Source organism: Xenopus laevis, chromosome 2L (assembly GCF_017654675.1).
Source record: "Xenopus laevis strain J_2021 chromosome 2L, Xenopus_laevis_v10.1, whole genome shotgun sequence".
NCBI lineage: Eukaryota > Metazoa > Chordata > Amphibia > Anura > Pipidae > Xenopus > Xenopus laevis.
The window spans coordinates 163,649,417-164,226,132 of record NC_054373.1 but is presented as its reverse complement, the minus strand read 5'-3'; the positions used below and the strand labels follow the sequence as shown (position 1 = coordinate 164,226,132).

General features: G+C 39.7%; 3 protein-coding genes across 3 annotated transcripts; 1 reads left to right on the top strand and 2 right to left on the bottom strand.

The window, feature by feature from the left end:
• Window positions 1–103,634: 103,634 nt before the first annotated feature.
• Window positions 103,635–365,818, top strand: LOC108708699 (microtubule-associated tumor suppressor candidate 2). The gene is made up of 14 exons (XM_041582652.1): window positions 103,635–105,710; window positions 118,270–118,510; window positions 147,379–147,585; window positions 245,173–245,337; window positions 255,128–255,229; window positions 262,562–262,773; window positions 341,433–341,499; window positions 351,761–351,975; window positions 357,490–357,595; window positions 358,832–358,905; window positions 360,250–360,348; window positions 361,877–361,996; window positions 362,097–362,194; window positions 364,848–365,818. Exons 1-14 carry the CDS (start codon window positions 103,635–103,637, stop codon window positions 365,053–365,055), a joined length of 3,990 nt encoding a protein of 1,329 aa, XP_041438586.1. The 3' UTR covers window positions 365,056–365,818.
• Window positions 365,819–383,474: 17,656 nt separating this feature from the next.
• On the bottom strand, window positions 383,475–417,572 carry slc7a1.L (solute carrier family 7 (cationic amino acid transporter, y+ system), member 1 L homeolog). The gene is made up of 12 exons (XM_018247701.2): window positions 417,108–417,572; window positions 399,862–400,244; window positions 398,490–398,648; window positions 397,062–397,233; window positions 396,704–396,831; window positions 395,293–395,515; window positions 393,613–393,752; window positions 389,115–389,217; window positions 387,858–388,060; window positions 386,443–386,609; window positions 385,256–385,364; window positions 383,475–383,668 (listed from the first exon to the last, which is right to left on the bottom strand). The coding sequence occupies exons 2-12, from the start codon at window positions 400,229–400,231 to the stop codon at window positions 383,484–383,486; spliced, it is 1,959 nt and encodes a 652-aa protein (XP_018103190.1). The 5' UTR covers window positions 400,232–400,244; window positions 417,108–417,572; the 3' UTR covers window positions 383,475–383,483.
• A 22,203-nt stretch (window positions 417,573–439,775) lies between these two features.
• Window positions 439,776–522,936, bottom strand: ubl3.L (ubiquitin like 3 L homeolog). The gene is given in 5 exon segments (NM_001090526.1): window positions 439,776–440,801; window positions 445,271–445,348; window positions 453,442–453,528; window positions 471,193–471,301; window positions 522,358–522,936. Coding segments are annotated over 5 exon segments (354 nt in total). The 5' UTR covers window positions 522,385–522,936; the 3' UTR covers window positions 439,776–440,748.
• Window positions 522,937–576,716: the final 53,780 nt, after the last annotated feature.

The window sequence follows — 576,716 nt, the reverse complement described above, 5'->3', positions numbered from 1 at the left end:
TAACAGAACAGGGGTGGAGCCAGGGCAGGAGGAGCCAGAAGCGTAATTAGAGGGGGGCGGGCCCTGGCGCAGGACGCGCAGCCGGGCCCCCACCCCCCACCGTACACCCGGAAACTGGCCGGGAATATGCGCCGCATAGCGGCGCGCGTACTGCGCGTACTGCGCGTACTGCGCGTACTGCCGGGGGCCTTGAGGGGTGCGCACCCCCCTCCTCCCCCGGTAGTTCCGCCACTGGTAGGGGCCAAGATGCTCCCAGATCCCCTTTGATCCAAGTCGGCATCTCTGCATTTGGCAGCCCTGCAGTATGGGAATATATATGATCGAAAAATTCAATCACAATAAAAATTATACTTTTCCATTCATGAAAAAACTCAACACATTAGAGAGCTTGAATGCTGAAAATATACCTCCCATTCAGTTAAATTGCTGGGTTTCATTGGAGGAAATTTCTCTTTAGAATTTTCAAGGTTTTTTCAATTCATAAATATCAAAAATCTAGGAAAAATCTAGGCAATGCAAATTTGAATACAATTGTGATTGTGTTGTCCTTAATCATATTATATTGTTATTATTATAATATTATCATATTATGTTGGCCGTCATAACTGTATTGCATTACAAATAGAATCTACTGCACTCCCCCCCCCTTTCCTTCTCTCCAGTGTATTAATCCAAGTCCATGAAAACGGGACAGTTGGGAGGTATGCATAACTGTTCAGTTTGCTTTTGAATCTGACCTGCATGCTAAGGATCAAAATCAAACTACATGAACGGTTATGTCACATGTACCCCCCACTTAAAGACCTGACTAACTAAAAGCTTAGAGAGCTGCAAAGCAGAAAGTAATGTTCTGGCTATTATGTTAGACATCCGTTCACTCCAGCCTTTGTACATTACATTTTTGGCTAACTAATTAGAAACATTTTTTATTTAGCACTTTACCGGTTTTATTTTTACACTGAAATGTTCCTTTAAGGGCTCTTACACATGACCATTATAATTGATCCCTTTGCAGTGGCTTTTTTTTTATGGCTTCCACCAGAGCATGTTATATCTCACCTGCATTCAGTGGTTCAGCACAGTGCCGTAAAATACTGGCAAAAGAGGAAAGAATAGGCTCTATTAACTCATGGGCTCCTGTCTGGTGGAATGCACCAACAAAGCCACTGCATGGGAACGCATGAATGAACGCCGTGTTTAAGAACCATCCCTAACAGTCCCATAGCTAGACAGTCTGGATGAATCCACTTTCACTGATAGCAGTTTGCTGTCAACAAAACAAATGACTTAACTGTGTAATTGCTAAATGCAATCAGCAGGCCCTTTTTGTATATACTCTGCAGGCTTTCTGGTTTTTACAGGGTTAAGTCAATTGTCAGAGCTGTCTCATATTGCCTGTCTAGATTGAAATGGTTCAGTGCCTGTCCAGAAAGCTTGCTCATACTGTAATATACCTGTCATGGAGGCACCCACATGTAAAAACATCCATATAACAAATGTGCCAGATACTAAACCGAGAAATAATTTTAATTAAAAATATTTAATGTGATATAAACATTGGTGCAGTAAAAAAAAACATTTACATACAATCATCGCATGATACATAATGTTTACAAGAACAATGCATAAACACCCTTGTTTACATGAACATTTGCAATAAAAATACTTGTAAAATAAACACCTTTTTAGAAACAGGTGTATTTTCCCTTGAAATTCCTCTATCTGGCTCATTGCTCCGACATGTCTCTTATTAAAATGAGTTTATCGTTGCTTTTCAAGGAGATGTTCTGCAAATTCTCCAAAATAAGTCAATTTCCCCAAATGGCATTCTGTTTAATTGGCCTTTAATGAAAAAAAGTTTCCTGTACTTTTGAACATAATATATTCATAGGCAGAATGGGTAAGGCTGTTGGCTCTGGCTTCAGAGGCGCCAATATCTTTTATAGAAATGAGCTTCTTTGTTTCTTGGAAGGAATCATGTGAGGCTCTAGGGACCTATTTGCATAGCAAAGAACTGATACAATATAGGCTTTGTTTATTACAGAGTGTGGGATAAACAAACAGAGGTAAGATGTTATTAATAGGTGTCTACAGTCCCACAGGGGATGTTGTGAAATTATAAGGGATAGTGTACCCCCTGCTATCAAATATAGGGATTTTATAAGTAACCAGATAGGTGATAAGGTGGGACTAAGTCACAGTGCCTTGTCTTATGTAGATCACACAACTCCGGGTTACATCCAATTCCTTTATATTTAGGGGCGGGTGTAGGAATGTGCAGGGTGAAGGTACATTACATGGTGAGCCATAGTAGCATGGCAAACATTCATTGGCTGCCTGCTGTGCATAAAAATATTGATGTGAGTAGGCTATACAGGGATAACCAGTTAGAAGGGTGACAGAAGCAAAGAAATGCAGTACATACCTATATATCTCATTCTATGACAAAAATATATTCCATTGTATAAGGATATTGTATATTTTACAGTAAGAGGGACAGGTAGGGGATCCATTATCTGGAAACCAGAAAGCTTTGAATTACAGAAAGGCCTTCTCCCATACACTCCATTTTATCCAAATAAACCAAATTTTAAAAATGTATTTCCTTTTTCTGTGTAATAATAAAACTGTACCATATAGTTGATCCAAGCTAAGATATAATTCATCCTTATTGGAAGCAGAACCAGCCTATTGAGTTTATTTAATGTTACATGATTATCTAGTAGACTTAAGGTATGAAGACCTAAATTACGGAAAGATCCGTTATCCAGAAAGACCCAGGTCACAAGCATTCTGGATAACAGGTCCCATACCTGTATATATCTCTCTCTCTATCTGTTATCTATCTATCTATCTATCTATCTATCTATCTATCTATCTATCTATCTATCATCTATCTATCCCTGTAGATAGATAGATAGATAGATAGATAGATAGATAGATAGATAGATAGATAGATATGTAGCTGTGCTACATTTGAAATAAAGGGGTTTTAATGCAAAATTTAAGTGCTGCAATCCTTGTATACTTGAATTGGAGGTATGTGGAGGTGAACATATTTTATTCCCTGTCAAACTGCTGTGAACGTGTACATCAGGATTTCTCCCAGTGTCCGAGTGGAACAGTTCGACCCTGACCATGATAGATGACAAGCCTGAAGAAAGCATCCAGCTCTCAACAGGACTTATGGAAAAATTTGAAAGTTGAATTCCTGTGGGCCCCGCTGCTCCTTGGGTTTGCAGCGGTTGGGTCAGTAGGGGGTGGCGCTAGTGTTAGGCTGTGGTTGGCAGTTGAGGTGAAGGGGTGGTTGGTGGCAGAAGGGACACTGGAAGTCAAGTCTAGTGATGTTCGGGCAGGTTCAGGCTGACCTTTACCATGTGCCCACCCTGCCTGCAACTTTACAATGCCCCTCTTCCAACTTCATTTTGCTCTTTTATAACAAGGGGCACCAGTTACCCTGTTCCTCTACTTTAAAAACTTGATCAGCAAGAGGCACTGTTTGCTGAGCTCAGCCCCTTCATTTTCTTCTGGTCTTTTAAGCAGCACTAGGGCAATCACATTTGCAGTACAGGACTTTTCCAGCAATTTGTGTACTATACATGCTAGAATTAATGAGTCCCCTCCTCAGAGAACAAAAGGAAGATTTTGATGCAGCGCTCAGGAAATAGTATACCCGGCTGGTGCATCTTTTGAAGAAGTTGAGCATTGGCCCGGGGGTAACACATAATCGACTAGATTCATTTGGAGGTGACCCCGCAGCCGCAGTGACGTTAACTTTCCATCTTCCTTTTAAACAAAAACACAAAAAAAACAAGTTATGATCTTCACATTAGTTAAGTGCAGGTTGACCCTGAAATCCGTGGTGACCTGTGGGTTGACCACCAGATTTGGTTAGGGTTGAGTGTGAGTTACACTGGGGAAGTACACCCCTCCTTTGCTCCCAAACATTCTCTGTCTTTTAACCAGAGGTGAACACAGAACTAGTGTAAAGAGCAAGAAGATGTGGGTACAGGTCAGGTGTGGGTCCTACAGTGGCAACATTTTGTGGGTTGAATTTATCACTACTGTTAATATATAACATATATTTGTATCAAATATAAATATATATATATGTCTCCATCAGCAGCCGCACTCTAATCCGGACTTTCTGTGTTATTATGGGTGCCGGATCAAATCTTTAGTATATAATTCTATACATAGAACCGCACTTCAAATTTTTAGTGAATCATGTCACCTTTATTGCATGAATCTAGTGTCCAACCTTTAACAAGGAAAGGCCTCAAGGGGGGCTGAAACGTTGGACACTAGATTCATGCAATAAAGGTGACATGATTCACTAAAAATTTGGAGTGTGGTTCTATGTAAAGAATTATATGTATATATTAAGGATGCACCGAATCCAGGATTTGTTTCGGGATTCGGACAGGATTTGGCCTTTTTCAGCAGGACTTGGATTCGGCTAAATCCTTTTGCCGGAATGAACCGAATCCAAATCGTAATTTGTCCAATCCCTGTACAGCTTTACCAGGACTTATTTTTAAATGACCACGAGGGTACAGGAAATCTTAATTGGAGAAAAGCTTCTGTGCACAGAGCTGCAGTGTCCTACTGGCAGCACGCTGAAAGCAGGGGGGGCCGGCTATTCAAGTAAGTGAAGCATGGCTGGGCCCCCCTTAGACACAAAGCCCTGGCAAGTATTTTTTTTAAAAATTTGGGGATATCTAGCCAAATTTTTTTTTTACTTGCAGGAGGGCCCCTGATCACCAATGGCTTTTTATAGCTTGTGGGGGGGGGGGTGGCCCAGGCTGTCAATTTCTTTTTTTTACTTGCAGGTGGGCCCCTGATCACCAATGGCTTTTTATAATTTGTGGAGGGGGGGCCCAGGCCATCAATTTTTTTACTTGTAAGGGGGGCCCTGTCACCAATTTTTAAAAAAAAAATAAAAAATATTTATGGAGGGCCCTGGCACCAATGTTTTTTTTTAACTTATAAGGGGGCCTGACAATCAATAGCTTTTTATAACTTGTGTGTGTGGGGGGGTTACCTTTTTTAGCACTGATTTCTATGTGGTCTTTTAACTGTAGTGTGAAGTAGGCGGGAGCTGGGGTGGGGCTTGGGGGCCCCTTAAAATTTTGTTGTACGGGGCCCCTTGATTTCTAATGGCGGCCCTGTATATACATATATAAATGTAAAGAGCAAAAAGGAAGGTGCACACCGGGGTTTTCAAAAAGGTTAGAACTCCATGTTTATTGATTTACAATTAAAAGAACCAGGCATATATGTATTTTTTTTTATATGTGTATATAAACAAATACATATATACAGATATTGACAACTTCTGGCTATTAGTATTTGCGTATTTATGAATCTTCATTCTTTTTTGTTGAGACAGGAGTAGTTTATACCCTGCTCTGTCTCCCTGTCCTCAGCTGACCCCATTATCCTGGTTTATTCCTAGTGCAGCTGCTAATAAGGTCACTTGCTGATACCTGCCAGTGGCTCCCATTCACTTACTGGCCACTGTCAACCCCTGTCAGACACATCTGAAAAGTGTCACTGTCTATACCAGTGTGCAAGGTAACACAGAGATTTGGGATAATGAGAGCAGCAGCCACAATAAACAGGAGATAAAGAAATAAATCTCTGTCCCAACTCCATTCTCCCATCTGCTCCAATCTGGTTAATGTACTCAAGCGCAGCTCCCAGTTCGGCCAGGAGAGGGCGCCGCGGCTCACCAATCACAATATAAACAGAGAGTGCTGAGGCAGCCAGTGGATAAGCTCGGGATGAGCAAGGTTGGATACGTCGCAGCAGCAGCCTCTTTGCATCCTCTGGGTCGCTGGTCAGAGAGACCTGCAGATTGTGGATGCGCTTGGCAACGAAATCTCCCATCCGTGACACTGCGGGCTCCCTAGATTGGGAGCAGGAGAGGAAGAAGAGCAGCAGCAGCAGCATCAGCATCTCCCTGGAAGCCTCCAGCGTGGGCTCTTTGTCTGTGTATGGAAAGGGACGCCTCCCCTAAAGGTAGAGATCCCCTCTCCTGAGCCCTCACCCACTGCCTGGGCACGATGCGTGGGAGCAGCACAAGAACAGGTAAGGGGATGAGTGGGGAAGGGCTACCAATTCCTGCAATTGTCTCTGTACAGGGGCTGCTGTGTATACAGAGCTGGGAGCATGCAGCAGCCTCAGCCTTGCACAGCATCCCTTTTACTTTTATACTGATCCCTTGCACCTCCTAAACCTCTACTGGTTATTCTACTGCTCCAGCAGACTAGGTACAGCAGCATATGTAGTTTATTGGTAGTGCTGACCAGCATCATTTATTATGGCCCTTGATATTAGAGCAGCTAAAGGCACAACATTATGGGAAATGAGTTCTGTGCTCTCTGACTGTACCATACGTGTGCATGCTGCTTCTGTATTGCTCCAGTTGTTTCATTTAAGGATCTGTACTCCTCCAGCTGTTACTAAATGAGTTACCATTGCCATCTCATGTATATATATATATATATATATATATATATATATATATATATATATATATATATATATATATATATATATATATATATATATATATATATATATATATATATATAAATTATCGGCACTCACCATTCACATGGTCACTTGCTGGGTGCTAACCAAAAAAATAGTTACAACAGTCCATGAAAGCACTCACAGCGAACGCCATCCATCGTGTATCCAAAAATCATTTATTGGTGCATGGTGTATCGTATATATATATACTCAAAGTCCAGTGTATGCCGGGATAGAAGTATTTCTGGGTGCAAGGGTCAAAATGGCTTCATATAATATTTCAGAAGGACCCGCACTTTTTTTGTGAATAAATAGAGCTTTATTTAATGTATATATATATATATATATATATATATATATATATATATATATATATATATATATATATATATATAAAAAGACCAGCAACACCAGGATTTTTGTAAATGGAAAAAGTGTTATTGCATATGTATGGTTACATATGCAATAACACTTTTTCCATTTACAAAAATCCTGGTGTTGCTGGTATTTTTTTATTTATATGCTGATCTTACCGAGCACCGGTAAATGATTTGGAATGGAGTGCTGTCCACTACAACAAGATATATATATATATATACATATATATATATATATATATACATATATATATATATATATATATATATATATATATATATATATATATAGACAACCCTCTAATAACAATACACCGGTAGGACAGACGATAAATGGCAATAGCATATATAGTAGCGTGGGCACTTTATAGGTTTTGGTAGACCATGCGCAGTGCTCTTACAATTCACTTTTCTAAAACTTTAATAGTGCTGTATATATATATATATATATACTCCAAAACACGCTTTCTTGATGCTGATTACTGCTGGGTGGTGCTGTGGTTGAAACAATCACAGAAACAAGAGGTAGCACGCACTCTGGATATCTTTTTCTCCAATGTTTATTTAGGTATAAATGATGCATGTAGTTTACATCGACGTTTTGATGGTAACACATCTTGATAAAGGTTGTAGAACACAATCGAAACGTTGATGTAAACTACCTAATTATACCTAAATAAACATTGGAGAAAAAGATATCCAGAGTGCGGGCTACCTCTTGTGTGTGTGTGTATATATATATATCTATATATATATATATAGATATATAGATATATATATATATAGATATATATAGATATATATATACACGTTTATCTCCTTTAAATCTATCAAGCAAAATTCATGCAATTCCCATGGTAGGTAAATGAAAAAAAAAATCTAATTTTGGAATTCAGATAAAAGTAAAAGGGTTTATTTATTTATTTTGCCTTGGAACCAATGATAAGTCAGCATAGGCAGATGTGCCCGAGACTAAACAAATCCACAGTTTTATGTGGGAAGTGATTCAATGGGATTGACAAATCTGCTCTTACATTTAACTGTTATCAGCACTTGCAGAGTTCTGTGATACATAGATTCGTCGATTACAGGGACACAAATGCTGATCTTGTTGGTCTGTGAAGCAAAAAGTGTCTGCATGCTGAAGAGAATGGGGAAAACTCAGAAACAAGTTGGTTGCACTGGAACCTGTGTCAGTGGAATAGCTGTTATCATATGGGAATCAGTTTCCAAGACAGTCTGTATTGGCAGTGATGCTTTTGGCAAAAGTATATCTTACATTCTCAGTTCAACTGCCACAGCCATGCTCCCTACTGGATAATATTATGCCCACTGTTACTATAGGCACCATCTCTCCCTACTATACCTGCTATCCCACAGTCACTCTCCCTTCCCAGAGACTATTATCCACTGTTACTATAGGCACCATCTCTCCCTACTATACCTGCTATCCCACAGTCCCTTCCCAGAGACTATTATCCCACTGTTACTATAGGCACCATCTCTCCCTACTATACCTGCTATCCCACAGTCACACTCCCTTCCCAGAGACTATTATCCACTGTTACTATAGGCACCATCTCTCCCTACTATACCTGCTATCCCACAGCCACACTCCCTTCCCAGAGACTATTATCCCACTGTTACTATAGGCAGCATCTCTCCCTACTATACCTGCTATCCCACAGTCACACTCCCTTCCCAGAGACTATTATCCCACTGTTACTATAGGCACCATCTCTCCCTACTATACCTGCTATCCCACAGTCACACTCCCTTTCCAGAGACTATTATCCACTGTTACTATAGGAACCATCTCTCCCTACTATACCTGCTATCCCACAGTCACACTCCCTTCCCAGAGACTATTATCCCCACTGCTACTATAGGAACCATCTCTCCCTACTATACCTGCTATCTCACAGTCACACTCCCTTCCCAGAGACTATTATCCCCACTGCTACTATAGGCACCATCTCTCCCTACTATACCTGCTACCCCACAGTCCCTTCCCAGAGACTATTATCCCCACTGCTACTATAGGAACCATCTCTCCCTACTATACCTGCTATCCCACAGTCCCTTCCCAGAGACTATTATCCCCACTGCTACTACAGGTACCATCTCTACCTGCTATACCTGCTATCCAACAGTCCCTTACCAGAGAGTATTATCCCAATGCTACTATAGGCACCATCTCTCCCTACTATACCTGCTATCCCACACTCCCTCCCCAGAGACTATTATCCCACTGTTACTATAGGCACCATCTCTCCCTACTATACCTGCTATCCCACAGTCACAGTCCCTTTCCAGAGACTATTATCCCACTGCTACTTTAGGCACCATCTCTACATACTAAACCTCCCACAGTCACTTTCCAGAGATGAGATTAGCCTCTGTTACATGTACTGCCTGTTTCCCACAATACAAGTTAACCCAAACAGTGTCCACTGGTCATCGACAGACTAAATTATAAAAAGTGTATTAAGCCCTGTAGGACCTGGAGTTCAGTGCAGCCATGCAGTGATCAAATTGGAGAGGCAATACAGGGCAGATAATAAAACATGTTATCCTCTGAGTAATCTATCAGTACAGTTTTGCTTGGACAATTTAATTAGAAATCGTTGCAGGGAACTGTGACAGTACGTTTATATTCTGTGTTACAAAACACATAAAAGCTAAATCTGAAAAATATAACAATAAAAGACACATTCATCACGACTAAAGCTTCTCACTTGCTGTAGACGAAAGGAATCTTGCTGTTGCAAGATATTCTCATCCCCTTTATAGAAAACATATTATTGTAAGCACTTCTTGTACTTTGTCTATCTGACTGTAATATGGAGTTTAACATACAACATTACATTTGATACAGGTCTACTAGCCTATATATACAACAAATCTTATTAGTTGCTCTAGGATACTGCAACCGGGCAAACTTGTTATCTTTTATTACATTCCAGCGTTGTCTTTCTATTTCTGTCACGTGTGTGTATATATATTGATGACCTCTATAGCAGATAGACTCCCCTCTGGTTGCTCTGTGGTCCTTTCCTACAATGAGTGGCTTTTTTGACTGGTTTTAAAGGGTTAGTTTGCCTTTCAGTTTTAGTATGTTATAGAATGGCCAGTTCTAAGCAACTATTCAGTTGGTCTTCATTATTTTTTATAGTTTTTGAATTATTTGCCTTTTTCTTCTGACATCAAATGGGGGTCACTGACCCTATCTAAAAAAGAAATGCTCTATAAGACCACAAATGTATTGTTATTGCTACTTTGTATTAATCATCATTCTATTCAGGCCTCTCCTATTCATATTCCAGTCTCTTATTAAAATCAGTGCATTGTTTATTATTGATGCTCCTGCACAAGAACCAACGTAAATTGGTCCTTCAGATTTTAGTTGCACAAAAGGTCAGGAAGAGCTGTTGCTTGGTTCATCAACATAGCAAAAGTTCATTTTTAGATTAACTTCCACTTTTAGTCATCGGACCATGGTGTAGACAACAATGTTCTGCATTCTAGGGAAGTATCTGGGCCTCTCTGAAAGCCCTTTATGAGCCAGAGAACTGTTAATATCAATGCAAGGTAGAGAACTAATTTACGGCACACTGTAAATGCACAAAAACTCAGCTGTTTGGATAAAATCATTCATTGTTACTACTCTGAATAAAGAGATATTTTAATTCCTTTGTGTAAATATTTGTTATATTTGTGTTGTATTATATTCTAATTGTGTTGTTTGCGTTGCCTTGCTAAGCTTTGTGATAATAATACCTTGTAATTCTGTTATAGCGACAGCAGGTCTGGACTGGGTGTCAAAGTAGGTCCTGGCATTCCAAATACACAGAAGCCCAAACTAGGCTTGGTGCAGCGAGGTTGTGACTCTTTGGGGCTGGTTGTGATGTCAGGGGCAGGGCAATTACGTGGCGATCAGCGATTGCCCAGTCGATAGAAAATCCTGCCCGATTTTCCTAATTTGGACTGTCCGGGTCAAAACCAGACAGGTGGCAACCCTAGCTCAAACAGCCTACACATACACAGAGGTCCAAACAGCTCATACATACACGGAGGCCCAAACAGCCCCCATCCAACCCACTAAATAGTGACTGTGTAAGCCTAAGGCATTTTATAGCAGCCCCTCTGGCATTTGCCAGAACCCACACATTTCCAGTCTGGGCCTCAGGGTCAGAATCCTGCTGAGATAGGATCTCTGACTTCTGTAGTCTGAATACTGGGCTAAAAAGACAGCTAGCTATAGACAGCCATAAAGCATGAATTAACTGCTGCATTCTGAGAGGATGAAAGGAGTCACCCCATCTTTATGTTTACTATCTGCTTGTAAATTTGTCATTTCTTGTTGTTCTGCCCCACCTACACCCTAATCCCTGCTTCCATTCAGCCTCTACCACCCTGACCCTCTATCAGCCCACTCTATCCACCAAATGCTTCCCTGATCTGCCTCTTTCCCATCAACACCCTCATCTTATGGTCTTTCACCTTTCTGGCCAAAAATTATTTTAGGAAAGTTGCAACACTACCCGCCCACTTCTCTGGTTTTGTGTGGGAGCCTGTAAGTTAAAAATGAAAGGGGTTTAGATCTATTTTAACCATTACAGTCACAATCTAGTTTTCCAATTTACCAAAAAAAAAAACCGACGCATTGCTTTAAGCCACAAATACAAATTTTATTTTCAGCGATTTTCGCCCCTTTAAACTTGGCTTATTCTCCACGGGCGAGATAAGATCACACCACAAAACTGAACACAAGCTGTTCTCTGTAACCACAGGGAATAACAAGAAAGAGATCTCATATTATACACTGCATTATATGGATGCGACGTGAGCCCGGCCTCTGCTGCTGGAGATTACTTTAGAGATAGGCTCTTGTAATTGTTGCTGGCATAGACAAGAATGATTAAGCTCAGCAGTAAAATCAACCTTCATTAGTAACAGATGCTCCATGTTCCAGATTTAGGCTGGCCAAGAACCCAGACCAGTTAGTCATTTCTGTCGCTCTTACATTATGAACGGAGTTATGGAAGCCGCAAGTTGCTATCCTAATGTCACCCCTCTATTAAGTCTATATAGTAATTCTAGGGCTGGCCAGTCTATTTATTGTGTCAGTAAGGCCTGTGTTATCTCTGATATGCAGCCTGGCACACCTTTCAAAAAAGCATTTGTGCAGCATACATATCTAGTTTGTTGGTTTCACTCCTTTAAAGGGCAAGTACCACCATGTCAAAAATCATCACACTCCATTTTGGAGTGGCCGGCTTTTGTTAATGAGCCCCCTGGTTTTTATTGTATGTTTGCTATCTGCTGGGCAATCTTAAAGGGGCTGTTCACCTTTCAGTTAACTTTTAGTAGAAAAACGAGTAATAAAAAGTAGCAATAACAATAAATGTGTAGCTTTTCAGAGCATTTGTTTTTTTAGATGGAGTCATTGATTCCCATTTGAAATCTTGAAAGTGTCAGGAGAAAAAGGCAAATCATTAAAAATAGGACCCTTGTAGGTCAGGCCAAAGGAGCAGATTCGGGGAGATTAGTCGCCCCACCGCCCTCCACCGGCTAAAATGAAAATTGCCTTGGGGAAGGCACAAGCGGTGCTTCATTTTCCGAAGTTGCCCGAATGTTCCTCGTGAGGCAACGTCGGGTGACTTCGGAAAACGAAGCGCCGCGTGTGGCAGTTCGGGGAGATTGTCTCCCCGAAGAAGAGGAGATTTGTCGCTGGGGTGACTATTCCCCCCAAATCTGCTTGTGTGGCCAGACCCTAAGAAATAAAAAATAAAGACCAATTGAAAAGCTGCTTGGAATTGACCATTTTATATCATACAAAAGGGCAGATTTCTCAAAGGTCGAGGGGAATTTTAGAATTGATTTTTGTGTACTTCGACTAGGGAATAGTCTGAATTCGATTTAAATTTGCTAAAAATTAGAAATTTATCATGTATGGTCTCTTTAATAATTCAGCTTCAACCATTTGCCATCTAAAACCTGCTGAATTGCTGTTTTAGCCTATGGGGGACCTCCTAGAACCTTTTTGGAGTCAATTGGTGGACTTTGAAAAATCCAAGTTTTTTTGGGGAAAAAACTTTGAATAGAATTCGATTGAATGCGCTATTCCTTCGATTCAAACAATTTCATATTCGGCCGAATACGGACCTATTCGATCGAAAACGGACCCACGAAAAATTTCGACTTAATTTGGGTTGGTCTTTTTGGATTCGAATTTCGAAGTTTTTTCAAATTGAAATTCCACCCTTTATAAATATGCCCCTAAAAGTTAGCTTAAAGGCGAGCAACCCCTTTAATAGCATTGCATTTAAGGCATCTGTTTTTAAAGGTCGATTGTTAGTATCCCTACCCCCTTGTTGCTCTCTGGGAGAATTGTGGGGCTCAATACAGCTGATTCCTATTCATACAGCTTTATTTTCAGCCGATCAAAATACCATATGTGTTTTAGGATAAATGCTGATAAAATCACATAGAGCTATATTGAGTAGCGTGCATTAGTTTGAGATACAAGGCAGAGTGTGATGCATTTTCATCAATACAGTCTGTTGTGAGATAAGATGATGGTCAGATGGCATTGTACAGAGTTCCTGAGAAAGACTAAAGGTTGTATATACTGTGAGATGTGAGAGTGGATCTCAGCCTGATTTGGCCAGCTACGTGCTGGGCCGAATCAGACTCATCTGGGGTCAACAGTCAAGTCATACACTGGGGTCTATGGAAAACTCCAACCTGCCTAATTAATAAATAAATATCTGGACAATTTTCAGCACATTTCTGTAAGACTGGTCTATCATTGGCCCCATACATGTATCAATGGGCACGAAAACTTACAGTAGCAACCAATCAGTAATTAGTTATGATGAGTCTAGTCTATGTATAATAATGAAAACAAATAACATTGCATGTAACACATGGCGTAAGTAGCAACTTAGTAGCACATTGCTTATTTATTGGCACAGGGGACTAATATCTATATTTTATACACTATACATGGATAAAACTTGTCTGTTAAGGAGCTGGGCTGTGTAGGGAATTGATCCAGGGTTTTTTAGAGGTTGCTCAGTAAATCTGTTAAACGTTATCATGGAAATGGTATTAAAGACAGCAAAATGACATATCATGTACTACATCAGATTGTTGCCTCCTACCTAATTCATTATGTTACAGGGTTACAGACATTAATTCTTATAGGCATACTTTTCCCATAAAATTCTCCCAGGTGCATTTATTTTGTCACCTTCTCAAGCGAACATGTTCCTCGATTATTTCCAGTGTAGAATGGATTGCAGACATTGTCGCTCACATGGCACATAACAATAGACACAGCAAAAGCACATGCATACAGATAGAGCTTTATTGGGAACCATTTGTTCTGAAAATAGGCCCATTCAATTACAAAGCATTAAATCAAAGATAAAACCAAGCAGGTAGCACAGCCTGGAGACTCCACGTCTCATTATTGTTGTCATGTTGCAATGGACAAGTAGAAATCCAGAATATACCTTAATTATTCGACATCGTATTGTAACAATGGCCTGTCTTTATGTAGAATCATTAACTGTTTAAACAGAAGCATGAATTGCCTGTTTCAAAGGTCCTCAGATATAAAACTTAACGCCCCCATACACTGCCAACTGCCATATAAGCTGCCAACAGATTAAGTCGGTTTATTGCCCTTTGTATGGGGCCCTCCGACGGGATTCCCCTGATCGATATCTGGCCGAAAGTCAGCCTGATGTCGATGGGCCGTGCTTAAAAATCCTGTCAGATCAAGGACCTAATCAGTTCGTTGATGTGGTCCTCAATCCGACCTTCCCATTTTCTCCTCGTCATGATCCAATCGTTGGGCCTTAGGTGATTCCCCGATTGATATCTGGCCGAAAGTCAGCCTTATGTCGATCGGCCGAGCTAAAAAATCCCGTCAGATCAAGGACCTAATCAGTTCGTTGATGTGGTCCTCAATCCGACCTTCCCATTTTCTCCTCGTCATGATCCAATCGTTGGGCCCTAGGTGATTCCCCGATTGATATCTGGCCGAAAGTCAGCCTTATGTCGATCGGCCGAGCTAAAAAATCCCGTCAGATCAAGGACCTAATCAGTTCGTTGATGTGGTCCTCAATCCGACCTTCCCATTTTCTCCTCGTCATGATCCAATCGTTGGGCCCTAGGTGATTCCCCGATTGATATCTGGCCGAAAGTCAGCCTAATGTCGATCAGCCGAGCTTAAAAATCCTGTCAGATCAAGGATCTAATCAGTTCGTTGATGTGGTCCTCAATCCGACCTTCCCATTTTCTCCTCGTTATGATCCAATTTTTGGGCCCTAGGGTCCACGATTGGATCAGCCTGATACCGTCCACCTCACGGTGGGCATATTGAGGAAAGGTCAACAAATAAGCGGATCTCCATATCAGTAACGTAACTAGAGGGGGACGGGCCCTGGTGCATGACGCGCCCCCCTCCGTAAGCGTTTCATTGCCGCATTTCAGTGGCACGCGACCTGCCGAGGGGCCCTGAGGGGGTGCGGGTCCTGGCCCGCTCGCACCCCCTGCTCCCCCGGTTGTTCGCCACTGCTCCATATGTATGAACAGCTTTAAGCTGACATGGTTTACCATCATATTACAGATATAGGATCAAGAATCATGTTATACAGAAAGCCCCAAATTACAGGAAGTCCACCTCCCATAGACTCCTTTTTTAATAAAATAATTCACATTTTTTAAAAGGATTTCCTTTTTCTTTGTAATAATAACATCTTTCCTTGAACTTGATCCCAAAAAAATATATAGATATATATATATATGTAGACTTAAAAAGTGTGGCAATCCAAATTACAGAAGGACCCCTTATTCGGAAAACCCCTGGTCCTGGGCATTCTGGATGACAGGTCCCATACCTGTACTTTTTGTGTCCAGAAACATAAAGATGTAGAATTCATTGAAAGAAAATAACCAGTTGGTCCAACAAACGTTTCCATTGAATGTTTTACGTTTAGGTTACCTTACCTGATTCCAGGATTGTGGCTCCTATTTTCGCATTTTATAAAAGTCATGACTTCTTGGGGTTGGCATAATACTAAAACAAATAGGGTAGTACAGCGGCACTGTGGTTGGCATTGTAGAGCTGGGGTTTTTAGGGTTTGATTATGACCTGAGCATATTGGAGTTTGTGCCTTCACTATGGATTATCGGTGCTTGGATATTTGAAGCCCCCTCTGAGACTAGTCATAAGTGTTATCTAACATTATAAACATGGACTTGGGAAAAGATACAACAAAATCCATCAGTACCATGGACAGCGTTTTCTCCACACCTGTACTGCAAAACTCTTTTCTGATTCATATTAAAAGTGACATATAAATATACTAAAAAATATATTATGATGAATTTTTAAGTTACCTTTTAACTGAAACATGCTGTGCCTCTTTGCCAAGTCAGTGATACATGGATTTACACCTACATAAAACAATATTTAGATCAGCAGCAGAGGAGGCATCTCCTTTCATGCACAAACCAACCTTCAGTTGATCGACTACAGAGTTAACTGTGCAAATACAGAAGGGCCCGCTCACATGGGCAAATTTACTAAAGTGCGAATTGGCTAAGGCAGGCGAAAATTCACCAGCGTGACGTAATTTTCGCACTTTGCAAATTTACTAAAACTGACCCTGGCAAAAATTTGCCAGCGATGTAGATAGCCTAGCGCAACTTTCGCACCCTAACACTGGCGAAGTTGCACTCTGGCGAAGGGGCCGAAAAAAGGAAATTTACTAAGATTTGTTTTTTTCTGAACGACACCTCCTTCACCAGAGTTTACTTTGCCAGGTCAGAGCAGGAGAAGTTCTATAGAGTAGATAGGAGTTTGAAAAAAGTCCCAACAAAACACTGGCGTTTTTTGGGTGATAGGCTGAAAAAGAGAGATTTTTTTTTAAAATTTTATAACATATGGCACCTTAAACTATACTGTGGGGACATGTGTAGGGCATTAAAACACCCCTATATACTTTTATTCCCTTTCCCTGTGCTTGTGTAGCGTCCATTCATTTTTAAATTTGGCGCCGTATGCAAATTAGCCTTCGCCAGCGTAACATCGCTAGCACAACTTCGCAAACGATTGGTAACTTGTGCGGAACTTCGGATCTTCGTGAATTTGTGATGTCCTGGCGAATCTACGCCTGGCGAAGTGCGGCAAAGACAACGCTAGTGGATTTTCGGAGGTAATTAAATTTCTCCCACAATGTTTTAAAGGAACTTTGCATTGTGTTATTTCTGTATTCTGTAAGGTATGGCCTGATGTTACTGGTACTGATATTCTAAGTCAGGGGTCCCCAACCTGTATTACTCGTGAGCTACAGTCAAATGTAGAATAAAAAATTGGGGAGCAACAAAGGCATGAAGAAAGTCCAAGGGGATGTCAAATAAGGGCTGTGATTGGCTATTTGGTAGCCCCATGTTTGGACTGGCAACTACAGACAGATCTGTTTGGCAGTTTGGTTTTTATGCAACTAAAAGCTTGCCTCCAAGCCTGGAATACAAAAATAAGCACTTGCTTTTAGGCCACTGGGAGCAAAACATCCAAGGGGTTGGTGAGTAACATGTTGCTCACAAGCCACTGATTGGGGATCAATGTTCAAGTTAAGTTATATGATGGGCAGTGTCTTTTAAAGGGAGCTTTTCTATAGGAATAGTTCCCTGGGCTCATGAGATCTGCAAGCTGAACAATAGAGAATGGAAGGGCTTAAGAACATATATAGTGGTCCCAAATTCTGATCTTTTTAAAAGCAAAACTGTATTGTTCCATTAAATACAATGTGCAGAAGCTATGAATATAATCAGATTATTTAAAAAAAAATTAAACATATGAATGCCCCATGTATGTTTTTGCTCTCTGGAATCCCACATATTCCTTACCCTACCCTACAATTATATTATTATTGAATATTATTGAGTATCTTTGGCATTGCCCCATGAAGCACAATGCCTCCTTAAAGGATAAGTAAACCTTTAAAATAAGTGAGTGTGAAATTGACGAGGGTGCTATTTAAAGCACTTTTGTAATTTACATTCATTATTTATTTTTCTTTAATTCCAAGATATTAAGGGAAATATGTACTGTTAATATAAATAAATTGTATTACAACAGCACCACCTGCTGGTCATTTTCCCACCACCCACCATTCTGACCACCAAGTAGTCAAGGAAGTTGTCAGGAGAAATAAACTTGTAGGAAAAAAATTAAAAACTTTTCTCAAACCTTTCCTAAGCAGAAGAACATCAGAGCAGCCTCTTTATTTCTCCTGACAACTTCCTTGACTATTGCTGGTCAGACTGGTGGGAAACTGACCAGCAGGTGGCACTGTTGTAACAAAATTCATTAATGTTAACAGGACACGTATCCCTTAATATCTTCGAATAAAAACAAAATAAATAATGAATGTAGATTGCAAAATTTCTTAGAATAGCACCCTGGTTAATTTTACATTCACTTATTTTAAAGGTTTACTTATCCTTTAAAGACTCAGGGATTTCCGTTTTCTCTGGTCACTGTATGTGTTTATAACATGGAAGCTAAATGCCACCATATCATAGACAGACTCCTTATAATAACCTTATGTGATACCAGGAGCTTTATCTGTAACCTGCAAGATTCTACTATTGAAGGTTACTGGAGGTACTTTATATGCAGAGTCCATTCACTTGCAGTACAACTTAGCTGCCTGGGCTGAATCTTGGATATAAAGTAGACTGAGTCTTAGTTTACCTTGGGAATAAAACGCAGCTCATAATTGGTTACAAACCTAATACAATGAAAGTATATGGGCTAGAAAATTGCACAAAATCTGTCCTGTAGAAAGAATAGCAATTAAGAGCTAATTCGTATTCTACATGCCGCGTGTGCGAGGTGACTGATGCCGAGACACGTATTAACTAGATAAACACATTTAGACATACGTGAAATATGGTTAATCCCGTGTCACCCACTGGTGTGAAATCAAAAAACAGTCCTGATTGCATTTATATTTGATATAATAATTCAAAAGGGGAGAATGTGATTAATCTAAATAATAACTTAATGACAGGTCCATGTACTGTATGACAGCGGGGTGTTTTTTTTGTACATTCAGGGGTGTAACTACCATACTGGCTCAGTAACTTTATGCAATCCTGAAAAAAAGGTTCTAAAAAATGCATCCCAATCATCAAAACATGAACATATTATTACATGTGGTTTGCAGCATTGGCTGTAATTGTGTTACACTGTAGATTGTGGTTAAAAAAAAACTTCCAAAAGCTTCCACTGCACTTACATTTATGAAGGCAGATTTCCATGCAACAAAAGAAAAGGGTAATTTTTGCTCACTGGAACTAGAATTTGGATTATATTATTGTATACTGGATGTCAAATTCCAACTTTCTGAAAAAAGATTTTCCTGGATAAGGCGGTACATGGGATCTGTTATCCGGAAACCGGTATCCAGAAATCTCCAGATAACGGAAAGGCTGTCTCCCATAGACGCCATTTTAATAAAATAATGATATTTTTAAAAACGATTTCCTTTTTCTCTGTAATAATAAAACAGTATAATTAATCTTTACTGGATACAGAACAATCCTATAGGGTTTAATTTAAGTTTAAAGGATCCAAATTGTGGAAAGTTTCTTATCTGGAAAACCCCAGGTCCCAGGCATTTTCAATAACAAGTCCCATACTTGTATAGACAAATAACATTTATACAAAGCATAGTGACACATGTGATGTTTGTGTTTACGTGCTGTAGTTTAGAATGATACAGAGTACCACTTTCCTCTATACCTCTATTTCCTCTATAGAGCCAGGTGTGAGATACATACACTGAATAAGCATCAATATATCTTCTTTTGTTCCCTCTGACTGATGTGCGAAGTTGCATACTGTGCGGAGGAGAGGTGCGTTTGCAGAGGAGAGATGTTCTGTGTCTGTGTCCGGTTTGCAAACACTGCAGAGACTTTGCTTTAAATGTGCAACTCACTCCCATAGCGCCTCTGCTAAACTTTGCTTTGGATCGGTTCATATCAGTTTTGTACTTGATTCATCCCAAGTGCATATATAGGATGAAGGTCTGGTTGGTTTGTAGGAAACAAATTGCACGGTTCTGTCACCAGTAATAAAATCATTGATTTATGCTATTATGCTTGTTTTTGTTATCCTATAGGCAGAGGTGGGCCAAGCCGTCAGGATGCCCTAGGTGACCGGGCCAACCACGTCACCCTTCCCTTTGCACGCAATCATGCACATGCACACACAGTGAAGTCACAGGGCAGCACTTGTTGGAGTGGAGACAAGAAAGTCCATCAGAATGCTCTTCAAGGGGTACATGCCCTGCTCCCCCAATCGTTGCGCCCTAGACAGGTGCCTCTTCTGCTCACCCCTAGTTCCAGCCCTGCCTATAATGAAGTGTGTCAGAAAACCTAAATACTTGAAGGAAACCCACTAGGGATGCATCGAACCAACTATTTTGGATTCGGGCAAACCCCCGGATCCTTTGTGAAAGATTCGGCCGAACCGAATCCTAATTTGCATATACAAATTAGAGGCGGAAAGGGAAATCATGTGACTTTTTGTCACAAAACAAGCTAGTAAAAACATTTTCCCCACCTGCCCCATATGCAAATTAGGGACAGGAAAGGAAAAAAGTGGGAAAAATGACTGTGCAGAACAGTTACTGCGTTTGCAGAGGAGAGATATTCTGTGGCTGAATCCTGGATTCCGTGCATCCCTAAAACCCACTCATATATGGAGAATGATCAAACTCCAGTATAGTGCTCTTGTAAGAACTGAGCCAGTGATCCCAACAACTTCAAGTCTGCTTCTAGGCACAGCCACCTATCTGCAAGGGGTTACATTGGGAAACCAACATTCTCCCAATTAGCTGTGTTCAGGTTCAAGTAAGCTTTCTACTTATTGCTGGGGCAATACAGATGACTTGCATTGACCAATGTGGCATAATCTAATGTCATTAAATCCGGTTATTCAGTGGTCCCCCAGTCCTTATTTCCTTAATATTTTAGCAAATTCTTTTTTGTATGCTTTCATAAAGAACCCTGAAAGGTATGAAATCAATAATATTTTATTAAGTTTTAGTCCTGCAAAAATATATTGTTCTGTCTATTCTTCCCACTGAGGAGCATCCTATGCTTTAATGAAATCTTTGTAATTGCTTATTAGCAATACAATAGATAAGCTGCTTAGCACGTTGGCTCCTGACATCCTTACTACATGGCTCTGCTTATTAGCACATGGAAATAAAATGCAGTATGTCTGATTGTGATAGATGGTTGCTGTCATTATTAGGTGTTAAAGTCAGACTAAACCTGAGTATTAGCTCCTTTGATCATTTCACAGAAAGAAACCTAGAAAATTGCACCTCATAGAGCACCAGGGATCTATTTCAGTGCATGGTTAGTTCTTGGCGTTGTTATGAGATAATTGAGGTACCCTTAGCAACAAAATGCAAGAAACATAACCGACAATGCAACTTCAATGTAATAAAGTCATTAATAGGGATGCACTGAATCCAGGATTCAGTTCGGGATTCGGATTTTTTCAACAGTATTTGGCAGAATCCAAGTGCCCAGCCAAAGCAAATCCAAATTGCACACGGTTCTCTTTTCACTATGTTTTGGCAGATTTTTCATTAGTATAACCCAGGGATCCCCAACCTATTTTACCGGGAGCCACATTCAAATGTAAAAATAAGTTGGGGAGCAACACAAGCATGCAAAAAGTTCCTGAAGGTGCCAATTATGGGCTGTGATTGACTATTTGTAGCCCCTATGTGGACTGGCAGACTACAGGAGGCTCTGTTTGGCAGTACCCCTGTTTTTATACAACCAAAACTTGCCTCCAAGATAAGCACCTGTTTTGAGGCCACAGGGAGCAACATCCAAGGGGTTGGTGAGCAATATGTTGCTTACGAGCCACTGGTTGGGGATCACTGGTCTAACCTGTCCTCATGACCAGTCCAAGTTGATTGGTTAATGGGGGTGGTCACCAGCATTGGCACCAACACATTTTCATTGTCCTAGTTTGCCTGTGACCTCAAAAAGATCAGACTCATTCCCACCTGTGACTTGATTTGTGGGTGCTCTTTTGGTCTGATTCCAGGTTGACTGAGCTATATGTGTTTATTCAAAATACTGCAGAGTAGCAATTTCTATATCTGCAGACTAGTAACTTAATAAGAGCTTTTTCTGAAAAGAACCTGCAAATACAGTTTAAATGGAGTTTATTTAGTTTTGAATCCTAGACATTACGGTTTTGTTTGTCTCTTCTGCCCGTCTGAGCAGCAGAATGGGGGAAATTTGTCTCATTAAGGTGAATGGACTAAATATTTTCAATATTGAAGTATGTCAGTGCCAGACCAAAGGCTAAATGTGCCCAAGGTGCCCATTGTCAAACCCCCTGCTCATCACCCCCTCGCTTCTTAGTAATGCGCGCAATACATTTTCCTCCCTTGCTAATGCAATGCTCTAATATTTGGTGTTACCGAGGGTCTGGAATTATGAGGGAGGAAGGCAAAAGAAATATGCACCCTGGACCCCTCGCTAGTTATGGCCTTGGAGTATATTCCAACCAGTGTAGAAGATGTGCACTTAGCATTTTAATTAAACATGCTGATGAATAGACTCTCCTCTGTACATATTTATACATTCATTAGCAGATTTGCTGGGTTCCAGGTAAGGATGGTGATGGCAGTTTCACACATACCTTGCATTGGAATTATCTATTCACCCCATAATGCATTAAATATAACACATACCTAATAATCCATATACAGTATACCGGCGGCCGTTCTGTATCCCAATATTCCATTGTGCAAATATCCTTATACTCTTTCATGGGGGTTTGGAAAGTCTGTACAAGTAAGTAGGAACATTTTAATCATAGGTTGGCGTTTACACTGCAGTGGATAATACATGTCAGGAATATCATAGAGGTAAATGTTTCCTGTGCTTGTTGCTTTGTCATTGTAATTCTCTACTGTTTCCTACTGCTCTACTCCAACCAGTTACAGAAGATCATATTCACCAACGCCTCAAACCATTATTTGGTGAGAAAGCACAGAGATGGGAGAATTATCAGAGGAGTGGAGGAAGTCTCATGTTTGGAACTTGGCAGGTGATTGTTGACTGAGAGCAAGAGCTCTTTGGCATAATCTAATGACCCTGCTACGCTCTTAGTACATCAACGTGTGCAGTCTTAATATTAGATGAACTGCATCTATGGTAGTCAATGCATGTATAGGAATCCTGTGGATATACAGGTATGGGATCTGTTATCCAGAAACCTGTTATCCAGAAAGCTCTGAATTACAGAAAGGCCGTCTCCCATAGACTCAATTTTATCCAAATAATCCAAATGTTTAAAAATGTTTTCCTTTTTCTCTGTAATAATAAAACAGTACCTTGTACTTGAACCCAACTAAGATGTAATTAATCCTTATTGGAAGTAGAAACAGCTTATTGGGTTTATTTAATGTTTACATGATTTTCTAGTAGATTTACGGTATGAAGACCAAAATTATGAAAAGACTTGTTATCCGGGAAACCCCCAAGCCGTGAGCATTCTGGATAACAGGTCCTATATCTGTATTTGTGATTTGGATATTTTTGCATATAATTAGTAGGCAGACCAGATGCATCTTACAAGTCAGACCTGAAGATATTTTATATGTGCTGCAGGGCATTATCCTCTGACTGTTCCTTGTACATCTTTAATTATGCATTAGGCTTATTCCTTCTTTCCCACAATGCCAGGATTTGCTGTGTGGGAGGATAATTAAAATTATTTTTACTGTTGATTGCCTTCAAATTTTATAATATTCTACAATAATGTCTATTAACGTACCCACAAAAGAAGAGATATGTAATTTACATAGATTCCCCTTTAACCAAATCTTTATTTTCCTGCACATTATCTGTGAATGTATTATGATCCTTGATTACTATAGCTCCAACATATTCCACAGCACATTATTGTTCATCATTTACATCACTCCCTGACTGTGGAGCTTACAATCTAATGCCTGTATCACAAAAATTTCATTAGGTACAATTAAACAAACCATCTGTTTAAGGTAAGCTGGGTACTTGGAGGTAACCCACTTACACATGGGTAAAATGTATATTTTTTACATAGATAGTGCCCTGGTATTGCATATGCATGGATCTACCTACATCTTAAAGATGATTATAGAAGGCTTGGACAATCATAGCCATTCAGATGTGTTTGAACACAACCTGTTGATGCTGAAAGGTGTAGTTGAGCATAGGGATGCCTCTTGGGCAATATTCATGGGCCTAGCTGGTAAAATACCAGCCAAGACCAGGGCTGGTATAACCCATTTACTGGCAATGTATTTAGTGGTACATTTTGGTGACCTGTTATGTGCTTGGCCTGGTCACTATCACTGCTTCCAGCTCAGCCTCCTACCCCCTGACCCTCTATCTACCACTCTACCACCCTTTTTATGCCATCCCAACATTTTTACATCACTGTTCGTTCCCCAAGTTGAATAACAAGAATTTTTCTTCCAAAGAGATGGAAACCCAAGATGAACAGCATCTGAAAACCTGATCTGAGGTCATGTACAATGAGGACAATTACGGCCCCTTGGGATTGATAGGGCTGCTCTTCCTAAACTTATGTCCTCATGATGATTATCATGGTACCGGGGCAAGCAGCAGCATGCACCTAATTGGGGCTGACATCATCTATTTTTTATTACCAGATATATATTTATAACTATTAGACTAAATGAGCACGGTAAAAATGCACATAGGTCCAATAAATATAATGGCAGAGAAGGTTCTGTTTCATAGAGCTCACAATCAGTCAAATGCAAACTGTCTCTTAAGTGCAGAGGAGAAGCTTCACGTTGTAGAAGAGAATTTTATTCTCTCCCTTCTTACCTGTCACTTTCCATAACTCCTTATTCTATCACTCTCACGTATCTCTCCCCCTACGAATGCAATGGATAATGTATTATCTTAATAAGAGGGGAAATAACGTGTGATTAGAAGACTTATTAGCCTAGGGATGTGTGAATGCACTTCATTGCTTTCTTGGGTTATTTCACACATTGTCTTTGTTGGTAATATTTAATGCTTGGCATGAATTCATATTGATCTTTCATGTTCTAACCTGAGTCTGTTGCAAATTAGAGCTGTTCAACATCACACATAGGACTCCTTGGAATTGGGCATGTTCCACACTCCCTGCTCTCAGCTGAATTTAAAGCACAAATGGAGTTAAAAGCTCCTAAAGTGGAGTCATTTATAAATGAAGGAACTATTATATATAACTCCCGGGTGAATTGTATGACCGAGGTTAAAGGGGCAGAAGTGCAGGAGAACAAGATCTGTGTATAAAGTAAAGAGTGCTAATGTTTAGGATGTGAGCAGTGCACCCTGGGGAGGAGGAGGAAGAGGACTTTTTGAAAAAAAAACTGGAGACCTCTCTTATAGACATTTTTTAAGATGGTCGGTTAGGAAACAGTAATTAATTTGACATTGGTAGGGTTTAATCTGGTCAGTATTGACCATTGTACTATACAGAATCTTGCCCACTAGTCAGTCACTGATATGATGTTACTGTTGTTGAACTGGTTAGGGCAGAGTTGTCTGCTGTATGGAATGGTTTTTAGAATAAATGTTACCAAGTAGTGATGGGTGAATTTATTCGGCAGGCGCGAATTTGCGCGTTTTTTTTGGACACTAGCGAATTTTTGCGGCGGTTTAGCAAATTTGTTCGCGGGCAAATTCATGCCTGGTGCTGTTTCGTGAATTTTTCCCTGTTTCGCGGGAAATTTGCAAATTTCTCAGCGAAACGCCCCAAATTCGCCCATCACTATTACCAAGTGCCCAATGTCATAGCTAGAGCTATCTATTCATATTGGGACTATACTGGGTACCCTGTACTGAACTTAAGTACCCAAGGGGCTTTGCAATATGCTGAGCACTGATAGAGTATTAAGTAATAAATAAAGGGGAAAGAATGGCTCCCATAATATTAAAGTGAAAATGCAGACAGGGTTTGTTGAAGTTTCCATAGCACTATGCTGGGCTTGAGAAATGCTACTCCGTGGCTCCAGTGCTACAACAGGGCACCTTGTGCAGGAGTCAAGAGAACTTTGATTAGTGCAATTAAAAAAAAATAAAGTAAAGTAAGACTTTAATCATCAGTCAGTTTACAACATCATTGTGCCTACCAAATATAGCACTTGGGAGCAGTGTGTACGAATTCTGAACCTTAAATCTGGGCAGGCCCGGATTTGTGGAGAAGCCACCAAGGCCTGGGCCTAGGGCGGCAGAATTTTAGGTTCAGAAATACTGGGGATGAGAAGGAGATATGATAGTTTTTTAAATCTCCCGTGCGCCAATCCCCATTGCTCCGGTCCCAATGGTGAAAATTTGAGCGAATAAAAGGGAGGGGACGGGGGCGACAAACGACATTGGGCCTAGGGGCGCCCTATGTGTAAATCCGGCCCTGAGTCTAGGTTAGTGCAAGGTGTAAAGTGCAGTGTTCCCTTTTGCTTTAAAGTGCTACACTTTTCTATTCTGAGACAATTTGCAATTGGTTTGTATTTTTTATTATTTGTGGATTTTGAGTTATTTCGCTTTTAATGCTACAGTTTGCAGTTTCAGCAGTGTGGTTGCTAGGATCCAAGTTACCTAGCAACCATGCCTTGATTTGAATAAGAGACTGGAATATAGATAAGACGGACTGAATAGATGAGTCATAAAAAGCAGCAATAACAATAAATCTTCTTACTGAGAATTTGATTTAAGATCAATGACCCCCATTTGAAATGCTGGAAAGAGTCAGAAGAAGAATAAGGCAAATAATTAAAAATAAATAAATAAATAAAGACCAATTTGGAAAGTTGCTCAGAATTGGCCATTCTATAACATACGCAAAGCCAACTTAAAGGTGAATCACCCCTTTAATACACCCAAATGAACCTGCATTGTTGCACTGAGCCCACTAATAATTAATGAGGCCTAAACGGATACTGGGTTCTTTATTCAGGCTATGGACAGTAAATTTGTATGGACAGGGTTTCAACTTACAGTGTTTTCTTTGCACAGAATTTCAGTGTTAGGATAACTTGCAGTAAGTCCTATGTGTTATATCATTTTTAACCAAATGGCAGAAGGGGTATATTGACCAATGACTTTGTAATGCTCTTCTAGTAGTATAGTGGATTATGAGTGCATCACAACATTTTTTGAGTGACATAAGGCAGCTATGAGATGCTGTGCACCACAATGGACTTTGTAAAGTAATGCGGGTATGGGACCTGTTATCCAAAATGCTTGGGATCTGGGGTTTTCTGGATAATAGCTCTTTCCGGAATTTGGATCTTCATACCTTAACTCTACTAGAAAATCATTTAAACATTAAATAAACCCAATAGGCTGGTTTTGGCTCCAATAATGATTAATTCTTAGTTTGGATCAAGTACATGGTACAGTTTTATTATTACAGAGAAAAAGGAAATACTTTTTAAAAATTGGATTAATTGAAGGAAATGGAGTCTATGGGAGATGCAAAAAGAAAGACTTACACTCGCACACCCTGGCCGTCCAGACTCAAGCGACTCCCAGGTGCTCGATGTTAGAGGGAATGGGCAACCTCAAAAACAGCGTAGAAATAGGACACACCGGCACAACATGGGTAATTCTAGCAGGTAAAACCTTGCTCTTTTATTGCGGATGCAACGTTTCGGGGCGTGACCCCTTTCTCAAGCATGTTGTGCCGGTGTGTCCTATGTCTATGGGAGATGGCCATCCCATAATCGGAGCTTTCTGGATAATGGGTTTCCGGATAATGGATCCCATAGAAATCCAGGGCCTGCTTTTTGCAGAAGTTTAAGGTTTGCGAGGGGCTGGGAAGAAGGGACCAGGGCTGCTCCTGCCATGAAGTAAGTTGAGAACCTTGCCTCAGGTGGCAGTGAGCGGCTAGTTATTAGGGGCGGCAAAAACCCTCCTCCTGTCATTTTAAGAGCTGTTTTTTAACGGCTAGTGCAGCGAGTAGGGTTTCCACCTGTCCGGATTTGACCCGTTCAGCCCGGTTTTCAGAAGGGCTGCCTGGATCAAGTCAGTCTGGACGGTTTTCCAAATATGGAAAACCAGGTAGGATCTCCCTTGATTGACATGGACATCAGCCAATCACTGATTGCCATGTGATAGCCCCACCCATGTGACATCACTAGTCATCCCCTCTGCCATCATGGCCCCGACCCATGCCTGGAACAGAAAGGTGGCAACCCTAACAGTGAGCGCACTAGGCATTAGCGATGCCCCCCCCCCTTGACCCGCTCCAACGCTAAAGTTTCAAGTGCGGGGCGGAAGAGAGGGGGCGGCAGCGGCCCCACAAATGGCCCTGGGAGGGACTATGGTACAGCAGACCCTGCAGTCTGCCCATGCGCTGTGTCTATTAATGTCTATTGATGTGCATTGCTCAGGAAACCCTGGAGATACTGCCTGGTCCAGAGGTGACAGAAACTCCAGGGTTCCTCTATGTCAATAGGTGCAATTATGATCGATTTAAAAATGGGAGGCAGGAGGACTGAGTAGTGCCAAGTGCAACTATACAGAAGAGCAAGGAGCGCATTTTTATGCAAGTACCTTTAATAAATGTGGTTTTATGCGCAATTGACTATTGGGAAATGTGCATGAATGTAACTACAGTAGCGGATATACATGACCACTAGAAAGTGTTTTCATTTAGCAATGGCAATAACTTAAATATCATTCTAAATGTGTGATGTGTAATGGTAAATTGCTCAGTGATACATGTGACTTGTAGAAAGTGAGCCTGGTGGGATACTCCCTGTTAATCTATAACTCAGTAACTAGTTATGTAGCCTGTAAAGTCTAAAATAAAATAAGGCTAGAAATGCTGTATTTTGTATACTAAACATAAACATGAACTTACTGCACCACAAGCCTAATCAAACAAATAATTTATGCTTTCAAAGTTGGCTACAGGAGGTCACCATCTTGTAACTTTGTTAAACATCTTTGCAAGACTAAGATTGTGCACATGCTCAGTGTGGTCTGGGCTGCTTAGGGATCGTCATAAACAAAGCTGCTTGAATTCTGCATGGCTGGGAAGTAAGGCGGGGGCTCCCCCTGCTGTTCATAAGTATGATTGTTTCCCTGCTCAGCAGTTAGGGACCATCTGACAATTCCTATCCACAGCAGTAAATGAAGGGAGAATTTCACTGCATACAGTCAGGTTTCTTATAAAAACGGTACATGTTTTTTAATTAAAGTATATTGGAGATAGGTTTCTTTTTCATTAAAGAAAGTAAAAATGGGATTTTATTTTTTTGCCTTTACATGCCCTTTAAGGGGCAGATTTATCAAGGGTCGAGGTGAATTTTCTAATAAAAAAAAATTCGAATTCGAGCTATATTTGATGTACTTCGACTAGGGAACAGTCAAAATGCTAAAATTTATCATGTACTGTCTCTTTAAAAATTCGACTACGACCATTCGTCACCTAAAACTTGCCGAATTGCTGTTTTAGCCTATGGAGGACCTCCTAGAACCTATTTTGAGTCAATTGGTGGACTTTGAAAAATGTTTTTTTAGGGAAAAACTTTGAATCGAATTTGGTTGAATGCGATATTCCTTCGATTCGAATTTGGCCTAATACGGAACTATTCGATCAAAAACTAACCAATTTGACCCAAAAAAAACTTGGACTTAATTTCAGTTGGTCTCTTTGAATTCAAATTTCGAAGTTTTTTCAATTCGAAATTCGATCCTTCATAAATATGCCCTTAAGTTTTATATAAGTTATGGAACTAAAAATGAAAATTATATAGATGGAAAGGTAGGGGTAAAAGGTAAGTTAAAAAAAAAAACATGTTTATAGAGTGAGAGAAAAAAAACAACAATCCATTATTTGAGATCAGGATAATGGGAGGTGACAGGTTCCCTGACTGTACTGAGGCAGCTTTCTAATTCCTTATTTCCTCTTCCCGTATTTTTTCTCTGATCCCAATTATGCATGCAGCCATGAAAGGCACAAAAACCAGCCCTTTGGAAATATTCGACATCACATCAAACATTACGCGTGGAAAAGATGTTTTAGGGATTTACATTTAATTAAACGAGGAACTTTTCTCCCCGACATCACAGATCATCAAAGCCAGGGTGCAAAGAATTTGAAAATTTGCCGGATGTAATTTGTACATTTAAATTGTAGGCCCATTCTGCATGTCCTCGGTATGACGGCTGTTTTATAAGGGAACAGTAATAGGGCAAATAGACTGCCTGCCGGTCTTGCAGTTTTCTCACTTAGCATAAAGCCTTGCATTATTATGGCCTATGATGAACTGCATAAAATGTAAGTACCAACCATAAAACAAAGCAGTGTAAGCACAGTTATGCATTCAAAGTGTGTGTTTTTGAACTCTACAAGCAGCGCTTTCATTACAGAGTTATACATAGGGCCAACTGTTATGATACATAAAACAACTGTTGTAAACAGTCGGTGTTTATGATATTTTGTAGGTGTCAGATGCTGCATTAAGGTTCGCAAATAAGTATTCATTCTTCAAGCATATTAAGTTGTACAAACAAGATTTTATATGGACATAAATTAGGTTATTATGCCTATGTTTCGGAGAAACAATGTCAGCCTTAAAGGACAAGTAAAGCCCCATATCTGGGGTTTACTGATATACCTTAATCGGACTGCACTAGGCAAATCCATAATGGAAAAGGACCTTGGAGTCATTGTAAGATCAAGGGCAAATAAGGTGTTGAGCTGTATTAAAAGGGGCATAGATTTGCTGGGGGAAGTTATTCTTCCACTGTATAGAGCACTTGTAAGGCCCCATCTAGAATATGCCGTACAGTTTTGGTCTCCATCACTCAAACAGGACATTATTGTATTAGAGAGGGTACAGAGAAGGGCAACTAAGCTGGTAAAAGGTATTGAAAATCTTAGCTATGAGGAAAGACTGGCCAAGTTGGGGATGTTCACGCTGGTGAAGAGGCGCTTAAGGGGTGATATGATAACTATGTATAAATATATAAGGGGATCATATAATAATCTCTCTAATGCTTTATTTACCAGTAGGTCTTTCCAGCTGACACAAGGTCACCCATTCCCGATTAGAAGAAAAGAGGTTCCGACTAAATATTGGAAGGGATTTTTTACAGTGAGAGCTGTGAAGATGTGGAATTCTCTCCCTGAATCAGTGGTACAGGCTGATACATTAGATAGCTTTAAAGGAAAACTATACCCCCCAAACAATGTAGGTCTCTATTAAAAGATACTGAGTAAAACAGCTCATGTGTAAAACCCTGCTTCATGTAAATGAACCGTTATCATAATAATATACTTTTTTAGTAGTATGTGCCATTGGGTAATCATAAATAGAAAATTGCCATTTTAAAAAATAAGGGCCGCCCCCTGAGATCGTAAGATTCACTGTGCACACATACAAACCACATGTAAGGTCACATGAGCCAATCAACAGACAGAGTTCTGCCTTTTGCTTCCTCACTTCTTCCTGTTACAGTTAGTGTTGTAGTATTTCTGGTCAGGTGATCTCTGAGACAGCACAGATAGAGTCACGAAATGGTGGCTCAAGGCAAGAGATGTAAAAGGGCAATATTTATGTAAATATATATTCCAGTTTGGTAAGATTCTTTAATATGTCATTCAATTTGATATAAACTATCTGTTGCTTAAGTATTCATTTTGGGGGTATAGTTTTCCTTTAAGAAGGGGTTGGATGGTGTTTAGCAAGTGAGGGAATACAGGGTTATGGGAGATAGCTCATAGTATAAGTTGATCCAGGGACTAATTTGCCCCTCTGAGGCTAATTGGAGAGGCTTTTTGGGGTTATTTGCCTTCCTCTGGCAAATAGCATTTAGGCAGGTTACACTGTATATAAACTTAAAAGGTTGAACTTGATAGACGTGTGTCTTTTCTCAACCTAACTTACTATGTTACTATATGTGAATGCAATTCCCCTGGGCAGGGATAAAAACACAGCGCCTCACCGCCATTATATTTTACCAGGCATGCTTAGCGCAGTTACCCCCATATATACTAAAAGGCACAGAGTTTGCACAGGTCAAGTAACCAATAACAACCAATAAGATGTTTGTTTTTAAACAGATGACCAGTAAATGCTACCCGCTGATTGGTTGTTATGGATTACTGTACATACACAATCATTTGCGACTGTAAGTTCAGTGAGCAAAATGTCATTTAGAGCACAATCTGTTATTGCAGCATTGCAATGTAGCATTTCCCCCTAAATACCATTTATAATGCATTTCAATTGGTGTATTTCCCTGATTTTAAATAATGTTTTCCCGGATTCCCAGAATAAAAATTTTGTCCTGATGTTCCCAAAAACTGCTTTTTTTCTTCTATGAATGTATGAAATCCCGCAATCAATTGCAACTAGCCGGAGTTTGCAGACATTGCAATGTTTAACCCTTGTTATTAACACAGTAAATATTGTATCTCAAAGTAAAACAGACTCCTGGTGGGGCCAGGCCATAGTTGATTCTTCTGTAAGATAATTCTACTCTGTTCTCTTTATCATGTTCACCAGAGAGCCATATTACTCTACTTGGGCTCAGATACCAGGTGGGTTCTAGTGGTCCAGTCTGACACTTTTTGCACCTGGAGACAGCCTGGAATGTATTTAGGAGAGTAAATAGCCTCCCCAAGTGTCACCCAAAGTAACCTTCTAGTATGTATTCCTGCCACTTCTGCGTGCTCCCATGAGACTAGAATTGTTTCATTGTTACTAATATAATTGTGATATATACTGTATGGTATGGGTAGTACGGCAAGTTAATATTAGGTGTAGATCTGGGATAGAGGACAGCAATATGACATCTTTAATTAAGATGTTAGTGAAGCAAGTCAATTTATGTAAATAGAATGCCTAAGATCTTTTATACAAAGTGTCAGGACACAGCTTGTTTGGATCGCCTCAGGCCATTTAGGGAGGACAGAGTAAGATCACATGGGAAATATTAGAGAAAATTAGAATTTGTGGGTCATTTTAGGACCAGACCATGTTTTATGTTAGCATATGTACAGCTTGAACCGTAAGCAATTCTCTGTCACATATAATAAATGCATTTAATGAAAAAGCCCCCCAAGCAAATATTTCTGCTGAGATTGTTTAAAGGGAGGGGAAACTAGACGGGTCACAAACCTTATTGCATTTTAGCTTCTGTCTTTCTTTGAAAGCTGGAATTTTTACATGTTTGGGAAACAGAAATGAAACCGCGTGCAATTTGTCAATGTCTATTAGTTGTAATAATGTAACATACAATGCACATGTTGTCAGTTGTTTCTCATTGTTGTGCTTATAAAAGACCAGGGGCCCACCAGAAAACCTTACACCATGGGCCCACTTTCCAAACTATTATTCCTCCTTTTTTCACTCAACAGCTTTATTCTCTTAGTCTTTTATATCTACTAACTATATTCTTCCATTATTATGGATTTTTTTCACATAACGAAATAGGGAATAACCATGAAATAGGCCAAATGTATGTAGAAGTATGAGGGCCCAATGACACCTGGGCCCACCGGGAGTTTTCCTGGAATCCCGGTGGGCCAGTCCAACACTGCCCTCAAGAGAAAGAGTGAAATAGGGGGATGCAGTGGCAGGTGGTTTATAGTCCAGTTGAACGGCGCATGCACAGTAGGATCATTTCGCCGGTACAATCTACTGCGCATGCGCGTGACTTTTGGCGCATGCGCGTGACTTTTGGCGCATGCGCAGTAGATCCGTACCGGTGAAATGATCCTACTGCGCATGCGCCAAAACGCCGTTCACAGCAGGAAGAAGATCGCGTGGAAGAAGATGTCGTCTGTGAACTCCCTGGACTGGACCTGCGCAGAAGGGTAAGTAACAAGTTAGGGGCATTTGCCCAGCGGGACGGGTAGGCCAGGGGGGAGGAGGGAGGGTGGGCAACAAACGGGAGGGGGGGTGGGGGGTTTGCGCTGACTAGGTTTCCTTCCCCTTTAAAGGCATTAACTGAATCAGCATCACAACCTTCCCCCGGCAGTGCATTCCACAACCTCACTCTCCTGACTGTAAAGAACCCCCTACGTTGCTTCAAATGAAAGTTCTTTTCTTCTAGTCTAAAGGGTAGGCCTCTGGTACGGTGATCCACTTTATGGGTAAAAAGGTCCCCTGCTATTTGTCTATAATGTCCTCTAATGTACTTGTAAAGTGTAGTCATGTCTCCTCGCAAGCGCCTTTTTTCCAGAGAAAACAACCCCAACCTTGAAAGTCTCCCCTCATAATTTAACTCTTCCATCCCTCTAACCAGTTTAGTTGCACTTAGTCTCTGCACTCTCTCCAGCTCATTTATATCCCTCTTAAGGACTGGAGTCCAAAACTGCACTGCATACTCCAGATGAGGCCTCACCAGGGACCTATAAAGAGGCATAATTATGTTTTCATCCCTTGAGTTAATGCCCTTTTTTATGCAAGACAGAACTTTATTTGCTTTAGTAGCCACAGAATGACACTTTCCAGAATTAGAATTTTTAGAATTGTGAATATACTGCAGCGGCCATACAAAAGTTAAGCCGGTAGATGGCTATAGAGAAGCTGTTTCCTCTATGGTTCCACTATTATGGACCACAACCACTTTCAGCTACTGGATTTTCGCATCGAATAATCGTCCTAACAATTTCCATACCATATCTGTCTTTTAGTTGATTGAACCAGTTTTCTGTTGAATAACTATAATATCTTTGCATGTATTGCCTATGTGACGATATTTATAGGTGTACAATATGTGGGACACAACTTTAATATGATTGTCATCTGTCAATGAATGTCAAAACATTGTCTAATTTGTTATTTTTCTTACTTTAATCCTGAAATTTAAATCTGAATGTTAGGTTTAGATTAATGACTGATATCCGAACATTCGCTGTACGACGCAGTAAGTGAGAGGTGAACAAAGGAAGAACGAGTGGTAAAGTGGGCAAGGGAAGAGTCCATAGTAGAAACACATGGCTATAAACCAATAATGGAATAAGAGCAATATTTTCAGTAGACAAAGATAAAAATGAAGGTGTAGTGGCCCTTTAAGAGATGTAAAAATGGTGTGACATTAGGATATGACTATGAAGATTTTCATTCATCCAGGTCATGGTATATCCAGCAGGGGCGTAACTATAGAGGAAGCAGACCCTGCGGCTGCAGGGGGGCCCAGGAGGTATAGGGGCCCCACGAGGCCCTAATTCATATACAATTTCAATAAATATTGGAGAAACAAGTCAACCTCTAAACATTTTGGGGGCCTGAAAAATAATTTGCTGTGGGGCCCAGTAATATCTAGTTACGCCACTGATATCCAGTATAGGTAAATTTTAAAACAACTGGACTTTACTGGTGTGGTGTGACATTAGATACCCCAATAACTTCCTTTTATTTCTTGAAACTTTTTTCTCTTCACTATTACGCCCTTCCAACACTGAAGCTAATTTGATCTTTGAGTAATACCGTTTCTTTGTCACTTGTCATCAGTAATTCCTTATTTTATTTGTGCCATTAATAGGAAATTGCCTTTGTCTGCAGGAACAGTTAAAGAATGCAGAAGTTAAATGGATATTACGTATTCTTGTACAGCAAAACGCTTTGGAATGTGTTCATGAATATATTAAAGATATACTTTAGGGGAAAAAGAACAGTTATTTAACTCCTGTCTGCTTTGATTCACATCTGTCGCCCGGCACGGATTGCAGAAGGCACCATAGTTTATTCTTATTACAAAAGGTGTTTGTCAAAGCCACACGAGCATTTCGGGGGCCCCAGGCCACGCTCAGAAAATCAGCGTAAGAACGGGTTGTGGGTCTGCATCCCTAGTGCAGAGAGAGCAATAAAAGTGGAATTTCAGCTCTCAAAGTTAGCAGGGTGCTGCTGGCCTGAGACAAGATCCTTAAAGGAACAATAACACCAAAAAATTAAATTGTTGTAAAGTAATGAAAATATCATGTAGTGTTGCTTTGCACTGGTAAAACTGATGTGTTTGCTTCAGAAACACTACTATAGTTCATATAAACAAGCTGCTGTGTAGCAATGGTGGAAATTGACAAAAGGCTATATGGCACAGGTTAAATAGTGGATAACATAATATGTTCTACACATTTTATCTGCTGTGTAACCTGAGACTCCTTTGAATAGCTGTCCCCATTGCTACACAGCAGTTTATAGGTGTTTGTTACCACTGCTTATTTTGTCCCTAGTATTCTACCAATCACTGGTCTTATTACTCCTTTGTGTGCATAGCTTCTCCTGGATTCTTTTCCACATTTCATTGTACAATCTCTCAGATTTTATGAAGTCTTAAGATATCAAGTTCCCCAGGATTCTGTCTTCTCGTCCTTGAATGAAAAACTATTGAAGCAGTTGTTCCCAGACCAGTAAGGGTGATACTTGGAGATAATACCTTTTGCTCTCCTACATATTCCTAAAAGCCCAGTTGAAGGAAAATTAGGGTGTGATTTACTGTATGACTTATTTGCTGTCCTATATAGTCTTGGAAATACAGGTATGGGATCTGTTAGACAAATACAAGAGTCCTCTGCACTCAACTCATTATCAATATATTTAAGTGCATTTTGTGCATACGGCTACTGAAAAATGCCTTACCCTTTAAACAAAACAGGGATTGTTTGTCCATATATTGCAATATATTTAAGCTGGTCAAATACGTCAAAGTTGCAGGTAAAACTTAGTCCCTTTGTAAAATGTATAATAAACCAATACAATTCTTAATGAATAAGATGAAAATTAAGCGTAGGACTGGCCAGATATGGGATGACTTTGACGTAGTTGGCCAGCTTAAATATATTGCAATATATGGACAAACAATCCCTGTTTTGTTTAAAGAGTAAGGCATTTTTCAGTAGCAGTATGCACAAAATGTCTCAATGTCTTAAATATATTTGTAGGGACCCTGAGATTTGGTTTAAATTACTCAGGCAGTTCCCCTTTAGTATTTGGACACCTAAGGGTCCTTTAGTTAACTCAGGCAGCTATGTCCCTTGCTGGGTCCACATTAGTTCATGAAGATTGTCCACTAGATGGCACTGTTTGTCAATATAAAGGGGTTTTAGCACCATGCGGTCTGGGTCTGTCCTGGGACTTTGCCTCACTGAGAGGTACTACAGGTCCAGGTCTGCCGGTGAAGTTAGTTAAGTGTGAGTTAGTGATAGTGAATACAGTAATAGTCAGCACAGGGTAGCTAGTGAGCAGATGTGGCTCCAACGAGGAGAAATAGTGGGGTTAGGACCCCGTGGTATTTGAACCACTAGAGCAGGGACTACAGTGGGTGAGTTGAGGACCAGATAGGGTGCCAAGACCCAAGACCCCAGGCTGAATACAGTGGGTGATGATAGGACCAAGTCCGGTGACAAGTTACAAGACCCCAGGCTGAGAAACCCATGTGCTCAACCAGAGGGATAGTGCCCAGTGAGAGTGGTAACTATTCCCAAAGTCTATTGTTGCTGTAACTTTGATATATACTGAATATTAGCCGTCTGCTGTACCTTGTACCCCCTGGAGGGAATATTGCTGTTTGAAGCTACTCTATGATTGCTGTTTACATCAAGGTGCTTGTGAACTACTACCTTGCCACTGTGCTCTGTAAATAAACAAGTTATAGTTTACTGCAAAGAAACTGTCTGGCTGAATATCCTGCTGCAGTGATCTTCACCAGGTACCAGTAGTTACACGGGTACACTGGGGGTCTGGGGCACACTACAAGCAGTTTTAGCCTGGTCACACACAGCCTTAATACACAGCAAAAGTACACTCAAGGGTGTGCTACATATTGATAATGGGTTGAGTGCAGAGGACTTTTGTATTTGTCTACTGTATATGTATTTTGTGGTCACAGCCTTATTGCACCCCTGCCTAATGGTTTTAAAAATTAGTGGTTAGCTCAACTTTACCTTGTTTGTTATAGTTATGGGATCTGTTATCTGTAAACCTGTTATGAACTAAGAAGGCCCTGACCAAACTTTGGTACTTCAAGGGGGGCTTGAATCAAAAATGTATGACAATCACTGCTATAAATTCATCCTCCAACTGAACTCCAGCTACTTAATTACAAAATCCACATGCAGCTCATTTGGCTAATTCCCATACCTCATTTCTGCTTTGAAACTCAGTTATAATTATTTTTGTTAGATTATTTTATCGATAATAATACTAATTGTCAAGACCAATCCACTCATATTTGTACTGATTTTTTTTTAAAGAAGGGAGGGGTTCTGCCATTGGATTTTGAAATCTGACATGGGGCTAGACATTTTGTCAATTTCCCAGCTGCCCCTGGTCATGTGATTTGTGCCTGCACTTTAGGAGAGAAATGCTTTCTGGCAGGCTGCTGTTTTTCCTTCTCAATGTAACTGAATGTGTCTCAGTGGGACATGGGTTTTTACTATTGAGTGTTGTTCTTAGATCTACCAGGCAGTTGTTATCTTGTGTTAGGGAGCTGCTACCCATTGTTCTTTTGTTTGGCTGCTGGGGGGGGGGGAGGGAGGGGGTGATCTCACTCCAACTTGCAGTACAGCAGTAAAGAGTGATTGAAGTTTATCAGAGCACAAGTCACATGACTTGGGGCAGCTGGGAAATTGACAATATGTCTAGCCCTATGTCAGATTTCAAAATTGAATATAAAAAAATCTGTTTGCTCTTTTGAGAAATGGATTGCACTGCAGCATTCTGCTGGAGCAGTACTATTAACTGATTCATTTTGAAAAAAATTGTTTCCCCATGGCAGTATCCCTTTAATATTGAACTCCATGTTTGGATAAGTTAAATAACATGTTGGTCACAATGCCAAAGTTTAGTATAGGAAAAAGTTATGGACTGTGACCATAAGATTGAAGAGGGTAAATGTTGTAAAATAAGGACAGAGATCCTATGCATGAGAAGGAGTAAGCAAAAAGAAGGAATTTAGGGAAGGACCACAGCCATTTCTGGTCAGGAAGATTGAAGATTGGACAATAGGAAATGGAAAAATGGTGTGGGGGTATTAAAAGACATGAGGGGAATTCAAGGGTGAGTGGAAGAAATCAAAGTAGTCAGGAATTTATATATATGCTGTATATAGTTAAGACCATAGGCCACGGCAACTAAAGTCTAAAATAGAATAAGGCTAGAAATGCTGTATTTTGTATACTAAACATGAAGCATGAACTTACTGCACCACCACCTAATCAAACAAATAATTTATGCTTTCAAAGTTGGCTACATGGGGTCCTCATCTTGTAACTTTATTAAACTTCTTTGCAAGACTAAGACTATGCACATGCTCAGTGTGGTCTGGGCTGCTTAGGGATCTTCATAAATTATCAAAACAGCACAAGTCAAAGAAGCCGATACAGCAAGACTGATTAATAATCAGAATATGCAGATTGCACTGGTTCCTGTGTTGTCATGTAATCTAATGTGGATTTTACAGTTTTTGTATTGTTAAATACAAACTTTCTCCAAAATAATCCTCCAGATAGAATCCTAGTTTATCTGTTTAAATCTGGCTCTAAGATCTTTGTCCCTGAAGTTGGAGTTGGAAACAGTAAAGGGGATGTAAAGGCAAAAATAAAATCCAATACAAATCTCTACACAGTCGCCGACTGCTCTACAGGGAAAAAAAACAAAGCTGCTTGAGTTCTGCATGGCTGGGAAGTAAGGCGGGGGCTCCCCCTGCTGTTCATAAGTATGATTGTTTCCCTGCTCAGCAGTTAGGGACCGTCTGACAATTCCTATCCACAGCAGTAAATGAAGGGATAATTTCACTGCATACAGTCAGGTTTCTTATAGAAAAAATTTTAATTAAAATATATTGGAGATAGGTCTATTTTTCATTAAAGAAAGTCTGACACCACCTTTCACACTTAACATGCAGCTTGGCTAGCTTTTATTAGGAACAAAATTCACTTCTCAGAAGAGGTGCTTTAAGTGGTTATGATAACTATGTTAAGTTGGGTTGAAAAAAGACCAAAGTCCATCAAGTTCAACCCCTCCAAATGAAAGTGAGCGCCAATACATACACACACTCACATAAACTATATATACCAATATCTATTTATTGTAGATTTTAGTATCACAATAGCCTTTGATATTACGTCTGTCCAAGAAATCATCCAAGCCATTCTTATAGTCATTAACTGAATCAGCATCACAACATCACCCGGCAGTGCATTCCACAACCTCACTGTCCTGACTGTGAAGAACCCCCTACGTTGCTTCAAATGAAAGTTCTTTTCTTCTAGTCTGAAGGGGTGGCCTCTGGTGGGATGATCCTTTTTATGGGAAAAAAGTCCACTTCTATCTGTCTATAATCTCTCTATTAATGAGTAATCATGTCCCCTCACAAGCGTCTTTCCCAGAGAACAACCCCAACCATGACAATCTTCCCTCATAATTTAAATCTTCCATCCCCTTAACCAGTTTGGTTTCACGTCTCTCCAGCTCACTTATATCCCTCTTAAGGACTGGAGTCTAAAACTGCAATGCAAACTCAAGTTAAGGCTTTACCAGGGACCTATAACGAGGCATAATTATGTTTTCATCCCTTGAGTTTATGCCCCGTATTATTGCCCTATATTGTGCAGGACAGAACTTTATTCGCTTTAGTGGCCACAGGATGACACTGCCTGGAGTGAGACAACTTGAGTCAAAAATCCCTAGAGATCCTGCACTATGTTAGGGGAAGAACAATAAACTTTTTGATGCTTTACTCATCAGTAGATCCTTCCATGGAATCAAGGGCATCTTCATCCTAAGGTGCAAAAAAATGCTTTATTACATTGAATTCCGTTAAGTTGTAGAATTTTCTCTTTGAAGTATTTTTAGTTGTAATAATAATACTAGTTGTAATAATGTCTTTCTTGATAGCTTCAAGAAAGGGTTGGATGTCTTCATAGCAACTGAGGAAATCTTTATTTATTGCATTTAACTCTTACTACCAAGTCCTCTTGGCATTAGAAAGGATTTTTTTCCCTCATCTGGGGCAGATTGGAGAGGATTTACATCTTCCTTTGGATCAACTAGCGATGAGGCATGTTTCATTTGGGTACTTTTCAGCTACTGTGATATAAAATGTCTTCCATTCACTGTGAAAGCTTAATTAATAGTCAAAGAATATCTAAGGCACAACTTGTCATTTCAATTCAGCAAGATGGCAAGTCCGGCACAATATCGTTTAAATATTCAGTTGATTTTCCTTGCTAAGCACTTGAGAGTGTGCTTGAAACAACTTTTTCTATCTCGCTCCTTTGCTTTGACAAGCCAATGACTTTAAATGTGCCACCTCATAACCACATTACCATCGACCTTTCCATTCTCATTAGTTATCATGCAGAGGGCTTATGTTTACTGGCATATTTTGTAAACAAATATAATTAAACTTGAAGCATGAGGGATGTTGTGGGTTATGAGGGATAAGTAATACAGCTTGTCCTACTGCTAATCAGAGATTAGAGTTGGTATATCAGGAAGTCTCGGTTTCTCTAATGTTTCAAGGCCATTTTGCTTTTGTTATCGAGTCTAAAAGGTTGACATGATTTAGGACTTTGCTCTGTGGGAGGTGTAAAAAGGCTAATGTGTTATTCGTTGGTGTAACCACTTACTTCTGTCATATTTATATGTGTGGCAGCCAATGGAGAGAGAGCAATCTCTGTTGTTCACCTTTCAGATAACTTTTAGTATGATGTAGAAAATGATATTCTGAGACAATTTGCAATTGGTTTTAATTTTTTTTATCATTTAAGCTTTTTGAGTTTTTAGCTTTTTATTCAGCAGCTCTTCAATTTGCATTTTAAGCAATCTGGTAGCTAGGGTCCAAATTACCCTAGCAACCAGGCACTGATACGAATAAGAGACTGGAATATGTATAGGAGGGGCCTAAATAGAAGGATCAGTAATAAAAAGTAACAATAACAATACATTTGTAGCCTTACAGAGCATTTGCTTTTAGAAGGGGTCGGCGACCCCATTTGACAGCTGCAAAGTTTTAGAAGAAAAAGGCAAATAACTATAAAACTATATAAAACAAAAAAAAAATGCAAACCAATTGAAAAGTTACTTAGAAAAGGCCATTGTATAACATACTAAAAGTTACCTTAAAGGTGAACCACCCCTTTAAGGACATGCCATCGAAGACTTGGAACAGGAATTGGCTACATATTAAGTTCAACAGGAATCAGACCTAAACTGTTAGTATTTAGGGTTTAACTAAAGTTTTTTTCATAGTTAATGAGCCAGATTCAATTCCATGAGAAAATGTTTTTTTATGGTTCATCATGCAAAGACAAATGGGTAAGATTCAATTTGAGGGGCAAACAATTTTCTCCTAAATTAGTTCCAGTTTTTCCCTACAGACTTCAATATAGTTTTCATGTGATAAGCGGTGAGATACGTTTTTCTCATTAAATTGCATGTGACTCTATGGGACAATCTGGAGTTGAATAAGGAGATAAGTCCTTCTGCGTAACTTCAACTTTGTGACTGATGCTTGAACATTATCCTGAAGAATGTGTTGATATTGGGTTGAATTCATCCGACCCTCGACTTTAACAAGGGCCCCAGTCCCTGAACTAGTCACACAGCCCCACAGCATGATGGAACATCCACCAAATTTGACAGTAGGTAGGTGTTTTTCTTGGAATGCGGTGTTCTTCTTCCACCATGCAAATCACTTTTTGTTATGACCCATTAACTAATTTTTTTGTCTCATCAGTCCAAAGCACTTTGTTCCAAAATGACTGTGGCTTGTCTAAATGAGCTTTTACATACAACAAGCGACTCTGTTTGTGGCAGAAAGGGCTTCTTTCTCATCACCCTGCCATACAGATGTTCTTTGTGCAAATTGCGCTGCATTGTAGAACGATGTACAGATACACCATTAGGGATGTAGCGAACCGCCGATAATGTGTTCGCGAACGCCGTTCGCGAACACCGGCAAAAAATGCGAACAGTTCGCGAACAGTTCGCGAACTTCGAACATCCGAAAATCGTTCGATTCGAACGATCGAAGGATTTTAATCGTTCGATCGAACGATTTTCGTTCGAATCGAACGAAAATCGTTCGATTTTAGCGACCGAATGGTCGAATGGTCGAACGATTTTGACGCGAACGCCTATTGGCGAACGTCGCGCGACGTTCGCGAACTTGCGGCGGACGCGAACAGCCGATGTTCTTGCAGGTCTTTGGAGGTTATCTTTGGGTTGTCTGTAACCATTCTCACAATCCTCCGCATATGCTGCTCCTGTATTTTTCTTGGCCTGCCAGACCTGGGTTTTACAGCAACTGTGCCTGTGGCCTTCCATTTAGACCTCTGAGATAGCTTTCTGTAGCCTTCCCCTAAACCATTATACTTTGTTTTCAGATCTTTTGAGAGTTGCTTTGAGGATCCCATGCTGTCACTCTTCAGAGGAGAGTCAAACAGAAGCATAACTTGCAATTGGCCACCTTAAATGATTGGACACACCTTCCTATGACGTTCAAGGCTTAATGAGCTAATCCAACCAATTTGGTGCTGCCAGTAATCAGTATTGAGCAGTTACATCGAAAATTACAAGAGTACCCACATTTTTGCACAGCCATTTTTCACATTTGATTTAATTTCATACAACTGAATACTGCTTCATTAAAAATCTTTCTTCAGAAAACACCCTGGTACTTAGATGTTACTGGGAAATGAAAGACATACCACTGTTATCTTTTTTGTAGAAAGTAGAGTAAATTATTATGCAGGCTGAGAGGGGTTCCCAAACTTTTTCATATGACTGTAAATGATATCTGGGCCAGAATAACAGATTGCCCAAAAAATTATCAACAGCTATACAGCTGAGATTTCATAGTGTCTACATTGTGTCCTCCACCTCTCCACTCAACATAAATACAGCTAATTTGTGTCCACCCCGTTGTCTTGTCAATTATATTCTGTATTCTGAGTTGCTTCAAAAAGCATACTGATATAGGCTCTGTGTAATATGAAATGAATATGCGCCCACGTTTGGATATGTGTTCTCTATAATCAGAGAAAAACTTTAGCGTAAATCCCACTGAAATCCATAAACTATAGATATGGAAGTAATTTAAGCAGGAACTAAGCTCAGGAAGTATAATATTTACATAATTGGGCTGCTGATCTAATTTTCTGTGTTGCTGCTCTAGTCTTTTGGGCCTGTAGACAAGATTAGCACTTGCCAAAAAAAAAGAAACAGGTCCGGATGCAGAATCTCTCGCTGGTCGTAGGTGGCTTTTTATGCTGAGGGTGGTTGCTTGGCTTCTGATCTAGAATTATTAAAGAGATACTAACACCAGAAAATAAACTTTTTTAATAACTATCATAACATTATCTTTGAATATTATTTATAATTTTGCCATAAAAGTATCTGCCTGATGCTTTTACATTACCTTTCTTACCCCCTTTTTTCTCTATGAGGGGGCTGCCATATTTATGCAATATTGACAAGTTAAGAAGGGACAGTCAGGTTGGTAAAACAGTCAGGTTTAGGAACTTCAAGTGACAATTACTTACAAAAGCAGAACTATCAGCAAAAAAAGATCAGCGTGACCTATAGGTAACTTTTTAAATTATTATTTAATGTCAGTATCACTTTAAGGATGCACTGTACATCTTTACTCAATCTCCAGACGCTATTTTCTTATTTCAATAATTATGATAAATAAATGATCATCTCATTTACTTTTCAGTTAGATTTGTTCAAAGCTCTGATTCATAGTGTGCCTGGCTCTTCTGAAACCATCTTCTGATAATTAGTTCAGCCTCAAAAACAGCAAATAACTGGGGCTTCAAATGCAACATTATCTTAGCACTGTTGTATTGAAAATGACACCAATAGCCTTTATTTAGTTGGTGTAAATATCAGTTGTGCTCATGTGACACTTGCTAATTTTTCTGTGTGTCATGTACAGACAACTGGGTGTATACAGCTGTATGATCTTTGTTTTTCTTAGTTATGCTGGTCATAAATATCAAGGATCGGTTAGTGTAGTAATGTGAAAACATTTATTATTATTTATAACCATAATCAACCGTTGTACTTGAAGGGATTATGCCATGATTTTTATGGTGTAGTTTATTACATTACAAATACTTCACTCTACCATATAAAATTTTATTCCTCAACCAATAAATGTTTTTTTTTTTAGTTTAGTTGTGTTGTAGGCAGCCATCTCCAGCACTTCACAATGAAACGGCTTTCAGATAAGCTATTGTTTCAACCTACTCTGAAGGAGTAACTGAAGGGGTTGCAGTGGGACTTGGATTTTTACTGTTGAGTGCAATGCTCATATCTACCAGGGAGCTGGGGGGTTTTTTGTCAAGAAAATGCTATCCTGTTACCTTCCCATTGTTCTGCTGGGGGGAATGGGAGATGGGAGGGTGGTGATCTTACGCCAACTTGCAGTGCAGCAGTAAAAGTGACTGAAGTTTATCAGAGCACAAGTCCCATGATGGAAATTTGCACGTAATGCTTGTGACCTTTCTCATACATCCCAGTTGTGACCATGGGGGTGCAAAGGGCAGAGCTCATTGCTATCAGGTGCAATGGAACACTGTAGTTAAATGAGAATAAAAACCCTGGTGGTATCAATTTGCTAGGTATCCACAATGACCACTTCACTTTTTACCCTGGCCTTCCCTCCTATGCCTTAATGTTTCCTCCAGAGTATAGCACTCACAAGTGCCCATCATCCCTGTGGTATTTTCTAGCTTTCATGTGTAAATGCTTGATTCCATGGAATGCCCACATGCTGCCTACCTTCTGGCCTTTCTGTAAAGTCGTAGGCAGGACTTCATTCAGAAGGAGCTACAGTTCCATCATAGGAAAACAAAGAGTTGTGCCTCAGGGCACTAATTATGGGGCAACACATACAAACATTGCATTTGGTGTCATTTGTACCTTGCCCCACCAAAGGCTAATGAGACTAGTAATCAAATCCTTTTTTTTCATCTTGCTTGGACTGTTCCACTGGTATGAAAGCAAGCATGGGTGAAATAGTTACATTTACAGAAAGAATTAAATGTAAACTAGCTTTAGCTCTATATTATGGCTAGATTGTAATTAAAACCCTTTAATTGGTAGATAAGGATTATGACACATAGGGCATTTGCTTTATTGTTGGTAGTCCCCATGTGCCTGAGTTTGACTGAGCCCCCCACATAAACATAATAAAGCAGGGCTGTTTTTGTAAAATATTTATATCATCATCCAGACCAGTGATCCCCAACCAGTGGCTCACAAACAACCCCTTGGCAGGTGCTTATTTTTGAATTCCTGACTTAGAGGCAAGTTTTGGTTGCATAAAAACCACGTGCTCCAGCAAACAAATCCTTCTGTAGGCTGCCAGTCCACATAGGGGCTACCAAATACCCAATCATAGCCCTTATTTGTGTTGCTCCCCGACTCCTTTTACATTTTACACATGTGGTTCACATATAAAAAAGTTTGGTGACTCCTGAACCAGACTTACAGGTTGGGGAGCACCTAATGTGAGGTGCAGAGTGTTTAATAGCCCTTCTAGGATGAGCACAATTTTGCACTGCTTAGTGCTCTTGCCCTTGTGTCTTGCCCTTTGCTGTGAGCATCTGTTGTTGTGAGGTTACAAAAAGTTGTAGTTCCAAAGTTGGAACAGAACAGGTTACACATTGCTGGCTAAGAGTTTTATTCAGTGGGCAACTTGTTCAACCGTAGCCCTGACTGTAGTTTAGTAAGATCTTTGATTGGATATCTGGAAACTGCAACTCAGTATAAAGTCAGTTCAGTGCTGACCTGACTTAACGTTGAATACGTGTCAGTTATCGCTGACCTTAAACTGTCACGGAGCAAGCGAGCCGTAGCGGCATTATAGTAGCTTGTTGTTTTGCCCCGCAGCATTCTGAGCAGATGCATTTACACTTTGCACCTTACAATTGCTTTCATCTTGAGAGGCATGTAAAGAGCTCTCGCCTCTTTCACTGATCTTCTTGTACCTTTCAGCTTCTGACAATGTGACGTTCTTGTATTCAGACACTGGAAGAAACTATTTAATGTTCTGGAATCGCACCTATTACTTTCCATAATTCAAGTAATGCAAAATCCAGAGTTTCTCACTGTCAAACTTTGTCAGTTCAGGCACCCTTAGGGTAACGGGCGACGGGGAGATTGGTCGCCTGCTATAATTGTCACTACTGCAGGCGACAAATCTCACGAAAATGCGAGGCAACTTCAGACAGCCTCCAAAAAAATAGGTTTTGCCACAGGCAATTTTGACTATTGTTGGTGGAGAAGAATTTTTTCGGGAGATTTGTTGCCTGCTGTAGCAGCAATTTATCATGGGCGACAATATCTCCCCACCAGCCATTGCCTTGGGTTAGGGGCCCTCCTTGAAGGACCAAACTTTTGCTTAGTGCCCCATGACATGAGTACAGATACAGGAATATATTGGTGTATCGGTCATTCAGCCTTATAGTCAAATCAAATCAATGAGGTGCCACACTTACACTAAATTGCCTTTTGTAGCGTCGGGTGCACAGCTGTGTTCTTCTCTGCCCAAGGAAAAATTCACTGTAGAGCAATAATTCCAGCAGCACTCCGATGTGTGAATCAAGATTATTTATTCATGCCATTAGCAGAGCGACGTTTCGGGCTATTCCAGCCCTTTATCAGAGCTTGATAAAGGGCTGGAATAGCCCGAAACGTCGCTCTGCTAATGTCATGAATAAATAATCTTGATTCACACATCGGAGTGCTGCTGGTCATTCGGCCTTAGTGACAAGGATATTTTGAACACATGTACATATAACTGCCTTCAGGCTGAGGTGAGCTGCTACAAGCCCCCTCCAGGACAACTAGCCCCACAGATTGGGAACATTTTCATTTATCAGACTTAACACCTATTAAATGGCAACATATTCTGCAGTACTGCACAATAAGTTTATATACTGTATGTGTGTATGTATATATTGAACATACAAAAATACAGCTGAAAATCAATACACAAGGTCAAGTGGACCCTGCTAAAATAAGCTTGCAATCTAATAGGGGAAGGGGTACAAGACACAAGGAAGATCATTACCTTTTTTACTCAAGTAATGAGTGTTCCACTCCCCCAAATCAAAGTGAACTAACACACGCCTGTTCACCCCTGGGGGTGGGGGGCATGGCGTTGCCTAAGGCGCCTGGCATTGACTCCTTTATTATGAACTGAAGAGGTGACTCTGGAGGGGAAGACCAAGGTAACAGTTGTCAATATGTGATATGATAACGGCACAGGAATGATTTGGAGTGTTTTGTTGCTCTTGCATTTAGTAGCTCCGTGGGTGGAAGAAAGAATTACTCAACATCTTCCCATGGTCCATTATTACCTTTAGTCATTCTTTAAAGTGGTAAAAAATTGTTGGTTACCACAAAACAACACTTGTGGTGCAAGTTAGGTTCAAGGAGAAGGAACGTCTTCTTCCACTTGTGGGTGCCAAATGTTAGGCACCCCCAAGTGATTGTAGTTACTTACCTGAAACCCCGGGCAACTCATTGCGCTTGCTGCCTATGTCTCATCAGGTCCTTACTTAACTGCACCTCTCGTGCAGATTTTACTCACCAAATCAGTTGGTAGGAGGTAGGTGAACTACAACTCTCACCCTCAGACATACTGGTAGGCTAATTAATTACAGTTTATCTTGACAGGTAACACTGCATACATTCCGATACCCTGTGTAGGGCCTGTAACCCAATGTTGGACCAAATCACATCTGTCAACTCCTTATGCCGAAAAATCCTGTGTACAGAACAAAGAGAAAAAAAGGAAAAACCTCCCGGTCTTAGAGAGAGACGATCGTTGTTTTTAACTTAGACCACAGACGTTGGGCTGGAGGCCCGCTGATGTTTTTAACCCCACAACTGGCCACAATGTACTTTATTTCACTCGGGTGAAATGATTTTAATACTGGGGATTATATGATACACTATGATTTTCTCACCTTAAAAGACCTGGAGTGCGGTTTCTTTGCTATTTGGATACTGTGTATATATATATATATATATATATATATATATATATATATATATATATATAAATACACACACATTTGGCATGTATATTACATCGCAGCTACTGTTTTTCTCAGGGGATTCTAAATTCTCCATGTAGATTCTGTTTGTATGGTGAGAAATGCTCAATACAGCAGCGTTTTGCTTACAGTTCATTTTGTAGCCATTAAAATCACAGAATCCACGTATTAATCTCTTCAAACAAGCTGCTGATCAGGAAATAGCTTTCTGCTTGGCTTGAGAAAAATTCTCTTGAAACAGTTCATTGGAAATATCATTTCTAGAAATGAATTAGTTTATTAATATGGGCAGTTTTATTACAAGTACATAATCACTCAATGAACTTTTCTAAAAGAAAACAAACCTGGTAGTAGGGTTGCCACCTGTCCGGTTTTCACCTACACAGCCCTGTTTTCGGAAAGGGCTGTCCTGGTGAAAACTGCCTATCCGGATTTCCAAATTAGGGACAGGACTTTTAAATGAATGGGGCAGCCAATAGGCAATTGCCACATCATAATTGCCCCGCCTCTGATTTCATCAGTTCAGAAGGGCAACAAGATTTTAGGGGTTCCATGCATCTTGCTCTTCATCAGCTCTCAGGACTGGGTGGGAGATTCAAGATCTATCAAAATCTCATACCTGGTCAGTCCCCAGTGCAGCTTGGGAGGAGCGGGTTTTAAGCTTGGCGGGAATGGGTTATTGTAGAAATGGTAAGGTAAATGGACAGAGTTGTTTGTTAGTGACAATGGGGTTAATGAGAATGGGCACACTGCACAGCAATTCAGCCCTCCAAAGGATTCTTATTGTATAATGCAAGATGTAAGACTAGTTGCCAGAACAGATCCTTACAGTTAACCTACTATTGGAGCATCAAATCTATAATTGCTTTACCTCTGGATAATTACTAGTTGTCTGCTCAGATGACTCTTCTCTGCTCACTTAATTTTTTAAGCATTTTCTCTGCTAACTTAATTTTCTACAATTGGCCAAAAGAACCAGCAGGCGGCGCTGTTGTTTCAAATGCATTAAACAGGCTGTGCAAAACCTGATAAAATCTTGAAAACTGGAAAAAAAAATGTAAGTTGCAAATGTAAGCACCTTTACATGAAGTGGTTTGAAGAGTTAATTAATTATGTGCTTTAATTAATTAAACCTGCTTTGTCTATAGCTAATCCTATTTATTAACCTTTATTAACCTTAAAAATTAGCAGCACACATTCGTCTTACAATCATTAGCTCAGTTCTAAAAACCGATCGGTCTGCAGACATGTAATCTATTTTAAACCAATGAAATGCTCCCCCGATTCTATTAGGAGTGTTTGGCTTTAAAATAATCTTTCAGTGCGGAATGAGGCTGAAAACAGCCTGTACTGCTCCCTGTATTGATATACAGACTTCTCCTTTCTAATAAGTTGCTGAAATGCTTTGTGAATAAAAATGTTCTTGCTTGCTATTAAAAACAACTTAATAATTGAATGTAATTCAAGGCTTTCATAGCTCATTAATGCAAATAATTTCATTATTGCAGAGTGACTCCCTACAGAGGACGATATCCCCTCATAACATTAAATAGGCACCCTTTGAAAACTGAACACATTTCTTTAATGAACTCCATATTCAGGTTTGTATTTAAAGGAAAGATACTGTAAAGCCCAAAGAAGGTTTTGTTTAAAATGCAAAAAAGTATTAAGTGAAAAGGTGTTTCTGTGCCATGACTACATTTAGAAACGAGTAATATATTTATGTGGGATGTTGCCGTTTGGAATGCAGTGTTAAGATTGCATTTATTAGCCACTTCTGTTGATATTTATTAAAGATTCAAACATTACAAAGGGGTTTTATTTGCCTGCATTGTGCAGTTTTTGGGAAGTCAATGTGAACAGACTTGAGGGCTCATTCACTTTCCTTGGTGCAGGACTGGGCCGTCGGGACACTGGGAAAAAACCTGGTGGGCCTTGGCCCTCATGGGCTCCATCGGCCCAGACGTGCACCGACGTTCGCACATTTGTACATGCAGGGGGCCTGGAAGTTTGGAACCCGGTGGGCCACCAATGGTCCAGTCCGATCCTGCCTAGGTGCAGTGAGCTAATTGTAAGCACATTTGCAATGTTTTTCCCCCACAACGTAGTGTTGTTTTCTGAGGATTCTAACAATGTTGTGGGCACTAGAATGTGGTGATTGGCCTGGTGCAACTGTCACTTGCACTTACTGAGTTGTCCCAAATATTATTGAAGTGTGTCATCTAGCTCCATTTCTGGTGTTCGCCTCACAAGTCAATAAGCACAGCAGCAGCTGATTCAGAGCGGAAGCCAGGACTGTACGGTGCAGAGTTCAACTATACAAAAGTGCGAAGAGCATTGACGCAAGTACCTTAAGTTAATTCATTTTGCACACATCTCACTGTAAGGGAAAAGCATGCCTTCAGTGTGTAATGGAGAATTACATTAACCTGCAGCCATCCAGCCTTGAAAGTATAGTTTGGACTTCCTTAACTATATAACAAGTGTTTCACTGTATTATTTGCCCTTGTTTTCATCTTTTTTTCTCCCTGGCGGTTTCCAACAAGGTCGGAGGGGGGTCCCGGGCAAGTGCCTTTTCTGCTTAGGCTAATGCCCCTGTAAAAATTCTCCATATATGCTTTGTGGCAGAATTTTGTTGCCCTCCAGAACTATGACTAGCACCCACAGAGCTGTCAACTCCCCCTATTTTATCTGGAGTTACCAATTTTGTCACCTCCTACCCCCGGCCTTCCATCTTCTTAACGTGTTCGCCCAACAGTTTTTTCAGTGTGTGCACACGCCTCATTTAGTGATTTAGTGATGTCACTTCCTGTGATGTCATTGCACTGAAATTTTCGCTGGTGCCCTGCGTGTGCCTCAGCTCTTACCCCGGTTTGCATGCGCAATAGGTTGACAGCTCTGTACCCAAAAACAACATCTCATGGGCTGCATGGTGCCCATCGCTTCTCAATGGCTAGAATCAAGCTGCAGCCAAACAAGCTGTTTTCGTTTCTTAAAAAGTACAAGGTCCCTTTAAATTATAATGATGCTCTATTATAAAATACTAAGCATTTTTGTTTGACTTAAAATAGTGTGGTTTTGGCAAAATATTTCTGAAGCCCCATCTTGGATTATGGCAGGAATTCAAGATAGACTTTCAGGGTACAAAGCAGATCATTTACCCTGTATCTAAATGACTCATTGACCTTTATCACATTCTCTGCTGGGCAATGCCTTTGGCTGATATAATAGCTGTGGCAAAGTAAATTGATGCACAGAACATGCGAACAATAATGTGACGGAAAACACCCAAATAACTATTTAAATCTCTCTCTAAAAAAATGTAAATCGTTCTATAGAAATAGAAAATAATGTTTTGATGACGGTATCACTTTAAATTACCTTGACTTAATTGTTGCATTTTCTGGTAAAGAATAGGAACTGGGTCAGGAGCCCCCCACCCTCCCCTTGTTACAATACTGAAAAACTCCCCTGCAGCTGAGACACTTACTGGGGGACGCTTCAGGCTTCTTGTCACTGGGGGGACACTGAGCTGTCAGTCTCCATTGCCGGCAAAGTCATATGTCTATTTCGTGATGCCCAGCTGGTATCTATGTACATGACCACAACTGATTGTATGCAGAAAGCAGAATCATTTTGCCTCCCTTCGTGCCGCACAGTTAGGGATACAATCCCAAAACACACAGGGAGACTACTGTGCAAATGTGTCAGTTTAACACTCTAGCAGAGCAACAGAAGGTGTGAAAAGGGCGATGGGGAGTCGTTTTTAACTGCATTAGTGCCCGGATAAGAAATAACGGGGGTCTTTTTACAATTGTACATCCGGTATTTTGTGAATACATGAAAAATTACCTTTATTTATTAACTGTCCCCTTGAAAGAGTCAATGCAGGTGGCGACTGTGCAAAACATCAGTTTATTTAGTACTTGGATTAATCTAGTATTCTAGTATTTAATCAAATCAGCTTCCCGCCTTCCTTCCAGCCTTGCACCCACCCACAGGTAATGTTGGGTAGTGCTGTTGTGTAATGGATCACCCATTTGCTATAACGTTTACTATATAATACTTTTCCAAAGCACACTGTCCGACTGCATTGGAGAGACACCAGGAAAATACCCGACCCAGACTCGTTCACCACTCAACCCTTCCCCCCGATCACAGCCTCAACATTGATCCAGTGGAGTAAATATTAGGGCTGCACTGAATCAGATTCAGCCAGGATTCTGCCTTTTTCATCAGGAATCGGATTTGGCCGAATCCTTTTGCCCGGCTGAACCGAATCTTAATTTGCATATGCAAATTAGGTTCTGGAAGGGAAATTATGTGACTTTTTGTCACAAAATGAGGACGTAAAAAATGTTTTTCCTTCCCACCCCTTTGTGCCTACGAATATTTTTTTTGCAGGTGGGCCCGGCCAACACTAGTTACACTGGATGGAGGAGAAGTTATGGCACGAGGGCGGTGTTGGAGGCTGGCAGTGGATTAGCACATCATGGAGGTAGGAGTTTGCAACTGGGGTGCAGGGGCCCTAAGGTGACTGGCAGGGGCCTCTAAGGTGGCCGTGAATTCAGGACATCCCATTAGACACTGGCAAAGCAGGTCAGCTGATGCCCATATGTAATAAAATGCACTAAAATACATCCCAACTGTCCTGTTTTTCATGGGACAGTCCTGATTTTGACAGCTTAACCCATTTCTTATTGAAATTTATTGAAGTTACTCTTTGATCTCCTGCACGGACGCCAGAACAAGATACAGTGTTTCTGAAATGTAATTAAATAAGAGGCTTTTGGCAGAGAGCCCAAACACCTGCACACCTGCACTTAGATACATTTGTAACTAAGATAAGCAAAGATACAACTTAGTGCAGTTTATTATATAGCCTCAAACAGCAATGCAGTTCAGGGGTGTAACTATAGAGGAAGCAAACACTGCAGGGGGGGCAGGAGGTATACAATCCCAATAAATATTGGTAAAACACGTCAACCTCTAGACATTTTGGGTACCTGAAAAAAAAATTTGCTATGGGGCCCAGTAACAACTAGTTACGCCACTGATGTAAATAATTCTTGTACTCACTCTGATCTCTCTTTAGATATTTCTGGCTTCATAGACCTTATCATTTTCATTGACTAGCTAGATCATAATGACTATTATGACCATTATGCTTGCCAAGTTTGTACCCTACCCAATACTTAGGAGTGTAAATACATGGCCTTCTTGAATACAGTTCTGCCTGAGTTTTTATAGTTCTGTATTCATGAGGGTTGGGCTGGAGTGACATGTAGTTGTTGCCTATTTTGCCCTTTATCTTGCACTTTGTGCTCTCTGCCCCATCTGGCACTTTATTCAGATGCAGGGTAAGACTGGGCTAGTGGAACACAAGAAAAAAACCAGGAACCCAACCGGCTAAGACCTGCTCTCCACCTGCATGAAACTGTGCTCTCCCTAACCTCCCCCCACCCCAGTCGGGTGGGGGGGGGGTCAGGGATATAGCTGGGACAGGGGGACACAGGAGTTTGTGGAGGAGGGTCGGGCATGTAGAACCCCTGATAAGGCAGTTCCAGTAGGCCCGAACCCCCAAGTCCAACACTGTTTAGATGTGTAATTTACAGAGTGCTGATGGACAGCAGGTGTAGAAGAGCCCTATACTTAGCCCCTGCCTATTGCATAGAGCAGGGGTCCCCAACCGCCGGGCTACGGACACTCCCGCACTGGGCCGCCAAGCCGCACAAAAACTAGGCGCACCGGCTGCCAAAATTGGATGCCGTCACGTCCAGATTTGCTGCCGACCCCGCCCCCCACTGAGCCCACCCCCGGTCCTCGCAAATAAAAAAAAAAAATTTTTGTCACCAGTCCTTGGTTCAAAAAAGGTTGGGGACCCCTGGCATAGAGCACAGCAATATATGGTTGGAAGTGCTGCGTAAGGGTAGAACTACATGGGCATGCAGTGCCTGTATCTGACAGTCGTGTCACATGCACAATGCGACTTCATTCAACATTTGTATTTCTTACCTTATTTCCGGCGCATCCAACTTGACGTGGTGTCAAATCAGACCTAAATTGCCCATGTAGTTCTACCCTTAATGAGCAGTAAGGGCCACACGTTTGCATTGGCAAGGGTAAATACCAATATACCTATCTCTGTGCATATGAATTGAGCTCCTTTTAAAGTACAGGTGTGGGACCTGTTATCCAGAATTCTCGTTGACGTGGGGTTTTCCGTATAACGGATCTTTCCGTAATTTAGATCTACATGTCTTAAGTCTACTAGAAAACCATATACACATTAAATAAACCAAATAGGCTGGTTTTGCTTCCAAAAAGGATTAATTATACAGGTATATTAGTTTTGGATCAAATTTGGATTATTTGATTATAATTAAGTCTTTCTGTAATTCTGAGATTTCTTGTTTCCAGATAATGGATCCCATACCTGTATGAGTACACCTTCCCTAGATGTCTTCCCTCAACCAATATAAGGAAACTTTATAACTTTGCCTCCATTTTTACATTTATTTTTTAAACATTAATAAGAAATTTCAATTCTTGATTTAGTACTAAATTCAGTACATTTGCTTCTTCGCCGGCCATCATTCAACCCAATCTCTTTATTGCCATTGCTACATTTATATTACTATTCAGTGTCCTTAATCAACAGTAATAATATGGAATTACTCATTTATAAACGTATTCTTTTTCAATAAATTAATTTAGCAAGGTTCAGAAGTCTTTCATTTTTATACACATATTCTTATACATCACTGATCTAAAGGGGGGTTGAATTCATTAAAGTGACTAATGTTATGCCTACTGGACTTAATTATTTCACTACTACGAGCTCTAAAACATCATTTGTTTTTTTTCTCTCTTATTCTTTACTTTACTACAATGTTATATTTGCATAGAGAATGCGCAGTGATTCTGGTTATTATACTCTTTTATTGTTTGTGTTGTTCCTTTGAGAATACTTATGCTATTCCATTTGATCAAACTGTGTTTCTTCCCCCAAAATACATTGTTTTAATATATTCCTCTTCTGCCATTCTGTAGCTGACATTAGCAAGGTACTGTAGGTTATTACATTTATTTCCCAGAAGGCATATACATTGACCTAACATTTGCCACATATTCAGATGGAGCAAACTTGTGTGAGCCTGGTCTGGTGGTATATGATGTTGTGTTACTAAACAAGATCACACCATGGCTAAACATTTGCAGTTGCCAAAGATGGGCATAATACAGGTATGGGATCTGTTATCCAGAATGCTCAAGACCTGGGGTTTTCCAGATAATGGATCCCTTTCCATAATTTGGACCTTTATACCTTAAGTCTATTAGAAAATCATGTAAACATTAAATAAACCCAACAGGCTGGTTTTGCTTCTAATTAATTATATCTTTGGATCAAGTACAAGGTACTGTTTTATTATTACAGAGAAAAAGGAAATAATTAAGAAAAAAAATTGGATTAATATGGATAAAATGGGGTCTATGCGAGGAGGCCTTTTGGAAATTCTTAGCTTTCTGGATAACGGGTTTCCAGATAATGAATCCCATACCTGTATTTTATAAAATGCTCAAAACAGTATGATGGAAGCGGTAGGGTGAGGATAGGGAAAGGATAAGGCCATGGTGGAGGAGGAGATTCAATGTGGAGTGTCTGTATACATAAGCCATAAGGGTTTGCAAGACACATGGAAATAGAGCAGAATTAAATTTTGCATTGTTTTGGAAACATACAATAATTATGCAAGGTGGCACATAAAGAAGAACTCAATTTCTATTACTCGACAGCATTACACCGTGTCATCAAACTATTTTCTAGTTACAGTAAAGAGGATCGGTTATTAGGATGACCATGAGCAGATACTATAATAGGGCGACACAGGAGAAACGACCATGGGGAGATTAAAAAAAAAAATGGATCAGGTGGGTTTAGGAAAGTAGAATGAAGATTTAGGGATCTAAGAATGGCAGATGGTCAAGAGAATAATTAAGGCAGTTTTAGAGAGAACGGGATATATATACAACTTCCCCAGTTGTTACTATGCCAGTAGCAAGTGTAAATGGGGGAGAACAACCCGTTCTCTCTAAAACTGCCTTAATTATTCTATCCCCCATTTACACTTGCTACTGGCATAGTAACAACTGTGGAAGTCTATATATATATATATATATATATATATATATATATATATATATATATATATGTCTCCCCCGATTCAGCTGAATTCAAGTGCTTTCCAAACCAATACCTTAAAATAACGTGGTTTTTTCATAGCATGAACAAGGAGGTTGCACATTTTTTTTCTTGCATGGTTCAGTTTAACTCTTCCTTGCTCTAATTTGCATGGTTTTTGGTGTTTTTGGGTTTTTTGATACTGGCTTTTGTGCAACAATATAAGTCGAAAAAATTGTGGTTTTCGTGACTTTTCTGCGTCTTTTTCCCGTTCATGCTCTTTCATTTCGGATCTTTTGATAAATAACTGACGTTTGTGGAAATGAGTTTATTCGTGGTTTCTTAAAAATTAAAATGAGAAAAATGTGAGTTTTAGTAAATCCCCCCCTGATGAAAAAATCTGCTGATTTATCATAGGCTGAGGTCAATTTTTGAATGAAAAAAATTCGAATTTGAGCTATACTTCGAGGGAATAGTCCAAATTCGAGTCGAATTTGAAATAAATTTGAAAATTCGAATATTGAAATTTATCATGTATTGTCATTCGACTTTGACCATTCACCATCTAAAACCTGCAGAATTGCTGTTTTACCCTCTGGGGGACCTCCTAGAACCTATTTGGAGTCAATTGGTGGACTTTGAAAAATCGAAGTTGTTTTTGGGAAAAACTTTGAATCGAATTCGATCGAATACGCTATTACTTCAATTCGGACGATTCGAATTCGGACAAATACGGGCCTATTCGATTGAAAATGGAACTTATTCGACCAAAAAAAAAAAACTCAGACTTAATTTCGGTTGGTCTTTTTGAATTAGAATTTCGAAGTTTTTTCAATTCGAAAATTCGACCCTTGATAAATATGCCCCCAATGTAGGAAAATATATCTTCACCAAATATATCCCCATATAACTTCCCTTACAGTAGCTCAATACATAATGGCAAGGCAGTAACTCTAGCAAGTCGTAAATAAATAGATTTTACATATTTTGTCACAGATCTCCTTTTTCTCTTTTTGCCGCCAGTATCTTAGAATTCAGTGAATTTGGTTTTTCAGTCCTTTTTAGATGCATTTAATGACTATATGGCATTTCTATGTCCTTTCATGTTGCTCACAGCCAGAAAGCAGGCTCACTGGTGGGCTTTATAGTATTGGGAGGATTCTTCAGAGTAATGATTCTTATATTCCTTGTAAACTATCTGGCCACATCCATGAGACGTTCCTAACCTGCCCTGTGCCTATCTCCAACACCTGGTTATACCCCTGACTGAAATGAAAAGATAAATCTATTAAATGGGGAAATTGGAAGTAGCATCCATTTGATGCCTGTCTAGGAACAGACGTCGGGTGCCTGTGGAGAGGAAGAAAGAGTGGGAGGTGATAGAAGATCTGTTAGAGAGCCAGAGCCAAAATATATCATTTTATTTCTCCCTCAGGCTAAAGCACAATTGCTAGGTTTGATGGTCTCATGAACCCTCCACCCCCCTTTAATTGTTGGTAGAGATTTGTTTATTTGGGAATTGCCTTCTATCTTTTGCAAACTCTTCCAGCTTAGTCGCTGTTTTCTGGACTTTCTCTTTTTCAATCATGTCCCATTTTGGATTTGAACTGTAGGGCTCATTCTAGATGAGGTCTTACCAGTACTTTCTAACGGGAAAGAATTGACCTCTCCTCCTGTGAATCTCCATTTTGCTGGTCCTTTCTGCTGCTGACTGATGTTGCTTTCCATAGCTACATTTATTATTCACAAATAGCACTTAGTCCTTCTTCACTGAGAAGAATGCTTTAAAATGCCAAGTGCATATAACCTTCCTTTTACACTTTTTTAATATTTAAAGTGTACTATATGTATTTTTTTTTAAAAATCGACATATACCGTGTTAGCTCTACTTTGACTGTGCCTTTTTTCAAGGGGCCCTGGGTTTTCCAGATCTAGACAAATGCAAGAGGTCCTCTGCACTCAACCCATTATCAATATATTTAAGACAGAGACATTTTGTGCATACTGCTACTGAATATGCCTTACCCTTTAAACAACACAGGGATTGTTTGTCCATATATTGCAATATATTTAAGCTGGCCAACTACGTCAAATATTAGTGGTGAGCACAACTTTCCCTTGTTTTTCCAGATCTAACCACAAATGGTTCCCAGTTGACTTTCTATACAGATATGGGTTTTCCAGATTTTGTAATTAGGATCTTCATGCCTTAAATCTACTTGAAAATCATGTAAACATTAAATAAACCCAACAGGCTGGTGTTGCCCCCAATAATGATAATTTATATCTTAGTTGGGATCAAGTACAAGCTACGGTTTTATTATTATTACAGAGAAAAAGGAAATATTGATTTTATTAGGATTAGGATTATTTGGATAAAATGAAGTCTTTAGATGATGGCCTTTCTGTAATTCAGAGCTTTCTGGATAACGGGTTTATGGATAACAGATCCCATACCTGTACCACAGTGGTTGTTTGGCTTTTTCAGCTTAAACCCCCATTTGGAGGCCAGCCCTTTTTCAGAGACCCCTTTAGCTCATAACAAGTAATGGAAACATAGGTGCAACAGTCATTTGGATATATAAATACTGGTAAAAGATATATTATCTGGAATGCTTGAGACCTGGGGTTTTCCAGATAAGGTATTTTTCCATAGTTGAAATCACCATACCTTAAGTCTGCTTTCAATCATTTAAACATTAAGGGGCACATTTACTTAGGGTCAAATATCAATGGCATGTTCAGGAGCCAGATAACTTGTATGGTTTGGAGTTTGGAGTGAGAAAAAAAACTGGAATATCTAGAAAATTTCAGTGCCGCACAGAATTTTAAATTAATTTTGAGTAATTTTAAAATGTTTTGGAACAAATATTGATAAAAAAAGGATTAATTTCAATTTTTTTAAGTGTAAAATACAGATGTTTATAAGCTGTATATCTTTTCTACTTATTCTCCTATAAGCTGGTGGCAGATGGGCAGGTTTTTGGAGCGTTTAACCTCAGAGGGATAAAATAGCAGATAATGCAGACAGGTATACCTATGGGAGCGGCCACACTAGTCAGCATCAGTTGAAATACTTGCTCATGAAAGTTGCTGTTTTTCTCTAGAGACATTGGCCTGTTACTGGGGAAACTCTAAGCATCCAGCCTGCCGTGCAAACTATAGGTAAGAGTTACGGGCTGATCAGATATCATGGGACATGTGTGTATATACATAACATGGGCAAAATAATATATTTTTGGGAAACTACCAAGTATGTAAACCAGCTTGGATCTCAGAAGAGTGGGTTGACAGCGGTAGGATCTCAACTCCCTGGGTTAAAAAGCATCACTTAAAAAAGAAAGTATATTTCCAGCACTAATATACTGTATATTTCAAAGCACTCACACTACCAATGGTGGCTCAGCCCTTATAACACATTGGAGAACCTTCAAACTATCAAACATTTAATGGTAGAACAAACACATTGAGTTCTATCTTTCTAAAACAGAAATGGTATTGAATATACATATATATACATATATACATGTATAAGGGGGCATTTACTAAGCGAACACTGCAGACAGTAGTGTCCTGCACCGGGTCGGTTTCCCACGGAATACCCAACATAAGGGAGGATTTGGGCTCATTTCCATATTGTGATTGGTTTTCAGCCGGACCATCACTCTAGTCTGTGTACAGTTTGGGCACTGGCTGCTTCACAATGTCACGCATGGGTTTGTATGCGACTCCACCATTTTTTTCAACAGATCTGGTCCATAGTGATGTGTGGGTTGACCTAAAACCTGCGGTATGACTTGTGGGTTGACACCCTGTTGGGTGGGTTCGGATTTAAATTTGGCCAACCACTGCAGGTTCCAGTTGGGTGCGGGTCAGACTGTGGAAGTACACTTTTCTTCTGCTCCTGAAGATTCCTTGTCTTGGGATCAGAGATGCACACAGTAGTACCATACAGAGCGAGAAGACGCAGGTATGGGTCAACACGATGGCAACATTTTGCAGGTTAGGGTCGGGTGCAAGTTGAGTTTTTTCTGACTGCACATCATTACAGGTCCTCTCTCACAAGTCCACAGTTCTGCTGCTCAACCACTGTTATTCCAACAAAGGGCACTGCGGGTAGCTGGGCCACATGTTAGGTCCAGGAAAAAAACGAGGTTAGGTGTGGGTTCATGCGGGTGAATTTGTGGGTTGCAGGTCCAGGTGTGGGTACAGGTCGGATTCAGTTATCAAAAAATGGACCTGCACAGGACTCTAGCAGAGAGCACTTCTGCCCCCTCCTGGTACTGGTAGTTGATGCAGGCAGGTATGTGGGAAGCTGGGGAGGAAAGAAACATTGCATGCGTCCTACCCACAGCTTCCGCTGTGCTTGGTATTGGAATAAATGCATGCAGAGGATTAATTGTCCAGGCTGAGCCAAGACGCCCAACAATTCTAAAAGTCAACCCTCCCTATTAAGAAATAATTCGGGTCTCTGGAATATTTGTCTAATTATAATTTTCAAATTAAAATTGCACCATTCTGTGCCAAGAGTCATTTCAAGTGAGATTTGCCTATTTCTGGGATCCAACCATTATCAGTCCATCAAAGATAAATCATGTGAGATGATACTGCGACTGTGTCAGCCGCAAACAAGGATAACACATTGGAGGCACAACAACAACTACATAGCGTGCGGCTCAGCAGCCACATCTGTGGTTTTGTAAACGTAAATGTGTTATTAGCAGCTGTAAAATATTTATAGGCGCTCAGTCGGTTTCATGGTTCCTTTCGGTGAGAAGCCTTGCTGGCCTGGGTTGGAGTGCTATAGAGTCGGCCTGGGGATTTGAGGATTTCCCCGTGGTGCTGATGTGCAAAGTAGTTGCGTTCCCGAGTTAGCACGGAAGGCTCAGCTGCTGCCGATCTCTATAATTGCTGTTCTCTCATGACTGCCGTTCTTGGTGAACCGAAATGCCTCTCTCAAGCACAGCCTGGGTTGCGGGGAAAATCATCTGCTCTTTTTTTTTAATATTTATATTTTTTCCAACTACTGAGAAAATCTCACACAGTTACTGAGGTTTATTCTTTATGCCTATTTCTTTACTGACATGATAGATCTGGGCTCTTCAGTCTCCCATTATCTGCTGTAACAGTGTCAGGTCTTGTCTGTGGGAGCATGTTAGGCATTAAATTTGCATGAGCTCTGCATTTTAGTACATCCCTAGGTAGGTGGCCCTGATGCTAATTAGCTAGGAAATGGCTTCTCCATAGATGGTGCATGTGCCGATTGCTTTATGGTTCAATTAAACCAGCGAGGACAGGAGAGGGTTTGTGTTGTGCTGTCTCTACTGTTTTCTACAGTTGCTGCTGTGGAAATTTCCTTTTGTTACAGAGTCTGGGATCAGATTCTGCATCCGAAAATAAGTTAAAAGGATACAGTCATGGGAAAATATGTTTTTTTCAAAACACATCCGTTAATAGTGCTGCTCCAGTAGACTTCTGCACTGAAATCTGTTTTTCAAAAGAGCAAACAGATTTTTTTTCATATTTAATTTTTAAATCTTACATGGATTTCCCAGGTGCCCCCAGTCATGTGACTTGTCACTCTTTACTACTGCACTGCAGGTTGGAGTGCGCCTTGAGGGCGCCCGGAGGCTGGCGTCCTCCATGGCCCCCTCCCTCTTTAAAGAAAGCGTGCATGCGCATCCTGTTAGCTTGGATTCGGAGAACTAGCCGTTCGGAGCTAGTGCTCCGGCAAGAAAACTGGTTGCCACCCCTTAATTGATGCCGCCCTGATCACCAACCTCCCTTCCCCCAGTAGCCCATCAGCAGAACAATGGGTAGGTAGCAGAAAACAGCTCCCTGGTAGAAATAAGAACAGCACTCAATAGTAAAAATCCATGTCCCACTGTGACTCCTTTAGTTACATTGAGTAGGAGAAACAATAGCCTGTCAGAAAGCAGTTCCATAGTGCAGCACTGTCTCTTTCTGAAAACACATGACCAGGCAAAATGACCTGAGATGGCCCCTACACACCAATATTACAACTGTAAAATATACACTTGCTGGGTTAGGAATGAAATTTTATATGGTAAAGTGAATTATTTGCAGTGTCAATAGTGTGATTTAGAAATAAAACTGCATCATAAAATGAATCCATTTAATACTAAAAAGACCCCCAAAATTTGATACAGAAGCAATTGCTTTTTTCAATAAACCTTCACTGCTTTACTTTTTATTTAGTGTAGACTGTACCCTGTGATTTTCATTGATCGCAAGTAAGCTCTGTGTTTTACTCTTTTCCTGAGCACAACTAGAGGACTCCAGATGTCCTTGTCTCCCCAGGTTTTCCTGCTTATGGATCAATAAAGGTTCTCCCTTGAGATGAATGCATGCCCCTATACATGGCAGGTTCAAGATGTGCCCAGCAGAGTGCAATCTACTGTCAAGTGCAACTCTGTGTTGGATGCTGGGGGTTAATGATTGTGTCTGACATAGGTACAGTAGGTGCAGTAGGTGCAACTTTTGGAGGGGGCAAGGTCAGGTGGGCCCTGCCGGCTCAGACCCGCACCCGGTGTATGCTACTGACGCTTCTGTTTAATGCTACTCATCCTCAACTATTAGGAAAGAGGCTTAAGAAGGAATGCTGTGTGGGCATGGGAGGGGGGAGACAGACGCTGGGCCCCTGAGGTCGCAAGGGGGCACTTCCAATAATAATAAAAAAATAATGATAATTTTAGGAAAGTATACTGTCTCTGCATTGATCTCTAAGGTTCATGAACAGCAAAGTGCACAAGGGCTAGGGCAAGCTAAAGAGCACAGCAAGGTCATGCACAAGGGAGCCCTGTATTTGACACCTGCCATAGGTGCTAGAGGGCATTCCACCCAGCAGTGCAGCATACATAGTGAGGAGCAACCCTGGTTGGTGGTCCTGGAGCAAAAGTGGTGGAGAAGAGGTGGCCCATACTGTTTGCATTCTCCTATTTAAAATCCACATTATTGAGCTCTTGCTTGTGCACTGTCGCATAAAAATCCATAAATAGGATTGGCATTACTCACCCCTCAGCTTCTCTTTATTGCGCAGACTTAGAACTGGGAGCCCTTATATACCAAGAATGCATTACAGTTGTGAAGTCTTGGGCAATGGCTGTAATATACAAAAGTATGACAATCACAAATTTAGCACCACTGAGACAAAGCAACTACCTGACCTTGATCCACCAGCGTTTAACTTGATGGGACTAATTCTTCTTAGATTTAGGCCATTTGTGTGACAGCTGTGTCATTAGGTAAAACAACAATCTTATTCATCCCATTTTCCTTCTCAATCATTTATTTATAGGAGAAACCCATATAAATAAACAGACGTTGTTCCCAGCTATTGTTTCCTTTCTGCAGTATGTTGAAAGCAGTGAAATATACACCCAGTACTCAGCCAGTAGTCCATTAGAAGGCCTGCAACACAAGATGGACTATTAATGCAGAAATATGCATAATGGAAAAGCAATACTGTATTTTATTTCCGTTCTGGTGTTCTCTCATGCTCCTATTATTTTAGTAATAATATTTATTTCCATAAAAGCTTTAGCCAGAATATGCAGAAAATATGCCATGTACGAAGAATAATGTGGCTCTTTACCAACGCAGGCATATATTATACAAATGCCTCCCTTGATTACTGGGGTTGCTTTGGTATCCCAGAAACTGCCCCCGAGTCCTTCTCATCATTCACTTCTGCAGCACCGGCCAGTGTTGTATTGCTTAAAGGAAAACTATACCCCTCAAACAATGTAGGTCTCTATAAAAAGATATTGTATAAAACAGCTCATATGTACAACCCTGCTTCATGCAAATATACCATTTTCATAATAATATACTTTTCTAGTAGTATGTGCCATTGGGTAATCCTAAATAGAAAATTGCCATTTTAAAAAATAAGGGCCGCCCCCTGGGATCATAGGATTCACTGTACTTACAAACATACCAACAAACCATACATGTTAGGTCACATGAGCCAATTAAAAGACAGAGTTCTGTCTTTTGCTTCCACACTTCTTCCTGTTACAGTTAGAGCTGTAGTATTTCTGGTCAGGTGATCTCTGAGGCAGCACACAGACCATCATGAAATGGTGGTTCAAGGCAAGAGATGTAAAAGAGCACAATTTACTTAAATATATATTCCAGTTTGATAAAATTATTTAATATGCCACTTAATTTGATATAAGCTACCTGTTGCTCAAGTATTCATTTTGAGGGTATAGTTTTCCTTTAAGTACATTTATTAAACATTTGATGTCTGTGTTATCAAGTCTTCTTCATCATACTTTGATGCTTGATTACAATAGCCCACATTTTAACATGATGTAGCCATGATTGCTCTACAGGATGATAAATATTTCAGCTAAAATACCTGTACAGATTCATGTGCTGCATGATACAAAGGTAAAATGATACTAAGCTGACTCTTACAAGTCCTATTTAATCAATGACCCCCTGACAGTCTCGACCTGTGCTTGAAAAGAATGAATGTAGTGCCAGTAAATTGATAGGTGCCAACCTTAATTTTATTGTTCTACTGTGACCCTTCCTATAAATGGCTACCCAACAGCCTACTTGTCCCAATAATGTGATGGAGTACACACCACTCATTAATTACTGGGTTCTCAGACCAGCCTCCTCACTCCTGCTCCTCTTTCTCCCTCTCCAAGTCACGAAATATCAACTCAATTGGGCCCAGTTTGTCCCATGCCACCCGTCTATGTCACTGCCCTGCCCATGTTGTGTCTTCATCCTGCCACTTTTGCATCATAACCCTGACGCTCATGATCCTGAAACATCCAGAAATTAACATCCCCATCTAACATCCAGAAATTATTTTTTAATCAAGGTGCAAACCCTACATGTGCTCTTCAGTTTCATGGGTGTATGCATACAAGAGGTCATTTACTATTGCCAGGTAATGGGGGAGTGGGGGTGCAAAGATGGCACATGTAGAAGTTTACAGTCAGCTTGGGTGTAAGGTGCTCATGCTGGAGGAGACTGGAGAGGTGGAGATGGTAATTGGGTACTTGACAAAACTCCTACCCTAGATGGTGTTTTGGGGTAGAGTCCTGCAGCGGGTCGGATACTCAAGGAATACCCGCAAATCCGATGGGTCTCGGTCAAGATATCCTTATGGCCTCCACTTTTGACCAGCGGGCACAGGTGGGTGGATTGTATGCATGGAACACAGACTGTAGTGTGGCATCACTTCCTGTTTATGTGATGTCACTTCTGGTTTACTGCTGACATCAGGGGCAGGTTGGATTAACTTCTTGGGAAAACAAGTGTGAGTAAGCAGGTGTAGGTAGGGATGTGGATAACAGTTTGGGTACAGGACTATATTTTGGGGTATTTTGGCTCATACTGTATGCTTGAGCTACTAAAAGAAATGGATGAAGAGAGCTCCCTAAAATGTTCTCTATACAAAGTCTGTGTGCTCCAAATTCAGGAGAGGAGGGTGAGATTTTCATCAAATAAGGATACTATTACCCGTTGAACTTATATATATTATATATATATATACTTATTATATATATATATATATATATATATATATATATATATATAAAGGGGAAGTTGTGCTCACCACTTATTTTTAAAACCATTTGGCTGGGGTGCATTGAGGGTGTGACCACAAAATACATATAGACAAATACAAGAGTCCTCTGCACATCATTACAGTGATCCAGTGTGGTAATTGTGTATTAGACTTAAATGATATTATTCCCCCGGTCTCCATTGTAACATGCTCAATCATGTTCTTTTACCTTAAACGTAGCACTCTGCGACCTATCTGTGTTGCATTCTTCTCAGCATACATTCATGTATATTATTTATAAGGTGCCAACGTCTTTTGTGTTCAGCAATGGAACAAGTCAGACATGGAGACAAATGGCCTGGAAATCACAGCTTACTGTAAAGAAATCTCAGTTCATTGTATCATTAGCATCCACATTTCTGCACATTTCAGCTATTCACAATGTGCCCCATTATAGTTCTGTACCATTTGCCCTTTTCACAGAGTCTTACAGTCTTTATTCTGCATGATCATTTCCCAATATATTCCTAAATTATATAATAAATCCATACTCTGACACACTCAGAACATCTACAGAAGGCAAAGCAGGATATTTATAAAGGTGTGTAAAAAAGTGGCAATAGAATACACCACACATCACCAATTTAACACCTTCCTGTGCTGTGTAAAATCATGTGCTTGTTATAAAGATGGGCCATGAATGTGTAGCTGTGAGTGTGAAACTGCAGTGCAAAAAAGGGTGTTATCTTGAAAAAAAAAAGCTATGTTCAATTGCACCAATTTTGCACAGTTGTTTGGTTCTTTCCCTGAACTAGTTCCTGGACTCAGCCTGAAAGGGTTAAGTAATGGTAAAAATTGCTGGAATAAATATATATAAATTACACAATTTTTAAGAGTGGATTCTGCCTCCTGATTTTAGAAATAGTGATGAGCGGTATTAAAATTAAAAGTAAGAAGGTCAAAAGTCCACCTTAGCAATTAATGCCCAGATAGCAAAATAGGTGATTTTATTCCATATGTTCTTTTAATGTGTCGTAGCAGCAAGTGCCCAGGGCTGGATAGAATCAGCACAGGAGTCACACAGGAATTGAACCCAGGACTGGCTCAGCTAATCCTTATTCCATGGATAGAAAGGATTTTTTTAATTAAAAGAATTTTAGATAGAAAAGTGCTTTTCCTGAGAAAAAAAAGAACAAACATAATTTTTATTATGCCCAAAGACCGGGTAGACTTTACAATAGCAAACTAAACTGTAATTCCCTTTCCTCTATTCGTTCCATAAAATTATTTTTGTTTCTGTAATACATGAATGGGACCTGTTATCCAGAATGCCTGGGACCTGGTGTTTTTCGGATAATGGATCTTTCAGTTATTTGGATCTTCATACCTTAAGTCTACTAGAAAATCATGGAAACATTAAATAAACCCAGTAGGCTGGTTTTGCTTCCAATAAGGATTACCGGTAGTTATATATTAGTTGGGATCAAGTACAAGCTACTGTTTTATTATTACAGAGAAAAAGATAATAATTAAAAAAAATGTGGATTATTTTAATAAAATGGAGTCTATAGGAGTCAGCCTTTTCTTAATTCGGAGCTTCCTGGATAACGGGTTTCCGGATAATGGATCCCATACCTGTATCAATTTAGCAACAAGCGCAGAGCTTGAAGTTCAGTCTGTGTTGCACTAAAGTGAACTCATCTTCAGGTGTCATTGTCTGCCCCCCAAAAGCGTCTGCATGGGGGGGTAGCCAGGATCTACACAATATTGAGGTAATAGGTAGTGATGGGCGAATCTCTCCCATTCTCTTCGCAAAACAGCGAAAAATTAGAGAAAAATCATGGAAAAATTTGTGAAATTCGTACGTTTTCACAAAACATTAGTGAAATTTGGATTCTTTCACGCAAAATCGCGCAATTCGAACCTTTTCACGGAAAAAATCGAGCATTTTGAAAATCGTGAAAATCAGAAATTGCTGCAGGCGAATTTTCACCGGGGCGAATTTTCGCAAGATATTCGCAAATTTTGCCACGAATTCGTACCTGGTGAATTTATTCACCCATCACTATTAATAGGAATGAAAAGTTAAATCTTTAACAACAGCACAAAAGTCCATGGATAGCAATATATATATATATATATATTTATTGGACCAATTCATGAAACTGCTCCATTTTATTTTGCCAAAATATTTGGGAGAAAATTGTTAAAATGCATTAGAGCCGTTGCCAGTTTTCATTGTGTTAATTTCTTTAAATTTTAGCTGTTATACTTCATTCAAGCGCATTATGTATGTAATAGACTGGAATAAAAAATAGGTTGTATCTAGTAAATGTTTATAGTGTATTATAACCTGCTGCAGTTTAGCACTGAAAGGGTGAGTTCCTCCATCTGACTATAACTAATTTGATTGGGTTATTATATGGCTTTTAGTCTGAGCCTCAATAAACTTTTTATTCTAATTAGATGTTAGTCTTTCCAAATTGATATCCTTCATTTCCTTTATAGGTTTGCTTTTTTTTTTTTTATCGTCGGGTGGATTTAGTCGGGAAAATATCACCTTGAATTGTTTTCTCGTCCTCAGTAATTGTAGGGATTCCCTGCCTTTGTGTAAGCAGACAATCGCTGGGAGGCTACCGAAAACCAGGCAACCTGGGGGCAGTGAATGAAACGACTTGAAACAGCCCCTGGGGAGACGGTGCTCAGACACAAAGGCAATGGGAATGAGTTCTATTGTGAGGATGTGTAAGAAAGCCCAGAGTCTTGTGAAATTCAAATAAATTCAAATTAATCATGTTGAGTTGCCTATTATGCTGCTTGCCAGCTACGTTTAAAAATACGCTTGCGGAATTCGCCCACATTTATCTCCGCGCCAGAAATCAAAGAGCCTGCGATCCAGGTCATTTGTCTTTTGATCAGGAAGACGTCGGTACAATGTGATGGAGCCTGAAAAAAGGAAAACAAACATGGAGTCGGGATCATTATAAGGGATCTCATTTGTTCTCTGCGTTACTATTTGTGGTTGACATCGCCCTTTAAGTGCCATGCGTTTTGGCATGGAATGGTTTAAAGGGGTGGTTTACCTTTAGGTTGACTTTTAGTATGTTATAGAATTCTAAGCAACCTTTCACTTGGTCTTTATGTTTTAGAGTTTTTTAATTATTTGCCTTCTGCTTCTGACTCTTTCCTACTTTCAAATGGGGATCACTGGTTATCGCTACTTTTTATGACTCATCTTTCTATTCAGGCCTCTCCTATTCATAGTCCAGTCTCTTATTCAAATTCAGTGCATGGTTGCTAGGGGAATCTGAACTCTAGCAACCAGATTGCTGAAATTCAGAGATGCTGAATAAAGAGGTAAATAACTCACAAACCACAAATAAAATAAAACCAATTGCAAATTGTCTCAGAATATCACTCTCTACATTATACTAAAAGCTCATTTAAAGGTGAACAACCCCTTTAAAGCATATTTCTGCTATGTCCGTGAGCAGTACCCAAGGGCGCTTGTAGGGCCACAGTCTCACATAGGCCCCTGTTACAGCTCTGCCAGTTTCTGCCACGTTCTAAAAGGTTTGAAAAGCAAAATGGGCAATGGGCAGTCTATGAATCCACAAAGATATTGTAAAGATTCTTTAGAGGAAGAGGATAGTCCATGTATGAGAAGAAGAGATCATTATATGCTGTTCACAGTGCAGAGCATGGGAATTATCCTGATAGGTTGATAGCAGCCAATTGCAATCACTGTACAATGTATAAAGTGACCAAATAGACCTGTTACAGACTAAATAGTGGTTCTTCTAAAAATAAGGATCATCGCTCAATATTAAATGGAAAAATCAAAATTTGTTAAAATTCATTGATCGATTTATTCGGATATACCAAATATACAAATAATACAATCAATAAAATATATACAACAATAAATGAATACTCACAAGGAATGTGGCAAAGTAGCCGAATAAATTGTAAATACAGGAAGGGAATCTGTTAAACTGAGAATTACGGAATGCCTGTCTCCCATAGACTCCATTTTATACAAATAATCCAAATTTTTTAAAAAATTATTTCCTTTTTCTCTGTAATAATAAAACATTACCTTGTTCTTGATCCAAACTAAGATATAATTAACCCTTATAAGAAACAAAACCAGCCTTCTGGGTTTATGTAATGTTTACATGATTTTCTTAAGGTATGAAGTTCCAAATTACAGAAAGATCCGTTATCCGGAAAAACCCCAGGTCCCGAGAATTCTGGATAACAGGCCCCACACCTGTACTTTAAAAGGTGCTCAACAGAGATATACTGTATGAGATCTACAGGGAAAAAGAATCCAAATAATATTATACACAACGGGAGGGCAATAGTATTAGAGTCATTAAACAAAAACATTTTTTGGACTCGTGGCTCTTGGATAGAGAAAGTAAGGTAGCTAATAAAAAGATTTATAAGATATATATAAAATCCTGGCCCGGACTTATACAAATTTACTAACTCTTTGGGCTTAGTTTCCTCACTGGCGCCAACTACGCGGCTTTCCCATAATGAGGGACTCGCTCCAGTTCCCCGCCGTTATTCCTCACACCCAAAATAGTGCCTGGGGGACGGTGTGGGCTAGGGACCACTTCTAAGAAAATCACAAACTGGAAAAAATCCTCAGTTCTTATGCGTTTTGTGCATGTCTGCTTTATCAAGAAATAATTTATGGAAAAAAAAAAGTGGTTATTATTAAATAATCCCAAGCCATTGCTTCTGCAGTTGTGTTTCCAGGGGTCTGTCCCCAGCCAAGGAAATCCAGTGGCTGTTCATATACGCAGTTAAACTACAAGCCATGGCTAACAACAATACTGAGCTCCCCCTCTCATGTTCTCACATATCAGAGTAATTAAACATTGCCTTGCAGGAGCCACACAAACACGATAAGAATACACATTTCTCTAAAGCTTTTCTTGTCTTTCTGTGCTATAACAAACGTTAGGATGGATCTGCTGGGGAACAGATGAAATTCACAGTAATTGACACTGATTACAAGGCCAAGAATAACACAAAAACTGAAATAATCAGAGCGCTTGGGTTTTGTAAACAGAAAAGCTTTCCCCGTGGCAATCGAATTCACAAAAACCTCCGCATATTAGAAGAAATACAGGGAATCTTCCTTTCTCTCTCTCCCTCGCTGAGATCATTAACAAGGCTCACTTCATCCCGAGACTTCTTAGTGACAGATGCCACCAATTAAATGCAGTCGGACTTCTATCATATTCCTCAGAAATAAACCTTCAGACTTACCATGATTAGTCACGTCTGCTTTAATTAACGTAGTAGATTCAGATGCCTGTTGCAGTACAGAGTTCTGTCGGGTTTATAACATGTATTATTCCTTTTTTTTCTTAAAGGGCATGTAAAGTCTAAAATAGAATAAGGCTAGAAATGCTGTATTTTGTATACTAAACATAAACATGAACTTACTGCACCACAAGCCTAATCAAACAAATAATTTATGCTTTCAAAGTTGGCTACAGGGGGTCACCATCTTGTAACTTTGTTAAACATCGTTGCAAGACTAAGACTGTGCACATGCTCAGTGTGGTCTGGGCTGCTTAGGGATTGTCATAAACAAAGCTGCTTGAGTTCTGCATGGCTGGGAAGTAAGGCGGGGGCTCCCCCTGCTGTTGATAAGTATGATTGTTTCCCTGCTCAGCAGTTAGGGACCGTCTGACAATTCCTATCCACAGCAGTAAATGAAGGGAGAATTTCACTGCATACAGTCAGGTTTCTTATAAAAACAGTACACATTTTCTAAAAATATATTGGACATTTTTTTTATTAAAGGGGCAGTTTAACCCCTTGTTCAACATGACTGCGATGAATAGGGCTGTGATACAGAGACCAGCAACCTCAGGGGTGCAAGTGCTTTGTAAGAGAGCTCTAAGGGGCACGTTCTTGCCTCTGGGTTAAGTAAATGACCCCTGCAATTTTAAGACCATATCAAAGAGCCTTACAATTCTTTTGACCATGCCGTACTAAAAGTTTGTTTCAAGATGACGTACCCCTAAAAATAATATAAATTAAATCATAATAATAGGGGGTTGATGGGTCAGAATTAGTGATGTGCGGGTTGAAAAACGACCCTGACCCACACCTGCCTGCACCCGCCTCCTCCGCTCTATATATATAGAACCATGTCACCCCGCCAATGACATCACAAAAGGGGCGAGGAGAGCACAAGGGTATAAAAGAGAGTGCAAGAACTGGCAGTATAATGTCGCGGGATGGGACAGCAGGCTAAAGAGCTGAACTCGAACACTCAGTACCATGGACAGCTCACTTTGCGGTAGCAGTTTGTCTAAGATCTTCTCAAGGCTAAAAAAAGGTGTTCTGTGAGCTTACTGAGCCTACTTTGTGTCATTATAATAAAATGTAGAAAATGCTTCAATAAACCATCAAAAATCCCAAAATATTAGCAACATTTTTGTCCAAAAATCAACTTTTTTTTATTTATTTTTTTCAAGCAGATCATTTTAAAAGTTAGTGCAGTTAAAATAAAATATTGCATATGCAAATTAGGGGAGGGAAAGGAAAAAGTGGAAAAATATTTTTTATTTCCTTGTTTTGTGATGAAAACTCACGTGATTTCCCACCCACCCCTAATTTACATATGCAAATTAGGATTCAGATTTGGTCCTGGCCAGGCACAAGGATTCGACCAAATCCGAATCCCGCTAAAACAGGCTGAATCCCGATTCGGTGCATAATATATAGAATAGTATTTCTGACACTAATTTTAAATGGGTTATGGCGAAGCACAATTTTTTCCTGAAAGGGTTACAATAGAACAGTGACTTGTGCTGCCAATAAAGCTTTGATGGTAGAAGCTGAATGGCTTTGAAGTAAAGATGGGTGTATATATTGACCATACAGATTACATAGCAAATAATCAATACAAGAGGTAAAGAGGGACACGTTCATTAAAGCACCCTTATTATTCAGATAGCGGGGTCTCACCATATATATATTTGTTTAAGAAAAAATATGTAATCCCCTTTTAATATATCAAGATATCCAATAAAAGATTGTAATGATGGTGATGTGCTTTTTCATTATTGGGCAACTTGGCAGTTACAGATTCCTGTGTCTTATAAGCCACCTCTTAAAGTTGCTCTATGCACAGGTGCCTATAAATATAATATATATATAAATATATATAAATATAGTCTTGATCTGTGACCAATAGATTTACTAAATACAGAACTAGCATTTTGGTCAACTTAAACAAATATCAGAGCATTTCATAACAGTTGAACTTCTGTGTTATCGGATGTTAGAGCTCAACTGAGGTGCTGATCTCTAACACACCACGGAATCTCTACAGTCGCCTATGGCTTCTAAGACTGACCAATTGCAGAGATGGATTTCCATGATCTTAAGAGAAGAAATCTACAGTCAGTCACAACCCAGTTGCATTTTCATAACCAGAACGTTTTTAATATTAAGAATGATCGTTATAGGGTGCAATGACTACACCATAAAATTCTCCCCAAATGGGATCCTCAGATATTGGCAGCTGGACATGGCCGGTGCAGTTGAAGAGTCCATTTCCCCTACAAATATCAGATGTTTGTTCGTATTGTGGGTACGGCACAAGGAGAAATGATTACCCTCTCCAAAAATCGAATCAATATAACATTTATATTAATATGCTGATCCCTTGCTCATCACGCTAATTATTATGAAGTCAGACAAGCCATTAAACGGGAATCATTAGCTGGGCTGAGTGACAGTGAAGCATGATTTAATTTGAAAGGCTGCCTTCCTCCTTTATTAAGTCACACAAGTGCATCATGATAAGCCTGAGTAAGGCCGGTGTGCGAAAGTGAAGTGATCTATAATCCTATAAGGAATTCTCCTGCAGCCTGAAAGCATCTAGAGGGGCCGCATAAGAAGATTATACATTTAATCATCAATGCTATTAACTGCAAGCTGAGCAAATAAGCCGCTACATTTTAATGGAATGTATAAAAATATTCAATATTCTGACACAGATATCACAACCAATTGGCTTTTCCAGTGGACAAGATAGAAAGTGAATTAAGCTTCTATCGTGTTGTCATCTGCCCCCTTGGCCTGTATTGTGGGGTGAATGATCTTGATTCCCTCCAGGGTTATAAGAGGGCAACTCGCTTATCACTAATAAGTGGATATTAAATTCAGATCAGTTTTCCATTAAAGGCTTACTCTCAGCATTTATTAGCCTATTTTTTTTAAAGCAATTCTATTAATTTAACAATGATATCATTAGCAGGACAGAGCAGGTGCTCAGAAATGGACACAATTATTAACACAATTCAAGAAGTAGTTAGAAATGTTGTACGTTACAATTAATGCATAGTGAAGTACCATTGAGATAGAATTGATATTTTATTAGGGAATCATACGAGGTATTCTTTTCCTAGACATATTGTACATTATGTTTTGTGCTTCTGTACCAGCACAAGGCAACAACAGCCCTTTAGCAGTAAAGATCTGTGTCTCCAAAGATGCCCCAGTAGCTCCCCATCTTCTTTTCTGATGATTCACTGCACATGCTCTGTGCTGCTGTCACTTACTGAGCTTAGAGACCCACTCACAATATACAGTACACATAGAATAGAAATGTCACAATATAAGGCTGATTAGTAATTGATACAGGTAATTACTACATGGCAGCACAGAAACCAGTGCAATTAGCCTCAGAATTTAATAATCAGCCCTGTAGCATCAGTTTATATTACAGACTAACCTCATTTTCTGCTTGATAATTAGTGACGACCCCTAAGCTTAGCTTCTCAACAGCTGCTCAGAGCCCACTGAGCATGTGAGTGTCACAGAAACTTTCCAAGATGGTGACCCCCTGTGACAAGTTTGAAGTCCTGGATCATTGCTGCTATTGACAAGCTGAAACTTTAGGCTGGTGCAATAAGTTCAGAATATAAAATATGACATTTTAAGCCATATTCATTTTTAGGGCTTAGTTCTTCTTTAACCTTATTAAGAAGCACTGATGTCATAAACAAAAAGATCAACCAAGTTATCGTTTTAACCTAGAAGGAGGCGTTAGCTGCCTGACATTCAAGAATCGCAATAAAAAGGATGTATGTGCCCAGTTTGTAAAGGGACTAAAAGGTTTCACTTCTGGTGCATGAAATATTCTGCCAAGATCAAAAGCCACTGCAAGGAGTGATATCATAGGGCAAATCAATACCGCAGACACTTCCCAAGATGGTGACCCCCTGTGACAAGTTTGAAGTCCTGGATCATTGCTGCTATTGAGAAGCTGAAACTTTAGGCTGGTGTAATAAGTTCAGTATATAAAATATGGCATTTTTAGCAACATTCATTTTTAGAGTTTAGTTCTACTTTAAGGTTCTTGCACCCTGCGCTTCCACCTGCGTCCATCCCGTCTTTTCTGAAGAATGGTGCAGGACTGCACCTTTTGATGGTGTGGATCATCAGCTTGATGCACTAGATCAGGTGCACAGAACTGAATGCTTGGAAAACAATTACACTTGAATTATGGGGGAAACCGTGACTTAATTAGAAACGAAGCATAGAAACCTTCAGCAATTCTGCAAGGCTGTTAGGGGGTGGCATACCATCTGCAATAGGGCCCTATTATGGACCATGTCCTCTGCCTCTCCCTAACTTGCTTGTAGGGTTGCCACCTGTTAGGTTTTGACCGGGACAGCCCGTTTTTATGAAGGACTGTCCGTGTCAAAACTGTCTGCCCAGATTTTTCAAATTAGGAAAACTGGGCAGGATTCTCTATGATTGACGTGGTGATCAGTGTCGCCACATCATAGCCCCGCCCCTGATGTCACACCTTGCCCCCATTGCATCATCCCCCAGCCCCCATTAGGTCACCGTCCCGCCCCCTTGCCTGGAGTTAGACGGGCCAAAAGGTGGCAACCCTACTTGCTTGTCTGAATCATGCACAAATTAGGGGGAGGTGCCCCTAATGAATATAGCACTGGCGGACACAGTCAGCAGTATATTCTATAGGGCAGCCGCAGGTCTGGGCCTCCGTTACAGAGCAATTCTGCAAGGCTGCAAGTTTCAAACCATGGGACAATATTAAAGGAGACATAATATGTAAAAAAAAATGTGCCAGTGCCTTATTAAATATAGAAGGAATGTACTTAAAAGCTGTGTTTCTGGTTACTTTATTAAACATTTCTGCAAAATCCCTACTAATCCTGCCCATCTGTTTCATTTCCTGCTGCCTCCTTTCCCAGGCTGTGCAGGGGAGCACACTGCACTGTAGGATAGGAACCAATCAGCAGCTAGGCTGACCTGATAGAGAACTGAAGCCTGTATTTGTGTTTGTGACTGCAGGGCTGTGATTGGCTCTCCTACTACTCTTCTGGCAAGGGCTGTTAGCACATGCCCGCCCCTCATTTGAACTTGGACAGCGCCTGTAGAAGATCTATAGGGAGCTCCAAAAAAGGGGCCTTTTTTAAAGATAATTATGGATGGGCGATTTTTTTCGCCTTGTTTCGCTGAAAAAATGGTGTTGTGCATCAAAATAAAAAGACGTGCGCCAAAATTTTTTAATGGGCGTCGGCAACATTTCGCTGGCAGTGAATTTTTGGCGAAACAAAACGGGTCAAATAAAACCAGCACCATATATTAATCCAAACTGCCTACAATATTAGGATGGTATTTTTTAGCTATGCTCTCCTTTAATTTGTAGTAGAAAATATCATAATGTCCACAAATTCCATAGCTGGGGGGATAATGACTTTAATAAGATCACTTTATCCAAGACTTGGGCACGTTTCTTTTCACTGCTTCTTCTCCAAGCGGAAAAATAATGAATGTGCAGAATTTACTTTACATAGATAAATATTCTTCCATATTTGTTTAGGATATTGGGATGATAACCTTATTTTTAATTCTTGGTGTTTTTTTTTGGTTAAAATTTTCTTTACTGTGCTGAAAAATGCCAAAAATGAACAAAACAATTCCAGCAAATTGAAAGAAAATGCCAGTGTACTCATGAGCATAATCTACAGGTGTTCAGTGCTCCTGCATAGCAGTGCCCATATGCTGAGATGCTGCTTACTCCGTGGGGTTGGCACTATCACGTCCCCCCTTGCTTGCTACGGCTGCCGTTATAAGCACAGACTTAATCTAATGTGATAGTTTCCCGGGACACATTGTGAAGGATGGTGCTATTACATGGCTGCCGGCTGGCGGATGAAGGAATTATTTTGCTGCTTATGAAAGCGCTGGAGCATTTATGTTAATTTTTAAATGATTTATAGGCAAAGAGTACCTTTGCACCGAGTGCTCCCATAACGTATATAAAAGATGATTATAAGTGGACTTAGTACTATAACTGAACAGTTGCTCAGCATAGACAAACAGTTTTTTACTGCTTTGTGGGAAAAAATATGAACTTTTTCTGAAATGTGTTATATTTGCACGTATTTGTAACAGTTTTAAAAATTGTATGACAAATGAAAGAGTCAGTAATGTCAGTGCTGAAATAGCACTGAATTGGTTTGTGAATACAGCCTAATCCTACCAAAATTTGCCTCCATGGAAGCCATTTGGACAACAGGGTCTGTTGCTATAATTATTGGTTAGATTGAAAGTGCTATTTTTAACATTTACGTTTTATAACATTTTACATTTACTCCCCCACCCGCCCCTTTTGGATTGGGTGATGCCGAATGTAGTCATTGCTTGATCCACAGGGCATAGTGCAGGTCTCTACATTCCAAAAAGGAGCATGAAGGCCTGCAGTCAAGCTTCACATGCCCTGCGCAGTGTCCAAAGTGGCTGGATGTTAGGGATGTAGCGAACGTCGGAAAAAATGTTCGCGAACATGTTTGCAAACGTCCGGACAAAAATGCGAACGGTTCGCGAACGTTGCGAACCCCATAGACTTCAATGGGAAGGCGAATTTTAAAAGCTAGAAAAGACATTTCTGGCCAGAAAAATGATTTTAAAGTTGTTTAAAGGGTGCAACGACCTGGACAGTGGCATGCCAGAGGGGGATCAAGGGCAAATATGTTTCTAAAAAATCCATTGTTGACACAGCGCTGCGTTTTGTGCTGTAAAGGGCAGAAATCACACTACGTCACTCAAGGTGGTGTTTCTGGAGACGGTATTATTATTGATATTTAGACAGAATGTGAAAAAGCTCACACAGCTAGGTGGCAGTGGTTTGAAGAACACACTGGGCAAATAATGCCTGCAAGGTCAACGTATACACTACAGCAGTGGATACGGAATATATTATTGCTGCTTGGAAAACGTCACTCAGGTGGTGTTTCTGGAGACGGTATTATTATTGATATTTAGACAGAATGTGAAAAAGCTCACACAGCTAGGTGGCAGTGGTTTGAAGAACAGATGCAGATGAGAGATCAGCAGCAGGACAGACAGCTGCCCACAGCAGCTACATACAGAGCACTGCAGTAGAAGGTAGATTACTAGCCAGCAAAGCTACCTAACCTAAAATGTCCCTCAAATCCCTGCAGAGTTCTGTCCCTACAATACAGAGCAGTATCAAGTAGATTACTAGCCAGCAAAGTTACTATCAACTGTCCCTCAAATCACTAACAGCTCTCTCCCTACACTAGCTCTTCCAAGCACACACAGGCAGAATGAAAAAACGCTGCAGGGCTTCAGTTTATATATGGAAGGGGAGTGGTCCAGGGGGTGTGGGGGTGGTCCAGGAGGGAGAGCTTCCTGATTGGCTGCCATGTATCTGCTGGTCTGGGGGAGAAATGGCAAAAAAAAGCGCCAGCTAAGGCGAACCCAAATTGGCGAACGTTGCGTTACGTTCGCGAACATTCGGCGGACGCGAACGGTTGATGTTCGCGCGAACAAGTTCGCGGCGAACAGTCCGCGACATCCCTACTGGATGTATTTTTTTACCCGTAATTGCATTCATGCGTCTACAACAGTGCATGTGTTGGGGCTAATCGTTTGGTTGTGTCACTTCCAGACCAAATGTTCAACATGGCTTTGACATCTAATTTAGTGGTACTAGCTCAAGGGTTTCCCACAATCAGTAGACACAGTTGAGCACTAAATGTCAAAAGAGACAGGCTGTACCCATTATGGGTCATTTACAAATGAACCCACTTGCCAATATGTTGATACTGCTTCCTCTAAAGACTGGTGTTCAACTGTATCTATTGAAGCTGGGGAACCATGCAGCTACTGCCTCCTCAGACTTGGTGGAAGCTCCAGGGTGCTCACAGCGTATTGCAACAATAGGCGCAAACACTGTTGTGAATAAATGCGCCAGAAGTTATTGAACCTCAACTCTCAAAAGGATGCAATTTGTTTTGACATATTGGGCACAATTGAGTCAGACACAACTCAGCGTGCAGCCTCAGTTATGCTAGAATTATGGAAAATAATAATGTATTATGGTAAAAAAAAACATGGTGATTTGCATAGAAAAGTGCAACTTGCACACTGCACTAGCATTCACAAAATACCCCTTTTGGAAACCATATTGAAGTGCAAGAGTACATTTGCTCGCAAGTAACTGAATTAATTGCACTGATATGTGCTCTTCATTGCATCCTTCATGGGTAAGTTTGTAAATAACCCATTATTTTCATAAATTTTTTTGTTACTGTCTCTTTAAATCAAAATTAACCCTTGGCAATCCAGGGGCCCTGTGTCCCTTTTGTATATGAAAAGTACAGGGAACTGGGATTTACAGCACAGTGCCTCCACCTAGGGAACACTGAGGAACACACCTCAGGGAATTTCCACTAGGAAAAATAAAACACACAGTTTGCAAATGAAACAGATATAAACTTTATATAAAACAGTCGTGAAAGAACTTGGGCAATCTAATACACTCCTGCACTGGGGACACATGGAGCCTACCTATCTCACTATTAGGTACCTGACTATTTCTCCAACATAGTCCTTTTTTTTATCAAAGTCCCAATCCTATAGAAGGGGTTAATAACCACACAGTTCAGTTCAAATAGAATGTCCCTTCCCTATTGGAACTTAGCAGCCGCTCACACGTAGCAGGTAAATACAGAAGGCCTGTCCTCAAATTAGAGCCCCATGCTTGTTTTCTTGTCAATATCCTCCCTTGGGTGGCTCACTCACAGAAGTGCTCTCAGAAGCAGTCACACTGGAGAATACAGGCAGCTCTTCAGCAGGATCAATCTCACCAGTGGCACCTTTCACCTCCTGAGTCTCTAGCAGCTCGGCAGGGAACAGGATGGGCTCTCTTTGTACTTCCACAGATGCAACAGCTTGGACAGTCTCCAAAGAATTGGTTCTGGCTATATGTTTCAACATACAACTCCTGTTAAACTCTGTCGGAGACATTGTACAAATGGCTCCAAAGTAAAGCACTCCCTCTCTCCCAAGGATGCATTGGGGCACCCAGCCAATTGCATGGCTCTCCAGCCTGTAACTGGGCTGGATGATGTCACAGACAGAAAAACAGGATAAGGATTTCTCTGATCCCCTACATTTGTATAAGCACTTCTGCTCACAAAGCCTACAGAACATCAGAAAAACATTATTTCAGATCCAGAATGTCCAACTAGAGACATGTGAGCCAGGTGTGCCCCTAAATGTGGTCCTCAGACTGCTCAAGAACTCTCATGACCTCTTTGGATCATTTTAGTATAATCCTGAGCAGGCTGTCTAGTGAATAACTGGCCCATTGTATGGAAACAGTTGGACAGCACTGGCTTAGATTATTGAATGTTTTGGTGGTAATAACTCACTCCCTTTACCATCTTGCAAAAATACTATAGCTTTTCCTTTAGAAATACACGACTTACCCTACCCTTCCCTTGTCTAGCAATCTAAATACCGCATGCCCCATAGCCTTTGCTTGAACTCTACATTAATTCATTTCTGATCCCTCTCATTGTGAGTCCTCCCACAGTATGATGTATAAATGTTTTTTTTTTCTTCCCACTGAAATAAACCGAAGAAAAACACCCATGTCCCAAGACTTCAAGAAGAAAAAGAATATGAAATCAATTATCATTTATTTTCCTTAATGAATATATTTTGTGCTTGGAATTTGTTTGACCTAATTAGATTATCCCATGAGATTAAGTCATAGGAAGATAACTTGTGCCGCCAGCGATCTTTGATCACAAAACGAGGTTGAAGTTAAAATAAATGAAATGAATATTATTATCTGAAAAGAGAAAATAAATTAGAATAAAATTGTCAGTTTATATTGAAAGAGTCATAATTAAGCCCAGGATTAAAGGTTAGCTAGGCATGAAGGAAAGTCTTATGTCCTTCGCAATAGATGGTGCATGTTCTTGGCCGATTTATCACGTTGGTTTTCCCAAGAAGCTTTGGGCAGAAGCTTTGTTCTCTCCACTTCACATAGAATGCTCTAGGGAATAATCTATGTCTTGAGCACCTTGTAATAAATAAGCTTAAGAAATGGAATTTTCAAGGGCACTTAACTTAAACCAGTTTTATGAATCATGTGTTTCTTAAAGGGGCATTAAACTGGTAATTAATGGATTTTTAAATTCACTAGGTGGTACAAAGTAGACTAAGTATAGTTTTCTTATGCATAAGAAATGCTTTGTTCGGAAGTTAAAGGAACAGTAACACTGAAAAATTAAAGTGTTTTAAAGTAATAAAAATATAATGCAGTGTTGCTCTTCACTAGTAAAACTGTTGTGTTTGCTTCAGAAACACTACGATTGTTTATATAAATAAACTTCTGTGTAGCAATGGGGGCAGCCATTCAAAGTAGAAAAGGCTCAGGTTACACAGCAGATAAGCTCTGTAGAACATAATGGTATTATCTGTTATCCACTATTTAACCTGTGCCATATAGACTTTTTTCAATTTCCCCCATTGCTACACAGCAGCTTGTTTATATGAACTATAGTAGTGTTTCTGAAGCAAACACATCAGTTTTACCAGTGCAGGACAACACTACATTATATTTTTATTACTTTAAAACATTTAAATTGTTTGGTATTACTGTTCCTTTAAGAGCTTGCCAAAAACCAAACAGAACATTGTTCATGATAATGTGACTTGTGGGTGCCGGACCAGAAGAGCAGGGCCCTCTAGCATTGCATGAAGGCTGGGCTTCCCATTTGTAGGGAAATGTTATAAATCAAGGATCTCCACCCTGTGGTCTTTCAGCATTGACTGAACAATTGTGATACATTACTTGTACCAACCCTAAGTAGATGCTCAATTTAATTTTCCTCAATTAAAGGAGAACTAAACCCTACAAAATGTGGCTAAATGTTTCTAAAAATGTGCTATTTTTATGTACTGAACATATTGCACCAGCCTAAAGTTTCAGCTTGTCAATAGCAGCAATGATCCAGGACTTCAAACTTGTCACAGGGGGTCACCATCTTGGAAAGTGTCTGTGACACTCACATGCTCAGTGGGCTCTGAGCAGCTGTTGAGAAGCTAAGCTTAGCTTATCCAGCAGAAAATGAGGATGGTATGTAATATAAGCTGATGCTAAAGGGCTGATTATTAATTATGATGCTAATTGCACTGGTTTCTGTGCTGCCATGTAGTAATTACCTGTATCAATTACTAATCAGCCTTATATTGTAACATTTCTATTCTATGTGTACTGTATATTGTGAGTGGGCCCCTAAGCTCAGTAAGTGACAGCAGCACAGAGCATGTGCAGTGAATCAGCAGAAAAGAAGATGGGGAGCTACTGGGGCATCTTTGGAGACACAGATCTTTACTGCTAAAGGGATGTGGTTGCCTTGGGCTGGTACAGAAGCCCAAAACATAATGTTCAACATTTCTAGCTACTTCTTTAGTTAGGCTTTAGTTCTCCTTTAATGAGTCGAGGACACAGTAAAGTACAGTAGGTTCTAATTACAGTAAATAACTTGGACCCATATTTTTACCAAACATTTATGGGAATTTTATATGAATGTAAACCCTGCTTTTTAAATATGAATTAGATTTCCTTGAAATTAAGGAAAATTTAATTTTAAAGTTTTTTTTTGAAAATGTAAGGAAGCGGATTTACATGTTTTGGGTTGCAACACTTTGTCAACGGTCTCCTTACCCCTTAACACAGTAAAAGATACATAAAACTATTTTCTTACCAGTCTTGATGCTATAGATCCAATAATGCTTATGACAATAAAGAAGCATTCAGCCAGTTCTTTCCTTAATTGATCTCCTGGGAAAATTGATGAGACTGTATAAACATTAGTCCTGGATATAAATATCCTTCATCAGGTGCTTGCAAGCACCTGATGAAGGATATTTATATCCGAAACATGTTGTGAAATAAATTACACTGAAATTACCGTGGGTCTCCGGAGTTCATTTTAAGTTGATTTGGAAGCCCTTGTGGCTTGGTGGGGCCACTACTCTGTTAAGGACACCCTGAAACGTATGGAGTGAGGGACCACCAAAACCTTTTTATTGATTTGCATGGACAGTAGAGGGAAAAGGCTGGCTTTTTGAAAATTCACTTTTCTGCGCATGCAAGAAGTGAAGGAAATTGTTCCGTTGTGCTTGCCCAGGAACACCCAGGGTGGTGACAAGCAGGGGAAGCTATAGCAGGAGCAATAGAGCCCAGACTGGGGTAGGCAGTAGACTCTTCAAATGGTACCTGCCCAGTGAACACTCCATCATTCCGCTCTAGGTAGGTGCCTCTGTCTACCCCTGACATGAGGGGGCCAATTCACTAACTTCGAGTGAAGGATTCGAAGGTAAAAAACTTCGAATTTTGAAGTTTTTTTTGGGCTACTTCGACCATCGAATGGGCTACTTCGACTACGACTTCGAATCGAAGGATTCGTAGTAAAAATCGTACGACTATTCGACCATTCGATAGTCAAAGTACTGTCTCTTTAAAAAAAACTTTGACCCCCTAGTTCGCCATCTAAAAGCTACCGAAGTCAATGTTAGCCTATGGGGAAGGTCCCCATAGGCTTGGCTAACTTTTTTTGATCGAAGGATATTCCTTCGATCGTTGGATTAAAATCCTTTGAATCATTCGATTAGAGGAATTTTATCGTTCGATCAAAGGAATTATCCTTCGATCGTTCGATCGAACTATTTGCGCTAAATCCTTCGACTTCGATATTCGAAGTCGAAGGATTTTAATTCCTAGTCGAATATCGAGGGTTAATTAACCCTCGATATTCGACCCTTAATGAAACGGCCGCGAGGTGTAAGAGCCACAGGTAGATTCATATTCATTACTTAGTTTCTAGCACATAGACCAGTGTTAAGATGGAGGTCACTGACCTTTTCCAAAGAGATGTCCCATAAATAAGGAGTGGGTGTTATAGGATCTGCAAAACAGAAATCCAGGAAAGGTGAGAAAAACAAATTGAAAAAAAAAGAAATAGAAACATCAGCATAAACCTTACTGGATTGTCCAATCAGTTCTACATTTTAACATTTTCTTGGTTCTCTCTTGAATGCAATTTTTGGCCCTAACCTTTAAAGGATAAGTAAACCGTTAAAATAACAGAATATAAAACCGACGAGGGGGCTTTTCTTAGCACTTTTGCAATATACATTCATTATATATTTTGTTTTTATTCCAAGATATTAAGGGATACATGAGCTGTTAATATGAATGAATTTTGTTACAACAGCGCCACCTGCTGGTCAGTTTCCCACCAGTCTGACCAGCAAGTAGTCAAGGAAGTTGTCAGGAGAAAGAAAGAGGCTGATGTTCTTCTGCTTAGGAATAAAATTAGAAACATTTCTCACATCTTTCCTAAGCAGAAGAACATCAGCCTCTTTCTTTCTCCTGACAACTTCCTTGACTACTTGCTGGTCAGACTGGTGGGAAACTGACCAGCAGGTGGCGATGTTGTAACTAAATTCATTCATATTAACAGCTCATGTATCCCTTAATATCTTGGAATAAAAACAAAATAAATAATGAATGTAAATTACAAAAGTGCTTAGAATAGCCCCCTCATCAGTATTACATTCCCTTATTTTAAAGGTTTACTTATTCTTTAAATTTTTTGTTATCTTTTAAAACAAAACTTCTATTTCTTTTCCTTCCCAAATCGGGATGCTGTCTCGTTAACATGTGTTTATACAGTATGGGAAGTAGCCTCCAGTCATAAATCTTTCCTCTCTGCAAAGGCTTTGTTGTTCTGAACAAATTTAGTGAAAGTTATTTTTGTTTCCCCCTTAAGAAACGAATACACTTCAGCTTGTTTAATTAATGAGTATCCTGTAAACACAGCTGCAATTGCAACAAAAACAGTTTAGGAAAGGCAATTTGCCATTAATGAAGTTTACTGCTCAAAAATATTTAATTTGCCTGTATTTCCATGTATCTTTAATTCTATTTTGTGCTATAGCTCAAGGGCCCACAGCGCTGAATATATTACAGATTTTCTAATACAAGCAGGGGATTTATTAGGTGGAACTGATATATATTCTGCATGAGGGATTTTCTTTAAAGTGGAACCAAAGGGTTGATCACTTGGTTATTTGTCATTACTAAAAAATGCCCTAGTATGGGGTAATATTTTAGTTAGCTCTGGACTGCCATCATCTTGCCTCTCCATCCCCGTGTGTATCAGGGATCCCCAACCCTTTTTACCTGTGAGCCACATTCAAATGTAATCTAGTTGGGGAGAAACACAAACATGAAAAAGTTCCCTGCGGTGCCAAAAAAAGGGCTGTGATTGGCTATTGGTAGCCCCTATGTGGTCTGGTAGCCTACAGGAGACTCTGCTTGGCAGTATACTTATTATACTTATTATGCAACAAAAACTTCCAAGCCTGGAATTCAAAAAATAGCACCTGCTTTGAGGCCAGTGAAAGCAACATCCAAGGGGTTGGAGAGCAACATGTTGCTCAAGAGCTACTGGTTGGAGATCACTGATGTGTATAATCATCATCATCATTTATTTATATAGCGCTGTCAAGATACGCAGTGCTTTACTGCAGTTATAGCAAACAGGGAATAAATGGTGGATAACAAACAAGAGTACAATAGGGTTAGAAGGACCTAGAGATTAGAGTTTACAAACTAAAAGGTTAGGGTACAATTGAGACATTAGGATTATATAAACACTTTGTCATTTTTGATACAGCAATGATTAATTAAGGTACATCGAATAAGCCTCTTTAAACAGATGGGTCTTCAGAACATAAGAGTTAAAAATCTCATATTTGATTCTACTATGCATGCACAAAACTTGAAAGCTGAAAATGCGCCTCCTATTGATTTCTATAGAAGCTTTTAATTTTCAGGTCTTACTTGCCAATTTTTTTCATTCTAGTTATCAAGATTTCTCTCAAATGATCAATCTTAAAAATTTGAGTTTGGAAGACTCAAATTCGCAAAGAAGTTGAGACCATATTTTATTGCTGTGATTTTAGTGCTGTGATTTTCGAGGAAAAAGTGCGATCTTGAATTTTGATGCATAAACCCCAGTATCCAGCCACTCTGTCTAAAATGATATATCCTCAGTCCTCCAAACTGTCTCTGAAAACAAGACAAGAACTGTTTGTTGGCAAAATGTTTTTTATGGGCAAAACAAAAAAAACAGGAGCCAGTTGTCTCCTGGGGTGGTCAAAGGTAAAAGGATTTGAATTGGATTCTGCAGTAGTGCAAAGGTCTACGGAAAAGTTTGGGATTGGCAGATGCCAAGAGGTCACCAAAAGTTTGGGGAAGACCCTTTTCTATTTCAGCACAGTAATGATCCCATGCACAAAGTAAAGTCCATACAAAATATGTTTGCTGAGGTGGGAGTGGGAGAACTTGACTTTCCTGCACCTCACCTCCAACCGAATCCCTATGGGATGAACTGGAAGCCTAAGTGCAAGGCCTGATCCCCAACCTCATTAAACCTCATGTGGTTGAGTGGAAGCAATATTCACCAACAAGTAGAAAGCCCTCCCAGAAGAGTTAAGCCTTTACTTACAGTACAAGAAAGTTTTCAAGGTTCTTGCAATGTAATTAAAACTAAGGACGGATTAAAAGAAAAGATGACAGAACAAGCAGAAAAAAGAGAAGTACGAGAAAAGGGTTTTAGGACAAACAACTAATCCTGGATCAGTATTTGTTGAGTAAACAAGAAAATAGCGCATTTAATCAATATCCCTGGCAGGGAGATCTAAAGGATGTATTATTGAACTTCGCTTTGATTTTAAAGCTTCTACTGAAAGAAAGGAATTAACTTAATGAAATAGAAGACAAATCTTTTACAGCAAAGATATTAAAGGCAAATTCATGTAGGTTACACTCCTATATGGTTCTGTTGAGCTGTACACATTTCACAAGAGATTGAGCTGGAAACCCAAACAGTAAGTACCAAGGGAAGCGGAGGGGCGGCTGTAAGTTTCTTGTAAGTTGGATGTTTGTAGCGAAAACTCGGAATTTAGGTTGTTGCTAGAGGATTCAGTAGCTTCTTATAGGGACTTGACAGATGACAGCTGGAGGACTTGGCAAGCTATACTGGAGGGAGGAGGAGGAGAGTTAAGTCGGGTATAACCAGGGGAAATGTTAAATCTGCTACTTTGATAAATGCGCCATTGGCGTTTCTGTGACCTGCCAAATGAAGTATCACAAAGGACAAAATAATGACAGATGAATTAACGCTTTTCCATTCTTTAGCTAAACAGGGCTGAACAGGTGTCTCAATAAAGCCATTCCTGCTTTATAAACAGCTAGTTTATCTTGTATAGTCACAGGTACATTCAGTAGCAGAACAAATAAAACGCATGCATATGTTAAATGATGGTTGAAAAATAAAAACTTCCTAATGCTTAAGTGCACATTCATACCTTGGTCATCTCCTCCTTGGATCCTTAATTGCTTGCTAGTTGCCCTCATAGGATTGATCTAGTTAGCATCTGAGAGACATTCACACAGTGGGACAACCACACATAGGATATGGATAGGGGAAACCGAAGACCTAGCAGGGTTAAAGAGAATCTAGGAGGTTGCAGTTTAGCTGAAGTTAATATTATGGTGGTTCTGCACTGCATACACGGTGCCACTTATTGATGAGGGGTGACACTGTGCTATGTGTTGCCAGGGGTTACACTGGGCTGCTATAAGCTGGGGGTGCTACCATTTAATGGTGGGGCACAGAAGGCATCTAGTAAACATAGGGGTATATTTATCAAAGAGTGAAGTTAGAGATCTCCACAGTCCTCTAGAGTGAAATTCCGCCACTCTCCGTTCATTTCTATGGAATTTTGAAAGGCAATTTATCAAAGGATGAACTTTTACTTTCACCCATTGATAAATACACTTTTAAAAAGCCCATAGAAATGAATGGAGAGTGGCGGAATTTCACTCCAGTGGACTGTGGCGATCTCTAACTTCACTCTTTGATAATTATACCCTATAGTCTCCATAAGTAAGTCTCGGATTTACTTGCACAAAATATATTGATGTTGTGTGTTTTTTTGCTGTATTTTTCCCCGATATCGAAACTCAGAATTTCGTTGCGAATCCATGCCTGCCAAAAAATTCAGCTCCTCACTGCAGATAACATCAACTAGAAATACAACTCCTATAATGTAAAGCATGGAGGGGGGGTAATAGAGAAGTCGGGTATGAGACAGGATTGACAGGGTACAACAATGTGGGGGTACTGGGCAGGTTCTCTGCCTACCCCTAGTCTGGGTTTGCGTGCTCCCTGGTTCCCGTGTTCAGTGCTCTCGTTTATTTTCTGTGTATCCCCCTCCTCGTGTGACATCACTGCACATGCATGTTCGCATGTGTCCACGGAGGGGAGTGAACTGACCAGCGGGGTTGTCTAGGGCACGCAGTTAGCTTGGCCCCCACCTGATACTATGAACATATCAATGAAATGATTATAGCAAATGACTTGTCTATTTAGGTTCATAGGGCGACTGGAATGAGAGTCAGAGAAAAGCCATCAGATCTAAGTTTACATAAGAAAAAAAGCTTTGTGTAAAATCTTATAGGTTTTGTCATCTAAAAAGTACATCTAAAAGTAACACCAAAACATGTTATGATGATAATCCATCCTTCTATCTTTGTCTTTTCTCTCAATATTATATATTATAATGCAGGAGAACGGGTGGTCACATCGCGGGACCGCATCAACAAACAGCTGCGGCCGCGATCCGACGGGATTTTTTTACCCTGCCCGATCGAAATCTGCCCGACTTTCGGTCAACTATCAATTGGGGAAGCCCATCAGAAGGCCGCACACACAGACCAATAGGCTGCAGTTTATGTCTGTCGGCAGCTTTTATCGGCCTGTGTATGGGGCCTTTAGGCACTTTGTTGAACTGACTGCAGACAATGTTTAGGTTTGTATTTATACCCAAGTATACTAACTAAAAACCCTCTTTAAATACAGTGTCACCACAGATACTTGTATCTCCAATACAGTTATTATCATTATTTTGACACCAGGTGGTAATGTAATAGCAGATGCCATGTATCCTCCAGCTCTAGTAGCTTGTAGAAACCAATCAGCATTTACAGGTCTTCTGTATAAAAGGAAAGTAATGCCACACTGGGAGAATAAACACAGGCCGAGAATTAGCCCTGCCACTTGCATCATCCCTTTCATGTGTCTGAACCTGGAGCCATTGCGTTGGTCTAGTTGCAGACACATGGAGTGAAATTGGGTATCAAAACATGCATTTTGTTGCTAAAACCCACTCTGTGGGGGTTATTTATTAAAGTGTGAATGCTAAAAACTCGAAAAAAGGATTTTTGCCCAAAATAGAAAGATTTTCGGGCTAAATCCAGTGTAGACCACAGAAACTTCCAAATAAGATAGGGACCTCTCCCATTGAATTATATACAACCTCAGCAGGTCTGAGATGGAGGATTTTTGGATTCTGACTTTTTGCATCGTCGGGATATAATAAATCTTGAAAAATTAAAATTTTCCCCTAAAAATACGTATTATATAGTTTAAAAAAACTATTTTTTTTTCTCGAGTTTTTAGCATTCAGACTTTAATAAATAACCCCCACAGAGTTGGTTTTAGCAACAAAATGCATGTTTTGATACCCAATTTCACTCCGTGTGTCTGCAACTGGATCAACGCAATGGCTCCAGGTTCAGACACATGAAAGGGATGATGCAAGTGGCAGGGTTAATTCTCGGCCTGTGTTTATTCTCCCAGTGTGGCATTACTTTCCTTTTATACAGAAGACCAGTTAATGCTGATTGGTTTCTACAAGCTACTGTGCTGAAACCTAGCATTTAAGGTATGATTTACACACCCCTATAATATACAGTATTTTCCCTTCAAGGGGATATTTGTAAGATTTGAGCTATCTTCCTCTATTGAATAGACCAGTGATCCCCAACCAGTAGCTCGTGAGCAGCATGTTGCTCACCAACTCCTTGGATGTTGCTCCCAATGATCTCAAAGCAGGGGCTTATTTTTGAATTCCAGGCTTGGAGGCAATTTTTGGTTGAATAAAAACCAGGCACTTTCAAACAAAGCCTCAATGTAGGTTAACAATCCACATAGGGGTTACCAAATGCCCAATCACAGCACTTATTTGGCACCCCAAAAACATTTTTCATGCTAGTGTTGCTCCCCAACTCCTCACAGGTTGGGGATCTCTGGAATAGACCAACCAGATATTCGCCGGCTGAATTCTGTTCAAATTAAACTGTCATGTATAAACATTTTTGTAGGGCTTAGACATCCTGGGGACCATAAAAGAACCCCTGGCGGCTGCCCACAATTGTATAAGCCAAAGATGGATTGTGCTCATTAAGCCTTCACTTGCTGAAGACATGACTTTCATCTGAGGATATGAACCTCCTGCCTTAAAGCAGAAGAATAAGTTACACATATAACACAAGACAGGAGGGAAAACAATCTTTATTGTGACCTTCTAAGAATAACATGGTTTCTAAGGATCATACTTCACCTATTGATGAAAGCAAGACAGCGTGTTTTTATCAGTGAGATAGCAAGGAAAGCCAACATAATAACCTCAATTCAGTTAAATCTTTTGGACATTTGCCAACACTTGTAAATTAGTGAAGGATAGAAATAATCTTCCAAAACCAGGAGTTCTTGCGAGCCAAGTGGATTTGAAGCTGTTTTTCATCAAAGGCAAAGAACTGTATAAGGAAATTGCATCCTACCGAGTGTTGAAGCAAGGAAGCCAATTGCCCGATGTGTTTAAAAAGGGCAAAGAAACGTTTCTTTACATGACATGTTTGTTGGTGTTTTCTGTAAATTATGTCTGCAATTTAATTGTAATTACAGTGCCTCAATAATGATGTAATTATGTATTATCATTAACAGATATGCACAATGAAAAAAACGGTAGTAATGATTCAGGAAAAGTACAGCAAAAAATACTACTGCAAATATCTTTCAGATGTTTCTAACTAACATTTGCCAGATTTATTAATGAAAAAAAAAATCTCATACATTTGCTGGAAATAAATATGTTTCTTTGTAAGCGAAAATGCATCAGAAATTCAGAAAAAAAAGGAATCATTATTAGAATATCACCATGTGTTTTTTTTTGCTCCAGAGAAAGGCAGAAAAATGGCAATGCCTTCCCATTGACTCTAATTCAATTAGTTTTCTCATTGACGAAACTGAACTATTTTACGGTTGTGTCAGACTTTTTTTTTTTTTGCGATTAAAGGGGACGTAAAGGCAAAAAAGTAAAATCCCATTTTTACTTTCTTTAATGAAAAAGAAATCTATCTCCTATATATCTATCTCCAATTTAATAAATGTGTACTGTTTTTATAACAAACCTGACTGTATGCAGTGAAATTCTCCCTTTGTATTACTTGCTCTGACTGCTGCAGATAGGACGATCCCTAACTCTCTGCAGGGAAACGATCATACTTTCAAACGGCAATGGGGTGCCCCCCTCCTTACTTCCCAGAACTCAAGCAGCTTTGTTTGTTTTCCTATAAAGCAGCTGGCAACTGTGTAGAGATTTGTATCCCCAGACTGAGTGCAGTCTGCATATTCTGATTATTAATCATTATTTGATCATTTATGACGATCCCTAAGCTTAACCTCCCAACTGAAGCCCAGACCACACTGAGCATGTGCATAGTCTTGGTCTTGCAAAGACGTTTAACAGAGTTACAAGATGACAGCCCCCCTGCGGCCAACTTTGAAAACATAAATCCTTTGTTTAATTAGGCTTTTGGTGCAGTAAGTTCATGTTTATGTTTAATATACAAAATACAGCATTTCTAGCATTATTCTATTTTAGACTTTAGTTCCCCTTTAAACGCGATCTACAGTTGTGATCATCAACAAAATTTGAACCCATTCAAGATCTCGGGTGAAGGCCAGTGGCACACTACTGACCCAGGGGATACACAAGCGTCATGAGACCTTGTATGGCAGTAAGGGGGGTTCAAGTACCTCAAATAAACCCATAATTCCATAGGAAAACAAGTTGGCAGTCACCCCGCTGATGAAACAGCATCTTTGTCACTGAGTTTTCCCATGTACCCATCATAGGCATGCATTAATTAAGAACAGGTTTCAGACAACCATTTCATTAGCTCATTGCTGCTGACGAGTACATACTTGTATGAAGAAATAAAACAAGAGTAGTTCTTTAATTGTTCTACGAGCGACTGGGTTTATCCTCTGCCAACAGGCCTATTATTACCATCTGTTCTCGTGTTGCTCCTACTGTGAGTATCCAGCTTCATGGGGCATAGATGTGGCTAGTTCAGCAGCTGTACAGGCACAAACAGGAACTTAGCTTCTGTATGAAGTTTATTGGGGAAAAATATTTCCAGCGTTGCACAGATTTCTATCAAACTCCATACCTAGCTGTAACCCAGGGCAAAAGTTACAATTTGGAGCATTTTTCCCAAAAATGAAAATTTACCTCAACAAGTGCAGGCAAATTAACTTTGCTTTGGGCAAATTTGCATCTTTTCGCTAGTGAATTATTTCCAGTGCAAAACTTCAGCAATTTCCACTGCAAAATATTGAGCAATTTTCACAAAGATAAGTTTGTCCAGATTTGGGCTGGCATACTGCCATTTTGGGGTCATTTACTACCCTGGGGTCACAAGTGCAAGAGTGTGCACCTTAGTGCGCTTGCACCCTTTGGTTTGATGGAGGAGGCACAGTTCAGAAGCTCTTTGGGCAGGCAATAAAGACAGGACCCTGATGCAGGCTGTGCGCTCCTTGCCTTGCTAGTAGGGTTGCCATCTGGCTGGTATTTTACCAGTAAAACACCTGCCAAGGCCAGGGCCGGTATTACAAATTTACTGGCAATGTAGTTGCCGGTAATTTGTAATACCCTTAAGAAAAAAGCCCTTGGCCTGCCCCCAATTTGCTCAATACTTACCTTTTTTTCCAGGTTTCTGTCCATCTTGTGTGTTGCTCCGCCTTCTTTTGCAGCACTGTGTGTGGCTCCGCCCATTTTACATCACAGACCGCCGCTTTTTGTTCCCCCCCACACTGGCCGTTAAAATTTTTTACAAAAGGTGGCAACCCAACTTGCTAGTGAAAAGGACACACAGGGGCACATTTACTTAGGGTCGAAGTTAAATCCTTCAACTTCGAATATCGTAGTCGAAGGATTTACCGCAATTCGTTGGATTAAATCCTTCGAATCGAACGATTCGAAGGATTTTAATCCATCGATCGAAGGATTTTGCTTCGATCGGAAATTGCAAGGAAAGCCTATGGGGACCTTCCCCATAGGCTAACAATGATGCTTGGTAGGTTTTACTTGGCGAAGTAGAGGGTCGAAGTTTTTTTTAAACAGACAGTACTTTGACTATCGTATGGTCGAATAGTCGAACGATTTTTAGTTCGAATCGTTCAATTCGAAGTCGTAGTCGAAGTAGCCAATTCGATGGTCGAAGTAGCCAAAAAAACGTTCGAAATTCATAGTATTTTTTCTTCTATTCATTCACTCGAGCTAAGTAAATGTGCCCCACAAGTAAGGGGCAGATAGATTCACAATGGCAAACTTACAATTTTAAGTATATACGTGAATACGCCTGGCATATTGAGGCAAACTTTGGCAATGCAGAAAATTCACACTTTCAGGGACAAATTTATCGAGGGTCGAAGTGAAAATTCAAAGTAAAAAAATTCTAATTTCAAGCTATTTTTGTGTACTTTGACTATCGAATAGGCCAAAATTCTATTCGCATTTGGAAAAAATTGGACGAATCAAATATCGAAATTTATCATGTACTGTCTCTTTCAAACTTTGACTTCGACCAATCCCCATTAAAACCTGCCGAATTGCTGTTTTAGTATATGGGTGACCTCCTAGAACCCATTTGGAGTCATTTGGTGGACTTTGAAAAATCAAAGTTTTTTGGGGCAAATCCTTCGATTCAAATTCGATCGAATGCGAAAAAACTTTGATTCGAACAATTCGAATACGGCCTATTCACCCAAAGTTAAAAACTTAGATTTATTAATTAATTTCAATTGGTCTTTTTTTATTAGAATTTCGAAGTTATGGGAGTTCTACTTCGAAATTCGACCCTTGATAAATCTGCCCCTAAATATGCCTCTTATTTCACCCTATATGTCCTTGTCTGTTTTCTTTGCCTTTCCTATAAATGTTTGCCTCTCCACCTGAAGTTTCGTGTTTGTTTTAATAAAAATCTTGCTTCTTGATATTAAAGTGCCACTTTTTAAGAAGCTTCATCATTGACTTTCCCACAATTTGCTATTGCTTGTGCTATTATTATTTTTTAAGGACAAGTTTGTTTTTTTCTGTCTGGTCATGTTCAAACTCTATTGGTCGGATATTTGTTGTGACCTGAACCCTTTTCATGTCACTTGGGTGCGATTTTCGGGCGAAATAAAAAAACACACGTGTAATATATGTGTGTATTTCCACAAAATCTGACAAAATGTTAAAGCTTCTTATTTGTTTATTTAAACATTTTTAAGGAAAAACGAAATCAACCAATATAAATCACAAAAAGTTGCCTTTGAGCTTTGAAAAAAGAACAGGATCGAGATTAAGGGGCAGATTTACTAAGGGTCGAATATCGAGGGTTAATTAACCCTCGATATTCGACCAGGAACTAAAATCGTTCGACTTCGAATATCGAAGTCGAACGATTTAGCGCAAATCCTGCGATCGAACGATCGAAGGATTATTCGTTCGATCGAACGATTAAATCCTTCGAATCGAACGATTCGAAGGATTTTAATCCAGCGATCGAAGGAATATCCTTCGATCAAAAAAACGCAGACAAGCCTATGGGGACCTTCCCCATAGGCTAACATTGAGTTCGGTAGCTTTTAGCTGCCGAACTAGGGGGTCGAAGTTTTTCTTAAAGAGACAGTACTTCGATTATCGAATGGTCGAATAGTCGAACGATTTTTAGTTCGAATCGTTCGATTCGAAGTCGAAGTAGTAGTCGAAGGTCGAAGTAGCCCATTCGATAGTCGAAGTAGCCAAAAAAAACACTTCGAAATTCGAAGTTTTTTTAATTCGAATCCTTCACTCGAGCTTTGTAAATGTGCCCCCAAGAAAAAAAACCCAGGATCATGATTTTTACTGTTAATAAAAAAACAAAGTATAGACTGATGTAAACTCAATATATATCATGTATAACGTAATATATTATCATAAACAGAAATATGAAATAAGAAGATATCTTTATTCCTTTCAAGCGTAGCAGTGGGTACAAACCATTGGTTAATTATAGGAAAGCTCCTAGATCTGTATATTATGGGGGTACTTTATTCATGGGGAGCTGTTCAGTTTGTTCTATTATTTTAATAAGAGAAAGACATTTTAATGAATACTATTTATGCAATTTTTATGTTCACGGGTCTCTTGGACTCTTCTAGTGGGCTGAGCAGTGTGAGTTCACTTCCGGTCATCCCATGCTGTGGTGTTTGGAAACAATGTTAACAGTTGTAAATGTGCGGATCACAAATTTGTATTATATTCCATCTGTTCTTTGGTCTTGAAAGTACAGTTCCAGCACAGCATGCTTCAATTGAAATGCACTGAATATATTCCAGGACATGAATTCTCTTTTAATATGATCTTCATAAAACATTACCCGCTGGGAACGATGTGCATTTTATTAAAATGGTCAATGCAGAATGAATACGATAGTTTTAAGGAAGCTCCTTGTCCCCACTAACACACACACACACACATATATATATATATATATATATATCACCCTTTAAATCATTAAAAGATGTTTCTTATTTGTATAAAGGGGCAAATGAGCCATTTCCTTACACATGCCCAGGCTACAAAGCACTTCAGAGTTAATTTCCCTCAAAACAAAGAGACTCAAAATTACAATTTATTGAATTTCCCTTTAAAGGGGTGGTTCACCTTTAAGTTAACTTTTAGTATGTTATAGAATGGGCAATTTTAAACAACTTTTCGATTGGTCTTCATTATTCATTTTTTATAGTTTTTTAATTATTTACAGCCTTCTTAAAACTCTTTCCAGCTTTCAAATGGGGGGTCACTGACCCCATCTAAAAAACAAAGGCTAAACATTTAGGGGCATATTTATCAGAGGTCGAAGTGAAATCCCAGGGAATTTTCAAAGTAAAAAAATTCAAAATTCAAAGTAATTTTTTGGATACTTCGACCATCGAATAGGATACTATGACTTCGAATTCGATTAGAAGTAAAATCGTTTGAATATTCGACCATTCAATAATCTAAGTACTGTCTAAACTTCGATTTCAATACTTCGCCACATTAAACCTGCCGAAGTGCTATGTTAGCCTATGGGGACCTTCTAGAACATTTTTCGAAGTTTTTGGAAGTCAAAGTAAAATCATTCGATCGATTGATGAAATCTTTCGAATAGTTTGATTCTAACAATTTTACTTCGACCACAGGAACCCCAAATTCGATGAAAAAAACTTCGACTTCGATATTCGAATTAAAAACTCATATTCAAATTTTCTTGGAAAAAAACTCGAACATTAATAAATCTGACCCATTGGTGGTTATTTATCAAAATCTGAATTTTTCAAGTTTTTTAAGTAAAAAAAGTCAGACCAAACTAGAATCCACAATTTGACCTTATCATTGAAAAAACTCGATAAAATCAGTTTGGGAAAAAAATTGGAAAATTCATGTTTTTGCTAAAAAAAAAAAATATATTTTTTGGGGTTTTATGTGCAAAACGCTCACATTTTTCATGAAATCGCTCGAACCCCCAAATTGTTAACATTTTTGGCAGAAACTCAGCGCAGACCATGATATCGTCAAATTTGGGACCTTTGACTTCTACAGGACCCCGACAGCTTGGAGATGGTGTATTTTTGTAATCGGACTTTTAGCAGCCTTGGGGTATAATAAATCATGAAAAATGTTTTACTAAAAATTCGGATTTTATAGTAAAAAAAACCTCTCCATTTTTTTGAGTTTTTGGCATTCAGACTTTAATAAATAACCCTGTATATGTTGCAATAAAATATATCGTTTTGTGAATAGACAATACCCCTAGAGCTATTTTTAAAATAAAGTGTCCAACTTATTTTTACGTCCCACTATTTTTTCTTTATACAGAACTGCTGTATTGATTTTTGCCTTTTCTAGAGGCTTATCGCTATTGTTATGGCTAGTTATCTTTTGCAGCTTGATTTCCATGAATTTTAAATAATTGTATAGTTTTTATATTACTTTACCTCAAAATTAATATCATTTCAGCTCATTGCAGGCCAGGGTAGCCTTATTTTTAAGCAGAATGCTTCATCCATATACTGTATATGTTATATTTGTATTCATACCTTGGAGTAGGATCAAGAACACTGCTCCATATGTAAAAGAAGTAATCATCTCTATGCTAATAATGTACTACACAGTGTCTTTAGAATATAAATGGAAGATTTACCCCACTTGTAACCAGTGTACATTTTCCATTTGAACATTTTGAGGAAGGAAAAAGTATATATATGTGTGTTTGTGCCGGCTGTAAAAATATGATTGCCTTTTTCAGCTCTTTCCTTCAGAATGATGTGCCTTAAGTCTTCTTTGAAGTAAACAATTTCAGAGAAACATAACACCTCCTTCAAACCAGTTGGTCCCTTAGTGGCCTGAGTCATGATTCTGAGAATTCAGGGCTTGTGTCAGCTCCATGTAGTGCTGTAACCATGTGCCACTGGCACCATTACCCCTTTACAACTGAGACCCCTGTGGAGTTGTGTTTGGTGTCTGATCTCTGTAATTAAATTATTCATGTTGGCCATGCAGTTATTCCTTTATAATACAAAATAGATGTAACATCTTGGTGGAGTCAGCATATTATCATGTGTGTCTGGTTGTGTAAACATTTTCCATTTATAAACGTAGACATCATTCCTATTATTTACTCATGTGCACTTAGGCTATCATGCTTTAGTTCATCTGAAATCCATTGTTTACATCAGGGCTGGGTTATGAGCCTAAAACAGGATTAATTAGGAGACAACACCTTCCTAGTGACACAATACTATGTTTGTAATAGTTATGGCAGACCCGGGCCAAGGTATTTTGGCACCCTAGGCAAGGGCTTCAATCAGTGCCCCCCTCACACGGTCCTGTATTACATTGCTTTCCCATCTTACAATTCATATTGCCCCCTGTGCCAGCAGCCATCATGTTGCCCCCATTTGTACCTGTGTCAATGGAAGTTAATCAGATTTCCCCCAAGCCCCCAATCTGTACCTGTGTCAGCATAAGCCAAAACATCTATCATATTGTTACCCCCAATCTGCACCTATGCCAGCAGCAGCCAAAAAAAATCAATCATGTTGCCCCTAATTTGTACCTGTGCCGGCAAGAGCCAAAAATCCATCACATTGCCCCAAACATCTGTGTACCTGTACCAGCAGCCACCATATTGCCCCATGTACCTGAGCCAGCAGCAGCCAATACCTCATATTGCCCCCAATCTGTACCTGTGCCAGCAGCAGCCAAAAATCCATTATATTGTCCCGAAATATGTACCTGTGCCAGTAGGAGCCAAAATCCATCATATTGCCCCCAAATATTTACTTGTGTCAGCAGCCACCATATAATCCCATGCACCTGAACCAACAGCAGCCAATTCCTCATATTACCCCCAAATACTGTATGTACTTGTGCCAGCAGGAGCCAAAAATCTATCATAGTGCCCCTAATATGTACTTGGGTCAGCAGCAGCCAAAAATCCATTATATGGTTCCCAAATATGTACCTGTGCCAAAAATACATCATATTGCCTCTACTCATCTGTTTACCTGTGCGCCACCCCCCCCCATGATTGCACCCTAGGCGGCCGCCTACTCTGCCTACCCCTAGTTCCGGCCCTGAGTTATGGATCTGCAGTGGAGAAAATAAACCAATGGATTCCTTAAGAGAAGTTCCCTTTGATATTTAGAGGGTTATTTACTAAACTCCGAATACAAAAATCACGAAAAATTCGTGATTTTTTAAAAGTCCGATTTTATATTAAAAAAAATCACATTTTTTCGTGATTTTTGTATTCGGAGTTTAGTAAATAACCCTCTAAATATCAAAGGGAATTTTTCAGAATTTATTAAACCCCGAGGATGGAAAAGTCCAAATCAGAAAATCCGGCATCTCAGACCTGTCAAGGTTGCACATAAGTCAATGGGAGAAGTCCCAATGATTTTTTGATGTGCGCTGGGTTTCGTGCAATACCCTGAAGTTTTCCGAATTTTGAACCAAAAAACATAAGAAATCAGAGTTTTCGGGTGAAAAATTAGAAAAAAACATAAAAATTGGATGAAAAATCTGAAAAAAACAGAAAATCCGATTTTTCACGATTTTGACGGATTTTTTCCCGCAAACTAAATTTTCAGGAAAGTGAATTAATAAATAAGCCGAAAAACCCTTTGCGGATTTGGTGTGAGTTTTTTTCAGAAAATATTGAGATAAATTCCGACTTTGAGAGAGAGAATCCAGCTTATAGAACATTCATAAATGTTATCACAAAAGTTCTAGGATATTTTAAATTTCTATCATGAAGTCTCACCCAAGAAAGTAAATCTTCATTGATATATTCTGTTAGGTAAAGGAGCTAGAAATAAGTTAGATAGTGAGTTATGTACTGAACGGCAACATGATCAGCGCTTAGTTACATCGGATGAGTAATATGGCTCATTGATAGGTGGGACAGATTCAATTAATTGACAAAAAGTCATGGGGGCAGATTCACTAAAGGGCGAATTGCCGCCAGCGACCGATTCGCACACTTCGCCAGGTGCAAATTCGTTACTACTACACTAGTTCACTAAAATGCAAGGTTGGCGAACGCTGGGGACTTTTCGGTATGGGTACTTCTTCACTGCGAGAATTTCATAGTGAAGATTCAATTGCGTTCGTTTGTGCCTATCGAAAATTCGCTAGTAATCTCACACTTAGGTCAATTTGAATAGGGGAGGCGCATAAAAGTCGTATACACGTCTTTTTAGATATGTTGGTGTAAATGCTTGTAGTGGCCACTTTTTATTACAAATGTCCAAGGGAGCTTAATAAAGACATTTAAGCTCCTCTAATGCCCTAGACATGAGCCCACCCTAAAATATATGTAGCAGGCCCATCAAATGTGTTAAAAAAATGTTCACACAAAAATCTTTAATAGTTCGGACTTTCGAAGGCAATCCCGCTTTAAAAATAGAAAAGTCTCCTGCATTGTTTTACACTTTTTATGACTTTTCGAGGTACAGGATATGATGTCAATGACATCAGATTGAGGAGGATGTTGCTTCGTTTTAGCAGTTCGCCTGGTCTGAGGGGCAAAGGAAATGTTGGCGATGGTCTCTTTCGATAGCGAATTGTCGTCTGTGCCTGTTAATGAATTGGCGATGTTCCTGTGGATGAGATATCTGGCGAAAAGTCACTAGCGTCGGCCATTTCGCCCTTTAGTAAATCTGCCCTATGGTCTCATGGTTCTTTACATAAAAAGTCACCATCTGAGCATGCCCCCTGTGTTTGAGAGAGCTCCAAAAGGCACTGGAGAGGAAGAGAGAAAATCCTCCCAGGAAGACTGAGAGGCCCATTTACTTAGCTCGAGTGAAGGAATAGAGGAAAAAAACTTCGAATTTCGAATGTTTTTTTTGGCTACTTCGACCATCGAATGGGCTACTTCGACCTTCGACTTCGACCTTTGACTTCGATTTGAACGATTCGAACTAAAAATCGTTCGACTATTCAACCATTCAATAGTCGAAGTACTGTCTCTTTAAAAAATGCTTCGACCCCCTAGTTCGCCACCTAAAACCTAGGCCAATGTTAGCCTATGGGGAAGGTCCCCATAGGCTTCCTAACAATTTTCTGATTGAAGGAAAATCCTTCGATCGATGGATTAAAATCCTTCGATCGTTCGATCGTAGGAATAGCGCTAAATCCTTCGACTTCGATATTCTAAGTCGAAGGATTTCAATTCGGCAGGTGAATATCGAGGGTTAATTAACCCTCGATATTCGACCATAAGTAAAATTGCCCCTGAGTGTCTTCAGTGAGCCCCAGAGAGGACTCTGGGACTTGAGTCCAGTGAAAGCCAGTGAGTAGTGATGGACGAATAAATTCGCCAGGTGCAAATTTGCGCCAATTTCCACGTTTCGCTCACAAAAAAATCCACTGCGTTAGAAAACTTTGCCTGTATATCAGAATAGTTGCGCACATAAAAATTGACTTTAATGCATCTGGACAAAATAGGTGTGCGTATAAAAATTGTTGCGGGCTTCGAAATTGACACGCATCAAAAAAGTGTTGATGCCCATTGACTTCAATGCATTTCGACAAATTTGCCCATTACTACCAGTGAAGGCTAAAAATGTGAGTTAAAGTGAACACCAGTGAGGGTGTGAATTGGGACTGTTAATGCTTATGTGAAGTGACTCTTATTCCTTTTAATTGTGTGACAAATATAAGCATTTAAAGGTAAAGGTGTTGTCAGTCTCTGTTCTCTGTGCAGAAAACTGTGCCGTGGCTCTGATCTTCGCTACCTGAAGCTCAATATATATATATACAGGTATATATATTTCAGCAACGGATGCCCCTAGGCCCCACGGTCCTAACACCCACCGCCCGCATCTCTGTAACTATAGGTGGCGCACTGGGGACACTGGGGACACGCAGAAAGCATCTGGGCGGCAGGCCGCCCCTACCAAACTTGCTGCCCTAGGCCCAGGCCCACAAAGAGAGAGATTCCAGTAGGACAGACAGCTGTGCTTGGAGAAGGAGCAGGTGAATGTGTGAAGGGGGGCACTTTAAGGAGCAAAGTTTTGGTGACTGGCAAGGGGGCCTTTGTTAGTAAAGAGTGGGGATGGGAGGCAGATGAGAGGATAACCTTGCCTTGGGCATCAAGTTCATACTCTGGCATATACATGTGATTTTGGGATGATTCAACGCCTGTCTTGATAAATGTTTCCACAAAATGGCACCTGCCTGTATGCTCCAATTGTGGATTCCAAAAAATGAAGGGAACAATGTGTGTATAATGTATATATAGTGTAGGTAAACTTTATTTTGCTCAACTAACATGAAAAAATAGGATTTGACATGATTTCTTAGGGTGAATGGTCCCTTTTAATGAGATCCCTTTGTATAGGGGAAATAAAGTATTAAAACACATCTGTTTCCCTTTGTCTTTTATACTTACAGAGAATCTGTGCACTTACATCCATGTTCTTCTTTCTTATAGGCTAATGAATGCAAAATGTTGCACTGAGGTCAAGAAAGCCATAAGTCAACTCATCAAAAGTGGACAGAAATTGAGCCAGCCCAGATGCGGATGTATGTCAACAATTTAATTCTTTACAAACTAATAAAACTGCCTAGAGGTGACACAATTTCAATCGCTGGTACTTATGAAACTACTATTCCAAAATGAGCACCCCTCTGGTTTCAAGCAAGGAATGTTCAACTGGAAGTCCCATTAACAGCAACCAAGATCAAGTTGACAATGAAAACGTGAGCAACTTAGGTGATGACAATGCCAACCAAATATACCCAACAAGAAAAACTCAGGAACAGGATTCAAGCATTGAAAAATTAGGGGAGTTGTCCACGTCACAGTCAGAAGATCTTTCCCAGTCATGTGAGGAGCACAGTACATCACTCACCTCTGGTCAGGGTTCTCCTTCTGGTGATCAGTTGTTGCGTGATCGAAAGTCACCGTCCCTGACAGAAAAAGACATTAGCAAGAACTATATGACTGACGATGCTAAAGACAGCTTGAAAGCAACTGGAGCTTCTGAAGGACAATCTCAGGCACATTCAAAGGCTGATGTGTTTGACAGAAGTTTGGTGTATCCTCTAAGCAGAGTTAGTGAATCTTCCCACAGTATGTGTAGTAATAACACTGGTAACCTATCATACAGTGAACAGCTTAAAGGAGTTTCCTTTCTGAAATCAGGTATGGTATCCACAAAATCAGAAACCTTTGCTAAAGATCGTATTTCACCAACACCATTTTTGACCTCTCCGCCCAAGTATTTACAGTCGCCAAATTACGGGATTAGGGCGACCAATTCATCAATACCAGTTGACCATTTATTTGGATTCTCTTCCCATACACACAGTTGCAGCTCAGAGGAAAAAAAAGTTTTACTTTTTTCCAGGTCACCTACCTCAGATGTCAATGTCCCGGAATTTTCTATAGGCGAGGGAGCCAATAAGCCAAGCACACTACATCCCAGTCCCACAAGCACTGACCATCATTTAAGAGTCCTCTCTAAACCTCAGGTAATTTTTAATATAACAGAAGCACAAGTATATCAGGGTCAAACACAAAAAACTTCAGAAATTTCAGATTCAAATTTGTTACAGTCGAAAAGAATCTGTCGGCACAAACAAGACCAGAGTATGGTGACTGCTTTTTCGGGTACAAAGACAGTTGGATATGTTTCTGAAACCAGAACATCTCCAGTTTCAAATCTTTGTGCTCCATTGGGTCATGTTGATACGTCCCAATGTTACAAAGTCATAAACCAGGTAGACAAGGGTTTTGGTAGCAGCCCTAAATCATCTCATTTCAGTCTAGCAAATAAAAGGCCGGACGAATATGCAGCTGATATGGTTAGAGAGCTGAGTTCCAAGCCTGCTATACGTAAAACAACATCACTCAGTGATTCCCTGGATAATAAAGCACATCTGAATAAAGACAGAGGTTCACTTGAAAGTTTTCTTTGCCAGGACAGTGACAATAATTTTGTTTTAAGCAGCAACATGGCTTCCATGAAGGATAAAATGGCTTTATTTGAGAGCAAAAAGGCCATGGTTGGGAGAAAACATCAGTCAGACGGTTTAAAAGGCAGCATGAAAGAAAGCCAAAAGGATCTAGCTGATACCTTTTCATGTGCTCCCACTTTATCAGGCCCCGTAGCAGCAGTAAATATTAATGATCAGTGCATCGCCTCACCGAGCAGCTCTACGGATCCTAATGCTGTTCATGTTGACAGAATGTCGCCTTCCTCAGTTCTGCCTTCTTTTGATGGTACACAGGTCTTAAACTTTTCCCCCAAAGCTACTAACAAGATGCTTTGTAGCAGTGGAATTCCAAAACCAATACTTATACATTCCAAGCCTTGCCTTGCAAGTAAAGGAGATACGGACACCAATGACAATGAAAAGCCAGTAGAAGCAACGGAACCAAATATAATCCTACCTAAACCCAAACATGTGCGGCCTAAGATTATTACTTACATTAGAAGAAACCCTCAAACAATAGACAGACTTCCATATGGTCCAGTGAGCATGCCTTTTGGTTCTTCTGCTTGCAATGTTCCAATGACAAGAGACCATGAGGTCTTAGGCAGTGACATTAATGCTTCCAATGTAATAATAGATACATACAAAGCAGACCTGCAGAGATCACGAATATACACCACTGGTTTAATGGTGACTGGAAAAAGGCCTCCTGGACATCATTTTGGGCAGATACATGAAAAATCAATGGAAGAGGTAAGAAAACTTTTTTTTCCAATTAATGCTCTTGTCCGTAATGTAAAGTCTAACCTCTTTTATAGGTGCCATTTATTCCTAATTATAAAACAAATGTATATTTACAGACACAAAGTTTAAAGGGATACTGTCATGGGAAAACATTTTTTTTTAAAATGAATCAGTTAATAGTGCTGCTTCAGCATAATTCTGCACTGAAATCCATTTCTCAAAAGAGCAAACAGTTTTTATTATGTTCAATTTTGAAATCTGACATGGGGCTAGACATATTGTCAATTTCCCAGCTGCCCCAAGTCATGTGACTTGTGCTCTGATAAACTTCAATCACTCTTTACTGCTGTGCTGCAAGTTGGAGTGATATCACCCCCCTCCCTTTTCCCCCCCAGCAGCCAAACAAAAGAACAATGGGAAGGTAACCAGATAGCAGCTCCCTAACACAAGATAACAGCTGCCTGGTAGATCTAAGAACAACACTCAATAGTAAAAACCCATGTCTCACTGAGACACATTCAGTTACATTGAGAAGGAAAAACAGCAGCCTGCCAGAAAGCATTTCTCTCCTGAAGTGCAGGCACACGTCACATGACTTGGGGCAGCTGGGAAATTGACAAAATGTCTAGCCCCATGTCAGATTTTAAAATTAAATATAAAAAAATCTGTTTGCTCTTTTGAGAAATGGATTTCAGCACAGAATTCTGCTGGAACAACACTATTAACTGATTCATTTTGAAATTTTTTTTTCCCATGACAGTATCCCTTTAATCTATATCTTTATAGGAGTTGTATCAAATCTCAACTACAGTATATTGCCAAATGGTGGGGATGTCCTTCCTAGTTGATGGAGGGAGCAGGTTTATTCTAACTAGCTGGCACGCAGAAAGTTTTGTAGCAGAAAGTTGGTTGAAACCAAAAACTGAAAACGAATCTGTTCCACCAAACCCAAAATGTTACTCGAGTGACTCTATAGCATCATCGGATAATGTCTAGTCAACATATGTGTCATATATTTCAAGTGCCGTAGAAAGTCTGCTTTGTAATCAATTTGATTTCTTTGATAATTATCAGACACATCCCAGATCTACGGAACCAGCAAGGCACACTACTGTAAATGAATATATTGAAATGTTACTGTATATTAAGGGGCGGTTATAGTTAAAGGTTGAAAAGATATTTGTTGGATTGTTTTTCACATCCATGTTCCTGCAGAAATGTTATTGAATAGTTTAAAGGGATCCTGTCACTTTTTTTTTTCAAAGCGCATCATTAGTGCTGCTCCAGTAGACTAAACTTCTGCAATGAAATCACTTTTTAAAGGAGCAAACAGGTTTTTTTATATTTAATTTAAAATCTTACCTGGGGCTAGACATGTTAGTTTCCCAAGTGCCCGCAGTCATCTGTCTTGTGCTCTGATAAACTTCATTCACTCTTTGCTGCTGCACTACAGGTTGGAGTGATATTACTGCCCCCCCTCCAGCAGGCTATCAGCAGAACAATGGAAAGGTAACATGACAGCTCCCTGACACAAGATAACAGCTCCGTAGTAGATATGAGAATAGCACTCAACAATAAAAATCCACGTCCCATTGTGACTCCTTCAGTTACATTGAGTAGGAGAAACAATAACTTATCTGAAAGCAGTTCCATTGTGAAGTATTGGCTTTTTCTGAAGATGGCTGCCTACACACCAATATTACAACTAGAAAAATACACTTATTGGTTCAAGAATAAAATGTTATAGGTTAGAGTAAATTATATGCAGTGTAAATAATGTAATTTAAAATTTAAATCTACACCATAAAAATCATGATAGTATCCTTTTTATATATAAGTTAGTTGTCAGCTTGAACTGATCCTTAACCATTATATTCTAAGGGCCAAACACCTGGAAAGTTGCTCCCAATAAGACCAGATGATCAATTTTAAGGTGTCCCTGAGCTTATTTCTATTCAAGGATATACAGTAAGTACTAGCAGCATACTTATGCACAAGGAGCTGACTTAATTTTGATGCAGATTGTGATATAGTTATGAATGTAACCCCATTCAATTTATATATTTGCATTTCACACTGTGTTAGTTACAAAACTTTAACCAAAAACCATCATAATTATTTTCAGTGATGAGCTTTTATTTCTTATGTTTTAAACTACAAACAAATTATATATATATATATATATATATATATATATGTGGATATATATTCTCAAAAAAGCAAACCGATTTTTTTATACTCAATTTTGAAATCTGACATGGGGCTAGACATTTTGTCAGTTTCCCAAGTGCCCCAGTCATGTGACTTGTGCCTGCACTTGGAAATACTTTCTGGCAGGCTGTTATTTCTCCTACTTAATGTAACTGAATCAGTCTCAGTGGGACTTGGCTTTTACTATTAAGTGCTGTTCTTAGATCTTCCAGGCAGCTGTTATCTTGTGTTAGGGAGCTGCTATCTCGTTCCCTTCCCATTGTTCTGTTGTCAGGCTGTTGGGGGGGGGGGGGAGTGAGGGGTGATATCACTCCAACTTGCAGTACAGCAGTAAAGAGTGATTGAAGTTTATCAGAGCACAAGTCACATGACTGGGGGCAGCTGGGAAAATTGACAATATGTCTAGCCCCATGTCAGATTTCAAAATTGAACAAAGTCTGTTTGCTCTAAGTGCAGAATTCTGCTGGAGCAGCACTATTAACTGATGCATTTTGAAAAAAAAAACATGTTTTCCCATGACAGTATCCCTTTAACCATTTCTTTTGAAGGAGAAAACATCGGTCTTACAGAACCTTGAGTAAACTGTGTTGACAATTAAGGCTTCACTCTTCAAATTCCATAGAGTGTCCTTCTGATACCGCCATCACAGGCCCAATAGATGTATATCATGAATAGATGTATACCATGAGTTGTGGTATCACAAGCCAAACTGTATTTAACCCTATATCCAATGGCAGGGATAACATTCTGTAACCTCCTCCTGTTTTAACTTAAAGAAAATAGTGCAAGATGTGATACATTTTTACCTATTGTAGACTGATCAAAGGCAGGTGCCGAATGGCTGACTCTTAAAATACCATTTGTTCCATCTATACATACAGTTACTCAGGCAATAATCTGGTTATGGCTCTTCAGTTTACTCTTTCAACCACTTGAGAATGGAGCCTTGAAATGAGTAGCTGAGCATAACATCAATATTAATCAGTAGCACTAGTTTTCCCAGGGCATCTCACTGCTTTCCCAACTCCCTCTGGCTTTGGTGTCATTACACACTTTGATTTACAGTGCCATTTCGGAAGGCATAATGCTTATATCATCTCTTTGATTTCCCTTTTTAGATGCTTTTAAAGAGTGTGCTTACTTTCCAATAAACATCAATTAACCTTTTAAGGTTATTTGTAAATGTTATTGCAACTGAAAGCAGAAACTTTCCTTTTCTATACTGCGGTTTCTTGCACTTTAAAGGGGACCCGTCACCCAAAAAAATTATTCAAAAAAATCATATATCTTATCATGTTAGTCAATCAAAATTAACTTTAATTACACTTTATAAATTATTTGAATCTTGTTTCCATCAGTCTGGGAATTCATAATTATAACAAGCAGGCAGGAGGCATTTTGTGGACACTGTTATTAAGACAAGCCTTGAATTGTCTCAGAATCTTGTTTGTGCACCAGAATGGGGGACCTGATGTCCATCCCCATGTCCTGGCTACACAATTAAATGGTGAAGAGAACTGGGGGAATGTGGGGAGAGCAGTGAAATCTAACAAGTGCTGAATGGAAAGTGAAAGTAATTGTGTGCCCTGCCTCTATGCCTAAAGGTTGCCATAGACCCAAAGATCCTATCATAAGAATCGAGGATTTGTACGATTTTCGGACCGTGTGTGGAGAGTCCCGACATTTTTCGTCTGGTGGAGATCGTTTGGTCGATCGAACAGGTTTGATTTTGTCCCGACCGTAGGGCCGAACATTCAAATTACCCCCGATATAGCCATGGCCGTTAGTGGCATATCGGGGAAAGATTGGCTCGTTTGGCGATGTTGCCAAACGAGCGGATCTTTTCGTCTATGGCCACCTTAAGGCATAGAGAAGGGGCAGGCAATATTTGATTGACAGCTGTGATTTTTAAATGAGTTTACAACAGCTTTGAATGCTTTAATAAAAAAAGAAGAATTTGGATTTTATGTTTGATTTGAAAAAGACTTTTATTATACAGATTTAAATGTCTGGGTGACAGGTCCACTTTAAAAAAAAAAAGGTTGCAGAAACCAGCTGTCCTCTTCCGATGTGTAAGCTAATGTTTTTGTGTGCTGTATATCTGGCATAACTAATGGCTCAAGGACAAGAATTTGTCAAGGGAACCTGAACCTCAGGTAAAGGAAACCATCAGAGCATTGGAAAGGTTTCAAAAATCTGCTCTTTAAATCAATTAACTTCTGTTCTCTGTTCTACTGTCTATGATCTGGCTAAATGTAATGGATAGATGAAATAATCAGTGATGGTTTAAGGCCTTATCCCCCTGTTCTTATGGGCCAGGTATTTTGCCAAGTATAGCATACTGCAATGTTGCCTGGGTACTGGGAACTTGGGTGATGAATACCTTCCCAATATTTGCATTCCCAAAAACAGGATATTAACAGTCTACTCTTATCATGTAATGACCCAACAACCCCCCATGAACCCCTGCCAACTTTTCAGCAAGTTCACCATATTGGGAGGTATTATTTGGTATTCTCCTGGAGAACAAGACCTTTGGGAATTATGATACTGGCAGGGCTGTAAAGTTGGTACTTAAATCCTTCAACTCCAACTTCGACATTGGTTTATGAAGATGGTGTCTGCTTTTGAGAACCAACCAAAGAACTACTGGCTAGGATGCAGACACGCCACCCTATTGGCCATTCAAATCTATCACTGCCAAACATGACTGAGGATACTGTCAACTAAGCCTATGTCATTGTGGGGTTTTACTTTATTTATTATAGAAACTACAAACACTCCTTAAACCATGAGATTAAACAAAAGATAAAAATGAAAATAATTAGGTTAGATTTATTGTTAAGTATAAAGTATAAGGTAATAGCATTAGCATTTCCTTATACTATTTCCAGATAGTGATAAATCTACTCTTATGATACCCAAACTGTAAAATGTTGCCCACCAACCCCTTGGATTTTGCTTCCAGTGACCTCAAAGCAGATGCTTATTTTTGAATTACTGGCTTGGAGGCAACATTAAATTGCATAAAAACCAGGTGTACTACCAAACAGAGACCCCCTGTAGGCTGCCAGTTCACATAGGGGCTATGAAATATCCAATCACAGCCCTTATTTTGCACCCCAGAAACTATTTTCATGCTTTTATTGCTCCCCAACTTGTTTTACCTTGAATGTGACTCATGGGTTAAAAAAGGAATGTTGGTGGCAGGTCAATGCCCCGGTTCTTAAGGGATGTTAGCAATGCTCCATATGATCTACCACATTCATCATAATTATGATGGTAACATGAAACAGTGCAAAGAACAGAACATTATCAAGACCCACCATTGTGTATAGCAGTCAAGTTTGTGTTGCTGCTTAGCTGACAGTGTCCCGCATTATACAAACTCTTGGTCAACATAGATCTCATTTGCCTGACACACAGGGAGATAAAGTGATGTTGAGATTTAATTGTATGGAATATATCCGCTTGTGCAAACAAACCAGTTAATCATTTCGATGGGCCACAATGACTGCAGGAAAGGTCGCTGTCATTTCTCCTTAGTTTCCTTTGTCTTATACTGTGATCTCCTCTGTTTAGCAGAAGCAATGCTAATGCTCTGGGAAGGAATGCAGGTTTATTATGTTAGACAGACCTGTGATGCCTGTATCTGATTATGTTAACCCCCTCAGAGCTGCTTTAAGCACGGGCGCCAAGATTTGAGCATGCAATAGAATAAAAAGTTAAGGGGTTGTTGAACTTAAAATTAAATTTTAGTATAATATAAAGAGTGATATTCTGATACAACGTGCCATTGGTTTTCACTTTTTATTACTTGTGGCGTTTGAGTTATTTATTCAGCAGCTCTCCAGTTTGCGATGTCAGCATTCTGGTTGTTAGGGTTCAAATTACCCTAGTAACCAATCAATGATTTGAATAAGAGACTGGAATATAGTTAGGGAAGGGTTGAAAAAGCACTGTGAGTAATAAAAAGTCATAATAGCAATAAATGTGTAGCCTTACAGAGCATTGATTTTTTTAGGTGGGGTCAGTGACCCCATTTGAAAGCTGAAAAGAGAAAAAACCCTAAAATTAAACAAAATAATGAAGACCAAATGAAACGTTGCTTAGAATGGTTTATTCTTTAAAGGGGTTGTTCACCTTCCAAACACTTTTTTATCAGTTCAGTTATTTTCCGATTGTTCTCCAGAAATAAAGACTTTTTCAAATACTTTCCATTATTTATTTTTTACTGTTTTTCCAAAATCTAAAGGTGGCCATACACGGGCAGATAATGCTGCTGATATTGGTCGTTTAGACCAATTTGACAGCTAATCTGCCTGTGTATGGAGGCTTTAGATGGGTCTTCACGGGAAGGTTTGAGTTTTCTCCCAACAGACCCGTCGGAGCCCATTGTGCTCGTCGTAATCCGTTTGAGATTACCCCGGATATAGCCCTGCCGTTAGTGGCATATCGGGGAAAAGATCTGTTCGTTTGTCGATGTCGCCAAACGAGAGGATCTTATAGTGTATGGCCACCTTAAGTTTAAAGTTGAATGTTCCTGCCGTTCTGGCAGCTCAGTAATTCAGGTGCAGACTTTAAACTGTTACAATTTTGCAACATTTAGTTGATACATTTCTCAGCAGCATCTCTGGAGTATTAGCAACTATTGTATCAATTCTAGCAGCTGCCTGTAATGAAACCCAGAAATTCTGCTCAGCAGGGACAAAGATATGAAATGTATCAACTAAATGTATCAATTTAGAACAGTTAGGAGGGGGTCGGCGACCCCACCCTTCCCAGAGCTGCTTTAGAATGTGAAAAAAAGACACTTTATACTTCAATATTAGAATAACGGTTTTGAAGAATCATATATGACAGGTGTATGGGTGGATAAGCATATAGTTAGAGATTGGCCTTTCCAATGTAATTCATGAGCAATACACATACTGTAAGCTGGTTTCAATATAGGACACTTCGTGGCCATCATAATTGCTTTCAATAACACAGCTACACAGCAAGGAAAATGCTGTTTCACTTTTTTAGATAATGAGTTCCCTTGAGTCCTTTCAGAAAGAGCAGTCCTGTCCATATGTTTCCTTAGAAATAAAACTCTATTTCAGGTGTCACAGAAATAAGTCAGTGGGGTCCTTGGATAGGCTAGCAGGAAAAAGAAAAAGATAAAGTACCGTCTACAGGCCACAGGCCGTCTGTTGGACAGCCCTGAAATAGAGGCTCATTGATCTTGTTCTCACTTTGGTGGTTCAGGTTACAGAGGTATCTAAAGTCATCGTTATAATAAATAAGAATAATTCAACCCCCAAACCGGTAAAATAAGGATTGCAAGGGTTCCATTGACGGCTCTAGATCTGGGCTGGGTACTGCACTTGTTTAAGGGTGCTTATGCTGATATTGTCATACCCAACAGGGAACATCCTATTTTGGTTTTATTGGTTACAGAATATTCTAGCCATGTGATTATTGTAATACAGGTATGGGATCAGTTATCCCAAAGCCTTCTCCCATAGACTCCATTATAATCAAGTAATCCAAATTTTTTAAAATCATTTCTCTGTAATAATAAAACAGTACCTTATACTTGATCCCAACTTAGATACAACTAATCCTTATTTGAAGCAAAACCAGCCGATTGGGTTTATTTAATGTTTACATGATTTTCTAGTAGACTTAAGGTATAAAGATCCAAATTACGGAAAGATCCATTATCCGGAATACCCCATGTCCAGAGCATTCTTATCATATATACAAAGCATAAATGTACTTAAAATGGCAATTTTCTGTTTATGTTTACCACATGGCATACACTGCTAGAAATGTATATTTTTATGAAAATGGTTTGTTTAGATAGGCTAGGGTTTTATGTTTTATTCAATATATTTTTAAAGAGAACTACATTGTTTGGGGGTATAGTTTTCCTTTAATCTTGGTTGTTTGGGTTTTGGATGGTTATATTACCAAATACAACCAAATAATGACTTGTGAGGTTCCTCTTAGCACCATGTAACAAGTAAGATAAACTTTATAAGCACAAAACCAGAGAAAAATTCTGAGGTCTAGAGAAAATGATAAGTAAATTGACCAGATGAATTGAAATTCGATGAGTAAAGCTCCCCATACATGAGCCAATATAAGCTGCCGACAGATAAAGTCAGCTGCTTATTGGGCAGTGTTTGAGACCCTCCATCTGGTTTCTTCGATCGATACCTGGGCAAAAGTCGGGCAGATGTCAATTGGGTGGGTTTCAAAATCCCTTTGGATCAAGGACAGCATCAGTTCGTTGATGCGGCGCTTGATCCAACCGCCCGCATTCTTCTCGTGTGATCTTATCTAGGGCCCACTGATCAGATCAGCCCGGGATCGGGGAGAGATCTGCTTGTTTAGTGATGTCACCAAATGAGTGGATCTCCCCATGTATGGTCAGCTTTAGAGAAGAGACAAAGTATTCTGATGCTTATGCAGCTGAAAGAAGGAATTCACAAACTTCAGCAGCAACAAGAACAGGTCATGGCCACTGTAAAAAACATGCCCCAGTAAAGTGCATATTTACCGAAAGAAATTTTCAAGGCAAAGTCAAATAACAATAGAAATAATGATTTGTGAAGTTTGGTTTCCTTGCTAAGTGGAGTTATTGAATTTTCTCTTTGAACTTTCAATCTTTCAACAGGTAGCGCATTTATTTATAATTGTTGATAGTGTTTTATAGCAGCAAGAAAAATGCTATCGAACTACAGTTTATTATAATTTGCCTTTTTTCTGCCATTTGGAGTGACAGGCTATGCTATAATGTGAACAGTGCCTTGTACTTGATCCCAACTCAGATATAATTAATCCTTATTGGAAGCAAAACCAGCCTATTGGGTTTATTTAATGTTTAATTGATTTTCTAGTAGACTTAGGGGCAGATGTATCAAGGGTCGAATATAGAGTGTTAATTAACCCTCGATATTCGACTGGCGAATTAAAATCCTTCGACTTTGAATATCGAGGTCGAAGGATTTTGCGCAATTCCTTCAATCGAACGATTCCCCATAGGCTAACATTGGCCTCGGTAGGTTTTAGGTGGTGAACTAGGGGTTAGAAGAAATTTTTAAAGAGACAGTACTTCGATTATCGAATGGTCGAATAGTCGAACGATTTTTAGTTCGATTCGAAGGTCGTAGTCGAAGGTCGAAGTAGCCAATTCGATGGTCGAAGTAGCCAAAAAAACATTTGAAAATCAAACAATTTTTCCTCTATTCCTTCACTCGAACTTAGTGAATGGGCCCCAGAAGGTATGAAGATCCAAATTCCCGAAAGATCCATTATCCAGCATTCTGGATAACAGGTCACATACCTGTATGTATGTATATATATATATTATATAGTGAATAAAGTACTCCCTTTTGTAAAATATAGGGATATTATAAGTTACCGAGGAGTTTCATGACCATTGTGTATTATATATATATATATATATATATATACACACACATATTATTGTAAAGAGGACCAGCACTCTGTTTCCAAAACTCAAAAATGTATTTTAGTCTCACAGTGTTTCCAAAGTTTCGGCCCGCTTTGGGGCCTTTATCAAGGTGGCCGAAACGTTGGAGACACTGTGAGACTAAAGTAAATTTTTGAGTTTTGGAAACGGAGTGCTGGTCCTCTTTACAATTATTTATATACTATTTTGACCAAGCACCCGAAAAACGACATATTGTGAAGGAGGTACCATCTGCATTATTGTTATATATATATATATATATATATATATATATATATATATATATATATATATATATATATATATATATATATTATACTAAATCAGTGCTCTCCAACACCAGAGTATATATATATATATATATATATATATATATATATATATATATATATATATATATAGAGTATATATTCTATTCATATAGCATAACCTAATAGATTTTCAGCTAATTATTGGCATTTAAGTAATATCAATAGTTGTTTTGTCCGAAAAGTGGAAGGAGTTTGTGCAGTGGGCTTTAGCTCTGATATAATTGATTTTAGTGGGAATAAGCTGAATGTTTGCCAGGAGGCAAAGAGAGAACATTGGTCCCAGCTCAAGCTGTTAGCTTTCCAGGAAGTACATAATTGCTTTTGATTTTAGAGAAACTTTACAACATTTGTACCCGAGGCAACAGAAAAGTTTGCAGGTGACAAGCGAATGTCTATGTTATGAATAAATGTTAGCAGCTATCATTCAAGTCAGTATGTAAAGAGATATCAAATGGCTCATTACTGTCTTGTGGTGCGAGCGCTATGTGTGCTGATGAGCACAATACATATAATGATTGCTTACAGTTCCGCTCCTGTGTTCTGCTGTCTTGTGCCAATTATACCTTTGGTATCGCAGCCCCACGCAAAAGAACCCTACGTTCTACGCACAGTTGAAGCCCGTACTTAAAGGAATTTGTTCATGGGAAAACATTTTTTAAACATGCATTAATAGTGCTGCTCCAGCAGCCTGTTGCACTAAACTAGTTTTTTTATTTAATTTTGAAATCTGACGTGGGGCTAGACATGTCAGTTTCCCAGGTGCCCTCAGCCATATGACTTAGCACTATTTACTGCTGCACTGCAAGTTGGAGTGATATCACCCTCTCCCGCTACCTCCCAGCAGCCCATCAGCAGAACAATGAGAAGGTAACAGGATAAAAATTCCCTGACACAAGATAACAGTTCCCTGGTAGATATGAGAATAACACTTAATGGTAAAAATCCATATCCCACTGCGACAACCCAGTTATCTCAGTTGGAGAAACAATAGCTTATCTGAAAGCAATTCTATTGTGAAGTGCTGCCTCTTTTTTTCAGGCTCAGGCAAAATGACATGAGATGGCTACCTATACGCCAATATTACAGCTAAAAAAAAATATATATATATATATATATATATATATATATATATATATATATATATATATATATAGTGAATAAAGTACCCCCTCTTTTAAAATATAAGGATATTATGTTACCGAGGAGTTTCATGACCATATAAAAACACGAGGCCGAAGGCCGAGTGTTTTTATACAGGTCATGGAACTTCGAGGTAACTTCTAATATCCTCATATTTTACAACTGGGGGTACTTTATTTATTATAATACACAAATTTCAATGAGTCATGTGACTGAAATGACATCAGAACTCACCGTTTATAACTGATGACATCAGAACTCACCGTTTATAAGGATATAATTTACAAGATATTCATGGCTTTTGTGTATTATATATATATATATACTTGTTGGTTCAGGTATAACATTTTATATGGTAGTGAATTACAGTATTTGCAGTGTAAATGGTGTAATTTAGAAATAAGAACTACACCATAATTGACACCATTATTGAATGTAAAACAATCTTATTGGGTTTAATTAACGTTTAAAGGAAAACTATACCTCCAAAATGAATATTTAAGCAACAGATAGTTTATATCAAATTAAGTGACATATTAAAGGATCTTACCAAACTGGAATATATATTTCAGTAAATATTGCCCTTTTACATCTCTTACCTTGAACAACCATTTTGTGATGGTCTATGTGCTGCCTCAGAGATCACCTGACCAGAAATACTACAACTCTAACTGTATCAGGAAGAAGTGTGGAAGCAAAAGACAGAACTCTGTCTGTTAATTGGCTCATGTGATCTAACATGTATGGTTTGTTTGTGTGAACCGTGAATCCTAGGATCCCAAGGGGCGGACCTTATTTTTTAAAATGGCAATTTTCTATTTAGGATTACCCAATGGCACATACTACTAAAAAAGTATATTATTATTAAAATGGTTCATTTACATGAAGCAGCGTTTTACATATGAGCTGTTTTGTTCAGTATATTTTTATAGAGACTTACATTGTTAGTAGACTTAGTAGACTTAAGGTATGGAGGTCCAAATTGCAGATATATCCCTTATCTGGAAAACCCCAGGTCCCGAGCATTCCGAATAACAGGTCCCATACCTGGATGGTGATATGTTCAATTCAAATATCAATAAGCTTCTAAAACTCAGTCAACCTGCACAGCAGAAGTAAAAATAAGTATGTTACAATGTAAATATAATGTAAGAATGATTGATTAGAGATTAGCTCCATGTATAGAATGACTTGCCTAAGAGCAGTATAAGGAAAGCATTGCATATTAAGAATTAATGGTTTACATTCCTTAGGGTTTCTCTTAGGTAGGCAATAAAGTGCGTGTGCAGAACATCTCTTCTCTGCAAACTTAACCACTACTGGAGCCTAATAAATAGCAAAACATTTTTATGAAATCATGAAGATGACACCTACAGATGGAGAAGCATATCTAACAATATATCTGTTTCTTTTCTTACAGACAGCTGAAAGAACAGGGAAAGAAGAGTTCTCTTCTCCCCCATTTACTCACTATGAAGTTCCTCCCAGTTTCTATCGATCCACCATGATCTTAAAGCCCCAGCTCGGTTTGGGTGCGGTCACCAGATTGCCGTCAACAAAGAGCAGAATCTTGGCCGCGAGCCAACGGTCCTCAACCATCGCTCTTCCACCTCAAGAACAAGTGGCATCCTCTGAAAGCCTCACCAGTGCAGAATCTTCAGGTAGACTTCATTGCAACCACTTTGTTTAGTCTAATTTCTGGTTTTGGTTACCTGGGTATATATTATTGTCAGTTTTGCAGCTGTTTTTTAGGTCTATTACATATAGACACCCATAATTCCAGCAAACATTTTAGCACATATCAGGTACAGGTAATAGAAGTTTCTGTTTTACTATGGGTTGGTTTCATTTTCTCACTAAAATGAAATATGTGTAGTGTGTAGTGATGGGCGAATTTGCAAAAATTTACGAAAATTTGTAAAACGACGCCGGTGTCACGTTTTTGACGCCGGCGTCCATTTTTTCAACTCCAGCGACAATTTTTTTTGACGCCGGCGAATTTTCGAGGCCCTTTCGCAAATTTATTCACTGGCGACGAATCGGGCAAATTTGCTGCGAATTCGCGCCTGGCGAATAAATTTGCCCATCACTAGTAGTGTGGGGTGATGGGGAGATTTTGCGATAAATTTGCACTGCTATAGGCAACACATCTCCCCAAAATGCTTATCCACTGGCAATAATTGAAAGCAGTGGTGGTAATGTTGTGAACTCGTCCAAAGATTCCTCGTGAGACAACTTCAGGCCCCTTCAAAAAAAGCTGGGGAAGAAGCATTATTGGGAGATCTGTAAACTGCAGTTTCTCAACGGCATCATTGAGATGAGACCAGGTATGGTCATAAAGTTAATGGCATTCCAAAGGAACCATAAAGATCCTTATATTTTAAAATATGGGGGTAGTTTTTTTTTTTACTACGTTTCAGGATCATGTAACACTACGGGGCCCATTTACTAACAATCGAATTTCGATCTTCTTCCATGACTCCATTGGAGTCCATGGGCATTTATTCTTTTGTTTTTTCTCACATTTTGTTCCATGAGACAAAAAGCATGGCAAAAAAAATAAAATGAATATTTTCGACACTCACACTCACTGATATTATATGGCATGAATAGCTTAAAAAACAAAAACTACCCTACCTGTCTTTCCCGGTGCCAACCTTCTCTTTGAATTCCTATTGAAATATGGGTGTCAAATATACAATTAAGGGGCAGATGTATTAAGGGTCGAATAAAAATCCTTCGACATCGAAGTCGAAGGATTTTGCGCAATTCGTTCAATCTAAGAAATGATCGTTCGATCGAACGATTCGAAGGATTTTAATCCATCGATCGAAGGATTATCCTTCAATCAGAAAAAACTTGGGATCGGTAGCTTTTAGGTGGCGAACTAGGGGGTCGAAGTTTTTTCTTAAAGAGACAGTACTCCGACTAGCGAATGGACGAATAGTCGAACGATTTTTAGTTCGAATCGTTCGTTTCGAAGTCGTAGTCGAAGGTCGAAGTATCCCATTCGATGGTCGAAGTAGCCAAAAAAACACTTTGAAACTCGAAGTATTTTTTCTTCCTATTCTGTTTTTAAGGAGATCACTTTATTACAATGATATTTGATTTTGGGTAGCCATAATAATGTCTAAATGTGGATTTATGCAAATTGCTTTGTGTTTTCTTTCTATCCGTCCCCGCTGAAAGTCACATGGTGTTCAGATGGCTATGTACATCAGGCTGCAGAAAAGCTGCAGGATCATAATCATAAATACATATTAGGATCCTTAATTTGCTTTGTCCCGCTCCAAGTTGGAACAGCTTGTAAATGTGTAAATAAAAAGGGCAAGCTCTGCAGCAATTTGTTTTATTGTTACTAATGTCTGTGAAATTATCCACCTGTGTTGAGAAACAATGACCTCTGAGAAATCCCAATTCAGCTGGTACAGACAGGTCAATGTTGTTCTGCTTGCTGCCAATATATCTGTCCAATCACTATGGAAAGCTTTCATTTTATATCTAAATGTTTGCCTTTCTACATGCTTCATAAAATACATGTAACACTCAGCAGCAATTTGATTCATAGGGGGCAAAGTAATAAAAGTCTAGTAACCCCTAGCAACCAATTGGTAGGAAGCATTTATTAGCGGTAGTAATGGGCGAATAAATTCGCCAGGTATGGATTTGCAGTGAATAAATTTGAGAAACTGGTGCGAAAAATTCGGCGGGGAAAATCCGCATCGACACAAATTGTCAAAGCGTCAGAATTGTCTCGCACATAGAATTGTTGCTCGTCAAAATTATTCAAACGCCCATTGACTTTAATGCATTTGATCAAAATAGACGCACGTATAAAAAATTTTGTTTGCGTCAAAAATGACTTTTTCGGCGAAGCAAAATGTCACAGATTCGCTCATCACTAATTAGCAGCAAATATCTGATTGGTTCCTATGGGCTACTAGACCAAGTGCAAACTGTGCTATGTTTATTACACTACCCCCTTAGTGTTTATAATTATAGTTTATCCTTTTTACCAATTGCTGAGAGTCATGTCACAGCCCAACCCTGTGACGTCACCATTGGACCCAGATTCGCTTATTTGCCGATCTGCTGGTATATGGTCACCTTAAAGAGGTGGTTCGCCTTCACGTTAACTCTTAGTATGTTATACAATGGCTTATTATAAGCGCCTTTTCAATTGGGCTCCATTTTTTTCTTTTTTATAGTCTTTGAATTATTTGCCTTCTTCTTCTGACTCTTTCCAGCTTTCAAATAGGGGTCACTGACCCCATCTAAAAAATTAAAGCTCTGTAAGGCTACACATGTAATGTATTTGCTACTTTGTATTACTCATCCTTCTATTCAGGCTTTTCTATTCATATTCCAGTCTCGTATTCAAATAGATGCATGGTTGCTAGGGTGACATGGACCCTAGCAACCAGATTGCTGAAATTGCCAACTGGAAATAATATAACTCAAAAACCGCAAATAATAAAAAATGAAAACCAATTGCAAATAGGGTTGCCACCTGTCCGGTTTTGACCCGGACAGCCCGGTATTTTGAGGGGCTGCCCGGGTCTATACTTTCTGCCCGGTTTTCCAAATAAGGAAAACCGGGCGGGATTCCTTTGATTGACACAGCGATTGGCCAATTGCTGATCGCTGCGTCATAGCCCCACCCACTGATGTCACGGGTCCGCCCGCTGACATCATAGCCCTGCCCACTGACGGCACGGGTCCGCCCACTGACATCACAGACACGCCCACTGGCGTCACAGACCCGCCCCCCTGCCCGGTCTTAGCCAGACATAAAGGTGGCAACCCTAATTGCAAATTGTCTGCTGAATAAAAAGCTAAATAACCCAAAAACCGTAGATAATAAAAATGAAGACCAATTGCAAATTGTCTCAGAATATCAATCTCCATGTCCTACTAAAATTTAATTTAAATTTTAACAATTCTTTTAAGCGTAGTAGTTTTGCGTAGTTTTGAGGAGGGAATATAATAGTTGCATATTACTGCTTTACATGGGAAGCGATACAATAGTCTTGTGCGCTGAAGCCAACAGAATGGGCAAACTCATGGATTCGGTTCCTTTTATACATAACTTGTGTCTAATGCCCCTTTGATGATCAGTTTAATGTATCAGAGTCTGCGTATTGTGCTGGCTATGCGCCCCTACAGACATCTGGCAGCAAAATCAACTTGGCTCTGTATCTATAAAATAGATTTGTTACAGTTTGGGGACAGACACTGGATACATACAGGGCTTCTGTAATTATTTGTATTATTAATGTGATGTTTATGGCTATAATGAATGAAAACAAACTTGGTGATTATTAGAGGGGGGGGGGACTTTATATGCGGTGGGTTTGATTTTAGCATCAGTCATGAGAACATCAAGGACAAGCTTTGCACCGTGTACAGTTTTGCCCACATGTATGGCCGCAGGATGAACATCTTGTTTTCTCTCCCCTTGGACTGCTTCCATTTCATTAAAGGAAACAGATGCAATAAACTCTAGAGTCAGCACATCTTACCTGGCGTCTGGGGAATAGGTCCAGCTTCTCTAATGTGTTTCAGGCCAGTATAGTATCTGCTATAAGAATAAGGACCCTTCTGCACTTCTGTGCCCAAAAGGGGTCACATGAGCTTAATGAATAAATTCAATAGAGTCATCAGTAGTAGTAGCAGTGTTCTGCAGTGTGCTCTGCCATTCCTACGCAATTATTCATGTAATATAATGAGAGATAATATAATGAGAGATGCAAAGTTTGCCCTTAGCACCCAATCAGATGTTTGCTTTCAATTAGGAGGCCATTTAAGGGGACCTGTCACCCTAAGAAATAATTCCAAATCCTATTTTATTATGTTGGTCAATGGTTATGTTTATTTACACTTTATACATTATTTAAAGAAACAGTAACAGCAACAAATGAAAGTGTTTTAAATGAATGACAATATACGGTACTGTTGTCCTGCACTGGTACAATTGGTGCGTTTGCTTTAGAAACACTTCTATAGTTTATATAAACAAGCTGCTGTGTAGCCATGGGGGCAGCCATTCAAGCACAGTATACTCAATAGATAACAGATAAGTTCCGAAGAATCCTATTGTATACTACAGAGCTTATCTGTTATCTACTGTGTATCCTGTGCTTGAATGGCTGTCCCCACAGCTAGACAGCAGCTTGTTTGTATGAACTATAATAGAGTTCCTTAGACTAACACATCAGTTTTACCAGTGGAGGTCAAAACAACATTATATTTTCATTACTTTAAAGGACTTTCAAGTTGACAATCCCTCTTTTGACAGCTCAACCTGCAGTCCCTCATTTGTACTGGAAAGTCCAGGTTTTAACTGCACTGAACATCCAGAAAAAGAAACAAAGTTTCTAACTTAATTGGCTTTTGGCAGAGAGCCCAGAACAGCCACAGCAGAAGATAAGATACTTTTGTAACAATGTCAAGATCAGCAAATAAGAAATTTTAACAATAAAAGATAACAGGTCCCTTGGGAAAAGTTAGACTCGCAGCTTAAAAGCCAATTCACCTGCATTAGCAAAACTGTAATAAGTGGAAAAAACTGAAATATGTTCAAACTTACATAACCTGCCAAATTTAGTAAATTTGGTAATTAGGGGATGTGGCCACAAAAATGGACGTGGTCAAACAAATTTCACCGTGCTACGCACGGCAACTTTTTTGTCCCATTTTTAAAATGTGTTGGCATCTTGTTGGCCCATGTATGAACGCCCAATCAATATCTGACCAAATCTATGGGGCAAGTTTGACAATCGGCACAATGATGTGGTTTTCTACTGTCCAGTTCTTGGGTGGCCAAATAGGGCAGAGAGCAGATCTTATTGCAAATGGATAAGAAATCATAGTGACTGGGGACAATTGTTCTTTTGTTTTGGATTTAACATCTTTCTGACACTGCATGTGTAACCTCATTCATTAAAGGTAATTGCCTCAAAATGCATATCTCCCAACTGTTCCATTTTTCACAGGACAGTCCCAATTTTGATAGCTCAACCCGTAGTCCTAGATTGTTACTGAAATGTCCCGACTTTCTCTTTGATCTCCTGCACTGAGCCAGAAAAAGATACAAAGTTTCTAAAACTCAATTAAATAAATGTCCCGACTTTCTCTTTGATCTCCTGCACTGAGCCAGAAAAAGATACAAAGTTTCTAAAACTCAATTAAATAAGAGGCTTTCGGCAGAGAGCCCAGAATATGTGGCAGCTGCACTTAGATACATTTGTAACAATTTAAGATCAGCAGGTCTCTTGGGAAAACTGTGACTTGTAACTTAAAGAGCCATTCACCTTCATTAGCAAAGCTGTAGTAACACTTAAAACCTCACCCAGAAATATGTTCAAACTTTCATTAACCTGCCAAATGTTGTAAAACGGATGTGGTATTTAGGGGGTTTGGCCATAAAATGGGCATGGCCAAAAATTTCACAGAGCGGCACATCTTTTTGTCCCTCTTTCTATTTTTCAAATGTTGGGGGATTTGAAAATGCACCTTGTGCACTTCCATATAGTTACAATTGACACTGCCTTCCTCCTGTTCCAAATCAATCACTGCTATATTTATTAACGCATGGGAACCCTAGAGATATCACTTTGTCAGGACCAGACCCTGTGTGTCTATACAATTTTGTGCACACATCAATCTCTCAGTAAACAATGGAAATGATGCCAATCAGACTTCATTTTTTAGCACAGTTATGTCTAATTTGTGGGCTGTTGTATCAACCCTGGCGAATGACTTATTAATCAAGTATATATAGTATTTGTTGGTAGACTTTGATTGTGTAGCACTTCACAAAGCAGGTTTGTTACTCATTATACTATTTTTCTTTAAAGGGGAACGCCACAAAAACATAAGTTAAGCTTTTTGAAAAGTAAACATAATTTCAATCAACTTTGCAATATACATCAATTAAAAAATATGCAGACTTTTCATGATTTTTAATGGTTTGGAACAGTCCCCTAAGCCTAGCCCCCTGCTCTCCTGATCTGTCTGACTACTTTGCTGAGCTGGCTGACTACTGTTACTTTGTATCAACAGCCATCTGTCCTTAGACTGCATCCTCCAAACCCCACAATTCCCTGCACACATGATTTCAATAAGGAATGGAGCATCACAGTGCAATGCATTGTGGGTAATGTAGTTACTGCATGTTGTCTGTAAGCTGTGGAGAAGTTGTTGTAACCTCAGTGTTTAGTCCCTCCTTCCCTGCCAGGATTTCAAATGATGCAGAAAGAGAAGAAATGTTAAATTGCTGGATTTCAGCATAGAAAATGGCATTTATTCATACTTTTTAAAGAAACTGTTATTGGTATATTAGGGGTTTCTGTGCTATGTGGGCCTCTTTATCAAATTTTGGTTTGGAAGACGGAGTTCCCCTTTAATGATGATGATGCTCGTTATTGCTGCTAACCACATTGCGCTCAATTACCCGCGGTAGAAGTGGATCTTTGTAGGGAAGTACTGAATACAGACATCTCTTCCAATTATGCCAGTATATTGTCTCCAACAATTATCGGAATATGTTCTATAAAGATGAAAAATAACATCCAAGTACTGAGACGTTTGTATTATCCGCAGCAGACAAAAGAATATCCATGTTACGCATGAGGCACAATGAGCCCCACGAGCCAAACCAGCTTTATTAACAACCATCACTCATGACAAATAGTCAGTGGCCCCTGGGCATTTGGAAGAGGATCGAAGGTGAGACTTTCACAGGGCAAGACCCATAAACGTCACACGCTGTTCAGTTATTATGGCTCTGTTCTTGTTCTCTGTAAGGGTTTGGTGCATTATAAAAGCACTAGGTCAGGGCAAGGGTGGAAATAACTCTTTGATTATACTGAACTGACAGAAATAAATGACCAAAACAGCCATTTCTCTGACCATGTGCTGCTACATTTATAACAAACATGTTCTTGCTGCATAGAACATCTGTCAGCTTTGCTCTGCCATTGATTTAGCTGTGAGAGTAGAAGAGGTAGAAGCTTAGCTGAGGCACAACAAACAAAACCGCTGGACTTTAAAAGTACACAGGGGAAATTGATTTCTTTGTTGTGACAGAAACGAACGCAATAATTAAAACAATTAAACTGAATGGTAAATGAAAATACCAGTAACATAATTTTTTTTTAAAAAATTCTACTTAACGGAAAAAAAAATACCAGGGCAGTTTTAACTTTTCAACGGCGACAGGGCGTCGATCCTTCTTCTATAGGAGAGAGCCAGGGAGGAGAAATCGAGCACCGCACAATGGATTGTCGCCCTGTCGCCATTTCTGAAGAAGAGCGCAAGCAGAGAATCAGTAAGTAATTTCTTAATAAAACTTAAAACCGCTTGGTGTTCTTTTTTCATTAAGTAGAGACATTTTTTTTTTGTTACTGGTCCTTTAAGGTGGTAGCTATGTAATAACAATGTGCCTTTATGTGTCCATGTTAAAGAGGTAGTTCATCTTTAAGTTTACTTTTGGTATGTTCTAGAATGGCTAATTCTAAGCAACTTTTCAATTGGCCTCCATTTTTTATAGTTTTTTTTAGTTATTTGCCGCTTTCTTCTGGCTCTTTCCAACTTTCGAATGGGGTCACTGACCCATCTAAAAAACAAATGCTCTATAAGGCTACAAATTTATAGTTATTGCTACTTTTTATTAGGGATGCACTGAATCCAGCATTTGGTTCGCAATTCTGACTTTTTCAACAGGATTTAGATTCGACCGAATCCTCGTGCCCGGCACAACCAAATCCTAATTCGCATATGCAATCAAGTAACTTTTTGTCAAAAAACAAGGAAGTAGAAAATGTTTTTCCAACTTTTTTCCTTCCTGTCCCTAATTTGCATATGTAAATTTGAAGGATTTGGTTTGGGATTTGGCCGAATCTTTCATGAAGGATTTGAGAATTCGGCTTAATCACAAATAGTGGATTCGGTGCATCCCTACTTTTTATTACTCATCATTCTATTCAGGCCTCTCCTATTCACATTCCAGTCTCTTATTCAAATCAATGCATGGTTGCTAGGGGAATTGGGACTCTGGCAACCCAATTGCTGGAATTGCTAATGGCAGAGCTGTTGAATAAATAAATTGAAATAACTCCAAAACCACAAATAATAAAAAATGAAAACCTATTGCAAAATTTCTCGAAACTTCACTCTCTGTATTATACTCAAAGTTAATTGAAAGCTGAACAACACATTTAAGGGTTGGGGTATGAGTGAACTTTTTTGCCTGGTACAGTTTTGTGGCAAAATTTGTGGTGTTCGCACTAGAATTTCACCAGTGGCGTAAATTGTGTGCTCACCCCCCACCCCCGTCCCCAGCAATAACTACCCACCCACCTAATCTTTGCTCCCATATTTCGCAGTGGACCTGATTTTAGCAGGTTATTTTTAGATGACAAAAAGGTGAGGGGCTTACCAGAATATAGCTGTGGTTTAGTTGAATTGGGGGTGTCTGGCACAAAATATTGTATTTTTCAAAACCAAAGTACCACCTTCTACACACTTGAAGGCTCATTTACGAACGCCTTCAGATTGGCATTGTTATACTGATGGCAACTGCATCAGACTATAGCGGTAATGAGCGGGTGCGTGCTCTAATGCTCCAATCTGTACAGTTGGATCTGATTGGCTCTAATGGCAATTGGTCCAACCTCAATCAATATAAAAACATTGGTCTGAATTAGCCCTTTAGCCTGTGATTAGTCGGAATGTTCTGTCTGATTTGCAGTCTCTTTCTCTTGTCATTCTAGTGGCAACCTAAATGCAAATATACAGGGTTATTACTATAATACTAAAGTTTATTAGTCCATGGAGTTTTACAGGGCTTCGAATGTTTCAGTCTAAATTGAAACATATCTATTAACAGAAATAAGGGGATGAGTTATTAAAGCAACATTTCTAATTAAAAATATCTTGATATAAAACAGCTGTAAGTAACAGTTACAGTTATGCAGGTATGTGACCTGTTTGGTGATGAGCAAATTTGCCCCGTTTTGCTTTGTCAAAAAATTTGCGAAACTACTGAAAAATTTGTGAAATGGCAAAAAAATTTACCTCTAGGTGAGTGACTGTTTTGTTACAGAAACTTTTTTGTAGCAAAATATATTGGAGTCTATGGGCAGCTTTTTTGTTGCAGCGATTTTTTGTGGCAACTTTTTGTAGCAAGATATGCCAGTCTATAGATGACTTTTTTTTTCACGCCAATTGCATTAAAGTCAAAACGTGGGGTTTTTTCAAGTTTTTTCTTGGGTCACTTACAGATTATGATAGTGATGCACCGAATCCAGGATTCGATTCGAATCCTTCTGCCTGGCAGAACCGAAACCGAATCCTAATTTGTATATGCAAATTAGGGGCAGGGAGGGAAATAGCATAACTTTTTGTCACAAAACAAGGAAGTAAAAAATGTTTTCCCCTTCCCACCCCTAATTTACATATGCAAATTTGCATATGCAAATTAGGATTTGGATTCGGTTCGGCCGAATCTTTCAAAAAGGATTCGGGGGTTCGGCCGAATCCAAAAAAGTGGATTCGGTGCATCCCTAGATTATGAGCACAATTGACAGCAAAATACTGCCTTTTGAAAACAAGAAATACTCTAAAGATCAGATCGATTCTGTGTATCTTCTGGGATATAAAAATAAAGTAACTGTGGTCCTTGGAGAGAAGCAAATATTAATAAAGATGGTTGGTCTGCAGCTGCGCATGAGGACACCCCTACCCTAAACAGAAGTCTGAGTCAGGAGTAGGAGGAAGATCAATTTATAAAATCCAAAATTTAAATTTTAAGTAGACCTTTGAGTCAGGAGTAGGAGGCAACTTAATGAGGCAGGCAGATTACCGGCAGGTAACAGCAGTGGGAATCTAAGCACATATGGTAATTAATGAAAGGAGAAATGTCTGTTCATTTTAGATCATGTCCGTGATGAAGAAATTCATGAAGAAGGGGTTGTTCACTTTTGAGATAACTTTTAGTATGATGTAGAGAGTGATGTTATGAGACAGTTTGCAGTTGATTTTCAATTTTTATTGTTTCTGTTTTTTATTGTTTTATTTAATTTTTTAATTTAGCTTTTTATTCAGCAGCTCTCCAGGTTGCAATTTCAGCAATCTGGTTGCTAGGGTCCAAACTGCCCTAGTAACCATGCACTCGTTTGAACAAAAGACAGGAATGTGAATAGGAGAGGCCTGAATAGAAGGAGGAGTAAAAAAATAGCGATACTTTTTTAGGCTTACACAGCATTTGTATTTAGATGGGGAAGCTGGGAAGAGTCAGAAGAAGAAAAAGGCAAATAATTCAAAAAGTATAATATATAAAAATGAAGACCATCTGAAAAGTTGCTTAGAATTAGCCATTCTATAGCATGCTAAATGTTAACTTAAAGGTGAACCACCTCTTTAATGCCAAATAGCTTTTTTTCCCACCATCAAATCCTTATTCTTTATGGTGCTTTGTGCTGCTGCAGTCTGGTTTACACTTTAAAGTCATATGTTCAAAAACTGTGGGACTGGCCCACTAGGGGGCGCGAGAAAGTGAGTGGGGTACATAGACAAAGGCTAGTATGTTTGAGATTTTGGGAGAACTTCCTAGGCATTAGGGGTTTTGTTCTTTTTGCCTCTACCTTTCTGTTCTGCATACATATGCAAATTAGGATTTGGATTCAGTTCGTCCGGGCATAAGGATTTTGAAAGAGTCCGAATCCTGGCCGGAACCAGTATCCCTAGTATGTAATAAAACTTTTTAATGAATAAGTTGTTACATTTGCTCCAAAAGTTTACACCAGGTCTTTGTGAATTTTATTAAATTTTCCCCTAAGACTTTCGCAACATTGTTTTGGGTTTTGTCAACCCAAAAATTTTTTTTTTATTGCTTAATGAAAGAAAACATAATTCTAAGCAACTTTGCAATATACATTCATTACAGTTTTTCTATGATGTTTAAGTTATTTGTACTGTATATATATTGCTATTGAAAGCAGTGTCTGTCCCTTTCTACTCTCTGTCCTGACTGTTTATACTGGTCCACAGTTTGTCCAAAACAGCAAATTCGCCGTTTTGGCTGAAGATGCTGGGGAGGAAAACTCCGAACTGGCGTGTATGGAGCAGGCTGACTCTCGGAGCACCCCGGGAGGCAGTGGCTCTAATACGGGTGGTGGGGGGAGTGCAAGGAAGGAAAGGCAGGTTCTAGTTATAGGGGATTCAATTATTAGAAAGGTGGATAGGGTAATCTGTCGCAAGGCCCCTACATGCCGAACAGTCTGCTGCTTGCCTGGTGCTAGGGTTCGGCATGTGGTGGAATGAGTTGACAGATTATTGGGAGGGGCTGGGGAAGACCCAGCTGTCTTGGTACACATAGGTACCAATGACAAAGTTAGAGGAGGTGGTGAAGTCCTCAAAAATGATTTTAAAAAACTAGGTTCAAAGTTGAGGGCGAGGACTTCCAAGGTAATTTTCTCAGAGATATTACCTGAGCCACGAGCAACGCTAAGGAGACAGCGGGAGCGTAGGGAGATTAATGCGTGGCTAAAAGATTGGTGTAGGGAGGAGGGTTTTGGGTTTTTGGAGAACTGGGCTGATTTTTCAGTCGGCTACAGGCTCTTTGCTAGGGATGGGCTGCACCTCAATGATGATGGGGCAGCTGTTTTGGGAGAGAAGATGGCTAGAGGGTTGGAGGAGATTTTAAACTAGGTGTGGGGGGGGAGGGTTCAGTAAAAGATTCAGTGGTAGACAGGTTAGATGAGATAGTGGGCAAAGAAAGGGAAAATGGGGGAGGAGATTTGGCTAGGGATACTGTTAAGGATAGGGAGGACCACATGTCATATGTTCAATATGGTGCCAGTATTAAATGTATGTTTACAAATGCAAGAAGTCTGACTGGTAAAATGGGAGAGCTGGAGCTGCTGGTGATGGAAGGAAAATATGATGTGATTGGTGTGGCCGAAACATGGCTGAATGAGTCGCATGACTGGGCAGTAAATATCAGTGGCTATACTTTGTTTCGGAGGGACAGAGGCAATAGAAAAGGAGGAGGGGTATGTCTGTATGTTAGGCAGGATTTAAAAGCTCATATAAAGGAGGAGGTTGTGTTAGAAAATGAGGGGCCAGAAGTCGTATGGGTGGAGTTCTTCACCAATTGTAAAGAATCCAGCAAATTAATTGTAGGAGTATGCTATAGACCCCCTAATGTAAGTGAGGAGGAAGAGACAAAGCTCCTAATGCAAATAGAAAAGGCTGCTAGTTTAGGTAAAGTAATGATAATGGGGGATTTTAATTACCCAGATATTGACTGGAGCAACGGTACTGCTAGATCAGTTAATGGGAACAAGTTTATAAACTTATTGCACGACAATTTTTAGCACAGGTTGTTGAGGAGCCTACCAGAAAAAATGCTATTCTTGATTTAGTGATCTCAAATGACCCAGAACTTATAGCAAATGTGCAAGTCATTGAACCCCTGGGTAATAGTGACCATAATGTTATATCTTTTAATGTCTGGTGCAAAAAAACAAAAATATACTGGGGCAACAAAAACCATGAATTTTGCCAAAGCTAATTTTAGTGCCTTGAGGGCTGCCCTACAGAGCATTGATTGGGGCATTAGGTTTTCAGCTAAAAACACAGAACAGAAATGGTTGTCCTTTAAAATGATATTAAATCATTACTGTTCTCAATTTATTCCCTTAAGGACTAAACGTAGAAGCTCTAAGAATCATCCTGTGTGGCTTAATACAGGGGTAAAGATGTTAATGGGAAAGAAGAGAAAGGCATTTAAAAACTACAAATCTGTAGGGACAGAAGCTGCATTTAATGAATATAAACACTGTAATAAATGTTGTAAATCAGCAATCCGGAAGGCTAAGAAAAGAAATGAAGAGTTAATTGCGGTGGAGGTGAAAACTAACCCTAAAAAGTTTTTTAAATATATTAATAGTAAAAAGATGCAGGTTGAGAGTGTTGCTCCATTAAATAATGGGACCAGTATGGTTGTAACAGATACAGATAAGGCAAATGTGTTAAATCAGTTCTTTTCTTCAGTGTATACAATAGAGGAGTCTGGGTTCACAGGCTCACTTAATAACTGCACGAATGGTTCAGCTCAATCTAGTCAGTGGCTGACTCAGGATATGATTCAAAAAGCTTTAATACAAATTAATGTAAACAAGGCTCCAGGGCCTGATGGCATACACCCCCGGATTCTAAGAGAGCTTAGTTCAGTTTTAGACCAGCCCTTATTTCTGATTTTCTCAGATTCACTGTCATCTGGTATGGTGCCTATGGATTGGAGAAAAGCTGATGTTATTCCAATATTTAAAAAGGGATTACGATCTCAGCCTGGCAATTATAGGCCAGTAAGCTTGACATCTGTAGTGGGCAAATTATTTGAAGGCTTGTTAAGGGATCACATTCAAAATTTTGTCCTAATGAATGGCATTATGAGCAACAATCAGCATGGCTTTATGAAGGATAGGTCATGTCAGACGAATTTGATTGCATTTTATGATGTGGTAAGTAAGATTCTGGATAGTGGGGGGGCAGTAGATGTGATCTATTTGGATTTTGCCAAAGCGTTTGATACTGTGCCCCACAAACGACTGCTTTCTAAATTAAGGTCTGTTGGGCTTAATGAAGTCGTTTGCACATGGATAGGAAACTGGCTACAGGATCGGGTACAGAGGGTGGTTGTTAATGGGACATTCTCTACTTGGATTAAGGTTCTTAGTGGGGTCCCCCAGGGCTCAGTATTGGGTCCACTTTTATTTAACTTGTTCATTAATGACTTAGGGGAGGGTGTTGTAAGTAATGTATCAGTGTTTGCAGATGACACAAAATTATCCAGCCCAATTAATTCCATCCAGGATGTGGCATCCTTGCAACAGGATCTTGACCAACTGGCAATCTGGGCAGCTAAGTGGCAAATGAGATTCAATGTTGATAAATGTAAAGTCATGCACCTGGGATGTAAAAATATCCAAGCCACTTATACCCTTAATGGGACTGCACTAGGCAAATCCATTATGGAAAAGGACCTTGGAGTCCTTGTAGATGATAAACTTGGCTGTAGCAAGCAATGCCAGTCAGCAGCATCAAGGGCAAATAAGGTCTTGAGCTGTATTAAAAGGGGCATAGAGTCACGGGAGGAGGGGGTCATTCTTCCACTGTATAGAGCACTTGTAAGGCCCCATCTAGAATATGCCGTACAGTTTTGGTCTCCATCACTCAAACAGGACATTATTGTATTAGAGAGGGTACAGAGAAGGGCAACTAAGCTGGTAAAAGGTATTGAAAATCTTAGCTATGAGGAAAGACTGGCCAAATTGGGGATGTTCACGCTGGAGAAGAGGCGCTTAAGGGGTGATATGATGACTATGTATAAATATATAAGGGGATCATATAACAATCTCTCTAATGCCTAATTTACCAGTAGGTCTTTCCAGCTGACACGAGGTCACCCATTCCGATTAGAAGAAAAGAGGTTCCGCCTAAATATTCGGAAGGGGTTTTTTACAGTGAGAGCTGTGAAGATGTGGAATTCTCTCCCTGAATCAGTTGTACAGGCTGATACATTAGATAGCTTTAAGAAGGGGTTGGATGGCTTTTTAGCAAGTAAGGGAATACAGGGTTATGGGAAATAGCTCATAGTCCAAGTTGATCCAGGGACTAGTCCGATTGCCATTTTGGAGTCAGGAAGGAATTTTTCCCCCTCTAAGGCAAATTGGAGAGGCTTCAGATGGGTTTTTTTGCCTTCCTCTGGATCAACTGGCAGATAGGTAGTTAATAAACAAAAAAAAAAAAAAAGGTTGAACTCGATGGACATGTGTCTTTTTTCAACCTTACTTACTATGTTACTATGTTACTATGTAATGTAAGACAAGGCAGCTGATTGATTAACAGACCTGTCTTTGCTGGAGACTTGTGCAACATTGTTTAAAAAGTCAGGAGTTATGCAAATGCTGCTTTCAATAGCAATCGTTTTTATAAATAACTTTAAAATCGCTGAAAATGATTAGTAAATTTATATTGGAAAGTTGCTTACAATTATGATTTATTGTATTAGGTACATTTTTAATTTTGAGGTTGACTTGCCCTTTAACAGTATGAAAGGAGCACCAGAAAAGATACTGAAAGTGATGCTACAAGTGGAAAATACAACTTGATTATATCATGTAAAATGTCCATATTTGAGGCACTTCTTGCAAGTAATCGTATGCAAGAGGTCTCTTTTGATTACCAATTGTTTTAGAAGTGTATGCCAATATTATGCTGCTCAGACTATTGTTTTCTTTTATAGACTGTTGAACGCACTGATTTCTGTGTAGCTATATTTGTTTGAACTAATTACCAATCAGCCCTGCGGCATGTCTGTTTCCTTTTACATTTCTTGTCTGTTCAAACTGGAAACCTGTAAGTACTCGGGTGATTAGTAAGTAGGGTCTCCTGACTCCTATCTGCATAGTAAGTGCATAGTTCTGCACTAATGACATACACCGCAGAGTTTCAGAACTGCACTGAATGGTCAGGTGAGTATAGCAGTCTCAGCACATGCCTGGCCTGAACAAAAACATTCTGCTAGCCCACTGCTGGATCCAACATCACCATAAATGACTGCAGCACATAGTGAATAGTGTACTTGATGCTGTAGTTGTAGCGCTATTGTAAATTGAGTGCAACGTTCTCTATCTAGAAGCTCCACTCCCAATACTGTGCTCCGGATGAGACCTTAAATCTTAGGGAGTAAGCCCTTGCAAACGATCTGGAGGCAGGGTGTGGTGTAACTGTAAAGATGCAGGGTGCAATAATTGGGCGCCAGTGGTTCTTATAATTTAACCAATGAACATATTTATTGTGCAAGAACAATCCTCAATGGAGTGTACATACAGAACAAACAGGATCATACAGCAACAGTGGATAGGCATATACTCACAGCACCTTTGGTCAGTAGCTGTCCCCCACAGGTATGGGGACAATGTACACAACAGCCGCTCGGGGTACATCCAGCTTTCAGTCTTTCCCCTAAGTGGAACCTGAGGGGAAACTCACATCCCTAGGTCTGTACCTACTTCTGGTCAATTGGTACCCGGGATCCGAATCCCACTCACAATCCTCGGAGGAGCCTCAAGCTGCTCAGATAAATAACCTGTCTATCTGTCACTCCTAGAGTGACCTCTTAAAGGAAAAATCAACCTGTGGGGGAAAAAAACCCTACCCCCCACCCCAGGTAGACCACCCTCCCTCCTCCCTCCAGGCTAACAACCCCCCGGGAAAATGCCCCATACTCCATACTTACCCCTCGGCGCAGATTCTTCCAGCGAAGTTCCACGCATTCATCTTCCATCTCCTCTGTAAGCTGACTGAGAGATCGGTATTTCTGCGCATGCGCAGTTGGAGCTGTTTGCAGGTTTGCGACAACTGCCCAGTTGGTGAGTAGCCTATCCTTACTAGACCTGACCTGTCTAGGTTCCACTCGAGCTTTGCCTGCCTGCTCAGGCCAGAGCTAGCACATGATGGACCTTGAGCACCTGGCTACCCAGTATAAGACTTTATACTTTAGCACTGTCACTATTGTGAACACCAAGGGGCATAGCTTTAAGCAGGAATAGGAACATGTCCCCCTCCTAACTCTATTTTAGGACACAGTTACACTAGGGGACTGCCTGCTAAATAATACTGGGAGACTAATTTACTAGTCCCCTACATTGTCACTATATATTGAATTGAGCACACACCGTACACTTATTTGATGCTGGGAATCACTGTGCCATTTATTAATGGGTATCACTGTGCTCTCAGGATGACACTGCCATTTAAAAGGCATTTTGGTTGCGGAAAGACATTTTTCTTTTGTATGCAAAGCAGAAGGAATCCTAGGAAGGAAGCTCAGGATAGCTCCTAGAATTTCTTTTTTCTGGGCTGGTAGCAGAAAACTGTCCCAGCACAGAGTACTTCTCAGCGAGCACCAGGACTGATCCTCTTCTTCTGCTTCTTCTTTCTTCCAAGTCCCAGGGCAGACGAATGCGTTTGCACCTGCGAAAAGAAAGAAGAAGCAAGAAGAGGATCCCTCCATGGTGCTCCCTGGAAGAACCTTGGGCCGGGGCAGTTTTCTGCTAATAGGAGCACAGACCTGGGGGATAAGATAAGTGAATACAATCACTGGGGGGGTCATTAACCTTAGACACCCCTTTAAGTTTGTTTCCTTGCCTTCTCCTTTAATGTTTCAGTCAATTTCTTAACCAGACAGTCTGTTTTTACATTCTTCATGCACACATCTGGTCCAGAAGAAATTTGTAAATCAATCCATTTCCGTTTATTGTCATGATCTGCCGTAGTCCATAAAATGCTACTGCAGTTATTGACAAACGACTGCAGCGTGAACAGTAAATTGCCTGCCTGTTTATTGATCAGGCTAGAGAAGCGTGACAGATCCAGTTGCACCATATTAGTATCCTAAAGATTCTGTTTACTTCGATGTACATATGTATGCAGTCCTATTGAGAATATGAAAATGAGATTATCCCAGCAAAAATATTTAAATGTGTTTTTAGGAAGCTAACCTCCCAAACAGAAGTTTGGGGTTTTCTCTAGCCATGGCTGGTTTGAGCAGCAGCAACATTCCAAAGCAGCATAGGACATCCATATTGGACATAGCACAGTGGGATCCCTGAAAACTGAATCAATAAACATTGTTAATGTTGTAATTTTTGTCAACATATTTGCCATCAGTGATTTTATATTGTAAGTCTGCCTACAGCTCACGATGTTCCAGGCAGGTATTCACTGCTAGAGGCACAAAGCACATCAGAAATCAATAGTGAATACTGCCAGGAGACCCTGAATGCACACTCATAGTTACATAGTTAAATCGGGCTCAAAAAAGACCAAGTCCATCAAGTTCAACCCCTCTAAATGAAAACCCAGCATCTATACACACACCCCTCCCTACTTTCACATAAATTCTATATACCCATACCTATACTAACTATAGAGCTTAGTATCACCATAGCCTTTGATATTATGTCTGTCCGAGAAATCATCCAAGCCATTCTTATAGGCATTAACTGAATCAGCATCACAACATCACCCGGCAGTGCATTCCACAACCTCACTGTCCTGACTGTGAAGAACCCCCTACGTTGCTTCAAATGAAAGTTCTTTTTAGGGGATGCACCGAATCCACTATTTTGGATTCCGCCAAACCCCCGAATCCTTTGCAAAAGATTTGGCCGAATACCGAACCGAATCCTAATCCTAATTTGCATATGCAAATTAGGGATGGGAAGGGGAAAAATATTTGCTTCCTTGTTTTGAGACAAAGGGTCACGCAATTTCCCTCCCTGCCAATAATATGCGTATTTAAATTAGGATTCGGATTCGGTTCTGCCAGGGAAAAGGATTCGGCTGAATCTGAATCCTGATGAAAAATGCATAATCCTGGCCGAATCCAGAACTGAATCCTGGATTCGGTGCATCCCTAGTTATTTTCTTCTAGTCTAAAGAGGTGGCCTCTGGTACGGTGATCCTCTTTATGGGTAAAAAGGTCCCCTGCTATTTGTCTATAATGTCCTCTAATGTACTTGTAAAGTGTAATCATGTCCCCTCACAAGCAGCTTTTTCCCAGAGAAAACAACCCCAACCTTGACAGTCTCCCCTCATAATTTAAGTCTTCCCTCCCTCTAACCAGTTTAGTTGCACTGTCTCTGCACTCTCTCCAGCTCATTTATATCCCTCTGAAGGACTGGAGTCCAAAACTGCACTGCATACTCCAGATGAGGCCTCACCAGTCAGTTTTAAATCAAATAGGTCAGTTTTCGATTGAATTCAAATCGTACAAATCAAAGTAATAGCGCATTGGATCGAAGTCGATTTGAAGTTTTTCCAAAAAAAAAACCTTCGATTTTTGAAAGCCCACCAATTGACTCCAAATAGGTTCTAGAAGGTTCACCATAGGCTAAAACAGCAATTTGGCAGGTTTTAGATGGCGAATGGTCAAAGTCGAATTTTTAAAGAGACAATACATGATAAATTTAGAATTTTTCGATTTTTTTTTTTTCAAATTTTGAATCTAATTTGGACTATTCCCTAGTCGAAGTACACAAAAATTAGCTCGAAATTTGACTTTTTTAAATTCGAATTTTCACTTCGACCTTTGATAAATCTGCCCCTAAATTAGTGTATAATTTACATAATCTCCAAGTGGAAATGGCACACCAACTGGGTGTTAGTGGAATGGGATGGCTTTCTTTTACATCTAGGTGATGTGAGCAGTAATATGAGTGCAGTCGATGGCTCCCAGGCAGTTTGAAATATCCACTCTGCCTTCAGTTGAGGGGAAAGAAATTTGTCTTTAAAAGTGTGGCAAAATCGCCCTCAGCACTTGTGTGAGTATCCTGCTGAAGGTGGGCTGGCTCATGCTGATAACTCGTAAGAAGACCTGTTGGAAAGTGCCACTGCCCAGGAAAAGCAAAACCGCAAGCAGTTTGCATATCCCGGGCAGGGCCTGAGACCGTGCTGTCATTGGTTCAAGGTACTGGCTAACAAGACCATATACGTGGCAAGGTCTGGATTTGTAGCGAGACCACAAAGGCCTGGGCCTAGGGCGGCACATTTTTAGGGGCAGCATGCTACCCAGCTGCATTGTTGCACCTCACCAGGAGAAGCAGAGCTGGAACCAGAGGAATGGTAAAACTGTGCGTGCACGCTGCGTGCGCACGTCGGGGGAGAGGCGCAAGAGGCAGCCAGCATCAGAGCTTATGGTTTAGAAATCCAGCACTGTTCGTGGCTCAGACGGTACATCCTCACATCATCAGGCAGCCCTTTAAGGGAATGTGGAGCACTCCAGAATTGACAAGGCTGCTGGATCCTAGACAGCTCCTGCTGTTCCTCTGCCTGGAGTCTTTCCCGAAGTCCAACACCGAACAGAGGAATTAAATTTGGGTGAATGTGGGCTGGAAATGCCATAGCTTCAAATGAAACTAAAATGGGGTCTGGGGTAGGGTTATATACCTTAGCCCAGCAATCCCCAACCAGTGGTTCTTAAGCAACATGTTGTTCTTCATTCCACTACAAAATTCAAGTTTTGGAGGCATAAAGACATAGGTTTAATCCAACAGAGCCTCCTGCAGACTAGCAGTCCACATGGGGCTATCAATTATTTGGCACTCCCAAGGAATTCTTGCTTGTGTGTTTCCCCAACAGTCAAGTGTGGCTCACTGGTAAAAAAAGGTTGGGGACCCCTGCTCTAGCCAGTCCTTTCCCAGCATTCTGTGCAGTCGTTATCCCTTTCCTGAAGCAAAAGCAAAGGACAGGTTGTCAAAGTAAAATCTCCTGCCATACACGCACCGAATATCGCACAAAACAAAGTTTTATCAGTAATTTCTGTGCGTTGGTGATGTACGGCCCGGCTTGAAACCAGTGATACCCACTGGTTTACCTGCGGGTCAGTCAGGTTCGGCCCGGCTCCTGCACAAAATCTTCTGGTTGCATGACCTAGCATTGCTGGCTCTGGACCCTAAATGTATGGACTTTAGGGACGTCACTGCGGGTTGGGATGGGCGCGGGTCTATAAATAGAGGGGCCAGGTATGGGTTGGGAGGGGGGCGGGTTAGGGTCGGGTATGGGTCAAGAATTTCTCAACACCCGCACACCGCTACTGTGCGTGTATGGCCACCTTTAGAGTACCAAAGCAAAGAACTGAATGGTTTCAGGGTATAGGATGTGTACCCAGACCAAACCTACGGAATCACCCATCAGGAGGGTGCCACCCTGCTGTTCATTTAATAAATAATCTTAGATACATATGGTAGAAAACCACAATTTTTAATTTCCTTAAGAAAACTTGAAAATACATGTATTTCTGTTATTTTGTAATAAAAACCTCTTTTTAGACCAAGAAAGAGCTCTGTGATATTCGTTTTACCTTGTCAGCTGAGTTGATACGCCTTGACAATAGCTGCAGAAGTGATGAAAGAGTCACAAAAATAAAGTATTGATTTAGCGAAAGTAAAAACACAGAACAATTGGCCGTGATTGAGACGTGTATCTGCACAGTGTGCCAGCAGGGAGGATCCTATGCGCAGTAGAACATCTGGAAGCGTACGACTGAAGCATTCTCTCTGAGCAAGCAACTGCTAACATGGCATCACTACTTCTAGCTCGACATTATGCAGCTGCACAGATGGAGCAATCCACAGGCAGACATGAAAATTACGAGTACACTTAATAATAAATCAGCAATTAGCATATGCACAAGACAAGTGAGCATCCATGTCATCCATCAGCATATTAATCCCTTCAATTAACCAGGTACATGCTTAAATATAAAATGCCATGTTAGTACAAAATGTGCAATGTTTCTTCCATTTCATTTTCCTTCTATCAATGGGACTGTGTGACAGTGTGGCTTATTGGGTGACTAAAATATTCTGTACCTCTCAGTTGGAAATGCTGTTGTGCTTTTCATTCGTCTTCAAAATACACCTTCTAGTCGTCTGAAATACCATGTCCTGTGTTTTGTTGACATGTGTAAAGATATCCCAGGCAAGGAGGGGTATGGTGAATCCTGGTCCTTCTTAATACAAAATTGCAGGTTCTCTGCATCCAATTTATTATTTAATGTCATCATATTCTGAAGACCATCCAAGGGTTGATAAAGTGAAGAACAGCCATATTTTTACTGTAAGTGTTTGTATTGGTCCCATCTAGTTCCCACTAGGCAAAGAACGAGGTGTCCTCCAATACACATACATCATTGTCTCATTGGTAGACCTGAGCAGTGTTCATTCTATTCTATTTATCTGTTTTAAGATGGCAAAACAGAGGTCGGTCTTCCTAGTTATCTGGCTGAACAACTTATGGGCAGAATGGACAGATAACATTCAAGGAACCATAGAATATATGGCAACCTTTCTGTTGTTTCAGCTGTTTGGGCAGACAGCCCAAATGGACCAACATGAACTTAACATAATGGTAAATGTATGGCAGCACTACACAGATCAGTAACTAGTGACTTTAAAAAAGCAAATACGTTATTCTCAGAGAGACACCAGATCCCTGTAGCACCTCTACGAGACAAATCTACAGCCATCGTTGGACCGGCCAGGCAGAGTACTAAATGATCTCTTGGTGAGCCATAGCCAACGACAACTTCCATCAGAAATTTCTTATTTCCATCACAGATCTATATGACATCTTGTATTTAGCACTGTCTACATCTAATTGTGAGTCCTCAATATTAGTCTCTCTGGTGGGTCCTACAGACGCAGCCGACACTGCCTGCAGCACCAAAGAGATGACTTCCAGTCTTACACTCATACAGTATACTGTACTTAACTCCTCCTACATTATGGGGGTTATTAACTAAAATCCGAATTTATTTCATATTTTATTTGAAAAAAAAAAAAAACAACCAAACTCCCAGGCCTGATTATACTTATTTATTAATAAAAAAAACTTGATTTAATGGGACCACGGAAAAACTTGATAAAAACAAGCAAAACCCAAATTGAGTACAATATGTCTCAACTCAATGGGCTCACAATGTTCTCCTGTCAGGTGATCCTGGAACATGACTGGCTATTGTACTCTTCGCCTTCTTCCATTTTGCCCTATGGCACTGTGATTCAAGCTCTACTGAGCCAATTTATCAATATATGAAGAAAAGTCTTTAAATCTGTGGCTAACTGCTTTTCATTTTCTCATCAGACACAAATTCAAAGAAAAATGTAAAAATAGCAATGTACTCTTTTATTTTCCTTTGCCATATGTTAATTAATGCCATTTCAATCATTTCCCATAAGAGTTGAAACTTCATATTTTCTATTGTTACTGCACAGTAAGACTCACAAGACTGCTGAGCGTAGGGATTTTAATCCTTGCCCGTTACATGTTTTAAATGAGCAGAAACACTCTCCATTAGCCTAAAGATAAGATTTTCTGGATAAAGAACTAAACCCTCCAACTGTGAATGGAATCTTAAGGTGGCCATAGACGTAACAATTACGATCTTTCTTGGAAAAGATCTTTCCAAGAAAGATCGTTCGTTTCAATACACACGTGTAGAGCTGAATTGGCAGATATACAGGTAGATATACGGGAAGAAACAATAGAATTCTACCTGTATCTGACGATTCAGCACTAACAATGGGTGATGTTTGGGTCCCTTCAAAGGCACCCGATCAAAATTTTCCGTCCAGCCCGATCGACGAGCCGACCGATATCCAAGTCTTCTGCCGATATTGGTCGGCTCTTTTTCCACCATACACGCAACGAATATCGGACGAAAATTCGTTTCGTACGATATTATCTGTGTGTCTATGGCCACCTTTACCTACAGGCTTAATCCCGTGAGGTTTCAGTACCAATGGGGAACTAAAGCATAAGGTGATTAAAGTGCATTGTGATCTGAAACATTCATTTATTTAGGGAATCCCTTTAAGTCTTAAATCCGATTGGGAGGCTCTAATTCCATAAAGTTTGGATGCAACCAAATCTTCTACATTAGATTCTACGGAATATCAAACCAAGTTAAATCCAACCAAGGACAATCAACAACATTTGCAAAATGGTAACATTAAGTTCAAGGTACCTTAATAATTGGGACTTGATTCCGATTCATCAGAATTCATCAAATCAGAATTCTTGAAAAAGAAACTGGGATGTAGCCAAATCCTAAATGGAGTCAGGGCATTCCAGAGATGTCTAAGAATTAGTAGCTCCAGACAACTCAAACACAGCAATTTTGTTTATTGTCTCGTTTACAGGGTTAACTTCATAAGTCGAAAGTTTGCTCCAGTTCTAGTAACCCATCAACCAATATACAGGCAACAGTGACTGCTCTGTTATTTGAAAGCAAACTCATTATTGGCTGTCAACCCTCACAAATTGTTTCCTGGAATGTGAATATAAAGTAACTTTAGGTGGAAAGGGTTTTAACTCCAGCATTTCTTTCCAGGTGGAGTATAGTGATGGGCAAATTTATTTGCCAGGTGCGAATTCGAGGCGATTTGTGCGATTCGGCGTCGGCGCATAAATTTGCGAAACTGCCGCGAAAATTCACTGGCGAATGTGCGCCGGCCGGCGTCAAAAACGAGACGCCGGCACCGCTTCGATAATTTTTCACCATTTCGCAAATTCGCCCATGACTAGTGGAGTACCATATTCCATGGACTCAAAGATGCTAAAGACTCAACTGGTTTGTTTCTGCTTACATATTCTTAGGTTTTCTGTCCTCAACCTACCTGTTACTTCTTAGCACTTATATTTCAGCATGATTAAATCCTATTTGCCAGTGGTTCAAAATCTGTAGGGATGATTCTCTAGGGGAGCCCAGTGTGAAGGCCAGTTAGGGTGAGATTTGGGGAGAATGCATTTTGACAATTCTTCCTGGGCTTAAAGGGGTTGTTCACCTTTGGGTTAACGTTTAGTATGAGGTAGATGCTGATATTCTGAGACCATTAGCAATTGGTTTTCATTTTTTATGTGGTTTTTGAGTTATTTATTTTTTATTCAGCAGCTCTCCAGTTTGCAGTTTCAGCAGTCGGATTGCTAGGACCCAGATTACCCTAGCAACCATACATTGATTTGAATGAGAGACTGGAATATGAATAGGAGAGGCCTGAATGGAAAGTTGAGTAAGAAAAGTAGCAATAACTATAAATATGTAGCCTTACAGACTATTTGTTTTTAGATGGGGTCAGTGAGCCCATTTGAAATCTGGAAAGAGTCAGAAGAAGAAGGCATATAATTCAAGAACTATGAAAAAAATCTAAATAAAGACTAACTGGAAAGTTTTTCTTAAAGGGATCCTGTCATCGGAAAACATGTTTTTTTTCAAAACGCACCAGTTAATAGTGCTACTCCAGCAGACTTCTGCACTGAAATCCATTTCTCAAAAGAGCAAACAGATTTTTTTATATTTAATTTTGAAATCTGAAATGGGGCTAGACATTTTGTCAATTTCCCAGCTGCCCCTGGTCATGTGACTTGTGCCTGCACTTTAGGAGAGAAATGCTTTCTGGCAGGCTGCTGTTTTTCCTTCTCAATGTAACTGAATGTGTCTCAGTGGGACATGGGTTTTTACTATTGAGTGTTGTTCTTAGATCTGCCAGGCAGCTGTTATCTTGTGTTAGGGAGCTGTTATCTGGTTACCTTCCCATTGTTCTTCTGTTTTGCTGTTGGGGGGGAGGTAGGGGGATGATATCACTCCAACTTGCAGTACAGCAGTAAAGAGTGATTGAAGTTTATCAGAGCACAAGTCACATGACTTGGGGCAGCTGGGACATTGACAATATGTCTAGCCCCATGTCAGATTTCAAAATTGAATATAAAAAAATCTGTTTGCTCTTTTGAGAAATGGATTTCAGTGCAGAATTCTGCTGGGTCAGCACTATTAACTGATTCATTTTGGAACATTTTTTTTCCCATGACAGTATCCCTTTAAAATTAGCCATTCTATAACATACTAAAAGTTAATTTAAAGGTGAACCACTCCTTTAATTAGTGTGAGATGTGGGATGAACACTTATTTGTTGCCCTAAATATTCTTTAAAATATGGTTGACTTACTGAAATATCAATATTTTCATGTATCATAACCTGGTTATGAGCCAGGGGTGGCCTTGACCAATTTTTGGCAATCGAAGGATGACTTGAACTAAAGTGCGAAGACCACTGCCATATACTGAACAGGACATTGAACAAACATTTTATTATGTGGCAATTAAATCATGCCCTGTCCTCAGACTGCCTGGGGCTGCAACACATAGAAATGGCAGTTCTACAAATTCTGGAAGTTTGTCACATATCTGTGAACTCACATAGCAATGGGCACTGATAATATTTGGCATTTATATTCCCCTGAAGGCTATAGATTGGCTAAAGTGTCACAACCAATTAAATGGAAGTGGATGCCAATGCCCACCTGTGTGTGACAAATTCCTTGGTCATTGAACGTTAGCAATGAACTGTAACTGCCAGTGATTGCACTGATTTATAGGGTGCCGGCCTGATTACACCATAGCATTAATTATGAATATCCGTCATAGAACTTTCATTAGCAATATCATGGGTGACATTCATTTCATGGTAACTATGAGCCAAGGGCACTCGGCTGAACTTCCCTATAAAGAAAAGCATTCTTTTAAATTGTCACTTGCTTGATGACATTTTTATTCCGTAGGCATTTGACACATTTCTGCGTAGGTTAATTCTAAAAAGTGAATTGCAGAGCAATACATTAGGCTAATTGCCTGTAATATGAGGCCTCTCGTAGGTTTAGTGCAGATGTTGATTGCAGTAAAATAGCAACATGGTTGTACAGAATGAAAAAAAAGACTTCTACCCCCGAGTTCTGGACTTAACTGTAATTTAAAGGAACCTGGTCATGGCCAGATTGTTAGAATATGGAGAAAGAGTTAGAACTGGATGATTTAGTTATGGTATAAGCTTATGGTAGAAACAAGAAAAAACTGAGAATCATCCATGTCTGGGTCCATCCTGGAGATCCTCTGGTACTCCAGCCAACTAGTCCAACCCTGTGTATAAATGTAGTACTTCCTAAGAGCCCTTATGCCCACCACACAATTTGCTTGGGTGTGTGTTTTAATATATGTTTTCACAAATTATTTATATATAATATATATTATATATATATATATATATATATATATATATATATATATATATGCCCAAGACAGCAACTGGCACACAAGTAAAGGTGGCCATTCACGGCAGATATCTGTCCAGATTCGGCAGCTTATCTGCCCTTGTGTGGGGGATTCCGATGGGTCTCCTCGATATCAGGCCAAAATTGGGCAGGTCTGATTTTTTTCCCTGCGACCGAGGACCGCATTGGCTAGTTGATGTGGTCCTATGATCTGTTGGTGCCCATTCTCTTTCTTGTAATCCAATATCGCCCTGCTGTGGGTGGGCATATCAGGGGAAAGTTTTGCTTGTTCACAAGGTCGCCAAATGAGCCATTTCTTCTCTATATTTCACCCACCCATTTCTTCCTCCCCCCTTCTATTCTCTCTTCTGATCACCTTGCCAGGTTCAAGCAGCTGAAATATGCACAGCCATGGGGCTCTAGACCTAAGGTGGCCATACACATAGAGATCCGCTTGTTTGGTGATTTCACCAAACGAGCGGATCTTTCCCCGATATGCCCACATTGAGGGGGGCGATATTGGGCTGATCTGATCATAAGCCCTAGGGCCCAAGGATCGGATCATAATGTTGCCAATATGGGCAGTCACATTGCAGGAAAGACATTTCAGCCAGATATCAATCGGGGAAGTCCGTTGGAGGGCCCCACACACAGGCCAATAAGCTGCCGACTCGGCCTGTTGGCAGCTTTTAGCGGCTCATGTGTGGCCACCTTTAGACATGGGTTTTCCAATCTCCCAGACTTTGCTGAGTACACAAAAGGTCATAATGCCAATAGATTTAAGCAGTATTGCTGATTCTTACAGGTCTGAAAGGGGACCATCACCGAAAAAATAGGATTTGGAATAATTTTATCACATTAGTAAAGCAAAATAAACTTATATTACACAATATAAATTATTTGAATATTGTTTCCTTCGGTCTGGGAACTCTAATTATATAATTATACTAATTATAACAAGCAGGCAGGAGCCATTTTGTGGACACTGTTATTAAGACAAACCTTGCATCATCTCAAAGTCTTATTTGTGCACCAGAATGGGGGACCTAATGTCCATCCCCATGCCCTGGTTACACAATTAAATGGTGGAGAAAGAAGGAGAATGTGGGAAGTGCAGTGACATCTAATAAGTACTGAATGGAAAGTGAGGATGGGCAGGCTATATTTTATTGACAGCTGAGATTTTTTATGAATGCTTTAATAAAAAAAAATTTGAATTTCACGTTTAATTTGAAAAGGACTTTTATTATACATCGGTTTATGTCTGGTGACAGGTCCCAAAAAAACGTTTCTACTTTATTCAGTTTAATACCTTGTTTTAGAGATTTGACAGTGTTGGGGACACAAGCCGATTTGGTTAAAGGAAAAATTCACCTCTGGAAATAAAAGGGGAGAAAAGAGGCATGTACATGAAGGTAAAGGCTGTTGAGATTGAGGTGAATGGGGCAAAGAGAGATAAAGTAGGGAATAATAGGAGTGATTGTGGGCACAGATGACATCAGGGTGAAGATGCACAGAAGAAAAGATTGAGGCATAAAATTTAAAACAGAAATGCCTGCGGAGACACAAGAATATCAAAAAGAGAGAGAAAAGGAAGAGAGAGAAAAACAGAATGGAAAAGATAAATGTATTTAAAGACACATGATAATGGTTATCGGTAAATGGTAAATAGTGTAACTGGCCATAGGAAGGTAAGCCAGAAGTGCACAAAAGTGATTCAATGGCACGAAGAAGGTTTTGATTTATCAAATTAATATTTTAACATTAGTAATATATTTTGAGAAAAAAAACAGTATTAGATTCTCTTACCTGAAACTTGGTTGCTCATTACTTTTTGTTTCCTTTGCAGAGGATGCGAAACCAGCAATGATTCCTAATGGTGCCAAATCGAATCTTCCCAAGCCCTGTCATTCAGGCCTTCGTCCGCCTGGCTATTCCCGGTTACCCGCTGCTAAACTAGCAGCCTTTGGATTTGTCAGAAGCTCTAGTGTGTCATCTCTCTCAAGTAACCAGTCTACTGAAAGCATCCAAAGCGACCACAGCAGATCAGCCAGCGGTAAGATCTTTTATAAATGACTTTTACGAGGAATTTGGCTGAGCATGTGTGGCGATGTTTAAATGTAAATAAATGTTCATTTCGTAACTTGCAAATCATAGTATATCATGCTTAAATACAAACAGTATGGGTTCATATAGAATAGGTGCTAAAATGGGCACAGAATAATAAAATGCGAAACACTTGCAAAGTCTACTTCCACTAATCCTAACTAACCAAATTGCCAGTACAGCTATGGGACCTGTTGTCCAGAATGCTTGTAGACCTGGGGTTTTCTGGATTGTGGATCTTTCCATAATTTGGAAATTACCTTGTCTACTAAAAATATTACTTAAACATTTAATAAACCCAATAGGCTGGGTTTGCTTCCAATAAGGATTCATTATATCAACTACAATGTACTGTTTTATTATTACAGAGAAAAAGGAAATCATTTTTTAAAAATTTGGATTATTTGGATAAAATGGAGTCTATGGCCATTTCGTAATTCGGAGCTTTCTGGATAACGAGTTTCCTTGGTGCGCAAGTTGAATGCTCAGTGCAAAAGGGAGCCCTGTACCTAATACCTACCTTTGCATGTTGCACCTATATGCTCCAAAGTTATTCATGTTGCACCAGTTTAATCACTTGCAGTTTAATGCAATTAAGTCCCCAAAGCAAAGCAAATAGTGACAATATTCCATGGGAAGAGTGTATGGATAAATAACGTGACTGATATTAATACTTACTAAGACAGGGAGCCTAATTAAAAAGTGCAGTCAAATAACCAGATATGGATGCAGAGTGCAAGCTCTACAAGGACTTGGGATCCAAAAAACACCTAGAGCAGTTTTGTAACAATTGTTATTCATAGAAGTATTTATTGCTTTCACCCTGGTTTTCACTCTGATACAACTCTATGATCAGTCACTTCTTCCAGGAACAATTTTTGAGTGTTTTTAGTGGGCCGCACTTCTCCTTTATGGGTCTGGTCTCCATTGTGAAAACCACATCTTAATTATCTGAAGTGAAGGAGCAGAGAACACTGATGAGTCCTGAATTGGACAGTTGAAAAGTGCAGAACCGAGGGAACTGGGATAGCTTACAAGCTATCCCAGTAATAGGTATCATTTGTCCTACATCGTTCCAGCTCTCCACTTGCGCTCCATTTACAGGAGAGGAGCATCGCCGCTACAAAGTCTCCAAATCTCTACTTGAAAGTGCATTATTTTTAATGGAGTTCAAGGACTTTGTTTCTCTCTGGAATGAGAATCATCTTGTCAGCCCAGGAGAAGAACAAAAGAGGCAAAAAAAGTTGAATTTACAGTCTAAACTTCTTGGAGTAATTGATAAATCTGCCAACTTTTCTGAAAGAATTGCCAGCATAGTCTCTACTTTTAATTTATTCGCCTGAAGGTTTGACACATCAGATAAAGTAGATCACATTGGGGATACTGAACGCTCTTTCTGCTGTGTCTGTACGGCTGCTGATTGCTGAGGCTTGTCTCCTCTGGATATGTTTTTACAGCTCCAGCGACGCAGGCAAAAATCTCAGCTGAGAATTCAATATTATTTGAAAACTATATGTATTCAGATTTAACCTATTTTAGCTCATTTTTAGCCCTCCAGCAGGGAAAGGATTAATGATCTTTGTTATTACACTAGATTGTGTTTATTCCATATAAACAAAGATGCATGATAAGAATAGATTCCTTATAGTAAAGTCTCCCCACAGTTATAGCAAAAAAGGGAAAGTTGTGCTCACGAATACATTTTAAATCATTAGGCAAAGAGTGCGATAAGGCTGTGACCAAATGAGATCCACTGCACTCAAACCATTATCACTATATTAAGGACATTAAGGGGCAAATTCACTAAGATTCGTAGTTGTGCCAAGCGTAACTTCGCCACACTTCGCCAGGCGTAGTTTCGCCAGCGCTCCGCAAATTCACTAAAATCCGAAGTTGCGCTCAGGGGTAGCGTAAGGTTGCGAAGTTATGCTAGCAATGGTTAATTTGCATACGGCACCAAATTCAAATTTCAATGAAGGAATATGTAGAATCACTACAAATGCCTGGGAAACCTTCAAAACATCAAAAAAAAATTTTTTTGTTGCCCTACACATGTGCCCACTGTATAGTTAAGTTGCCATGAGTTAGGAAATGTAGGGGGGAAGGAGGGGAGCCCCAAAAATTTTTTCGATCTTTTTCAGCCTATCACCCATAATATAGAAAAAACGCCAGCGTTTTTTGGGACTTCGAAAAAATTTGAACTTTTTTGAAAATTTTTATTTTGCCCTACACATGTGCCCACTGTATAGTCAAGTTGTCAATCTTTTTCTTCCTATCACCCATAAAAAAAATAAAAAACGCCAGCGTTTTTTTAACTTTTTTTTGAAGCAATCCCTATCTACTCTATTGCGCTTCGCCTGGTCTGAGGTGGCGAAGGAAGTCTAGCGTAAAAGGTAGCGTTCAGAACAATGCGCGCGTTAGTGAATTTGCGTAGTTACGTCCGTTGCACAAATTCGCCAGGCGTAAGGGTGCGAAGTAACACTAACGAATGTACGCCAGCGTTCGTTAGTGAATTTGCGAAGTAAGGAAAATGACCAACGCTAGCAAATTGACGCTAGCGTTAGGCGCTTCGGCACTTAGTGAATTTGCCCCCATGCCTTTTGCGCATTTCCCCCATTTGTAATAAAAGGCAGTAAGTTTGGCCAAGGGCAATAACCATACCATCGAAGGAGAAGAGAAGCACCTGCAATCTGGAATTACCCTGCAATATGCAAATCCCAAACAAGAAATGATTAAATCGCCTTTCATGAAGACCATACTATCCCTGTTCCAGCAAGTTAAGTAAATAAGAGAAAGTACACCTTTTACATTGTATATTGAAGTGACAGTTACATTAAAATTACATTTTGAAAAGATGTAGACAGTGGGATTTCAAAGAAAATCTAAACCCCAAAATGAATTGACGTAAACTTACAGTGTTTTTCTGAGCACCTTGGCATATTTGCAGGTTTAGACTACTAACACCAGACTTGAATTAACAATAGCACTCATTGAAACATGAATATCTGTTAGAATAGGTCACGACCATGTTATTGAGGCAGAGGTCTGGTGCAATCGTGTCATAACTTTTGTGCGTAGGCACAAACATGACTTAGAGAGAACACTGTGTATACTATAGATAATTACTGTAAAATTAGACATTGGTGGCCTTTGAGTCACACTGGGAAAAGGGTCATTAAAACTTAAAGTTTTGAAAGTTCAAACTCAGCTGGAATCAGAAGTCTGTGTGAGGGCACCAGCAGGAGAAGCTGACTACATCAGTAGGATAACTGAGCAAAAGGCCAAGTGGAGGAGTGACATATATATATTGCAATGAAATTTAAATAAACCAACTATAAACAGCTTTCATTGGCATCTTAGTTTTATAATCTATAGTCCATAGACTAGATGAGAATATTCTGAAACTGTATTTGTATAGTGTATATGTGCCAGTTATATTTACATGCTGTATGTAAGGATACCATTATTTTTTTAGGAGACCGTATTCCTGAAGCTACATATATAGCTGAGCTAAAGCTGATCTCTTGTTTGCTGAATTACTGAGGACTACCTGAAGCTACCTGCTTGGGCATTGTCAATTAGAATACGCCAGTTAGAGATAGTACAGATACACAGTATTTACTCCCTTGAAACCATAAATATCAAACAGGGATGCCGTTCAGTAGACTCTTCCTAATGAGTTTGTTGTATTACCCCATAAATCTTGTTCTACAAAGTAGAGGATAGCTGACCAATTGGCTACATACTTGGTTGACTAGAGAGAAGAAGGCAAGATCTATTTTAGAAAATATAGAGTGAGTATCGTGTGTGTGTATAAGTGTGTATATAAACTGCCTGAAAGTTGTTGGGAGAGTGTGGAGATTCTCCTGCAATATGCAAAGCAAGTAGTACAACAGATAAGCAGTGGCATAACTATAGAGGAAGCAGACCCCCCAGACTGCACGGTCTGCTTTGTCTAATGTTACAAGAAACACCCCCCTCCACGGCCATTATATTACCTTTGGCCAGGGAACGGGGATGCAGGCTACTCCAGCGCTTAGGGCAAAGACATACACTCAGATTCGGGGAGATTAGTCACCCAGTGACAAATCTCCTCTTCTTCGGGGTGACTAATCTCCCCAAACAGCCATCAGCTGGCAGATGGCAATCGGTGCGCTTTGTTTTCCGAAGACGCCCGGAGTAAAACGAATCGCACCGATTGTCATCACGCCGGCGGGACATTACATTCTAGGGCCCTCTGAAGATTTTTTTTGCAGGGGAGCCCGGCACACTGTAGTTACGCCTCGGCAGATAAGTCATAAAGAAGCTTCTGAAATAAGACCAGCTCTAAGTTCACATCTTCTTGTATGTGAGTCTGTATCTGTTGGTAACATTTTTAGAGTTATTTCAAAGTTATTTGGCCTTTATATTATGTAATAATCCAAATACAACTTGCTATTCACTTTCTCTGAGCTAAATAAGTCAGAAGACAAGATCACCCTTTTGGAACAGGACATGGAATGTTTCCTCTGCCACCATCAAACAGACCAAAATGATTGATGAGATTTTCCTGTGTTTTTCTTGTCTGCATAACTATTTGGACCAGCAGCAAAAATTCTAGACTCACTGCTCCCCGTCCCCCAATCCCACCCCCCAGGTTCCGGCACCTTTGCTTAAAATTTTTAGTAAAATTAAACCACACCCATTTTCTTTTTTGCAACAGGCAATGGGCAGCTGCATGTAGAGTGTCCACCTGCAGAAGGTGAAATCGAGCTTTAACATGCAGAAATATATCAGGACAGTGGCACCATGTTATTGTTCTGTACTGGAATACTATAATGAATAATTCAGGAGAGGACACAGCACTGCTTTTGAGTGCTTATACCATGGCACTTTATTTATTAAGAAAGATTTTATGATGAGTTTGTTAGGGGCTTTGTATTCAAGCAAATTGCTTTGGCACAGCTCAGATCTATATTCCCCAAATAGCGCAAGTTATTATTTGCTGTCTGGTCACAACTCTACAGACAGATGGAGGCAATGCTGCTAGGGCACCGCTTGCTGAACACTTAACTTTGTCTGATAATCACGCTGGATTGGCCGTGACAGCAATCACTGGTCTGGGAACTGTTTTGGGTGATTGACATCTCCAGCAAAGGTTTCGGCAGCTGTCATTGGCAGCAGAATATAATCAGTCCAGTTTGGGTTGGACGGCACCAGTAGTGTTTAGATACACAGACATAAATAAAGCTGTTTCTGTGTTTCAACCACCTTAAAGGAGAAGGAAAGTAAAAAATTTAATCCTACTTCATTGCGTGTCCCACCAGGCCCCCTCCTGAAATTCCGTAGTAAAAACTTGTATATCACTGCTGCATCTGAGCACTAACACGCCGAAGTTACGGCGCTTGTAACAGTTTGGCGCGGCCATATTCAAACTGGCGCGTCACTTCCGCCTTGCGCTCTGTTGTTAATGCGCATGCGTCTCTTCGTGACCCTGTGACGTAATCGCCTGACATTGCGCATTCAAACTGCAGGCAAGGAAACAACCATCGCGATCAAAGCTAGATAGTGCACTGTTTTTTGTGTCTTTTGGCTTTCACATTACTACAGACCTCAGTCAGACATACCCGATCGCTGCCTGCCTTTCTTTAATCTCAGCGATGACGAACGGAGGTGTCATGTGACCGCATCGTCATCGCTGCACATAGAAGAAAAATTATTGTAGTGCGCATGCGCAGGGCACGGATGCAAACGATTGCGCATGCGTGTGCCCTATTCTGAAGGATTTGTGGACAGAAACAAAGGTATGCTATTTCATACATGCTTACACTTTTTTAAAAAACGATTGCAGCTAAAAGATTGAGTGAAAATCTAATGAGAGATTGCTTGCTGGTACTTATATCTACTATTTATAGGCAACACTTACAGCTTAAGTAATTTTTTGGCTTTCCTTCTCCTTTAAAGGTATAAGAAGAATATATTGCTTCGGCTTGTCCAGTCCTTAATTTTTCTTTTTTTAAAATGATTTCCTCTTCACACTGAATGCTAATGTGATATTTATGATATTTAAAATGCCTGGAGTGGATCATTATCACCCTAGTGAAACTGGGTTGGTTGACATATCTGTGTATCATAGGACAGTTCTGTAAAACTACAAAACAGTCAGTAAGCTAGACCTTTACTTTTATATGAATGTTGATCAAATTAGATACTGTATAACATATATGAAGGAGCTGGAGGTCATTATGGATCTGCTAAGATGGTTGAGATAATTAAATTGACTTGTTGGCAGCAGATCGGTGAGTGGGATGATCTGCAGCAATTATCATTTTATTACCTCTATATTTAATAGTGGCAAAAGCAATCCTGTGCTTCCAGATCATAGTACAGGTATGGGATCCAAAAACCCAAAAACCTGTTATCCTGAAAGCTCTGAATTACGGAATGGTCTCCCATAGACTCCATATTATCCAAATAATCAAAATTTTAAACAACTATTGCCTTTTTCCCTGTAGTAATAATATAGTATATTGTACCTGATCCAAACTATTGTATACAAAAAAGTCGCCCATAAACTTTAATGCTTTTCATGAATTTTTGCAAATTTTTCAGCAGTTTTGCTATATGAAGTGATTAGATAATTAGATAATTTACTGTTCTACAAGACTAACCTCAGAGCAGTTCTTGGTTTGTTCCTAATAACTTACTGCTCTGCAGAGCTGACCATCTTCTTTTTCTTCTCGACTTATCCCCCATCCTAATCTCCTAATTATTGTTGATGATTACACCAATAAATTGCTTTTGCTTCTATCCCCACTTGCATTTGGTTGCTTTTTTTAGGATCAAATGTTCTTTTTCCTATGTTTTCTGCAGCCATATTAGAACTGCATTTGGCTTGATCGTTATTTTGTTATTTATTTGTTTGTTTTTCTTTTAATTGGAGCTCTGCCAGTGTCAATATGGCATTTTACTTTTGTCCAAGTAAAAACTGTAAGTCTGTATGCAAGCCTGGTGTGTCTAAATGACTGAAGTAGCATATAAAGAAATTACAATATATATTAGAAGAGACCCAAAAACAGTGCAATGTAGTAGCCAAAATAATTATAAAAATTAAAAAACATTTTATAGTAGAACCTCCATTTTACGTTTTTCAGGAGACCAGAAAAAATGGTAAATCAGGGAAATGTATTATGCATAAGCTATAGCTGGGACCACTAAACAACAATGTACAATGAGGGAAAACTTAAAATCAGGGGATGTAAAATTGAGGTTGTAGATATCAGAGTTTTAGATTTAAGCCATAAGTGGTTATTATCAAAGAACAAAGATTATAGAACACAACACTAGTTACAGAATTGCTGTGTTGTAGAAGAAGCTCAAGGTTAAAGGCCATTCTGTTATTAGAATGTAGAATGTTTGCACAGAACAAGGAATACATCTGTTGTCTGATGTCACAAGTATAGTGCAAGGCCAAGAAAGACACATATAGTTTCAGAAACTACAGCAAGATACCATTCTGGACACTGTGCTGACACAGTAGTTGCACCTTATATGGCTATTGTACTGAGACTGAGTCTGTCCCTAAGATGGAAATAGTGACACAGTTATGCTAAAACAAGAATGTTGATTGGATGCCACTGGATCAGCCCCATGGAAGAAGAAATGGTTAAAAAAATTCATCTGTTGTATTTCTAATTATCCCCCAACGTCCTCACAAGCTTTCAGGATGTGTGAGCTATTATTTAATACTCTGTATTGTAATACTCTGTATTAACGTATACCTCAAATAAAGCTTTCTGGTTAATTTCCTGAGAGAATCTGTTTGGTTCAAGTCAGGCCCAGGGGGAACTTCGGGGCCAGGCTCGATTTGAGTAAGTATTTATTCAAATCCAAGAGGGACTTACTCATCATGGCTGAGAATCTTATATCCCTGGAGGACTATAGGAGCATAAATCCGACAAAGGTTTCACTGTATTAGGACATATATAGCCTAACGCATTTCGTGCCAAACGGCCACTTACTCATAGTCATTTGGCACGAAACGCGTTAGGCTATATATGTCCTAATAAATGATTTTTTACTTTTTTGGCTACTGCATTACTGTTTTGGGGTCTTTCTAATATATATTGTAATTTCCAAATTTGGCAACCCTTGGACTGTGAGTCTTTTGAAAAGTCCATCATATTATCATCTTTTTCGGGGGGATTTTTTGTTACCTAACGTTGTATCAGGAGCAGAGCTACACATCACTTCTTTTTCACAAGTAGCATATCAATCCTAGATGTATGAAATGTGTTTAACCTGTTTATTAACAGATACTTCATATAGCAGAAGCTTAAAAAAAATAGTCATTGATTCATATGTGACTGCCAGGGAAATTCAGTTACGGGAGATCACTTGAAATACAAAGTTTATTTGACACAATCTCCATGGATTCTGAACTCACAAAGAGTCACAGCACAGAAAACAAAGAACTGCTCTTAAAGCCAAACAGGTGGCTTTGCCCACAAGGCCGGACAGGGTAGTAGTGACCAAGGCTAGCTTGAGAAAAGAATCCATCCAAGTCAAGGGGGTTCACAGGGAAATCTGCATACACAGAGTTGTATTATGTTTCATTACTTTCTATTGCAGAATAGGTGGTTCCATCTCTAGCACTGGGAAAGGAGCCTTGATGGTGTGACGAGCAACAGGCTAAAGGAACAAGGAATAATGGAGGAATAGGACACTGGGGTAAAGATGTAATGCAGGGTCAGGAAGGAAGTTAGATAGTTTAAGATGTATTGATTAAAGGAGCTTGGTTTGCTGCTACCCATTCCTTGCAGAGGAATGCTTACCATAATCGAGGGGCTATGGTGGGTGTGATCTCTTCAAATAAGCTCCTATAAAGGAAATTAAGTAAGGTTGTCTGTCATGGTAGGTAGCCCTCTGGTGGTTTTTAGGTAAACGGGCATTGGAAGTGTATTACTAAACATGCAATGCTAGGTTATGTTATTAATTGTGAAAGTTGTACTTCTATTATTTATATTTATTTGAAGTGTTATTACATGTAATTTTTGGCCACTAGATCTTCTTTGCCCCAGCGAGCAAATTTATTCCTGTGCAATAACCCGTGACAGGCAAAGCAAAATGTTTTTGTTTGTGCAGCTAACAGCTGGCCTAGTCCATATTTTCCCTCCAAGTAAAGATCTAAAGTGGTTTGTGGGCACTGCACCAGTAGTGGTTAAATTGGGAAGCTTGCTTGATTTTTGCTGCTCGGTCAGGTGCATTTTTTGTATTATAAGGTCATTAAAAAGGCACTTCTTTATTGCAGCTTGAGTGCATTTAGAACTTCATGGTTTGTGGGAGAACTGAAATATTTATTGAAGCTCCATATATTTAATGAGCATCCATGATTTACAAATCTGTTGCTACAAAGACCCACCATGTAAGCTGTGTAACCCACAGCAGATGAGCAGATACTTGCTTTAAAATAGATGACTAGTAAATGCTAAATGCAGATTGATTGCAATGACAGCCAATGATCACATTATAATGGTGCCAATGCACACCATTGGGAGAGGACCGCATCAACGCACCAATGAAGTTCTCACCCAGATGGGGGGAAAAAGCCTGCATGACTGATATCTGGCTGATTTTTTTTACCAGATATTAATCGGGCAGGTCTATCGGCAGGCCCCATACAAGCTGCCAACTTGGCCCAAAAGAACTAAGTGGCAGCTTTAATTGGCTGTGTATGGCCACCTTTAGCTTTAGCTAAATAAAGAACAATGGAGTTTTATACATTTAGTTTCCCTTTAAACAAGCAATAACACTATGATATACACTACTGAGAGCATGGCACAAGTAAATACATCTTATATGTACTTACTTGTAGCGTGCATATCATTTTTTTTATCTTATATTTCCATTTTACACACAAATATAAAAATACAGGTACTCTGTAGGGACCCTGTGATAATAAACACACCAGCACCTACCCAACCTGACCTTTTGCTTTCGATTATGTAAGTATATGGGGCACTTTGGCAGTTCCAATGAAACATTAAACATGGATAGTTTGTATTCTTCACTTTATCTTTTTCATTGAATGTTCATGTCGTTGTGTAGAACTCCAGATGACAGGATGTTTTAAGACTGAGAAGTGAGTTGTAGTAACCATTGACAACCTAGCATTCTCTCTCTCTCTCTCTCTCTCTCTCTCTCTCTCTCTCTCTCTCTCTCTCTCTCTCTCTCTCTCTCTCTCACACACACACAAACCAAGGACGCACACACACATGCTAAGTTACATGAGCCAATGAATAAACATAGCTGTGTCTCACACTCCCACACCACTTCCTGTTACAGTTAGATCTCCATTATTTCCTGTCAGGTGACGTCTGAGGGAGCACATGGAACAGGGGCAAACGGGCAATATTTACTGATAAGTATGGCAGTTTAGTAAGATTATTTATATTAATTCTGAAGATATGTTTCCTTTAAGAAATAGAGCATTTCTATACCTAGGGTGATAGTAGGTTTGATGTAGGACAGCAGCACCAGTAGAATATATATTATACTTGTCATTTATTCCACTTTAATTGCAAGTGCAGCTCCTTTTTTATAATAATTAAAAAAAAACAAGTACTACTTCTTGTGTATGCGCTGTTCTAGTGCTGGTGGTATGGTTTTGGTTGTTTGACCTATAGTAAAGCTCCATGCTCTGTTATTTTGGCTGATTTGATAAATAACCCCCTTAATGAGGAATTCTTAAATGGAAACCCACAAGGCAAGGAGCAGGAAGTGAGAAAGATTGTGGAAAACAGTAGAAGAAGTGGTGGTGTGACCAGGCGGTGGCTATGAGAGGAACACAGGAGTCGACTAGGAATTGTATGGCGACACAGAGGAGATGTTATGAGGTGCAGAATTATGAAGGACATTGAAACTCATGAGGACTTTATAAGTTATGCTTTTTTAGATGATACTGACTTTATTCAAAAGAATCCAAAGCCAACTGCCTGTTCATAAAAAAACTAGTTATGAAAAATCAAAATTCATATCTGAATAGTAAGAAATACCATCCAAAATCAATTCATTTTCCAGTATGAGTGCCGTTGCCTGTGGCAAATAATTGCTGGGGTTACGTGCACTGTTGGAATAGTCCTTTTCATCAGACTATTTGTAACACTGTTGAACGTTCCACCACAATTAATAATAGTTGTCCATAAGTGCCTCCAGTCAGAGCCATGGCACCTACCGCTGCCTTCATTTAATAGACAGTGTGAAATACTAAAATATGTCCTGGGCACGAGTCAAGCTCCAAATTGACAATTACAACAATCGCTTTAGGGCTGGTACAACAAACTACAGTACATGGAATGTTATATGTGATAAAATCAATAACATATATTTTAAGTGTTCATTTCCTGAAGGTACACTCTGCATTTGAGGCTCTTCAGAGGAAGGGTTTTATTCTCAATCTTGGCTATTGCTGACCAAAGTCTACGAAAAAAGCACGAGCGTTAACAAATGTAAAGCAGCTAATTCCTCAATTAGTGGCATCTCATAAAGTTATGTGACTAGCAATAAATTAAGCCTTTTTAATGCAAATTGGGATACAATTCAGTTCCATTATTTGGATTTGGTACATTTATTCTACTTAATGGAATACTTGGGGGCTTATTTATCAACACAGGTTCTAAAGGGCATATCTGCAGTAGACTAAAGCAGACAGTAAGGGGCACATTTACTAAGGGTCGAATATCGAGGGTTAATAAACCCTCGAATTCGACCCTCGAGGTAAAATCCTATGAATTCGAATATCGAATTCGTAGGATTTACTGCAAATCCTACAATCGAATGATCGAAGGAAAAAACGAAAGAACGATGAAATCCTTTTCCTTCGATCAAAAAAACCTTAGAAAACTGATGGGGAAGGTCCCCATAGGCTAACATTGTAGCTTGGTAGGTTTAAAGTGGTGAAGTATGTAGTCAAAGTTTTTTTTAAAGAGACAGTACTTCGACTATGGTCGAATAGTCGAACGATTTTTAGTTCGAAACGTTCGAATCGAAGTCGTAGTCGAAGGTTGTAGTAGCCTATTCAATGGTCGAAGTACCCAAAAAAAACTTCGAAATTCAAAGTTTTTTTACTTCGAATCCTTCACTCAAGTTTAGTAAATGTGCCCCTAAGTATAGTGCATGGTAAAGAGCATGAGGCAAGAGAGCTGAACGTTTTCCAATGGAGCTTTAGCACCAGCTAACCCACCCCCTCTCTGGTAGGGAGAAATGTAAACATGTTAACAGGGTGGTTCACCTTTAAGTTAACTTTTAGTATGAAATACAATTCTAAGCAAGTTTTCACTTGGACTTCAGTATTTTTTTTATAGTTTTTTAATTATTTGTCTACACCAGGGATCCCCAACCTTTTGAACCCGTGAGCAACATTCAGAAGTAAAAGGAGTTGGGGAGCAACACAAGCATGAAAAATGTTCCTGGGGTGCCAAGTAGGGGCTTTGATTGGCCATTTAGTAGCCCCTTTGTGGATTGTCAACCTACATTGAGGCTCTGTTTGGCAGTACAACTGTTTTTTATGCAACTAAAACTTCCCTCCAAGCCTGGAATTCAAAAATAAGCACCTGCTTTGAGGCAACTGGGAGCAACATCCAAGGGGTTGGAGAGCAACATGTTGCTCGCGAGCTACTGGTTGGGGATCACTGGTCTACACATTTAGGGGTAGATTTATCAAGGGTCGAATTTCGAAAGTAATGGGAGTTTTTTTGAACTCAACCTCAAAATTCAAATGAAAAAAGACCAATCGGAATGTATTTAAAAAGAATCGACGTTTTTAACTTTGGGTGAATAGGTTGTATTTGAATCGTTCGAAATCGAAGTCTTAGAGCATTTGGTCGATTTCGAAACAAAGTATTTGCCCCTCAAAGTCCACCAAATAAGTTCTAGAAGGTCCCCCATAGGCTAAAACAGCAATTCGGCAGGTTTTACATGGCGAAGGATAAAAGTCAAAGTTTTAAAGAGACAGTACATGATAAATTTCGGTATTCTAATCGAATTTTGGCCTATTCAATATTCAAAGTAGACAAAAATAGCTCGAAATTCGAATTTTTTTACTTCGAATTTTCACTTCGACCCTTGATAAATCTGCCCCTTATTGTTATTGTAACTTCCTCACATACCTTTCTATTCAGGCCCACTCCTATTCATATTCCAGCCTCTAATTCAGATCAATGCATGGTTGTTTGTAATTGGGACCCTAGCAACCAGATTGCTGAAATTGCTAACCGGAGAGCTGCTGAATAAAAAGCTAAATAACTCAAAAACAAATAGTAAAAAATTAAAACCAATTGCAAATTGTCTCAGAATATCAGTCTCTACATCATACTAAAAGTTAATTTAAAGGTGAACAACCCCTTTAAGATGGGGCACAGAATAATAGCCCTTTTGGGCTATTGGCTGGAACCACATACAGTTGACGGTCGAAGTAATAGAATAACGATATCTCTCCATACTATTTCTGTTTTAACCCTATACCTCTAGAGCACTCTCATGTGTGCCAGGCATATGCAGAATCACTCATGGGGGAGAGATCTTCAGTATGAACCCTTACAACTGTTTTTCTCTCGGCTGCAGTTCAGAAACATTTCAAGAGATTCTGGCTGCCTGCATCCACATTTACAAAAATTCCCCTGCGTATTCACATCCGAGGTGTGATGGGTTTGATGGTAACATTCTGGAAGCAAACCTGGTGACAGTATCCAGCTGAGAACATACAAGCTGATCACACTTAGTCTGAAGGATAGAATAATGTGGCTGTGGTGGATTTTCACCCGTACAGCAAAGTCTCTCTGAGATATATCATTTAACAACATCTGAAGCTTCACAGTGAGAGATGTTTATCTAGTTAGTGTGCCAGCCAGGTGCCAGCACATCTAAACTGCTGTCATACATAACATTCTCTATATGTCTTATATAGCTAATGCATAAAGATGTCATCCTGTTGATGCTGTTAGTGAAAAGTCACATACCTAGTTTATTATTTTGTGTGATAATAAATTTATTGTCATCTTTAATCTGAGGGGTTAGGGAGGAAACGCTAGCCTATTGATATAAAATAGGATGTTGCTCTTTTTCCACACAATAGTTACATAGTTAATTTGGTGTTTTATTAGTCTTTTAAGTTTAACCTCTCCATTGCATATATATATATAGAGAGAGAGAGAGAGAGAGAGAGAGAGAGAGAGAGAGAGAGAGAGAGAGAGAGAGAGAGAGAGAGAGAGAGAGAGAGAGAGAGAGACACAAACTGGTGCACTCCTCAATAAAGCTATTAAATGCCTGGGTGCTGGTGAAAACGTACATATACTTTGTGAAAAAAGACCGCACTCACAGGACTTGTCATGAAAAAAAGCCACAAGGGCTGTGATTTTATTCCTCACAGTGCATTCCACAACCTCACTGTCCTCACTGTGAAGAACAACCTACGTTGCTTCAAATGAAAGTTCTTTTCTTCTAGTCTAAAGGGGAGGCCTCTGGTACGGTGATCCACTTTATGGGTAAAAAGGTCCCCTGTTTTTTTCTATAATGTCCTCTAATGTACTTGCAAAGTGTAATCAGTCCCCTCGCAAGCGCCTTTTTTCCAGAGAAAACAACCCCAACCTTGACAGTCTCCCCTCATAATTTAAAGGGATACTGTCATGGGAAAAAAAAATTTTTTCAAAATGAATCAGTTAATAGTGCTGCTCCAGCAGAATTCTGCACTGAAAAGAGCAAATAGATTTTTTATATTCAATTTTGAAATCTGACATGGGGCTAGACATATTGTCAATTTCCCAGCCAGTCATGTGACTTGTGCTCTGATAAACTTCAATCACTCTTTACTGCTGTACTGCAAGTTGGAGTGATATCACCCCCCTCCCTTTTCCCCCCCAGCAGCCAAACAAAAGAACAATGGGAATGTAACCAGATAGCAGCTCCCTAACACAAGATAACAGCTGCCTGGTAGATCTAAGAACAACACTCAATAGTAAAAACCCATGTCCCACTGAGACACATTCAGTTACATTGAGAAGGAAAAACAGCAGCCTGCCAGAAAGCATTTCTCTCCTAAAGTGCAGGCACAAGTCACATGACCAGGGGCAGCTGGGAAATTGACAATATGTCTAGCCCCATGTCAGATTTCAAAATTGAATATAAAAAAATCTGTTTGCTCTTTTGAGAAATGGATTCCAGTGCAGAATTCTGCTGGAGTAGCACTATTAACTGATTCATTTTGAAAAAACATGTTTTCCAATGACAGGATCCCTTTAAGTCTTCCATCCCTCTAACCAGTTTAGTTGCACTTAGTCTCTGCACTCTCTCCAGCTAATTTATATCCCTCTTAAGGACTGGAGTCCAAAACTGCAAACCAATACTCAAGGCGAGACCTTACCATGGACCTATGAGGAGTCAAGATTATATTTTCATCCCTTATGTCAATTGTCCTTTTGTGGAAGACAGTACTTTATTTGCTTTAGTGGCCACTAAGGGGGTTATTTATCAAGGTCCGAATTTATCTCAATATCGGTTGCTACAAACTCCGATCAACCCGTTCGGGGAGTTTCCACGCTTGTTTATTATTACATATTCCTGAATATTACCTTTGCGGGAAAAGCTCAGAATTTCAAGATTTTTTCGTGAATTTTTCTTCCGAAAGCTCTGAAAACATTGTGAAATTGCAAAAACCCCCAACAGAACCAAAAATCAATGTGACTGTTCCCATTGACGTTTATGCAACCTCGACAGGTTTGAGATGCCGTGTTTTTATATTCGGGCTTCTTAGCCCTTGGGGTTTAATAAATTCCACAAAATTCGTGATTTTTTTTAAGCCTATTATAATACAAAAAATCACGAATTTTTTGGATTTCGGGGAATTTCGGGCATTCGGAGCTTAGTAAATAACCCCCTAAGTGCCACTGCCTAAAGTTACACAGCATACAGTGTCGGACTGGGCCGGCGGGAAACCAGGAAAAAACCCGGTGGGCCCCGGCCCAGACCTGGTCCTAGATTGGCCCCCCCCAAACGCATGCGCACAGTGGGCCAAAGGTTTGCTCATGCGCGTGGTGGGCTTGGCATTCGCGCATGCGCGCAGTGTGTCTGCCATTCACACACGAGCACAAGGCGTCTGCCATTCGCACATCGGGGGCCCCCGATGTTCAGAACCTGGTGGGCCTCGACTGCGCCAGTCCGACCCTGACAGCATACCTCCTAAAAATCCCCAAATCCTTCTCAATTAAGGATGCTTCTTACATGCTACCATTTAGTGTAAACTATCATTTATGTGATTTATTAGCATCCAACCTCATTTGCCAATTTGCTGCCTAGTTCTCTAAATTAGTCAAGATAGAATGTTATCTTATTTATGAAATAATTTGAATCCTTAAAACTTGATCACATGTTAAAAAAAATCAGTTGCATTGTATTTGTGTTTGTGTTCTACTCTACAATGGCACAATAACGCCTTAGCAGACTGGAAATTTCTGTCCTGTTTCAGAATATGTTATTGTTATGACCCTTTTGTAAAGCCCCAGATCACAATCTTTCTGGACATATGCTTCCAAAAAAAAAAAGACATCAACCTCCTGGGAACCAAATCGGAGTGATTTTTGGTCATGCCCCTGGCAAACCCTGACCATTAACCATTTACAAACCAATTACTCCCCTTTGTTCCACCCAACACCGTGTGTATAATATAGGTGACACCCAGGACTGCATACCTTTTATTGCTGATCACTCAAAGGCTAGGGGTAAATATTTATTCCCCTGTATTAGTATATTCCAACAGGAGGCCCATAGGCTGCAAGTGTCCAGGATATTCTTATGTTATTGTTGGTTCCACTGACATCATCATATATCTTCATAGTCTAACCTCCAAACATAGTAGTAGCTAATTGACCCAATGGGTGTATACCTCCCAACATTTGAAAAATGGAAGGCAGTGCCCAATTTGTAGACATTCCCCACCTCCCTTATCACATGGAATCACAGGAATGCCATGTCAAAGTCTGGCCCTTGCCTTGCCTCAGGTATTCTATCATAGATAGATGCAGTGAGGGACCTATACATACAGCTCTCCTGAATGAATACTCCTCATCTCCAGGATACTTGTTGGGTTCAGTCTCGTGACGAGACTCATATATGGGCTGGCAGAATCTGGACTTATCTGGGATCGAGGCAAGGGTGCTGCAAATGGGAACTGTCCAGCAAAAAGTTGACAGTTGGAAGATATGTGGATGGATAAACTTGCTGTTACAAATCTCCATGTGGTTTAGAAATATACTGTGGTTTCCTTGGTATTAAAATGAGACACATTTAATGAGACAAGAATTAAATTGGTAATTTCCTGGTGTAATATAATATTTGCACATTTGTAAATCAAAGTCTTTAAATACGTTTGACCCCATTTCTAATTTCTAGGCATTGGTTTCTCTTAAATATCCCAGGCTGGGTGTGTTATTCTACTAAAACAATTACGGTCTGTTCAGTTTCAAGAGAGCTTAAGTCTTAACATCGAAATTCTAATTTCACATTTAATTGGATCTATTTCTTACTAATTTAGCATAGAATTAAGCTTTTTTCCACAAGCAATTACTTTATTTATTTTAGATTTTTAATGAGGACCATATCAATTGAAATAACATTCATTTAGTAGACAAGGTCACTATATTAGTGTATAAAATAAACATTCAAGCAATATAGGGAGAAAACATAGAGACCCATGGAAAATATTCCTCAGGTCTTTTTTTTTTTAATATTCATTTCTATTTGTATTCTGACAGGGAAGAGTAGGCCATTTCATAATATCATCCAAGACAAAAGAACAGGAGTTAGAGAATAAGAGTTAGATAAACGAAGCCCAGGGCATGCAGGGATTCTGAAGGGAAATAATATATGTGAATAAGGTATGTTCGATACCTATAATCCAGTAGGTTAACTACAGCTGAAGGACTGCATGTTGTAGTTTTATTGTTTAGCACTGCCCTTGATTCTGCCCTGGGTACTATTTTGAATGAACCCATCCCCATTTTAATGGTTTCTTCCAAAGTACTTTCTCTTGCACACAAAAAAAATACAGTCAGATTTATTATTGGCTCTGTTGAAATTGCTCCTAGTGTTTTGGGATTGTAAGCTCCACTGGTGCAGGGACTAATAAGAATGATAAACAATGATTTTAAAGCGGCCAGGAACACTAAGGGGCATATTTATTAACAGTGGAGAAATCGCCGGTAATGTTGCCTATAGCAACCAATCAGATCTTTGCTTTTGTTTTTACAACATACATTCAGAGGAGTCAGAATTTTCTTGTTTTGGAGGAAGCTCAAGAGAACTTACCAGACCAGTGGCACTCCATGAAATATATTTGAGCACCACTCTGATATAGTTGAAAAAAAAATGTGGTTTATTTGTGTCTCAAGGAAGGCGACGTTTCGGACTTTACCAGCCCTTCCTCAAGTCTCTTACCCACTACCTATCGGGGGGGGGGCAGCAAAACTAGCACAGAGAGCTCAATTGTAAAGCTGAATTTCTGGTTTAAAAACTGGAAATTCTTCTATAAAGGCACCAGGAGCAGCTTTTTGCCGTCCCTGGAAACCTATCTGGCGCTGCCTCATTGGCACAGTTAACATATCCCTTGTGTTTTGTGTGAAAGTGAACAAATAAACATAGTTTAATGTTAAACAACCCAATGATTAGCCCTGATTTCCAGTGATGTGGATGAACTGAATTTTTTTCTATAATTTTGATAACGAGAGTGCTATGAATATTATTTTTTTAACCATGCAGTCTGTGGGAGCATCAGTTAGTAGCTCTTAAGTCAGCCCATGTATGGGACAGATTTCAGATTATGGTGCATTTTTAGACATAAATTCTCCCTGTGTGCTCAGACAGGTGAATTACAACTTTTGCCAATGCTTATGATATTGGATTGAATCAGTTGTTTCTCCGCCAGTGGAAAATTACTAGTGAAGAAACTGTTGAAGTAACATTAGACTTAGCCTACCCAAACAAAAAGATCACCCTCCACCTATGCCTACTGGCTTGCTAAAAGACTTGTCAAAAGAAGGCTTCATGACTGTAACCTGGACCTAGGTAGGATAGCACTCCCTATTGGGCCTATTGGGCCAGGAAGGTTATGACAACTTCATGTGATGGTTTAAGGGTGTGGATGCTGCTAGACAGCAGGTGGTAGGAGCCTATGATTAAAGCTGGCCATAGATGCAAAGATCCAATCGTACGAATCATCGTACGAGCGGACTTTCCCATCTCCCAACCCGCCACTAACCATTCAGATCAAAGTCTTACCAGTCAGATTAGTAAAAGAACAGATCAGCAATGTTCTGCCCCTGACAGCAATCGTACGATATTTATGTCCAACCAAAGCTAGTGACAGTCTCCCACTGAAAATCGTACGATTGGCAATACACGCAGAGATATTATCGGCAGCCGACAAAAATTTTCTAACCTGTCCGATCGACCAAACAACCGATCTCCCCCGGATGAAAAATGTCGGGACTCTCCACACGAGTTCCGAAAATCGTACGATCAGATCTTTGCGTCTATGGCCAGCTTAAGTGTCAGACAGACATGAAACGTGTAAGGATGTTTCCATTCGTTTTAACATTTTTGGTCTGATTTGCGTGTGGTTTCCAGTGTGTCCTAAACCTTCTGTTTGTTTCTGTATGAATTGTCCTCTCACATGAGCTAAGGGCCTCGGTCTGGAGCACCTGGAACACCATTCTACATTGGTGAGTTTTCCACAAGAGTTTATGTATTTATGCTTATATTTATATTTGAGCCTGAGGCGGAAGGTCTAAGTTAGGGCCTGAAGTGGAGAAAAGCCTAAGGAGAGGAAAAGACTTAATTCTAAGATAACCAAAGCCGTAGAAAAGTTGGAGCTGCAGAGTGTGGACCTGTTAGTCATAGCCTAGCTCCTGTTATAGAAAATCCCTGGAATATAAAATAGTCAGGACTAGTGCTTAAAAGTAGTTCTGTGCTCCACCAAGGAGTAGAAGGGTCAGTATAATCCAGGCCTCTCCAGTGGTAGTGCTCTGGGTAGAATATAGTCCCTCGCAGCACCACTGGGCAATCCCATATACTGGGGCTAACACCTGACACCCATTAAAGGAGAAGGAAAGTCTGTTAACAGGCAAATGTTAGGCACCCCCAAGTGATTGTATTGACTTACCTGAAACCCCGGGCCGGTGCTTGAATCAGAAGAAAACTGCACCGGTCCTGGTTTTTCTAGGAAGCACCACAGAGAGATCTTCTTCCAGCGTCTTCTTTCTTCAAATTTCCACAGTAGAACGAAATAGGCGAATTTTTAAAAATTACAATGTCATGAATAGAAAATGGCCTAATGCATGAGTGAATGTTTTTTAAAGGGAAATGTTACAAAGGTAAGATAAAGCAGAACAAGTCATCAAGCCACAAAGCATAATATTCACATTGTATTGTTTAGTAGCTGAGGAATTTGAGACACATATACACACCAGGCATGATTCACTCTGATCTCACTTGGGAGCCCTGAATTGTAGACCACAGACAGTAGTACCAGTCAGTCATTTACACAATGGATATTGAAATCATATTGTTTAGTAGCTGAGAATTTTTTAAACCCCCCTCTCATGTTCCTACAGTGACGCCCCACTCCTTTTGGAAGAAGGCAGAACCAAAGTCCCACAGAGAGAATAATACTGAAAAAGAGAATTCAAGAAGGTTTCCTTACACTTAGCTTTCCTTAGAAAGGCAAGCATGTTCCCAGACCATCTGCTCTAACAGGTTCTTTCAAAAATATTTCAGAATGAAAAATATCCAAAAAGCATATTATTTCGAATTCACGGGAGATATTTGGCTGTCTTTTATTCTTTGCATAAGTTTTATATATATATATATATATAGATGGCATCCATGATGCCGCCTAAAACTCCCTGCAGATATCTGCCACAATACATATCACATGCGGCTTTTGTCTTTTCACAGTTCAATGAATTTCTCGCCAGTTTGAAAGTAGCAGCGTAATAAATAGAGTGGCTATGTCTGTTATTGCGACTCACTATAATGTTTTCTTTGGATGAACGTGTTGTAAAGGAGCAGGGGCATGAAAGCACTTTTGATGTGAGAGGTCTAACTTCACAGTTCAGTGATGAAGGGCAGGCGAGTGATAGGGAATTACACGCTTTGTTCTGTAGTCATAATGGTGCAGGCAAAGAGAAAGTTCACATTTAGGTTACTAGTGAAGGTTATTTCAAGGTAAAGTTAACATGTGGGTTTTTTGTCCTCCTTTTGATACTGGAATGTTAATAATTAGAATTGGACATCAAATAATATAGCACTACATATCTTACAAACATATGTCACACCATCTAGATTGGAATGTGTGTCCTATTCAGAAATTTTTGAACTACGGGGCATGGCTTCCCATGGGGCCCAGAACAGTGGGTATGTGCAGGGCAGAGATAAATGCTAGTTTGCTGTTGTAGAGACACACTGGGCCCCTCTGCCCCAGTTGAAACCCCCTCCAGCTACCCCCCACCCCAGGCACAACCCCCTTACAATGGCACCCTGCCCCATGTGCAACTCCCCTCCAACAGCCCCCCGCCCTGTGCGTACCTTTCTTCCTGCAAGATACGATGCAGTCAGACCAAGAGGGGAGGTCAGGTAAAGGTATGGGGAGCGGTCTGGGCCGGTGGGGACCATCAGGTTTTTTCCTAGTGTCCCGCCGGCCCAGTCCAACCCTGTAGATACCCTCAAAACACTGTAAGGCTAGACTTTCCAGGTGACCCAAAACAATGGTGCAGGGCAGAGATAAGTGCCAGTTGTTTGTTCTGGACACCCTCAAAACACTATGGTGCTAGACATCCCAAGTGGCCCAGAAAAGTGGTATAGGGCAGAGCTGAATTTTAGTTTGCTCTTCTAGATACCCTCAGAATACAGTATGGCTAGATTTTCCAAGCAACCCAGAACAACATGGGAGAGATGAGTGCTAGTTATTTGTTTGGGACACCCTCAAAACACTATGACACTAGACATCCCAAGTGGCCTAGATAAGTGGTATAGGGCAGAGCTGAATTTTAGTTTGTTCTTCAGCAGCACTATAGCAGTGACTCTTCCGATACAATTTTACAGTATCTCTAATCTTATTTTGAGCTAAGAATGGTCTTAAAAAATGTTGAACCACCAAATGTCAACCCAGAATATAAAAAAAAACAACTGGTGTTAGATAAGAATTAGATGAAAACATACTCGCCTATTATTTTATGGTCCATTGTATCAAATACAAGAGAAAGATCATGGTGAACTTTAATTAAGAATCGCTTCATTCTAGTACACCTTCTCAATCTGAACTGTAATGGATCAGTGATTACTTTCATTTGGAACTTTTACAGTTGGTTGCAAAACCCATTTTATAGCTTTGAAAGCTATATTTGTGTGTTTTCTACTGCACTGTCTACACACAAATACTAAGGCAAAGTTCGTCACAATCCAATTATCTATCCATATCATCTATACAGTTCTATTAAAGTATGGTTTCTTAAACTTTTATTTTAAGGAACCTAGATTAAGATTGGGCTGCTCAAGTTATAATTTTTAATTACTTATGTGTCTTGTGTTAATTGCTACTGTCTATTCTAAGAAGAAATTTCTCTGTATACAGTAAGATCATGGAGACCTACACTAATCAGCCTAGTGACCCATTTTGGGCCCCTTCTCATAAATTAATCTATCCTTGCAGTAATGTGGGATGGAGCTGAGATATAGGGGGCAGAGGAGGAATGCGGAAGTGACATCACTTCCGCTGAATACGATTTGCGATGTCAGCATGCCGGGCCGTGACGTCATCGGGCACAACGTAGGGGCATGTTTAGGTCTGATGCCTAGGGTAAAATCGGACCTAAATACATCCCTGGGTGAGGGTGTGTACATTGGGAGGGGGGCCCTGGAGAGGTGAAGCCCTTCAAGTTGCAGCCCTAGTGGGCCACCACTGCCCCAGTCTGATGCTGTTCCCCTAGTGATATAGATTGCACTGTTAATGGTTACATGGATTGAATCTGATAATGTAACAGTGCATCTTTTTCACATGTAAATACAAACATCCATAGAAGATTCTCATACAATATACTCGAGAAACATAAGCCCTAATTATATGTTTTCCTGTGTGACTAGTCAGTGACTGCCCTGTACCAGCGGCACTAGAATTGAGGCCACTTATGATTGCTGTAAATCAATGTGCCGTGGCTGCGGTGCATTGGGAGACAGAAATGGTAACAATGACTCCACTCGGCTCTTATGAAAGAAACACAAAGGCAATAAATCTAGCCTTAATATCCAGTGACAAAACAATGGAAGAGGCATGAAATGGTCTGTGTATTTCTAGATATTATAGGCAGCCGCAGGAGCCGCACATGCTGCCCGAGGGGCTTATGACAGTTATGAGTAAAGTTATTCAACTGATACAAATTACAATTTGCAATGCATTCTACTGACACTGCAGTAAACATGTCCCCGAATATCTCATTTCTAATTACCTGGTTTATCAGATCAATCCATGTTCATATCACAGCAGTGTTTCAATGGCTCTTTGGTTTTCATCATCTGTTAGTGTATTCGGGTAATGCAGATCCTCGTCAGATTTGGCTGTTTTGAGATCTGTCTGTTTTACAATAACACTTCATACTAACAGCATGTGGCTCCACTTTACTAAAATACTAATTAGTTTATACTTTTCCCATTTTATTTGTATGCATTATTGATCAAAGAAGATTTTACAGCAGACAGTGCCCTAGACAGATTGTTGGAGATGAGCCAAACAGATACCTCACACTGTTTCATTTATAAAACACAACAGCTATGGAATCTCTTTCATTTGTAGCATCTCTAAATTTATATCTCAAATGTTCTATATTTTCTCACAAACCCTTAAAGGAGAGCTGTATCCTCTGAATGAAAACGTAACCAAGAAATAATGTATGTCCTAAGAGGGACCTATCAAAGAATCTTAAGAAATTGGCATATTATACATTTTTTACCTAGAGCTGCCATTTTGTAATGTTCTGTGTGCGCCCGAAGAGATTATATGACAGGAGGAATTGCAGGAAAAGGTGTGGGAATAAAAGCCACAGCTCTGTCCATTCATTGGTGATGGAACCTAGCATGTATGTGTGTCAATGGTTTGTATGTGTGCACAATGCTAGAAACCAGAGGACCAGACTTTAGTAATTCAGTATGGGCTTATCCAATGGCATATATAGTGTTAGAAAAATTATATTTTTCATAGAAGTCAGGGGTATTTCAGCCCCTGCCGTATATGCAATGCCGCCCACCCCTCCACACTTTTAACATTATTTAGCGTCAGAGCAACTTTAAAGGGGGCTGCATCACTAGTGCAGAGAATTCATTGTACTCTCTGCACTTGAAGCAGAATCAAAACCAAACTTCCAAAATTAAAAATCTGAATTAAAGCTCTTAAAGTTACCGGGAGCAGCTCTTTGCAACCTCTGCTAACCTGCACGGCACTGAGGCAGGTTTCTCAACTTGTCTTAGGTTAGGGCCAGACGGGCTGAAATCCGCAGGTCAGTTATCAGCCCCTGACCGATAGCAAAATCACCTTCTCTCTTCATCTTGTGTCGGCTCCGGTACCAATATACTTGGCGGATTTAGGCTAAAAATTAAATTCTCATATTTCGTTGCTGAAATCCACCAAGTTTGTTCACAATAAAGCTGACATAAAAGGATAAGAAGAAGATTCTACTAGCGATCGGAGCTGAAATGGATGATAGTACAGAGAGCATAATTGCACTCTCTGAGCTAGAAGAGCCGAATTTCTGGTTTGGAAACCGGAAATTCGGCTCTTAAGGTACCAGCAGCACCCCAGGGTTTTCTGTTGGTTTTCTGTGGGCACCCCAGGGTTTTCTGTAAGCCAGGAGCAGGAATAGTGACTGATTATGGGTAGAAGCAGGGGTGCAGAATGATAGGAGATTACACATTTACCCACTATTGTTAATAATAAGTCAACAATTTGCAGGTCTTGACATCAGAAGTGACACTAATGAGCACCAGTTATATCCAAAGATGTGACTAGACACTGTTTATATCCTGAATAATAAAATATTATAAAAGAAGTGATGAGCGAATTTGTCCCGTTTCACCGAAAAATTCATGAAACCACTTAAAAATTCGTGAAACTGCGAAAAATTCGTGAAATGCTTTGAAGTCAATAGGCAACAACTTTTTTTTATTTTGTTTCGCTCCAATTGGGCCTGTCCCCCAGTAGGGCCCGCTGCAGTAACCACACATGCCCGCTGGATGCCTAACGGTAAAAGTGAGCGAGATGCGTTGTATCTCCCGGGGGGGGGAGCTGGATAGAGTTGTTGCACCAGGGCCTACAGTCTCTTAGTTATGCCACAAAGCAGGAATGGGGCTAATCACACTGAAATATTGGATTCTTGAGATTAAATACAATTAGACTTTAACCAGGGATGTAACTACAGAGGAAGCAGACCCTGCAGCTTCAGGAAGGCCCAGTGAGCAATCTCAATATATCTTTGTAAAATAGCTCAACATATGAATGTTGTGGGACCCTAAATTTAATTTGACCCAGTAAGATCCAGTAATTCCACTGTGTGTAACCCTTTTGATGTAGGTGAGTGTCCTTAATGACCCCAGGCAGTGATCTGCTCGCTGTAGAAATACTGCACATGTATTAAAGGTTATGTTTTAGCCTGGGTTCCCATTTAACCTTGCTGCTCTCACCTTGTGTATAATGTTGTAGGAGAGCTATTTCTTAGCACCACCTCTCAGGGCACAAACTATGCAGCTCGGCACTGTGTGTGTGAGGTGTTTAGAGACTGTTGCTATACACTCTGCTTCCTAGTTGGGTTCCCTTTGATATGTTAATGGAAGAATGGGTTTGCCTGTACATCATGCTGCTGCCGGGGGAACTGTGAGGATTCCAGTGCTGCCTCCTGCAATATCAAACCTAATGAAGGCTATCAGCACTCTCATACACAAGTCACTGCTGATATTGGACATAACCTTATCGCATGGTGGCCATTTCTTTGCCTTAATATGCCGCTTGGGCTGTGCAGGCTTGTGGGGACAATCAGGAAAGAGCGGTAAGGAATGCACATTGTAACACAATAAACATGGTCTGCATTATGATAATATAAATGATCTTGAACAATACAGATTGTGGTATACTATCCTATATACAGTAGACTTGGAGCCTGAAGCCCCCCCATCGCCGCATATGGAATCCTTGGTGCAGGTAGCATTACTCATGCATCTTTTTCCTATCTAGGACAATGGCACAAGGGGAATTTTGTCACTTGATCATCAGTCAATATATATTTCTTCTGGCAGATTACGTGGTAGGGCTTTGTAAAAACATTAAAAAACAAAAACATTAAATTATTTCCACTGTGTTGTTTTAATAACTGATATACCCCTAAAGGAGTGTTTTGCCTAAAATCCAGCAGCATAGTGAGTAATTTATTGTTGAGACAGAACTGAACTTTGCTTTTGTCACTTTGTTGGCTCTACACCTATTTAATATACAACTTTGACATATTTTAAGTGAACCACAGATTGCTTTGTAAAATCGTGCAATTTACTGTTGGCTAGGGACTCATTTACTAACCCTGCAGCTATAAGGCTCCAGTGCTGTGCAACCAATCAACAACTGACATTAATCAGTCCAGTACAGGCTTGTGTGAAGAAACAAGAATTTGCCAGTGCATTATATTTTTTTAAATATAGAAGCCATGAGCGTAAAGAGTAGTATTTTCAAGTTGATTTATTGAAGGTTTGGCCAAAAACCCTAGTACTACCTTTCTGTTCCACTTTCTGGATCCTCCCATTACAAGCTGTGCAGGGGAGAGGGCAGCACACTGTACTGTAGGACAGGAACCAATCAGCAGCTAGGCTGACCTGATAGGGAACTGAAGCCTGTCTTTGCTTGAGTGACTGAAGGCTGTGATTGGCTGTCCCCCTCCTACTGTGCTTCTGGTGCTTCTAGGACAGCCCAACCCTCATGGGCAGGGACAGGGACTGTAGCAAATCTATAAGGAGTTCCTATAAAGGGGCCCTTTTTAAAGATAATATTATTTTCTAGCCCAAAGTAAAACCAGTACCATATATAATTCATTATTGCCTACAGTATTTGGGGGTTTTCAGTTACGCTAAATGTCTACTTAAAACCAAATGTCTGATAGGTTGCTATGGCCAATGACATTTAAGCAAATGAGAATCTATGTTAGTAAATTAGCCCCCTGGTTGTATAAACCATCTAATTTCTTATTGTAAAATAAAAACCATGCTCATCTGATGTGCTAAAATATTTAAAAATCAGGTTGTCCCAGGTGCCTAGACACATGGTTTAATTTCAGGTGTAGGATGTGAAGAGTCATTGCACTTACATTAACCCCGCCCTATTGGGAAGTATATATATATATATATATATATATATATATATATATATATATATATATATATATATATATATATATATATATATATATACACAAATACATAATGTTCCAAAGGGAAATATGTCAGCATTTTATTCTAAAAAAATGAAATGAAATATAAGACTTCAGTAGATTCTGACAAGGAATGACTCTACATCATAGACGGAAACTAAGTGCTTACCTGTTTTATTTAACTTTAAATTGTCATTTGTAGGTTTCAATGATTTATGTGTTTTATTACAATTTGTTACTGCTTTTGTAATCAGAGATTGGAGCACATTTCAGCAGAGCAATTTTTTGGTTGTATTCAACTGCAATGTGATCTATTATGAAAGGACTTATCCAGGGCAATACCAGTTATGCCGTAAGGATATTCGGTGTTGGACTGGGACGCCAAGGGCCCACCAAAAACCTTAGAGCAGTGATCCCAGTGGCCTCAAAGCTGATGCTTATTTTTGATTTCCAGGCTTGGAGGCAAGTTTTGGTTTTATAAAAAGCAGGTCTACTACCAAACAGATCCTCCGTAGTCTACCGGTTCACATAGGGGCTACCAATAGCCAATCGCAGCCCTTATTTTGCACCACTCAAGAACATTTTTCATGCTTGTTTTGCTCCCCAACTCTTTTTACATCTGAATGTTGCTCACAGGTAAAAATGGTTGGGGACCTTAGACCATAGGCCCACTCTGTAAACTATATTTCCTCCTTTCCTTGCTCAGTCTCTTTATTCTCCTAGTGTCTTATCTTTACATACTTTGATATGTTCTTATTCCCATTTAGCCTCTGCATGTTCCCATACAGAAATTGGGAATGACCATGAAATAGGACAAATGGTTAGAAGCAGGATTACAAACACCCTGGTTCAAGGGGAGTTATCCTGGTACCCCTGTGAGCCAGTCTGACACTGGTTTTATGTTATTTCTCTGTACAGCTATGAAAAAGGTGTAGGGAGTTGCTATTCTATGGAGCTATTTATTGCTATGTTCTGTTGGTTACATACCCAAGTGACACCCCTGAGATTCTATGCCATGCTTACTTCTGGCTTCTTGTAATGAAATTAAGGGAAGCCTTTCAGTTTACAATCCACTTAACCCCACCCAGCAAAAAACAGAACTATTGAGTATGTTTTATGACACTTTGGAGACAGTGTTAACTAAGACATGGCTAAAACAGCAAGATGAGCCATTAACATATTCATAAAGACTAGGGTAAAAAAAAAAGATGAAAAGGAAACTAGTAATATATTCACATACCCTCCAATGTTCATGCATTTCACACAAATTGCCAATCCCAAATGGAACAACAATTAATGAGAAGAAGTTGGGGCTTCTGGCAGAATTAGTATAAGTAGGCAGGGCCAGGAAGATTCAGTAGCATGGTCATAAAACTAAATGTTGGTAGGTATTTATTAAACTCTTCGTATTTCCATTAGACAAATACCAAGGGAAATAAAAAAAAAAAAACGATGTTGGGGGCCTCTAAGAACCCCTTCATTGAATTAGCTTTTGCAGGGGTTGAGAGATTGTGACCTGCAGTTTAATTCCACAAGAGCTGCGTTGGTGGTTGAACTAAACAGCGAGTAGAACACACTGTATAGCAAACTAATACTTGGGTAGGGTACAATAAAGCCAAATACATAAAATAATCTTATAAAAGGAATGCTGATCAAAAGCTTTCTGATGGCAGTATCAAAGCACCGCAGTAAGAATTCTCATGGCTAAACAAGTGTTGCAAATTGAATATAAAAATCATTCCCACTGCTTTTTTATATTCCCATTTTTGTTCACCTCCAGAAATCACAATCCAGCGTTGTTTCCTGCACGACGCCCACATCTTATTTGCCAACTGCCATTACTGGCAATCGAAACCGCGTCTGCCAGTCATTTATCCCTCCATAGCCTACAAGGAGTGGAGAGCTGACAATTAGCAATTAGCAGCAAACTCAAAATAGTGACTTTCTCCATAGTCTCAACTCTTAGTTATCACCTTAGAAACGCAGATTTTTTCGAGAGGATTTTGTTCTGTGTTGTAGCCGCTGGTTAATTATAATGCTGTGTTGTTTTCTGTCCAAGTTCTTATTATCATAACCGTGGTTAAAGGGAAACGAATGCTTAAATAGGTATATAGCTAGAAATACTGTATTTTATATAATGAAATTACTCTACCTGCCCAATTCAGCAGCTCTATAAAAGTAATGTCCCAGGCCTTCAAAGTCGTCCACAGCTGCTAGCCATTTTATGATCTAATTACACTATCTTTTGTGTGCCAGCGGCATTGCACATGCTCAGTGTGTTCTTGGCTGCTGTAAAAATCTCACCTTAGGTTCTGTTGGAAATTATCAAAACATTAGCAGAAAGTGATATTATCCGTGTCATAGAAGCTGATTCTACAGAGTTTATTATTAATTCGTTGTGCTTGTTGGAGGTTGGTCCCTAAGCTAACAAATAACAGCTCTAATTATGTACATTGAAGCTGCACAAAAGAAGAGAACTACTGGGGGCATCTAAAGAGGCACTGATTTTTGCTTCTAAAGGAATGTGGGGCAGTAAATATGCAAAAAAACATATGATGGCTCATTTATGTACAATGGAGCTGGGCACCCTCCATGCTTTTTGTACTTTGAGTTTTCTTTGCTCATCCCCTCTATTTATGGGGGGAGGACTGAGTGCAGCACATAGACATTCTCATCCCAACCTCTAACTAGAAAGTTATTCAGACACGCAAGTTAAGGACTAGTGATGTGCGTGTCAAAAAACATATGACCCACGCCCGACCCAACTCAAACCCTACCCAACCTCGAGCACTATCCCATCTCTGATGTCATGAAAGGGGGTGGGGAGGCACTCGCCTATAAATAGAGAATTCCTCCGTCGGAAGCCAGCAGTGCAAGGTCACGAGCAGGGACAGCGGAAGGAAGGGCCTGCCCACAATCTGGTAATCCTCAGTGTAAGGTCGCGGGCAGGGAGAGTTGAAGGAAGGGCCCGCCCATGACCCGGTAATCCTCAGTGTAAGGTCGTGGGCAGGGAGAGTGGAAGGAAGGGCCCACCCACGACCTGGCAATCTTCTGTGAAAAGCCATCCGACCGCGGGTTTGGGCTGGCCCACACATCACTATTAAGGATGCTGGCTGGTGCTGAGGAGCCATGCCAGATTTTGAATCCAGTGCAGAGTGCAAAAATGTCCGAGACCCAAGTTACGGGGGAAGCAATATTACTGTAGCACTTGCATCAGGGGCATTTGTACAAAACCCTTTTATTGTAGCATTTCTATCCTTATTTCTTTGTTACAGTTTCATTCTTCTTTAAAGGGATACTGTCATGGAAAAACATGACTGGAGGCAGCTGGGAAATTGACAATATGTCTAGCCCCATGTCAGATTTCAAAATTGAATATAACAAAATCTGTGTGCTCTTTTGAAAAATGGATTGCAGTGCAGAATTCTACTGGAGCAGCACTATTAACTGATGCATTTAAAAAAAAAACATGTTTTCCCATGACAGTATCCCTTTAACTAGTTCTAAATGATCTAATTCAGATGACATTTCATGAATATAAACCTTTCAACAAACATGTTTCTGTGTCATGGGGGGTAGTACCCCCTAAAGTATGCACTGAGTATATTGCCTGTCACCTAGGAGATTCATTTTGTTAAGAAGACACGTAGTCTCATTACTCTATAACCATAGTGACTTGAATTAGACTTATTACACACAGTAGGACATGCTTGATTAGATAGATAGATATATAGATAGATAGATAGATAGATAGATAGATAGATAGATAGATAGATAGATAGATAGATAGATAGATGAAAGATAAATATATAGATTGCACTTGTGTCTTAAGTAACAAGCCACTCATTTCATGCATGACAATAAAAATGTACAGTACAAGTCTATGAATAATCTTCTTATGCACCAAAATGTCTAGCCAACAGTGACCAACTCATAGAAGCTATGCAGTGGGCATCTAATTGGAGTCACGGTAGTCTCTTAAAATAAGAAAAGCTAATTTGATCTTCATGCTCAATAACTGTTCACTGCCCTATTATATGCAGTTTTTCCTAATGAGCCTAATGTTATAAGTAGATTCGACGCCACAGTTTCCTTCAGAATAGTGCAGTATATAATTCAGCTTCTAATCACATCCTTAAAATTCTCCAACAGGCAATGTTTTCATGCATTCCTTCTAATTAACTAATTAGCCAGGATAAAATTACAATTGGATGGCTGCTTTTTTTGGTGTGCGTTAATGTATCATTTTTGGCATTTTTTGTTGCGTGCTAATTCCAAACTTCTGTGTTTCTGACAAGCTTTGTTTTGGGATAATCACAGCCCATTTTGCAATGTTACTAAATGTGGCCTTTAACATCTTTATTGCATCTGCTTTGCATCCCAGATCTCCTTAGGCTAAATTCAATATTTAAATTTAAATTTTTGTTTTCAATTTGCTATAATTCTCCAAAGATTCTGTGAAAGTGTTTCTGGCTAAGCCTACAATTCTTGCCTAAGAAGCAATTTTTTTCATCCTTATCAACCCCCATATTGTTTTTATAGTCCCAGTATAATAAACTCGAGTTTTTTGTTTTCTAATCCAAAATGTGAGGGGTTTTTTTTCCAATTATTTTTTTATTGAAAAATATTTACATGGATATCCAAACAATTAGGTCTCGCAGGACCTACATGTATAACATAAGCTAAGTGCATCTCATATCAGGTCACGAGAATTGTGAATTTAGCATTTGGATAGGAATGGGGGGGGAGAGTTTAGGAACATGGGGAGAGAAGAAGAGAGAGAGAGAGAAAAAAGGGGGGTAGGGGGGGAGAGAAAGAAGGTGTATGCGCCATACCTCACCGAAACAATTCCCTATACCTTTCTGTTTCTTTAAATTCCAGCCACCTCCACCAAGTTGCAGTGAATTTTGCGTTTTGTTCCTCCGTATGTGCTGAGAGTTCCTCAAAAACACAAAGCTCTTCAATTTTTGTTAGCCAGTCTTTCATTGTTGGCATATGTTGCGTCTTCCAATGTAGGGGAATGAGACATTTTACCTCTTGCCCCAGAGCACCTCCAACATGTTCCGGATGTCTGTGAAAATATTGCTTGTAACTTTGCTGGCGTTCTATACCACTAGGTGAGAATTTTGTAATTTAGTTGTTATTTCCGGCTACATCTAGAGCTGCATAGTATCATGTTGCCAAGCTGCTCCTCTGAAAGTTTCAGTTCTAGGTCTGTATTCCATGATTGGATGAAGTGTAGGTTGTTTAAATTATCTTGTGTTTGCAAGCTTCTATATATCATAGATATGTTATGCCGTGGTGGGTCACTAAGTGCACAATGTTTTTTCAAATACTGTCAGTGGTCGAGATCGGGTAGTTGTCCCCCCCAGTGCGTTGTAGTAGTGTGCAATTTGTGAATATTTAAAATGTTCTGCTGGTGCAAAAGGTTTAACATTATGGAATTCTTGTTTAGTGATGAGTTTTCCCTTTTCGAAAAAGTGACAAAGTTGTAAATTCCCTTGTATTAGCCAGTTCTGGAAATCCTGGGTCCAGGCTTACTAGGATTGCTGGATTGTTAAGTAGGGGCATTAAGGGTGAGGGGTGTTTCATTAATTAGTGTGGGGTCTTAAGCATGTCCCAGACCTTGAGAGTATACGATACTAAAGGGTGGTCTTTCTGGGTTATCCTCCTATGTACTTTGTCAATCCATGGCAGGTGTATTGTGTGTCTTTGTGGGCAGCTGTTCTATTTCCACCCACAATTTGTTGTCTAAGATATGGTTTAGTATTGCTGCTTGGTGATACTGTTCTATATTTGGTAGTCCCGCCCCCCCCCCTTTCCTGCGTGGTCTATTTAGCTAACCATATAAACTTGGTGAGCATGGCCCTTATACTCTTAAAATAGGAGGTTGGGACTGACACAGGTAAGGCTTGAAAGATGTATAGCAACCTGGGGAGGACATTCATTTTTACATTGATCCGTCCAAACCAAGAAATTGGGTGAGCATCCCATATGTGTAAATCCTTCCTAAGCTTATCTTTATAAGATCTTGTAGGTTCATTTCCATCCAGTTTGTTTAATTGTTAGATATTTTAATCCCTAGGAATGTTAGTGCTTTTGTTGCCCATGTATATGGGAAGTGGGGTTTCAGCTGTGTTATCTTCTCCTGTGGCAAGGATACATTCAATGCCCTTGATTTACTGTAGTTCATTTTTAAGTTGCTCAACTTCCTGAAGTCGTCCAAGGTTTTGTTTAGGTAAGGTATAGATTCTAGTGGGTTTCTTGGTTTTTCCGCACTTTCTAACTACCCATCACCACTGTTTAGAAGTCCTTTAATTTAAGACGTGCAGACAGCTCTTAAAAATGAACATGAATTTGTACCAGAAAGAAAGGAACTGCAAAGAAGAGCACTACCTTTGGTTATTTAAACTATTGTGTTCATGTCCAAACTTTTGGTGTTGCTTTAACACAAGACATATGGAATAGGCCATACCTACTTAGGTGCCTCTGAGAGGACAAAGTGTCAGTTTACTCTCCTTGCACACCATTTTGGAATTAACACTTGTGCGATACTTCAAGGTCCAGCATACAAGGTGTTGGTTTGTCCATTGTTTTTCCCACAATGGGAGATAACTAATTTCTTTTACTATAGACACCCTCATGCTCCCCACCCCAACTCATACTACTATCAGAGGGCATATAGGCTGATATAATGATCTAGGTGAGACCAGTATTTTAATTACTCAGATATACTGAAAACTGTGAAACCAGATTGGGATACATCATATTTTTAAGTTTTTTTATATTTTATTAATTCCCTCTTTTGATTTTAAATGAACTATAAAATGTTATGTTTTATTGAGTGATTCCTTTTTCTACAGACTAGTGGAATGCGAACAGTTGCATATGTAATTAGCACCCCTTACACTATTGCACTTTATTAACTCTTAATTGTTTATCACAAGATATAATAATGACAACACATCAAAGTGTGAACACAATGAATTTATTTAGAATGAATTTATTTGCACTCATCAAAAACATTTTTTAAGGCATTAATTATTCCTTTCATGGTTTCCAAGTTACACACACAATCTAATTATATTTATTAACAAGGCTGTGCGACCTCGTTAGCTCTTCTTTGCAGTTCCTTTCTTTCTGGTACAAATTCATAAAGATTATAGTGGGTTTGTGATGGGAAATAATAGGTCATCAGCGTATGCTAATATTTTGTGTTGTCTGCCAGCCACAGTGATTCCTTGTATGTGTGGGTTCTGCCTAATTGTGTTTAAGAGGGATTCAAGGGAGAGAATATAGAGAAAGGGAGAAAGCGGGCATCCCTGCCTCGTGCCATTCTTAATTTGTATTGGAGATGATAGTGTGCCGTTGACCTTTACTCTGGCTATTGGGTGAGTGTAAAGTGATTTTATCCAGTTAATAGTATTTCAGGCATTCTATCATATAGTGCCAGTTGACTTTGTCGAATGCCTTTTCGGCATCTGTGGATAATAGTAACAATTTAGTTTGCCTCTGTTTGGCTATGTAGAAATGTGAGTTTTGACCACAAATACAATATGAAAACTAGAATTTTCTAGATACAGTCAATTAAAAATTCTGTACCTTTTCTGATCCAATATATCTTTTTGGGGGCTCCCTTTCCTAGTAAATCTATTAGAGCTCGCTCAAATAACTGATTCCAGTACAAACAAAATCCAACAAAATAACGGACTGTGGCAAATATCCTAGAGAGACAGAATTTCTGATTTTAATAGAGTGAGCTCTAATATATAGTCTAAACAAAAGGATTCCAACTAAAAGATACATTGGTTTTAACTGTCATTTAAAATCAGACTCTCCCATGAAAAGAGATAGATAATGAGAGGGTGTGAGTGAGGAGCAACTTGAATATTTTAGAAACAGTTCAGATTTTTTAATTTAATTATATTTAGAAAATCCCTTATTTCAGTGTGATTAAGCTTTTATTAAATTTCATTTTTGCAATAGTTCTCCTTTAAGTCTGTACTTGCATAGGTATTTCATACCAATAAAATAAGCACCATTCTGCTTGAAAAATGTGAGCGTTGTCGTCCTTGAATTTCTTTGATGTGACTTGCATTCCTTGGGAGAATTTACTATATGAAATCAGTCATCTTTTAGCCATTGAATGTATAAATCTAGTGTGTAAGTTGATTTTCTGTCAGCCAAGTAGTATTTGAAGTCTATCGGTCAGGAAAGGCAGATAATAGTGCAGATTCAATCCAATTCAATGTGAAAAAACGTGTTTCATGGCTTATCACCTGAAAATTCCATTGAAGTCTAAGGCAAAATTTTTAATTGATTTAGATGTTTTCTAATTGAATCAAATCTGATCCAATGTTTGTAATCAGTCAGGGTTCTATAAGTAACAAGGGCAACTAAAATGGGTGAAAGGGCTGTAATTGCACCTGGGCCTGGGGGCCCGGGGACCTATGGCAACAAAAAATTCATTTTGTTCATTAGAAAAACACCAAATGTTATACGGCTGTTTACCCAATATCCTACATGTATTGGTGGTTAGAGGTATGAGTGGCTACAACAGTTACAATTAAGGAAACAAATGGCCATAGGAGTTTGGAAGCTACTAGATTGTGAACCAGACTACATTTCTGCACATGGAGATTATAATATAATATAGAATCTAGAATAGTCATGGTAGAAATGTGTAGTCCTAAAAGACAATTACAAACGATCTTCAGGTTGCCAAAGCCAAAGGTCACTTCTCCATCCTTATCCTCCTTGACCTATCATCTGCATTTGATACAGTTGACTACTCTCTCCTGATGCAGGTTCTGTATTTGCTTGCCTGGCCGAAACCTCCACTCCCACTGCTACTGCTGTTTCACATATCAAACCTTTCTCTCTTGCGACTCCTTATATTTAAATGCCATTCCTGAATCTCTGCGGAGAGAATCCTCCTTCAGTGTTTTTAAAACAAAACTCAAAGACTACCTCTGGGAGCACCTGGATAGCACCTGAAATGGGAACTGGCACTTATATAACAGTGTAACAAACTGTAACCTACAGCACTTTAATACCCCTCCGAATTGTGTCTGTATGTTACCCTCCCATTTAGACTGTAAGCCCTGTGGGGTAGGGTCCTCTAGCCTTGACATTGAGCACGTAATTATATTTTATATTTATGTGAATTGTATGACCCCCTTGTTTGTTACTACTGCTTTGCCCTCAAGGAGTGCTATACAAATAAAAAAATACATACATACATACATAGAATCAGAGGTAATCTCTAATGCAAATTAGCTGCAGAGTTTTTCTGCAGGCCTATAATTATAACAAATTTACTTTACAAAAGAGTATAACTGAGACACATTATAGGAGATAAATATTCCAGACAAGTCAATAGAACATCTCAGATGAAGGACAATTTAGAATTCAGCAACCCTTTCAAGTAACATTAATAGAGATGTCCAGTTTTATAGGTTTTCAGTGGACAACTTTAATGAATGTTCCATCTGGCTGGATGGGCTGATGAGGTCAATGACACTATCACCTATTCAATAAGGCTTCCCTGGTTTGAAGTGAGTATAAAATAGAAACTCTGGATTGTGTCAAGCATATATTAGCAAGCATATCTTAGCATCAAACATTTACTGTGGAGTTTTGCAGATATTTATCCTCTTTTACTCACATAAAAACCTGTTATTGGAAAGTCAACAAAGCCACAGTTTCAGGTTATGTTATTCTGCATTTCCAAATTATCCGCGTATAAATCTTTCTTCTTATTTCAAGTATTAGGAACAGGAAACCTTCATTAAACTAGCGCAGGCTTCTATTTATTATAGGCGAGGAAAAAGCAAAATTGTCATTTTCTTTTCATAACTTGGGCAGATCTTCTGGATTGTCAGTTTTGAGAACAATTGAACTCGGTTAAGTCTTTTAAGAAATATAAATGTGCTTGTCTGTGAAATGCAAAATGTCAGGGGAAAATGTTATAAATACAATCATTTAAAAATTCCAATAATTAAGCAGGTTTGCTTTTTAATACACGTTTAAAAAATATTCATTGTTTAGCTTTAAAAATGGTAAATGGTTTGGCATGTACCATGTTTTTTTTTTTGCCAAAATAGTATTGTTTCCCCCAACAGGGTGTCAGCTCTATTGGCCCATTCCTCTGGTAGGGAAAACAAATTTCCTACAATGAGTACCTCTTTCTCACTAGGATCGCAGGCAGCATGTTAGTCATGAGGCTTAAACTCAATGGGGTATATTTATCAAAGAGTGAAATTAGAGATCACCACAGTCCACTAGCATGAAACAGCGCCTATCTCCATTCATTTCTATGGGATTTTTAAAGGCGTATTTATTAAATGGTGAACTTTCACTCTTTGGTAAATATGCCTTTAAATATCCCATAATCATGAATAGAGAGAGGCGGTATTTCACTCTAGAGGACTGTGGTGATCTCTAACTTCACTCTTTGATAAATATACCCATATAAGTTGGCATGGTAAAGTGAAGCAAATGCCTTAAACTGGCAGACCAGTCCAACAATAAAACTGTTGGAGAAATAATACTATAGTTCAGCCAATGATCTGCTTACACACAATTTCATGTTTTCAAGATTTTTTTTTGGTCAAAATTCACATTTTTGGGTTGGGTTCACATTATTGTAGTTTTTCTTTTTTAAAAAAACTTGGATATTGGAGATTTATTATACTCCGACCTGGAAATAGCTCAGATCTGAAAATACACCCTCTACAACCTATTGAGGTCATGTAGGTCATGTAGGAGTCAATGGCAGAGGTCCCTTGAACCATTTGAAGACAGCCTGTTTGACGTTCAAGGGTTTTTCAGAGGGTTTTGCCCGAAAACTGGAATGATTAGAGAGATTCAAGTTTTTTTCATCAAAATCGATTAATTGAGTTTTCAGTTTGCGGGACTCGAACTTGAAGAATCAGGTTTTTGCCATTCAAGTTTCTTCTTAAATAAGATACCATTTGTGTTCATTCGAGTTCATTGGAGGTAAAAAAAATTCTAACACTTGACCTTTGATAAATAACCCCCTTAGACTTTTGTATACATTGCATGTCTTGGACTGTTGCTCTTAAAAGTGGTAAGGGAAGTAACACTTGTTTCAGACTGCCTATCTGGTGGCTAAATAGGGGCTCCAGGTCTTATCTCAGACCTTAGCAATGTAGCTATCTTTTAACACTTCCAACTTGACTATTTTTCCTCCTAAACCCGATACTCCCTATGATCCTTTTATCCTAACTTGCTGCTGCCCAGCATATCAAATTTAGAACCAGTCTGAAGCATCTGGGGGACTTCAAGAGAGGTTGAGACTTGCCATTGGTGAGTAAGATATTTCAATGCATATATATATTAACAATTAATCTTATTCTGATGCTTCCATTTGGTGGGTGAGATAGTAGATGAACTTTGCTATCCGTGGCATTTTATAGGTGCAGTGTATCTCTGAGAGCAGTGATTGCTAAAGCCTCATTTGTCATGCTGTAGGTCATTGCCTTGCATTGCGGAATCCTGCTGAGACTATATTCTTTTTGGTCAATAAATGCTGCATGTCCCTTATGATATTTTTCCTAAAGTGTTATTACAGTGTTTCATTAAATGTGGAATTGAAATGGCCTGTTGTCATTTATTCAGGGAGAATAGCGGCTTGGCTAAAGCATATTTTCTCCAAAGATGCTGAATTCATAAATTAGTATTTCTGTTCTTTTCACGTGCTGTATTGTTGTATTGATGCTGTATGGTCCTACTCTTCTTACAATTTCTTTGTTGGCCCAGCTCCTCAGTGATTTCTTTTCTTATCAGAGGGTGCACGCCACATCATGTGTTCACCTTCACATGCTTTTTCAGAACAAATATAAGGAATTGGCAGCACTCGCAATTGTAGTATAAAAACGTTGCTGCTGCGATGATATCTATGAAAGAATAAAGGCGGTTTTATACTACAATTGGGAGTGCTGCCAATTCCTTATATTTGGTCCTACTCTTCTGGCAGTTAATATTTAAATCTCTCTGAATATAGTACTTTGAGTCAGTTGAGGGTAAATGTCATAAAAGCTATAAGGTTTGCACCAGGTCTAATAACCCACAGCATACAGAGCCAAGCCTAGCTACAAAATACAAAGGCACAACATTTTGGCTAACACAGTGTTACATTTCAATTGCTTCATCACAAAGGTGACCTGACCTCCCTTCTTTTATCTTCTTTGCTGTCAGAGATTCATTCTTTTTACTGGGATGTAGTGTTAGAACTGACAATTGAAAATGAAGGGTGAGATTTCACAAAAAAAAAAAATGAAAGCAACTAGTAAAAAGGACAAAATAATTTATTAGGACATAAGAAAAGGAGCCTAATGCGTTTCGTGTCTATTGGGGCACTTACTCATAGTACTTGACCGATATCGATCCTAGTAAGTCATTCCTAGGGATGCACCGAATCCACTATTTTGGATTCGGCCCAATCCCCGAATCCTTGGTGAAAGATTCGGCCGAATACCGAACTGAATCCGAATCCTAATTTGCATATGCAAATTAGGGGCAGAAAAGGAAAAAATGGAAAAAATTCTTCTTTTGTGACGAAAAGTCACGTGATTTCCCTACTCGCCACTAATTTACATATGCAAATTAAGATTCCGTTTCGGTTCAGCCAGGCACAAGGATTCAGCCGAATCCGAATCCTGCTCAAAAAGGCCGAATCCTCACAGGTGGCCTTTATCCAGGAAACCCACTTCAAATTGAATTGTGTTCCCAAGTGGTCAAACCGGTATTTTCCCGATATTTATAGCAGCGTCCCGCAACAGAGTAAAACTAAAGGGGTAGCTATACTTTTTGGGAAAAATTTTAACTTTAAGGTGACCTCCACGAAAAGAGACCCTGACGGGAGATATGTGTTTGTTAAAGGTACCTTAGGTTCTCAGACGATCACGTTTGCTGCCTTATATTTGCCTAATGAAAACCAAGACCTTACATTCCATAAGATATCCGAAACTTTACTGGGTTTTTCGGAGGGCCTATTGGTTTTAGGTGGAGACCTGAATGTCCCTCTTGACCCGCATATTGACTGCTCTCTGAACAAATCTAGTGTGCCGAACCGAGTCATTCGTAACATAATCAAAGACTTACATAACTTACAAGTAATTGACGCATGGCGCTTATTAAAACCTCAAGAACGAGATTATACCTTCTATTCGGCTAGGCACAATCTCTATACCAGAATTGACTATCTCTTCATTAGCCATCATTATCTGAATATTTTACAGCATGTAGACATACATACATACATACATACACGCTCTTGGACCGATCATGCCCCCATCTCTGTAGCCTTGTCAGTGAATGGGGAACCTATCAGGCAGGGGCTGTGGAGACTGAATGAGTCGGTGCTAAAAGATACTCAAACATTGAATGAAATTAAAGCTTCTATCCAAACCTATTTTAAAGAAAATGTCACTGCTGATGTTAATCCAGTCACAATTTGGGAAGCCCACAAATGTTATATTAGGGGTATATTGATTCAACTTTGCTCTAGAAGGAAACAGGCACATAAGAGAAAACATGAGTCGCTATTGACTGAAATCAGAAACCTAGAAACACAACATAAACAAACCCCGACCACTGAACTTTCCACTAAATTAGCTTTATTACGATCTGACCTGGCTAACCATCATAATTTTTTCACAGAAAAGGTTAACTAGGATGAGACATCGTTTTTACGAACACGGGAATAAATGTGGCAAGCTTTTAGCTCGCCTCTTGAGGTCGCAGGTTGCTAGAAATCATATTCACAGCATACAACCAAAAATTTGGAGTAAGGTTCACAGCAGCCCTCAAATAGCGCAAGAATTCCATAGATTTTACTCGGAACTGTATCAGATACCTAACCCTATGCCTGATGATGGTCTATCCCGAGGGGCTGCCATCACCTCCTTTTTAGATAACACCCAGCTGCCGCGCCTATCTCCAGCGCAACAACAAGCCTTAGAGGCAGACATCACAGCAGAAGAAGTCACTCAGGCAATAAGAGGGTCTCCATCAGGCAAGAGCCCTGGTCCGGATGGCTATACCTCTAGTTACTACAAAGAATGTTCAACGCTATTGGTGCCCCACATGACTAAGGCGTTCAATGCTTTGCAAACTGAGGCCCAGTTCTCACATCATTCTTTAGAAGCCCATATTTCTCTGCTATTGAAAGCTAATAAGAACCCCGATGACCCTGGCAATTACAGACCTATTTCATTGATAAATGTGGATGTCAAATTCTTAGCCAAAATAGTTGCTACTAGAATGCAAGCAGTCCTCGGTCGGTTGATCGGCCTCGATCAAGCAGGCTTTGTCCCAGGTAGGGAAACCAGAGATAATACCAACAAACTAATTAATATTCTTCACCATGCAAAACTCAAGAAAATTCCTATTATGCTATTGTCGACGGATGCCGAAAAGGCCTTCGACAGGGTTTGCTGGGAATATATGTTCAGTTGCCTACAGAGATTTGGGTTTGGGGACCGTCTTTGCAAATGGATACGTTCTCTTTACAATGGCCCTATAGCCAGAGTAAGAGTAAATGGAACACTCTCTGATTACATTAGTATTAAAAATGGGACTCGCCAGGGTTGTCCCCTATCACCCACTTTGTTTATCCTGGCCCTTGAACCCTTCCTTTCACAGATCCGTCACAATCTGGATATTTCAGGAGTCACTGTCAGACAGAAACATTACAAAGTGGCCGCATATGCAGATGACCTCCTCTTTTTTTTAACTAATCCGCTTATTACGATTCCGAACCTGAATCGCCTATTTGACATATTTGGTAAAGTTAGCAATTTCAAAGTGAACTATAGTAAATCGGTGGCATTAAACATCTCCCTTTCTCCACACACTCTGCAGGGACTCTCCCAAAAATTTCCATATAGCTGGGCAAATAGACAATTCACTTATCTGGGCATAATTATTACTAAGGATTATGACGATTGGGTAGACGGGAACTGTAAGGTGCTTATCTCCAAGGTAAAAAAGGACTTGCAAAATTGGTCCAAACAGTATCTATCATGGTTAGGTAGAATAAATGTCATAAAAATGAATGTTATGCCACGCCTGCTATACGTGTTTCAGTGCATCCCTCTTTCGTATTCCGACAAGTGGTTAAAAACCTTTCAGTCTTTGATAATCCGATTTATTTGGCAGGGGCGACCACCCAGGATTAAGACCTCTAAGTTATATCGCAGCAAGGTCGAAGGCGGGTTGGCCCTTCCTGATTGTGCGCGATATTTGAAGGCTGCTCAATTATCAAGGATAATTGATTGGTCTCATCACTTAGATAATAAGGATTGGGTAGAGATTGAGCAGCAGTCCAGAGCCACGCACTTGATTCATTTACCTTGGATAGATAAGATCCATCGGAGGATTCTACATGAATCCCATCCATTACTAAAAAGCACATTGATCACATGGGACTCGGTGAAGGGGAATTTTAAGTTCATCTCATTTCCCTCTCCACTTACCCCTATCACTAATAACCCGGCATTTCCTCCGGCTTTGCATCCTACTGCCTTTAAAGATTGGTTAGTAGATGGCCACTTACAATTTATACATATTATGGACAAGGCTCAGTTAGCCGACCTTATCACCCTCAGACAGTCCAGGCCTGACAATGTTCTGCATGACTTTCAATATTGTCAACTCAAACATTTTTACAAATACAATGGGGGTAGTAATAATTTGGGGAGACCACTTACCTCTTTCGAGACCCTCTGCCACAGCGAAACTCCCCCGAAACGGATAATTTCTATGATATATGACATGCAAAAGCTAGGAGGTGGGAAGAAACAATTACCCTTTATTAGTGCCTGGGAATTGGTTCTGGGTCTAGATCTCTCGGAAGAAGATCTCACTGATGGTGTTGCTAATTTGTTATTTAGCTCCAGGTGTTGTAAAATACAGGAATTGAATTATAAGTTACTGAGTGGATGGTACTATACTCCGCATAAATTGAAATTGAAGTATCCGGCCACGAGCGATACATGCTGGAGATGCAAAGGCGATACTGGCACTCTCCTTCATGTTTTTTGGTCTTGCCCGGATCTTCACAGCTACTGGTCTGGAATTCTCCAGCTCAGTTCGCAAGCATTAGGTCGACAGATACCCCATACCCCGGAACGGATTCTGTTGTTTTGGGTTAGGGACCCCATGGCGGACGTTTCAGATTTGGCTCTAGAAAGGCACTTACTTAACGCAGCCAAGATACTTACTTATCCCACGATTATGGAAATCCCCTTTGGCCCCTACTTTGAAAGATTGGGTCGGGAAAGTAAATGAGGTGGCGAAATTTGAGGAACTTTCTTCCTCTACGGAAAAACAACTTACCAATTTTAGGAACACTTGGGTACGCTGGTTTTTGTTCAGGGAGACTGCGGAATACCAGCGAATACTGGGCTCTTAGCTGTTCGGCATATCTGGTTATGTTTGTAAGTACTGCATGTCTAGAGATGTGTGATTTTAACTTTGTTATGCTATGTGTATTGAATATTCCCTCCCCTTCCCTCTCCCCCCCCTTTTTTTTTCTTTCTGTACCCCTATCCTTGCCTTTTGAAACTTTAATAAAAAATCTATTATAAAAAAAAAAAAAAAAAAAGCCCGAATCCTGGCCGAATCCTGGATTCGGTGCATCCCTACCCACAACCTCAAACATTTGGTCTCCATTTAGAGCTGATGGGGGGGGCTGCTCTGCTTATCTTTCCTGTGACTTCAGGGCAAGTATTAGTTGGTCATTTTACCAGTTCCCAAGCCTAAAGACCAGCCAGCTGAGCTCCCTGCATATTCATTTCTTTTAAGATGGTCAAAAAAAGCATCTCCAGGAGCTTCTTGGCCTGTGTATTGGACTATCCTGACAGCCTGTCCAAATCATGCTTTTAATTCCCCATGCTCCTCAGCAGAATACATTGGAGTTTTTTTTTACTGCAACTTTGGTTCATGCAAAATACATCGAGGTCTATAGACGGTTTTCTTCCATGTTTTTTTTTTGTGACAGTTTGCAAAAAAATTTGCAGATCATCATTTATTTAGCGCTAAGAGGTTACGCAGTGCTTTACATTAGATAATGAATGGGGAACAAACAGTAAATAAGAAACAAGGGTTTACAGAGTATAATAGGATTAAAGGACCCTACGTGCAAGAGTTTACAAACTAAAAGGTTAGGGTACCATAGAGACTTGGGATTTTAGAAACAAATTTCTGATTCTGATTTCTGAATTATAATAATTAAGGTACATTGAATAAATTTCCCTAAATAGGTGGGTCTTTAAGGAGCATTTGAAAGTTTGGAAGGAAGGAGAAAGTCTGACAGCTTGAGGCAGAGAGTTCCAGAGAAAAGCAGAAGCCAGAGATAAGTCTTGTAGACCAGAATGGACTGAAGTGATGAAAGGAGAAGTGAAGCGAAGGTCAGAAGCAGAGCGAATGTTGCACAAAGGAGATTATTTTGAGACCAGAGATGAAATATGGGGAGGGGCTTCATTGTTAAGTGAGTGTTAGTAATTTGAATTTGATTCTAGAGGAGATTGGGAGCCAGTGAAGGGACATGCATATGGGAGTAGCTGATGTTGACCTGTGAGATAGATGAATGAGTCTAGCGACAGCATTTAGAACAGATTGGAGTTGTGAAAGGTGACTTGTTGGAACGCGAGCGAGGAGTAGGAGATGATAAGGACTGGATAAGTGTTTTGGTTGTATCTGAGATATGGTTGTATTTGGGCAATGTTTCGCAGCTGAATATTAGATTTTGCTAGTGTTTGGATGTGTAGTGAAAAAGACAGATGATTGCAAGATAATTCCGAGACAGTGTACCTGTGTGATCAAAATGTGGAATTTGATCACAATTCTATTACTAGGTCACTAGTTAGAATTTTGTCGCATCTGACGCCTGCCCCCCCCCCCAGCTTTGTGAGAGGCTGCTGTAACAGTATTCTGCATTGGAGCAGCTGGATTTATGCCAATACAATTGTATGTTATAGAATGGCTAATTCTAAGCAATTTTTAAATTGGCCTTTCCAGCTTTCAAATGGGGGTCACTGACCCCATTTAAAAAAAAAACCAAATACTCTTTAAGACTACAAATGAATTGCTATTGCTACTTTTTATTACTCATCTTTCTATTCAGGCCTCTCCTATTCGTATTCCATTCTGTTATTCAAATCATTGCATGGTTGCTAGGGTAGTTTGGACCCTAGCAAGCAGATTGCTGAAATAGAAAACTGGAGAGCTGCTGAATAAAAAGCTAAATAACTCAAAAAACACAAATAATAAAAAGGGAAAACCAAATGCAAATTCTCTCAGAATATCACTCTCTACGTTATGCTAAAGGTTCATTTAAAGGAGAAGGAAACCCCCAGGGCGCTAAACCCCTCCCCCCCTCCCCTGTGCTGCCCCCCCTCCCTCCTCCCCCCTGGCCTACCTGTCCCCCTGGGCAAATGCACCTAACTTTTTACTCACCCCTCTGCGCAGGTCCTGTCCACGGAGTACGCAGTCGCCATCTTCTCACACGCGCGTCTTCTTCCTGCTCTGATCGGCGTTTTCTGGCGCATGCGCAGTAGGAACAGGTACCGGTACGGCTCTACTGCGCATGCGCCGAATGTCACGAAGTTTTCCGATTTCACTTCGTGACATTCGGCGCATGCGCAGTAGAGCCGTACCGGTACCTGTTCCTACTGCGCATGCGCCAGAAAACGCCGATCAGAGCAGGAAGAAGACGCGCGTGGGAGAAGATGGCGACTGCGTACTCCGTGGACAGGACCTGCGCAGAGGGGTGAGTAAAAAGTTAGGGGCATTTGCCCAGGGGGACAGGTAGGCCAGGGGGGAGGAGGGAGGGGGGGCAGCACAGGGGAGGGGGGGAGGGGTTTAGCGCCCTGGGGGTTTCCTTCTCCTTTAAAGGTGAACAACCCCTGTAATGTAAAATGTAGGACAATCCCCCATTCTCTTTCTTCTAAAAGCAGGAGCAGTTTTTTATTGATGTGGTAAATGCATCAGTTGAGTTTCTTTTTATTTCATGCGAATATTATTTCTTTTGCCGTTATCACAACTTTCCTCCTTCCCAGGAGAGCAAACACAGAACAACACCCCTATGTTAAGGATAGCTTCAATAATTCACGCCTGTTTAATATTAGAGGAGGAAGGTATTCCTCAAAGAACACCATTTCCATAGCTTCTTGTTCATGCCTGAACTCATCTCTGTTCATAATACGAGAAGCTTTTAGGAAGCACGCGAGTCCTTACTTAACTCTGAAAACATCTCATTCTTCTGATCTTGTTTTTAACTCGATTGTCTGGCTTAAAGGGGGAGCTACCCTATTTCTCTCTATGCAGGTATGGGACCTGTTATCCACAATGCTAGGGACCAGGGGTTTTCCGGATAACAGATCTTTCCATAATTTGGATCTTCATACCTTAAATCTACTAGAAAATCATTTAAACATTAAATAAGCCCAATATTTGAATTTGCCTTCAATAAGGATTAATTATATCTTAGTTTGGGTCAAGTACAAGCTACTGTTTAATTATTACTGAGAAAAATGATATAATTCTTAAAAATTTGGATTATTTGGATAAAATGGGAGAAGGTATTCCAGTAATTCGGGGCTTTCTGGATAATGGGTTTCCGGATAACTAATATATATTATTATGTTTCCAGAATCCCATTCTTAAAATCCCAATCTGTTTTCACCAATAGGGGTGCTGTTCAATAGAAAGGCAAGCCTCAATGCATTTCGTAGAAGAAAGATATATAGACATGGTTCTGTGATGCTTTTAACTTTGATTTAATGGCATAAGATGTCTTAAAAAGGAAAAAAATGCGATGATCTATTGTTGATTGTCAAAGTGAGAAATATCCTCTTAATGCTAGCCATTCGTCTCTCTCTACTCCTATCAGATCCATAACTTTGGGTGACTGCTGCAGAGGATGATGAACAGTAGCTACTGGCTTGAGGGAGTTCTTAAAATGTTTTCATCTTCTGCTTCTTCCTCCTTCCACTCTGGTTTTGTTTTAATGATATACGTCTCATTTGTACCCTGACTGTTCCCTATCCAACATTCCCTATGAGCTCTTCAACTCCCTTTCACTTACATTCTCTTATTGGAATACTAAAGATAAGCTATTGAGGAAAGATGCAGTAGTAGTTTTAAGATGTTTTATTGCAACAAGAAGGCAATACGGTTTTGTAATAAGTTCTGTGTTCTATGGAATATAATGATTTCAAAGAGGCTGCATTGCATACTTTTAGGTCCAGGGCTCCCTCATTAAAGGAGTGGTTCACCTTTAAATTCACATTTAGTAGAATGGCTAATTCTAAGCATGGTTTGGTATTCGTTATATTTTTCATTACTTGAATTATTATTATGAAGCCAAGAGTCATCATTGTATGATTTACCAAGGGCAAGAGCCCTTTGGAACATAACTAGTGCCACCCCACCTTAGAACATCTTAATGCCATCTTACCTACATTCCTCTTCCTATTAACATCATCATTTAGAAAACTGGCTAAAAGATAGACTGGTGGACTTCTAATTGGACCAGTGTTGTTAGTGGAGTACCGCAATGCTCTGTACTAAGTCCTTTGTTTTTCAACTTGTTTATTAATGACCTGGAGGTGGGCATTGAAAGTACTGTTTCTATTTTTGCAGATGATACTAAATTGTGCAGAACTATAGGTTCCATGCAGGATGCTGCCACTTTGCAGAGTGATTTGTCTAAACTGGAAAACTGGGCAGCAAACTGGAAAATGAGGTTCAATGTTGATAAATGCAGGTTATGCACTTTGGCAAAAATAATATAAATGCAAGTTATACACTAAATGGCAGTGTGTTACGAGTTTCCTTAAATGAGAAGGATCTAGGGGTCTTTGTAGATAACAAGTTGTCTAATTCTGGGCAGTGTCATTCTGTGGCTACTAAAGCAAATAAAGTTCTGTCTTGCATAAAAAAGGGCATTAACTCAAGGGATGAAAACATAATTATGCCTCTTTATAGGTCCCTGGTAAGGCCTCATCTGGAGTATGCAGTGCAGTTTTGGACTCCAGTCCTTAAGAGGGATATAAATGAGCTGGAGAGAGTGCAGAGACTAAGTGCAACTAAACTGGTTAGAGGGAGGGAAGACTTAAATTATGAGGGTAGACTGTCAAGGTTGGGGTTGTTTTCTCTGGAAAAAAGGCGCTTGCGAGGGGACATGATTACACTTTACAAGTACATTAGAGGACATTATAGACAAATGGCAGGGGATCTTTTTACCCATAAAGTGGATCACCGTACCAGAGGCCACCCCTTTAGACTAGAGGAAAATAAATTTAATTTGAAGCAAAGTAGGGGGTTCTTCACAGTCAGGACAGTGAGGTTGTGGAATGCACTGCCGGGTGATGTTGTGATGCTGATTCAGTTAATGACTATAAGAATGGCTTGGGTGATTTTTTGGACAGACATAATATCAAAGGCTATTGTGATACTAAACTCTATAGTTAGTATAGGTATGGGTATATAGAATTTATGTGAAAGTATGGAGGTGTGTGTGTATGGATGCTGGGTTTTCTTTTGGAGGGGTTAAACTTGATGGACTTTTTCTTTTTTTAACCCGATTTAACTATGTAAAGTTGTTTTTCATTTTTTAATATTTGTTTTTTGAGTTATTTAACTTTTCAGCAGATCTCCAGTTTGCAGTTTCAGCAATCTGGTTGCTAGGGTCCAATTTACCCTAGCAACCATGCATGGATATAAATTAGACGCTGGAATATGATTAGGAAAGGGCTTGAGTAGAAACAATGAGTAATATAAAGTAGCAGTAGCAATAAATGTGTAGCCTTACAGAGCATTTGTTTTTTAGATGGTGTCAGTGACCCCAGTTTGAAAGCTGGAAAGAATGCAAACTATTCAAAAACTATAAAAATACCAACTGAAAAGTTGCTTAGAAATAGCCATTCTATGAAATACTAAAAGCATAAAGGTGAACCTCTATTTTAATGAGCCCCAAATGTGAGATCTTCTTTTGCTCTTTACATTTGACGCCAGTAAAGACCTGTACACATTGTTCTGCTTATGTGAATCATCAATAAACCTCTCAAGATTTATAACCTTGCCCCTAATTATAGTTTCTTAATGCTGAAGCATAGATGGAGCTTCCAAAGAAAGAAAGAGAAGAAAAAAATATCTTTTAGGCTGATGTGAGATGAGCCGGTGCCTTGAAGTTTTGCTTTTTCTGTGTACGAAGCCATAAAGAAAATAAATAAGCCACAAAGATGTGTCTTCAGAGGAGGATAACCTTTTAAGAAATGTAAATTTATTTAGATTATATGATAAGCAAAACAAATTTTCATAAGTATCCCTTCCTACTCTTTAGAAAGGGCTGCATGTACAACTGAATCCATTTATCTTACAGATAATGATGGGCAATAAAAGAAATGTTGTAATGACTGTTGGGCTAATTCTAGCCTTCCTCCTTTAATTTATAATTTAAGGACACAGACATAGAAATCACTGTAGCGGCAGTGTTAACATCTCTGAGAATAGCATGTCTCTCCAGCTCTGAACGTGCCCAACAACTACCAGGTTACCAGCTCGCTTGGAAGAAGAAAGATTTTATTGAAAATCAAAATCAAAATTCATATTGGTTCCCAGTATGCAGCAGGACCTAACTATTCTTCAGCATACTGGAATTCTGCTTGTCCTATGAAAAATAAGAATATACACAAAGTTTCTGTTCTGTTATCTACATAATTTAAAGCATCTTAGTAGTACAGGTAAAGGATCTGTTATCCAGAATGCTGGGGTTTTCTGAATAAGGGATCTTTCCGTAATTTGGATCTCCATACAATATGGCTACTTAAAATGGATTAAAACATTAAATAAATTCAATAGGATTGTTTTGCCTCTAAAAAATAAAGGAAGAATTATTTCTTAGTTTGGATCAAGTACAAGGTACTGTTTTATTATTACAGAGAAAATCAACTTTAATGAAAAGAGCTGTTTGATTAAAATGGAGTCTATAGGAGATGGCCTTCGCGCAATTTGCAGCTCTCTAGATAATGGGTTTCTGGATAACGGATTCCATACCTGTAAATGTATATTCTTAACCAGGAAGGCATTATAGTCATCCTATGTTCATCTTCTCAACTGTCTGAAATTTCACTGATCACCTAATAAACTGTTTTATTCACTTACCGGAGACCACTTGAAATAAAAAAATAAAGTTCTGGGGCTCTATGTTAGAATCCAGAACCAAGGAGTTTTTATAGACTTGGCAACGGATGATATAAGAACGTATGGGCGTAAAAGGTAGTTACCGTTGGGAGAGCATAGAAATATCTCTTCACAGCACAGAAAACAAAGAACTGCTCACATAACAAATCAGGTGGTTCTGCTCAAGATCATGGTACTAATAACCAAGATTAGCTTAAGAACAGAATCTATCCAAGTCAGGGGAAGCTCCCTGGGGGAATCTGCATATACAGAATTGTATTCCTTCTCACTGCAATAACCCATTGCCTTGGGGCTATGTTTATCCTTGTTTTTTTTAATTATTCTACCATACATTCCGACTAATTTCAAAGCTTGACCCTTATGCCACAACTGCAGAATCCAGCCTGTTCTTGCATTGGGTGCTACTTTCTTAAGCAATACCTTGACATATTCCCCCCCTTCCACTAATAACCTCGGTCTTCAATTGGCCATAATATTTCTTCTTCTATCTTGAAGGCTTTTTCTTTTGAGTTAATCAACCAGTACTCAATATGATTCCTGATGTGATGTTTAAATGACATACCAGTACCGATCTCATAATGTCATCTCATTTCCACCTCCAAGAATTATTTCATGCTTGACTTCAACTCAGTCTATCTCCAACCTTGCTATTTCAGATAATATACTATAGATAATAGATAATGAACTATTAAGGCCTAGGGCACATTGGTCCTTTATATATCCTCTGAGTAGTGCCACAAATTGCTTCCTGTGGCTACTGTTGACGTTAATTGAGAAGATGACGGGGGCTACATGAGGCTTTTTGAATCACCAGCTGAGCCAGTAGAATGAGGCTGAGAGCTGGAGAACATCAGATAGTTCCAAATAAATAGATGTCTACACAACAGTGTTTCAGAGGCTAAAAGTTCTATTTTAATATAGTACAGATAACAGGTGGTGCAAAACCTATGGATAAAATAAACTAAAGGACAGATTTGTCTAGGGTCGAATAGTAAATTCGAATTCTAATTTTCGAGTGCCAAAATTCACACATTCAAAATTCACCTATTCAAATGTTAATTTGTATGTGAGATTTATAACACCTCGACCATGGAAACAGTATTAAATTGAATATTCACCATCTAAAACCTGCCGTGTTCATTTACGCATCAATGGCAGAGGTCCATTGAGCCATTTGGAGAAAAACTTGATTCGTACGAATCTAACGTGAATCAAACACAATTCTAACTTTCGGGTCAGAACCATTAGGTCGAATATTAGACGTTCAACTTTTTTCTTAAATAACCTCCCAGTCGAGTATATTCTAATTAAAAAAACATTCACATGAATTCAAAATTTGACCTTTGATAAATGGGCCTCCCCATCTTTATATCACTGAGTATTAGAACCTCAAACTAGAAAGGCTGTAGATCAATGTGCTAAGAGATCTTCCAGTAGACAGTAGTGTAGATTTTTAACACCTGTACCTAATAGTTATGAGAATGGACCCTGGGAATGAGGTTTGGTGGTGGTTGCTTGGAATCCCAGCAAAACACTCTCCCACCGCATATCGAGTCAGTATGCTACAAGTTAAATCTTTAGTACTTGCTGTTTTATTTCAGTTTTAGTTCTTCAGAATTTGTCGTAATTTTAGCTCTCTTTGCTTCATGTCCCAGCGTACTACAAATGTATAAAGTGAATACAGGAATTTTTGATCTAAATAGGATTTCTTCACTGGGAACATGTGACTATTTTGCAAGCTCCGTATTCTCTCTAAAAATTAATGTGTGGGGTCATTAAAATGTGTCCTTGGGGAATCTAGTCTTCTCAGTACAGAGAAGCAAGCAGACTGCTCTCTACTGCAAGTTAATGTATTTTGTCTGAGAGAAGAGACGGTATCTATCACTCAGTATGCTGCGTTATTATAAAGGCCATAACTCTGTAATGATCCACAGAGAGGCATCTCATTATGTATGATTGCATGAAGCCAGAAGGTTTACAGAGTTCCTGAAATGCTTGTACATTTGGCATTTTCTGTGTTTTTGAAGAGAAATAGAGAGAGCAAATATTAAAGTGGAAGTCCACCTTCAGCAAATCTGAATTTCGCACTAGGCTTCCTAGTCTGCTGTGTAGTAGTCTATCAGCTCTAGGAGACCTAGGAGCTCAGAGCAGTAACAGCAGTAAAACGAATAAGACTATCTTGGTGGTGAAGTAGGTTGGGGTAGATTCTAGTCAATTGTCATTCAGCTGTGTTTGAACTGCAAACCCACACAACCTACATATGTCACTGGGTGATGACATTTGTACTCTTAACAACTTGCAACAACAGCTGATATAAAATGTCATTGCTGAAGCCATTTTGCCCATTATAGCTAACATGTACCTGCCATGAAGGACTCAGGACAGTCGCCATTTTTGCCTCACCAAGATTTATATGTGTCTCTGGTTGAGACACTGCTTTGGGAAAGGAATTTTATTGTCCCAAGTAACTTTTTTTTGTCACGTTAGCAGTGGTTGTTGGACTTTTTTGGTTCAAGCTTCCCCATGGAGGAACAACCTTTGTTCAAAGCCTGTCTTCATTAATAACAAGGTTACAGAAATAGGAAAAATCTGCGGTATCACCCATAGTTCCATGAACATCTAACGGAGCAAATAACTGTTCACCCCATGGGACAGATTTACTAAAGAGCGAAGTGGGCTTTTCTAGTGAAAATTTGACAAGAAGACAATTTGTAGGGACATCGGCAATTACGAAAAGGCGAAGTGGACAATTTGATAGTGAAAAAGCTCAGCCCTAGCAAAGTTTTGCATTGTTTCACCAGGTGAATTTTCACTCAGGTGAATTTTCACTCGGGTGAACGATTTTTGCTCCGCAAATTTATCAAAGTGGGAACTTTCCAATCCTTTACCCTTTTGCCAGTCTGTTTCGATAAGATAACTTTTTTTTAACCATTTGAATCTTATACTACATTTTTTTTTAGTGTGGGCTCATGTCTGGGACAATAGAAGGACATTTTTAATAATAAATGGCCACTTTCAGCAATTTCACCAACAATCACCAATAAAGATAAATAAATGACCTGTATGTACTGTACCTGCTAAAGTTTTGCTAGGAAGAAAGTAACGCTAGAGAAAATCCATTAGAAATGTTCACGCTAACGAAGTTTCCCAAAGTGAAAATTTACCCTTTGGTAAATTGCCCCCATGTCTTTCGCTTGGCTTTCAGAGCAAATAGGCATTATTGCCACATCTCACCAGTTCCTGGTGACCTGGCCGGCCACTGCGCTCCCCCCTCATGCACTCACGCCCCCGACCGCAACTGTGCGTGCCCGCCCCCAACCGCAAAGTGTGCACATGCACACATGTAGGCGGGGAGATCGACGAAAGGGAGAGCGATGGAGGGGAGAGCGATGGAGGGGAGATCGATGGAGGGGAGTGAGGCAGGAGACAGGTACTTGCCCAGCACCCCCTCTTTCGTTGTGCCCTAGGCAGGTGCCTCTTCTGCTACCCCTTGTTCCGGCCCTGAATCTCACCCTAAATGACCTTCAGGCTGAGCCTCCCCTGTCACTTTTCCATGCCTTGCAGGGGCTTAGTGTCCCTATAGCTGCTCGCCAAATCAGAGGCAGAGATGTAAACCTGGATCTGAAGGGATCTTGGAGCATCTCGTCTTTCATGCCCCTTGATCTGCCCTGTTCGCCCACCCCATCACCCTGATATGCTCCCTGCTCCATTGATTCAGACAAATATGAGGGGACCCAGTCATAGAGAAGGTACATTTGGGGGCTGTGCGCCAGCCTGACTAGAACAGTTGCAGGTATTATTGATCCTATTTATATTGTTATATGCTATATCCCTTTCAGCCACAATTGCTGTTTTCTGTTTACCAACCTCTATGATAACAGTTGAGTTTTTTTGTTTTCCAGCTCACATTAAAAAAAATCTATATTCTGTTCTAATGCTAAACTCCCCTCAGCGGGAACAATTGCTTTGTTGCTATTTCACTTCCCTTAGTCTAAAAAGCAGCACGCACTTGCAAATAGCAGGCCTCAGGTAACCTTGCGAGTTGTGATGTGCGCAGGCCTACGTTAATATTTCATCCAACGCACTGGGATTGCCAGGCACAAGTGTCAGCCTCCTAATGCCACTTTTATCCACATTGTAACTTTGTATTAAACATCTCAGTATGAATAATCATTTTTAACACTAATGGTTCAGCTGCACACTCATGTCAGGAGATGGTATAAAAGAGCAAATTCATCTCCAGATCTGGAAACTTTTCAGAGAAACCTTTGATATCTGAATGACAACAACAAATTGTAAAGCAAAGGCTAGACTCACATTGTGCCATTTTGTACCAATTATCTAAGCAGAATCCCTTTGCCAAGGTGTCCCTTCCTTTCAAAAGCAAAAGATTAGAAAAAAAATTATACTATCTACAGATATGGGACCTGTTATCTAGAATGCTCGGGATCTGGGGGTTTCCGGATAACGCATATTTCCGCAATTCGGATCTTCATACCTCAAAGGGATTCTGTCATGATTTTTATGGTGTAGTTTTTATTTCTAAATTACACTGTTTACACTGCAAATATAAAATGTAATTCCTGAACCAGCAAGTGTATTTTTTGTTGTTGTAATATTGGTGTGTAGGCGCCATCTCAGGTCATTTTGCCTGGTCATGTGCTTTCAGAAAGAGCCAGCACTTTAGGATAGAGCTGCTTTCTGGCAGACTGTTGTTTCGCCTACTCAATGTAACTGCACCGGGACTTGGATTTTTACTACTGAGCGCTGTTCTTAGATCTACCAGGGAGCTGTTATCTGGTTACCTTCCTGCTGATGGGCTGCTGTGGGGAGGAAGGGGGTGATATCACTCCAACTTGCAGCACAGCAGTAAAGAGTGACTGAAGTTAATCAGAGCACAAGTCACATAACTGGGGGCACCTAGGAAACTGACAATATGTCTAGCCCCATGTCAGATTTCAAAATTAAATATTAAAAAATCCATTTGCTCTTTTGAAAAACGGGGTTCAGTGCAGAAGTCTGCTGAAGCGCCACTATTAACTGATGCGTTTGGAAAAAAACATGTTTTCCCATGACAGTATCTCTTTAAGTCTACTAGAAAATCACGTAAACATTAAGGGGCACATTTACTATGGATCGAATATCGAGGGTTAATTAACCCTCGATATTCGACCATCGAAGTTAAATCCTTCGACTTCGAATATCGAAGTCGAAGGATTTTACCGCAATTCATTCGATCGAATGATTCGAAAGATTTTAATCCATCGATCGAACGATTTTCCTTCGATTACAAATTGCCTAGAAAGCCTATGGGGACCTTCCCCATAGGCTAACATTGGTGCTCGGTAGGTTTAAGGTGGCGAAGTAGGGGGTCAAAGTTTTTTTTAAAGAGTCAGTACTTCGACTATCGAATGGTGGAATAGTCGAACGATTTTTAGTTCGAATCGTTTGATTCGAAGTCGTAGTCGAAGGTCGAAGTAGCCCATTCGATGGTTGAAGTAGCCAAAAAAATACTTTGAAATTCAAAGTATTTTTCCTTCTAATACTTCACTCGAGCTAAGTAAATGTGCTCCTTAGTCTACTAGACAATCATGTAAACATTAAATAACCACAATAGGCTCATTCTGCCTCCAAAAATGATTAATTATATCTTAGTTAGGATCAAATACAAGGCACTTTCTTATTTTTACAGAGGAAAAAAGAAATAATTTTTAAAAATTTGGATTATTTGGATAAAATAGAGTCTATGGGAAACAGCCTTTTCTGTAATTTGGAGCTTTCTGGATAACGGGTTTCCAGATAACGAATCCCATACATGTACTAAATTGTGGAAAAAAATTAATTCCACTCAGGATGCTATGGGAGATGACTATGGGAGATGGCCTTTAAATAATTTCTAGATAGTTTCTAGATAACGGATATATATATATATATATCTATATATATATAAACACACAGTATATTATGTGAGAACAGTGATAGGTCTGAATAGGTATATATATACAGTATATAAATGTATGGATCATTGGAGGGGTTGAACTTGATGGACTATTGCCTTGATTTCTGTAGAGTGCCCTTCTATGATCTCATATGGAAAAATATACATATTAGTTTTTTAGCTATGCCCTATAGTAATAAGCAGGGATAAGGTCACCCCAGACAACACACTAGAAAGTTAAATGCATCAAGTATCATCTCCTCTTATTCTGTTGCTTTTGAAATACAGGAAGACATCGGTTCTGTTTTAGATAATTGCTACAAAATGACATGATGTGATTCCAGTCTTTTATGAATGTTTTTTTCATGTTTCACTGCAGTTTAGATATCAAAGGTTTCTTTAAATACTTTCCAGATCTAGTAATGACTCTTCCTCATTTATACTGTTATAATATGAGTGTGCGGCTGGAAGGTTAGCCTTAAAAATGATCATTTATACTGGAATTATGCGAGTGTAGATGTAACTGGGGCAGCTAATTTGGGGAAGCTGATTGGGAATGGGGGCTGTGAACGTGAAAAATGTGAATGGTTTTCCAGATAAAGGATGTTTCCATAATTTGGATCTTCATACATTTAGGGGTCATTTATCAAAGGTTGAATTGTAGAGCTTTGTGAGGTTTTTTTATACCTTGAATGAATTCGCAACTATTTTTTAAGAAAAAACTCGAATGGATTAGTGAATTCAAAGTAGACAACCTGGAAACTCGAATTGATCGAGTTTACCTGCGAAAGCCACCGAAAAAACCCTGAACAACATGAAGGCTATTAACGTCTTCAGATGGTTGAAGAAACCTACAGAAACCTACATGACCTCGACGGGTTTTAGCTGGAGTAGTTTCGGATTCAAGCTATTTCCAGGGTCAGGGTATAATAAATCCCAAAATTCTCCAAAAAATGTTTGTTGTTTTTTTACAAAAATTCAAAAAAGTATTTTTTAACCTTCATAATATAAAGTTTATTTATTTTTAACCTGAAAATTCGAATTTTGACTGAAAAATACACTTGAAAACTTTTGGGGTTAAATAGTATGTAGTAGAATTAAAGGAAAACTATACCCCCCAAACAATGTAGGTCTCTATTAAAAGATACTGAGTAAAACAGCTCATATGTAAAACCCTGCTTCATGTAAATGAACCATTATCATAATAATATACTTTTCTAGTAGTATGTGCCATTGGGTAATCATAAATAGAAAATTGCCATTTTAAAAAATAAGGGCCGCCCCCTGAGATCGTAAGATTCACTGTGTACACATACAAACCACATGTAAGGTCACATGAGCCAATTAACAGACAGAGTTCTGCCTTTTGCTTCCTCACTTCTTCCTGTTACAGTTAGGGGCCGATTCACTAAGCTCGAGTGAAGGATTCGAATGAAAAAAATTCGAATTTCGAAGTATTTTTTGGGTACTTCGACCATCGAATTGGTTAAATTCGTTCGAATTCGAACGAAATCGAACGATTCGAGGTAAAAATCGTTTGACTATTCGACCATTCGATAGTCGAAGTACTTTCCCTTTAAAAAAAACTTCGACCCCCTACTTCGGCAGCTAAAAGCTACCGAAGTCAATGTTAGCCTATGGGGAAGGTCCCCATAGGCTTGCTAACCTTTTTTTGATCGAAGGATTTTCCTTCGATCGTTGGATTAAAATCGTTCGAATCGTTCGATTTAATCCTTCGATCGATCGAACGCAGGATTAGCGCTAAATCGTTCGACTTCGATATTCGAAGTCGAACGATTTTAGTTCCCAGTCGAATATCGAGGGTTAATTAACCCTCGATATTCGACTATTGATGAATCGGCCCCTTAGTGTTGTAGTATTTCTGGTCAGGTGATCTCTGAGGCAGCACAGATAGAGTCACGAAATGGTGGTTCAAGGCAAGAGTTGTAAAAGGGCAATATTTATGTAAATATATATTCCAGTTTGGTAAGATTCTTTAATATGTCATTCAATTTGATATAAACTATCTGTTGCTTAAGTATTCATTTTGGGGGTATAGTTTTCCTTTAAGTCAAATGCAACTGAACATTTACAGTTTTTCTTGAAAACGTTTCACCACGTATCCAAGTGGCTTCTTCAGTTTGTGGGTACCCCCCAATGAATCTAGTTGCTAAAGTTTTTTTCCCTGGTCTGTTGATTCTTTAGAGAAAAATGCACCGGTTCAGGGTAAAAAACAAACACAATGCTACTTACCTTTACCAGGCGTCACTCTTCAGCCTTAGACTTGCACAGTATTAGACATTACCCACATATGCACGTGTAAGTCTAAGGGGGTTATTATTACATGTTCCCAAAAATTTGCTTTGTGGAAAAAAAATCTGATTTTCACGTTTTTTTTAGATTTTTCATTCGATTTTCAAGTTTTTTCCGTAATTTTCTTCGGGGTATTGCACAAAACCCAGCGTACATCAAAAAAATCATTGGGACTTCTCCCATTAACTTATATGCAACCTCAACAGGCCTGAGATGCCAGATTTTCAGATTCTGACTTTTCCATCCTTGGGGTTTAATAAATTTCGAAAAAGTTGTGATTATTTAAAAGTCTGATTTTATAAAAAAAAAAATCACAAATTTTTCCGTGATTTTTGCGTTTGGAAATAACCCCCTTAGTCTAGTGACTCCTGCTAATGGTAAGCAAAATGGTAGCACAGTGCTACTCTATTTTTTCCCATATGAAGGTCCATTTTTTTCCTATAAAGAGCACTAGCCCAGGAGATAAGATCGCTATAAATTAACATATTGGCACCCTCCAGTGTTCTTTTTGTCATCAGAAGTCTTGGGGGCCGATTCACTAACTTTGAGTGAAGTATTAGAAGTAAAAAACTCGAATGGGCTACTTCAACCTTCGACTACGACTTCGAATCGAACTATTCAAACTAAAAATCGTTCGACCATTCGACCATTCGATAGTTGAAGTACTGTCTCTTTAAGAAAAAACTTCGACCCCCTAGTTCGCCATCTAAAAGCTACCGAAGTCAATGTTAGCCTATGGGGAAGGTCCCGATAGGCTTGGCTAACTTTTTTTGATCGAAGGATATTCCTTCGATCGTTGGATTAAAATCCTTCGAATCGTTCATTCGAAGGATTTTATCGTTCGATCGAAGGAATAATCCTTCGAACGTTCGATCGCACTATTTGCGCTAAAATCCTAAGACTTCGATATTCGAAGTCAAAGGATTTTAATTCCCAGTTGAATATCGAGGGTTAATTAACCCTCGATATTCGACCCTTTGTGAATCGGCCCCCTGGAGTCCATAGAAGTTATTTGTCTGGGGGCCACCCTATGAACATAAGTGCATAATACCAGAAATCAACTAGCAGCTAGGTGGGTTTTGTTAGGACAAAAAGTTGAACTTCATGGATGTTTTTGGTTTCTCAACCACAGTTACTATGACACTAAATGACCAATAATTTTACTGAAAAGCAAATATAACTATAGTGAAATGTGCTAATAAAGTCATTACGTTTATTGGGGGTAAGTGAAATTTACCTTAATTTTTTTTAATTCATTGTGGGTCAGTGGAGTTTGCCGTAAAGTTAGCTTTTAGTGTGTTATAGAATGGCTTATTCTAAACAACTTTTCAATTGCACTTCAGTTTTTCTTTTTATAGTATTTGAATTATTTGTCGTCTTCTCTCACCAGCTTTCAAATAGGGGTCACTGATCCCATCTAAAAACAAATGCTCTGTAAAACTACAATGTATTGTTATTGCTACTTTTTATTAATCTTCTTTCTAGTCAGGCTTCTCCTATTCATATTCCAGTCTCTTATTCAAATCAATGTCCTGGCAAAGTCTAAAAGTCACTATTCCATACTCAATCCTTATAGATCTCTCTGCAGCCTTTGACACAGTTGACCACAAACTGATCCTAGACATTCTATACTCAGTTGGCATTTGTGACACTGCTCTTTCTGACCGTTCCTTTAAAGCTGCTTTCTCTAACTCTACTTCTACTAAATTTCCCCTGTCTGTTCCTCAAGTCTTAGGCCCTCTGCTGTTCTCACTCTGTACTACTTCCCTAAGAAAACTTATTCAGTAGCTTGGACTTCAGTATCACCTTTATGCTGATGACACCCAACTCTACTTATCTACTCCTGACCTCTCTCCTTCTGACCTCTCTCCTTCTGACCTCTCTCCTTCTGTCCTTTCCCAAGTCACAGACTGCCTTTCTGCTATCTCCTCCTGGATGTCTCAGCGCCACCTGAAACCAGGCACGGATTTGTGGAAAGTCCACAAAGGCCGGGTCTAGGGGGGCAGAATTTTAAGGGGGCGGCATGAAGCCCAACCACTCCTGCATTGGTTCGGAAGCACTGGGGATTTGCAGGAGATTCAATACCTTTAGAAAATTTCCTGTGCACCAATCCGAAGTACTCCGGACGTGATGGTGAAAATTTGTGAATGAGCACAAGGGGCCACGGGGATTAAACGGCGGCAAGTCTAGGGGCGCCTACTATGTAAATCCAGCCCTGTCTGAAACTGAATCTTTCTAAAACAGAACTCATATTTCCTCCAAGATCCTCCCCTGTCCCTCAGATATCACTCACAGTAAACTGTACATCACCTTTCACACAACCACACAGGCACGCTGCCTATGAATTATCTTAGACTCTCATCTGTCTTTTTCACTACACATCTAAACACTCACAAAATCTTGTCTTATTCAGCGGTGCAACATTGCCCAAATATGACACTATCTCAGAGACAACCAAAACAATTATTCAGTCTCTTATCAGCTCCCTTTTTGACGACTGCAACTTACTCCTAGCAGGTATTCCAACATGTTACCTTTCACAACTCCAATCTGTTCTAAATGCTACTGCTAGACTCATTCATCTATCTCACTGCTCAACATCAACTGCTCCCATATACATGTCCCTTCACTGGCTCCCAATCTCCTCTAGAATCAAATTCAAACTACTCACACTCACATTCAAGGCTCTTAACAATGAAGCCCCTCCCTACATGCGGGGGGTTATTTATCAAAATCCAAATTATTCTGACTATTTAATCAAAACAGTCCGACCAAACCTTACTTATTATTAAAAAAAAGCACGATTTACTCGGGGAAAAACTCTATAAATTTGAGCAAAAAAAACAGAATTATACGATTTTTCGGCTTTTTTTTCTCAAATTGCTCTACTTTTTCCCCAAAAGGAAATTTTTCAGATTTTTGCCTGAAAAACCCAAAATAGTCTGATTTTCGGGCTGATTCCAGCGCAAACCACAGAAACTTCTAAATAGGATAGGGACCTCTCCCATTGACTTATATACAACCTTGGCAGCTCTGAGATGGTGGGTTTTCAGGATTCTGACTTTCTGCAGCTTCCGAGTGTAATAAATCTGAAAAAAATTTGAGTTTTATTTTTCCACTAAAAATTTAGATTTTATAGTAAAAAAAACTAAAATTTTTCACGTTTTGAGCATTCAGACCTTAATAAATAACCCCCTTAATCTCTGGGCTCTCCTTCACATAACCTTCGCTCTGCTTCTCAACTTTGCCTCGTTTCTCCTCTTATCTCTTCAGCCCATTCTTGTCTTGACTTCTCTCTGGTTTCTGCTTTTCTCTGGAACTCTCTCCCTCGAGTCATTAGACTCTTTTCTTCTTTCCAAACTTTCAAATGCTCCCTTAAGACCCCCCTGTTTAGGGAAGCGTATTCAATGTATTTTAATCAGTCATATTATGAATTACAAATTTGTTTCTAAAATCCCTATGTCTCAGATGTATCCTAACCCTTTAGTTTGTAAACTCTTGCGAGTAGGGCTCTCTCCGATGATCAATGCATGGTTGGACCCTAGTATCCAGATGAAATTGCAAACTGGACAGCTCTTGAATAAAAAGATACATTTCTCAAAAAACACAAATGAAAACCAATTACAAATTGTCTTAGAATACATCATACTAAAATGAATTCGAAGCAGAATAGCCGTTTAAGGGCAGGAGACAGACAACCATTGGATCTGTAGCAGATTTATAACAGCTCTTATTTGCACAGAAGGTAAATGCTTCACAGGTCAGGGATACAATAAAAATAAATATATAACAAAGGAAAAAATCTAGGTGAGAAGCAATAGGGAAGTTTTTATAATCAAGGCAATGTGGGCTGTAAGTGTTCTCTATATGTCATTCAGTTACACAGAATGCATTTGAAATTACAAGCAGCTAAATTCTGTTCCATTATTCATCAGTAACAATGTGATGTGTGGCATTAATAGCAATTACAAAATGACGCATGAGTTCTCAGAGCGGTGGCAAAACTTTGTGTATTTCTTTGTTACATAATTAATTTTTTTCCTTTCATATCTTGGATCCTTGAAGCTTTTTCAGAGCAATGAAGTTGCAGGTTGGGAACAAGACAACGGAAATAGGTTTAATGTTCATTTGATATAATAACATATTTTTCATGGAGCAGCAAGCATAATCCGAGCTGATCCTATTTGCTGCCAGGAAGCTTAGCGCTATAAAATAATTATTAGGTTTAATTTGATTATATAACCTGCCAAATGCATTGCCTTCCACCCAAAAAAAATCAACCCAGTTTCTAAGCTTGAATGGAAGATAAAGTGTTCCAAAGTGATTCAAATAAAATGTACTGCTAAAACAGGTGTGTTTGCTTCAGAAAGCCTATTATAGTTTATATAAACAAGGTACTTTGTAGCCATTCAGGTTACATAGCAGATAACAGGTGTACTCTGCACAATACCATTGTATTCTATCACAGAGCTTATCGGTTATCTGTTAAGTAACCGGTGCCTGTTCTCCTTTTTTATCTTAAATGGCTGCCCCCCAATACTACACAGTACCTTGTTTATATAATCTATAGTAATCCAAACACAAAGCTGTAACCAATGCAGGGCAACACTGCATTATATTTTAATTACTTTTGTTTTTTGGTGTTACTGTTCCTTTAACACTTAAACAGTAATGGCCGATTTTTAGATTTTACTCATTTGCCATTGTGGCTTTAACAACTTCCTGTGCAAATGCTATTAAATATAAAGACTATAGAGGTGATTTACAGATCCCCAAGGTGCCAGTGCTAGAGCACTAAAGAGTGCAAATGTGTGCAGATCTTCAGGTCGCCCCCCACCCACCCACCTGCCCCCAGCTTTGCTGCTGGAATCAATTGGCAAGTTTCCAAAAAAATTATTTTTACCATATAGGCACCTGAGTGATGACCCTCTAAAACTGCTGCTCAAGGCACGGGACCTCAGCTGACTATATAAGGGTCGGACTGAGTCAGTGGGACAATGGGAAAAAACCCTTTGACCCAGACCGGCTCCCTGGCAGAGACTCTGAGCGCTGCTCCCTGGCCTCCCACCCTGGCCTCAATCACACCACAAGAGGAGAACAAGGTGCACGTGGGGAGGTGCAGCTGGGGGGAGCCCCTGAATCAGAAGCCCAAGTGGGCCTTGGACCCCCCAATCCATTATTGAACTAAATGGTAAACACTACCCTGCTTATAAGTTATTTGTTGTAGGGGGTTTATTTATCGATATACTGAATTATATTCTTTACCTTTTTCATATTGAGGAAAACCTCAACAATAAACATGTCCAAAACAAATAGCAATTAGAGATTCTAGTTGTCTTTATAATAGAGCATATGACCTCTGCCTGCAAGACTACATGCCTTTGCAGGGTCCAGAGACCTTGGATAAAAAACATAAACAAAAGTAGATATTTAGGTAGTCATTTAGGAACATTCTAGTGCAGGTTCCAAAATGGACACAATTCATGAAAGTTCTGGTGTCCAAACACCTGGTTGCCAGTGAGTCCACCCTGCCTCTTCTGATGGATGGAACACAACTGTTGCCTGTTGACGTTGGTAAACCTTGGTACTACCACCACTCTGAACCTGACAGTAACTTCAGGATTCCCATAGTGGGTTGCATCAATAGGCACCCAGTCAGTGAGATGCTTACATGAGCTCTGGAAGTGACCAAACCCCACTCTGGAACTGCTCTAAGCAACTCGCACCCAGTTTGTGTTAAAACACAAGCACACACATGAAGCAGTTGCATCAGACAGAACTCTGATAGCTGGACAGTTATTCTCAATTTGGGAGAGATTCTTAGTACCAAGGTTTCTGCTTGATAAGCCGAGCTGGAATTCTTGCATTATACTGTTAAAGTGCACTGAAAGCCATTTGGATGTACATATATATATATATTCTTCAACCTCACTAGAAGATACAAGCCATTCTCTGTCCTGACAGTTTTTCCCACGAAAGAGCTGCTTGCTTCTTATATCATTAATTATGACCTTTTTTTTCTTTCGGGACATTTTATGAGACATCAGTATGTCAAGTTTCTATAAAGATTGGAGATGATTCCTTTATTGATGTGAGGAGGGTTTATATAAACCATAGAGAGGCATCCGGCACCGGTGTGTATTTCTTCTTCAGCCACCTGTCACAAAACGTTTATGGGGTCGCCTCTGACATTCAGAGTGTGAATCATATCATGAAAAAGCAGCTGAACGATTATTTCTGGCAAGATAATGATTGCGTAGGCAAGTGAATATTGTCCCAGACCTGTGAGACTTGGGTACTGTTGATTAGCTTGTATGACTGAAATAAATCCTGCTCCAGAGTCAAAAACTTTTGTTATGAATAGGCTTTCCCAGGTTTTCCCAGGCAAATGACCCTATTTTGTTTTAAAATTCTGCTTCATTTCATTGGACCATTTAATAAGAGCACATTTAGGGGGTTGTTTATCAAGGTCCGAATTTATCTCAATATTGGCTGCTATAAACTCCGATCTAAGCGGCTTGGGTTTTTAACGCTTATTTATTATTACATTTTCTCGAAAATTACCTTTGCGGGAAAAGCTCGGATTTTCACGTTTTTTTATCGGGAATCTTCCCCGAAAACTCGGATGTGTTAGCACCCATTCACTGATCAAGCAATGTTGTAATCTTGGATACACCATATCCATAATAAAAATAAGCAATAAGTACGAAAAAGCTACTTTTTCACCTCTTTAACACTACCACTAGCTTGATTGCCAAATTTTGGAAACCTGGAGGACCAATTTCAATTGACCACATTTTATCAGCAATGGATGTACGAGCGGATATGGAACTAATGGCGGCGCATAATGAAAATCGAGTCCCCACTTATGATGCCATTTGGCAGCCGTGGGTAACTTACAGAGGAAAAACTTCTCAATAGGCTTGGAGGACCCACAGTCTGGACACTTTTCTACTTGCTTTTTTATGGCCCTCTCTCTCATCTCTCAACTTGCATCAAAACAAGAATCTCACTTAAAACTGAAGCAGGTCCCACTACATGGTGTGATTGATCCTTTTCCCTTTCCCCCCCCCTTTTTTTTTTTTTTTTTGGGAAACCTTCCGTATGTTTGTTTGTTTTTTTTTTTTTTTTTCTCATACTTACAGTTTGGCTGTATTTCGGATATGTGTAATTGCACATGTTTATTCCTGATACTGCTGTTTAACAGAATGCTTCGTTTAGCTACTATGGTGACCTTGTTTATGGTGTGAAAGGTACAAAGTCTGTACAATATTACATTCTGTGTTGCTGTCAACATCTTTGACTGATATTAATAAAGAAGTTATAAAAAAAAAATAAGCAATAAGGATCTAAAACATGTATGGGCTTATTTATCCAAAAACTAATTTGTGAGGTTTTGGAGGTTTTTTCTACTTCAAATAAACTCACAATTTGAAAAAAAACCTCAAATGTTTGCTTATTCATTAAAAACTCTGAATATAAAAAATTGGATTGCATACAATCGCAAAAACATGAATACCTCGAATTTGCGAGTTTATAAGCTCAAAAACTTTGAATTTTGTGTTTACAAGCTCAAAGGAAAATTTGACAATCTTGAATTTAAAAAATGCCCTGAATTTTACCAAGGACAACTCCCATTGACTTCTACGTGAACTCACAAGCTTTTAGATGCATCATTTTTACATTAAGGTTTATTATTTATTTTTTTGTGCTTACCAAATAAATACCAAACATTCAAATTTGTGAGTTTTTGTGCAAAAAAATTTGAATAATGGCAAAAAGTTGAGTTCGAACTTTGATAAATCCCCCATTAGCCTTAAACATCTGGTCCTTGGATGACCCTTCCTATTATGAAGCACTTTCTGCCTTCTATGGAGTTTTTCAGTTGGTGCATAGCTTGTGTTGGCCTAAGAGGAGCATAATTAGGAAGACATCGAAAGGGGCGATGATTCCTCTCCTATAAAAACCCTGAAGCTTTTGTGTTGTTAAGAAGCTGGGGGATTGAGGTCTACAAAGACCTAAATAGATGGGTCTAGAACCCATGTGTCACTAAAGGGACTGATCCTGTGACTTTGATCCTGCCTAAACTCAGAGAGGTTAGAATTGCCAGCCCATAATAAGAGAGCTCATGTGAGCATTACAATTTGAGAGTGCTCAATGGGCACAGGTATGGGATCAGTTATCCATAAACACCATTATCCAGAAAGCTGACTCAAATAATTGCAATTTTTCAGAAATATTTCCTTTTTCTCTGTAATAATAAAATAGTAGCTTGTACTTGATCCAATGTCAGGAACTCTTACCCTGGTGGTCTAGTGGTGTGGCAGGGACGCCCGCCGCGCCGCTCCGTTTGCCGGCTTTCTTCCTAGTGCGCACGCATTCTCGCCATTTAAAGGCGCAGGCGCGCTGACGTATGACGTCAGTGCGCAATGGCGCCAAATTCAAATATTTAAAGGGGTATTGGTTAATTTTATGTTGCCCGTGATAGGTTTGTTCCTGGTGCCTTGTACTTTGTGCTGTTAAGCTTCTTGTCTGTTTGATTCCTGTTTTTGACCCTGCCTGGCTGTTTTACTACTCTGAACTCTGGAACCTGACCCTTGCCTGTTATTTGACTCCGATTCTGCCTCATCCCTTCTGATTGATCTCCCGGTTTTGACCCTTGCCTGCCTGACCTCGCTTTGTACGCTGCCTGCCCAGACCCGGCCTGAATTGTTATGCTGATTTTCTGCCTGTCTCGACCCAGCCTGATCTGACTACTCTATTCCCTCACGCCTTGTACTACAACCTTCTGTCCAAAGAATTTGCTCTACAGTCGTGCCCCTCTGCCTATCCAGAACATATTCCCTTGCACCTCTCGTTTAAGTCCAGGTGGCATCCAAGTAAGCCGAGGGCTCCTCCCGAGGCCCAAAGGCGGTCACACTACTAGTGAAGCACGAGCCGAGACCAGGGTGCCTGGTGTTTGTTCTGGTGTTGGGTGCCGACCGTTACATCCAAACTAAGATATAATTAATCATTACTGGATGCAAAACAATCCTATTGGGTTTCATTCACGGTTAAATAATTTTTTAGTAGACTATAGGTATGAGGATCGACCGGGCCACTCCTGCCATGAGACAAGGTGAAAACAGCAGCAAACGGCTAGTTACCAGGGATGGCAAAAACCTGTAACTTTAAGAGCCAGATTTCCGGTTTGAAAATCAGAAATTTGGCTCTACTAGTGCAGTAAGTGCAATAGAGCTTGCTGCATTAGCGGTGTGGCCCCCCATTTACCCGCTCCATCGCTAAGGCTTTAAACATGGAGCAGAAGGGGTGGCAGCATCGGGGCCTCAGGCAACGGCAGCCCCAGGAACACCGCTAACGATGAAAATTACAGGAATACTTGTTATCCAGAAACCTCCAGGTCCTAAGCATTCTGGATAACAGGTCCCATACTGTATAGCTTTTTCAGAAGGTGGCTAGTTGCTACATCAAGCTGCGTCTCATTGGAGCCATAATGGAAAATGTACTCGATGTTTGGCAACTGGGTCAGGACCTGTAGTAAATTGTACGTATTATTTTAAACATACCTATGAAACATTGACTTTCTAGTTTTCATTCTCATGGAGAAATGATCATGACCTCATGTACTTTATGCCCTAGTAGTAAAATGAATTTCTAGGAAAAGTGTATAGAAACAATTATCATTTGAGGACCATCATACATGTTCAGTGATTAACTGAGATGCCCATAAACACTATCCCAACTCAAACATAGTACAACCACATTCAAGTGCTCGCTGAGCCGAGTGAGTTAATGGTACATTACAAGTAAAGTGTTGGTTGGTGAGTGGTTTTATCCTCGCTCTCCCTGCCGAGACATACACTGGATTTTAACCACATTTAAAAATTAATAAACCACAGACGAACAGAGGCTTCTGAGAGTTTGTGTTCTAAGAAAATGTTAAATTAATTTATGAAACTGTATGACCAGCTTTAATCAAAGACTTCCAGTTTGATTCGTCTCACTGCAACAGCAATGATCAGCCGCACAGATCTGACATATGTTCAGCTGAAGAAATGAATATTTCTTTGTTCCTCAGGGGAGGCTGCCCGCTGGTCTTAAAGGGGTTGAGTGGGAAAAATATAAGATGTTAGAAGTACTGTGTCATAGCGTGTTGGAATGTTGTTGATAAAAATAAAGTTATGATTAATTAATGTCGGTTATTTAAGGATAATTTATGGATCGGAATCTGGCATCAGCTTTAGTTCAGTGAAGAATGGGGCTAGAAAAGTCCCAATGTTCTTTTGTAAAGATTCCCTTTGCAAGAACCACATGGAAGTTGGGATACCCATAATAGTAATGGGTTATTCCTTCAATTGAGCCGGTGTCTATGAATACACAGAATTAAAGAGCCCTATAATGGTTTTATTGCTAGTCATGTTTCAAACTGGCCCTACATGTGAAAACCCACTCACACCCACGTTTGGTCATCAAGAGTGTAGTCTGATCTGAACGAACTGTCCCTGGAATCAGTTGACCTTACAGGGCAGTTAAATGCCCGCAACTTAACAAAGGGGAACTCTCCAGTTCTGTATTCACTTGTATAGGATATTTAGGGCATTATTTAGGAAAGGTTTACATGCACTCTTTGATAAATATTCAAGGAAATCTGTGAAATGTCCCTCTGATGAACTGGACACGCTCTGCTTTCACTCTTTGATAAATATACTAGCTTCCTGATTATTGAAAGGAAAGTTAATCATCAGAGTACCGGTATGGGATCCGTTATCTGGAAACCCATTATTCAAAAAGCTCTGAATTAGGAGGCCAGCTCCCCTAGACACCATTTTAATCAAATAATTCAAAATATAAGGGATGATTTCCTTTTTCTCTGTAGTAATAAAAGAGTGCCTTGTACTTGATCCCAACTAAGATTTAATTAATCCTTATTGGTGGCAAAACAACCCTTTAAGGTTTATTTAATGTTTACATTTTTTTTTAGTAGACTTTAGCTATGGAGATCTAATTTCCAGAATATCCCTTATCTGGAAAACCCCAAGTCTCAAGCATTCTGGATAACAGGTCCCATACCTGTATAAGTAGCAGCACTCTATACACCAGTGATCCCCAATCAGTAGCTCGTGAGCAACATGTTGCTCTCCAACCTCTTGGATGTTGCTCTCAGTGGCCTCAAAGTAGGTGATTATTTTTGAATTCCAGGCTTGGAGGCAAGTTTTGGAGGCATAAAAACCAGGTGCACTGCCAAACAGAACCTCAATGTAGGTTGACAATCCACATAGGGGCTAAATTGCCTATCACAGCACTTATTTGGCACCCCAAGAACATTTTTCATGCTAGTGTTGCTCCCCAACTCCTTTTACTTCTGAATGTTGCTCACAGGTTCAAAAGGTTGGGGATCCCTGCTATACACTAGAAAATGCACCCCTGCAGCGGGTGAATGGGGAAGGTGTAAGGCAAATAAGTAGGCAGGTGGTAGCCTTGCTGGACTGACAAATTCAGAGGCTGCTGGACTCTCCAAAATTGCCCCTTTCTGCAGGTGCAATCCTGCCTGCACATCCCCCCTCCTCGGTACACTCAACCTTTTTGTGCCAGAGGGGGTCTGGTCTATGATGTCGGCAGAAAATTTGGCTCTTAAAGTTACCAGGAGTTGCCACGCCTGGTAATTAGTGGGGCGATAGCACCTGAGGTGAGTTTATCAGTGCCCCTGCCTTTTTGCTTCGCCTGATTGAGGAGTTTGATTTATACATGTGTTAAACTTGTGAGCACTTTTGTTGTAAAATCATTCATCATCTCTATTGTATAAATGGGGAAATATATATATATATATATATATATATATATATATATATATACACACACACATTAAAACAGAGCTCCTCTTTCATCTACTTCTTTTAGCTAGGACATACAGGGGAAATTCCCTTGATATTCAGTGCACCACAGGGAGTCCAGTGTCTCCTGCAGAGCATTATTATAGTTCTCCACACTATGTTACAGAGAAGTGAGTTCCAAGCCGTAAAAAGGTAATTGCTGTATTTGTCACAAAAATCATTTCTTTATCAAAATACAAATCAAACACGGAAGCGGCTCTTTTATTGCACTAGTGGGCTACAATACGTTATTAAATTGTTTCCAAGTAAAGCCATCAATGTAGCGGTAACATAACTTGGAGATAAAACTGGAAACTGGTTTGGAAGGGCTTATGAAGAAATCAGTGCTGAAGCCTATTAGTGCATGAGTGTGGGATTCCTGCTGGAATTTTGGAATTATCAGGTTTTAGGGGAAGACACAAACGGTACTTCTCCAGGGCTCCCATTGAATAAAAACAATGTTGTTAAACTGCAAAGGGCATATAGGGCCACATTCAGTTTGATGTGAAAATGTAAGGTTTTCACATCAAATTGAATCCAGCCCATTGTGTTATATTTCCAGTACAGGTATGGGACTTGTTATCCAGAATGCTCGGGACCTGGTGTTTTCCCGGATAACGGATCTTTCAGTAATTTTCATACCTTAAAAGTTGTTCACCTTTCAAACACTTTTTTTCAATTCAGTTGTTTTTATCTTGTTCCCCAGAAATGAAGACTTTATTCAATCACCCAATTATTTTTTTTTTACTGTTTTTACAAAATCTAAGTTTAAAGTTGAATGTTCGTGTTTCTGGTGTTGGAGTCTGACAGCTCAGTAATTCAGGTGCAGACTCTAAACTGTTATAATTTTGCAACATTTAGTTGATACATTTCTCAGCAGCATCTCTGGAGTATTAGTGACTATTGTATCAATTCTAACAGCTGCCTGTAATGAAACCCAGAGATTCTGCTCAGCAGGGACAAAGATAAGAAATGTATAAACTAAATGTATCCATTAAGAACAGTTTACAGGGTCGGTGACCCCCCTCCCAGGGCTGCTTCAGAAGTTGAAAAATGACACTTTACACTTCATTATTAAAAAAACGTCACACATAGAAAATAGAAAGTCATTATTCATTATTTCTGGTGATCTATCTGAAACCAACTAGCTGTTTGAAGGTGAACCATCCCTTTAAGTCAACTAGAAAAATCATGTAAATATGAAATAAACCCAATAGGCCGATATTGCTTCCTATAAGGGTTAATTTTATCTTACTTTGGATCATATACAAGGCACTGTTTTGTTATTACAGAGAAAAAGGAAAATTTGGATTATTTGGATAAAATTGAGTCTATGGGAGATGGCCTTTCCATAATTTAGAGATTTCTGGATAATGGGTTTCAGGATAAAGGGTCCCATACCTGTATATATCTTATGGAAGCTATATTTATTTTTCTTTCCTACACTTTACAGGTAGATTTATTATGGCAGAAAGCTATTCTCCTGTGCTACGCACATTTTTTTTTTTTAAAGTTTTTATTTTCAGCTTGATACATCCATAACAAACAACAGCAAACAGTTCAAATATGTGTTGGTCTGTCATATCCATAAATAATTATCACATGTGAATTGTCGACCTAAGTTAGGTCATGGAAGGATAAGTCAAGCGTTTTTTAACCTTTTAATTTGAGAGGGTTAACGGGGAAGGGGTAGTAGAGAGAGAAGGGGGGGGCAGAGGGATGCATACGATAGTGGTCTCGTTATATATAGCATGTAGCACACTAAATATGGTCCTGGACATATGCTGCATCAAATTTGTCTAACCAGGGACCCCAGAAAGTCCCGAACGTCTGGGCATCCTCTACTCAAATAGGTTAGTTTGTATAGGGGAAGAGCTTAATTTATTCGCGATTTCCAGCTTTTTTATGGAGGGGGCTCTAGGCAGCTTCCAAACCAAGGTAATTGCCTTCCTTGCATAAAAATAGAGCACGTTGGTATTTGTCAGGTGTGATATTTTCAACCAAGCCCAGAAGGCATGCCTCCGGTGTCCTCACACATGGCATATTGAGAGTTTGCATTTCAAAGTTCACCACCTTGTCCCAGAATCTAACCATCTGCGGGCACGTCCAGAAGGTATGTAAATAAGTACCTGGATCCGTTCCCCATTTAAAGCATGTGTTGTCTGCTTTAAGGACCATGGAGTGCAGTGTTACACAAATTTTAAGTTATTGTGGCTCTTTATCTCTTCAAAATGATTTGATATTTTATTTATTTGCTATTTTATAAACCATACATACGCATGAAGGATGATTTTATAGAGAAATAATTATTTTTTTTCCTGGCAGTTCTTATTTATAGGCCACTTGTTATTTCTGGCCAGTGGGTAACAGAGCCATTGCCCTTCTGAGTTTTCCACAGGAAAGTGAGATGTGAACAGAGACAAGCACAAGGAAATAAGGCAGGTGAGAAAATGTCAGGGTGACATGTCACATATCCACCAACCAACTGGGACATTCAGCTCCCTGATAACAGCTGATAATTGTGCCTGCTGATACTGAGATTGGAGAGATATGAGCAGGGTGTTTGCAAGAGTGCAGGGGGTGATGGAGTACCCAGGATGCCCTGTCTTGCTGAGCATCTCCAGGACTTGTCAGTTGTAGAGGTTCTAAGTGGACCCTTAGGAGGAGAATATATGTGTAATAATGGCGTGCCTTGACTGGTGAAGATATGGGACAGGAGAGGGTGATAATGAATGTCAGAGTGAAACACACATTTTATTTGTTTGTGTTCCTATTTAGAGCATCAGCCTAATGGGGAAGAGAGGCATTTATGAATAAAAAGTGGCAAAGCAGCAGGCCCCGGACTGGCAATCTGTCCGCACGGGCAAATGCCCGAAGGGCCACTCCATTTGCCAGTGAAATGTGCCGCTTTGTGCCCGCCGGAGCCGCGATTACACTGAGAACACACTGTTCTGCTCCACTTCTCTCTTCACACACACAACGAGCAGCATTGCGTTCCGCCATCCCTCCCTCTCTCCACCGATGATTGGCCATATATGTGTGTGTCTGTGTGGGTGTATATATGTGTATGTTTGTGTGTGACTATGTGTCTTTGTGTATGTGTGTGTGCGCACACGCTGGCCCGGGCTGTTTTTTACTCCCAGTCCGGCTCTGCCGAGGAGATGCCCATGCAATGTTTTATTCCTCTTGACAGAAAGCTGCTTTTCGGGCTCCCTTTCCAGACAGCAAATCTTTGAACATACTGTACGTCGGCTCTGTGATGCGCTTTCATATCCTCAAATCCATCGACACAGGCTGCTTTAATTTTTGTTGGAATGCTGTGAAAGGAATAAAAGTCCCGTTTGTCATATGACTGGGAAAAATTCTCGAGCCAAGGGAAAAATAGGAAGACATATATATAGATCAGAGCACCCCTGTGTTAGTGCTTACTTTGAAGACTGGAAGCAAAGGACTGTGCTATTAATACAGGGAGAGAGGGGGGTCTCAGCACATGGGCATTCAACCTGCATTCCAGCATTTATTGGCTCTTTAATGAGCTGCCACAAAGGGCATGATGAGCTGCAAAATCAATGAGTGACATCCTGTTTTTATCTAAATATAGTGCAGTAACTTTGTTTGCTTTACCATCACTTACCTTAACTAACTTATCATTCCCTGTCACAAGGTGAAACCTCAACTTTACATTCCCTCATTTTATGTTTTCCCTCATTTTACACAATTTTTTCTGGTCCCACCAATATAAAATACATAACGAATTTCCCTAATTTTACATTTTCCTGGATTTAATTCCATTTTTTTTCTGGACGCAAGATATTGAAGTTTTGGAAGAGGCCCAGGTTTCACCAACCAGAGCCTTCAGCTAAGGGAGCAGATTAAAACTGTATTGTAGTAGAGCAGGCACTCAAAGAGCAATCTTCCAGCATGAGCGTCCACAGAAACATTTTCAGGGTGGGGCAAGTAGCTAAAAGCATCACTAGCAAAATGTCTACAAATATTTTCATGGCAAGGACACAAATCTAGGACTGGAATTGTTATTACACTTGAAAGAAAACAATCGGACAGCTACAGTTTTAAATAGCCTGATGGTGAAAAGAAATGTGTTAGAGAGGAAATAACTCTGAGCCAATGTGCCATCTTTATCCATACAGGGGGTCACTATCTTGGAAAGTGTCTGTAGCTGATGCTACAGGGCTGATTAGTACATTTTGATGCTAGAGGCACTGGTTTCTGCATGCAGGTTATTTTACATTTGAATGCGGCTCAAGGGTGGAAAAGGGAACCCCCCTCCCCAGGAACTAACTTCCCTCTAGCTAATCTAACCGATCCATGGCCTACACACACCTAAGCCTGGCTGCTCATAGCCACACTCAGGAGTGCCCCAGCACCTATCACATTCACCTGTGGGCACCAGGGAGACCCTATTCCCTATGTCCCTATCCTTCCCAGTGGCCTCTCCACACACCTAAGCCTGGCTGCCCTCAGCCACACTCAGGAGTGCCCCAGCACCTATCACATTCACCTGTGGGCACCAGGGAGACCTTATTCCCTATGTCCCTATCCTTCCCAGTGGTCTCTCCACACACCTAAGCCTGGCTGCCCTCAGCCACACTCAGGAGTTCCCCAGCACCTATCACATCACCTGTGAGTACTGGGCAGACCCCCTACCTAGCGCCTCTGCCCACCTCCCATATGTTTTTGGAATGTGGGAGGAAACCGAAGTACTCGGAGGAAACCCACACAGACACGGGGAGAACATACAAACTCCTTACAGAAAGGGCCCAGGTTGGAATTGAACCCAGGACTCCCAGCTGCAAGACACAGTGCTACCCACTGAGCCGCCGTGCTGCCCGACCTATATATACTGCTACTCATATATATCCTTTCCTATGACATCATCATGATATGGTCACATGACACCTTCAGTGCTGCTTTACTGTTGCCTCAACAGCTCAAACAGCTTTACTGTTGCATCAACAGCTCTGGGCTGAGACAATCCCAAAATGTGTCTTGAAGGAGACATGGGGAGACCTATTTATCAAAATTGTGAATTTTATTGAGACACAGGGTAAGATTAATAAGGTTGGGAGCAGAGAGACACAGAGTGGGATTAAATTAAAAAGACACAAATCTAGGAATGGAATTGGAATTGTTAATACACTTGAAAGAGAGAACTATTGATCAGCTACAATTTTAAATAGCCTGGTGGTGAAAAGAAATGTGGTACAGAGGAAATAATACAAGAGCCATAACTCTGAGCCAATGTGGCCATCTTTATCCACTTTACAAGCAAATCAAGCCTTGGGCACACACATATTAGCAGGTGAATCAGTGCATCAGATACAATGGTCAGTAACTATAGTTTTTCTTACTTACACACTTGCATTAACTCACACACTTGCACTTACAGTCTCAGACTAGAGAGAAACAACTGATCTGCTGGAACCCAATCACTTTTGCCTCTTCATTGACAGGCACAGTGTTGGCCTGGGTGCAGACACAGAGCAGATTTTGGATTGAAAACATTCATTTGTGCTGAAACCCATTGTGTGTATATTTACCCAGGCTGAACCAGTGCCCTCTCATTGCAGAGACATAAGTGGGTTGAAGCCAATAAACATCACGTGTGACAATAGCATGAGATGGACACACACATGTGAAAGAAAAAACCTGCATTATACAGAGAAGACATTCATTTAATCCTTTACACACTAGGGGTGCTGGGAGTTCCAGTAGTGGTGCAGCACAGGCAGAGGGTGATGTTTTGGTTTGGGAAGATTAATTACAGCTATTAACTCAATTAGTTGTTTCATAGTCAAATGGCACTTCATGCAGCACATACAGGGCAGTGCCAATCTGATACGTAATGCCCCAGAATAGAGTTTCAGTGCCAATGTCATATCAATTGTCTCTGTGTGGTAATAGGGCCAGCTCTGTGTATAATAGACCCAAATAACTCACATGGTCTCAATTCAATAAAGAATCCCCCAGAACACAGTGAAGAATAATTTTTATAAAAAACCAGAAAACACAGCAGAATTAATATAGTGCCAATAACAATGGTGCCAGTTCCATTAATAATGTCCCTAGAAGACAAGGCTGGATAGATACACAGTGGCAGTTGTAAAGCCAAGAGCTCAGATCACACAGGGCTTTACTCAATCAGGGACTCAGGCAGGTGCACAAACACACACATATATAGACACACACACACACACACGACATTAGAAGATTAGGATAAATCTGAAGCTTTCACTGCTATTTCCTTATTCCAAGCCTGATGCTGCTGCTGCACAAACTGCTCATTTTCCCCTCAGTCTAAATCCTGGTACAGCTGCACAGGGATTGGCTAGGATGCAGAGTGAATCCTTCCAGTCTATCCAATCGTGTACAGCTGTACAGTGATTGGCTATACTGCTGGATCAATCCTTCTAGCCTACCCATTCAGTGTTCATTTGTACCAGGACTTAGGGCTCTTACAGACGAGCGTTTTTACCTGCGCTCCCCTGCGTTCAGTTTTTCGGCGTTCAGCCGCAGGAGAGCGCAGGGATAGACGCATTACATTTTTTCCAATGTGGCTGTACTCACACAGGCGCATGTAGGCGCCGAACGCAGGTTGAGACGCAACATGCTGCATTTTTCCTGCGTTCGGCGCCTACAGGCGCCTGTGTGAGTACAGCCCCATTAGAAAAAATGTAATGCGTCTATCCCTGCGGCTGAACGCAGAAAAACGGAACGCAGGGGAGCGCAGGTAAAAATGCTCGTCTGTAAGAGCCCTTAGACACTGAGATCGTATCTACAGACAATGGTTTGAAACAGCTTCAGTTCAGGTCAGAGACTTTCCCTTTCCCTTGCCCCTATTTGTGGACGCCCATGCTTCCCAACAGACGTGTAGAATTCAAATCATTTATTCGGTACACATAGAGGTAGCCTTATGGCATATAGGCATGTAACGGGCACTAGTGATGTGCGGATCGAGAAATCCACATCCGACCCGCTATTGCCCCCCTATTTATAGACCCGCGCCTGCCCCACAGTGATGTCACAAGGGGCGTGGTGGGGGCGGGCTCGAGTCTATAAATTTAGGCACTGAAAGCCGGAAGTGCTAGGTCGCAGTCGGGGAGAGCAGGAGAAGAGCTCGACCCGGGTCGTGCAGGTTTCAGGCCGGCCTGCAAATCACTAACGGCAACCCCCTTAGAGCTTCTGCCCTAGACACAGGCCCTTGAGTGTCTCGAGTGATGTTCAGGGGCGTAACTACAGAGGAAGCAAACCCTGCGGCTGCTATGGGGCCAGAGGTAGAGGGCCCCATGAGGCCCTAACTTGTATACCATTTCAATAAATATTGGTAAAACAATTCAATCTCTAGACATTTTGGGGGACTGAAACATAATTTGCTATGGGGCCCAGTAATATCTAGTTATGCCACTGGTGACGGTCTTCCTGTAATTCAGAGCTTTCTGCATAACAGGTTTCCGGAAAACATACCTGTAGCATCATTGCAGTAGTTCACTGTAATATGAAAAAGCATATCTGAGCTCCTGCCCCCAAACTCAACATGGAACTTACAATTTAAGACAAGTATATAACCAATCTATAACCAGTCTGCCTGTTAGTCACTTAATTCAACATTTAAAATAGCTTGATACCTACTATGAGCATTAGAATTCATTTACTGAATTTGTTCCTGAAACATCTGCTGCCTATTTCATGTATTTATACCAGACTGCTGAGCTGAGGTGGGGACTGACTGTGTGCAGTTCTAATCCTAAAATGTATCTATTTCCACCACTGTCTGATGTTTTGAATGTTGCTCTGAACTGACCTATACCATTTAAACCCCACATGCTGCCAAGAACATGCCTTAATTCACAGGCTAGTAGAAATCCTTATATGTTAACTAGACTATCTTTTTCTGCCCTTAAATCTCCTGCCCATGTGGAATAATAGTGTGTCAAGCCAGTAAAACACATTTTTATTTGATTGGACATTCTTATTCCTACCTCCATACTTAAAGGGCATGTAAAGGCAAAAAAAAAAAATCCCATAGAAAGCTATCTCCAATATACTTTAATTAAAAAATGTGTACCATTTTTATAAGAAACCTGACCGTATGCAGTGAAATTGTACCTTCATTTATTGCTGTGGATAGGAATTGTCAGACAGTCCCTAACTGCTGAGCAGGGAAACAATCATACTTATGAACAGCAGGGGGAGCCCCCGCCTTACTTCCCAGCCATGCAGAACTCTAGCAGCTTTGTTTATGATAATCCCTAAGCAGCCCAGACCACACTGAGCATGTGCACAGTCTTAGTCTTGCAAAGATGTTTAACAAAGTTACAAGATGGTGACCCCCTGTAACCAACTTTGAAAGCATCTTCTATTTTTAATCCTCCAGCAATGATAGGACGGATTGCTGAATAGATTAGGTTTAAGTTGTTTAAACTGTTAAACATCTGTCTAAATGCCATAATTATTATTCATACAGGTCAACCAACCTAAGTCCCATAATATTTTCCTGCCCCTTGAAGATATTAATGGCAATTTTATCTAAATAAACCAAAATTTTAAAAAAGATTTCCTTTCTTTCTGTTATAATAAAACAATACCTTGTACTTGATCCAAACTATAATTAAAAATTTTTTTTTTATTGGGTTTATTTAATGTTTACATGATTTTCTAGTAGACTTAGGGGAACATTTACAAAGCTCGAGTGAAGGATTCGAATTAAAAAAACTTCGAATTTCGAAGTGTTTTTTGGGCTACTTCGACCATCGAATGGGCTACTTCGACCTTCGACTACGACTTCGACTACGAATCGAACGATTCGAACTAAAAATCGTTCGACTATTCGACCATTCGATAATCGAAGTACTGTCTCTTTAAGAAAAACTTCGACCCCCTAGTTCGGCAGCTAAAAGCTACCGAACTCAATGTTAGCCTATGGGGAAGGTCCCCATAGGCTTGCCTGAGTTTTTTTGATCGAAGGATATTCCTTCGATCGTTGGATTAAAATCATTCGAATCGTTCGATTCGAAGGATTTAATCGTTCGATCGAACGAATAATCCTTCGATCGTAGGATTTGCGCAAAATCGTTCGACTTCGATATTCGAAGTCGAACGATTTTAGTTCCTAGTCGAATATCGAGGGTTAATTAACATAATATTAATGTTAATATTCGACCCTTCATACATCTGCCCCTTAAGGTAATTACGGAAAGATCCGTTATCTGGAAAACCCCAGGTCCCGAGTATTCTGGATAACAGGTCCCATACATGTACTCACAATGCACTGTAAACATGTTTTAAGAACACTAAAAGGCCAGTATTTTAAATATTCTTTATGTGATACCACCCCTTTCATTTTAAAAAGGTGCTAAGGGAAATAATTTATAAAATAATTATAAAAATAATATCATAGCAAAATGCAATTATAGATATAGAAATAAAAATACATTTAAAATGATGATCTGAAAATGAAGCAAGTTTTTTTTTTTTTTAGATTTGTCAGATTTATTAATTGTACTTTTATTTTCAAGCATCGCATTTCTATAAGGCCGCGCTATAGGGTGCCGCAGCAAGACATGACTATATTTTCATTCAACACTCTGAGAGATTTGCAGCCTGTCTGAACCAATTAGCACTTCAAGGGCAGAGCCGTGAGATTCCTTTGAAAGGGATCTGTGTATAATGTGACACTTTGGCTGCTGCCTTCACCCCCTCAGCATCTGCCGCTCTACACCTGGACAGTCCCTTGTTGTCAAGTACCATTAGAAGATGTCTGCTCGGGTTACGGTCTCTTTCCATTTCTGTCTTCAGTGGGGAAATCTGTGTAACTATTGTCCCCATATGATTGAAAGTGACATGTCTGGTCAAAAAAATAAACAATGCCAGAGAGAGTCTGGATTTCTGGATATTTTTTTGCACATATTTCTGAATGGGAAACAGGTGCTTGTTCTGCTAATTTCTGAAAATCAGGCAAATTCTAGTTTTGGGCTTTTTAGGAGATGATATATGGCACCTGAGCTATCAGCTTTGATCATGCATAATTGGAGGGCTGCAGGTTTGACAACCCTAATGTATTGTAAGTATGTATAACAAGCATTACATAATATAATACAGGTATAAGTTCCATTATCCAGAAACCATTTATCCATTAAGCTCCAAATTATGGAAAGACCATCTCCCATAGGCTCATTAAAATGTAATAATTAAAAATGTTTAAAATGATTTCCTTTTTCTATGTAATAATAAAACAGTACCTTGTACTTGTTTCCAACTAAAATACAATTAATCCTGATTGGAGACAAAACAATCCTATTGGATTTAAGGGGGTTATTTATTAAAGGTTTTTTCGAGGTTAGTTTCACTGAAAAAATATAATTTTCGAGATTTATTCTGCCCAGAAGCTGCTAAAAGTCCGAAACCGAAAATACTCCAGCTAAAACATTCCTTTAACCATATGAAGATGTTTTTTTGCCTTCTTGATTTCCGGGTATTTTACCCTGGTTTTCACTTGAAAACTCGATAAATTCGAGGTATTCAAGGGTTTTTCTCAATTGAGCTTTTTACATTCAGATTTTTTCATAAATAATCTTGAGTTTATTTGAGGTAGAAAAAACCTTTACAAACTGGACCTTTAATAATTAACCCCCTTAATGTTGAAATAATTTTTTTTTTCGTAGACTTAAACCACCATATGTAATAAAAGGCACTACGTTTGCCCAGGAGCAGTAACCCATTCCAACCAATAAAATGTTTGCTTTTAAACAGGTGACAAGTAAATGCAGCCTGGTTATGAGTTGCTGCTACTGAGCAAGCTTTGGGGCTTATGCAATAAAAGTCAATAAGTTTGCCCAGGAGCAGTAACCCATAGCAATCAATCAGCCGAGAGCATTTACTGGTCACTTGTTTAAAAGAAAACATCTTATTGGTTGACATGGGTTACTACTGCTGTGCAAACTTAGTGCCTTTTATAATATATGGGGGTTAGTGCCTTTAATTACATAACCCCCAAAGTATGGAGATCCAACTTACAGAAAGACCCGTTATCCAGAAAACCCCAGGTCCTGAGCATTATGGACAACAAGTATGCCCTTCGTACTTTTATTTAAGTTTCCCATAAGAAACCTTTCTGATCTAAAGGGCTAATGTCACACGGGGCTGAAGTTTGGCCTGCTTAAAAACTCAGGCCAGGAATCAACCCCTTACCCGGATCCATTGAGGCGGCCCCAGTACTGGCAGATTTCGGCACAGAATTGCAAACTCTCCAAGGGCCCTACTCAAAAACCATCAGTGGTGTAAATTACTTTCCAATTTAATACATTCTGGGGAAAGGGTTTGTTATTTATACATTAAAGCTCTATCCTATCAAGGTCTCAAGTTCGCTTCTACTCGGGTGACCTTGATTGCAGCACTCTAAGAGTTAATGGACCAGGTGCCATAGCTGATAGAAGTCTAATAGGATTCAGGAATGTAATTGTGACTCACCGCAGAACAGATCGCTTCTCCTCGGGCGCTGTGCATATGCATGAAATTAAAGACATACGGGAGGAATTGCACTGGCCCTACAAATGTAGGTCTGGAGCAGATGGTTATTGATAACATTTTATAAATATTTTAAGGAACCACTTCTCTGTTCTCATCCAGTATCATGAATAACCCATGCTGTCAGTCTCATCTTCCCTCCAGGCAAACAGAAATTGTGCCACTTTGACACGAATGCCAAAATGAAACAAACTGTTTTTGTTCTTTAATGAGATAAAATTGGACACTTTCTCTAGGATAAAGAGGTCAAAACCAATGCAGGATGGCATGGCAAAAGAGAGAATTTCACTTTAATTTTTTTTTGCCCTAAGTGAGGATTAGATTGATATTCTGTAGGTAGGTTTCCTGGTGGAAGACTTTAAGGGAAGCCTACCAAATCCATTATATTAGTGTAGCGCTATAGTAAACTGACTTGTGCTGGGACAGTTTAGCTACGTTCCTTGGTGGGCTGAGACCACCGATGAGCTCTCTTTCTCAGGGGTAAGCCCTCGCAGCGGGGTGGAGGCAAGGGTGTAGTGTAACTGTAACCTGATGCGATAGCACAATGATGGGCGCCAGTAGTTCTTTAACAGTTGAACCAAGAACAATATTTATTGAACAATAGCACAGAGATCATTTAGTACATTGATCCACAATGGAGTATAGAACATACACAGCAGCATAAAGGAAGCATATACTCACAGCACGTATAGGCTGAATCCCCACAGACTAGGGAATATACAGCAGAGAGTAAGTTGACAGCATGTGATGGGTATTGCCCAGTTTTCAGGATATCTTCCAGTGGCAGACTAGGGGAACTCCTGACATCCCTATCTCAACACTTTGTTCCTTACTCTGGGTCAGTCATACCCTGGGATCTTAATCCCTCTAATCTCCTCGGCGGAGCCTTGAGCTGCTCAACTAATTAACCTCTCTATCACTCCTAGAGCGATCTATAAAACGAGTATAGCTGTCTAATTACTAGGGCCAAGGCGCCTAGGGTCAGCACTACCCATTCCCTTCCAGCCTGCTTGGTTGGGCTAAAGCAATGGACCCAGAGCACATGGTTCCTAAACCTTTTATACTCTGGCACTTTGCCATCTGGTGTACACTGTGTGAACTGCAGGGGTTACATAAGCACAAGGTCCCCATAAGAACCCACTGAGGTGTCCATATAACTAGGGATGTGCCTGTCTGTAAAGTGTAAGGGTGTCCAAGATTTTCACATCCCTACATTAGTTAGAGCTATTTTAACTCACTTTGATCCCTTGTGGTGTAGAAAGGTGACATGTTCCCAGACACGGGAGTGTTAAAAGCCCTAAAAGAGTTTAAGCCGGAGATGGGACCTTATGAGTGGACGAGCATAATATCCAAAGCTACAGTAACCTCAAGCTCTACAGTTAGTTATATGAAATTTAATATATGTATATATGGGTTTTTTGCAATCTCGAAAGGATACTACACTTACAGGGCTTTTGAAGAAATAAAGTGTGATCTATTGAAACCAGGGATGTTGCTGCTATCAGGGGTGGGTTATTGCACAGGCGCCCCTAGGCTAGCCTAGGGGCTCGCTGTGATCAGGGGCCCATCTAGCTTTTATTCAATTACTATTTCATTTTATTTGTGCTGTTGGGTCTGGTTGGGCACATCTGCTGGAAATAGAAGGCAGACAAGGCACCTGTGCGCCCAAATGGTAACTTCAAGAGCCAAAATTACTGTTTTTCAATTGCAATTTTGGATGCAGCCCCCCCTCGACCCACTCTTAAGGTAAAAAAAGTAAGTACTGGGGAAAGAGGGCATAGTGAATTATGGATAAAGACACCTCACCTCTGATCTTATATGTACAAATACCCCATCCATAATCCAATAAAGAATGCTCCATTAGATTTTCAAAAATACTGATCCAACTAGCAGCACTCAGTTAAATAAATTGGAAGCCCAAAGAAGTACCTACCCGTACTATTGAAGAACTAACACTATTAAAGCATTAATCACTCAATTAAATTCAGAGTGCTAGGTACCTAGGAAAAGACGGTTATCTTAAAGAGTGAACCATACTCAAATCATTTATGGATAAAGGCACCGCACCTCTGATTTAATATGAACAATTACCCCATCCATAATCCAATAAAGAATGGGGTGGTGCTCAGTTGGATTTTCAAAAACACTTAAAGCAAAAAAGAGAGAAAAAGAAAACAAGATCCAAATATGGCACTTAATAAATTGGAAGCCTAAAGAAGTACCTACCCATACTATTGAAGTTAACTAAGGAATGAGGGGGTAGTGCACAGCCCTGAATCAAATCTGATTGAAACAAGGTAATTTAACTTCTTCTCCCAGAGTTTAATTAAGCTCTACAACCCTATATTGTGGGATTCTCATGCCACACACCTCTCACCAAGAAAGATATCATGTGCTTTTTGTAAATGTGATAGTGTTAGCTTTTAGCTTCCTAAATAGGAGAAATTAGGTATATGGTAACAGAATCGGTAGTAGTTATTTCAGCACTCTATATCTGGTATAGTCTCAACTTTATTTTAAATTATAATCTTCCATTTATGTTGTTTTTGGTTTTGATTTATTGTGTTCTTGGCTCTGTCTCGTGGTTTTGGCATCATTCACCTATGAAAGTGTTATGTGTTTCAGTGTTGTACTTTGATAAAGCCTGGGGATGTAGCCAAAACATTAGCCCTTACATACAGAGAAACTGAGAATATCAATAAATCTGTATATGTATATTAATCTACGTACTGGGTTCTATCTATCTATCTATCTATCTATCTATCTATCTATCTATCTATCTATCTATCTATCTATCTATCTATCTATCTATCTATCTATCTATCTATTCACTGGGTTAACCTTGATGAACTATTGCCTTTATATTAACTATAAAACTATAGGTGATGTAGAAGCCAGTCAGGCCACAAAGGCCCGGGCCTAGGGCGGCGAAATTTAAGGGGTGGCATGCCGCCCGGATGCATCCTAATGTGCATGGGAAATGCAGAGTTCCCCAGTGATATGACGCATTTGAGCGCACGCTCGGGCAGGAATTGGGAGGACCCAAGGCCTCAGGGCGCCCGGAAGAGAAATCCGGCACTGAAGCCAGTGAGAGAATTAAGGGCACATTTATCAAGGGTCGAAGTGAAAATTCAAATTTAAAAAAAAAAAAAAAATCTAATTTTTTTTATATATTTCGACTAGGGAATAGTCCAAATTCGGTTACAATTTTGAAAAATAAATAAATAAATAAATCACAAATATTGAAATTTATCATGTCTCTTTAAAAATTCGGCTTCGACCAATCGCCATCTAAAACCTGCTGAATTGCTGTTTTAGCCTATGGGGACCTCCTAGAACTTATTTGGAGTCAATTGGTGGACCTTGAAAAATCAAAGTTTTCTTTAGAAAAACGGCCTATTCACCAGAAAAAAAAACTTAGCTTTTTTAAATAAATTTCTGTTGGTCTTTTATTCTAATTTTGAATTTTTTTTTCTTCGAAATTCGACCCTTGATAAATCTGCCCCTTAGATTTTGTAGGTGGAATATTGTTGGCATCAATAAATCCCCAGTGATGGGGGTAGTAATTTATCCTCTTGGAAACATCCATGCATGCCCAGTTTAGCTAAGGAACTGAGTCTGAGACAAATTGTCAGGTAATTATTATGGAGTTGTGCTTAAAGTTAATTTTCCTTACTAATATTATAACACATGTACGGCATGTGTTTAAGTCAACCTCAGATTTTGAAACAGTGCCACCTGCTGGTCATTTTGGCAAACTGGCTATAGGCAACTGAAGATTAATTTCCTGAGAAAAGCAATGTCTTGTGTCAGAAGACTCTGGCCCAGTCTGACCCTGTTTGTTAACTAAATAGAAAAGCCCGGGATGGTCCTGGAGCTGCGGATTTCTTGCCAACCTAAGTTTCAGGCTTGAAAAATCTTTAAAATCTGCAGATCTTCTGCATTGCTGTAACATACTGTTTTTTTTCATGCCACTGAAATATTTGCAGCCTCTCCGTAAAAATAGCCAGCTGTTCTGGTTTTATATACAAATTATGATGTACAGATTTTCTTTTTGATTGAGATAAAGGCCCGTGATTTTGGCCTGCATCTTTAAATACCAACTCTGCTGTGTGTGTGTTACCGGCATGCAAATCTTTTGTTGCTTTTCATTACTGCTCTGCACTAATTGATTGTGATCTGTGCATGGAATGTTGATCAGGCTGTATTGGCAGATGAATCAAGACCTAATAATCTCCGCCAGCTGAGAAGTTTTACACTGCAACTTCATCAACTTTTCTGTAGCAAAAAGTATGCGGTTTGCACAAGCGCAGACCAAGTAGTTTCCAGTTTCTTTCACCTCTTGGTGTTTCTAGCCTTTTAGAGACTCTTAAAAACTCGTCAAAATATTAATGTACACCAGAGGGCACGTTTACTAAGCTCGAGGGAAGGATTCGAATGTAAAATACTTTGATGAATTTCAAAGTATTTTTTTGGGGACTTCGACCATCGAATAGGCTACTATGACCTTCGACTTCGATTCGAACGATTCAAACTAAAAATCGTTCGACTATTTGACCATTCGATAGTCGAAGTACTGTCTCTTTAAAAAAAACTTCGACTACATATTTCGGCAGTATAAACCTACCGAGGTCCAATGTTAGCCTATGGGGACCTTCCCCATCACTTTTCTAAGTTTTTTTTGATTAAAGAAAAATCCTTCGATCGATTAAAATTGTGCGATTCGAAGGATTTAATCGTTCGATCGACGATTTTTAGTTTGACCGATCGAAGTATTTGCGCTAAATCCTTCGGATTTAACGTCGAGGGTCGAATTTGAGGGTTAATTAACCCTTGATATTCGACCCTTGATAAATGTGCCCCCAAGAGTTGCCTGCAGGTCATATTGATAATTTTTAGCAGATAGGCCTGTTTTTGTAAATAACAAAGTTCCTACACTTTACTGTTTTGCTATCCTGACTGTACCTTCTCAAACTGTCAGAATTTCTAATGCTATCAGACTACTGCTGCACAAATATGGCTGTCCCCTCATATAGGAACATGGGGGGGGATCAGATGAGCAATGTAAATGCATCGGGCAAATACAATGCAACAACAATGTTATGATGTAAAAAAAGGTTTCATTTCTGGTGTCAATATAGTTTTATTGTGAGTAGGGGGCTCTCTGAACTTGGCCTGTGTCTAACCAGATTCATGCTCACCCTATAAGTGACCTATTAAATTGATATTACTCATTAGGTTGTTTGTGTTCTCCATCTTTTAATACAGAAACCATAAATATCCATATTGATGGACAGTAATTACTGGTCACTTCAAATAAACTACAAGGAGTTTAGTAATAAATGTAAAAATACATATATATTTTATTCAGTTCATTGGGTTGCCTTAAAACCGCATAGTTTAGAACCATTTTAATACCTGATAAAATAAAAGGTGTTGCATCAAAACATAACAAATTTGTAAATCCTAAAACAGTATCAAGAAAACTCCCACAGACTGCATTTTAATCAAATAATTCAAACTTTTTAAAAGTGAATTGAGTTTTCTCTGTAATAATAAAACAGTAGCCTGTACTTGATCCAAACTAAAATATAATTAATCCTTATTGGAAGCAAAATGATCCTATTGGGTTTAATTAAGGTTTACATGATTTTTTTGGTAGAGTTAAGGTATGGAAATCCAAATTCAATATCAGTTATCTGGAAAACCACAGGTCATTTTGGATAATAAAACCCATACCTTAACCAGGGCTGTGGACTTGGTACATACAGTTAATCCTTTGACGAATGTAATTTCCATGTTGATTGAAAGAAGTTAAGTACACAACATACAAAGCATTTTATCACTGCCAAAGCTCAAAAATATAAACCACATCCTTTGGTAATTCTAAACCAAAATCAGAGTTAAACTACATAAACCAAAAACAATTGGAAAACCTAAAACAACTTATATATTAACTGAATCTGGCATATAGCTGTAGAATGTCTGTTACATACAGTCCGAAACTAACTAAAGTATTGTTCTTAGAAACAGAATTGCTACTGCCAGATCCTCCTTCATAGAGGGTCTTAAATCTGATTTGATTATTTTCAGTGCTTGTATTTAAAGATATTAGGGGGCTGATTCACTAAGGGTCGAATATCGAGGGTTAATTAACCCTCGATATTCGACTAGGAACTAAAATCCTTCGACTTCGAATATCGAAGTCGAAGGATTTAGCGCAGATAGTACGAACGAACGATCGAAGGATTATTCCTTCGATCGAACGATTAAATCCTTCGAATCGAACGATTCGAAGGATTTAAATCCAACGATCGAAGGAATATCCTTCGATCAAAAAAAGTTAGCCAAGCCTATGGGGACCTTCCCCATAGGCTAACATTGACTTCGGTAGCTTTTAGATGGCGAACTAGGGGGTCGAAGTTTTTTTTAAAGAGACAGTACTTCGACTATCGAATGGTCGAATAGTCGAACGATTTTTACTACGAATCCTTCGATTCAAAGACGTAGTCGAAGGTCGAAGTAGCCCATTTGATGGTCGAAGTAGCCCAAAAAAAACTTCGAATTTCGAAGTTTTTTTACTTCGAATCCTTCACTCGAAGTTAGTGAATCGGCCCCTAGGAGTCGCAGTCGGTACTTTTTTGTTGACTCTGACTCCAGATACCCAAAATTGCTCCCGACTCCACAGCTCTGTCCTTAAAAAGTAGAACTGTGCCCATTTCTATACGTACCCAAGACTAATTTACTGACAGCTTTACTTGCTGCTCATTAAAGAATAAAAAACTAAAATTGTTCTGTATTTCAATGTGGTTTTTTTTGCTCCTTTTCTTTGTAAGTTGCCTTGCAAGGTATGGGATCTGTTATCTTAATTCTATATTACAATGTAGCCCGGTACAAAGTACAATTTTGCCCCCAATATGGATACAAATTAGTGCCTTTTAATTAGACTTTAAACAGAAGCGTAGTACTTTTAGTAAAGTTAAGTACCTTTTTCCACTTTATAAATATGACAAAATCACAATTTCTAATAAAAGAAGAAACCTTTTACATGGTAATTTAATTATTTTCAGATATCTGTAAGATTTTTCCCTTTTAAGAACAAAAATATTAGCAGTTTATATCCAGTTAGGTTTTGTTAGGGTTGCCATCTCATCGGCTACATATTGAATCCATGGCTGCCTGGCTATTTATCAATGAATTTATTCTTCTTACCACAATGGCAATGACAGTGGAAGTAAAAAAGTTCCAAAATAAGTACAGGTATGAGACCTGTTATCCAGAATGCTTGGGAACTGGAGTTTTCCAGATAACGGATCCATAATTTGGATCTTTATACCTTAACTCTACTAGAAAATCATGTAAACATGAAATAAACCCAATAGGCTGGTTTTGCTTCCAATAAGGATTAATTATATCCTACTTTTGATCAAGTACAAGCTACTGTTTTATTAACACAGAGAAAAGGGAATCATTTTTTAAAGTTTGAATTATTTGATTAAAATGCAGTCTATGAGGAATGGCCTTCCAGTAATTCAGAACTTTCTGGATAATGGGTTTTCACATAACAGATCCCATACCTGTACTGTAAGTTAACACAGTGGGGCTGATTCACTAAGGCTCGAATATCGAGGGTTAATTAACCCTCGATATTCGACTAGGAATTAAAATCCTTCGACTTCGAATATCGAAGTCGAAGGATTTAGCGCAAATACTGCGATCCTTCGAAGGATTTTAATCCAACGATCGAAGGAATATCCTTCGATCAAAAAAACTTAGGAAAGCCTATGGGGACCTTCCTCATAGGCTAACATTGACTTCGGTAGCTTTTAGTTGCCGAAGTAGGGGGTCGAAGTTTTTTTTAAAGAGACAGTACTTCGACTATCGAATGGTCGAATAGTCGAACGATTTTAGTTCAAATTCCTCGATTCGAAGTCGTAGTCGAAGTAGCCCATTCGATGGTCGAAGTAGCCCAAAAAATACTTCGAAAGACGAGTCACCCCTTTAACCTGCCTGTACCCAGAGGACACCCATGCAGACTAGTGGAGGACATAAAAACTCCATGTAGATAGTCCCATACTATATGAAGGATGCTATCAAGTGAGTGTTAAGATTTTATCAATAGTGTTGTGTTCTATTATATTCTCTGTAAGCGCAGCTCCTCAGGGCCCCCCCCCCCCATTTCTGCTGGTGGTTGCTCTTCATCTCTAGGGAATTAGATGGTACCTGGGTGGTTGATTGTGGTTAACAGGAAATCTTCAGGCATTGACCCTCTAAATATTTATTCCAGCTGTGAATTCTTATTACAATGGTTGTTTCATTAAAGTTAATTAATTTCAGGCAAGCCTACACACTGCCAGGCTACACAAGAGATGTCTTTTTAGAAATGATGAGCTGACTTTCCTTAGTGATCACGATTCCCTTGCAGCGCACACTCAATGGAACAGCAGACATCGTTGTGATTAAAACATCTTTATTCACCGGACAATCCTCCCAATGCGTTTTGTGTGCACACTCGTACTCATCATGCCTATGAGTACATTTGTATTCACACGAAACGCGTTAGGGGGATTGTCCGGTGGATAAAGATGTTTTAATCACAACGATGTCTGCTGTTCGGTTGAGTGTGCGCTGCAAGGGAATCGTGTTCACTGTGAAGTCTCCCCAAGCTGCGGGTTCGGGGCGCTGCACCCAGACCAGAGACGTGGAGCAGTGAGTGACCTGTTAGTATCAAATTCTTAGTGAACTGTGAAGTTGAATTTTAAGCGAAAGGTCCTGGGGGAAGCTGCACCCAGACCCACTCACTCACAAGTTGAGTTGATTTATGCCTGTTTATCTTAAAGGGCTTGGAATGTAGTAGGGTTGGAGCTCTCCCTAATTGGTATATCTGACTTTCCTCAGAACACAGGATTGGCAACTGTGGGGCTCAATGCAATATGGACATAAAACTAGAACTTGCCTGAAAGTCCAGTGTCGTGAGAGGTAGTGACAGTCTGGAGTTTGCTTATTATCTGCCCTGGCTTCTCTTCAATGTGTATCAGATTGTTAAGAGAATGTTTATAAATACTGCTTGGAAACAATTGAGCATTTTTATATGCGGTACTGTGTTTAGTGTTTTCCCACAAATCTATCAGGCTGGTTAAAATCCCAACACAAATGTCTTGATGTAACTAAAGACTATGCAAAGTGACATTCTGCCCAGGTTTTAGGCCCCCTTAGCAAATAGCTGTGCAGCTTGATGTCCTGATCTCTCCCATTGCTTAACATAACATGCATGGTGGTTGTTCACTTGGAATAAACTGTTGCCCTGAAGCTATGTGATCCCAGTTTACAGCTGCTAATATCCTGTAAAGAAACCGCTCGGCTTGACCTTGGCTAGACCCGGAGCAGAATGGGGGATAATGAAGAAGTCTTACAGGTCCTAATCCAAAACATCCAGCTTTTTTACATTATTATTGTTATCATTGTTAGCTGTATTTTCAGGGGAAACTTGTGTTGAAGCATTGTCATATGTCAGTAGATCTTATTTAGATCATCACGTGAATATGTTTGCGATTTAGCTTCAGTTCCAAGTGTGTGTGTGTGATGTGCCTCAAACTCACCAAAAAGTACATCCATACAAAGCTGCAAAATGTGGACAGTTCTACAGGAAAATGACAGAGAGGCAGGTCCATCCATAACATGCAAACAGAATCGGATTCTGGACAAACAAGGGTTTCTCCATTTATTGTCACTTTAGAATATTTTTATAAAATTCATCATCAGCCTTTTTTAAAATTAATATACAGGTTTGGGATCCGTTATCCGGAAACCCATTATCCAGAAAAATCCGAATTATGGGAAGCCTATCTCCCATAGACTCCATTTTAATCAAATAATGTTCAAAAATATTTTAATAAAATTTCCCTTTCTCTGTAATAATAAAACAGTAACTTGTACTTGATCCAAACTAAGATACAATTAATCCTTATTGGGGGCAAAACAATCCTTTGCGTTTAATTAATGTTAAAATTGTTGTTTTTAGTAGAGATAAGGGGGCAAATTCACTAAGCACTGAAAATACGCTAGCGACGCCTTCGCCGCACTTCACCAGGTGAAGTTTCGCCAGGGCGCCGCTAATTCACTAAAATCTGAAGTTGCGCTCAAGGAGGCGAAAGGTAGCGAAGTTGCGCTACCGTTAATTTGTCAAGCAAAGCGAAGTTACACTAGCAATGGCTAATTTGTATACGGCGCCAAGTTAAAGTACAATGGACGTATATGTAGCAGCAAATACATTACACAAGCTGTATTTTGCCCTATACATGTGCCCACTGTATAGTTTAGGTGCCATATGTTAGGAACTGTAGGGGGGGGAGGGTACCCCTAAAAAAAAGTACAATCTTTTTCAGCCTATCACCATTAAAAAAGTAAAAGACGCCAGAGTTTTTTGGGACTTAAAAAAAAATTTAAACTTTTTTTGAAGCAATCCCTATCTACTCTATTGCACTTCGCCTGGTCTGAGGTGGCGAAGGCAAGTCTGGCGCAAGAGGTAACGTTCAGTAAAATGCGCAAGTTAGTGAATTAGTGTAGTTACATCCCTTCGCCATAGCGCAACTTCGTCTGGCATAACGGTGCGAAGTATCGCTAAAGTAGGACCACTTTACGCCAGCACCCGTTAGTAAATCGGCGAAGTAACGAAATGACGTCACGCTGGCGAATTTGCGCTAGCCGCTTTGTGCTTTAGTGAATTTGCCCCCATGTGTGGAGACCCAAATTACAGAAAGATCCCTTATCCGGAAAACCCCGTGTAATCTGGATAAAAGGTCCTATAGATGTACGGAGTTAGGTTTAAGAAGAAGAATTCGTTTAATATCAGTTATACGCCTCATTTTAATTACTAGTTGCTACCATAGCATACATTACAGGTATGGGAGTTGTTATCCTGATACCCGTTATCCAGAAGCGGGAAGGCTGTCTCCCATAGACTCCATTTTATCCAAATAATGCAAATTTCTTAAAATGGTTTCCCTTTTCTAAGTAATAGTAAAACAGTAGCTTGAACTTGATCCCAACTAAGATATAATTCATCTGGACAAGAAATGATTGTACCTCTGTTCACGATTAATCGCCCGTGCCAAGGCCTCTGTCCCAATTAGAGGCTGGTGCAAATGCAAAAGTCTTTAGAGTTGCGGACAAACAGGCTCAAAAACTGCAGGTGCTGCAAGTTTTATTTTAACACAACATGTTTCGAGCTTAGTGGCTCTTTTTTAAGTGTTGATATCAGGCCCGGACTGGCAATCTGTGGGTTCTGGCAAATGCCAGAGGGGCTGCTCTTTGGTTCCATAGAAAGTTACCATATAGTGGGCTGGTAGGGGGCTGTTTGGGCTTCTGTGTACTTGGAATGGCAGAGCCTATTTTGACTCCCAGTCCAGGCCTGGTTGATATAGTTAATCCGTATTGGAGGCAAAACCAGCCTATTGGTTTTTTTTTAATGTTTACATGATTTTCTAGTAGACTTAAGGTATGACGATCCAAATTACAGAAAGATCTGTTATCCAAAAAACCCCAGGTTCCAAGCATTATGTAAAACAGGTCACATACCTGTATTAATGGGGTCATTAAAACCTACCCTAAATAGTCTGGGGGGGTCATTTTTGAACTAAACTATAGTTTCAAGAATGTCTGGTGTATATTTCTTGAGTTTATAATTTAGCTTCTGAGTTTCACTTTGCTGAATCTGGTAAAACTGGCCAAAAACGGACCTGTGGTTCCTGGGTGGAGATCCTTTATATTTTATTGAATGCATGTCATGTTTTTGAGATTCAGAACCAGAAGTTCTGTGCAAAGTAGGAAGATGTGGTGATCACTATCTAAAAATATATACAAAAAAATGTAATATCTAATTTCTGATTTTGCTAAGGAAAACCCCTTCTCTTTACACTAATACTGACTGCGGCACACAGATGTCACTCCCCAACACTGACAGCAATTACCAGGCTAATAATTAAAAAGAGTGCACAGCTATGCAATGTTCTCAGCAAGGCGCCATTAACCTGGAAATGAACCCAAAGTCGGATAAACATTGCCATTTTTAATTATCGGTAATTTGTCCCAAGTGGATGAAGTGAGAACATACAGAAACACAAAAGAAGAAAATATCACAGAAATATAGAACCTTTATGTATTATATAGACTGACATAACTGCTATATGCGGGGAAATGCTTTTTTAAGTGTACAGCTATGGGATCGCTTAGCCAGAAACCCATTATACAGGATGGTTACTTTCTATAGACTCTATTTTAATTAAACTAATTACAATTTAAAAAAAATTTTTCCCTTTTCTCTGTAATAATAAAACAGCACCTCGTACATGGTCTGTGCTAAGATATCATCAATCCATATTAGTGGCAAAACAATCCTGTTGGGTTTAATTAATGTTTGTTTTTTAGCAGACTTAAGGTATGATGATCCAAATTACAGAAAGCCTGCTTATCCCAAAAACCCCAGGTCTTGAGTATTCTGAATAATAGATCCCATGTCTTTGATTTGCATGAAACCCCTTTTGCACATCCCCATATGCCTAATAATTGCTTTACATGCTTCCTACAAGCAAGGATGGTGCTGGAAAACATGGGCCCAAAGCAGGTCATTTCTTTAGAGAGGGATGTTCAACTTGCTGCCTCCCTGATTCTCTCTGCCAACTCCATTTTAGTTTCAGTGAAGTGAATGGTCAGCTGCTTAAAGATGAACAGTAGGTTCTGCAACTTCTCTGAACTGAAGAATAGCAGCAGCTGGCCGGGTTCAGTGAATGTTTTTGCCCTATAGTCTATGCATTATTCCATAACCACAGTCCCTTCCCAGAATCTGTTATTCCACTGCTTCTATAGGCACCATCTCTCCCTACTATACCTGCTATCCCACAGTCACACTCCCTTCCCAGAGACTATTATCCCACTGTTACTATAGGCACCATCTCTCCCTACTATACCTGCTATCCTACAGTCACACTCCCTTCCCAGAGACTATTATCCCACTGTTACTATAGGCACCATCTCTCCCTACTATACCTGCTAACCCACAATCACACTCCCTTCCCAGAGACTATTGTCCCACTGTTACTATAGGCACCATCTCTCCCTACTATCCCACAGTCACAGTCCCTTCCCAGAGACTATTTATCCGACTGCTACTATAGGCATCATATCCCCCTACTATACCTGCTATCCCACAGCCACACTCCCTTCCCAGATACTATTATCCCACTGTTACTATAGGCACCATCTCTCCCTACTATACCTGCTATCCCACGGTCACACTCCCTTCCCAGAGACTATTATCCCACTGTTACTATAGGCACCATCCCTCCCTACTATACCTGCTATCCCACAGTCACACTCCCTTCCCAGATACTATTATCCCACTGTTACTATAGGCACCATCTCTCCCTACTATACCTGCTATCCCACAGTCACACTCCCTTCCCAGAGACTATTATCCACTGTTACTATAGGCACCATCTCTCCCTACTATACCTGCTATCCCAAACTCACACTCCCTTCCCAGAGACTATTATCCCACTGTTACTATAGGCACCATCTCTCCCTACTATACCTGCTATCCCACAGTCACACTCCCTTACCAGAGACTATTATCCACTGTTACTATAGGCACCATCTCTCCCTACTATACCTGCTATCCCAAAGTCACACTCCCTTCCCAGAGACTATTATCCCACTGTTACTATAGACACTATCTCTCCCTACTATACCTGCTATCCCACAGTCACAGTCCCTTCCCAGAGACTATTATCCCACTGTTACTATAGGCAGCATCTCTCCCTACTATACCTGCTATCCCACAGTCACACTACCTTCCCAGAGACTATTATCCCACTGTTACTATAGGCACCATCTCTCCCTACTATACCTGCTATCCCACAGTCACACTCCCTTCCTAGAGACTATTATCCACTGTTACTATAGGCACCATCTCTCCCTACTATACCTGCTATTCCAAAGTCACACTCCCTTCCCAGAGACTATTATCCCACTGTTACTATAGGCACCATCTCTCCCTACTATAGCTGCTATCCCAGTCACACTCCCTTCCCAGAGACTATTATCCCACTGTTACTATAGGCACCATCTCTCCCTACTATAGCTGCTATCCCAGTCACACTCCCTTCCCAGAGACTATTATCCCACTGTTACTATAGGCACCATCTCTCCCTACTATACCTGCTATCCCACAGTCACACTCCCTTCCCAGAGACTATTATCCACTGTTACTATAGGCACCATCTCTCCCTACTATACCTGCTATCCCAAAGTCACACTCCCTTCCCAGAGACTATTATCCCACTGTTACTATAGACACTATCTCTCCCTACTATACCTGCTATCCCACAGTCACAGTCCCTTCCCAGAGACTATTATCCCACTGTTACTATAGGCAGCATCTCTCCCTACTATACCTGCTATCCCACAGTCACACTACCTTCCCAGAGACTATTATCCCACTGTTACTATAGGCACCATCTCTCCCTACTATACCTGCTATCCCACAGTCACACTTCCTTCCCAGTGACTATTATCCCACTGTTACTATAGGCACCATCTCTCCCTACTATACCTGCTATCCCACAGCCACACTCCCTTCCCAGAGACTATTATACACTGTTACTATAGGCACCATCTCTCCCTACTATAGCTGCTATCCCAGTCACACTCCCTTCCCAGAGACTATTATCCCACTGTTACTATAGGCACCATCTCTCCCTACTATACCTGCTATCCCAGTCACACTCCCTTCCCAGAGACTATTATCCCCACTGTTACTATAGGCACCATCTCTCCCTACTATACCTGCTATCCCAGTCACACTCCCTTCCCAGAGACTATTATCCCACTGTTACTATAGGCACCATCTCTCCCTACTATACCTGCTATCCCACAGAAGACTGTTCACACCCTCTAACTATTCAGACAATACAACCATGTGTGTGTGTTATTATTAAGTCCAAGAGCAATGCTTGTGATATTAGTATTAGCAAAATTACAATAAGTTGTTACTTCTTAATACATATATTGGAGAAATGTGATATGAGAAATATATACATCTGACCTCAATACATCTATGATATACACATTTTATGATGTTATAATTAGTGCTGTGTTTTTGATTCCAGCAGGTACAAGCCTTGCAAATGAAGAGCAATCCACTCCAAAGAGCATCTTGCCTTCAAAGGATATCCTCAAGGGTAGCAGTAGGACTGTACTGCAAGTGTGTAGCAGCACGATAATTCCCCGCAGGAGTTTACTTCCAGCACCAAAAACATCCACATCACCTGCTGGTAAGCAATTCTGTTTCCGAAAACAATAACATGCCATCTGCATTAGCCCATCAGGGGAAGAGAAGCGCTCATTAGGCTGAAGCAATGTTTCCATCCTGCTAAAATGAGGAAACAAAAATAAGCTTTAGTCACCCGTAGGGTTTTCTGATAAATAAACTAGCAAGACACTTGGTTGGAGAAGAAGGACGCTTAGCAGTGCAGTGGTATATCCATTTCCATTGACAGTTTGAGCACTGGTTGTACCCAGGAGTATTGTCAGAGGGGGACTTTGCAGTATGGACATGGGTCGCAGGGGGGCCCCTAAGACAGCAGCCTTGTTGGGCCCATGGCTCCCCAGTCCGACCCTGAGTATTGTACAGCACTGTATACATTTACAATACACAAAAGCTACTGGAAAATTTATCCTTATAAACTGTGCTTTACACCACTTTTGTCACTGAATGCAAACAGCTAGTGATGAGTGAATTTGTTCCATTTCGATTTGCCAAAAAGATTCGCTCAGCAGAGAAAAATTTGTGAAATGCATTGAAGTTAACATTTTTTTTACGCACTTATGAACAATTTTGTTACACGCATGACAAGTTTTCTCACTACAAATGCATTAAAGTAAATGGCCGTTTTTTCTTATGGCGACTATTTTTGTCTTGGCAACTTTTTTGTTGCAATTTCACAAAAAAATTTCACGCGTGTCCGCAGCTGCCGAGAACATTTGCTCATCATTACAAACAGCGAATTCTATTTTACAAGCAGTTTCCCCTTTAACAAGCAGTAAGTAAGTAGAAGAACTAGACAGAAGCTTGACACTTTCTGGGAGACTTCTCACTATGACAGAGTTTATATATTTTCTGCCTGAGATCAGTATATCCCCATAGTAATAAGTAAACATTCATATGCTCATTCCCTCATAGTATCCTTTGGCAACATGTTTCTCAGGCCTAATAAAAATTTAATTTTGCTGCCGGGGTTCTCTAATTTATCACTTAACAAATGTTACAAACTGACAAAATGCCATTCATGCAGATGAGCAGGGGCTGCCATATTGTTTCCTTACATATTGTACATAAACATCAATGGCACAGTTTCATCTAGAGATATTCAATAGGCTGTGCAGTGTTGTTACTTGATAACTAATGTTATTCAAGAATGGGAGCTATTTTCCAGAATGCTGGGGACCTGGGGCTTCCTGGGTAAGGGATCTTTCCATAATTTGGATCTTCATAACTTGTTTAGTAGAAAATCATGTAAACATTAAATAAACCCAATAGGCTGGTTTTGCTTCCAATAAGGATTAATTATATCTTAGTTGGGATCAAGTACAAGCTACTGTTTTATTATTACAGGAAAAAAAAAAGGAAATAATTTTTAAAAGTATGGATTATTTGGATAAAATTGAGTCTATGGGAGATGGACTTTCTGTTATTGGGAGCTGTCTGGATAAAGGATTTCCGGATAACCGATCCCATACCTGTAGTTGAATTGTAGGGGGGTTTTGTTTTTATCTTTTTATAGTGACACAAAGGTGCAGATTTTGGAAAAAATCTATTTAAAAAGTCAACCTTCTTTCTGTGTTGTCACTGTAAAAAGAAAAAACATTTTCACACAATTTACTATAACGTGAAACATCTGTGCCAAAATATATTCTGTCCCATCATAAAAAAAAAAAATGTACATTGAGTATGACTAAAGATTTCTATAGTGAAATAAAAAACTTTTAAGAAGTAAAAAAATTGTTTAAAAATAAATTAAAGAGAAATCATTTATACCCAACATGGCTTAGAAGTATTAGAATGCTGCTGTAAGGTAACAAGATTCAGGTAACAAGATTCAGGTAACAAGATTCAGGTAACAAGATTCAGGTAACAGCAGGTCAGGAACAAACAAATTACATTCAATGACTCAGCCCTGAGCAAAGCTCAGGACGGGCTTTATAAAGGGAAGGTGATTAGGAATGGGAGACACATGAGGGTAAACGAGGTGGGTGGAAAACAGAGAGGAAACATACTGTGAACAGGCAAATAAACAGAAACATCAAACACAAGTGTTCAGAATCAGCCCCAAGAGCCCCCAGTGGCTCATAAGGCATATGCAGCCAGTGTCCAGAACAAAACAAGAGTTCGAGGAGTTCAAATCCCTGGCTGATCCTGACAGCTGCTATTTTTGATCAAAGTTTTGGGTGAAATTTTAATTTTATTAAATCATTGCCAAGGTTCATATTCTAGGAAATCTAGGTTAGAGATGTTTTGGATTTTTCTTTTTTTTATAAATTTAATTTTTGAATTTGGGCTATTTTTAAAATTCGCAGGCAGATTTTTTTTGTCATAATTGTTTTCTCGATTGCTAGCATATTTACAAAGAAAATCTCGATTGTGTGAATTCACTGTAAAAACACACTTGCAATGAAAACACTTTGTTCCATTAATGTTTACAAATCTGACTGTTTACAAAGAGACAGGTTTTAGATGGCAGATGTTTTAATTCAAATGTATTTATTTTTATACATTTTGAAAATCTGAATTAGCAAAACTCAAAAAATTTTGCTAAAATAGTCAGAATGTTAATGTAATTCACCTTGCATTGTCTTATTTAGAAGCTTGCCAGCTTTTTAGATCCTTGAATCTGATAAAAACACAATCTTGGTGTAATAACTTACCCCGGTAGGGGTTGTGGAGTGCGACGGGGACGCTCGTCGCACTCCAAGCGGGGACGCCCGCAGGGATCTTCTGCGCCTAGGGCGCGCGCGCCGCTTCCGTCCGCGTCTTAAAGGCGCAGGCGCAATGGCGCGAATTTTGAATGTATTTAAAGGGACAGTTTGTAATTTTAGATTGCCCGTGATAGGATTTGTTCCTGGTGCTTTAGCTGTTGCTATTCTGTGTGAATCTGTTCCTGATTATCTGTTTTGACCCTTTGCCTGCCTGTTTGACTATTCTGATCTCTGGAACCTGACCCTTGCCTGAAACCGACCTTGACTCTGCTTAATCCTCCTGTTTGACGTTCCGGTTTGACCTCTGCCTGTTATTTGACTCCGATTCTGCCTCAACCCATCTGATTGATCACCTGGTTTTGACCCTTTGCCTTCCTGACGATTCTGTTATCCGCCTGCCTCGATCCAGCCTGTCTGACCATCCGCTTGCCTTGACCTTTTGTACTGTGACCTTCGGCCTAAAGACTCTGCTAAACAGCCGTGCCCCTTTGCCAGCCAGAACATCTCGCCTTGCACCCCTCGTTAAGTCCAGGTGGCACCCAAGTAAGCTGAGGGCTCCTCCCGAAGCCCAACGGTGGTCACACTACTGGTGAAGCCGAGCCGAGACCAGGGTGCTTGGCATTTGTTCTGGTATCGGGTGCCGGCCGTGACACTTGGATTTTAAATAGTTGTCATCAATGCAACGGAAAGTGTCTCAAATTGCCTCCTATAATAATTATTGGTCATTGAGGCAAAACAAGAACAAGAATCACTAGGACAATGCATGTTGTGTTGCCACTGTGTCAAATCACTTGTGCCAAACTTGTCTTTTTAGATTAGAAAAAGTAGTTGCATTTTGCCATTTTTTGTGTGTGATATGTATGAACTCATACATAATTGTATTAAATAACTGACAAGCTTTTCACTCTAAGGGCAAGGCCAGACAGCGTTTTTGCTGCGTTTTTACGTTGCGTTTTTACGTTGCGTTTTTACGTTGCATTTTTACGTTGCGTTTTTACGTTGCGTTTTTACGTTGCGTTTTTAAAAAAGAACAGCCAGGCATAAATACGCCATTGAAACCACATGCGACCGTCAACATGCGTTTTTCATGCGTTTTTCAGCACATAGGATTCTTTTCCCAACATGCACTTAACTTGTTCTCGTTGAGAATTTGGACGCCAAATTTAAAATACGCTGCGTATTTATGCAAAGTGTGGTTTCAAATGTGCAGAACCCATAGTCTATTGATTTGGTAGTTTCTTGACATATTGGCATTTCTGCTATTAAACTGAAAATCCGGGGGTCCTGTGGCGGATTTCAGCTTGCAAGTGCCGTGTGTGAATTGCCATAGTGCGTTTTCCATTAGTTTCAGTGGTAGTGCAGTTTATGCGTATTTATGCCTGGCTATTCTGTTTTAAAAACGCAACGTAAAAACGCCGCAAAAACGCCTTGCCCTTAGAAATCGTAGTAGGAATCTGTTTTTCTTTTGTAAATCAGCATACAGTGCAATTTCTAAAAGTTTGAGATTGTGTTTATGCCCGTTTCAAGACAAAATAAACAACCATGAATATATGTAAGAATATTTTTTGAAACCGCAAATACTGTAGTTGGAATTTATTCAAGAAAAAGCCCCACAAAAAGGCGCCAGGAAAACACGGCAAGTAAAAAGTGTCGAGTTTCTATAGAAGTCAATGAGAATTGTCTCAAGTTTTTTTACTTCCTTCCCCCCTCCCCTGTTATTAAAAGCTTTGAGATTTTCAGCCTTGTTGAAAATGAATGAAACAATGTGATTAAGGGTAAGTCCACACTGGGCATTTTAGGGAGATTTGGTCGCCGGAGTTTTTTTCATTTTAGCCAGCGCAGAGTGAGAGAAGGCGTCTGGGGAGATTGGTCGCCGCAAAAATGAGGCGATTAGTCGCCAGGCGACCAAATCTCCCAAAACCCCCAGTGTGGCCTGACTAGGGTTGCCACCTTTATGTCTGGCTGAGACCGGGCGGGGGCGGGTCATTTATGGCAGTGGGCAGGGCTATGATGGCAGTGGGCGGACCCGTGACATCAGTGGGTGGGGCTATGACGCAGCGATCAGCAATTGGCCGATCACTGTGTCAATCAAGGGAATCCCGCCCAGTTTTCCTTATTTGGAAAACTGGGCAGGAAGTATAGACCTGGGCAGCCCCTCGAAATACCGGGCTGTCCAGGTCAAAACCGGACAGGTGGCAACCCTAGGCCTGACCCTTAATGCAGTCTGTGTTCAAATTTTGTTCTGCAGTCGTGGCTATTTTGTCTTTTGAATTCTGAGTTTTTGTGGAATACGGTCGCAAAAACAAATCGCAATTAAACTCAATATAAACGTTTTTGTGATTGCTAGCATATTTACCAATATGTCTAAATCAGTAAAATTTCAATTCACTGGTTTAATCCGATTGAATCCAGTGATAAATGCAATCAAATAACTCTGGTAAGTGAACCCCTCTGTCTGAGAGCAAGCGCATCGTTCAGCAGCATCAGACTTCACCCTGAGGTCCCAGTAGTTATAAACACAGTATATTTAAGTTTGTTAAAAGAAAACAAAATTATAGCAAACACAATAAAGCAAAATGAAAGTTGAGCGGTTAAGGTCATCGTGGATATAATCAGAGAGTGCAGTGGCCGGGAGTGAAGAGAAAGGTTAGAGCGCTCGGTGGAGATTATCTGCAGGATATGAAGCTACATGAGTTCATCAATCATTACTGAGATTTATCAGGTGCTAAAGCAACGTGTATATTGGGTTTGGGTATCAGTATAACTACAGATAATGTCTCCGTGCCTGCCCTGTTTGCGCATTCAGGTTATACTGGATTTTATACTATTTCAATCTAAAGCGTGAAAGCTGCTGCCGGTTTGACAGTATTTCCAGCTTTGCTTTTGACTTTCCCCAGACACGATGAAAGGGCTTAAGGCATGAAGCTGGAAACATATTGAGTTCTCACACTGTAAAGAAAACCTGCGCTCTACAATAATAACAATACCTGCTGAATTCTGACTTTCTTATTCACAAAGAGAGCCGCGATTCAGCTTTATAATCATTATGCTTAAAGGGGTGTTCACCTTTGAGTTAACTTTAATGTTAAAGAATGGCTTGTTCTTTGTTATTATTCAGTTGGTCTTCATTTTTTTTTAATAAAGACCAACTGAATAAAAAGAAAACCAGCGCTCTACAATAATACCTGCTGAATTCTGACTTTCTTGTTCCCAAAGAGAGCTGGGATTTAGCTTTATAATCATTATGCTTAAAGGGGGTGTTCACCTTTGAGTTAACTTTAATGTTATAGAATGGCTTATTCTTTGTAATTATTCAGTTGGTCTTAGTTTTTTTAATATCTTTTATTTTTTTTAAATTATTTGCCTTCCTCTTCTTGCAGCTTTCAAATAGGGGTCACTGACCCCAGCAACAAAAAAGTTGTTGCTCTCTGAGACTGGATTCTGCTACCAAACAGCTGCTGAAATTCCAGGCTGGAGTGCTGCTGAACAATCAAAAAGCACAAAAAAACCTTAACCTAAGAATTTTCTGGTCAACAAATACACATTGACTCTATATCTTTTCCTAAAGGGTCTCAGTGAACGTAAGAAGAGATTCCCTCCCAGTTCCCACTACAGGTATAGGATCCCTTATCCAGAAACCCGATATCCAGAAAGCTCCGAATTACGGAATGGCTGTCTCCCATAGACTCCATTTTATCCAAATAATCCAAATTTTCAAAAATGATTTCTTTTTTCTCTGTAATAATAAAACAGTAGCTTGTACTTGATCCCAACTAAGATATAATTAATCCTTATTGGAAGCAAATCCAGCCTATTGGGTTTATTTAATGTTTAAATGAATTTCTAGTAGACTTAAGGCATGAAGACCCAAATTACGGAAAGATCCGTTATCCGGAAAACCCCAGGTCCCGAGCATTCTGGATAACAGGTCCCCATACCTGTACCATAAAGATATAGGCTGAGAAGAAGTCTAAAGCTGGCCATAGATGTTGAGATTTTTAAAAGATCAGATCCTGATTGTGAGACCACGATCTTCTCAGAACGATCGTACGAATTTACCATCGACTAAAAAGACCAATTTGCCAGGAAAACAAAGGGGAGCTGCCTGCTTGGCCCTGCAAACATAGATAGATTGCACTGGGACCGACAAAGATTTTTTGACCTGGCCGATCAATTTCCCGACAGATGTCGGCCGAAAAATCGTAAGATGTACGATCGTTCGAATACCACTAACCGCACGATAATTTCGAAGTATTGGTCGGGCTTCCCGAAAATCGGTCGTTCGGCAAGAAGAATCGTCGCGTCTATGGGGAGCTTTAGCTAAACTACTTCCCTGCCCATTTAGGCAGATTTTGATCCAGTTTGATCATGGGCTTGTCTGTCAAAAAGTACCAATGGCAAGTGCTGGGAATTAAAGTACCATTTCCAACCAGTTTCAGTCAAAGGCAGGTTTTTCTATTGGGTTGCACTAGAACAGCACCAACATTTGCACTGCAGATAAGAAATGCAACTTCATCTGAATGAAATATCTCCCATGAATGGTAGATCCGTGTTCTACTCAGATGGAAGAGCTGTATAACTATACTTTTTTTGTGTCCTATGAAAATTAAAGGAACCATTTAAGCTAAAATAGGAAGAGGGCATTGCCTTGAACTTGATGGGCATGTGTCTTTTCTCAGGCTCAGTTCAGTCTCAGACTGGAAACCCAAGCCACACATACAAAAACAATCAATAATTATATGCAACACCAAGTAAAGATAGATTCAGTAGGTAAACCTGTAACCACGGCTTCCGTCCAGTGAAGCAATATAATCAAACAATAAAGGTGGTGGTTAATAATAGGTCCAATACGCAGAACTTTACTGCAAAACTCAAGTGCTTCAATGTGTCACGACATGTTTCGAGCTGAGCTCTTTCTCAAGTGAGAGAAAGACCTATTATTAACAACCACCTTTATTGATTGATCAGCAATAATTAATACTGATATTTCCAGACCGACTTGTAGATCATTAATAAGTGAAAAGGCACATTTCTACTTATTGCATTTCAAAAATGATCCATTCTTGGATTTCTTGATCCATCTATAGCTTCCTTCCTGTAGGCTATGCTTTTCTGTTTATTGCAGTCAGCTCCTAAGGGGAAGAGCATCAAATGCTTTAGCAAAGTCTTAATATAATGCATTAACTTCATTTCCGTGGTTAAACTTCCTCCGGCCCTCAACTTATAAACCGATTCAATTCGTTTCACTCCAACCGTCCTTCATAGAAACAATTCTGTTGGTAATTCTGTTGGTAATCTCTTTATTGGCATTCAGTCTTTCACACAGTCTCTTAACATCAGACCATATTATATGTTTCCATCTACAAAAACATAAAAAAAAGAACTGTTGAAGAAAAAAACCTAGTGACTCTGGAAACAAGAGTCCTTATAGTGACTTCCATGTACTGCCCATGAATGCCAACCTACCCATAGGCACTATAGGTTATACAGGGAAATCACTGCTATATGCAGGTTTTCCAGTGCTAATATGATTAATTTAAGTCAACATTTCCACTTGCTGGACCTTTCTGCTGACTTTGACACAGTAGAAAATCAAGATAGTAAAAAAAGGAAAGTCCTGTGATATTGATCTGCTTAGAACTGACCAGAGAACTATCAGATGACTCTTCTCTGCCCGGTAACATAATTTTCTACTGACTGTATCCATCCTGGATACAAAAGTAAAGCATGTATATTGCAAAAGAGCCCAGAAAAGCAAGTTTTCATGAATTTGTTTACCTTTCCATAGGATTGCCTGTCACAGTTAACTCACAATACAACGTCTGTATATGTTTCTTTCGGCTTGCATAATTAATAAAGATCTCTGTTGTTAGTATTAAAAAATAATAATAATAATAAAAAAATAATCTCATACAATTCCCCTGGATCATTGCAAAGTCATGAATTACATGAATTTATAAAATAAAGCACTAACATAACATGCCGATTATCCAATTCCTAAAGGACACCCTCTTCTCTGCCAGACAGAACCATAAAATCTATATATATATATATATATAGAGAGAGAGAGTGAGAGAGAGAGAGAGAGAGAGAGAGAGAGAGAGAGAGAGAGAGAGAGAGAGAGAGAGAGAGAGAGAGAGAGAGAGAGAGAGAGAGAGACGGCAATATCCACAAAGGAGGCGAGCACTCTCAGGTCTTATGAAAAATAAAAGTGAATTTTATTTAGCAAAAAAGTTGCTGACGTTTTGGCTAGCACTCTAGCCTTTCTCAAAGTGCAAAATATCAAACAAATGGCGAGAAAAGGGGAGTGTTGACATCATCTGGCGTCAGAAAGGGTGAAGCAAGTATGCAAATTACTTAATATATACATAAACAAACAATAAAGGGTTAATGTCCTACACAAGGCTGACAGGGAAAGGTATGCAGTGATCTATGTATCGATTCAGTAACAATCACCGCTGGTTGTGTGGCTAAATATTAATAATGTTAACATTGTAGGGCTCAATAGGCAGGGCCGCCATCAGGGGGGGACAGGGGGGAGAGTTGTAGGGGGCCCGAGGGTAAGGGGGCCCTGCCACGCCATACTTACTTGATTAGCTGGGTCCCCCATGTTTCTGAGAGCTGCTGACTTTGGGAAGGCATGGACGTTTAAGGGGCCCTGGCCACCAATCTTCTTATAATGTGCGGTGGGCGCATTTCTTTCCTAGGGACCCCTCTGATGCTGACCTACCAGAAAAAAAACTCTGCAACATCTCATCACTTGCATCACTTGTTGCTTGTTGTGGCGGAGGGCTTATCAGGCAGTAGACATGACTGGCATATGCATAGAATAATGCAGATATGGGGAGGTTTAGCCTTCCCCTAAGAGAGAACAACTTAAATACTGTATATTCATATATAATTAGAAGATCTGGAGTGGAAAGTCGTCAATTCATATCGTGCCCAAACAAAAATGTAAGCTTCTCCCCTGGACTGGACATAACAGGCGCATAATCATTGAATGGTAAAAAATATCCTGGTTTCAAAGCAAGATGTTGAGGGGTAACTCCTTTAGCAGTTTTAATAAGTCTCCTGCTCTATGTTTTTCAGGGTTGAAGAAGGAGACACAGAAAGACCATGAGATTATTAATAGACCAGCTCTTTCATCGCCTAAAAGACAAGCACCAACAGCTAACAAGATTCAGTCACCAGGTAAGTAAGAGGAGCATTACAAGAAGAGCTGGCCCTGCTTTCTAATGAACATTTGGGGAGATAGAAAGGTTTGCCTGCACTGCCTTGAATTCTTTTGTTTAGCTGTATGGAAACATAGATAGCCTCTGACTACTTGTTTTCATAAGTAGACTTTTAATAGATGTATGGCCAAAATAAGATTCCCTTGAAGGTCCAAAATTCCCACACAGTACCAAGTGGAAGAGACTGGGAGGAAACACCCAAGAACCCACTTGCTTTCAAAGGGGAAGATAGCTGGTAGGAACTGACAACTGAAAATGCCTTTCTTCTGGACTCCAGACTAGAAGAATTGTATATGTAATATAGAAAGACAGCTCAGATTTCCATGATTTTCCTGCTAATTTTTCCTCTATTGTCTTACATACCAGATCGTGTTTAAATTACTATTCATTATGCAAATTATACACATTCTCAGTTCTTTGTATTTTTATTGACAGTGCTATTCTGCCTAATGCTTCTCTTTATTACTCACATTACTATATTATCTCATTACTTCTATCCTGACATTTTTATATTTGATCCGTCCTTTATGGTGATTACACTGGAGGTGGGCACCGAGCACCATATAAAAGGAGATTTCTCTGGGTTGCTTTGTTCTGCTCAGACCGGTGTTTGATGATGGAGCAGGTTGTCCTCATTAAGATCCAAGTCCACACCAAAGAGCTGTTTAATTCAGTTTGTCTCAGCTCTCTCTCTTTATATGTACTGTATATATATATAAAATAAGATAAAGCTTTGTTTATATCTCGGGATGCTGCTATTAAATGCTAGTACCCTGTCTGACAGTTGCTAGTAAGCATATGCAGCAGATTATGGAGGGACCTGGTGCGGAGAAGAGTGATTATTATTTTAGCCTTCTGTGTGCGGATTAGCAGCTTTATGCTGTTCCAAGAATATCTGGAGCATTTTGGACAGCTGATAGGCTCGCACCTGTTTAAATAGCCCTGGCAGGGCAGAGCTGACCTTGATTGTCTTTAGCAGGATTTTGTGTTCCCACTGATAAAATTGCTCACCTTTTGTACTTGTTTACTGTCACACTAAATGGATGGTTTGTTTTCTGATAGCAACCGAACTCTATCCAACTGCTGTTCCAAACCCTTCCTCTGCTTTGCTTGCACTTCTATATTTTTTGATTTGTTTTTACCGACTGTTCCTGAATTTAAGCACAAAACGGGTCTCATTTATAAGCAGAGTTTATGTTATAGTTACTTTAAATATAAATACCGTAGCATGGACAGAAAGTTTGTTGATGCGGCCCTTAATCCACCCGTATTTTTCTCGTTGCGATCTGATCCTTGGGCCCATAATTGGATCACCTTGAGGTGAACATATCGGGAAGAGATCTACTGATTTGGCAATGTCACCAAACGAGCAGACCTCCCTATGTATGGCCAGTTCAAGTGTGCTGTGTGAGCTGTGTAGCACATATTGTATAGACATATACCGCAGTTGTGTCTACACAAATGTCTCCATAATCATTTGTGTGAAAACCAGTGACGGGCGAATCTGTCACTAAACGCATTGAAGTCAATAGGTGTCAAAATTATTTTGACGCAATCGACTATTTTGTCCAAATGTGTCCGAACGATTTTGACGCTTGAAAATTAATTGTTGTTGTGGTGGTTTTACCCACAGGTCGAGCAGGTTCGGGCCGACCCAGCACTCCCATTTACGGGGGGCGGGCCACTCTCCCCGCCTGCCACCTTGAACTGCTGGCTTCCGACTTCCGGCTTCATTTTTTAAAGATGCACGCCTGCTCAGCCGCCCCTTTTGTGACGTCATCACCAGGGAGGGTCTAAAAATGGAAGCCAGAATTTGGGCTCAGGTGGGGGTGGGCGGGTTAGGGTCCGGTGCGTGTCAGGTCGGCATCACTAATGCTTAGCGCCCTGTGTCAATGGGAGCAACGCACTTGTGCCTTGCTGAACACATAAAATGATTCCAGCGAGACTTGGAAAACTTTCAGCGCAATTGTGCAATGACAACTGTGTTAGTTTTGATGCCTCACTGCAATTGCATCAGGAGCAATAACCGCTTTATGGGAAAAAAAACACGCATCATGGGGAAACAAAGCAAGGTGATTGCACTCTACATTGCACTTTTCTCACTGCACTTGTGGACAAAAATGAATTCTATAGACTGCTCACAATATTCTGTAGGGGTCATTTACAAGCGCAAGTGTAGTTGCAATTGTGTAAATTTCCTCACAGTCCCTACATGAAAAAATCCAATTCCTTATTTGCAGGCAGGCCTGGACTGGGAGTCAAAATAGGCCCTGCCATTCCAAGTACACAGAGGCCCAAACAGCCACCTACCAGCCCAAATAGCCCCCTACCCACCCGCTATATGGTAACTTTCTATGGAACCATACAGCAGCCTGAATTTGCCAGAACCCACAGATTGCCAGTCCGGGCCTGCAGGTGAATCCTGGAGCTACCACCATGTTTCCACATGTTTCAGCATTATTGTGTTTGATTAGAAGTGCAAAGGCAACTTGTTTGAGTTAACACATTGGATGTATTTGTGTCAGGTGCATCTTCCCCCCCCCAGTCAGAGTGTTGCATTGTGGGTAAAGAAAACATAGAAGATGCTGCATTGTGGGTAAAGAAAACATAGAAGATGCTGCATTGTGGGTAAAGAAAACATAGAAGATGCTGCATTGTGGGTAAAGAAAACATAGAAATGGCATCTGAAATTGCACTTTGCACACTGCACTTGTGGACAAAAATGGCCCCTGTGTTTCACGGAAAGTAAATGAAAGTTAAATACACAGTTAATATATAGTATAAAAAGGAACCTCGCAGCAAAGGAACCTCGCAGAAATCTTATTCATTCAAGTAGGAATGCCCCAAATCCATCATTTTTAGATTTGACCAAATAATTGATTCCTGCACAAATGTTCCAACCGAACTGAATCTGAATAAACGTTTGCTGCATTCAGCTGTACAGAGCTTTAAAGTCACAGGTTTGGAGTCAACACCTTTTAGGGAGGAACTCCACGGGCGATTTCTGAGTGATCCGACACGCTGCGCAAAAACACAGGCGTCAAGTTGGATGCAACGGAAGTAAGGTAAGCAGCAGAAACTTCGGATGGTGTTGCAGCGCTCGTCCGACACGACACGACTGTTGGATGGAGACGTTGCACCTGCATCCGGATGAACGCTGCGGCGAGATCGGACATTTCCATCTCTTACCTTATTTCTGTCACATCCAGCTTGACGCCTGCGTTTTTGCACAGCACGTTAGATCACGCAGAAATCGCCCGTGTACAACCTCCCTCGTGAATTGCACTACAGGTATGGGACCTGTTATCCAGAATGCTTGGGACCTGGTGTGCTCCGGATAATGAATCTTTCAGTAATTTGAATCTTTATACCTTAAATCTACTAGAAAATCATGTGAACATTAAATAAACCCAATAGGCTGGTTTTGATACCAAAAAGGATTAATTATATCTTAGTTGGGATCAAGTACAAGTTATTGTTTTATTATTACAGAGAAAAAGGAAATCATTTTTGAAAATGTGAATTATTTGATTATAATGAAGTCTATGGGAGACAGCCATTGTTTTCATTTAATTGGTTTTCATTTTTTATTATTAGTCCAAATAACGCTAGTAACCATGCACTGATTTGAATAAGACACTGGAATATGAATAGGAGAGACCTGAATAGAAAGAGGAGTAATAAAAAGTAGCAATAACAATACATCTGTAGCCTTACAGAGCATTTGTTTTAAAAGGGATCAATGACCCCATTTGAAAGCTGGAAAGAGTCAGAAGAAGAATGCAAATAATTCAAAAACTAAAAAAAATTAATAAATAATGAAGACCAATTGAAACATTGCTTATTAGTGGCCATCCTGTGACATACTAAAATTTAACTTAAAGATGAACCACCCCCTTTAATAGATAAGACATATAGCCGTAGTTCCAGTAATATCTAGAACTGAATATACGTTTGACCCCAAATTTCAGTGACCTTTATGCGGGAGTATGAAGAAGGTTGAATTGGCATTCTCCCCAAATCTCGCCCTAAATGACCTTTGAGGTGAGAAACTGTTGGTGTGACAGTGAATTTAGAATAGATGGTAATTTCAATCTTTGGCGGCATTTGCATTTATACGGTATGTGTGAACTTCACTAGAATGTCAACTTTACTAGCTCATTAACCCTTGTCATCCCAACTGTCCCTTTTTCAGAGGGACAGTCCCTCTTTTGACAGCTCAACCTGCAGTCCCTCATTTGTACTGGAAAGTCCCTATTTTCTATGCACTGAACAGGCAGTAAAAGAAACAAAGTTTCTAACTTAATTGTTTTTTAGCAGAGAGCCCAGAACAGGTAACGGGTGCAAATAAGATACTTTGTAACTATTTTGAAACACAAAAATAACTGTTTAGAAAAGGAGAATTATTTTCAAACTTTGATAACCTGCCAAATTTTGTAAAATGAACATGGTAATTAGGGGGTGTGGCCACAGAAAGGGGCGTGGTCACAAAATGTTGCTGCGCTACGTGCAAAAAAAATTTTGTCCCTCTTTTTACTTCCAAAATGTTGGGCGGTATGCCCCTTGTCATACCTGTGCAAGTAAAGAATCACACAGGGTAAAAATATGGCACTGATACTATGGCTGCCATCACATCCCCTTCAAATTCACATGTATATAAATTATAAATTCATGCTACATGGCCTGCCTAGATACCAGCCTGGGGCATGTTTCTCTGTCTGTTGCTAATTATCCATGAAGAATTAGCATCTAATATGCATCTAGTTCAATAGGCAGTCCGACACTAGAGGGGAAATTCTCTGACAGTTGCAGTATAGAACCACTTTAGTAATCGGCAGCACCCGCCCCTTAATCAGTTAGCTTTGATCAGTTATGTGAAGACATAGTATAATAATAATATCACAGTAGAGTATATTAAATGGGTGGTTCACCTTTAAGTTAACTTTTAGGGTAGGACTACATGGGCGATTTCCGAGCGATCCGACGCGCTGCACATAAACGCAGGGGTCACGTCGGCTGCGACAGTAATTGAAATGTCGGATGAAATGTTAGCGTTGATCCGATGCGACACGACTGTCGGATGCAGAGGCAGCGTCGGATCAACGACACCATCCGACATTTGAATTAATTACCTTTTTTTGGTTGCATACGAAGTGACGCCTGCATTTTTTCGCAGCGTGTCGGATCGTCCATGTAGTCCTACCCTTAGTATGTTATAGAATGGCCCATTCTCAGCAAAATGTAATTTGGTTGTAATTAATTTTTATAGCTTTTGAATGATTTGCCTTGTTCTGACTCTTTCCAACTTTCAAATGGGGGTCTCTGACCCCATCTAAAAAAAACAAATGCTCTCTAAGGCTACATGTTTATTGTTAATGCTACTTTTTATTGCTCATCTTTCTCTTCGGGTCCCTCTCCTATTTACATTCCAGCCTCTTGTTGAGAATGGATGGTTGCTTGGGTAATTTGAACCCTAGCAACCAGATTTATAAACTAGAAAGCTGCTAAATAACTCAAAAACCACACATAATAAAAAATTAAAACCAATTGCAAATTATCTCAGAATATCACCCACTGCATAACTCATAGGTGAACAATCCATTTTATACTTTCTAACAGAAAAGATCTGATTGGTTGCTGCAAAATTGCAGCCATGTTTGTGAGGTCCTACCCCAAATCTACAGTTGTTAGACTCCTCTTTATGCAGGGAAATGGCAGACTGTATGTGTGCAGAAGTAGCATTTAGTTGTGCTAATACTTGGTTCAAAGCAGCCTTTTTCCAACCTATAGCCTTTTTACCTAAAATCCCCAGCACCTTCTGATAACCATGTTGCCCTTCTGTTGCCATCTTGTTCTCCAGGCTCCATCTTTCTGTGTTGTTCATGGAATTTATAGCTCCTTTTGCCTTCAAACTGCTCCTCTGGGGTCTGTAGCAGTCGCCCTATATATATGGACACAGTCCTAATGATAGAGCTTGGAATGTACAGTACACAGCGTAATGCCTTTTAATCTGTAGGTCACTGACCTCCCTTCTATCCCTTATAATAACATTCCAGTATGACAACCCACCTCCCCATCATTGGCACACAACATGTTAATGCAATACCTCCGTGCTGTTATCTATTTATCACCTGCAGGGAAAAGCCTTTTCCAATATGACTCAGCCACAACCGATTAATCACCATGCTGATGCAATATACACTAAATAGAGAAGCAGCGAGAGTGCCGAGATGAACCTCTGCTGAGTTACAATCTATAACCCTCCGAGTGAATCCGTTATCCTCGAATAGCCTTGCGTCTCACTCCTGCGGTTTGACTGAGTTTATCAGCCCATCTTGACATATGGATAGAACTGAGCCTGGCAGATTATCTGTGCTGATGGTTTCCTATTAAAATTTAACAAAGACAATTGGAGTATGACACTTCCCATAATGAACCTTTCCCATACAAACAAAGCAGGGAACAGCTGGGGGGCTTGTCAAGATACTCATTGCGTCTGATGTTTTATCTCACTTGGCAACTCTGGATAACACAGAAATATAACAGGAAAATGCTGATTCTATATCATGTCAAAATAATGGCACTTATGATAATGACAATATAAATATGATCATTTCTTCGCACTTGAGGCACTGACAAAGTTCTGGGCAGTTTCATGGCCGATGAACAAAGGACATGGAAACGGTAAAGGAGGGGGTAATTCATTGCACCTGTGAATTCTCACGATTTCCCACAAGCCACAGTGGGGTCCCGCCAAACAGTGTTTTTAAGCTTTGTTTTTTTCATTTTCTATTGCACTTTGCTAAAGGCTGTTGTTGCAGTCGAAACGTTAGACAACCATTGTAATTAACTTTTTATTTTCACTTTAAGAAGAGTGAGACCTCTTCAAATGATTTCTATCTAACCACAGCATGGATTGCACCCCGTCGCCTGTGTTTGGATTTTTTGTGAGTTCTGGGATCCTACAGTCTTTATATACTGTATATATACCTGTATATACAGAGTCTGAAGAGCAGCACACTCACCCCTAGAAAAAGGCAAAAAATCCCAGGTGCTGCCGCAAAAAGTAATATCAGCATATAGAACATGGACCAATCATGGGACTTAATTGATGTGCAAAGCTTTAATGGTGTAAGTAGATGTTTTGGTCCTTCACAGAGGAGCTTTATCAAGATTCTTTATGCTGAGAGCACTAGATAGGAACATAGTATGGAACTGTATCACACCTGTGCTTGTACAAATGTTGATTCTTGGTGTTGTCCCTCTGATGCACAGCTTTTCTTTACATTAGGACACCCCAAACTCAGGCCGACTATCTCCAAGAATGGATATGCTGTCAAGCCAGAAGTACAGTCCCGAGAATCTGATCGTCAGGTCATCCAGAAGCTCAAAGAAAAGTGTGAGGAGCAAACAAAGAAGCTCTTATTGGCCAGAGAAGAACTGAAGAAAGCGAGCTGTGGGTTTGCAGTCTTTGCCATCACTACTCAGTACTTCTTTCAGAAGGTAAAATTAATCTCAAGTATTCACAGTCATTTTTGTATGATTTTGAAACACATTTCTGTGTAGAAACCTATATGTGTGAGTATTTACATTACACAAAGGCCATAAATAAGAAGCCAAGTATCCTTATCAAAATATTCTGGGAATTTTAATGTACGAAAGATGAATGGTGACTTTTCATTAGAGATTCATTATGATATATGTAACACTGACTTGAGCTAGGCAGACCAAAAGTTGTTAATGTCCAGCTAGTGATAAGAGCATGGGTTACATGTGACTGAAACACTTCAGACTAGGGCCTTCACTAAGTGGAAGATTTCAGGAATGGTGTAGTGTACTACAACTCAGGCTACTGTGCAGTAAAAATAGGAATAATGGACACCAGGAGGTTCTTATGGTGAAACAAAAGAGTAACAGTTTATTTGTACAAGACAAATGTCCCCAGGTTTACTTACAGTCATAAGAGGTATATGCAAGTAGTATTCGCAGTGCTGAGACAGGCAAAGGATGACACAGCTGAGGAATGTGACTTCTATAGACACTGTAGTCAAGCAGTAATAGGAATCCCACCCAGTGGAGTGGTCAGGGAAACGAAGTCTTAGCCTGACACCCTATCTACTGTGTCCCTTCACTAAAGGCAATCTAGAAGCCTTGGGAAGCTACTACCAGCTACACCTCCTTGGTGGAGCGCAAAGCTGCTCTTACTATCTGTACTCTCTATCTTATCTATAATAGATCTAATCCTGTGTCTAGCTAACCTCGTTCACTGGGTTCCCTGGTCCCCGACTCAGACACTAAAGGTGCTGGTCCCTTTAGGGTAATGGCTTTACTGGGCCCTGGTGTACCCAGGCTCAATGGACACATCCAGATGGTTAGGACACCAGCAGCCAAAGAGAAAGATCCACCTCTTTCCAAACACTATATTGAAGTATGGTAGGAAGTGGTCATTACACCTCTTGGCCAATAACTGGATAGGTGGAATTACACTACATGAGATTTTGCCCAGCAACTAGGGAAGAGGAGGAAGGATAGGAATTTAAAGCCATAGGGGCATTTTAACCCTATGGGTCCCTACATTTTTCACACACACATATATATATATATATATATATATATATATATATATATATATATATATATATATATTATCCCTACATTTTACATATATATGTGTGTGTGTATATCAACTCAATCTGCAACTTCCAGAATCTGAAAGTTATATGCGTATGGTTGTATATTTATAATGAAGAATACTAAAAACATTTTACATTCTGTAATGAAATGCTGCTTGTACTGTATGTATAGGTGGGGCTCATCTTACTCTTTGCCTTGTCCAAAATGTATTCCTGCATGCTCATATAACATTATAACTTGCACTGAAAATTTAGACATGTGGGACATCATGTTTCTTTATCCATTCAATGGTGTTGAACCCGTACGCCTTCCTGAGGAGACTGGCCTGAATGTGCAAAAACCTTTCAAGTGGACAAATAAACATTGACACTTTACACTGTTGAACCTTGAATACCCCCATTTAATTCCATATGTATGGTACCCATGGGAAGTTGCACTGTGTCTGTGAGTATATCCCATGTGTGTTTTATTTGCATGGGGGGCTTGAGAGAAAGCAGATCAGAGATGGATGGACTTGTTTGAGCAGTCTGACATTGTCACTTGGCAGTGGGGAAAGACAGCAGAGCATGTCACCGGTTCTGCAATAAAATCTAAGCTGAGTAGAAACCCTTAAAGGAAGAAAAAAGAGGAAACATTAATAATGTATTTTCTTCTTTTTTCTGTCATCTATAATCAGTCAAGTAACATATGTCATGGTCACTGCTAGAAGTAGGGTATTGGCTACTATTTCAGGGGTGTCCATTTTGGGGATCTCCAGCTCTTTGACCTACAACTGATGAACAACTGACAGCTATTCAGGTTGGGAAGTCCTAAAATAGCAGGACACCAGATTAGAGTTCTTCTCTTTCCTACACATTCTGAGAGGGATTGCTGCCCATATAATTTAACTTCTTGGAACAATTTTATTTTATAAGACTGAATCAAAATTTAATTTCTTAAATTAATCAAAGCGCACCCAGATCAATGGCTGGCAAATATCATCAACAAAGGCCAAACTCAATAAGCCCATCATTGCATGCACGTTGTAAGGCTCCTAGCTCTGAAACTAGACTAAGCCTTCTCTGTTATTTACTGCTTTGCCAATTGTCTGGTTTCATAACCAAACAATATATTTATTTAGAATTTACATTTATTGATATATATATATATATATATATATATATATATATATATATATATATATATTGATATCTATATTTATTATTATTATTGTTTATATATTTATCATTATATTTTATTTCATTTTTTTACTATTTGTTTTTATTTGTATTTTTTATTTTGTTTTTAATATTTGTATACGTATTATTTTTATTATTTGTAGCAGTGTTTTTATTTGTATTATTTTCCTTTTTATTATTATTATTATTATTATTATTTATAATGTATATGTATTTATAAACGTTTTTATATTTCATCAATTTACAGTAGAACCCCCATTTCACATTTTTCAGGGGACCAAGAAAAAATTATGTAAAATCCGGGAAAATGTAAAATCAGGGAAATGTGTTAAAGTAACTTTTTCTTCAAGTACTGAAAGGATATAAGCACAGGAGTCCGTTTCACTTTGAGATACAATATTTACTGTGTTAATAACAAGGGTTAAACATTGCAGGTTAATGTTAAACTATGGGGGGCGAGTGCAAGACTCTGTCAGTCACATACACAACCTGAAGCAATAAGTGATTGGTGCAGGACTGTATAAGGGGCAGACGAATTGGAATTGACCATTTACAGGCAGAACCCGGGCAAAATATACATCTGGTTAGTATTTTTAACGTCTTTATTTCACAAATAATAACATTCATAGAGGGAAATACCAGTTTTTGGCAACATCAGGACAACATTTTTATGTAAAAGCCAGGAAAACATTACTTAAAATAAAGGAAATGCACCCATGGAAATGCATTACAAATTGGTGGGACCACAACAAAAATGTAAAATGCAGAAAAACTTAAAATCAGGGTACTTAAAATTGAGGTTCCACTGTATTTGTAATTTATTTAAAGTGTACAAGAACTGACTGCGTTCTTTTTGAGTAGAACGTTGGCATGCAGTGGGCAAAATGCTCTGTATACAGTAGGAATGAGTAATACAGGGATAAGATGAAGGCAGCTAAAAGAAGAAGAATTATTGAAAGGCTGAATTCATGTTACACGCTAGGAACATTTCTTACACTGAATGTTACAAAATAAAGCAGGAGTGGACCAAGAAGTGCCTCTTTCCCCTGGCTGCGTGCGTGCTCACCATGCACATCCTACTGTCAGCTTTTTTTCATAACTGGCAGAAGATACTAGGAACCTAATGGAGGTGTTATGTACAGGGTGCACTTGCACAGGAGAGTTCTGAACCTTGTACTGCTTGTGCCAGATTTTACCTATTAGTGTGCAGTAATTTAGTGCCCACCCTTTCGCATAATGAAGGTTTTTTTACTCTTTGGTACAACTGACTAAAGACACAACAGTGCTCAAAAGATACCTGAGTTAAGCATTGAATGGGGCTTCTAGGTCAACACCCATGGGCCGCTCTTATGTCGCCTCTTTATGGCAGATGCTATTTTTACCTGCCTGTCCTGACACTAGTAATGGGTGAAAAATTTGTGAAATGGCGAAAAATCACAAAACACATTGAAGTAAATGGACGTTTTTTGTCTTATGGCGACTTTTTTGTCGCAGCAAATTTTTCCACATTTTTGATTTGAGGGGATTGGTGCATGAGTGGGTATGTGAGCCTTGTGTGTTCCAGGCCTCATGGTTAACAGATATAATTTGCCTTTATAATAGACTGTGTGGCCCTGTTAGATACAGTATATATCCCAAGCTGTGAACTATCTGCAGCGGGCATGCACAAGGGGCAGCAAAGAAGAATGCAGGGGTGGTAAGAGGCAGGTGGGTAGGCTGTGGTGTGCTGGGCCCCTCTTAACCTGTTTGGCAGTTACCTAGTGTTCTATTTATATTAGCATGCCACCCATCAGATCATCATTAGAACATTCACAGCTCTAAAGGTGGCCATACACATAGAGATCTGCTAGTTTGGCGATTTCGCCAAATAAGCAGACCTCTTCTCGATATGCCCATCTTGAGTTGGGCAATATTGGGCTGATCCGATCGTGGGTCCTAGGGCCCAACCATTGTATCATAACGGGCGGTCAGATTGCGGGACCACATCAATGAACGATCCAACAGGATTTTTATCCTTGCCTGATTGACATCTAGCTGACTCTTGGCCAGATATCGATTGGAGAAGCCCGTCGGAGGGCCCCATACACATGGTCTGTCAGCAGTTATTTGTATTGCCAGCTTTAGTTGACATTTAACCTATCAACAGTGCCAGAAGGAACACCAGGTCAGCCCAGGACATAGTAGACCCCAGTCTCGGACACTTCCCTTCAGCCTATTCTTATTTTAACCATAAGCCTATATAACCTCAGTATCATTTGCTATTGTCCATCTTATAGTTGTGAGAGTTGGCATTAGGACGCCTCGACAGACTCTGTTAGTCAGAGCATTAGAATATTCAGTTCTAGGGCAGCCTGCAACAAATTAGTATAGAGATCCCCAACATTTATTATCTGTTGAGTCACATTCAAAGAGTCGGGGAGCAACACAAGCATGAAAAAAGTCCCTGTGGATGCCAAATAAGGGCTGTGATTGGCTATTTGGTAGCCTCTATGTGGACTCTTCGGCAGTACACCTGTTTTTTATACAACCAAAACTTGCCTTCAAGCCAGAAATTCTGAAATAAGCACCTGATTTGAGACCACTGGAAGCAACCTCCAAGGGGTTGGTGAGCCGCTGGTTGGGGATCAGTGCACTAGACAATAAGTTCTGGGGACACAGAGGGAAATAACTTCAGTTACATTGGCTCTTGAGTCTCTGGTTGGGGATCACTGATTTGGGCCTTAGAATCTTCACAGTTCGAGGCCACCCTTTAGCAAGTGAGAGCATTAGAAGAGTCACAGTTCTAAGATGAATTACAATCATTCACAGCATTAGAAGCTTCATATAGTTCCAGGCCAACCTGACGGTCAATCAGACCACAGATGATTCAGAAGCCACGGAGCTAGTTGTTGTAGAAACCTAAAATAAAATGTATGTGAAACACAACTCTGTTGTGCACAAGTTTATTTGTGTATCTCATTTCCCCTGTTAACAAAAGTTCCAACTGTACAGTGTTCCCCCTGCAACCAAAACCCATAACAAACATAACAAACACAAAGGATGGGCAGAAGTGCAGAGTATACCATTACAAAGGCCAGAACAGCCTATTTCCATGAAGTAAGCAAATGTTCCTCCCGGCTCATCACTTATAAACACACTTGCTGAGCACTTCACAAAAGGAGGTAAAATCACCTGGGCACGTTAAGCCTTTCAGTCAACGCAGCAATTCTATCCGTGTGTTGACTTTACCGAAAGCCCCGAGACAAAGTGAAACGGCTGCATCCAGCCAATAATTCAGATACAGAGCGCTAGGGAGATTGAAGGAGACAGCACAATAAATCCACAAGCAAGAGACCGGTGCCAGAGAGAGAGATGACTGACAGCCAGATATTTTGCTGTGCGTCTGCTCGATGCTGACATTTATTAGCTGGGGTAATATCTGACGTTTAGCATTTCCCACAAACATGATAAGGTCTAGTATGGGATAATTAGGCGATGTTTCATTTCCTGGCCCTGACATCTTTTATGTGACAGTGTAATATGGGGTGCCGTTTGTCCCATGTACATTATGTTGACAAAAAGTACATTTTGTAAGCAAAATTAATCTGTTAATAGGATTTTCTGCATCATTTGGACAGAATTAATGAGAACATGGATTTTGTGCCACAAAATATATGTAGTCTTGCTTAAATATGTATTGTGGAACAAAACTGATAATAGTTAGCAAAAATAAATTGTGTACATATAATATATCTATTGCATTGTAACAAAAGTGCAAATTACTTTTTTGTAGCACAAACATGTTTTGCTCAACTTCCAATACATTTTGCTCAACTTTTGTTGTTTTACAAAAGAACATACAGCTTTTAGTTTCACCAAATACATTATGTACAACCATCTTTACTTAAAAGATATGTATGTTTTCACATTATCTCTTTTGTTTGATAAAATGGATAAACATCAGTGTCTGTTCTTCAGATATCTACAGTATATCATCTAATTAATTTTGTTAACTAATATTCTGATACAAACTATGTAGTAAGATTACTTTATCAGTTTTGTGCTATCAGATTTATTTTGTCAATGTAGCATTATTTTTTATCATTTTGTAAGAATTTTGAAAACCAATTAAAATTTACTAACAATGAACAAATCACGGCTCGTGTTATTAGTTTCCCCCCACCCCTATTGTCTCCTGTTACCAATCCACTGCATGATTTTATTTTCCAATCAAAAGCTTTCTTCTAAATGTAATATGATCTACACATCAATAGCCACCTCTTTTAGATCAGCTAGTGCTGCTTTCTCAAGAGCTCCAGCATACTTCCACATCAGTGTTCAAATATGGCATCTTCTGAGGTGAGAGCACATGATCAGGTTTTTGTTTTAATGTTATTGTACATGATTACTGATTTCTAGCTGATAAATGTAAACAAGTGGGTGTGAGGATTTTATAGCATGCCCTATACATTTGAATAAAGCACTCATTAGACTCTTTGGTACTGTAGTGCAAATGTGCCCAAGAATTATTCTTTTCACAGGTATTACTTGGTTTAAAGGAGAACTGCCATGAACTATAAACCATACCATTTTTCTCACAGATATATAACATTAATTACTACAATAAAATGTGTGTTATAAACACTTTCTTCTCACTCATTTCTAACAGCTCTCCAGATCAAGCATTTTCAGAATCTGAAAGTAGTAGTACAGGTATAGGATCCCTTATCCGGAAACCCGATATCCAGAAAGCTCCGAATTACGGAATGGCTGTCTCCCATAGACTCAATTTTATCCAAATAATCCAAATTTTTAAAAATGATTTCCTTTTTCTCTGTAATAATAAAACAGTAGCTTGTCCTTGATCCCAACTAAGATAATTAATCCGTATTTTAAGCAAATCCAGCCTATTAGGTTTATTTAATGTTTAAATGAATTTCTAGTAGACTTAAGGCATGAAGACCCAAATTACAGAAAGATCCGTTATCCGTAAAACTCTCAGGTCCCGAGCATTCTGGATAACAGGTCCCATACCTGTATCTATTCAGTTCAGCAATATTTACTTAGGCCCGCCCATGTTTCCTGAGTCATATTTCTCCTCCCTCATCCTCTAGTAACATCATATCTGTGCGCAACACCTCTTTGTTTGCAGACAGGGAGCATAATTGAAGAACTGAATTTGTGCCTCTGGTTTGGTTGACAGAAAATAACTTTTCAAACTGATTGTAGAGGATCATTTTCAGTAGTACTGCTCCTTGTCTTTCTCAGGCATGTATTGTTCAAACCTATAATCTCCCACAGTATTGTAAAAACCTGTACTGTTCACCTTAGACCCAAACTCTAATTGACTGCATTGTTCTCCTGATCAAATCTCACACAAACTGCTGGAGTATGAATATATTATGTACACAACATACTATATTCCCTGTGTGTTTGCTATACTCTGCCTGTCCTACACTGCCTGTATGCCGTACTTCATGCTGTATGGCTGAGATTCTAAATATGTTTATAACACAACATTACTTCACATTGGCACAGCTCCTCTCTGACACCCATTAAAAGAAGCATCCCTGCCCTGCTTTATGACTGAGATTATAGCTATGTTTATAGCATTCTTTCACACTGGCATATTTCCTCTCTGATCCCCATTATAAGCAACTTTTGAGGGGGGAGAGTTAAACATATTAATGGAACAAATGTCACATTAAGGGGCATATTTATCAAGAGTTGAATTTTGAATTGAAAAAGCTTTGAATTCAAAAAGATCAGCCGAAATTAAGCTAAAGGTTTTTTTTCGGTCAAATCGTCCGTTTTCTTTTGAATAGGTCTGTATTCTGCCAATTTTCAATCGTTCTAATCGAAGAAATATTGCATTCGATCAAATCCGATTCAAAGTTTTTCCCAAAGTCCACCAATTGATTCCAAGTAGGTTCTAGGAGGCCCCTCATAGGCTAAAACAGCAATTTGGCAGGTTTTGGATGATGAATGGTCATCTCTTAAAGAGACAGTACATGATAAATTTCGATATTCAAATCTTTTAATTTTTTCAAATTCAAATTGAATTTCGACTCTTCCCTAGTCGAAGTACACAAAAAATAGCTTGAAATGCCAATGTTTTTTCCTTTGAAAATTCGCCTTAACCTTTGATAAATCTGCCCCTATTGAAAACTACAATCCCCATAATTCCTTGCAAATGGCAGGCTTCTGATAAAGGTCATCTCCTTATGACATCGTATTTGTTGGGGGAATCAGGTAATTGGCTCCTCCAGGGGGATACATAGGAGCATACTTGGAGCTGATTATGATGACACCTTGTTGCAGACTATGCTGCTTTTGAGTTTGGCTGCATGGGATTAGTAAAAGCTTGGTTGAGGCTGCAGAGGTGACATAAGGCTATTGTTTTATTATGTTATAGGTTTTATTTTTATTGTTAACTTTACTGTGTAAAATAGAAACTACTATATCTCATGACAGTTCTCCTTTAAGTTTTCATGAAAACATCTATATTTATATTTTTTAGTTTCATGCTTTCATAACTATACTCCATAGGCTAACAAAAAAATGGAGAGTCATAGATTCAACCATTAAAACCAGGATTGTTTAAAATGCTGTTGACAATGTGCTGAACTAACACTCTCAGAATCCTTTAACAATTGTAATAACTGTAAAAGTGATTACTTCCCTTCTCTATTAAAGGATCAGTTCAGTGTATAAATAAAAGTTGGTAAATAGATAGGCTGTGCAAATAAAAAATGTATCTAATATAGTTAGTTAGCCAAAAATGTAATGTATAAAGGCTGGAGTTACTGGATGTGTAACATAATAGCCAGAACACTCAGGGGCGCGCCGCCAATGAGGCGAGTTGAGAAACTCGCCTCAGGCGGCAACGCAGGAGAGGTTTCCAGGGGTGGCAAAAAGCCGCTCCTGGTACCTTTAAGAGCCGAATTTCCGGTTTTTAAACCGGAAATTCGGCTTTACTATTGCGAGAGAGCACAATTACGCTCTTCGCATTAGTGTTCCTGCCGGCGAGGGAGGGGCGGCATTGGAGGAGCCGCCTCAGGCGGCGCTGTAAGTAGAATCGGCACTGAGAACACTACTTCCTGCTTTTCAGCTCTCTAACTCTGAGTTAGTCAGTGACTATAAGGGGGGCCACATGGGACATAACTGTTCAGTGAGTTTGCAATTGATCTCCAGCATTCAGCTCAGATTCAAAAGCAACAGTTATGACCTATGTGCCCCCCTCAAATCCCTGATTGGTTACTGCCTGGTAACCAACCAGTGGAAAGCAAGAGAGCTGAAAAGCAGGAAGTAGTGTTCTGGCTATTATGTTACACATCCAGTCACTCCAGCCTTTATACATCAGCATAACACTGTGTAATAAGGAATTTTGAGGTATGTTTAAAAATAGCATAACTCACATGGAGTCATTTGTGTTTCTAGGTGCACAAGTGTAAGAGCACCAAATCATGCAAGAGCTCACATAAGAAACATATTTGCGCTGGGGAAAGCTGCACTCTGCTTCTTGTGCTGCATTAAAAATCTGGTGTGGGGAACAGAGTGCAACATCAGCGGGCATAAGCAAGCCCTATTTTTATCTGTTTATTACCACAAAGGTGCATATGATAGCCCCTGCCAGCCCAGACCCCCTCCCTGATCAGCCTAAACTAACTAAAAGAAAAATAAGTGTAGTACGCTGTGGAGGATTTTGCACATGCGGTAGGATTCCTTGCGTGCATGGGGCCCCACGGTTTGGAACCTGGAGGGCCCCAAATGCACCAGTCCGACCCTGAGCACAAACCATATCCTTCACCCTTCCTAAATTGGAGTAGTAGTTGTAACACTGGCAAGTTTTATTTAAGTAACAGTTGTAAGGTCATGGCAGCCCCCACCTGTCATTGAGTTATAATTTCTGCTTACCACCCAGAGTTTTAGTTCAGACATAAAACATCCAGGGAGAGTATGATTATAATCTCTTTGCTGCACAGATATACAAACTGCAGCTTTTAGTCATCTGACTCCAGTTTTCTTGAACTATAGCATCCACTAGCATGAACATTGGAGCATGCAAATGACAGCTAAAGTCCTGTAGTTGTAATCAAATAGCTCTCCCTAGTAACCAAGCAGTAAAATGAGAGACTGGGATTTGAGTAGAAGTAAAAAAAAAAAGTAAAAGTAATAGAAAGTAAAAATAATAAATTAGAGCTTCATAGAGCAATAGTAATTTGGTGACTCCATTTAAAAGCTTAAAAGAGGCAGAAATGGAAGGCAAGTAATTAAAAATCTATAAAAAATACAAATGAAGACCAACTAAAAACCTGCTAATAATAGCCATTCTGTCTTTCATTCTCTCCTATCCACTATTTACAAAGGCACATTCTTAACTTGATTCTACTCTTACTAAAGCCTATATTAACTTTTAGTATGATGTAGACATTGGTATACAAAGACATTTTTTAGTTGGTCTTCATTTTTATTGTTTTCAGTTATTTAGCTTTCTGTTTTAGTAGCTCTCCAATGTGGTATTTCAGTGGCTAATTGGTTTCTATGTTATTACTTACCCTAGCAACCACATAGTGGTTTAAATAAATAAATACATGGAATTTGAAAATATGAGAGCCTTAATAGGAAGCTAAGCAATAGCAAATAACAATAGCAATAAAATTGTAGCCTCTCAGAGAAATATTTTTTGGTTTTCAGGGTCACTGACCCCAATTGGAAATATAAAATGAGACAGAAAAGGAATGCAAATAATTCCAACTCTATAAAAAATAATGAAGACCAATTGCAAATGTGCTAGTGATAGGATATTCTAAAAAATACTAAAACTTATAGGAAAACTAGACCTATATAAAAACTCCTATGTAAAACACTGATTTATTTAAATATATAATTTTCCTAAAAAATTACTTTTCTAGTAGTATGTGCCAATGGGTAATCCTAAGTAGAAAATTTACATTATGTGAATGACATGTGTTAGTGTTGGACAAATCTGACGTGTTTTACCGAAAATTTGCGAAAAACACATTGACAAAAAGTCAATGGATGTTTTTCTTGCAATATTTTTCAAAATGTGCAACTTTTTTCAACTATACATTAGAGTCTGTAGGCATTTTTTTGCTTTGAAAATATTTTACTCATCCCTAGTTGTAAATCCTGTTGTAGCATTTACACTAATTATTTTTACATAGACTTTTGCATATAGCTTTTAAGACAATGTATTGACAATTTATGAATGAAACACTTCATCTATAACAATTTTTTCCTTAATTTTTAGGGAGTTCTAGTTAATAATATAAAGAGATTGTTTGAGTTAAGGCTGACCATATCCATATCTGAAATTGCAAGACGATTGGATATCAGTCGAAATATGGTCTATAGACTGATGGATGCAAATGGGATTTCATGGCAGAAATTCACCAGCATTAATGATGCTTACATTGAAAGAGGAGATAAAAGATATTAAAAAGTGTCACATGCATGCAGGTGAAGTTTTCATAAATGGTCACTTAAGAGCACGTGGAATTATGTTCAGAGACATCGCTTAGAACAATACTTCATGAAGTTGATCCCGAAGGGATTGCAGTGAGAAAAAGACAAACCATCTCAAGGAGAGTGTATTATTCACCCTGCCCGAATTATGTTGGCACTTAGATGGATTGCATAAACTGATTAGGTGGAAGCTTGTGATCCATGGAGCGATAGATGGGTTTAGTAGGCTTATTTTATTTCTTGCTTGTTCCACCAATAACAAATCAGATACAGTTTATTCTTTGTTTCAAAACTCAGTACATGTGCATGGATGGCCCATACATGTTAGAACAGATCTTGGTGGTGAAAATCAGAAAGTGTGGCAAGTTTATGACAGATCATCATAGAACAGCAGCATCTGTAATAAGAGGAAGCTCCGTCCACAATGAAAGGATTGAGCGCTTGTGGAGAGACATAAACAGATTAATTAGTTCCACGTTCAGATCAGTTTTTTTACAACTTAAGGTGGCCATACACGGGCCGATAAAAGCTGCGACAGACCGTGTCGGCAGCTTTTGGCCCGTGTATGGGGGCCCCCGACGGGCTTCCCCGATCGAGATCTGGCCGAAAGTCGGCCAGATCTCCGATCGGATGGGATTAAAAATCCCGTCGGATCGCGGCCGCATCTGTTCGTTGATGTGGTCCCGCGATCCGACCGCCCGCTTTGGCGAACGCTAGGATCCGATCGTTGGGCCCTAGGGCCACGATCGGATCAGCCCGATATTGCCCACCTCAAGGTGGGCATATCGGAGGAGAATCCGCTCGTTTGGCGACATCGCCAAACGAGCGATCTTATCCGTGTATGGCCACCTTTAGAAAATATCTGCTTGCTTTGATCCACTAAATGATACGGATTTATTCTGCTTGCATTGGGTTTTAAAAAGTTTATCATAATATGTTGTCTGACGCACATAAAGCCCATAACAATCATAGCCTTTCAACAGAGTCAAACTATACTCCATTACAGCTGCATGAACTAAACAATCATCTAACAAACCTGCACTTACACAACCCTTCAGAGGAAGAAAACAGTATAGAAGAAGTACACCTGACCCAGGTTGAAGTACCAGATATCAGAATTAATGCACCCCCTGAACTTTTAGAGATGTTGACTGCTGAAAATACCACAGGATTTGGTAACCTCTAACAACTGTGAACAACTTTATGAAAAAGCTGTGAATATTGTGGGGCAATTTATTGCTGAAAAGCAAATGAACTGAACAGACCTCACAGGCTTGATGTTTTGAATAATTAATTTTCTGCCATGGGCAGTTGCCCATGCAAACCTGCAGGACTATGTCATATAGCAATTACATATTTTGTTGAATTGTTGTCTTGCATGTAATAGTTCACCTTCAAAGTATATGAAGTATTCATGAAATACTGATTTTATCTGAATTTACTATTTTCTAAACAAATACATAACTTTTTTTTGAAAATAATACATTTCTGCATGCAATAGCTAAGCACACAGGAGGCTCATTTATCAACACTGGGCAAATCTGCCCATGGGCAGTAACCCATAGTAACAAATCAGTGTCTGGGCTTTATTCAGGCAGCTGCAGGTAGGACAATGAATGCAACAATTGGTTGCCATGGGTAACCATGGGTGCATGGGCAATTGTGTCCAGTGTTGATAAATGAGCCCCTGTCTCAAAGAGCATGTAAAGCACATTTCATGTGAAGCATCAACATGTTAGGTACATCTAAGTGAAATAGTTTGTGTGTGTTTATCCTTGGGGTTAGTGTTTATGTTAGGAGAAACCAATACCTGCCAAGGAAAAGCACTGCCCCAGCATCTTATATATATTTCTGCAGGCAACCCTAAATCAGCTTTTTGTTTGTGCAGTAGAATAAACCAAGTGAATTGTACTTTACATGTTCTTTAAATAACCTGATAGCTTGTTAAGTTAAAAATGTCTTCTAAAGTTATTGATTCACTTCTCTAATATAGATATTATTGGAATGTCTGTGAATTCTTTTGGGGTTAGTGCAAGGCAAAACTAAATAAATAAATATTAAATAGAGTCAGGCCTGCTTTAAGGTAGCAGTGGGCCAGAGGCAGAGATTGCATGGTATGCCCCCCTAGATTGAAAAAAAACATTAATGGGGTACAGAGCATTAAGTACAAGCCCTGCACAACCAGTTTCCCATAAAATCACTATGTAAGAAGAATGTTGGGGGATAAACCTAAAATATCGTGCAGAGATTTCAGCACAGAACATTACCCCTAAGTCCCTTATGGGGTACAGCATATTTATGGGTTTATGTATTAAAAGTTGTAGTCATTTTTTTAAATTAATCTTTAACATGCCCCTTGGTAATCATTTCTATATAAAGTCAATATCTGGCTGTACAGATTTTTGTAACCTTGAGATCCCCAAAGTACAGTTGTCTTTAAAGAAGGGTCCTTAACGACATGGGGTCCTTAACAGCACCCCCCCATCATTGCCACTCCCAAATCACTGGGGGGTTGCCAAAATATTAAGGACCCCCAGGGATTGTAATAATTTACCTGAAACCCTGGCTTAGTGCTCTTGTTAACAGAAAACTGGGTACCTGTGTGACTTGCTTCTGTTTTTGTGCCACTTGCATGGCTTTTTTACTCTACTAAGCATGTATTTGGCTGTGGGAATTGTGAAGAAAGAAGGAGGGAGAGAGGAAGAGGATTGCTGCTCACTGTTGCCCCAGGCCAGTGCAGTTTTTGCTATCAGGAGCACCAGTGTTGCTCAACTTCTGTGGTTACAGAGGGCATGAAATTGTTCTGGCCTTTTGGCCTACACTCCCTCTTTTTAAACCACACCCATGAAACTACAAGAACTTTAAAGACCATGTCCACATTAATGGTAACATACCAAAAACTTAATACTTGGTGCTAACTGCAGGAATATCACTCATCACTCATATGGGAAACAAGTTTTCTAAGTCATATTAAGAATGCGTATCTTGTCTGAGATGGCATTGGGAGAGTTTTGGGGGGTTTATGGTTCACCCAATCGCTCCAAACTTGCCCGCCCCCTATAAGAAAAAGGTACTGGGCATTTGTGTAAATATTTTATTAGCGCAAATAAGTTAAAATTACACTCACCCAAAGGATTTTTTAGGGAAAAAGTGCGCATATAACAATTACCTATGTTCATTACTTCGCCCTTAAACCTAAAAAGGTGTGTTAACATTTTTACAAAATACTTAACCCCCCCATATTTTGGGATTATTTTTTGCTTTTTTATGTAAACTTTCGTGCTTAGTGAGTGCTGGTTTTCTTACATTACTGGTTGAGCTTTACTACAAGTCTGAGGGGGGAAAATTTTTTTAAAACTCGGGCAGAAAGAGCACACTACCGGCAACCTTGACATATCCTTTTTGGGGACATCAATACATCGAACATAGGGCAAAGGGAGAGTATGTCACACACAGGGAGTTATAGAGCAGGCAGGGGTTGACACACACAGGGAGCAATAGGGCCAGGCCAAAGTATGGCACAAGCAGGGAGTATAGGGAAGGCAGGGACCCGCAGGGGATATAGGGAAAAAACCTATCAGGCCCAAACCCAAGATAAACAGTTCATACTGTCGCTACATAACAGGGGCCCCCAATATTTGGGGGCCCCTCCAGCCAGTTTGTAAAAGGGGTGTAAACCCCTGGGATTATAATGAAGCTTGGGGAGGCTCTAGCGCTTCCCCAAAACCCGCCCCGGGTAGGGTTTCCAAATAGGGTATGTGCCTTAAATAAAATCCCCCAACCAAAAGAACCATTAAAACCCGCATCCAAAACGGCTGGGACCTTTTTCTAAGGGAAGAGTTAAAGGGAAAGGAAACCCTGTAGGAAAAAAATCCCATAACCCCACCCCAAAGTAACCCCCCTCCCTCCTCCAGGCTTACTTCCCCCGTGGAAAAGCCCCATGCCCTTATACTTACCCCTTGTCACAGATTCGGCAGCAGACTTCACGGCATTTTCCCTCTTACGGGCCCCCTCCGTTAAACTGACTGTTGGGGTTTTGGGGGCAGCCCCAATGCGCAATTGGAGCAATTGCTGGTTTGCCAGGCCCCGGGTTTGTGGAAAGGCCACCTAGGGGCCCCGGGGGCCCCAGGGCGCCCGGATTTAGGGGGGTGGCATTGCCCCGGGCCCAAAAAAACCCCCCCATCGGTTTTCCCAAAAACATGGATGCGCTGGAGATACAATTTATTTTTTAAATTTCCCATGCGCCAATCCCAAATTTCTCCAGTTACAGATAAATAAAAATTTTGCATGAATAAAGGGGAGGGACGGGAGCCATGAATGCCAGTGGGTCTAGGGGTGACCACTATGTTAAACGGCTGGGATTGCGAAAACCCTGTACATTGCCAAAATTGACAGAGATTCCCTGATCTCCCAATCATTTTTCCCGAGGACCCGGAAGAGGGAAAGGGCCGGGTTGAAGACTGCTGCCCCTTTTAAGGAAGCATGTCTATTCGGGGCAGGAGAAGCTGATTGGAGAGTGCCACTGTCAATCTTCCAAATAGTTGGGGGGAGCAAGAGCAGAGAGGAAAGGGGGGAGGGGGGGAAAACTCCAGTGAGATTCAGATAATGTGTGCCAGCCCCCAGACGTTATGAGAAGTGGGGTGTCGTCCCTGCTGGCAGCCCATGTGTCTGTAATGTATTTCCCATATTTATGAAAATTTAATGTGAGCTGTTTGCAAAAAAATCATCAGGTTGAGATGTATTCAATAAGCCCATTGGCCAAATTTTGCCTGTCCATTTGATTCCTGGCGGGTCTTTAACAACTTCAGCTTCTTAGGAAGGGGAACAGAGAAGCTGCCCCGGGGGGAAAACTTGGGGCATCGGTTTTTGTGGATATTTGAGAGACCCCGGGTTTATTTACTGGATGTGTAAATACAAATCTCTTCTTAATCAGTTGTTGGCCTGTCTATTTGATCTGATCGCCCTGATCTGTGTGAATGCCAGTGTTTTGTGGGTGCCTAAGAATGTGTTTTATGTTGTGTATCTATGTGCTCTGCCAAATATGTTTTGTTCTTTTTTCACGGGCCCTTTCCGCATATTAACTGCCATCTCTATGTGTGCTGCTCCTGTCTAAATAGGCCTGGGGAAACCCTATATTCAGAATTTCCTGTCCCTGTCCCTTTAATCTGTGTTTGCGCTTGTTAATATCTTTATGAGTCCCTGATTTTAAATTTTAGTTTAAATCTGGGTTTTAGGGAAACCCCTTTAAAACTTGGGGTAAAACACTAGTCCCACATTTTAAGCCCAAGATTTTATTACCCCTACATTTCCCAGGATTTCATTCATTACTGTTCATTGCCCAAAATAAACACACCACTCCTTTTATCTTTAAGGGAGTGGTGCTGTTTCATCTTTCAACCAAAAATTTATACCTGTGATTTAAAAATTTCTAATCACAGAAATTTGGGTTGCTATGGAGTATCCGGTGCGCAAAACTTGCCCACTGTCCATGAATGGGCTCTATTGTATGTATTTTTTGTTTTGTTTTGGTATGAAAACAAAGGGAGTGGGACGGGTATTTTGCCTTTTCCCCAAACAAAATTTTCAACCCTCTGCCTAGGAGGGATCCCCAACCCTTTGAACCAGTGAGCAACATTCAGAAAGAAAAAGGAGTTTGGGAAACAAACAAGCAAGGAAAAATGTTTTGGAGGGGCCAAATAAGTGCTGTGATTGGCCATTAATAGCCCCTATGTGGACTGTCAATCTACATTGGGCTCTGTTTGGGAGTACATCTTGGGTTTTTTATACAACCAAAACTTGCTTCCCAAGTTTATAGATTTGTTTGATTGTCCTAAAGCATTTTCTGTGTTATTCCTTAAAAAGACACAAATTTCCCTATAAGCAGTCTGTTCTATATTTCCTTGTGTGCTTTGTTAGGTGAATACAGTACTCTGGTTTAACATACCCCTTTGGATAACCCCCAGCTCACCAAATTTTGCCCCCTATTTCCTGACCCACAAAAATACAAAACTCAGTGCAATATTTAAAACACCCCGGAGCATGTCATTAGTTTCCCAAAGGGAAAAGAAATTCACCCTTTGAGGGAATCTGAAAGAAAACCCTTAACTTACCCAATACTATGTTCTTCAGGCTCTTCAGTTTTTGCCACACTCAAAATTGATACCCTCACCATGGTGAATAGAGGAGCCCGCCTTCAACCCAATCTATCCAAACCAGTATCCTCATTTTTAACCCTGGGAAAAGGCCAAGGGATCAGGGTTTAAAAATGTCACAGGACATTTCCCCCATCTTACCTAAAGAACCCGTTGGATTTAATCCTAGAAAACATAATGAAAATGGTTTAAAGGGGGTTGCTCAACTTTTAAATTGACTTTTATTTTTGAAAGTAAGAGTGGCCTATTCTGAAATTTATTTGAATTGGTTTTATTATTTTTTGTGTTTTTTGGGGTTATTTAGGGGCTTTATTCACTAAGGGTCGAATATCGAGGGTAATTAACCCTCCCCATATTTGACCCAGGAATTGAAATCCTTCGACTTCGAAACATCGAGTCAAAGGATTTAGCGCAGAAAAGTTGATCGAAGGATAATTCCTTTTGAATCGACCCATTTAAAACCTTCAAAACCTGAACGATTCGAAGGATTCAAACCCAAACCCGACCCAAAAGGAATATCCTTCGAAAAAAAAAATTTTAGCCAAGCCTAATGGGACCTTCCCCTGGGGTAACATTGCCCTTCGGTAGTTTTTTAGATCCCGGGAACTAGGGGTCAATTTTTTTTTAAAAAGAGACAGTATTCGACTATCGATGCCCCGGAAATAGCAAAGATTTTACTCGAACCCCTTTTTGTTTTGAAGCCCCATAGTCGAAGGTCAAGGAGCCCAAAAAAAACCTTCAAAATTGGGAAGTTTTTTTACTTCGAACCCTTCAACTCGAAGTGTGAATCACCCCCCTAATTTTTTTTATTCACCCCAAAACTATCCGGTTTTCTATTCCCCCGGGCACTCTGGGTTGCTGGGGTCTAAAGTTATTTCTAGAAACCCCCATCCCATTGTTTGAAGAGAGCGGGGAATTTTAATGGAAAAGGACCAAAAAATAGAAAGATGGGGGAATTTAAAGTAGCTTATTTTTTTTGGGGCCTCATACAAAAATTTGTGTCAGAAGCAAATAACTCAAAAACTTTAAAAAATAATCAGTTGCTTAAAATACCCTTTCTTAAAAACCCTAAAGAAAAATTTAATTTGAAGAAAACCACCCCCTTTAAATTTTACTTTAGGACAAAATTAAAAAAATGTGCAAACCTACATAAACTTAAACCCATACAGATTTATCCCGATAAAGTCTAAAAATTTCCCCCCTGATTCTGTTCCAATTTCCCTCATTCTCAGTAGTTTTCCCTTGCTCCTGCTCGGCCCCTACCATCAAAAAGGGTCTAAACCCAAAAGGACGGAGAAATTGGCTTAATTGGGCACTTATTTTCTAGTTACTCCCAAACGTTGTCCCCCCTGAATAAAAAACATAAGCCACCCTCCTAAACCCCCCTCTTTATACAGTCAAAGGTCACCCGCCAATGAAGTGGAAGTAAACCCCTCCTGTCCAAAAGAAGGAAATTTCAGTTCATCCCCAATAATTCAGTTATAAAATACCTACAGAGAGGTTGCCCCAAATTGAATTTAGGTGTGGTCTTCTGGATATCAAAACACCCCCGCCCCATTCCAGCATCTCAAACTTTTTAAATCCCCCCAACCTTAGGCCACCCCCTGCCCCCCAGGGAGCCCCAAAAAAACCAAAGAAAACCCAAAATTTTATAGTAATATGTTCATTTTAAATTTTTTTTCTTAGCATCTTTTTTGTTTTTTTACAACTCTGAAAATGCGTAAAAGGTTGGAAGCCTTAATCATGAAAAAGGAAAATTCTATAGGGAAATGCCCTTGATTTGACATATGACCCCATGTAAAACTGAAATGTATAACTACTAAGAGGGTGTCAAAATCTGTTAGGGTAAGAAAAAATAAAAAAACATTTAGTATTTTTTGGGAGTTTTTAAGCAAATAAAGAAAAAACAAGTATTTTTTCTTGCCCGGTGCAAGGCAATATAAAAAACACAAAAAGTTTATTTCTTGGGAGTGCAAGTTTAAAATTGAAAAAACAAGTTTAAGCAAATGTGAAACAAAATTAAATTTTTTTCAGTTTCAAATAAAAAAATGGGAAAACACACAGTTATTTTTTGCAGTGCACGCAATATGAAAAACCCCCAAATGTACAGTATTCTTGAAAGTGCAAGCAAAATTTTAAAAAAAAACATGGTGACATCGATGACTGAAGCAATGTTGTTTCCTTTAGTCTCTCTAAAGTCGCAAAGTACCAAACGCGACTCTTTGGCTTTGACCACCAGCGATTTCACTTCGATTACAAGTGGGAGAAAGCATTTCGGAGGAATTAGTCACTGCAAAGTCTAGAGATTTCCGGGCTGGTGATTAAACTCCCCCAATGACCATTTAGCCTTAAAGTTTTCCTGCATACAAAATGACAATCTAATTCCGTCTAAGACATGTTTTATTATTTTGTATTGTTTTGAAGTCTTCATGAATTCATAGCACTTTCTCTGCAACTGTTCCTTCCTCACTTTCTGGCTCAGGCGTCAACATCCATTGTGCACACTCTAATTACCTTTCTAATACATTGGAGTGCTTCGTACTAACCAAACCCTGGTCTCTTCTTTCAGCCTCGGCCCTCTTGCAGACGAAATCCATGTCTACAAGTCAATATAAAGGCTGCTATATCCTATTAATATTGTGTAGAAAGGCACATAACAAAGAAGGACCCCACTGCTGCTGTTAAACAATTACTTCCTGCTTGTTTACCATTCTCATGCGACACTCCCTTGAATTGCACGGCAGCATTCTGTGCCTTGCACACATGATTTATCAAACACATTGACTAGTTCACTTACTGCATGACTTCACGAGGAATGGAATGACAAAAACGAGATAGTATTGTTAGCATAAGCACTCCTTGCACTACTGGCTCTCAGCCAATCACTTGGAGAACAATGATGTTGGCAGCTTTGCAGAAAGGTGGAGGAGAGAGTAATGCTGCTCTATGATGCAGTGTCTTCATCTGTTATCCTTCACAATGGCAAAATTAAGTTCCTCTTTTACATAAAACTCATTTTTTTACTCTATTCAGAATTCTATGATAGTTCCTCCTTAAATGAACACGAAAGATTACACAAACCATATACTAACTTTTCATATTTCTTTTTAAACAGTTCTGAATGGGAATTACATTGCTTAGATAGGCTACTAGGTGACCGAGCCCCATGAGCTAGTTCTTCAAATATTTGTCAGATTAGGACAGTCGTGCTAAATACTCTGGCCCCATTTCATCAAGGAGTGCATAAGTACAACACGATATAAACATTATTATCCTTGGCTTTGTTTTGGACCATTGACAAACCACAACTGAAGCTCTATCTTTGGTATGCATGTGTTTGTGCAATCTCGGATATACACCACGGCATCCATCGATCAGTGAAGTATGACGATTATCTCGTTGGCCCTTGGCAGAAGAAATCCCATAGCACGCGGGCTCTACTCATTTCCACTTCCCGTGGCAAATGCCCTAGAGATGTGGCTCCTGGGTTGTTTTTCTTTATAAATCGCAACCTCCTTACGTTGGCAAGTTGTTTACACTAGGATTTCATAATAGTGTTCCAATCTAACAAAAAAGAAGAAAAAAACAAAAACGGTATTAACAATAACCCCTTATCAACAGAGAAAGAAGAGAGCAAGGGATATTTGTAACTTTTTTTTTATTAATACAGAATGTTTTTATTTATTTTCACAAAGTAAGCAAAAACACGAAAAAAATCATAACAATACGTAATCGAACAGTCAATAGAAATTTGGTCAGAGCAAAGGAGAGAAAGTAGAGACAGCAGGTTGCCGATAAACCGTACTAGGTTACACGCATTATTACTTACGCTTATCTCGCACACAAGGGAAATCAGCCTTTCACCAGTTCATTTAAAACAATAGTTGTCAATCGGTGCGGCGAAAACCTCATATGCCAACACTGCAAGCCATAATTATGCTTAAAGAGGGATGCGTCGTACCATGGGAAAAAAGACTCTTTCTTCCAAAAGTGACATCAGTATTAATCACGTGCTTACGTCGCAGCAGAATTCTGCACTCGAAATCCGCGTTCTCAAAAGAGGCACACACAGATTTTTTTATATCTCATTTGAAAATTGCTCACTGTATAGGCTTAAGTAGCAATTTAGGGCTAATGGCAGTGAAAACCTCAATAGGATAGCACTCGCAATTAAACGGGGGTCGCTTCACCCTTCAAACAACTGGAGTTGTCTTCAGAGAGCATCACCAGAAATAATGAACTTTTTTCCTTAATTACTTTCTTTTTTGTATCGTCACTGTTTTTCTGGAAGTTTAAGGTGGAAATTTTCTTCACGTTCTAAGCAGCTCTGGCAGCTTTGCTGATCATGGGCGTCAAGCGCAGCGAACCGGGCGGTCCTTGCCATCTATGAGCGTGGGTCGCGACGACCCTTACAACACTGTTCTAAATTGACGCAGAATCGCGAAAACAACCTCGAACTGAAAAAAATGTTGGACAGAGTGACGAACAACGCACTTTAATCATTAGTATTCAGTTTGTGATCATAGTTTGTCATAAGTTACACAAAAAAAACATTCTGTGAATGTTTCATACTTTTCAACTGCAAGCAAACTCTAACCTAGGTATACAGTGTGTAGCACCATCATTTGCCTGGTCATTGCCCATACAAGGGGCCATTGGCCAAAACCTTTGTTACTATGTGCTTGTGTTAGGGGATGCCCCTGGATGAAATAACCTTGGTTATGGAGGCTCTCAATCAATTTCTCGATAATCGGTGCGACCTGAGTTATCGTGAGATTTACGTGATTTATTTAGTAAGCATTCGTTAACCAAATTTACCAGATCACTTTTTGACGTAAAAGACAATGAGCTGGAGAGCACTCCAGTAGCATGAAAGTCTGTTTTTTACTTGTGTACATTAAGATACCCCCCCAGTACACACATTTGATACTGCGTGGTTGCAGGTGGTCCTATTCAAAATGTTGGGGCCCAATTGGAGACCATGTTTGCGGCGGGGGCACCTAGACAAAATGTTGTGCTTGGCTACTCTGTCGACGCAAGTATTTAGGAAACAATAAAGGGCAGTACAGGCACAAAATAGGAAAGAAAGGGGCAGTGCCGGGCCCCAGAGGATGCGGGGCCCAAATGGTCCAACTTGGCCTCGAAGGCCGGCCCTGGGTGGTTGGCATTAAACAACGTAACCACAGCATTTTCATGGCTTACTGAGTGCTCTCCTTCATCTTGTCTCTTTTACTTGAAAGTATTTAGATCAGGAAAGTGGTGGACCTTATGAGGAAAGTTGCAATATCTTGAACCAATGGGCGTGCTTTTTTTGGACATTTCGTACTTTTGAATTTGCATGTTGAAAGGGCGGGACGGGCTCATTCAAATTAAATTTACAATTTATAAAAGCGGATTTTCTAGACATGTTGCTGAATTTTTTCAATGATCTGGTTAGCCTAATTTAAAGATTTGCCATAGTTTTCAACCAACAGGTTCTTTTAATATTTGTTATTTTGTTTCCTGAAAAATATTTTGGGCTAATGGGTATTTTATATTTTTTGACACGTGGGGAAATTAACCCATTTGTTGGTATTCAAAATACACACATACCGATTAATAGTAGAATTAACTTGCTGGGTTTTGTTGGAAGTTGAAATGTCTAAAAAAAAAAAAAAAGTTTTTTTTATTAAGGGGCTATTTTCTGGTGGTTACGAGAAGGAAATCTAATTAAATCTGCACCAAATATTAAATTTTTCACAAAATCTATTTTTTTTTCAAATTTTTCAAGTTTCACAAAATAAAAAGTTTTGGAGCGAAAAAACATCATCAAATCCATTCAAAGTTAATAATTCATCTGCAGAGAAAAATTAAATTACTTACACATTACTTAAAGCAGAAAATAGGGGTGCTCATTTATAAACACTGGTTAAATTTGCAACCATCAGTGATTAAGCCATTCTAAGCCAGCTTCAATAGAAAAATAAATGCACGTTCTGATTTGTCATCATTGGCTACTGCCCAGTTGCCAATTTGCCAAGTGTGTTCTAAAAAGCCGCTAACCCATTTCCCCTGATTTTATACTGCACTAATGTTTGCTTTACTAACTCCAACTTCCCTTAGCACGAAAGATTGTTTTAATTTCTATCAGTCTTGGACTGACCCACAATTGATTTTTAAAATTGGAGTTTTAATATGGCCCCATTTGGTCACAGATAGGAAGAGAGGAAGAAGGTGTCCCCCCTTTCCCAATCAAGTTTTAACTGTTGGGACAATATCTGTTAATCAGCCAGAAAAGAAGTGGAGTCCCCAACCTCTGCTCTTAGTTTGTGCTGTTTATTGTAATGAATAGAACAATTTAAAAAAAAATAACTAAAAACAATGTGTGTGACAAGACTACAGTGCAGGCCAGACATGTATGCCTTAAAATTAATTTTATTTTTGTTTTTTTGGGCCCAGACCAACACGAGTTTTCACAGTTCCCAATAAGTAAAAGTTATAAGTGAATTTGTAAAAGTTATATAGAGAGAGAGGGGTGCCCTGTGTGAAAAAAAATTTTTTGCAACTTTTTGGGCCCGGACAGTTTCAAGTGAGGAACCGAAATGTTGAAAAAAAATGTTTTTTCCCACTTTTTTTCAAAGACCTGACTGGTGCAGTCTTTTCATTGTGGTATATAAAACCCAAAACACACACCACACACACACCACACACAACAACATATATATATTTCTCTAGTCGGCCTCCCGTCGTGCAGACGTATGGGGTTTTTGTCCAGGTTCACCTTTTGGAGGCAGGACAGAAGAATTGGTTTCTTGGCCCCTCCCTCAGGATATAAAAGGCTGGCTCCACCTTTTGTTCCCCCAGTTTTTTTGTCCTGTCTGGAGGTGAAGGACAGAAATTCTTTTCCTAGTATTTAATTATTTATATTTTTTTTTAAACATTTTATAGGGAGGCATTTAGTTCTGTCTCCCACCGATTTAAAAGCTGATCCCCTTTCCCCGGCTTGGGAATTTTGCAGTTTTGTGGAAAGCCTTTACAACATTATGGAGGCATGCAGAGCTTTTCCCCCCATTGTGGCAGGTTCTTCCTCCCCCTTACTTGGCAATTAACCCGTATGTGGAGTAGGGTCAGACTATTATTACTCCCCCGGGCCCCAAGGTTAGGCAAATGCCCACCAAAAAGAGACCCAGTGAGAATTGTCCAGGTACACATGGGGTAATCCCCATGGGGGAGCATGGAGAAATACTTTGAGTCTGTTCCCCAGTATCCAGAGCTTTATTTCTAAAGTGCGTGTGTCCCTAGGTAAGCAGCAATCGCTGCTAAATTCCCGTGTGGCGAACTTTTCCCAAAACAGCGCAAAGGGACTTAAAGTCCCGGTAAGCGGGGCTCTGTGCCCAAACCAGAATCCACCATCTTCCTTTTAGGGGGACCGCTTCTGGTTTGGCGTGAAAGACCGGGGGCGCGACGTTACGCAAAAGTCATTACATCATAGCGCAAGCTCCCATTTCTAGTTGCGCATCACAACAGGGCAGTCAACAACTGAGCTTTTTATGGCCAGCTTTGCAAGGGTTTACCACACACCTTTATACACCAAAATGTGCAACTAACAATTGTACCCTACTATGGAAAAAGAGCCCTCCCCCTAGGAATTAAGGGGTCGACATGCAGCGGGCAAACTTTTGAAAACAAAAAATCACACTAAGAAGCCAGCAAAAGTGTTAAAATGAAAGAAAATTAGGAAATACTCTGGGGGAAAGTCAGAATCTTATACTGCACTGATTTTTGTAAGCCCTTAGCCACCAACCCCTTTATTTCCCCCAGGATATTAATCTTGACACTAACTCAGCCTTTACGGGAAAAGCTACAAGGAAATGAGGAGTCCATTTCTAAATGATCCAATAACCCTATCCCAAACCAGTTCTCATGTATAACCACAACTCCCTCCTCGGGGTTAGAGAAGACTTCTTAAAAAGTAGTTTAAAGGACATTTGTTCCAAACCCCCTTTTCCCCAACCCCAAACAAAAGAGCCACCAAACTTTAAGGTTTTCAATCCCTTCCACCGGGACATTTTCTGATATTGAGGAAGGCCCCTCATCTAATGTTGGTATGCCATTTCCTTCTTTGAATTAAATGTTCCCCAAAATCAGAGGGGGTGACTTCTGACCCCAATCAGTGATTCAGATCAGGGGGCAATACATTTGCCAAAACCAATATTCCAGGAAGCTCCTTAGAGAGATAAATGGAGACATTAGAGATAAAAGATAAAGCCACGGCTATTCTCAAAAGTCGATAGGGTCCTAGGTGTACACCAAAATAAACCCCGGGTCATTCACCATATTCCCAATTTCATCCCCCAAACTATTGACACTGAATGGTCAAAACCCCAGACCGGGTTTTTTACCTTTGAATAAAAGATTTTATGATACTCTTTCCAGTTCCAGAGGAACAGTGCAAAGTTTAGGATAAACCACCAAAGATTGATTAAGCTACTTTATAAGTGTTTCTAAAACAAATACCTTGCAACCGAAGAGCGGCTTATTTAGAGATCAAATGGACAGGAAATTTCAGAGTCTTCCCTAAAAAGAGCTTTACCCCTAAAATTTGGCAGCTTTCTCAGACCAGCGGGCCAGCAGGCCTGGCCCCGCACCAGCTAAACAATGGGACAAGAGAGAGCTGAAAACCCACCGGCTTCGCTCAGGATTTAGACGGGCACATCAGTTAGACTAGAATAATTTACTGTCACTTCGAGCAGATTCAGCCCTTGAAAATCGTCCGCCGGGCGGCAAATCTTCACCCCAATTCGGTGATGGCCCCGAAGGGCCCTTTAGGGCCTTCGCCGGGTTGGTAGGGGACAAGCTTCTAAAAACAAGCTGCTTTGTTTGGACCAGATCTCAAACAAATTATCACTGAAGTTACGGGTGGAAAGAGCACCTTCCTTCCAACAGGAAGAAAAAAGGGGTGTCAAGACCAATTAAGCCCTAATGCCAACAGATCTACTGGTAGACAACACATGGTCTACTCCCAACCGCGCAATTTTTGTTCCTTTTGTTCCCTTTTACTTTCTTACCAGTAACACAAGACGGGCGAGGCCCAATAAACAACAGTGGCAGCAAACAGGGTAGACACAGAAAGCCTACCACCCTAAAAGCCACTTCACCCTGACTGCCTCCAACAATTACCCATAGTAGGAGGGCACCTGTCCACCTTCCTATCCTGCTGGGAAACACATGTTCTGGACAGTTGGGTACTCCAGATTATCAAAGAGGGCTACAGAATACACTTTACAAGAGGGCCGACTAGACGTTAGAAAAGGGATTTATACTCCTAAAATTCATTTCTAGTAGGCCCACCCAGGCTGTTTAGTATGGGTGTCAGGACTCTCTACTCTGTCTCTCCTATTCTTATAATTCCTCTTGTGTCTATTGACCTTCCTTCATATCTTGCTGTCCTCTTCATCACCTCACCGAGTTTTTTTCAACAGAACTGGGGAAAAGAGGTGGAGCCAGCCTATATATCCTGAGGGAGGGGCCAAGAGACCAATTCTTCTGTTCTGCCTCCAAGGTGAACCTGGACATAACCCATACGTCTGCATTGACAGTTCGGGCCTACTTTTATTTTTTCTATGGGGAAATACAAATAAAAAGTTTTTGTGGGTTTACATATGTAACATAAACATACCTGTTCAGTAGCAGAATTGCCTGTGTCCTTGTTTTGTTAAATGATGTGACCCTAGACGGCTTAAAAAAAATGTTAAATATATATAGCAAAAGGACCCCAGTTCATGTACAAAAGGGGGTCCTAATGTGGACCCAAATATTAATCAATTAAAATTTGATTCACTGTACATAGGATATATATATATTTACATACAGAGCTGGCAATGGGGGGACAGTTGTCCTGGGCCTTCCCGGGTTTCTGGGTTTAAAGGGGTTGTTCAACTTTGAGATAACTTTTAGAATGATGTGGAGAGTAATATTGAGTCATTTGCAATTGGTTTTCTTTTTTTTATTATTTGTGGTTTTTGAGTTATTTAGCTTTTTATTTAGCAGCTCTTCAGTTTGCAATTTAAGCAGTCTGGTTAAAATACGTCCAAATTACCCTAGCAACCATGCAATGATTTGAACAAGAGACTGGAATATAAATAGGAGAGACCTGAGTAGAAAGATGAGTAAATAAAAAGTAGCTATAACAATACATTTGTAGCCTTACAGAGCATTTGTTTTTTAGTAGGAGTCATCAACGCCCATTTGAAAGCTGGAAAGAGTCAGAAAACTATAAAAAATAAATAATGAAGACCAATTGAAAAGTTTGCTTAGAGTTGGCCACTCTATAACATACTAAAAGTTAGCTTAAAGGTGAACCACCCCTTTAAGTAAAAACTAGGCAAATATGGATTAAAGGAGAATTTCAACCTGTGGGGGAAAAAAACTTTTTTCCCACAGGTTGAATTCTCCTTTAATGTTCCTGCCTCCCTCTCCCACTGCATGTTGGGCAATGTAATTTTTGTTTAACAATTTGCCTGCTACCAAGGTTAATGTAAAACTATAATACCCAATATTTTGCTTAAATTGCAAACCAAAGAGTTGCTGAATAAAAAGCTAAATAACTAAAACAATAACAAATAATAAACAATTAAATCCAATTGCAAATTGTCTCAGAATATCACACTGAACAACCCATTTAAGACTTAAAAAACCCATCACAGCAAGAGAAAAACAAAGCAAGCATAATAATATAAATGCAGTGCTATTATCTCTATAGACCTCTGTATAGCCCTTTGCACCCTTGAACCACTTCATCAGCTAACTGGATGTATGTGCATTGAATTTCAAGAGTTTGTATTTTGACACCTTAAAAAAAAAAAAAAATAAATGCCCTACTCCCTAACCCTGACTTTATAGTGCGAAACCTGCAAGGGGTGGTGTATGTCCTCTCACCTCTGCGTTTAGCTATATTTTTTGACTAATAAAAGCTTAGATGTTTCATGTTTTGCCATGAGAGTCCTGGTATCACTGGACTTGGATTGGCTAGAGTTAATGTTTGACCCATTCTGCAGCCAATCAAGATGCCTGCATGCAGTACCAGGGCTTTGAAACCAGCAGCATCAAGGGAGATCGATATTAGGGAGCGGGAAAGTGCAGGAATTCCTGTCTCTGAAGTTTTTCTGCAGCTGACACTTGGGATAATTAGCATCACCTTCCACCCAAACAGTTCTATAAGAACTGCAGTAAAGAATTGTCTTAATCAGAAACAAATACTTTAGACAGTCCCTCAGTGCTGAAAACTTTGCAGCATCTCTCACCTTAACAGCATTAACCCTTTGCCTTGCTGTAACCAGAAATGTTTTAAGTAGATGTACACTCTGTGGATTAAACTTTGGTTCTTAAGTATTACAGGCGATAAAAAACAAGCATTTATTCTGTTATTTGTGTTCTGGGTATTGTACATTAAATTTGTAATGATTTTATTCTCTTATTTAGTGTGTTACTTATTATAGATAAGCATAGAATTAGCATTGAATTTATCCTACATTTCTGGGGAGTCGGGGCATAATACATGAAACTGGCATGGAATTGATGTTACCCAATGTTCAGGGGGGCATTGTAATGAAAGTGACTGGTATCAGTACCCACTGTGCTGGGGTATCATTACTCTATCACTGTATTTAATAAGTGTCCACTGCTTTCACTATATTCTTTGGATGAATTAGCAGGTTGGTTTCAAAGGTTGAACTTGATGGGTAAATGTATTTATTCAACCTAAATTACTGTGTTACTATGTCAGTGAGCAATAAAGCACCTAAACATATTTTCTGTCAAGGATACAGTGATTCAGTGTTGGAATATTGAAAGGTATTCCTGAAAAATACAAGTTCCGACTGAACTTTGTACTGAAGTTGGTGGGAATTGTTAGAGATAGTTACAGGTTATCATACTGGTGCAAATCTTACGTTTAATATATTTGCCTTGTTATACAGCCAACTTTAGCCTCTCCAAACAAAAAAATCAAATTCCATCTATGCATTTCGGCACCAAAATCTCCCACCTGTGCCCTGCACCCACATTAAACCCAGTGGTTCAGGCTGTGGGCAAGGAAGGAATCTGGCACTAGTTTAGGTCTGATTCTTGTTCAGCAGGTTTTCTGCAGGCTGAGAACCAGCTCCCTGTGGCATCTGTCTAACTTTGGTCTACATAGGTACCGTAACCTACTAATCTGCTGTCAGAGTCTTGACACGTGACTAAAGAATATGGTATATTCAAGGTGCTTCATATCAGTGAGATACTGCTGGCACAGCAATCTAGTACAACAAGGACCAAATGAACAGTTAGTTCTAGGAGCATGCACATTGAATGCTACTCTCCCTACTGAATGTAACAATTTCATTTTACCTTTCAATGCTAAGGGGTCAGAAGGGGACAACAAATTAATTCTACGTGTCACTTTATTAACCGTTCAACAGAATACTGTGTAAATAACTTTCAAAGGTTAACTGTAGGTTAAACCAAAAAATGCATTTGCCTCTTTCATCTGCACAGTGGTGTCTGAATAGAGCATGATCATTTATTGAAGGATAAATGCTGTGCGGGTGATCTAAGATACTAAACTAAAACTACTAATCTGCTATGAGTGAGGGACACATGGCTGAGAAATTAGAGATATAGACAAGGTATATATACAGATATTGCTGGCACAGTGATCAGGTTCTAGGCACATGCACATTACTACCTCTCCCCCACTTGAAAATGTTTCTTATTTCACATTCACTCCATTTCTCAGGGTCAGAAAGGGGACAGCAGCCTTTCAGTAGAATTAGTACTAAGTATTAAAGGGGTTTTCACCATTGATATAACTTTTAGTATGATGTAGAGAGTGATATCGGAGACAATTTGCAATTGGTTTTCATCTTTTATTATTTGTGGTTTTTAACTTATTTAGTTTTTATTCAGCAGATCTCCAGTTTGCAGTTTCAGCAAACTGGTTGCTAGGGTCCCAAATTACCCTAGCAACCATGTTACTGATTTGAATAAGAGACTGGAATATGAATAGGAGAGGACCTGAATAGAAATATGAGTAATAAAACGTAGCAATAATAATTAATGTGTAGCCTTACAGAGTATTTGCTTTTAAAAGGGGTCAGCGACGCCCATTTGAAAGCTGCAAAGAGTCAGAATAAAAAGGCAAATAACTATAAAACTATAAAAAATATATAATCAAAACCAAATTAAAAGTTGCTTAGAATTGGCCATTTTATGACATACTAAAAGTTAACTTAAAGGTGAACCACCCCTTTAACATGTACGCTAACGGTTCACAATACCTATTGGTTAAATCTAACATGCATCTGCTATAATTACGCCTTAAATAACTAGTTGTATTTAGAGTGTAATACATTATGATTAAAGGTTGCTTTGGAATCAGCACACAAGAGAAAGAAACTTGAAATTGTACTGCAAAATGTATGAATGCTCATTTGTGTGTGTGTGTGTGTGTGTGTGTGTGTGTGTGTGTGTGTGTGTGTGTGTGTGTGTGTATATATATATATATATATATATATATATATATATATATATATATATATATATATATATATAAACACATTTGTGGAAAATGCTGTTGGACTCTATTATTAGAATCAACATTTTTACACCCCATTGAGGGTCAAAAACGTCGATTCTAATAAAGTTTGTTTTACCTGCAAAAGTCCCTAGAGTGCAACAGCATTTTCACAAATTCTATATAATACTACTGTTAGCACCAGGGCACTATCTCTATTAAAGTGTGTGCAGCAGCCTTACAGACTTTAATCAGGTCAGGTTGTGGGTCTCATATACAGCAAGTTTTACTCCTTTAAACCTTTTTTCCTCTTTTGACTGATCAAGCATTGGGTATAAAGAAGTAAAATTTAGCTGATGAATATTTAGTAGATGAAAATTAACTAAACATTTCAATAGACCACCACTTGATAAATATTGTAATGATTGTTTGATAAATATGACTTTAAATTCCTCAAAAATGTGTATACTTATAAATGTCTGTGTTAAAAAGGAACTTTTGTGCAAATAAACTTTTTTATAAGCTTCATATCATGGAAGTAAAAAAAATCAAAAATTATGTACTGTTTCTGAAATATTAAAGTAACTTTTCAGTATCCCCCATTTAGCAATCTCTCTTCATGCAGGCATTTGGGACAGATTTTAATTAACAGGTCTAATACATCTTTTAATTGTTTTATTTTGCCTAGAAACTGAATTATAGTTAAATAACATAACCAACACCAGTACAAACAAAAACTAGCACAATACCACACTCCAGTATAAATCCTATAGAGAGATATAGTTATTTTGAAAGAGTGAGATCCAATTCATCTTCTAGGCAAACGGCATAAAACCAAGCAACACACACACACACACACACACACACACACAGACATAATTTTAATTGATTATATGTATGGTTTCTAATTTCGAGAAGATAAAGCACATATACAGTTTTAATTTTTGCAATAGTTTTCCATTAAGCTAAATGCTGAGACAAGAAACAAGCTCAATTAAAACTTGGTAGCTAGTTAAAAAGATAAAAAAAGAAAAAACAAGGACTGACAAAGAAACAGAGACAGAAAATAGATGGGCAAAGTGATAGGCAAAAGCTAGCAGTGACTTTCAATCAAGTTCTCTATTGTACGTATATGCCAATGCAAAAATCACAGACTGGAGTTCTAACAATAATTAAATAAAACTGAAACTGCAATGTTTGATAAGCTCAATTAAAATAGCTTGAAAATAAATTCTCCACTGGATAGATATATAGATGATAGATAGACAGATAGATGCAGAAAACGAATAAAAAAATCACACAGACTTAAGCATTAGGTGTGCTTCTTCAACTTTGAGATAACTTTTAATATGATGTAGAGTGTTATTCTGAGACAATTTGTAATTTGTTTTTATTTTTTATTATTTGTTGGTTTTTGAGTTATTTAACTTTTTATTCAGCAGCTCTGCAATTTGCATTTTAAGCAATTCGGTTGCTAGGGTGCAAATTCCCCTAGCAACCATGCACTAGTTTCAATAATAGACTGGAATATGAAAAGGAACGAAGCTGAATTGAAAGATCAGGAATAGAAAGTAATATATTGTAGAATGAATAGAAAGTTATATATATATATATATATATATATATATATATATATATATATATATATATATATATATATATATATATAAAGATTTATAAATATATATATATATATACTCCCTGTGAGTGCCTGCTTTATGGTCTACATATTCTACATATTCTTTATCATGGCACCCGGGCAAAAACCTAAACGGTGTGCACCTTGGATTTGGGAATATATATATATATATATATATATATATATATATATATATATAGAGAGAGAGAGAGAGATGCAGAGAATAATCACATAAACTTAAGCTCAAGCATTAACAACCCCTATAAAAGAATCTGCAGTGCTTTTAGAGCTAATATAAATTAAGAATTGGAATTGTACTGTTTGAGTTAAGATAAAATGCAGTTTAAATGGGGAGACAAGAATCAAAAAACAAATTTAAATTCTGCAACTGCTATTGAACAATAATTCAAATAAAAGCTGGAATATGCAAATGTAATGATGGCAGTAAAATTTCCCAATTATAAAAACAAGCTAAACAAGTCTGAAAAAAGCAAGTTGTGCAAATTTTAAGATGTACACCTTACAGCAAGATACCCATATGTTGGTATACAGCACTAGAGAGATGAATAAAATCACTGTCAGACTTACCCCAGTGTTGGAGCTTGTAGAGGACCAATTCTCAACTATTTTTGAAAGGTTCAAAAATGCTGTCAGCTAATAGCTTCACATTAATACCCCTAGGATCCATTCTGGAGAGCATGTGCTAGAAAATGGCAACCTCAGGGGAGTGGAAACATGGCAAGAAGCTGCAGGATCAGAAAAAAAAGTGAAACCTAATATTATTGGCCAAATAACTGTTGCTATTTGAAAGGTGAATTAATAGATAAATGGACTTCAGTTAAAGAGTGCTTGTTATTGGTTAAGAAGTATGCTTGCATCTCATTGGTTCACTAATTTGACTGACAGAAATTCACAAAATAGTTATCTGGATCTAAAAAATATCTGTTTTGTCTGTTTTATCTGTTTTGTCTAACTTAACTATTTTGTAATGTTAAACTGGTAAATCAGAGACATTATTTTTAACATCATTCATTCTGTAAAGTGCCTTTACACTTCACTAGTTCTGTTTTATGGATTTTATAACTTTCAAAGACACAGACACATGGATTTGACTTTTTAGAACTAATTCTCTATTTCTCCTGCATGGCAAAGCAAAAATCACATAGATTTCTATTCTCTGATAAAAATTAACTTCTATGACTGGAACTGCATTGTTTTCTTAGAGTTAGGATGCAGCTTAATGCAGCTAGAAACTAGCTCAATTAAAAGATTTCAAAAAGATTTCAAAAAGATTTCAAAAAGATTTCAAAATAAACTCTCCAGATGAAAGACATATATAGAGAGAGAGAGCAAGTGAGAGAGAGAGAGATTATAAATGATAGATAGCTGATGATCTTGGGAAAAAAAACTGCACCATTTGATAGAGAGAAAATATAGTTAATACATAGAGAAATAGAGAGAAAATAGAGATACATAGACAGAGATAAACATATAGACAAGATATAGACAAGGAAAAAAACAAAGCAAAAAAACACAGACATAGATGTTCTACGGGTTAAAGTAGACAAGTAGAAAGTAAAAATCACAAATACTGAAGCTGTGACAAACATCAACAGAATAAGGAGCTCTAAACAAGCTTTCACAGTGGTGGCAAAAAAGGCTACCTCAGTAAAAAACATTCTGCTGTTTTTCTACAGGCCATTGCTCCTGAAGAAACTGCACCAGACAAAGAAATATACAGATATATAATGAAGTAGGGGGGAATAGATAGATAATAAATAGATAGATGATGGCAAAGCAAAAACACTAAAGATGTGACAAACATTAACAGCTTAAAAAAACTAAACAAACTTTCACAACCTCGATGACTGCAAGTGCATTGTTTGAGCTAAAGGGGAAGTTCACCTTTAATTGAAATTTTAATATGTTTTAGAATGGCTTATTCTAAGGCAACAGTTGCTCTCCGTTGCTTTTTTTTATGGTTTTAAATTATTTGCCTTCTGCTGACTCTTTACAGCTTCAAACAGGGGTCACCGACCCCACCTAAAACACAAATGTCCTGTAAGGCTACAAACTTGTCATTGCTACTTTTTATTACTCATCTATTTTGGCCCTCACTTATTCATATTCCTGTCTCTAATTCAAATTAATGCATGGTTGCTAGGGTAATTTGGACCCTAGCAACCATATTGCTGAAATTGCAAACTGGAGAGTTGTTGAATAAAGCAAAAAAACTACAAATAATAAAAAATGAAAACCAATTGCAAATTGTCTCAGAATATGACTCTCTACTCAATGTAAAACTTGATTTATAGGTGAACAACCCCTTTAAAGGACAAGTAAAGCATGTTTCACTATGAGGTTGCTATATTAGATGATAAATATGATAGATAATAGATGAGAGTGAGAGAGGATTGCTATATTAGATGATAGATAGATAGATAGATAGATAGATAGATAGATAGATAGATAGATAGATAGATAGATAGATGAGAGAAAGAGAGAGAATTGATATATTAAATGATAGATAGAAGAGAGTGAGAGAGAAAGAGGGAGAGGATAGATATATTAGATGCTAGATATATAGTATTGGTATATACAGGTATGGGACCTGTTATCCAGAATGCTCGGGACCTGGGGTTTTCTGGATAACGGATCTTTCCGTAATTTGGGTCTTCATGCCTTAAGTCTACTAGAAATTAATTTAAACATTAAATAAACCCAATAGGTTGGTTTTGCTTCCAATAAGGATTAATTATATCTTAGTTGGGATCAAGTATAAGCTACTGTTTTATTATTACACAGAAAAAGGAAATCATTTTTAAAAATTTGGATTATTTGGGTAAAATGGAGTCTATGGGAGATAGCCATTCCATAATTCGGAGCTTTCTGGATATCGGGTTTCCGTATAAGGGATCCTATACCTGTACTATACTATAGGGATAGGGACCCCTGAATTAAGAGATAAATAAATAGCATGTTTTTATCCTTTTTAAGTTAGCTGGCCAGTCAATTATGGATTGTATGCTTATTATTAATTGAAGTGGTTTTTAAATTATTTGCCTTCTGCTGACTCTTTACAGCTTCAAACAGGGGTCACCGACCCCACCTAAAACATAAGTGTCCTGTAAGGCTACAAACTTGTCATTGCTACTTTTTATTACTCATCTATTTTGGCCCTCACTTATTCATATTCCTGTCTCTAATTCAAATTAATGCATGGTTGCTAGGGTAATTTGGACCCTAGCAACCATATTGCTGAAATTGCAAAACTGGAGAGTTGTTGAATAAAGCAAAAAAACTACAAATAATAAAAAATGAAAACCAATTGCAAATTGTTTCAGAATATGACTCTCTACTTAATGTAAAACTTGATTTATAGGTGAACAACCCCTTTAAAGGACAAGTAAAGCATGTTTCACTATGAGGTTGCTATATTAGATGATAAATATGATAGATAATAGATGAGAGTGAGAGAGGATTGCTATATTAGATGATAGATAGATAGAAGAGAGTGAGAGACAGAAAGAGCGAGAGGATACATATATTAGATGCTAGATATATAGTATTGGTATATACAGGTATGGGACCTGTTATCCAGAATGCTCGGGACCTGGGGTTTTCCGGATAACGGATCTTTCCGTAATTTGGGTCTTCATGCCTTAAGTCTACTAGAAATTAATTTAAACATTAAATAAACCCAATAGGTTGGTTTTGCTTCCAATAAGGATTAATTATATCTTAGTTGGGATCAAGTACATGCTACTGTTTTATTATTACAGAGAAAAAGGAAATCATTTTTGAAAATTTGGATTATTTGTATAAAATGGAGTCTATGGGAGATAGCCATTCCATAATTCGGTGCTTTCTGGATATCGGGTTTCCGGATAAGGGATCCTATACCTGTACTATACTATAGGGATAGGGACCCCTGAATTAAGAGATAAATAAATAGCATGTTTTTATCCTTTTTAAGTTAGCTGGCCAGTCAATTATGGATTGTATGCTTATTATTAATTGAAGTGGTTTTTAAATTATTTGCCTTCTGCTGACTCTTTACAGCTTCAAACAGGGGTCACCGACCCCACCTAAAACACAAGTGTCCTGTAAGGCTACAAACTTGTCATTGCTACTTTTTATTACTCATCTATTTTGGCCCTCACTTATTCATATTCCTGTCTCTAATTCAAATTAATGCATGGTTGCTAGGGTAATTTGGACCCTAGCAACCATATTGCTGAAATTGCAAACTGGAGAGTTGTTGAATAAAGCAAAAAAACTACAAATAATAAAAAATGAAAACCAATTGCAAATTGTCTCAGAATATGACCCTCTACTTAATGTAAAACTTGATTTATAGGTGAACAACCCCTTTAAAGGATAAGTAAAGCATGTTTCACTATGAGGTTGCTATATTAGATGATAAATATGATAGATAATAGATGAGTGAGAGAGGATTGCTATATTAGATGATAGATAGATAGATAGATAGATAGATAGATAGATAGATAGATAGATGAGAGAAAGAGAGAGAATTGCTATATTAAATGATAGATAGAAGAGAGTGAGAGACAGAAAGAGGGAGAGGATAGATATATTAGATGCTAGATATATAGTATTGGTATATACAGGTATGGGACCTGTTATCCAGAATGCTCGGGACCTGGGGTTTTCCGGATAACGGATCTTTCCGTAATTTGGGTCTTCATGCCTTAAGTCTACTAGAAATTAATTTAAACATTAAATAAACCCAATAGGTTGGTTTTGCTTCCAATAAGGATTAATTATATCTTAGTTGGGATCAAGTACATGCTACTGTTTTATTATTACAGAGAAAAAGGAAATCATTTTTAAAAATTTGGATTATTTGGGTAAAATGGAGTCTATGGGAGACAGCCATTCCATAATTCGGAGCTTTCTGGATATCGGGTTTCCGGATAAGGGATCCAATACCTGTACTATACTATAGGGATAGGGACCCCTGAATTAAGAGATAAATAAATAGCATGTTTTTATCCTTTTTAAGTTAGCTGGCCAATCAATTATGGATTGTATGCTTATTATTAATTGAAGTAGTAAAAAATAGAAGCTAAATAAGTCTGAAAAGCAAGTTGTGCAAATTTTAAGATGTACACCTTACAGCAAGATACCCATATGTTGGTATACAGCACTAGAGAGATGAATAAAATCACTGTCAGACTTACCCCAGTGTTGGAGCTTGTAGAGGACCAATTCTCAACTATTTTTGAAAGGTTCAAAATGCTGTCAGCTAATAGCTTCACATTAATACCCCTAGGATACATTCTGGAGAGCATGTGCTAGAAAATGGCAACCTCAGGGGAGTGGAAACATGGCAAGAAGCTGCAGGATCAGAAAAAAAAGTGAAACCTAATATTATTGGCCAAATAACTGTTGCTATTTGAATGGTGAATTAATAGATAAATGGACTTCAGTTAAAGAGTGCTTGTTATTGGTTAAGAAGTATGCTTGCATCTCATTGGTTCACTAATTTGACTGACAGAAATGTTTCACAGAATAGATAATCTGAAAATATCTGTTTTGTCTGTTTTATCTGTTTTGTCTAACTTAACTATTGTGTTGATATTGGTTTTGTTGAACTTGTGTTAATTTGTTGATATTATGGATTCTGTGATAGGTTATATTCCTTTCTGTAATAAGCATCTATTTTGTCACTTCAAACTGGTAAATTATAGTGAGATATCAATTGTGTGGATTCACATATGATAGCCGCTTACAACATTATATATTTTGTTCTAGTTTTTTTTTACATAATTCATCTTGTAGGTTCCTTTACACATCACTAGTTTTGTTACATGGATTTTATACATTTGAGAAACAAAATACAGTGTGAAAGACAAAATGCTTGTTTACAATACTTTGATATCCTATTTGTACAGAAATCAGATTTTGTTCTCATTTTTGACTAAACATACTGCTTTTGTACATTTTCTACCAATATATCTGACCACAGTTATATATGTATCCTGGTAAAATGTATTTTGTGCCTCAACTATATTGAAGTTATTTTTGCAGACAGAATGTACTTTTTGTCAACATAATGTACATGGGACAAACGGCACCCCATAGTGTAACACATCCCTGTTTCGTTTCAAGGTTTATACGCTGAGAACAAAATGAAACTTTGTGGCAGACAAAATAAAATTAGTGTATTCAAAGAAAAGAATACAAGCCAATCATACAAACAACACAAGCCAACAATACAGTTCAATAATAAGTCAAAAATGCAAAGCAACACAAGTTGGCAAAATCACTCAATACAAGTCAACGAAACACAGCAACATAAGCCGACAATACTAATCAATGCAAAGCAACGATACAATACAAGCCAACAATACAAGCAACACGAACCTACAATACTAATCAATAGTGATGAGCAAAATGTTTCACCAAGTTTTGCTGTGAAAATGAAGCCAATAGACTCATATGGGTGAAAAAAAATTGTTGAGTGTCAATTATTTGTCGCACTATTTGTTGCGCGTCAAAAAATGCTGTCGACCATAAACTTCAATGCATTTCAGAGAATTTTTGCAATTTCGCTAATTTTTGGACGGATCAGATTCACCTATCACTACTAATCAATACAAGCCAACAGTACAAAGCAACACAAGCTGATAAAACCAATCAATTCAAGCCAGTGACACAACGCAACACAAGCCAACAATACTCTACAAGCAACACAAACCTACAATACTAATCAATACAAGCCAATGATACAAAGCAACAAAACCTTGTAATACCAATCAATACAAACCAACAATACAAAGCAACATGAACCAACAATGCAAGCAACACCAATCAATAAAGGCAACACAAGCCAACAATATAGCCAATACAAGACAACGATACAAAGCAACACAAGCCAACAATACAAATCAATACAAGTCAAAAATGTACAACAATACAAGCTGACAATACCAGACAATACAAAAACAAAAAGGATACAATAAAAGAGAAACTCATTATATAATAATTTTATACAGGTCCATTAAATGAATATGCTGTGAATTCTCATATTACACTTTAAAAATAAACAAGCCAGACATTAGATAATAATTATTATAGTCATTGAAAAGAGTCCAAGGAGTGTCCACAAATAACAAAGTTAAATATCAAATATAGGAAAAAGGGACTTAACCTCCAGGGCTCTATCAATGAATTGAATTGAACAAGAATTCTCATATTATATTCAAAAACAGATCACATTTTCTTATATACAGTATTTAGACAAAAATGCCTAGACTCTCCATTCCATGGAATTAGGACCATGAGCTAAAATTGCAGTTCATTAAAAAGTTCCAATAATATTTGGATGCTTTGGTTACAGTTAAGTTTCCCTGGAATGGCATCAGCAATCAGAATGACTGTATTATCCAGGGTGGCTCTTAAATGCTACTGGCTTTTGGCACCGGTGGTGCTCTTTTATAGGGGCAGATTTACTAAGGGTCGAAGTGAATTTTCGAATTAAAAAACTCAGAATTTCAGAATTTCAAAGTATTTTTTGGGTACTTTGACCATCGAATAGGCCAAATTTGAATAGAAAATACTTTGAATATTCGACCATTCGAAAATCGAAGTACTGTCTATTCACTTCGACACCTTAAACCTGTCAAATTGCTATGTTAGCCTATGGGGACCTCATAGAATTTGGCTAAGTTTTAAAAAGTCGAAGGATTTTGTTTTGAAAATCGTTCGATCGATCAATTAAATCGTTCACCGAATGGTCGAACGATTTTACTTCGACCGAAAACGGCCAAAAAAATTCATAAAGAAAAGTTTGACTATCGCATTTGGCCTATTCGATGGTCGAATTTTGAAGTTTTTTAACTTCGAAATTCGACCCTTGATAAATCTGCCCCTTAATGTAGCAGTAAGACTCATGGCAATAGGCTGCCCTACAAACAAGGAACATTTTGTCTCCCATGGGAGCAAAGATTTATCTCGTATGCCATTACCCTAAGAGCCCTGCTTTTTAACTTTGATTGTCCAGATGTTGCTGGACTACAGTTCCCAGAACCAACTAATAAATATGTACTGGACATAGAGGTTTGGAGCTTTAGACACCCATTAAGGTGTTATAAATGCAGAGCATTATCTATTCTCAGTCGTGCGCTTTAATAACAATACAATAGCCATTTGCTTAAAGGGATACTGTCATGGGAAAAAAAAAAATTTTCAAAATGAATCAGTTAATAGTGCTGCTCCATCAGAATTCTGCACTGAAATCCATTTCTCAAAAGAGCAAACAGATTTTTTTATATTCAATTTTGAAATCTGACATGGGGCTAGACATATTGTCAATTTCCCAGCTGCCCCCAGTCATGTGACTTGTGCTCTGATAAACTTCAATCACTCTTTACTCTGTACTGCAAGTTAGAGTGATATCACCCCCCTCCCTTTTTCCCCCCAGCAGCCAAACAAAAGAACAATGGGAAGGTAACCAGATAGCAGCTCCCTAACACAAGATAACAGCTGCCTGGTAGATCTAAGAACAACACTCAATAGTAAAAACCCATGTCCCACTGAGACACATTCAGTTACATTGAGAAGGAAAAACAGCAGCCTGCCAGAAAGCATTTCTCTCCTGAAGTGCAGGCACACGTCACATGACTTGGGGCAGCTGGGAAATTGACAAAATGTCTAGCCCCATGTCAGATTTTAAAATTAAATATAAAAAAATCTGTTTGCTCTTTTGAGAAATGGATTTCAGCGCAAAATTCTGCTGTAACAGCACTATTAACAGATTCATTTTGAAAAAAAATTTTTTTCCCATGACAATATCCCTTTAAGCTGCACTTATTCTAATGGGAATCTATGTGCGTTATCCATGTGTCCGTAAAGCAAAGTGTGATGCATGTCTGAATGGGCTGGTGGCACCGGCTAAATATTCAGTCTCTTAGTGCACATTAAAGTGGTCCTATTTTACTGTGATCATTTGGAAGGTGTTAATATTACAGTAATTAAAGATGATTTCTTTACACAGCTACCCCAGCCCAATGTTTTTTACCCCTCTTGCTCCAAAGACATTGGGGCAAATTCACTAAACGCCGAAGCGCCTAACGCTAGCAGGAATTCACCAGCGTTACTTCGCACCCTTTGCGCAACGGACATAACTACGCAAATTCACTAAAGCGCGAATGATTCTGAACGCTACCTTTTAGGCCAGACTTCCTTTGCCACCTCAGACCAGGCAAAGCGCAATAGAGTAGATAGGGATTGCTTCAAAAAAAGTTAAAAAAACGCTGGCGTTTTTTATTTTTTTATGGGTGATAGGAAGAAAAAGATCGAAATTTTTTTTTTTGGGGCTACTCTCCTTCCCCCCTACATTTCCTAACTCATGGCAACTTGACTATACAGTGGGCACATGTGTAGGGCAAAATAAAAATGTTATTTGCTGTTTTGAAGGTTTCCCAGGCTTGTGTAGTTCTGCTACATATACCTCCATTGTAACTTGAATTTGGTGCCGTATGCAAATTAACCATCGCTAGCGTAACTTCGCTTTGCTTGGTGAATTAACGGTAGCGCAACTTCGCAACCTTCCGCTACCTCTGAGCGCAAATTCGGATTTCAGTGAATTTGCGTAGTGCGGCGAAGCGGACGCTGGCGCAATTACACATCTTAGTGAATGTCCCACATTGAGCTTATTCCATAGGTCACCCTGGATAGTAGTGGCACCACCCCCAGCCCAGAATGAGTGACACAACCAGCTCTCTGACTCAGACAATTAAAGGGAGTTTAGCGAGTTAGAGGGGTAAGTACCACTGTGCTGAGGGTAGTTTTTTTTTAAAAAAAAAGAAAATCACAACCCTTCTTTACAAGTAATTCTTTCCTACTGGCTTTAGAAACTTGAATATGGCTTGCGCCAAACATACATTTTGCCTATAAACAAATATTTATGATTTTTATCAAATCAACTGGACTTATATTGGCTATATTTTCTTTTTCCTTGAAGACATTTCACAAGTCATCCAACTGGCTTGGTCAGTACAGCAAGTCCAGTTGACTTATAAATATAGATATACCATGACCTGGGTGAATGAGAATTGTCACAGACATCTATGATTTTTGTTATTTATTGCAATAAACTGTTCAAAATCTGAAACTGAAAGTAATGTCACACTCTACTTTTCAATTTCTTTGCAAGGGGCACAAACAAGAGAAATCAGCAGTTCACTAAGAAGCCCTCTGTATAAACAAACCCCTCCATGCAGCCTGTTAGGCTTTTAGATAAGGGGGAGCTCATTACACAGAGGGTTTCTTCTCAGTGGGCTGCTGATTGCTGCTTTTTCTTCTATTCTGCTTGGCCTGCTTCCTACATTGGGGCAAATTCACTAACCGGCGAAAAGTCGCCAGCAACCACTTCGCACCCAGCGCCACATTTCACCAGGCAAAAATTCACTCAGAGAATGCTAATTCACGAAAAATGCAGATTTTCAACTTGGGCGCCGACCGCTGGCGACTTTTTGCTAGCGTTACTTCGGCAATGCAAGTAATTCAAAGCGTAGATGGGCTAGCGTTCATTTATGCCTATCGCACATTCGCTAGAGGTCTTGCGCTCAGGTTAATTTGCATACGGCGGGAAATTTAAAGTTGAATGGACGTCTTTATGTTCTATGTTGCAGCAAATACATTACATTTCCACTGTTAATTACACAAGTCCAGGGAACCTTAATAAAGACAATAGAGTTATTATAATGCCCTACACATGAGCCCACTGTATAATTAATGTTCCATATGTTAGAAAATGTGTGGGGGAAACCGGTTACCCCAAAAAAATGTAAGGACTTTTACAGGCTATCCCTCTGAAAAAAGGAAAAGACGCCAGCGTTTTTTGAACTTTGATGCTTTTTCCACTAAAGAATATGATGTAAGGAACAGAAGATTGAGGAAGATCTAGGCACTCTATTGCACTTCGCCTGGTCTGAAGTGGCGAAGGCAAGTCTGGCGAAAGTAAAATCAACATTTTTGTGAATTTGCGGAGTAATGTCCATTCGCCAGATCGAATTGTCACCTGCCGATAGAGTACGCTTGAGTGCTAGCACCTGTCTCTTTCTCTAGCGAATTGCTACTTCGCCCTTTAGTTAATCTGCTCCTATATGTCTTTTTGCATATTACACCCAATGGGCCAGATTTTGTTCAATGTGAAAAACGTATCTCCTGATCCACTTGAAGATTGTGCCATAGATATCAGTATATAAACCTTAAGTATTTCCTATAGTTTATACAGGGGCAGTGGCCAGCTCCATGTTGTAGCTCCCACCCTTTCCAGCTACAGTCAGTGGATCCCAGTGGTGGCCAATAAAAGGGCAACCAGGTTTGGTAGTTTTAACCTTAAAGGGATACTGTCATGGGAAAACAATTTTGTTTCAAAATGAATCAGTTAATAGTGCTGCTCCAGCAGAATTCTGCACTGAAATCCATTTCAGTGCAAACAGATTTTTTTATATTCAATTTTGAAATCTGACATGGGGCTAGATATATTGTCAATTTCCCAGCTGCCCCAAGTCATGTGACTTGTGCTCTGATAAACGTCAATCACTCTTTACTGCTGTACTGCAAGTTGGAGTGATGTCACCCTCCTCCCTCCCCCCCCCAGCAGCCAAACAAAAGAACAATGGGAAGGTAACCAGATAACAGCTCCCTAACACAAGATAACAGCTGCCTGGTAGATCTAAGAACAACACTCAATAGTAAAAACCCAAGTCTCACTGAGACACATTCAGTTACATTGAGAAGGAAAAACAGCAGCCTGCCAGAAAGCATTTCTCTCCTAAAGTGCAGGCACAAGTCACATGACCAGGGGCAGCTGGGAAATTGACAAAATGTCTAGCCCCATGTCAGATTTCAGAATTGAATATAAAAAATCTGTTTGCTCTTTTGAGAAATGGATTTCAGTGCAGAATTCTGCTGGAGCAGCACTATTAACTGATGTGTTGTGAAAAAAAACATGTTTTCCGATGACAGGATCCCTTTAAAACCAAGCAAATTCCAGGTTAAACTTAGTCCTTGCTCAGGCCCAGCTGAGTAGAAAGAAAGAAAGACAAACTTTTCCACAAAGAAGTAAGATGTTAAGAAAGTTTTTGATACTGCACATTAGCACAGGGAAAGTTGCTTCAGGAAATATTATGAAGCTAATGGTTACGATTCAGAATTTGGCTACTTAATAGGATCAGAGAATAAGCTCAAAGTGAAAGAGCTGACCAGAAGGCAACATTGAGATCTTTTCATTAACCTTCATCTGCATACAGATCCCCTGCAATTAAAAAAGCAGCAGAAGGCACCCGAGGAGATACCTTTAATGTCTAATTGAACAAGGAAATTTTGCAGGTTTTTAGGACACTAAAAAAAAAGCCCCCACCTCCTGAAAGCTGAAAACATGTTCCTATTTGCTTCGTTATGGAAGGTGATGCCTCAAGTCCTGTTCTGTAGCCGCCCTTAATTGCGGAGCCGACATGGAGAGACTTTGATGGAATAGAATTGAGACAAGTTTGTTTTTCTATCTGAAAGTGAAAATGAGGTTGATCATTATCACACTGATATCTTTCTGTAATGTTATTAAACTTTATTGTGTGGCCCAGCCTGGCACTTCGACAGTTTACTTCTCTTGAGTGTAGACCAAGGCTCCCCAACCTTTTTTACCCATGAGCCACATTCAAATGTAAAAAGCTTTGGGGAGCAACACAAGCATGAAAAAAGTTCTTGGGGTGCTAATTAAAGGCAATGAATACCTATTTGATAGCCTCCTATGTGGACTGGTAGCCTACAGGAGACTCTGTTTGGCAGTACACCTGGTTTTTATGCAACCAAACTTGCCTCCAAGCCTGGAATTCAAAAATAAGCACCTGCTTCGAGGCTACTGGTTGGGGAACATGATGCTCACAAGTCACTGGTTGGGGAACACGAGTGTAGACTAAACAAAAACTGATACATCGGAACATTTCTTTCCACTGTGTCAGCTCTCAATGGAAATTACTCACACCAGAGTAGTTTACCAGTAAACGTGGAGATGTAGAGCCAGGCCAAGGACCTCTGGCACCCAAATCAGTGTGCTCTCTCACCAAAATGTTCCCACAACACCATTACCTGTGTTTAGAAATCAAAGTAGTGTATGCAGACCAGGAAGAGTGAAGAGAGACCAGGAACATCTTCTCTGAAAGCTTAGCACTTATACCATCTCCATGTTGTCACATAATGTCACATCACAGCGTTGCCCTCAACCTGCTGGACTTTGGCTGTCCCAACTACTAAGTGAGGGATGTCCAGGTGAAAGTATAAGCACAATGTACAGGCCATTGGTATGATGAAATACTGCATCTGTGGAGCTACAACATACTGTAAATGTTCTATAGTCTTCAGTTGCCGAGCTAGTCATGTTGCAATGATTAGGTGGAACAGGGCTTGTAGATCAAGAGTTGATTCATAAATCTGTTGAAAGGAACTTGAGGTTTTATAACAATTTTTTATCACTGTAATGAAATACAGTAATATTGCATTGATGGTGAATGGGGATGTTTCATTATTTGGTGGATTGTTTTGGGATGGATATAGCTGCTGTGGAGCTCTATTGTTTTTTGGGTAAGTGGAACAATACAGAAATGGTTCCATAGATCACAGGCATGTTCTTCATCTTTTATCAAAATTAAGTTCATATGCATTCAGAGTCAGACTAAGCTAGTGGAGCAACAGGAGAGAACCTGGTGGTCCCTGGCCCTCATAGGCCCTGTCTCCTGCCTGTGATCTGTGGCTGGACTATAAAAATATGTGGTGAACACAATTTCCAGTAACAAGGAAGAGGAGGTATGTGGCGGGTGGGGGGCAATGGGCTCTTGAGGTGACGGCCCCTGGAGGGCCCTGGACACCCCACTCCAAGACTGCATGCATACACAAGAGCTATCAATAATCTATAATATATATGCTTAGAACAGATAAGATCCATGAATGATAAATATATGCTTACAAACAGTGCTTCGAGATATTCTATATATTCATTAATGGCACGATCTTGCATTGCTTGACTAATGACAATATCTTGTGTCACTTCATTCACTGAAACTGGAATATAATGTATCCCCTTCTTTTAAATATGATTAAATTAGAAGCACCTTCTAAATTCCATGACCTCTTTTGAACCTTTCAACCTTGTGTTTATGTAGCCTTCTAACGCCTCGGTGACACCTAATATCCTTATATATTACAACAGGGGGCACATTGTTGCCTGAATTCCAGGAAACAAAGAGTAACACAAAGTGAGTGGCTGGTGCTTTATACTGGAATGTAATTTTCTCTTCCAAAGGGAATATGGAACCAGATATAACAGGCCGGATCAGTACAATCTAATAATCAAATGTAAGGTGCAAGAAATAAATGGCACTTATTATAAACGGTATCCCAGCAGAGTAATGATTTCTCGGCTAATGGATAAAGAGCTCCAGGCAATGAAACAACATCAGTGCAGTTAGAAAGCGAATAGCATAGGTCATTTAGCTCTGCCCAGAATGACAGCGACAGACCACTGCTGGGTCCTCGAAAGCCGGTCTCTTTTACCCGATTGCCTAGATCTATATATAAAGATCGGTAAAGTATGAGGGATCACAGATTGAGAGTTACAGTAATTGGATGAGTGCTTGTTTTTATTCTTACATACTTACATAGTAAAATTGGGTTGAAAAATTACCAAAGTTCATCCCCTCCAAATGAAACCAAGCATCCATACATACACAGACACCTACCCCTCTATACACACCCATAAATTATAAATACATATATCTATACTAATTGTAGATTTTAGTATTACTTTAGCCTTTGATATCATGTCTGTCCAAAAAATCATCCAAGCCATTCTTAAAGGCATTAACTGAATCAGCATCACAACATCACCCGGCAGTGCATTCCACAACCTCACTGTCCTGACTGTGAAGAACCCTCTACGTTGCTTCAAATGAAAGTTCTTTTCTTCTAGTCTAAAGGGGAGGCCTCTGGTACGGTGATCCACTTTATGGGTAAAAAGGTCCCCTGTTATTTGTCTATAATGTCCTCTAATGTACTTGTAAAGTGTAATCATGTCCCCTCGCAAGCGCCTTTTTTCCAGAGAAAACAACCCCAACCTTGACAGTCTACCCTCATAATTTAAGTCTTCCCTCCCTCTAACCAGTTTAGTTGCACTTAGTCTCTGCACTCTCTCCAGCTCATTTATATCCCTCTTAAGGACTGGAGTCCAAAACTGCACTGCATACTCCAGATGAGGCCTTACCAGGGACCTATAAAGAGACACAATTATGTTTTCATCCCTTGAGTTAATGCCCTTTTTTATGCAAGACAGATTTTTATTTGCTTTAGTAGCCACAGAATGACACTGCCCAGAATTAGACAACTTGTTATCTACAAAGACCCCTAGATCCTTCACAGTTAAGGAAACTCGTAACACACTGCCATTTAGTGGATAACTTGCATTCATATTATTCTAGGTGCCAGTATAACTATAGAAGGGTAATTGTTAAGTTACGGTTCTTAAATGTATACTCAACCATGTAATGAGCTGTGGGGGAAGGAGGACTGATTAAATATTGCACCGCAAACAGAGTGCTTGTAACCGAAAGGTATGAAAACTCAAAGTTGAATGCATTCCTCTTCCTAAAAGCGTCAATTCATTTTTAGACAAGTGGGAAAGTCTCGGAGCAAAGTGAGATTAAGTATTGTGTGCGAGAAGGATCAGCTTTTCTATTATACAACAAAATCGGATTTTTGGATGGCACAGTTTCGGATGATACGTCTCTCTCTCTTCGAAAGATGGGAGAGAGAGAGAGATAGAAAGCAAGAGAGAGAGATTCCCCATAGGCAGAGTAATAATTTCATTTAACTTTGATGCTTGAGAGCATTGCTGCTTGTAAAGAGTATGTGTGACATCTACAGGCGATCAAGTGGTACTGCAACATCTGCAAGTTTATAAATTCTGTTAAAGGGTATGTAAAGGCAAAAAAATAAAATCCCATTTTTACGTTCTTTAATGAAAAAGAAACCTATCTCCAATATGCTTTGATTAAAAATTTGTACCGTTTTTATAAGAAACCTGACTGTATGCAGTGAAATTCTTCCTTAATTTACTGCTGTGGATAGGAATTGTCAGATGGTCCCTAACTGCTGAGCAGGGAAACAATCATACTTATGAACAGCAGGGGGAGCCCCCGCCTTACTTCCCAGCCATGCAGAACTCAAGCAGCTTTGTTTATGACGATCCCTAAGCAGCCCAGACCACACTGAGCATGTGCACAGTCTTAGTCTTGCAAAGATGTTTAACAAAGTTACAAGATGGTGACCCCCTGTAGCCAACTTTGAAAGCATAAATTATTTGTTTGATTAGGCTTGTGGTGCAGTAAGTTCATGTTTATATTTAGTATACAAAATACAGCATTTCTAGCCTTATTCTATTTTAGACTTTACATGCCCTTTAAGGATGATGATGTTTTTACCAGCAAAGAGTCATAATGTCCTACCATTAAATATCTACCCTTCCTATCCCTCTGTCTCCCCATCTGACCTTACTTTCACCATCATTTCCTATAGACACTGGTATAATAATTGTGGCGTATAAAAAGTATTGACTTCTCTATAGATTGCTACATACCTTTGCTATACACTTGCTTAGATGTCTATATATATATATATACGTATTATCTATTATGACATTCATTTAAAAAGTATTGGCATATCCCACAGTGCTCTATAGTAGGGTCCATAACTATTGACATACAGGCAAACGGGTACATCCTTCTGTCTATGGAAAAATTATCATCTCTCCAGGCTGTAAAGCAATAACGAATGGTTTAGATAGCACTGATTGTGCCTTTCTGTAATATGTTTTTGGTATTACAGGTATGGGATCTTTAATCTGGAAACCCGTCATCGAGAAAGCTCCAAATTACGAAATGCCTGTCTCCCATAGATTCCATTTTATCCAAACAATCCAAATGTTTAAAAACAATTTCCTTTTTATCTGTAATAATAAAACAGTACCTTGTACTTGATCCAAACTAAGATTTAATTGATCCTTATTGGAAGTAAAACCAGCCTATTGGATTTATTTAATATTTACATGATTTTCTAGTAGACTTAAGCTATGAAGATCCAAATTATGGAAAGATTTGTTATCCAGAAAACCCCAGGTCCTGAGCATTCTGGATAACTAGCATTCCTGTTTATTTCCAGCCTGCAAGTGAGAATGTTATATGGTAGTCAGGGTCACTGACCCCAGCAACGATTGCCTTTAAGGGTTCCGTTTTATTGTTTTTCCTATTTTGTATTGCTCATCTTCCATTCTGACTTCCAAACAGCTATCTAGTTGCTACTTACTACACAAACACACATTGCCTTACAGCAGGTCTACATTAGGCGCCAATCTTCTGCATGCTTGGGGGGACCTAGGAAGGGTGGGGCTCAGGGTTGGACTGGGCCAGCGGGACACCGGGAAAAAACCCGATGGGCCCTGGCCCTTATAGGCCCCTGCCGGCCCAGACCTGACCACCGGTTGTTGGCCTACTTTTGCGATTTTATGAGCATGGGCGAGTTTCGCATTTCTTGTGCCTGCAGTATTACGCTCTTGCGCGACACTTCGGTTTTTCGGGCATATGCATCGGTGCATTTTTTTGTGCATGCTGGGAATTTAGCGGTCGCAGGGGGCTGCCAGGAACGCCCTTCGTTGTGCAGCCCAGGTGGGCCCCGAAGGCTCCAGTCCAACCCTGCCCCTACTATAAATCCTGCTCTGACAGCAATACTTTTAATTAATGGCCAGCAGTGATTGTGGTTGAGCTGCCCTATTGATTAATAGCTCAGCTCTACAGTTAGCTGTGATCTGTAGAAGGCATGATAACATTAAGCCCATGTCTATGTATTCTGGGCCTGACATTTGCTGATATAGGAAGACTCCTAAATCACTGGCAGCTCCAAAGGTGTAGGGAGAGAGAAACTGATTCCTATTCAGGTTACTGAACTGGAAAAAACAACAGACTTTGGCACATGCTGCATACTGTCTTCATTTTAAAGGGGAAGTAAGATGTCCAGGGGTGAAACTACAGAGGAAGCAGACCCTATGGCTGCAGGGGGGCCTAGGAGTTAAAGGGGCCCCCTGAGGCCCTAATTCATATATAAGTTAAATAAATATTGGTAAAACAAGTCAACCTCTAGACTTTTTGGGGGCCTGGAAAATAGGGATGCACCGAATCCACTATTTTGGATTCAGCCAAACCCCCAAATCCTTCATGAAGGATTCGGCCGAATACCGAACTGAATCTGAACCCTAATTTGCATATGCAAATTGGGGTGGGAAGGGGAAAACATTACCTCCTTGTCACGCAATTTCCCTCTCCGCCCCTAATTTGCATATGCAAATCCTGTTGAAAAAGGCCGAATCCCGAACCGAAACCTGGATTCGGTGCATCCCTAATAATAATTTGCAGTGAGGCCCATTAATATCTAGTTGCGCCACTGAAAAAATCAATTGCATGAATCTGCACATTACAATATTACCAGTTATTGTTCTGATATAGTCTGCATGTCAGTGCTGTTGAACTAGAGGCCATTCATTCTCAATAACATGACTACTGCTGGTGCAGGACGTGTAGCCGGGCCTACCGCCACCCTCCAGACAGGATCTTCACTCTGGATTTGGCAAAGATCTGGTGGATTTGAAGAAGATTCAAGGCTCTGGTGGTCCCCAAGGATGTGTGGGCCCTGGTGCAACCACTGTTCATTCTTTTGAAGGAGGCACGTAGTTGAATGTGGCCATGCATAGTGTGGTACTTCTCATATGGCCACCTATCTCTTAACCCAGTGTTTTAATATAAGATATATTTGACAGTGAACAGACCATATTGTCATCTCTAAATTGTTATGTGTGTCCATATATTTGCAAGGAAAATGTGTCAGTCACAGAAAAGAAGGCCACTAGCCTGAGGATGCCTTCACCTTGCAGCATTTAGACATATTCTAGTTGTTTCCATTCGGACCCCAATCTTTCCTCATACCAGAATTCTATTCTTGACTTTGATTTTTTTTTCCTTCTTGCTGAAACAATGTGCTAATGCTTAGACCATAGGGGTTGCCATGGTAATCCCTTACAAGAGCATGAGGGGGATATAATAATCGGGTGTGGAATAAAAAATGAATTATCCAACAATCACAAAATATAGACAGAGGCAACTAGAGGGGCAGTGTGGGAAAAAAAGACTGTCTGTTTATTGATGGGGTTTTCCATGTATTCCCTATAAAACATATAGACATGGCTAACACATAAATGCAGCTACACTGATATAGACTCAAATGTTGCATTTAATAATGATTTTATTAGAGATCAGTACAATATTCACTATGGAAAACCACGTCTAATCATTAAAGGGGAACTATCACAAAAATGATATTTATTATGTCAGCATACTGAAATAATAAACTTTCTAAATATAATCAATTAAATATTCTGTACTGTTTCTGAAATAACCAAGTTTATATTCACTATTCCTCTCTCAGCATCTGTTTCTCTTCATTCTGTCTTCATGCGGCAGTTGGGTGTCAGATGAATGATCCATTATATCTTATAGGGGGGCTCCTTTTGCCTAGAAGATGTATTAGAGCTCACTCTATTAAAATCACCAGACATCACGTCTCTCTACATGCAGGATTTGTGCAAAAGGCAGTTATTTTGTTAGATTTTGTTTGTACTGGAATCAGTTATTTGAGTGAGCTCTAATTCATCTGCTAGGAAAGGAAGCCCCCCTATAAGATATATTGGATCATTCATCTGACACCCAACTTCTGCATGAAGACAGAATGAGGAGAAACAGATGCTGAGAGAGGAATAGTGAAGATACAATGCAGAATTTTTAATTGATTGTGTTTAGAAAGTTTCTTACTTCAGTATGATGAAGCTTATATTAAATTTTCATTTTCGCAATAGTTACCTTTTAAGTCATTGTGTTTATTCTATAATGCACAACATGTTTCAGATATAACAATCCTTCATTAGGTGCTTATTCTTCTGAGTAGAGTGCAAAGAATCACATGCAAATTGTATTTTAATGTTGTGAATCAGAAATGACATGAAAATGTTAAGCACCTGATTTGCTACCCGCCCCATACACACACAATGCATTCATTTTGACTATAAACCTTCTAATCTTAGTTACCTGTGCATATTACAATATTTAGGAACTGCATACTGTGACAAAGCATGATAAACTATTTCACATAAACTCCAGCAAAGTGTGCCCCCTAGTGGCTGGACTGAGCAATACCTTTACGCTCTCAGATAGTGGAGTTCCCTTGTAAGAAGAAGTTTGTTCTTTTCAAGTGCAGAGCTCTCTATGGTGCTAATACAACTTTTAATTGAGTGGTTTTTCCTTCGTTCAGCACCCTACACTGCTAGTATTATTACCATCCTTTAAAGGAACAGTTCAGCATAAAAAAACACTGGGTAAATAGACAGGCTGTGCAAAATAAAAAATGTTTCTAATATAGTTAGTTAGCCAAAAATGTAATGTATAAAGGCTGGAGTGACTGGATGTATAACATAATAACCAGAACACGACTTCCTGCTTTTCAGCTCTCTTGGTTTCCACCAGGCAGTAACCAATCAGTGACTTGGGGGGGGGGGTCACATGGGTCATAACTGTTTGCTTTTGAATCTGACAATAATAATAGGAAAAAAAAGAAAGTTAATTTGTCCTTTAGGGTTAAATCCTCCTGCGGATCCTTCAGCAGTCTCCCAGATGCACACGAAAAGTCCCAATACAAAAGCGGATCAGCGCCTACGGCAACTGAGAATCCATAAACAGCATATAGTGTAATAAATTCCAATTTGGTTTAAAGGAGAATTCAACCCTAAACTTAAAAAACCCTACCCTCTTACCCTACATAGACCCCCTCCCTCCCCCCCCCAGCCCAAATGCCCCTAACGTTTTACTTATCCCTCGTTGCAGATTCAGGCATCGGAGTTCAGGGGCTCCATCTTCAGTCGCTTCGGAAATCTTAGTAATGAGACCGGCATGTCGGCGCATGCGCAGTTGGAGCAATTTTCTGTTCCAAGACAACTGCCTATGCGCCAAAACTCACCGGTCTCATTACGAAGATTAGCGAAGCAGCTGAAGATGGCGCCCGTGAACTCCGATGCCTGAATCTGCACCGATGGGTAAATAAAACGTTAAGGGCATTTGCCCAGGGTAACATTTAGGCTGGGGGAAGGAGGGGGTCTATGTAGGGTAGGCGGGTAGGGTTTTTTAAGTTTAGGGTTGAATTCTCCTTTAAATGACACCCTGCGTTCAAACACAACTCTGTAATGCGTTTTCACTCAAAGAGACACTTGTTAATTCTGGCAGCCTTCACCAAACTGGCCGAAGTGCCTACTTACAAGACCTTAGATAGGGGTATCACATGTAGTATTTCACAGTTGAGGGTTCTCCTTGCAATGTACCTTTAGGCTCCAATAAGGGAAAACAGAAATCCCATAGCATAATATTGTTTATTAATAAAAATGTTTTTAAAATAATTATTTGCACTCACATTTCTTTTTGTGAATTCAGCCACATATAAGAAAAAGTCCGATATTATATTTTGCCAGCATGTTGTTTTCTCCTACTCCTCGTGATGTTCCCCGCTGCTTATTGTGACGTCACTTCAGCCTGATTCAGATACAGATTCTGAACAATTTGCTACATTAGTTGATACATTTCTCAGCTGCATCTGTGGAATATTAGTGACTATTGTATCAATTATAAGAGTTGTCTTTGAAGGGGTGGTTCACTTTTAAAATAACTTTTAGTATGTTATAGAATGGCTAATTCTAAGCAACTTTTAAATTGGTCTTCATTATGTATTTTTTATTGTTTTTTATTTGCCTTCTTCTTCTGACTCTTTCCAGCTTTCAAATAGGGGGTCACTGACCTATCTAAAAACAAATGCTCTGTAAGGCTACACATTAATTGTTATTGTTACTCATCAGTACTCCTCTTTCTATTCAGGCCTCTCCCATTCATATTCAAATCTCTCATTCAAATCAGGGAATGGTTGCTACTAGGGTAATTTGGACCCTAGCAACCAGATTGTTCAAATGGCAAACAGGAGAACTGCTGAATAAAAAGCTAAATAACTCAGAAAAAACAAATAATAGAAAATGAAAACCAAATGCAGATTATCTCAAAATATCACTCTTTACATCATACTAAAAGTTAATTTAAAGTTGAACAACCACTTTAAGAAGACAAAGATAAGAAATGTTTAAATTTAGAACAATTACAAAGCCGACGACCCCCCCCCGAGAGCAGCTGCAGAAAGATATATGAAGTTGAAAAATTAAAATGTAAACATCACAATGACGTTCTGCACATTCTGCTGTGCTTTGCAGAGATTATTTATTAGTCCCTGCGCCAGCAGAGCTTACAATTGAATGGTCCTATCTCACTTTGTCACAACATGGTCAGTTTTATCAGCAGCCAATTAACCTGCCGGCATTTTTATGACTGATAAAGCTCTCCTCCAATCAGCATGCTTCCAGGAACTCCTTACAGAGCATTGATAACAACAGCCCTTTACATAAAGCATGACCCAGTTACTTACTTAGAAGAACTTATTCAGAACGTAATTAAGAATCCAAGCAGTGTAATAGGCTGAGCAAGTGTCAGAGAGGGGTATGTTTTAAATTTTTTCATTTTTACTGATTTCTGCAGTGTCTACATTTTTGTAGCGTCAGTCAGACATTGGAAATCACAGAACTTTATCTTTATCCCTCTGCCTTGGCAGCAGATGAATACAATGCTGAATTTAACTTTCCTTCCATACAAACCGGCAGCCGCTGTGCCATTCTCACTGGGAGAATCTTATTGGGGCAGCGAGAATTCTGACAGTCACTGCGAGAGCGAGTACATATTTAGTATAAAGGAATCTCTAGCGAGCAGGAACCTTCCCTTCTGTTTCTGTTTAAATCATCACTGTGCCAAATGATTGAGCTTATAACAACATATATATATTTCTCAGTTTCATTTGAATTACAGCAAGTACAAGGCGCAGAATAAAAGAAAAAAAGGTAGAGACAAAATTGTTCTTCGGGTGTAGCTAAAAAGTTGGCAACATCATAGACTTTTATAAAGTAGGAGAATATAAGAAGCTGATCTTCTGCCTCTTTCCTGCTAGTTTCCATCAACTGAATCTAGATCAAGGTTATATTGTCTATATATACACTATATTGCCAAACAAAACTCTACACGTGTTTAGCCAGAAGTAGCCAGAAGCTCCATCTAAAATGACATGTGCTATGTTAAAACACTCACTGCTGAGTTCCAAAAGCAAAGTCTATGAAGGTTTTCATTCATCCAGGTCATGATACATGTATGGGACCTGTTATCCAGAATGCTTGGGATCTGGGGTTTACCGGATAAGGAGTCTTTCTGAAACGTGGATCTTCATTCCTTAAAAAATAATTTAACTATAAATAAACCCAATAGGATTTTTTTTCCACCAAAATGGATTAATTATATCCTAGTTGGGATCAAGAACAATGTACTGTTTTATTATTACAGAGAAATCATTTTTAAAATTTTTAAATATTTAATTACAATGGAGTCTATGGGAGGCGGCTGCCCCGTAATTCTGGATAACAAGTTTCGGATACCTGCATAAAGTATCTAGTAAATTTAATTCATCTGGCATCTGGACTTTTCTCAACCGAGGAGCTTCTTCACTGAATTGCCCGCCAGTTTTAGAACATATTTTGGGATGTTGGCGGCACGAGACAGTACCAGCACCTTTGAGATATAGAGAGGCTGATGTATTTGGTGAGGAGAAGAATGCAAGGGGTGATGTTTTGGTGGTGAGAAAGAAGCAGAAGCAATTGGATTTGGATGGAGAGATATATAGTGGGGTTACATTAACATGCAATTTTTTCGTGGCTTTTGTTTTGATGCCTGAAAACCCAAAAAATGAAGCGATTTTTTTCACAATTCATTCTGCCCCGAACCTGTTCCAAGTCCGAATCTCGAAAATATACCATCTAAAACCTGCTGCATTCATGTAAAATCAATGGCAGATGTCCCCTTAACCATTTGAAGATGTTTTAACCCTCACTAAATGTTAGTAGTTTTCGGGGTTTGATGCTTGTTTTTACACGAAAACGCGTGCCTTTCAGTGACAATCCGAAAAAGTGGCGGTTTTTCCCGATCCGAGTATTTATATTGATAAATAAGGGCAAATTGTGGATTCTAGTGTGGTCTGACTTTTTTTATTTAAAAAATCTGAAAAATTCGGATTTTGACACGGATAACCTGATTGATTTGGGGGCAAGAATAGAGGTGTTGCATCTGGATTAAAGTGTCTCCCTCCTCTTCAGATGTGGCCTGCAGCATGGCGGCTAAAGTTGCCACAGATAGAGAGTGACCAGGAGCCCCTGCGCTCATAGTTATAATAAAACACTGTCATGTTGATGGACGAGGGGAGTTTACACAACAATGCGCTCATCAGAAGCAATAAGCACAGCAATATGTTAATAAACAATGTGGGATTTTCACAGACCATCTACTTAATGTATGAAAGAATGATATGAAAGCTCTGGGGAAGCTGTAGACTTCAATGAGGCATTACCCAGCGGAGTTCCATCCATTACCAATAAAAGCAATCTGTTTTTTGAAGGCCATTAACTCAGCAGGATAGTATCAGTGCGGCTCAGGTACTTTGTTATAGAGGATTTAGCAGAAGTTTGTTATTGTTCTGCAGAGTCAGAGCTCGCCTAGAGTTACAGTATGGAGCAATTTGATTGGTGCTGCTTAATAGAATGGTGAAAATCTCTGTGGACACAGACTTTTGAGTAATAATCAATGGGCATGGACAGGAATGGGCAATTTTTTTTGCCATGCATGGATTCGCGGCATTTTGCAATTTTTTTCCGTGAAACTTCGTCAAAAATTCATAGTGAAAAAATTTGCCGCAAGGAAAAACTCCCATTGACTTTAATGCATTTTGACTGAGAAATAAATTGAGAAATAAGTCGCCAAGACAAAAAAGTTGCAGAGACAAATAAGTCACCAAGACAAAAAAGTCACTGCGTGAAAAAAAACGCCCATTGATTTCTATGCTTTTAGAGGGACAAAAAAATCTGGTGCATAAAAAATTGTCGCGTGTCAAAACAATTTTGTCGTCTATTGACTTTCAATGCGTTTCGCAAATTTGTTCACAGTTTTGCTAATTTTTTGGCGAAACAGGATAATTTCGCTCATTTTGCTAGCCATGGACCATTCTCAGCATTTTCTACTGTAGCCAATTTCAGGTGAATTAACAGGTGAAAAACAAGCCCATGGATTATTATGTGCCCAGGATATTCTTTTTTCAATGGGTTCATATTATTACAAATCAGAGCGAGCAAACTTGTTTATAGAAGTAAAGGTCTACCAAGAATTAGGACAGGAATTTTATTGTTTATTTGCAAGCCCACTGCCCTTTAACAACGAGGAACGCTGCCTCTGATGCCCCCAGTATGGCAGCTACAGTAGGACAATGATAACAGTAAAGCAAGATGGCATCATCAGGGCAAGATATTGACAGATGGCCAAGATGGCAATACTCACATTTTATATCAGTGTTGCCTGAGCTGGGGGTCCTTCATCATTTATTAAACTCCCAACATGTAAATGCTTTTGGGTTGGTCCTAATAAAGCTCCACATAGTCAGTTTTCCTCACAATCACCACTACTTCTAAAACCCATCCTTTATACAAGTCTATGATATTGGAAAACCTGCTAAGCCGTGACCACTTACTTTCTGTGTTCTTGCCAACATATGACCTAATCAATATACTGTATAAGTACTAGCACAATCTTGGATATTCTAAGCCCCATGATGGCTCGGTCCTGATAATTTACCCTACTGGGGTCGTCACTACCTAAGTGTTTGCATGATCTATACACTAATTAGATCCAATAGACCCTTATAATGTGTTGGCTTCAATACAGACTATTAATCAACTTCACCGTGCTGTCACATACCATATAAAGATGCTGACGTGGTCCGTGGAATTAGCTCTTCCCCTTGATCACGTTAAGAGGCTAATTATTTGTGACAGGCCAGGTAAATCCCTACAAAGCTTTAAACCTTTGTTTGTCTGACTATGTGTGTTGCTAAGCTTCTTATAGGAAGGTAGTAATAAATCTCACAAGACAGATTTGCAGTTATTTTATACATTGACAGGGAAGGGGGGGAGAATTGTCTGCCCATTGGAATGATTTTGCCCTCTTTTTATTACAATACAGTAACATTCTCCAGGTATGGAATCTGAAGCATTCCTGAAATCAAAACCATTCTACTGGGTGTTGATATATACTGGGACAGACCTGCATCAATATATTTCCCTCACACCAACCCACTACCACCCAACTTGCCCCTTAGGCTGTGACTTGAACTTAAGTATAGGTGTGGTGTCAATTTAGTAATGTAAGTATGTTTTAGAGGTATGGGATCCATTATCTGGAATCCTGTTATCCAGAAAGGCCATCTCCCATAGATTCCATTTTAATTATACAATTTCCCTTTTCTCTGTAATAATAAAACAGTAGCTTGTACTTGATCCCAACTAAGATATAATTAATCCTTATTGGAGGCAAAACCTATTGGGTTTAATTAACACTTTTAGTAGCCTTAAGGTATGGAGATCCAAATTATGCAAAGATCCATGCATTCTGGATAACAGGTCCCATAATACCTGTACTGCCTTCACCTCGCTCACTTGTGATGATGTCACTTCTGGTTTGCAGCAACAGCACTTGGTTTAAAGATGGTCTGGGGTAGAGAGTTGGGTTGTGGGTAAGGCAGTTGGGTCGGGTAGTGGATCCAAGCAGGTAAAAATGTGGGCTATGGGTTTGGGTCAGGGTCTGGGTTTCAAATATTGAAACAATGTGGATTTCTATGTGAAAATGCAACATATTTCTGGGATTGAGGCAGCAATCTTGCCATGTTGTTAGGAACTCAGGTTAGAAGACCAGAATCATAGCTGTGCATTAAATTGGACCGTCTTGCACTAGCCTATTGTAGCCAAGGAGCATTTTTACCTGCTGCAGCCTAAGAGAGAAATGAATAACTTGTATTGCTGCCCTCCTCCCCTAAGTCTATAGCTGGTAACTTTGCTTGGGATGATCCTGTGCCAGGTCTGGTGGCCTCTATGCCTAATAATTGGCAATCTCTCTAGGAAATCAATGTATTACCTTTTTCTGCAGGAGATTAAAACCCAGGACTACCTCCTTCTCAAAGCCTTACTCCAACCACAGAGCGGTGTAATTTGTCTTTAATTATTGATAATGTGTCCCACAATGGACTGTTGCATTAGGACTGTGATTAATGAGACACAATTGCAGCAATGTGCCCTGCTAGCCTCCTTACAGTATGAAATAGGATTAAGTGACAAATGAAATCTAGGTGACATATGGCCTTGGTGACATGTTGAGCTATCAAACAAGTGATTATATGAATCCACTGAATTAAATGATATTGCTGATGTACCCTGGGTTAAAGGGATGCGCTTGTCATTAAATCACCACCTTCTTATAGAAACATTGCCATAAAGCAAGATAGCTACAGACAAATATTTCCCAATATTTCAGAAGTGAAACAATTAAGGGCATGCTATGGTGCCCCAAACCATTGAGTGCTGGGGCCCACATTCAGATGTGCAAGTTAGGGAGAGCCTTGCACCCTTAGTTCACTCTGCACCTAGTACTGAATTTCCAGTATAATGCGAGGTGCAGATCATTAATAACACTATACTGGTTACACTCATCCACCCCTTAATGGTCTTGCACTTGCATTCAGAGTCAAAGTAAATAGAGTACATGGGGTGAATGCAAGTTCCGGATTTCAGAGACCTGCGGCAGTTCTTCAAAGTCCAAGTTGCAAGGTGCCAAAAACAAGGCAGATTATGCCCTTTTTTTTGCACTTTGCACCCAGTGGCCCCTGTAGCAGCATTCCCCAATTCTTTTGATGGCAAATCTCCACCTGAATTTACCACTAGATGTCCCTCTTCCCTACGATGGAGCTGGGGAGCTACAGGTCAGAGATATCAGTTACAGTCTCTTTGTTTAAAGGCAATATATTTATTATGTTTCACTGGATGCATATTGCACACGAAATCGGATCCTAAGCATTAGATGGAGAAATCATGTTATCACTTTAGACATATATATAAATAATGTTTCCTCTAAAGGATAGAGAGTCTCCTGTTGGAACAGTCAGTACTGCAGCTTTTGTTCCTAAAACCCCATTAGTACTGTAGATTTATTATACATCTTGGCTTTTCTTTATCTTGGCACCAAGGTGTTACTGCCACTTTAAATGAGCAGGGGGCCCATCCTGATGTCATACAGAATAGTAGCACATAGTGAGCCCCCCATATTGCTGGGATCTCAGTGTCATTCTGTGGCAATGGATCAGCAGCCCCTCCCATGAGCCGGCTCACTCTCCCCTGTGCCTCGCCACCAGCATAAGCAGCTCATCCAGCCAGACAAGTGGAGGAAGAAGAGGAGGAAGAGGAGGAGGAGGAGGGCATATGGAGACGGCAGTTTCTCCTTAGGATTTGCCACCAGCCAACCCTCTGAATGAAGCTGCCGAGATGGGCCAGTGTTGCTGCAAGCGCTGTGTTTGCTCTCCTTGTCTGGACAAAACGGTACCTCCTTCCAATTTGCTCTTCTATTGCAGGGATTGAATAGGCAGCAGCTCCTCTCCAGGTTTCTATCTTCTTCCCTGTCTACTAGTGCAACCAGATAGATGTATCCTGCAGTCTTGTTTGGTTGCTGGGTGTGAAAGACAACAGTTAGTTGCACACAAAGCTGCCTGCAGTACTGTATTGTTGTGTGCACAGGGGAAAGGTGGCGGCTGCAGTGTGTTCTTATCCTATTGTTTTCTATTCTCTTTATCTGGCATTGTTCAGCGCAGGAATGTTTCCCGTCTGGCCCTACTCCCAGCATCCCTCAACGCTGCCCGGGGATGATGGGGCATGTAGTTCCGCAAGAGCTGTAGAGTAACTTTATATAATTATTATCGAATAAGTGCTCCTGGCAAACTAATGGAGGTGACCTTATAAATTAAATGAGGGTCTTTGTTTGTAACTCTTGGAAGCAACACCCATATTCCAGCATAAAGAGCCAGACACGGCCTAATGAAATATTCATATTTACGTTCTAAAGGGCCATTTAGCGGTCTCCAGGGTGCACAGCTAGCACTCAGCGTAAGGATCTATTCATTAAGAAAACTATAATATGAACCAGAGCTTGTGGGGTGTGGCTGAATCAGTGACAAAGGCTGCTGGGAGCTGTAGTTATACTGGTCATTATATATACCAGTCATTAACCGGCCAGTAAAGATGTGTGCTGCGTTACAAGTGAAATAAGGGTTTTCCACTGTCTAGGAGATACTTTTAAACATTGTATATAACCTTATCAACATATAAATACTGAAGATGCTCTGTATAAGGATGTTTCTTTACAATTGGCTACACTATAGTTGGGAAAACCCCACTCAGATAAATTAAAGGACAAGCAAAGCTATAAAAATACCCCATTGTATTAATCAATACAACGGGTAAAACAAAAGGGTAAAGGGTAATGCTACTGAACTCCTTCTCCTGGCTGGCAGCCCCAACTGCCACTTAGCACTCAGGTAATTTGAGCATGACCTTTTCCTTCTTTCTGAATGTGCCCCTAGGTCCCAAATAGGAGGCAAGCAACTGCCCAGTAATCTGGTACAGGTATGGGACCTGTTATCTATAATGCTCGGGACCTGGGGTTTTACCCGTATAACAGATCTTTCTGTAATTTGGATCTTCATACCTTAAGGGGCCGATTCATCAAGCTCGAGTGAAGGATTCGAAGTAAAAAAACTTCGAATTTCGAAGTGTTTTTTGGGCTACTTCGACCATCGAATGGGCTACTTCGACCTTCGACTACGACTACGACTTTGAATCGAAGGATTCGAACTAAAAATCGTTCGACAATTCGACCATTCGATAGTCGAAGTACTATCAATAAACAAGGGTATGGATGGAGCACATCAAACGCAGTCTCTGCCGCAAAACATTCTTTATTGCATCACAACATGTTTCGGACCCCAAGGATCCTTTTTTTGCGGCAGAGACTGCATTTGATGTGCTCCATCCATACCCTTGTTTATTGAATTTGCCTTTGGGCTTCCTGGTGTGGCCTGACTGGAGAGTGAGCACGACTGCACAGGTGAAAGTGTTTGAACAAACCCGCTGAAAGTTATAGTCGAAGTACTGCCTCTTTAAAAAAAACTTCGACCCCCTAGTTCGCCATCTAAAAGCTACCGAAGTCAATGTTAGCCTATGGGGAAGGTCCCCATAGGCTTGCCTAAGTTTTTTTGATCGAAGGATATTCCTTCGATCGTTGGATTTAAATCCTTCGAATCGTTCGATTCGAAGGATTTAATCGTTCGATCGAAGGAATAATCCTTCGATCGTTCGATCGTAGCATTTGCGCTAAATCCTTCGACTTCGATATTCGATGTCGAAGGATTTTAGTTCCTAGTCGAATATCGAGGGTTAATTAACCCTCGATATTCGACCCTTGATGAATCGGCCCCTAAATCTACTAGAAAAGCATGTTAACATTAAATAAACACAACATTGGACAATATGCTCACACACCCTGGCCTTCGGAAGTAGAAGCCTGGTGCTCAGTGTTGGATTGATCGGCACCCTCCCCAAGAGTCAATTGTACAAATACACAGGCACTCTCGTCAAGTTCAAGCAGGGAGGTCCCTTGTGTCTTTATTTGCAGAAAAGCAACGTTTCGGGGCAACATTGCTATACCCCTTTATCAAGCATCAAAGGGGTATAGCCCCGAAACTTTGCTTTTCTGCAAATAAAGACACAAGGGACCTCCCTGCTTGAACTTGACGAGAGTGCCTGTGTATTTGTACAATTAACATTAAATAAACCCCAGTAGGCTGGTTTTGCTTCCAATAAGGAATAATTATATCTTAGCTGGGATCAAGCTGTTTTATTATTACAGAGAAAAAGGAAATTATTTTTAAAAATTTGGATAAAATAGTGTTTATGGGAGACAGCCTTTCTGTAATTCAGAGCTTTCTGTATAATGGGTTTCCGAATAACGGATCCCATACCTGTATCGAAAAGAAGGGTACATGGAGGCCTCCAACTTATACCATAAGACTAATAAAAGTAGGGCATGTATTTTCTGATTGCTAAATATATATATATATATATATATATATATATATATATATATATATATATATATATATATATATATATGTATATATATATATATATACTGTGTATATATATATATATATATAATATAGTCTACAGGAATAGCAGCAGCACCAACTTAAAAAGCATAAACAGGGAAGTAGCTCTGAATTATTTTTCTTTATTATACACTTATTAGACACCAGTTCTATTCATATCTCCATGTGTACACATGTGAAACTGCATGAAGTTTTAATGATCCCATTGCTTTTCTGGGAGTTTAGTCTGCTTTCGTGTGTTTGCCTTTTGCTGGATTCACTGCATTTGTGGCATTGTTGTAATGTTGAAAATATGGATGGTGGATGTACTGCTGTACAAGTGATAAACTTTAAATCATTGACGTAACTAGATGTTACTGGGCCCCACAGCAAATTCAATTTCGAACCCCAAAATATTGATAAGTTGACCTATACCAATATACCGTATATGAAAGTAGGGTCTGCTTCCTCTGTAGTTATGCCCTATTTAAAATCTCAATTTATCTCACTAATATAATGGAAAAGGCTACAAAATGAGATGTATATAATTGTTTTACAAATTGTGTCTTCTTCCCAAAAAAATATACTCAATTATAAGTCATTATTTCACATTCACAGCCAGCTATGAAGCTGATAGTGGTGGCAGTGGAAGCCTTTTCCAATCACTGACACTAACACTGTGAAAAATTTGCGCAAGTGCAACAATCCATACTTACTAATGTGCAATAAGCTTTGATTTATTTGATTTATCGCTGGTTGCTATGGGTTACTAGGACAACTAAAATTCAGGGTCTTCATTTTAATACAAAGGTCATAAAAAGGAGACACTCAACTTTGCTCTGGACCAAAACAGAAAACCATCAACAACAACAAGACCCTTTCTGTTTAAGCAGCACTTAATCGGCACAAAACTTAACACAGACATAACATTTATATTGATTCCTCCAATGCCATGGGGAGTGGCCCTAGTAGAATTAAGACGAGTGAGTAACATATGAAAGCTAAATATATTTAGAGAAGACAAAATATTTAACTGTAATTGGGTGGTAAAATGATAAAAAAAAGAGATCCTACAAAAAGTGTCATTTTTCTGTTCTGTAGGGACAATAAAGGAGAATGTTCTACTTGTGCATCAGCTACTGATGTGCCGGGAGCACCGTAGTATAAAGAGAAACATTAAATATTTATTTAATACTAATAAATTGATGCAGTCGAATGTGAGATACATGTGTGTGTGAGTCTTTTTGTGAGCTATTGAAATCTATTTCTGTAAAAAGATTTGGTCATTGGGTTGTACCTGTGTCCATACAAGTTGCTCCTCAGCAACTTTTGTCCCATTTCACCTGCTCTATGTTACTAGCAGTGATTATTAAAACATTTATCCTTGTCCTTCCCCAGGAGTTGTATAAAGATACAGGAAGGTGTAGCTGGGCAGGAAAGTTGCTGACATATTTGGCAACCATCACAGCTGTAAGAAACAAAAGGATAATTCCCGGGGTGCATTGTGCAATCGTTACAAACTTTGACCCCCTAATGGGACTTGGAGTATGGGGGGTGGGCTCAGCTTGAAGGCCAGTTAAGGTGGAAACTGGAGACAATGGTTTGCCCTACTAGATAACCCTGAAAGCCCAGTTTGAAAGCCAGTTAAGGTGGCATTTGGGGTGAATATGTATTTGTAAACACAGCTATTCTAAAACTATGGTTGGGTGACTCAGGCACCAATAGTTCTACTGCATGCTCACTCATTTCTTGAGCTAAAAGGGACTTTGACTAAAGGTTGGACCTTCAAATGTGGCTCTGGCCAAAGGCTGGACCTGAAGGGGGGCTTGAATAGACAACTACTGCCCTACTGTAATAAGGGCTCCTAATATTGCTGACATTTCATGAGAAACTGCGTAAAAGTAATGAATGCCTGTATGATGCATACTGTGATCTAATATTTCTTTATGCAAGTGGATTATTATTATTAGGAATATCATCTTTACAATGGGTCAACTTCCAAGGAAAACCCTATGAGCAACTCTAAATCAAAAAGGGTATGTCATCATGTAGAGCAGTGATCCCCCAACCAGTAGCTCATGAGCAACATATTGCTCACCAATCCCTTGGATGTTGCTCTAAATTACATCAAAGCAGGTGCTTATTTATGAATCCCAGGCTTGGAGACAAGTTTTAATTGCATAAAAACCAATATACTACAAAATAGAGCCTCCTGTAGACTACCAGTCCACATAGGGGCTACCAAATAGCCAATCATATCATTTATTTCCCCAGTAACTTTTTGCATGCTTGTGTTGCTCCCCAACACGCATGAAAAAGGTTGGGGACCCCTGATGTAGGGTCTTCTTAGATTTTCACTGAGAAGATGCAATGTCTTAGGCTGTTTATAGGAGAAGGAAAGGCTTGGTGCACTTGTTAGGAACCTCCAAGTGATTGTATTGACTTATCTGAAACCCCTGGCCGGTGCTCCTATCAGCAGAAAACTGCACTGGCCCGGGGGTTTTACCAGTGAGCACCACGGAGCGATCCTCTATCATCTTCCTCTGTCTTTATGCAGCTGTGCATGAACAGTACAACATAAAGGCGTACGTTAACTTGTTGCCTTTTTCCTTCTACTGCGCATGCGTCTGCCCTAGGAAATTTGAAGAAAGAAGAAGAAAGTGGATCACTCCATGGTGCTCACTGGTATAACTCTGGGCCGCTGCAGTTTTCTGCTAATAGGAGCACCAGCCTGGGGTTTCAGATAAGCCAATACAATCACTTGGGGGTGCCCAACATTTGTCACCCCCAAGTGCACCAAGCCTTTCCTTCTCCTTTAAAGCCATGGGTCCCTAATGTTACTATCTGGACAGAACTTTTTCAAAATCACCTGATTAAATGAGGATTTATTCTAGCAGGGATGGATGAGCTTGGTGGATTTTCAAGCATGAGCTGATCCAGCCTTGTGCATTGGTCAGTCATCCTACTTCCCCTTCTTTGTCATCTTTTTTATTGGAAATGGAAATATATGACTTTGTGGTCAAGTGCTCGATATCATCACACAAGCCCACCTCCATTTATGCTAAGGCAGCTGAAGGATATTATTGCAGCTAGAGTCCTTTATCTTTGTCTCAGGAAATTAAATAGAAGCAAAAAAAAAAAGCTGAGCTTTATTTGAAAGTGAAAAATGATCGGAAATGCAATAGCGGTGCCTGCAGGTAACCTTGACTACCCTCCAGCATTTGCTTAATGTGCTGAATCCTATGCTGCAGGTCACGTTTTCTTAAATGAACATGGATGTCTGTATGATATGGATTTGCTGTAGACAGAATGAATTTAGTAATAGGTCATACACTGAAGGCACTAACCCAAAGGATTTAGAATTAATAAGCTACAACCCTACCAACAGATACATCTTGGCTTTAAAATACAGGTTTAAGATCTGTTATCTGGAAACCCATTATCTAGGAATCTCCGTATTAAAGAAAGACCATCTGCATTATAGATAGACACTATAATGAAATAATTCACATATTTAGGGGGTTATTTATCAAAGATTTGAGTTTTTCACCCCGACTACACTGATTTGAGTTTTTTTGCATTCAAGTTTTTTCTTAAATTAGAAACCATTCAAGTTGTGAGTTCATTTGAGTACATTCAAGGTTTTAAAAAAAAGCTCATAAATCTCTAAAACTCATCCTTTTATAAATAACCCCCTTAAAAATAATTTCCTTTTTCTCCTTTTAATAATCCAGTACCTTGTACTCCCAACTAAGATATAATTAATCCTTATTGAAGGCAAAACCAGCCTATTGGGTTTATTTCATGTTTAAAATATTTTCTAGTAGACTTAGGGGCAAATTTATCAAGGGTCGAATTTCGAGTTTATGGGAGTTTACACAAAAATAAACTCGAAATTTGAATTTAAAAATTTGAATTTTCTATTCGACCCTTGATAAATCTGCCCCTTAAAGTATGGAGATCAAAATGACAGAAAGATTCTTAATCCGAGCATTCTGGATAACAGATCCCATACCTATAATACCTTTGAGCTGCTGGCAGAATGGTGTTTGGTTGTCTGTTGCTGAAGTTTATTGTATGTAAAAGTAAGCCCAGGTGCGCTCCGCCAATGAGGCGAGCTGAGGCGCTCGCCTCAGGCGGCAGCGCCAGATGAGTTTCCAGGGGCGGCAAAAAGCCGCTCCTGTCACTTTAAAGAGCCGAATTTCCGGTTTTGAAACCGGAAATTCGGCTTTACTAGTGCGAGAGAGCGCAGTTGCGCTCTCCGCACTAGTGTTTCTGCGAGGGGAGGGGCGGCATTTAAGGAGCCGCCTCAGGCGGCATCTTCATTAGAATCGGCGCTGAGTAAGCCAAGACTTGGGTCATGGGTCAGAACCCAGTGACTCTCTGGAGGGTGAAGCCATTTTCTCAATCATTTCATGGCATTGATTGTTAATAAAGTGACTGCTTGGCATCCCAGTGCTTCCATTGGTACCTGTTGCACGTTACTGCCCTGAGTATGAAATAAACAAACGAAAATCGCCTGTGGCAATGCACACACGGCGCTTAGTTTTCCAAAGTCACCTGAAGTTGCCTCACGAGGAAACTTCGGGCGACTTTGGAAAACTAAGCGTCACATGTGCCTTCCCCTAAGCTATTTTCATTTTAGCCGGCGGAGGGCAGGGAGATTGTCACCCCGAAGAAGAGGAGATTTGTCGCTGGGACGACTAATCTCCCCGAATCTGTTTGTGTGGCCTGACCCTAACGGGGATATAAATGAGCTGGAGAGAGTGCAGAGACTAAGTGCAACTAAATTGGTTAGAGGGATGGAAGACTTAAATTATGAGGGGAGACTGTCAAGGTTGGGGTTGTTTTCTCTTGAAAAAAGGCGCTTGCGAGGGGACATGATTACACTTTACAAGTACATTAGAGGACATTATAGACAAATAGCAGGGGACCTTTTTACCCATAAAGTGGATCACCGTACCAGAGGCCTCCCCTTTAGACTAGAAGAAAAGAACTTTCATTTGAAGCAACGTAGGGGGTTCTTCACAGTCAGGACAGTGAGGTTGTGGAATGCACTGCCGGGTGATGTTGTGATGCTGATTCAGTTAATGCCTTTAAAGTGGACCCGTCACCCAGACATAAAAATCTGTATAATAAAAGTCCTTTTCAAATTAAATATTAAATCCAATTTCTTTTTTTTATTAAAGCGTTCATAACTGTTGTAAACTCATTTAAAAATCTCAACTGTCAATCAAATATTGCCTGCCCCTCCTCTATGCCTAGGCATAGAGGCGGGTCAAGCAATTACTTTCACTTTCCATTAGGCACTTCCTAGGTGTCACTGCTCTCCCTACATTCCCCCAGTTCTCTTAACCATTTAATTGTGTAACCAGGGCATGGGGATGGACATCAGGTCCCCCATTCTGGTGCACAAACAAGATTCTGAGATGATACAAGGCTTGTCTTAATAACAGTGTCCACAAAATGGCTCCTGCCTGCTTGTTATAATTATGAGTCCCAGACTGATAGAAACAAGATTCAAATAATTTATACAGTGTAATTAAAGTTCATTTTGCTTGACTAACATGATAAAATAGGATTTGAAATAATTTTTTTGGGTGACGGGTCCACTTTAATAGGGGCCGATTCACTATGGGTCGAATATCGAGGGTTAATTAACCCTCGATATTCGACTAGGAATTGAAATCCTTCGACTTCGAATATCGAAGTCGAAGGATTTAGCGCAGATAGTTCGATCGAACGATCAAAGGATTCGAAGGATTTAAATCCAACGATCGAAGGAATATCCTTCGATCAAAAAAAGTTAGCCAAGCCTATGGGGACCTTCCCCATAGGCTAACATTGACTTCGGTAGCTTTTAGATGCCGAACTAGGGGGTCGAAGTTTTTTTTAAAGAGACAGTACTTCGACTATCGAATGGTCGAATAGTCGAACGATTTTTACTTCGAATCCTTCGATTCGAAGTCGTAGTCGAAGGTCGAAGTAGCCCATTCGATGGTCGAAGTAGCCCAAAAAAAACTTCGAAATTCGAAGTTTTTTTACCTAGAATCCTTCACTCGAAGTTAGTGAATCGGCCCCTTTAAGAGTGACTTGGATGATTTCTTGGACAGGCATAGGCAAATACATTAACCTCCGGAAATTCGCCAGCGACGGCTTCGCTCGCATCGCCACACTTCGCCGAGCGAAAATTCGACAGGACCACGCTAATTCACTAAAATGCAAAGTTGCGTCCAGGACGCCGAATGATGGCGAAGTTTTGCTAGCGTTAATTTGGCAAGTTGCGCTAGCGTTGGCTAATTTGCATACGGCGTGCAGTTAAAGTTGAATGGACGTATATGTTGCAGCAAATACATTACACTACACAAGGCCAGGGAACCTTAATAAAATAAAATAGAGTTGTTATATCGCCCTACACATGAGCACAGTGTATAGTTTATGTGCCATATGTTAGGTAATGTAGGGGGGAAGCCGGGTACCCTAAAAAAAAAAATTACGATCTTTTGAAATCTATCATTCTGAAAAACTGAAAAGTCGCCAGCGTTTTTTGGGACTTAGAAAAATGTAAAAAACATTTTTTGGGTAAGTCCTATGTACTCTATTGCTCTTCACCTGGTCTGAGGTGGCGAAGGCAAGTCTGGCACAAGCAGTAACGTCATTAAAATCCGCATCTTAGTGAATTAGCGTAGTAATGTCCATTCGCCGGAGCAAAAATTTGCCTGGCGTTAGAGTGCGAAGTAGCGCTACAGTCTATCTCCTTAGCTAGCGAATTTTCACCAGCGTTAGTCACTTCGCCCTTTAGTAAATTTGCCCCATAATATCAAAGGCTATTGTGATACAAAACTCTATAGTTAGTATAGGTATGGGTATATAGAATTTATGTGAAGGTAGGGAGGGGTGTGTGTATGGATGCTGGGTTTTATTTGGAGGGGTTGAACTTGATGGACTTTGTATTTTTTCAAACCAATTTTACTATGTAACTATGTAACAAGTGCATATCCTCTAACTCGTACTAAAAATTCCACATTATCATGAGTTGGTAGTATGACAAGCAAAAGCCTATACCCAGAAATATAATGTAGACAGTGGACTGTACCAGTTAATTGATTGCACAGCACTTTAGAGGGGAATGGCACATTAACTTAAAGGGAAATGCTATAAATGATGTTGGCTAAAGGCAAGATGGAAAGGGAATATTGCTTAGGGCATACAAGCAAGCAATTCATTATATTAAGTATATTGTCAGTATATACATCACAGATGTCTGACTTGCCTCCCTTTAGCCCTAAATTGAACTGAAACTTCTGGCACTTCAGCTGTGAGTGGGATGCTGGGAGTTACAAGAGGAGAGCTGGTTGGACTTCTCTTATTTATGTATTTTGTACCAGTCAGGCGAGGGCTCTACAATCCCTGTATTGACAAGGACACATTGGTCCCAGCGTGATTTATTTTATTTCCTTCTCGCTTTGTTTTGCCTTCTGGCTCTGAGGATGCTGCTATTTATAATGCTCGCAAAATACTGTTGTGATGCCATTAATCATTATTACAGAGGCTATTTGCCTGTTATAAGTATTATTCAGTGGAACAGTTAGGGACACAGTTTAGCAGTTTGATTTCATAGAATTTGACTACTACACCATACAGCTATATACCTATGCCATACCTCCCAACTGTCCCGTTTTCAGCGGGACAGTCCCTTTTTTTTGCGTTTGTACTGGAAAGTCCAGATTTTCTCTGCACTGAACAGCTAAAAAAATAAACAATGTTTCTAACTTAATTGGCTTTTTGGCAGAAAGCCCGGAACTGCCAGTAAGTTCAGATAAGATACTTTTGTAACAATTTTGAGATAAGCAAATAAGTAATTGTAACAAGATAAGATAACAGGTCTCTTGGAAGAAGTAAGGGCTTAACACACGGGCAGATTCGGGGAGATTTAGTCGCCTGGAGACTAATCGCCTTTTCCCCGAACTGCCGAAGTCGCCTCATGAGGAAACTTTGGGCGACTTTGGAAATCGAAGCGCCGCGAGTGCATTACCACAGGCCATTTTTCATTTTACCAGGTGGAAGGCAATTCAGGGAGGTTGTCGCCCCGAAGAAGAGGCGATTAGTCGCCAGGCGACTAAATCTCACCGAATTTGCCCTTGTGCTAATGCCATTAGACTCACAGTTTAAAGGGCAATTCACCTTTATTAGCAAAACTGTAATAACTGGGGAAAAAAAACACAGAAATATGTTTAAACTTTCATATCCTGCCTAATTTTGTAAAATGAACATGGTAGTTATGGGTGTGGCCACAAAAATGGGCGTGGTCAAAAAATTCGCCCCACAAATTTTTTGGCCCTCTTTTTATTTCCAAAATTTTGGGAGGTATGTACCTATACTATTAGTTAATGTGTATAGAGTGCCATGGGTCAAAGCGTCATCCCAGTTTGCAGCAGGCCCTGTACTTACAGGGGTGGTTCATGTTAAGTTCGTTTTTCGTATGTTATAGAATGGCTATTTCTAAACAACTTTTCAATTCGCCTTAATTTTTTTTATTTATAGTTTTTGAATTATTCGCCATCTTTTTCTGACTCTTTCCAGCTTTCAAATGGGGGTCATCTAAAAAACAAATGTTCTGTAAGGCTTCACATTTCTTGTTATTGCTACTTTTTATTACTCCTCTTTCTATTCAGGCCTCTCCTATTCATATTCCAGTCTCATATTCAAATCAGTGCTTTGGTCCCCAGCAACCACATTGCTAAAACTGCAAACGGGAGAGCTGCTGAATAAAAAACTAAATAATTCAAAAACCACAAATAATAAAAAAAATGAAAACCAATTGCAAATTGCTTAAGAATATCACATTCTACATTATTCTAAAAGTTAACTCAAATGTGAACAAACCCTTTAATATTTCCCCTGGTCAGGCAGAAGTGTCAGTCCCCCGGCCCATTCTGTATTTTTTTTCTTCAGTTTAGTGTATGTTTATATAATACTCTTATTATTTCACTATGAAACTAAAGCTGTATAATACAGATTAGAGAAGGGTATACACTGTTTGTATTTATCATTCATGTGACCCTAAGACAAAATTCTCTGCAAGCATTAAGGTTATTTACACCCAGCCCACTACAAAAGAATTATTGTTGGGAAAAATAATCTGTTGAAATTCTAATCTGATTGAACATTCTTTCAAGGATTAGTCTTTCAGTGAGTTTTTTTCTTTCCTGTAATCCCTATATCTGGTGGGACAGAACTATATAAGGGAAATCTACAGTCAATAATACTAATAGCTTCTTCCCAAGTATGTATTATTAGGTACCAGGGATGCACCGAATCCATTATTTTGGATTCGCTGAACCCCCTGAATCCTTCTCGAAAGATTCCGAATACCGAACCGAAGCCAAAACCTAATTTGCATATGAAAAACATTTATACCTGCCTTGTTTTGTGACAAAAAGTTACATGATTTCCCTCCCCGCCCATAATTTGCATATGCAAATCAGGATTCGGATTCGGTTCGGCTGGGCAAATGGATTTGAATCCGAATCCTGCTGAAAAAGGCCGAATCCCGAACCGAATCCCAGATTCGGTGCATCCCTATTAGGTACCCATAACCCTGGTGGGACGGTGATCTCTTTTTATAAATAAAGTTTTCGAGTTGATTTTTTGGTCAAAATATAATTGGGTTAAAAAAACGTGAATTTTCGAGTTCTTTTTTTTAAAAAAAAATTGAAAACCTGTCGAGGTCATGTAGGAGTAAATTGCAGAGGTCCCTTGAACCGTTTGATGATGTTTGTAGCCTTCATGATATTACAGTTTCTTTTTTTTTGTAGAGTTTTGCCCAATAATTCGAGCAAATCAAGTTTTTTCCTGCAGAAAACTCTATTATTTTGAGTTTTCAGGTTTCGCAACTCGAACTTGCAGAATCGGGTTTTTACATTAAAGTTTTTTCTTGAATAAGATACCATTTGAGTTGTACGTTCATTTGAGTTCATACGAGATATAAACACCTTTAACATTCAACCTTTGATAAATAACCCCCCTAGATAAGGATGCTCAATGTTGCTCTTGTATCCTTGGGCCTTTGCAGCGCAGAAGAGATTGTGTAGTGGTCTCCTTCTCTGAGGTCTCCTTCTCTGAAAGTGGTGGACATCCTGTGTAAAATAGGTTGCAGTAGCGTAACTATAGATGAAGCAGACCCCGCAGTCACAGGGGGGCCCAGGGGAAAGGGTCAGCTTCCTCTATAGCCAACAAGAACTCTCCCCTTCCCCAGCCGCTCTCTTACCTGCATCGGTTTGGCGTAGTTGGCGGAGTCTGGGCTCTGGAGTGGGTGGGGTCTGGATGGGAAGTGGGTGGGAAGATGGGGATCGGAGTGCGCTGGGCCCCTCTGAAGATTTTTTTGCAGGGGGGCCTAGCGCATTCTAGTTACATCATTGTAAGATTCAAATATGGAATATGAGAATCAAAAAACAGAAAGCAGAATGCCTGCTAATTAGTGTTTATTGTGCATCCACACGACATGTTTTGGGTAGCAAAGGCCCTTTTTAAGTGTGAGGTTGGCCTGTATACACTAGAGTCAAGCCCTTGTACTTTGGGGAGCTGTTTCCCATATTCCAGGAGTGCTCATCTCACCAAATGGAACAAATAAATGTATAGCTAAACTGGTAAGCCCAAAGCTTAGACTCACTATTACTAAAGAAGGAGAATCAGTGAAAACTGACATTCTTTCCAGGGGTGTAACTACAGAGGAAGCAGACCCTGCGGGTTGCAGTGGGGCCCAGGAGTCTAGAGGATCCAGTAACGCCCTAATTAATGAGCATTTTCAATACTGTACATCTTTTTAGAATAGGCCAACTTACCAATGTTTTTTGAATTTGCTGTGGGGCCCTAGTAACATCTAGTTACACCACCTAATAAGTTTTATGTGAACTTATATCAGCAGAACTAGTGTCACGGTAGAACATGATATAGATGTGTCGACTTTTGGATACTTAAGGGCATACAAAATTATGCAGAACTCTATAAAGATGTTAACTGTCTTCTTTCAATTAAGAAAAATGTTAAATAGCTTGGATTATTTTCATAGGGGCCACTATATCTGGGGACTAAGCCAAAGATATGAATGGTAGAGCTAATAAGGTCTGAAGCTCCGTTGTCTATAAATCCATTGTTTTAATATGAAGTTCAGATTGATGTGAGAATAGTATATACTGTGTATGCCTATATCTGTATGGTCTCTGCACTATTCATTCGTTACTTTTATTGTATCTTAAAGGGGTGGGTCACCTTTCAGTTAATTTTAAGTATGTTATAGAATGGCCAGTTCTAAGCAACTTTTCAATTAGACTTCATTATTTATTTTTTATAGTTTTTCAATTATTTACCTTCTTCTTCTTCTGACTCTTTCCAGCTATCAAATGGGGGTCACTGACCCCATCTAAAAACAAATGTTCTTTAAGGCTACAAATTTATTGTTATTGCTACTTTTTATTACTCATCTTTCTATTCAGGCCTCTCCTATTTATATTCCAGTCTCTTATTCAAATCAGTGCATCGTCGCTAGGGTAATTTGGACCCTAACAAACAGATTACTGAAATTACAAACTGGAGAGCTGATGAATAAAAAAAAACCCACAAATAATAAAAAACGAAAACCAATTCCAAATTGTATCAGAATATAACTCTCTACATCATACTAAAAATTAACTTAAAGGTGAAAAACCCCTTTAATTTTATACCTTTTACACTTTTTTACAATAAACGTTTCCCCATCAAAACTGAGGAGACTAAAGGCTTGTAGAAAATTACAGTAAATATGCAGAAAGTACTCCCTGAGCATTTTTCGCAACTTTCTTAAATGCTTTTAAGGTGCTTTTATTGAGAAGAAGAGGCTGCAAAGCTTTTACTCAGCGCTGGCTCCTGCAGTCTTCCTGTAATTGTTCTGAATGGGACGTGATGATCCTCTCAATAATGCACAAAGTAAAAAAGTGCTTTTGACAATGAACGTTACTGAAAATTTTACATTATTGCTGACTTGGGTTTCTTGATATCTTGCTCTTGTGAGGGGTTGACAGTATCTTCCAGATCAATGCTCTGGGCTTGGAGATGTCACTTTGTCCCTCTCAGCTCAGTGATGTGGCAAGGCACAAGGATAGAGGCTCCCTCATCCTAAAGTTGTCCAAGGATCACTTATTTCAGGCATGTCCAAAGCCAGGCCGAGGGGCCAATTGCGGCCTGTTTTCAAATTTACAGCGGCCCTCAGCCTCCATCATGAAATTAATAATAATGAGGCCCCCAGCACAGTGCGATCAGGAATCAAGTAGCTGTAATATTTGGGCACATTAGTGAAATGATCTGCCACTTGGTCTATACTGCTGCCTGTGTGCTGAAGGTGTTGGCAATAGACATGTACTGGCACGTAGTGATGCGCTGCTCTCATATACTTCTTTAGGGCTGAAGAAGGTGCAATATACGTACTGACGCGCCAGTACAGTAAACGAAAGAAGTATACGAGAGCAGTGCGTCACAACGTGCCAATACGTGTCTATTGTCAACACCTTCAGCACACAGGCAGCAGTATAGAGCAAGTGGCAGATCAATTCACTAATGTGCCCAAATATTCCTTGTTTAAATGATTTAAATGAAGTTAATGGTTCACAGAATGTCAGGCTCAATGGTCGGCCCTCACACATTCTCACCTCACCAAATCTGGCCCTCATTGCAAAAAGTTTGGGCACCCCTGATTTATATAAATAAGATGCTGTGTAGCCATGGGGACAGCCATTCAAGCACAGGATACATAATAGATAACAGATAAGGTATAATTCTATACTACAGAGTGTATCTGTTATCAGCTGTGTATCCTGTGCCCTTGCTCCTTTTCCAGCTTTGAATGGCTGCCCCCATGGCTACACAGCAGCTGATTTATATAAACTATACTAGAGTTTCTGAAGCAAATACACCAGTTTTATTAGTGCAGGGCAACAATACATTGTATTTTCATTTCTTTAAAACACTTTCATTTTTTGGAGTTACCGTTCCTTTTACCATTAACTTTTAGGGGGTTATTTACTTAACTCACGAAAAATTTGTTGTTTTTTTTTTATATATAGGTAAAATCGGACTTTTAAAAAATCACGAATTTTTCAGAATTTATTAAACCCCAAGGATGGAAAAGTCAGAATCATAAAATCCGGCACCTCAGACCTGTCGAGGTTACTTATAAGTCAATGGCAGAAGTCCCAATGATTTTTTGATGTGCGCTGGGTTTCGTGCAATAACCCAAAGTTTTTGGAGTTTTGGGGCAAAATTCGTAATTTTCCGAAAAAATTGTGAAAATAGGATGGACAATCTGAAGAAATCGTGAAAATCTGATTTTTCAAGATTTTTTTCCCGCTAACAAAGTTTCAGGGAAAGTGAAAAAGTAAATAAACCGGAAAAATCTGTGCGGAGTTGGTCAGAGTTTTTTTTAGAAAACATTGATATAAATTCAGACTTTGATAAATAACCCCCTTAGTATATGATAGAATGGCCAATTCTAAACAACCTTTCAATTGGTCTTAATTTTTTAAATAGTTTTTTTAATTATTTGCCTTCTTCTTCTGACTCTTTTTCCAGCTTTCCCCATCTAACAAATGCCCTGTAAAGCTACACATTTATTGTTATTGTAATTAATCATCATTCTTTTGAGATCCTCTCCTATTTATATTCCAGTCTCCTTTTTAAATCTAAGCATTGTTGCTAGGGTAATTTTGATCCTAGCAACCTGATGGCTGAAATTGCAAACTCGAGAGCTGCTGAATAAAAAGCTAAATAACTCAAAAACCACAAATAATAAAAAATTAAAACAAATTGCAAATTGTCTCAGAATATCACTCTCTACATTATACTACAAGTTAACTCAAAGGTAAACAACCCCTTCAGTGATATAAAGGCATTATGTCCAATACAACTTCCGTTCCATCACAAAGAAGACCATATCAATAGTAATCGATTTCCACTATAGTCTGTTGTACATATAGACATTATGTGGTCAGTGCAGGAGGGCTATATAATAATAATAATAATAATAATAATAATAATAATAATAATACAGAGTATTCCTGAATGACTACATTATTCAATTAATTAAAAACTGTATTTTTCCTATTATAGAGACACTACGTAATTATCCATTGAGTATTGACTTTATAGCAGTTAATTTAGCATATGTTTTTACTAATACATTTAACTGTCTCTGAAATGTGCTTTGTCTGCAGAATGAAAATGGACTTATAAAGGAAAAGCAGCTGCTGGTGGAACTTTCAACAATCAGAGATGAAGTGGGTGAGTAAAAAGCTTAGATGGCCCCACAGATCTCTTGCATGGAGCAATCTGGTCCTCACCTAAATATCCAACTGATAGTCCAAGCACATATTGATTAGTGATCCTTTAGGCTGTATGCATTGACTATTCTCTGTAGTATTAACCCCCATTATATCCTGAAACTCCAGCCAGTGTATTCAGGAGATTATCAGAACTGTGTGTCCTACTCATTGCTCATTGATTGACAGTTCTCTGTTTAATATCCACAAAGCCACCCATTTTCCAAACAAGTGTTTTGTAGGCTGTTTCAAAAGGGTTTATGGCCACGTTTGGGTGCTGGTCGTGGTTCAGTGGCTTTGCTGGTGGATGTGATGGAGGGCACATGGCACAGAGGGTGTTGAGATTGGAACTGTAGGAGTTTATTTAAACTGTAGCAAATTGCGCAGACAGACTTGCAAGGATTATATTTTACAATGGTTTTTAGTTTTTTGAAAATCATTCCAGGGTTAAAGGGGACACTCAGACGAGCTCAATACTATTGATGTGGATGGGAAGGGTACCTACTTACTCAGTGGATTGTTGCAGAGGTTTAAGGATTATTTCTTTTGGAATCAATAGTCAGTTCACTGGTTGCTGTGTACTTCTAAGCACTGAGTCTGTACTACTGAGCCCCTCACATCAGAACAAGCTGGGCCTCCTACAGTGGCAGAACTAGATATCACTGGGAAAATTATTTTTCAGGCCCCCAAAATGTCTAGAGGTTGGTTTTGTTTTATCAATATTACATGAAATTGTATACGAGTTAGTGCCTCTTGGGACCCATTTACCTCCTGGGCCCCCTGCAGCTGCAGGGTCTGCTTCCTCTATAGTTATACCCCTGGAGGGAAATTTAGTAAACTGCGGAAATTTGCCAGGAACGGCTTCTCACCCATCGCTACACCTCGCCAGGTCGAAAATTCGCTCAGACAATACTAATTTGCTAAAATGCAAAGTTACGTCCAGGGTGCCGAACGTTGGCAAATTTTCGTTAGCGTTACTTCAGCAATAAAAGCGAAGATGCGCTAGCGTTCAATTATGCCTAGTAAAACTTCGTTAGAGGTCTTCACTCAGCCTAATTTGCATATGATGGGAAATTATAAAGTTGAATGGACGTATATGTTGCAGCAAATACATTACATTACACAAGCCCAGGGAATCTTAATAAAATAAAATAGAGTTGTTATATTGTCCTACACATGAGCCCAGTGTATAGTTTATGTTCCATATGTTAGCAAATGTAGGGGGGAACCCGGTTACCCAAAAAAGTTTTAAGGACTTTTGCTGGCTATCACTCTAAAAAAAGCAAAAGACTGCAACATTTTTTCCACTAAAAATATGATGTAAGTAACAGAAGATTGAGATGAAGGTTTATGTACTCCAATGCACTTTGTCTGTTCTGTGCTGGCGAAGGCAAGTCTGGCGAAAGAGTTGAATCCTTATCTTAGTGAATTTGCGGAGTAACGTCCATTCGCCAGAGTGAAAATTCACCTGGCGATAGAGTGCGATTGAACGATAGCGTGTGTCTCTTTCGCTGCACCCGTTAGTAAATCGGTGAAGTGCTTGAAAGCGGTAATGCTGGGAATTGTCACCAGCGTTAGTCACTTCACCCTTTAGTATATCTGCTCCCTGGCCTCTTAGTTCCCACCAAGGATCTGGCAACCAGGGCTCAGTCTCACAACTATGTAGACAGTAGCAAATTATATAGAGCAGTGATCTCCAACCAGTGGCTCGTGAACAACATGTTACTTACAGGCCCCACCTGGCCTCACAGATCTCTTGCATGGAGCAAAAGTTGCCCTATAATTTGAAGAAAATCTTTTTATTGCAGTGCTCACTCTCTACTTAGTTCCCATAGAACCTTAAGCAAATTATACCTTGTGATGGCTGTCTAACTCTTCCTTAGGGCGATAAATACGATGAGTGTTATTCATCTGCTGTTATGAGTATTTTCCAACTCAGCAGATAAATATCCATGGAAAAGGTATAGCAGCCATTTCTGTACTTATTTATAACTCACAGCATTACACATAGTAACACGTCGTTAGTTAGGCTGAAAAAAGACACACGTCCATCAAGTTCAACCTTTTAACTTTTTAAATACAGCCATGGGGGGAGGGGGGGACTAAGGCAGAACCAGTGGACTGTGTATAGTACACGATATTATCTGCTTTAAATGATGTCTGTTCTGAAATGATTTACAACTGAATCATTTTGTTTGTTCCGCTATTAGGCTGAGAGGGTTAATGACATTTTATTTCATGGCAAGGCATATGGAGTTTGGAGAGGGGGCCCTTTTAAAAATTTCCATTCTCCTTTAAGTTGCAGGACAAAATAAGAAGGCAAACGAGTCAAGAACTATAAAAAAAAATGAAGACCAATTGAAAAGTTGCTACAAATAAGCCATTCTAGGAGAAGCCAGCCATAGAGCATAGAGCACAGTGATAGCTAAAAAAGACTGGCCAGTACATCTGAAGGAGGAAGATGTCTTTATGAGGGTGCACTTATTCTTACATTAGAATAGAAAAAATCTGCTCTTTCCTTAAAGGGTTTGTTCGTCTTTAAATTCACTTTTAGTATAATGTAGAGAGTGATATTCTTAAGCCACATGCATTTGTTTTTTATTTTTTTTATTAATTGGGGTTTTTGAGTTATTTAACTTTTTATTCAGCAGCTCTCCAGTTTGCAATTTCAGTAATCTGGTTGCCATTGTTCAAAATACCCTAGCAACCATGCATTGATTTGAATAATAGACTGGAATATGAATAGGAGAGGCCTGGATAGAAAGAGAAGTTATAAAAAGTAGCAATAACTAGAAATTTGTAGTTTTGCACCTCATTTGTGCACCTCATTTGTACCCCCATTTGAAAGCTGGAAAGAGTCAGAAGAAGAAGTTAAATAATTACAAAACTATAAAAAAGAAGGCCAGTTGCAAAGTTGCTTAGCGTTAGCCATTCCATAACATACTAAAAGTCAACTGTCCCTTTAAGTGTTTTATTTTGTAATATTGAATGAAGCAGTGCAAGTCTGAGAAAAAAATGTGAATTATTGAATATTTCTGCCCAATAAACAGAAATTCTGTCTTGCTTTATGGTGGGGAGGTTAGATATACAGTCATGACAACGGTTATTATGCCTCAAGACAAAGGCAGGATCGATAACCATTTATCTGTATGGCTCCTATTACTTTCATGAAAGAAGACACAACACCATCTATGGCTAAAATTGTACTTGAATCCCAAATCATTGGCAGAAATGGAAACTATAAATCACTCTTTTTTTTTTTAGAACAAGAACAGAAACCCTGTGTTATCCCAGTTTTTTTTATTATTTTTTTATTTTTAAATAACCAATGAATTAATAAATAACAACTTGTTTGTGTGGACTAATTAATAAAAATTAATTAATAAAAAACAGAAATAGAAACTGCCATTGGGGTATTCTGCTAAAACTGTCCCCCCCCCCCCACAAGCCAACAGGCATTCCCAGACAATTGAGCTTATTGTCTAAATCAGACAGTGCCCATCCAAATCTGGCCATTTAAGGCCAGTTTAAGTCATTACAGGATTAAGGGTCAGGGCACACGCTCAGATTCGGGGAGATTAGTTGCCCGGCGACTAATCTCCTCTTCTTCGGGTCGACTAATCTCCCCGAACTGCCTCCCGCAAGCTAGATTGTAAATCACCGGCGGGATGGCACTCAGAGCGCTTCGTTTTCCGAACTAGCCCAAAGTTTCCTTGTGAGCCAACTGTGGGCGACTTCGGAAAATGAAGCGCTCCGTGTGACATCCCACCAGCGATTTATATTCTAGCTGGTGGGAGGCAGTTTGTGGATATTAGTCGCCCTGGAGAAGAGGAGATTTGTCGCTGGGCAACTAATCTTCCCGAATCTGAGTGTGTGCCCTGACCCTTAAAGGAACAGTAACATCAAAAAATGTAAGTAATGAAAATATCATGTAGTGTTGCCCTGCGCTGGTAAAACTGATCTGTTTGCTTCAGAAACACTACTATAGTTCATATAAACAAGCTGCTGTGGAGCAATGGCGGAAATTGAAAAACGGCTATATGGCACAGGTTAACTAATGGATAACAGATAACACTATTAGACAGACAGAGTTTATTTGATATCTACTGTGTAACTTGAGCTTTTTCTCCTTTGAATGGCTGCCCCCATTCCTATACAGCAGCTTATTTATATAAACAATAGTTGTGTTTCTGAAGCAAACACAGCAGTTTTACTAGTGCAGAGTAACATTACTTTAAAATACTTTTATTTTTTGACGTTACTGTTCCTTTAAACAGGGAATTGGCTTCAAAGCAAAACTAACTAGTTAATGCTTGAGAGACCTCTAGTGGCCAAAAGAGGCAATTACCAAACCACAAACATATCTACTCATGCCTTTAAAGTTAAACAATCTAATTTTATTTATACAAGTTAAAATCCATTAATCCCCAGGCTCTTCTGTGGGGACTAATGGATTTTAACTTGTACAAATAAAATGTAATTTTTTAGCTATAAATGCACGAGTACATATTTTTGTGATTACAGGATTTAACCCAAGGAAAAGGCTTTGTCTGTAGAAACTCACATTTATAAAAATGCTGATGCCTGGAGATCAGGAGTCTCAGTAGCATTCAGTTTTCCTGATGATGCACATTTCGGCTTAAAATAATTTTGTTCTCTGGTTATCTTGATGAACAGACAAAAAAAATAGCAGCTGTACTGATTTATGTGTGTATCTAAACAAGATGTTGATGTTCACCTCAGTGGATATCAATTTCACTCCTACAACACGTTTTAAAGGGCCGCGGTGTCCTTTACATTCATCTTTAGGAATGTGCTTAGTACAGAGCCGGGGAAACCCGGCCGGTAGTGATGTGCGGGACCCTAACCTGCCCTACCTTGGCCCGTGCCCACCCGCATCCAACTTCCGGATTGCTTTTATAGCCCCGCCCCACCGATGACATCACAAAATCGTCGGAGCGAGCAGCCACAGCGTCTATAAAAGACGAACCCGGAAGTCTGAAGCTGGCATTTGACAGTGGCGGGCAGGGAGAGCAGGAGAAGAGCTTAACCCCCACCCGCCTACCACCCGTGAAGAAGAGTGTGAGGTCGGCCCAAACCCGCCGACCCGCAGGTAAACCCCCAGGCTCCCGCGGGTATCGGGCAGCCCACACATCACTACCGGCAGGCCACCTCGTCCCCTCCCTTGTGCGCACTCCTTAGTGCACTGCACACTGACATCAGGAGGGGGTGCCAGAGAGCACATGAGGAAGCCCATTTATCAAAGTCCGAATTTATCTCAATATTTTCTGAAAAAAATCTCCAACCAAATCCACACGGGTTTTTTTCGCCTTATTTATTAATACACTTTTCGAATATTTTGTTTGCAGGAAAAAAAAAAGAAAAATTGTTAAAAAATGAATCGTACAAATTTTTTTGTTTTTCCACCCGAAAACCACAAATTCTTCAGATTATTGCACGAAAACCAGCGCAGATTAAATAATTTTTGGGACTTCTCCCTTTGACTTATATGCAACCTCGGCAGGTCTGAGATACCAGATTTTCAGCTTCGGCCTTTTTCTATCCTTGGGGTATAATAAATCCCGAAAAATCAGTGGGTTTTTTTTTCGGATTTTAAAGTAAAAAAATAATTTTTTCGGGTTTTTGTTTTGAGGGCCCGGACTAGAGGCAAGTGGTTGTGAGAGGTATGTGCCAGGGTGATCCCTTCAACTTTGTGCCCTAGTCATGGGCTTCTTCTGCCTACCCCTAGTTCCGCCCTGGCTTAGTACAAGGAATAGGAACTGGAACTCTTTACAGATGGAGCATTTTGGTATTGTAGCATTGCCAACCTTTAGCAAAGGAAAGGGAAGAAAATGAATGGGTGTGTAATATAGATCAGGAACAAATAGTTGTTGAGTGGATACTGGTTTAAGGAATGTATAGAATATAAACATCACAATACAAGGCTGATTAGTAATTAATTAATTCAGATTCTCATTACATGGCAGTTTTGATACCAGCACAACTAGCATTAGAATGAAATAATCAGCCCTGTAGTATGAGTTTCTATAACAGATGAACCTCATTTTCTCCTTGATGATTCGCGATGCCTTCTAAGCTTAGCTTCTCAACAGCCGCACTGAGCATGTGCAGTGCCACTGACTCTAACAAGATCCAAGGTGGGGAACTATTGTGTCCTGGATCATTGCTGTTATAGAGATGCTGATCCTTTAAGCGGGTGCATTTTAAGGCTAAAAAATATAGCCTTTCTAGGCAAAGTTTTCTTTAGAGTTTAGTTCTCCTTAAGATCTCTACTAATACTAAGATATTATTATTAATAATATGTATTTATATAGCGCCAACATATTGCGTAGCACTGTGATATGTCATAATCCACTTGGAGTAAGTTGTTCGCCTTTTTGGTGCCCACGAATTGAGAACATCCAGTCTAAATAGGGACAGTATGAAACTTTACACACACCAACTCACAAGAAAACTGGACAAGAAAAGACTAAACACTTAGAGGCACATTTATCATGAATTTTGAATTCATGTGAGTTTTTTTTTTAACTCCCTTAAATTTGAATGAATCCGAAATTCAGCCGAATCGAATTATTAAAACTCAGACGAATTTAAACGACCCGAAATCTTGAATCAAATTTGATTCGAAATCGATCAAACACAAAACTAGTTTTTTCTCCAATAAAAACTGAAATGCCAGGAAGGCGAAAACTTGAATCGAATTCGATCAAACTCGATTCGAGTTTTAACTCTGAAAAAAACTCAAGTGTCAGGAAGGCTGCAAACGTCTCCAAATTGATCCGTGGACCTCTCCCATTGACTTACACAGTCATTCGGCAGGTTTTAGGTGGCGAATAGTCAAATTTGAATTCTTAAAGGGCCAGAGTATGATACATCTCGAAAATCTAATTTTTAAAAAAACTCGAATCGAGTTAGGAAAATTCCCTAGTCTAATTTGACAGTTTTGACCATAAATTATTTTTTTTTAAATTTGAACTCAAATTTTCAATTCAAACTGGCAAAGCTTGCTCTAGGTCTAATAACCAATAGCAACGAGTAACAGTGGTCTAACAGTAGGAAAGTAAGCATGTAGCGGGGTTGGACTGGGGTTTTATCCCAGTGGCCCAGTCCGACCCTGAGCATTTGATTGGTTGCTATGGGTATTTGTAGATTATTTCCATCTCACGTTGTAACTGTAGAGCAATAGACATTCATTTTCATTATACTTTTTCAGTGTAAGTTAATTAAAAACCGTGACCTTTCGGTTCAATATCTGGACGTTGGGGGGGGGGGGAGAAAGAAATTCCCTAATTATAAACTGAAGACTCTTTGTCTGGCAGACAGAAGATAATTAACACTCATTCGGCCCTTTATTTTTCTGTTTTGCTATAATTTGATTGCTCATTATTTCTGCCAGAACAACTCATTTCAGTGTGTGCTGTGTTGGCCCCACATATTACTGCCACAGATCTTGTAATGATATAATAACAAGTCTGGAGGTTTTACAATGGAAAATAATTATAGGTCAGTTTCTGGATCTTTCAGTAATTTGGATCTCTGTACCTTAAGTCTACATTCATTTAAACATTAATTAAACCCAATAGGATTCTGTATCCAATAAGGATTAACTGTATATTACTTGGGACTAAGTACAAGGTACTGTTTTATTGTTACAGGGGGAAAAGGAATTTAGAATTATTTTATTAAAATAGTGATGGCCTTCCCGTAATTCAGAGCTTTCTGGATAACGGAATTCAGATTATGGATCTTATACCTCTATTAACTAATATGTACAATGTCAACTTGTCAATTTTATTACGAGATGTTCAAATGTGTATTTTGCTTTGCTTTTTAAAGGGCATGGAAAGTCTAAAATAGAATAAACATGAACTTACTGCACCACAAGCCTAACCAAACAAATAATTTATGCTTTCAAAGTTGGCTACAGGGGGTCACCATCTTGTAACTTTGTTATACATCTTTGCAAGACTAAGACTGTGCACATGCTCAGTGTGGTCTGGGCTGCTTAGGGATCATCATAAACAAAGCTGCTTGAGTTCTGCATGGCTGGGAAGTAAGGCGGGGGCTCCCCCTGCTGTTCATAAGTATGATTGTTTCCCTGCTCAGCAGTTAGGGACCGTCTGACAATTCCTATCCACAGCAGCAAATGAAGGGAGAATTTCACTGCATACAGTCAGGTTTCTTATAAAAACTGTACACATTTTTCAATTAAAGTATATTGGAGATAGGTTTCTTTTTCATTAAAGAAAGTAAAAATGGGATTTTATTTTTTTGGCTTTACATGCCCTTTAAAATAAATAGCCTTTAATGCAGCCAAAGCCTGTGTGGGTATGGTCACCTTTAAAGTGCAAGTCAACCCCAAATTAAAAATGTGCCCAATAAAAGAAAACATAATTCTACGCAACTTTCCAATATACATGTATTAGAAATGTTCAGTGCTTTTTAAGTTATTTGTAAAAACGACTGCTATTGAAAGCAGCATTTGCTCAACTCCTGGTTGTTACTTTTTAAACAATGTTGCAAAAGACATCTGAGCTGAAACTGCTGCTGTTGCACCAGATAGAAGCAGAAGCCAAAACATACTGTCAGCAATAGCTGCAGATCTCTCTCCTGTCAGCAAAGAATGATGGGTAAAAAAAAAACATTATTATGGGATATTTCCTGCCCCTTGAGAATTTTCTGGCAGAAAAAATACTTTTACGCCACTTCATATGTGGCGGTAAAAGTTTGCGAATATTCTGGCGTTAATTTTGTCTTTAGCACATTTCGCTGTTTAGTAAACCATGCGTTAATGTGTACGTAGCGTTATTTTCAGCAAATGCGATAACTGGCGAACAATTATTCTTGCGTTCCCCAGCAAAGACAGGTCTGTTAAAAAGCTGCCTCGTCTTATATCGTATCAACAGTCTGAGCCACCAGGGCAGAGAATAGAAAGGGACAGACACTGCTTTCAATAGCAATACATATGCAAATAACTTTAAAAACCTAGAAAATGTGTAATAAATGTATATTCATACATTATCGGGGGAATGTAATAAAAGTCGCTAACGGAAAAACTGTTCGCAATGTGAAAAGTTTGCCTTTGCACGAACAAATTTTGCTTTGCGTGAATTTAATATAGCTTTTGCGAGCCCGAAAACTGTTTAGCGACCACATCCGACAGTGGAAGACCGTTTGCGAATTTTATAGTTTGCGCCAGTGCGTAGTCAATGTAATAAAACTTCTTACTGAAAAAGTCGTTATGTTTGCTCCAAAAGATTACGACACCTTCAAGCACTTCTTAAGATTCGCAATACAATTACAGTTTAATGAAAAATACCCTCAAAAACTCGAACTTTTCGTGGGAAAAACAACTCAACCTTTGATAATCCCCATAGTGTTTTCTTCAGCAGCACTTTTCTGTTGGGACGAGAAACACCCACAGTTGCCTCTAGTGGCTCCCCCAGTGGGAAAGTGCAAGTGGAATTAACACTGAAGTCATTGGGAACTTTCATTGACTGGTACAATGTCCCACAGTCACACTCAACCTCAATTATAACATTACTCTAAGGGCTCAGTACTGAAAGGGGGTGGGTTGGCACACATTTATTACACAGTTCAAGGGAACAGACCGGCACACAATTGCTCTTCTATGGGTTCATCCCCTGTGTTTATTGTGTGGACAGACTGTGTTTCGACAAACACGTCCCAGAAATGTTGTGTGCAGTCTGTTGACTTTCATTGACTTCATTGTTTGTTCCATTGGGCTTGGCATTCTACTGGTGGAGAAATGTAGAAGGAGAACCAACTACAAGTGATGTCCATACTGAGAGTGAAAAGGCCCTGGCATTTCAAGATCACTGATGCCCAATTAGTCCCCCACAGGCCCAATAAATAATGACTGTGTGTGGCATCATAAAGCAATCCCTGTGCCAGAGTCTACAGATAGCCAGTCCCCGCATGAATGTGACATTAGCCAAAGAGATGAGAGGAAGCCTCTTTTATAGCAGCAGTGAATCGATTGGTCAAAATATGAAGGTCTTATTTCTTTCATATCTACAGTAGATAATAAATAAGACTTGCATGTCATAACTATTGTCTAGTGGAGGTCCAGCCAATAAACAGAATCTGATTGGCTGGTGTAATCACACAAACAAGGTCTATAAGTCACGGAGCACTTGAGCAATTCTGCCATCCGGTAACTGTCCCTTTGTGCATTTCAGTTTTTAATATCACCCGGTGTGAGAAATTGCAAAAGGAGAAAGAGGAGTTGGAAATGAGATTTGATAATGAGGTGAGGAAGTTGGAACACGAACAAGAAGAGGAGATCCAGGGGCTGAAGGAACGGCTGGAGCTGCAGTACAACGAGGAAGCCAAGCGATTGCAAAAGGAACAGAATGTCCAGCTTGAACGAGTTAGATCCCAACACCTGGAACAGGTTGGTTATCCATTGGTCAGTTGCATATGGTGTGTCCTGGGGTGTAAATATTATTACTAGGGATGCACCAAATCCCGGATTAGGTTCGGGATTCAGCCAGGATTCGTCCTTTTTCAGCAGGATTTGGATTTGGCCGAATCCTTCAGCCTGTCCGAACCGAATCCAGATCCTAATTTGCATATGCAAATTGGGAACAGGGAGGGAAATCGCATAACTTTTTGTCACAAAACAAGGAAGTAAAAAAATGTTTCCCCTTCCCAACCCTAATTTGCGTATGCAAATTAGGCTTCGGATTCGGTTGGGTATTCGGCCGAATCGTTCAAGAAGGATTCGGGGGTTCGGCCGAATCCAAAATAGTGGATTCAGTGCATCCCTAATTATTACTATATTTTGATATATATTATTAACATTCATCCTTGCCCAATGGTTGGACCCAGCAGAGTCATGTCCTCTGTGCCTCGAATATTTATGCCACGTGATCAATACTTTCCAGTTGTTGCAGACATTATGCCCTTATTGATAAAAATGAATTTTTACACAATGTTTTCATTGGCAAGAGACACCAGAAAACCAACATCAGGTCATTATATACTATAGGGCCACAAGTATCTGAACAATCCACCTAAATTGACATGTCCTATGTTGGAACACTGTAAGGTCTCAGAAGTGAAGTCTCCGGAAGCAATGTCAGAGCAAGAATTATTCATGGCAACTTGGGGTTTTATGGATGATCTGAGGCAAACAAACCTAATATCCCCATGTAAAATGCCATCAGCTGGTATTAAGTTCACTGCCATTGGAGCAATGGAAATGTATCCTCTGGAGTGATAAATGGCATTTCACATGGCTGTCTGATGGAAAATGTTGGCAGGGGGCAGGAGAGCAATAACATGTCAGACTGCATAATGCTGATAGTAGCGTTTGGGTAATGGCCAGGGGCTGTTTTCCATGATTTGGACTAATGCCCCTGATTCTGTTAAAGGAAACCTCACTTTATGCAGTGGTTTTCTTGACAATTCCATGTTTCTTACTTTCTAGCAACAGTTTCAGGAAGGTTCTTTTCTATATAATAATGTCCCTATTCACTAAGCCAGGTTCATACAGAATGGTTTTGCTGAGATGGGAGTGTGAGAACTTGATTGGCCTGTACAGATCCCTGACCTCAAGCCAACTGAACCATTGTGGGATGAACTGGAATGTGACTCTGAGCCAGGCCTAAAGTTGGCCAAAGACATTTCCAAGAAAGATCGTCCGTTTCAATACACACGTGTAGAGCTGAATCGTCAGATATACCGATAGAAACAATAGAATTCTACCTGTATCTGATGATTCAGCACTAACAATGGCCAATGTTTGGTTCCCTTCAAAGGCACCCGATCAAAATTTTCCATCCAGCTCGATCGACGAGCCGATTGTTATCCAAGTCTTATGCCGATATCGGTCGGCTCATCTCCCACCATACACGCAGCAAATGTCGTACGAAAGTACAATAGTATCTATGCGTCTATGGCCACCTTAATCCCCAACATCATTGTCCAACCTCACTAATGCTCTTGTGGCTGAATGAAAATAAATCCCACCTACAATGTTCCAATACCTAGTGGGAACCTTCCCAGAGGAGTAGAAGCTGTTATAGAACTAAAATGAGGACCAACTTCAGATTAATAACCTCGGGTTTGGGAGTGGGAAGCTGAGTGTGCAGGTACTTGACCATGTAGTATAAGGGTTATAACATTTGGCCTTACAGTATATGCCATAAGACCAATACAGAATAAAGAGAGAAGGCGCATACCCTTAAATTGAACTACGGGGTGCTAATCCATAGGTGACTCCCCATAAGGGTCTCCATATCGAATTGCAAATATTAAAAATAATGGATAGCACACCCGATTGGAAAAACAAATAAATTTAAATAAGCAAAAATAATATACAAAAATAATTGAAAATAATAAGGTGAGCCCAACGCATTTCGACCTTAAGGGTCTTCCTCAGGGGCACAAAATAAACAAAAAATCAAAAAGGCCTTTTTTATTTTGTGCCCCTGAGGAAGACCCTTAAGGTCGAAACACGTTGGGCTCACCTTATTATTTTCAACTATTTTTGTATATTATTTTTGCTTATTTTTTCTTCTTTTTGGTAATAAATTTATTTGTTTTTCAAATCGGGTGTGCTATCCATTATTTTTAATATATGCCATAAAACCAGACTTACTCATTTGAGCCCCACAGCTACTATTTAGGTCAAAACATGAGCCAAACAGCTGTGTTCTTGCTCCCATGTAGTTAAGTGAAGTAGGAAGGGTAAATCTCAAATGCATGCAGTCAAATAGAAGGTACAATTCTCTCACCTCCATCATCACCAATCTGGTAGTAATCCATGGTAAATGTCCAAATATAGTGTATCCTCTGGTCTTATCTATATGAATGCTACAATAGTTTATTAGAATAGTATCTTGGTTAATATTCCATCCCTCCCCTGTCTATTATGCTGTTATCCCATAAAAGAGTAGACGGTTCTGATCAATAAGTACAGTGAAGTATTTATGTGGCTTGTAGAGAAACATTGAGACATAGAGTTTAATATTGTGATTGGGACGAGCGCCAGAAAGTCTGATCCATCTGATATGAATCTGGAATGAATCCATACAAATTGAATCAATGTATTTTAGCATAACTGTATATTTCTCTCTATTGAATCAAGTGTCTTTATGACTAAAAATAGTGTTACAGAACAACATATAGAGTTTCTATTTCTAGTGCTCTCTGCAGTAACAATACAGTAATATTAATATTGTAATACAATTAAACTGAGCAAGTGTTTGCTTCAATATAATTAGATTTCTGTTTGTCCAGTTTTACAGTTACTCTTCTGCCTCATTCCATTTAATACATATCATCATTGAGATCTGGCATAGTGCCGAGAGACTGGCGAATTGCTAATGTGGTGCCTCTATTCAAAAAAGGATCCCGTTCTCAGCCTCAAAACTATAGGCCAGATAGTCTGACGTCAGTGGTAGGAAAGCTTTTCGAAGGGTTAATAAAGGATAAGATCCTGGACTTCATAGCAAATCATAATACTATGAGTTTGTGCCAGCATGTTTTTATGCGTAATAGATCTTGCCAGACTAACTTAATTTCTTTTTATGAGAATGTAAGTAGAGACCTCGATTCTGGGATGGCAGTGGATGTGATTTACTTAGACTTTGCTAAAGCATTTGATACAGTGCCACACAAAAGGTTACTGGTTAAATTAAGGAATGTTGGCCTGGAACATAGTATTTCTACCTGGATAGAGAACTGGCTAAAAGATAGAGTACAAAGAGTGGTGGTAAATGGAACATTTTCTAATTGGACCAGTGTTGTTAGTGGAGTACCGCAGGGCTCTGTACTAGGTCCCTTGCTTTTCAACTTGTTTATTAATGACCTGTAGTTGGGCATTGAAAGTACTGTTTCTATTTTTGCAGATGATACTAAATTGTGCAGAACTATAGGTTCCATGCAGGATGCTGCCACTTTGCAGAGTGATTTGTCTAAACTGGAAAACTGGGCAGCAAACTGGAAAATGAGGTTCAATGTTGATAAATGCAAGGTTATGCACTTTGGCAAAAATAATATAAATGCAAGTTATACACTAAATGGCAGTGTGTTGGGAGTTCCTTAAATGAGAAGGATCTAGGGGTCTTTGTAGATAACAAGTTGTCTAATTCTGGGCAATGTCATTCTGTGGCTACTAAAGCAAATAAAGTTCTGTCTTGCATAAAAAAGGGCATTAACTCAAGGGATGAAAACATAATTATGCCTCTTTATAGGTCCCTGGTGAGGCCTCATCTGGAGTATGCAGTGCAGTTTTGGACTCCAGTCCTTAAGAGGGATATAAATGAGCTGGAGAGAGTGCAGAGACTGAGTGCAACTAAATTGGTTAGAGGGACGGAAGACTTAAATTATGAGGGGAGACTGTCAAGGTTGGGGTTGTTTTCTCTGGAAAAAAGGCGCTTGCGAGGGGACATGATTACACTTTACAAGTACATTAGAGGACATTATAGACAAATAGCAGGGGACCTTTTTACCCATAAAGTGGATCACCGTACCAGAGGCCTCCCCTTTAGACTAGAAGAAAAGAACTTTCATTTGAAGCAACGTAGGGGGTTCTTCACAGTCAGGACAGTGAGGTTGTGGAATGCACTGCCGGGTGATGTTGTGATGCTGATTCAGTTAATGACTATAAGAATGGCTTGGGTGATTTTTTGGACAGACGTAATATCAAAGGCTATTGTGATACTAAACTCTATAGTTAGTATAGGTATGGGTATATAGAATTTAATTAAAAGTAGGGATGGGTGTATGTATGGATGCTGGGTTTTCATTTGGAGGGGTTGAACTTGATGGACTTTGTCTTTTTTCAACCCAATTTAACTATGTAACTATATGTAACTATCTTCTAAAATCCATTTTGAGGAAGAAACTGAAATGACTCAGCTTGGGCTCTCCCTCTCTCCCTACTATACCTGCAATCCCACAGTCACACTCCCTTCCCAGAGACTATTATCCCACTGTTACTATAGGTACCATCTCTCCCTACTATACCTGCTATCCCACAGCCACACTCCCTTCCCAGAGACTATTATCCCACTGTTACTATAGGTACCATCTCTCCCTACTATACCTGCTATCCCACAGCCACAGTCCCTTCCCAGAGACTATTATCCCACTGTTACTATAGGCACCATCTCTCCCTACTATACCTGCTATCCCACAGTCACACTCCCTTCCCAGAGACTATTATCCACTGTTACTATAGGCACCATATCTCCCTACTATACCTGCTATCCCACAGCCACAGTCCCTTCCCAGAGACTATTATCCACTATTACTATAGGCACCATCTCTCCCTACTATACCTGCTATCCCACAGTCACACTCCCTTCCCAGAGACTATTATCCCACTGTTACTATAGGCACCATCTCTCCCTACTATACCTGCTATCCCACAGTCACACTCCCTTCCCAGAGACTATTATCCCACTGTTACTATAGGCCCCATCTCTCCCTACTATACCTGCTATCCCACAGTCACACTCCCTTCCCAGAGACTATTATCCCACTGTTACTATAGGCACCATCTCTCCCTACTATACCTGCTATCCCACACTCCCTTCCGAGAGACTATTATTGGGCCTAAACATGGTCCCTGAGGAGTTTTTGCATTTGATGTTTTGGTTATATGTATGAACTATGAAACAAACAAAGCGAAAAGCAGGTAAATTTGAATCTTATTATATATGTTTCCTTTGTTAGATTGTAAGTGTATACTGTAACTTCGCAGGGAAGAAGAGTAAAGGGAATTGGCCGATTTAATGTCTATGAAGGTTTGTAAAGTGAATGCTGATATAATGTGAAATCACACAGCTGCCATTGCTTTTTCCATTGCTTGATTGGGTCAAGGAATGTTGTGTAGGAAATCAAGCTGGAGACTGTACATAAAATAATAGAAGCTTTTTTCCTTTCTGCTGCTCAGATTGAAGACATGGCGGCCACGCATGAAGGTTCACTGTCCCAGATAAAGCAGAACTATACAGCGGCCATTCAAGCAATCCGTGATGAGCATGAAAACAGAATTCACGGTAAAAGCAACTTCCATCATTAGCTGTCGATAAATGGATGACTACATCAATATTTATATTTGACTAAAGGTGCTTTCAATATGGTGGTGGATCTTGGCCCTGCCTCTCACCCAGTTAGGTATTAGCAGGAAAGACTAGGGTCAGTTCTTACTTAGGAATAAGGGTTGTCTCCCAGCTGCTGGTATTTTACTGGTCTAGCTGGTAAAGGCCAGGGCTGGTATTATAAATTTACTGGTAATGTTGTTGCCAGTAAAAATGTAATACCCTGAAGTTCAGTGCCCAATCCACAAAGAATCCAACCAAAGCTTACCCTTTCTTTTCCTCCTTCCCAGATCCCCTTGGAGATGTCAAGTGAATTCATAGCTAAGCCCCCTTTTGTCATCACCCCGCCCCTCCTATGTATTGTCCCTCCATAGACCTCCCCTTTTTCTCCACCCCCTGATGGCCGTTAATTTCTTTCTAAAAAGGTGTTAAATCTATTCGGAATTGAGGAGGGCAATCAACCAATTAACTGAACAACCAGATCACTCCCAGATCAGATAAACTTGCCGCCTGTCCACTTTTAATAGAAAAGTCCAGTTTTTACATGGGCTGTATCATAAGTCTGAATCCCAGGCAGGATTGACTCACAAATCCACCAACCACAAACTGCCAGTTATTAGTCCCCCAATATCGTCAGCTCACCCCAGCCATCACCCGCTCTGCCCCTTCAGTTCAGAACATCCAAGACTGCAATGGAGTAACCCTGCTTAGAGAGGAGGACAAGCCTCAAGGCAGTTGGTTTACATTTGGCCAGATTTCAAATAAACATGGTGTAAATCCTAATCCTTTTAATGTAAATTGTAAATCGCAAGGTTAATTCGCCCTCATGTGACTAAAAATAGGAACTGCAGCTCATCAGATGGCTAGATATGAAGACGTTCTTTTAGCTTCTATAAGATGTCAATTTGGTGAAATGAAGGTAAGGAAAGCCCAGAACATATAATACAAGGTAATTAATTTAGGAAGGACCATATACAGTATATTGTGTTGTTATTTTATTTTCAGGGTTTTCGTAATACCTTCAAGTCACTGGTCAGTTTGATTAACCTTCCAGAGTTCAACTGACTTGATTTTCCTACCAAACAAACTAGAAATGTTTTAAGTGTCTGTACTGGTCCCAATTGATGGCAGACTATGACCTGCTATTGTATCCTCCATCTTTGTTAATTGCTGTTTCTCCCCTTTGTCTGCCAGAAGTGAAACAGAACCACGAGCTTGAAAAGAAAACACTGGAGGACAATTTTGAAAAACTGCAATTGTCGCTCCAGGTAATGTTCCCCGTCGATTAAATGAAGGATAAATTCTTCTAAATTCAGGACAAATACTGTACGTCATTCCCCGCCGTTTGGAAGAGATTTAGTGTAGCCTTGAGAATGTGTTTTATATTTTCTCCATGTCCTTGGCCCATACACAATGCTTTACACAATCATTGCCTTGTCACTTACATTTCATAAAACTCCAGAGCTCCATTTCAAACCAATCACATTAAAGGAACACAAAAGCTTAAAGGGCACCTGTGGTGCATATTTATTTTAAGACAGGTTTTGGGGGGTCGCCCTCGGGTGCCTATAAATGTATTTTTTAAAGGCTCAGTGGATGCGGCTCACAAGCTTACATCTCACGCATGTTCTTAATGAGCGACTTGTGGCACTCACTTATTATGCGCATGCGTTTGCCCTAATATGGCCACCAGTGTCGGACTGGTCCACCAGGAAAACTCCCGGTGGGCCAAGGTGTCAGTGGGCCCTCCTGCTTCTAATCTTTTGGCCTATTTCATGGTCATTCTCTATTTCTTTATGGGAATAAAGAGACTTAATAATGAAAGAATGGAGTATAGTATGTAGAGAAAAGAGACTAGGAGAATAAAGAGGTTGAGTGAGGAGAGGAGGTATAATAGTTTGGAAATTGAGCCCTCAACCTGAGGTTTTCTTGTTGGCCCCTGGTATCCCAGTCCGACACTGATGGCCACCCTCCCAGTAGCTCCCTCCCAGTGTGGGCAGCCTAGTGCTGGCACAGGCAATTTCTTTTTTCTAAGAACTATCTCTGGTGGGGGAAACAATTTCAGGTGATAGGTGCCCTTTAAATATAAATATGGTTAGAAATGCTGTATTTCATATACTGAACTTACTGTACAGGCCAGAGGTTCAGCAGCCCTATAACAGCAGTGATACAGGCCTTCACATTGTCCAAGTATTTCTCTGTATTATTTCATCTTCTGAGTGTCAGTGGCACTGCACATGCTCAGTGTGCTCTGGGCTGTTATTGATAAAGTAATTGTGGGCAGAATTCAAGCAGAAAATGCATCTCGTCTGTGACATTTATATAATATATATACAGTATATTGAGAGTCAGTCCCTTAGTTCAGGTAGGTGACAGCAGCCTAGAGCATGTGCAGTGAATCATTTTTAAAGGGCTGTGGTGGCCTTGGACTGGTATAGAATTCCAAAACATAATATGCAGCATTTCAAGCCTACTTCTTTGTTAAGCTTTAGTTCTCCTTTAAGGGCTAACTCCCATGCAGTATATAGACCTCAAGTCGGAGAAGAGGTGAGTTTACAGTACAAGGAAATGTAATTCACCAATCCCCCCCTCTCATCTCACTGTTTGTACAGGATCAGGTGGACACATTAACGTTCCAGAATAACACGCTACGAGACAGAGCAAAGAGGTTCGAGGAAGCACTGATGAGGAACACCAACGAACAGTTTGAGGTAATGTCCCCAGACTACACCTACTGCCCTCAGCAACAGGTTCTACTTTTACTATTCAATATATAGTGAATAAAGTACCCCCGCTTGTGAAATACTGTTTAAGGATATTATAAGTTACAGAGGAGTTCCATGACCAAATAAAAACACGAGCCCGAAGGCTTTTATACAGGTCATGGAACTCCGAGGTAACTTCTAATATCCTCATATATTGCAACAGGGGGTATTTTATTTATTATAATACACAAGTTATAGTGAGTCATGTGACAGAAATTACATCACCAAGCTGCGATTATAACCGATGACATCACAAAGCACCGTTTATAAGGATATAACTACAGGATATTCATGGCTTTTGTGTATTATAAGGATATAACTACAGGATATTCATGGCTCTTGTGTATTATAATAATATATCCTTTGCAATGTTACCAAGGAAATGTATACACTATGTGCCCCACTTGGTCTGGAGGAACCAATGTCAACTTTCTTCCCCATCCTGCCCAGTTCAGCTTTGCTATAGAATATATATATATAGATAAAAATGTATTTTCTATTGTAAAATAAAAGGCTATTGTAAGTTACCAAGGACTTCAATGACCATGGCTGCTGGTCCCTTTCTTACTCATTGGTGAAGCTTCAGCTACATAATAAGCTGTATACAAAAGCAAGATCGGTTTAGGGCACTCCAGGAAGCCATGTATAGATCAGACCAGTACTCAATTCATTAAAAAGTAGAAAAAAAACTTTATTCAAACAATTATCTCGAGCCTTACGTGTTTCATGTTGGTATGACACTTAATCATAGCCTTCCTGGAGTGCACTGAACCTATCTTGCTTTTGTTTATGGATTGTCCGCGCCCCTGACCTGAGGGCCTGGGGCAGGAGCACCTGGGCCAATATTCTACTTTGGTGAGTTATCTTACTCTAAGTGGATGAATTTTATGTTTAGATATACAGTTTATGTTTGGATTACATAATAACATGGAATACTCAAATCTAGAATTGACACCTTTGCTGGTGCCAGAAACTGGACATAGGGACAATGACATAAAGGGCAAGGCTATGACAGTGGGGGCAGGGTGATGAAATTTAGGGAAGGGCTGTGCCATTATGGATGGTTTCAGCTCATTCAAAACTTGAACAGGCAATGTTGCACCAGACAGACCAAATTAAACTATAGAGATGGCAACCCTACTCCTATCTATCACCAACTACAATGAGCACCACAGAATCTAACTTCCGACTAGCTGGCCTGCCTTGTAGTGCTGATAACAAGGGGTCCCATCTTAGTCATTGCTTTGAGACAGCTGACTTCTGGGCCTTGGCATTATTAGCTAACTCTTACCATAAGGCAAAATTATTTGGGTAAGTAGCACACACTCCCTTATATGGAGCTCCAATGGTAGCCCCCTCCCTCTTGATTGATACTGAGAGATCACATCCTACCAGAACTTCAAAGTGATTCCTCATATCATCATCATCATCTTTGCATCATTAAGTGATTATAACTCAAAATGTCCTTTTGCAGATTGCTCTAGCTCCATACCGCCATTTAGATGAAGATCTGAACAGTGTGAAACAAGTGCTGGAGATAAAGAACCAGCTAATCCATCAACAAGAGAGGAGGATAATGGAATTGGAAAAACTGGTACGTCCCTTCCAGTAAAGGTGCCTGGAATCTTATTTTGCTCCTCTGGATGTGTAGATATCAGCAGATCATTTACAATTTGTTTTGTTTCTTCTCGCAGGCTGAAATCAATGTTCTCCTGGAGGAGAAAGTTCAGGTCCTTCAGCAGCAGAACGAAGACATGAAAGCCAGGATTGCCCAGAATGTGGTTGTGACCAGGTCTCTCTATTATTACTGCCTACTGAATACAATGGGGGTGATAACATGGGCAAATTAGGGATGCACCGAATCCAGGATTCAGATCGGGATTCAGCAGGATTCAGATTTGCCCGAATCATTCTGGCCGGCCGAACCAAATCGTAATTTGCATATGCAAATTAGGGGTGGGGAGGGAAAGGGAGCGACTTTTTGTCACAAAACAAGGAAGTAAAAATGTTTTCCCCTTCCCACTCCTAATTTGCATATGTAAATTAGGATTTGGATCCGGTTCGGTATTCGGCCAAATCTTTCACAATGGATTCGAGGGTTCGGCCGAATCCAAAATAGTGGATTGGGTGCATCCCTAGGGCAAATATTAGTAACATGGGTGAACTAGTGCATTAACCCACACTGGATAACACTAGACCTTGTTACGACATAATAAAGTGTTTTTGTTTTTTATTTAGATGTATTTTTCAGATATACATTTTAGATATTAGATCACAGTTTTGTAGACTGTCAACATTATATTAAGATATGTCTAACCTTCTACAGTAGTCTGCCTTAGTCAATGAGCACTAGAATATACATTTTTTTAAGAAATTAGTATTCCTCTGAAGGAAAACAATTTGGTTTTGACTGGACCATCCAACAAAAGAAATATTCAGGTCCTTTCTGCAGTTTGTAAGCCCCCACTTAAGGGGGCTTGGGTGCAAGCAAAAGCATGAAGAATGGGGAATGCTCCTGGACCCTCTATCCCAGTGGTACCCAAAATATGGGGCTCAGCTGTAGTCACTTATTACAAATACACCAATGTTTTCCTATATCTATAGTCTTGTTATATAAGTGGGGCATGAAGAAAGCCTGAGATGGGGGTGGGGGAATTGAATTTACAAAGTTAAACACTGCACTATTCCCTGAGACCCCCTACAGCTGTGGGGTATGGAACCTGTTATCCAAAATGATCGGGATCTGGAGTTTTCTGGATGAGGGATTCATAATTTCCATAATTTGGTTTACCGTGCTTGTCATGCAAGTCTACTAGAAAATCATGTAAACATCAAATAAACCCAATAGGCTGGTTTTGCTTCAAATAAGGATTCATTATATCTTAGTTGGGATCAAGTACAAGCTACTGTTTTATTATTACAGAGAAAAATGAAATTATTTTTTGTAAAATTTGGATTATTTGATTAAAATGGAACTTTCTGGATAACAGGTTTCCAGATAACGGATCCCATAACAGTAACAGTACCAGTATTAGACCTGTACCATTATTATCTGTCCCTTTTCAAGCTATGGAGAATGATTGCACTATAGAGAGAAACAATTTAGTAAATCAATGTTCCAATGTGGTTCTAGTCAAACAGAAATTTCAAGCCAACCAGAGGCAGGCTCTTCTAAAGGACACACACACAGGCCAATAAGCTGGCAACTTGCTCTGGAGTCAGAGACATATATGGCCACCTTTACTGTCCAATCACCTTTATATTCGTATACAGGCACCTTTACTGTCTGTTAATGTATGGTCTGCCATACTTATTTAGACAAACTCCAGATAATATTGGATTTGGAGAAGAACTGTGACCTCACATGCACCACTGGAAAGGCAATAATAGACCATGTTTTATGGATAGACCATCTATGATCAAAGTGTATCACAATATAGCCTTCAGGAACTGCTCCTTGGTTGGACAGTTGACTAGGTTTGGCCAAAGACCCAATATTATCTCTACAGAACCGCCATACTTGCCAAGTGAAGGTCATTGGTGCTCTGCCTTAAAGGGGAAGTAAAGTCTAAAATAGAATAAGGCTAGAAATACTGTATTTTGTATATTAAACAAAAACAGGAATTTACTTGCACCACAAGCCTAATCAAACAAATAATTTATGCTTTCAAAGTTGGCTACAGGGGGTCACCATCTTGTAACTTTGTTAAACATCTTTGCAAGACTAAGACTGTGCACATGCTCAGTGTGGTCTGGGTTGCTTAGGGATCGTCATACATTATCAAAACAGCACAAGTCAAATGATATATACCAGAAGCCGATACAGCAAGACTGATTAATAATCAGAAGATACAGACTGAACTGGGTCCTGTGTTGTCATGTAATCTAATGTGGATTTTATAGTTTTTATATTGTTTAATACAAACTTTCTCCAACTCTGCAAAACCAGTGGCTGCAGCAAAATAATCCTTCAAATAGAATCCCAGTTTATCTGTTTAAATTTTACTCTGTGATCTTTGTCCCTGCAGCTGGAGTTGGAAACAGTAAAGGGGATGTAAAGCAAAAATAAAATCCAATAAAAATCTCTACACAGTCGCTGACTGCTCTACAGGGAAACAAACAAAGCTTGAGTTCTGCATGGCTGGGAAGTAAGGCGGGGGCTCCCCCTGCTGTTCATAAGTATGATTGTTTCCCTGCTCAGCAGTTAGGGACCGTCTGACAATTCCTATCCACAGCAGTAAATGAAGGGACAATTTCACTGCATACAATCAAGTTTCTTATAAAAACGGTACACATTTTTTAATTAAAGTATATTGGTTTGTTTTTCATTAAAGAAAGTAAAAATTGGATTTAATTTTTTTGCCTTCACATGTCCTTTAATAAGGCTGTTTCAGTGAGACTCTTGTCGGTGAGTCATGTCATTTACTGGCCTTGTTATTTTCCAGGCAATTATCTGTCGAAAATGCCAATCTACATGAAAGCGTAGAGAAGGAAAGCAAGGAAAAGAAGAGGTTAAGTTGCACAAATGAGGAGCTGGTATGGAAACTTCAATCTACCCAGTCCATGAGTCCCATCAAATTGCCTTCTTCTCCCATTAACCGCTCAGTTTCAGGCTCTCTTTCTCCGTCCAAAGCCAACATGTCGCCGAGATGATACTCGAGCAGTGAATGACGAATAGGCTTGAGTTCCTTAAAGAAGTTCACTTGAGAACAATGTGTTCCAGAAGCATCTTCCACCCGATAAAGTAGGTCCCTGCCACTGACTGGGAGAGTAGAGAACAACTCCTGCTTTCAGACGATGACGCCAAGCCAAGGAAACGGAGAACAACACAAAGACACAGTACTTTTTAAACAAGGATAAACCACATTCGCGTTTCAGGTTCCATACAGTCCAAAATGCTGGGGATGTATATACAGTTGTACATATACAAATAAAAATCTTATCTCCTTTCTTATCGGATAAATGCTTATGGTCAGCCATTTTGGTTTGTTTTTTATTTTTAATTGGTGCCTATGTCTTTTTACCTAAACGGGGCCTATCCCATTTTTACTCCTAATAAGGGACTGTTTCTAAAAATATCAATATAAGCGCCTTCTCTTTTCATACCACAAAAAAAAAGCGGGATGACTCACCAGCGAAATGACCCGTAGGATCTTCTCTGCCTTTGCAATAATGGCCAGCATGTCAGGCTCTCCTATTTCTTATACCTGTGTAAGTAAGACTTTTTTGTATTCAAACTGCTGTCAGAGTTGGCAAGTTATACAGAACTTGGGATTTCCTACAACTTCTTGGCCTGGTCCAAAACTCAGAGTTCAACACTAAGCCACTGACTGAGGTTCTCTATGTCTGGATTAATGTGTTTATTGTGAATATGAATGGAAGTGTAGTAATAAAGAGAAGCGAATTTCCAAACGCACCATGTGACATAAGAGTTTCCAGTAGCTAAACCCATCTTCTTCAGTGCGCCATATATAGAGCGACAGATGGATTCGGAATAGCTTTTCATAGAAATATTTGCAGTTTGGTCAAATGTGTGAATACCTGCGAGTTATCTTCTCCCCCTCATCTGGAGAAAAGTCATCTCCACTCATCTTTCTGAAGAAGCCACTTGGATGAGTGCCGAAACATTCTTAAAGGGGTTGTTCACCTTTGAGCCAACTTTTAGTATGATGTAGAGAGTGATATTCTGAGACAATTTGCAATTGGTTTTCATTTTTTATTATTTGTGGTTTTTGAGTTATTTCGCTTTTTATTCAGGAGCTCTCCAGTTTGCAATTTAACCAATCTGGTTGCTAGGGTCTAAATGACCCTAGCAATCATGCATTGATTTGACTAAGAGACTGGAATATGAATAGGAGAGGCCTGAATAGAAGATGAGTAATAAAAAGAAACAATAACAATAAATGTGTAGCTTTACAGAGCATTTTGCTTTTTAGATGGGGTCAGTGATGCCCATTTGAAAGCTGCAAAGAGTCAGAAGAAAGAGGTAAATAATTATAAACTATAAAAAAAAAAAATAATGAAAACCAATGTACAAGGTGCTTAGAATTGGTAATTCTATAACATACTAAAAGTTTACTTGAAGGTGAACCACTAGTGATGGGCGAAATTATGGCGAATTTGCGTGATTCGCTGCCGGCGAATACATTTGTGAAATGGCCGCGAAAATTCGCTGGCGAAAATTCACCAGCGTAAAAAAAAAATGGGTCAGATTTTTTGGCGAAAATGCACCCATCAAAAAATGGTGTAAAAAAACGCTGTAAAAAACGAGACGCCGGCGCCGTTTCGCGAAATTCGCAAATTTTTAGGTGAAACGGCGCAAATTCACCCATCACTATGAACCACCCCTTTAAAGGAGAACCAAACCCTTAATTATAAAAACCCCTACCCTACATCCCTGCTCCCCCCCAGCCTAGCTGTTACCTTCAGTAAATGCCCCTAACTCTTCTTCTCTTCGGTAATCTTCGGGAAGTAAGTGCCAGATTGGTGAATGCGCGTTTGGAACAGTCTTCGGGTTTTTGACAAAATGCGCATGCGAGGAAATTGACGGAAATTGCCGAAGCGCAAGAAGAAGACCCAAAGATTACAGAAGAGCTGGAAGATGGCGCCCGTGAGCTCCGCTGCATCTGCAAAGAGAAGTAAGTAAAGAGTTAGGGGCATTTAGCGAGGGTAACAGCTAGGCTGGGAGGAAACAGGGAGGGGGGGTCTATGTAGGGGAGGGGTTTTTATAATTAAGGGTTTGGTTCTCCATTAAGCTTACTCAGCAAGTCTAGTTGTTTTAGACCAGTGATCCCCAACATGTTCCTCAACACCCTGTTTGGCCTTGTTCTTAGTGGCCTCAAACCAGGCGCTCATTATTAAATTTTAGACTTGAAGGCAAGGTTTTGAGGAATAAAGACACACGTTTTACTTATTTATCAAAGATCACATTTCCGAGATTTCAGAAGGTTCTTTACTACTTGGAATAAAACCATAATTTAAAAACCTTGAACCGTTGCTTAGTTAGAAAAAACTTGATTGAATACAGTTGTGGAAAAAAAACTTGCAATACCTCAAATTTGTCAGTTTTCAAGCTGTATGACTCCGGTCAAGATGGTAGAGAAGTGTCCATAGAGCTTTATAGCAGTGTGCCTTGGGTACATTTATTTTGGGATTTAAAAAGGAGTGTAATTGTGATTGAGTCTTGACATTTCTAAATGAACATATGTTCTAGAATAAAGATCAAAATGTAATTTTCAATAATGTTGTTATGGTCTCAGCTATGGCGCTGCTTGGACAATTATGTGGTCAGGCTCTAAACAAACTAGAGGATGAGCTTTTATATGGAGGCACGTCTAACAGCTATATGCTTGATGTAATAGGGTTGGTGCTGGAAACATTCGCACGCTTTGATTGGCCACAGCTTAACTGTATCTATCCCCCATTAGTTCAAAGAAACACTTAGGGGCAGCTTTATTAAAGGTCGAGTTGTATTTAACTTGAGTTTTCAAGGGAAAGCTCAGATTTTCAGGTAAAAAAAAACTTTTCAGGGATTTAAAAAAAACACTCAAATTTTTCAAGATTTATTATACCTTGAAGCTGGAAATAGCTCAAACCCTAAAATACTCCAGCTAAAACCTGTCGAGGTCAGGTAGAAGTCAATGGCAGAGGTCCCTTCGACCATTTGAAGATGTTTGTAGCCTTCATGATGTTCGGGGTTTTTTCGGTGGGTTTTGCTCATAAATTTAAGTGATTCGCAGGGGTTTTATATTTTTTTGGTGAAAACTTGATTAATTTGAGTTTTTGGGTTGTTCGCCCAAATTTTAAAATTTTTCACCCGGATTTCAATTTTTTACATTCGAGTTTTTTCTTAAACTGGAAAACATTCGAGTTGTGAGTCAATTGGAGGCTCAAAAACTTCACAAATCTCTAAAACCTGACATTTGATAAATAACTCCCTTAAAGGAGAACCAAACCCTTTATATTAAAATCCCCTACCCTACATAGACCCCCCTCCCTGCTCCCCCCCTGCCTAGGTGTTACCCTCGGTAAATGCCCCTAACTCTTTACTTAACCCCTCGGTGCAGATTCAGGGCATCAGAGTTCACGGGCGCCGTCTTCTTCTCTTCGGTAATCTTCAGGTCATTTTCTGGCGCTTCGCAATTTCCGTCACTTTCGGCACATTCTCAGTTGTCAAAATCTGGAAGACTGCTCTACGAAGAGAAGAAGACAGCGCCCGTTAACGCCAATGCCCTGAATCTGCACCGAGGGGGTAAGTAAAGAGTTAGGGGCATTTACCGAGGGTAACACCTAGGCTAGGGGGGAGCAGTGGGGGGGTCTATGTAGGGTAGTGGATTTTAATATAAAGGGTTTGGTTATTCTTTAAACTCTAGAGAAATGGGCCTAACCAACTCTTGTGTATCTACTGCCAACTGTGAAAGCCATCACTCACTTCTATAACTCAAGGAGAGCGAGTCTTTAGCTCTTAATCTGATCTCAGAAGACATCTCCCACCATGTAAGTAACATAAGATGGAGCAAGAGTTATGTCTCTACAACAGCTGGTACAGTGGTGAATACTTTTGCTTGTACAGTTGAATTGTGCCAACGTTGGGGACATAAGAAGTATCCACTGAAAACTGTTGGTGAGAAAAAGTAAATTTTTGAACTGATCAGAGAAACGTCACATGATGGGGCACATTTACTAATAGTCGAATACCGAGGGTAAATTAACCCTAAATATTCGACCCTCGAAGTTAAATCCTTCGACTTCGAATATCGAAGTCGAATGATTTAGTGCTATTCCTTCGATCGAAGGAATAATCGTTTGATCGAACGATTAATCCTTCGAATCGAACGATTCAAAGGATTTTAAGCCATCGATCGAACAAAATTGCTTCGATCCCAAATTGGTAGGAAAGCCTATGCGGACCTTCCCCATAGGCTAACATTGATGTTCGGTATGTTTTAGGTGGCGAAATAGGTGGTCGAAGTTTTTTTTAAAGAGGCAGTACTTCGACAGTCGAATAGTCAAATGATTTTTAGTTCGAATCATTGGATTAGAAGTCGTAGTCGAAGGTCGAAGTAGCCAATTCAATGGTCGAAGTAGCCAAAAAAATACTTCGAAATTCAAAGTGTTTTTTTTTCTATTCCTTCATTCGAGCTAAGTAAATGTGCCCCTATGTGTTTGCCTCTTCTATGATCAATAACTGAATATTCTGACCGGACCTTCCTTTTTTCACTAACTTCATTTTCTGTTGACTGTATCCAGTTGATCAAAATGAACAGCAGATGGTGCCACTGTTTCAAACTCATTATTTTTTAGAAAACGACTGGAGTATTAGAACGCCCTGAGCAATTTTACAATGATTTTGAGGGTGTACATCTTCATTTCATCCTTGGCTTTTTTTCTGTTCCGACAACACATTTGTATCCCTATTTTCAGAATTCTCGATTACAAGAAAAATTCTTCCAGAGCAGCATAAAAGCTTCAGCAACTATTTGAATGGAGCTTTTGATAAAGTGCTGGAAAACTTACTACAGTTTGGCCATAGATTATAAAGGTTTTTTGATACCTCAGTGTGAACGTGAACCTTTGAAAAACACCCTATTTGCTGTAGTAAATAGTGGGAAAACATGCACTTTCAAAAAGAAAAAAAAAAAGCATGAGAGAATTGCCCTGAATCTACCTTTTCTTAAAGGATAAGTAAACCTTTAAAATAAGTGAATGTAAAATTGATGAGTGTTATTCTAAACACTTTTGCAAAATCATTAAATTGCTTCAGAAACACTATCAGGGTCGGACTGGGCTGGTGGGACACCGGGAAAAAACCCAGTGGGCTCCGGCCGTCATAGGCCCCATCGGCCCAGACCTGCTATTAACGCTGCTTCCAAAACTTCCTTCCACACCCCAGTTGCTGCCACACAGGGTCGGACTGGGCCCTGTGGGCCTCCGTCGGCCCAGACACAGTCCCCGTTTGGCTGGGCCAATTAAAAAACAAACAAATTGTGGGCCAGCGGGGACGGGTGCATGCGTGACACATGCGTCGCAGGGGCCCCAGAGGTATGGAACCCGGTGGGCCCCCAAAGGTACAGTCCGACACTGAACAGTACTACTGTGTGTCTATAAACACCAAACTGTGTAGCAATGGCAGCAGGTTACATAGTAGATAACAGATAAGCTCCATTATACTCTCGTTTTCGGCTTTCTGCTGTGTAACCTGAGCCTTTTCTCCTTTGAATGGCTGCCCCCATTGCTACACAGCAGCTTATTTATATAAACAATAGAGGGTTTCTCTGATGTTCTTCTGGTTAGAAAAGATGAGAGAAAAGTTATCTGAGGTTTCTAATGTTTCTACTAATCAGAAGAACATCAGACCTTCTTTCTTTTTTACTACTTCATGGCCCAAAACTGACCAGCAGGTGGCGCTGTTGTAACAAAATGAATTCATATTAACAGTACCTGTTTCCTTTAATAATTTGTAAATAATGAATGTAAATTGCAAAAGTGCTTATCAATTTTACATTCAATTATTTTAAAGGTTTACTAATCCTATAAATAGAACAAAGGTTAACATTTAGGGGAAAATGTTGAACGTATTGAGTATTTCTAAATCTGCACCTGATCATTGGGTCATGGAGAGGTCTGAGAATTCAGTTTAAAGGTCGGCTAAAGCCTGATGCCACTTTCTAGCAATAAGTTTGGTTCTTTTTGTGCTCTCATAGAAGCTGCCTCTGCCCAGAACAATATGGCTGATGTATTGATAATGTTTCAGACACAGAGATTGCTGTGAGTTTGGCTACAGGACGTGTGTCACTTCTCATTGATATCAGTTCTACAGTCTCTCAGGCTCTGTCTGCACCGCAAACGTGGATTTGAAATTGATGTTATTGGAGCAGGTTGGGATCCCCCAGACATGGCAGGGACTGTGAATTATTACTGAGGAGAAGGGAGGTAAGGTGGATACACAGTTAGGTCCATTAGCCCCCAAATGGCATAAATAAGGTCCCTAGGGTATGGTTTGGCCCGTTTTTATTCCTGTATTCTCTATTTGCCTTGCAGGATTGATTGGTTGCTATGGCTTTGGAACCTGGATACCACAAGTGATGTAACGGGTTAAATTACCACACTGCTTACATCATTTGCCGGTTAACACTTTCAGAAGTGAATACTATGTAAAGATTTATTTCTTGTTTGGCCCATGGCTTGGTAAAGGAGCCTGCGAGCACTGAAACGTTGATTGTGTCAGGCTAGAATAGTAAAGGGGAACTCCACAAAAACACAACTTAAGCTTTTTTTAAAAAGTAAACATAATTTCAAGCAACTTTGCAATATACATCAATTAAAAAATTTGCAGACTTTTCATGATTTGTAATGGTTTCTGACAGTACCCTAAGCCTCGCCCCCTGCTCTCCTGCTGATCTGTCTGACTACTTTGCTGAGCTGGCTGAATACTGTTACTTTGTATCAACAGCCATCTGGCCTCAGCCTGCATCCTCCAAACCCCACAATTCCCTGCACATGTGATTTCAATAAGGAATGGAACATCCCAGTGCAATGCATTGTGGGTTATGTAGTTTCTGCATGTTGTCTGTAAGCTGTGGAGAAGTTGTTACAATTTGTAACATCAGTGTTTAGTCCCTCCTTCCCTGCGAGGAATTCAAATGATGCAGAAAGAGAAAAACTGTTAAACAGCTGGATTTCAGCATAGAAAATGGCATTTATTTGTACTTTTTGAATAAACAGGTAACTGTGATGGGTATATTAGGGGTTTCTGTGTTATGTGGCCTCTTTATCAAATTTTGTTTTGGAAGCCGGAGTTCCCTTTTAACAAAATATTTTAACTACATTTTTGTGAAAGTAATTTTGGAGTGTCTAGTCGTTTTTCCTAAACATTTCTGTGCTATCTACTAATTCATGTAACAGCATTACAGAATATACGGTAGATGTACAATGGGACTTTAAAATAAAGTGAAAAAATCTAAATCTATTTGTTAATGTTTTGGTCTCTTTATGAGACAATTTCTTGAGAAAGGTCTGAAAAAGAGACCAAAACTTTGGCAAATTTTCAAGTCCTGGTGTGCATCTATATACTATAATGCTATATACTGTGTGTGTATATAGATATATATATTCTGAAGAAAAGTGTTTATTTCATGCGAAATTCATCTTTATCCAACGTTTCGGGACCTTTCTCAAGGATGTATATATATATATATATATATAATTTTATTTTTTTAAATAAAAACAGCAAGGGGTAGAAGCAAAAAAAAAAAAACAACAATTTATTGTAGTTAAAACCAGCACAAATAATATGCACAAACAGGGTGCTTATAATGGAGTCTAAATCTATTAGGAGCTTTATGTCCTAAAAGCTACAAACATATCGACATATCGAGAACACATAAATAGCCGATGGCATAAATATACAAATTTACAGATGACAAACATTTTACAGCTGAGAATAAAAATTGCACCTCCTACTAACCAATCAATTGATAAGGAGCCGGACAAATTAAAATAAATACGGTACATACACTGCAATGGGCAACAGATGAATAATATACACAGGAGACAGCAGAGAATACGAGACTCTACTCAAGGCACAGAGAGAGAATAGAAATGTGTATATATATATATATATATAATACACAAAAGCCATGAATATCCTGTAAATTATATCCTTATAAACGGTGAGTAGTGATGTCATCAGTTATAAACGGTGAGTAGTGATGTCATTTCTGTCACATGACTCACTAAAATTTGTGTATTATAATAAATAAAGTACCCCCAGTTGTAAAATATGAGGATATTAGAAGTTACCTCGGAGTTCCATGACCTGTATAAAAACACTCGGCCTTCGGCCTCGTGTTTTTATATGGTCATGAAACTCCTCGGTAACTTATAATATCCTTATATTTTACAAGAGGGGGTACTTTATTCACTATATTGTGTGTGTGTGTGGTTGGTACGGAGATGACAAGGAGTAAAATATAATTGATATAATACTTAAGTAAGAAGTGCTTCCCGGTGCTTTGGCTCTAGTGTGGTTTCTGGTGAGTTCTGCTGTATAATAAAAGATGAGATACAGGTATGGGACGGTTATCCAGAAAACCCAAGGTCCCCAGCATTCTGGATAACAGATCTTTCAGTAATTTGGATCTTCATACCTTAAGTCTACAAGAAAATCATATAAACATTCAATATAGCCAATAGGCTGGTTTTGCTTCCAATAAGGATTAATTATTTCTTAGTTGGGATCAAGTACAAGCTCCTGTTTTATTATTAGAGAAAAAGGAAATTATTTTTAGAAATTTGGAATATTTGGATAAAATGAAGGCTATGGGAGACAGGCATTCCATAATTTAGAGCTTTCTGGATAACGGATCCCATAACTGTATGATAAACCATGAATGTGGGACATTGCAAGACTGAGTTGGTTATTCGGCTTTCTGTACATAGTGCTTAATTGCCGACGCCATGAGAAGATGCTCGGAGTGCTGCTATTTTACTTTTCCTGAGACTAGACATGGAATAAAAGCAGAGTATAAGTATAGAGTATGGGCAGCTGGATAGTTCTACACTTAGGCTTCAGACAGGGGCGAAACACTGCTCCCTGGGATGTGAGTGTTGTGACTTAGTTCCATGGATATATGTCATTGGAGGGGGTCAGCGGTCCCACCGATCCATGGGAAAGTTGGGAATACTGTTTAGAGCAAGTGTGGAGCCCAGAGTGATTGGTGGCAAGGCAAGAAGTGTATTGGGCATCATTCTGGTTTGGCCATTGAACCCCATACATTAATCAGTGGGAGTCACTGATCAGTCTGGTTCTCAATTTCCACTGACCAACCCTGATGTGATCTCCCTGGTGTTGGATTGTCTCAGCTGCTTGTTGCAACTCGTCTCTGAGGAGTCCCATGACCAAACAGAGGCAGCACAGATAGAAAGAATTTCCAGGACAACCATGGATCTTATACAGACTAGAGTGTAGGATAATCAATAAGATGCCTTAAAGGGCATGTAAAGACAAAAAAATAAAATCCCATTTTTACTTTCTTTAATGAAAAAGATACCTATCTCCAATATACTTTAATTAAAAAATGTGTACCGTTTTTATAAGAAACCTGACTGTATGCAGTAAAATTCTCCCTTCATTTACTGCTGTGGATAGGAATTGTCAGATGGTCCCTAACTGCTCTGCAGGGAAACAATCATACTTATGAACAGCAGGGGGAGCCCCCGCCTTACTTCCCAGCCATGCAGAACTCAAGCAGCTTTGTTTGTTTCCCCGTAGAGCAGTCAGCGACTCTGTAGAGATTTGTATTGGATTCTATTTTTGTCTTTACATCCCCTTTACTGTTTCCAACTCCAGCTGCAGGGACAGAGATCATGGAGCCAGATTTAAAAAGATAAACTGGGATTCTATTTGGATTCTATTTGGAGGATTATTTTGCTGCAGCCACTGTTTCTGCAGAGTTGGAGAAAGTTTGTATTAAACAATACAAAAACTATAAAATCCACATTAGATTACGTGACAACACAGGACCCAGTGCAGTCTGCATATTCTGATTATTAATCAGTCTTGGTGTATCAGTTTCTGGCAGATATTAGACTTGTGCAGTTTTGATAATGTATGATGATCCCTAAGCAGCCCAGACCACACTGAGCATGTGCACAGTCTTGGTCTTGCAAAGATGTTTAACAAAGTTACAAGATGGCGACCCCCTGTAGCCAACTTTGAAAGCATAAATTATTTGTTTGATTAGGCTTGTGGTGCAGTAAGTTCATGTTTAGTATACAAAATACAGCATTTCTAGCCTTATTCTATTTTAGACTTTACTTCCCATTTAATGTAAATAACCTTTGTAGAACCAATACTAATTGTCTCTCAATGAGCAGATATACAGACACAATACAGAACATACAGACCATACAGACCATAGTAAGTCAATATTTCGAGTACTGAATGTATATCAGCACAGGAAAGGTTACTGTACAGAGATCTGCTGGATAAATTCTATACCTTGGATTGTTTCCATGAAACGAGAGGCTGTTCAAGGTACAACATTATCTCAATTTTATATTTTCCCACAATTTACACAATTGTTCTGTGATCCCACCAATATATATAGTGCTTCTGGGTGCCATTCCCATCTTTCACCCCATCATTTTGTCCTGATGTTCCCAAAAATGTCAATTTTTGTCCTCCGTGAATGTTATTATTAGTAAAATTAAGAGGTTTAAAATACTAAGCAGATGCATACTTTCCCTGTAAATAGTCAAGTCCAATTACCGTATATACTCGAGTATAAGACGAGTTTTTCAGCATCCAAAATGTGCTGAAAAAGTCTACCTCGGCTTATACTCGAGTCAATATGAAAGATTAACAGTGACTGCAATATCACACAGCGCCCGCTGTTGGTTATATGAAAGAATAACAGTGACCGCAATATCACACAGCTCCCTCTGTTGGTTATATCAAAGAATAACAGTGACTGCAATATAACACAGCGCCCTCTTTTGGTTATATGAAAGATTAACAGTGACTGCAATATCACACAGCTCCCTCTGTTGGTTATATCAAAGAATAACAGTGACTGCAATATCACACAGCTCCCTCTGTTGGTTATATGAAAGATTAACAGTGACTGCAATATCACACAACTCCCTCTGTTGGTTATATCAAAGAATAAGTGACCGCAATATCACACAGCACCCTCTGTTGGTTATATCAAAGAATAACAGTGACCGCAATATCACACAGCGCCCTCTGTTGGTTATATCAAAGAATAACAGTGATGGCAATATCACAGCACCCTCTGCACATGGTAGTGGGACAATGCACACAGTAATCCGTTTGGCAATTCTCTGTCACCATCAACTTTGCAAAGAAGTTCGGTTGATCGCTGGGGGGGGTCACTTTGGCAGAATGTGCACTGCTGGGAGACAGGGCTGTAGTTGTGTCTAGGCTTATACTCGAGTCAATAAGTTTTCCCAGTTTTCTTAGGTAAAGTTAGGTACCTCGGCTTATACTCAAGTATATCTGCCCCTTACACAGTCCTGCACCAATCACTTATTGCTTTAGTTTATTATTGTGACTGTCAGAGAGAGAGAGAACATTAATGCTTAAGTCTTGTCATTACACTACATATTGTATATTAAAGTAAAACAGACTCCTGTGATTATATCCTTTGGGTACTTGAAGAATAAGTTGCTTCAACACATTTCCCCAATTTTACACAATTATTCCTGGTCCCTTGAAAAACGTAAAATGTGGGATCTACTGTATATTCTACATTGTTGATTTATTTCTGCTTTCTCTGCAAGTTTTCCAGCACTGATATATGCGGATATATACTGTGCACACAAACGGGTCCCCAACACTGAATGATCCTTTGGGGCCCCACAGATGTAGCTTCAATTCGCCTATGGAAGATAACTATATCATGTAACACGATTTAGAGATCACTGTACTGTATCAATAATATAAACTGTCAGTAAAAAGATGGGGCAGCAGTTGAGTCAGGAGCAGATTATATACAGCCACTAGCAGTGTGACATGACTGTTCACTCCTTTCAACATGAGCTGAATGAATAGGGATTGTGCTGAGCATATATTTTGCCTATTGTTATAATTAGGAAATATCTGTGGTTTCTTTCATTTCCATATAATACCAAGTCCTTTTCTATTGGACTAGTCGAGTAAAACAGATGTTGCGTACTCCATATAAAGTTTAAATCTCGTCAGAGGAGAAGGCAATATATGATTGACAGTTGAGATTTTGATTGACAACTGGTATGGATGTTCAATAATTAAAAAAAAAAATGGGTTTTATGTTTAATTTGAAAATGATTTTTATTATAAAGTTTTTTATGTCTGGGTGACAGATCCTCTTTAATAAGGCAAGACCAAGCTATGGTTTAAAATAAGAGTGCCCATACCATAGTAGCAAGCAGCAAAAGAACAGCAAGTAGCTCTCTGGGGATGATGGACACCCTGATCATTAGCCCTTCCACAGATCTCCCTGACTTACCCAGAAACAAGTCTCATGAGGAAAATGGCAAGTTAAACATGGCCATACAGGAACATCTGTATGGCAGGGTGATGAGAAAGAAGCCCTTTCTGCCACAAACAGAGTCGCTTGTTGTATGTAAAAGCTCATTTAGACAGGCCACAGTCATTTTGGAACAAAGTGCTTTGGACTGAGACAAAAATTGAGTAACAAAAATCGCTTTGCATGGCGGAAGAAGAACACCGCATTCCAAGAAAAACACCTGCTACCTACTGTCAAATTTGGTGGAGGTCCCATCACACCCACATTGGTTCAAAAACACTGGGGATGCGCTGGAAATACAATCATTCTTTAAATTTCCCCATTGATGATGAAAATTTGCACGAATAAAGGGGAGGGGACAGGGGCGACAAACAGCAGTGGGCCTAGGGGTGCCCTCTATGTTAATCCGGCCCTGGGTCCCATCATGCTGTGGGGCTGTGTGACTAGTTCAGGGACTGGGGCCCTTGTTAAAGTCGAGGGTCGGATGAATTCAACCCAATATCAACACATTCTTCAGGATAATGTTCAAGTATCAGTCACAAAGTTGAAGTTACGTAGGGGTTGGATATTCCAACAAGACAATGACCCTAAACACACTTGGAAATCTACAAAGACATTTATGCAGAGGGAGAAGTACAATATTCGGGAATGGTCGTCACAGTCCCATGACGCGAATATCATGGAAAATCTATGGGATGATTTGAAGCAGACTGTCCATGCTCGGCAGCCATCAAATTTAACTGAACTGGAGAGATTTTGTATGGACGAATGGTCAAAAATACCGCCATCCAGAATCTCATCAAAGGCTATAGAGGCGTCTAGAGGCCGTTACATTTGCAAAAGGAGCTCAACTAAGTATTGATGTAATATCTCTGTTCGGGTGCCCTAATTTATGCACCTGTCTAATTTTGTTACAATGCATACTGTATATTTTCTGTTAATCCAATAAACTTTGTCACTGCTGAAATACTACAGTTTCCATAAGGCATGTGATATATTAAAAGGAAGTTTCTACGTTGAAAGCTCAGCCAATGATAAACAAAACTCCAAAGAATTAAGAGGGGTTCCCAATTTTTGTTCATATGACTGTATATACTATATTATATCTATATACCATAGAGCCTGGCGGCTGGGCTTGTGTTTGTGGGGCGTAGTAGTATTTTCGTATGGTCTGCACCTTCAATCACAATAAAACCTGCCCGTTATTTACATTTTGGGTCTAACATACATTCATTAAATAAACACACCAAAACACAAATAATAACCACCCCCCCCCCAACTGATGTTCACAAAAAAACAAGCAGAATTGTATACTTGAACTTTATGAAGTCCTCTGTTCTATTCATAAACATGGGAAATGCGTGGCCTATGGCATATGCCGGGGCTGAAACACACAGGAATCACTTTCTTGTTTCATAGTGACCCCCACAAGCAGCAAACTTTACCTTCTGAACATTCACACTTACCACCTCTCACATAGTTCATTTTCTGCCAACTGTGTTTGCTTGCCAGTTCATTATAAATGAATTTTATTAGCTTTCAGAAATTGCAAATATTCTGAAACTGAACCTTATCATCCAGGGGAAATCTACAGAAACCCAAGATCATACAAACCCCATGCAGATACCACCTCATATGGAATCAAGTCAACGTTTCTAGTGCCCTGCCCCAAACCCCTCCACCTATTGTGTCAGTCATGTCCACGAATAAAATCGGGGCCCGGAAAGAGTCTGATGTCAGTTCTTCTGCTCAACAACACCCTGTAGCCTCACAGATGGTGATTTATGCCTGTACTTTGGGTGCCCAGGACGTTGATCGCGGTCTACCAGTCGATCCCCATAATTTTGCTGGTAGACCGTGACCTGCCCGACATTTTCAACTGCACTTTGCGAGACTTTAGATGCGAAACCAGGCATAATGCGCCACATAGCGCGGTGCTGCAGCCCAGCTGCCATCTTTATTTTACCGAACATGGGTGAGAGCAGAAGAACCCGCTCCAGACAGCCCCACTCAGTGTCTTTGGTGGAACAGGCCCTTTTTCCCCTGAGCAGCGAGGGCTGGCTGAGAGGAGAATGGAGAGCATGCAGGCAGAGAGCGGCCAGGCAGAGAGCAGAGGAGAACAGAAGGTGGGGCTGGCTGAGAGCAGAGGCAAGCATGGACACGGAAGGGAGGGCCTGATTTTGAGCAGCAAGTACGTGGGACGCAGAAGGTAGGGCTAAGCAACTAACATGGACACAAAATGGAGGGCTGACAGCTACAAACAAGGACACAGAAGGGGGGCTGACAGCTACAAGCACTGAGGGGAAGGGAGGGCAAGGAAGTGTGGTCAAAAAATGGGTGTGGTCAAAAAATTTCCGCGCGTTACCAATGTAGATCACCTGATGGGGGCCAGGTGTCAAGAATAGACCCCAGTGTATCAAAGTCTGGGCAACCCTGATGTATAGGAACCTCAAGTACAGCATAAAATATACAAAAAACCATTAGAAATATTCCGTATGAAAACAACAAAGAAGCTATATATACAAAACGACTGTTTAAGAGCATAGAAAATAGCCAATGTTTCCGGCAGAAGTCACTTTTAAAGCTTTACACACAATAAAGTCTTACGAGACACACGACTACTAGTTATAGCAGTCACATACATTTGTCCTGCTCTTCCAGTTAGCCACTCCCCTACAAGCTCACGACTGAGGCCTCATAACAGACCATGAAGATGCTCCACCACCTCAAAGTTACCCTCATAACAACCTGCACCCCAACAGCCACAGCAATTAGCTTAGCTGGGCCTCTAAGATTTCTCATTACCTGTTAATTAAGGTGCCCGGTGCTGATATAAAAATAGGAAAAGGGTTACTTACAAGATTTCACAGAACAACTCTTGGCTACCACACTGACATTAGTGAAAAAATGGGGTGTATCAAAATATACAACCTAAAGCAATTTGGGCCTTCAAGGGGGACAATGTTACTCTTAAATTTACGGTTTATGGTAAAAGTTTTCTAGAAATACAGATAGTTTCCTTGTTTTGAAGCTTTTTTGTAAACAGCTAGCCAGGAAAATAGTAGCTGAGCAGGGACTGGTTTCTTCTTTTGTGCTGTGACCTAGAAGGGGCGGGCCGTGACCTAGAAGGGGCGGGCCGTGACCTAGAAGGGGCGGGCCGTGACCTAGAAGGGGCGGGCCGTGACCTAGAAGGGGCGGGCCGTGACCTAGAAGGGGCGGGCCGTGACCTAGAAGGGGCGGGCCGTGACCTAGAAGGGGCGGGCCGTGACCTAGAAGGGGCGGGCCGTGACCTAGAAGGGGCGGGCCGTGACCTAGAAGGGGCGGGCCGTGACCTAGAAGGGGCGGGCTAGTAAAAACATGTGGGTGGAGCTATGGCATCACAGGCACTGCAGGAGGATCAGAAGAAAAAGAGGAAGGGTATGCTTGGGGTGGGTTCTGGGTGGATCAGTGGCTTAAAGGAGCAGGCCAGGGGCCGATCTTTGGAGTATTGCAGATTTACCAGCAACATTTGTTAATACCAGCCAGCCGGTGCCAACCCTAGCCCCATAAAGGCACAAATGCATAAGGATGTATCTTTAGATATGTCGAGGATGTGTTTTTGCCCCTAAATAAAAAAAATATATATTTTTAACATCTCAGTGTCCCAGTTTGTACCTGCCAAGACTTTTGTGAAGTTTCTTCTTTTGGGTTTGGGGCATTTACACGCTGACCTAATGTTTAAACTGGTGTGTCTACATATACTGGGTTTGTGATTGGAAGAACTTGGTACAAAGGATTCTTCCACAGAATGCCAATGGTCATTAAAAAAAAATCCTTTATTACACAGAGCAGGAGAGCCAGATAGAAGCCTAGTTCTTATCTGTAAGCAGTAAGTGCTCCGGACACTACATTTAAATATAAATATATCCATTTGGGACCATAATGCTGGTTTCTGCCAGTGGCCAATAAATACGCAAATGATTCATTATTAAGTAAAAACAATAAAAACAAACAAAAATATCCATAGTGTGGGGGGAAGTTTCAGTGCCTGATCAGCACTATATTATTATACATCATAACGATTAAATTAGAACCTGAGATCAAAGCTACAAAAAAAACATCTCTCCAACGCGGGTGCTAGAAAACAGACAATTCACCACTTTCAGCTATAAAATGAAAGGCACACAGAGAGAGAATAAACTCAGCAGTACAGGATATTCATGCACCTCATTACTGAATTTTCGTAACCAGAAACCTGCCTGCCAGTCACAACATGGACCTGCCTTCCAATCACAAGATGGCTGCAAGCAGGCAGTGCCAAATAGGAGGGGGAAGAAAAAATAATTTCCACTGGGGAAATCACAGTACCAAAAACTGAGAACAAGTTTTTTAAATATTTTAAGTGCCCTGCACATAAATATTTGTATGTATCAAAAAACAAAAAAAACAAACAATAAATAAAGTAATCTGTTCTTCTAATAAATGCTACTACTGTTTGTGCAGGTACGGAAGTAAACGTGGACCAATAAATTAATTGGTTCAAAACCTACAGAAGAGCACTGGGGCCCAGCAAAAAAAAAAAATTCTGATGAATTATGACTTTTAAAACTCATAATTATGATTTATAATCTCATAATTATGATTAAAAAGTTGCAATTATGACTTTTAATCTCATAATTATGATTTAAACTCAATGTTAAGTCATAATTTTGACTTTTTAAAGTCATAATTATGAGTTTAAAAGTCAGAATTATGAGATTAAAAATCATAACTACTACATCAAATCATAATTTCGACTTTTTAAAGATTTGGGGGCACATTTACAAAGCTCGAGTGAAGGATTCGAATTAAAAAAACTTCGAATTTCGAAGTGTTTTTTTGGCTACTTCGACCATCGAATGGGCTAGTTCGACCTTCGACTACGACTTCGAATTGAACGATTCGAACTAAAAATCGTTCGACTATTCGATAATCGAAGTACTGTCTCTTTAAGAAAAACTTCGACCCCCTAGTTCGGCAGCTAAAAGCTACCGAACTCAATGTTAGCCTATGGGGAAGGTCCCCATAGGCTTGCCTGCGTTTTTTTGATCGAAGGATATTCCTTCAATCGTTGGATTAAAATCCTTCGAATCGTTCGATTCGAAGGATTTAATCGTTCGATCGAACGAATAATCCTTCGATCGTTCGATCGCAGGATTTGCGCTAAATCGTTCGACTTCGATATTCGAAGTCGAACGATTTTAGTTCCTGGTCGAATATCGAGGGTTAATTAACCCTCAATATTCGACCCTTAGTAAATCTGCCCCTAAAAGTCATAATTGAGTTTTAAAGTCATAATTAGGAGTTTAAAAATCATAATAAGGAGTTTAAAAATCATAATTATGAGATTAAAAATCATAATTATGAGATTAAAAATCATAATTATGAGATTAAAAATCATAATTACTACATCAAGTCATAATTTCGACTTTTTAAAGATTAAGTCATAATTATGAGTTTAAAAATCAGAATTATGAGATTAAGTCATAATTATGAGATAAAAATCATAATTACTACATCAAGTCATAATTTTGACTTTTTAAAGATTAAAAATCATAATTGTGAGTTTTAAAAGTCATAATTCATCAGATTTTTCTTCTTTTGTTTTGCTGGCCCCAGTGATCTTCTGTAAAAAACAATGAACTGTAGCAGAGAAAAAAAAAAAAAAAAAAAAATCGGTGGTGGGCAATGTGTATGTTCTGTTACCTTGGGAAGAATTTTTCAAGCGTGTACCAAGAATATATATATAAAAAAAAAAAAATGAAGCAATAATATTGTAGGTTTTTCTAAATGCTAATTTGCTATAGATTTTCAAGTTGTCCAGTTTCTTTGTAGCTTGCATTTCTCTATATATATTTCAGCATTGTAGGGCTGCTTCTTGTGTAGTGTCCATATTAAGTTATCAGCAGCATTGATAAGCAACTAGTAATGATGGATCCAACTGCAGGTAAGTGACCAGTCTCAAGCTTGGAGCCGAGAGCTTTGACGTTGCTCAGTACAGGAAGGTGCAGAAACACGGTGTAAAAGGAATCAGTCTTCTCCTGTAATCTCCCACGTGATGGAGTTTTCTGTAGCCGAACCTTTTAGCATTACTTGCTTCTCAGTCTCATCGCCAGGCACATCACCAGACTGGATATAATGTGGAACACTTATTGTTTCGGAACTTGCCGCCTCGCTGCTATGCCACATGCCATAACCAAAGTATATGATAAACCCTGACAAATAATGAAGCAAAAGTCAAGTTAGCTGCATTTATACAAATAACACAAAGCCCAACAACTGGTTGCCTGAAATCTGTGTGCTAAGGTCTTATAATCAAAGAAAAATTAGGGGACACAGAAGCACCAGTTCCCTTGCGCATATTTCTCCCCTCCTTTAAAATGCTAACACTTATCTGCTTTGTTTTTAATCTGAAAGGGAAACTAAATGACAAACAAGAGTTATTTATTAAGCAGGTATCTGGCTCTCAAGGTGTAGGAAGGCTTAATCCTGGATTAAAAGGGGTGGTTCACTTTTAAAAGGGAAATATCTCGAAAAAAAATGTAATATGAGCTCTCTCTTTTGGAAAGCTGGAAAAAGTCAGAAGAAGGCAAATTAAAAGGAAAAAAAAATACAAAAAAATAAATAATGAAGGCTAATCTATAACATACTAAAATTTAACTTAAAGGGGAACTATCGCGAAAATGAAAATGTAATATTAGCTTTAACATACTGAAAGAAACTTTCTAAATACAATCAATTAAAAAGTTTGCATTGTTTCTGAAATCAAGTTTATCTTCACTATTCCTCTCTCAACATCTGTTTCTCTTCATTCTGTCTTCATGCAGAAGTTGGGTGTCAGATGAATGATCCAATATATCTTATAGGGGGGCTTCCTTTCCTAGCAGATGTATTAGAGCTCACTCAAATAACTGATTCCAGTACAAACAAAATCTAACAAAATAACTGCCTTTTGCACAAATCCTGCATGTAGAGAGACATGATGTCTGGTGATTTTAATAGAGTGAGCTCTAATACATCTTCTAGGCAAAAGGAGCCCCCCTATAAGATATATTGGATCATTCATCTGACACCCAACTGCTGAATGAAGACAGAATAAAGATGCTGAGAGAGAAATAGTGAAGATAAACTTGATTATTTCAGAAACGGTACGGAATTGTTTTTGAATTTCTTATTTCATTATGCTGAAGCTTCTATTAAATTTTCATTTTCGCAATAGTTCCCCTTTAAGTAAACTTTTAGTATGTTATAGAATAGCCAATTCTAAGCACATTTTCAATTGGCCTTCATTATTTATTTTTTGTAGTTTTATTTTTTCCTTCTTCTGACTCTTTCCAGCTTTCAAATGGGGGTCACCGACTAAAAAAGTGCTCTGCAAAGCTAAAAAAAAGTTGTTGTTGCTTTTTGTCTTTCTATTCAGGTCCCTCTCCTATTCATATTACAGTCTCCTGTTCAAATCAATTCATGGTTGCTAGGTAATTTGGACCCTAGCAATTAGATTGCTGAAATAGAAAATCAAAAAAATGAAAATCAAAAACCACAATTAATAAAAACCAATTGCGAATGGTCTCAGAATATCACTCTCAACATTATACTAAAAGTTAATTTAAAGGTGAACAACCCCTTTAATAGGAGCATAAATCAGAGAAGCAAATGATTGAGTATGAGCACAAGATAAAAGAATTTGCTTCTGATCCTGGGACTTGTATAGAACTAGTTTTCCATTTGTACAACAGAAAGAAATCACATGGGAAACGCATATAGAGACTCATAATCACTCAAATTACTAATACGTGCCATACCTATTAGCATCCAAACTGTAAATCGAATCCACGTCCCCTTGTCTAGCTGCATCATCAGATATACGTTTACTAAAATGCTCAATATGGGAAGAACTGGAAGCAGTGGTACCTGAGGAGAATAAGAATCACATAACAAAACCATCTTTAATGCCTAAAATACTTATGTGGTATGAAGAATCTCGAACCTGCACCTCAGTGGGACAGTGCAGAATGTCAGTACAGGTAGGTGAGTTAACAGAAGGACAATATGAGCTTGTAGCATTGTAAAGTTTAGGGGAAGATCTTTAGATACATACGGTTGATTAAGGGGCAGATTTATTAAGGGTCGAATTAAAGATGTGAATTTTTTTTACGGTCAAAACTCTCAAATTCAAAATTGTGAAATGGCCAAACTCGATTCGAGTTTTAATGCAAATTGGAATTTTGAAGTTAATCACACGCTGGCCCTTTAAAAACTCCAGGGACCAATTTGGACATGTTAGTAGTCTTCCTGACATTCGAGTTTCTTTCGGAGAAAAAACTCGAATCGCGCTTAGTCGAATTTGATTCAAGTTTTTGAGTTGGTAAAAAGGTTAGTGCGAGTTTAAGGGGCAGGTTTATCAAGGGTCAAAGTGAAAATTCTAAGTAAAAAAAATTTGAATTTCAAGCTATTTTTGTGTACTTCTACTAGGGAATAGTCCAAATTCAATAGAATTTGAAAAAAATTTGAAAATTCGAATATCGAAATTTCATGTACTGTCTCTTTAAAAATTCGACTTTGACCATTCGCCATCTAAAACCTGCCGAATTGTTGTTTTAGCAGCAACTAGAACCCACTTGGAGTCAATTGGTGGATTTTGAAAATTCAAAGTTTTTTTGTTTTTTTTAAAAAAAAAAACTCGCATCGAATACGATGTTACTTCGATTCGAACGTTTCAAATTCGAACGAATATGGCCTCTTCACCCTCAGGATGCACCGGATCCAGGATTCGGCCTTTTTCAGTGGGATTCGGATTCAGCCGAACCCAGATCCTAATTTGCTTATGCAAATTAGGGACGGGGAGTGAAATCCCCCAAAATAGTGGATTCAGTGCATCCCTATTTATTATTGATTCTGATTTCTCTGCATGGTGTTGGTTCAGAGATAGTACTGAAATCACAAGTATCACTATATAAATAAATACACTTATACAATACACCCAACTTACCTTGAAGGAGAGTTTTGTTTTGCTTTCAGGCTGCCGCCAAATAACAATGGTGAGGAACAGACCCAAGAGGGCACTGACTACAAGTGGAAAAAGAACCAAAGGATCTCCGCTCAGCATTAATTTCTCGCCCAAGACTGCCAGGCAGCAAAAGAGGATAATGAGCAAACCTGACGAGGAAACCGATTAGGTAAAAGTGAGAGGGGGGCTCCTCATGTGCAGAACATACATAACATTTTGTATCAAGAACCATGTATTTTTATCTCCTCCCTCAAATAAGTCCCTATGGAATTGTGTTTCTGCGCAGCATACGCCAAAAAGACGAATGTAAAAGAAACCCATTTCATAAGGATAAAATACTATAAATCTCCATTATGTTACCCTAAGTGATGCTTAAAAACAAATTCAATATGGTAAATAAAGGCTTTTTTGGAAAAAAAAACTAAACAAATATAGGTATGGGATGTTATCCGAAACCCGTTATCCAGAAAGCTCCAAAGTACAAGAAGACAGTCTCCCATAGGCTCCATTTTAATCAAATGATTCTGATTTTTATAACAGATTTTCTTTTTCTCTGTAATAATAACCAGTAGCTTGTACTTGAGCCAAACGAAGATACAATTAATCCTTAGGGTTAGTTCACACGAGCAGATTCGGGGAGATTTTGTCGCCTGGCGACTAATCGCCTCATCTTCTGGGCGACAATTATAGCGCATGGGAAGACACGAGGAGGCAGTTCGGCGATTAGTCGCCAGGTGACAAAATCTCCCCGAATCTCCTCGTGTGAACTAACCCTTATTGGAAGCAAAACCAGCCTATTGGGTTTATTTAATGTTTAAATTCATCTTTACTAGATTTAACATATGTAGATACAAATTATAGAAAGATCCCTTATCTTAAAAACCCCAGGGTCTCAAGCATTTTGGATAATAGGTCCAATACCTGTACATAAATGTATAAATCTATAATGCTAAGCAGTTGCCAGTGAGGTAGCTTTGGAAGACAAGTTGCCAGCTTGGCAAGTCCATGGCCAAAACCCAACTAAAGCTCAATGTGACAGGACAAATGGAAACAAATCAGAGAAGCGTCAAAAGACACTTCCTGCCGCATTAAAATAAACTTTTGCTCCTCTGCCCGGAACTTGCCCAGGGCCAAACAGTCACTCAGGTTATACATCATGATATCAGGAGCATAGGATAATAGTAAAAAAAGATTCATGTCAATTGAAAAGGTGCTCATTAGTGAACTCTGAGCAATTTTACATTAAGTTCTGCTTATTCTATATGTCCCATTAATATATTATCTTTAGAATGGGCTTCCAAACGTTGTAGGATCATTTTTCTTTTAAACAAACTTTTTTGGGTTATAACTTCCAGCCTCAAGGACCTACAGGGGAGGGTGTTCATCTCAATACTTACCAATTAACGCAGCAGAAATGTTCACGATGCAGCCAGAAGACCTGGAAGGTTCACTGTTCTTGTTAAACAATAACATGGACAAGGTGAATTTGTCCTCCACTACAATACCAACTTGGGAGCCTTCAGAAGGTTCCGTGGGTTCAATGGGGTCCTCATTGGTGCTTGCCATCTGGTATGCCAGGTTCGGCTGCTCTGGCTGATATCTATACGGCACCAGAGACAACAGTAAAGCTTAATTTCCCAGGTAAGAAGGACAAAGATCAATAGCCTGAATTATAAGGGGCAGATTTATTAAGGGTCGAATTCAAAGTCTGGCCCTTTAAGCAGCTCTGGGGGGGGAGGGGTTGCTGAATCTCTATTGGTCAGGGTGCACGCTCAGATTCGGGGAGATTCGTCGGCTGGCGACAAATCTCCTCTTCTTCGTGGGCGACTAATCTCCCCGAACTGCCTCCCGCCAGCTAGAATGTAAATCGCCGGCGAGATGGCACTCGGAGCGATTTGTTTTCCGAAGTCACCCAAAGTTGCCTCACGAGGAAACTTCGGGCGACTTCAGAAAACGAAGTGCTCTGAGTGCCATCCCGCCGGCGATTTACATTCTAGCTGGTGGGAGGCAGTTCGGGAAGATTAGTCGCCCCCGAAGAAGAGGATTTATAGCCAAGCGACTAATCTCCCTGAATCTGGGCGTGTGCCCTGACCCTAAACTGTACTAAATTGATACATTTAGTTGATACATTGGTTATCTTTGTCCCTGCTCAGCAGAATCCCTGGGTTTTATTAAAGGCAGCTGTTAGAATTGATACAATAGTTGTTAAAATTCCAGAGATGCTGCTGAGAAATGTATCAACTAAATGTTGCAGAATCGTAAAAGTTTAGAGCCTGCACCTGAATTACTGAGCTGCCAGACTCAAGAGACAGGGACATTCAACAATAAACTTCGATTTGGGAAAAAGGGTAAAAAAAATAATATGTAAAGTAATTGAAAAGTCTTTATTTCTGGTGAAAACAATTGAACTGAAAAAAAAGTGTTTAGAAGGTGAACAATCCCCTTTACTATAAAGCCACATATAATATAAAGGTGAATTTAAGAATCTGGTAAAAAAAAAAAAAAAACATTAAAAAATGCATTAAAAATTTCCACATTTTGGCTCCCCCATGATTTGCCACAGCCCTAATGCCTGACAATATTCTTTCAGACACTTAATACAAAGATACAATTAATTACACTTCCATCCAAGGAACATGCAAAGTACGCGTTACCTTAGCACCAAAACACAGGCAGCAACCAAAGAGTAAGCGAGCAGGGTTCCAATAGACATCAGATCTACCAAGTCCTTCAAATCAAAGAGAAGCGCCATCAGAGCTGTAAGGAGAAGAATCTCATGAGGATAACCCAAAGGTGAGTTGAAAGCAACACTACTTACTTTCTTCTGACTCACTGGGGCATGTTCACTATAGTTGGAATAGTCTCCTCATTTAAAAGGGGTTGTTTATCTTTAAATACATTTTTAGTAGACTATTTGCAATTGCAGCGCTCCAGTTTGCAATTTCAGAAATCTGGTTGCTAGTAACCAAATTACCCTAGCAACCATGTATTGATTTGAATAAGAGACTGGAATATGAATAGGAGAGGCCTGAAAAGAAACATTAGTAATAAAAAGTAGCAGTAACAATAAATGCGTAGCCTTACATAGCAATTGCTTTTTTAAGATGGGGTCAGTGACCCCCATTTGAAAGCTGGAAAGAGTCAGAAGAAGAAGGGAAATAATTTAAAAACTATATAAAAAAAATGAAGACCAATTTAAAAGTTTCTTAGAATTGGCCATTCTATTAAAATTAGGAATGCACCAAATCCAGGATTCGGCTGAATCTTTTTTCTGAACGGAATCCGAATTTGCATATGCAAATTAGGGGCAGGGGAGGGAAACCGTGTGACTTTTTGTCACAAAACAAGTAAAAAATATTTTCCCCTCCCCTAATTTGCATATGCAAATTAGGATTCAGATTCGGTATTCGGCTGAATCTTTTGCGAAGGATTCAGGGGTTCGGCCTAATCCAAATTAGTGTATCCCTAATTAAAATATTATTATATCATATTAAAAAGTTACATCATATTAAAAGTTAACTTAAAGGTGAACCACCCCTTTAACTTCTCCAAAGTCACCTCAATTTGTCAAGTGTATTTTCAGAACACATCTCACATTTGCTAAAGATTATACGCATGCTGTTTAAAGAGAAACATAACAAAATATCTCTTATTCTATACAATATTAGTGTGGGAAAAGTGGTTGCTCTGTTTATAGTGGCAATGTGCCAGCCTCAACCTGGGGAAATTCCTCTTAATTAATTTGTGCTTGTGGAAAATTGACAAATATTAAGTTTTGCACTGGAGAAACCCAGCTGGCAAACAGATGTTGTACGTTCATCATGGTGAATTTAATGTACCAAAACTCATTGTACAGGTATGGGACCTGTTATCCAGAATGCTGGGGACCTGGGGTTTTCCAGATAACGGATCTTTCCGTAATATGGGTCTTCATGCCTTAAGTCTACTAGAAATTCATTTAAACATTAAATAAACCCAATAGGCTGGTTTTGCTTCTAATAAGGATTAATTATATCTTAGTTGGGATCAAGTACAAGCTACTGTTTTATTATTACTGAGAAAAAGGAAATCATTTTTTAAATTTTGGAAATTTTTCGCTAATTCCGAACTTTCTGGATAACTGGTTTCCAGATTACGGGTTCCATCACCTGTACTCTCCTTTTAAATAAATTGACGATATTGGGGGCATATTGTCATTTCTGATGAAAATACTCCAAATATTAACTCATTAGTAAATATACTGACCAGAAGGTGGCACGGTCTTTACAAAATAAATTTTTTGAATTGTTAAAGCAAAAGTCTATTCAGTCTAATTTTTCTACTAGAAAAGGATACCCTTGCCCGTTAAAAGATAATGCATATAAACCGATAAATAAAAACGATATTGTGGCTAATACACATATTAAAAATCAAAAGGCAACATCATGTATGCTTCTGCTTTGAAAGGGTCACAAAATCGGGCCGGTGTACAGTTTTCAGTGGCCAGCAGCCATATGACTAACTGCCAGCCCCACAAACTGACCTTCAGAGATCAGCCATGTCCTGCTGTGGATGAGAGCTTTGCCATAGGACTGACAGAGGTTACTTCGAGGGGCCCTAAATAATATGGTATAGGGCTGTTATTCTGGGACCCTTAACTGCCCTTTAATAGCCAGAATGGATCACTGAATTTGCCTGAAACAGTGCAAACACCAAGTAAGCATAACACTTTTCTTTTCTGCAAATTCATCATCATCATCATCATTTATTTATATAGGGCTGACAAGATATGCAGTGCTTTACCTTGGTTATAACAAACAGGGAATAAATGGTGGATAACAAACAAGGGTTTACAGAGTACAATAGGATTTGAGGGCCCTACAAATTAGAGTTTATAAACTAAAGGTTACGGTACAATTGAGACATTAGGATTTTAGAAACAATGTTGTGATTTATGATACAGCAATGATTGATTAATTAAGGTACATTGAATAAGCTTCTTGAAACAGATGGGTCTTTAAGGAGCATTTGAAAGTTTGGAAAGAAGGAGAAAGTCTGACAGCTCGAGGCAGAGAGTTCCAGTGAAAAGCAAAAGCACGAGAGAAATATTGTAGACGAGAATGTGCTGAAGTGATGAAAGGAGAAGCGAGGCGAAGATCAGAAGCAGAGCGAAGGTTGTGTGAAAGAAGAGTATTTGGAGATCAGATACGAAATATAGGGAGGGGCTTTGCTGTTAAGTGTGATGTAAGTGTGAGTAGTTTAAATTTGATTCTAGAGGAGATTGGGAGCCAGTGAAGGGACATGTATATGGGAGCAGCTGATATTGAGTGGTGAGAATGAGCAGCAGCATTTAGAACAGATTGGAGTTGTGAAAGGCAACTTGTTGGAATACCTGTGAGGAGTTGGTTGCAGTAATCAAGGTGGAAGATAATAAGAGACTGAATAAGTGTTTTGGTTGATTCTGAACTGAGATAGGGTCGTATTCGGGGAATGTTGCGCAGTTGAATACGACAAGATTTTATAAGTGTTTGAATGTGTGGTGAAAAAAAACAGATGTGAGTCTAGAATAACTCCTAGGCAGCGTGCCTGTGTGGTGGAATGAAAGGTGGTGTTGTTTACTGTAAGTGATATCTGAGGGACAGGGGAAGATCTTAGAGGAAATATAATGAGTTCTGATTTTGAAAGGTTCAGTTTCAGGTGGCGCTGAGACATCCAGGAGGAGACAACAGAGAGACAGTCTGTAACGTGGGAAAGGACAGAAGAAGAGAGGTCAGGAGTAGACAAGTAGAGTTGGGTGTCATCAGCATAAAGGTGATACTGAAGTCCAAGCGACTGAATAAGTTTTCCTAGTGAAGTAGTATAGAGAGAGAACAGCAGAGAGCCTAGAACAGAGCCTTGAGGAACCACGACAGAGAGAGGGAACGTAGTAGAAGTAGAGTTAGAGAAGGAAACTTTAAAGGAATTGTCAGATAGATAAGATGGTAACCATGAAATAGCAGTGTCACGAATGCCAGCTGAGTATAGAGGAGCGGGTGGTCCACTGTGTCAAAGGCTGCAGAGAGATCTAGAAGGATTAGTATGGAATAGTGACTTTTAGACTTTGCCAGTAGAAGATCATTGGTTACTTTGTCGAGTGCAGTTTTAGTTGAGTGTGATGGGCGGAAGTCAGATTGCAGGGGGTCGAGAAGAGAGTTGTGAGAGATGCTGGATCAGGCGTTTATAAACCAGCCTTTTTTCAAATTGATGAATTGTTTGAGAGTGAAATTTAATAAACATCCATTTGACTTCAACCTCAACTTGCAACCTTAGGATATAAACTAGATTTCAAATACAAAAGGGGGGTTGTGGGAGCACTCCTAAGGCCAATTAAAATATATTATAAGTATAAGGGAAGTGCTACTGACTTGGCCAATTAATCAGTGCACATTCCCTGGGCCCCTGTCTAAGTAATTCAGTATAAATGCAAGTGCATGTGTTCAAAGACAGGGCTTTTTTTTTTAAAGTTTTTTTCAAAGACAGGGCTTTTAGTTACAAAGCTATGATCATAAAGTTGATAAGCCACCATACCACGTCAAGGTAAACTAGATGACAAGTCTATGAAATTAAAATATGTAGGTTTGGAAAACAGAAGCGATTGTAGGTTACACCCAACTGCCTCAACACATTGCTGAACATTCAAATCAAATGATTGTTGAAACAGAAGGGGGTTCTTTAAATGGGAGACGTTTTCATGACAAAACAGACACACTGTTGCTTCACATTATTGTGTTATTGTGGCTGCCACTCCTCACTATGGGTTATGCTTTTAAATCTTTTCTACCCCTTTAACATGAACTGCGAGCTATGGACTCCCAAGTCACACTGTCATGTCATAAGGCAGCAATTCAGCAAAATTGATAGGATATTAGCAGTGACTTCTCAGACTGCATCAATGTCAGCTGAGCAATAGAACGGAGAAGAAAATCATTCGATCTATTACATTAGCTGTGTAAATCTGCTAATATCTTGAAAACTATGGGAAGAAAAATGAATGTAAATCGCCAAAGTCCTGAAAAGGGCACTCGCTTTGTTTTGGGGTTTTTAGTTCCCTACATCACTGCGGATAATCAGGTAACAATTAAATCTAAATAATAAACTAACATCTATTAAAACAATAAGTGGTATTAACGTTACCTGCCACACATCCGGATGTTAGAGTTGCTATTAGTGGGGTTTTGGTTTTTTCACTGACTTTGGCTAGAAACTTGAAGAGTAACCCGTCATCTGCCATTGCAAAGATCACTCGAGGCATAGGAAACATGGATCCAAGAAGACTAAAAAAAAAAAAAAAAAATCCAAGATCAGCTTTAAAGAGACACGGACACCAGAAATTAAAGGGGTTGTTCACCTTTGCAATAACTTTTAGTATGATGTAGAGAGTGATATTCTGAGACAATTTGTAATTTGTTTTCATTTTTTATTATTGAATGTTTTTGAGTAATTTAGCTTTTTATTTAGCAGCTCTCCAGCTTGCATTTTAACCAATTTAGTAACTAGGGTCCAAATTAGCCAAGCAACCATGCATTGATTTGAATAAGAGACTGGAACATGAATAGGAGAGGCCGGACTAGAAGGATCGGTAATAAAAAGTAACAATAACCACATTTGTAGCCTTACAGAGCATTAGTTTTTTAGAAGGGAGTCAGTGACGCCCATTTGAAAGCTTTAGAGGAAAAAGGAAAATTATAAAAAAATAAATGAAAACCAATTGAAAAATTGCTCAGAATTGGCCATTCTATAACATAATAAAAAGTTACCTTAAAGGTGAACCACCCCTTTAAAAAATTTTTTTTACATCTATCATAATATTGTTTTTGCATGCTACCTATAATTTTGCCATAAAAGTATTTATTGAGGCTTTTACATTACCCATCTGATCCCCCATGTTCCTATATAAAGGTTCTGCTATATTTGAGCTTCAACAGTCTGTTAGCATTAGAAACTCTGACATGTTGAGAAGGGACAGTCAGGTTGGCAAGAGTCAGGTTTATAAACTTCAAGTAACAATTACTTACAAAAGCAGCCCTATCAGTGAAAAACGATCAACATGAGCTATAGGTAACTTTTGATATACATTAATATTTTGAATAATATTTTTAGTGTCCGTATCGCTTTAAAATACAGTCAAGATGTACAAAACGACATTTGCCATTCAATTTAAACTAATTAAGAATTAAGCTGGTGAAATAGAATTGGTAACCTTTTAGTAGTTAAAGGGGTGGATCACCTTCAGGTTACCTTTTAGTATAGAATGGCCAATTCTAAGCAACATTTCAATTGGTCTTCATTATTTATTTTTTATTGTTTATAAATTATTTGCCTTCTTCTCCTGACTCTTTCTAGCTTTCAAAAAGGGGGTCACTGACCCCATCTAAAAACAAATGCTCCAACGCTACAAATTTATTGTTATTGACACTTTTTATTACTCATGTTTCTGTTCCGACCCTCCCCTATTAATATTTCATATTCTCATTCAAATCAATGCATGATTGCTAAGGTAATTTGGACCCTAGCAACCAGATTGCCGACACTGCAAACTGGAGAGCTGCTGAATAAAAAAACTAAATAACTAAATAAACCACAAATAATAAAAAATAAAAAACAATTGCAAATTGTCTTAGAATATCGCTCCCTACATCATACTAAAAAAATTTACTCAAAAAGGTGAACAAACCCTTTAAGTGCAGTTAGAATAATGAAAATAAAGCTAAATCTGATTGGCTGTTGCTAGTTTACTGGACCAGAATAAGCTATGTCCATGTGACTATATAAACTCTTATGACTTTAATTTAAAATTCAGAATGTAATACATACCTTGTAGAAAGAGCACAGAGGGATCCAACAGCAACTGCGTACCTTGCACCATTCCATCCAACATAATTAAATGCCACAGGTAAGGGGCTATCTTTATTTAATAAATAATATGGCATCATAAGTGTCAACGCAGCAGACACCCCAAAGTATGCCACAAAACAAATCAGGAGAGAAGCAACTATTCCTATTGGAATGGCTTTCTGTGGGTTTTTAACTTCTTCCCCTAAAAAGACAAGAAGCAAAGAGACTGGTGTCAAAAAACTGTACAAAGCCTTACGCTTTAAATTTCAAGATCAACCATTCCATTGAAGGCCTCCGAGCCAAAACGGCTCATTGACTGTACACTGTGTTCAAGGATGACGGTTACTGCCCAGCATGTATTTATATTTTAAAAGCCATACTTGTGTACAGTAGAGTAAAATATAAATTACAAAACAAATAGCAGCGGTTTCAAGAGTGGAGAGTTAAAGAAACAGTAACCTTCAAAAAATTAAAGTGTTTTAAAATAACAGTTCAGTGTAAAAATAAAAAATGGGTAAATAGACAGGCTGTGCAAAATAAAAAAATGTTTCTTATATAGTTACTTAACCAAAAATGTTATGTATAATGGCTGGATGTCAAACATAATAGCCAGAACACTACTTTTCACTGCTTTTCAGCTCTCCGAGTTAGTCAGTGACTTTAAGGGTGGCCACATGGGACATAACTGTTCAGTGAGTTTGCAATTTATCCTCAGCATTCACCACAGATTCAAAAGCAACAGTTATGGCCAATGTGCCCCCCTCAAGTCTCTGATTGGTTACTGCCTGGTAACCAATCAGTGGAAACCAAGAGAGCTACAAATCAGGTAGTAGTGTACTGGTTATTTTAGACGTCCAGTCTATAGATTTCATTTTTGGTTTACTAACTATTGAATTTTTTTTTTATTTTGCACAGATCTATTTAGCCAGTTTTTATTTTTATACTGAACAATTCATTGAAAGGAATAAAAATATAATTCAGTGTTGCACTGGTAAAACTGCTCTGTTTGCTTCAGAAACACTACTATAGTTTATATAAATAAGCTGCTGTGTAGCAATGGGGGCAGCCATTCAAAGGAGAAAAGTCTCAGGTTACACAGCAGACAAGCTCTGTAGAACATAATGGTGTTATCTGTTATCCACTATTTAACCTGTGCCATATAGACTTTTTTTCAATTTCCACCATTGCTACACAGCAGCTTGTTTATATGAACTATAGTAGTGTTTCTGAAGCAAACACATCCATTTTACTAGTGCAGGGCATGTAGAGGATATTTTTATTACTTTAGAACGCTTTTATTTTTTGGTGTAACTGTTGCTTTAAAGAGAAAAGAGGAAGGCTGTCCTCATGAAGCAGATACAACAAAAGCTAAAGAATGAATTATTCCTACCTGTAGTTGCAATACAGTCAAATCCAACAAAGGCATAGAAACACGTTGCTGCCCCTGAGAGAACCCCAGCAAATCCAAATGGCATAAATCCACCGGCACCGTAGTTGAAATTCTGCTCCTTTGTTACACTGAAAAGGATAAAAAAGCCTATAATAAAATAAACCTTTAGATTTAAAAAAATATTGCTCGCTGGAAGGATGTGTGACAGAATTAGGATGCAGAGAGCTAAGGAGTATGTGCAGGGCAAAGAAAGCAAAAGCAATTTCCATTAGACACTATTATACAAACAAACACACACATATACGAACATATAATACTATAGCATTAAGTAAATAATCGCAACAAACTAGCGACATACTTGGTAACGTCGGTCACATTCGTAGTATTGAAGTCACTTTCTGATAGTTGCCAGTTTTTAAGGGACCCTTTCACAAAGCCAGAGACGATGACGAATCCCAAAACAAGGACATTGACACATGTAAAAACCTTGTTCACAAGAGCAGATTCTTTCACACCAAAAGATAAAAGGCCTGTGAAAAATGGAAGCAAAGAAACAAATGAGATGTCACTAAGGCTGGTTTATATAGACTGCAACTGAATGAGCAACAAGATGAATGCTTCTTGCCCCAAAATGGTTTCCACTCCCCCCCCCCACTACATTAAATATGAGGCCTGTCATTCCTTTCAAGACATAGTGCAGACAAATTATATTGACTAATAGGCATATGCAATATTTACTGCATTCTAACTTTTAGGTAGGGCTAAACTAAACATGTAAGCAATCTCAAGGTTAATTCTCAGTGCAGTCTTCCTGGGAAATAGGTCTAGATGGCCATACAACACCTGAACTACCAGGTATCTGAGTTATTAACCATTTGGCCATAGAGCTGGATATTGTGCAATTTGGGCATCCATTGCGTTGGGATGGATTATTATTCAGTGATAAAATCAGTTAGCTTCAGGCTCTGACTCGAAGGGTCCTTTTCCCTATTCCCCTTTTTTGTGCGGATGCACCAAACCCTGCTTTTCAGGGTTCCGTTGAAACCAAGTGTACGAATTTGGCTAAATACCGAACCAAATCTGAACTCTTCTTCAGCGCTTTAAAGGTTGGTGCACTGCCGGAAATACCCGATGCATGTTCACTGATTTTTTTTTTAAAGTTTTATAGGGTTTGTATATAATTCATCCAGGCTCTTTAAATGGGCCGAATCAGAGTTCTGATAAAAAAAAAAAAAAATAGCTTGGATTCAGCAGAATACCATAATTAATCCGGGATTCAGTGCTTCCCTACTATTTTGCCAGTTTAGTGCTTATGCATCTTTTTCATAGGCCTAACTGAACAAGCTTATTTTATTTTTAAATAGTACATAAAACAGGTCAAGTCAAAGCAAAAAGACTGAATAGATATCTTTGTGCCTATGAATGGTGGCTCAGTGGGTAGCACGTTTGCCATTGTTTTTTCAATTCCATCTTGGGCATTATCTGCAAGGAGTTTGTATGTTCTCCCTGTGTCTGCATGAGTTTCCTAAGTTTGTGCTCACGTTCCATGAACACACAAAATGGTCAACTGGCTCCTAATAAAATTGACCCTACTGCGTGTAAATGTGATAGGGACCTATGACTGTAAACTTCACTGAGCAGGGACTGACACAAATGATGCATAATCTCTGTGAAAGTGCTGTGTAATTTGTCGGCACTATATAAATACCAGGAAATAAATAATACCGCGAGGATATACTAATTAGAACTCTGGCACCATTAAAAAGAGGCCAAACATATACATTACCTGTTAATACCAGGATTATGAGAACAGAAAATATGTCTGGGTACTTGGCCAGCACCCCTGGAAAATTCATTGACATATGCTTTAAACAGTAGCTTTCAATCTGTTTGCCAATAAGATCATCAAATGTTGCACTCCAGGCACGAGCCACACTGGATGTACCTATGGAAATAAAGTCAAGTGCAACAATTAGAAAAAGTGCTTAGTGCTTCATATACCGTTTAATTCATTCTATGCCTACACACCAATTAATTTTACCAAAATTAGTTCATGAATTCATTCAGAACATCAATTATAGTTCATTCAAAAAGTGCAAGTGCTTATATAAAACTTCAATGGATTAAGAATTCATTAGTTATCCACTAATTGGTTAAAGTGCTGGTGCTAATAAATATCAAAAATTAATTGAAGATGTGATGTGACGTTTATAAAAAGAGAGAAAATTTCCTATACATCTCAGCAATTCATGAATACAAAGTATGGAAAAGGAAAATAGATTAGAGGTGGAGTTGTCCCAAGATCTCCTAAATAAGGCTTTTTTTCTGTCTAATGCCCTGGGACACCACACGGAGAGAAAGGCAGGACTCGAAGGACTGCGGTCTCGGTAATTTAACTAATCTGTGAAAGAGCTATCTAAAAAAAACGCAAATCCCTAGAGCCGTGGAGTAAAAGAGGTTTGGAGAATGATTGCGGCTAAAAAATTAATTCAAACCCTTGTGTGGCTGGAGGTTGCCGCAAAAGTACTGAAGCTTGTAAAATTAGGCTTTTAAAAAATAATAAGAGCGGAGGATTGCCGACGCACGTTTGGCGTATGCTTTCTCAAGGGAAAATTGGCAACCTATAATTGCACCAACCTAGTTCACTTCTAGCGAGTGAAGTATAAGGTTAACTTCAGGCAGAGAACATAGTTCACCTCTCACTGTACACAAAGTGAAGATAAAAATTCAAAATTTGTCGATGTCCATAGGTATTAGCAGGTATCCCTCTTATTTGGGAGGGAGTTCGAAAACTTTACATTATCTACCATGCCATCCAAAATGGGGAAAAAACTGCTTTCAGCCTTGTGCTTTAATATGGTCATGGAACTCCTCGGCAACTTATAATATGCTTGTATTTTACAATAGGGGGTATTTTATTCTCTATATATTTTACATTTTGATGTTGTAGGCATTTCCTAGAACACAGATGGGTTGGGGCAATATACATGTCTCTGTAGCAGCCTTTGGCTTTTTTCTCCAGGGTCATTTGATATACAGGTCTAATGTTAAGGCAGCTGTATGGGGAAAAGCCCATTGCAGCATAAAGCCATCTTCCTCCCAGAATACAAGGAAAATGTGCTTTATCACACAGTGCATTACATAATTAAATAACTTACCAATTACATAAGAAAGGATTAAATTCCATCCTGTAACAAAGGCCAAGAACTCCCCGACTGTAACATAACTGTAGAGGTAGGCAGAGCCGGTCTTTGGAACTCTTGCCCCAAACTCTCCGTAACAAAGTCCAGCAAGAACCGAAGCTGATGCAGCGATGAGGAAACAGAGAACGATAGCAGGCCCGGCATTCTCTCTTGCCACCGCTCCAGCCAGTATATAAACTCCGGCTCCAAGTGTGCTCCCTACACCTAAAGCAACCAAGTCAAATGTGTTGAGGCATCGGGATAACCTGCTCTCCTTGCTGTCAGATCCCACAACTTTGCGACGGAACAGCTGCTGGCCAAAGGCTAGAATGCTGAAGGAACTCATCTTTTGTTTTATCCTGAAAAATAAAGAAGTGAAATGAGGACGGGTTTGAGAAAATTCACAGAGAAGCCTTCAACAAAGTCCTTTCTAAATAAATTGCTGAGGTTTGTTTAATGCTCTGGACACTTCTATTGTTCTTGGGAGGACACGATTCCTCTGGCAGTCATACAACATATTCAGATTTCAGGTCAAATTGGGAAAGATAAATAATTCTGTACAGCAAGTGTCCTTTGTTAAAGTATATCAACATTGCTGGCACTCGTTCTCCTTCAAAATGTACAGCAGTTCACGGAAAAGACATTTGGGTTGGCTCTAAGGTTTTACACCTATGGAAATCCAGATAGGAATCAAGAGACTTATAAGCAAATAAATATTGTATATTTTATACAATGAATAGGTTCTGATAATAAATAAAAATATTACAGTATGGAAGTTTTAGGTAAAAATAATACCATTATAACCTTATAATACAGAGCAGAATTATGCTTAGTACAGGGAAATAGCTATGCTAGCTTTTGTTTATTATACCTCTTTATAAAAGTTATAAGAAAGCCAAGTCGCCTTATATCACACCCGTTGACCACCAGATAATGACCTCTACCTCACTACTATAATGGAATCAAAACAGATGCTCTGTGAGAGGCAATATAGAACTCAGGCTTGAATGACAGGAGACAATGGCTGCTTAGGCAAGACAAACTGCAAGCTGAGCCTGTATCACTTTCATAGAATTTTTAATTTATACGTATCATGTACCTACAAGGTTGGTCCATGGCTACCAGTAGCAATGTGATGAAATGTCAAGAGACAAAGAAAATAAATTAAAGTGAACCCATACAGCACTCTGGCTAAAGTCCAAACGTAAAGGAACAGTAACATCAAACAATGAAAGTGTTTTAAAGTAATAAAAATATAATTCAGTGTTGTCCTGGACTGGTAAAACTGGTGTGTTTGCTTCAGAAACACTACTATTGTTTACATAAATAAGCTGCTGTGTAGCCATAGGGGCAGCCATTCAAAAGAGAAAAGGCTCAGGTTACACAGCAGATAAGCTCTGTAGAACATAATGGTGTTATCTGTTATCCACTATTTAACCTGTGCCATATAGACTTTTTTCAATTTCCGCCATTGCTACACAGCAGCTTGTTTATATGAACTAAAGTATTGTTTCTGAATCAAACAGATCAGTTTTACCAGTGCAGGGCAACACTACATGAAATTTTCATTACTTTAAAACACTTTAATTTTTTTGGTGTTACTGTTCCTTTAAGCTTCAGTCCCTCCTTGGGTCATCTATTCCTTCGACTCCTAGTGGAGTATAGGGCATCCGTGAAGACTATCCATTCAGTTCTATTTGTTGGTATTCTCTTGATCTCATTCCATGTTTTCCCCCATTTTTATAATTTCTTCTTCCACGTATCTTCTCCATGTATTTTGAGGCCGTCCCCTTCTTCTTGATCCCTGTGGATTCCATTCTGGGGCTCTTCTTTCTATAGATTTCTCTCCCTTCCCGAGTGTGTGGCCTAAAGGTATTCCTTTGAATACCCACCTTGGTTATTCAAAGGAAATAGGAGAAACAGCATTCCATAGACCACTAGTGTTCAGCTAATCTCTAAGGCTAAACCCCAAATGAACACAGTATATAAACCCTGAGTAATACAAAAAGAAAAGGGTTAAAGCAATACGATCAAAAAGATCTCCCTTATACTGAGGCCCAGCTGCAATTCTACATATATACTCAGCATAGTTAGAGGAAAAACAAACATGCTAACCTATAGCTCCCAAAATGCTCTCCTACATGGAGGGACAGATAATTGAGTACCCATAACAAATGGAGGCTTCCTAATATAAAGCAGCATGCATGATAGAAAGGCAATCAACACAACCAGATGACCCACTGACTACAAAGGCAGCCATACGCCTCTATAAGCAGCAAACAATGCTGATATCACTATTAAAGAGGTGGTTCCCCTTTAAGTTAACTTTTAGCATGTATTAGAATGGGTAAAGCTGGCCATAGATGTTGATTTTTAAAAGATCAGATCCTGATTGAGAGACCACGATCTTCTCAGAACGATCGTACGAATTGACCATCAACTAAAAAGACCAATTTACCAGGAAAACAAAGGGGAGCTGGCTGCTTGCCCTGCAAACATAGATAGATTGCACTGGGACCGACAAAGATTTTTTTGACCTGGCCGATCAATTTCCCGACAGATGTCAGCCGAAAAATTGTAAGATGTAAGATTGTTCGAATACCACTAACCGCACGATAATTTCGAAGGATTGGTCGGGCTTCCCTAAAATCGGTCGTTCGGCAAGAAGAATCGTCGCGTCTATGGGGAGCTTAATTCAGGGAAACTTTCCAATTGGCCTTCATTTTTTTTGTCTTTTATAGTTTTTAAATGATTGACCCCATTTGGAAAGAGTCCGAAGAAGGCAACTGACCCCATCTAAAAAACAAAAGCTTTTATAAGGCAACACATTTGTTATTTCTACTTTTTTATTACTCATCTTTCTATTCAGGCCTCTCCTATTCATATTCCAGTCTCTTATTCAAATCAATGCATGGTTGCTAGAGCAATACAGACCCTAGCAAACAGATTGCTGAAATTGCAAACTGGAGACTTGCTGAATAAAAAAGCGAAATAACAAAAAACACAAATAATAAAAAATTAAAACATACTACAAATTGTCTCAGAATATCAATCTCTACATCCTACTAAAATTTAATTCAAAGACAAACAACTTTTAATAGCAGTTCTCATTTAAACTGGAGCAAGCTGCATCAGAGACATAAGGAGATTTAGGGACCGTGAGTGTGGCCCTAGCCATACACTTAAGCACACAGGAATTCTCAGCTTTAAAACAGAAACAGCTGTTAACTATAAATGTAACAAAACCGTCACAGTTCAAAAAGTTGACACAACAACCTCAATTTGTTTGAAGCGGCACAAGAAATTATCTGCAAGGCCTTGAAGCTACTGCGGAGAATTATTTTCCTAGAAATGTGATAAAGATGAAGCTGCAGCCCTAGAACATAGGCAGCCGTACAGAGTGCCATCAGACTGGACTCGTTCATAGAAAACGTTAATCGAGAGACCTTCATAAAAATCTAATCTGTAGATAAAGGGAAAGTGAAATGCCAAGTAGAAGTTCCAGGCCTGGCAGAGAAATCACAATATGCCCTACATGTTCCTTCACCATCTGGTCTCCTCCGAGTTGGTATCTGTAGAGAAATATAACCTGGCCTCTGCAGAGTAAAGCCAGTCCCTGAAAGTAAATATGTAATATGGCTAATCATTCAAACATTTCTTGTATATAGCATGTACAATCTTCTGTGTGTACAAAGTTTAAACTACAGTTTAGCCTACATCAATCACCCCACAGCAACATTAAGGGATACATTAAAGCCAGAAAAATATTAATGATGGATATATAAAATGTAAACAAAAGTACAGCTTTCAATATAAAGTAATCGATGGCCAGGCCCAGACTGGCAAATTTGTTGATTCTGGCAAATGCCATTGATAATCACTATTTATTGGGCTTGTGGGGGGCTGTTTGGGCCCTCTGCGTACATGTATAGGAACGGTTATCCAGAATGCTTGGGATATGGGATATTTCCGATATTATCCTTCCAATAAGGATAATAATATCTAAAGGTGGCCATACACTGAGAGATCTGCTAGTTTGTCGATGTCGCCAAACGAGCAGATGTCTCCCTGATATGTCCACCTTGAGGTGGGCAATATCGGGCTGATCCGATCGTGGGCCCTAGGGCCCAACGATCGGATCCCAACGAATAGTAATGGGCGGTCAGACCGCATCAACGAATAGATGCGGCCGCGATCCGACTGGATTTTTTCGTCCCATCCGATCGAGATCTGCCCCGACTTTTTGGCCAGATCTCGATCGGGGAAGCCCGTCGGGGGGCCCCATACACGAGCCAATAAGCTGCCGACACGGTCTGTCGGCAGCTTATATCAGCCCGTGTATGGCCACCTTTAGTTGGGATCAAGTACAATGTACAGGTATGGGACTTTTTATCCAGAATGCTCGGGGGACCTGGTGTTTTCCGGATAACTTTTTTTTAAGGTAATCTGGATCTTCATACTGTAAGTCTACTAGAAAATCATTTAAACATTAAATACGCTCAATAGGCTGGTTTTGCTTCCAATAGGGATTAATTATATCTCAGTTGGGATCAAATACAAGCTACTGTTTTATTATTACAGAGAAAAAGAAATAATTTTTAAAAATTTGGATTAAGTTAGTACAATGGAGCCTATGGGAGATGGCCTTTCTGTAATTCGGCACTTTCTGGATAACGGGTGTCTGAATAACTGGTCCCATAACTGTACTGTGTTATTACTACAGAGAAAAAGGAAATAATTTTAAAAAATGATTTTAAAACTAAACTGATTAGACGATTGAAGACTTATATTATGGTAGACTGTCAAGGTTGGGGTTGTTTTCTCTGGAAAAAAGGCGCTTGCGAGGGGACATGATTACACTTTACAAGTACATTAGAGGACAGTATAGACAAATAACAGGGGACCTTTTTACCCATAAAGTGGATCACCGTACCAGAGGCCTCCCCTTTAGACTAGAAGAAAAGAACTTTCATTTGAAGCAACGTAGGAGGTTCTTCACAGTCAGGACAGTGAGGTTGTGGAATGCACTGCCGGGTGATGTTGTGATGCTGATTCAGTTAATGCCTTTAAGAATGGCTTGGATGATTTTTTGGACAGACATAATATCAAAGGGTATTGTGATACTAAACTCTATAGTTAGTATAGGTATGGGTATATAGAATTTATGTGAAAGTAGGGAGGGGTGTGTGTATGGATGCTGGGTTTTCATTTGGAGGGGTTGAACTTGATGGACTTTGTCTTTTTTCAACCTGATTTTAACTATGTGACTATTTTAACTAACTATGTAACATTTTTAAAAATGTGATTTTTTTTTTATTAAAATGGGAAGTCTCCAAGACGGCCTTCTCTGGATAACAGATCTCATACCTGTACTTGAATCGCAATAACCAATGGAATGAATATGACTAATTACAAAGTAAAAGTGAAGCAAATAAAGCCCCGTAATTATTAGGTGTTACCATGTGCATAGCTTGACCAGGGCGTAACTGGTGCTTGGTCAGGATGGAACAGGGGCATGGTCTAATTTGTCCCTTGTTTAATAATTCAATTGTATAATGCTGTGTGCCCCCCTTACTCTCTCTGTTTAGTCTCTGTGCCAAATGATCAGTGAATGTACCCAATAGGCCCTTGTATAGGGGTACCTTAAAGGGGTTATTCACCTGAGATACCTTTCAGTATGATGTAGAGAGTGATATTCTGAGACAATTTGTAATTTGTTTTCATATTATGGAAGGTTTGAGTTATTTAGCTTTTTATTTAGCAGCTGTTCAATTTGCATTTTAAACAGTCTGGTAACTAGGGCCCAAATTACCCTAGCAACCATGCACTGATTTGAATAAGAGACTGAAATATAAATAGGAGAGGGTCTGAATAGAAGGATCAGAAATAAAAAGTAGCAATAACAATACATTTGTAGCCTTACAGAGCATTTGTTTTCTTTAGAAAAGGGACAGTGACACCCATTTGAAAGCTGCAAAGAATCAGTAGAAAAAGACAACTATAAAAAATAAATATTGAAAAACAATTGAAAAGTTGCTTACAATTAGTCGCTCTAACATACTAGGGGGCACATTTACTATGGGTCGAATATCGTGGGTTAATTAACCCTCGATATTTGACCATCGAAGTTAAATCCTTCGACTTCAAATAGCGAAGTCTAAGGATTTACTGCATTTCATTAGATTCAAAGGATTTTAATCCATCGATCGAACGATTTTCCTTTGATCAGAAATTACTTAGAAAGCCTATGAAGAAGGTCCCCATAGGCTAACATTGGTGCTCGGTAGGTTTTAGGTGACAAAGTAGGTGGTCGAAGTTTTTTTAAAGAGAGAGTACTTCGACTATCAAATGGTCAAATAGTCTAATGATTTTTAGTTCGAATCGGTCGATTGGAAGTCGTAGTCGAAGGTTGAAGTAGCCAATTCGATGGTCGAAGTAGCCAAAAAAATACTTCAAAATTCAAAGTATTTTTCATTCTAATCCTTCACTCGAGCTAAATAAATGTGCCCCTAAAAGTTACTTTAAAGGTGAACCACCCCTTTAACTAGTGAGTAAACCGTTTCATGTGAAGTAGCTGTACACTGCACCGGACATAATGGTCAAGCAAAGAGAGGGGTAAGATATTGGGCAGTAAGTTTAGAGTCAATATGCTGCTGACTTGGGAGCTGATCCAACCTTAACTGACAACCTTAGCCAATAGTAGATCCAAAAAAAGGCTCTACCAAATAGCTTCCCATCATTTGGATCCAGGAAAATTCCTTCCTGACTCCAAGATGGAAATCAGACCAATCCCTGCATCAACCAATGTACTATAATGTAACTGTAGTAATGGAAGCACTGCATATATGTTACACAAAATCATCAATAATTTTTTTGGTGTTACTAGCCCTTTAAATGGAAAGGCTTCTCTTTCTTCTATACTTCTCTCTCTTTCACAAACACAATAAATACAAGCGCTGTTCTCGGAATTCCTACTCTGCAGGATAAGTGACCTTTCATTACAAGAACTGCTTATTCCTACTGGATGATGCCCAGGAACAATGGTCTCCTGGAGAGTAAGAGAAGTCCAATACACTGTGTTTTTGTACTCGCCTTTCCAACTAGAGTGGCATCCAGAAAACCTTGAGATGTCCTAGCTGAGGTGAAATGTATATGCCAAGTACTATATTTTGGTTTTACTCAGACATTTTGTCCATAACAGAACCAGTGTTTCACACACAACAAACGTGAATCATGGAGCTTGTATTTGGCTACACACAATTCAGCGGAAAATTCCTGTTTCTTTCAAAATATTACTAATTTGCATGCAACAAAAAGCATCACTTTGAACGCAAATATCATTTATTCGTTACTGAAGGCCTGAAAAGGTGTCTGTTGCCAAGGGACCAAACTGGGCACAACCACACACAGAGGTGGCCCGGAACATTTAGCCTATAAACCGCGGTTCTGAGGGAAAACATACACCCAACACTATGCAGTGGAAAGAACCCAAAGGCAAATTTTGGTTTAGAGCTTTAACCCAGGAAAACAGAACTGAACCACAGTATTTAAAGGACAACTAAAGCTCAGCAAACAATTAGTCTAGACATTCTACATGTTCTGTTATGGGTTCTCTATTAGTTTGAGATCTGTGCTCCAAAATGCACCCCTTCTTTTCTGCAGATTCACTGCACATGCTCTAGGCTGCCGACAGTTACCTGAGCTTAGGGACCCACTCAAAATATATTGTACAGAATACTTATAGGGATACTGTTATGGGGGGGAAAATATTTTTTTTCAAAACACATCAGTTAATAGTGCTGCTCCAGCTGAATTCTGCACTGAAATCCGTTTCTCAAAAGAGCAAACAGATTTTTTTATATTTAATTTTGAAATCGGACATGGGGCTAGAAATATTGTCAGTTCCCAGCTGCCCCTGACCATGTGACTTATGCTCTGATAAACTTCAGTCACTCTTTACTGCAAGTTGGAGTGATATCCCCCTCCACTTTCCCCCAGCAGCTCATCAGCAAAACAATGGGAAGGTAACCAGATAGCAGCTCCCTAACACAAGATAACAGCTGCCTGGTACATATAAGAACAACACTCAATAGTAAAATCCAGATCCCACTGCGACACATTCAGTTACATTGGGTAGGAGAACAGCAGCCTGTCAGAAAGCAGTTCCATCCTAAAGTGCTGGCTCTGAAAGCACATGATCAGGCAAAATGACCTAAGATGGCTGCCTGCACATCAATATTATAAATTAAAATAAAATACACTTGCTGATTCAGGAATTACATTTTAAATTGTAGCGTGAATTACTTGCAGTGTAAACGGTGTAATTTAGAAATAAAAACGACGCCATAAAAATCATGACAGAATCCCTTTAAGTTTAGAGAATATAAACATTGCAATTGCAAGTCTAATTATAACTATTATAAGTATAAGCTTCTATGACAAACATAACCTTGCTTTCTGCCAATGTCTGCATAATTTCCAAGGACCCCTAAGCTTAGTTACTCAACAGCAGCCCAGTACACACTGAGCATGTGCAGTGTCAATGGCATAATAACAAAGCCTCACAGGATAAAAAATGGGAATCTTTTGTGAATAAACTGGAAGGCCTAGATTATTAATGTTATAGGGCTGCTGAACCTCTGGGCTGGTACAGTAAGTTCAGTATTCTCCTTTAAGGGAAGGGTCACGTGGGGATATACAAACTATGTATACAGGTATGGGATCAGTTATACATAAACCGGTTATTCAAAGAGCTCCGAATTACAGAAAGTCCTCCCGTAGACTTCATTTTATCCAGATTTTTAGAAATGGATTCCCTTTTTCTCTAACAATAAAACAATAACTTGTACTTGATCCAAACTAAAATATAATTAATCCTTATTGGGTTTATTTAATGTTTACATGATTTTCTAGTAGACTTAAGGTAAGATCTAAATTACAGAAAGATCAATTTTCCGTAAAACTCCAGGTACAGAGAATTCTGGATAACAGGTCCCATACCTGTACTATTAAAGGGGTTGTTTACCTTTGAGTTAACTTTAAGTATGATGTAGAGAGTTATATTCTATGATAATTTGCAATTGGTTTTAATTTTTATCATTTGTGATAAAAAATACTATAAAAAATAAATAATGAAGACCAAATGAAAAGTTGCTTAGAACTGGCCATTCTAGAACACACCAAAACTTAAAGGTGAATCACCCCTTTAAGCCTTTTACAAAGTGCCAAAAATGCTAGGCATGCACTGAATCCAGGATTAATTTCGGGAATCGTCCAGGATTCGGCCTTTTTCAGCAGGATTCAGATTCAGCCGAATCCTTCTGCCCGGCCGAACCGAATCCAAACTTGCATATGCAAATTAGTGGCGAGGAGGGAAATTGTGTAACTTTTTGTCCTTAAAACAAGGAAGTAAAAAATGTTTTGCAAATTCTAGATGGGTACAAGGAGCAGCTATATTATTACAACTCCGATTTAACAGATCACTGCTTTGAGTTCTAAGTTTCTGGCCCCCATCAAAAGTCATTACGTATCAGGAAAGCCTTATAAATGACTGCACAGTTTGTGCTTCACTAAACAAGAAGTTACTTACAATTTATTTCCACAATAAAATCAAACAGTTTCAGAGTTTCAGCAATACACATGCTGCTCAATAGCCCTTTATCTTCCTATTTGCATGAAATGACACAACTCCCAATATCTGTGTTGAAATCTTCTGTGGTTTCCAGTTCCCCACGGGGATGCGGCAGAACAGACCTGCATGTTATCTGTCCTCACACATGGGCAAATAAACATGACTTTGCCACCCCGTGCCTCATGCAGGATCTCTCAAATCCCTGGACTGGAACTTGGAAACACAAAGACTGACTCCAATGAGATTTTGCACTATAACTTTTAGATGATTTTATAAATCACACATTGGAGTGGAACAAATAAATCCATTTGATAAGCACTGCGCTAAAAACTTTCCCCAAAATACACTGAGCGGGGCAGTCACACTATATATATATATATATATATTTATTTTCATAGGCACAAAGAGGATTTCACCGTGTTTACACAGTGCAGACTCAGTGGCATAATTGTGTCACTCTGCATCAGACACAAAACTAAGACTAATCACAGATTAACCTGCTCTGACTTCTCTATATTTAGTCTCCAAACAACGCAAGTCTATGTCATTTCATTTTCATACATGGAACACATAACTCTGGGTTTATTCATTTCAGGAATGCAAATGATACTAGTAATATTTATAAGCATGCTCCCTACACAAAATGAGCCATACCACAAACCACAAACTCTTCAGAGGCTGTAAAGCATTATTGATTTTCACTGCTTTAAAGGGGTTGTTCACCTTCAAACAACTAGTTGTGTTCAGATAGATCACCAGAAAGAACGACTTTTTCCAACTACTTTCTACAGTTTCCGAATATTTTTCCCCTTCTAAAGCAGCTCTGGGAGGGGGGGGGGGTCACCGACCCTGTAAACTGTTCTTAATGGACACATTTAGTTGATACATTTCTTATCTTTGTCCCTGCTGAGCAGAATCTCTGGGTTTCATTACAGGCAGCTGTTTATACAATAGTTGCTAATAGTCCAGAGATGCTGCTGAGAAATGTATCAACTAAATGTTGCAAAATTGTAAAATTTTCTGCACCTGAATTACTGAGCTGCCAGACTCAAACACTAATGACAGGTACATTCAATTTTAAACTTAGATTTTGGGGGGGGAAAAGTAAAATAAAGTAATTTAAAAAAAAAAGTCTTTATTTCTGGGGAACAATCTGAAAACTATTGAACGGAAAAAAAAAAAAAAAAAAAGTGTTTGCAAGGTGAACAACCCCTTTATAATGTCCTACCTACAGACTTCTACACTACAACTGTATGAATATGTAACAATGTATTCAACAATGTATTCCAGTTGCTCAACTTTTTTTTCATGAGGCAAGAGGAACATGCTGCAAGTCACCTGCTCCGCAACAGCAATGTTTAGAAAAGGTATATTTTTGTTTGTTTGTTTGTTTTTGTTTTTATTCCTGTACTGACACAGACTCCTAATAACTGTAAGGGGCAGATTTATTAAGGTTCAAATTGTAAATCTGAATTCAAATTTTCGATTTTTTTGAGATTTATCATAACTTGACCCTGGGAACAACTCAAATTCAATAGTACGTCACCTAAAACCTGCTGAATTCATGTAGAAATCAATGGCAGAGATCCAGTGATCCAATTGAAGATGTCAATAAGCCTTCCTGAAATCTGAGGTTTTTTCGGAGATTGAGAGTTTATTCGAATTTGATTTTACAAAAATCCAGTTTCTGTGTGGTGACTTAGGTGGTGCGCTATCTGGGAACTCTGTTGCTTAGGGGTTCCAATTACAGCTACGGATGCACCGAATCCAATATTTTGGATTTGGCCGAACTCCTGTATCGAATCCTAATTTGCATATGCAAATTAGGGGTGTGAAGGAAAAACATTTTTTTACTTCCTTGTTTTATGACAAAAAGTCATGCGCTTTCCCTCCCTGCCCGAATTTGCATATGCAAATTAGGATTCGGATTCAGTTCGGCCGGGCAGAAGGATTCGGCCCAAATCCGAATCCTGCTGAAAAAGGCAGAATCCTGAACCGAATCCTGGATTCTGTACATCCCCAATTACAGCCAGAACAAGAAGGGAATCAGCACTCACCCTAGGGCCCAACAATCGGATCATAATGCTGCCAATACAGGCGGTCGGATCACGGGACCGCATACACGCATAAATGCGGCCGTGATCCGCAGGATTTTTTAACCTGTCCGATCAAGATCTCGATCGGGGAAGCCCGCTGGATGGCCCCACGCACCGGCCAATAAGCTGCCGACTCTGTCTGTTGGCAGCTTTTATCACCCCGTGTATGGGGGCCATTGATTCAAATTAGATTCAAGTTTTTGTGTCTGTAATGTACGTTCGAGTTTTAGACGTTAGGAGTTTTTCTTAAGATAATATACTATTTGAGTTGACAGATAGCATTTTGCCCACTGAGAAGCTGTCATGGAAAACACCAGTGATCACAATGCCCCTGCCCACTTACAGCCATTTCTTAATCATCTAAATATAGAATCTTTGATGCCAAAATAAAAGCACCATTGTGTTCCCGTCTTTCTTTGATGTCTGACACTGCATGTTTACTGGCTACACATGGGGTGGCAGAGACACGGCATAGAAATGCTGACTAGTTTTATGGATGGCATCAAGGGACAGGGGAAAGTATAAAATATAGTGAAAGGGAGGGAGAGAAAACTGTATGTACAGTATATACTATACCACTTCCTCAGATCCACTTATTGAAGGAAAACTATACAATGTAGGTCTCTATAAAAATATATTACATAAAACAGCTCCTATGAAAACCCTGCTTCATGTAAATAACCCATTTTCATAGGAATATACTTTTTTTAGTAGTACCTGTATGTGCCATTGAGTAATCATAAATAGAAAATTGCCATTTTAAAAAATAAGGGCCGCCCCCTGGGATCGTAGGATTCACGGTGCACACAAACAAACCATATGTGTAAGGTCACATGAGCCAATTAACAGACAGTTCTGTCACACTTCTTCCTGTTACAGTTAAGATTTGTATTTCTGGTCAGGTGATCTGAGGCAGCACACAAAATGACCATCACAAAATGGGGGTTTAAGGCAAGAGATGTAAAAGGGCAAGATTTACTTAAATATTTATACCAGTTTGATAAGATTTTAATATGCCACTTAATATGAAATATCTGTTGCTTAAATATTCATTTTAGGGGTAAAGTTTTCCTTTAATACATTGATAAACACCCAGACCCAAAAAAGGTATGTGTTGCCAACATATCACATATATATGCTCCGGGCAAGTCAAATCTTTGCATTCAGAGCGTCTTGCTTCTTCCGCATACTCTCTTGCAAAACATTAATGTGTTTTTTCCTGTTATAAAACAAAGATAAAAACCTCACGATAAAAATAAGGAGCAAGAAGGGGCTGTATGTGTTTATTCGAATTACACCACAACGGTGAGCAGCATTTAATAGAAGGGAGCGGGATAAAAAATAATAATAGAATGATACTCTAGTACTAAGGGGATAGTGGAAACCAGGCTGTGGATAATGTTACAGCACTACAGGTGTGGGACTCAGCAATGTGTAAGCACAAAATATTTATTCCCAAAAGTCCTGGCTTGAACCTGGCCGTGACACCTGCCATTTCTCACATTCACTGACAAAACAGGTTGTGTACTTTCACTGGCTCTAGAAGTGAATGGGAAAGGGGGAGGCACGTCCAATCAAGGATGCTCAGATAGTAGGGATGCACCGAATACAGGATTCGGTTTGGGATTCAGCCTTTTGAAGCAGGATTCGGATTCAGCCAAATCCTTCTGCCTGGCCGAACCGAATCCTAATTTGCATATGCAAATTAGGGGTGGGGAGGGAAATTGCGTGACAAAACAAGGAAGTAAAAAACGTTTCCCCCCTTCCCACCCCTAATTTGCATATGCATCTATGGGTTCGGTTTGTTATTCAGCCGAATCTTTTGTGAAGGATTCGAGGGTTTGGCCTAATCCAAAATAGTGGATTTGGTGCATCCCTATCAGATAGACAGGCTCTCATCAGAACAGACAACCAGAAAACAAATACAATTTCCCCACAGTAGAAGTTGACTGGCCTTGAACCACGAGGCTGCAAATGCCCACGATTCTAATGGCTGCCTTTGCTTCGCCATGTTGCCGAGTACTGTGTAAGACCACTCCAGATTTTTGGCAGTGTTTCAGGCCAAAATGATATCTGGTCGGAAACCTGCTTGGTAAAAAAACAAACTACATGCCGCCATAGATACACCTGGCTTTTGAAGTGTCTGCATAGGCCTAATTAATTTTCAGTCACTGATCCAGAGGCCAAATTGGGTAGTCGTATGGTAACCCTACCAAACCAACAAATCTTTCACTGTATTTCCATCATAAGGCTTGTTTGTAAACTTGATCCAGTCAGCTCCGTTTTCACCTTTTCGTTCAAAAAGATCCCAGTGCAGGTGCAGTTAATGGCCACCATCCATTCATATACTATGGAAGACTTGAAGCACAGCACCGGTTTATGTCTGTACCCAGATTTGCATTGCCAAATGTGCTTAATAAAGGCTTTTTATTTTTAAACATAAACCGGTGCTGTGCTTCAAGTCTTCTACATCATAAGGCTTGTATCAAACCAGGAAATCTATTCAGGCAATGTCAAGACATATCACTTTCTCACTGTCCCGTTTTTCGTGGGACAGCCACGATTAACAGCTCAGCCCACAGTCCCCGATTGTCACTGAAATGTCCCGAATTTCTCTTTGATCTCCTGTACTGATACCAGAAAAGATACAATGTTTCTGACATGTAATTAAATAAGAGGCAGAGAGCCCAGAATACTCAGCAACTAGTAATGTGTGAGTAGAGACAAACTCGGCTCAGACCAGCCTGACCCGCACCCACCTTCCCCCCTCAATTTATAGACCTGCAGGTATCAGGCCAGCCCACACATCCCTACTGCAATTAGATGCATTTGTAACAATTTACAGACATACAATTGTAACTATTTAAGATAAGCAAGTCTCTTGGGGAAACTGTGACTTGCAGCTTAAAGGAGTTGTCAACTGTGAATTAAATTTTAGTATGATGTAAAGCATGATATGCGGAGACAATTTGCAATTTTTTATTAAGCAGCAATCCAGTTTGCAGTTTCAGCAATTTTGTTGCTTGGATCCAAATTACCTTAGAAACCATACACTGATCTGCATAAGAAAGAGAATATGAATAGGAGAGGGTCTAAAAAGAAAGAGGAGTAATCAAAAGTAGCAATAACAATAACATTTGTAGTTTTACAGAGCATTTGTACTTAGTTGGAAAGTTAGAATCAGAAGGCAAAAATTCTAAAACTATAAAAAAATGAAGACCAACTGAAAAGATACTTAGAATTGTCCTTTCTGTAACATACTAAAAGTTAACTTAAAAGGTAAACCATCGCTTTAAAGGGTAATTAATCTTCATTAACAAACATATAATAACACATAAAACCTGACCTTAAAACCCCCAGATGTGTTCAAACTTTCCATAACCTGACAAATTTTAAAATGTATGTGGTATTTAGAGGGTGTGGCCATAACCCTTAAAGTTGTTGAATATTATGACTTGAAAGAGATTATTTCTAACATTGAGGCTTTTTTTTTTTATTGTTTATTAGTAAGCAATACACAGCACACGAGTTGTACAGGCGGCCCTCTCTCATCAATAGTGGGTCTAATAGCCAGGGACATAGAGATGCTCTAATTCAGGGCTGTCCAAGTGGAGGTCCATGAGACAAGTGTGGCCCCTCCAGACTTCTTAATAGCTCTATTGATCTCTCTGAATGCCATCATCGCTTTAATGTAATATAGTACAAACAGGGAAAACTGGCCACTATATAGAAACAAACTGACAATTCAAGTCAGGGAGACAGGACCAACTTCTACTACCTTGTTCCCTACAGCAAGGGTCCCCAATCTTTTTTTTTTTTACCCGTGAGCCACATTCAGAAGTAAAAGGAGTCGGGAAGCAGCACACAAATGAAAAAGGACCCTGGGCTGCCAAATAAGGGCTGTGATTGGCTATTTGGTATCCCCCTATGTGGACTGGCAGTCTACAGGAGGCTCTGTTTGGCTGTATGCAACACAAATTTTCCTCCGTGCCAAAAATTAAAAAATGAGCAGCTGCTTTGAGGCCACTGGGAGCAACATCCAAGTAGTTGGTGAGTAAAATATTGCTCATGAGCCACTGGTTGGGGATCATTGTCCTACAGCAAAGATGCAGAACCTGCAGCCTTTCAAATGTAGCCAACCGTGACTCCCATCACCCTTAGCAGACTTTCCCCTATATGTAATAAAAGGCATTAAGTTTGCCCAGGAGAAGTCACCCCATAGCAACCAATACGATATTTGCTTTTAAACGGGTGGCCAGTAAGTGCTTCCTGCTGAACCCACAGCATTGCTATGCGTTACTGCTCCTGTGCAAATTTAGTGTCTTTTATTACATAACCCCATAATATTAGTGGCTTTTCCCAAACTGCCTCGGGTTGTTGGTGGGATTCTGGGAGTTGTAGTTGGCCCATCCCTATCCTCCAGCACCAAGTGAATTGTGAGCACCCCATACGACTCAGAAGTCAATCCAACGAAACTGTAGATCCAGTTTTTAAATTGCAAAGGTGATTTATTGGCTTAGTAGACAAAGTAAGGACTTACATTGTCTACTATGAGCCAATAAATCACCTTTAGTTAAGCTTTAGTTCTCCATTTATTGGCTTAGTAGACAAAGTAAGGGCTTACGTTGTCTACTATGAGCCAATAAATCACCTTTGCAATATAAAAACTGGATCTACAGTTTCCTTGGATTTACTTATTTATGACTTGCTTTGACCCTGAGCAGGGGGTCTGATAGACTGTTTAGCACCTGATACCCCGAGAGGGTACTTTACTACAGGTAGAGCGCTCTATTTTCATGTGATATGAGCATTTTGCAGACAGGCAGCAGCAGAAATGGGCCAATAGGAAGACCTAAGCTATGGCCTTAAAGGGCCAGTACGCCTATTTGTTCAACATGAGTTCAATAAATGCATTTTTCATTTCCATGATGAAAAATCGGTTTAAATGTAGAGCTAAAAAGGACAAAGACATTAGACAGACTATGTGGGCATCACCCATCTCACCAAAGCCAGGGAACACCAGTGGGCACAGTTAGATCACGGTCTATATAAAAGAATGGTTTTCTTGCAAATAAAATTTTCAAATAACCAAGAAAATATATTTTTTAATTAAAATAAATAAGGCAGACTGTACTTCCAGCATAAGCCCAAATTCCCTTTATCACTGTATAGTATAGGATGTGATAATATATAATAATAAACTACTAATAGGCAGCTCCCAGCATCCTCACTACGAGGGCACAAAGCAACACGTGACTAGACGGTGGCACATGGAGGGGCGGAGCCACACACTTGCACTAAACCAAGAGCGAGTAGCTATTGCATCATACCACGTGGGGGGGCAATATTGTGCCCAAAATACCGCCGCTGTCGCCAATAATTATCGCTATTCGTATTCCACGTCTGAAAGCGGAGCAGCGTCACCAATTTAAAGACATTCATACAAATTGCGAAGCGCTGACAGTGAGTAGCGAGCAGACAGCATCTGTCATTACCTTTGTGCAGCGGAAAATGTGACGCGGAGGAAACCGCCGAACTCCTGCACGTGGCACAACCTCTCTCTCAACCGTGACGGAACCTTCCGCTGTGGAATATGTTACTCACACGGTTCCGGCAGCTGTTGTCAGTCTTCCCTAGCTGCTTGCTCGGAGCAGGTACCCGGCGTACGTCACGCTAGGGCGTGGCCTTGACTGACAGAGCCTTACATGGACGTCCGTTCTCACACGTGACCTTGACAAGACGCTGAGCGCTGAAGCCTTAGAGGCATCAGTAGTAAATTAGCTTGGGAGAAGTGATGAGTGATTGTGCGAAACGTTATTTACCTCACAGAGCCTTTATAATCCGACCATTCGGCTCTGACTGATGTCAGGAAGATACTTTAGGGCACAGCGGTTGCTTTTGAGAACATCTCAAATGGCCAGTCCTTTTATACTCCTTTAAGAGGTTGTCTCTTTTCTTTATAAAACTCATCAAAAAAAATAACTTAAGCGTTTTGAAAAGTAAACGTAATTTCAACTAACTTTGAAATAAACATCAATTAAAAAATATGCAGACTTTTCATGATTTGGAATTGTTTGGAACAGCTCCCTAAGCCTCAGCCCCTGCTCTCCTGCTGATCTGTCTGACTACTTTGCTGTACGGAAAGCATTTTAGGACATCCTCAGGGGAAATCGCTCTCCTGCTTGTGATCTCATAAAGCAGAGGAATCAGGGGCGATCCTGGCCCCTCTGCTGCCCCCCCTCCCCCCGGAAATTCGCTCTTAAAGTACCAGGAGCAGCATTTTTGCTGCCCCTGGTACCTAGTGGGGCGCTGCCGCCTCAGGCGACAGCCTCAACTTGCCTCATTGGCGAAGCACCCCTGAGAGAAATGCAGCATTGCGTACTTTTTCTTTCACTCATCCTGAAAGGCTGCAGTTGCACCTACGTCCTGGGTCCTCCCTACTCAGCCTTCAGCTCTTCCTCCTCAGCCATCAGTACAAACTTTCTCCATCCTCAGCCCTCCCTCCTCAGTACAAACTTTCTCCATCCTCAGCCCTCCACCCTCAGCCATCAGCCTGGCTTAGGAGCCGAGGTCTGAGGCGGAAGAGCTGAGGAGGGAAGGCTGAGAATGGAGAACGTTTGTACGGAGGAGGGAGGGCTGAGGATGGAGAGCGTTTGTACGGAGGAGGGAGGGCTGAGGATGGAGAGCGTTTGTACTGAGGGCTGAGGATGGAGCGCGTTTGTACTGAGGGCTGAGGAGGGAGGGCTGAGGATGGAGAGCGTTTGTACGGAGGAGGGAGGGCTGAGGATGGAGAGCGTTTGTACAGAGGGCTGAGGATGGAGAGTGTTTGTACAGAGGGCTGAGGATGGAGAGTGTTTGTACAGAGGGCTGAGGATGGAGAGCGTTTGTACAGAGGGCTGAGGATGGAGAGCGTTTGTACTGAGGGCTGAGGAGGGAGGGCTGAGGATGGAGAACGTTTGTACTGAGGGCTGAGGAGGGAGGGCCGAGGATGGAGAGTGTTTGTACAGAGGGCTGAGGATGGAGAGTGTTTGTACAGAGGGCTGAGGATGGAGAGTGTTTGTACAGAGGGCTGAGAGCACACACAGGAGAATGTGTCCTGATGATGTCCTAAAATGCGTTCCGTATTACTGAGCTGGCTGACTACTGTTACTTTGTATCAACAGCCATCTGTAATTAGCCTGCATCCTCCAAACCCCACAATTCCCTGCACTTGTGATTTCAATAGGGATAAACCGAATCCACTATTTTGGATTCGGCCAAACTTGCCACTTGTTTTGTGACAAAAAGTCACGCAATTTCCCTCCTCGCCCCTAATTTGAATAAGCAAATTAGGATTCGGTTCAGCCATTTAGTCCCTCCTTCCCTGCCAGGATTTCAAATGATGCAGAAAGAGAAGAACTAGTAAAACAGCTGGATTTCAGCATAGAAAAAGGCATTTATTTATACTTTTTCAAGAAACAGGTAACTGTGATGGGTATATTAGGGGTTTCTGTGTTGGGACTCTTTTATCAAATTTTGGTTTGGAAGCCGGAGTTCCCTTTAAACAGGAATGTGATTTTTATTCAAGACGATTGCGTAGTAGAACAAAATAGCCGGCTTTTCCGTTAAGGTTTGGGTTTTCGAAGAAGAAGCCGATTGCTCTCCGTGGTGCTTGCTGGAAGAGCCCCAGGCGGGTGCAGTTTTCTGCCGATAGGAGGTGGAGTTTCAGGTAAGTAAATACAATCACTTGGGGTGCCTAACTTTTTGCACCCCAAATATAACATGCCTTTCCCTCTCCTTTAAACTACAGCTTGTTAAAATACTTTCTACTTTTCTAAAACCTGGGGTGGTTCATTGAGCATCAAATGCATCATATACATGATACCTAGTTAAAAAAAGAACGTTCATGCCCAAATTCATGTTACAGCAGTCAGCAAGTCTGAAGAGCCACACACGATCCGAAAAATCATACGATAGGATCTGTGTGTCTATGGCCACCTTTAAAAAAAAAACCCCCAACTACTTTAGAAATATAACTTGCTTTCATTACATATTTTTATTGGGTAAAATGCTATTTGTAAAAATAATTGCTATTGAAAGCAAAATGGGTCTGATGATTATTTACTGCACTTCTGTTTCTGACATTGCGCAGCGCTGTAAAATAAATTACAAAGAAATCACATGAATTACATACCGTGAGCTTCCGGTAGCGAAACCCAAGGCCCCGGCACAGATTTCAGCACAGAAATGGAGACCACCTTGTAGAGTTCAAATTTCCACTTTGCTGGCTTTTATTTTCAAAACAACAAAACAAATCTTCAGCCCACTGGCTTCACATGGGGAAATCACATAACATAAACAGTCCCGATTTACACCCTCAATGGTGTTCTCTTTACTCTCGTTAGAGTTTAGCACTCATTGGCTTTCAGCAGACCACAAATCCCAGAATCCTCTCTGGGCACGCTTGAGACACTTGTCTCCTGGGAGCAGTTTCTCTTGTCCTCTCTCCAACTCGAGAATAACACTCCTTCACTCCAGGAGGTCTCTATAGGAAAGCAGCAGCCCTGAGGTGTTGCTCCACAGCTTCTTTTAACTATCCTTTATTAACTAATTAGCTAGCTACCTAGTTTCGGCCAGCTGCAAAACCTTACATAGAGCAATGGATGGAATCCCACCCTCCTCTCTTCCATCCACTCCACGGACCCATAATCCATCTTTTACTGAGCTGGTTCACACTTTAGACTGCCTTACTAGCTACAGCAATACAGTGTTCCCTGGAGTTTTGATTTCACCAGCTTAATGCTGGTGAAATACACACAATATAGTGCCCTTTAGACACCCATATCTTACAATACATAGAACATACAGAGTTATATACATAATGACCAGTACTGGTACAAAAGGTGAGAAAGACCATGTGCAAAAGAGCTTACAATCTAAAAGGGAAGGGAATGAGACACAAGGCGTAGGAGTGGGCATGATCAGAAATAAGCAGGTGAGAGATGTAGCATATGGTTTTGCATTTGGTAGCTAAACAGCATAAGGGTAGGCTTCTCTAAATAAAGCTGGCCATAGAATCAAAGATCCGATCGTTTGAATCCTCAAACAATCGGACTTCCCCATCTCCTGACCTGCCACTAAAATAAGTTTAAATAAAGAAGTAGAAGAACAAATCAGCCGATGTTCTGCCCCTAACAGCAATCGTCAGTTAAAAATAAATGTCATTCCTCCCAGTACCTCTATGGGCCAGTCCAGTGGGACCTATTTTTCAGAATGCTCGGGACCTGGGGCTTTCCAGATAATGAGTCTTTCCGTAATTTGGATCTTCACACCTTAAGACTACTAGAAAATCATATAAAAATTAAATAAACCCAATAGGCTGGTTTTGCTTTCAATAAGGAATAATTATACCTTATTTGGGATCAAGTACAAGGTATTGTTTAATTATTATAGAGAAAAAAGAAATTTGGATTATTTGATTATAATGGAGTCTATGGGAGACAGCCTTTCCGTAATTCTGCACTTTCTGGATAACAGGTTTCCGGATAACGGATCCCGTGTGTGTGTGTGTGTGTGTGTGTATAAAACAAACAAGGGAAAGTTGTGCTCACCACTATTTTTTAAAACCATTAGGCGGGGGTGCAATGAGGCTGTGACCACAAAATACACATAGACAAATACACATAGACAAATACAAGAGTCCTCTGCACTCAACCCATTATCAATATATTTAAGACAGAGACATTTTGTGCATACTGCTACTGAAAAATGCCTTACCCTTTAAACAACACAGGGATTGTTTGTCCATATATTGCAATATATTTAAGCTGGCCAACTACGTCAAAGTCATCCCATATCTGGCCAGTCCTACGCTTAATTTTCATCTGATTCATTAAGAATTCAATTGCTTAATTATACATTTTACAAAGGGACTAAGTTTTACCTGCAACTTACTAGCTGCTTTCAAAGTAAAACTCCCAAACTTGGCTGCCCTTTTATTAGACACCAGTGGGATCACCTGACTATAGCTTTGAAAGCAGCTAGTAAGTTGCAGGTAAAACTTAGTCCCTTTGTAAAATGTATAATTAAGCAATTGAATTCTTAATGAATCAGATGAAAATTAAGCGTAGGACTGGCCAGATATGGGATGACTTTGACGTAGTTGGCCAGCTTAAATATATTGCAATATATGGACAAACAATCCCTGTGTTGTTTAAATAGTAAGGCATTTTTCAGTAGCAGTATGCACAAAATGTCTCTGTCTTAAATATATTGATAATGGGTTGAGTGCAGAGGACCTCTTGTAGTTGACAGCAATTTTAAACTCTTTAATGTGTGTTGATATATCTGAGCCTGTCTAAAGAATATATAAGGTCTCTCCACGGAGAGAATAAAGACAGAAAAAGTTGACGAATAATGACAGCTCTAGAGTAAAGCGGAAATACTGCAGAAAGGATGAGATGACATAAAAAAGGGTGACAGACCAGGAGATGCACATTGAGCTGCTAAGGTGGGTTGGCTGTCAGCCTAGATTTACAATATATACTGGGGCTGAGCTGGGGTAGTGGTCAGGGCAAAAATGAATATGGCCAGATCATTCTGGGGGAATGGAATGGTAAAAAAAAAAAACTCCCAAAATTCACCTCCTGTTCAGTACATTACTTTTTATAATACATTCAATTAATACACGAGAAGCAAGTCATACAGGTCATGGAACAATGCTTCTAATATTGTTATATTTTACAACAGGAGGTACATGATTTATTATAAGGATTCATGTGATAGACTCCCTAAGCATCAGTTAGAACTAATGACATCACTAACCATCGTTCATTATTCACTATACAGGTACGGGATCTGTTATCTGGAAACCCAGTATCCAGAAAGCTCAGAACTATGCAAAGGCCAAAGAACGCATTTCATCCAAATAATCCACATTTTTAAAAAGTACTTTTTTCTCTGTAATAGTAAAACAGTACCTTGTACTTGATCCAAACTAAGATATAATGATCAGAAGCAAAACCAGCCTATTTTATTTATTTATTTTTGTTTACATGATTTTCTAGTAGATCTAAGGGTAAGGACATACCTGGCGATTCAGGGGGAGATTTAGTCACCTGGCAACTAATTGCCTCTTCTTTGGGGTGACTAATCTCCCCAAACAGCTTCCCCCTGTTTTCCGCTGGCTATAATGAAAGATCGCCTGCGGCATTGCAGGGGCGCGCCGCCAATGAGGCAAGTTGAGAAACTCGCCTTAGGCGGCAACGCAGGAGAGGTTTCCAGGGGCGGCAAAAAGCCGCTCCTGGCACCTTTAAGAGACAAATTTTTCATTTTTTAAAACGGAAATTCAGCTTTACTATTGTGAGAGAGCGCATTTGCGCTCTTCGCATTAGTGTTCCTGCCAGCGAGGGAGGGGCGGCATTGAAGGAGCCGTCAAATAAGGGCTGCTATTGGCTGTTTGGTAGCCCCTACATGGACTGGTAGCCTACGTGAGGCTCTGTTTGGCAGTACATCTGGTTTTTATACAACCAGAACTTGTCTCCAAGCCTGGAATTGAAAAATAAGCACCTGCTTTGAGGCCACTCAGAGCAACATCCAAGGGGTTAGTGCAGGGTCCGACTGGGGGGCCCGGGGCCCACCGGGACTGCTGTCCAGGGGCCCCCCGCCAGCCCCCCGCCCCCCTACTAAAACCCGTCGGCCCAGCCGTTCGGCACACATGCGCAACAACGGCGTTTGACGCGCCCGGCGGGGGCCCACCGCTGTAGAATGCTTTACCTTACCTGAGTAAACTGTTTTAAAAGCTCTCTCTGTTTGTTTAGGATAGCAGCTGCCATATTAGCTTGGTGTGACATCACTTCCTGCCTGAGTCTCTCCCTGCTCACTCATAGCTCTGGGCTCAGATTACAGTAGAGAAGGGAGGGAGGGAGGGAGAGAGGGAGAGGAGCAAACTGAGCATGCTCACGCCTGGGGCAAGGAGGAGTATGCTGAAAACATGATATATATATATATATATATCATACAGTCTGATACAGAAGCCCATGTGTACACAATAGGCTGAGGAAGGAAAGAAATGCAGTGTTTCCTTTGACAGAGGACTCAGAGCAACATTACTTTGAGGGTTTACTGGTGTATTTATACAGAACAGTGGCGGAACTACCGGGGGAGCAGGGAGTGTGATTGGACCAGGGCCCGCACCCCCTCAAGCCCCGCTGGCAGCTCATGCACCACTGAAGATGCTGAAAAAATTGCGTACAGAAGGGCTGGTGGTAGGGGGGTCCGGCTGCACGTCCCGGGCCCATCAGCACAGACCACAAAGCATGTGCAGTGAATCAGCAGAAAAGAAGATGAGGAGCTACTGGGGAGATCTTTAGGGATACAGAGTCAAGGATATGATCAGGGCCACCATCAGTGGGGCACAGGGGGGTTGATTTCAAGTTTAAAGGGGGACCTGGCTATGCTGCACTTCCTGGATTAGCCAGGCCCCCCTTGAGCAGGAGTTAAAGCAAGATGTTGCCAAAGAGCCATCCGACTCTGCCAAAGGGAGCTTGAAGCTGCCATTGCCGAGGAGAACAAAGAAGTCTGCATACCCAACTTTTTATTTAACCCCTGACCATCAATGTTCTTTTCTGATCTTCTATGGGGCACCTGACCACCAATTTTGTTTAGCTTGTAGGGAGGGGAGCCACGGATGCTTTTTTTAACCTTGTAGGGAGGACCCTGGCTACCAATAGGCTTTTATGGCTAATGTTATATTGCTCATGTCTGTCTGGCTGGATGGTGTGGGGATGGGGACCAGAAAATGTTGTCATACAGGGCCCCCCGTGATTTCTGATGATGACCCTGGCTGTCGTCCCCTGGAGCTGTTACAAAAGTGCAACACATAATAAGACTCCTTTATGAAGGCGCGTGCAGAATTAATTCAACGTGCTTTTTACAATGCAACATTTTCCCCATGATTTCAAAGTAATTGTGTCCATGAATTTATTATTTGCCTCTGATAGTGTAGCTGGTGGCGCTGAAGGGTTTCAGTATTAAAGGAAAACTATACCCCCAAAATGAATACTTAAGCAACAGATAGTTTATATCAAATTGAATGACATATTAAAGAATCTTACCAAACTGGAATATACATTTACATAAATATTGCCCTTTTACATCTCTTGCCTTGAACCACCATTTCGTGACTCTATCTGTGCTGCCTCAGAGATCACCTGACCAGAAATACTACAACACTAAGGGGCAGATTCACTAACTTCGAGTGAAGGATTCGAATGAAAAAAATTTGAATTTCGAAGTATTTTTTGGGTACTTCGACCATCGAATTGGTTAAATTCGTTCGAATTCGAATGAAATCGAACGAATCGAAGTAAAAATCGTTCGACTATTCGACCATTCGATAGTCGAAGTACTTTCCCTTTAAAAAAAACTTCGACCCCCTACTTCGGCAGATAAAACCTACCGAAGTCAATGTTAGCCTATGGGGAAGGTCCCCATAGGTTTGCTAACCTTTTTTTGATCGAAGGATTTTCCTTCGATCGTTGGATTAAAATCGTTCGAATCGTTCGATTAGAAGGATTTAATCGTTCGATCGAACGAAAAATCCTTCGATCGATCGATCGCAGGATTAGCGCTAAATCCTTCGACTTCGATATTCGAAGGATTTCAATTCGAGGGTCGAATTTCGAAGTATTTTTAACTTCGAAATTCGACCCTTAGTGAATCTGCCCCTTACTGTAACAGGAAGAAGTGAGGAAGCAAAAGGCAGAACTCTGTCTGTTAATTGGCTCATGTGACCTAACATGTGGTTTGTATGTGTACACAGTGAATCTTACGATCTCAGGGCGGCCCTTATTTTTTAAAATGGCAATTTTCTATTTATGATTACCCAATGGCACATACTACTAAAAAAGTATATTATTATGATAATGGTTCATTTACATGAAGCAGGGTTTTACACATGAGCTGTTTTACTCAGTATCTTTTAATAGAGACCTACATTGTTTGGGGGGTATAGTTTTCCTTTAAACATTGATATTACATGTAAACACCGCTAAGGTACTGAAGCTACTGATACTGATGTCATAAATGAAATATGAAATATATCCAGTGTGCTCATGAGAGAAATCTGTGCTTGATTGCTTTGTTTTCTGATGAGATATACCTTTACTAAACACTGAAGTATTGCCCCAGTGGGGCCAATAACATGAACACTTGACTTACATTTCATAGAGCAACGGACTGTCCGGGGTAAATAGGATGTAATATTTCATTCCTTCTAGCATTTTATTGCTTATTACAATGGATATTATACTGGCACAACCAGACCTAGTTTGGATTCTAAAAACACCAATCCATAAAGCTTATCGTTATCTCACTAACCTTGCATATAGTGTTTATATGTGTTTGGTTTCCCAGTGCACTCCTGTGGGTACAGTCCCCATAGAGAAGAATGAGGAGAGTTAATTGTGTTCCTGTGCAGTGAGATGCAAAATTTCCTGGGGCAAACACATGCGCAGTTGAATCAAATAGCCGACTTTTTAGTTAAAGTTCATCTTATCGTTCTACTGCGCATGTGCAGCTGCGTGAAGAAAGAAGAAGCTGGAAGAGGATCCCTCCGTGGTGCTCACTGGTATAACCCCGGGCCAGTGCAGTTTTCTGCTGATAGAAGCACCGGCCCAGGGTTTCAAGTAAGTCAATACAATCACTTGGGGGTGCCTAACATTTGGTACCACCAAGTGCTGCAAGCCTTTCCTTCAATCAGACATCTATTTGTAATGTATTGGGCCTTGACTGTAGTCTAAAGCTTTCTGGAACTTAATTTGATAAATATTGAGATCTGCTCATTTGGCACAGTTTGGACAGCCGTATGCTGGGACAAAATGTGGTTTTAAAAATTAGCCCAGGCCAACAATTGGATCATTCATAAGGCCTGTAGAGCGTTCCCAGAGGCGGGCCTCGCTGGGCAGGCGCCCTAGGCAAGCCGGGCAGTAGCGGCGCCTGCGTGAATCTGCGCATGCGCGAATCTGAGCTCGCGTGCATGAATCTGCACTCGCGTGCGCATGCGCATACCTGCACTCACGTGCGCATGCGCGAAATGGAGTTTTCACGCATGCGCAGAATCGAAAAAAACAACCGGACATTCGGGAACCGGACTTGGGGTAGGCGACAGAGGAGGTATGTGCCTGGCGCCCCCCCAGCTTTGCGCCCTAGGCATGTGCCTACTCTGCCTACCCCTAGTTCCAGCCCTGAGCGTTCCAGACCTACCAGATAGATATCCAGATAATTCTAGGCCAGATATTGGTCAGGCAGGCCCCATATAAACTCCATTAAGATGCTGACTTGGCCTGGGAGGACTGAATTGTTGTCTTTTATCATGGACTGCTTAATATCAAGAGCATGTCTTTTCCATCCTAAAAGGAAAACTAAACCCCTCAAACAATGTAGGTCTCTATAAAAAGACATCTCATATGTAAAACCCTGCTTCATGTAAATAAACCATTTTCATAATAATCTAACCTTTTAGTAGTATGTGCCATTGGGAAATCCTAAATAGAAAACTGAAATTTTAAATAATAAGGGCCGCCCCCTGGGATCGTATGATTCACAGTGAACACAAACAAACCATACATGTTAGGTCACATGAGCCAATTAACAGACAGAGTTGTGTCTTTTGCTTTCAGAGGTTGCAGTATTTCTGGTCAGGTGATCTCTGAGGCAGCACACAGACCATCACAAAATGGTGGCTCAAGGCAAGAGATGTAAAAAGGCAATATTTACTTAAATATATACCAGTTTGGTAAGATTCTTTAATATTCTTTTTCTTGGTTGCTGGGGGTCAATGACCCCAACAATTTAGTTACTGGCCAGAAATAGAGAAAATAGGAAAGCTAATATTTTGAAAAAACATCAAAAAAGAAATGTTGCTTCAAAGAGGTCCATCTATACTACTACTACTAGGTCCTGAACTAGGGTTAGGCTTAGGCAGAAGGAGCATGTGCCTAGAGCATAGCGCTGGAGGGGGCACTAGTCCTGTACCCCTTCTGTCTATCCCTAGTCCAGGGTCCTGGAAAATCACAGAATTCATCTTCACCAACTACAATGCCCCCACCTCCTCCCCACTTGTCACTTTCTGTGGGCAGCTTGCCTTAGGCTTATGACTACAACGTACAGCAAGAGTATATTTAATAGTGAACTTCCCTTCAAAGTTTTCTTTAGTTCTATAACCCATAGCAACCAATCAGCAGGTGTTACTGTTTGAAAATATTTGCTGTATTTGCTGAGAGCAAACCATGCGCATTACCCCTATTGTGTCCCAGGCAGTTATTGTTTAGGGGACTTACTTATGGACATGGCAGGCTTGGTACAAACAGGGCAGTTCCCTAGTGGAATCCGGCCCATCCCAGTGCATCTGCCTGATAATTAGTCTGGCTGCAACTACCAACTTTGAAGTGCAAGACTAAAGCTCCCCATAGACGCGACGATTCTTCTTTTCGAACGACCAATTTTAGCGAAGTCCGACCAATCCTTCGAAATTATCGTGCGGTTAGTGGGAGTCGAACGATCGAACATCTTACGATTCTTCGGCCGACATCTGTCGGGAAATTGATCGGCCAGGTCAAAAAATCTTTGTCGGTCCCAGTGCAATCTATCTATGTTTGCAGGGCCAAGCAGGCAGCTCCCCTTTGTTTTCCTGGTAAATTGGTCTTTTAGTTGACGGTCAATTCATACGATCGTACGATTGTTCTGAGAAAATCGTGGTCTCACGATGAGGATCGGATCTTTTAAACATCTATGGCCAGCTTAAGGGTGAGACAAAGGTTATGCATTGTTACAGCTCCTATGATAAACCACAAGAAGAGCAATAAACTTCAATTAAAAGATCATTTACATCAGGGGTCCCCAACCACCGGACAGTCCTGAAGAAGGCCGGCGAGCCTAGTCCACAATTAACGCTGGTGCGGCGAATTGGATGCTGGTGCGTCGAATTGGATGCCGGTGTCCCTGACCACCTCCCGACCCCCTCCCCCCCGACCACCCCCGGTTCTTACAAAAATATTTCCTTTACACCGGTGCCTGGGCCAAAAAAGGTTGGGGACTGCTGATTTACATGACAAAAAAATCAACAAAGACTTGTCAAAACACCGATGGAGGAAGTACAAGAACGTGTAAACACTTATGCAACAAAGCATATACATCCAGTGCTACTGCCGGGCTTCACCGTGGCTATATATACAAAATTTGGGATCTGACTCTAATTTTTAATTGTCATTAGAAGCTGAGTGCTGGTCACCGTTAAGCACTTTTCCCCTGGGTGGCTCCCGCCCCGGACCCCTCGTTTGAACCTTGGAGCCGGTACAATCCACCCGATGCCCCCACATACAGGACACGTATCTAGGTAAATACAAAATGAGTCTTACCCCAACACCGCTGTGACCCGGGTGCCGCTGCCCCGAGTCCATCACTAAGAAGAACGCAATAAGCAAATCAACCATTTCGGCAGAGCACTCCGGGACCACTATGAAAAATCGCACACTTCCAGATTACGGGTAAAAGTTGGCGATCTTAATTTTAACATCTGATTTACAATGAATAGCGTCCGAGGTCTGACGTGTTTCGTGGCTACGCACTTCCTCTCTGAGGGGAAGGGTTAATCACATTTTTCTGGTTATACCCTAGCCATAGATATAAATATACATGCCCTGCTGTGCTGTGTATATACATATATATATAGACTTAGTGGGCTTTATTGGAGCAATCAGGCATCACAATGGCTCCAAGAGAGATTGGTGTGTGTAAAACAAAATGCAATGTAATGCTCTCCAGGTTTTATATTTGCCAGTTTGCCTTCTGAATCAATACAAAGCCGTACAAACAGCTCCTGAAATTATATAATGGGTTGTCTGCCACCTAGTGGTAATTTATTGCATCTTTTTTTTTTTTTTAGAAAAGGTATCATTTGTATACCGGCACATCCATCCTTAATACAACAGTCAGTACAAGAGCATGAAGTAGTGCTTCTCTCATGCCAGTCCTATGGGTTCACCCCCAAAAATGTGTATTTATTTATTGCTGGTGTTCTATAAACGCAAATTAGTAGTGTCACAAGTTGTGCAAATAGCTTTTACCTGAAGGGCTCTTTACAGTCGCGGCACCCTAGGAATGTTCTTCCTATATTGTGAAATGGAAATGGTACACAGTAGTTAATAGGTTAACAAAAAATCTTGCTTTAATACCTAACTCTCTCTCTCACTCTCAGCCCCTACACGGGCAGTAGCCTCCTCTCCTACCTGCACCTGAAACTGTTGGGGTCAGACACACTCGGGTGTTTTCAGCAAAGAAACGCAAGAGTTTACATTCTCAAACTGAAATCAGCCAAGTGTGTCTGAACCCAACAGTTTCAGGTGCAGCTAGAAGAGGAGGCTACTGCCTGCTTAGGGTTATATATATGGCCTGAGTACTTCAGCAGGCCTATTTCAACCCCCCTGTAGAATTAGCCTAGGGTTGCCACATTTTTGAGGCTTCAGTGTTTGGGTGGGGTGGGCCAGCAATGTCACAGGGAAGAGCAAATGACATCATGCGGAGGGGCTATGATGTGGCCAATGGCATGTGCCTGATTGTAGGAGAATCTAGGACAGGGGTGTCCAACCTGCTTGAAGGAGAGAGAAAAGGAAGAGAAAGGAAAAAAAGAAAGAAATTAAGAAATAAATGTATGGAAATACAGAGAAAACGAGAGTGAAATAACACTTTGTGCTCTTTAAGTCCAGACACATTAACCACTTCAGTCTGTCATCTTGTTAGGAACAGACTTACTATGGCAGGTTGTAACAATGTGGTGCTCTATGGAGTAGGGAGGATGGGGGACTCTGCCCATTGCCCAGTGAGTTAAAATATAATTTAATAATAAGTCTATTTAATATCCAGGTGTCCCATATTCCAATGTAGCGCTCCATCTGGTTATCCAACTGGTATTGTAGTTCTTTTCTGTGTATTCTCTTTACATTTACAAATCAAAAGTGTTTGTGTATTTCATGTGTGGCCCCAGACAATTTCTCTTTTTCCAATGTGGCCCAGAGAAGCCAAAAAGTTGGACACCCTTGATCTAGGACAGAGATCCCCAACCTTTTGAACCCATGAGCAACATTCAGAAGTAAAAGTAGTTGGGGAGCAACACTAGCATGAAAACTGTTCCTGGGATGCCAAATAAGTGCTGTGATTGGCCATTTGGTAGCCCCTATGTGGATTTTTAACCTACATTGAGGCTCTGTTTGCCAGTGCACCTGGTTTTATACATCGAAAACTTGCCTCCAAGCCCGAAATTCAAAAATAAGCTCCTGCTTTGAGGCCACTGGGAGCAACATCCAAGGGGTTGGGGAGAAACTTGTTGCTCACGAGCTACTGGTTGGGGATCACTGATCTAGGAGAATCCTGTCTGGTTTTCCTAATTTGGATTTTCCCAGGTATCCTGATGGCAGTGAATTTTCGCACCAGTTTTGTGAATTTATTTGCAGGCGGCAAAACACGGAAATTCGCAGCAAATTCCCGCCTGGTGAATTTATTCGCCCATCACTGTTGTCCATCAGTGTGTCCAGTAAATAGAATAGGGAAGGCTCTCTCATAGAGGTACACTATTATCAAAAAGTTACAACTACACACAACCTGTGTGCCAATAGCCTTAAACCTGCCAAGATACTATAATGGGGGAGAACAATGTATTTTAACCATGGAACTGTCAGTGCGGAGCCTACAGCAGAAAAGAGATTGTTTTCTTGGGGATCAGAGACATTGAAAGAGAACAATGTTTATATCTAACTAACATTCTATTCTTTTACCTTTATAGGCCTTATTACGTGCAAGGATTTGGCTCCCAGTGTATATTGTGCATCATTGCTGGTCATTAATACCATTTATCCATTCTGTGCCTTCCAGAAAGCAATGATCATTGCAGAAATGATTTTCAGTATAATTGTGCTTTATACATCTCACTGAGGCTCCAGTAATCGAATCCCAGCAAGTGTCCTGAGATTACAAACGACTGTGCCTTTAATCTAACCACGTAACTGCCTTGTGTTTATCCAATTAGCTGTGTGTGTGGGGGAAATGCAGCATCGCAACGTTGCAATCAACTCACTGACATCATTTTCCTACTGCCAGACATTTATACAATCACATTGTAAGGCAATTGGTCTGTTCTGCAATCAAAGTGCAATCTAGGCCTCCTGGATTATTATGAGATGGCCTGAATAGGTAAGAAAAATCAGTGAAACTTAAACAAAGCTTTAAAAAAAAGACCAACTGCAAAATGGCTTATGTTTCTGCCATCTACAACGAATTATGCAATTTACATTTTTGGTAGTTTTCAAGATATTTGCAGATTTTTAAACAACAGTGCCACCTGCTGTTCCTTTCAGACACATTTTGCAACAAAAAGAGTCTTGTGATGTTGTCTCCTTCCCAATTGAACACAGTGAGCAATGAAGAGTCATCTGACATTTACATTAACTTCCATTTCTTTTTTTATAACTTTCAATGAAACAGATGAACCTGGGAATTTGGCAGAGAGGGTCATGGAACAGTGAAACTGATTTTGAATTGTATTGTAGCCACACGTTTGGCTCATGGTCCTCACTAATTATCCAGCAGAAAATGAGGTTTGTCTGTAATATAAGCTGATGCTACAGGGCTGATTATTAAATTCTGATGCTAATTGCACTGGTTTCTGTGCTGCCATGTAGTAATTATCTGTATTAATTACTAATCAGCCTTATACTGTGACATTTCTATTCTATGTGTACTGTATATTGTGAGTGGCTCCCTAAGCTCAGTAAGTGACAGCAGCACAGAGCATGTGCAGTGAATCAGCAGAAAAGAAGATGGGGAGCTACTGGGGCATCTTTGGAGACACAGATCTTTACTGCTAAAGGGCTGTGGTTGCCTTGGGCTGATAAAGAAGCCCAAAACATAATGTACAACATTTAAAGCTACTTCATTAGTTAAGCTTTAGTTCTCCTTTAATGCATTGTCCTACCTGAGTGAAGAGGCCAATTGAAAACCCAATCGAGGGACCTAAAAGAAGGCAGTAGATGGCCTTCTTTATTGATGTTTCATAAAGCCTTAGGGGCAAATTCACTATGCGCCGAAGCGCCAAACGCTAGCGTGAATTCGCTAGCGTTGGGCATTTTCGTTACTACGCAAATTCACTAACGGATGCTGGCGTAACTTCGCTAGTATAACTTCGCACCCTTACGCCTGGCGAATTTGCGCAACAGATGTAACTACGCAAATTCACTAACGCGCGCATTTTTCTGAACGCTACCTTTTACACTAGACTTCCTTCGCCACCTCAGACCAGGTGAAGTGCAATAGAGTAGATAGGGATTTCTTCAAAAAAAGTTAAAATTTTTTCTAAGTCCCAAAAAAACGCTGGTGTTTTCTCTATATTATGGGTGATAGGCTGAAAAAGATCGAAACATTTTTTGGGGCTCCCCTCCTTCCCCCTACATTTCCTAACTCATGGCAACTTAACTATACAGTGGGCACATGTGTAGGGCAAAATAAAATTTTATTTGATGTTTTGAAGATTTCCAAGGGATTTGTATTGCTGCTTCATATTCCTCCATTGAAATTTGAATTTAGCGCCGTATGCAAATTAACCGTCGCTAGCGTAACTTCGCTTCGCTTGGCGAATCAACGATAGCGCAACTTCGCAACCTTACGCTACCCCTGAGCACAACTTCGTATTTTAGTGAATTGGCGGAGCGCTGGCGAAACTATGCCTGGCGAAGTGCGGCGAAGTTACGCCTGGCGCAACTACGAATCTTAGTGAATGTCCCACTAAGTCGGGGCCTTGCTATGTTGTCACTGTGTAGCTTACAGTGCTTGGGATGCACCAAATCCACTATTTTAGTGTTTGGCCGAAGTCCAAATACTTTGTTACAGATTCGGCCAAATACTGAACCAAATCCGAACCCTAATTTGCATATGTAAATCCAGGAAACAAGGGAGAAAGAAAACCGTGCGCACAGCCAGTGGTTACAATTGTTTTGCCTGTTTTGTTTGTGTGATGAAAAGTCATGTTATCTGCCAGGCACGTGGCATCCTGGATTCAGTGTATCCCTATACAGTGCACAAGCCAAATGAGACTCTTGATTATTTCTTATACAGACTTGCCAGTGTGACAAACATCAATATACAATTCAATGGGAGCACAAACACTTGTACGTGCCTTTAAAGGAGACGTATAGAATAAATGAAAAAAAAATTATACAATTATAAGTAATATATGGTGTTATTTTTACATGGTGCTAAAAATTAATATTATCTTTAAAAATGGCCCCTTTTACATACTTCACAATTCACTAGTGGTCATTGCCAAAGGGGTAATGGACAATATACTAGCATTAATTCCACCCTTCCTGTGGAACAAGAAAGTGCGAGGGTCGGCCACCTTCATGGATCCATATGTTGGGGCTTCCTGACCTCTATGAATACTATCTAGCAGCCCAGCTGACTTACAGTAACTGGTGGTTGAGGCAAGATTTAGAAAACCCAAATGTTATACTACAAGCCAGGTTGGTGGGATCTTTAGCGGCCCTGAAAAACCGTGTCTTTAGGAGAGCAGTAGACTACCTGCAGTTTCCACCTTGAAACAATCCCATTTTTAGTTTCTTTAATGAAAAAGAAACCAAACTCCAATATACTTTAATTAAAAAAATGTGTAATATTTTCACAAGAAACCTGACTGTATGCAGTTAAATTCCCTCTTCATTTACTGCTGTGAATAGGAATTGTCAGATGGTCCCTAACTGCTGAGCAAGGAAACAATCATACTTATGAACAGCAGGGGGAGCCCCTGCCTTATTTCCCAGCCATGCAGAACTCAAGCAGCTTTGTTTGTTTCCCTGTAGAGCAGTCGGCGACTGTGTAGAGATTTCTATTATATTTTATTTTTGCCTTTACATCCCCTTGTTTTCAACTCCATCTGCAGGGACAAAGATCAAGGAGTCCAATTTAAACAGATAAACTGGGATTCTACTTGAAGGATTATTTTGCTGCATATATATATATATATATCTATATAGCAAAATAATCCTTCAAGTAGAATATATATATATATATATATATATATATATATATATATATATATATATATATATATATATATATATATATTATATATATATATAGAGCGCATATTCTTGCAGGAAGTATAACTAAAGGCTAAAGCTTCAGGCATGTTCTTCCCCCTTAGTTATGAGAAGCAGAAGGAGACCCAACGCATGCCTTTCTATTATTGGGCAGTGAAGGCTCTCAGCTAAAATGTCTCCTCTGATTTTCTTTTTCTCTCCATCAAGGTTAAATACTGGCCTCTGGCAGGCCACGCTCATTTTTATCTGCAGCAGGGAGCATAAAAACACAAGCTAAAAATTCTAGTAGGTCCATTATTTTCTCCAGTGCCACAGTATGAACTGTATTTACTAGATTTGGTGGGGAGGGGGGCAGGGGTATAAGAGCTGACCTGGGTATAAAATAAAGTTCCAGTTGTTGATGGGACGTCCCATCTATAAGATCTGCTTGCTCTTGCTGGTATTTTGGTGTGACGGTGGCTTACAGACATTACATCCCAGTTTCTACCTGAATAACAGCGCCCGGTGGATATGAACATTTGCTCTTTGTCACAGGATTATGGGGTCTAAAACCCGAAAATATATTGATGTAAAAATATTCAGAAATGTTCTATCATAATTAGAATATGATAGTGGTAAGATACACAAGTATCAGTGACAACAGAAAGGCCCACTTTTAACAGCCTCTTAAACAGGCTTAAACATTAACAAATGTGTACTGTTTTTATAAGAAACCTGACTGTATGCAGTGAAATTCTCCCTTCATTTACTGCTGTGGATAGGAATTGTCAGATGGTCCCTAACTGCTGAGCAGGGAAACAATCATACTTATGAACAGCAGGGGGAGCCCCCGCCTTACTTCCCAGCCATGCAGAACTCAAGCAGCTTTGTTTATGACGATCCCTAAGCAGCCCAGACCACACTGAGCATGTGCACAATCTTAGTCTTGCAAAGATGTTTAACAAAGTTACAGCCAACTTTGAAAGCATAAATTATTTGTTTGATTCAGCTTGTGATGCAGTAAGTTCATGTTTATGTTTAGTATACGAAATACAGCATTTCTAGCTTTATTTTGTTTTAGACATGCCCTTTAAAGCAAAAGTGATCAAATCCTTCTATATTGGCGTCGAGGCATTTTCTTGTTTGCGCTACACTGCTCCAAATGAATTCGTTTATCAACCTGACAATTCCTACCTCACACACAATTGCTTCTGATTATCTCGTATCTGTTCAGCATATACTGCCGAGAGCAATATCAATCTTTCAGGCTGGCACGGACATTCTCCACAGCTACAGAATTAACATTGTTCATCAAATTCATGTTAGAATGTATCAGTGCAAACCTTTAGATATTATCAGCACAATCCCAAACACAACCTGGTCTCCTACAGCACATTTACACTAACACATACTGTAACATAAACACAGCAACACATTTTCTATGGTTTATAAGTTATTTGTATATGTATTGCTATTGAAAGCTGTGTCTGTTAGTGATGTGCGGGTCAGGGTTTTCCTGACCCGCACCCGACCCTAACCCGCCTTGCTGCCACCCGCACTTCCGGGGTCCTTTTATAGACCCGCGCCGACCTGCCCCGCCTATGACATCACAAAAGGGGCGGGACGAGCAGACGCGAGACTATAAAACTGGAACTGGCATTTGAAGGTGGGGGGCGGGGAGAGCAGGAGAAGAGCTCAACCCGCACCCTCCTGCTAAGAGCAGTGCGAGGTCGACCCAAACCCGCCAGAACTGCGGGTATCGGGTCGGCCCGCACATCACTATTGTCTGTCCCTTTCTATTCTCTGTCCTGGTGCCTCAGACTGCTGATACAATGTAAGCCAATAAAGAGATAGCATTGCTGGTTCCCATAGAAACTCTAGCTGTCTGACCGTTTTTTTCTCCTAACCACCTCTCCTGAGCTCAGCTTAACCATTACAGTGCTCAACCCCAGCAGAACTTTTTATCAAAGTATGTTGTGCCTGTGTAACCCTGCATTCTGCATTGTATGAACTTTACAGCATACATGTCTCAATGTTACTGATGATGTGTCAGAGGGAAAATGGCCGCCGGGTGAAAGCTGCTATTTGTTTTAGGAAAATGTATAGATGGGGTACATGCAGTACAATGACGTGGCTTGGGTGGTGGAGATATGCCCAACTTATATACATGGTAGGAAAATCTAGGCTTTAGATGTCCTTTAAATGTTGACAGCATGGCAGGTGTTGTGCTGGCAGTTGAGCTACAAGACGGAGTTGCATGACAATAGATCCACTTTCTTACATATGCACACAAAACGCAGAGGGAAGCAGATGATCCACTTTGCGTGTCGTTGGCCTTAGCAGTGTAGATTAGTGCTTCTGAAAATGCCCCATCTTGTTTCCTGCCAATGCACTGCACATGCTCTGGGCTACTACCTGAGCTTAGTGGCCAATGCCGGCCGCTCATAAACCAGTGCAGTCTGCATCAAAATTTAAAAATCGGCCATGTAGCATCAGCTTCTGTGGCAAATCTCATCTTCTGCTTGATAATTTCCAAGAAGCCCTGAGCTTAGCTTTTCTACAGCTGCCGAGGGCACACTGAGCATGTGCAGTGCCACAGACACTCAAAAGATGGCCTAACAAGATCCAAGATGGGGAGCTGCTGTGTACAGCTGTTAAGAGTGCTGCTGAAACGCTCTGCTGGTACAGTGAATCCAGTATATAAAATACAGCATCTAGCTATATTCATTTTCAGACTTTAGTTCTCCTTTAAAACAGGCCAATAAATGACACAGACATGCCCAGCACATGGGTGGACAAATTGGCTCAGATCTGCTCATTTGAATGTCCCCAAAGGAATGGATCTCACTGTGTTTGTCCAACTTAAGTTAATCACACAACCCACAATGGTTGCACAAGGGTAATGGAAGAATGGACATTTTGTCACCTGAGTTTGTTCTCGTGCAGCGTGGGCTACGAAATGTCCTTTTTATAAATGTAAATTGCTCCCCCAATTGTGGCCACAGCAGACAAATATAAGATACGAATAATGACTGGGGTGTGGAGGCCCCTGAGGTGGCAGCCCTGGTGGCCCCCAGACACCCTAGTACAATGCTGTAGTTGCACAATTTGCCTTGCAAGGGGACTACTTAAAGGAGAACTAAAGCCTAACTAAAGAAGTAGCTAGAAATGTTTTGGGTTTCTGTGCCAGCCCAAGGAACCACAGCCCTTTAGCATTGTGTTTTCAAAGATGCCCCAGTAGCTCCCCATCTTCTTTTCTGCTGATTCACTGCACATGCTCTGTGCTGCTGTCACTTACTGAGCTCAGGGACCCACTCACAATATACAGTACACATAGAATAGAAATGTCACAATATAAGGCTGATTAGTAATTAATACAGATAATTACTACATGGTAGCACAGAAACCAGTGCAATTAGCATCAGAATTTAATAATCAGCCCTGTAGCATCAGCTTATATTACAGGCCAGCCTCATTTTCTGCTTGATAAGCCCTAAGCTTAGCTTCTCAACAGCTGCTCAGAGCCCACTGAGCATGTGAGTGTCACAGACACTTTCCAAGATGGTGACCCCCTGTGACAAGTTTGAAGTCCTGGATCATTGCTACTATTGACAAGCAGAAACTTTAGGCTGGTGCAATAAGATCAGTATATAAAATATGGCATTTTTAGCCCAATTAATTTTTAGAGTTTAGTTCTGCTTTATTGCATTTGTTGTAAACTTTGTATGTTTAGAAGGACAGATTGTTCGTTTCTTTAATCTATACCATGATTCCCATATACAGGTTCAGAATCTGTTATCCAGAAACCCATTATCCAGAAAGCTCTGAATTATGGAAAGGCTAGACTCCATTATAATCAAATAATCCAAAATTTTAAAAATAATTTCCTTTTTCTCTGTAATATTAAAACAGTAGCTCGTAATTGATCCCAACTAAGTTATAATTGTTCCTTACTGGAGGCAAAACAATCCTATTGGGTTTATTTAATGTTTACATGATTTTCTAGTAGACTTTAGGTATGAATCTAAATTACAGAAAGATCCATTATCCGGAAAACCCCAGGTCCCGAGCATTCTAGATACCTGTACTGGCAAAACAAAGTGACACCAGCAAAGAAAGGCTTCAAATTAGTGGAGTGCAAAGCCTTTATGTTCGGGAACATTTTTAAGAATAAGAAGCTTTACGATTTTGAACCGAAGGCTAGAGACAGACGTCACCACATTGTGACAATTGACTTTATTATATAGCTATACAGGAAAATCTCATAACAATCCACTGTCAATTGGATTACAAAAGTAATCAGCAGGATTAATTTGCAGAAACCAAGTACTTTGCATTGATTTGAAGTTTCAAATGATTCTTTGTTTTTTTTCCAGTTTTATCAAAACATCGCTAAAGGGTTATAGTCCTAGGCAGAACCAGCAGACAACAACCAACCCAAAAAAAAAAAAAAATTGCACTACGATATTCTTTTATTTAATTACAGAAGTTTCTATATCAGTACAGGTTGCAGGAAGAAAATGTTTAGTGCTATTTACAACGGATATCTCTTTAAAACGGCGCTATACAAATTTTAAGTCGGATCAGTATGAACGTTGGTTTAAGACCTAATGCGTATACAGCATTTAGTCTGAGCTAGAATAGCGAATTACATTTAAACGATGCTGACATCTGAACAAAAAAAAAAAAATTAAAAATAAAAGGACACAGAATATTTGCAGGGGATCTCAACACCTTTTTTTTGAGTATACAGACATTTCAACCTGTATTTGTTTTCAAAAGACAAAAGCAAAATCGATAGGTATATCGCCCTAATATTCTACGCCAATCTATAGTTAGAGTCTATAATAATAATGCATTTTATACTTTGTTTTTTAATTAAATATATTCTACACATATTTGTAATTTCAACCAGGAAGACTTTTCTTCCCGGCGAAAAAAATATAAAAACGTTTATATTTTTTTTTACAGTTTTTTTTTTTATCTTTTTAATGAAAGTTGCTTCATGCTTTTTTTTTTTTTTTTAGTGCTGTGCAAATTCTCTTAGCGTGTCTTAAATTATTTTTTTTTTTTATGAAATGAGAAAAATGGCGTCTTCCGTCTGCTTGGAGAGTTAATATTGTTGCAAGCACTAGTACGAATGCAGATTACAGAAGGAAACGGAACTGGTACTATGGCCGAGGATCTGCCGTTAATTCACTTACTGCTCAAATGAAGGAAGCGAGGAGCCGGATGCTGCGCGGGAGGAATTCGTTACTGAAAGAACATCGACGTTGGATATTAAAACACAAAGTGGGTTAGTTTAGGACATCTCTGCGCAAGAATAATAAAGGCGTATGCAATACAGGAAAACTGACCCATCCCACGTTAAGGCTAGGAAAGGCACTCTCCTCGCTGGCTTGCTCGGTATGACCTGCATGCAACTGTCGCTCGGGATAAGAGTGCAGCAAACTGTCAACTACTCCTGAGCCCTCTGCAGAGCGCTTTCAGTTTACAGGCACATTTTGTTTTTCTTCCTTAGAAATAAACTTAGGACCAGCCATCTCTTCCTACTCTGTGTGTTTAGTGTTTGGGTAGAAGTCATGTTCCCAATACTTTGCTTTTCAGTCTGTGCTCGCTAGGCTATCCAGTGTAGAACTCTGACTGTGTATGGCTACAATTATTTCTCAGTATATTAGCTGCAACCTGAGCCTAAATCCACTGAAGACTTCTGTTTTTTTTTTCCTGATGCAGCAAGAATGATATCGGTATTAGTGACCCTACCCGCCCAGGAGACTGAATGCATTCAGAAATGAGAAATACTACAACATACTACAAAGTTACTCTGCAAGAAAATAAAGAGTCAGAATGAACGTTGTGGATCTCTCGAGAAAAAGAGTTTTATGAAGGTTGTTCTGGACTTGTCTAAGGTCCGTGGAGAGAAGGACGGGTTGGTGGTGTTGTTCTAAGGATCTGTGAAGCAATGGTCTCCTCTATTCCAGCAGCATGAAAGACAAAGACTATATTACATCACACTTTGCAGCCACATCGGGATTTACAGGATTACACAGCAATTGCTCTCCCCGGTCTTCTCGCGGTTTCTCTGACCTGCAGATAAAGAAATAGACATGGCGTTCACTCACAATAAGTTTTCTGGGGACACTGATAATGTTGGAGGTCGGAATGATGGTTTGAGTCTCTCTCTGTGGCATCTACAAGATAAAATACGTAAGCAATGGCGCTTCTGAGAACGAACAAGGACGGGGCGAGTTTATTATGGCTGTTGCGACAGTGCCCCATCCTAGTACATCGTGCTCTATTAGCAGGGGTGCCCTTTTAACAAAACACACAGTTAAAGTTCAGCGAGCAAATTAGATTTTTCTTACAGGGAATCAGATTAACGGCTTAATGATGGCAAAATGTCAAGGTACTTATCGCTTTTGAGTTGAAAGTCAAATGAATATTAAATATCTCTGATAAAGAGATGGATATTTCCTTGCTTGTTCTGCGCGTCGTAAAGAGGAAAAAGACAGAGTTAAAAATAAAATGTTTATTTGAACTAAAATAATTGTGAACAAGTAAATATTTTATCGTAAAGGGGTTGTTCACCTTTAGGGCAGAGATTCTGGGAGATTAGTCCCCCGATAAATCTCCTCTTCTTCGGGCGACTAATCTCCCCAAATTGCCTTCCCGCCGGCTAGAATGTAAATCGCCGGCGGGATGGCACTCGGAGCGCTTCTATTTCCGAAGTCGCCCAAAGTTTCCTTTTGAGGCAACTTCGGAAAACAAAGCGCTCAAGAGTTTTCATTCTAGCTGGCGGGAAGGCAGTTCGGAGAGATTAGTCGCCCCGAAGAAGAGGAGATTTGTCGCCGGGCGATTTACCTCCACGAATCTGACCGTGTGTCTCTGCCCTTGAATCAACTTTTAGTGTGATGTAGAGAGTGATATTCTGAGACAATTTACAACTGGTTTTCATTTTTTTGTGGTTTTAGAGTTATTTAGCTTTTTGTTCAGCTGCTCTCCAGTTTGTAATTTCAGCAATCTGGTTGCTAGGGTCCACATTACCCTAACAACCATGCATTGATTTGAATAAGAGACTGGAATATAAATAGGAGAGGCCTGAATAGAAAGATGAGTAATAAAAAGTAGCAATAACAATACATTTGTAGCCTTACAGAGCATTTGTTTTTTAGATGGGGTCAGTGACCCACAACTGAAAGCTGTAAAAAATATCAGAAGAAAAAGGCAAATAATTAAAAACTATATTTAAAAAAAAAACAAAACAATGAAGACCAATTGAAAAGTTTCTTAGAATTAGCCATAATATAACATACTAAAAGTTAACTTAAAGGTATACCACCCCTTTAATATTTAGTTGGGAGAATGTTTTCCTTGCATACCAGAGGCATTCACTGACCTGCAGTAAAGTTTTATTAATGGGTGTAACAGTGAAACATGCCCTTTGAAAATGAGGGACTGACAACGAAATAGTAAATAATATGACTCAGCTTTTACAGAAAAATAAACAAAGGAGCAGTCATTATTGGAAAGGGGACAATATGTTAGAATATGACCAGCATGGTATAATACTAGATCTATATTGAGATCCAGGCATGCAAACCAGTTTAATAGAAACAGTGGAAAACCACAAATAAAACTATGCCTTTAAATGGGATGCTATACTTTAAATCATCTTATTTTTTTATTATTTTTTGGTTTTACTGACTGTTGTCTAGTTTGGAACTGATTTGGTTTCTAGGGTCAGATGCCCTAGTAACCACACAGTGAATAGAACAATAATTATCCAGCCCCAGAATGAATTTGGATTTCTGAATAAAGGACCCAGGGCTACTGGACAGAGAGGCAAAATGGAAAGGCAAAAACCACAAAACTAATGTGAAAAGAAGAGGAACTGCATCTGAACTGCTCTTTTAGGCAAAGTAAGTTGAACCTATGAGTAGCCTTCTTGTACAACCTATGAATGTACTCTGCTGCTTTGTATAAAATGGATTTTAAAGGAGAAGGAAAGGCGCTCTTTACTTGGGGGTGCCAAAAGTTAGGCTACTAACTTACCTCACACCCCAGGTCTTTATGCTCCTTTGTTCTATGCTGCCTGCCTACCATTGACTAATTCCACCTCAAAATGTACATGTGCAAGCTGACTGTTTCCCACAATATATATTTAGTTGCCTCAGCAGAAAACAGCACCAGTCCGGGGTTATACCAGTGAGCACCATGGAGCATCGACTTCCATTATCTTCTTTATTCGTGCAGGTGCACATCAAGAAAAGCTGAACTTTAACAAAGTAGACAACTAGTTTGTTCTACTGCCCTGGTAAATTTGAAGAAAGAAGAAGGAAGCCAATGGCTCTGTGGTGCTCACTGGTAGAACCCCAGGACCGGTGCAGTTTTCTGCTGATAGGAGCATCAGGTGTGAGGCAAGTAAATATATATTGTGGCAAACAAGCAGCTTGCACACGGAATTTTGTGGGGAATTAGTCAATTGTAGGCAGGCAGTATAGGACAAAGGAGCATAAAGACAGGGACACACAGCTTCTTCCAGGAAAACAGTAGTTTATTTTCCCACTTTAAACAAACGTAAACAGTCAATTATCCACAGACACAGGGGTGACCATTGTATCATACAAACAAATCATAAAATAAAATCTAGCCCATTGGGCACTACCTTCCAACTGGGAGCAGTCCCCGATTAAGTTGGGCCCCTTGTGGCACCTGCTGTGCCCTGCCCAGAGAAACACTCTCCCATTCTAATTAACTTTAAATAGTCTTTCCACAGGACAGCTTTTCTGTGGAAGGTGAACTCCAATCTCTGGACTGGATCTGCGGAATGGAGTCCCTGGATACTAAAGTCTTTAAACAGAGCACTGATTCTCTGACTCCCTTCCTGGGGCCTATATCAGTCCCTGGAGAGAAACTAAAGGACAGAGTGACCTTTTTACTCCTTTTCCATATATATATATCTATATCTATATCTATAGCTATAGCTATATATCTGTCTGTCTGTCTGTCTGTCTGTCTGGATGCCAGCACAACTCGTATAACGGTGTATATTGCCTGGGTGCAAATAAAGCCCAAAAAGATAAATATGCATCTAAAGGAGGCTCACACTCACAGGTCTTATGGAGAGTATAACAATGTTTTTTATTCAAAAAATAGAAATGTTTCGGCTAGCCTTTCTCAGCCTTTTGCTAGCCGAAACGTTAGTTTCTATTTTTTTGAATAAAAAACATCGTTATACTCTCTCTAAGACCTGTGAGTTAGGGTTCCCACCCGGCCAGTATTTTACCGGCCTATCCGGTAAAATACCTGCCAAGGCTGGGGCTGGTATTACAAATCTACCGGCAATGTAGCTGCTGGTAAATTTGTAATACGATCAAAAGGAGCCCTCGGCCTGCCCCCAATCCCCTGCAACTTACCTTTTCTTTTGCCTCTTCTAACGTCCGCGGGTCTCTGTTGTGTGGCCCCGCCCCTTTTGACGTCACACCCCACCCATTTGAGGCCCCGCCCCCAGCAGCCGGTAAAAATTTATGTAAAAGGTGGCAACCCTACTGTGAGTGCAAGCCTCCTTTTGACAGACACCCACCCACCCACACACACACTAACGAGGATCAGCACTCACTGTATTGAAGATGAAAAAATACTTTTTATTGTCAAGTGATATACATCTCAATCCTTGACAATAAAACGTATTTTTTCATTTTGAGTGCTGGTACTGTGGGATAATAAATAAATAAATAAATAAATAAATATATATATATATATATATATATATATATATATATATATATATATATATATATATATATATATATATATATATATATATATATATATATATACCCCAATTAAATAGGCCTTTCCTTCTCCTTTAAACAAACCCGTTTGCTACCCTCTAAATGAATCCATCTGTCAGTGTTCAGTATTATAATACTTGGCTCTCACATGGGCTGGAATGGATGTTCTTACAGAAGAAATGGAAAACCCACAACCCAAATGAAGGCAGAGTTTATATAATGATTGATTTGCATCCCATTATGCAGTATTATGTTTCCTGGGTTTCCCTTAGGCACTGGGGATGAGTGATCTTCCCTTTCCCTGAAGCAGCTGCTCTCCTTTTATTCGGTGCCTGTAATACAGTTACAACCGGCTAATGTCTCCTTCATACACAGAAGACTTTGTGTTATTTATGCCAGTGTTTCCGACATTATTACAAATTGTATGGTGTGTGTGCAGGAATATGTGATTATATGTCTCCAGTGTATTTGCACAAACATAAACGCCCCTCTAGAAATGAAAGGAACCCTATAAACAAATACCCAACATACCAGTTTTACAGCTTTCCCCTCGTGGCCTGTTATGACATTTTACTCTTGAAAACCCACATTAAGACAAGTTGCAGAAACTCAGCGGGACGTTTCCCATCAGAACTGCTGCAAGTTGTACTTCAACTAGAGGTATAGGATCCCTGCATTAATGTCTGACCAGGAAACATCAGTGCAGGACCCACAATACATGGAGATAAAGGAAAAGCTGACAGGAACTGGACTTGTACAAACCTTGAGAGTTTGGCTCTGGCAATGTCTCTCTAGCGACCAAGTGCATCACTGTTGTCTTGCCAAGGGGAAGTTTTAAGGCTGCAGAAATAAAGAGAAACAAAGTCAAGTAAAGAGTTTGAATCATTTAAGTATACAGTAAGTACAAAGCAAAGTGATACACAGATTTTAAAGGCTTGTTCGCTTTTGAGTTAACATTTCGTATGATGTAAAGAATGATATTCTAAGACAATTTGCAATTGGTCTTCATTTTTTAGTATTTGTTTTTTTTTGGTTATTTAGCTTTTTATTCAGCAGCTCTCCAGTTTACAATTTCAGCAATCTGGTTGCTAGGGCCCAAAATACCCTAGCAACCATGCATCGATTTGAATAAGAGACTGGGATATGAATAGGAGAGGCCTGAATAGAAAGAGGAGTAATTAAAAAGTAACAATAAAAGATTTGTAGCCGTAAAAAGCATTTGTTTTTAGATGGGGTCAGTGTCAGAAGTAAAATCAAATAATTAAAAAATATATACAAAATGAATTATAAAGACCAATTGAAAAGATGCTTAGAATAGGCCATTCTATAAAATAATGAATATTAACTTAAAAGTGAACCATACCTTTAAAGGAGAAGGAAAGGCTAAAACGAAGTAAGCTTTATCAGAAATGTCTATATAAATACACCAGTAAACCCTCAAAGTAATGCTGCTCTGAGTCCTCTGTTAAAATAAACACTGCATTTCTTTCCTTCTATTGTGTACTCATGGGCTTCTGTATCAGACTTCCTGTTTTCATCTTAAACCTCCAGGGCTAGGGCTTGAGCATGCTCAGTTTGCTCCTCTATCCTCCCCTCCCTGCTGTAATCTGAGCCCAGAGCTATGAGTGAGCAGGGAGAGACTGAGGCAGGAAGTGATGTCACACCAAGCTAATATGGCAGTTGCAATCCTTAACAAACAAAGAGAGCTTCTAGAGCTGTTTACTCAGGTATGGTAAAGCATTCTGCAGAATAAATATAGTGTCATAGCTTCCACTATTTATTAAACCAAAAATTTTTCTTCTAGTCAGGGTTTTTTGGGCAAAACCTAAAGAGTGAGTGTGTGTGTGTGTGTGCGTGCGTGCGCGTGTCTGAATTTTTAGAGGTTTATTCTACCACGAAGCTGCAAGTACAAATCCAAAAATCTGCCTTCTGAAACCTGCCGAGGTCATTTTAGAAGTCAATGGCAGATGTCCCTTTTACAATTTAAAGATAAAGTGATCTGCGCGGGGTTATGTCCGATAATCCAAATAATTCTGGGTTTTCAGGAGATAACCTCCCAAAAAATAAAGAGATTAGGGTGTCAAATCTGAAAAAATAATTTGTACGATTCAGGTTCACTCAATTTTATGGAGTCTTTTCCCAACCTGACTTTTTTGTGTTATTTTATTGATAAATAAGATAAAATCGTGGATGGGGGTTTGGTCGCACTTGGTTTAATAAAAAATATGAGATAAATTAGAGTTTTAGTAAATAAACCCCTGAATGTTGGATGCAGCAAAACACACAATTTATCTGACCTGACTTATATCCCAAGAAAACAGTGTCATTCAGATGGAAAATCAATCTATAGCTGTAAAAACCCAATGAATGTTGGAACTACGTCTCAAAAGAGAAGGGTCAACACTCCTTACAGAAACAGTAACATCAAAAAAATAAGTTTTTTAAAGTAATAAAAATATAATGCAGTGCTGCCCTGCACTGGTAAAACTGGTGTGTTTGCTTCAGAAACACTACTATAGTTTATATAAATAAGCTGCTGTGTAGCAATGGGGGCAGCCATTCAAAGGAGAAAAGGCTCATGTTACACAGCAGATAAGCTCTGTAGAACATAATGGTGTTATCTGTTATCCACTATCATCATCATCATTTATTTATATAGCGCCGTCAAGATACACAGTGCTTTACTATTTAACCTGTGCCATATAGACTTTTGTCAATTTCTGCCATTGCTACACAGCAGCTTGAACTACAGTAGTGTTTCTGAAGCAAGCACATCAGTATTACCAGTGCAGGGCAACACTACATGATATTTTTATTTCTTTAAAACTCAAATTTTTTGATGTTACTGTTCCTTTAAGGGTCGAGTCAGCAGCTTTTATCAGCCTGCTTATGGCCACTATTATCCGATCAGCTGTCACTTAAGCCAAAGGCTGATGGGGATATGATAGGGCTCTATGTTTCATTGTATTAATAAAGTAGTTGTTTTTAATAATAAAAATATTTAGAAAAAGTTTCATTTTACAAATTCGAAACACGCTAGACCCGTGGACCAAACTTGAAATCATTGTTGGAGGTAATAAGAAAATACAAAAGAAGATTATTATAATGCTTTTGCACATGATACAAAGTAATCAGGTGTGAGATATAAAGTTGTTTGCACAAAACAAAGAGGAAGCAGCATTGTGTATTTACACAATTTCAGACTGTAATAATATGATCTGTGTAATATACGACTCCAATACAGGTATGGGACCCGTTATCTGTAAACCCGTACCTCCCAAGATTTTGGAAATAAAAAGAGGGACAAAAAAATGTGTATCTTATTTGCACCTGTTAGCTGTTTTGGGCTCTCTGCCAAAAGCCAATTAAGTTAGAAACTTTTTTCCTTTTTCAGGCTGTTCAGTGCAGAGAAAGTCGGGACTTTCCAGTCCAAACGTGGGACTGCGGGTTGAGCTGTCAAAAGCGGGACTGTCCTGGTAAACTAGTTATCCAGAAAGTTCAGAATTATGGAAAGGCCGTCTCCCATAGACTCCATTTTATCCAAATAATCCACGCTTTTAAAACGTATTTCCTTTTTTCTCTGTAATAATAAAACAGTAGCTTGTACTTGATCCCAACTAAGATATAATTAATACTTATTGGAAGTAAACCCAGCCTATTGGCTTTATTTAATGTTTACATGATTTTCTAGTCTTAAGGTATGAAGATCCAAATTACAGAAAGATCCATTATCCTGAAAACCCCAGGACCCGAGCATAATGGATAACAGTTACCATACCTGTACCACCAATCTTCAGTGAACACATATATGTAACACACGCGATGATTTTGCCATAGCAAGAAGGAAATATATGATTCACCAAGGCTGACATTTAGGATATCCTGGCACCATTAAAGGAAAATCCACAAGATGGCACAGTTGTGCTGTCTTTATAATGGGCATCCCTTGACAAGCAAGTCCATTTTTGCAAAATACAAGAACAAATTCAGCCTTTTAATTTGAATCATCATGTTTTGCATCAGAATTGTGCAAGAACAAAAAAAAAAAACCCCATGATGTTCTCTAGGTGAGAGTGAGAAATAAGCAGAAAGGCTGCTGTGTTTGGGCATATGTAGCCTATTCGTTAGTCATCTGGATCATGGTTAATGGACATGGAGTGCTTTGTGCGAGGAGCTGCCTCTTTAAATGAAATCGTGAAGTAACATGGCCTGGGACAGCTGTTGTGTTACATAATTGTGTTAATGACTACATTTAAGCAACATGTAAGCGTGCAACAGGAATACTGTATCATCACACTCATCTCAACAGAACAACTCCTGCAACGGAGTACTTATACAGGTATGGGATCCGTCACCTGAAAACCCGTTTACCAGAAAGCGCCGAATTACGGAATGACTCAATTTTTTCCCAAATAATCCAAATTTTTAAAAAATGTCCTTTTTCTCTGTAGTAATAATATAATACAGGTATGAGGCCTGTTTAGTGATGTCGGGGTCGGGATTTCCCCGACCCGCACCCATCTGCCACCCAACCTCCCACAACCCGCGTCCAACTTCCGGGTTCCTTTTATAGACCCGTGCCGAGACGCCCCGCTGATGATGTCACAAAAGGGGCAGGGCGAGCAGTCACAGCGTCTATAAAAGAAGAAGCTGGAAGCTGGCATTTGACGGTGTCGGGCGGGAGAGCAGGAGAAGAGCTCAAGCCACACAAGCAGAGAGGAGTCCGAGGTCGGCCAGAACCTGCCCGACCCGCGGGTATCGGCCGGCCCCCACATCACTAGACCTGTTATAAAGAATGCTCGGGACCAGGGGGTTTCCGGGTAATGGATCTTTCTGTAATTTAGATGTTCATACCTTCAGTCTACTAGAAAATCATGTAGACATTAAATAAACCCAATAGGCTGGTTTTGCTTCTAATAAGGATTGATTATATCTTAGTTGGGATCAAGTACAAACTACTGTTTTATTTTTACAGATAAAAAGGAAATCATTTTAAAAAATTTGGATTATTTGGATAAAATGGAGTCAATGGGAGACAGATTTCTGCTATTTGGAGCTTTATGGATAACGGGTTTCGGATAATGGATCCCACACCTGTACCTTGTACTTGATCCAAACTAAGATATAATTAATCCTTATTAAAAGCAAAGCCAACCTATTGGGTTTATTTAATGTTTCCATTATTTTCTAGTAGATTTAAGGTATGAAGATCTGTTATCTGGAAAATCCCAGGTCCCGAACATTCAGCACAACAGCTCCCGTACCTGTAGCAACATTATTGCAACTATAATTATTACTACAAATGTTTGTGAACAAAGACTTGAAATATAGTATAGTAAAGCCTAAGCCCACTCCCATGTTAACCTCGTAGCTTTAGATAATCATATAAACTTAAAGGGGTGGTTTACCTTTAATTTAACTTTTAGTATTATATTAATGGCTAATTTAAGCAACTTTTCAAATGGTCTTCATTATTTATTTATGTTTTATAGTTTTTTAATTATTTGGATTTTTCTTCTGGCTTTCCAGCGTTCAAATGGGGGTCACTGACCCTGTCTAAACATCAAATAATGTGTAAAGCTACAAATGTATTGTTGTTGCTACTTTTTATTAACTTTCTAAGCGAGTCTTCACCTGTTCATATTCCAGTCTCTCAAATTACTGCATAGTTGCTAGGGTAATTTGGACCATAGCAACCTGACTGCTGAAATGGCTAACTGGAGAGCTGCTGAATAAAAATCTAAACAATTCAAAAGACTACCAATGGTAAAAAATGAAAGCCAATTGCAATTTGTCTCAGAATATCACTCTCTACATCATACTAGAAATTAATTTAAAGGTGAACAACCCCTTTAATGTGCCTCTGCCAAGGCTTTTGTGATTCGTCTGCTGGCACAGAAACAACAGTAACCACAGGGCAGATTTTGTTTTGAAAAAGAATGTTTGAGGGATTTAGGCAAATTCAAATTTGTTTGTGCAGTTTGCCATGAAAGCAAATGCTGGTAAACAGATGGAGCTCAGTGTAAGATTAGCATAAAACCCTATTCTACTGTGTCAGCACATGGGTGACTAAGCCCACTCCGATGTTTGGGTGATGTGTTGCTTAAGGTTCCCAAGCCCTGAAGGTGCTAATAAAAATATAAACCCGGCAATGGTTCATATATGTGATGAGGCAACATGCCAGCTTCTTCTTAGGTGGCCCTCCTGCAGTGGCAGCAAAACAACTGTTCACAGGAGAAGACCATGAGGTCCAACAGATGCTGAAACAGGAGGAGCAAGTTGCACACAATGGAGAAGAAACCGTTATGTACCAAAATCTGACACCATATGGGTCAACTGGGCTCTGCAGCCTTAAGGTGGCCATAGATGTCGAGATCCGCTCATTTGGCGATGTCGCAGAATGAACGGATCTCTCTCCGATATGCCCACATTGAAGTGGGCGATATCGGGCTGATCCGATCATGGGCCCACCGATCGGATCACAATGGATCCTATACGGGCGGTCGGACGACAGGATTTTTTAATCTACCAGATTGAGATCTGGACGACTTTCGTCCAGATATCGATCGGGGAAGCCCGTCGGGTGGCCCCCCACACAGGCCAATAAGCTGCGGACTCGGTCTGTTGGCAGCTTTTATCGGCCTGTGTATGGGGCCTTTGGACCTGAACCACCCCTGCCCAGGCTTTAGGGCCCAGGGAGATATGGGGCACTTCATTGTCTGTGGAAATCTCCATTAATCAGCCTTATATTGTGACATTTCTATTCTATATGTACTGTATATTGGGAGTGGGTCCCTAAGCTCAGTAAGTGACAGCAGCACAGAGCATGTGCAGTGAATCAGCAGAAAAGAAGATGGGGAGCTACTGGGGCATCTTTGGAGACACAGATCTTTACTGCTAAAGGGCTGTGGTTGCCTTGGGCTGGTACAGAAGCACAAAGCATAATGTATAACATTTCTAGCTACTATTTTAGCTAAGCTTTAGTTCTCCTTTAAGATCAGTATATTAAGCGAGTAAGAAGATCAAGAGCACTCTGGCAACAAACATATTACACTCTTCGGTGTTTTGTGGGGATCTTTAAGTCAATTATGAGTGTCACAAAAGAGCAGCAGAATTCTGGCATCTTCAATTTTTGGGGCTGGTATATTTTGTGCAGGAAAACAAAATAATGGCAATCTAAAGCAATGTCATAAGAGTCAGGCTAAACAACAGACTAAATGGTCCCTAAACTGAGAATAGGTCAAGAAGTTCAGCCAAAAGCAACAAATTAGCCCGACCGAATTTGGTCTGCACACTTAATAACTAGAGATGGCTTGCTAAATATAATTCCACCCGTCAAAACCCGTCTAGAATGATGTATGTCACAAGCAAGTAAACAAGTTTCCCCTTGTGAATAAGTTCTGAATAATGAGCCCCCCCCCCCCACTTGGTCCAGTTTGTGCTCTTAGGGATAATAAATGAGGAGCCGAGTATAAATGATGACACGGGGGAATAAGGAAGGAGGAAGTCTGCGCTGTTGTCACTGAGAAGAGAAAGAGGAGGAAATGTAGAAAGAAACCATTTTCCGTTGGCCCAATTTAATGTAGCAGATACAGTTCCCTTAATTAAATTTACACAAGTATGTCCTGTGACATCATATATTGAATTCATTTTCTGAAACTAAAATGACCTAGGGAGACTGTGCAACAGAATTTAAAAAGCCTCAATAAAATCCCATAGGCACATGACATTTTCTTCAGTTGATTGGTTAAATATTGGTTTTAAAGATTAAAAGGAGAATGAAAGCTACCAAGGCAGTTTGTTGCCAACAGATTAGCCAGTGCAAGATAGAAACGCCATTTTTATTCTTTAGAATACTTTACCATACCTGAGTAAACAGCTCTAGACACTGTCTGTTTGTTTAGTATAGCGGCTGCCATATTAGCTTGCTGTGACATCACTTCCTGCCTAAGTCTCTCCCTGCTCGCTCTTAGCTCTGAGCCCAGATTACAGCGGGGGGGGGAGGAGGGAAAAGGGAAGGGGAGAGAGGAGCAAACTGAGCATGCTCAAGCCCTAGCCCTTAAAGGAACAGTAACACCAAAAAATGTAAGTGTTTTAAAGTAATGAAAATATCATGTACTGTTGCCCTGCATTGGTAAAACTGATGTGTTTGCTTCAGAAACACTACTATAGTTCATATAAACAAGCTGCTGTGGAGCAATGGCGAAATTGAAAAACGGCTATATGGCACAGGATAATTAATGGATAACAGATAACACCATTAGACAGACAGAGCTTATTTGCTATTTGCTGTGTAACCTGAGCCTTTTCTGGTTTGAATGGCTGCCCCTATGGCTACACAGCAGCTTATTTATATAAACTATAGTAGTGTTTCTTAAGCAAACACACCAGTTTTACCAGTGCAGGGCAACACTGCATTATATTTTTATTACTTTAAAACACTTATTTTTTGACGTTACTGTTCCTTTAAGGTTTAAGCTGAAAACAGGAAGTCTGATACAGAATTCCATGTATACACAAAATAAGGAAAGAAATGCAGTTTTTCTTTTGACAGAGGACCGCATTACTTTGAGGGTTTACTTGTGTATTCATATAGATCTTTCTGATAAAGCTTACTTGGTTTTAACATTTCCTTCTCCTTTAACCCAGCTTGCTTGGCTCCAAGTCTAGGCAAATATGAAGCAGCAGTTGCTAGGTGCACAATTCATAGCAATGTAATAGGATATAACTAACAGAGCTCCTGGCTTTGTCCTCCAGCTCACCCACTGCCTAGTAACATGGGCACAATAGTTATTGTATGGGACAGGCATACATTACATCACTAAACTACATTGATGTTTATTATTAGGACTGGATTTCATTTTACAACCACACTTTACCGCAAGGGCAACTTTGAAAGATGTAAGTCATGATAAAATATTGAGTATTTGTACCTCCTAAAGTCACATTGCCGTGAAGAAACCGTCCTTGGTATATAAGCCGAAGTATATTTGGACTGCTCACTTGTTCCTCCTCCCAATCTGAAAAAGGAAAACATCTTTATCAAACACAGTTACTTCTCATAAGGGATGCACATAACTACTTTAATCTTTAAAAAAAATAAACTGCACATAGGTGTAAGTAAATCAAGTTATATGTTGAAACTATGCACATTTTAAAACCACCCAATATACATTCAGACAATGTCCAATTGCGGTTTATGATTTGGTCAGGTTAGCACATAACAAGGTTGCAGATACATGAAAGCTACAAATCTTTAAGCCATAGTTACAAGAATATGTATGATGGCCAATGGCGTTTCACTCCAAAATTTAGCATAAACCCCTACCAAGTACATTGGATATTAAATAGGCATTGTTTTTTGATCGTATTGCTTTGACGGTGGGTATATTGGTAAAAGATTCACGTATTTCACGACCTCACCATAGGAGCGGATCTTTATATGTATGGCCGGCTTCATGGGATGTGAAGATGCAGCATAAGGTCTTCTAAAAACATAAAGTATTTACTTGCCTCCTGCCATATACATAGCAGTAGCCTAGGCTAGGTTCTTTGCTACTCCACAAGTCCTACCCACTCAGAAGCCATGTTCCAATATCTTGCACTGATGAGATCTAACAAAATTGAAACAGGCTGTCTGCAAGTTTGGATATATGGCTCTGAACCATTAGGCTGTATCTGTGCTATAAACCAGCGGGTCTGGGTGCAGAGTTGGCCAAAGGTACATAAAGGAGTGATTTGCATGTCTCTGCCCATGATGCCTTATGGGAGAATCAAAACTCTTATTTTTGGTATCTAGGCAGTGCTGTATATATGGCATGAGACAAGTAAATACCTCCTGATTTCAGAAGGCTTTATGCTGCATGTTTTGCATGCAAAGGGATTTTTGGTTCCTTTTAGCCAGTCTCACCCTAATCTGGTGGGGTTATTTCGGTTTTTGAAAGTTTTAAGTGTTGAAAATAAAAGTCACTAACTGTAAACTCTGTATATAGAGTGCTGCAATACTGTTAAAAATTCACATTGTTTTGCACAGCAGTCTCACAGCATAAACAAACAATACCACTGTGCAGAGGGGCGGAACTTTTCCCAAAGGCCAATTCTTCCTATAATAAGCAGGCGCTGCCATTTCGACGAGGGTGGGTGCAGGGCCCCCTCACCCCCCGACAGGGGCTGCCTCAACCCGCCCCCCCTCCCGAGTGTGCGTAATTGAACCCTATCTTCAGCGCATCGGAGGAGGGAGAGCAACAGCCTAGGGGGTGCGCCGGTGTGGTTTGGGTCTGGACCGTGGGGCCCACCGGGTTTTTCCTGGTGTCACGCAGGCCCAGTCCGACCCGGATTTGATGGCTATATGCAATCCGTTTGCTGTCCCATCACAATGCTCACCACTCCTGCACTGTATTTTTTATGTATAATTTTGCATTACCCTCTAGGTTATTTCTTTGAGTGGATCACCCCTTATCATAAAATAAAACTGGGTAAATAGATAGGCTGTGCAAAATTAAAAAAAGTTTCTATTATATTTAGCCAAAAATGTAATGTATAAAGGCTGGAGTGACTGGATGTCTAACATAATAGCCAGAACACTACTCCTGCTTTTCAGCTCTCTAATTCTGAGTTAGTCAGTGACTATAAGAGGGGCACACGGGACATAACTGTTCAGTGAGTTTGCAATTGATCCTTAGCATTCAGCTCAGACTCAAAAGCAACAGATATGACCAATGTGGCCTCCCCTCAAGTCACTGATCAGTGGAAAGAGAGCTGAAAAGCAGGAAGTAGTGTTCTGGCTATTATGTTACACATCCAGTCACTCCAGCCTTTATACATTACATTTTTGGCTAACTAACTATATTAGAAACATTTATTATTTTGCGCAGCCTATCTATTTACCCACTTATTTTTATACTGAACAATTCCTTTAAAGCATGGAAATGATTGGATAAGCTAGCAAGTGAAAGTATCTCGTTTATTAGCGGCATTCATCTTCCTTCAAACGAGATTGAATGAAATTCCTTGTGCAAGAGCTGCCCCTCGATTCCAACCTCGCTGCTCATTGAATGCCTGAGGAGTTCCAGCATTTCACACTGGCAGGCAATTTATTATTTGGACAAAGGGTTCAGTAAGCAAACAGGGAAACTATGCCTTATATTATCCGCTAGCCTGTCATGTGCAAGACCCCTTTCCACACGGATCTATACAACTGGAACTTTAGAAGGGACAAGCAAGCAGACGAATACATTTCATCTTCTTGTCACGGCATCACCCCAGTTTTACTCCCATGCAGATGTTCTCTTGTGATCTCAATGAGATAATCAGCTTGGCAGTCTAAACATTTCATGAGAATAAAGCCACAATTTAACAGAAGCTGTACATAAACACGCACTTACATGCAAGATGTACAGTAAAAAGAATATCTTAAAATTAAATGAAGATAATATATTTGCTAAAAGGCTTACAGAACCACTATGGAATAAAGTGATTATTAAGTTCCCTTAGTGGAAACCACAAGAAATTAAAATAGCCTGGCCTACCATTTTAATTTTCATGTGGTTGCAGAATAAGTGATCATTGCTTTAGTTATGCGTGGGCCGGCCTGATACCCACATTGGGTTGCCACCTGGCCGGTATTTTACCGGCCTGGCCAGTAAAAATGATGGTTGATCCCAATGTCATTATTAGGGAAAAAAGATAAATATATAGGAAGGCCGGTATTTTTTTCCAGAAAAGGTGGCAACCCTATACCCACAACCCGTGGGTTCAGGCCAAACTCGCTGCTCCTCTTGCACGTGGGTTTGGGTTAATCTCTTCTGCCTTCTCTCCCAGTCCGCGACCTTAGACTGTCGGCTTCCGACTTCCTGTTTTATAGGCTAGCACCTGCTCCGGCGCGCCTCTTTTGATACATCATCGGCGGTGATCTATAAATAGAGGGTGGAATCCGAGGAGGGGGGTTGGCGGTTCGGCGTGGATCTATAAATGAAGGGGGGGAAGCTCGGTGGTGGGGGGGGGGGGAGTACTATGTGGATCTATAAATGTAGGGGGAAGGCAGGTTCGGCGTGGATATATAAATGGAGGGGGGAAGCCCGGGGCGGGCAGGTGAGGACCCGGGTCGGGTTTTTCACGGCACGCACATCACTACTTTGCATACTTTGAAATCTCTCATTCTGATACAATTGTTTCAGCAACACCTGACAATTCTCTGGAATGAAAGCCCCACTGCCTTGGGACAACCAAACGAAAATGGAGAAAAGTTGTTAGTGACGATTACAAAATATTTTTGTACTGCTATTTTAAAGAAAAAAAAAAGAGTGTATTTTGCTACCAACTGTCAACAAATGTGATTTTAAGATTTGAGACCACTAGAAATGTTTCCCCCAATATAATTTGGGGAATGGATGGTTAGATGGAAAAACATCATGGGAGGAAAAGGAAACCATTATAATAACTTCCTGAGCATTCTGGAACACTAGAATAATAGAAAAGTAGGGGGTCGCCAGCAAGAAAACCTTTCGGACAAGGGAACACATGCCGTTTTTACTTCATGTTTTTGAAAAATGTTAATAATAGCATAATTCAAATTCACACTACACTTTGTCATTTGTCTTTCATCCAGGAGGTTTTGTCTTCCCGCAATGCAATTTTCAGAAGCTCACGTTTCCCAGGATCCCCATGTACAGAGAACCTCACATGGGGAGAAGAACCTCCATTGTTATGACATAAATACGTCAGTTTGCGAGAATTTCGCTGCCATACTGGAAAATGCAGCATATTTAAGCCAAGTGTATCTGCTACACTGCAGATCATATTCTGTTCCATGGGTATGAAAATTATCAAATGTTGGCTTATAAACACCCCATGGGTTTACTGAAGCACTTATTCCATTTTAGACTATAGAGCAACATTTAGGGGGTTATTTATCAAAGGTCGAGTAGAATTTTACCAGAAAAATTCGAGTTTTCAAGGGTATTTTTTAGTCAAAACTCCCATTTTTGGTTAAAAAAAAAAAAAGGTTTTTGTTTTTTAAACTCAAAAAATTCTAAACTAGAGTTTATCAAGATTTATTATAACCCGGACATGCAAATAGCTTGAATCCAAAAACACATCATTTAAAAACTGTCGAGCTCATGCAGAAGTCAATGGCAGAGGTCCCTTGAACCATTTGAAGGTGTTTGTAACCTTCATGGTATTTGAGTTTTTTCAGTGGGTTTTGCTCGAAAACTTGATTAATTTGAGTATTTGATTTTTTTTTTTTTTAAAACCGACTACACTGATCAGAGTTTTCTACATTCAAATTTTTCCATAAATTGCAAACATTTGAGTTGTGAGTTTATTAGAGGGCTAAAAAAGCTCACAATCCTCTAAAGAGTGTATTTATGCCAGTGTGAAGGTAAAAACACAATGCGTACACTTGCCCTTACATGTAAATCCTCTGGCCAGAATCCACCCGTGTGCACAGCGCCAGGCAGCGGCTATTAATGTTATTTACACACAAATATGCGTTGGCTGCATCCGCATTTTATCCGTAAGACGAGAATCAGCATTGTGTGACATTGCTTTCTGTGCCACAGCTTAAACATTGACTTGAAGTTAAAACCAAAATGTCACAGGGTATTTTACATTTATGCAAAAATCTATATAATAAAGAGGAGATAATTACATGACAATACCACTTTGAGTTAAGCTGGCCATACGCCGCCATATGTAGCTGCCAATTCAGCCTCTTCAGAGAGCGAGTCAGCGATCTGCCCATGTACAGCTGTTACCAAATACAGATATCTTGCCAAAAATTACCCACATATTATGCAGGTTTGAAAATCTTGGCTGATGAGATCCGCATCGGCATGTTGATGCATTCCTCTACAAACGGTTCTGCAAAGGCCTCTGTTATTACCCAATCTCTGGCCCAGGGTCAAATCGGGCAAAGATCTCTTCTTCTGGCGATCTCACCAAATAAGCAGATCTTTATGTGCTTTACAATAACATTCTGCTTCTGTACTGAGAACTGGATCGTCTCTCACCATAAGGCTGCCTGGTGGCCTATGTAGCCCTTCTTGGCCAGCAAAGAGTAGGCTTACTGCTCACAAATGAGGTTTTAGGCGTTTTTGATTTAAGTTCATGGGAGCCAGAGGAGGTGGTTTATTTTGCTTTTCAGGTGGCAAGATGTGCTGGGCTGAGACATGCCCGGACTGGGCCGATGTGACACAGAAAAAAAATCTAGTGGGCCACTGACCCGGACCCTATCCCTGCCTGCCCTCCACTGGGGATTGGGGTTGGCTAGCGGTGGGCGAGGTTGTCAGACAGCAGGGGCCCAAAAAGGGGTGTGGGTGCCTCCGGGGTAACAGCCCAAGTGGGTCTCATACTCCAGTCTAACCCTGGATATGCCCTGTGTGCAGTAAGTCCAAGTGTTCAGCTTTGTTGTACAATATCCAATATCTCCGGATACACGTCTGCTGAGCAGAAGCGAAGGGTCTCAATAAATGCTCTTTCCAAAAAGCACTGTTCTGTCCTAACCAACTAAGGAGCAGATTTATTAAGGGGATTTTTTTTTTTTTGCTCAAAACTCTCAAATTAGAATTGTGAATTATCCAAACTCGATTCAAGTTTTAATTAGAATTTTGAGATTTATTATACTCTGTACCTTTAAGAACTCAAATTCGACTATTCGCCACCTTAAACCTGCCGAATTGCTATATAAGTCAATGGGAGAGGTCCAGGGATCAATTTGGTGATGTTTGCAGCCTTTCCAACATCAAAGGTTTTTTTTTGGAGAAAAAAACTCAAGTTGTTTTTTTTTTTAATTCGATTTGAGTTTTTCTAATTTGAATCTAATTCGATTCGAGTTTTCAAATCGATTCAATTCGTCTGAGCTGTGAAAATTCAATTTTATTAATAGATTTCGACTGGTTTATGAGTTTATGGGAGTTCAAAATTCGACCCTTGATAAATATGCCTCTAAATGTGCTCCACAAGCTCTAGAACTAAATCCCTCACAAAAACTGGAACCAAATCTATATCCGAATCCTAAATGCTTCAATACTGCAGCTGAAATGTGTTGTATTCAGTCTTCTACTGGAGAAGGGACACGCGGAGAACCCGAATAATAACAAGGCGGCAAATCTTGGGATATGGTGAAATCCCAAACTAAATTCTGTATTTGGTGCACCTATATATGAAAGAATAAATGTATTTTAAAACATATGACGTTAGCGGCAATTCAATGAGCAGTTACTGGTTATACGTTTGTATGTACATAGCAGCGACACTCCCAGTTAAAACGGATTACAACCTCTCATGTGACATTATAACCCAACAAAGCTATCAGAGCAAAGCAAAAATCCATATCATAATGGATTGCACTATACAGAGATGTGACAGAGACAGCATGCTTGCAGCAATTAATGACCTCACAGATTTATTAGGCACTTTCTGCAGTCGGAATGATAGGCTTTCAAGGCAAGGAATAAGAGAACGACCCCACGTTACACCTCTGGAATAAATATTGCAGAACATGTTAAAATTATGAATGCTGCTCAGATAGCAGACAGTTCCTATTTCGCTTGTGACCTTATCCGTGACATCAACCATCCAATAAACTGACGGCTTCTCGGTGCTTTCATCATTTGCAGGCACGCATAACAGCCAAGGTGAACCTCAAGAAAGTCAAAGGAAATGGAGATATATCAAACTAGCGGGCACGGTGCTAAAAGCGAAAATAGGTTGTAAAAACAATGTCGGCACGGAATAGTAAGCACAGCAGGGCAGAAATTAGAAGCGCTAGCTACTCATACATCTATCAACACAGCATGGAGGCCGACATCAAAACCATCATGTATAACACAAAATGAACAGGGTCGGTAGGAAGCAATTGTATGTTTACCACATTGGAGCTTCAAGCACACTTTGAGGGCCGTTTTTTTGTTTTTGTAAGGTTTTCCTTAAATGACATGTACAGCCTACATTTCCCTACCATGTATATAAATTGGGCATATCTTCCCCACCAACCCCCCATCATTTATCCTGCAAATATCCCCTCCATTTGCCAGCATCATCACATTTTCCTACAACAAATAGCAGCTTTCACCCGGCGGCCATTTTCCATCTGAGCTGAGAAGAACTGAGCATGCTTATTAGCCAACAGCCAAAGTAAATTCCTGAGGGAGGGGGCAGAGTGGGTTAGAGGAGGAGAAGGAATTGTAAGTGATTAAGGGGTTACAGCAGCCTTACTTCTAATCTTTTAACAACCAGAGTGCCAGTTATCTAAAGATTTCAAAGAGGCTGTTCACGGATTACATTCTTTGTGGAGGGGGTTTACATGTCCTTTAAGGCCGACAAATTAAGTCAGCAGCTTATTGGACAGTGTATGGGGCCTTCTAACAGACTTCCCAGATCAATATCTGGCCAAAATTCTGCCACATGTCGATTGGACGTGTTTAAGAATCTCATCGGATCGAGGACCACATTGGTTTGTTGATGCGGCCCTCAATCTGCCCGCCGTATTCTTCTCATTGTGAGGGCCCACAATCGGATCATCCCAATATCGCCCACCTCGAGGAGGGCATATCGGGGAGAGATCTGCTTGTTTGGTGATGTTGCCAAATAAGCGTATTTCCCTATGCATGGACAGCTTTAGACTAAGGTCACACAGGGTTGACATCGAAATACAAAGGCCAACTTCAGCCCCAACCGTGGGCAGTAGCCTCCTTCTTCTTTTGCATCTGGAACCATTGTGTTGGCTCCAGCGTGAAAATGAAAAGTCTCAGTTTCATTGCCAAATTATTATTCTGTTACACAATTCAGGAAATAAACAATAGAGAGTTGGTTACTAATCTTGTATAATTTCCTAGAGACCAATGTTTGTAACAAAGAAAAGTAAGTGTCTGGTCAAGCATGCTTACTTCTGCCACTTAAAACCTTACATCAATAACAGACATTTCCATTCTACAGCCCTCCACCTAGCCCTGAAAACTGAAAAACAACACAGTTTTTTGCTGTTATCCCATGTTCTTGTAACAGGGTATTATGTATGATGAATGCCCATTATTAGGCATTTTTGTGAGAATATTTCTTATCCATCATCAGAGGGAGCTGTGATTTTTGTATATATATATATATATATATATATATATATATATATATATATATATATATATATATATATATATATATATATATATATATATATATATATATATATATATATACATATATACGTAGACACTCACACATATACACTCTGGATATTGTTATTTTATGCCTATGATTAAGGGTGGAAATGCCCGTAACGCGTCAGGCGGAACATGCTATGTCTTTTTTTATGCAGATAAAAATACATGTTTTTAAACAATCAAATGATGTTGCGGAGCTCCGTTCCATTTTCTTCTATTTGATGCGGCAAGAGATGCCAAGGAACTCCTGCACTTGATGATTTCAATGTGAGTGAGTCGGAGCGGTTATTATTTGTTTTCTGATCATATAAATTAAGATCTTTGCCCAATCTGGTCACAGATGCACTTGCCCTAAGCAGGACGATCTAATCACCTGGCCCCTGGGCCAACAATTAGCTGAAATTTTAGGCCACCGATCCCCCAACCAGTGGCTTTTGAGCAACATGTTACGAACATGTCACCAACCCCTTGATGTTGCTCCCAGTGGCCCCAAAGCAGGTGCTTATTTTTGAATTCCTGGCTTGGAGGCAAGTTTTAAAAACTAGGTTTACTGCCAGTCCACATAGGAGCTAACAATCACTACCCTTATATCCCCATGGACTTGCTTCACGCTTATGCTGCTCCCAAACTCTTTTTACATTTAAATGTTGGGTCCTCCACTTTAGGCCATGCAGACATGTTGGGAGAGGAAAGCATGCACCAATGAGGTCCTTGTGTGGTGGGATTTTCTAACAAGAAAGATATAAATAAATTGGGCTCTCCATTTTGAGTTGGCAGCTTTTATTAGCCCATGTATAATAACCCATGTATAATAACCCATTTTCAATTAAAGGCCATTACACATTGAAGTGGAACACAGAATAACGTGGCCCTAGCACTGATCCATACGGTACTCCAAATAAAAACAATAAAAATCAACAGACGCCATGCAAGGGGCTGTACATGTGTATAGACACTTTAGCAAATAAAAAGCAATTTTAACTCAAATCTGTCATTAAAAAGAAGGCCCATAACCCTAAAGTCTGACACCGACCCTCATCAGAGCAGGAAAGCAGCAGATTGTTTGACCTGGTCTCCTCCGGGGAAATATTCCCTGAACACAGTGAGTTAAATAAGGCAAAGGTGCAAAGAGGAGGATCAATCCCTGCTGCACTCACTGACAGTGTAATTGCACTGCGGAGACAAATCATTTTCTGCTGCTGCTGCTGTCTGTATTGGCATATCATAGACACACTACTGTTTATGTGTACAAATAACTGTCAGTTGAGAAAACAGACAGTCACTGTGGATTTGTGCAAGAGGTAATCGGCTCTTTATGTAGGTAGAAATTATATTCTGTAGGAAATCTCTAGGTGTTTCTATTTTACCTCCTAACAGTGTAACTGCTTACTAGATATAGGACATAATGAAGAAATTACTCCCATTGGCTCCATTTTAATCAAATAACTCAAAATTTTTGAAATAATTTCCTTTTTCTCTATAATAATAAAACAGTGGCTTGTGCTTGATCCCAACTAAGATAGAATTCATCTTTATGGGAGGCAAAACAATCCTATTGGGTTTATTTAATGTTTAAATGATTTTCTTTTAGTAGACTCAAAGTATGGAGATCCAAATTACGGAAAAATCCCTAATAAGGAAAACCACAGGTCCTGTGCATTTGGGATAAAAGGTCCCATACCTGGTACTACATTAGTGCTATAAACAGGCTCACTCACACAAACTATATAGTGCCACACAGTGCTTATAAAATAATGAACAGGGTCGTCTAAAGGCTACAAGAACTAGAAAGGGTGTGACTTTTCAGGTGTATTTTTTCTTTCTTTTTATATATATATATATATATATATATATATATATATATATATATATATATATATATATATATATATATATATATATATATATATATATATATATAGATATATATAGAGATATAGATATAGATATATAGATATATATAGAGATATAGATATAGATATATAGCGATAAGGAATATAAGCACTCCAATGTTACTGGTCAATAATCTTTTATTCCACTGTGCATACCAACGTTTCGGTCCAAGTTTGGACCTTTATCAAGGATCCTTGATAAAGGTCCAAACTTGGACCGAAACGTTGGTATGCACAGTGGAATAAAAGATTATTGACCAGTAACATTGGAGTGCTTATCTTCCTTATCGCTATTTATCATATTTTGATATAGCACCCACTTGGACAAGTCAGAGTGCGGATACACACCTGGACTGTGTGTGTGTGTATGTATATTAAAATTCCTTCCTGACTCCAATATGGGAATTGAAACAGTCCCTGGATCGACTTGTACTATGAGCTATCTTTTATAACTCTGTCTTCCCTCACTTGCTAAACACCATCCAACCCCTTCTTAAAGCTATCTAATGTATCAGCCTGAACAACTGATTCAGGGAGAGAATTCCACATCTTCACAGCTCTCGCTGTAAAAAAAATCCCTTCCAAATATTTTATTTTCTAAAACTTTGTGACTTTTGGCGCATGCGCAATAGATCCGTACCGGCGAAATGCTCCTACTGCGCATGCGGCAAAACGCCGGTCAAAGAAGGAAGAAGATCGCGTGGAAGAAGATGTCGCCTGTGAACTCCCTGGACTGGACCTGCGCAGAAGGGTAAATAACAAGTTAGGGGCATTTGCCCAGCGGGACGGGTAGGCCAGGGGGGAGGAGGGAGGGTGGGAAAACACACGGGAGGGGGGAGGGTTTTTGCGCTGACTAGGTTTCCTTCCCCTTTAAGCACCTCTTCTCCAGCGTGAACATCCCCAACTTTCCTCATAGCTAAGATTTTCCATACCTTTTACCAGCTTAGTTGCCCTTCTCTGTACCCTGTCCAATTCCATAATAGCCCCCCTTGCTCAATAGGAGTGCAGTGCTGGCACTGAACATACTTTTTGCAAATTGTTTTAGCTATGAAAAACCTATGATTTTTGTTATTTCTTGAGCTAAACAGGACAAATGGGTCCTAGCGAGGTAGATAATTGAATTTCCAATGCTCAGATAATGCATCTAGATAATGGACATTTTCTTACCTGTAAGGACCAACCATGAAGCATCTCCAGTTAAGCGGCACAAGCCCTATTCGTAATAAAAGGTGTTTAGTGCCACTTTAAAGGGACACTGTCACAGAAATATCAACAGTAAATAGAAACTGTTTCAGCAGATTCTGCAGAGGTCCAAAGAGGGGCTGGGCTCGTGGCACTAGAACATGGTAGGTTTTAGAACGAATGTAGTGCACAACAGTAGCTAATTCCATATGAGCAACAGAAAGTTGGTTCTTAGACGAATAAGGTAGCTACTTGTATCATGCAAGGTTGAAATAAATCGTTTTATGACTGATTAGCATATTCTTGATATCTGGCTGGGCTGATGATGATAAGCTGTAATTTTCATGCTAAGATACTGCAGCTGCTATGATTAAGGATCATCTAAACGTCCCCAATGATTAATAAGGTCTTAATTAAATCAGTTGCATATTAAGTGCAAGTTTGTAGGTAAGATTTCTAAATGTGATGCCGCTGTGATCTGTAGCTGTGTATCTTTTGATGGACTACCAATCTGGGCTGGTGGCAGCCTTAAACTGGCCATAGCCACAAAGATTAAGTTGTATGATCGTACCTACATTTTTCATACTATGGGACTGGTTGGTCGTTTAGTCAGACAGGTTAGAAGATTTCTGACGGCTAACAATAATATCTCTGCATGTATTGCCTGTCTGACAATATCAATGGGTGACTGTCACTTCTATTTGTCGGACATAAAATTCCTACGATTGCTGTCAATTCATGACCCGAACATCGTCTGATTTGTTGTTTTTACTACTTTATTTAATCTGAATGGTTAATGGTAGGTCAAAGATTGCAACAAACGAGCGATTGTCTGACATAAGGATATATCTGCATGTCTATGGCCAGCTTAAAGGATCAGTATCACCAAAAAATAAAAGTGTTTTAAAGTAATGAAAATATCATGTTCTGTTGCCCTGCACTGGTAAAACTGATGTGTTTGCTTCAGAAACACTACTATAGTTCATATAAATAAGCGGCTGTGTAGCAATGGGGGCAGCCATTCAAAGGAGAAAAGGCTCAGGTTACATAGCAGATCACAGATATGCTCTGTAGAACACAATGGTATTATCTGTACTTGCTCTGCCACAGTGAAGAGCCGAAAGTGGGTGAAAAGCATCACGCTGCATTTGGCGTTTCCTTGCTGTAAAGTAAATACAGGTATTGTACCCATTATCCGGAAACCCTGTATCCAGAAAGCTCTGAATTACAGAAAGTCTGTCTCCCATAGACTCTATTTTATCCAAATAATTAAATTTATCTTAAAATGATTTCCCCTTTATCTGTACTAATAAAACAGCCAGAGCTGTGGAGTTGGAGTTATTGAATAGGAAGAAATTTTGGGTATCTGGAGTCTGCAGGGTCGGACTGGGCCGGCAGGACACCGGGAAAAAACACGGTGGGCCCCGCCGACCCAGTTCCGCACCCACATCTGCGATAAGGCTTGGTAATGCCAGGAAAACATTATGCCAGCGCATCAGTCCTAGTAGGCCCCAGGCCCCCAGTCCGACCCTGGGAGTCTGAGTCACCAAAAATCTACAAAATAAGTCAGATCTAAGAGCTCCTAAGAAGGCATTTTAACTGCCCACCACTACTCCATGTTCTCATACAGAGGGCTTTATATTTAATAACATTATGAGATGTCACAAGTGTACAGGATCGTTGTGATCACGCCTGTTTCTGACGGATGGCAGGAGAAGAAAAAATGCCTTGTGTGCCATGAGCTTCAGGCTGTCCATAAATGTCCAGATTTAGTAAGGCAGTTTGGTCAATTGCAAATACAGTTGAAACCCCATTTTCGTTTTTACGGACCAGAAAGAAAGGTGTAAAATGCATTATGCACAATATATAAGTGGGACCACAAAATAATTGATGTTAAATTAAATGAAAACTTAAAATCAGGGGATGTAAAATTAAGGTTTCATTGTATTGGTATAGGATCCATTAACCGGAATAGACTCCAATATTATGAAATAACATTTTTACAAATTATTTATTTTTCTTAATAATAATAATAACAACAACAACAACAGCAACAACAGGTAGCTTGTACTTTATCCAAACTAAGATATAATTAATACTTATTGGAAGCAAAAGTAGCCTTTTGGGTTTATTTACCTATTGGGTTTATTTATTTTCTAGTAAACGTAAGATATGGAGGTGCAAATTATCCCTTATTTGGAAAACCCCAGGTCCTGAGCATTCTGGAGAACAGGTCCTATACCTATAGTGTTTGACCTTCTTGCCTTGAGCAGGCATATTTCAGTTGCAAAATACAGGGAAACACTGCAACAGGACCGGTTTCATGAACACAAATCTTCTCAAATTTCAGTATGATAAGGATATCAAACAAAAGGTCAAAGTGACCCAAGAACAACTTTTACAACAAACAAGTCTGCTTTTTTTGTTTCATTCATTTTCGCATCACAATTAACTAGAACTAGTTTCAATAAATGGGGGTGCCAAAATGTTAGTTAGCCCCCCCCCCCCCAGTGGTTAAAACCGCTTACTTGGTACCCAGGGCCAGTGCTTCTTTTAGCAGAAAACTGCAAAGACCCAGGGTATTACCTTGTCACCATGTTCTTCAGATTCTTCCTTCTTTTCTTTCCAGTCTGGAGCAAGTGCAGTAGAGTGAAAGACGGCTTTTTTACTCTAATGTTTGTGCCCGTGGAAAAGAAAAGAAGAGGAAGAAAAATAGCGCCAAAGAACTTCTGTTGAAATAGCCCAGGTCGGTGCATCACTTAGGAGTCTCCCCCTAATGATTGTGATCAGATTTGGCACAGACCATTGGTGGCAAAACGAGGCAAAAATCATGAAGTTGCCAAGCGAGATGCCATGGTGGCAGTCTTAAAACATTGCAAAAAAGCATGTAACTAGCAATATATCCTTGCATATTTTTCCTATTTGATAGAGTAGGGGTCCCCAACCTTTTTTTGCCCATGAGCCACAATCAAATGCGAAATGGCTATTTGGTAGCCCCTATGTGGACTGGCAGCCTACAGGAGTCTCTGTTTGGCAGGACACTTGCCTAAAAGTAATATGAAACTTATGGATAGTGTGCTAATGCAGCGCTTACGGAATCACTCCCACAGGTTGATCTTACTTGCACAGATCAGAATTGGTCATCGCTGGAAGATACTAAAACTATTCTGGGTGTTTTGGGAGGATTCCTTTTTGGAGAAAATAACCAGAGTATAGAAAAGGCTGACAACCCTAGCAATCAAGTATTTATTTGAATAAGAGACTGGAATGTGAATAGGAGAGGCCTGAATAGAAAGATGAGTAATAAAAAGTAGCAATAATAATAAATGTGTAGCTTTACAGAACATTTGTTTTTAGAGGGGGTCGGTGAACCCTGTTTTAAAGCTGGAAAGAGGCAAATAATTAAAAAATTATATAAAAAAAATAATGAAGGTCAATTGAAAAGTTGCTTAGAATTCGCCATTCTATAACATACTAAAAGTTAACTTCAAGGTGACCCACCCCTTTAAACAGGCTGGTTTTGCTTCCGATAAGGATTAATTATATTAGTTGGGATCAAGAACAAGGTATGGTTTTATTATTACAGAGAAAAAGGTATAAAAATGGATTATTTGGATAAAATGGAGTCTATGTGGGACAGCCTTTCCGTAATTTGAAGCTTTTTGGATAAGGGATCCCATATTTGTATTCCTTGGGAACAGTGTCGGACAGGGACACCAGAGGCCCACCAAAAAAACCTTAGACCAGGGGCCCACCAAAAAACTTTAGGGGCCCACTCTCAGTACTATTATTCTTCCTCTCCTCACTCAACCTCTATTCTCCTAGTCTCTTTTCTTTACATACAATAATACTAAAATCTATTATCCCATCTATTAAGCCTCTTTGTTCTCTTGTTTAGCAGCATGAGGGGCCACTGACACCTGGGCCCACTGGGAGTTTTCCTGGTATCCCGGTGGGCCAGTCTGACACTGCTTGGGAAGTACAATAAAAAAAATAAAGGAGCTGGAGAGACTGCTGAAAATCCAGAAAGGATCAATGAACATACAGCATTAATTCCATAATGTACAGACCAAACGATGATAAAAATGCCAATTCCCGCCTACTCACACGACTGGGAATTGCCACAAGTTGCACTGAAAGGGCAATTACTGCCCAAACAATGCTCATTTGCAATAATTATCAGTGAAGAGCTCATGCCCACTGTGACTGGCCTATTTTTGGGTCCATTTGCCTATTTGAAGTAAAATGTATTGCTATTATTGAGAACGCCTGTGTCTTTAATATAGAGACTGTGTCTGTGTGATCATGTAAAGGGCACAATCTCTATATAGAAATAGCTCTGCGGGAAGCCATAGCAACCTGTCCTCTTTTTTTTTTTTTTATAGCCACAAGCTAAGACTGCATAACAATACTTAAATGCGGCAATAGGGCTTGTGTGCTGTTGTGGGTTTTTACAATTTTGCCCAGAAAATCTGCAGAATGAGAAGCACCTGCTAAATTAGATTTTCTTGCATCAATGGGATGGAAACCAAATAATGTCTGTGGCACTCTATTAGCATGCAATTCATAGGGAGCGTGTGTAGGTGCAACATGCAATGGAAGCCGGAGTTAATTCCACGCTCCTAGATATTTGCACTTGGGGGTATCTTTAAGTAAGATACAGAAAGGTTTATTCTTAGCAATTTTTCATTTTTTTATACAGTTTTTAGAATTGATCTTCATAAAGCAGATGGAACACATTTTTGTACTATGAGAAAGCAAAGTTAATGCAATAATTTGGTAAGAATAAAGAAACACAGAGGCACATTTTTCAAGGGTCGAATTTTGACGTTTTTTAAACCTCCAATAAACGCCCATGAACTGGAAATTCGACCAATCTAAGTTTATTATAAAAATCTAATTTTTTTGAAACTCGGGTGAATAGGATCGACCCGAAAACTAAAAATCAATTGGAATCACGTTCGATTTGAATTTTAAAAACTGGATTCAAGTTTTTTCACTGACAAAAAACTTGAATGTCAGGAAAGCTGCAAACAACTCCAAATTGATCCCTGCACATCTCTCATTGATTTAGGAATTCAAGTTCTTAAAAGGGCCACAGTATGATAAATCTTGAAAATCTAGTACGAATTTTTTTAAAAACTCGAATCAAAGAACTCCCTAGTCAAATTTGACAGTTTTGACCATAAAATATTTCCCCCTCTGAGACAAATTGGAGAGGCTTCAAAAATTTTTTTTTTTTTTTTCCTTCCTTTGGATCAACTAGCAGTTAGGCAGGTGATATATAGACTTAATAGGTTGAACTTTATGGACGCGTGTCTTTTTTCAACCTAACTTACTATGTTACTAAGTAGATTTGTGAATGTTCTCTGCAAGTGGAAATATTCGCCAACGTAATCGATTATGAGCTGGAATTAAAGCAAAGCAATGAAGGTTATATATAGTGTGCCAACATGCCGGAACACCATGGCCTCCTGCATACGAAGATCACTCATGCAATCATGCTTGTTTCTAAATCCTGCCATACAAAAATGTGTAAATACAGGCATTAAAGGTTACTGTTTCGCCTGTCTAACAATTTGCTCTGCCCTAGTGATATGTGGATTGAGAAAAACGCGACCCGGCTTCTCCCCTTCTATTAATAGACCAGCACCGACCCACCCCTCCGATAACATCAAAAAAGGGTCTGGACAAGGGCACATCTATAAAGCTGGCAGTGTAATGTCGTGAGCGGGGCAAATGGTGTGTAGAGGTCAGCTCGAACTAGCCCGAAACCCGTGGGAATTGAACCGGCCCACACATCACTACTCTGTGCAGCTTTAATTCAACAGACCAACGATAAACCAGAGGAACAGAATACTTGGATGACCCAGGTGTTGAATCACTACTACACATGGGGGCAGATTCACTAAAGGGCCAATTTTCACCAGCGACTGCTTCACCACACTCCTCGCCACCGCACCAGGCACAAATTCATTGCCACTGCCAGGGGCGTAACTATAGAGGAAGCAGACCCTGCGGTTGCAGGGGGGCCCAGGAGTGTAGGGGGCCCAGTGAGACCCTAATTAATTAGCAATTTTAATATATGTTGGTAAAATAGGCCAACTTATAAATATTTTAGGGCCCTAAATTGAATTTGCTATGGGGCCCAGTAACAACTAGTTACGCCACTGGCCACTACGCAAATTCACTAAAATGCGAAGTTGCGTCTCAGCAGCCAACCGACAGCGAATTTCATAGCGAATTTTTTAAACCCGCGGGTATCGGGCCAGCCTGCACATCAATAATACCCAGTCACCACCACTAGATGCTGGAAGACTAAATCTACTGCATTCCCTGGCAGACAATAGGCTCACTTTTACAACGTTGCCAAATCATGCCGTTTTTTTACTGAAAGAACTGAAACAGCTGTAAAGGAGCAGTAAATACATCGTAATAAACAAACACTTACCCATGGGCCAGTTATCATATACGTGCTTAGCAATATCTGCTGCCGAATCATTCGGTGAGTACAGGAACTCTTTTGTCTTCCCGCTTACTAAGATTAGGCGCAAATTAATCTGAAAAACAGAAATAAAAGGATTTGAGTTGAGTTGTTGGTGAGGGTAATGAAAAACAATAAATCAATACATGAATAGAAAGGTTCAAAGCTAATCTGAGGAGCCTAGCATTGCAATAATAGCATACGATTTGCATTAGAAAATAAGCAAGAAAATGACATTTATTTTAAAATAAAAATTTAATTGACAGTAGTTTGTCTGTCCTTAGCTATTCCTTGGAGACTTTCAGGCACTGCCACTCTTGGGCTACAAAAACTAATATTTAGCACTGGTCTGTATGCATCAAGCAGCACCATATTGTATGCTGAACCTGTATAGGGTTCAAGATGAAAAAGTAGTTTTGTGATTGCAGTCCCAATAACACGGTCTAGTGTTTTAGTTATTATCCCTTTAAGGAAAACTATACCCCAAAATTAATACTTTAGCAACAGATAGTTTATATCAAATTAAGTGACATATTAAAGAATCTTACCAAACTGGAATATATATTTAAGTAAATCTTGCCCTTTTACATCTCTTGCCTTGAGCCACCATTTTGTGATGGTCTGTGTGCTGAGATCACCTGACCAGAAATACTACAACTCTAACTGTAACAGGAAGAAGTGTGGAAGCAAAAGACAGAATTGTCTGTTAATTGGCTCATGTGACCCAACATGTATGGTTTTTTGTGTGCACCGTGAATCCTACGATCCCAGGGGGCGGCCCTTATTGTTTAAAAGGCCAATTTTCTATTTAGGATTACCCAATGGCACATACTACTAAAAAAGTATATAATTATGAAAATGGTTTATTTACATGAAGCAGGGTTTTACATATGAGCTGTTTTATGCAATATCTTTTTATAGAGAGCTACATTGTTCAGGGGGTATAGTTTTCCTTCATAGTAATTGTAGCCAACAACAAATGGTTACCTTACATCCCTCCCCCCGTGTGCTTTTACTAGACAGCAAGTGTCTGAGAGGCAACAGAAGGATTCCACACTAATCTGACTGCTAACAGGATGCCAAAGTGGATGTCAGCAGTGATTATAGATCCCAGATTGCTGACCTGGATAACAAATGAAGTGGGAAGCTGGAGGTGAAAGGGATTCTTTAGTTAATGCACCGAGTCAGCCATCAGTCAATCTCTCCTCAAAAGCTTTCTCCTTTTTACAAAGATCATTTAACATACAGCTCCCTGTTGTGCTGGCCGATGACACAGTCGCACATAACGCTGGAAAGTTCATTTGTATACAAATATATAGTTATGTAAGAACACGCAGCAAAGGATTTCCGCCAATTATTTATCCTTAATGGTGAATAATAGCAACTGGTTGTTAAGGGTCAGGGCACACAGTCCGATTAGTCACCCGGCGACAAATCTCCTCTTCTTTGGGGCGACTAATCTACCCAAACTGCCTTTCCGAGGGCTAAAATGTCAATTTCTGGCTGGATGGCACTCGGCGTCTTACACAAAGTTTCCTCATGAGACAACTTCGGAAAATGAATCGCGTTGTGTCACCTCGCCAGCGATTTACATTTTAGCCGCCTGGAAGGCAGTTCGGGGAGATTAGTCAAATAATCTCCTTGAATCTGCCTGTGTGCCCTGACCCTAAGGCTAGGGCCACACGGGAAGATTCAGGGAGATTGGTCACCTGGCGACTAATCGCCGCGTCTTTGAGTCGACTAATCTCCCTGAATGGCTTGCTGGTATCTCGCACCCGATCACGAGGCAATTTGGAGCGACTTTGAAAAACGTGTCGCCGCATGTGAATAGGCGCAGGCGACTTTAGTGCTAGCGGGTGCAAGATACCAGCAAGCCATTCAGGGAGATTAGTCGCCTCAAAGACGCGGCGATTAGTCACCAGGCGACTAATCTCCCTGAAATCTTCCCATGTGGCCTAGCCCTAAGAAGTAGAATATGACGAAGTGTGTCCAGTCTAACAAAAATGGGGGGGGTGGTTTGCATTATAGCATCCCTCATACTGGAGGCCAACACTGTGGAGAAAAATCTGAAAGGACCATGAGCGCTAATGCGTTTTCAATAGTCGCCCAAAATTGCCTCAGTGAGGCAACTTTGGGCGACTATTGAAAACGCATTGCCGCGTGTGCATTAGCGCAGGCGTCTTTGCGCTGTAGCCTATGGGGAAAAACGCTGAGGCAGTTCGGGGAGATAGTCGCGCAAAAGACGAGGCGTTTAGTCAACAAAATCTCCCCAAATTTCCTCGTGTGGCCTTACCCTTAAAAGCAGAGACATGCTCAGGTTCGGATAAATTTAGTCACCCGGCGATAAATCGCCTCTTCTTCGGTTCGACGAATCTCCTCGAACTGCCTCGCGCTGGGTAGAATCTAAATCACCGGCGAGATGGCACTTGGAGTGCTTCGTTTGCCCAAAGTCGCCTGAAGTTTCCTCGTGAGGCAACTTCGGAAAACGAAGTGCACCGATTGCCAGGCAATTCAGGGAGATTAGTCGCCCCGAAGAAGAGGAGATTTATCGCTGGGAGACTAATCTCCCCGAATCTGAGTGTGTGTCTCTGCCCTAAAGGGGAGCTTATTTCGCTTGACTAACGTGATAAAATAGAATTTGAATTTATTTATTAGGGTGACAGAAGGGGGAAGGGACTAGTCCTGATGAGCAAAAGCAGACAAGCATGACTTCATTTAAATCTGAACAATCAAGTATATCTGTGTGAAATAAATAAAGGTCTACAGGTGTGAGACCCATGGTAACCTGAAACCAGTTGTCCAGAAAGCTCCAAATTACAGAAAAACCATCTCCCATAGATTTATCCAAATAATCCAAATTTTTAAAAAGGATTTCCTTTTTCTCTGTAATAATAAAACAGCAGCTTGTAATTGATCCCAACTAAGATATAATTAATCCTTAATATTGGGTTTATTTCATGTTTACATGATTCTCTAGTAGACATATGGTATGAAGATCCAAATTATGGAAAGATCTGTTATCCGGAAAACCCCAGGTCCCTATGGAAAACAGGTCCCATACCTGTACCTATTTTTGGAAGTTCAGATAGTGTTTAGGTACATTTATTTAGAGAAGTCCATCTGAATGAGTTCATATCAAGATACCTTCTGAAGACATTATGCCCTTTAATTTTGGTGTTTGTGGGGTGCATTCCATTGCATGAGCCCAGCCTATCAGGTAAGGGTTAAAGCTGATGCTGCCATTCAGAGTCAGGGAGCTGATCAGCTATTTGTTCGCAGACTTGCTTCGGATCAGGTTGTGAAAAGCCTTCTGATGTCGACATGGCAGTAGAAATAGTTTCCATGGAAACTTATCTCTCTGAGCTGATCTTAAATGATTTACGGATTTTTTTCAGGTTTTTAATCAGGGTAAATTCCTTCGGTAATTTGCTTATCTAGGGTGTTCCTTCAGGTTTTATACATAACATGCAGTGTGTTTGTATGTAAACAACAAGGAACTCACAAAGGTAGCGGAAGGGAGCATCAGAAACACAGGCCAGTGCATCTTCACTTTACAGCATTTCTTTCAGCCACAAATATAAACCAATAAAACCTCACGTACGTACTATTTTAGGTCTTAAAGCTTTTGGATCACAGAATGATTTGGGGCATTTTGCCTGCCAAGTTTGTTTTCCCATGCTCAGAATTCAGCAGAAAACCACCACAACACACCCCTACCTTGATGTCCATATAGATTCTCTGAAAATCCTGGTGTAGCTGACTTTCATACTGCAAATGTGCTCTGTCATTTACACTCAATTCCCACTTATATGAAGGGTCTGGCATGGCAAGTCATTTACAGTGTTTAGAGTAAGTGTAACAGTACATTATATTTAAAGGGGCAACCATGCCTATATCAAAAAATCCACTAAATTGCAGCGGAGGCCCTGTAAATAGCTTTTCATAAATGGCTTTGTTTTGTTTTTTGATATACAAGATTAATGATTGATCTTTCTCAACCTAAAAACTCAGCCATGTTTGTTGTCAGTAGTGCACTGCACACTGGTGACTCATACTGGAATCAGCCACTTACAGCTGGAGGAATCCGTCAGTGACTCGCAGCATCAGTGAGTTGGTTGCAGCTACAAGAATAAGTATGGTTGCACAAACAACCTTAGCGTAAAAATAATAAATTGTATAACCGAATTATAAAAACATCAGCTACAGTTACAGTATTAGATTTTTTATTTTCATGATGATTCCCCTTTGTGTTTTGGTGTCCTGTGATAACAATAACTGCTCCTCTAAGATTTAACCATTAGTAGTGTCTTAAGCTGGCCATAGACGCAAAGATCTGATCGTACGAATCGAGGATTCGTACGATTTTCGAATCGTGTGTGGAGAGTCCCGAAATTTTTCGTCCGGCGGAGATCGGTCGTTTGGTTGATCGGACAGGTTAGAAAATTTCTGTCGGCTACCGATAATATCTCTGCGTGTATTGCCGATCGTACGATTTTCAGTGGGAGACTGTCACTAGCTTTGGTTGGACATAGATATCGTACGATTGCTGTCAGGGGCAGAACATTGCTGATCTGTTCTTTAACTAATCTGATTGGTAAGACTTTGATCTGAATGGTTAGTGGCGGGTCAGGAGATGGGAAAGTCCGATCGTACGATGATTCGTACGATCGGATCTTTGCATCTATGGCCAGCTTTACTTTCCTCCTTGTGGAGACAATGTAAGTTGGGGGGAGGGGCTGCATCTTGATCTCTGCCTGCAGTTCCCAGCCAGGGAAGAAGCGGATCTGGGTCGGCAGGGGCCCAGTGGCCCAGTCCAACCCTGACCGCTAGTTCTTAGAACTATTTCCCTATTAACTAATGGTTAGCATAATCACTGGAAGCAATTTTAAAGCAGCAGCATGTTTGAGTGAGCTGTATACAGAGCCGCCATCAGGGGGCACAGGGGGTACAAGTGTACTGGGCCCGGGCCTAAAGGGGTGCTAAACTTTTCGAAAGAGCCGGGCCCCCTTGACAATGCCAAAGCCCTGCTGCCTTCTTCCGAAGTCCCAAACAGCCGAGATTTGGAAGTGCTGAAAAGCCGAACAACCAAGGTCTCAAAGTGGCAAAAGACCTGAAGCCAAAAAAATAGCCAAAGCCGAAGTCCCAAAGCGGGGAATAGACGAGAAGTCAGGAAAACAGCCGAAGCCACGAATCGGAAAAAGGACCCGAAGTCAGGAAAACAGCCAAAATTGAAGTCCTGAAGCGGCAAAAAAAAAACAAATTCACGAAAGGAGGCGAAGTTCTGAAGCCACAAGTTCAATTTCTTTGAACACCAATGTGTGTTTTTTTTATTTTTTTTAATCCCCTGGCCACCAATGTATTTTTTTTTTTTTTACTTGTAAAGGGCTGGTGCCAATGTTTTGGTTTTTTTTTTAAAAAAAATGCTCTTTGGGGCCCCAATTTTTTTTACCTGTAAGGGGGGCCCTGGCACCAATGCTATATTAAAAAACAAAACAAAAAAAAAAAAACAACTTATGGGGGGCCCTGGTCCTCAATAGCTTTTTATAACTTGTGTGTGTGAGGGGTGTTACCTTTTTTAGTGCTGATGTCTGTGTGGTCTTTTAACTGTGATGTGGAGTGGACGGGATCTGGGGTGGGGCTTGGGTGCCGGGGTGGATAGGCCCTGAAAATTTTGTTGTATGGGGCACCGTGATTTTTAGTGACGGCCCAGACACACACAACAATATATCTTGACTTTACAGCCCTAAGAAATGGAATTAGGAGCAAGAAAGCCATGGGTTGCCAAAACATGCTAATCTCTGCCCAATGGAATGTTGGGAATTTGTTTTGTACAAACAGGACCTTCGTCTTCCTCCAGCACCTAATCTCGGGTTTATAGAAAAATAAACATTCAATATAGAGGGGTTAACTAGGAAAGGTAATTTAATTAACTGTAGGCCTCTGCTCCCAAAAAGGGAGTGGTGTTTAGTTCAAAGTGCCTTTAATTGGTTCTGTATGGTTTAGTGCAATAATTGTCTAATTTAAAACAATTCTTTGAAAGCATGTCCACCAAACATACTATTCATTGGACTGAACACGTGTAAACTGTTCCTTTAAGGATTAAATACACGTAAGGCGTTGAATCTGCTTTGTATTAGTGACATAATGCCTGCTAAGCAGTTTAAACGGGGGAGGAAATATTTGTCAATTTCAGCGTTCTGTGATACAACTAGAGGCATACGTTACTTCGAATCTGATGCAACTCAGCCTATAAATATTGTTAAAACCTTGACTTACGAATTAAAGGATGAAAGAGGATATATCCAGAAATTCAGCAGAACTTTACATCTATGCATAATAAATGAGAATGAAATACTTCAGTGCTAAAGAATTGTACCCACTGTTGCAGACAGACCCGTACCCTACAGAGATGGGCCTTAAAGTGATACGGACATTAAAAACTGTCCACTATTAATCCTTATTGTTGGCAAAACAATCTTACTGGGTTTTATAAATAATGTTATAATATTATTATTATTTAGTAAATTTAAGGTATGGAGATCCAAATTATGGAAAGATCTCTTATCCAGAAAACCCCAAGTGCAGGGCATTGTGGATAACAGGTTCCATACCTGTTACTGTTACTTGAAGTTCCTACTGTTTTGCCAACCTTAAAGGAGACATTTTGTGTAAAAAATAAGAATGTAAGTGTGTTATACTCATTTAGACATAGAAGAATTGTGGTTAAAAAGTAGTGTTTCAGGCTGATTTATTGAATATTCCTGCAAAAACCCTAATAATCCCTCTCTTTCTTCCACTTCCTGTTCCCTGAATTCCCAGGCTGTGCAGGGAAGTCGGCGGCTCTCAGCTCACTGCACTGTAGGACAGAAACCAATCAGCAGCTAGCAGGACCTGATAGGGAACTGAAGCCTGTATTTGCTTGTATGACTGCAGGGCTGTGATTGGCTGTCTGGCAGGGACCGTTAGGACACACCCACCCCTCATTTGAAACACAGACCGGGACCAGTGAACATCTTATAGGGAGCTCTAATAAAGGGGCTATTTTTAAAGATAATATTAATTTTTATCACCATGTAAAAGTAACACCATATATTACTTATAATTGCCTACAAAATTAGGGGTTTCACATTTATCCTATATGTCTCCTTTAACCAGTTACAGTTTCTAATGTAAAGACTAGTGCTGCACAAATATGGCAGCTTTCTCAGAGAGCAATATTTCATAGGAAAGGCAAGCACTTCACCACTTCTTGCGGTGCAAATAATTCTTTATTTAAAGGAGAAGGAAAGCTACGGAGGCATTTTATTGCCAATAGATTAGCTGCAATAGTGCAAGCTAGAATGCTATATTTATTCTGTAGAATGTTTTACCATACCTGAGTAAAAAGCTCTAGAAGCTCTCTGTTTGTTTAGGATAGGAGCTGCAGTATAAATGTGGTGTGACATCACTTCCTGCCTGAGTCTCTCCCTGCTCTGGGCTCAGATTACAGTAGAGAAGGGAGGGGGGGGAGAGGAGCAGACTGAGCATGCTCTTGCCCAGGGCAATGAGGTTTAAGATGAAGGCAGGAAGTCTGATATAGAAGCCCATGTGTACACAATAGAAGGAAAGAAATGCAGTGTTTCTTTTGACAGGGGACTCAGAGCAGTACTACTTTGGGGGATTACTGGTATATTTAGATGGACCTTTCTGATAAGGCTTACTTAGTTTTTACCTTTCCTTCTCCTTTAAGCCAGTTTTACCACTCCAAATCCAAGAACAAAGTTTCGGGGTGTTTGCACCTCCCTTTGTCAGGTGACTGCTCCCCATATCTCTTAGCAGCCTCCTCAGAGAAATATGGGGCATTAATTAGGCAATGTAAAAGCATTGGCCAAATACGTTTATGGTAATACTCTAAAGCTTGTGCAAAGACAAAGTTATGATGATTGTTAAAAAAAAAAGGTTTAATTTTCTGGTGTCAGTATTGACATCACTGTGACCTCCATCTGGCATAATAAAAAATGAGGATTAGGTTGCCGCCCATATAAACAAATGGTAACAGTTTCTATTGTCTCCAAGCAAAGGCACTGTCAATATGGATATTAAAGTTTTTGTGAGACAGCCACCAAAAAAAAATGGGCTTCAGGTAGACTTTATGGGTAGAACTACATGGGCGACTTCGGTGCGTTTCCAGTGGATCCAACGCGCTGTGCCAAAACACAGGCGTCAAATCGGATGCGAATAATAAGAATAAGGTAAGCAATAGCAATGTCGGTGTTACACCGTTCATCCGACACGTCTGCATCCGATAGTTGTGTCGTATGAATGCTGCGACAAGATCCAACATTTGCATTTCATACCTTATTTTCCGTCGCATCCGATTTGACGCCTGCATTTTGGCGCAGTGCGTCGGATCCACCGGAAATGCACCGAAGTCGCCCATGTAGTTCTACCCTAAGAAGGACACTGCAAGGATTTTTGCCTTTTTTTTATTTGTCTCCATGGCTCCTGCATGGTAACGGATGTTTCTTCAGGAAACCTAAAAAGCACCAAATCCATCTCCCACAGAGTTTGTTTTCTTCAAATCACTAGTGGTCAGTATGGTTCTATAAACATATACCTTGAAATAAGAGAAAGTGGTTGGCAAGCTCCTCTACCGACACTTTTGGAAGCCATGCAGAGAAATTAAATTATTTTTCAAGAGAATTGGGACTGTTCTCAAGAGCTTAGTGCCGTGATGCGAATCCAATATTCACCCTTACAGGAGAATTATTAAAAGAAGCGCAACACAAAAAATGAAAGTGTTTTAAAGTAATGAAAATATAATGTACTGTTGCCCTGCACTGGTAAAACCGATGTGTTTGCTTCAGAAACACTACTATAGTTCATATAAACAAGCTGCTGTGTAGCAATGGCGGAAATTGAAAAAAAAAGTCTATATGGCACAGGTTAAATAGTGGATTGAAGATAACACCATTATGTTCTACAGAGCTTATCTGCTGTGTAACCTGAGCCTCTTCTTCTTTGAATGGCTGCCCCCATTGCAGCTTATTTATATAAACTATAGTAGTGTTTCTGAAGCAAACACAGTAGTTTTACCAATGCAGGGCAGCACTGTATTATATTTTCATTACTTTAAAAGAATGTAATTTTTTGATGTTACTTTAAGCTGGTCTCACATGGGGGTAACTTTTGGGGCACTGAGCCAGAGTTATGAGTTATTTTACATTAGATGATTCCCCTGTATATACCCGAGTTATCTGTGTTGCATAATATGTTGGCGTTTTTATTCCAGAACAACATTTACAGTTATATAAGAGAACAGCAGCATTTCAGGCATTGCACAGACAATGCTGACAGATATGGGACGGATAACAACAGGCCAAGCAACTCTGGAATAGCAGGTTTCACTTGTTAACCATAAACATTTTGGCTACGGGAAATAGAAACAAAGGGTGATCAGCCTTAAATGGTAGTTTCACTGGAAAATAACATGAGGTTTCAAATTATAGCTTTGTGCGACTGCTCAGTCAGCTTCAAATCTCAATTACCAAACAGCTCCTAATAATGCAGACAGTATTATCTCTGCCTCGCTGAAAGTTGCAGAAATGGCTTTTTATTCTACAAATAAATCTGGATGTGTCAAAAAGCGTATGTAAATCTGAAAGCACACGCAAAAGGTGAAAACAGCTCCATCAGTTTCCAAAGTATAAAATAATCATTTATATATTATGCTCAAATAGGGATGAGCTAGTTTGTTCGCTGTGCAAATGATGCCCGTAGACTTCAATGGGAGAAAAAAAATGATGCGCGTCAAAAAAATTTGCTGCATGTCAAAAAAAATTGACGCCCATATACTGTCATCGGAAAAGATGTTTTTTTCAAAACGCACCAGTTAATAGCACTACTCCAGCAGAATTCTGCACTGAAATCCATTTCTCAAAAGAGCAAACAGATTTTTTTATATTCAATTTTAAAATCTGACATGGGGCTAGACATTTTGTCAATTTCCCAGCTGCCCCTGGTCATGTGACTTGTGCCTGCACTTTAGGAGAGAAATGCTTTCTGGCAGGCTGCTGTTTTTCCTTCTCAGTGTAACCGAAGAGTCTCAGTGGGACATGGGTTTTTACTATTGAGTGCTGTTCTTAGATCTACCAGGCAGCTGTTATCTTGTGTTAGGGAGCTGTTTACCTGGTTACCTTCCCATTGTTCTTTTGTTTGGCTGCTGGGGGGGTGGAGGGGTTGATATCACTCCAACTTGCAGTACAGCAGTAAAGAGTGATTGAAGTTTATCAGAGCACAAGTCACATGACTTGGGGCAGCTGGGAAATTGACAATATGTCTAGCCCCATGTCACATTTCAAAATTGAATATAAAAAAAATCTGTTTGCTCTTTTGAGAAATGGATTTCAGTGCAGAAGCAGTGCTGGAGCAGTACTATTAACTGATTCATTTTGGAAAAAAATTTTTTTTCCTATGACAATATCCCTTTAATGTATTTCGGCTAATTTTTGGCAAAACTATTTAAATTCGCCCATTCCTGCTCTCAAACTATTGAAATAAATATTTTGTGCTCCTGTCCTGTCACCCCTGCACCCAATGGCTGGGGTCAGTATTAGTGATGTGCGACTACAATTAGACCCAAACCTAGGGTTGCCACTTTTTTTGAATACCTTCCTATATTTTAAGGCACTTTTCCTATTAATTACATTGGGATCAAGCTTAATTTTTAACGGCCAGGCCGGTAAAATACCGGTCAGGTGGCAACCCTACCCACACCTGACCCGAACCCTATTTGTCAGCACCTGCACCCTGACCCTAACCCAGCACGCTCCCCTCTTTATATACCCAAGCCCAAAATGCTGCCACAAGTCTTAAAAGGTGTGAATGGAGGCTGAAGTGGGCCATATATATATAGAATTCTCTTGAATTCTAATTTTGCACACGAGTACAAAAGAAAATCACTGTTATTTTGCACACTTCCAGTTCTGCATTTTCCCTTCCTAGATATACATATTTTGAGAGAACTTCCTCTCATTATATAAGCCAGTAATTACACAATGCCTGAAATAGACAGAGAACCTTATTTAGGAAGAGGAGGATGAAACAAGAGAAATGCATAAGCAAGAAGGGATGTTGGCTCTTGGCTAAAGGCGAAACGGTATACAGGTATGGGACCTATTGTCCAGAATGCTCAGGACCCGGGGTTATCTGGATAATGGGTCTTTCTGTAATACGGATCTTCTTACAATCAAGTCAACTTAAAATTAATTTAAACAAAAAATAAATCTAATAGGCTTGTTTTTCCTCTAAATAAGGATTAGTTATACAGGTATAGGATCCCTTATCCGGAAACCCGATATCCAGAAAGCTCCGAATTACGGAATGGCTGTCTCCCATAGACTCAATTTTATACAAATAATCCAAATTTTTAAAAATGATTTCCTTTTTCTCTCTAATAATAAAACAGTAGCTTGTACTTGATCCCAACTAAGATATTATTAATCCTTATTGGAAGCAAAACCAGCCTGTTTGGTTTATTTAATGTTTAAATGAATTTCTAGTAGACTTAAGGCAAGAAGACCCAAATTACGGAAAGATCCGTTATCCGGAAAACCCCAGGTCCCGAGCATTCTGGATAACAGGTCCCATACCTGTACTTTACTTTGGATAAAGTATAATGCACTATTTCTTTATAACAGAGAAAAGGCAAATCAATTTTAAAAATCTTTATTACTTTATTAAAATAAAGTCTATGGGAGATGCCCTTGCTTTCTGGATAACCCGTTTCCGGATAACAGATCCCATACTTGTAATAATGGCACGCTTTTCTGTTATCACAAAGTCAATCTGCCACAAGCGGTACCACAGTTCTTCATTTATCCAAAGACGTTGGACATAAACTTGATACTGATAATGGGCTGGTTTGCCAACACTAGAGGGAAATATCACTGTTGCCTATAGCAACTAATAAGAATTTTTCTATTGTTTTCCAATGTGTAGGTGCTCTTTAAAGGAGAACTAAAGCTTAATGAAAGAAGTAGGCTAGAAATGCAGTACATTATGTCTGGGCTTCTGTATTAGCCCAAGGCAACCACAGACCTTTAGCAGTAAAGATCTGTGTCTCTGAAGATGCCCCAGTAGCTCCCCATTTTCCTTTTGGGGTGGGCCGTGGGGAAAGTGCGGCCCTCCACCTGAAAAAAAGTGATTGTTTGGCCTGAACTGTCCAACCTATGGGTTTTGGGTTATCAAGCACATCACTACTGTGCAGTTCCACCCCTTAAAAGGATCAGTAACAGTTTGTGTAGAAAAAAAAACACAAAGACATATTAAACTTTAAAATCGATAAGTCTTTATTAAGAAATAACTTACCGAAACTCCGATTACGCTCCTCTTCAGGCGACGGTCCATCGTGCGGCCCTCGATTTCTCCTCCCTAGCTATCTCCTATAAGGAAGGCAGGGAGGAGAAATCAAGCGCCGCACGATGGATCGCCTTTTCTGAAGTGGAGCCCAAGCGAAGTTTCGGTAAGTTCAGTAAGTTAATATGTCTTTGTGGTTTTTTTCGTTCTACACTGAATGATTTTTTTTAATAAAAAAAATTATGTTACTGGTTCTTTAAAGTAATATTATTACCAGAATAAAATGTGCTTACTGTTGCCTGAAAACAAGATGCGATGTGCAAAGCAATGTCGTTTTGGAAAATTTGGAAAAGTTGCTACTTTTTAATGTTTGTATTGAAGAATCTTTTTCCTGGTGCTCGTGACTACTTCTGTTTCATTTGTGGCAAATAACAGAAACCCCATCTTGCTTTTTGGCAGAGATTCTAGATACATTCAGATCAGAGGCACTGTTCCAAAAAAACAAAGCAGGAACAATTACCCCTTATTAGAACAACTCATTGACAGTTACAACACTGCTGCTTGGAGATGCAGTGAGAGTGAAAGAAATATGGAATAAATGAATGCAAGTAAAGAGGCAGCACAAAGAGGTATATAGGCTACTGCCATATCCACAGACTATGCCTGAGCCCCTACATCAGCTTTCTGATGTGCCTGCACCCACAGCCATTTCATCACAAATTTTAGCACTGAAATACTCCGATATGCATTCATCACATCTGTCTAGTGTTACAGTAGCTTTAAAGGAGAACTAAACCCCCATTGAGCAAGCCCCATCGGCTCCATTAGCCAACCTCCCTGCTTTCTTCCTCCATAGTACCTTACTACCTTACTTGAAAAAAGTGTCCCCGGCATTTACATTGGTATATTCATGCAGAGTAGCGCAGCGGAGCTCATGGGCGCCATATATTCTGTATCTTTGGATTCCTCGCATAAGTGCCGACACTGAGCTTTTTCGCACATGCGCAGTTGAAGCCAGTCTGGTATTTTTGCCAGAAGCTCCAAGAAAACTATAGGATCCAAAGATACTGAAGATGGCACCAATGAGCTCTGCTGAATATGCCAACGTTAATGCCAGGGACACTTTTTAAGTAAGGTATTATGGAGGGAGAAAGCAGGGATGGGACCAATGGAGGGAAGGGGATGGGGGATTCGCTTGACAGAGGTTTAGTTCTCCTTTAAGAGATCTTGGGCAGGCTACGTGCCATAACAATGTCTTGGAGGGCCACATCTGGTCTGCAGGCAACAAGTTTGTCAGGCTTGCTATATAGATCTTAGAAGGAGGTACTGTATATACTCGAGTATAAGCCGAGGTACCTAATTTTACCTACGAAAACTGGGAAAACTTGACTCGAGTATAAGCCTCGATACAACTACAGCCCTGTCTCCCAGCAGCGCACATTCCGCCAAAGCGACCCCCCCAGCGATCAACCAGACTTCTTTGCAAAGTTGATGGTGACCGAGAATGGCCAAACGGATTACTGTGTGCATTGTCCCACTACCATGTGCAGAGGGTGCTGTGTGATATTGCCATCACTGTTAATCCTTCATATAACCAACAGATGGCGCTGTGTGATATTGCCATCACTGTTATTGTTTCATATAACCAACAGATGGCGCTCTTTGATTTTGCAGTCACTGTTATTGTTTCATATAACCAACAGAGGGTGCATGGCTATTCTTTCATATAACCAACAGATGGCACTGTGTGATATTGCAGTCACCGTTATTCTTTCATATAACCAACAGAGGGCACACTGCTATTCTTTCATATAACCAACAGAGGGCGCTGTGTGATATTGCAGTCTCTCCCCAAGCGAACTGTTGGTATAGGAATGATTAAAAGTGACTCGCGTATAAGCCCAGGTAGACTTTTTCAGCACATTTTGAATGCTGAAAAACTCGGCTTATACTCAAGTATATACGGTAGTTCACTTTCCAAACAGATTTTTTTTCAGCTCAGTTGCTTTCATATAGCACACCAGAAATTTCAGTCCCGGCAGGACTCTAGTATCAATTAAACAACACAACGGACACCCCACCACCACAGAGCTGCTGCAGTAAAACATAAAAAGGTGAAAATGAAACGTACAATCAAAAAGAAAAAGCAACTGAAAAAAAAGTCAAGTAAAAAGCAAAAGCGGGACAGACTTACTGTTAGTTGAAAAAGGAGCACAGATGTTATATAGAAAAAGAAAACCTTTATTAGGACATATTCAAGCCTGACGCGTTTCGTGCCAAGGGTGGGCCCTTACTCATGAAAAAAGCCGTTATTTCAGGTGAACGATTAGAAAAGAATGCAAGTAATAACTTTTGGAAGCTGAACTACCCTGTTAATGCAAATGTCAGTAACAGTATCTACACAATACACAAAGGAAAAATGAAGCTTTAAATGGGACAATAGCTGAGCGATGAAGGTCAAAGCTGCCCTAGTGGCATAACTGGCTGGCATCAGACCTCCAACTGCCAGCTCCCATTGGTGATCAGCACATGCTCAGTATAGTTTTCATACATGAGCTGATTGTGGGGAAAAAAGGTACACTCCCTCAACTCCGCCATCAAGTGATAAAAATGCATTTTCAGGGACTAGAAAGTCTTTCATAATATGTTGCAGTTGAACAAGTCTAAAAAGTAGCCATGCTTGAATCAATAAACTACGCAAGATGCATTGACTGCAAAAGGACAACATTCCAATTCAATATGATCAATGTAGCCCTTCCTGTAGGTGAATTTCTAGACATGTCCTTGGGGTTTCACAAGGTCTGGTGACTTAATGGCATTTAACCATAAACATCTTTGTATGACCCAATGTTAGTATTCTAGGAACAGATAAAAGGACAACACAGTAAGCAAAACATATGCACTTTTTATATTTAATTAATATTGAAATATTGTTCTAAAATGCTGCGAGTCTTCTGAATATAAATGTCTTGTGTTCCTTCCTGTTTATATATAGTCTAACATTGTGCTTTATCAAATATTAAAATGCATCCTGTGCATTACACAGCATGGAGTTTATGCTAAATATTAACTGGAACAGAGCTAAGTGAAATAAGATTCAAAGTCAGTGTGACGAATATATCTTGTGTGATAAAGAGACTCCTAGGGGCACATTTACTTAGCTCGAGTGAAGAAATAGAATAAAAAACACTTTCGAATTTCAAAGTATTTTTTTGGCTACTTCGACCTAAACGATTTGAACTAAAAATCGTTCGACTATTTGATAGTCAAAGTACTGTCTCTTTAAAAAAACTTTGACCCCCCCTACTTCGCCACCTCAAACCTACCGAGCATCAATGTTAGCCTATGGGGAAGGTCCCCATAGGCTTTCCTAGCTTTTTTTTGATCGAAGGAAAATCTTTCCATTCGAAGGATTTAATCGTTTTTCCTTCGATCATACGAACGAAGGAAATGCGGTAAATCCTTCGACTTTGATATTCGAAGTCGAAGGATTTTACTTAGACGGTCGAATATCGAGGGTTAATTAACCCTCGATACTCGACCCTAAGTAAATGTGCCCCCAAATGTCAGAAAACTTGTTGAAATTAAAGGGACAGTAACAGCAACGACAAAAAAAGGGTGGTGCGTGATGCAAAAGGGGCGGGGCCACACACACAGTGATGCAAAAGGTGGCGGAACAACACGTGCGATGGCTAGAAGGCTGAAAAAAACCCGGAAAAGTTCTGAGTATTATAAAGGGTATTACAAATTTACTGGCAATGTAGTTGATGGTAATTTGTAATACCAGCCCGGCCTTGGCAGGTGTTTTACCGGCTAGGCCGGTAAAATACCGGCTGGGTGGCAACCCTAGTGGTGTATCAGTTAAGTTTAAATTACTGGTACAAATTGTGTGTTTGCTTTAGAAGGACGACTTGTGTTTGTTCCAATAGCACAGGTCACATTTCTCTGCTGGCTTTGTTCAGCCCAGTAGAGAAAGAATGTAAAGATGTAATAAATGTTTTTTTTATTGAGTATGCAATCTTTGCTTTTCTTGAAATATTCCTGATACCTTGTTGACTCCCGTAAGTATTGCACCTCACATTTTAGGTTCGGGTGTGCGCCTCCTAATGTTCTTTTCCAGTAGAGAAAAGCTTCATATTACTATGGCATGTTTAACCTAAGTGACGTGAGCCAAGTGCAATTTCAACAAACATTTGCCATATTTTCCCCCATAATGCAAAGTATTTCCCCACAATTTCAAAATCTTTGCATTCACCAGTGGGATTTGCGCCCACCCCAATAGCAGCTTATGCAGCTAAATTAAATCAATTCCATTTCAAATATATTTGAATTGGATCCAATTTGCAATGAAGTTTGATTGGTGTAATTTCCAGTGTATGCTGTGCAGGTGATGCATGCGCCCTATTCTTTAGATGTAAGTGTGCTGCCCCCATTTACTAGGGCGCTGATGAAACCCTCGAGCTATGGCCTGAGGTGGTGGTAACTCCTGGATTCCAACAGGTGCAGCTGCCAGTGACTCGGAACAGGAGACATGAAGGACTAATGCATTATGCATGTGCATTATAGGGCAATGCATGTGTATCAGAAACTCCTTCCAACCCCCAGGTGCCCTACATAACCATTAGGTATTACCAATTTCTAGAGGTGCACCGAATTCGGCCGAACCCCTGAATCCTTTGCATAGTATTTTGCATATGCAAATTAGGGGTGGGAAGGGGAAAACATTTTCTACTTCCTTGTCACTCGATTTCCCTCCCGCCCATAATTTGCATATGCAAATTATGAGTCTGTTCAGCCGGGTAGAAGGATTCGACCAAATCCGAATCCTGCTGAAAAAGGCAGAATCCCGAACCGAATCCTGGATTCGATGCATCCCTACCAATTTCACTGTATTTGTCCTTAAAATCAACAGTAGTGCAAACACACACTACAGGAGAAAAGAGCTGAATAATCCAGCTAAATATTTACAAAGGATTTTTTTACAGTGAGAGCTGTGAAGATGTGGAATTCTCTCCTTGAATCAGTTGTACAGGCTGATACATTAGATAGCTTTAAAGTGGACCTGTCACCCAGACATAAAAAGCTGTATAATAAAGTCATTTTCAAATTAAACATGAAATCCAAATTCTTTTTTTTATTGAAGCATTCATAGATGTTGTAAATTCATTTAAAAATCTCAGCTGTCAATCAAATATCGTCTGCCCCTCCTCTATGCCTTAGGTATGGAAAAGGACCTTGGAGTCCTTGTAGATGATAAACTTGGCTGTAGCAAGCAATGCCAGTCAGCAGCATCAAGGGCAAATAAGGTCTTGAGCTGTATTAAAAGGAGCATAGAGTCACGGGAGGAGGGGGTCGTTCTTCCACTGTATTGAGCACTTGTAAGGCCCCATCTAGAATATGCCGTACAGTTTTGGTCTCCATCACTCAAACAGGACATTATTGTATTAGAGAGGGTACAGAGAAGGGCAACTAAGCTGGGAAAAGGTATTGAAAATCTTAGCTATGAGGAAAGGCTGGCCAAGTTGGGGATGTTCACGCTGGAGAAGAGGCGCTTAAGGGGTGATATGATGACTATGTATAAATATATAAGGGGATCATATAATAATCTCTCTAATGCCTAATTTACCAGTAGGTTTCCAGCTGACACAAGGTCACCCATTCCGATTAGAAGAAAAGAGGTTCCGCCTAAATATTCGAAAGGGGTTTTTTACAGTGAGAGCTGTGAAGATGTGGAATTGTCTCCCTGAATCAGTGGTACAGGCTGATACATTAGATAGCTTTAAGAAGGGGTTGGATGGTGTTTAGCAAGTGAGGGAATACAGGGTTATGGGAGATAGCTCATAGTACAAGTTGATCCAGGGACTAGTCCGATTGCCATTTTGGAGTCAGGAAGGAATTTTTCCCCCTCTAAGGCAAATTGGAGAGGCTTCAGATGGGTTTTTTGCCTTCCTCTGGATCAACTGGCAGATAGGTAGTTAAAAAAAAAAAAAGTTGAACTTGATGGACATGTGTCTTTTTTCAACCTTACTTACTATGTTACTATGTTACTATGTAATTACTTTCCATTCAGCACTTCCTAGATGTCACTGCTCTCCCCACATTCCCCCTCTCTCTTGTACATCACTGGTTAAACAATTAAATGGTCATCAGGTCCCCCATTCTGGTGCCCAAACAAGATTCTGAGATGATTCAAGGCTTGCCTTAATAACAATGTCCACAAAATGGCTCCTGCCTGCTTGTTATAATTATGAGTTCCCAGATGAAAGAAAACAAGATTCAAATATTTTTTACAGTGTAATTTAAGTTAATTTTGCTTGACTAACGTGATAAAATCAAATTTGGAATAATTTTTTTGGGGTGACAGTTCCCCTTTAATAAATGGTACAGAATTTATAATTGGTTATATTTAGAAGATTTCTTATTTCAGGGAGATAAAGCTTATACAGTATTAACTTTTCATTTTCAAACTGAAATCAGGCTTAGGGTAGAACTACATGGACGATTTTCAGTGCGCGCCCATCCGTTCCGACGTGAGGAAGCGCAGGCGTCACGTCGGATGCACCAAATCTAATGTAAGTAATACAAATGTCGCAGGTAAAAGCGGATTGCATCCAACACGACACGACTGTCTGATGTGAACGCTGCATGTTGCGTCTTCATCCAACAGTTGTGTTGTGTTGGATGCAATCAGCTTGTACGTGTGACATTTGTATTACTTACATTAGATTTGGCGCATCCGGCGTGGTGCCTGCACTTGCCTCACGTCGGAACGGATGGACGCGCACCGAAAATCTCCCGTATAGTTCTACCCTTACATAGGCTGGCCTGTATGGTACTCTGAATGACTGGCTAAAGCATCCAAGAAATAAATACTGAACAAGAGGCCATAAATGTGTATGGCCACCTTTGTATTGTTTTGCTGGTTTGGGCCGACAATAGTGATGTGCGGGTTGACAAAAATAGGACTTGCACCTGATCCCTTCCAACCCGAAAGGTTGTTTTGCTGCAGTAGCTTTTTGACTATTTTGGGGTATTTGTGAGTATAGGATCCTGCGTGCCATGGCCCCTAAGGAAAAGGAGTGCATTTTCCAGTACTAATCATTTGATATTTACATTTGTTTGCTGCTATTGTGTTAGAGCAGGGATCCCCAACCTTTTGAATCCATGAGCAACATTCAGAAGTAAACGGAGTTGGGGAGCAACACTAGCATGAAAAATGTTCTTGGGGTGCAAAATAAGGGCTGTGATTAGCCATTTGGTAGCCCCTATGTGGATTGTAAACCTACATTGAGGTTCTGTTTGGCAGTACACCTGTTTTTTATGCAACCAAAACTTGCCTCTCAAGTTTGGAGAGCAACATGTTGCTCACGAGCTACTGGTTGGGGATCAGGGCAGCCATCAGGGGGGGACGGGAGGCTAGTTGTAGGTGGCCCGAGGGACCCCCAATCTTTCTGAGAGCTGCCGACTTCGGGAAGGCATGGACCTTTAAGGGGCCCTGGCCACCAATTTTCTTATAATGTGGGGGGGGGGGGGGGCTGACCACCAATTTTTTTTCTCATGTGGGGTCCTAGCTACCAATATTTTTTAATGGGGGGCCCTGGCCACAAATGTTTTTTTATGGGGGGCCCTGACCACCAATATCTTTTTATTTTTTATTAACATGTGGGAAACCTAGCCACCAATATTTTTTTTGTTTTTTTACTGTGTGGTGGGGAGGGCGGACCAGTAGGTGGGGCTTGCGGTGGGCGCAGTCCAGGGGGCCCAGGAAATTTTGTCGTATGGGGCCCTGCGTTCTGATAGCGGTCCTGTTGGGGATCACTGTGTTAGAGTAACAAAAAGTCTTAATGGTAAACATAGAGCTGCTTTAATAACTGAATTATAATTAAATGGTTTTGAGCACACTGTGACATGGCCCATCGGAGCAATAATGAATTCTCCTTCCCTGTTAAAATAGAAGCTATTTTCAGAAGCACAGATATCATTAGTTGAGTCGTGTCAGGTGAAGCTGAACACAAGCGTGCTCAAACATGCTGAAACCAGGGAACGAGGACTCCATTGACCTTCCTGCTTCTTACACACTCACACCTGCTTGGCAACACCCATAACCATTACAATCAGAACTCATTGAATGGGTTTCTATAAATGATAATAAATTAATGCAACATATTTCTGTACAGGGGTTTTTTTTAATCAAAGGTTTTCCTGGAAAAGAGAACAAAAAGGTTAACAACCCCTTTAATATATGAAGATCCAATTTATGAAAAGGTCCCTTTATCTGGAAAACCCCAGGTCTAGAGCATTCTGGATAACAGGTGTCATACCTGTACACAACGGGGTCTTAATTTTTTTTTTATATATATAGTTTTTGAAATATTTGCCTTTTTCATCCGACTCTTTCCAGCTTCCTAATGAGGGTCACTTAGCCCACCTAAAAAAGCTGTAAAGCTACAAATGTATCGTTATTGCAAATTTTTATTACTCATTTTCAGGTCCTCTTCTTTCTATATTCCAGTCTCTTTTTTAAATCAATGCATGGTTGTTAGGATAATGTGGACCCTAGCAACCAGATTGCTGAAATTGCAAACTGGAGAGCTGCTGAATAAAAAGCAAAATAGCTCATAAGCCACAAATAATAAAAAAGTGATTTTAATATTGTCTCAGAATATCACTCTCTACATCATACTAAGGGGGTTATTTATCAAACTCTGAATTTATCTCAATAATTTCTGCTACAAACTCCGGTCAAATCCGCTTGGGTTTTTTAATGCTTATTTATTATTACTACATTTTCCCAAAAATTTGGTTTGAGGGGGGAAAAAAAAGCAGATTTTCATGAATCTTTCCGATTTTGTCATCCAATTTACACAAATTTCACAAAATTTTCACCCAAAACTCAGAAAACTTTGGGGTATTGTGCGAAACCCAGCACAAATCAAAAAATCATTGGGACTTCTCCCATTGACTTATAAGCAACCTCGACAGGTCTCAGATGCTGGATTTTCAGATTCGCACTTTTCCATCCTCAGGGTTTAATAAATTCAGAAAAATTCATGATTTTTTTATATTAAAAAAAATATATCAAATTTTTCGTGATTTTTGCATTCATAGTTTAGTAAATAACCCCCTAAATATTAACTCAAAGGTGAAGGACCCCTTTAACAAAAATGTGCGGTGTAGCAGAATTATGTTCAGACGGATACTGCAGAGAATTCGATTATACTCTCAACTGTACAGTATATGTCCTACTCTTTTATTGCCTCTAAAGAATCATCAAGGGAAATGTAGAAAGATGGCAGGAATCTATTAATATATATGGCATGAAGCAAAAATATATCTTGAGTAGAGAAGAAAACCATACAGGACAGGGGAAAGAAAAAACTAAAAGCAGGTAGCCATACACAGTTCTACACAGGATGGTAAGGCCACGGATGTTGACAGTTAAATATAGGTGGCAAAGATCTCCCACTAATTCATATTTAAATACAGTAACCGTTCAATACAATTTACCAGCCTGAACCATTCAATACAGGTATGGGATCTGTTATCCGGAAACCTGTTATCCAGAAAGTTCCTAATAAGAGGAAGGTGGTCTCCCATAGTTTTAAAAAAAAGTAAAAATGAGTTCCTCTCTCTTTATAATAATAAAACAGTACTTTGTAATTGATCCAAACTAAGATAGAATTAAACTTCACTGAAGACAAACCCAGCCTATTGGGTTTATTATTTAAATGATTTTCTAGTAAACTTAAGGTATGAAGATCCATATTAGGGAAAGATCTGTTATCCGGAAAAAAAAAACAGGTCCTGAGCATTCTGGATAACAGGTCCCATACCTGTACCAGATATCTATTGAGACATTTTACCTTTTAGGTATATTTACTGCAGCCTTAATGACTTGTTTTTCCAAAACAGACCAAGAGCCATTTAAAGCCTCTAAAAATACAGAAATAAAATAAAATTAGAGAAGGAGCGTGTGATGATATCAGCTAGCTCAGCAAATTCAATTTCACCCAAAAATGAATAGGTGAAAAGCAGCTCAATAGATAGCGATAGCGAGGGAGATCGCCTGTCCCGCACATGGCAATACAGGTATAGGAGCCGTTATCCAGAAAGCTCTGAATTATGGAAAGGGTGTCTCCCATATACTCCATGTTATTCAAATTTTTAAAATTTCCTTTCCTTGTAGTAATAAAATAATACCTTGCACTTGATCCAAACGAAGATATAATAAATTCTTATTGGATGCAAGATAACCCTATTGGGTTTATTTAATGTGTAATGATTAGTCGACAAAGTATGGAGATCCAAATTATGGAAAGACCCCTTATCCAGAAAAACCCAGCCCCTAAGCATTTTGGATATCCGGTCCCATACCTGTAATCTAGAAGAATGGCTGATCTGATTTAAAAGAGGGAAATTGGCAATGCTAGGAGAAGGGGGTACTAACCAGGCTTAAACCTAGGGGAGGTGTATCATCATCTAAATGTCTGCAGGTAAGAAATTACCTTGACTTCTGTAAAACTGTATATTAGGGTAGATCTACACGATGTGCTTAGATCCGTTCCGACGCGAGGAAGCACATGCATCACATCTGATGCGCAGAATCTAATGTATGGAATAGGAATGTCGCACGTAGAAGCTGATTTCTGTCGGACGAGAACGCTGCACGTTGCGTCTTCATCCGACAGTCGTGTCAATGAAATAAGCTTCTACGTGCGACATCCCTATTCCTTACATTCGATTCGGCACATCCCACGTGACGCCTGTGTCTCGACGGAGCGTAAGCGTGAAGCTCTACCCTTAGAAGCAGTATTAGGCATACACATGAAAAGCACAGACTTTCAGCTGCAGCCTCAGATAATTGGTTTCCGTCCATCAATTCACTCAACGCAGATGCATCTTTGTTATTCAAGTGCTGTTTCAGACATTTGATTCATTTATAAGCACTATAATTTACACAGTGCGCTAATAATCATTTACCCAGAGAAGCAGCCCAATTTAGTGGCTGATTACATTCTGCATCTTGTAACGCTCTCTCTTTTTATGTGAGACGGTGTTTAGAGACAAGAGTGCCTGAGACATAAAACTGGATGTGTTTACAGGCGCCTCAATGAGAAGTCCGGGGGTATTAGCTCACCACCAAATGATTCACATCCTTTTACAAAGATCAAGGGCACTTTAAGACACACATCAGTAAAAAAAGATGAGAGCATTAATTGTGCTGATATCGCATTCTTTCTGAGCATGTGCTAATGTATTCCTGATCCTCTGACATACACTTAACAGCTACTGCTTTTGCATTTCAGACTGGATAGTTAGGTCAGAGAAATGCTACCATGCTATGGTACAGGATAAATGTTCCTTGCGCTGTGTGAGCTGACTAATGCACATTTTGTAGCTGCTTTCACAAGCGTTTGCCATGATCATAATTTGGGTCAAAGGGAGGGACTCAATGAAAGTAACTGAGCCTTAAAGGGGTACTGTCATGGGAAAAAATGTTTTATAGTGCTGCTCCAGCAGACTTCTACACTGAAATCCATTTTTCAAAAGAGCAAAATGATTTTTTATATTCAATTATGAAATATGACATGTTGCTAGAAATATTATCAATTTCCCAGCTGCCCCCAGTCATGTGATTTGTGCTCTGATAAACTTCAGTCACTCTTTACTGCTGTAATGCAAGTTGGAGTGATATCACCCATCCCTTTCTCCTCCAGCAGCCTAACAACAGAACAATGGGAAGGTAACGAGTTAGCAGCTCCCTAACACAAGATAACAGCTCACTGGAAGATCTAAGAACAGCACTCAATAGTAAAAGCCATGTCTCACTGAGACTGATTCAGTTACATTAAGAAGGAGAAATAAAAGCCTGCCAGAAAGTAGTTCCATCCTAAAGTGCAGGCACAAGTCAAATGACTGGGGGCAGCTGGGAAACTGACAATATGTCTAGCCCCATGTCAGATTTCAAAACGGAGTATAAAAAAAAACCTGTTTTCTCTTTTGAGAAATGGATTTCAGTGCAGAATTCTGCACTATTCTTTCTTTTAAAATTCTTTTTATTGAATTTTCATGAAAATACAATGAATTAAATATATGAACAATCATATTATGGAATAAAAGAACAATTCATATGAGTAAAATTCAAGAGATGTTTTCATGTATCTGAACCATGAAATAACCAGAAACAAATCAAAACAAAAACAAAAAGACCCGTACTTTTTTTTAAAAAAAAGATAATTAAGACATGGGAAGTTAGTACAAATAGTTTTAACACACTATTACCAAATTCATTCATTAGCGATCATCTTGTCCCATCAGTTTAAGGATAAAATCTTTTTTAGAAACATCTAAAGATGAAATATACAGGGACCATCTGTTTTTGACTTTATTTCTTTGAATAGAATCATCCATCCTAAATCTAACAGCTTCTTGCATACATAGCTTATGCAAATATGAAATTACATCTTTCAAAGAAGGGGGTTTATCTTTAATCCAAAACAGAAAAATAGACTTTCGAGTAGCAGCCATAACCAGCCAACAAAAAGACAGTATTTCAGAATTCTGCACTATTAACTGATGTGTTTTTGAAAACATGTTTTCCCATGACAGTATCACTTTAAAGATCAGAGGTGGGAGCAAGAGATTTGAATTAAAAATATATAGGGAATAAGTACCCCCTATTGTAAAAAATAAGAAAATAAGTTAACAAGGAGTTTCATGACCATATAAAAACACGAGGCCTAAGGCCGAGTGTTTTTATACAGTTCATGGAACTCCGAGGTAACTTCTAATATCCTCATATTTTGCAACTGGGGGTACTTTATTATAATACACAAATTTCAGTGATTCATGTGACAGAAATGACATCAGAACTCACCTTTTATAAGCATATCATTTACAAGATATTCATGGCTTTTGTGTATTATATATTTATATTGAATTGTATTATTTTACTTTAAAGGGAATATCAACCCAAACAATAATGGTTTGTCTAATAAAAGAAAATGTATCTCTTAGCAACTATACAATATAAATTCATTACATATTTTCTATGGTTTTTAAGCCATTTCTGTATCGTTTAGGGTAAGGCCACACTAAGCGATAGCGCGGCGATTTGACTCGCCGCGACTATTCGCCGCGACTTTTAATCCTCAATCGCTGGCGAAACTTTGGCGCTGGCGTCTATGGGAAATCGCGCAAAATCGCCAGCGTAAAAACACACGCGGCGATCTTTTTTCTATTGTCGCTCGAAATCGCCTAGCGAGGCGATTTCGAGCGACAATAGAAAAAAGATCGCCGCGTGTGTTTTTACGCAGCGATTCCCCATAGACGCCAGCGCCAAAGTTTCACCAGCGATTGAGGATTAAAAGTCGCGGCGAATAGTCGCGGCGAGTCAAATCGCCGCGCTATCGCTTAGTGTGGCCTTACCCTTAGTGTTTGTCACTTTCTATTTTCTGCCCTGGTGGTTGAGACTGTTGATACAATATAAGACAAGGCAGCTGATTAAAGGAACAGTAACACCAAAAAATTTAATTGTTTTAAAGGAATCACAATATAGTGTACTGTTGCTCAGCACTGGTAAAACTGGTGTGTTTGCTTCAGAAACACCACTATAGTTTATATAAACAAACTGCTGTGTAGCCATGGGGGCAGCCATTTAAGTATAAGGTCTGAAGAATCTAATTGTATACTACAGAGTGTATCTGTTATTTGCCGAGTATCCTGTGCCTTTTCTCCTTTTTCAGCTTTGAATGGCTGCCCCCATGGCTACACAGCAGCTTATTTATATAAACTATAGTAGAGTTTCTGAAGGAAACACATCAGTTTTACCAGTGCAGCACAATCTGTACATTATATTTTCATTACTTTAAAGAGGTTGTTCACCTTCAAACAACTAGTTGTTTTCAGTTAGTTCAACAGAAATAACGACGGTTTCCAATTTTATTTTATTTTCTGTGTCATCGTTTTTCTAATATTGAATTGTAAAGTGTCAGTGCATTTAAACATTTAAACTGTTCTAAATTGATACATTTAGTTGATACATTTCTTATCTTTGTCCCTGCTGACCAGAATCGGTGAATTTTATTACAGGCAGCTGTTAGAATTGATACAATAGTTGCTAATACTCAGGAGATGCTGCTGAGAAATGTATCAACTAAATGTTGCAAAATTATAACAGTTTAGAATCTGCACCTGAATTACTGAGCTGCCAGACTCAAACACCAGAGACATTCAACTTTAAACTTAGATTTTGTAAAAACAATAAAAAATAAATAATGGAAAGTAATTGAAAAAACGTATTTTTCTGGGGAACAATCTGAAAACAACTGAACTGAAAAAAGTGTTTGGAAGGAAAACAACCCCTTTAATATGATTTCATTTTTTTGGTGTTACTGTTACTTTAACAGGCCTGACTTTGCTGGGGAACTCGGACTTTTGCAACATTGTTTAAAAAGTAACAACCAGCAAATGCTGTTTCAATAGCAATTGTTTTTACAAATAACTTTAAAAAGCACTGACATTTTCTAATAAATGCATATTGGAAAGTTGCTTACAAAATTTTCTTTGATTAGGCACATTTTATTTATTTTGGGGTTGAGTTGCCCTTTAAAAGATGTTGTGCTTTGTCACAATAAAGGTTCAAGGTGCAAGTATTTATATAGTTTGTAAACATAATGTCTCTGTGAACATAGCCTCAGCTAATCCTCCTTATCGCTTTGACTCATTGTTAACATTCCAAGCAGCATTGCAGCAAATATTTGTAGTAATTCATATTAAGGGTATTTAGAATCCTTGGCATAAAGCAAAACCAATTTCTGTTTGTTAAGAAGGACACAGAATAAGTTAGGGGTTAGAATCACCCAAGTCAGAACAATGATTTTTGAACAACTAAATACAAAAGTACATTGCTTTATACAATATGTTTTCAGAAAAAAATGTTTTCTCAGGATAGGATCCCTGGCTAGAGTCCTGCAGTGGGTTGGGTACCCTGCGGGTTGCGGGTAGAAGTTCCGAATGCGGGTATAGACGCGGTTTTGCTGTTCTGCGGGTTGGGCAGCGGGTCTTCTCAATAGCGATTTTACTCCTTTTTTCTGACCACGCCTACTTCCGATGATGTCACTTCCTGTTTACAATGACAGCACTTCCTAATTCTTGATGCAGGTCACGGGTCCGGGTTGCGGATAAGGTACTTGTGGGTCAGGTACTTGTGGGTCAGGTAGCGGGGTCCAAGCGAGTAAGAATGTGGGTCCGGGTTGCGGATTGCAGGTTGCAGGTACAGGTTCCAAAAAATAGATCCGTGCAGGACTCTATCGCTGGCCATACACTTGGAAATGATATGATCATTTAAAAGCTGAACAGTTAAGACTGATCTTCAGTAGAAAGAACGATGAAAACTTTAGTATAGAGAACATCATTTTGGAGAGGAGATGTTTGTAAAGCTGGTCATACACAGGCTAATAAAAGGGCGCGACAGCAGCTTATCAATCCATGTGAGGTCTAAAACGATATCTGGATTTAGATTTTTTTTCTTAAAGGAACATTAACAACACCAAAAAAATAAAAGCATTTTAAAGTAATTAAAATAAAATGCACTGTTGCTATGCATTGGTAAATAACATTTTATGCTTCAGAAAGACTACTATAGTTTATGTAAATAACCTGTCGTATAGCCATGGGGCAGCCATTCAAGCTAAAAAAAAGGAAAAAGGCACAGGCTGCTTAGCAGATAACAGATAAGCTCTGTAATAGAAAACAATGGGATTCTGCAGAGTGCATCTGGTATCTGCTATGTAACCTGAGCTTTGAATGGCTGCCCATAGTCTTCTTTAGTAGTCTTTCTGAAGCAAATACACAACTTTTACCAGAGCAAGGAAACCTACATTATATTTGAATGAAGGGGGTGAAGCCTTAAAGAGATACCGACACCAGAAAATAAACTTTTTTAATTAACTTAATTTAATTTTTAATTAACTATCATAACATTATCTTTGAATGTGATTTATAATTTTGTCATAAAAGTATCTGCCTGATGCTTTTACATTACCTTTCTTACCCCCTTTTATCCCTATGAAGGGGCTGCCATATTATAAGGGGGCTGCCATATTTGTGCAGCAGTAGTACAATAGCATTAGAAACTCTAACTGACATGTTAAGAAGGGACAACCAGGTTGGTAAAACAGTCAGGTTTAGGCACTTCAAGTGACAATTACTTATAAAAGCAGAATTAGCGAAAAAAGATCAATGTGACCTATAGGTAACTTTTCATGTAGATTAATATTTTGAAATAGAATTTTAGCGTCAGTATCACTTTAACCTAGGTGCTCACCGGCTCTGATGGAAATCCTGTTTCTCTACGTGCAGGGTGTTTGCCAGAAAAGGGGTAACAAAAAATACCCTACTAAGTATCACTACTTATTTTTCCTTTTGATGTAATAAATATTATTTTATTTTTCTAATGGAGTTTGTGCAATCCTTTATTTGATTTTTGTGCATGTTAACTCTGGAGACCCACATTGGGAGACTCCTGTGGATTAGCACCTCAAAATCATTTCTCAGGGTAAGGTCACAGCTGGAGATTCGGGGGGAGAATTTGTCGCCCAGCAACTAATCGCCTCTTCTTTGGGGTGACTAATCTCCACGAAGTGCCGCGAGTGCCATTCCGCAGCCGTTTTTTCATTATAGCAGGCGGAAGACAGGGGGAAGCCGTTCGGGAGATTAGTTGCCCCAAAGAAGAGGTCGCCGGGTGACTAAATCTCCCCGAATCTCCAGGTGTGACCTTACCCTTAGGGTGTGCACCTCCTAAGCCGATATCTACCTGTCAATCAAAATCTGACCCAGACCTCAGCATGAAGAGTGACAGGTTGTGGTAGAACAGGCCTAGACGGTAAAACACCTACCAAGGCCGATATTACAAATTTACCGGCAAAGTAGCTGCCGATAAATCTGTAATACTCCTAACAAAAGCCCTTGGCATGCCCCCAATCCACTCAAAATTTACCTTTTTTGCTGCCTTCTGGCAAATCGTGCACGTTGACTCCGCCCCTTTATGGCACAGCTCGCCCCTTTCTACGGCACGGCCCGCCCCCTTTTAAATCATGACCGCCCCTTTGTTTCCGCCCCCACCACCATCCGGTGGAAATTTTATTAAAAGGTGGCAACCCTTTGCACAACTAAACGCAAAACCAAAAAAAATGCCCTATTGTTCATTAAGGAAAGTTTGCCGAAGACCAGCTCCTTAAATTACGGTAAAGGTAAAAAGGATATCAAGGGTTCTGGTTGTCCGCTTCCTCTGCTGGTATATCGTTTATCTGTCCTCCCTCAGACTTAAAGCAAGGATCCAAAGTTTTGAAAGGAAAACCAGCGCTCACAGCACAGTTGTGTGCTGTGAGCGCTGGTTTTCCTTTCGAAACTTTGGATCCTTAAATTACGGTGGCATTGTGGATACAACACAGGCTGCCACTGGGTGTAATTGTTACACTGCATTGTAGAACTATGGCCAAGGAATTCATAGCTATTATAAAACCTACATAAGGAAATGCTCAATAAGAAAGCACAATACGATGACAATTTCCCACTTAGAAACTACTACAATATGGTGACATCTATGCATATTAAATATATATATTACAGGACAATAAACGCTTATGAAGAGGAGATATAAAATGTTCTGCTCCCACAGCTAAGCTCTAATAAATTGTCTGTTACATTATATTTTCACAGCCTTTACAAAGAGCATTTGATTATATTGCTCTGATTCAGTGTTGCAAACAATAAGCAGTCATTCAAATTAAAAACCACATTTAAAGTTGTGATTTTTTTTCCCAGGAAAAAAATAAAATAATTACCAAATCAAACAGTTTCTCATGGAAACGTAAGTCGCCCCTGGGTGCAGCTTCCAGGTCTGATGAACGCATGCCCTGTGTTAAGTCTAACCTCAGGTTATGCAGAACTCACCACACTTCAGAATGGAATACATGACGGTGTTGTGATCACTGGCACCTATTAAAATGACAGCATTTGCAAATATTCCTAGCAATCCACAGCCACCAGATTCTAAACACCATTTAGTTCTAGTACTGCAAGTTATTTTCTGTCCTTAAAAGGTATACTGCCACCCTGTGCATCAGAAATACCCACGGTGCAATAAAGGGAGTCATTGCTATAAAGGACCAAGCCATTAAAACACGTTGATAAAGCCACACAAAAAGCTTTATCAGTGGCTTTTAAGTGAAGGTGACACCAGGGGTTGTGCTAAAGGAGAACTAAAGCTTAACTAAAGAACTAGGGTAGAAATGTTTTGTGCTTCTTGGCCAGCCCAAGGCAACCACAGCCCTTTAGCAGTAAACATCTGTGTCTCCAAAGATGCCCCAGTAGCTCCCCATCTTCTTTTCTGCTGATTCACTGCACATGCTCTGTGCTGCTGTCACTTACTGAGCTTAGGGACGCACTCACAATATACAGTACACATAGAATAGAAATGTCACAATATAAGGCTGATTAGTAATTAATACAGATAATTACTACATGGCAGCACAGAAACCAGTGCAATTAGCATCAGAATTTAATAATCAGTCCTGTAGCATCATCTTATATTACAGGCCAATCTAATTTTCTGCTTGATAATTAGTGACGAGCCCTAAGCTTAGCTTCTCAACAGCTGCTCAGAGGCCACTGAGCATGTGAGTGTCACATACACTTTCCAAGATGGTGACCCCCTGTGACAAGTTTGAAGTCCTGGATCATTGCTACTATTGAGAAGATGAAACTTTAAGCTGCTGCAATAAGGTCATTATATAAATTATGCCATTTTTCGGCATATTCATTTTTAGGGTCTAGTTTTCCTTTAACTAATGAAATCACATGTAAGTGTATTGACAGGACAGTAAAAAAGCAGTCAGAGCAGCTTTTGGGCAGAAGACTCTCAAGTGTGTATTTGCTCTGTGTTGGCACTGGAATGATTAAAGTCCTGTCAGTGCAAAAATATATCGAGCGGGGAAGGGGCTGTAGACTTTCCTCTGCCAATGTGATTTCAGCCCCAAGCCGCTAGCAGAGTCCTCTTCTGTGTTCTCTTCTGGAAACCTCTGTGTATTTTGGTGTGAAACACAAGGATATCTGCCCCATTGAAGAATTGATGAGGAGCAGCCGGGCAGCAGATTCTCCTCCTGGAATCCGTATCATCTGGCCCCAGCCTTAAGATAAGTATACACTATGATCTGGATGTATACAAGTGTACCTTTACATGAAATGGCTACCAACACACTAGCCCAAATCGGGAGGATCCAATTATTTGGCCCCCGGGTCAATGATCCGACCAGAATGGAGGTCTAGGCAGACCTGTCAGGAAAAGTCAATAACACTTTGATACAGTCTTTGCCAGATGGGATTTACTAACCTGCCCGGTAGATATCTGCCCAATTTTCATCTAGATGTGGCAGTGTAAGGAGCCCATAACATGCCCAATAAACTGCTAATATACTATTGCCTTAGGGAGGAACTCCACAATGCGACAGATGCCAACACTGCGCCATGACACTGTCAGATGAAAAGGAAGTGAAGGAGAATCACATGTAAGAACTACATTTATCCGACTGTTGGATGAAAAGGAAGTGAAGGAGAACCGAATGTAGGAACTTCATTTATCTGACTGTCGTATGAAAAGGAAGTGAAAGAGAATCGCATGTAAGAATTACATTTAGCCGACTGTCGGATGAAAAGGAAGTGAAGGAGAATCGCATGTAGGAACTACATTTATCTGACTGTCAGATGAAAAGGAAGTGAAGGAGAATCGCATTTAAGAACTACATTTATCCGACTGTCGGATGAAAACGCAGATCTGACCATCGGGCTAAATGTAGTTCTTACATGTGATTCTCCCTCACTTCCTGTTTCTTCAAAACATCCGACACGTTGCATGCGTTTCGTCGCATGGCAACGCGTCGGCACCCGCCGCATCGTGGAGTTCCTCCCTTAATTCCATGAACCCGTTTGAGAACCTGTTTGAGAACAGCAGAAGTTACATCCTTGTGGCCTGTCCTGCCATTCTAAACCTTGTCACCTTTAAGCTTAAAGGAACAGTAACTCGAAGTAATTCAAATATAATGTAATGTTAAATGCACTGGTGCAACTGGAGTGTTTGGTTTAGCAACACTATTATAGTTTATATAAACAAGCTGCTGTGTAGCCATGGGGGCAGCCATTCAAAGCACAGGTTACATAGCAGATACCAGATGCATGTAGAATCCTATTGTAATCAATTACAGGACTTATCTGTTATCTGCTAAGTAACCTGTGCCTTTTCTCCTCTTTAGCGTGAATGGCTGCCCACATAGCAATTTACATAAACTATAGTAGTCTTTCTAAAGCATACACATAACGTTTACCAATGCAGTAACAGTAGTTAACTGTTAATCAATAGTAACAGTACATTATATTTTAAGTACTTTAAAATGTTTTTATTTTTTGGTGTTACTGTTCCTTTAAGTCTAGGGACACCAATTACTTACACTGATTTCCCCAAAACTGCTACGGACTTATTTTTTTAATTTTTTGAATTAACTAAAAACTTTTCGTTTTATTTTCCCAAAATGAAAAGAAAAAATCCCCTGGAATACACATAAACAGAACCTTTATTACTGGATTCTCTGGATAAGTTACACCTACACCTTTCTTTGCATTATTCACAGCACACAGTGTGATTATTGTGTGCGCTAGAGAATTCTGCAGTGTTCTTAATAATGACTAATTCTGTCCCCTCTCCATTATATATTCTACTGCAAACTACATGGAAAAAGAAATGAGTGCTGAGTGAAAGACATTACTCTAGTTTGAGATGCTAATCAGCAGCACAGCAAAAATGTACAAAAGCTGTGCAAGTTTTATATTGGAAAGAAACAAAAAAGCATCTTTAATATAAAGTGCGCTCATTTCTCCCACTCACCCTTCTTAATATGCTCATGGGCAATGACGCACATGGTGATTGGAAGTACTTTGTAGTGCCACGTGCAGAAGACAAAAATGCTCGAAATAGCCCTTCATGCCACATTAAAGTGGCCACGGAAGACTTTTGAACACTAAGGGGTATATTTATCAAAGAGTGAAGTTCCGCCACTAGAGTGAAATTCCGCAGCTCTCAATTCATTTCTATGGGATTTTGAAAGGCGTAGTTATCAATGGGTGAAAGTTCACCCTCTGATAAATACTCCTATAAAAATCCCATAGAAATTAATGGAGAGTGGCGGAATTTCACTCTAGTGGTGGAACTTCACTATTAACTTCACTCTTTGATAAATATACCCCATACTGTCTGCACAAAACTGATTGGTTCCAATTCAAAGTTATGCGGGAGGGGGGCAATTCAAAGGGGTATATTTATCAAAGAGTGAATTTAGAGATCACAACAGTCTGCTAGAGTGAAATACCGCCTGTTTCCATTCATTTCTATTGGATTTTTAAAGGCATATTTATCGAAGGGTGAACTTTCACCTATTGATAAATATGTTTTTAAAAATCACATAAGGGTCAGTACACACAAGGAGATTCGGGGAGAGTTAGTCACCTGGCGACTAATCGCCTCTTCTTCTGGTGATAATCTCCCCGGACTGCCTTCGCGTATCTTCCCATCTGCTATAATGAAAAGTCGCCTGCCTTAAAGGGCACCAATCATGACCAAAATCATTTACTAAGTAAATACACTATGTGAAAGTTCAAGAAATCCGATTTTTAAAACAGTTAGAATTGTTTGTATAATGTAAATGATCATCTCACTATTCCTTCTGCAAGATCTCCCCTATCTCCACTGCAGTTCTAGCTGAGGCAGGCATCTTGGATTTCACTGGCTCCTCCTACCTATATCTTCCCAGCCAACTGCAGCTCTGAAATCTCGCACATGCTCAGTTCAAATTCCTTGCTTGCTTATCAACCCTTCTAAGCTATTTTCAAATCAGCCAAACCTGTGTGTTAGCTGCTGTACAGTAGTGCTGCCACCTGCTGGAAGTTAGCAGGTGGCAGCACTTCTAGTGGATACTTCTAGTGGAGGAGTTTACTAAAACAAGGCATTCTGGGTAGAATACTCAAAGCAGTGTTACAATCTGAGCATGCTCCTGAAATTTGCATATTAGAGTCTCTGTTAGAGTCTCAATATGGCCTCCCTCAGTGAAAGAACCCATTTGACAAAGTAAGGGATTTTTTTAAAACCTGCAGTTTTTTCAAAAAACTATATATGTAGTTTGATTAAACGTGTTTAGCTTGTACTGGTCAGATTGTCAATATGTGTTTGATTTTGGCTGTGATAGGTGCCCTTTAAAGCACACGCGGCGCTTCATTTTTCTGAAGTCGCCCGAAGTTGCCTCACAAGGAAACTTTGTGAGACTTCAGAAAATGAAGTGGCACAGGCGATTTTTCATTATAGCGGATGGGAAGACACGCGAAGGCGGTTCGGGGAGTTTGTCGCCCAGAAAAAGAAGCGATTAGTCGCCATGCGACTAAATCTCCCCGAATCTCCTCGTATGGACTAACCCTAAAAATGAAAGGAGAGAGGCGATATTTCACATTAGAGGACTGTGATGATCATAAAATTCACTCTTTGATAAATATACCCCATAGTATTTTCTCCTCTGACCAAAACACTCCAAGCTTCTCTGTCGGACATTGCCCAAACTGCCATGAACAGAATGAACAGGTCCTGTCCAATAAACATATCAAATTCACCTTTTCCATACCAAAAGTCAACTAAAAAAATCATTTATAGATTAAACTCATTTGGATTGCTTTGCCTCCAGCAAGGATTAATTATATCTCAGTTGCGATCATGTACATGGTACAGTTTTATTACTACAGAGAAAAATAAATAATTTTCAAAAATCTAATTTATTTGATTAGAATGGGAGATGGTCTTACTGTAATTCGGAGCTCTTTGGATAATGGGTTCCCGGGATAACAGATCCTATACTTGTAGTATGAAAACCATCATGATTGGTATATATACCTCAATATATATACTGTATGTATACACATATATATATATATATATATATGAGCCAAAACGTTGATTCAAATAAATGTATTTTTTTTTTCACTTTTTGAACCAAGTCCTGTCTAGTGCGGTTTGTTTATTAATGGAAATATGTTTGTTTTTTAGTACCTGCACACAGGCATTGATTGTGACTCTGACTGCATATATATTATAAAGCAAAATTTGCTTTACAAATAAACATGCTTCTGAACATAACTCGCTTCTGAATAAACTCCCCTATTAAATGACATTTTTTTCATTTTATACTGGATGTATAGTACAAAAATGTATGGAATGTATGGCATTACACTGCAAAACAAGCGCACATAAGTCAATTAGATGGCCCACACTCTTGTCTAACTGCCATGGATTCTAATTTCAGCAAGAAACAGCGTTTGATACTCCAATAATTCTGAGGATTGTGTTCCTTTACCTCTCAATCTCCCCTTTCAATGATGATGCTAAGTATAACCACATAATAAATCTGTATAGAGCAATCAGCACTTAAGTGTGACAGGTTGGTGAGAGCACAGGGCCCTGACTGACAGGTGCAGTCCCAGGGAGGCTTTCCAGTGAGAGAAGAGGCTCCGTTTATTACTTGGAGCTGCAATAATCATTCACAGTCAGACTGAGACAGGACACAAAGTGATGGTTAGAAAGAATGTGGCGTTATTGTACTCTGCTAAAAGCCTCTGCTTTTTTGGGCTGTATAAAGAACACATATAACTAGTGATGGGCGAATTTGCGGTTAATTCCCGTGATTCGCCGTCAAAAAAAATGGGCGCTGACATATGTTTTGTGAATTTTTTGCAGTTTCATGATTTTTTTTGGCAAAGAGAAACGCCCCAAATTCGCCCATCACTACATATAACAACTGGAGAGGTCATATCATCTTATTACACCTTTACTATAAAGACTGCATGGTAGCTGCAGGGTACATTATTATATGGAGTGTATTAAACAATTGTAATATTACTTAAAGCTGCTAAAATACAACAGTCAGTACACGTTCAGCCTTGTTTGCATATTGGTGGATGCTGGGAGTTGCAATTTAGCAACATTTGGTGAATTAAAGGGAAACTAATTTCTAACTAATAATACACATTCTCTCAAAATACACATTTTTCTGTTTGCATATCTCTGCTATTTTTCCATACAAAACAAGCAACTGCATCGTTCAAGTTACCGAAAACTCCGCTTGCACTTTTCTTCAGATCCATCGTGCGATGATCGATTTCTCCTCCCTGCCTTCCTTATAGGATATAGTCAGGGAGGAGAAATCAAGCGCCGTACGATTACCAAGAGGCTGGTTTTGCTTCCAGTAAGGATTAATTATATCTTAGTTTGGATCAAGTACAAGCTACTGTTTTATTATTACAGAGACAAATTAAATCATTAAAAAAAAAATTGGTTTATTTAGATAAAATGGAGTCTATGGGAGATGGCTTTTCCATAATTTGGAGCTTTCTTGATAACGGATCCCATACCTTTACATCCAACCTGGCAAACATTGCAAAGATTTCCCACTCCCTCTACGCTATGGAGTTTATGATGAACACAGGACATGTTGAGCAGCAAATAAAGAAAACAAATTCTAGCTTTGCAAGTGTATCTCATGGGTATTATCTATTGTCATTTGCAGATTTTTCACAGCTCAGGGTCACCAGGGAAAGGCTGAAGTTCTTCTGATAGTTTAGAACATAAGAAGTAAAGGAATACTGTGTGCAGGAAGAAAAAGCGCACATGGGTACATTACTGGGTAGCCCCTGGCACGAGTACATACTTTCACATCTCTTAACCATGTTTTTCAAAGGGACAGTTCCTCATCACAAAACCGCAATAGCATTTTTTAACTGTTTTAAGAACTTAGGTTCTAGAAATTAATCACATTCCTCCACTTCTGGCACCAACTGCAACATACACTTGCTTAACAATGCCAACGAGTTGGTCACCCTCACACTGGGCCAAATCAGGTTGAGCTGATCTTTGGCCCACGGGCCAACTGCCATATCGTATGGAGGGCCCTACAGTCCACAACTTAGTCCGAGTCAGCAGCTTTTATTGGCCCATATATGGTCACCTTAAAGGGTTGTTCACCTTCCAAAATTTTTTCCAGTTCAGTTGGTTTAAGATAGTTCACCAGAGATAAAACCTTTTTCCCATTACTTTCTATTTTCTATGTGTGATCGTTTTCTAATGTTGAAGTGTAAAGTTTAATTTTTCAAATTCTTACGTCTTTCTAAAGCAGCTCTGGTGGGGTGGGGGGGTCGCCGACTCTATAAACTGTTCTTCATTGACACATTTAGTTGATACATTACTTATCATTGGCCCTGCTGAACTCCATAAAAACATTAAAGGGAAACTCCACAAAAACATAAATTAAGCTTTTTGAAAAGTAAAGATAATTTCAAGCAACTTTGCAATATACATCTATACAACTTTGCAATTTGCAGACTTTTCATGATTTGTAACAGTTCTCTAAGCCTAGCCCCCTGCTCTTCTGATCTCTCTGACTACTTTGCTGAGCTGGCTGACTACTGTTACTTTGTATCAACAGCCATCTGTCCTTAGACTGTATCCTTTATACCCCACAATTCCCTGCACACGTGATTTCAATAAGGAATGGAGCATCACAGTGCAATGCATTGTGGGTTATGTAGTTCCTGCATGCTGTCTGTAAGCTGTGGAGTTGTTACAATTTGTAACATCATAGGGACTGATTTATCAACACAGGGCAAATTTGCCCATGGGCAGTTACCTATAGCAACCAATCAGTGATTAGCTTTTTAAAGCCAGCTGCAAGTAGAACAATGACTGCAGCAATTTGATTGGTTGCCATGGTTTACTGACCATGGGCAAATTTGCCCAGTGTTGATAAATGACCCCCAGTGTTTAGTCCCTCCTTCCCTGTCAGGATTTCAAATGACACAGAAAAAACTGTTAACCTGCTGAATTTCAGCATAGAAAATGGCATTTATTCATACTTTTTGGAAGAAACGGTTAACTGTGATGGGTATATTAGGGATTCATCCTTTGATATGAAACGCGTTAGGACGCTACTTTTAAACATGATGGAATAAAGCTACAATTTTTTACCTCAACTTGTCACGGCTGCAGGAGTGCGTGTAAATTTATTTCTGTATATTAGGGATTTCTGTGTTGTGACCTCTTTATCAAATTTTGGTTTGGAAGCCGGAGTTCCCCTTTAAACTTTAAACTCAGACTTTGGAAAAATGGTAAAACATAAATGATGGTAAGTAATTGGACAAAATCTTTATTTCTGGTGAACAATTGAAAACATTTGAACTGAAAAAAAGTGTTTGGAAGATGAACAACCCCTTTGAACCAGATTTACCACTTTCTAATCTGTTAAAATGGTATATATTAGTGGATACATTGCTCAGCAATATACCAGCATCTGATGTATCGATGGTTAGACGTGCAGACTGTATTCTTTGTACAATGAATCTGCGACGAGGGGTAACTATAAAGTATGGGGTGTTTCCCTGGGGGGGGGCAGGTTTTTTTTTTCTATAGGGTTTCCTTCTCCTTTAAATCAAAATTATACTATTTGAATGGTTTACCACCTGGTTAAGTCACCAAACTGGCAGATCTTTATGTGCATGGCCAACTTCACAAAGTTAAAATATGACCAATCACATGCAGCTCAAGAGAAGAAAATAAATGTAGTGCCCTCGCAAGGAACTATAAAACAGTGTTAGGCCCAAACATTCTGGTTTTCAATAAGTTGATCTACAATGCTAACAGCGGATCTGCTACTACAGATTGCAAGAAGCACTCATGAGTATCATCTTGTTTTGTAGCCATATTATCCCTCAAACTTGAATGTATTTATACTATATACTGGCAGAGTCCTCAGGATTCTTAAAATAGAATTTTTCAACCTTATTAAGAGGAGAACACAAGAACATTTCACATGGCATTCCTCCAGCATGAATTCAAAGCTGTGTTTCATCATGGCCTTTGCCCCTCACCAGGCAATGTCTAGCTGGGTGTGAATCAGGAAGCTCTGCTTTGGAGTTCAGAGAGAGAGATAATGAATTTCCATTGAACTACCCCATGTGACCACAATCATTTTACCCAAGTGGCCCTGAAGGAAATTTGCACTGGGAACAGGAGTCACGCTTATTTCCAAAAATGATTTCAAAGTAAATTCGAAACATTCTCAATAGTAGCAAAAAACATGTAAAACAGTCATCCTTATTGCATTCAAGCCCCCAAAATCCAGAGCTATTTTGTTTACACCAACCCAAAATTAATTCAAGGGTACAATCAAAATAGATAATAATACATGAAATCCTGAGCAATGTTAAGCAGCAATAAGGCCACACATAGGCCAATAAAAGTTTCTGACAAACAGAGTTGGCAGTTTACTGGCCCACATACGGGCTCCGAAAACCAGCCAGATAGGACAGGTTTAAAAATGCCATCAAAAGCGAGGGCCACATTAGTTTTCTGATGCAGTCCTTGCTCTGACCGCCTGTATCTCCTCTGTTGAGATCTGATAGGATCAGCCTAAATCGCCCATATTGAGAGAAAGATTTGCTCATTTAAAGTAGAAGTAATCCCCCTTATTTAAAAAAAAAAAAAACTAACCCCCACCCTACATAGACTCCCTCCCTCCTCCCCCCAAGCCTAGCTGCTACCCCAGGCAAATACCCCTAACTTTATACTTACCCCTCGGTGCAGATTCACAACATGGAGTTCACGGCAGCCATGTTCTTCTCTTCTGTCTTCATCGGTAAGTAAGTTCCGTGTTGGCACATGCGCATTTGTAGCAGTCTTCGGGTTTTTGTCAACTGTGCATGTGCCGACAGTCACGAAAATTTCCGAAGCGCCAGAAGATCGAAGAAGATGGCACCTATGAACTCCGATGTCGTGAATCAGCACTGAGGGGTAAGTAAAAAGTTAGGGGCATTTTCCCGTGGGAGCAGCTAGGCTGGGGGAGGAGGAAGAACAGGGGGTCTATGTAGGGTAGGGATTTTTTTAATAAAGGGTTTACTTCTCCTTTAACAACCTCGCCAAATGAGTGAATTGTCAAGTGTATGGCTAGCTTTAAAGGAAAACTATACCCCCAAAATGAACACTTAAGCAACAGATAGTTCATATCATATTAAGTGACATATTAAAGAATCTTACCAACATGGAATATATATTTAAGTAAATATTGCCCTTTTACATCTCTTGCCTTGAGCCACCATTTCGTGATGGTCTGTGTGCTGTCTCAGAGATCACGTGACCAGAAATACTTCAACTCTAACTGTAACAGGAAGAAGTGAGGAAGCAAAAGACACAACTCTGTCTGTTAATTGGCTCATGTGACCTAACATGTATGGTTTGTTGGTATGTTTGTGAGTACAGTGAATCCTACGATCCCAGGGGGTGGCCCTTATTTTTTAAAATGGCAATTTTCTATTTATGATTACCCAATGGCACATACTACTAGTATATTATTATGAAAATGGTTTATTTACATGAAGCAGGATTTTACATATGAACTGTTTTATGCAATATCTTTTTATAGAGACCTACATTGTTTGGGGGGTATAGTTTTCCTTTAACTATAGACCACTTACTGCCTGCAAAGAGCAGTCTTCTAGCAGTCGTGTTTTTGTCTCTCCTGTATGGCACGACAAAAGATTATGATTGAGGCATACTAGGATATCTCATACTTGGGAATGGGAAATATCTGAAAACAGTATTAATGGCGCTATTCAGACCAAACAAAAGCACGTTGAAGAGCACTGTGGGCAATTTTCGGTAAAGCAGCCTTAACAGGGTTGTTCACCTTTGAGTTAACTTTTAGTATGATGTAGAGAGAGATATTCTGAGACACTTTGCATTTGGTTTTCATGTATTATTATTTGTGGTTTTAGAATTATTTAGCTCTTTATTCAGCAGCTCTCGATTTGCAATTTCAGCATTCTGGTTGCTAGGGTCCAAATTTCCCTATCAACCATGCACCAATTTCAATAAGAGACTGGAATCAAGTTAGAGGAGGGTCTGAATAGTAATACAAGTAATAAAAAGTTGGAATAACAATACATTGGTAGCATTACAGAGCATTTACTGTATTTTTTAGTTTGAAAGCTGGGAAGAGTCAGAAGAAGAAAGCAAAACATTTTAAAAAACTATACAAAATAAATAATGATACCAATTGCAAAGTTGCTTAGAAATGGCCATACTAAAAGTTAACTTAAAGGTGAACCACCCCTTTAAAGGGGACCCATCACCCACAAAAAAATATTTCAAATTCTATTTTATCATGTTAGTCAAGCAAAATTAACTTTAATTACACTATATAAATTATTTGAATCTTGTTTTTTTCAGTCTGAGAACTCATAATTATAGCAAGCAGGCAGAAGCCATTTTGTGGACAGTGTTTTTAAGACAAGCCTTACATCATCTCAGAATCTTGTTTGTGCACCAGAATGTGGTGACCTGAGGTCCATCCCCATGCCCTGGCTACACAATGAAATGGTTAAAAGAACTGGGGGAATGTGGGGAGAGCAGTGATATCTAGGAAGTGCTGAATGGAAAGTGAAAGTAATTGTCTGCCCCACCTCTATACCTAAGGCATAGAGGAGGGACAGCCATATTTGATTGACAGCTTAGATTTTTAAATGAATTTACAACAGCTATGAATGCTTTCATGGTTAATTTGAAAAGGACTTTTATTATACAGCTTTTTATGTCTGGGTGACAGGTCCCCTTTAAGCTGGTCATACGACCCCTGATTTGGTAGGGAAGTTTCGCCGATTTCAATTATACTGTCCAACCTTCTGGGTATATCCATGGCAATTCGCAAGGCTTTTTGGGCAATCCTACTGCATAGAGGATAATCTGTCCCGAAAGAAAATTTCCATCAATCAGCCTAAAGGAAATGGAGCTGCAGCTACTCTTCCCACAATATGGTATCCGTTATCCAGAAACCCATTATACAGAAAGCTCCCAATTACAGAAAGACTGTCTCCCATAGACTCCATTATAATAAAATAATCCAATTTTTTTTTAAAATGATTTCCTTTGTCTTGTAATAATAAAACAGTAGCTTGTACTTGATCCCAACTAAGATATAATTAATCCTTATTGGAGACAAAACCAGTTTATTGGGTTCATTTAATGTTTACATGATTTTCTAGTAGACTTAAGGTAGGAAGATCCAGTTATCCAGAAAACCCCAGGTGCCAAGCATTCTGGATAACAGGTCCCGTACCTGTAATAGTAAAAAAAGACTGGATTACATAACAAGGGAAACATTGTGATGTAACTGGAGTTCCACTTTGTGGCCATGCTTATAGATGTGCAGTAATGTTATGTGTATATACTTGAGGCTTCTTCTTGGCAGCCACGATAAATAGCGGCAATTCTGTGGATTTCAGGAGGATCAATACTAGATTGCTAATTAATCAAGCGATGCACTACTGTATTATTTCGTTACCAAGAAACAAATAAGCTGCACTGAAAAACAAACACTGTCACCGGATGACCAAATTGCTTATACCGCCACCAAGTCACGTTCATACTGGGGTGTAATGTATTACTAGAAACATGATAGCCATGAAAAGGGTTACCTAGTAAACACCCACCCAAACTCCGAGTAATCACAGACATATTACAATAATGACATGTCAACAATGTCTTCACTTTAATATTGCCCGGCATTTATTTTCTTTTTGCAGCGGGTCATTAAACAACTCACCCTTCTCTTCTCTTTCCACCCATTCCCTGTCTAAGAGACAAATGATGTGCTCACTGCGTGAGGCTAATGGAATCTGTTGAACTGGGCGCCAGCAGATCAATAGCACTACCACAATAAACAGCAGGGAAATAAGAAATAAGCTGCTATAGAAATTTCATGGACCAGATCTTGGGAGTTTGCTGCCCAATGACTGCCCCATGCATCAAATGTTTACTCACATACAGGGATTGTGACAACTGCTCAGATGGAAGAAAGTTTTCATGTATCCTGCTTATTAGCACGTGGAATACAAATGGGCCCTGAGGTTGCTGTACACACACATTTCCAATCCGTTTTGAATAACCTAACCGTTTACAATTCTTTTTTCATATTATGAGTTTTGGGTAGGGATGCAAAGAATCCAGGATTCGGTTCAGGATTCGCCCTTTTTCAGCAGGAACCTAATCCAAATCTTAATTTGCATATGCAAATTAGGGGCAGGGAGGAAAAGCGCTCACAAAACAAGGAAGTAAAAAATGTTTTCCCCTTCCCACCCCTAATTTGCATATGCAAATTTGGATTTGGTTTGGTATTCTGCAAAATCTTTCGCGAAGGATTCGGGGGTTCGTCCGAATCCAAAATAGCTGATTCGGTGCATCCCTAGTTCCGGGGCATCTTTTTGTGTACTGCATGTATCTCTCTCTCTCTCCTACACTGCAGCCCCACACCACTACCCTATTATTCCATCTTGTTAGATGTCATCAGTAGTGATGGGCGAATTATTCCGTGGCAAATTTTCGAGTTTCGTCTCCGGCGAATAAATTCCCGAAACTCCTGCAAAAACACTATTCGGACATCCATTGACTTTGACTTTTCGGATGCTGCGTTTCGCAGGAGAAATTCGCCCATCACTACTCATCAGTGCAAGATATTGGAACATGGCTTCTGAGGGGATAGGACTTGGAGAGTAGCAAAATGTATCTGTGCTATAAAACCAGTGGTTCTGGGTGCATAGTTGACCAAAGGGACATAAAGGAGTGATTTGCATGTCTCCGCCCATGATGCCTTATGGGAGAATTAAAACTCGAATTTTTGGTATTTCGGCAGTGCTATGTATATGGCATGAGACAAGTAAATAACTTTTGATTTCAGAAGGCTTCACTTTGCATGGAATTGCTCACCCTAACCAGGTTTGGCTTTCTATATTATATATACTGAGCTTATTGCACCAGCCTAAAGTTTCAGCTTGTCAATAGCAGCAATGATCCAGGACTTCAAACTTGCCACAGGGGTCACCATCTTGGAAAGTGTCTGTGACACTCACATGCTCAGTGGGCTCTGAGCAGCTGTTGAGAAGCTAAGCTTAGGGCTCGTCACTAATTATCCAGCAGAAAATGAGGTTGGTCTGTAATATAAGATGATGCTAAAGGGCCAATTATTCAATTCTGATGCTAATTGCACTGGTTTCTGTGCTGCCATGTAGTAATTATCTGCATAATTATTAATCAGCCTTATATTGTGACATTTATATTGTATGTATTTTGTATATTGTGAGTGGGTCCCTAAGCTCAGTAAGTGACAGCAGCACAGAGCATGTGCAGTGAATCAGCAGAAAAGAAGATGGGGAGCTACTGGGGCATATTTGGAGACACAGATCTTTACTGCTAAAGGGTTGTGGTTGCCTTGGGCTGGTACACATGACCAAAATATCATGTACAACGTGTTTAACCTACTTCTTTAGTTAAGCTTTAGTTCCCCTTAAAAGTTTCTCAGTATTTTCCGCCATTACACTTTGTGGGAATTAGCACTTTACTTTATACCCTACTTATAAACAGGTCACATTTCCCTAACACACTGGTCATATCCACCTTTACACCGACTCATTTTCCAGCTCACCTATGTAATGGGAACAATTTCTGCCCTCCAATGAGGCGCCACACAATAGTTGCAGTCTGGATGTACAAGACGAGATGTGGAAAGAGTGTGTCTGATCTGCAGTACAAGCTGCGACCTTGATCAGTGCTTGTGAGAAGGCAAAGCTGCATGCTGACTCTCACTAGAAGCAGTGTAACTGCCAATGGCTTATTCATGAAGGCATAGGACTCACAAGGCAACAGGTCTGCAGCACGTGCCACCAGACTGAAGATCACAATGCATCCTTTATTATAACAATAATAATGTCCATTTATGTTCCTTTTGTGAATTTAATCAGTTTAATACCCAAGTGTACCACCTCCTACAAAGCACTCACCCTGTTAACTGCAAAGGCATTATTGTATTGCTTTGATCAGATCCAGAGCCAAATGCAAATGTATTAATAATGCTCTGGCAAACTGAACTGCACGCAGTAAGGTCCATTTAAGATATTATTACTTTTAGTATGTTATAGAATGGCTAATTCTAATCAACTTTTCAATTGGCCTTCATTATTTTTATTTTTTTTATTTTTTTAATGATTTGCCTTTTTCTTCTGACACTTTCCAGCTTTCAAACAGGGGTCACTGACCCCCTTTAAAAACAAATGTTCTGTAACACTACACATTTATTGTTATTGCTACTTTTTATTACTCATCTTAATATTCAGGCCTCTCCTATTCATATTCTAGTCTCTTATTCAAATCAATGCTTGATTGCTAGCAAACAAATGGCTGAAATTGCAAACTGGAGAGCTGCTGAATAAAAAGCTAAATAACTCAAAACCACAAATAATGAAAATCAATTGCAAATTGTCTCAGAATCACACTCTGCATCATACTAAAAGTTAATTCAAAGGTGGATGACCCCCTTTAAGTGCTAAACTGCACAAGTGTGGTTGTCCATAGCAACCAATAAGCAATTGCATTTTCACCAGTCTACTACCGGTTGCAAAATGAAAGCTAAGCTCCGATTGGTTGCTATGGACAACTGCACAGGAGCAATTAACACTTGTGCCTCAATAGATGCTCTGCGACTAACCAATGCTACAGTGTAAAAGGCCCCTTTATTTACATAGGAACGTATTGGGTCTCATTTATAAACACTGGGCAAATTAAACACTGAAAGCAATCATCAGACTAGACCCTGGATCAACTTATACTAGTGCTAACCTCAATACTATACATGTACACAGTCCCCAGTGAAGCTTACAATCTATTCCTTCTATCACTCCAGGATGTGGAAGTCCACCACTATCCCCCATACTTCTGCAAGTGCTTAGGGAAGTACAATATAATTTGCTGTTGGAAGAACCCTTAGATAGTGATATAAGGTGGAGAACTTAAAATACAGCCCTGTGGAAGGTATAGAGACAGTTTCCAATACTTGAACTTTGCAGAACAACGCTGCCCCCACCTTTCCAACCCAGTCACTGTTAAAATGATACAATCCAATGTTAGATTTCTATTGGGCCATTGCTGAAGTGCCTTATCTCTCTTCCTCCTAGATCGTCTCTATACCATCGACCCTCCTATATCCTCTCCAAACTGGAAAGATTTGTACTTTATGCTTTCAATGACTGAATGTATACTGTTCCAAGCTTCTTTGTTTTTGTTTTTTTCTTTCCTTTACGTTGAAAACTCAAATATATATTTTAAACTAAGCCTTCTATCACATACACACATGCAAACACTAGGGGTATTTTTTTCTTTTCCAGAAGCCAATTCATCTTCCTGTAGGTCTCTACATTGTGAAAAAGCCACTTTTAGGCACGAAGAAATTGTACACTTATTGTCCATTGTACCCAGGCCAGAATTAAACTCAAGAAGCCGGCACTGCAAGACAGCACTATTAAAGAAGTTGTTCACCTTCCAAACACTTTTTTCAGTTCAATTGTTTTCAGACCGTACACCAGAAATAGACTTTTTTTTTTTTAATTACTTCCCATTTTTTATTTTATACCGTTTTTTCAAAATCCGAATGTCCCTGTCTCTGGTGTTTGAGTCTGGCAGCTCAGTAATTCAGGTGAAGACTCGAAACTGTTCCACCCCCCCACCCAGTGCCTCACACAGAGGGTTAGAAATGGACATTATCCCCACGGGAGCTGGAGAAGAACAGCCTCAAGCTTCATGGTGCTGTGCTGCTATGCTGCATGGATTGGCAGCCACCTCCATACATTCACTTCTATTCAGATGCAAATGTTTTGCCCACTCACAGCAGACACAGACTTCATTTAAGTCTTGGCATGGTGACATGACAACATGAAACTGAAGCAAAAGCCTCCACGGGTCACATTCTAGCCACGACACCATTCAGGTTGTCTAAGGAGAGCAAAATGTTGCCCTTCTTAAATAAGTTACATTTGATTGATACTTTTTTGCAGTGTGTAAAACTTACAGTGTGAATTTAGTACAGTTATAGGATCAGTTATCCGGAAACCAGCTATCTAGAAAGCTCTGAATTATGGAAAGGACAGCTCCCATAGACTCCATTTTATCCAAATAATGCAAATGTTTTAAGCTGATTTCCTTTCCTCTCTGTAATAATAAAACAGTAGCTTTTACTTGATCCCAGCTAAGATGTAATTAATCCTTATTGGAAGCAAAACCAGCCTATTTGGTATAAAGTTTACATGATTTTCTAGTAGACTTAAGGTATGTAGATCCAAATTATGGAAAGATACGTTATCTGGAAAACCACAGGTCCTGAGCATTCTAGATAAATTCCATACATGTACTGCTAAATCTAGCCAAATTCAGTGTCATTTAATCAGATACCAAACTAAAAACATGTTTTTTTACCACTCTATTATACTTTTTATGCAACCAAAGTATGAAATCTCCTATTGCAAAACCAAGGATTCTACTAAAGCAAATACAAAGTTAATTGCAATTACTGCAAAAGAACAAATGTCCAGCATTTTACTAGGCTTCAAAAAGGATTTTGGTGCAGCCCATTTCCATTGATAGTGTCTGACTAATATCAATGTACGATGGTCATAGGTCGGTTGAATATTTAATCGCAATATTTTATCATATCTGACAGTATACAGAGTATCAATATCATTAAAAAAAATTTAAAAAGTTAGGAAGCCTGAGCCAAACAAGTGGACCAATTAAAAGAGAGATATCTGTTCATTAGGCCTGATCAGCTGGATAATGCAACCATCCTTGGAAGATATGACAAGAAAAAGCCACTAGTCAAAGCCTAAAAGTAGTAAAATATAAGTAGAAATGCATCTGTTAACATTTCTAATTTAGGTTTATCTATATCATTGCAAAACGTTGATACCAAAGGGAGGGGCAAGTGGTTGGGGGAAAAAAAAAAGAAGCTTGAGGGTAGTTGAGTATTTGCAGGGTTATAGGGTAGGGTGACGACTTTCGTACCAAAGAGAGGGGCACGTGTGGGTTAGGGGGATTGAATTTGTTAATTCAGGAGAGAAAACATCCATTCTCCTCAATTCCTCCAAATGCTGTCATGCTGTCTTACTGGGGTTCTGGGTTTGATTCCAAGCTGGAAATACTCTGCAGAGTCTCGATAAGTGTGGGTTTCCTCCGGGTACTTTGGTTTCCTTCCATGTTCCAAAACCATACAAGCAGGTTAAAGGTCTCTGATAAAATTGGCCATAGTGTGTGTATGAATACGATAGGGATTTAGTAAGTGCCACTGGGGCAGAGAATCAGGTAAAAGATGTATAATCCCCGTAGAGAGCTGTTGAATATGTTTGCGCTACACAATAATAATTGTCACCAAATGGCTGGCAGGTTGAGCACCCCCTGCCATGACCTCAAATACCCCCCACAGAGGGCCATCCACATAGTTTGGGAACCACTGATCTACATTATAATGTAATCAATGAACCGTTCTAGATCCCATTCTACAAGAGTATTTATTATTTTAGGATGCAAAAGTAGCAGGAAAGCCTATGCCGAAACCCCCCAACATAAACAAGTAATGAGTAGACATTCATGCTATGCATTTAATTATTGGCGCATAGATCTACAGGAAAACACTTTACTATGGGGGAAAGTCAAAATTGCACATTTAATTAAACACAGGGCAATTAGGAGTGTGTTTGCCCCCCCCACCAACCGAGCGACAATACCACATACTTATACTATAGTGCCCGAGATTCTGATAATAGGACATTATTTGCCTTTTCAATGTTATAGAGAATATATAAATAAATCAGTTAAAGGAGATATCACACAGCGCCCAGTGTGTGGTACCAAGCGCCACTGTCACCCAAGCACAATACACAATTTCACAATTCTTCTTATCTAGAGGCAGGAGGGCTGCAAGCACACGCACTTGGTACAGTAAGACAAATATCGATAGAGATAATATGTATCACTGAGGTTTACTTTATGGGCTGACTGCTGAAGATATGAGTAATATCAGAGGCAGCTCTGATTGTGTATTTATTTTTTGGGGAGGAAGAACTTCAGCTTCAAGCATACATTACATTTCAGTTAGTTGCACAATATTGCTTTTTTTTTATAGGAGCAGCGTCATTTTTAGGTTCTTTTACCAGCAGATCAGATACGTCACAAGGAATATGCAGCAGATTAGTCAGGCTCTATGTAGGCACGTCAAACCCCTACAGAACTAAACCAGGCAGAAAAACCAGTTGGACAAACACAGTAAAAACATACGAGACCAAATTGCAGCCCTCTGGCTATTTTCTTGCAGTCCACCCTCCCCACAGGGAAATGTTGGCTCACAGAGGAATTTTGGGAAGTTGTAGCTCAGGGCCGAAGTCCCTTAAATGATAAACCTAAATATATTTACACTAGCCAGGGCAGAAGGATAGAAGTAGGTGTTTCAGAGGAAGAAACTGATTTTCGCATTTCTGGCCGGAGTCAGACTGAACCAGTTTGCTGCTTGCCGTGTACTGGCTTTCTCGCCATTGCCGTCTCCTAAATAGATTGGCAAGTGCCAGATTAGGAGACCACCTGGAATATTTCAGGTTATTCCTCAGTCGTGAGCCAAATTCTCAGGGTCATGCTGCCCTGAAGCAGACTCTCTGCCCCCCCCCTTATTTGCGGATACTTCTTACTGGAATGACACCAACACTGTAGTTTAATATCCAGCTACTGTTGACACTGGGGTGGTTGTTGCATGCAACTACAGAACCATATCATATAGACCATATGATTTAAAGACACAGTTGCACCTTAATAAGATCCCTGTGTGTTTGTGCCTTGTCCAATATGACACCTATATGTCTGTGTTACAATCTAACCAATAGTATAGCACATATGTTTGTGTCACATATAGTATATGTTTGGGTTTGTATCTTATTCAATCTATATGCCTGGGTTTATGTCTTATCCAACAGCATTCCTATATGTTTGGGGTTTTGCCTTATCCAACCTAAATGTTAAAAACTGTGCCTTATCCAATAGGATACAGATATGTTTAGCTCGATCTATAGGTCTTATTCATATAACTCCAATATGAGATATGTTTATGCCTTATCCTATCTACATGTTAGTATTATTTAGAATAACGATTGCTGTGGCCAGCCATGGATATACAGACTATTTAAAGGGGAACTTACAGCCAAATATCAACAAAATACATTATTCATGTGCATTTTTCTCCTATACACAGACAAATGACAGCACAGCAGCAATCTGAATAGGGCAGGTGTTGAACTACAAATCTCAGTAGGGATTAGGCTGCTGGAATCTGTTTTTGAAAAGCTGAAGGGCCCCAGAATGACCATAGAAAATAGGGCATATTATTACCATATCTGCTGGGATGGAGCTGGACATCTCAGCAAAAAACTGTGTCTTATCCAATAGGATACAGATATTTTAGGTTTTTAACTATGCCAATCTATGTCTTATTCATATTACTCCTATAAGATATATGTTTATGTTTGTGCCTTATCCAATCTACATGTTAGCATTATTTAGAATAACGAGTGCTTTGGCCAGCCATGGATATACAGACTATTTAAAAGGGAATTTACACCCAAATATCAACAAAATACATTAGTAATGTGCATTCTCTCATATACACAGACAAATGACAGCACAGTAGCAATCTGAATAGGGCAGGTGCTGAACTACAAATCCCAGTAGGGATTAGGCTGCTGGAATGTGTTGGTGAAAAGCTGGAGGGCCCCAGAATGACCATAGAAAAGAGGGGAGACTCTTACCATATCCGCTGGGACGGAGCTGGACATGTCGGCAGGAGTAGATGGGGCAAGGCCAGGAGATATTGTGTGTGAGAAGGTCCCAGTTAAATCCAATAGGGGGGTCGGGTAGAAGTCAGACGGGCCTCGGAGAGCAGCTGTGACATGCGGGTCCCTGTAGCACCGGGCTGAGGGCAGGACACACAGACTGGGGGAGGGCAGACAGGTGGGGGAGGGAGAGGAAAGCTCTGGGACACAAGACTGTACGATACACGGAGCCTCCCCCCAGCAATAGAGATAAAGTTTCACTCCGCAGGCTCCGAGGGGAGAGGAGAGAAGGGAAAAAAGAAGGCGCAGCGGGGAAGCACCAAGGAATCCCACAGAGTTCTCCCCCACCGTCACTGCCACATCCGAACCCCACAAATGCGTCACCCCCACTCTCCGCAGCGCCCGACCGAAAAAAAACAGCAGGACGGAAAGGTCAACGGAAATGCACTAGGATGTCCCCTCTCGCGGCCCGTCGGATCTCCCGCTACCCCCTCCCGTGTGACTTGCAGCCGGCGCTCCGATCAGCAGTTTCTCCTTCCTGTCATATCGTCTCTTCTCGCATCAACATGGCGGCCGCGGAGAAGTGGGAGGGGCCTGGCTGCAGAGGTTGCTGGCCACGCCCCTCCGCGGAACACGCCCACCAGAGGAGGTTTTTTACATTCCAAGAGCAATCGTGCTCTTGTCAACATGGTTAGCTCCTCCCAGCCCGAAGCATGATGGGATATGTAGTCTTCTATGGGATTCCTGAACGCTTTTGACGTATTGCAGGGTGAATAGCATAGCTTGTGAGTTTTACCTGCACATGGGGGATCTGTAACTTCTAATCTGATAACATGTACCTAAAATTCTGCGTCTTTGCTTTCGGAGGGGATTCCTGGCTCGGTGACAGGTAGACGAATATATATGAATAACTGATCGTGTCTGACCTTGTGAGTCACGATTTTGCCACAGAGTCGATTGTGTGCGTCGCTGGAGAATTATTATTAACATGTATTTATATAGCGCCAACATATTGCGTAGCACTTTAAAGTAAATGTGATTATACAACTAAATCACATGAATTATATACATAGAACATATGGAGTAACAAACATCACAATCAATACAGGTACAAAGAGGTGAGGAAGGCCCTATGCATAGGCATACAGTCTAAAGGGAAGGGAGTAATACACAAGGTGTGGGCAAGATCGAATTAAGTGGGTGAGACATGTGGTATTGTATGTGGTGTTGCGTTTGGTAGTTAAGCAGAGTGAGGGTAGGCTTCTCGAAAGAAGTGCATTTTCAGAGATTTCTTGAAAGCAGAAAGGTTGGGAGAAAGTCGGACAGACTGTGGGAGAGAGTTCCAGAGGAGGGGTGCAGCCCTTGCAAAGTCTTGAATGTGAGCATGTGAGGAGGTAATGAGAGAAGAGTTGAGTAGCAGGTCAGTAGAGGAGCGTAGTAGGCGGTTGGGTGAGTATATAGAGATGAGTTCAGAGATGTAGGGTGGGGCAGAGTTATGAAGTGCTTTGAAAGTCAGTGTCATTAATTTGAATTTGATTCTGAAAGGTAACGGAAGCCAGTGCTGGGATTGACAGAATGGCGAGGCAGAGGAGGACCGGTTGCTGAGGTGTATGAGCCTTGCAGCAGTGTTCATTATGGACTGGAGAGGTGACAGTCTCTGGAGGGGAAGGCCAATTAAAAGAGAGTTACAGTAGTCTAGACACGATATGATGAGAGAGTGAATAAGAATTTTGGCAGCGTCTTGGGTGATAAATGATCGTATTTTGGATATGTTCCTTAGGTGGAAGTGACATGATTTAATAAGTGACTGGATATGAGGAGTGAATGACAGGGCAGAATCTAGAATAACCCCAAGGCACCGGGCCTGGGGAGAGGGGGTGATAGTGGAATTGTTAACTATGATGGATACTTCCAGGATGTTACTGGTGTTAGTTGGAGGAAAGAGAACCATTTCCGTTTTTGAGAGGTTTAATTTAAGGTAGCGTTGTGACATCCAGGTAGAGATAGCGGACAGGCAGGAGGAGACGCGAGTTAGGAGTTCTGGGTTGAGATCAGGAGACGAGAGATAGATCTGAGTATCGTCAGCATAGAGGTGGTAGTGGAAACCATACGAATTTATTAATTTGCAGAGGGAGGAAGTATAGAGGGAGAATAGTAATGGTCCCAGGACAGAGCCTTGAGGAACTCCAACAGAAAGAGGTAGGGGAGAAGATGATACTCCATTGTAGGAGACACTGAAGGAACGATTGGTGATGTAAGAAGAGAACCAGGACAGGGCTGTGTCACGAAGGCCAAGTGACTGGAGGAGGAGAGGATGATCTACAGTGTCAAATGCGGCTGAGAGATCAAGCAGTATTAGTAGTGAGAAATGATTGTTGGCTTTAGCGGTTAAAAGGTCATTAGTTAGTCGAGTCAGGGCAGTTTCTGTGGAGTGTTGTGGCTTAAAACCAGATTGTAGGGGGTCCAGCAGGTTATTGTCAGAGAGGAATGAGGTTAGTCGGTTGTAGACTAGGCGCTCAAGTAGTTTAGAGATGAAAGGTAGCAGAGAGATAGGTCAGAGGTTGTCAAGAATCTTCATTAGGTTTGTAGGCAAACCACATGAAAATCCCTTAACATTTATCATTATAAAGGGAGCCTTGTGACGTAAACGCTTTCAATCCGTGCGTAGTGATGTCACTTGTCACATGACTCAGTCAAACTAGAAAAAAAATGAAACACACTCTTGTAACAAATGAGGATATTATGGGGCCTATTTCTCATGCTGTTTAAAATTGGAGAAAAACATCAGCAGTGTTGTTACCCATAGCAGCCAATCAGCAATTCGATTTCAACAGCCCCCTACAAGGTGGAAAACGAAAGCAAAGATCTGATTGGTTGCTATGGGCAACATCACCAGTGATGTTTTTCTCTGCTGTTTTGCACAATATGATAAATAGGCACCTGAATGTCAACCCCATGCCTCTGCATTTGAACTTGTTCCTTTATTATTATTATTATTATTAACATGTATTTATATAGCGCCAACATATTGCGTAGCACTGTAAAATATAAATATGTAAAATTTATATGGTCACAATTACCAACTAGTGTGATAGAGCATGGGCTACACACGACCCTCTTTCACCAGGATGGGTTTTCGCAACAAATGGAAACACACGTGCTGATGTTGTTGATCTACAACTCACTACTGCCAAAAATACACAAAAATAGAGTTGGACGCCAAGGGGTACTTTGCAAAACAGTAGAACAGGTTTTATTTAAAACAAAGCACCACAGGGATTGTAATACTCACACATGAGGTAGATGAAACTACATCTCCAACTACATTCACAGGTGTAGCAGAGACAGCATATAAACCCACCACACTAGGCATAGCCCAAAGGAGTTGAGAGATCACCTTCCAGGATTTCAGTATCTCATGTGGCTTGGACTCCCACAGCAGACTTGGAACTGGGTTACATTTTAGCCTAATTCCCTTGTCACTACTGCGGTCCCTTCACTAAAGGCAAAGCAAAGCCTGGGGGAGAGCTACTCCCTTCTATCCTACAAATTGGAGCTTGAGCTGCTCTTTCTCACTAGCCTCACTCTCTCTATAGAGTGCTATAGCAGGAGCTACACTACACACTAGTTCACCTCGTTCACGGGGTCCCTGTACCCTGACTTCTTCTGGGACCTTATTGACTCCAGGCTCTATGGATCCACTGCCCAGCTCAACTGCTGCAAAGCACTTTGTTATAGCACTGCAGGAAGTGGTCACAACCTAGAACCAATAGAAAGGGTATGCAAATAATGTATTATTTGTTACATGGGTTTTAACCCAGCAACAGTGGCACTGGCAGGGAATGAAGCCATAAGGGCCATTAAACTTATGGGTCCCTACATTGATATCCTTATATTATTTCCTATATGTATATAATGACACCAGCACTTACAACAAGGCAATCATATGTGGTACCTGTGGTACAAACAGAGACATCCACCACGAATGACAAGATACTGGGGAAATTTGGGGGGTGGCTTGTTGGGAGACCCCCCAATAACATCACTGTGCATATTTTGTCTGATGTCACTGAATTCTCACTGTATATGCACACAGGCCTTTCCACTGCATGCACAGTACTATCTTAGACTATCTTAGAAATGTCAAAAACCTAGGGAATGGCTTATAGGGAAAGGAATATGTGTGAAGGATTTCAAGAGTCACACAAACACCAGATTTACTGCTGGTGGGGAGCTTCACACATTGAACTGAAAGTGCCACTCGTCTAGGGAGTGCAGGAGTGACATAGGAAAGGTGGGAGGTGCGGCAATTCTATACACTGGAATTATAGGGACGGGGCAACTCCAGGAAAAAATGGGAGTGTTGACAACTCTGTAGTCTGTACACATATAGGGGGCCCAGTCATTGTTGTGACCTGCAAAGCTGCTATTTAGTATAATTCGGCATTACACAGTTTGCTGCTGCAAAAGACCCAGTGTAAAAATAGGTTTATGATGGCAACCCTGAATGTGGGAACGATCCCTTGTTTTATGTTTTTAGTTAGTCAGGTTATATTTGTGAAGCTGCCTGTGCACATATAGCACAATTACTGTGGTGGGGGGTATACAAAGACTTCACTTACCCTGTGTTATCTGGATGATAATGAGATCATTTGAGACCATATTTCATGTGATCGTTTAGTGTGAAGGCAAGTTAGGAAAATCAATATCACCATAGTGAGTATGTCCTAATATATTCACCATAAAAATGGGCCTTTTGATTCCCATTCTAGGGGTTGCTGTAAAACCAAGAGAATAATTATTTAGTCCATAGAGGGCAATGGTAGCAGGTGGGACTGCAGATGAAAAGGCTTTGTACTGTAACATCAGACACAACATGGATGAAATTTCAGCGGTAGTGATGAGCAATTTTTTTTCGCCACACATGGATTCGCAGCGAAATTCTGCATTTTTGCCATCAGCGGACTTTCCCGTGAAACGACAACACAAGTTAGCTGCAAAAATGGTTTCACAGGAAAAAAGACCCATTCTCTTTGATGCATTTTGAGTGAGAAAACACTTGAGAAAAAAACGTCCTTTGACTGGAGTGAGAAAAAACGTTACCCATAGACTATAATATATTTTGCTACCAAAATTCACTGAGACAAGTTGCCCATAGACTCTAATATATTTTGCTACAAAAAAGTCACCGCAAAAAAAAATGTCACCATCCTTGCTGTTTAATCTCCAGTTCGGGCCTTGGTAAAAATGTAATTTTCTTTACCACCCCTGATTCGGCACGTTTTGCCTCTTATGTACCCCTGACCCTAAGCGAGTCAGTTCCCAGGCACCCACTAGGCCATGCCATTGCTTTTCCTAGTCCACTCTACCAATCTGCCCCATTCCCACACACTGTGACATCACCAGCCCACTATCTCATGTACAGGTCAGTAAAACATTTTGTGAAAGGTGTGAACCCAGCTGACTCCCTAGCTCAAAATATGGCTGGCCTTTTGGCTAGTGGTTGAGTCATGGGGACCCCCAGAAATGAGGAACTTAATGCCTTGAATTTCAATTTAATTAAACTCAATTATGTGAGGGACCCTTATCTGGAAAATCCCCGGTCCCAAGCATTCCAGATTATGGATCCCATACCTGTATTATTGTTATTGTCCATTGTCCATGCAGCTGTGGCATGGGATAGTTCTGTGTTTGTATTGCTCTGTTCTCCACATCTGCATTTAATATATTGTCTTAACACATACCACATGGAAAAAAGACGCCAACCATAGTGCAAAATGACAATGCTTTTCTGTTTTAATGTACACCGAAAGAAAACATTTGGAAGCAAGTAAATATACATGTTGGTTAACATATTCCTTTTATGGAGGGGGTGACCAATAGAGAAACTGCAAATATTCTCATTCGTGCAATACATTTTCTTGGGTTTTTAACCTTAAAGCTGCTCGAGTTGGATACAGGGGGACTGAATGCTAATCATATTTTCTACTTGAATCAAATTATCTACAATGGAAAGACTGCTATTAAGAGTATGAAATAAGATTTGATGAATGGGACTGTTTCCTTTTGTTGAACTTAGCCATCATTAGATATGTTCAGTAGCCCATTGTAATGTGATTTTTTATTCTCAATGAGAACCTGCTAGGGTTAAAATCTTAAGCTTCCATTTAAATTGTACCTGACATACATTATGCTGGCACACCGAGGAAAAGCACTGAGTAAGCTATTCATTCTGCCTGAGGGCCATACAATAGGATCATTTGTAAATAGATGACATGCTCATGGCCAGATTGCACTAATCACATTTTTTGGCTCACAAAAACAGCCCACTGCATTATATGTTATGAACTATTAATATTGGATTTAGATCAGTCACACACGTTGGGGCACCCAATTACTTATGGATGGTCAAGCAATATAATGAAAAACCATTGACCTTGCTGACTGGTTCATCATATTGTATGCAGTGAGCTTTAGAACTGGTTTGAATTCTTCTGTCTGATCAAGACATGACTAGATTCCTGGCTTGCTGCTTGCTGAGATCTTCTGCTTCCCCTTACCTTCTAAATATTGCTGGGCCCCGATCTATGTTGTTCCAAGAAAGCGTGTTTTGCAATTTTTCTGTTAATGGTTCTTGTTCCAGCAGATATATAAATATAAATTAAGCTGCAATTTCTCCTGATTTTTGGAAATCACGTTTTTGTATTTTACATCAAAGATTCCTGACCCAGTACAAAAAAAAAACACAATATCCCTGAAGATGCCAAGAATTGGTGCAATAGAAGTAACAGCCGGAACCGATTTTGATGTTTGTTGGCCGTCCGCAAAAGGAAAGCTTTACATTTTTTTGAAAAGCGTAAACACATAAAAACTGAATTTTAAATATCTATTAATCAGTGACTCCCCCGTGTGAATGACTTGCCCATAAGATAGCAACATTTCCAGTGGCACCTCCCAAGAGATCAACACTTTAACAGTTGTGAGCCATTGGATCCAACTTACATATTTTGTAATTTTTCAAAAAAATTCTATTGCTATTATTTCAATTTGTTTTTATGCTGGTGAAAAGCGTTATGTAAACAGCGTAGTTTGCACAGTGCAAATTGAAACATTTATAACAGTGCTTAGATGCTATATGAAATCACAGAAATACTATGTGAAAACCCTAAATTGTTCTGGTGAAAGAATCTATGCAAATACATTGAATTACTCAACCGAAAAAAATGACACATTAAAAAAAAATATTGCAAATGTGCCAAGAAAATTATGGCTGTTTAACTTTATGTACAACATCCCATGTGCGGTACTGCACATGGTCACTTGTGCATTAGCAGAAAGAGCTGATATCACAGAGCTGATTATCAGTCAGTTCTGATGTAGAATGCACTGTATGTTAAGATTCTGTGTAATGTGAATCTGAATTAATTATTAATCAGTCTTGTGTGAAGAAGTCAACCTCAAAACTCAGGTAACTGACAGCAGCCCAGAGCATGTGCTGTGAATCAGCAGGAAAAACATGAAGACCACCTGGGGGCAGATATTTACTGTTTGGACTTGGGCTTGGTTCTCCTGTAATGCAGAACTCTTGGATACATTTTTTGTCAATGGTAATCAACACCAAGCTGCAGTCATATTGTATATGATTTAAAGACCACAGACACAAACATCTAAAGCATTCCTGCTAGCAGACTCAGAATAAATAGATACATAAGGGGCATCTGCTTTGGAACAAATAGAAAAAGAAGAAATACAGATAAAATAAAAGACCACAGCCGGCGGCTTGCTTTGGCTGCCCGTAGCTGAGGGACATTATAAAGGTGATATCAACGATTCTTACAGCCTTTAAATAAATGTATAGCTCTGTATTATTCAATTGATAATGCTTCCTATGGGATCATTAAGCCATTACATGATTTCAAACTGAAGTGCTAAGATAGTATGAATATGCGTTTAATTGTATTGATATAGAGCTGCCAATAAACTAGTACAATCATTCAAAAGAAGGCTGCAATTCTTTAAAGGGGACCTATCACCCTAAGAAATAATTCCAAATCTTTTTCTATGGGAAAAATGGTTTATTTACATGAAGTAGTTTTTTTACATATGAGATGCTTTATTCAATATATTTTTATAAAGCCCTACATTATCCGAGGGGTATAATTTTCAACTATTTAAGGAAAAGTAGACAGCAATCAAGAGGTCTTGGCTTCATTTGAACTGTGAATTAAGGTGGCCATAGATGCACCGATAATATCGTACAAAATAAATTTTCGTGCGATATTCAGTGCGTGTATGGCAGGAGACAAGTCGACCAATATCGGCAGAAGACTTGGATATCGATCGGCTCGTTGATTGGTTGGCAGGAAAATTTTGATCTGGCACCTTTGAAAGTACCCAAACATCGGCCACTGTTAGTGGTGAATTGTTAGATGCAGGTAGAATTCTGTTGATTCGGCTCTACAGATCTGTATTGAAAACAAATTATTTTTCATGTGACCAATAATCGCAGATTGTTACATCTATGGTCACCTTAAAGAGGTTCTGTCATGATTTTTATGGTGTAATTTTTATTACATTGATTACACTGCATATAAAGTTTTATTCCTGAACAAACAAGTGTATTTTTTTAAGTTTTAATATTGGTGTGCAGGCAGCCATCTAAGCTCATTTTGCCTGGCCATGTGCTTTCAAAAAGAGCCAGCACTTCATGACGGAACTGCTTTCAGACAGGCTCTCTTTTCTCCTACTCAATGTAATTGAAGGAGTTGCACTGGGACTTGGATTTTTTTCTCATATCTACCAGGCAGCTGTTATCTTGTATCAGGGAGCTGTTATTTGGTTCCTTTCCCATTGTTCTGCTTATGGGCTGCTAGGCGGGAAAGGGCGGACTGTTATATGACTCCAACTTGCAGTGCAGCAGTAAAGCAGTCTATGTAGGGTAGGGGGGTAGGTTTTTTATTAAGGGTTTGTTTCTCCTTTAAAGGATCCTTAAGAAGGCCTGTAATACACATAGGGCAAGGTGTCTCTCTAATAAACCCCACAAGCACTCAAGGGATAGCAAGGGCCACGGCTATAATTATTATAGAACACACAGAATACATAGGCATTTATACTCCCCAGCATGTGATTACCACAGGAGTTAAATTTCCAGCAGGCCACCTAAGCAGCCCAGACCCCATTATTACAGAAGCAGACAGACTCACAGCATGGCACACAGTAAGCAGTTCTGCAGCAGGGACAAGTCTGCTAGGCCAGATCTCAAAGTAGGCTGATACAAGTTCAACAGCATACAACTTTGAGAGTGCTATGGAAAGAAAAAGTTGGTGTGAAAGAATTTAAATTTCAAGTTAAAGCAACAGAAGAACACAAATAGATCATCAGGAAGATGGGTTCAACTCAGCGAAACAAAGGACATCAGCTTCTCAGCTTCAGCAAGAGATAGGGTTAGGCAAGTACAGAAATGCACTTTTGAATATGCAAGGGAGACGGTGAGTGCTGTAAGATAAATGTTTCTGATACAGATTCACCTGATTCGGATAGTGAGTTTGTAGGGGATTTGATTAATAAGACACTTAATATTTAAAGGTGCTTAAGAGCAAAGAGATTAAAAATGGGGCTATGGAAGGCATAGAAAAAAGTGGTTACAGAGGAAGGAAAAATCAAGGTGGATCAACAGGGGATAGATATTCTGGTTGAATTTCTGACATGCATAAGCATTTGACAAAAGAGGCAATTGAAAAAAATAGCCAAGAAAGATTGTGGACATATTGATTTAAGTAAGGAGGCATGAAGGAGAAAAGAGAAAGAGGAGGCTAAAAGATGGAATGAGACAATGTCAGAATGGTTTATTTCAGTATATTTATACTTTTTCAACTGAGTTGTGACTTGTATGAACAATGGCCAAGTACATGTGCACATTTACTAGTATAGTGGTGGTATGCTATGCATGGGAAAAATCAGAAGGTGATAATGTTATATACTATAAGTTCTGGCCAGATAGATATGGAGATTTGGGCATAATGGGTTTAGGGTGATGGCAGACGCGTAGATTAGTTGCCAAGCTACAAATCCTTGCTACTGCTATGTGTCACTTCGCTTTCCGGCATCACCCGACGTTTTTGGGTGGCATTAAAAAGGTTTTGGGTCCAGAGGCTTTGAGGTCAATATCAATTGTACTTTGAGGTCAATATCAATTGTTTGGCGGCAGGGTGAAAAAGAGTGTGAGACTGGTCCATAGTCTGGATTAGGAGTCCCCTCTTTTTTAATGGCAGAATGCGGCAGGACAGAGAAAGCGCCAGAGGGTAGGAGCTCTGCCCAAGCTCACAGGCTGCGATGGTACGGTTAGGCTTGAAACCTGTGGTATGGACCACGATGGAGCACTCTAAGAAGAGAGAGCAGGATAAGGGGCTCTGGGCCCCATCCTTGGTGGATGCTCTTAAAAAATTACATATGATGTCAACTAGGCTACATTTGGTGGATGGGACTTAATGTGCTAAATGCTGTGACCTCTGGTCCCTCTTTTTTTTGGTGTTCAGTCTGGTTATTTAGTAGGATTAATTAGATGGAAAAATTTGTGTAGCAGTGACAACAGATAGCAGTATAGAACATTGATGGCTCATTAACTCTGAGTCAGACAGTAATCCAATATGATATTGCAAGTACTCTAATTTCAAAGTCTGAATGGCCAAGAAACATAGGAGGCAAAGTGTGGCAAATAATAACATCCGTGCACAAACCTTTGCAAGAAGTTTCAATGTGCATAATAGAAGTAGCACACAGTGAAGAGGCACAACAATCTCATGCTATTTGTGTAAGCAAACTATAGGACAGTGATTCACAACCAGTGGCTCACATGCAACATGTTGCTTACCAACCCCTTGAATGTTGCTCCCATTGGCATCAAAGCATGTGCTTATTTTTGAATTCTTGGCTTGAAATTATGGTAGCATAAAACCAGATGTACTGCCAAACAGAGCCTCCTTTAGACAGCCAGTGCACGTCAGGGATACCAAATAACAGCCCTTATTTGACACCCCAGGATCTTTTCATGCTTGAGTTGCTCCCCAATTCTATTTACATTTGAATGTGACTCACGGGTAAAAAAAAGGTTGTGGACCCCTGCTCTATGCCAACACTTCCATGGCATTTAGTCCAAAAAGTCAATTCCAGTGCCCCTTGGGAGAGGAGGGCTGTATTAAGTAACAAAGTAAGTTAGCTTGAAAAAAAAGACACATGTCCATCAAGTTCAACCTTTTAACTCTATTTTAACCTGCCTAACTGCTAGCTCATCCAGAGGAAGGCATAAAAAAACAATTTGAATTCTCTCCAATTTGCGTCAGAGGGGGAAAAATTCCTTCCTGGCTAAAAAATGGCAATCTGACCAGTCCTTGGATCAACTTGTACTATGAGCTATCTTCCTTAACCCTGTATTCGCTCACTTGCTAAAAAGCGATCCAACCCCTTCTTAAAGCTATCTAATGTGCCTGTGTTCAGGGAGAGAATTCCACATCATCACAGCTCTCACTGTAAAAAACCCCTTCCGAATATTTAGGCCGATCCTCTTTTCTTCTAATCGGAATATGTGAGAATGAGTGAAAGTGGTAATGTAGCCACACCAGGTAAGGGAATACATTGTGGGTGGTTTAGATTCTCTCTTTTACAAGTATGTCCAAGAGGGGTTGTCTTTTTCTTGTAAGTGAGGATGTCCAGAGTCCAGAGCCTGGGGTAAGCAGAAGTCCCCAATGATTGTTCCGTAGTCAAAGAAAGACAGCAAGAAGTAATAACAAGTGCTTAGTGTTAGTGGTGATGCAAGTTCTATGACAGGTCATGTTGCTATATTTTCTTTGTAAAATAGATTGTTTAATAGCATGTATCTTTTATGCTTATCCTTCATTATTGTGAGCAAAATGTAACAGAAGGGGGTAATCCACCAGGTATCTTTCCCACAATCCACATTTCCTCCCTATAATTCCAATGTAATTGCACAAACATCATAATGGTGTGTCTTGGGCAAACCATGGGCATATTTATATTGACATCTTTCATAATTATTCGTGAATAATAATATTAAATAATAATAATAAAATTAATTTATTATACGCAGGTGCAATGCAAGAATGGGGCTCTGAACTTTACAACTGTTTATTGCCTGATATAAAGCAAGGACACCCTGCACATTGTACCTTCTTCATCAGCTATAATAATAATCACTATCAGGAAATTGACGGCAGCTTCCTTTATGTTATTTTACTGCAAATGTATACACCTAGACATGGGCTGTCCATATGTATGGTTCCTGATGCACCAGTAATTCAGTCATTGTTCCTCAAATATCTAGGGCAGCAAATAAGCACCTCAAATCTCACCATAATTAACTCCCATGTTGGGTATATGGGTATCTAGGACTAGGAGTTAAAATAAGCATTCTCCCTACAACTCACTCCACCTGTCATTCAGCAAGGCTCCCTAGCCGATGCTCTGAACCCTCATGGAAAGCCCGGCCTCACAGATTGAGAGCAACTGGTCTCATTTATCTATGAGTAAACGGAAAGTGCCTAGTGGAAAATGTACACTTGCATTCGTACATGAATAATTGCAGTACAGTAACGAAAAATATGAAATGCTATTATAGGCTATATATTAAACTGACAGGCAGACGGAAAGGCAGTGTGAATACAAAAAGACAAGTCTGTTCTGTATTTGGCATTAATAATTTACTGATCGTGTTCCACACTGTAACAAAACATAACCGATATTACAAAGAGTTGCTCAACTGTGACAATGAACCTTTATGCTCTTGGAGCACTTGCACTTGCTGACGTACAAGGAGTTTGTGTTATTTTAGCACCTCTAAATTAGATTCAATAATATGGTCTTAATATAGTTTCATAAAAGACGTTTCATCATTTCCTGGAGTTTATGATCAGAACAAGATTTTGTGTGTACATTGGAGTGGTGGTAAATAAAATTGCTATGAAGGAGGAATAATTTTACTCTTGCTTCTTCCCATGCCATAGACTTTATAAGCTCAGGGGTTCCCAGAATTCTATTCTCCAACCTGAGCTAGTGCAAAAGACAGGTTCTAAAGCCAAGGAAAGTAAAGGGGTCTGTTGATGATTGGTATTTTCAGGGGCTTTACCCTTTTAAATTGCAGGCTGAGAAAAATCACACGATTAGAATTCAAAATCCTTAAAAGTGAAGTATTATCAAGTTCAACTTTTTGTCCAACAGAATCCTGCCTAACCTCCAACTGATCGAGAATAAGGGGAGAAAAATACATAGAAAGTAATTTAGTTTGTCTTTGAGTGTAAATGGTTCCTTCCAGACTCCAGATGTCAGATGGACTCGCTAGACCCGTGATCAACTGTGTACTAAGAGTTAATTACAGCAACCTTGTATTTTCTCACTTGATAAAAAGGCATCCAACCCTTTATAATGCATCAGACAGTACAACCCCTGCAGGGAGAATTCCACAACTTCACAGCTTTCACTGTAACAAAACCCTTTTCAGGCATAAAAATGTACCCTCCTTTCTTCTAATCTCAAGGGATGCCCTGAACTTGGTGACTATTTATTGTATAGCCCCACTGTAAATCTATACATACAGGTAGTTATCATATCCCATATTAATTATTATTTTACAACAATCCCAACTTGGCCAGTCTTTCCACATAATTGTGTCTTTTTGTTCTCTTTATCAGATTAGTTGCCCTTCTATAACCATTTTCTATTTCAATGTTCCTTTACTGGAGACCCAAAAAACATTCTACTTGGGGCCTGACCAGAGCTTTGTAAAGGAGAAAAAAATATCCTCTCTTTCCATGTAGATATATGCTTTATAGTAAAGGGCAATACCTTGGTGGCTCTTGCTGCTGGCAGTGCTCGTTAGAGCTACCGGTAAGTATATTATCCATGAGTAGCCCCACGTCCTTCTCCATCAATGATTAAAGGTATAAATGCATATTTTTTAATCCTGATGTATAAATGAATCTCATTTGCTCAGATCCCCCCTTCAAGTATTACACATTCTGCAAAAATTCAGTTTTTGTGTTATCAGTAAACACATACAATGATTTCAAGTTGCTTAGAGTAGGTCCAGTCCGCACTAAAAAGTCAATTCTCTCTTTGCTATGCTGGGAATGTGACTTATTATTATTAACGCATATTTATATAGAAATGAAAAAAGGATAGCCCCTACATCAGAGCTCCCAACCTCTCTCCAACTTAGCACCGTGTGTGGCAACTGTCAAGGTGTGTCTCAAGTAATATAGGCCCATAATGGCCAGTCACAAATGTAAATAATAATAATAATTACCTGTCCTATTGGAATAAAAATGCTCTGTATATAAATATACAGGTGGCAACCCAATATACATGAGATAAGGAGCAGCTCATTATAGAGAGGACCGTTCAGTGGACTGCTGATTTTTTTGATTGTGCTCATACGAACAGGAAGTATGAGAACAAAAGGAAGTAGAATGCAACTTTACTTTCAGTTTCAGACTTTTGCCCTTTTTTGTCAAGGATTAACAAAAATCATACATATTTCCTAATTAAAGAACAAGAAAGGTAAAATCAATGGGAAAACCAAGTTGAGCAACTTCCAGTGATTCTAGAGGACTACCTCTATGTGCTTTCCCCCCAGACTGGGGTACTTTTCCTGCAACTGTCCCACTATCATTTTCTTCTGTGTCCCTGGCATCCCTGCAACTACTAAATCTGGGTGTATGCACAGTACAGAAATTGGCAAAGAAGTTCTGGATTGCTCATCCTAACTGGTGCAGCGAATACCTGTGTCATGGAAGATAACTGCGGTGCGGTGCTTGCAAGTAAGGTACCCAGTGCTGGTTCATTTTTGAAGAATAGGAGCCCCTGCCTGTAGTAAGAGTTAGGCAACTAGAATCACCAGGGGTGCCTAACAGCAATTCTACCTTTTCCTTGAAAATATGAAGCAAAAAATAACAGAGTACTCTGACAATCATACTACAGTGCTTACTAACACGTAAGTCTTAAAATTATTAAAGTCGTACTCACTCATTTAACTAATTTTGAAAAAGGGATTAAAACTGCCTCTTTAAGGGCTCTTACTGACGAGAGTTTTTACCTGCGCTCCCCTGCATTCTGTTTTTCTGCGTTCAGCCGCAGGGGAGCGCAGGAATAGACGCATTACATTTTTTCCAATGGGGCTGTACTCACACAGGCGCGTGTAGGCGCCGAACGCAGGAAAAATGCAGCATGTTGTGTCTCAACCTGCGTTCGGCGCCTACACGTGCCTGTGTGAGTACAGCCCCATTGGAAAAAATGTAATGCGTCTATTCCTGCGCTCCCCTGCGGCTGAACGCAGAAAAACGGAACGCAGGGGAGCGCAGGTAAAAATGCTCGTCAGTAAGAGCCCTAAGGATATTTTGTATCTGTTATCCGCACCTTCTAACATATCTTCATTGCCCAATGAGGAGAATTAGAGGAAAAATGTATGTGCAGACAACTCCAATTATTGAATTATACATAGAGAACTATTAGAAGAGTTATATTGTGTCACACCATCCATGTACCGTGATTATAGTTTAATAAAAAGGAGAAGGAAAATTAACAAATACAATTCACAGTGAGAAATTGTTCTTGAAAAAATTCATTGTGCATTAATTTGCGAAAAATTCATTGGTATCAAGCCTGTCTGTATCATTCATGTGATCAAAATTTGATGGCAATTCATTGTGTGAATAAATACATAAATATAAATAAAGTGCTTGCAGTGAATAAAGTGCCCTGTGTTGTTGTGTTTCATTAAACAATTAGACCATTACTTCATATTGACCAGCGATCATGTGCTATTGATTAAAACTTAACATTTAATAAATCAGTTAAAAGTCAATGAAACAAATTCATGGAGTTAAAAACAATTAAAACGATTATTGATCTGGTTTTATAGGACACTATTGGATAGCAGTAATTAATAAATTAGTCCCAGCGGGGGAGTGGAAACAAGAAGGGGGGTTATGTTCTTGAACCATGCCGGGTATTTAATGGGAATGCATTGATACGGACGATGCAAGCATAATTTTACTAAACTTCATTACCACCCATTACACTTCCATTTCTTTTGGGCTCCGATTGCCATAATAAAAGTAATAGGGATTAGGCCATTTCACATGTAGGAGGACAAAGTGTTAGCGGTAAAGGTGGCCATAGACTTAGAGATCCGTTCGTTTGGCGATGTCGCCAAATGAGCGGATCTCTTCCCAATATGCTCACATTGAAGTGGGCCCAAAAATCGGATCATAATGCATCTGATACAGGTGGTCAGATCGCGGGACTACATAAACAAACAGATGCGGCCGCGATCCAACAGGATTTTTTCACCTGCCCGATTGAGACCTGGCGGACTTTCGGCCAGATATCGATCGGGGAAGCCCTGTCGGCAGCTTTTATCGGCCCATGATGAGGGCCAGTGTCGGACTGGGATGCCAGTGGCCCACTGGAAAACCTTAGACCCTGGGCCCACTTTCCAAACTATCCTCCTCTCCTCACTCAACCTCTTTATTCTCCTAGTCTTTTATATCTACTTATTATATTCTTCCATTATTGTGCATTTTACCATAAAGAAATAGGGAAAGACCATGAAATAGGGCAAATGTTTAGAAGCAAAAGGGCCCACTGACACCTGGGCCCACCAGGAGTTTTCCTGGTATCACTGATGGGGGCCTTGATCCATGTGGCGTATTGGACTGGTCCCAGACATTTAAAGGGGCAAATTCACTAAGGCGCGAAGCGCCGAACGCTAGCGTTATTTTGCTAGCGTTTGGCATTTTCGCTACTGCGCAAATTCACTAACGAACGCTGGCGTAGTTTCGCTAGTGTTACTTTGCAACCTTACGCCAGGCGAATTTTTGCTAGCGACGAAACTACGCAAATTCACTAACTTGCGCAGTGTACTGAACGCTACCTTTTACGCTAGACTTCCTTCGCCACCTCAGACCTGGCAAAGCGCAATAGAGTAGATAGGGATTGTTTAAAAAAAAGTCTTTTTTTTTTCTAAGTCCCAAAAAACGCTGGCGTGTTTTCTACATGATGGCTGATAGGCTGAAAAAGATCGAAAAATTTTTGGGGCTCCCCTTCCTCCCCCCTACATTTCCTGACTCATGGCAACTTACCTGGACAGTGGGCACATGTGTAGGGCAAAATAAAAATTTTATTTGCTGATTTGAAGGTTTTCTAGGCATTTGTAGTGCAGATACGTGTTCCTCCATTGAAATTTGAATTTCGCGCCGTATGCAAATTAGCCTTCGCTAGCGTAACTTTGCTTTATATAGCGAATCAACGCTAGCGCAACTTCGCAACCTTACGCTACCCCTGTGCGCAACTTCGGATTTTAGTGAATTTGCGGAGCGCTGGCGAAACTACGCCTGGCGAAGTGCGACAAAGTTCGCCTGGCGCAACCTAGCATCTTAGTGAATTTGCCCCCCAATGAGAAGGTGTGGTAGTTTTTGTTTGTTCATATATGCTATATAATACCGGCTTTATGGTTCTTGATTTCAATGCACTCCCCTCCAATAACGTCGCATATATCCCCAAGTACCAAGTAATATTGTGTAAAGGGGTTTCTTTGGTCTGATGTTAAGATCTAGGCGGGACTAATGTATTAATCACTGCTATCCAAAAGTGTCCTATAAATCCCGATCAATACATCATGATCTTTTTAATTGTTTTTAACCCCATGAATTTGTTTCATTGAATTTTAACTGATTTAATTAAATGCTAAGTTTTAATCAATAGCACATGATCGCTGCTCAAAATTGTTTAATGAAACACAACAATACAGGGCACTTTATTCACTTTAAGCACTTTTTTTATATTTATGTATTCACACAATGAATTTACATCAAATTTTGATCACTTGAATGATACAGACAGGCTTGATACAAATTAATTTTCTCAATTGATGCACAATGAATTTTTTCCATAAATTCAAGAACAATTTCTAACTATGAATTGTATTCGTTCATTTTCCTTCTTCTTTTTATTACACTATAATGACGGTACATGGATGGTGTGACACAATATAACTCTTCTGAGTATGCCTCTTTAAGAACCCTGGAATTCCTGTCATCGAACCAGACCTTGTGCAAACAGTTTGATTCCATGAAATAACCTTCACCGTGCTTCTGATTCATGTAAATAAAAGTGAAAATCAGATCTAACAGCTGCAGTTAAATAGCCATGAGATACAGGCAGTTTCCGGCTGAATCACTGTCTGCTTCTGACCTTAATTACAGGTAATATAATGTACCCCCTGGTGTGACGCTTTATTCAATAATCAAACTATTAAAATGCAGGGATGGTTGTTAATCTGTATTTTAGCTAAATGGGAAGAGCATTTAAGGATAATTAGCCTCACCTATCTTAAATTTTGCTATGTATATTAAAATACAATTATCTTCTCTCACTGGTAAATGTGCTTTACTATCTAAAACAAGTTTAAAAAGCTCTACTTAACTCTTTCTTTCTCATGTGATAAAAGAGCTGCAATTTATGGAATCGCCCCTATACGTTTCTGGTACAGGTATGGGACCTGGGGTTTTCCGGATAATGGCTCTTTCTGTAATTTGGATCTTCATACCTTAAGGGCTGGGACACACTGGGCGATTTGGGGAGATTTAGTCGCCTGGCGACTAATCGCCGCGACTTTTCTCCCCGAATGCCTCCCCTCGCTCTGCGCCTGGCTAAAATGAAAAATCGCCTGCGCTAATCACACGTGGCGATTCGTTTTCCAAAGTCGCCCGAAGTTGCCTCACGAGGAAACTTCGGGCGACTTCGGAAAACGAATCGCCGCGTGTGATTAGCGCAGGCGATTTTTCATTTTAGCCAGGCGCAGAGCGAGGGGAGGCATTCGGGGAAGATTGGTCGCGGAAAGTCGCGGCGATTAGTCGCCAGGCGACTAAATCTCCCCAAATCGCCCAGTGTGTCCCAGCCCTAAATCTACTAGAAAATCATGTAAACACTAAATAACTAAACCCAATAGGCTGGTTTTGCTTCCAATACAGATTAACTATATCTTAGTTGGGATCAAGTACAAGGTGCTGTTTAATTATTACAGAGAAAAGGAAACTATTTTTCAAAAAAGGGATTATTTGTATAAAATGGAGTTTATGGGAGACGGCCTTTCTGTAATTCGGGACTTTCAGGATTACAGGTTTCCGGATAACAGATCCCATACCTGTTGGTAAGCATTGGAGTATGATTGTCAGAGTACTCTGTTATAGTGCACTGTATATGTTAAATCCAGAGTTCATGTCTTTCCTTAAACCCCAAAATACACTTTTTGCTGAATCAACAGGTGGAATCTACAGTTTCTTTTCATCTGTGTTTTTCACTTTTTCATTTCTTACATCACTGTTTTAATCTAATGGATTAAGCATAGACTGTCTAGAATATCCAGGGGATGCAGAATTCTGGCACTATGGGGATATTTTAACATTAGCATCAGCTCCTTTTGACTATAACTGTATTTTGGTACATGATGTGGGAGCATAGGGAGGAAGACAGTCAGCTATACCGTGACTCATTGCTGTAAATGAATATGCAGTAGTGGCAATCAGATATTGGAAGCAGAGCAATTAGGGAATAATTTATAATTTCTCTGCGATGTCAGAGCGACATAGATAGACAGGTAACGTTAAACCATTAATTGATTCTCTGAATCACAAGTGTAATTGAATTTAGGGATACTGAGAAGGGCAAAGATAAGTTGAACGGGTGTTTATCAATCATTTTAAAAACATTTTATGCCATCAGATACAAGATTGTTGTCACCTTTCGTCACCTTTGAAAGAAGAAGGAAAGGCGAAATTACTGTAATGGCAGAGACACACTGTAAGATTCACCTGGAAAATAATCTCCTCCTCCTTCGGGGACGACTAATCTCCCCAAACTGCCTTCCTGCCAGCTAGAATGTAAATCGCCGGCGGGATGGCACTCAGAGCGCTTCTTTGGGTGACTTCGGAAAACTGAGCGATCCGAGTGCCATCCCGCCGGCGATTTACATTCTAGCTGGCAGGAAGGCAGTTCAAGGGAGATTAGTCGCCCGAAGAAGAGGAGATTTGTCGCTGGGTGACTAAACTCCCTGAATCTGACCATGTGTCTCTGCCCTAAGGCTGAAGTTCCTATTAGCAGAAAACTGCCCGACTCAGAGTCCTTCTCAGCAAGCATCACAGCGCGACTTACTTCTGTTGCTTCGTCTTTCTTCACTACCCCAGGGCCGACTCATGCGTCGTAAAGTGAAAAGGCTAGCTTTTTAATTAAAGTTTAGCTTTTCACACTACTGCACCAGTGCAAGGAAAGAAGAAGCAGGAAAAGGATCGCTGAGCAGAACCCTGGATCGGGGCTAAGAGGAGCACCAGTCTGAGGTATCAGGTAAGTGAATACAATCACTAGGGGTGTGTCTAACTTTTTCAGCCCCCCAGTGATTCACCTTTCATCCAGGTGTGTAACTACAGAGGAAGCAGACCCTGCGGCTGCAAGGGGTCCAGGAGGAATAGGGGCTCCGCAAGGCCCTAATTCATATACAATTCCAATAAATATAAATAAAACTGCGCAACCTCTAAACATTTTGGGGCTTGAAAAATTATTTGCTGCTTTAAGTTATTATTTAGTAGTTTATACAATATCCTATTCTTAGCAACTTTTTAATTGGTCTTTATAGTGTTTGAATTTTTTGCCTGCCCCTTTCCAACTTTCAAATGGCTGACCCCAGTGGATGGCAGATAAAAAATGCAATTTTATTGTTCTTTGTTATTACTTATTCTATTCAGGCCTTCTCCTATTTATCTTCCAGTCTCTCATGTAATCCACCGCCTGGGTGCTAGGGTAAATTAGACGCTAGCAACCAGAGAGTTGCTGAACAAAAGCTAAATACTTCAGAAACCAGGTTCAGTAAGCTATTGCAAGAAATTACATGTTTGGTTTTAAACAGGTGTCCAGTAACATTCATATAAAGAGCACAGTTATGCAGATGTGAAGGTAGAAACAAAAAGATCAATATATTAGTTATTGGCAGATTCAAAATACCAATATTACCGCTCCTCTAAGCCAACCAGACCAACATATTCAATCTGTCTGATAATTAACTAACCAAGATCCTCAGTACAAACATATCAGTTAGGATCATTTGTATGTACAGGGACCTGTTATCCAGAATGCTCTGGACTTGGGGTTTTCCAGATAACAGATCTTTCCGTAATTTGGATCTTCATACCATAAGTCTGCTAGAAAATCGTGTAAACATTAAATAAACCCAATAAGCTGGTTTTGCCTCCAATAAGGATTAATTATATCTTAGTTTGGATCAAGTACAATGTACTGTTTTATTATTACAGAGAAAAAGGAAATCTTTTTTAAGAATTTGAATTATTTGGATTAAATGGAGTCTATGGGAGACGGCTTTTCTGTAATTCAATATCTGGATAACGAGTTTCCGGATAACAGATCCCATACTTGTACTGTACAATATGGCCAACTTACCATGGGTAAGGTTTTTAAGGAAATTTCACATAACATCCCAGTCCTTCTTTACTAGTCATAGTGTGTCAGCAGCAGTGGTGGAACTAGATATCACTGGGCCCAACAGCAAATTATTTTTCAGGCCCCCAAAATGTTTAGAGTTTGGCTTGTTTTATTAGTATTTAATGAAATTGTATATGAATTAGGGCCTCGTGGGGCCCATATACCTCCTGCAGCTGCAGGGTCGGCTTTCTCTGTAGTTACACCCCTGGTCAGGAGCACAGATGATCTAATTTGCTGCTGTGGGAATGTATTTAAAGTAGAACTATCATGAAAATAAGACATTTTCTAAATATGATCAATTAAAAATGATGACCCATTTCTGAAATAATCGAGATACTCTTCGCTCTCCTCCTCATTTGTTTCTCATTTGTTTCTCTTCATTCTGTCTTCATACAGGAGTCTGATTTTAGTAAAACCTTTGGGGGGCTCATTTTGCCTAGAAGACGTATTAGAGCTGACTGTTACAAAATGACTAAAAATCTTGTATGCCGACATGTAGGGCTTCTGCCTAAAGGTTGCCATACAATAAATCATATAAAAACCGTATAAAAATCGTTTAAAACCTCAAAAAAGTCTAATACAGGTATAGGATCCCTTATCCGGAAACCCGCTATCCAGAAAGCTCCGAATTACGGAATGGATGTCTCCCATAGACTCCATTTTATCCAAATTTTTAAAAATGATTTCCTTTTTCTCTGTAATAATAAAACAGCAGCTTGTACTTGATCCCAACTAATATATAATTAATCCTTATTGGAAGCAAAACCAGCCTATTGGGTTTATTTAATGTTTAAATGAATTTCTAGTAGACATAAGGTATGAAGACCAGGGCCGGATTTACATAGCGGGCGCCCCTAGGCCCACTGCCGTTCCCCGCCCCTGTCCCCTCCCCTTTATTTGTGCAAATTTTCATCATCAATGGGGATTGGCACACAGTAAATTAAAAAATTATTGTATCTCCAGCGCACCCCCAGTGTTTTTGAACCAATGGTGGTTGGGCAGCATGCCGCCCCCTAAAATCCTGCCGCCCTAGGCCCGGGCCTTTCCACAAATCCGGGCCTGATGAAGACCCAAATTATGGAAAGATCTGTTATCCGGAAAACCCCAGGTCCTGAGCATTCTGGATAACAGGACCCATACCTGTACAAAAATGTGCCAAGTAAAAGCAGTTGAGGTCCTATAGAACACAACAATACAGCATTAGGCAGGCACCGATCCGGAACATCCAACAAAAGTAGAATCCAAGAGCCTGTAGAATCCACAGATGAATTGCCCGTTAAGCTGTAAGTCACAGTTTCTGAAAGAGACCTGCTTATATTAAATTGTTACAATTGTATATTTGCTTATCTTAAATTGTTACAAACTATCTAAGTGCACCTGCCACATTTTCTGGGCTCTCTGCTAAAAATGTATATCCAAAGTGGGAAGGAGCACACCAGAATAAGCAGGCAATGCCTTAGGTCATTTGCAGATTTATTGAGTACACAAGCTTTCGGGGACACAACCCCTTCCTCAGGTGCAGCCTGGGGTTGTGTCCCCGAAAGCTTGTGTACTCAATAAATCTGCAAATGACCTAAGGCATTGCCTGCTTATTCTGGTGTGCTCCTTCCCACTTTGGATATACATTTGCTGTAACAATTGGCGTGGAAGCAGCCAGGGATACGGATGCACCCAGCAAGAAAGTAAGTGGTGTGCGGCAAAAAAACTTTTTCTGTTGATCCTCTCTGCTAAAAAGCCATTTAAGTTGTGGAAACAGAAAGATGGACAAAATGATTTGCAAAATTTTGACCACACCCATTTTTGTCGCCACACACCTAATTACCATGTTCATTTTACAAAACTTGGCAGGTTATGAAAGTTTGAACACAGGTGAATTGCCCTTTTAGCTGCAAGTCAGTTTCCCCAAGAGACTTGCTTATATTAAATTGTTACTATTGTTTCTTTTCTTATCTTGTTACAAACTATCTAAGTGCACCTGCCACATATTCTGGGCTCTCTGCTAAAAAGCCAATTAAGTTTTAGAAATTTACTATCTTTTTCCGGCTGTTCAGTGCAGGTGATCAAAGACAAAGTCGGGACATTTCAGTAACAATCCGGGACTGCGGGCTGAGCTTTCAAAATCGGGACAGTCCAGCGAAAAACGGGACAATTGGGAGGTATGTAATGGGTTTCCCAATAGCAGATCCAATACTTGGAGCATTGGAAGGCCACTATGCACTATTAGTATGGAGTAGAGATTTTGCTGCAAAAAGGGGGTATATACATCCAATGAAGCAAAAGCTATGGAGGGCAAAACAGATTAGAACTGTAACTGCATATAATATTGTGCAACACCCCCATAGTGTATCCAAAAAAAACCAAAAGAAATCCAGAACTTCCAATCCATATCCAGAGTTCAACTCATGCTTGTACAAATGCAGTCAGCAACGACTACAGTTTCACTTTACCTTAGTCCACCCTAATGATACTGTTTAAATGAACTGACAATAATTATCATTTTCCATTTAGCTTGCGAGTGGTAGCTCTGCCTAAATATAATTGGCGGTTACAGCTCTGCTGACTCTATTAGGAATCCAAATTCAGGAGTGCGTTATTTAGGTCACAAACAAAAGACTAATTATTTCAACACAGCTGTTAGGAGTTTCATAAATAAAAATAGTACATAAAAACGAATCTTTTTGATCAACTTTATGCTAAGCTCCCTGCTTGTTTGGGAAATATTATTGCCAGCAAGGATTAGTATTAATAATAATCAGAAATCTCTTGGTTTATTTATCATGTCATCTTAATAGTTAACAGTTAATGCTTATGCCAAAATATTAAAACAATATTATTATTTTTTTAGCTGTAAGTTTAGCACTTTTTTAGCATTTCCGTTATAAAGTGTCAACATGCCATCACGTATTTTCAAAGCGTTAAGATATGCTTTCATTCGAAGATTTAGAGTTTGTGGGTTTAGTCATGGTTTCAAAAACCTCTAAAACCACTAAAATCCAGCCTTTGATAAATAGGCATCCATGTGACCAATAAGGTCTTGGCATTGTGGGTTTCTGGTAAGTGGGAAAGCAATTCAGTATTAAATAGAAACAAACCATTAATAAACAAAAACACTATCCTACATAGACCCCCCTCCCTCCCAGCCTAGCTCGACCCCCCCCTAACTCTTTATTTACCCTTCAGTACAGATTCTGTCCAGTGGAGTTCATGGGCGCCATCTTCAGCCAGTCCTTTCTCGCGAAACAGAAAATTGCTCCAACTGTGCATGCGCCTCTCCGCCAGTCTCAATCTGAAGATTTCCGAAGAGAAGATGTGCCCGTGAACTCCGCTGGATAGAATCTGCACGGAGGGTAAAGTCTTAGGGTCATTTGCCCGGGTTAACACTTTTGTTATTCCTTTAAGGAAATGTACCTGAGCCATGCCGAGAGGTATTGGCACACAAGGAAAGTCTCCCCTCGTCCTCCCTGCCTGCTTCTGTTTGATACCCCCACTAACCCACCCACTTAGTCCCCCCTGCTTGTTGTTGCTTGCTGCCACTTACTCTTTCAGGAACTAGTAAGCCAGAATGGACTCAGGACAGGAGCAGAGTTTATAATGTAGTTATTTTTCTAAATGGCACCCCCAGTAAGTTATGACCTACCCAGGGGTGCAACTACAGAGAAAGCAGGGGTGGGGCAGGAGGTATAGGGCACCAGGAGGTATAGGGGGGCCATAAGGCCTTCATTTATGAGTATTTTCTATTTACATTGGTAAAACAGGACTACTTCTGTATATGTTGGGGCCCTAAAATATTTTTTTTTGTGGGGTTTAGTAACATCTAATTACGCCACTGGCCCTTCTTGAGTATTTCTAGATCCTGCCCTGCAAAGCACATTCTGTATATATATATATAACTGTATATATGTATATCTATATATATCAGATATATGTATATATCAGAGATGTCAACTTCAGAAATGTTTTTTCCAGAAGAGATGTGGCTTCTGCATCACTACACATGTGAACATTTTATGATGTCACTAAATGCTTTTTCTACACGCACACATCTTCCTCTGCATCATCTTACTGGAAAGGAAAAGTTTTAAAAAGTGAAAGAATGGCCCAGCATGTGCAGAAACCTACCCACGCTGATCCACTTGTGCATGTGTCTATTTGCAGCAGCCGTGCAAATTTCCATGCAGTAGAGTATCTGTAGTGGAAGCTGATGCCGCAGTCTGGGTCCCCTGTACCCCGGGTCCCCTGCAACCACTGGGTCTGTTTCCACTATAGTTAGGCCACTGCTCTGAAGAGACTTCTAATATCCTCATATTTTACAAAGGGGGGTACATTATTCACTATGTGCAGTTTTAGTGAGTCATGCCGATTATAATTGATGACATCAGCAAACACTGTTTATAAGGATATCATATACAGGCTATTCATGCCTCTTGTGTATTATATAATAATTAACCAAATTCTGTCAAGGCAGCACCCCATTCAGGACTCCCCGTCGGACTGGGGTTTGTGAGACCCACTGGGGCTGCTATCTGAGGTGCTCCCGCACCCCCTCTGGGGTCCCCGATGGCTGCCCACTCACCCACCCAGGGCCGGATTTACATATCGGGCGCCCCTAGGCCTGCTGTCGTTCATCACCCCTGTCCTCTTCCTTTTATTAGTTTACATTTTCATCATCGGGACCGGAGCAATGGGGATTGGCGCAATGGAAATTTAAAAAACGTATGTATCTCCTGCACATCCCCAGTGTTTCTGAACCAATGTGGGTTGGGTTGGGCAGCATGCCGCCCCCTAAAATCCTACCGTCCTAGGCCCGGCCTTGGTGACCTCTCCACAAATCCGGGCCTGCACCCACCACTAGCCCCTTCGCTCATTATACTTATTTTTGTACTCACCGTTTATAAGGATATTATTTACAAGATATTCATGACTTTTGTGTATTATATTGATATAATAATATAGTAAAATTACTAGTAAATTATATCCTTATAAACGGTGAGTTCTGATGTCATCAGTTATAAATGGTGAGTTCTGATGTCATTTCTGTCACATGACTCACTGAAACTTGTGTATTATAATAAATAAAGTACCCCCAGTTACAAAATATGAGGATATTAGAAGTTACCTCGGAGTTCCATGGCCTTCGGCCTCGTATTTTTATATGGTCATCAAACTCCTCGGTAACTTATTGTATCCTTATATTTTACAAGAGAGGGTACTTTATTCACTATATATTTAATTATAAAAGTACTGATATCCACTTCTCCAACTTCTTGCATCCTGCCTCATTCAAAGCTGTTGTGAACATCCCTGATTAGTGCCACTTTTATGCATCAAATAGGGAGTCCGCCCTCCTATATTGCCAGTGTCCCCCTCTGCCCTAAAGGTGGCCATACACGGGCCGATAAAAGCTGCCGACAGACTGTGTCGGCAGCTTATTGGCCCGTGTATGGGGGCCCCCGACGGGCTTCCCCGATCGAGATCTGGCCGAAAGTCGGCCAGATCTCGATCAGATGGGACAGAAAATCCCGTCGGATCACGGCTGCATCTGTTCGTTGATGCGGTCCCGCGATCCGACCGCCCGTTTACCGAATGCTAGGATCCGATCGTTGGGCCCTAGGGCCCACGATCGGATCTGCCCGATATTGCCCACCTCAAGGTGGGCATATCGGAGGGAGATCCACTCGTTTGGCGACATCGCCAAACGAGCGGATCTATCCATGTATGGCCACCTTAACTGCCTGGGAGTTAAATTCTGTAATATCTGCAGCACCGGATGCCAGTTTTCTGTTTAAATTACTCCTACGTGTTTGTTGTGCAATCTTCTCCGTGCAACAAATGAAACAATCTTAAAGGTAGTTTAATCTACAAGTGACAATTGTCATGCATCATTTTTAGCTGCATATCGAGAGATAATGTGCGCTATCCTCCATCTCTTTAGACTATGAAGCACATTTGAAACCTCTGCATGCATCATTTAAATCTACTTATCATCCTTATATTTCAATATATTTCAGTGTTTATCATATTTGATAGAGTTCTTATCTTTCATGCAGTTATTTTTCATGCCCCTTAGCAACAGGGTGCTTTTGCCTTGAGACAAGGTTTGCCCCGGTTAACTGTAGAGCTCTTAGGGCAGAGACACACATTGAGATTCACGGAGATTAGTCACCCGGCAACAAATCGCCTCTTCTTCGGGCGACTATCTCCACAAACTGCCTTCCTGCCGCCTAGAATGTAAATTGCTGGCAGGATGGCACTCAGATTGCTTTGGTTTGCCGAAGTCGTCCACAGTTGTTTCACGAGGAAACTTTGGGCGACTTAGGAAAACGAAGCGATCTGAGTGCCATCTCACCGACTATTTAGATTCTAGCTGGCAGGATGGCAGTTCGGGGAGATTAGTCACCAGAAGAAGAGTCGATTTGTCGCTGGGTGACTAAATCTCCCCAAATCTCCTCGTGTCTCTGCCCTTAAAGTGCCATGGCTGTCAAAGTTCATTTCTCTGCAGTACATGGGCACCTCCATAGATGCGCCAGGAGAAGCAAGATGCATGTATGTATAGGCCTGCTTTGACAAATGCCATGCAAGTGTATGCATGGACATGAAGAAACCATAGAACTACCGCCAGGCTAGCGGTAATCCTATAGTTGATTGCATTTATAACTGCAGCCGACTTGCAGATTCTAATGCCAATATTATTGCTGGATGCTGGAAGGGACACCATTCTGAAATAGTGTGAGCCCTAAATTGTGCTCAATTTATCAAAATGGCTACACCAAAAATGTGAGATTGTGGGCAAAAAAATGCAGATTTGTATCCAAAAGTTGCATCTTGCACTCACCTCTAAATCAGGCCAAAGATAGACAAATACACTGTGAAAGTGTGAGATGTCCCGAGCATTCCCCAGTGACTTTAGCATAACATGTAACACTGGGATACTTACCCCCAAACTTTGCTAAGCGGTAATGGTTTGCATTGGGTTTAATTGGGCTTACATATGATTGTTTCAGTACTACAAGAAAGAGCCCAATGGCAGGAGGCTAAAGACTTGTTACTGGATAACAGAACTGCTACTGTAACTCTCTTTTAATTGGCCTCCCCCTCCAGAGACTGTCACCTCTCCAGTCCATAATGAACACTGCTGCGAGGCTCATACACCTCAGCAACCGCTCCTCCTCTGCCTCGCCATTCTGTCAATCCCTGCACTGGCTTCCATTACCTTTCAGAATCAAATTCAAATTAATAACCCTGACATTCAAAGCACTTCATAACTCTGCCCCACCCTACATCTCTGAACTCATCTCTATATACTCACCCAACCGCTTACTACACTCCTCTACTGACCTGCTACTCAACTCTTCTCTCATTACCTCCTCACATGCTCGCATTCAAGACTTTGCAAGGGCTGCACCCCTCCTCTGGAACGCTCTCCCACGGTCTGTCCGACTTTCTCCCAACCTTCCTGCTTTCAAGAAATCTCTTAAAACGCACTTCTTTCGAGAAGCCTACCCTCACTCTGCTTAACTACCAAATGCAACACCACATACAATACCACATTTCTCACCCACTTAATTCGATCTTGCCCACTCCCACACCTTGTGTATTACTCCCTTCTCTTTAGAGTGTAAGCTCTTTTGCATAGGGCCTTCCTCACCTTTTTGTACCGGTATTGATTGTGATGTATGTAACTCCATATGTTCTATGTATATAATTCATGTGATTTAGTTGTATAATCACATTTACTTTACATTTCTACGCAATATGTTATATAAATACATGTTAATAATAATATACAGTAAAACCAAAGATGGTTAAGCTAAACTTACTGAGAGTTGTCATCTGAGTACTATTGCAATTTACATGTGTTTTCTATTTTTCAGTGGTTGCTGAGATATTACCAGTTTTAGCCTGCTAGTACCAGGTTTTCAGCTCTCTCTTAATATTAGACATCATCAACCTTAGGGTTACTTGACCATACAGGGAGAACATAGAAAACACATACAGACAGTTAGGTTTACAGAACTTTACAGCAAAAGGTCTGCCATTAGCAGTTTAAAACTGATAATATTTATTTTAAAAAAACATGAACAATAGAAAAATGTATGTAACATGCAAAAAAGTGCTCAGAAGATCACTATGAGTAAATTTACATCAATTCATCTTTGGGTTTATATCTCCTTTAAGGATTGGGTTTCAGTATTTAGTTAGCATTTTACCAGTTTGGCTGGTTTAAATAGATGCTTGATAGCAATGATATTAATAGGGCAGGAAAATAGAAATATACAAAGGCCAGCACATTTTCCCATAATGGTTGCAACCCTTCTCACAGCACTGCTTAAACGTAGTATAGGTTTATCAGTGCTGTAAGTAGGGTTGCAACCATTATGGGAAAATGTGCTGGTCTTTGTATATTTCTATCTTCCTGCCCTATTAATATCATTACTAATGCCGAGCACTATCCTGCGAAAATGTAAGTAATGTTCCAAAAGGTTATAAATATAATATCTTAATGAGACAGAGTTGAAATGAAAATGTGGCAACTAACAGCAGGAAGCCATTTCATTTGCATATTTACAACTAGAGTTGCAGGATCCTAAAACTGACAAAGAAAAAAATCCAGTTGGAAAGAGCTGCATCACGCTTGTCCTTATAATCTCATTTAACAGCCATTGCAGTTTGCTGCGGAATCTTACATGTCTCTGTGGATCCATAAAAACAGCCTTACTGTACAGCGGAGGTGAGAACCATTGTTCTAATGTGAAATAACTTTCCTGTACTGAGTCAGTTATTGGCTGGCTGAGAAAATACATATTCAGCTTCCCTAGAATGTGGCAAAATGCTGAGCTGACTCGCTGAAAAATCTATTCCGGTTCTCAATCGGGGACATTATTTTAAAATTTCCTTTTGAATTATTTTCTCCCAAAAAATCATTCTAGCATGATAGTGTGATATTATTTAGCAAGTAGTCTTGGCAGTTGTCCCTGTCTGGTGTTCCTCTGTTATTTCAAGGCCTGACTGTCTGGGAAGGGAATAAACGTGTCTCTGTATATATTTTGGCAGGCATCAGCCTAGAGAAAGACAATTTTTTTTTTCTTCAGGACACATAAATCGTTTTGTGGAGTGAAAATATGTTAGACAGTTGCTGTCTCTTCCTGAGCATTTTGTTGTGCAAAGAATTCCTGGATTGACTGGAGAACTGGAGAAAGAGACTGAGCTGGCTTTACGGGGGTTAAAATCAGGGCAACTGCAATGTTGCTGGTAGGAATAAAGTGGGATTGTAGAAATTAAAAGTCAAGATGGTGGCATAAGGGCAAGGTTAAAAACCATTAATTATAAAACGATTAAACTATATTAACACTTTAGGGTTTATTTATATTTGTAAACGCAGTGGCCAACTGGCACTTTTACTCGTAGTTTTGCAAAAAAGGTAATTAAAAGGTAATTCGAGGTATTTTCGTCAAAAAGTGCTCTTCGCACTTCTGTATAGTTGTGATCGGCGCTTTCCTGCCTCTTCTTCTGTATCAGGCACCGCTGCCCCTAATGACACAGGGGAAACCTGTATCTACCACCACCTCTTGATGAAGAGTTAGCTCCAGGGTTTCCACAGTGACCAGCATGGATCACCACAGCGCAGTTGCACCAAAAAGATAGGGCGCATACATCCCTTGTACGGTGAACATTGGAGAGACACCAGGCAGACTTCGGTTTCCGATTTGGATGCGCAATTGCCTTAATTTTGACAAATTTGCCACTGCCAGGTGCAGTGCGATTGAGCCAGATTCAACTTACCATTGCGCCCGCAATAATGCTGGAAATCTGGGAAAAGCCATTGCATTGCTTTAGTGGAAACCATACGAGTTAAATTAGATTGCAGAGGGACGAAGTATAGAGGGAGAATAATAAGGGGCCCAGGACAGAGCCTTGAGGAACCAACAGAAAGAGGAAGGGGAGAAGATGCTACTCCATTGTAGGAGACACTGAAGGAATGATTAGTGAGCTAATAAGAGAACCAGGACAGGGCCATGTCATGAAGGCCAAGTGAATGGAGGGACTGGAGAAGAAGAGGATGATCTACAGTGTCAAATGCAGCAGAGGGATCAAATAGTGAGTAATAATTAGTAGTGAGAAGTGATTGTTGGCTTTAGCTGTTAAAAGGTCGGGTTGGAGCAGTTTCAGTGGAGTGTTGTTGCTTAAAACCAGATTGTAGGGGGTCTAACAGGTTATTGTCAGAGAGGAATGAGGTTAGTCTGTTGTAGACTAGGCGCTCAAGTAGTTTAGAGATGAAAGGTAGCAGAGAGATAGGTTGGAGGTTGTCAAGATTGGAGGGATCAAGTGAGGGTTTTTTCAGAATGGGGGTGACAAGAACATGTTTTAGTAGAGAAGGAAAGATTCCTTTTGAGAGCAAGAGATTAAATAGATGTGTTAAGGCTTTGATTAGACAGGGATTGGTATTGTGGAAAAGTTTTGAAGGAATAGGATCAAGCAGGCAGGTGGTAAGGTGAGAGGAGGCCAACAGTTTTGAGACTTCCTCATCAGTGACAGGGGTGAAGGAACACAGGAGAGACTGGGGAGTGTGAAGGGAGGGTGGTGGAAGTCTAGGGGGGTTGAGTAGTGTAATGTCACTTCTGATAGTGTCAATTTTGTTTTTGAAGTGCTCAGCAATATCTTGAGCAGAGACAGATGGACATGGAGGGGGTGGAGAAGGGGAAAGAAGAGTGTTAAAGGTGGAGAAAAGTTGTGCCAGTATTTTAGAAAGTGAGTTAATGAGTGAAGTAAAGTATGTTTGTTTGGCTTGGGAAAGGCTGGTGTTATAGGAGCGTAGGGCAGATTTGTAGCTCCAGAAAGTCTAATTCTAAGCGGGATTTGCGCCAGCGACACTCAAGTGCACATGAGTGTCTTTGGAGCACTTTTGTATGAGCAGTATGCCAAGGTTGAAGTGGTTTGGGTCTAGCACATTTAGTTTTTGCAGGAGCAAACTCATTAAGGGCAGTGGTGAGTGTGCATTAGGACAAGAGATGGCCGAGATATTAGAGTGAAGAGAGTCAAAGGAAGAAGAGAGATGCGATGCATCTACAGCTTGCAAGTCACAGTAAGTACGTGTTTGGGGAATAGCAGGAGGTGAGGAGGGAGTTAGTGAGAGTTGAAATGTGAGCATATTGTGATCAGAGAGTGGAAATGGTGAGTTCGTAAAATTGGTAGTTGAACAGAGTCTGGTAAATATGAGATCCAGAGCGTTACCAATGGAGTGAGAGGGGGAGTCTGAGCACAGAGATAAGCCTAGGGAGGATATTAACGAAACAGGGTATCAGTATAGATGAAGGTCACCCTACCACTGCAGACATCCCCGGGACCAGGAGGAATATGGGGCCCAGCTGGGCATTGATTAATGTAGTTTCAATATGTGCTTATGACAACTGCACTGTTTAAAGGGATTCTAAAATGATATTACTGTGATGCCTAATAACTTTGATACGCCACTGGACCCAGTCTAGCTCCAAATGCATTAGGTGCTGGTTCAAAAGCAAAGTCACAAACTGTGAAGTCAATATGGTGGCATCTTCAAAGCAAAGGACCTTCTTTGACAGTTTGAAAAGGTGCTGGGTCTCCCCTGAGGTGCTATTAAATTCAAATCTTTCTTTTTGATCATTTAACTGCTTACATTTGAATTCAAATTCATGGCTTTCCGGCTCTTGGCACGACCTCGTTAAGCGCTAGAATGGAAAGACTACGGCAAAAAGTCGATGGTGGATTTATTTTCCAATACATTAATTCAAGCAAAATGGGTATTGAAAACTTGTCGTAATCATTTTCTTCCCAATTACTGCCTCTCTGTGAAATGTGACAGTACTCTAATTCCCTATTAAGTGTGCAAATGTCAGAATCTGCTGGAATTAATTGGGACTGGCATGGCAAAGGCTAATTAAGCGGCACCCCCTGTAACTCTTGTGTTTTGCATCCACACTTACACGTTCCATTTTTGTCTATTTATATATTGCCATTGTCAGGCTCTTGTGTTCAAAAGAAAGGCCACTGCAGAGAATGCAGAAACACATGAATTAGAAGTATACAAATAGGTTTGATCAAATAGATCTGTGCCAGTCCTTTCAACATGCATATTATTTGAAGCTAATTCAACCTGTTTCTCTTCATATAATAGTCAGATTTCCAGAACCTGAATTTGCTTTTCAAATTCAAAATTAGATCATAATGAATCTATTTGAGATTATTTTTGGGAGACCTTTACTCCCATATTGCCACCCCCCCAGGACAGTCCTTGTTAGGGGTCCATTACTTCTTTCTGTCTTATGCCTGAGTGATTTCCTCTTGTTCGATTCATACTTTCATCTTCTTATAACACATTCTAATGTATCAGAGAAAATGATTTGTTGTCAATACATTTTTATAGAATTAAAGTATTTGTGTGGGTGGATAACCCTATTCAGAGAGAGCAAGGCTCGAGGATAGATATACAAGCAGTAAAGGAATATACTGTAGGTATAATATAATCAAACACATGATGGTGGAGAGTCATTAGCATGCACCAATGACATCGTTTTCAGAGTCTGACACATTTTCCAAAAAATATTTAGCCAAATACCAAACCAAAATGTGAAGCCTACTTCAAAGATTAAAACTTGAGGAATATACCCAGAATAATTGCATCAGCTCAATAATAGTTGAGCTGTAAAACTTAAAACTTTAAAAGGGGAACTATTGTAAAAATTATTATTGAACATAAGTTTCATAAGAAACTCATTAAAAATAGGTCAAAAAAAGGTCGAGTTTTAGAGTTTTTTGTACCTCGAAAAAACTCACAGCCCGAATGGTATCTGATTTCAGAAAAAACTTGAATGGAAAAAATTTGATTCTGCGAGTTCGAGTTGCAAAATCAGAAAACTCGAAATGATTCAGTTTTCGTTGAAAAAAATCCTTGAATCTCTTGAATAATTCAGATTATTATTATTATTATCATGCAGGTTGTTAACATCTTCAAATTGTTCAAGGGTCGCATGCCATTGACTCCTACATAACCCCGACAGGTTTTAGATGGTGTATTTTCGGATTCAAGCTATTTCCAGGGTTGGTGTATAATAAATCTAGAAAAATTTTAGTTTGGTGTTATAAAAAACAAAAACAACTTTAGGTTTTTTTTACCCGAAAATGTGAGTTTTGACCAAAAAACCCTTGAAAATTTATTTTTTTGGAAAACACAACTCAAACCTTAATAAATCTGCTGCTTAATATGAGTATCATCTTATAAAAATAAGGAACTTTCTTAATATAATAAGTCAAATTCGATACTGTTTCTGAAATAATCTGAGTTACTTTTCACTCAGCAATCTGTCTCTCTACATGCAGCTTTGTTTCAGAGCTGGTTATGTTAAAAGACAGTTAGTTAGCTCTTTACATTGACTGGGCAAAGGGAGCACACATCAATATATTTGACCTGTCAATCAAAATCTCCCTCTGACTCCTGCTTTAAGTCACATTGTAATAGAGCTAGCTGTGTTTCAAAATAACCAACTCCAACTCCAAAGTTGCATGTAGAGAGACAGATTGCCAAGGGGCATAGTGAAGAGAATTATTATATTTAGAAATATTGTTTGCACTTGGAGGACATTTGCATTTTTTCACTGGTCATAATTATGCCACTGTGACTTTCTGAAAATACCCCAATATCTAATATTGTAATATTTTCCATGGTACTTTCCTACATCATGGGTGCCCGTAGAAAATTTTCCAGGTGGTCAAGTAAGGCAATATCACATAGAGTAGCATCCCACTGAAGATGAACCTATTTGTGACAACGCAGAAGGTTACCTAATTAAGGCTTGCCTTGGGGTGGGAAGAATTTAAAATGTTTAGTATTGTTGGGAATTAAATTTACAAACAATTTCTTAGAACTAGCTGGAGAAGACAGGGTGGGGCAACTGCACCCTCTTGCCCCCTTCTGTGGACACCCATGAGGCTGCGTTTTGCTGTTAATTCACCAGCATGCTTTGCCATTAAACGTATATTTGGAAATTATGCTGATGTAACTACTCTAAGGAGCCGATTTATTTAACTTGCCTTTTTTCTGGGTTGGACTTGTTGACGCCAAAAATCCAAAAAAGTCATGAAATAAAGGCTCAACTTTTCCGGGAATTATTATGCTACAAAACTACGACAATTCAGAATCTGAATCAAGTTTTTGTGCGCCAATATGAAAAAGACGCAGTTATTGTACGACTAGTCAAAAAAGTTGGGGTTTTCGCGACTTTTCTGCAACTTTTTTTCTGATTTTTCCCGTTCATGTTTTTTCAGTTCAGATCTCTTAATAAATGTAATGACATTCGTGGTTTAGGAGAATGTGAGTTTAGTAGTGGTTTTAAAAACCTCTAAAACCACTGTTGATAAATAGGCCTCTAAGGGGCCGATTTATTAAATCGTGACTTTTTCCAGTTTGGCTTTTTGAAGCCAAAAATCCAAAAAAGTTGCGAAAACAACTGCACAACTATTCCAGGATTTATTATGCGGCAAAGCTGGGAGAATTCCAAATACAAAAACCTCTAAAACCACTAAAATGAGAATGCTGATAAATATCAAAGTAAACAAAGAAACTGTATACACTCACGAAACTTGGTTACAATGTATGGTGACTTTACAGCTCAGCGTCTCCTCCAGTCACGTGACCCAACGTGATATATCCAAGTAACAATAAAGATGAGGATGCGATGCTGTGTTGAAATGGTGTGCCAAAAGGCACCTCCAAAATTTTTATTTGTGCGGAATATGGCCCAGACGTTTCAGGAGCTACCTGCTCCTTTCTTCAGTGGGTAAGTGCACAATGATACAAACATACAAGCAGTTTAAAAAAACATCAAGTGACTTATCCCCTCCCACCTAATTCAAAACACCCAATGGTCATTTCAAGTCCATCCGCGTCAATCCCGTCATCAAGGCATGGTATGGATTCTAGTATCGAATTACCGGAAATGTCATCATCTCATGGGTTGGAATGGTCGCATATCGGAAATGACGTCATGCCAACCAGTCTCTGCTTAATACGGCGCCATCTTTCCAACCATCCGTCAAAATTAAGCTATAGTTCTACGAATGATGTCATGCCGACCAGATTTCGGCTGACAGCGCAACCAATGGGAGATTATTCACCAGGGTGAAGACAATTGTGAGCGCAGGTAATAATGTGCTTCAATGTGATTTACAAACGTGCAGTGAAGAACTTATATTAACTGAAAGAATATAAAATCATGTGTCAAAAAAATCATCATAAGCAAACCTGCGACCATTCATATGTTATATCATATCAAAGTGCAATACAAGAAATACCAAAATAAGATAAAAATAAAATACCTTTACAAAAAAATCTTTTGTATTCAATATACTTATATACAGACGGGGTACTGCACACCCAGGTGCCTACCCCTCAAAGAGGTTATAATCTATATATATACTTATAGACTATAGGTAAAAGACTTACCATCTTCGGGAAACCCCTTTCCAATGTTCATGTTAATCTAGATGATATTTAAGGTCATTTATCTTAAATCAGAGACCTAGTACAGATAATTAGACTCCAAATAATTTCAGCAAATTTATATAAAACAATGGTATTCAATATGTTCATTAAGACCATATGGCGTAACGGTATTGAGTCTAAAAGTCCATCTTGCTTCGCATTGTAATAATTTCCTATCCCTGTTGCCACCCCTCTTTGACCTAGCAACCTGTTCCAGTATTTGAAATCTTAGCTGAGATGCATTATGGCCTTTTTCTTTAAAGTGCCTGGCAATAGGGGTATTTTTATCTGTAACAATATCAGATTTATGCTTCGATATCCTGTCCTTCACATGTTGAATCGTTTTACCTACATACCCCAAACCACACGGACACTTTAGATAATATACCACATGGGTACTCAGGCAAGTGTGGTAGCCTGAGATTTGAATAGCTTTTCCCGTGGTAGGGTGCATCACTTGATCCCCCTTAATAATGCTGTTGCATTGTGCGCAGTTCCTGCAGGGGAATGTCCCATCTAATGGTTTAGAAAGAAAACTTTGTTTTAAACCTGATGATTCCATATCAGCATGTACCAGCTTGTCTCGCAAATTCCGCCCTCTCTTGAAAGCAAACATAGGTTTTTCTTTAAAAATCTTACCAAATTGGAGATCATCCTGTAGCAATGGGGGCAAATATGGCGCCCTCTTATGCTAATATCTTTATGACAGCATTTGAGAAACAGTATGTTGATATTCAACATACATTTTTTGACTATATACATTGGTGGTGTCGCTATATAGATGACTGCTTTATGATCTGGACGGGGTCTGAAAAACAACTCATTGATTTTGTTGAGTATCTGAATACCTGTCACACTACAATTAAATTCACTTGCACTTCTTCCTTAGATACTGTTGAATTCCTGGATGTGAGGATTTACAAGGGTGAGGGCAGAGTAGAGACTGATCTTTATCAGAAACCAATGGCTACCAATAGCTATTTGCATGCTGCTAGTTTCCACCCAAGATCACAGGTACGTTCTATTCCATTTAAATATTTACCCACACTGATATGGGACTTATCCTCCAAATGCGATTAAACAATATTAGATAGCCAGGACCATGCAATTTAAATTAAAAAGCGTTTCGCTTTTTAATTTAAATTGCATGGTCCTGGCTATCTAATATTGTTTAATCGCATTTGGAGGATAAGTCCCATATCAGTGTGGGTAAATATTTCAATATAAATTAAATGTGGACACCTCCTTTATGCGGGCCGTTATTTGGCCATTACCAATTGTAGGTACCTTGCTTGGGCTATATGGATATTTCTATTCCATTTAGTCAGATGCTTCGCATCAAGAGGATAGTGAGCAATGCGTCCCTCTTACCAGGTAGAATTAATGACCTGAAAGGTAAATTTAAACAAAGAGGATATCGACAAACCTCCCTTGATGCTGCAGAACAAAAGATGCATACAATCGATAGAGATTCCCTACTTAACCGTAAACCCAGCACATCACAGGATAGACCAGTATTTGTACAGACCTATTGTCCGCTATCAAATGATATTAAGAATATCATTTTGAAAAATTGGCACATCCTACAGGATGATCTCCAATTTGGTAAGATTTTTAAAGAAAAACCTATGTTTGCTTTCAAGAGAGGGCGGAATTTGCGAGACAAGCTGGTACATGCTGATATGGAATCATCAGGTTTAAAACAAAGTTTTCTTTCTAAACCATTAGATGGGACATTCCCCTGCAGGAACTGCGCACAATGCAACAGCATTATTAAGGGGGATCAAGTGATGCACCCTACCACGGGAAAAGCTATTCAAATCTCAGGCTACCACACTTGCCTGAGTACCCATGTGGTATATTATCTAAAGTGTCCGTGTGGTTTGGGGTATGTAGGTAAAACGATTCAACATGTGAAGGACAGGATATCGAAGCATAAATCTGATATTGTTACAGATAAAAATACCCCTATTGCCAGGCACTTTAAAGAAAAAGGCCATAATGCATCTCAGCTAAGATTTCAAATACTGGAACAGGTTGCTAGGTCAAAGAGGGGTGGCAACAGGGATAGGAAATTATTACAATGCGAAGCAAGATGGACTTTTAGACTCAATACCGTTACGCCATATGGTCTTAATGAACATATTGAATACCATTGTTTTATATAAATTTGCTGAAATTATTTGGAGTCTAATTATCTGTACTAGGTCTCTGATTTAAGATAAATGACCTTAAATATCATCTAGATTAACATGAACATTGGAAAGGGGTTTCCCGAAGATGGTAAGTCTTTTACCTATAGTCTATAAGTATATATATAGATTATAACCTCTTTGAGGGGTAGGCACCTGGGTGTGCAGTACCCCGTCTGTATATAAGTATATTGAATACAAAAGATTTTTTTGTAAAGGTATTTTATTTTTATCTTATTTTGGTATTTCTTGTATTGCACTTTGATATGATATAACATATGAATGGTCGCAGGTTTGCTTATGATGATTTTTTTGACACATGATTTTATATTCTTTCAGTTAATATAAGTTCTTCACTGCACGTTTGTAAATCACATTGAAGCACATTATTACCTGCGCTCACAATTGTCTTCACCCTGGTGAATAATCTCCCATTGGTTGCGCTGTCAGCCGAAATCTGGTCGGCATGACATCATTCGTAGAACTATAGCTTAATTTTGACGGATGGTTGGAAAGATGGCGCCGTATTAAGCAGAGACTGGTTGGCATGACGTCATTTCCGATATGCGACCATTCCAACCCATGAGATGATGACATTTCCGGTAATTCGATACTAGAATCCATACCATGCCTTGATGACGGGATTGACGCGGATGGACTTGAAATGACCATTGGGTGTTTTGAATTAGGTGGGAGGGGATAAGTCACTTGATGTTTTTTTAAACTGCTTGTATGTTTGTATCATTGTGCACTTACCCACTGAAGAAAGGAGCAGGTAGCTCCTGAAACGTCTGGGCCATATTCCGCACAAATAAAAATTTTGGAGGTGCCTTTTGGCACACCATTTCAACACAGCATCGCATCCTCATCTTTAATGCTGATAAATAGGCCTCCATGTATCTATCTTCACCATATTATGCCTGCATTGGCATAATTACAATTTTAAGTGAATATGTGATATCACTGAAAAAATAATCCTGGTATATTGACATAAACTTTGCCCTTAAAGGCGTGGTATACCTTTAAGTTAACTTTTATTATGTTATAAAATGCATTCTAAGCTTCAACTGTATTGTTACTGCTACTTTTTATTGCTCATCTTTCTTTTCAGGCCTCTCCTATTCATATTCCAGTCTCTTATTCAAATCAATGCATGGTTACTAGGGAATTTAAAAGTTTACATACTAAAAGTTAACTTAAAGGTGAACTTCCCCTTTAGGAAATGTGAAAGAGGTTAACCATACTAAGGGTTGACACCTGTCCAGTTTTCACCCAGACAGCCCTGTTTTTGGAAGGAAAATTAGAAATTAGGAAATCCAGACAGGACATTGCAGTTAATGGCATGGCGATCAGCCAATCGCTGATCACCACTTCATAACCCCGCCCCTCCCCTGACATCACCAACCCTGCCCCTGATGTCACCCACCCTGATGTCACCTGCTCCGCCCCCTGCCTGAAGTTGAGGTATTGCAAAGGTGGAAACCCTAATCATACTGCTCTTATGCCACTCAGGGCACTCCATTGCAGATAAGGAGCTTGTTGTGCCCAGGTTTAAGTAAGGGCAGTTAGAACATAAATAATAATATATTGCATATGACTAGTGATGGGCGAATCTCTTCCATTTCGCTTTGCTTTAAAATTCGTGAATTTCCCGCAAAATTCACGAAACGGAGAAAAATTTGTGAAAAAGCGTGGAAACGGAAAGTTCACGAACAATTTGTGAAATTCGGCCGTTTTCACGAACAATTAGTGAAATTTGGACGTTTTCACAATACATTCGTGAAATTTGGACGTTTTCACGCAAAATCGAGGAATTCAAACCTTTCATGGAAAAAATCGAGCATTGCGAACGTTTTCACGGAAAAAACGTGAAAATCAGAAATTTTCACCGGCAAATTTTCACGAGAGATTGCAAATTTATTCGCTGGCAGCGAAACGCGGGAATTCGCCGCAAATTCGTGCCTGCCGAATTTATTCGCCCATCACTACATATGACAATGAGGCAAAGAAAAAAGTATTCATTCCTTTGAATTCATTAAATTTCCACTTTCGTATAAAATTAGTGTTTATGGTTTGTTCTTGCTGAACTTGTTTGCCGGAGTGAAGCCATCCATTCTAAACCAACAAACTTCCCAACGTAGTTTCATCTTTTTTTTTACATTTTTTAGATACTTTCTTTGAAACAGGCCATCATAAGGACTTTTATCTCCATTGCCGAGTTATTTGTGCTTGACACTTGCGGTTTTATGTATCAAGGTAGCTGAGGCAACGCTAAATCAAAACAATGACGCCATTTTTAGTCCATTGCACTTTATTAGATTTCGTCTGCTGACCTTGCTCAGAATTCTACTTTTTAAATTTAAGTTAAGCAAAAACTGGATTTTTTGATATATTATTAATGATATATTATTAAATAGAATTATAATTAATATTTATGTATTGTTGAATACTTTATTTGGTGTTTGTTTGGATAATGAAATTTAATCCACCCCCCTACTACCACTAAAAGGTACATTTACTTGCTATTGACTTAATATCTTGGGGCAATTAACGCTGATTTATAACCACTGGGCAGTAAATCAACAACTGACTTCTTTTTTCAGAAGCTGCAGGTTGAACAATGAAAGCAAACATTTGATTGGTTGCTATGGGTTACTGCCCATGTGCAAATTTGCCCAGTGGCTATATATGAGTGTGCCTGAGTGATCCACAGTCAACTAATCAAATAAATACTAAGGGGGCTATTTATCAAGCCCCGAATATCCGAACCTCTAATAATTAGTAGTTTTTGGAGCTCCGATGGTCTAAAAACTCAGAAAACCCGGCATCTAAAAGCTCTCTAGGTCCTGTATTAGTCAATGGGGAAGGTTCTGGTGTCTGCGCTGATTTCTGTAAAGATATCCGATGATTTCGGGGTTTCTGCGTAAAACAACCCTCCAAAGTTTTCCCGACCCTATTTTTTCGGGCTTTGTTCTTCATGAATAAGGTCCATTCGGGAATTCGAAGTTGCTCAAAGTTTTTTATTAGAAATACTGAGATAAATTCGGACATTGATAAAGAACCCACAAAAATTCAACTACTCAAACAGGCTCTCCCTGAGGAAATCAGATGCTTCTAATATAGTCTGTATTTAAAATTAGCAGTCCAAAATATATATCCCAACACCAATTCTGAGATTCTAAATTGTTATAAATAATTTCTGTCCGCTTGATCCTTTATTACATTAAAAGTAACAGCGGTTTAAAATCCGCTCACCGTTGGTGGTAATTGGCCCGGGTGCGCCTGCCCCGAGCCCTGCGTTTATTACACAATCCTTCCCACGTTCCTTCCAACAGTTGTTTGTATTCATAGATAAATATACATAAGGATCAGCTTACCCTCTCCACGGGGTGACCCGGGTGCTGCCGCCCGAGTCTGTCGCTAAGGGAGACGTTTTCACTTATTCACATCCAAGTCGTTGCAGCGCACTCCAAAGTCAAAAGGATCACTCAGATAGGTTGTTGGTTAAAAATTCATCCTTTATTGGTTTACATCAGATTAAAAGAAGAAATGCTAACACATGGTCTGACGCGTTTCGTAACTATGTACTTCATCAGAGACCATTTGCCCCACCCAAAAGACAATAAAATAAACAATGCCTTAATTTGCTCATTTATCTGCCTCTAAGGTGAACTATAAGGTATGGCAATGTAACCATGTTCTTGACACACCACTAAATTATACACCTAAATTATGTGCACTGGCTGAATTTAACAGGGGCAACACCTTTCCCCTGGGTACAACAGATGACCAGATGAGTTAGCCTGTAAACTTTACATAAACAAGGGTAGGCTTGGGTTGAGTCCTGTTTTTACCAGGTTTATTTGTCATTGGCCAGGACCGTGTTGCAGAGTATGGACTTGCTCAAAGGTTATTGTCCATAAAGAGTAATAGCAAGGGGTGACTGTACATTGCAGATCTCAACATTTCAAAGTTTTCCCATAGCAAAATGTTTAATTTTAAAAAAGTAACCAGGAAATACAACCTGCTAACTAGTGACTAGACCTGTGGCAAACGTTGCACCATTAATTATATAACTCCATAAATATTTAAGGGGTTATTTAATAAAAGACACTACAGGGCTGATTTATTATGTCACAACTGCGACAATTCCGAATATGAAAAGACTCCAGCTAAAACCTGTTGAAATCATGTAGAAGTCAATGGCAGATGTCCCTTTTACAGCTGGAAGATCTTACTTGGATTTGTGGTTTTAGAGGTTTTCGACACTGGCTTTTGTGCGACAATACGAAAAAGACAGTTGGGGGCACATTTACTTAGCTCGAGTGAAGGATTAGAATGAAAAATACTTCGAATTTCGAAGTCTTTTTTTGGCTACTTCGACCATCGAATTGGCTACTTCGACCTTCGACTCGAACTATTCAAACTTAAAATCGTTCGACTATTCGACCATTCGATAGTCGAAGTACTATCTCTTTAAAAAAAACTTTGACCACTTACTTCGCCACCTAAAACCTACCCAGCACCAATGTTAGCCTATGGGGAAGGTCCCCATAGGCTTTCTAAGTATTTTGTGATTGAAGGAAAATCGTTCAATCGATGGATTAAAATCCTTCAAATCGTTCGATTCGAAGGATTTAATCATTCGATCGAATGATTTTTCCTTTGATCGTTCGATCGAATGAAATGCAGTAAATCCTTCGACTTCGATATTCGTAGTCGAAGGATTTAACTTCGACCCATAGTAAATGTGCCCCTTATTGTGTGACAATTTAAAAAAAAAATATATCAGTTTTTGCTACTTTTCTGCAACTTTTTCCACGGCATTTATGGTTTTAGAGAAAGTGAATTTAGTCTTGGTTTCAAAAACCTTTAAAACTACGAAAACAAGACGGTTGATAAATAGACCTCAGTTTTTACCTAGGTACATTCCTCCCAACTGCCCCATTTTTCTACAGTCCTGATTTTGACTGCTCACCCTGCAGTCCCAGGTTTCTTATTAAAATGTCTCCAGAAAAAGATTCAAAGTTTCTAAAACTTAAAGGAGTGGTTCACCTTTAAGTTAACTTTCAGTATGTTATAGAATGGCCGATTCTAAGGAACTTTTTAATTGGTCTTCATTATTTATTTTTTATAGTTTTTTTTAATGATTTGCCTTCTTCTGATTCTTTCCAGCTTTCAAATGGGGGTCACTGACTCCATCTAAAAATCAAATGCTCTGTAAGGCTACAAATATATTGTTATTGCTTCTTTCTATTACTTATCTTTCTATTCAGGTCCTCTCCTATTCATATTCCAGTCTCTTGTTTACATCAGTTCTTGGTTGCTAGGGTAATTTGAACCCTAGCAACCACATTGCTGAAATTGTAAACTGGAGAGCTGCTGAATGAAAAGATGAATTACTCAAAAACCATAAATAATACAAAATTAAAACCAATTGCACATTGTCTCTACATCATACTAAAAATTAATTTAAAGGCGAGCAACCCCTTTAATTAAACAAGAGGCTTTTTGGCAGAGAGCCCAGAATATTTCAACACCTGCACTTAGATACATTTGTAACTATTTAAAATAATTCATAGTGAGATAGTTAAATTGGGTTAAATAAAAGACCAAAGTCCATCAAGTTCAACCCCTCCAAATGAAACCCAACATCTATACACACACCCCTAGATACCTTCACATAAATTATATACAGTAGAACCCCCATTTTACGTTTTTCAGGGGACCAGAAAAAAATGGTGTAAAATCAAGGAAAATGTAAAATCAGGGAAATTTATTTTGCATAATATATAAGTGGGACCACAAAACAACAATGTAAAATGAGGGAAAACTTAAAATCAGGGGATATAAAATGGGGGTTCTACTATATATCTATATCTATACTAACTACAATTGCAACTATTTAAGATAAGCAAGTCTCTTGGGCAATTCACCTTTATTAGCAAAACTGTAATAACACATAAAACTTCCAGAAATGTGTTCAAAGTTTCCATAACCTGACAAATTTTGTAAAATGGATGTCACATTTAGGGGTTTGGTCAGAAAATGGGCGTGGTCAAAATTTCACTGTGTTATGTGCAGGAGAACTTTTTCAACCTCTTTCTGCTTTTCGAATGTTGGGAGGTATGTAGGTAGGGTTGCCACCTTTTCCGCCAGTGGAAACCGGGCAGGGCCGTGGTGAGAAGGGGCGGGGCTGTGACATCAGGGGGGTGGGTCATGACATCAGGGGGTGTGGCTATCAAGAAGCAATTGGCCGATTGCTGTGTCAATCATGGGGGATCCTACCCGGTTTCCCAAAGTTTTTGGCAGCCCCAAATTACTGGGCGGTCCAGGTGGCAACCCTAAATGTAGGTTCAATAACATGCATTTTGGTGCCAAAATCCACCATGTGTGCCTGCACCGGGGCTGATGCACTGGTTCAGGTGCACGCCAAGAAAAAAGCTAATTCCAGCGCTGTGGCTGAATTTCCATCTACACTTTTCCACAGCCGAGATCAGCCCCCACGTGCCATTCACCTTATTGCTCTTGCGCATGTGCCTCCAAGGGGGTCATAAATGTCTGTTATTCTAAACTACAGGCATGGGACCTGTTATCCAGAATGCTTGGGACCCAAGGTTTTCCAGATCTTTCTGTAATTTGGATCTTCATACCTTAAGTCTACTAGAAAATCATGTAAACATGAAATAAACCCAATAGGCTGGTTTTGCTTCCAATAAGGATCAATTATATCAAGTACAAGCTACTGTTTTATCATTACAGAGAAAAAGGAAATCATTTTTAAAAATATGGATTATTTGATTACAATGGAGTCTATAGGAGATGTTTATTCCATAATTCGGAACTTTCTGGATAATGGATACACCATTCAGTCTATATATGTATGTATTTATGCCTCTGGTAAATGGTGTGTGCCATTAGGAAGCTGGCAAGACAATACATCAAATATCAGACTTCAGCTTCAAAGAAGACACTTGTGAAAGTGCTGGAAAGGCATAACTGACTGTGCACATTTCATCATTTCTACTGTTTCTTTTAACCATGAAATAAGCTATCCTACAATAAAAAAAGAATATAGTGACATATATGGCTTTACAGAAATCTAGCATAAAAGACTTAAAACCTTAGAAAATGGCAGTTTCAGCTGAGAATGATTTATCAGTCGGCAGATGTACATTTTCTGTTCTTATCTTTTTTTGTTCTCAGCGCTCAGTGTTATTTAAATGGAATCATCTCTGTTCACAAGCTATGTAAATATCAGATTCCAGCAGGATCTGAATGGCTCTTGTAGTTTCTTTCAATTTATGCTTTACTGTCAATCTGCCAACAATAGCAGTATCTCAGAAAGGTAGAAAGGCTGGTGAATGACAATGTTAATGAAAACAACCTTGTAGTTCTTCCCCTCTTTCAAATAATGTCATATTTTATCAGCCAGCATCAAAGATAAAACCAAAGGCTGATATTGCTAGTTTTGCAAAAATTTGTATGCGGGGATGTCAAGGCATAGTACATCCCTTCTGGAGGATTAGGTGCCCAGGTAATTAGTCTGAGTGCTCCAGAGTATGTGTGTATATATATATATATATATATATATATAAAATAAATCTTAGATATTAGGGTCTTCGAGTATGATGTGAAAACTCACCACAAGAAGGAAGAGGTCCCTCGGCATGGGGAGTGGACAAACGGGAGCAGGCACTCAATGAAGGAAAACTTCCACCAGGCAGATAATTCGAAGTGAACAAAGTTTATTGTGTCCACTGCCTTACGCGTTTCGTGTCATAAAAGCTTAATCATAGGCTTATATATATATATATATATATATATATATATATATATATATATATATATATATATATATATATATATATGTAAAGAGTCCAAATGGGCAGCACACCGCCTTCAGGGCTTACCTCGGGTGCAAGGTAAATGAAGCAGATAATGTAGCAAGAAATGACCAGCAACACCGAGTTCTTTAGTGAAAAATATCAAATTGTATTCATGTTACATGTAAAGCCGACGTGACGTTTCGGTCCACTCAGGGACCTTTCTCAAGGCAACCATGTTTAATCACACACGTGTTTATATACCCATAATCCCTCAGATCCCTGAACAGGAAGTGACATCAACTATCAAAAACAAGTGAGTCAAAAAAACATATTATTCATTCTTTTCATTTTTTTAAAAGGACTACACTGTCCGTGTTAAAAGCATTAAATAGACTGGTGTTAAAATAGTTAAAATAGTTAAAGTGACCAAGTGCACAAAATATCCATAATTATCAGAATGAATGAAATTCATTTTCTAATCGCTAATAAAACCATAAAGGCAGTGCTGTGTCATAAAACCAGACTAAGAAACAGCCAATCGACTGTTGAGGTAAATCTATTATTAAATTGAAAGATACACTCATCAGACTACATTGTGTTACATCCGTCTAACAACTGGCAACCCTAGACGCTATATTTATATCAAGTTTGAATATACTATGCTATACTTGTATCAAATTTTAATATAACAGTACTTAAAGGGGCATTATGTGTCAAGCTAGTAAGTCTGGGTCATCACTAGTTAGTCCCAATAAATTGACTTCATAACTGTAGTTATGAAGTCAATTTATTGGGACTAACTAGTGATGACCCAGACTTACTAGCTATTCTGTTTTGGCTAATATTAAAAGTGTCAGATTGACACATAATGCCCCTTTAAGTACTGTTATATTAAAATTTGATACAAGTATAGCATAGTATATTCAAACTTGATATAAATATAGCGTCTAGGGTTGCCAGTTGTTAGACGGATGTAACACAATGTAGTCTGATGAGTGTATCTTTCAATTTAATAATAGATTTACCTCAACAGTCGATTGGCTGTTTCTTAGTCTGGTTTTATGACACAGCACTGCCTTTATGGTTTTATTAGCGATTAGAAAATGAATTTCATTCATTCTGATAATTATGGATATTTTGTGCACTTGGTCACTTTAACTATTTTAACTATTTTAACACCAGTCTATTTAATGCTTTTAACACGGACAGTGTAGTCCTTTTAAAAAAATGAAAAGAATGAATAATATGTTTTTTTGACTCACTTGTTTTTGATAGTTGATGTCACTTCCTGTTCAGGGATCTGAGGGATTATGGGTATATAAACACGTGTGTGATTAAACATGGTTGCCTTGAGAAAGGTCCCTGAGTGGACCGAAACGTCACGTCGGCTTTACATGTAACATGAATACAATTTGATATTTTTCACTAAAGAACTCGGTGTTGCTGGTCATTTCTTGCTACTATATATATATATATATATATCCAACTATGAGTTGGTGCACTCAAAAATCCAAAGTGTAGTCACTGCCTGGGTGCTGGCTACAAATCCATAAAGTTGCCTGGTAGACAACTATTTCCCACTGAATAAAACCAGGGCTTTGGCCAGAGTACTACTATTGTATGCGAAAAAAAATAATTATAATGAACTGGATGGGCAACAATACACCTACGGTGGACCAATGGGTTAATCTTGTCAATAAAATTCTTCCTGCCATAAGACTCACCTAAGAAAGCCGACTGTGTCTTGGCAAATTTGAACAGGTTTGGTCACCTTGGCTAGGTATCATCCCAACAGATAACGAAAATCACCAGTAAATCAAACAGTTCCCTGGCATTCCACGAGAGGTAAATTAGAAAGTCTGTTTAATTATATATGTAAGAACTGACAATGGCTATTACTATTACTGTATGGAAAGATAACACCATATTTTTCTTTTTGTCCTGGTCTTCTTGTTTTGTTAAAGAAAATCAATAAAACAAAATATTTTAAAAAAATATGGACAACCACAGTTGTGTAACACACCATTTATCAGTGGAGTAACAAGTAGGGATGAGTGGAATTTTTTCGCCGTGGAAATGACTCGCATGGACTTCAATGGGAGAAAAAAAATGTCTCTCGTCAAAAAAAATGTCACGCATCAAAAAATTTGCTGCGTGATAAAAAAAATTTGCTCATGGACTTTAATGCATTTTGTCAAATTTTCAGTGACGGCGAATTTCTAGCAAAATTAAATGGGTAAAATCCCTAGTAATAAGTGTGCGCCAAACGCAAAAAAAAAAAACCTTTGGAGGGGCCCTGCGCACAGCAATCCCTATCTGCCCCCGTACCTTTTCTTGAGCTTCTTACTAGGACCTTATGCTTCAGGCTTCCCAGCAACATCCAACCCTTCCTGGAGTGGAGCCCAAAGAAAGAAAAAACATGTGCTCCATCCCCTTACAGGGATTCTGTCATGATTTTTATGGTGTAGTTTTTATTTCTAAATTACACTGCAAATAATTAACTCTATAATATTAGTATATTAGTATATTTTTATTAGTTGTAATATTTGTTTGTAGGCAGCCATTTCAGGTCATTTTGCCTGGTCATGTGTTTTCAGAAAGAGCCAGCACTTCATGGTGGAACTACTTTCAGATAAGTTATTGTTTCTCATACTCAATGTAACTGAAAGAGTTGCAGTGGGATTTTTACTTATCTTGTGTCAGGGAACTGTTAACTTGTTCACCTCCCATTGTTCTGCTGATGAGCTGATGCGGGGGAAAGGGAGAGGGTGATATCACTCCAACTTGCAGTACAGCAGTAAAGAATGACTGAAGTTTATCAGAGCACAAGTCACATGACTGGGGGCACCTGTGAAACTAACCCACATGTCTAGTCCCATGTAAGATCTCAAAATTAAATATAACAAAATCTTAATTGATGTCTTCCAAGCTCTGATCAGCCCAAAGTGGCATTAGAATTCTACATATGAAAAAGCACATACATATTTCGTAAGAAGTGTAATTAGAATGCATACAGCTGACTGGGGGCACCTGGGAAACTAACAACATGTCTAGTCCCATGTCAGATTTCAAAATTAAATATAACAAAATCTCAATTGATGTCTTCCAAAATCTGATCAGTCCAAAGTGGCATAAGAATTTTAGATATGAAAAAGCACATAAATCTTTCGTAAGACGTGTAATTAGAATGCATTCAGCTATTCCATACAACTACATCCCAGAGGCCTGTTCTGATTAAACTGGTAAAAAGGGAAATTAAAAAAAAAAAATCAAATATTTGCCGAAGCTGATCTGCTTTTTTTCTTTTACAAAGTCTGTTAAAAAAATAAATAATTACCAGTATTTCTTGTTTTTATATACAATAGTTTAATAACAATAGGATGACATTGCTAACAAGTCATAAATATATGTAAATGAATAACAAATGATTCCTTTTAATATTTTTCATGTTTTTGGAGAATAATGAATCTATATTGCTCCACCTTGACCTTTCCCTGTTCACGGTGCCAACGGTTTGCTCTAAAAGGACATCATCGCTCTTCTGGTAATATCCACAAATTATTCTTTCCACTTCTGAAGCCTAATGTGACTGTGATTATAGAGAAGGGAAGTGTGTTCCAAAGGCAATGGCAAAGCTTTATTGTCTTTTTAAAGAAAGGATGGGAAGATCCGATCATTCGCCAAATAAGTAAATCATTTGCCTTATTTGGATACCTATGCTCTGGGTCAAATCTGGCTTATCTAATCATGACTAATGGTTGAGGATCTATGGATAATCTGGATTTGCTTTGGTTTTCAGGTTGCTTATCCCCCCAGAGGATTTGGTATTCACTGTGCGCCTGACTGACCATCTTTCTTTTAATTATCCTTTCAGTAATTCAAAGCAATGTAAGTAAATTGGACCTTATTAAACATCAGCCAATTAATAGACACTGAAAGGGAAGATAACACAAGCCCTGAATATGTGTTGTTTTTATTACTGTATGGAAATAGTTGGACTGCATTTCTCTTTGACATGTATTTATATTTATTCTAAAATAATGACGATGTCGCCAAACGAGCGGATCTCTCCCTGATGTGCCCACATTGAAGTGGGCGATATCGGATCAGAATGGAGGCCAAACGGGCGGTCGGATTGCGGGACCGTATCAACGAAATGATTCAGCCACGATCGGACTGGATTTTTTAACCTGCCCGATCGGCATCTGCCCGACTTTCGGCCAGACATTGATCGGGGATGCCCGTCGGATCGGTTTGTCTGCAGGTTTTATCAGCCCATGTATGGGGGCCTTTAGGTACTGTTTGTGCTTTAAATTCATGGCTGATACGTAACAAAAAGTGATTCAATGAATTCTTAAAAGGCTAGTGCGTGAACTGCAAGCTTAATATAGGCAGCTCCTCGCAACCTACGCAATGTCCCTAATACAGGTACGGGACCTGTTATCCAGAATACTCGGGATTTCCACGGGGCTTTCCGGATGACAAATCTTTCCGTAATTTGGATCTTCATGCCTTAACGCTACTAGAAAATCATGTAAAGATTGAATAAACCCAATAGACTGGTTTTGCTTCCAATAAGGGTTAATTAAACGTTAGTCGGGATCAAGTACAAGCTGCTGTTTTATTATTACAGAGAAAAAGGAAATCATTTTTCAAAATTTGGATTATTTGGATAAAAAGGAGTTTATGGGAGATGGTCTTTCTGGATAATGGGTTTCTGGATAATGTATACCAGGTAGGGAGGGAATCCCACATTCACAAATCTATTTTATTGCCATTCTAACCTGCACCAGTGACTTGTATGTGTGGTCAGAACGCATACAAATTTGTAATAATAATTATTATTTTGGAATAATACATAAACAAATAAACAAATAATAAAATGTTATTTACCATTTACCACCCAAGGGGACCTGAACATTCCATATTTGCTTAAAGGAGAACTAACGGTTAAACTAAAGAAGTAGCTAGAATTATTGTATATTTTCTTTTGGGCTTCTGTACCAGCCCAAGGCAACCACAGCCCTTTAGCAGTAAATCATATCATCATATAAATGTCACAATATAAGGATGATTAGTAAAAAACTCAGATTATCGGTTCATGGCAGCTCAGAAACCAGCACAATTAGCGCCAGAATTTAATAATCATCCCTATAGCATCAGTTTATAAGACAGACAAACCTCATTTTCTGCTTGATGATTTGTTACAACCCCTAAGCTTAGCTTCTCAACAGCTGCTCAGAGCCCACTGAGCATGTGCGGTGTCACAAATCCAAAATGGGAAACTCCTGTGACAGCTTTGAAGGCCTGGAGCATTACTACTGAAGAGATGCTAAACCTTTTGGCTGGTTCAATAAGTTTTATATATAAATTCTAATTGTTTCTAATTAAAATAAAAAATAAAATGTTTGTACTGTATGATACATCTGTTAAAGGTGCAATCCCAGGAGTTAATTTTCTAGATTGAGTAAATACAAGGTTCCATTGCAGCCTGCACCTGCTGATGCTCCCTGAACATCTAAATAATGCACAAGTTCGGGGATGGGTAGGGGGCATGAATTGTGCTGTTTTTTTGCACCCGGTGCTGCAATTAATGACCCCCAAACAGTTCCTACTTATTCTACACAATCTGTGTCTGAGAAGAGCCATGTTCTTGTACAGAAGGCTGCTAAATTATTTAGAGCACTGCCCTGCCCCAGGCGTTAGTGCGCTGTAGTGGAAACGTTAGTAAAACACCTGCTTTAATATTTTACTATTTTTAATTACACAGGCAAAGGTTTACCTTTACATAAATCAAATTAGCTAACCCTACATGTTGACAGCTGGAGGTCCCTATAGTAGAAGGGATTATTCTACAGTAGGGTTTATTCTGAATCCCACCCATTACATAGACGATATTGCTTGAGCAGACCCTATTATTTTAAAAGGTTTTTTTTTACTCCCTGGGGATTTATTTTGACAGTCTTTCGAGTGCTAAGGCATTAATATGTTTACAATGCTTCAGTGCATTTTCAGGCCATTTAGGAACTAATGTCATTTATAGCAATATGTTTTTTTCGTCTCTTGCACCATAGCACAAACTCTCATTTACGCTCTCATTGATCTACATTTTTTTCTGCATTTTCCTGTCTATCTCCTGAAACCTAGTTTTACCTACTCTTATGTAGCTGTTGCCTTGGTAGCCTTGCATGCTATTCCCTTCTGCATGGTTGGCAGCATTAAAACATAGCCCATGACTATTAGGCCTCCTGAGAACTGGTGCCTTTGTCTTTATGTGTAGGGCATGACTGCATTCAGGACTAGAAGCATTTCTATTGGAGATATATAGAAATCTGTCCTGGCTGAGACTGGCAAAGGTGTCACAAGGCAAAATGCAAATATAAGAAATGCTACCGAAAAGAAGGAGCTAAGTAGCTAAAGCCCAAGGAAGAATATGGCTAGAAACAATGTATTTTCTGCACTAAACTTGCTGTAGAAACAAAAAAGTTTTAACCGACCGATAACAGCAACCTTTTTAGGCCATGTTTGAGTGTCAGTGGCACTGCACATGCTCAGTGTGATTTCTTTTTGCAAACCAAACGCTTGAATGCTTAAAAACACAAAAAACAACTGCAACACAAATCTCGACAACTCAAATTGAAAAATAGCTTGAACATTTGAAGATCCAGCTCCCTTTGACCTCTCCATGAAAGCACCGGCTTTAACTTTTTTCCCTGGCTTGTTCTATGGGGTTACATATATAGCTCTACCATGTTAAAGAAGCTCTTTTTCACCATGCTGCAACTGTTCTTTGTAGGAAACACAGAGCCTAGACACCTCCTTAGATGGTCAAGGGGGAGCTCTAAGCCAATTGGTTCATGTAAAAGGCAAAGGGCACGTAACAATAGGCTTTTTGAAAAAAAAACTTTTAGCTTGGATCTTAGAAAATTCTTGCCCCTGGAGAAATTTCCAATTTTGCTGCAAACCTGTATCGGGCGTGAAAGTTTGCTTATCCCTATCATCCACATCTAATTGGGGTTACAGATGGGCAAGGCAAAATTATTGTGCATGAACATCTTTGTCACGGGTACTTGTTTTCAGTGTGTTTTCTGTATTGGTGCACTTGCACATGAACATTACCTGAACTATTTGTGGCTGTTAAGGTCTCTTAGGGCTCTTACTCACTGGCGTTCTGACCTGCGCTCCCCTGCGTTCCGTTTTTTGGCGTTCAGCCGCAGGGGAGCGCAGGAATAGACGCATGTCATT

Coding starts and splice junctions, on each gene's coding strand:
- LOC108708699 (XM_041582652.1), top strand. CDS start 103,635: ATGAGCACCCCTCTGGTTTCAAGCAAGGAATGTTCAACTGGAAGTCCC. Junction 118,511..147,378: donor CACCAGTGCAGAATCTTCAG/GTAGACTTCATT, acceptor TTTCCTTTGCAG/AGGATGCGAAACCAGCAATG. Junction 351,976..357,489: donor GATCCCAACACCTGGAACAG/GTTGGTTATCCA, acceptor TCTGCTGCTCAG/ATTGAAGACATGGCGGCCAC.
- slc7a1.L (XM_018247701.2), bottom strand. CDS start 400,231: ATGAGTTCCTTCAGCATTCTAGCCTTTGGCCAGCAGCTGTTCCGTCGC. Junction 393,753..395,292: donor CTCTGTGCTCTTTCTACAAG/GTATGTATTACA, acceptor TTTTTTTTTTAG/TCTTCTTGGATCCATGTTTC. Junction 388,061..389,114: donor GCCTGTGTTTTGGTGCTAAG/GTAACGCGTACT, acceptor GGTGCCGTATAG/ATATCAGCCAGAGCAGCCGA.